General features: G+C 49.3%; 7 protein-coding genes, 1 long non-coding RNA gene, 1 other non-coding gene and 2 pseudogenes across 14 annotated transcripts; 3 read left to right on the top strand and 8 right to left on the bottom strand.

Annotated features, from left to right (window-relative positions):
* Nucleotides 1-4,462: 4,462 nt before the first annotated feature.
* Nucleotides 4,463-12,091, bottom strand: LOC117096101. The gene is made up of 3 exons (XR_004442347.1): nt 8,015-12,091; nt 6,805-6,958; nt 4,463-4,507 (listed from the first exon to the last, which is right to left on the bottom strand). It is a non-coding gene; the product is annotated as an uncharacterized LOC117096101 (long non-coding RNA).
* On the top strand, nt 7,441-8,020 carry LOC117096095 (annotated as a pseudogene).
* A 68,735-nt stretch (nt 12,092-80,826) lies between the features above and the next one.
* On the bottom strand, nt 80,827-88,230 carry LOC117096096 (annotated as a pseudogene). Its single transcript, XR_004442344.1, has 11 exons — nt 88,052-88,230; nt 87,733-87,926; nt 87,277-87,593; nt 86,315-86,530; nt 85,845-85,948; nt 85,275-85,344; nt 83,176-83,411; nt 82,784-82,859; nt 82,168-82,191; nt 81,697-81,818; nt 80,827-81,146 (listed from the first exon to the last, which is right to left on the bottom strand). The product of XR_004442344.1 is annotated as a ral-GDS-related protein-like (transcript).
* A 750-nt stretch (nt 88,231-88,980) lies between these two features.
* On the bottom strand, nt 88,981-92,070 carry LOC117096535 (ral guanine nucleotide dissociation stimulator-like). The gene is made up of 5 exons (XM_033233949.1): nt 91,955-92,070; nt 91,640-91,661; nt 91,430-91,540; nt 89,294-89,456; nt 88,981-89,055 (listed from the first exon to the last, which is right to left on the bottom strand). The coding sequence occupies exons 1-5, from the start codon at nt 92,068-92,070 to the stop codon at nt 88,994-88,996; spliced, it is 474 nt and encodes a 157-aa protein (XP_033089840.1). The 3' UTR covers nt 88,981-88,993.
* A 16,115-nt stretch (nt 92,071-108,185) lies between these two features.
* LOC117096097 (beta-crystallin B2) lies at nt 108,186-118,859 on the bottom strand. The gene is made up of 5 exons (XM_033233048.1): nt 118,806-118,859; nt 115,265-115,383; nt 111,982-112,114; nt 110,429-110,571; nt 108,186-108,451 (listed from the first exon to the last, which is right to left on the bottom strand). The coding sequence occupies exons 1-5, from the start codon at nt 118,857-118,859 to the stop codon at nt 108,283-108,285; spliced, it is 618 nt and encodes a 205-aa protein (XP_033088939.1). The 3' UTR covers nt 108,186-108,282.
* A 14,387-nt stretch (nt 118,860-133,246) lies between these two features.
* CRYBB3 (crystallin beta B3) lies at nt 133,247-139,589 on the bottom strand. Its single transcript, XM_033233049.1, has 5 exons — nt 139,428-139,589; nt 138,103-138,221; nt 136,996-137,128; nt 135,237-135,379; nt 133,247-133,554 (listed from the first exon to the last, which is right to left on the bottom strand). The coding sequence occupies exons 1-5, from the start codon at nt 139,500-139,502 to the stop codon at nt 133,389-133,391; spliced, it is 636 nt and encodes a 211-aa protein (XP_033088940.1). The 5' UTR covers nt 139,503-139,589; the 3' UTR covers nt 133,247-133,388.
* Nucleotides 139,590-143,762: 4,173 nt separating this feature from the next.
* Nucleotides 143,763-408,483, bottom strand: KIAA1671 (KIAA1671 ortholog). The gene is made up of 13 exons (XM_033233046.1): nt 408,382-408,483; nt 329,353-329,504; nt 325,601-327,193; nt 322,169-322,256; nt 311,559-314,318; nt 298,188-298,322; nt 169,845-169,963; nt 166,005-166,254; nt 162,932-163,106; nt 160,637-160,761; nt 156,832-156,974; nt 151,238-151,320; nt 143,763-149,309 (listed from the first exon to the last, which is right to left on the bottom strand). The coding sequence occupies exons 3-12, from the start codon at nt 327,136-327,138 to the stop codon at nt 151,242-151,244; spliced, it is 5,412 nt and encodes a 1,803-aa protein (XP_033088937.1). The 5' UTR covers nt 327,139-327,193; nt 329,353-329,504; nt 408,382-408,483; the 3' UTR covers nt 143,763-149,309; nt 151,238-151,241.
* Nucleotides 314,581-315,532, bottom strand: LOC117096094 (ubiquitin-fold modifier-conjugating enzyme 1-like). The gene has a single exon (XM_033233047.1). It carries the CDS (start codon nt 315,458-315,460, stop codon nt 314,957-314,959), a length of 504 nt encoding a protein of 167 aa, XP_033088938.1. The 5' UTR covers nt 315,461-315,532; the 3' UTR covers nt 314,581-314,956.
* A 5,633-nt stretch (nt 408,484-414,116) lies between the features above and the next one.
* TMEM211 (transmembrane protein 211) lies at nt 414,117-425,002 on the top strand. Of its 2 annotated transcripts, none has more exons than XM_033233045.1 (4): nt 414,117-414,240; nt 420,582-420,698; nt 421,665-421,803; nt 424,371-425,002. In XM_033233045.1, exons 3-4 carry the CDS (start codon nt 421,677-421,679, stop codon nt 424,631-424,633), a joined length of 390 nt encoding a protein of 129 aa, XP_033088936.1. In that variant the 5' UTR covers nt 414,117-414,240; nt 420,582-420,698; nt 421,665-421,676; the 3' UTR covers nt 424,634-425,002. The 2 variants fall into 2 exon arrangements, with proteins under 2 accessions (XP_033088936.1, XP_033088935.1); XM_033233044.1 differs by having other exon boundaries at nt 414,157-414,240; nt 420,481-420,698; nt 424,371-424,841.
* An 8,267-nt stretch (nt 425,003-433,269) lies between these two features.
* SGSM1 (small G protein signaling modulator 1) lies at nt 433,270-558,140 on the bottom strand. 4 transcript variants are annotated; one of them, XM_033233041.1, is made up of 26 exons: nt 557,998-558,140; nt 557,883-557,926; nt 520,467-520,542; nt 517,581-517,743; nt 514,393-514,545; nt 508,067-508,134; nt 507,701-507,846; nt 507,451-507,582; nt 502,312-502,436; nt 495,365-495,432; nt 494,331-494,494; nt 494,015-494,147; nt 489,301-489,465; nt 486,978-487,116; nt 484,222-484,286; nt 480,899-481,044; nt 478,355-478,483; nt 472,206-472,388; nt 470,532-470,600; nt 467,268-467,855; nt 461,724-461,848; nt 457,310-457,392; nt 448,367-448,476; nt 443,083-443,179; nt 440,415-440,582; nt 433,270-435,938 (listed from the first exon to the last, which is right to left on the bottom strand). In XM_033233041.1, the coding sequence occupies exons 1-26, from the start codon at nt 558,014-558,016 to the stop codon at nt 435,850-435,852; spliced, it is 3,447 nt and encodes a 1,148-aa protein (XP_033088932.1). In that variant the 5' UTR covers nt 558,017-558,140; the 3' UTR covers nt 433,270-435,849. The 4 variants fall into 4 exon arrangements, 3 of the variants coding, with proteins under 3 accessions (XP_033088932.1, XP_033088933.1, XP_033088934.1); XM_033233042.1 differs by lacking the exon at nt 489,301-489,465; XM_033233043.1 differs by lacking the exons at nt 557,883-557,926; nt 557,998-558,140 and adding an exon at nt 521,654-521,873 and having other exon boundaries at nt 435,235-435,938.
* Nucleotides 462,463-462,533, top strand: LOC117096766. Its single transcript, XR_004442617.1, has one exon. It is a non-coding gene; the product is annotated as a small nucleolar RNA SNORD56 (small nucleolar RNA).
* Nucleotides 558,141-574,674: the final 16,534 nt, after the last annotated feature.

The following is a 574,674-nucleotide window of genomic DNA, read 5'->3' as shown; positions in this document are numbered from 1 at the left end:
CAGGTGTCACCAGCTCCCCTGCTCTTCAGGCCAGGCTTTCCCTGGAGGAAGGGGAGGCCACATCTACAAAGCCATGTTTTCATTAGCAAGAGATGAATAATTAATGCCATGGTGCCTTTGAAAACTGTTGGTTTTTATTTTAAACTTTTCTATGTATAGAAACAGCACTTCTGTTAGTCACCAAATTTTTTTTTAAATAAACGTGGCAGTTACTCATTCAATCCCTGGTGCTCCCTGGGGCGGTAAAGAGAACCTGCCAGGGCTCCACTGGCAGATTCTACCGTGTGCCTGCCCACCCCCCACCCCCCATGCACAGCCAGGGTGGAGGACACAGGGCAGAGGGCAGAGGTTGGTGGGCAAGGCCTGGCCAGAGGCCAGAGCTGCAGTGCAGTTGCACAGTGGCCAAGCCCCGTGGCACACTGGGGCCCTGCCTGGGTCCTCAAGCCTCCCAGCCTGGAATGGGGTGATGGTGCAGGGGACCCAAGGTCTGATTACGCTGCCCAGGTATTCTAGGCAGAGGCTGGGAGCTCCCCTCACAGAGATGGCAGGAAGCATGGGAGGGCCCAGGAGGGCAAGCTGAGCCAGCCATGAGGTGCAAGGCGAAGCTCTGCACCACCCACCAGGCCCACCTCTCTTTGTGCTCAGAGCCTGGGGACCGAAGCTGAGGCCTAGAGAATTCATGGGCTCCATAATTCTCCAGGTCGAGAGGCAGCCACTATTGATTTCTTGGCTCTTTTAAGTCCATCCACAAATCCCATTACTTGGTGCTTTCTCAGAAATTAAGTCATCAACACTTCTATTTTCAAATTACAAGTTGAGGAGACTTTGGGGCAGCAGAAGACAAAACAGTATGTTCCAAGTGCACCTTCCCTGGCCAGCTGCCACAGCACCTGAGCCCTCTGGCCCATCCACAGTCAGGGGTCGAGTGGACATCCCAGCTCAATGCCCCCTGCCACTGTCCAGTTGCAACTGCCTGGCTTGGACACGGTCTTTTCTAACCCTGCAGCCTCTTCCTCAGCTTCTCCTGAAAAGGAAGGTGGAAGCCATGGGCTTAAGCAGGAGCCAGCTGAGGCACGGTGGTGGCTCAGGCGGCTGCAGCTCCAAGGAGGGGGTCTGAGTCGCCTGTCACTATTTCCAGGGCTGGGAACACCAGAGTCGGTCTCTCCGCTTCTACTGCCTCCAACATGGTAACAGTGGCACCAGCAGCACATCCAGGGACCCAGGCCAGTTTTAAACCTCCCACCGCACCCCCCGGTGTCCTGGGCTCCGGAGACCGCTGGTGGAGACAGCCGTTCTGAGGATGATTCCTCTTCTCCCCATTCCACTGCTGCTGCTGCTGCTGCTGCCAGTCTGGCTGCTGAGAAGCAGGACCAGTCGCTGCTGTCACACGCGTCTGTGTGAAGAGACCACCACAGACTTTGTGTGAACAATAAAGCTTTTTATTCACCTGGGTGCAGGTTGGCTGAGCCCAATAGAGAGTCAGCGAAGGGAGATAGGAGTGGGGCAGTTTTATAGGACTTGTGTAGGTAGTGGAAAATGACAGTCAAAGGAGTTGTTCTCCGGTGGGCAGAGGTGGGGGGTCCCAAGGTGCTTGGTGGGGAGCTTCTGAGACTCATTGTCCAGGAGAAGGAATTTCACAAGATAATGTCATCAGTTAAGGCAGGAACCAGCCATTTTCACTTCTTTTGTGATTCTTCAGTTGCTTCAGGCCATCTGGATGTATCTGTGCAGGCTTGGGCTCAGAGATCTGACATTCCTGACTTCTTATATTAGTAAGAAAAATAAAATAGTGGTGAAATGTTGGGGCAGTGAAAATTTTGGGGGGGTGATATGGAGAGATAATGGGCAATGTTTCTCAGGGCTGCTTTGAGTGGGATTAGGGGTGGCATGAGAACCTAGAGTGTGAGAGATTAAACTGAAGAAAGATTTTGGGGTAAAGGGTAATCTTGTGGGGTTGTTAAAAGGAGCATTTTTTGCATAGAATGATTGGTGATGGCCTGGGTGCAGTTTTGTATGAATTGAGAAACTAAACGGGAAACACAGGTCCAAATAAGAGGAGGAGAAAAATAGGTATTCAAGGGCTAAGAACTGGGGGGACCCAGAACATCCAATTAGAGAGTGTCCAAGGGTGAAATCAACGTAATTATTTGCTTGGTTGGTGAGTTTTTGTGCTTTATCCTTGAGTTTTTTTTTATGTTGTCACGTACCAGGCCAGATTAGTTTAGGTAGAAACACCACTCTTCATTTAAGAACATACAGAGTCCTGGCCAGGTGCGGTGGCTCATGCCTATAATCCCAGCACTCTGGGAGGCTGAGGCGGGTGGATCACAAGGTCAGGAGATCGAGACCATCTTGGTTAACACAGTGAAACCCCATCTCTACTAAAAATACAAAAAATTAGCCGGGCATGGTGGTGGGCACCTGTAGTTTCAGCTACTTGAGAGGCTGAGGCAGGAGAATGGCGTGAACCTAGGAGGGGGAGCTTGCAGTGAGCCAAGACAGCACCACTATACTCCAGCTTGGGCGACAGAGTGAGACTCTTATCTCAAAAAAAAAAAAATATATATATATATATAGATAGATAGATAGAGAGAGAGAGAGAGAGATACACACACACACACACACACACAGAGTCCTCCTTTTTCAGCAGTAAGTCAGTCAAGGCCTATTATTGTCTTCTTATATTAATAATAAGAAAAACAAAAAAAAATAGTAGTGAAGTGGTGGTGTCACGAGGGGAACAGAAACCTGTTCGGTCCTATTTGCAAATTGAATTTTGGGGGTAAGGAAAACTAGTGTATATGTGCCTGTCCAATTAACGGGTAGACACGTGTAGGTGGAGGAGCCACAGAGGAAGAAAGAGACCTTGTGTAAGGCAAAACTGGAAATGTAAAGTGGGTGAAAGAATTGGAGCGTGCCTTCCCAGCAAAGGTCATCTATCCACTCCAAGAGGGAGTTAAGAGTGGCAGTTAGGGGATGAGACCAGGACCAGCTATGATGGTCTGGAGAAAAAGTATAAGCCAGCAGTGTAGACAAGGGCACCATTTATGGATAGGGAGAACAAAGAATAGGAGTATGACTAGATAGAAGATAGCAGGGATGAAAAGTTTTTGGGATGCAGTCCAAGTGGTGGGGGTGACTGCATAAAGCCCTGTTGCAAAGAGTAGGGTAAAGAAGAATAGACCTAACAAAATGAAAGGATGTGTTAGGCTCATAAGTGTGACGGCTGTTTTTCAGAAATGTAGGTGAGTTTAAGAGAAGCAGGGGTGAGTACTTATGACTTCCAGGAAGAAGAGGAGAGATCAGGCTGGCTGGCTGACAGACACAGCTTTATTCTGGAATGGTGAACCCAATGGGGAGGGTCCTGCAAGCAGACAGCAGTTGGGGTACTATAAATGACTAAGTAGGGTCCGGTTCATTGAGGTTGTAGAGTTTGAGGGGTCAGATTTTTTTTTTTTTTTTTTGAGACGGGGTCCCGCTCTGTCGCCCAGGCTGTAGTGGCCGGATCTCAGCTCACTGCAAGCTCCGCCTCCCGGGTTTACACCATTCTCCTGCCTCAGCCTCCCGAGCAGCTGGGACCACAGGTGCCCGCCACCTCGCCCGGCTAGTTTTTTGTATTTTTTAGTAGAGATGGGGTTTCACCGTGTTAGCCAGGATGGTCTCGATCTCCTGACCTCGCAATCCACCCATCTTGGCCTCCCAAAGTGCTGGGATTACAGGCTTGAGCCACCGCGCCCAGCCGAGGGGTCAGATTCTTAATAAGAACTGATCGTCCAAGAGAAGATTAGCAGCCTGGCAAATTTCCTGTCTAGCCTGCTGGAGGACTGGAAGATAGTCACCTAGAGGGATGGTGTCTGGGATAAGGTTGGGGCCAAGCAAGAAAGTGCATCCATATAAAAGTTCAAGTGGACTGTACCCTGTAGCATTTTGAGAACAGGCTCTAATTCTGAGAAGGGCAAGAGGTAAAAGTACTATCCAGTCCTTTTTAAGTTGGAGGCTGAGCTTGGTGAGGTGCGTCTTTAAAAGACCATTAGTCCGTTCTACCTTTCCTGAAGATTGAGGATGGTAAGGGGTATGAAGCTTCCACTGAATACCAAGAGCCTGAGAAACTGCTTGGGTGGGGAAAAAGGCAGCAATGAGCTGTGGCTGTAGTCTAGGAAGTGTCAGGGAAGCAGATAATTTAGTTAAAATGCCTTGACCTAATAAGGGAACTGGGCAGGTAGGGATAACTAAAAAGGAGTGCATAAAAGAATATTGTCCAAGTTGGCACCAGAGTTGGGGAGTTGTAAGAGGTTTAGAAGCCTGGTCGTCAATACCCAAAACAGTTACGGAGGCCAGAGAAACAGGCCGTTGAAAGGAAGGTAATGTGGAGTGGGTAGCCTCCATACTGATTAAGAAGGGGACAGACTTACCCTCCACTTTAAGTTACCCAAAGCATCTGTGAAGGTCCAGGAGGCTTCTGAGGCGACTGGGTAGCGTCAGTCTTCAGCCGCTAAGCTGAGAAAATCTGGGAAGGAGTCAGTCTGAGAGCCTTGGGCCAGAGTTCAAGGGGCTCTGTGAGTGGCTGCCGGGCAAGTTGGACAGTCCAATTTCCAGTGGGGTCCCACACAGATGGGACATGGCTTAGGAGGAATCCCGGGCTGTGGGCATTCCTTGGTCCAGTGGCCAGATTTCCAGCACTTGAAGCAAGATCCTGGGGGAGGAGGTCCTGAAGGACTGCCTGACCACTGTGGCTTAGGCGTTTTGAAGTTCTTGTGTGCAGGAGATGTGGCTGGGGTTTGTCTCACAGTGAAGGCAAGTAATTCCAACTCTTTTCTATTATTGTACACCTTGAAGGCGAGGTTAACTAAGTCCTCTTGTGGGGTTTGAGGGCTGGAATCTAATTTTTGGAGTTTTTTTTCAAATATCGGGAGTGGATTGGATAATAAAAATGCATATTGAGAATGAGACGGCCTTCTGGCCTCTCTGGGTCTAGGTGAAGCATTTAAGGGCTGTTGCCAAACGAGCCATGAACTGGGCTGGGGTTTTATATTTGATGAAAAAGAGCCTAAACCCTAACTGATTTAGGAGAGATCAGATAAAGAAAAAGGAGCATTAACCTTGACTGTGCCTTCAGCTCCAGCCACCCCCTTAAGAGGAAATTGTTGGGCAGGTTGGGGAGGGCTACTTGCGGAATGAAACTGTAAGCCAGACGGGGTGTGAGGAGAGGAGGTGATAAAAAAGATTCTAGGGTTGGGGAGTGGAGGCTGGGAAAGAACTGGGACCTGGTTCGGCCTGGCAAGGAGCAGCCTGAGGAGGAGGGGAGAGGTCAGATGTGTCCACAGAAAAGCAGGATTCAAAGGACTCAGAGCTTGGGGTGCAGACTGAAGGAACAGACAGGAGAGACAGAAGAAGGATTTGGCATGAGTTGCATGGGAGCAGAGATTAGGAAAGGACCAATGTGTAAAAGAATACCTGGACGTCAGGCACCTCAGACCATTTGTCCATTTTATGACAAGAATTACCTAGATCTTGTAGGGGGGAGAAATCGAAAGTGCCATTTTCTGGCTATTTGGAACCACTGTCGAGTTTGTGTTGGGATCAAGCAGTATTGCAGAAGAAGATAAGGCATTTAGCGTTTAGGTTTTAGGTCAGGTGAGAGTTTAAGTTCTTGAGAACACAGGCTAAGGGAGAAGGAGGAGGAATGGTGGGTGGAAGCTTGCCTACAGTGAAGGAGGTAAGCCCAGAGAAAAGAGAGGGTAGAGACACAGTAGGGGGTGGGTGATACTTGCCACCCAGGGGAGGTGATGCTTGCCACCCAGGGGAGGTGGTGCTTGCCACCCAGGGGAGGTGGTGCTTGCCACCCAGGGGAGGTGGTGCTTGCCACCCAGGGGAGGTGATGCTTGCTACCAAGGTGAAGGATCAAGGCAGGCATCCCTGTGGTGTTCAGACACCTCTAAAATGTGGGTGTAATCAGGCAGGCGTCCCTGCAGTGATTAAACACCAAGGGAAGACTGTCTTCCCGAGTCCATGACCGGTGCAGGAGTTTTTGGTTCACGGATTGAAAGAGATCAAATGAAGAGACTAAGAGGCAGAAATGAAGTCCACAGGCAAACAGCCCGGGCGGCGCCCTGAGCCTAGTTAAAGATTGACCCCGGACCTAACCGATTAAGGTTATCTATAGACGCCAGACATTGTAAGGACAAACGTTGTGAAAGTCTCTGTCCTGCTCTAATTACCAGTGTCTGCCACATATCTTAGTCCTGGGCCCAGTACAAACAATCCTCTATTTTGTCCCAACTTCCTGAGCCCCATATGCCTGCCCGACACAAACACATTAAGAAAAACAACACCTGGGGAAGCTCCAATAAGGTTACAACCGTTTGTAAAAGCGCAGGAACCAATAAGAAGGCTGCTAAAAGCATAACTTCACATTAACATGTAAACCAATTGTAATGCTGTAGCCTAGAGAAATGCCTTGTTCCTCTGTAACCTGACAAGTCCTGTTTACCTCAAGCTATAAAAAGCAAGCGCACGCATTGTTTGAGGCCCTCTTGTATGTTATAGAACGGAGGGACCAAGTTCAAACTTGCATTAAAGATCCTTGCCGCTTGGCTTTGACTCTGGACTCTGGTGGTCTTCTTCGGGGAACAAACGGTCTGGGCATAACAGGATAAAACGCCTCTCCTCTGTCTCTACCAGAAAAGGAAAGGAACTAAATTTAAGTGAAGAGAGAGATTGAAGGGTGGCACTGAAATTGGAAGGAGAAAGAGGTTGAGGAATAGTGAGAGACATTGCAGAAGAGAGTAAAAAGAGGCCACTTACCCGATTTAAAATTGGTGAGATGTTCGTTGGGCTGGTTGGTCTGAGGACCTGAGATCGTACGTGGATCTTTCTCACGGAGCAAAGAAGACAGGGGATTGATCTCCCAAGGGAGGTCCCCCAGTCCGAGTCATGGCACCAAATGTCACGTGCGTTCCTGTGAAGAGACCACCAATAGGCTTTGTGTGAGTAATAAAACTTTTTAATCACCTGGGTGCTGGTGGGCTGAACCTGAAAAGAGAGTCAGCGAAAGGAGACGGGTGGGGGGGGGGCAGTTTTATATGATTTGTGTAGGTAATGGAAAATTAATCAAAGGGGTTGTTCTCTGGCAGGCAGGGGCAGGGGTCACAAGGTGCTTGGTGGGGAGATTCTGAGACGCATTGTCCAGGAGAAGGAATTTCACAAGATAATGTCATCAGTTACGGCAGGAACCGGCCATTTTCACTTCTTTTGTGATTCTTCGGTTGCTTCAGGCCATCTGGATGTATATGTGCAGGCTTGGGCTCAGAGACCTGACAGCTGCCATCCAGCAGCCATTACTGAGCTGTGGTCCAGAGCCAAGTGGCAGTAGAGCAAGGGGCATCAGGTACTGCCAAGTCCAGAGCCATTTCCATCCTGCAGAAAAAGACCCACCACCCGCAGCTTCTGCCATCTCTCTCCTCTTTTTACCTCAGCCACAGGCTCCCAGACATGACAGCCATCATCAAAGAGATCGTTAGCAGAAACAAAAGGAGGTATCAAGAGGATGGATTCGACTTAGAATTAACCTATATTTATCCAAACATTATTGCTATGGTATTTCCTGCAGAAAGACTTGAAGGTGCATACAGGAACAACACTGATGATGTAGAAACGTTTTTGGATTCAAAGCATAAAAACCATTACAAGATACACAATGTTTGTGCTGAAAGACATTATGACACCACAAAATTTAACTGCAGAGTTGCACAATATCCTTTTGAAGACCATAACCCACTACAGCTAGAACTTATCAAACCTTTTGTGAAGATCTTGACCAATGGCTAAGTCATGTTGCAGCAACTCACCGTAAAGATGGAAAAGGACAAACTGGTGTAATGATTTGTGCATATTTATTACATAGGGACAAATTTTTCAAAGCACAAGAGGCCCTAGATTTCTAAGGCGAAGTAAGGAGAAGAGACTAAAAGGGAGTAACTATTCCCAGAGGTGCTATGTGTATTATTACAGCTACCTGTAAAAGAATCATCTGGATGAGACCAGTGGCACTGTTGTTTTACAAGTGTTTGAAACTATCCCAATGTTCAGTGGCAGAACTTCCAAGCCTCAGTCTGTGGTCTGCCAGCTAAAGGTGAAGATACATTCCTCCAATTCAGGACTCACACGATGGGAAGACAAGTTCATGTACTTTGAGTTCTCTCAGCCATTACCTGACCTGTGTGTGGTGATATGGAAGTAGAGTTCTTCCACAAACAGAACAAGATGCTAAAAAAGGACAAAATGTTTCACTTTGGGTTATATACATTCTTCATACCAGGAATAGAGGAAACCTCAGAAAAAGCAGAAAATGGATATCTATGTGATCAAGAAGTTGATAGCATTTGCAGTATAGAGCATGCAGATAATGACAAGGAATATTATTTTGTTAAAGTACTTACCTTAACAAAAACTGACCTTGACAAAGCAAATAAAAGACAAAGCCAATCATGGAGGAGCTCCTGACCCAGGCCCTGGCCTAGGACAATAGTCAGAAAGCTCTTCCTTTAATCAATGCAGCTGATATTGGCCAACACCTGTAAGCACTGCCTAGAGAGGATATGAAATGACTAAATCTTGGCCCCAGTTCAGAGACAGTGTCTGGGGACAGACTCCCACTTTCCACAATTTCCCCAGGCCCACCCCCAAGTCCCTCCCTGCACAGGCACGTGAGCAGAGCAGACAGACAGCAGTCCTAGCCTGGTGGTATCCACACCCAGGCTACCTGGCCATCTCAGACTCACCTATACCAGTCACACTGAGAATTCCTCAGAGGACACATCAGCCTTGTTTAACTCAGTATTTCCCCAGGACTCCTTCTCCCCAGCTCTACCCTGGGTATACAGTCAGTCTCCTGGTCAGACCTCATCCATCCAAGCTGGTGAGCACACTCACAAATCCAGCTTTGTTCAAACAGCAAAATGATTCCCACACAAGTAACATCTGGCAGTTCTTGTGTCCAGCAACCCCATGGGACAGGCAGGACTGCGCAGGGCTCCACATTTCCAGGCCAGAAGCGGCAGCCTCACCCAGCCTACCCCAACCCCCAGTGCCTGCCTGAGCAGAAGTACCCCCCAACTCCAGGCTCAGCCCTGCAGACCTTATCAGTGCCTTGGCTGATGACCCCTCTATCCAGACATCTCAAGCTCAGCCATAAAAGGAAAGTGAACATGGCTCTCTCCGGCATATGCCAAGAGCTCATGTTCCAAAAAGGCTCTTGGACAGAACAAAGATGCTCACCCCTCCCCGCTGGTCCTTGCAGGTGCTGCTGAGACACTCCCATCCCTCAGGGATTCATGGGAGGGCACCATGTGACTGGAGCCCAGCACCCTCCATAGAAACCTTAGAAAGGTCTCTGTCACCTCCCAGTTCAACCTGCCCAGGAGGGTCCCGAGACCCGTGCATGGTGCAGCTCCCAGGAAGCTGCCCAGGGAGGACCTGTCCATACCTCTACAGCTGCAGAGCCCATGCCCATCTACCTTCTGGAAGGGGCAGCTTCTGCAGTGGCGATTTTAGGATGGGGCAGAGCTTTGGGGAGGGAGATGCCAGATGGAGGGAAGATCAGCGAATGTTTGGGAACCCGACCTGTAGTTGCCAAGAAAGTTGGAAGACCTACTGAGCCTGTAGAAACTGAGGCCAGGCATGGTAGCTCACACCCATATTCCCAAGGCTTTAGGAGGCCAAGAAGGCAGGATTGCCTGAGGCCAGGAGTTTGAGACCAGCCTGAGGAAAAAAGCAAGACTCTCATCTCTACAAAAAATAATTTTAAAAAAATTATCTGGGCATGGTGGCATGCACCTGTGGTCCCAGGACCCACCTGGGACCTCGGTCCTGGTCCCAGGGTTCAGGAAGGGACCCTGAACCCCTTGGAGGCTGAAGCAAGAGGATCACCTGAGCTCAGGAGTTGGAGGCTGCAGTGAGCTCTGATTGTGCCACTACACTCCAGCCTGGGCAACAGAGCTAGACCTTGTCTTTTCAAAAGGTGGGGAGGAGTAGGGGCTAAACAGAACAGTAGTTGCCAAAGCCTGTGGCTCAGAGAGAGGGGTGGCCGCTCTGACCACTGCCCAGCCTGAGTGGCCCCAGTGTGCCTCTTTCCCTTGGCCTTCAGCCCGCAAGGCAGCATCCTCACCTGCTTCACAGAAGCGGATTACTCCCCAGGTTACTCTGCCCAGAGGAGCCCCGCAGAGGCCTGGGGTGCTGCAAGGAGCTGCTTCCTGTGTGTCAGGCTCCATCATCAGGCAGGTGCGCTCTGAGCCAATGCCCTAGGCTGGGCCACGGCGGGGACCCTGTCCAGGTGGCCGGGAGGGTATAGGAGTCCCTCAGGCCCAAGTCCAGGGCTGGGGAGAAATCCTCAGGTGGGGGGCAGCAGCATCTGGGCTGACTGTTCACCCCCAGCCCTGAGCCCAGCTGCTCTGCTGCCTGGGAATCTCTGCTATTTGGCCCCCAGCACCTCCCGGGCTGAATGTTGCTCAAACATGTCAAACTTACCACTTGACTGACAACCTGTCACTGTTTCATGAGGTTTCTGAGGTGTTCCCGGGACTTGGCAACCTTGGAAGTTGGATGAAGAACTCCAGGAAACTGGCAGGTCAGTCAGCAGCCAGAAGTGAGGCCCTCGCACTGGGGCTGTGAAGGACTGTGGGGATCATAGGAGGCCATGGGGCTCATGAGGGCCTGTGGGGTTCAGGGAAGCCTGGGGGGTACATGGAGGCCTCTGCGGTGCACGGGAACCTGTGGAGCGCATGAAGGTCTGTGGGGTGCATGGAGAACTATGGGGTATGTGGGGGACTGCAGGAGTGCATAAAAGTCTGTGGAGTCCATGGGTAACTATGGGGTTCATAGAGGGCTGTGGGGTCAGAGAGGAAGGGCCCCTGAGCCCCTGGGACCCCAAAGCCTTGTGGGGAAACTGACAGTGTGGGTAAGCCCCACCCCACCATCACATTGGAGCCCCGATGCAGAGCAGGAGACTGCCCAGTTCCCTGGCCCTTCCCATCCTGGTCTCTGTGTCTGCCAGAAGCCTTGCTCCATACCCAACCCAAGGCATCTGGTCCCGCAGGATGGGGGACATGTCTTGCTGGGAGATATCTGTCTTCACCGTGCCCAGGTGCCCCAGGCAGGATTCCCTAGTGGGGGATCCCTCCAACGCCCCATGGTCCCACGTGCACCATCACTCTTCGGCATCAACCAGCCCACCAAGGCTGCAATTGCGGGACCAAGCAGAGGGCCCTCATCCATCAGTCTCCAATCCCCCACAGTCCAGGAGCCAGCCTCCAACCAGTTCCCCCGCTCAGCCGTGTATCCTGGCTCCCAGCCTGGCTCCATCACTGGGGCCCCAGCCTGTGTCCAGCCTTTTGGGGTGAGAGCGGGGGTGAGGTGCTGGGCAATGCCACCACCCGACAGCTTGACATGTCCAAACAGCCTGGCACCGCCTCCTCCGCGGGCAGGACCAGCACTGTCAGGAGCTCCCCAGGCTTCAAATGCCAGCAAGGCCACTCAGACGTGGAAGGGAGAGGCCCAGAAACCCTACTGGGCATCACACAGCCCAGAATGGGCATGGGTAGTGGGGGCTGCCGGGGCCCTAGGACTTGTCTGTGAGCCTGCCCTGGAGAGAGCGAGTTCCTGGCCGAGAGCCCAAGGGGCCACCCCTGGTGTCCCCCAGGATCCCCCATGGCAAGTATCCCACAGCAGCTCAGGGCAGGGTGGAAACCGTGCAGCCCTGGGCAGGATGGGCCATCCAGGGCCCTCTCACTGCCCTGCCCTGCCCCTCCCCACTGCTGTGCAGCTCTGCCACTGCTGGACTCTGTCCCACAGCGACCCACATACCCTGACGATCCAAGCCATGTTGGCCCCAGGAGGTCTTCCCACCCACAATGCTAAGCCCCAGCTGGAAAGTCACCCCCGGCACAGGCACCAGGGACAGGCAGTGCTCAGTCCCGTACGATCAGCTGTTGTTTCTGTTTAAAGCGTGAACAGGCTGGGTGCAGTGATTCACACCTGTAATCCCAACACTTTGGGAGATCAAAGTAGGAGGATCGCTTGAGCCCAGGAATTTGAGACCAGCCTGGGCAACATAGAGAGGCCCTCTCTGTAATAAAAAAAAAAAAAAAAAAAAAAATTCACCAGGCGTGGCGGCACATGCCTGTAGTCCGGCTATTCAAGAGGCTGAGGCAGGAGGATTCCTTGATTGTAGGAGTTTGAGGCAGCAGTGAGCTATGATCACACCACCACATTCTAGCCTGGGCAACAGAGCCAGATCCTGTCAAAAAAAAAAAAAAGTGATGCCCAGAACTGGGCATAAGGAGCTGGAGCCGCATCCCTCAGGTAATATGCCCAGAGGGTTTCGCCCACCAGTGCTGCATTTCAGGTGGAACAGCAATGACCAAGTGGCATCGTGTGAATGACTCATGGGTGTGAGAGCCATGCACAGCCCACTGGGTTCCACTCCATGCTTGATTTTCAAGCACTGCACCCAGCCTGTTCACCCTTTAAACAGAAATGACTGAGCTATGGGGCTGGCCACTGTCCGTCCCTAGAATACACTTAGGACAGTACTGGTCTATGATAATAGAGCTCAGAAAACACAGGGCTTTTCCTACTCAGTTTGAAAGATTTCAATGCTACATGTGAGAGGTTCTGCCACCCATGATGACACTGAGGCGGAGTGACTCGCCCCAGGTCCCAGAGGACACGACCCTGCGAGGACCCACCCCTGACTTAGGAGTCCAGTTTCACTGATGCAGGCGGGCCGAGTGCAGGACAGGGCTTTCGAGCCCTGTGGTCACCCAGACACACTGGACCCAGCCACCGCTCTCTATCTGACAGTTGCCCCCGGTGGTCACCTTGGCAGCAGCCAGGCCAGGTTTGGGGGCCCTTGGCATACTGCTGCAGGGCCAGGCTGGGTGGGCCGGGGTCTCTCTAGGGTGGGATCTCAGAGCCTTGGCAGAGCCAAGGGCCTGAGGACCATGCCTGTCCCATGAGGGCCAGGGCCTTAGGCAAGAAGCCAGGGCAGGGCATGACTGGAAAGCCCCCTTTCAGCCCCACCATGAGCAGGGAGCCACAGGCCACCTTGGGGGTCCACACGTGACTGCACAGCCTCTGGATGAGGGAGTGTGCCGGGGGTGGCAAGGCAGGCCTGTAGCAGGGTCACCGGGCGAGACTGCCAGCGGGAGGGTCCAGGGACCAGCAGGGCAGGAGCAGAGTGTTGAATTGCAGGGACAGAGGGAGTCCTGGAGACCGAGGTCAGCATCTGCATTGGCGGCACTGCACCAATGGGCAACAGATCTGGGTGTGAGATGCCCCAGCTGGGGACCAGGTTGGGAATCAGAGCAGTGGGAGGAACAGGACACTGCCAGGCAGTGAGGACACCACTCTGACCCAGTGAGGCGCCATGCCTACATGCAGATCATCCAGGATGCATGCTGGGCAGGGCTGGGACACAAATCCCAGGGTAGCTGGGCAGAGGAGCAGGAAAGGGCGGTCTCTGCAGGGAGAGAAGCCAACCCCTGGCCTAGAGGGTCACTGGGGCTGGGGGAGTCCACCTCCCGTCGCTGTCCCATCCAGCCCCTATCCCCATAAGCAGCCAGCCAGGCATCCGGGAGACCACCCGAGACAGGGAGGCACTCAGTCAGAGCTGTGTGCTGGCCTAGGAGTGCCCAAAAGGCACAGGCTCTCCCTGGGTGAAGGACCACAGAGCCTGGTTTAGCCTCCGACTCAACCATACCAGGGTCAAGGAGGAACAGGATCCACTCTGTGGTTCAGGTACCCCCACCCTCCACTCCTGAGCTGTTCTGACATCCAGTCCACTCCACCTCCCCTGCCCACCTCCCCTCCATTCCCCCACCTCCTCTCCCCTACACCAACCACACCTCCCCTGCCCACCTCCCCTCCCGTCCCACCCTACTCATATCTACATTTGTACAGATCCAGGTGCCCTCAAGCCCAGGCCAGGAGATCCTCCCAGTGAGAGACCCAGTGTCCCCTCTGACAACCAAGGCTTCCCTCCCTGTGAAGTGGGTCACACCTGGTCCCTCCCTCCTGGGGATGCGGGTGCTCAGGAGGCAGATGACCTTGCTCCTCCCGCTAAGTGACCATGGCTGGCCATGGCCCCCCAGACCCCCAGCACACAGGACACATGGTCCTACCCTTGAAGATGCTGCTGCAGTATCTTCCAGCAGGTCACCCTCAGCCCACCTGGGGTCACACCATCATGTGGGAGGCCAAGAGCTGCAGCATTGGAGCCAGTTGGGTATGAATGTGGACTGAGACCTTGCCCAGGCTGCCCTGCCCTCAAAAGTAGTCCCACCCCTCAAGGGTTCTTGCTGGGTCATGGCCACCCACACCCGCTAATGGAGCTGCCAACCTCAGCACAAGCCAGTTGGTGGCTGACTGATGGGTAATTGTTTTGTTTTACCTCTGAACAGCCTGAGCCCCATAATTTGCAGGCATAAATCCCAGCCCGTTGGGTTTGGCTGGCATGAAATGACACCCAGAATTGCATAAAAACATTATCAATTAACATTCCATAAAAATGTTCTGGGCGAAGCCCCGCCACAGGGAAGCACGTCGCCATCTCAGAGGGGCGCTCCCAAGGGCTCGATGAGGCTTGCCTTGGGGTGGCGTGATGCCAGGTCTGGCAAGACAGGCTGCCCTCTCCTAGAGAGACAAAGCTCCTCGCCGGCCCATGTCGCAGGTTCAGGTCCACTCTCCCCTCACCCCTGAGGTCACTTATGAGCAGGTGTTGTCACAGGTGCCGGGCACTGAGCTTGGGGCAAACAGCAGCCCTCACGCCCCCACAGAGCCCACAGCAACCACCTCCCAGTCCCCCTTCTGCTCTGGGCACCACTTCCCCAACAAGCTGCTAGGCCAAGCCCCGTATCAGGGACCAGCATGGGGAACCAGCACCAAGACAGCGCTCAGCAGGCTCTCCCCATGTGCCTGCGGGTGCACATGTCCCCAAGACTCCAAGCGCCCACCCCTCACAGGCAGACTGCTGTGGCCCCAGGCCCTCAGTGGGGAGCATGGGTGCCCGAAGGATCTGAGGTTCACTGGGAAGAAGTATGCCCCACCCCAGGGCCTCTCTGGCCCCAGCCTCCTCCCTTTGGGCTGCAGGGAGGCTCCACCAGCCTTGGCACCGAGTCCTGGACAGATGGGGCAGAGGAGCAACATCCTGCCCACAACTGGAGAAAAAGACCTCTGAAGGGCTAGGAGGGCACTTGAGGATGAGGACATGGGGAAGCGGAGGATGCAAGTCCACAGACACAGCTTCCCACCAGTCCCAGTGGACATGACAGTTGCCCATAGAAGCCACACTGGCCTTGGGGAACAAAGAACCCCGGGTCCCACCAGACTCATGCAATGGATACCTCCAGGCTCCGGCTGCAGCTGGGCAAGGTTCCGCCCACCGTGGAGGGATGGCCTGGGGCCCCAATGCCTGGCCACAAGCTGAGCACCTCCTCCTGAGCGATGTGTAGCCCGCGTTAGGACTCAGTTCCTAAAGAGCCGCCTTCCCATGGGGCGGCTGCCTAACTCAATTGCCTCTGTGCTGTTTCGAGACTTGTGATTGTAATTTTGTTTTCTTACTGTCACTATTTTAAGGCTCCTCTACGATGCTCTCTGGGTTCCTCAGACGGAGTGCGGCCTCATGGTGCACAGCAGGGCTGGGGCTCCCAAAGGCCTTCTCTGAAGAGGTGGGTGACCCCACAGACCACCTACCCATCGCACTCACCCACCGCACTCGCCGAGGGGGTCCCAGAGGGCAGAGGTGCTCTGGGCAGGCAAGGCAGGGAGGACCCAGCGTGATGCTCAGGGGGCCTGAGAGGTGGGGCCCTCAGGGTCAACACTACAGCTGGCAGCAGGGTGTGACCTTGACCTTAGATGTGGCACAGATAATTTGGGGAGTGTCCACTGGTCCCAGCAGGAGGACTTCAGTCAAAGGGTGCCAAGGAGGGATCCGGGGGAAACCTGACGCGACGGGCACATTCCTGAGCGAGTCCAGCCTGCTGCAAAAAGGTGGAGGCTGCCTTGGAGAAAGCAAACTTGGGGCAGCCACACGCAGCCCCCGGGCTCCAGGCCTCGTCCCCTCCCCAGGCGCTCAGCGGGAGCCGCACCCAAATTGAGAATTTGGGACAGGTCCAGCTGTGTCAAAGAAATTCGACACAATTAGCCCCTAAAAAAAGTGTTCGATGTGTTTATTTCAGGGCGGTGTTCCTGGTTTTTAAAGCAGATGGGGAAATGAAGTGGTGGGGATGACAAGGCGGGAACAGATGCACAGGGACCCGGAACCTAATTCATAAGTCAGCAGACTATCAGAGAACATCTTCTGCAGGTGCCGTAATGAAAGGACATGAAGACCACAACTGATGGGCCAATCCCCATGTATCCACCACGCGGGCCACACCCCTGCACTGCCTGACCCCCAGCAGCCCCTGCCTCCAGCGCTGGCCTGACAGAAACACCCAAGCCCCACCCCTGGTCATGATGACCTCCTGCCAAGCTTTCAGCAGCCATTTTCTCAGCAGCTCCCTGCAACATTTACAGTCACAAGCCCACTTTTCATGAGAGGAAACTGAGGCGCGAGGAGGCTGAGGGTGACGGACCTGCCCTGTTGGGTACACACCCCCACAAGCCCTGGATCCCTGATCCACAGCCCAGGGGTGCAACCTAAGAGGTGGGTTTGGCCTGTCTGGATGACCATGGACCCTCCTGCACAGGAGGGGCTCCAGGTAGACTGAGGAGCTCTCCCCTTCCAGCAGGTGAGGTGTGGAGGGAGAGGGAAGAAGGGGGAGAGTGTTTACCTGCCAGGAGGATGTAGGCTGGGTGTGGGGCCAGCCTTTGCTGAGCACCGGCTGGGCGGGGACCTGCAGGTGGGTTGTACATGTGGCAGCCCATGGGCCCCAGCAGGGAACCTGGAATAACTGAACATACAAATTCACATGCATTTGGCCGGGCACGGTGACTCACGCTCGTAATCCTAGCACTGTGGGAGGCCAAGGTGGGAGGATCACTTGAGGTCAGGAGTTGGAGACCAGTCTGGCTAACATGGCGAAACTCACTCTACTAAAAATACAAAACAATTTGCCAGGTGTGATGATGCATGCCTGTAGTCCAAGCTACTTGGGAAGCTGAGGCAGGAAAACTACTTGGACCTGGGAGGCGGAGGTTGCAGTGAGTCGAGATCGCACCACTGCACTCCAGCCTGGGTGACAGAGTGAGACTCCATCTCAAAAAAAAAATAAAATAAAATAATATAAAATAATTCACATGCATTTTATGAATCTTCTAGCTCCGAGAGGAGCCCAGCGTTCACAGCAGTTATGGACTGTAAAATACACAAGATGAAGTGTTTGTGACAGCTGTGAAGTCCTTATTTTCTCCTCAGCTGCAGTGGAAACACTGGGCAGCAGGGGCGTGGGCGCCAAGCCTCCCCATCCCCCGCTGGCCCTGCCCCTGCCGCACATGCTCATGTGTGCCCTGTGAGTGCCCAGCAAGACATGGGGACCCAGGGAAGAGTCCAGCTCACACCTGCCCTGTGCAACTCATGGCCTCCTCAGGCAGACATACGGGGTCAATTAAACCCTGCAACAAGCCTTTTACTTGAACACATCAAACCACAAATACCATCAGAGTGATTGATGTCATAGCAGAGGAGAGCAATGGGGCTGTGGTGCCCAAAAGAGGTATTTCAGGGGCCTCGTGGAGTTGGGCTCCGAGGCCTAGATAGGAGCTTGCCAGTGTAAGCAGCACCAGTCACCCTCCTCTGTGGCACTGGCGCTGGATGGGACTCGAACTCGGGTTAGAAAGCCCCGAGTCAGACCCTGACCCCAACCTCTACCGGACCTCACACGGGCCTCCCCCACAAGATTTGAGAGGATGACAGGGGAATGAGGAACACAAGCCCGGCTACCTCCTGCTGCATGACAAAGCAGCTGGTCTCTTGTGTGCTTGGTCTGTGGGTCTGGAGTCCGGGCAGGGTCCAGCAGGGCAGTGTGGGTGGCTCTTCTGCTGTGCGTGGCATTCACCAGGCACTCAGTGTACTCAGACCCAGCTGTGTGCACAGGCCTGGCCTCCAGGCTGGGTGCAGGGCTGAGCCCCACAAGCCTTCCCGCTTCATGGGCTCTCCCTGCTGGTCAGATTTCTTCGAGGCCACTCAGGGCCAAGAGCAGAAAGTGGAACGGCCAGGCTCTCAGGTCCTGCGGTGCAGCGTAGCACCATGTCCACCCAACATCGATGGTCAAAGCCGTCCCAGGCCTGCCTAAGTCCAGGGAGAGATAAAGACTGACAGACTCACAGAGGGGTCAAGGAATATGTGGCCACCTTTAGTGGCCCCATTGAGTTTCTGCAGGATGGGCTCAGTACAAAGTGCTGGGCAGTGAAGAGAAACAGCCCTCCTGGACCCCAGCCAGGAGGCTGAAGGTGCCAATAGCTCCCTGGGAAACAGGACCACGGCCCCCAGCTCCTGGGTGGGCAAGGTATGCAGTAACTGGTTCTTCAGGGAGTGGAGCCAAGCTTGGGGACCCCCCCGCCGAGGCAGGGTCTTGGTGCTGAAGCGGGATTTGGACCCACTTTTTCTGCATTCCAACTCCTTTCCCAACGTCAACCTCCCTTGATGCCCTCTCCCCAAAACGCCCCCTGACCAGCACAGCCCTCTTCCAGGTGCTGCAGGCAGACTTCTCCCTGTTCCTACACCACCTGCCCAAGGTCCCCCAGCTCTTGAATGGCAGAGGGAAGACATGAAGCCGGTGTCCCCGACTCCAGGGCCATGTTCTTGGCCCCAGCCTGGCCCCCTGCATGCATCTGCATCTGCTGTCTACACTTGGTACCTGCCACTCTTCTCCGGCCCCACTGTCCCACAGCAAGACAGAACCCTGCTCAGGCTCCCTGCACAGATGGAAGGGTGCTGCTCCTCCCACCCTCTGCCCAGGTAGGGTCTCTGTAAAGGCTGCTCAGAGCCCCAGGAAGTTGACTGGAGGGCAGGATGGCACCTGGTGTGATGGGGCCACTGTGCAGGTTGGAGCTGCTTGGGACCTGGATGGACACAGCCCCACAGCATACAGGGCTTAGGCAGGGTAGCCAGGATCCTCCCTCAGGCACCCCCGCACTGGGGTGTGTGTTGTTTGTGTGGGCACAGTGCCCAACTGGACTGCCCCAGCCCTCCAGGCCCGCAGTGTTGTCACTTCCAGAGTGCTCCAGCTGTGGACAAGGCCGCTCTCCAGGGGATGTTCAGTATGCACAGAGCACCCCCACCCTGTGCCCGGCCTGTCTTTTGGGTCAGGCCCCTGCAGAGGCAATCTTGCTAAACAAACATGCCCCGGATTTGCCCTCTGTGCAAACAGCAGCAACTGCTGCTCTGAGGATGAGGGGCTCAGAGACTCCACAGTGAGGGCTTCCGGGGCTGTGCCCTTCTAAGTAGGAACATGGCAGATGGCACCTCGCCCCCACCCCTCCCAGACACCAAGCTGCAGAAAGTGCCTTGGAGAATACAACTGGGTGGTGCTGGCACCTGCTGCGATCTCCTGAGATACCCAGTCCCTCACAGGCATCAAACTGATGTCACAGACATGATGGTGCAGCATGGGGACAAGGTGCGTGTGGCCATGGCCGTGGTCCTGGTCCCAAAGGGGAGGACCTGGACAGCAAACATGCTTGAGAGAGAGCTGGGCCCAGCAATCCCCACACCAGAGACCTGTCTTTGGTTCCACAGCTCCGGGGCAGAGTGGGCCTCTGCCACCCAAGCTGGCCTCCATGGGGAGGCTGCTCCTGCCTCAGACCCACCAAGCCCAGCCTGGGAGCCCAGTGCAGAGGCTGCTCAGTACCCTTGGGCAGGGAGGCCTGTCCAGGGCGGCCCCTTCACCGTCCACTTTGCCACCTCCTCGCCCCACTCAAGCCCTCTATGGGATTGAACCAAGAGTCTGGACTGGCCGGGTGTGGCAGCCTAGGCCTGTGATCCCAGCACTTTGCGGAGCCAAGGTGGGAGGATCACTTGACGCCAGGAGTTTGAGATGAGCCTAGGCAACACAATGAAAGCCCATCTCTACAAAAAAATGTAAACACTAGCCAAGTGTGGTGGTTTGCACCTATAGTCCCAGTTACTTGGGAGGTTGAGGCAGGAGGATCACTTGAGCCCAGGAGTTCGAGGTTGCAGTGACCTGTTACCACACAATTGCACTCCAGCCTGGGTGACAGGGCAAGACCCCATCTAAAAACAAACAAAAAAGTTTTTCAATATTGGCCGGGCGTAGTGGCGCACACCTGCAGTCCCAGTTACTTTAAGTGTCAGCTGGGCATGGGGGCACGCACCTGCAGTCCCAGTTACTTGGGAGGCTGAGGTGGGAGAATCACTTGAGCATGGGCGTTCAAGCCTACAGTGAGCTGTGATGGTGCCACTGCTCTTCAGCCTAGGTGACAGATCAAGACCCTATCTCTAAAAATAATAATTTGATTTAATCTTAAGACTCTGAGGTGATGAACCAGCCAGGCACAATGCCATTGGCAGAGGGCACCCTGAGGCTGCCCTGGACACAGGGCCGTCAGGGTGAGAGGCTGGTGCCAGAGACTGGTGGGTGCAAGGTATCATCCCAGCATCCCCAGCCTGCCTCACCCCTGCTGGCCACCCCCACTGGCTCCCAGCCCTGCCCCCCATCCTGGAACTTCCAGTTCCTGAGGCACCAGTGGCTCCTCACAAGGTGGCCTCTGCCCAACACCTTCCCAGAGGTCCTGCCTCGGCCCCCACTGCAGGCCCCAGAAAGCATCTTGTAGCCCCTATGGAGCCTGAAAGGCAGGACCATGGGAGGAACGGCATGTTTCTGGGGTGGGGGGGTCCCTCCATCCTTTCTCTATTTTTTCTGCATTTTCCAATGTTGGTACACCAGTTTGAGTTTCTCATGGAGTTGGAACAGCAAACCTCAGCAGGAAGTGATCAGGCTGCACTCAGGCATGCAGAGGAGCTGGAGGCCAGGGGCCCACAAGGGGAGTCCTCCTCAAGGGGCCTGGGAAGGGCCTCATTGAAGTACTGGGTGGGCTGAGGACTGGCCAGTGCGGGCTCAGTGTGGCCCTGGATGCAGCTGCCCAGTTGAGCCATGCTGTCCTCCAAGATGGATTCTGCGTCCCTCCCTGGGGGACCGCATCTGCCTCATTTCATGGCCGCTGCAACAGTTGCATTAACTTGTATCTAATGGGACGCTCAGCTATTGGACATGAAGCAATTCCAGTTTAATTATGTTGGGAGAAAAGCTGAATGTTGGAAGAGAACCTGAGGCAGACCTTGCATGTCTGCTGGACTCGCTGGCTCCTTGTTTCTAGCACTCTCATTATCTCAAGTAGTCGTATGTTTCAAAGAAAATGCTGAACTCTCTTGATACACTGCTTCCTTTCAACCCCCACATCCTCACCACCTGTTTCTTTGAGCACCAATAAATAGCCTGGGCTCCCAGAGCTCAGGACTTTCACAACCTCCACACTCGCAATGGCCCCCTGATCCCACTTTCTCTCTCAAACTTTTCCTCATTCCTTAGACTCCACCAGACTTCATCACCCCCACGACCCGGTGTTGGGTCTGATCACCCCAAAAAATTATGCGTCAGGAAGCTAGGCATTAATTGAAGCAACAAAAGACTCAGCACAACACAAGCTGGGTCCTGCTCGGAGAGGCTGTGGTCTAGGCATGAAAGGCTGATGAAGCGCAGGACCCAGGCCCAGCACTGTTCACATGTCCACACGCCCTGGCTCACCACCCACCTGGAGGCCACCTAGGCCTTGCAGCCTGACCTCCCTGGCCACCATGGCCCAGGCCCAGCCTCTCTGGGCTGGGCTTTGTGTGCTGAGTCTCCAGGGGCAGGAGATGGGGACTCAGCACACAGGACAAGAGCAGTGGCACCCAGGAATAGCCACAAAGTCCCAGCAGCCATGGAGACCCATCACACACCAGCACCAGCACCTGGCTTTGGCCAAAGCCCTTTCCCCACTCCCCTCCAGCCCTCCCTCCACTAGAATTTGGATACCTCTCAATGGACACAGACCCTGGCTACCCTCAGCTTCCTCCTCCCACCCCACCCCAGCGAGGAGTCCACAAGAGATACCTAGGGACATGCCAAACACAGAGTTCACAGGAGACGAAACAAGGATATCAAAGCCAGAAGTGCCACCTGCAGTGGACTCAGGCTGCCATGCCGGCCCCTCCTGGCCTCTACTTTTGACCTTTGCCCCACAGCCTGCACCCCTCCCCTCCCTCCTCCTCTCACTCCTGTTGGGCCTTTGCTCCTCCAAGGCCATGAACACAAATCATGTGAGGTTTGCCTCTGTTGTATTTATGAAGACATTTTATATGACTTTTTGTGTGTGTGTTTTGTTTTTGTTTTTTTTTGTTTTGAGACAGGGTCTTACTCTGTCACCTGGGCTGCAAAAGCAATGGTGCGATCTCAGTTCACTGAAGCCTCCACTTCCAGGGCTCAAAGGATCCTCTCACCTCAGGCCCCCAAGTAGCTAAGACTATAGGCATGCACTACCATGCCCAGCCAATTTTTGTATTCTTTTGTAGGGAGGAAGTTTCCCTCCCTATGTTGCCCAGTCTGGTCTTCAACTCCTGGGCTCAAGCAATCCGCCTGCCTCAGCCTCCCAAAGCGTTGGGATTACAGGCATGAGTCAAGGCACCCACCCTGTGACTTTTTAAGGGCAGGTGAGTTGGGGCCTTTATGTTTCTTTTTCGAAGGAAAAACAGAAAACTAGATTACGATCCCCAGTCAATTGTCCCCCACATCGGCTGCCTCTGGGTCTCCTCTGTCTGGGCCTGCACTTGGGGTCTCACAGCTGTGATGCTCTTGGCACCAGACCAGGCTCCAGGCTGCGAGGCCAGAAGAGAACCTCAGGTGCCTCTGGTCTAAGGCATTTCTCCCCAGTCCCTGAACAGCATCACCTCCTCCTGCCTTCATGTTCTATCTCTTCATGTTCTACTGGGAGGGACAGGCAGTCACATGAGGCCTCCAGCTCCAGGAAAGAAATGTCCATGCTGTGTCTCAGTATGCCAGCTGCAAGCTGCCCAGTGAGGAATGGCCATGGGAGCCCAGCTCCTGCCTTGCGATTGGCTGTTTTGAAGGTGGGGTGCTCCAGTTCCAGCGCCCTGTGGGCCTCACAGCTGCCTGGGCCCTTGACTGTAGCCTCTGCTGAGCTGCCAGTTGAATAACCAATGCCTGTGTGTCCTCAGAAGGAGTCTGGGTGGGGACTTGGTTTCACAAGGGGGTTTTCCTCTCAGGCGCCTCGGGTATGAAAAGACTCCTTTCCCAGGGTGGTCCTGCCTGGCTTCCTCCCTGCTCTGCAGGCTGAGTGTCTGGAGGTGGGCTGGCCTGCACACTTTGCCAGCGGGTTGGGCACCTGTGCCCTTAGGAGCCTGAGTCCCTTGCCCTGCAAAGGCTGCACCTCCCTTACCTGCTGGCAGCTGCTGTCTGCATGGTCTCTGCTCCAGCTCTGGGAAGTAAGCAGGGTTCCCTCCTGTCCTCACAGGGGTGTGTGATGAGGACACCCACCCAGCTCTGTTGCTCTGCGCCTTCAGAGGGGCCTCAGCCATGAGGATAGAGCTGGGCTTGCAAGTGCTGATCTGATGTCCATACTGCAGCATGGCCTGCCTGGCCAGGAGTGACCAGTCATAGACTCTAGTGCAGGGAACTGCTTAGAGATCTGCCTTCCTAACCTAGCTTCCTGTCACAAGGGCCATGGGCTCTACTCTGGGGAGTGACACTAAGGCCACCGTCCCCAAATAAAGGCCATGGGGAGTGGTGCTGGCCTAACCGTGAGAAGTCCAGGGAGGATGGAGGCGTCTGAGTGCATGGAGAAGCAAGTCTCAGCAGTCCTCCCAAGAAAGGAGGAGGTGGGAGCCTGGAGGTGCAACAGGGCAGTGCCCACCCAGAGGAGGGGTGGGACCTTGCTTCCCAGAGGCCAGGGCCCCATCCGACCCCAGGAGAGGAGTCCCAGGGGTCTCCCAATCAGGCTGAGGACTTGGGGAATGGGAACGGGCCAAGGCATCTTCATGATGATTGGGCTGTGAGAGGACACCTAGCGGGTGGATGGGGGCATCGGTCGGGCTGTGCAGGCCCAGGGCTGGCTGGAGGCAGGGTCTGGGCCTTCGTCTCCAGGCTGGGGCAGCTCACTTGGGATATATGTGCAGTGTGCTTCCTGAACGAGGGGCTGAGGAGGCGGGGACTGGGGGAGCTGGGGAGGTGGGTACAGGTAGAAAGGGGCTTGCTGGGCTTCCCTTCAGGGGAGAGTTGGACAGGGGTGGAGCATGGACCCCCACACTCTGCTTTTTCAAACAGGCATCACGTCCCCGGGGACAGCCATCCAGAGCTGAGCTCAGTAGAGGCTGAGGAGGTGGTCAAGGTCTTCCTTCTGTCTCTGAAGACCTCCTGGGGACTCATGCTTGTCCTCCTCTGCCCCATGTTCCCTTGTTGTTTTTCCCTCCTCCATGTCCTGGGCCGTGCCCACGTGTACAAGCATATGACCTTCCACAGACAATGCCCTGGCATGATGAGAGGTGGGGCTGGGGGAGCATGAGGCCGGTCCCGGCTTTAAAGAGGCATTGGGATGTGGTCCCCACCCTGATCAGGGCCCCACATCCACCGGTTCACCTTTCCTCCTCTAACACCCCACGGCTGCCAGTGCCATGTGTCCCCCTCTGTGGTGCCTTAAGCCATGATGTGGCAATGTCCCAGGTGGCGAAAATCAGATTTCCCGTGTGGCATCGGCAGTTTTGAATCAGCTGCGTTCTCCCCTCCAGTGGAAACAGGACCTCTGACCTGCCTGGGAACCACCATTTGTGTCTCCTTGTGATTAACCCATGATGCCTGCTGGAGATGTGGCCCTGTCCTTGCCGTGTGGCTGTCCACCCTGAGACGCGGCTGCCCCTCTGGCCACTGCACGTGCTCTGCGGTTGTCTTGGCCACTCTGTTTGGCTGTGTGAGCCTGGTCTGTGCTCTGGAGGCTCACGGAGGAAAAGCGCAGCAGCAGCCTTGGGAGTTCTGCCTCAGAGAGTGTCAGAGCAGGAGAGGGAGCGGCCCTGGCTTCCCCGGCCTCTCCTTCCGGGCCCACCTTGGAGGATGAACACAACAGCTGAGGGAATGCTGAGCGGAAACTCATCTGCCCGGCGACCTCTCAGATAATGACCCTGTTCCATGAAGATGGGCTGCCTCACAGACACCTGTGTGGTCATGGCCCATGTTATCCAAACTGTAGGCTGTGCGGTTTCAGGACAGGACCTTCTCATCAGGGTCATGGAGGCCCGTGAGGCCCCGTCCCCACTGTCTGCTGTTCCTTGCCATGAGGGTTTCTGCCCTGGGCAGGGCCCTGGCTGCCGCCCCAGCCTTAGCATAGAGTGAGTCCCCCTGGGGATAGCTTTTGCTTGGCTGTAGACGAGCCTCGGCGTGAAGGTCCTGGGGCTAACCCCATGACTGGTCTTGAGGTGCCCAAGCCAGGGCCCCAGGAGCTCCCTGTCCAGGCAGGCAGGGGGTCATGTGCTGCCTGCCTGTTTCCTAGTCACACGGTGACATTCCACCCTTTTGTCACATCTGTGTCAGCACAAGGCGGCCAGAGCGTATGTGCCTGCCAGTTCCCATCCCTGGGCTGCAGCCTCAGGGGCCCGGACAGCACGTGTGGAGTCCCTGGCCCCTGTGGGGCTGCCCAGGAGCGAGTGGGAGTGAAGGCCTCCTGGTGGGGCCTCCTGGCCCAGGGCTTGCTCCTTGAGCAGGTTTGGAAGGTAGAAAGCGGACAGCTGAAGCCCCTTGATGCGGAGGCCTCTGGGATGCGACTCACTGACCACTGCTCTGCCTCTACTCTTCCCGAGACTTGAGGGGAACCCTGTCCTTTCCTGTGAGTGTGGAAAGAGCTGCCCCCGACGGGCTGAGCACCTGTGGGGAGCCTCAGAAAGCCTCTGGATGCTGTTGGCCACGCAGCCAAGCTCTCTCCATGGTCACTGACTTAATCACGCTTTGAATATAAAATGACCCATAGAGCTGCTCCTGGGGCCAGGGAGACCATGGTGACTTTATCACAGTAGACTTAACAGCTGCAGCAACTCTTTTTTTTTTTTTTTTTCCTTTTTTTTTTTTTTTTGAGACGGAGTCTTGCTCTGCCACCCAGGCTGGAGTGCAGTGGCCGGATCTCAGCTCACTGCAAGCTCCGCCTCCTGGGTTTATGCCATTCTCCTGCCTCAGCCTCCCGAGTAGCTGGGACTACAGGCGCCCGCCTCGCCGCCCGGCTAGTTTTTTGTATTTTTAAGTAGAGACAGGGTTTCACCGTATTAGCCAGGATGGTCTCGATCTCCTGACCTCGTGATCCGCCCGTCTCGGCCTCCCAAAGTGCTGGGATTACAGGCTTGAGCCACCGCGCCCGGCCGCTGCAGCAACTCTTGCTAGCCCCAATGACACGGCACTGAAACCAAGTGCCAGGAAGCAGACTGTGGCCATGAGGAGGAGAAGGAGGAGGAGGGTGTTCGCAGTAGCTCTGGCAGGGCTGTGGGGCTGGTGGGGGAGAGGAGCCAGGCACTCTAGAGGAGGAAGGGGCTGGTGGGCATTAAGGTGCTGGCCAGGCGGGGACAGAGAAGAACCTGCAGGAAGAACAGGGGCTTGGCTGAGCAGAGCATGGCCAGCCTAGCTGGGGGCAGCTTGCATCCTGGCCTCACCGGTCTCGAGGTGCTCAAGCCAGGGGCCCAGGACTTTGGGCATTATTGGGAAATGATGGGAGCCCAGGGTGGGGTGGTGTTAAACAAGATGAGATGCTAAGATCTGCTTTCACTTTAAAGGAATATTTCTGGTTGCTGCTTGGAAAAGAAGAGTCAGGGGCAAGAATGCTGCAGGAGGGCCAGCCTGGGGAACAGGATGGAACTGCAAGGCCAGCTGCTCGCGGGCGGGAGCCTGCACGGGGGTAGGAGCCTGCATTTACATCAGAAAGTGCCTGGGAGACCCTGGCTCTCGCACGGAGGCCTGAGTAAGAGGGCCTCGTTGGGGATCTGGGGACCTCTGTGTGCTGGCGCCTTCCCGCCTCCGTTCCTCTCAGCCCTGACTAGCTCTGTTTTGGAACAGGGTAACTACCTTTATCTGAGAACCTGCTGCAAGCCCTGGGGCTGTTCTGAAAACTCAGGCATATCGTTTTGATTTCTCCACCCACAAGGAGCCCTGGGCTTCCTGAGACCTTGGGCTTCCTGAGACCTTGGGCCACAGCAGCCCCACAGACTGCTGCCCCCCTCCCCGGGCCCAGGTGAACACCCCAGGCTGGGGTGGGGCTGGGGCTGCACCTTGGAACCTACCCTCCACCAGGGTTGTGGTGGGGCCCTCCGTGCCACCTCGGTGAGAACCTGCCTGTCACCTGTGGCCCAGGTGCTGTAACCATGGCCTTTGCCCTCCCTCTCCTTCCCACAGGTCCCGCACCTCAGCTGCGAAGAGGGTTGGCAGTGGTGAGTGAGAGGCCGCGCATGTAAACAGATGCCCTCCCTACTCCACGCACCCCCTGGTGGCTCAGGAGAGTCTAGCCTGGAGCACAAGTGGGCCTTGGGTGAGGTCGGTGCCCGGGCTCCTCCCTATGTCCAGGGCACTTGTCCTTTCACTCTAGGCGCTGACAAACTCACAAGCATCTGGGAAACAGATGCCCTGCTTCTTTTTCACAGCCTCCTGGTGGCCCCAGGCCTTTCCTGGGGAGGCTCTGCTAAAGTGCACATCTAGGTCCCAAGTAAAGGCCTAGGCCTCAGAACTCCAGACATCAGGCCCCATGTAAAAATCCAGGTCTGGGAAATCCAGGTCCCAGGAAGTCCTCAGGTACCAGGAAACTCCCAGGCCTCAGTTGGATATCCGGTCCCAAGTTGACAAGGCCTCAGGTGAACACCAGGCACTAAGAAAACGTCAGGCACCAGCTGAGATCAACCCGTTGGTGGTCGCCCGAACCCGACCTAAATACCAAGTCCCAAGTTTACATAGGGCCCCAGGTCACATCAGGCTCCAGGTAGACACTGGACTCTAAGTAGATTTTAGGCCCCAGGTTTACAGCCACACCTCAGGAGGACACCTCACCCCAGGTAGCTGTAAGACTCCATCCAGACACCAGTCCACAGCTGGAGAATCTAGGCCCCAGCTGGACATCAGATTCCAGGTAAACACCAAGACCCAGTTGGGTATCTAATCCATAGGAGGACATCTGGCACCAGGTTGACACACAGGCCATACACATAGATACCTACACCACAGGTGAATGTGAGGCCCCAGGTACATAACCAGTCTCCAGGTGACTATCAGGCCCTGGGTGAACACCAGGTCCTAGATGAACGTCGAGACCCAAGTGGATACCCAGGCCCCTGGGAAACATCAGGCTCCAGGTGGACACCAGGACCCATGTGGGCAACCAGGTTCAGAGGTACATCAGGTTCCACATGGACACCAACCTCCAAGTCGGGATACCGAGCCCCCAGGTGTACACATCGGTCCCCAAATACCAAAAGGTCACATATTCTCTGGCCTAATGCAATAGGTTCATCTCCCCCAAAAAATACATATTTAGGAAACTAAAAACTACACTTCTCAATCATTCTCAAGTCAAGGAACTCTTAATAGAAGACCAAAGACACACCAAAAGAACCAACCATGAAACTCCCGCATCCAACACGAGCGCAATTCTGCTCAACTAGCCCCAGAGCAAGACCCGCCGCCACAGGCTTCGCATGGAGGACGCAGATTAGAAGGGAATAATGGAAATGTGGGACCTGGGATTGCAATAAAAGAAAAGAGGAAAAGGCAACCATACGTACCGAGAAATCTAAGGAGGAAAGGCTGACGTGGATAACTAACCAACCCAGGCCCAATTTCCCAAGAAACACTAGAAACCACACCGCAAAATGAAGTGGCAGGCTGAATCAAGCCCAAATCTGTCTAGATTTTCAAAAGTGTGGGTCTCTCCCAGACGGCTTAAAAGCCTACAAATTGCAAAGGCCACCCTCAACATGTCCGACCCACCTTGCAGAAATTCACCACTGGGGAAAGATACAGAAACCAATGCAGTTCCGGAACTCACCTTGGAGAAGCTTCGTGCAGTCCCTGGGCACCACTGGCTGGCTCTGTGGCTTTCTTGCAGGGTCTATGCCCTCAGCCTGGCCCCCTCCCTCAGCTCTGGTGCATGGCTGCCCATGACATGAGTGGCCTGGACCCAGGCTCCTGGCATCCTCGAGGAGCCGCCCTGCATGCTTACACAGGCTCCCGGCAGCAGGCAGTGCGGCGCTCTCACTCTTGGGTACCGGTTCTTTCCCGCTGGCAGTCTGGTGGGGCATGGCTCCAGGGTTCCCAGTCCAGCACCTGACTGAGATCTTCATGACTTGGGAAAGAAGCAGGAGCAAACTCCCAGGCACTACCTGAGCCAAGATGGCGCCTTCCTCACAGCCTGTGCGGGAGGGCGAGGTCGAGGTCCTGGATGATGAGGGGCAGGATCAGGGAAACTCCCCAGGAAGAGGGCAGGTGCATGGGAGCACACCCCCTGCAGGTGGACATAAGGCCCCAGTGGACACCGAGGCCACAGGAAAACATCAGGACACAGATAGTGGACATCAGATACCAGGCTGACACCAGGCCCTGGGTGGACACCAGGTCCCAAGGGGACTCCAGTCTCTGCATGGACATCAGGCACCAGGTGGACAGATCAGGTCACAGTCTGGCACATAGGCAGGCCCCAGGTGGACACCAGGCCCCAGCTAAATATCAGGCCCCAGGTGAACACCCAGGCCTCAGGTAAATACCAGGCTCCAGGCAGACACAAGATCCCAGGTACATACCAGGCCACAGGCTGAAAGCAGGTCCCAGATTTACATCAGACATCTTGGTGTATGTCAGGTTCCCAGACTGACACACAGGCCCCACTTAAACTCCAGGTTCCAAGTGGATGTCCAGGCCCCAGGTAAATATCAGGCCCAAGGTGAACAGGAGGCCCCAGGTGGACATCAGGCCTCAGCTAGATGCCTAGGCCCCTGGTGAACACCAGGCCCCTGATGAACATTAGGCCCCAGGTGGACACCCTGGCCCCAGGGGAACATCTGGCTCCCGATGGACATCAGGGCTCACCCAGAGAAGTCTATCCTGAGACACTCAATGTCAAGATAGAAATGAGGCCCTAGGTGAACATCACGGCCCAGGTGGACACCCGGGCCCCAGGTGGACATCAGTCCCAAGGTAAATATCCATCCCCAGGTAAACACCAGAACTTAGGCAGATTACAGGTCCCAGAAAAACACCCAGGGCCCAAGAAGAAATCAGACCCTAGGTGAACGCTGGTCTGCAGGTGGACATCAGGCTGGGTATTCACCTGGGACCTGCTGTTCACGGGGTGGGGGCTGATGTCCACCGACACTGGGCATGTTATTCATCTGCGGTCTGGTATTCACCTGGGCCCTTAGAGTCAACCTGGGGCCTGATGGCCACCTGGGGCCAACAGAGCCACTTGGGGGCCTAGTGGTCAGTTCAGGCCTGGTGTCCTTCTGGAATCTGATATCAACATGCAGTGTCCACCAGGGGCCTGATGCCCACCTGAGGTCTGGGCTTCACCTGGGGCTTGGTGTCCACCTGTAGCCTTGGTGTCACCCTGGGACCTAATGTCCACCTGGAGCCTGGTATCCATCTAAAGCCTGCGGTCTGCCTGTGGCATTATTATGTCACCTGAAGACTAAGTATCCAAGTAGGGCTGATTTTCACCTGAGGCCTAGGGTCCACATGAGGCCTGGGTATCCGCCTGCAGACTTGGTATCCTCCTTGGGCCTGAAGTCCATCTGTGACATTCTGTACAACGGGGGCCTGGATGTAAACCCGGTGCCTGATGTATACCTCAAGCCTAGTGTGCACCCAGCTGGGACCTGATGGCCATCTGAAGCCCTATATCCACCTGGAGCCAGGGTGTCCACTTGGGGCCTAACGTTCACGAGGAACATAAATATCCACCTGGGGCCTAGGTGTCGATGGGGGGCCTGGGCATCCACCTGGGGCCTGATGTTCAACTGGAGCCTGCTGTTCCCCGGAACTTATTTTTCAACTGGGAACCTGATGTCCACCTGGTGCCTGATGTCCATTTGGAATCTGGAGTCCACCTGGGAACTGGCATACGCCTAAGACATAGTGTCAACCTGGTGTTTGATGTCCAATGTTCTTCAAGCTCCAGGTGGACACCAGGCCCCAGGTTAACAACTAGGCTTCAGGTGGACACCAGGCCCCAGGTAAGTGCTCAGTCCCCATGCAGACATCAGGCCCCAAGTGGACACCAGTCCCCAGATGGACATCAAGCCTCAGGTGAACACAGACTCAAGGTGTACATCAAGCACCAGGCTCACACCCAGGCCACAGCTGGACCCAAAGTCACAGGTAGACAGCTGTCCCACAGAGAACACCAGGGACTCAGGTAATCATCCACGGTCAAAGGGAACATGAGGCCCTATGTAGGCAGCAGCCACAGGATGGATATCAGATTCCAGATAAACACTCAGGCCCTGGGAGTACAACAGGCCCAAGGTGGATACCCAGTCCCCATCTGAATATTAATTCTCCTGGGACAGCATGCTCCACGTGGACACCAGGTATCAAATAAATGCCTAGGCACCTGGTGAATATCAGTCCCCCAGGGGACACCCAGACCAGAGCTGGACATATGGCCCCAGGCGGACACCCGGGACCCAGGTGAATACACCTGGGTTGGTATCAGGACCGAGAACATCTGGCTTCAAGGGACTAGCAGGTCCCAGGCGGCTAAGGAGGCCCCAGGTGGATATCAGGTACCAGGCTGACACCTAGGGCACTGGTGGACACAAGGCCACAGAAACACAATAGGTGGACACAGGCCCCAGGTGCCAGGTGGATAGCAGGTCCCAGGTGGATACCTAGGAGCAAGGTAAACAACAGCAACCAGGTAGATACCCACACCCCAGGTAGAAACCTGGCCCCAGGAGGATACCTAGGAACCCAGTGGATATCAGGACTTTGGATATTTTGGACACCAAAACCCAAGTGGACATCACGCCCCAAGTGGTCACTGAGGCCCCAAGTAAATGCCCAGGTCCCACGTCAAAACCAGGCCCCTAATGGACACCCGGACCCCAGGTCATGATGCCTCAGTTGCACACTTGACTCCAAATGGACATCAGGCCCTGGGTGGACACCAGGCCCCAGGTGGATACCTAGGCCCCTGGAGAACATCAGGCCCCAGGTGCACATCTAGGTCCCCCCGACCGAGCTGGTCTTGGCAAAAATAATACACTAAGCGTAACAGACCATGTGACCGTTTCCTAACATCTTTCTATCTATAAACTTTGTATAAGATTATATCTCATAAGAAGAAAAGTATGTATTAGTAAAATAGAAGAGATGATGACTTAAAAATCAATACACGGATCATATAAGGGCTTGTGTAAAACTTACAAATGCTTCAACAAAGAATTATACTTGGAGAATTTTAAACTGTTCACATCATATGCATTGAAAACAGCATATACTGTTAGAGATGTAACCGTGAATAAAATGATCAACTTATATAAATGAAAAATGGCCTCCAATCGGCAGCAGTAAGTAACCAATGTGGAAAACTGGATGGAGAATTAACCATAATTCAATTACCTATACTAAAATGACTCCTAGATTTCTTAAAGAACTCAAAGTAGAACTACCATTCGATCTCACAGTCACACTACTGGGTATCTACCTAGAGAAAAAGCGGTCATCACGTGGAAATGACAGGTGCACATGCATGTTTATAGCAGTACAATTCGCAACTGCAAAACTACAAAGCCCATCAGCTAAATGCCCATCAGCCAACGAGTGCATGAAGAAAACATGGTGTATACACCGCGGACTACTACTCAGCCATAAAATGGGATGAAACAATGGTCTTTGCAGCAACTTGGATGCAGCCGGAGGCCATTATTCTGAGTGAAGTAACTCACGAGTGGAAAACCAAGTATCACATGTTTTCACTTGTAAGTGGGAGCTAAGCTATGAGGATCCAAAGGTATAAGAATGATATAATGGATTTTGGGGACCCAGAGGGAAAGGTGGAAGGGGTGAAGGATAAAAGAGTACATATTGGGTGCAATGCACACCACTCAGGTAAGGGTGCACCAAAGTCTCAGAAATCACCACTACGGAATTTACTCAAGTAACCAAAAAACACCTGTATCCCAAAACTAAGGAAAAATAAGACTCCTAGATGCAATTGGAAGCTATGCAACATACAAAGAGAAATTGACCCCATGTAGCTGAAAAAATAGAAAATGATTTTTTTTTTTTTTTTTTTGAGACGGAGTCTCGCTCTGTCGCCCAGGCTGGAGTACAGTGGTGCAATCTCCACTCACTGCAAGCTCTGCCTCCCAGGTTCACGCCATTCTCCTGCCTCAGCCTCCCATGTAGCTGGGACTACAGGCGCCCGCCACCGCGCCTGGCTAATTTTTGTATTTTTAGTAGAGACAGGGTTTCACCGTGTTATGATGGTCTCGATCTCCTGACCTCGTGATCCGCCCGTCTCGGCCTCCCAAAGTGCTAGGATTACAGGCGTGAGCCACCGCGCCTGGCCAGAAAATGATTTTTCAATGCAAAATGAATGATTGCTGTACATAAGGCATTAGTTTCATCATGGGAGATATGAATGTGATTCTATTCACATTGTATTGCTACTGTGAAACAGACACAGACATTGTACTGTTGGAGTGAATACATGATTTTTTTCTTGCCTAATTCAAACAGATCTTAGACAAGGAAAAAATACTCCTGTATAAAACCAATTTTGTTTCCACACATATTCCATTTTGTAGTAAAGGAGACAAAGTAGAGTTCACGAAATGTAATATAAACTATACAGTAAACATGACATGGTACATTTGGAATTACAGTAATTGGAAATTTCAAGTTGAAAGAGCAATGACATGATTTTATAGCCTGTAATATAGATAAGAATTAATGAAATTTATAGTATCTAAATGTAGTGTGAAGTGTGGGAAAATCAGTACTGGTACTCTTACATAAAATTAATGAAAATATGATTTTAACAGCATATCTGAAGGTGAAAATTAATTATCCTATTTTAACATGTTCATTGATTTTGGATCAGCAATTCCAAATCTGAGAAGCTATCTGCCACAAGTATGCTTAGTTGCCCATAGTGATACACGCTCAGAGGCGTTCATTATAACATTATTTATGGTGGGTGAAGATGAGAAAAACCCAGGCTATCTCTTGTTGGTGGTGAATGTTTTAAAATACAAACGAACAGAAAATAACACTTCCCAAGGGAACATTCTTACAGTGACTATGACCTAAAACTTGTAACATTCATCACCTCTCAAATTTGTGGAGAATATTTAATATATAGTTGCGCATTGTGAACTCATTAAATATTTCTGTAATTATAAACAGAAAACATGAAAATAAAAGGAAAGGTTACAATATAAACAAATATAACTGACATTTAATTCACTGTTCTGATTAGCAGTGCACTTATTTATATCGCTGAGTTTATGACTATATGCATGCTCTTTATTCTTTGTTTCACATATTTTCAAAACAAAATTGAATATATTTAAGTAGATGGCCTGTTTTGATTCATATATATGAAAATCTACATGTGTGCTTGTGTATATGTGTATATATAATTAAATGTATATATAATTAAATGATGCTTGTATATATATGTATATATAATTAAATGTGTATATAATTAAATGATCACTACAGTCAAACTAATTTAACACATCCATCTTCTCATATAGTTAGATGACAGTACCTGAAATACACTTTCTTTGCAAATTTCTAGTATACACTATTATTAACTATAATCACATAACTGCAACTTTGTATTCTTGGACCAATAGATCCCCTTTTCTCCCACCTCCCTGTCCCTGGTAACCACCATTCTACCCTGCTTCCACGTATTAAACTTTTTAAGATTCAGACCAGGTGCGGTGGCTCACGCCTGTAATCCCAGCACTTCAGGAAGTCGAGGCAGGTGGATCACCTAGGTCAGGAACTGGAGGCCAGTCTGACCAACATGGAGAAACCCAGTCTCCACTAAAAATACAAAAAAATAGCAGGGCGTGGTGGCATATGCCTGTAATCCCAACTACTCAGGAGGCTGAGGCTGAAGAATCGCTTGAAACCAGGAGGCGGAGGTTGCAATGAGATCAGACTGCACCATTGCACTCCAGCCTGGGCAACAAGAGAGAAACTCTGTCTCAAAAAATAGATATATTAATAATAATAATAAAGTACCTCAACACCCCGCTATAATCAACACTCCACTATCGTCAATGCACAGATCATCCAGACAACAGAAAATCATGGGTTAAGCTGTACTCTATACCGAATGGATCTAACAGAAATTTACACAGCTTTGCACGACTCCACGACTTCACAATGCACATTCCACTCAGTAGCACATGCATTATTCTCCAGGATAGACTATGTGTTAAGCCAAAGAACAAGTAACAACACATTTTAAAAAACTAAAGTCATATCAAGTATTTTTTTCTGACTACAGTGGAATACTGCTAGAAATCATTAACAGGAACTAGGCTGGGCGCGGTGGCTCATGCCTGTAATTCCAGCACTTTGGGAGGCCGAGACGGGCGGATCACGAGGTCAGGAGATCGAGACCATCCTGGCTAACACGGTGAAACCGCATCTCTACTAAAAAATACAAAAAACTAGCCGGGCGAGGTGGCGGGTGCCTGTAGTCCCAGCTACTCGGGAGGCTGAAGCAGGAGAATGGTGTAAACCCGGGAGGCAGAGCTTACAGTGAGCCAAGATCCGGCCACTGCACTCCAGCCTGGGCGACAGAGCAAGACTCCGTCTCAAAAAAAAAAAAAAAGAAATCATTAACAGGAACTTTAAAAGCTGTACAAATGAAAATTTAAAAACATGGTCACGTACAACCAACAAATGAAAAAATTAAAAATTCATTGAAACTAATAAGGGAAATTAAAAATCCACAGCAACAAATAAGAATGGCAACACAACACAACAAAACCTGCCGGATGCGACAAAAGCAGCTGTAGGAGGAAAAGTGCATAACTGTAAATGCCTACAGCAGAAAAGCAGAAAGATCTCAAAAGCCAACCTGAGAGTACACGTCAAGTAATGACAAAAACAAGAAAAATCAAAAGCTAAAATTAGTAGAAATAAATAAATCATAAATATTAGAGAAGAAATTTTAAAAACAGAAACTAAAAAAATTAAAGTCAAAGGAACAAAGAGCTGTTTTTTTTTTAAAAAAAATCAAAATTGACAAGCTATAACAAGACTAGGAAAAAGAGAAAGAAAACTGCAATAAAATCATAGGTGAAAAAGAAGACATTACAATTGATAACAGAAATAAAAAGGATCGTAACAAATTACCAAAAACACCTATATACAAACAAATTGAAAAATCTGGCAAAAATGAATAAACTTCTGGAAACATAGCAATTTCGCAAGCTAGAATAATAAGACATAAGCCTGAACAGACTAATAATGAGTAATTCATTTAAAGCAGTAATAAAAGTCTCCCATCAAAGAAAACAAGAAGAATAATGGTTTTACCGCTGAGTTCTACTAAACATTTTTAAAAGAGGTAATACCAATTTTACTCAAAATATTCCCCGAAAAATGAAGAGGAAGGAATACTTCCAAACTTGTTCTATGAGGTCAGCATTACCCTGCTACAAAAACCAGACCAGGACACAACACAGAAACAAACACATCTCAGCACAATAAAGGCCATATATGGCAAAACCACAGCTAACATTGTAATCAATGGGGAAAAGTTTAAACTCTTCCTCCAACATCTTGAACAAGTGTGGCTACTTTTACCACTTTTATTCATCATGGTACTGGAAGTCCTAGCTAGAGCAATTAGACAGGAGAATGCAATAAAAGCCATCCAAATTGGAAAGAAAAAGTCAAATTGTCTCTGTTTGCAGGTGACACGATAATTTATACATAGAGAACCCTAAACATTCCACAAAAAAACCTACTAGAAACAATAAATTAGTAAAGTTGCAAGATACAGTATCAATATACAAAAATGAGTAGCACACACGTGCACCAACAGTGAAACACATAATAAAGAAATCAAGAAAGTTGTTTCATTATAGTAGCTACCCACCCCTCTAAAAAAATGATACCTAGGGATAAACTTAACCAAAAAGGTGCAAGGTCCTACAATGAAAACTAGAAAACATAGATCAAAGATATTAAAGCAGACAGAAGTAAATGGGAAGATATCCCATGTCCTTGCACTAGAAAAATACTGTTAGAAAATGTCTATCACGGCCGGGCGCGGTGGCTCAAGCCTGTAATCCCAGCACTTTGGGAGGCCGAGACGGGCGGATCACGAGGTCAGGAGATCGAGACCATCCTGGCTAACACGGTGAAACCCCGTCTCTACTAAAAATACAAAAAACTAGCTGGGCGAGGTGGCGGGCGCCTGTAGTCCCAGCTGCTCGGGAGGCTGAGGCAGGAGAATGGCGTGAACCCGGGAGGCGGAGCTGCAGTGAGCTGAGATCCGGCCACTGCACTCCAGTCCGGGCAACAGAGCGAGACACCAGCTCAAAAAAAAAAAAAAAAAAAAAAGAAAATGTCTATCACTCAATGTGATCTACGGAATCAATGCAATCCATTTTTTTTTTTTTTTTTTTTTGAGACGGAGTCTCGCTCTGTCGCCCAGGCTGGAGTGCAGTGGCCGGATCTCAGCTCACTGCAAGCTCCTCCTCCCAGGTTCACGTCATTCTCCTGCCTCAGCCTCCCGAGTGGCTAGGACTACAGGCGCCCGCCACCTCACCCGGCTAGTTTTTTGTATTTTTTAGTAGAGACGGGGTTTCACCGTGTTCGCCAGGATGATCTCGATCTCCTGACCTCGTGATCCGCCCGTCTCGGCCTCCCAAAGTGCTGAGATTACAGGTTTGAGCCAGGGCGCCCGGCCATCCATGTTAAACTACAAAGACGTTCTTCTTGGAAATAGAAAAAAAAATTCTAAAATTCACATGGAAATGCAAAACACCTCAGATACACAAAAGAATCTTGAATTTAAAAAAAGCCAGAGGCCTCACACTACTGATTTCAAAATATACTACAAAATATACCATAAATCCATAGTAACTGCACATCTATAGCATAATATCAAAACAGCAGGGTGCTGTAAAAAAAAGGGGGGCAGGGGAGAGACAAATGACAGAGAGTCATAAACAAGTGAAACAGAATAGAGAACTCAGAAACAAAATCACGCATTTACAGTCAACTCATTTTTAACAAAGGCACCAAGAACACACCTTCCGGAAGGACCATCTCTTCAATAAACTGTGCTAGGAAAACCCAACACCCACATGTAGAAGAATAAATCTAGACCGTTGTCTCATCATATACAAAATTCAACTCAAAATAAAGATTTAAATGTAGGACCTGAAACTATGAAACTACTAGAGAAGAAAACATACGATAAATGCTTAATAAAATTGGTTAGGAGAAGAAATTTTCAGACAGACATCAAAAGTACAAGCAACAAAACCAAAAACAGACAAATGGAATTACATTAAACTTAAAAGCTTCCACAACGCAGAGGAAGCAATCAGTAGAATGAAGAAACAATCCAGAGAATGGAAGAAAGTATTTGCAAACTACGCATCAGGCAAGCGGTTAATACACAAAACATAGAAAGCAAAATTACTCAAAAGCAAAAACACAATCTAATTTAAAAATCAGAAAAACGTCTACCCCAAACCTTTGTACCCCACCATTATTTCCCCACCTTCCTTTCCCAACTGCCTTCGCCCCTGTCCCTCTCGCCACCCTTTTTGCTTCATCTAGCCCCAAACTTTCTCCCCACCATTTTTCCCCCACCATCTTTTCGCAAAGCCCTCTCTACTCTCCAGCTCACCACCCTTTTCCCCACCCTCTTTCCCCCCTCACGCTCTCATCATCCTCTTTTGCTCCTCCATCTACCCAAAAACATTTTCCCCCATCTTTTCCCAAAGCCTTCTCCCCACTGCTGCTGCTCACCACCCTCTTTTCCCCCTTCAACTACCAAAAAACTTATTCTCCCACCATCTTTTCCCCACCCCCTGTCTGCTCGCCAACCTTTTTTCCCTTTGGCACTCACCACCCTCTTATTACCCCTCCATCTACCCCAAAACTATTTTCTCCCCTCCTACCCCTCCAGCTGCGCTGTCTCCGTGGCCGCTACCAGCCGCAGCGAGGCGAGGTGCGATGTCACAGGCCCCAGCCTCCAACGTGTGGCAAGTAGGTCTCCCATCTCCTCGTCCTCTAGTCGGACACGAGCGGCTCCCGCTATCGGAGGCCCTCCTACAGTTCCCACGGTGCTGCAGTCTCGGTCGCCACCACCAATTGCCGCGAGGCGAGGCGAAGCGAGTCACAGTGTCGCTGGCTCCAGCCTCCAACCTCCACGTTCCAGCAAACAGCAGACTGCTTCCTAAGCAAGCACGCAACAACTCCACCTGCAGAAACTCAAAAATCTGCAGCGAGCTCGCCTCAGCATGCTTTATATACTGAGGTTAGGCAATGGGGTTCCTGGACTACATGTTCTGATTGGATAAGATGAACCTCTAGGCTTACTCTGAGTGGACTTTATTTTCATGCTCTGATTGGTTGTCCTGATACTTGCTCTCATCCAATCACAACATGATAACAAAGTCCAATCAGAGTAGGCCTAAAGGTTTTTTTCTCATCCAATCAAAACATGTACTCTGGGAACCACTTGCCTAACCTCAGTATATAAAGCGTGATGAGGCGGGGGGGACCACTCCAGGCACTTCAGTGTCTGCCTGCTGAGCTGTTGTGTGGTGCCTTAGGAAGCCGCTTGCCACACGCTGTAGGCTGGCGGCTGGAGGCTGGAGCCCACGGCACTGTGGTTCGCCTCCCTCCGGTTGGTGGTGGCCGCCGAGACTGCAGCACCTCGGGCCTTAGGAGGGCCTCCGGCTGCAGGAGCTGCTCCTGCCTGGCTAGAGGCGGAGGAGAAGGAGGTGGGAGAGCTACGTGCCCCACGTTGGAGGCTGGGGCCTGTGACTTTGCACCTCGCCTGGCTGCGGTTGGTGGCGGCCATGGAGACAGCACAACTGGAGTGGTAGGTGGGGAGAAAATAGTTTTGGGGTAGATGGAGGGGTAAAAAGAGGGTGGTGAGTGCCAAAGGGAAAAAAAGGATGGCGAGCAGGCTCGGCCCTGGGGCTGGGCCTTCCTTTGCTCGCCCCCATCCCCTCTCTGTTTTGGGGCACCTCCGGAAGGGTGTCCGTGCCTTTGGCCAGGGCACCAAGGCCCATGCGCGAGGTTGTAGCCTGACCGGGCGGCCCCAGGGGCCCACAAGGCCGGGCTGGTAGCCCTGGGAGGCAGACCACAGACGGGCCAGGGGAGACGTCCCCAGGACCCCCACTTCCTGCCATCCCAACAGCTGAGGACACACTCGTTCTTTCCCTGATGGGATTCTTTCCATCCTTCGAGGGTACTGGCAGCCCCGGGCGCCAATGATGGCTGTGCCTGCTGATCTGCGCACGGGACCCCAGCCCTCCCATCTGCCCCCAGGTTGCGTGCACCCCAGGGATCTCACAGCAGAAGGCTATGAGGGGGCTGGGGGTGCTGGCGAGGGCACGCACACGAGGGAGCTGACCCTGCCAGGCTGCAGAGCTCTGCCCCCAGCCGCCTTCTCTCCCCTCAGCCTGTGCTGGCCCAAGATGTGGCCGGGGGTCTTGGCCAGGCCCAGGGGTCGATGCCACCATGGGCTCTTGGCTGCCCGCCCTGGAGTGGAGGGCTAGGGTGGGCCTACTTCTGGCCCCGCAGCATCCCCTCTGTCCCATGCCTGGGGACGCCCTGCTGACAAGGAGCCCAGCCTGCACCTGCCTGAGGAGCCCCTGGCCCTGCTGCTGCCTGGGGGACTGCAGGGAAGAGGTCCCACCCTTGAGACCCCATGCCCTCTCTGGTCAAGGATTGGCTGTGGTTAGTGGGTTACATTAGGGCCACTTGTGGGGACCCTTTGGCTGGCTGGTACCTCGTGGCTTCCACCCTCTCCCCCACCCCCACGTGGGTCCAGCCAGGCCCTGGGCCCCACATGGGACAAGAAGTCCTGTGTCTTGGTGCCTTCCTCATGGATTTCTACAGTGGAGGAGAGCCGGGGATTGCCGGTGGCAGGGGGAGAGAGGAGAAAGTTAGACAGGGGCACACAGCAATCCTTAGAGGCGGGGTAGAGGTCAATGTCATGTGGAACAGGAAGGCTGGGGAGTAGGCATGGGGGCCGGGGCCTCAGACCACACTTAACCTTCCTCCTGGGCTTTCTCTGAGACTGGAGAAGCCAGGAGCAGGAGAAGGTGGGGTTGGGGGAGAGAAGAAACAGACAGTGATTAGAGCATACTCCGGCCGCAAGGACAGGAGGATGGCCGGCCAGGAGTAGAGGACCTGGGACTCGCTTGGCTGGGGTGAAAGATGAGGGTCCGTCCTGCATCTCTGGCCAGCCGGGGCGAGCAGGGACTCCCACCAGCGGAGCTGGTCACGGTCAGCTGGGCTGGGCCTGCTCTTGCATGGGATTCCAAGGTTCCTCCTCCCTCCTGGGGGCCTGCTGTTCCCACACCTGGAGGCGTTTGTGCACAGAGGCACTTGCTAAGTCCTGCTCTGCAGGTGACACAAGTGAGGATGGAGAAAAAACCCACAGGGCCTGTGGGAAGCCCTGGCTCTGAATGCGCCCGGAAACAAGGCTGGCACTGAGGGGTCTTTGGGGACATGTCGCATGAAGACCCTTCTGTGGCCTTCTAGCCTGCCACGTGGCTGCCCCAAGAGAAAAGGTGGCTCCCCGGGGCCATATTTCCCGCACAGAAGTGAGTCTTTCCACCTTTTTGGCAGAAAAAGAAATGTTTTGCTCACGTTTTTAGGGTAGCTAAGTGTTTTCAAAATATTTTCAAAACATAGCGCTCAGGACTCCTCACAGGACAGCGCTGCCTATTAAGTTTGTGTGAACGCGCTCCCCAGTTGAGGGGGTGCCAGGGATTCTGGGGTAGTGCGGTCAGCCTGAGAACCACCGCCCCACATGGTTCCCAGATGCACCCACACCTGCTCGGGCAGGATGGAGACACCCACAGACCACACCTGGCCAGCACAGGGAGGGGGCTCCACGCTCCACCCAGGGTTACAGCACAAGGTAGCGGGGAGTGGTATGGAGAGATGGAGATAGAGAGAGGGAGAGATGGAGATGGAGGTGGAGAAATGGGGACAGAGAGGCCAAGAGAGACAGAGACTGAGAGAGAGAAGCAGTGGGAGACAGAGACCAAGAGATTGAGAGATACTGAGACAGAAGCTGAGAGATACACAGGCACACAGAGAGATGAGGGTGCCAAGAGAGACACAGAAAGGAACTATAGAAAGATGGAGAGATGCTGAGATGCTGGGAGAGCAGAGATAGAGATGCAGAGAGACAACAGCACTGGGCATAGTGGGGCACTCGGTGTTAATGAGAATGAGGCCTTCATGACCAGCCTCAGCGAACCCCACACACCATGGCACACGAAGGATGAAGGATGAATGAAGGATCATGAGTGTATATTACTCGATTAAAGAGACAGGGGTTAGTGATGATTTAATGGCTCATTCATCATTATTTAAGTGATGGCCTCAGATTCATCGTTAATAATGATGAAAGGTGATCGTTAATAACTAATGATGAGGAAGATGGATGGTTGATTGACAAGCTCAAGGTGTCCTGGAGCAGCCTGGGGTGGGGACTCTATGAGCGACACACGGGAGAGGGGGGCTGGGGGGCTTCCGGCGGTTGCCGGAGTTACCTTCTTCTTCATACTGCCCTGCACTGGGGCAGAACAAAAGAGGGGAACCACGTTAGAAGGGGCCACCCATGAAGGGAGGAGGAAGATGAAGAGCCACAGAGTCCTGGCCCTGGCCAAGCCAGCGATTCCCCCCGGGCAGTGGGGGGAATTGGGGGTATTTGGGCCCAGAGGCTCTGATGATGACAGTGGCTTTCACGGGGCTTGGGGGTCCTGGATGCCCGGGTCCCACAGTGAGCATGAGAGAGGCAGAGAGTCAAGAACTGGAGCCTGACCCATCCCTGTAAGCCCCTCAGGACCGTGTGGCCACATATCAGGGAAAAGACGAGGCCCCCAGTCAGACAGCTGTTTTCAGGGGGTCACTCTGAAGTCACCCATAGGATACAACTGATGTACTGCTGCCAAGGGGACACATGGCATGCACAGTCCAGCTCCCTGCCCACGTGTGACCCTTCCATCTAGAGTAGGTAGTAAAAAGAGAATGGCTGTTACCCTTTACCCTCCACCTGTTCACTGTGCGGCAGCGGGAGAGAGAGAGAGAGGTGGTGAGGCTGGGCTTTGCTTGGACTTGTGCAAGTTAGTGTGTGATCCAGCTCCGCACAAGCCAAGGGGCCAGGGTCCCAAGCTGGGCAGTGGGGAGCCACCGGCTGGTTCTCATACTTCCTTGTCAGATATGGTGAAGGTGGGTGGTTTCTGCAAAGAGAGATTGAGAGACAAAGATACAGGACAGGAAGAGAGTTAGGAGCTGCCTGGGTGTAGGGTGGGAGATGGGCACTTGGAGCAACGCTGTTGGGGGACAGTGGGCAGTGTTTGGGGGCAGCTCTGGCCTTGGGCAAGTCTACCTCCTCGGACTCTCCCTTCCTCCAGGGCTCCTGGCCCCTCCTAGCCCTTGGTGCCCCGGACCCTGTCCCCTCTTCCTGCCCTGGCTCCAGCCTGGAGCTTGGTATCTTGGAGCTGGACAGTATGTTGGAAGGTCATGGCGTCCACCCCCACCCGGGACAGACATCCTCTCTGCAGCGTCCCCTGAGGAGGGTCATCCAGAATGCAGGGCGTGTGCTGTCCAGCCTGCTCTGGACACTGGAAAGGTCCTGCTGATGTAGCTGAAACCTGTCTCTGGGTGTTCTCTGCCCAGTGGGTGTAGGCGGGGTCTCCCTGGGAGCCCCTGGATGACCGAGGCTGCTTCCCCAAGATGGGTAATCTGCTCACCCTACCATTCCCCATGAAAACCCCTCTTCCCTATTAGAGCCCAAAGTTCCCTTCTGTCTCTGTTTTCCTGGGGTGCCCCCTACACCTCTCTAAGGACCCCTTCTTCAAGATCACAGAGCAGGGAAGCTCTTCCATCTCCTCATCACCCCGTCCCCTGAAGACATTGAAGCTGAGCCCTGGAGTACATTGGATTGGTTCTGAGCTGCTTCCCATGCGCCCCCCGAGCCGGGTTCTGTACAAGGCATACTTGGACTACAGGAGCCCACTGAGCAGCCCTCCCCGTTTCCCTCCCTGTGGCCACTTTCCCCAGCCCTGGGGATGCTCTGGATCCGTCCCTGTCTAAGATCCATGCCCGGGACTGGCTGCCCTGTCCCTGTGTGGCGGTGGTGCCAGGCCAGCACGCGTGAGACTGTCTCTCTGTGAGCTGGCCACCACGCACACTGGGGCGGCTGGGCCTGTGGAGGCTCCAAGCAGCTACACCGGCATGCTGGCTGGGGTTTTAGAAAACAAAGCTCGTTACAACGTGGTACACATCACTGGAAGATAATAGTTATGGCCCCCACTGAGAGTATTGTATAAGGAAAACACACATTCATCAGCTAAAAATGCATCTACGTTGCATCCCTGGGGTGGGAACCATTTTCCAAACCCTGTCAAGAATGTTAATTTTCCCAGAGCAACTTAAGCTCCATGCAAAATTAACCAGCAGATAGCTGTCTTCCAGGCAAGGGGGGCAGGTTTTTCCCATCCCGGAATCTCTTCCTGAGACTCTGCTGCCTCTCAGGTAAAGCCTCTTATAACTGCCGCAGCTGGGCCAGGCTCTCCTCAGTCCTCCACCCCACCAGCCAGCATTACCCAGGCCCCCGGCGTGACCCAGCTCCCGCCTGGCCACTGGCCCCTTGGGCTTCTCTTCGCCCTTGGTGCTGTCCTCCCAGCTGGTTCAGGCCCCAAACCCCACAGCCTCCTCTAGCGCCATCCTCTGTAGAGAGGAGGGTCAGTGAAGAAAGGGAGCGGAACCTGGCCCCGCCCTGCTGTGCCCACCGCTGACTCTGGCCGGGCTGCCACCTTTCCGTGGCCACAAGATGGGGGCGGCGTGGCCCTCGCTTCGGGTGGGTTGTTTATAAGGAGTCAGTGGCAGCTGAGGTGTCCAGAAATAGACAAGACATTTCTGCCCAGAAACCCAAGATGTGGGTGAGGCAGGTGTGACAGCCCAGCCCTTCTTGGCCCGCAGCGGCCCCCTCACCCTCGGGCACCCAGCTCCTCCACAGCTCCTCATATTTCCCTCCTGTGCCCCCAGGCCAGAGTCACATGGGTGCCCTGGCACCTCCAGGCAGGGTGACCTCAAGGCCCCCCAACATGAGGCAGAAAAGGCCCGCTCTCCAAGTGGGGAAACTGAGGCACCTGCTTTTCTGCTGAGTGCCTGGAAGCAACACAAGGCTGCTCTGTTCCCCTCAGTGCGGCCTGTGTCATCGCCCCTATTGTGGGGAGGGGCTGGTGGCAGGGGTGTGCTGGGGGCAGGGGACGGCATTTCAGTAGCTGAGGAGAAAAGCAGGTGTCCAGTAAGTGCCTACCTCAGAGGGGATGCGGTCAGGTTCCTTGGGCACACGCATCACCCTTCCTTCTTTGGGAGGTGACGGGACAAGGGCAGGGTGGGGAGGCAGGAGCTGCTGCCCGTCGCTTGCTGTGGCCCTGGCCACGCTTCTAGAACTGTTGTCCACCCAGCCAACCTTTGCCTTACCCCATGTCCCCCATGGACTTCAGGAGGGGTGGCCAAGCGCTGATCAGACAGCACAAGTCAGGGGGACCATGTCCAGGGCAGGGAGGATGAGTGGGGACTCTTACGAGCACCAGCTCCTCTAGCCTCCAGCCAGGGGGACGCAATGAAGTCCAGCCCCTCACTCCTGCACCTCCAGACGCTAGCCCCCTAGGCTGCATGGGCTTTAGACGCCTCCACCCCAGCGCACTCCTGGGCTGGCCATACATGAGCCCCTGCCTTCCTGTCCTAGTTTTCGTCTCTACGAAATGGCGATGTTGGAGGCCCAGGTGCAAGAGCAGCAGGGCAAGGCCAGGATGGGCCCGGGCAAATGTCTGCATGACACTGCCCTGGCAGTGCCCCCGTGCGGCCTCCTCCCCGCCTCTCACAGCCCGTGCCTCTCTGCCTCCTGCCTTCAGGCCATTCCCTAGCACTGAGCTTCCCTTAGCCCCGACTTCCTCCCTCTTGGCCTCCCACACTCCGAGTTCTTCTGCATCCTCCTGGTGCTGAGACCATCACAACACTGTGTTGGCATCCCAGACTCTCCAGACCCTGGAGCAGACGCCTGGAGGCTCTGAGCCATGATGCTTCAAGTTGAGATGTTCAGTACCATGTGGGCCTGGGACCTCGGCGCCCCAGGACCGCAGTGTCCCCAAAACAAGGGGTCATCCACCGGCACGCAGGAGGCCCCTTCAGCACAGCCCTGGGTGCCTGCTCCTGCCCACACCCACCTGTGGGTTGAATGCAAGAAGGGCTGGAGCTCCCTGTGGACAGGACCAGCTGCAGGCACTGGCGCCCGGCTCACACCCTCGTGTTTAGTGACATTTGATCTTCCCAGCAGCCCATTGGCCAGTGGCTGGGTGACTGGGGTGTGTGGAGTCGGGCTAGGGGGCTGTGCCAGTGCAGGCCCTTTACCAAGTATAGGATTGGCCAGAGGAGGAGGCTGAAGGAGCCAGGATGCGAGGACGTGCTTGGAGAAGGAGGCAAAGTCCTCCCTCTGTCTCCAGGAGGTGTCAGCTTCTAGTTTTGCTCCAAGCGGTGGGTACATTATGGTTGAGCTGAGGAGGGGACAAGGAAGGTATTGGTGGCCCTGGGGCATAAAGCCGAGGGCTGTCTATGGGCCAAACTGGTGTGCGGTCACCAGAGCCGGGCTGCCAAGCTTCCCAGCCCCCCCACCCCTTCCCTCTGGAGATGTTCTGCGGAGTAAACATTTGTTCAGGAGAAGGGTCTGCACAGCCAGGGTTCCCTCCTGCTACCTGGCCCAATGCCTCAGGCCCTTCACTGTCTCCCCCAGGGGAGGAAGCAGCCTGAGGCCTGGGAGATCCCCCATGGTGCTGAGGCCAGACCCCCATCCCATCTGAGACCCCCTTAGAGGTCAGCTCTTCTTTCCTGGGAGGATGCCGTTGGGGCCCACATAATAAGCAGGTGAGAGACACGGCCAGACTGGCTGCGTTTGAGCCTGCCGTACATCCCTGGGGCTGGTGCCATCGGAGGGGGCTACATTTTGTGCTTGCTGGGTGAGGGTCTGGGTTCTCCCTGCAGGCCCTCTCTCACCCCCGGGGCACTCACAGTGGCTGTTTCTGTCTGTGCCACCACCTCCCACAGGCTGTTTGGCGTGTGGAGACTGGGTTTCTTTTCTCAGGCTCCAGGTGGCACCACCCGACTTCCTTTCCTCGAGACTCCAGATGGCACAGTCTGACTAGCAGATACTCTTCCTGGCCTCCGATGGCCCCTATGCTGGCCAGTGAGTCCACCGGCTTGGATGGCCCTGCCTCTTGGATCAAGGAAACTGAGGCACCAAGTTGGGGAGAGCAGTCTGGCACCCTGACTCGTCCCCTCACTCCACTCAGACCCCACAGGCTGAGCGTGGGCAGTGGTGTCTGTGGAACTCACCGGTTGATTCCTTCTTGGCCAGCGCCCAGGTCAGGGGTGAGTCCCGAGAGGCACAGATGAGGTCCCTGCCCTCCCCAGGCTTAGAGTCAGGGACATCAGGACAACCCGGCAGGAGCTCGCAGTGCCCTGGGGCTGGGTCGGGGGCCTTCCAGAAAGCTTTGATTGGCACCTCATTTAACTCCTCCATGGAAGAGCGAGGCTTCAGAGCCCAGGGAAAAGCAGGGTGTGCCTGAGGTCACACAGCAAGGTGGGCTGGTCCCAGGCTGCCAGCTCAAAGGACAGGGCCCGTCGCCTGCCTGCCTTCCCCTGAGTGCTGGGCACTGGGAAGGCTTTTGGAGCTGGAGTTGCTGGGAACGTCCCTGTCCTCCTGCTCTATGTCTGTGGCTTCCTCCACACTGCACGCCTTCCCCTTCCCATCCATGTCCTTGATGGGCAAGGCATTAGGGGCCATGTACAGCCCTGGCCCCTGGATATCTGTGACCAGCTTTCTGCCTACTGGGGACATCTGCAGCGCTGCTCCCTCAGAGGCACTTGAGCAGGCCCTCGGGGGTTGGCGGGCCAACCCTGTCCTCTCCCATGGCTCAGTCTGCAGGCCTGGGAAGTCTGTGCCCACCCAAGCCCTCACCCAGGCCAGCAGTCCTGAGAGGCACACCTGTAAGTGGGCATGCCATGGCCCTTCACTGGCCCCATGTGGCCAGCAAGGGAGGGTGCTGCCCGCCTGGCTCCTCGGGCTTGGGCAGGTGCTCTCTGTCCAGCCAGCTGAGGTCAGAGGGACAGGGCAGGTTTTATTTTGGGTATCAGTGACCTCCTGCTCAGTGCACTATGCCTGAGGTGTAGCAGGGACTGCACAGAGCAGGCACCACGGCCTCGAGGGCCTGCACCGGATACCCTGCGCCCTGCTACCATCTGGCCTGACCAGGGTGGTCTGAGGAGAGGAGGCAGGGCAGGGGCCTCTGGGGGACTGTAGACCTGGGTAGGGGCTTGGCACAAGGGAGCCCAGCCTGGGTTGGGGACGCACTTCCACCCGGGAGGAGTCTGAGGATGGACCATGGGGCCTTGGCTCCAGGGCAGTTGGTGGGGTAAGGAGGTTCTGTATATTGAGAATGCTGAGCTGAGCCCAGGGAATGGGGAGCAGGCTATGGGAGGGAGGACAACCTCCTGAGTGTCTTGGCTCCAGCTCCCTGCCTGGGTGACCCCCAGGTGGTGGCCGGGGCCCCTCAATCTAGGTCCCAGCACCCACTGCACATGGTTGGGGGTGGTGGAGACCAAGAGGGTCCTGAGCCTCTACTAGTGCCCTGAGCTGACCTGAGCACCCAAGCTGGATCCAGCCTGAGGCTGCTCGGCGCAGCTGTGGGCTCAGACTCTGCCAGGCCCAGGACAGGAGCAGCTAACACAGCACTTGGGGACTGAGCTGCTCCAGCCCCAGGTACCTGCCTCCCCACATGCCTAGTCCTGATTTTTACAGATTCATTGACTCATTCTGCAGATATGATGGGCATCTTCTGTGTGGGCTGGCCTAGGGGCCTGTAGCAGGGGTCACAGGGTGTCAGGTGGCTGCTCGGGCAGGCAGACAGAGGGTAGGGGCTTCGTCTGCCATCCCTGGCCAGGGGCTTCGTAGGCTGCAGCTCCTTTGAGCCTCCTAACCTCTGCGCTGGGCATGGCCTGGCCTCCATCCAGATTTCCAGGAGCAGAGCCATGGGATTGCCGTGACCATAGAGGGGAGGCTGTATCAGAAACACAGCAGAGCTGTGGCTGGGCAGAGCTCAGAGGAACAGGCCCTGAGGCTGAGCCGAGGGGTGTGGAGGATCTGATGAGGGGCCAGGCTGGTCAGGGGCAGGGGGACAGTGGCTGCCTCCTCAGCACTGCTGACCCCAACTATCCCCTGCCCCGGTGCTGTTCTCTCTGCACCCCACCCACCCTTTACCCATCCACTTATCCATTCCTCCATTCATCTGTGCACCTATCCATCACTCACTCACCTATCTATCCATCCGTACTTTCATCTATCCATTCACTACCTATCCACACATCCATGCCTCCATTCATCCATCCATCTGTTGATCCATCCACCCACCTGTCCATCCACTAATCCATCCCTTCATCAGCCACCATGCTCTGCCCATGCATGCATCCACCTCCTTCATTCATCCATTCATTCATCCACCTATCCATCCATCCAACCCCTACCCATCCCTTCATTTATCCCTCCTCCTCCTATCAATCCATTGACCCACCCTCCTACCCATCCACTCACTCATCCCTCTCTCTATTCTTCCCTCCCTCTGTCCATTCATCCAGCCATCCCTTCATCCAACCATCCACTCATCTACCCATCCATTCATATATCCCTCCATTCTCCATCCACCTATCCATTCACTAACCCAGCCATCCATCCAGTCATCCTCCCATCCACCCATTCATTCACCCACTCATCCATCCATCAATCCATCCACCCACCTGCTTACCCATTCATCTATACATCCCTCTATCCATTCATCATCCCCTATTCATCCACTCCCCCATCCCTCCACTACCCACCCAACTGTTCATCCATTCACCCACGTACCCATCCATTCACCCACCTATCCTTACACTCATCCATCCATTCATCTATCCATTCATCCACCCACCTACTCATCCATTCATCAGTCCACCCACCCACCAATCCACTCATTTGCTTACCAAACCTTCACTGAGCACCTCCTGGGTGGTGTTGGGGGAGACCCCAAGGTGGATCTTGCCCTCACTGCGTGCACAGTTAGGGCACAGAAGTTTATATTGGGCTAGTCATGGTGAGGGTAGGATATTGCAGACATTCTGGAAAAGGAAACCTGGACCCCACCCATTGTGTGCGCCCTGACTTAGGCCACCACAGAGCTTATGTCCTGGAGTCTTACACTGCAAAGGCCATGAGACAGGTGAGACAGCCTGAATCCAGAGGCCACAGAATGCTCTGCAGTGTAAGAATGGGCTGGTCACTGGCCCAGCCTTTCCATCCTGGCCAGCCCTGCCCCCTTAGTGAATACAAGACAGTCAGCACACGGGAATACACAGGGAGCTTTATTACACAAAATGGGGGAGTGAGGGGTGGCAAGCAGAGCACAGAGGGGAGGCAGCATCGAGCATCCTGCATCGTTGTCAGCCCTTGACCTGCAGTTTCCGTTTGTATCTGGGGGAGTGACCCGGTCTCTCTGCACAGGCTGTGCCTCAACCTCCTACCTTCCTAGAAGGCACTTGGCCTCTCCAGGGGTAAGTCCCTTTGGCCAATGATCAGGAGTTTCTTCCCTCCTCAAGTAATGAGAAGCAGAGCTATGGGGGTCAGAGAGTGGAAGGGCGGGGAGGCGAAAGGATCCAGGAGCCAAAACAGTGTGGCAGCTAGGGGCGTCAAAGAGGCAGGAGTAGGCCATGCTGGCAACAGGAAGCAGCTCCTTAGCCAGGACAGTGGGGCGGGTGTCTGACTGGAATCTCTTCTGGGTACGTGGAGGTTGCCACACAGCAGGACTTGCAGACCCAGGAAGCTGGAATATAGGCATGGGGTGCAGGGGGCATTAGGCTGTGGTTCAGGGAGGGGCCGCAGACCTGCCTCCTACAAGCCCACAGAGTCTGCTCCCTATGCCTTTCTCTGCTGGCCTCCCTGCCCTGCCCACACCCTCTCTTCACCACGGGACAAGACACCCTGCCTCAGAGGCCTGCTTACTAGTGTGAGCACTTGTTCTCTGGGTCTGGAACTCTGGCTGGAGACCTGACTCCAGGTGGAGGGAAGGCAGCCTGCCCACCCCGGGAGCTAGAACTGGGGTTCTCATGGTTCCTGCAGTCCCGATGTCCAGAGGAGGCCAGCAGCTGAGAGCGAGTCCTGGGCAGGCTCCTTCCATCCCCACCCCTCCAGCAGCTCTGTTCTTGCCTTGGCAGAGCCAGCCCCACTAGCAACAGCCCCTAGTCGTCCCTTCTTCCCCAAACCAGACAGCCTCTGGCTCAGACATGCCATTTGTCAATGTCCTTGCAAACATGTGGCGCCCACAAACCAGGGTGGGCAGCTTGGCCGAACCATCCCAGCTGGGTCTGCGGGAATATCCCATATAGCATAGCTCAGCAAAAACTGCTCCTGCCTTCCGGCCAGTCTGTCTGTGATGATGCAGCCCAGCTTTCTCGAGCTTCTTGCCTCGAGAATTCTGGCTTCAGCCAGGAAAGAAAAAAACAGAAGGAGAAAGAGGAGAAAGGAAAGGAGGGGAAAGAGAGGGGAGGGAGATGGCAGGATGCTCCCAGAGCCCACAGGTGAGGATGCACGCTGAGCTCAGGAATGCCCAGAGTCAGGCGCTGCCTAAGGATGGGAGTGTTTCTGGGCACGCAGCCTCCTCTCCCGGGGTTTTCAGCCATGTCCCTCTGGGTACAGTGTTACTCAGCAGAATAATTTGCTGCCATGCCATTCTGGGCTTCTAAACTATCAGCCAGCCCCTCAACCACACTTGTCCTTCTTCGTTCACTTCCCTAGTGGGGACACAGCCTGGCTCCGCCTGGTCAGGGGACCCATGGTGTGGGCACATCCTCTGCTGTACCCAGGTAGACCAGGGCTGAGGTGGACGGAAAGAGCCCCCAGTGCCTGCTCGGAGCTGGTCACGCTGCTGCAGGGAACACAGCTCCACCCAACTGTGGGGGCTCAGAGCTGGGAAGCCCTGAAAGGCGCTTGCTGGCCTCCAGGCCCAGGCTAGGTGGGAACCTGCTGTGGTCGCAGGACTCCTCGTCTCACCGGGCAGCAGCTAACTCTCTTTCTGCAGCCAGCTGTGTTCCAGTGGGGAAGCTCCATCCCAAGGCAGTCTGATGACAGTTCCACCCGTGCTGCCTCCTGGAAGCTCTGCTGATGAGGTTCCTGTGGCCTTGCCTGTTGTAGGCGGCTGACCGAAGGCCAGAGGCCAGGCCAGCCAGCTCATCAGCATTTCTCACTTGGAGCACAGGAGAGCTGTCGTCATGTTTTATATTTGTGCGAAGAAACGGCTGCAAGTACTGCATACGTGGGCTCTGAGAGAGCCTCCAGCAGGGCAGGCCATGCCCGCCAGCAGCCTCGTTCTGTCCAAGGGCTGGCCCAGGAGGTGTGAATTCCACAGAGGAGGTGCACACGTAGCACTTGGCCTGCTCCCCCTGGGACAGAGCCATCGCCTCCTGGCCTGAGAGGACCCCAGGCTGAGCAGAGATGGGGCTGCTCGGGTCACACAGGGATGCTGGGATGTGGCAGAGCCCAGCACCAAAGGTTAATTGAGGCCAAATCAGCACTGAGTGTAAAGCGGTGCCCGCTTTACAGTGACTGGAAGGACAGTCACTACCTCCTACTCCAGCAGTCGACTGAGGGCTTTGTTTTTGGTGGAGTCAGGATCTGGCTAAACAAACTGTTAAAGAAATGCGGAATTCCAGTCCATGCCATTTTCTGGGTAACAGAGGGTTTAGGAGAAATCCCTTCTACTCCACTTCTGTTGAAAATATTTCTACACTCCAAGCACCCTCAGCAGTGTCAGCAGGGCACAGCCCCTCAGGAGCTTGTGACGCTCATGTGCCCTAGTCTCAAGGAGGTTCCCAGACATTGCACTGAGCACCAGGTCTCCTTGTGAATGTTCCCATGAGAGCAGGGAGAGCCCCTTCTCCAGCTGGTGTCCCGTGTCCTTATCAGGAGCACATACTCAGGGCCACACAGCCCTGGTTGCCAACTATGGTGATATGATTTGCTGTGCGTATTCGTCCATTTTCACACTGGTATAAAGAAATACCCAAGACTGGATAATTTATAAAGGAAAGAAGTTTAATTGACTCATAGCTCTGCATGGTTGGAGAGGCCTCAGGAGACTTACAATTATGGTGGAAGGGGAAGCAGGCACGTCTCACATGGTGGCAGGAGAGAGAAGTGCGAGGAGGAGGAAGAGCACCTTACAAAACCATCAAACCTCATGAGAACTCCCTCACTATCAGCAGAACAGCATGGGGGAAACCTCCCCCTTGATCCAATCACCTCCCACCAGGTCCTTCCCTCAACACTTGCAGATTACAATTCGAGATGAGATTTGGGTGGGGACACAGAGCCCAACCATATCAGTGGCCTTGGGCAAGTGTCTCAGTCTCTCTGTCACTGCTTCCTCATCTGAATGAGAGGGTGACAGTAAGGACTCCCATCTCTTGGGGTTGTGCGGGCATGAAACAGTACAGCTAGTGCCGCTGAGGGCAAGCACATTTGCTGCTTCCCTCCGCCACAGGGTGTGAATCGTGTCCCCAACACCGGCTGCCTGTCCACGGCCACAGAGGAACCCTTGGGGATCTCCATTCACCCCACCACGTCTTGTAGATGAGGATGCCCAGGCTACAGAAGTGCTGGGAGTTCAGGGTGGCAGAGCTGGGGCTGAGCTCTGGCCTCCCAGGACAGGAGGCTCCTCCTGCGCCCTTGAGGCTGGAGCACCCTCCCTGCATCTGGACTCGGTGCATCTGACTTCCCATGGGCAGAGATGCCACCTCTTCAGGGGCTGCAGGATCCTGTTCGCAGGTGGAAGATGCGGTTCTGAGAGGTGAGGAGTCACAGCTGGAGCAGCACCCAGTCAGAAGCGTGCTCCAGCCACAGTTACTGCCACCTCTGTCCTATCTCTCCTTTGAAAGGTGGGGGACAGGGACCTAGAGAGACTGCCAGGGCCCTCAGCCTGGCCCCGCGTCTTCCTGAGAGGCCACGCGGCCAGGAGAAAGGACAGATCAGCTATTGTTGGTGGAGGGAGTGGGACATGGAGGGGGCATTCCTCTGCAGCTGGGGGCAGCTTGCAGGGGAGGGCGGGTTGACCAGAAGGTGAGTAATGACCAGAATCAGCAGGACCCAGACCAGGAGGCTGGTGGAAGCGGTGGATGCAGCACCAGGTACCCCGCGGGGACCTATTTAGAATCCAGAGAAGTGGCGTCCACCCCAGAGAGCTTGGGGACTGGGGTCTCTGAGGCAGAGGGGGCTGGCACCGGAAGGGCAGGGCTGCCACTTCGGAGTGCAGTTTGCAGGTGCGGCCAGCGTGCCTGGAGTGTGACAGGGGCGAGAGCAAGAGTTTGGAGCAGACCCTTGAGACCCCAGGAAGTGCTCTGCCAAGCATCAGTGCCCTCTTTCCTACCGAGAGGATGATGGGACCTTCCTCCCGGGTGGAAGAGATGGGCTATTGCAGGTAGATACAGACTTGGAAGAAGTGGCAAGAAGCATAAGGCGGCAAGAAGTCTCCAGGGTACATAGACAGGCACCCAGGGTTCCAGGGGGAGGTTGAGGCAGGCCGCGGAAAAAAAGCTGCGAGGCGGATAAAGAGGCTGGGTTCCCACAGCAGACGTCAGCGCTTTCTGGGGCACCCCCTCGCCCGAACCTGGGGGGTCGTGGAGTCCCTGGATTCCACCCAAGGTGCGTGTCTTTCCCCACGAGGGCACCCCAAAGCATCAGGAAGTTCCCCGGGGGACGGGAAAGGATGCCCAGGGTTCCAGGGGAAGGTTGAGGCAGACCGAAGAAAAAAAGCGGCGAGGCCGAGGAAGAGGCTGGGTTCTCACGTCGGAGGTCAGTGCCTTCTCCGCAGCCCTTGCGCCTGACCCGGGCGGGTCCCCTGGTTTCCACCTAGGGTGAGAGTCTCTCCCCCTCTGGGGCACCCTAAAGCGGCAGGAAGATTCCCGGGGGACGGGGACAGGCGCCCACGGTTCCAGGGAGAGGCTGAGGCAGGCCGTGGACAAAAAGCGGGGAGGTTGAAGAAAAGGCTGGGTCCCCAGGCGGAGGTCCGTGCCTTTCCCGCAGCCCCTGCACCCGACCCGGGCGGGGGTTCTTGGAGTCCCTGGTTCTCACCCGGAGTGTGTGTCTCTCCTGCAGGGGGTACCCCAAAGCGGCAAGACGTCCCCCGGGGGACGGGGACAGGCATCCAGGGTTCCAGGAGGAGGTTGAGGCGGGTCGTGGAAGCAAAGTAGCGAGCTCGAAGAGGTTGGAAGTTCCCGGACTGAGATTATTTTCTTCCCGGCAGCCCCCGCGCCGACCCGGAGGGGTCATAAAATCCGTGGCTCCCACCCAGGGTGCGTATCTCCCCCGCCGGGGCACCTCAAAGCGGCAAGAAGTTCCCGGGGATCGGGGACAGGCGCCCAGGGTTCCAGGGAGAGGTTGAGGCAAGATTGGGAAAAAAGCGGAGAGGCCAAAGAAGACGCTGGGTTCCCATGACGGAGGTCAGTGCCTGTCCAGCAGCTCCTGCGCCGGAGCTGGGGTGGGGGTTCGTGGAGTCCCTGGCTCCCCTCCAGTTTGCATGTCTCTCCAAACGGGGGTGCCCCAAAGTGGCAAGAATTTCCCCGGGGGACGGGGACAGAGCCCAGGGTTCCAGGAACCCCGTGGGGTGGGGGTGGGGACCCTATTCAGGGCGTTACTGCCCGTGTTTGGGGGGCTGATTGGGTGTGCTATCTGGGGCATCACTACCCACGGAGGGGAGTGGGTTGAGGGCACTATCTGGGGAGGAAGCTGTGAATGCTGTATGCAGGCGCAGCCAGGGGAAGGAGGAGTCTTCCCTGCTTCTCCTGCAGAATCTGGAGGGTGCCCTCCTGCTGGGGACTGAGCCAAGTGTGAGTGGCACCATTGTGTCATTATTAACAAAGCTTGGGTGTGACTATTTGTGTATCTTTTTGCTTATTTTCTGTTGGGATAGTCTTGGACTTTTTCAAATTTCATGAATCAGGGAGGGGACAAAATGTAGAATAGGCCTCCTGATTCCCTTGCCTGTTCTTTTTCCTTTTTTTTTCCAGTCTGGTTTTTCTTCTCCTTGTCATCATTTTCTTGTTCCTCTTCATTTTTTTATGCTGTTGCTTCTATTTCTTGTATCATGTGGAGAGGGGAGTGGGAGATAGAGGTGAGGCTCTCCCTAGAGACAATTGGGTCACCAAGGAAGGCTGATGCATTTTCTAATGATAATTTTTCATTGGTGAGATGTGTGCCGAGTGACTCTGCCTAGGTGTCCAAAAGCCTCCTTGTCTATGTTGTGACTCCAGGCCCAGGAGGTAAGCCCTCGTGTGTAGAAGAACCTGTCCTGGAAGCATCTGTCCTGAGAGCACTCAATGGCACAGTAGGGAGCTAAGAGCAACTGAGTCAGGAGAGACAATGGCCAGCCCCTCCCAGGAGTCCTGTCTCAGGCAGATGCTGGCCCACTGACTTATACAGCTCAGAGGCTGACACGGACATCTCCAAGCCACTGTGGGCAGGTGTTGCCAGGGCAGTGTGGTGTTGGATGACGCTGAAGCTGCTGCACAGCCTGAGGTATTCCTCTCTGACAGACTGAGGGCCAGGTACTGCACAGCATGAGGTGTTCATCTCCACCAGACCGAAGGCCAAGCCCAGGGCAGCTCCCCATCCCCTGCTATGACAAGGCCCCACTTGTTCCACAAACCAACTCCATGAACCCATCCCCCAGGCCCCTGAGTATGCCAAGCTCTAGGCCTGGTGAGCACTGGTCTCTCCGTGCTGCAGACACGCACCTGCCTGGGGACCTCCTCACCTTCAGGCAGGGGTGACCTTTTCCTGCCCTTCATGCCAGTCACACCCCACGTGCTGTGAGGTTGAAGTCAAGCAGGGAAGCAGCAGAGAAGGCGTGGAGATCGACAAGCACTGCAGCAGGGTCTGAAAGAAGCTCTGGGGTCCACAGGGTTACTGGCCAGATGTCCAGAGAGTGACTCCGGGGTCCTGGTCTCCAAGGGAGAAGAGGGGTTGGGGAGAGGCCTTTGATCAGGCGTGTGGCCCCTGCTTCCTGAGCAGGTCGGGCAGCCGGTGAGTGCCTGGCTAATGCAGTTCCCACTGGGCCACACTCCCGGGAGGAGAGCGTGGCCTTTTCCCAGCTGTTTTCCATCCAAGATGCACAGAGAGCAGGCGCGAGATGCAGGTCACAGCCAAAGCAAGTGGCTGGTGGTGCTGCTTCCCAGGGGACATTGCTGTGACTGTTCTGTGGCTTTGAGATGCTTGGGGTGCCCACCTGGAGCTGTGAGCCAGCCTGGCAGGCCTGGGAAGGCAGCAAGGGCGCTTGTGAAAGTTCCCTTTTCTTGAATTTAACAGAATCTTCCCATGTCCACTCTCCAGTACTCTTTTCTGTTGTCCCCAGACAGTGCCAGCAGAGGCCACATGCCGTTTGAATATGGCCACACACACTCACTGCAGGGTGGTTCTGGCCTGAGAGGGCATGAGGCCAGCATCCCTCACTTTAGGACTGGGAAACCAGTTCCCATGTTTCCAAAACAGCTGAGACAGCTGCCACTTCCTGTCACCCAAGCCTGGCCTCTGCACCTCACTTTCCTTTTGGGTCCTAAGTACCTTCTTCCTACCTTAGCACCTCTGTCCTCCAAAATGAGGGCGAGGAGGGGTGGAGATGTCGAGAGGCCACCCAGGTCCCAGTCTCCTGTCCTAGCCACTGCCCATCCTTGGCTGTCACTCTCCCAGCCTCCCAGCTGAACTCCCTGGCACCTACTGACCTGTAGCCACCTGAACTTGGGCCTGTCTGCACCTTTGCTTCTTGTGGGCTAAGCACAAATGGGACCTGGAGAGCTGCAAGCTGAGGAAGAAGGCAGGTGCATCTCTGGGTCCCTTCTCACCCAGTTGAGGCCTTCCACAATGCAGTCCCCAGGCAGGGACAGACCAACCTCTCTCAAGACCCTGTGTCCACAAACCATTTCCTCTGAATTCCATTCCTTGGGCCCAGAGCCTGCACTCAACTGTGCAGTGGACCCTCTCAAGGGCCAGGATGGAGACCACATCTGGCAACCATGAGAGAGGCTGCAGGAGATGGGCCTGAGTGAGCTCTGCACCAAGACAAGGCCCTGCCAATGCTGTTGGAGAAGGAGTGACTGTGCTGAGAGAAGAGAGAGGATGCTGCCATGATATGGCAGAGTCGGTCTGCAGTCAGCGCTTGGAGGATGAGGACCCAGGTCCCACCTCTAGCCTGCTCCAAAGGCCAAGCAGGCGGGATCTGAAGAATCTGGGGGTTTCCCTCTGCCCCTGCCTCACCTGGCTGAGAGACAGAGGCAGACTGGACAGTACTGCCCACAGCCCTGGAGCGTGCCGCACAGGCTGGGAAGAGCACCCCTCATCCTCTTATGCATCTACCCAGCCAAAGAACTCCAGGCTCCATGTCCCACCAGGATGGGCAGGGCCGTTGGACAGAGCAGGCCCAGTGCCCACACTGGCAAGGGCATCCCCCTCTGGAGGAGCTGTGGAGACCAGATCATCCAGAGCACCCTCTCCTAGCTCTCCGTTGCTGGGAAGGCCCTGTCCAAGCTTCTGCTCTTCTGCTGTCTCAGCTCAGTGGTAAGTGGCATCCAATAGTCCCACAGAGACAGCCCCAGGGCCACTGTGGGCTGCTGTAATCCCCAGAGCTGAGCTCTATGAGCTTGGGTGGCGGGGGCTGGCGGAGGCTCCCTTAGGAAGAGACATTGGCAGGTGAGAGTTGATGTGGGCAGGGAAGACCCAGGCCAGGCGCTTGATGTGAGCCCGGCAAGTTTGAGGGCCTTGGGGGAAGGTGCTTGCGGCTTCTGGAGACTCGGGTCAGGGGAGAGGAATCCAGGGTCACAGGGAGTCATGTCTGGGGCAGCCAGCTTGATATATCCAGCCTCATGCCCCTTGGCCACTTCCCTGCCATCGTCCCTCAGCAGGAAGAGCTCTTTCATTATTTTCCGTTTTCATTTGTGTTCCCTTCCATTTACATTATTTGGGTTTGTTTCATTGTGGGATTTTTCCCCCATCTTTTTTTTTCTTTTTTTTCTTTTCTGCGTCTTGACTTACTTAAGGTTCTTGTTGTAGATTTCGGCTGTTAGCAGTTGTTCAGATGCATAGCGTGGGAGCATTTTCTCCCGTCACGTGGCTGTGTGTTTACTCTGCTGGCAGTTTCTTTTCTGTGCCCCAGCTCTGTGGATCATTAGACCCAACTTGTGCATTTCGCTGCTGCTTGAATTGCTTTTGGAGGCCGAGCCATGTAAATGCTTTGGGAAAGCCCATGTGGAGATTATTTTCCAGGTTTTCTTGTAGGATTTTTGTAGTTTGAGGTCTTCCATTGAAATCTTTCTTTCATCTTGAGTTAATTTTTGTGTGGTGACAGGTAGGGCCCCAGTGTTATTTGAGGTATTTTAGGGGACAGTGATGTGGAGAACCCACTCTTTTACCTGTTAGTTTCATATGTCCTCACCCAAAGTGACCTTTAAGGTTGTTTGCCCAATTTTGGTTGTGGGGAGAGAGAGAGAGAGAGAGAGAGAGAGAGAGAGAGAGAGAGAGAGAGAGTTTTTTCTTCCTTAGTAAACTTTGTTTCTGGTGAATATTTAATATGAATCTCTCTCAGATATATGATTACTTGTTTTCTCCCAGTTTACAGGAGGCCTGCTGTTTTGCTTCATTTAAAAAAATTCCTGTGAAGAAGCCCTTCAGTTTTTTGTGTTCTGACGTGTTTACTTTTCCTTCTGTTGGTAGTGATTTTTTGTCCAATCAAGAGAAAAATTAATTTGGGATTCATTCCTGTGACAGTGAGTGTTTTCCTTGTGTGTTTCTTTCATCTTCTTTTCTATTTGCATCATCTTTTCGGTTTGCACATGCGTGTAGGTTCAAGTTTCCCAAGAGTAATGCTCATCCTAAGTTTTCTCATGGAAGTTTTATACTTGTAAATGTCCTGTTTGGATTTTGAAAAAATTTTGAATGGGATTTTTGTGTGGCGTGGAACACAAAGAATTTATTTCATTCTTTTGTATGTGGATTTCCAGTTTTCTCAAAATCATTTACTGAATTGACTAGCCATTTTCCATTTTGTGTTTTGGGGGCTCTTTTGAGAAATGTGTTGACTTACACATTCAGGTTCGTTTCTTGGCTGCCTAATTGTGTCCATCGGCAGATGGTTCTATTTTTCTGACTCTCCCGTATTGTTTAGATGAGTATAGCTTTTCAATGTAATTTGACATTGGGAAGAGCGAGGCCTCCAGCCGCATTTATATTTCTGGGAACTGCTTTGGATGTTCAGGGACTTTGATGGTTCTGTGTGTATTTTTGTATTGCTTATTTCTAGTTTTAAAATTTGTTTTGTAATACATGTCCAAAATGAGGGGGCACGGTGGGATCTTTTCTTGTGTACACTGAGGAATGATGGAATCAGGGTGTTTGTCATGTCTGTTCCCGTGTCTAGTTTTGATTTCTATGTGTCGTGAACCTGCAGTGTCTTTCTTTCTAGCTATGTTAAAACAGAGGCTGCCATATTGGTACCACCAGTCACCCTGCTGTGGAGTGCATCAGCAGAATTCACTCCTCTCCTGGAACCGCAGCTCTGCACCCATTACCAGTGACTGCCCATTCCTTCTCCTCCCCACTGCCTCTGATAACTAGTATTGTGCCTTCACCTTCGATTAAATACTTTCTTTTAGCTTCCACCTGGTTGAAATGAGATAACAGTGTTTGTCTTTCTCTGCCTAGCTGATTTCATTTAACTTAATGTCTTCCAGGATCATCTGGGTTGCTGCAAATGACCTCAGGCCATGACTTTTTAGGGATGAGGCATATTTCATTGTGTCTGTGTGCTGAAGTTCCTTCATTGCTCTATCAGTTGATGGACAGGTTAGGTTGATTTGGTTGATTTTCATACCTTGGCTACTGTGAGTAGTGCTTCCCTAAACCTACTGCTTCAATATACTGATTTCATTTTCACTAAGCATATACTCACTATTGGAATTTCTAAATGAATGGTGGTCTCTTATTTAGTTATATTTATTCTAATTAGAGTAAGTTGGTAGAGTAAGTGTGATTTTTATTTACAGTTTTGAGATGACTAGTGATATTGAGAACCAAACTTTTTACCTGCTAGTGGATTTCCTATCTTTTCAGAAATGTCTCTTCAGGGTCTAAGCCCAGTTTTGACTGGGGTACTTGAGTTTTTGTGTTTAGCTCCTTAGTAGTGTTGATTTCTGCTGCATGTCAGTTAACAACCCCTTTCAGATACAGGATTCCTCATCATGTCCTTTCTGTCAGAAGAATGTCTTCTCATTGTTGGTTGGTGCATTGTTTTCGTTACTGTGCAGTATTTCTTCAGTGTGTGTGTGTGTGTGTTTACGTTTTTTTTTTTAAGTTTGCAGTGATTATTTTTGTTAGCTAAGGTCCAGAATAAAAAATAAGAACTTTCAACTCATGTTGTTGAAAGTGAGTGCTTTCCTTCTATTTTTTTTCTAATTCTTGTTTGCTTTTTTTTTTTTTTTTTTTTTTTTTTTTTTTTTGAGGCGGAGTCTCGCTCTGTCGCCGGGACTGGAGTGCAGTGGCCAGATCTCAGCTCACTGCAAGCTCCGCCTCCCGGGTTTACGCCATTCTCCTGCCTCAGCCTCCCGAGTAGCTGGGACTACAGGCGCCCGCCATCTCGCCCGGCTAGTTTTTGTATTTTTAGTAGAGACGGGTTTCACCGTGTTAGCCAGGATGGTCTCGATCTCCTGACCTTGTGATCCGCCCGTCTCGGCCTCCCAAAGTGCTGGGATTACAGGCTTGAGCCACCGCGCCCGGCCTCTTGTTTGCTTTTACATCCTGTGAACATAGATTCATTTGGGTTTGCCTAAACTTAAGCTCAGTCTGTGTCTTCCTTTAGGAGTTTCATGCTTTCAGGACTTTTGTTTAGGTCTTTTATTTCTTTCGAGGTAATGTTTGTGTGTTTTGCAACAGTAATGTCCTACTTCATTGATTTTTATGTGGATTGCCAGTTTATTCAGAATTACTAATTGAATAGACTGGCTATTTCCAAATGTTTTGTCTTGTAGGTATTCTTTTGAAAAATGTGTTGACTGCATACTCATTTACGTTTAGTTTTTGGCTGCCTAATTATGTCCATAGGTGGGTGCATGTCCATTTTTATGCCACTACCTCATTTTTAAAATAAGGATAGCTCTTAAAAGTAATTTGATATCAGGGAATGTGAAGCCTGCAATGGAGTTTGTATTTTTTAGGATTGCTTTGCATATTCAGGGTCTTTGGTGGTTTCTGATGTATTTTAGCGTGAGAGTGGTTAGCCTGAAAGTGATAGATAAAATGATGGTTGTATTTTTAATTTTTCGGGGAATATCCAACTGGTTTTTGTGACATGTATACTAACTTACATTCCTATCAACTGTGAATGAAACTTCCCCACTCTGGAAACCCTCACCAGTGTTTGTCTTTCACGTATTACATTTTTTATAGTATTCATTCTAGTTAGAGTGACATGGTATTTGAGTTGTTCTGGTTTACATCATTTTGTGATTAGTTATTTTAACCAAGTGTTTGTAAACTTGTTATTATTTTATGTGTTATTTGCTGAAAAGTTTATTTAGGTTCCTCTCCTAATGTTGGTTAGGTCAATAGTTTCTTTTTCATTTTGTTTTGTTTCATTTTTTTGCCTGTTGGTAGTGTTCGTTGCTTACACTTTTTGGGTTTTTTGTCTGTTTCTTTGTTTTTGAGATGGAGCCTTGCTCTATTGCCCAGGCTGGAGTGCAGTAGTGCAGTCTCGGCTCACTGCAACCTCTGCTTCCTGGGTTCAGGTGATTATCCTGCCTCAGCCTCCCATGTAGCTGGGATTACAGGCATGCACCACCACACCCAGCTAAGTTTTGCATTTTTAGTAGAAACAGGGTTTCAGCATGTTGGCCAGGCTGGTTTTGAACTCCTGATCTCAGGTGATCCACCCACCTTGGCCTCCCAAAGTGCTGAGATTATAGGCATGAGCCACAATGCGCGGCCAGTTGCTTACACTTTTTTGAAAAGAACTGCTCATCAGCTGCATGTTTTCTCATACTTTCTTATCATTTTTTTTTGGATTTTTAAAATTTTATTTATTGTTTTCTTCCTTGCCCACAAGACATGGAATTTGATGTAGTCCCACATGTGTATAATTTTTTTTGCCTGTGATGTTGGTAACTGATCAAGAACAAGAAAATCATGAGCATGCCACTCTGTGTTAATAAGGGTTTTTTCCCCTCGTTTTTATCTTTGTTGTTTTGTAAACTGTGAGTGTAGATCCAGGTTGACGTACATATACCCATACCCTGTGTCTTATAGAAGATGGTTTCAAGTTTTGTATTATATGTCTTTAATTACTACTGAGTGCATTATTATATATTTTGCACAATAAGGTTTCTGTTTCATTATTTTGCATAGGAATATTCAGTTTTCAGAATGACTTATTAAACAGACTCTCTCTTCCCCATTGTGTTCTTTTAACAAATGTGCTCAGTCAGGCTGGGCACAGTGGCTCACGCCTGTAATCCCAGCACTTTGGGAGGCCGAGGCGGGCGGATCACGACGTCAGGAGATCGAGACCATCCTGACTAACACAGTGAAACCCTGTCTGTAGTAAAAATACAAAAAATTAGCCAGGCGGGGTGGTGGGCCCCTGTAGTCCCAGCTACTCAGGAGACTGAGGCAGGAGACTGTAATGATCCTGGGAGGTGGAGCTTGCAGTGAGCCGACATCGCGCCACTGCACTCCAGCCTGGGCAACTAAGTGAGACTCTGTCTCAAAAAGAAAAAAAGAAAAGTGTGTTCCCACATATCATGTTAGGTTGAGTATTTGGCTGCCTTATTCTGTCCCTTAGGTCATCGTTTTTTATTTGTGACAGTCATGGATTGTTTGGATAATTATAGGTTGTTTTTTCAGTTATTATTTCCTTGGCTTCTAACCTTGGATTTTTTCTTTCTTTTCTTTTCTTTTTTTTCCTTTTTTTTTTAACGGAGTCTTGCTCTGTTGCCAAGGCCGGAGTGCAGTGGCGTGATCTTGGTTCACTGTGACCTCCACCTCCTGGGTTCAAGCAATTCTCCTGCCTCAGCCTCCCAAGTAGCTCAGACTATAGGCACCTGCCACCATGCCAGGCTAGTTTTTGTATTTTTAGTAGAGACGGGGTTTCACCATATTGGCCAGGGTGCTCTTGAACTCCTGACCTTGTGATCTGCCCGCCTTGGCCTTCCAAAGTTCTGGGATTACAGGCGTGAGCCACAGTGCCCACCGTTACCTTGGATTTTTCTTTTCATGCTTTCTACTCTCATTATTATATTTTAAAATGTACATAATCAAGTTAGTTACATCTGTTGATTGTATGATGCTAAGTTTTGGGGTCTCAACAACCCTGTAACCCAGGCAGTGAGCAGAGGGCCCACAGGGTGGGTCTTCAGCACACACTCCCTCTCCTTTTTTTCCTTTTTTTTTGGGGTCTAGTAGTCATTTCAGGTGTCTGTTGTTCTCTTCTTTATGTTTCAGTGCATTCAAAATTTAGCTTTTGCTTATAAATGAGAACCCGTGACATTTGGTTTTCTATTTGGGCCTCAGTTCACTTATGACAATCCATCTTCTGTTCTCAGGTGATCCTCCCACCTCATTCTCCGGATTAGATAGGACCACAGGTGCCCGCCACCACATCCAGCTAATTTTTGTACAATTGTAGGGATGGGATTTCACCATTTTGCCCAGGCTGGTCTTGAATTCTGAACTGAAGCGATCCACCTGCCTCGACTTCCCAAAGTTCTAGAATTACATGTGTGAGCCACTGTGCTGGCCTCTCATCCACTGTTGATGGCTAGGTTGATTCCGTGTCTTTGACATTGTGAATAACACTGCCATGAACATACAAGTGTGTGTGTCTTTCGGATAGAAGGATTGATTTTCCTTTGGGTAGATGCACAGGAGAGGGCTTTCTGGGTGAGATGGTAGTTCTGTTTTCAGCTCTTTGAGAAATCCCCAATCTGCTTTCAACGGTATCTGTACTAGTTTTCATCCCCCTGAAAGCGTACCAGCATTTCCTTTCCTCGGCTGCCTCTTCAGTGTGTGTTCTTTGCCTGTGTGGTCCTCACCCTTGTGACCTGTGTGGGATGGCATCTCATCATGCTTTTGATTGGCAGCTCTCTGATGAGTGAGTTTGAGCATGTTTTCCTATTTGTTGGTTGCTTGCACATGGACTTTTGAGAGGTGTGTGTTCACATCCCTTGCCCGTTTATTAATGGGATATTCTTTTTCTGTTTATTCCCGTGGTTGACTTGTTGAAGGGCCTTGTAGATTCTGCATGTTGGACATTGGTCAGATGCACAGTTTGGGAACGTGTTCTCCCATTCTGTATGCTGTCTGTTAACTCTGTCGGTAGTCTTTCTTGCCGTGCAGCACCTCTTTGAGATATTAGGTCTGCCTTGTCAATTTTTGTTTTTGTTGCCATTATTCTTCAGGACTTAGCCATCTAAATGCTTTGGCAAAGCCAATGTGGAGAAGGATATTTCACAAATATTCTTGTAAGATTTTAACAGCTTGAGCTTTTATGTTGAAATCTTTCATTCATCTTGAGTTCCTCTTTGTGTCTGGTGAGAGGTAGGAGCCCAGTGTTACTCTTCTGCACATGGCTAGCTGCTTATTTCAGCACTGTTGGTTGAATATGGTGTCCTTTTCCCTTTGCTTACTTTTGTGGATTCTGTGTTAGATCAGATAGTTTGCAGTGTGTGGTTTTACTTCTTGGTCCTCTCTTGTGTTCCACTGCTCTGTGTGGAAGCGGGTCCCTAGCTTTTCCATGAAATTTGAAATCGGGGAGTGTGATATATCTGACGTAATCTAGCTGTTTCAGGATTGCTGAGGATGAAACTCAGGGTCCTTTATGGTACTCAGGGTCCTTTATGGTCCCACGTGAATATTAGCATCATGTATTTATAGTTCTTTCAACAAATATGTTAGGAACAATAAAATGAGAGGGTAGAGTGTAAAGGAACAATGCAATGAGAGGGTAAAGGAACAATACAATGAGAGGGTAGAGTGGGGCGTTATGGTCCATGCACACATTGTGGAATGATGAAATCAGGGTATTTAGTGTTTCTGTTGCCTTTTCCCATTGTTTATTCCTTTGTGATGAGAACCTTCAGTATCCTCCTTTCATTCTGCTTTGAATGTGGTATGGATTTTGAATGGGGCATGGATGGACTCAACTTGATTATTCCTCCAATGAATCCCATGTGATTTTTAAAAACTTTCACTTTAGATTCGTGGGGTACATGTGCATGTTTGTTACGTGGGGATATTGTGTGACGCTAAGGTTTGGAGTATGAATGATTCCGCAGTACCCAGGTACGACGCAATAGGTGGATTTTCAGTACTTGTCCCTTCACGTGATGAACATACAGGTGCAAGTGTCTTTTTGAGGGGGGGGAATGATGTATCTTCCTTTGCAGATATACCCAGTCATGGGATGGCTGGGTTGAATGGTAGTTCTTTTCTAAGTTCTTTGAAAAATCTTCAAACTGCTTTCCACCATGGCTGAACAAATTTACAATCACACCAACGGGGTATAAGTGTTCCCCTGTCTCTATAGCCTTGCCAGCATCTGTTATTTGTTTACTTTGATGATAGCCATTCTGACTGGTGTGAGATGGTATCTCATGGTGGTTTCAATGTTCATTACTCTGATGATTAGTGATGTTAAGCATTTTTTCCCATGTTTGCTGGGTGATTGTATGTGTTCTTTTGAGAAATGCCCGTTCACATCCTTTGCCCAGTTTTTCACAGGGTTGTTTGCTTTTTGCTTCCAGATTTGTTTAAAGTGTCTTATAGATTCTGGATATTAGACCTTTGTCAGATGCAGTTTGTGAATATTTTTTCCCATTCTATAGGTTGGCTGTTTACTCTGTTGAGTTTCTTTTCCTGTGTGGAAGCTCTTTAGTTTAATTAGGTCACAGTTGTCAATTTTTGGTTTGGTTGCAATTGCTTTTGAGGACATAGTCGTAAATTCTTCCTCTGGGCTAATATCCTGAATATTATTTCCTAGGTTTTCTTCTTCATAGAGCTCTTATGGTTTGAGGTCTTGCATTTAAATCTTTGATCAGAGATATGCTGGATATAAAGACAGGACTCAACCATATTCAAGAGTTGTCTCACATATGACAACATCCACAGGCTCCAAGTAAAGGGATGGAGAAATATCTGCCATGCAATCCAAAAAAAAAAAAAAAAAAGTAGGACTCACTATTCTTTTTGTTTTTTCTTCATTTTTTTTCTTTTTTTGAGACAGTGTCTCACTCTGTTGCCCAGGTTGGAGTACAGTGTTGTAATTATGACTCACTGCAGCCTCAACCTTCTAGGTTTAAGTGATCCTCCCACCTCAGCCTCTCCAGTAGCTGGGACTACAGGTGCACACCTCCACACCTGGCTAAGTTTTGTACTCTTTGGTAGAGATGCATTTTTACCACATTGCCCATACTGGTCTCAAACTCCTGAGCTCAAATGATTCACCTGCCTTGGCCACCCAGAGTGTTGGGATTATAGGCATAAGCCACTATACCTGGCCCAGGAGTTGCTATTCTTTCTTTTTTTTTTTTTTTTCCTTTTTTGAAACGGAGTCTTGTTGTGTCCCCCAGGCTGCAGCACAGTGGCGTGATCTCGGCTCACTGTGACGTCCACCTCCCGGGTTCAAGCGGTTCTCCTGGCACAGCCTCCTGAGTAGCTGAGATTACAGGTGTGTCCCACCATGCCCAGCTAATTTTTGTATTTTTAGTAGCGACGGGGCTTCACCCTGTTGGCCAGGCTGCTCTTGAACTCCTCACCTCAGGTGATCCACCTGCCTTGGCTTCCCAAAGTGCTGAGATTACAGGCGTGAGCCTCCATGCCCGGCTAGGAGTTGTTATTCTAAAGTTAAATAAAACAGACTTTAAAATAATCAAAATTAAGTAGGATGATGAAGGCCATTATATAATTATAAAGGGTACAATCCAACAAGAAGACTTACTTATTCCAAATACATATGCATCCAACAATGGAGCAACCAGATTCGCAGGTACTTGGAAAGCTGAGATGGAAGGATCACTTGGGTCTGGGAGATTGAGGCTGCAGTCAACGGTGATTGCACCACTGTACTTCATCCTGTGCGACAGAGTAAGACCCTGTCCAAAAAAAAAAAGGAACTTCACAGGGGGAGGTCCACGTGCATAGGTTGGGGAGTTCCTGCTCCCTGGTGTCCCACAACTCACCCTTCTGCCCTTCCTAGACTGGCCTGGGGTGATGCCGACCATGAGGCTGATCATCCTGCACTGTGCACTGTGACTGGCAGGGGGCGCTGAAGCAGCCTTTCTGCCCCCACGTGGTGCGCATGCCTGTTCTCAACTCAGACGCTGCGTGTTGTGCGTGGCATGGCGTCCATATTGAGTAGAAGGAGAGCGTCTCTGGGTCTTTCAGGATCCGCTTGAGGAGGCACCCCTGCGACTTGGGAACGACTTGGAGACTCGTCCTGGGGAGGAAACAGCTCCTGTCAGTGGCCCTGACTGCTTAGGTGGGAGCTGCGTGCAACTCAGCTTCTCCCGGGCATTTTTTTCTACACGGTGAGTACAGAAGGTTGTTTTCTGGAACGTTCCCTTTATTCTCTTCTTCTCAATAGTTCTTGTCTTTCTCTTCTAGTATTTTGGTATCTGTCTTACCATGGGTTTTGTTCCCTGAGGGCTTTTGAGGGTGGCAAGTGTAGCAGACTGTGTTATTTTTAGGGTTTGAGGACTTTTTCTGAGGGAACCTGTCCCATATAGATGCGGGGAGAGGAAAGTCCCAGGAGGAAGGGGAAGCCCGGCCCAGGTGGGAGTTGGGACCAGGCCTGGGTGTTTGGCTGCCTCCTGTCCAGGCCTCAGACGGAGGAAGAAAGATGCCAACTGCCTCCAGGATTTGATGAATTTTTAAATTTGCCTTCGCGCCATCGTGTCTAGGACTCTTTCATCCCCCACCCCTGGCCTTCAGGGAAGCCTGTGTCTCCTTCTGTCTATCTGGTCACGACCACCTGACCGGGAGGGAGGGACACCCGGGTGTGAGCCTGACGGGGAGTTGTCCCTGGTGAGGGGGATGCTGAGGACCTGGTTCTCTCCATGCTGCTCAGTGTTATGTCCCCTGGGCAGAAATGTCTGTGCTGGACCCTGCCCACTTTGAGGTTGCTGATCTTGTTATTGAGCACTGTGAAGGTATTGCATATTTTTTATAACATCCCCTTAGGAGATGCATGCTTCCCCCAAACTTTCTCCCCATTTGTAGGATTCCATTTCATTTGGTTCATTGTTTTCTTTCTGTACAGAAGCTTTCCAGTTGGATGTAGCCCCACGTGGTTGTTTTTGCTTTTGTTACCTATGATTCGCTTTCCCAATTTAAAAGATAAATACATTCACAAGCCATTCCATTCTCGATGAGGTTTTACCCTCTGCTTTCTTTTTTTCCGTTTTTTCTTTTCCCGTTTCCAACCTGTGAGCCTAGAGGCAGGTTGCCCCAAAACTAAGTGCTCCACCAGCTCCCCTACCCCCTTTTTTCTTACAGATGATGATGATGTATAATTTCAGGTCTTGCGTTTAGGTCTTCAATCCATTTTGAGTTGAATTTTGTGTATTGTATATCAGAAGGGTCCTATTTCATTCTTTTTCATATAAACATCGGTTTTCTCAAAACCATTTAATGAAGAAAATCTATCTCCATTGAGGCTTTGTGATCTCTGAGACGGTTTTCATTTGCTTTGGAGGTGTACCCAGTTGTGGGATTGCTGGATCATATGGTAGTTGCATTTTCAGTTTTTTGAGGAATCTATCACTTTTTTTTTTTGGAGACGGAGTCTCACTCTGTCACCCAGGCTAGAGTGTAGTGGTGTGATCTTGGCTCACTGCAACATCCACCTCCTGGGTTTAAGCGATTTTCCTGCCTCAGCCTCCGGAGTAGCTAGGACTACAGGCACGTGCCACCATGCTCAGCTAATGTTTTGTATTTTTAGTAGAGATGGGGTTTCTTTTTTTTTTTTTTTTTTTTTTTTTGAGACGGAGTCTCGCTCTGCCGCCCAGGCTGGAGTGCAGTGGCCGGATCTCAGCTCACTGCAAGCTCCGCCTCCCGGGTTCACGCCATTCTCCTGCCTCAGCCTCCCGCGTAGCTGGGACTACAGGCGCCCGCCACGTCGCCCGGCTAGTTTTTTTGTATTTTTAGTAGAGACGGGGTTTCACCATGTTAGCCAGGATGGTCTTGATCTTCTGACCTCGTGATCCGCCCGTCTCGCCTCCCAAAGTGCTGGATTACAGGCTTGAGCCACCGCGCCCGGCGAGATGGGGTTTCACCGTGTTAGTCAGGATAGTCTCGGTCTGCTGACCTCGTGATCTGCCCACCTCGGCCTCCCAAAGTGCTAGTGCTGGGATTACAGGCGTGAGTGTCTGCGCCCAGCTAATCTTTTTCTTTTTTGAGACAAGTCACCCCCACCCAAGCTGGAGCACAGTGGCAAATCACACGACCATGTGTATTGGAATATTGGTTACCTACACCTTTGAAACTCAATTTGATATCAGGAATTGTGATTCTTCCAACTTAGTTTGTATTTCTCAGGATTCCTTAGATGTTCAGGGCTGTTTGTGGCCCCATGTTAATACTAACATGGTGTATTTACACTTTTGTTTTTTATTTTTGGATGGAGTCTTGCTCTGTCACCAGGCTAGAGTGCACCTCCACCTCCCAGTTCAAGCAATTCCCCTACATCAGCCTCCTGAGTAGCTGGGACTAGCTGGGAGTAAGGTGCACGCCACCACGCCTGGCTAATTTTTTTTTTTTTTTTTTTTTGTATTTTTAGTAGAGACTAGGTGTCCTCATGTTGGCCAGGATGGTCTCAATCTCCTGACCTGGAGATCCACCCACCTGGGCCTCCCAAAGTGCTAGGATTACAGGCGTGAGCCACTGCACCTGGCCTGTACTTCTTCAATGTTTTGTCTATAATAAGGCACAAAAGCAGAGAATATACTGGGACATTTTTCTTAACTGGGACTTTTTTCTTTTTGTTTCTGTTTGTTTTGAGACAGAGTTCCGCTCTGTTGCCCAGGCTGGAGTGCAGCGGCATGATCTTGGCTTCCTGCAACCTTTGTCTCCCAGGTTCAAGTCATTTTTGTGCCTCTGCCACCCAAGTAGCTAGAATTACAAGTGTGTGCCATCATGCCCAGCTAAATTTTGTTTTTTTTTAGTACAGGCGGGGTTTTGCTACATTACATTCACCAGGCTGGTCTCCAACTTCTGACCTCAGATGATCTGCCCACCTCAGCCTCCCAAGCTGCTGGGATTACACACATGAACCACCTTGCCTAGCCTCATCCTCATACAGGAAAATAGTTTCCTGTATGACATCAGACATATTTCCTCATATGTCTGATGTCATGCAGCGTGGGTCTCCCCCTAGCAGACTCGTTTCATTTCACCTAATTGTCTTTCAGGTTTCTCCAAGTGGTTGCAGATGACATGATTTTCTGAAGTGTTACAGCTGATGTGTATTTCTTTGTGTATATATACTGTGGTTCCTTTATTCCTTCATCTGTGGATAGACAGGTTGATTCCACAGCTTGGCTATTGTGACTAGGGCTTCAGGACACATGAAAAGGCAGATAACACAGGGATTTCATTTTCTCTAAACGTGTACCCAGTGGTGGGATTGCTAGCTGGAATGGCAGTTGTACTTTTACCTTTAGTTTTTTTTTTTTTTTAAAGATGGAGTCTTGCTCTTGTCGCATAGGCTGGAGTGCAGTGGCGCGATTTCGGCTCAATGCAAGCTCCGCTTCCTGCATTTAAGCCATTTTCCTGCTTAAGCCTCCAGAGTGACTGGGCATACAGGCACCTGCAACCACGCCTAGCTAATTTTTGTATTTTCAGTAGAGACGGGATTTCACCATGTTGGTGAGGCTGGTCTCGAACTCCTGACCTTAGGTGATCCAACTGCCTCGGCCTCCCAAAGTGCTGAGACTACAGGTGTGAGCCACTGCACCCGGCCTACCTTTTACTTTTTTAAGGAACTTCCAAAAGTTTTTGTAGTGTATACAGTAACTTTCATTCCACAAAGAGTGTAGAAGAGTTCTTTTTTCTGCAAGTCTACACTGACCATTGCCTTCAACAATTTTGATTTTTGTCTTTTGTAATACTCATTCTAGGTGGAATTAGATGGTAAGTGAGTATGGTTTTGATTCACGTTTTTGTGAGGATTAGTGATACTGAGGAACTGTCACCTGTGAGTCAATTTCCTGCCTTCTTTTCACTCAGGTCTATTTAGATCCTTTTACCTTAGATATTTGTTGTTTTTGTTCTTGTTGTTTTTCACTTAGTCATATTAGTTTATTGTCTGTGTTAGATAATAACCTCTTTCAGGGTTAGGATTTTTTATTATTTCTCCCAGTCTTTAGGATTCCTTTTTTTTTGTTTCATTGTTTTCTTTTCCCTGTAGAATTTGTAAAGTGTACCTAGTCTCACATGGTTATAGTTGCGTATGTTAGCAATGACTTTTGTGTTCAACACCCCATTTCCACGAAACACACAAACATGCATGTGCCTGCACGCGTGTGCGCCCACACACTCACACACACATGGAGCCAAGCCTTGCATTGTCTATGGGTGTAGTTTCCCTACTTTTTTTTTAGTGTTATGATGCTTTTTTACCTTTTGCAGCCTGTTTGCATAGATACAGGGTTTCCTAAAATATACACCCACTGTATGTTTTATTATAGGACCTTTACAGTTTCAAGATTGAGTTTAGGTCTTTAATTCATTTTGTGTGGATTTTGTGTATCGTGCATTTAAGGGTCCTATTTCAGTGTTTTTCCTGTGGATATTCAGTTTTCTCAAAATCAATAATTGAACCAGACTCTCCCTTTCCCATTGTATCTTTTTGGGGTTTTGAAAACTGTGTTCCCTACATATCACATTGGATAGAGTATTTGGTTGCCTCATTCTGTCACTTAGGTCCTCGTTCTGTGTTTGTGACTGTCATGGATTGTTTGAATAACTACAGATTGTTTTTTCCTTTATTATTTTCTTTGGTTCTAACCTTGGATTTTTCTTTTAGTGCTTTCTACTCTTATTATTATAGTTTAAAGGGTACATATGCAAGTTAGTTACATCTGTTGATTGCATGACGCTGAGACATGGGGCCCCGACAACCCCATAACCCAGGCAGTGAGCAGAGGGCCCACAGGGTGGGTCTTCAGCACACGCTCCCTCTCCCCTGTTTTTTATTGGTCTGGTGTCATTCCAGGTGTCTGTTGTTCTCTTTATGTTTGAGTCTGTTCAAAGTTTAGCTCCCGCTTATAAGTGAGAACATGTGGCGTTTAGTTTTCTGTTTGGGCCTTATTTCCAGTGGTCTGCAGTTTCCACCTTCTGTTCTCAGGTGATCCTCCCACCTCCGCTGCCAGATTAGATAGGACTACAGGTGCCCGCTACCACATCCAGCTAATTTTTGTGTTATAGACATGGGATTTCACAATTTTGCTTAGACTGGTCTCCAATTCTGGACTGAAGTGATCCACCTGCCTTGGCTTCCCAAAGTTCTAGAATTATAGCTGTGAGCCACTGTGCCGGCCTCTCATCCACTGTTGATGGCTAGGTTGATTCCATGTCTTTGAAAATGTGAGTAATACTGTCATGAACATATGAGTGTCTATGTCTTTCGGATAGAAGGATTGATTTTCCTTTGGGTAGATACACAGGAGTGGGCTTTCTGGGTGAGATGGTAGTTCTGTTTTCAGCTCTTTGAGAAATCCCCGATCTGCTTTCACCGGTGTCTGTACTAGTTTTCATCCCTACCAAAACGCACCAGCGTTTCGTTTTCTCGGCTGCCTTGCCAGCATGTGTTCCTTCTCTGTGTGGGCATCACCCTTGTGACCTGCGAGGGATGGCATCTCGTCATGCTTTTGATTGGCAGCTCTCTGGTAATGAGTGAGTTTGAGCATGTTTTCCTATTTGTTGGTTGCTTGCACATCGACTTTTGAGAAGTGTGTGTTCACATCCCTGGCGCGTTTATTAATGGGATATTCTTTTTCTGTTTATTCTCCTGGTCGACTTGTTGAAGGTCCTTGTAGATTCTGCATATTAGACGTTGGTCAAATGCACAATTTGGGAACGTGTTCTCCCATTCTGTATGCTGTCTGTTTACTCTGTTGTAGTCTCTCTTGCTGTGCAGCAGCTCTTTCAGGTATTTGGTCTGACTTGTCAGTGTTTGTTTTTGTTGCTGTTGCTCTTCAGGACTTAGCCATCTAAATGCTTTTCCAAAGCCTATGTGGAGAAGGATATTTCACAAGTTTTCTAGTAGGATTTTAATAGTTTGAGTTTTTACGTTTATATGTTTTATTCATCTTGAGATCCTCTTTGTGTCTGGTGAGAGGTAGGGGCCTAGTGTTATTCTTCTGCACATGGCTAGCTGCTTATTTCAACTCCATTGATTGAATAGGGTGTTCTTTTCCCTTCACTTACTTTTGTGGATTCTATGTTAGATCAGATAGTCTTCAGTGTGTGGTTTTACTTCTTGGTCCTCTCTTGTGTTCCACTGCTCTGTGTGGAAGCGGTTCCCTAACTTTTCCATGAAATTTGAAATCAGGAAATGTGATGTGTCCGATGTAGTCTGGATGTCTCAGGATTACTGAGGATGAAACTCAGGGCGCTTCATGGTCCCACATGAATCAGCAGCTGAATCAGCAGCGCGTATTTCTATTTATTTCAGCAAATGTGTTGCATAGTAAAGAAACAATAGAACGAGAGGGTAGAGTGGGGCGTTATGACCCATGCATACATTGTGGAATGATGAAATCAGGGTACTTAGTGTTTCTGTTATCTTTTCCCATTGTTTATTCCTTTATGCTGAGAATCTTCAGTATTCTGTCAAGCTGCTTTGAAAGTGATGTGCTGATACTGTTAACCCTGATCACCCTGCAGTGGAATAGAACAACAGAATTTTCTTCCTCTCATTTATGTGTAACTTTGTACCCTTTTACAATCCATGCCCATTACTCCTCTTTTCCCCCAATCTCAGGAAACCGATACTGTGCTCGCCAGGTGTTTGAGATAGTTTCTCAGATTCTGCATGTGTGAGATGACTCAAGGTTTGTTTCTCTCTCCGCTTGCTCATTTAATTTACCATCATGTCCTCCAGGTGCAACTGTGTGGTTCCCCACGATATGATTTCATTGTGGTTTTCTCTCTGAAGAGTATCCCGGTGTGAACATGTGGAACAGCTTCTTTCTCCCTTCGTCTGTGGATAAGCAGGTAGGTTGATGCTTACACTGGCTCTTGGGAACGGTGCTGGAATCCACATGAGTGGGTAGATCTATCTTTGGTGTCCTGATTTCAATGACTTTGAATGTATTCCTAGTAGTAGAATTGCTGGTTGAAATGGTAATTGGAGTCTTTTAAGGTTTGGAAGAACATCCAAGTGGTTTCTGTAGCGTGTGTACTAGTTTACCTTCTCATGAACTGTGGAGAAGAGTGTCTCTGTCTCTCTCTGGAAACACACCAGCATTTCCCTTTCTTTCAATGTTTTTCTTGTTTTGTAACGCTCATTCCAATTAGAATGAGATGGTGTCTAAGTGTGGTTTTGATTTACATTTTGCTTGTGGTTAGTGATGTTTGCCAGGTTATTGTGAGCTTGTTTCAATTTGATGTGTAAGACTGGGCAAAGGACGTGAAGACCTGAGATGGATGCACAGGTAAAAGATTCTGAATCAACATTACTGATCCTCACGAGAAGTCAATCAAAACCACACTGAGATAGCATCTCACTCCTGTGAGAACGAATGTTACCAAAATGGGACAACAGTTTCATTGCTGTAGAGTATGTGTGTATAACCAGCGGGTGCAAGGAACAATTTGATCTGTGTAAACGTAGCGTCATCATGAAGTCACAGTGTCTGGCATCTCTGTGAGCTCCAGACTTATGATTTCTCTGTGGAGAGAATATTCACAGCTGACCTTTGTAGCTGTTTTGAAAATTGTGGTTTTCCGTTCTTGCCTTTTGGCATAATGGCGTACGGCTCTGTCCAGGTTTCTGGTAAGGGCATGGATTTGTTTTTTATGGCTGTGTAGTGTTCCGTGGTGTGTATGTACCACATTTCCTTTCTCTGATCCACTGCTGATGGGCACCAAGGCTGATTCCATGTCTTTACCATTGTGAGTAGTGCTGCCGTGAACATACAAGTGCATGCGTGTTTTGGGTGGAAGGATTTTCCTTTGGGTAGATCCTTAGGAGTGGGATTGCAGCGCTGGGTGGTAGTTCTCTTTTAAGTTCTTTGAGAAATGTCCACACTGCTCTCCAGGGAGTCTGAACTAGTTTGCATTTCCCCGTACAGTGAACCTGCATTTCTTTGCTCATCTGCCCCACCAGCCTCTGTTGTTGTGGACTGTGTGTCATAATTGCCATTCTGACCAGTGTGAGATGGTATCGCAGTATGTTTCTGATTTGCATTTCTCTGATGATCAGTGAGATCGAACATGTTTTCATGCTCATTGGTTACTGGTACACCTCGTTTTAAGTGTGTGTTCATGCCCCTTGCCCATTTATAAGTTGGGTTTTTTTTCCTGATATTATTTGTTTAACATCTTTATGATAAATCTTGGATATTAGACGTTTTTCAGATGCATAGTTGAATATTTTCCCTCATTCTATAGGCTGTGTGCTGACTCTGTTGGTTGTTTCTTGTTCTGTGCAGCAGCTCTTTTGTGTATTAGGTCCCACTTACCAGTAAGTGCTGTTGTTGCCATTGCTTTTGGGGACTTGACATATAAATGCGTTGCCAAAGCCTCTGTCGAGAAGAGTATTTGCTAGATTCTCGTGCAGGATTTTTTTATAGTTTCAGGTCTTGGATTTTTATGTATTTGTGTATTTATTTAGAGACTGAGTCTTGCTCTGTTGTACAGGCTAGAATGCAATGGAGCGATCTCGGCGCACTCGACCCTCCACCTTCTGGGTTCAAGTGATTCTCCTGCCTCAGTCTCCCGAGTTGCTGGGAGTACAGGCATGTGCCACCATGCACAGCTAAGTTTTGTTCTTTTATTAGAGACAGGATTTCACCATGTCAGCCAGGGTAGTCTCTAACTCCCTGACCTCAAGTCATCCGCCCACCTCAGACTCCCAGAATGCTTGGATTGCAGGCATGAGCCCCCGCTCCTGGCCTGAGGTTTTGCATTTCAATCTTTGATTCATTTTGAGTTGCTTTCTGTACATGGTGAGACACAGGGGCTCAGTGTTATTTCTTCTGCATCTAGCTAGCCACTTACCCCAGCACCACTTACTGATAGGGAGTCCTTTCTCCATTGCTTATGTTTTTCAAATATCGGATGGTTTCAGGTGTGCAGGTTTACATCTGGGTCTTCCTTTTTTTTTTGGAGACGGAGTCTCACCCTGTGGCCCAGCCTGGAGTGCAGTGGCGTGATCTCAGCTCACTGCAAACTCCACCTCCCGGGTTCCCGCCATTCTCCTGCCTCAGCCTCCCGAGCAGCTGGGACTACAGGCGCCCGCCACCTCACCTGGCTAGTTTTTTTGTATTTTTTCAGTAGAGACGGGGTTTCACCGTGTTAGCCAGGATGGTCTGGATATCCTGACCTCGTGATCCGCCCGTCTCGGCCTCCCAAAGTGCTGGGATTACAGGCTTGAGCCACTGTGCCCGGCCTACATCTTTTTTTTTTTTTTTTTGAGATGGAGTCTGGCTCTGTCGCCCAGTGCTGGAGTGATCAGTCCAGATCTCAGCTCACTGCAAGCTCCGCCTCCTGGGCTTACGCCATTCTCCTGCCTCAGCCTCCCGGAGTAGCTGGGACTACAGGCGCCCGCCACCACGCTCAGCTAGTTTTTTGTATTTTTAGTAGAGACGGGGTTTCACCGTGTTAGCCAGGATGGTCTCAATCTCCTGACCTCGTGATCCGCCCATCTCGGCCTCCCAAAGTGCTGGGATTACAGGCTGGAGCCACCGCGTCCGGCCCCTACATCTTTTATTCATCTGAGTGAACTTTGGTACATGGTGAGAAGTAGAGGCCTAGTGTTACTTACTCTTCTGCATGTGGCTCGCTGCTTATCCCAAGACTATTGAAAGGGGAGTTCTTTCTCCATTACTTATTGTGTGTTTCATCCACAATCAAGTGGTATGAGGTATGTGGGTTTACTTCAGGTTCTCTGTTCTTTTCCACTTATCCATGTGGAAGCAGGTTCCTAGAGTTTGAGTGAAATTTCAAATCAGAGAGTGTGATGCATCCAGTGTAGTTTGGATTTCTCAGAATTGCTTTGGAAATGCAGGGCATTTCCTGGTCTCAGCATTGTTTCTTTCTATGTCCTTAAAAGCAATTTGCTCTATAATAAAGGTATACAATTGAAGAGTAGAATGGGACATTTTGATCCATGCATGTATACCTTGTGTAATGATGAAAGCAAGGCATTGACTGTCTCTGTTACCTTGTATAGTTATTATTAGTTCTCTGTGGTTGCAATATTCAAAATCCTTCTTTTCAGCCTTTTTTGGAAAATATGGTAGGATACTGTTAAGTCTAGATACCCTGCTGTGGAGTAGAACAGCTGAATTTATTCCTGTCATCTGAGTGTAACATTGTATCCATTTCCCAGTTCCTGCGGGGACTCCCCAACCCCCAGCCTCTCTTCACCACTGTGGAACTTTCTATTTCTAGGAGATAAAGTCGTTTAGAGAGAAAGTTGATCTCATTCTCACATGCATGGAATCATGCCGTGTTTGGCTTTCTCTGCCTGACTTATTTCGTTGAAGGTCATGTCCTCCAGGTTTCTGCACGTTGCTGCAGATGACATGGTTTCATGAATTTCTGTGGCCGAAGAGGATGCCATTGTGTACTGCAGTTTCTTTATCCCTTTTTCTGTGCATGAACAGGTAGGTTGATTGGATACCTTTGCTATTGTGAATAGCGCTTCAGTCGCCATAGGAAGGCCGGTATCTCTTCAACATAACGAATTCCATGTGTTTTCTGTGTATAACCAGTGGTGGGATTGCTAAGTGAAGGGGTATTTGTAAAACATTTAAGACAGCTTCAACTGTTTCGCTTTGTGTGTATAGTAATTGATGCATATTCCCACCAATAGTGTATAAAAGTGCCTTTTTCTGCGTTTCTACGTTGACCACTGCCTGTAAACTTATCTTTTTTTGTTGTTTTTGCTAAGTTTCATTCTAATTAGAGTGGGAGGTATCTGAGTGGTTTGCACTTAAACATTTGTGTAAGGATTAGTGAAGTTGAGCAACTTCTCTTTGACCTGTCAGTTAATTTCGTGTTTTCTTTTCAGATGTGCCTGTTCAGGTTCTTTGCCCAGTTTTAGGTTGGGTATTAGGTTTTGTTCATTTTCCCAGTTAGAGTAGTGTTAGTTTCTCATGCACGTTAGATAACAACCCCTTTCACAGATAGAATTCTGCTGAACTTTCTTTCAGTCTGTCGGATGCCTTCTTCAGTGGTTCATTGTTTCTCTTCCCCATGTGGAAGCTCTATAGTCCCATGTGTTTTCATTCACAATTGTTAGCACTGATTTTTGTGTCCCATCCAAAAAGATAAAAAATACGACAAAGTATTGCCAAATCAATTGCGTGGTCTAAGGGTTTCTTGCCATTGATAATTGTTGCTTTTGTTTTCTTTCTTTTTTGCAAACTGCATGCAGAGATACAAGTTTTGCTGAGATACAGACTCCCACTTTTCTTATAGGAGCTTGAGGCTCCAGGATTGGGTTTAGGTGTTTATTTTGTGTTGACTTGGTGGTATTACATGTTTCAGACCCTGAAATGTTGACTTCTTTGGCTTGTTTTTGTCTGATGTACCACAGTGTGGGTGTGCTCAAATTAAGCTGTGGGACATCCTTTACATACTGGGTTCAAGCGATTTTCTCCTTCCTTGATGTTCACTTAGGGGAGAGTTGTCAGAAAGTCTGGGAAGATCCATAGTGGAAAAAGTTTATCTGTGTTTCGTGGAGACTGATGGCCAGCTCCCTTCTGCCCAGGACTTCTGGAGAAGGCCAGCCCTACCGATTGCTTAAATACCTCCCATCTCCAGCCCTTCAGTAAATATTTAAGTGATTCATTAAATATTTAAACCTCAAGAAAGTAGAGTACCCCAGTGGAACTTGAGTTTGGCTAGAATTTAAGTTTGAGAGTAGCTGGGCAGTAGAACAAGTGTGGTAGATTGGGTAACATGCTATGATTTTTAAGGGTTTTTTTATTTTGTTTGTTTTCCTTAAACAGAGTTAACAATAATTAATTTGAACAAAGAAGGAAAATGTTCAGTGATTAGCATGCATAACGTGAACGCTGTTCCATGACTTGTTCAGCCATAGCCTCAATTCCACATATTGGACTATGAATCCTAAAGACTGGTATATAGTTACTGCACTGCGGTTACTTTTCTCATTCCAGCAACTATAGAACATTTTGAATAGCGTTTTAAAATTTTATTTTAAAGAAAGTTAAGAAAAAGCCGTTACTTATACACTAAACAATATAAACATAAAATGGTCTCCCGCCTGACTCACAAAAGTCCCATGGACTGATCCTGGCCAGTAGGAGCAGCTGGTGTTGAGGAGCAGGGTCCAGATGCAGCTGAGCTGCCAGCCACCTAGATGTGGTTCCCTGGTGTCCCCGGTCTGGGTGAAGGATGTTGCAGAGCCGGTGTTCTGGCCAGCATCCCGGTGGGGTCCCAGCCACTGCAGGATGGTGCCAGCCTACTAGGATTCAGGCTCCAGATGGCAGGACAGCTTGTAGCTACAGGACAGTGAGGCAGCTGTGAGGCCACCACGAGCCACATATCAGGTCCCCTCTCAGTGCCTGCCCAACTGGAATCCTGGGTCCCCAGCAGTCCCCATGCAACAGGGCTTGATGCTGGCTGTGGAGTCATGGGCATAGGCTCTCTGCAGCTGGCCGCAAGAGAGCCTCCTCTAGGCCAGGTGGGGTGGCTGACACCTGTACTGTCAGTACTTTGGGAGACTGAGGTGGGTGGATTACTTGAGGCCAGGAGTTTGAGACCAGCCTGGACAACATCGTGAAACCCCATCTGTACCAGAACAACAACAGCTGAGCAACAGGACATGGTGTCTGTACATGCTGTACCATGTCCTGGGACATGATGTACTGCAGTAGTCCCAGCTGCTTGAGAGGCTGAGGAAGGGCTTGAGACCAGGAGGCAGACATTGCAGTGAGCAGAGATGGTGACAACTGCAGTGCAGCCTGGGTGAGAGAGCCCGACCATGTTTTAAAAAAAAAAAAAAAAATGGAGAGCCTTCTCCCACTCTCTGCCCATGTGCTAGGCCCTCACCTCTCCTTGTCACTGAGCTGCTCCATCCTTGGGAAATAGGTGACAAATTTCTCAAGAGGCCCAAGTCTGTAATTCATGACAGCCACTTGGAGCAGCTGCATTTCCTGCAGAACACGGACCTCCTAGAGACAGAGGAGAGGTTGCTGACAGAGCCTGGGTGGAAGATGCTGAGGGGGCCTTCGGCAGGCAGGGAGAAGGGGCTGGTCCCTGGGGCAGTTTTCTGAGGGGGCCCCATGCAGCCCCCAGCCTGTTCTCAGAGTTGGATGTAAATAGCCCCTCCTGCAGGAACTGTCTTTGATTCCGTTCCATTTCCTGCTTTCTCCATTGGGATAGGTCTTCTCCTCCTGTGTGTGTCAAACCCTCCCAGTAAACCTAAGATGCAGAGGATGGAGCCAGGGAGTGTCCTGCCCAGGGTGGACTGTGACGTCCACATCCCCACACTCATCCAGCATGAGTGCCCCAGCTGCTCACCTTCCTCCTCTTGTTGGTGTTGCCCTGGAAGGCAGACAGAGTCCATCAGAAAGGTCCCTGGTCCTCAACCAGCCCCACCCCACCCCTTCCCATGCTGCATTACTGCCAGGGCCACCAGGGTCAGGGGATGTGCACATGACAGGGCTTGGACCTGCCTCAGGCTCCGGGCTCTAGAGCACGGGGGCATGGGAGCTGAGGCTCAGGGACACTCTGCCCCAACCCTCTCTGATGACAGGGAAACTGAGGTCTCTCATAGAAAGAAAGCACTCAGTGACCCTGGAACTGTCAGCCCAGCCCTTGGAGAGGCTCAATTTCACCCTCCTGTTATGGGACTACCCTAGGGAAAGGCAGAGTCCAGCTCAGCCCACACCTCAGCAGCTTTGCAGTCAGGCAGCTCTGCAGCTTCACCACTCGGGAATAGGGACTGGTGGCTGCTATGGAGCCTCCATCACCAAAAGGTGATAGATGGGCCTGACACTCCCACCTACAGGAGCAGCTGTGAGGCTCTCAGGAGAGGAGGTTTGCCAAGGGCTGAGATCTAAGGGCTCGGTCCAGGACCCTCTACTCCAAGCCTCAGCATTCTGGTTCCCAACCAGCCTGCGCCAGGCTCACTCACATCCAGATCGTCCGGGATGGCCGAATCCAACCTCTGTAACACAGTCAGAAAATCCCCCCAGGAAGGGGACCACGCCCTGTGCCAAGGATGGGTGAGGTGTTGGTACTTGTAGTTGTGATGGGTATTGGCCCTCAGTTGCCTGCCCAAGGTTCTGTCTCATGAAATCCCATCAGCCCCTGTCTCCCAGAACCCCCCTCTCCAGGTCTCCCGGTTGGAGTAGTCAAAGATCCTCAGCTGCCTTTCCCAATTCTCTGCCTTCTCTATCCCAGCTGACCTCCAAGTCTAGCAGGCACTCCTAGTTACCTCTATAGTGAGATTTTAACAATTCACAAGGGCATGTGATCCCAGCCTTACCCTTCCCCACATCCACTCTGAGTCCAGCTTCCTCATACCCTTGCTCTGGTCTCTCAAATAGGTGGTTTTCCAGACCCAGTGTCCACAGGAGGACAGGGCTGGGGAGGAAGTCTCTGTGATCTTGACATGGAGGCCTGCAGCTGGCGGGGAAGGGAGCCCTGTCCTCTGATCCCCTGCGGCCTCTGCACGCTGAAGCCTCGCTCTTCTGCCTCCGCAGCCTCATCTGGGCTCTCTGGGGGTTCCTCTCCTGGGTGGCCACCTTAAACCTCCCCGCCTGCCAGGTGTCAGTGACAGAGACAGTCAGGCTCTCCTCCCTTCCCCCAGTTACACCCCAGCCACCCCACACTTGGATCCCCAGGGACTGGCGTGAGTTGCCTGGCACAGTGCTCATACCACTGGCCCAGCTCCACACTCCCTGTGTGTGTCACCCACTCATGCAGCCGGGCCTCCCTGAGACTGTTTCTCTTCTATAAAGAGTGATGAAAACCGGCCGGGCGCGGTGGCTCTAGCCTGTAATCCCAGCACTTTGGGAGGCTGAGACGGATGGATCACGAGGTCAGGAGATCGAGACCATCCTGGCTAACACGGTGAAACCCCGTCTCTACTAAAAAATACAAAAAACTAGCCCGGCGAGGTGGCGGGCGCCTGTAGTCCCAGCTACTCGGGAGGCTGAGGCAGGAGAATGGCGTAAACCCGGGAGGCGGAGCTTGCAGTGAGCTGAGATCCGGCCACTGCACTCCAGCCTGGGCGATAGAGCAGGACTCTGTCTCAAAAAATAAAAAGATTTTTTAAAAAAAGAGTGATGAAAACCACAAGTACCTCACAGGACCTCCTGAGTACTGTTTCCTGTAGCTGTTGCCATTGTTCTCACCCTCATCCCTCTGAGGAAGAACTAGGCATGAGCACCCTGATATTATTTTCTTTTCTTGAATCTCATTTCCATCCTGTGAGGGCTGCACTACAGGCTCAGCATCTTTTCATTTTCCAGATGAGGGGAGTGACTCCTCAAAGACCCGAAAGAGAAGGCGCCTCCTCCCCATCCTCGAGGCTCTGTCTCGCTACCTTCACCCCATATCCCAGCACCACCACCCATCATGGTCGTGTTCTCTGGAATCTCTTGAGTGTCTAGGTCTCCAGCCAGGCACAGTCATGATGGGAAAGGGACAGGGCGTTTTAGGAGACCTGGTTAAGTGGCACCTGGCTATCCGAGCCCTACTGGAGTCTGTGCCACACAAACTGGGTTTGAGCCATGCCAAAGGTTTTGCCTCGCCAACAATCCCCCAGGGGACTTCTGTGCACAGAACTCTCTTCCTCCACGCAGGAAGTGGCCTCCTGAGGCGTCATTCTCTGACAGACATGGTTGGGTTTTCCAGAATCCTGGGTTGGGTGACAAGTCGCCTTCTCATTTGCATGGAGGATTCTGAGATCTGGTCAGGGGGGATCCCCTAGGAATGCATGAATCCCCCAGATATTTGTCATGGGCATGTGTCACTGCTACTTGGTGAGAATCCTGTGACATGACCATTTTCGGGTGTCTGCAACGGGCAGAGCAGGGAGTCCCGGCAAACACATATGTCTGTCCGAAGTATGTCCATTGGTACCCAAAGCTGGGTGATCCACTGGACTCCCTGGCACATGAGCTTCCTCTGTTGTTGTTCCCCCTCTCCCTCAATGTGGGCAGAAGCCCCTGCCCATGGAGGTGCGCTGCAGACAGAAGCAGCAGCAGAGGCCTGGCTTCCTGAGGAATTGCTGGCCAGTTTGAGGAAGGAAGAAAGTCCCACCTACCATGACCACCCCGAAGCCCGGAGGAAGCTCCATGCCAGCAGCATGGACCAGCATGGGAGCCAGAGCCCTGCTAATGCTGCAGCTCATCACCCCCACTCCGCAGCCCAGCAGCCATTGCCACATCCCATTTCCAGGGCCTCCTGCCCCTCTGCCACCACATGCCCATGGACCCACACACCTCTCTTCCTGTTGGCCCAAGGTAGGCATGGAGGGAATTTTTCAAGTCCACTTTTAGTAGGTAAGTCAAAACATTACAAAATAACCACTGCACACTGGGTCCAATGCCCTTCCAAACTCACTCTTTCCTGTGACCCTTAAACATTTGTCCCACATCTCCCAGACTGCACTGTACCTTGATCAGCAGGTCCCTCTTCACTGCAGTGTCTTTTTCACAGAGTTCTTTTAGATATTTTGTGCTTTTGCTATGGACAGAGGAAAGAAAGAAGGGTAAATTTGGGAATAACTGGGCAGATTTGTGAGTTCCAATCCAATCCCTTTTGTTTGAAAACCCAGAGAATCCCAACTTCCTGAGTGAGTGTTTCCAGTGGGGTCCTCTGATGACAAGGGCTCCAGAGGACCAGGGTGGGACCTGTCATGCTCCTCCCCTGGCCCATCTCCACTTCACATAAGCCCCTGCGTGTTCACAGTTAGCTTCCAGCTGGACACAGGTCCACTGCTGGGTGCAAACACCTGAAAGCCTCCAGTTGGCTCTAGTCTGTTCCTGATGGTTAAAAACCCTTAGTCCCGAGTTGGAAATCCTTGCCGAGAAGTCCAGGGCAGCGTAGTGACCACACCCACCAGCCCATCCCTGCCTCCAGTGTCCCTGGTCTCCAAGAACCTTTCAGAATCGTTGAGGGCACATGGGGAGACCTATGGGTCCCTAGGTCAACCCTGGTGCTCCAGTGGAGAGAGCCCCCCTCACCTGGTCACTGCTGCTTATGTCTTGTGTAGCTGATGTATTGGGTCGCTGCACAGAGCAGAGACGATGGCGTGCACCGAGGAGAAGTTGTTGAGGCTTAGGCACTCCTAGAGAGGGAAGAGTGAGCTGTGAGGTCCAGAGTTGGAGCCCGGCCCACTTCAGCCTCAGCCCCCTCTGCTGAGATCTCCCCTCCTGGTCAAAGCAGAGGCCCAGGGAGCCTCAGAAGGGCACACCTGGGGCCTAGTGAATGTCAGTCATCTAGGAGGATTGTAGTTTAACCCAAGGGAGAGCCCAGGTCGGAAGTGAGCAGCCCCCACTGGGCCATGGGTGTCAAGGTCAGTGAAGCTCTGGCAAGAAGGCTTAGGGGATGTGCAGGGCTCAGGCCAGAGATACAGATGCCAATCCTGAAAGCCAATGGAGGAGACAGTTCCCCATTTTTAAAGAGGGAATCCTCAGGCCCAACCATGGCTTACCCTAGCCACCTTGATCCAGTGCTCCACCACCCTGGCCCTGTCGCAGGCCCTCATGCTTTGGTCCCCGAGGCAGGAGGTGGTGACACAGTTGGTGAGCCTTTTGAAGTGTGCGATGGTGGCACAAACTGTGGGTGCCACGTGCTCATTCTGCTTCTTCTGTTGTTGGCCCCAGATGCAGCTGAGGCATTCGTAGAGCACCACCTTCTTGAACAGCTCCTTTTGGGGAGGAGGAGAGTATCACGGACAGAGCACACCAACTCTGAGTCACCCACAGTCCCAGGCAGGGACTGAGCTCACAGTCATCCATGGTCTCTGGCAGGAACCGAGCTGGAGCTCAGAAAGCTTTAAAATGGGCTCCAGACATGTGGGAGTCCCTGGGTTTGATTTTCTGCCCACTGAGGGCCCTGAATGCATTATGGCCCAGAACCCAACAAGAGTGGGGAGAGAGAGTGACATTTTCTCCCAGGCCATCCGCACTCCAAGTGGCTCAGGCCTGCCCGTCCCAAGGCCTCGTTTTCCTCCCATCCCAATCAGCCACCTTCTTCTCTCCCTACTGGTGCACTTTCCTTGTAGCAGCTGCAACTATGGGCTCTGTTGGTGTGTCTGCCATAGAATCTAGTACGCATCAGGTACCTAATAAGCACTGAGGGTAGTGAGGCTCCTGAGGTGAGTGACCCATGGCCCTGCCTGTGCCTCAGTGAGCACCTGCACTGTCCTGCTTTTGGTCCATCCCCTGTCATTCAGTCTGCACAGTCACTCTGTGTAGCTGGCATGGACGATGTCCCATATCTGCTGTCCACATGCAGACAGGGAAGGCTTGTGGGTGAGGAAACTCATCCAGGTCTCACGGTTGGTAAGAAGTGGGGCTGACATTCAACCCAGGGCATTGGCCGCTCCTCAGGGAGAGGCTGGTCTGAGACAGGTGGTGCCAGAGGCACAGCCTGCAAAGCCCAGCTGCTCACCACATCCATGAGGGTCAGCTGCTCTGCCAGCAGCCTGGGAGGGAAGGTCGTGATGTCAGGCAGCTCCTCAGGGGGTTGGTTCTTTACAGGACAGGGACAGGGGGACTCTGGGGCTGACTGTGGCTCCAGCAGTGTCCCTGGAGGGGGCCCTTCCCCTGCTGCTGGTGCTGGTCCTGGTGCTGAATGTAGATATCCTGGTGCACCCAGGGCTGTAGGTGACTCTGGCTCCAGAGCAGGCCCCAGGTCCGCCAGCAGTGGTGGTGCTGGCTCCAGGGTTGGCATTGTTAATGCGTGTTGCCCAGGAGGTGGAGCAGGATCTGGAAAAGGAGAAAAGGTCACCACACCAGTCACTTTTCACTGGGCTTTCCAAGCACAGAAATGACCGGATGGAATGTAAGGGAATTGTAGGCTAAAACACCACCCCCGGAAAGTCTTCCAGACTGCAAGCCACCTCACCACCTGGCTTGGCCTCGTTGGGCTCCGGAAGCACCAACTGGCCTAGGACAAGTTCCTGGTGGTCCTCCATGCCCAGTCCAGGCCAGGCGAAGTTCCTGAAGGCCAGCTTTATCCGGAAAGATGACCGTTGCGGGGGCTGATAGCAAACTGAAGTGTTTTCAAGGGACCAGGTGAACAAAATGGAGGTGGTGGTGCTGGTGATGGAGTGAACAGCTGAGTCAGAGGCCTGACCTTCTCCCACACAACCTTCCAGGGCACCCTTGTGTGGTTCTGGGTGCCTGGCCTGTTGCTGCCTGTGTAGAGGACAGCCCCACCATACCCCAAGCCATCAGTGCTGTCCTGGAAGGGGCAGACCTGGCCATGCAGCAGGGCTGTACAGACCCTTGTGCACCCCAGTGTCCCACTGACATTCTCTTCCCTATGGTCCTAGAGCACAGCGCTGTGCACCTGATTACTCAAGACTTCAGCTCCAGGGTGATTTGTGAGCAGGTTGCTCATCAAAGCTCCAGCTGTGGGTCTGCTGGTCCTAGGGTTAGGAGGATAGGGGCAGATGTAGAGTGGAGGAGGACAGGGAGAGAAGGGAAGTCACGGTACTCGGGATGGGTCTCTTGGTGGCCAGCTGTGACCCCGGCCTCCCCTCTCCTTTGCAGGGCACCTAAGTCTCCATTTACAGAACTCACTATTTCCCTCTTGCGAGAGAAGTCTCCAGATGTCAGCCTTCTCGTGGGAATTTTAAGAAGTATGAGCCCCAGGGCTCCTTTAGTCTCTCCCCAGTCAGAGTCCACATTTTTGTCCCATGTTTTGTGGGTGAAAAAGCCCTTCAGAATCCTAAACCCACCCAGTTTATACTTGTTGCTGGGCTCCATCATTCTAGTCAGAATCTGGGAGGATGCAACCATACGTAGAGGAGGCCACGAGTGTTTCACCTCTAACATTCTGTAGATATGACCTGTTCATTCTGTCACCTGTGAGTGCCTGACTCCTGAGTAGAATCGAGTCCCAGGGATTGTCATCTGCTTTATGAAATTATGCCAAGCCACAAGAAGAACGTTGCACAAATGAGGTATTTTGTATGTATGTGTTGAATGAGTGAACCCCAACCATTGGAGAACGCCAGTGAGCCTCTCCAGATATCTGAGTGGGCCTGAGGCTCTTTTTTTTCAGCACCAAGGGACCCCTCCTCTTCTGTCTGTGTCAAGAAGAAAGACCAGCCAGAAGGAATCTCAGACGTCATTTTCCAATGCCATTGCAGACTTGCTCTCTATGAGCTTTTCCAAACAGAGAGGGATATTGGCCATTGATGCAGAATGCTGAGAGCTGCTTCTGTGCAGGGGGAAAGTAATAAACATGAATCACAGCACCCCCAGCAGATTTTCTGGAGTTTTAGGCTCTAAGGAACCATGTCTTAGATCGTTCAGTCCCTACAAGAACTTTGTGAGGTTCATCTTCTCACTACTCCGTGTTCCAGAGGAGCCAACTGAGGCTCTGAGAGCTGCATCTTCGAGACACAGCCAGTAGGGGACAGAGGCATCTCTGTGCCTTGGAGAGGATGGGCACTCACCTTCTACCAAAAAGTGTGTCATGGTGATAAAGTCCCAGGAGGGACCCAGGCAGGTGGCATAGGAGAAGATGGGTTTAGTTAGCAAGGCTGGAACCAGGGACTCCAACAGCTTCTCCCCTGTGCCGGGCTGGAAAGTTGGCATCCTGCAGATCTCATTTCCATACTAGGGGAACAAGGAGGGACATGGGAGTCAGTGGTAACACCATGAACCACCAGAGGATCGGGATCTGGAACTCACACCAAGCAGCAGCAGCCATTCAGGGACTTGTGCATGTGGAGAACCTGGGTGCCCATGGTGAAAAGGGTTCTAGGCTTTCAAGGTAAAATTGCATGTGAGGATGGAGAAAATGGAAAATGATTTTGGAAATGGAAATCATTTTGGAAATGGAAAATGGAAAAATGATTCATGCCTTCAAGGCATCTTCACAGTGTTTGTCATCTGTGGGGCAATGGCACTGTGTGTATCAACAGCCTGCACGAGGAGCATCATCCCTGCAAGTCCTCAAGGCCTGGGGAGGCGTCGTCCCCTCCTCATTTTAGCGACAGGGCACAGGACAAGACACTCTAGAAGAACACTGTGACTTAAAGGGACATGATTGTTTTTGTTGTTGCCTGAACGTGAGTCTGGAGAAACAGCTACAGCCATCCCAGCCCTGGGCAAGGGGAAAATGCTGAAAGACTCCAGCGTGGGAGGAAGCGCATCCCAAGATCCAGGATCTGCCAGGCGACTCGGGGAAGAGAAACTGCAGGCAGGTATGGAACCCGGGAAAGGTTACGCAAATGTATGTTTGAAACTGGAAATGAAACAAGGTGATTTTCTTTGCCACACAGACGACAGATTGGCAAAAAGTTAAAAGCATGTTAGTATTCAGGGGAGGCTGTGTTCAGAGATGCAGCTACTTTCAGAGGCTACTGGTGACTGTGTGACCAGCTGGAGCCCTTTTGGAAAGTCAGCTGGCTAGAGCTGTTGAAACTTGCTATCTGCACATCCTTTCACCCAGATACTCTTTCCTGGGTGTGTGTCTGCCGCAGGGGCTTTGTATATTTTATGGGTTGAATTGTGTCCCCTCCCCCAAATGTAACTTTCTATTCTCAACCCCAGAGACTCAGAATTTCACTGTGTTTTGACGCAGAGTTCTCCAAGAGGTAATTCAGGTGAAGTGAGTTTATTAAGGTGGCCCCTAATTTAATATGCCTGGAGTTCTTACAAGGAGAGGTGGTCAGCGCACAGAGACGTTGAAGAGAAGACCCTGTGCTGACTGAGATAGAAGTCAGCCACCTCCAAGGCAAGGAGAGAGGCCCAGAGAAACCACCCCAGTCTGACAGCTTGACGTTGGACTTTTAGTCTCCAGAATTGTGAGGAACCGAATTTCTGTGATTAAGCCCTTCAGTCAGCGTGCCATGTTATGGCAGCCCTGGGAAACTGCTCCAGCCTAGTAGGACACGCATGGGATTATGTTCCCTGTAGAAAGGCTGCCTAGAAAGGGAATTTTATCATGACAGGCTCCACCGGCACCGAGAGGCTGACCCGCTGTGGAGCACGGCCTCCCTTAAGGAATATTACAGTGACATGCGAAGGTGCAGCTCTTGCCTGGTGGGTCTGCAGGGATGAATTCTGTGAGATGACACTTTAAACACAGATGCATAGAGTAGCTTCATCTTCTTTTGTTGTAATCAATGCCCCGCCGCCCCGCCCCCCCCGCCCCCCTTGTTTGTGTAAAAGTGTTGGATTTTAAATCCTAGAGGAGGTCTAGCAGGGCAATGGAGCTGCCTGTTGCCGGAGATCCACTTAGGGTGGGGAGTTAAAATGATAACAATATGAGTATGTTGCTACAGTGTTATCACTGTACTCAATTCTTGTGACAACATGCTGAGATACTCCTGGCATAGCATAAAGTGAAAACAGATGGATTTTCTCTGATCTTGCTCTGATAGGCGAGAGGGGCTTTGCCTGTAACCAAGTTGCCACTGGGGACTGATGGCAGCTAGATTTATTTGGGACAGGACAGTGGGTCACTCAAGTGTGAAAGCCCTAGGACAGAGCTTAGGGAGTCCCCATATTCATGTCTGAGTCCTGGGCCCACCCTGGTGTTTTGGAGTCCCTGTCTGTGGAGACCCTTCTGTGCCCCATCTCACCCCAGACCAGCACTGGCCGTAGTTGGTGGCGGTGGACCCCTGCCCTTCTTTGAAGAAGATGGAGAAATGGAATCCATCCAACAGCTCCTGTTTGATCTGCTGTGTGGAGCTCTGCAAAGAGAGTGCCCAAGAGGTGTCAGTGGCCTGCCTGGCTGACCCCACAGTGGCACACCCCCATTAGAACTCCTTCCTGGCATCCCCTTCCCCAACAGGATTTGGCACATAGGAGCATCTGCATAGACCTCCAGCCAGAGAAGGTTGAGGTCTCCGGCAGATGAATTGAGATTCACATCTGAGCAGCAAACTGTGTCCTTGACACTGAACTTCCCATCCTGCCAGGCATGGTCTGGGCAGTGAACCTGACATACCTACCAGGCTCCAAACACCTGACAACCTACCTGCTCCTGTCCAGGGAGGGCCCCTCATCTCCTGTTTCCCCCAAACATATGGGGAGGGACTCGGTGCTGCCCTGATGGGCACAGCTGAGGCCTGGCCTGGACGGGCCTGCCCTGGGCCCTGTGTTACCTGTGGGTGCCTTCTGGCAAAGGGCCAGAGGCGTCAAGGGTGAGGGTTGAACCAATGTCTATATTCTCGTGAGAGTCTCGTTTTGGCCTCTTCTCCGACGAGGAGGTCGGCAGCATGTCGGGACACAGCAGGAGAACATGTTGTTCTGTCGAGCATCTCCTACCAAGTGAGCTGGAAATGGGGCTGTCTCTAGAATATGGGTGCCTAGTTACCAGAATTCTAAGTTCTGTTGGGGATCTGTCAGTAAGGAAGTGAGGTCACATCTTGTAGGTTCCATCCTGTAAGCTCCTCTTCTCCATAAGACCTACTCAAAGGTCCCTCTGGGTTTCTGACTGCTCACCCTCCCCCGTCAACTCCTTACCTGTTCACCATTATGCAAAGGTGTGCCCCTTCAGCACCTTGAGAGGAGAAGACTGGGATATAACTGGGGTCCCAGGTTTGAGGAGCCAGTGCTGGGTCAAAAAGCCTTTATCTTAGCAGTTTTGAGACCCTAGAGAACTCCTTTGGTGTTCTGGGGCCTCCCCAGCTTGCACAATGGGCGTTATGCTAGCATCTCCTTCCTAGGGAACTCATGAGGTGTGTTTGAGATAGATCTTAAAAACTCATGGTGTGGTGTTCCCTGTAGATACAGCATACACTTCGAGATGGAAGAAATACAAGAAGGGGTGAGAGGTAGCATGGAATACAACTCCAGTGGGCTTGGGGTCCACAGTGTGTTCTCAGAAAATCCACTTTTGTTCTGGGCGTCGTCTTTCATGCTGCACCAGTAGAGGTTGAGATTAAATGAAATTCAGACATCCTCCTCCTCTGACATTGCACCTTCCAGTGCCTTCCCATTTTATTTAGACCCAGACCCTGTGCTTCATCTCAGCCTTGGGTGGGCAGCATCCACAAAGACAGCACTGAGGGGTTAGTGACCCCCTTCTGAATGATGGAATATGACACAGATGATGGAATAGCACTTCTGGGCCAGTTCAGGCTATTACAGCAGAGAGGTATCGCCTGGGGAGCTCATCAAAACAGATTTGTATTTCTCCTGGTTCTGGAGTCTAGAGGTTGGATATCAGGGTACCAGCCTGGTCAGGCCCTAGTGAGGACAATCCCGCTCCATTCACTGAGCTTTTACAGTGCTGTCCTTTCCTTGGAGGACGGCTCAACTTTAGGAGCATGGGTAGACCTCCATTCAAAGCCCTGCTCCCACTTGTAGCTTGGTGACCGTGAGGAAGTCATAGAACATCCCTGTGCCTGTTTTCTCCTCTGAGAAATGGCATTAGTGAGAATTGCTTCCCTTTTTAATCACAGAAAATAAAACATGCAAAGAAGTTAACTTAGTGCCATTGGGCAGACAGTGAGAGCCCAGCAAACCAGAGAGATCAGCTTGCCCACAGCAGTGGTGAGGAGTGCGGAGAGTGGGTGAGGCTGGGGCAGGAAACAGGGCAGCCTGCCAGAGCCCAGGAACAGGTGAAGGGCAAGAGTGAGCTCCTCTCCCTTAATTCTCAGGGGACACAGACATGCAGGAGCTGTGAGGAGCACAATCATCAGGGCTGCTGTCATTCCCCTGGTTCCCTCCGTATCTGACATGGTCCCAGGGCCCCCTCTCCCTGTGTTTCCTCTCTGCCCTGCTTTCTTCCTGGCTGCCCTCCAAGGACTCATTTTTGGCTCTAGTCAAGTGGAGTCTTGAGGTAACTGTAGACCTCTTAATAACTCCTCTGAGGTTCAACATGCCATTTATTGAGACCTCTGAGCTTAGTGGGAAGCCACCTCCTGCTGGGACCTGAGAGAGGGCTGGAGGGAGCTAACAGTGCAATGGCAGTTTTCCCTGGGGCAGCCAATCCAGGGCCCGCTGTCAGGTATCTGCTGAACTGGAGCTTTCTTTTGGGTCTCTGGGGTTCTGAGGTGTGATTTCCCCTCTGAAGATAGGCTGAATCCCAGTTGGGTGCCTTAGCCTCAGACATGGGTCCCCCTGAGCTAGGAGTTGTGCTCTACCCTCAGTGTCCTAGGACACCTCACACCTGGTCCTGGCCTTTCTGGCTTCCGAAGCCGACAGAGAGGGTCTGTAGAAATTCCTAGATATGAAAGGGCTACGTATAAGTCATAGGAAGTATATTTACATAACACAGTAGTTTTCAGCCATCACTATACGTTTACTTCAACAAAGGCAAAATTTAAAAATGTGAATACCCTGTGTCACCCTGCAGAGATTTGCGTTTATTTGATGGGGCAGGAGACAGGCATCTTTGGTTTTTTGTTTGTTTGATTGATTGTAACAGGATCTTGCGCTGTTGCCTGAGTTGTAGCCTAGTGTCATGATCGTGGACATTGCAACCTTGACCTTCCAGGCTCAAGAAATCCTCTCTTCTCAGCCTCGCAAGTTGCTGGGACTATGGGCCTGCACCACCATGCCATGCTAATTGTTGTGTTTTGCAGAGATGGGGTCTCACTCTTCCTCCCCAGCTGGTCTTTTAAAGTCCTATTCTCAAGCTATTCTCCTGCCTCTGCCTCCCACAGTGCTGAATTTACACACCTGCACTACTGTTCCTGTGTCCCTGTATCTTTTAAGAGCTTCCCTAGTGCTTTTACTGGGCATCCAAGCAAAGAAGGCTTTGCTTGCAGAAGGCTCATGGAACCCTGTTGAGGCTGCATCTTCTTCACAGCCAGCAGATTGTTCCCTGAAGTGTCTGCTTAGCAGTGCACAGGCTATTTATATCAAGGGCTTTGGGGAGTTTTTAGGGTTTGAGGGCTGACTGGGGCATGAGTGTTGGCTATGGGATCTGTCACAACCTGGTCCTTTGGGACATCCAGTCTAAGATCCTTTTTCCCAGGCCACCATCCTGCTTCCCACTGCCCCTATGGCAGGAGGCCAAAGATCATGACCCCGTGGACAGAGGCATCCAGGTGCAGGACCGAAGTGGAGTGACTCCTTGGGAGGGGCAACTTACAGCTACTTGCTGGAAGGGTGTTGGAAAGTATTGGTCCGCCAGCTGTCACGTCCACCTGTTCCTGCTGAATCCCAGCGATCCTCACTTGGTATCTGGGTCTCAGAAGGGTGTGGCCCTGGGTTCTTGGCTGGCTGAGCTGGTGGCTTTGCAGCTTCTTGGGGGCTCTTGTATGTGAGGCCTGACCTGAGTTGCTTCAGGAAACTTTTGCCCCTAAGTCTGCTTCTTTCTTAAGAGCAGAGCCTTTGTGTGGAGATCTGACTGACCTCCCTAGCATCCAGCCTCTCCCATTCTGTTATGTCTGGGTTTGAGGTTGTGTGCAGGGGTCTCTCCATAGAGGAGGCAAGGCCAGTTGTGTGGGTCAGAGTGAAGCATGGCGATCCCAGCTGGCTGTTCCCGGCCTTTGACTGGAGGTGTCTGAGAATGACCAGGCCTGGGGAGCTGCCTTCCTGGGAAACAGCATGTCTCCTCCCCTATTGTAGAGTTTCTGGATGTCACCCAGAGTGTGCTGGGCCTCTGTAGCATGTACTGGGCGTAGCTGTGTGATTCAGGGTGGGAGGTGCAGGGATTATCTGCTCTTAGCCAGGTAAGGCCTGGACAAGACTGGGGCAGCCCTCGAAGAATCCAGGTCTGATGGGAGAGTAGGCATGGGTAGGAAGGGGACAGGGTCACCAGGGATGTGTGTCACCTGTTCTTGCTGCTTGGTCTACCCTGGGAGTGAGGACAGAGGTGGAGGCTGCTGTGGACCCACTTTGGCTTCCTGAAAGCAGGTGTTCACGTGGGGAGCACGGCAGGTGGGGGACAAAGCTGGTCTCTGAGATGTTGAGTGGTTCTTTGTATATCATTGTCCTTTTTCTCTCTGCCATCCCCAGCAGCTCTGCTGTACCAGCCCCTTGACCAAGTAAGTCACTCAGAGCATCCTGGTCCTACACATGAGTGTTAATGCCCCTGAAGGGCCAGAGAGGGCTTAGGGGTTTCTCAGAAGAGTGAGCCCAGGGTGGGAGGGCACCAGAGTCACTGAGAATAGACCATTTGAAAAGTTGGGCAGAGGGATCCTGGGCCCTGAGTATGCCTGCCTTGACCTGTGGTATCCATGCCAACAGGGCCAAGGCCTCAGTAGAGCTTAGCTACTGAGGTTGGCATTTGGTCAGTTGCTCTCTTGGTGCAGGCAAGAACGTCTTACTTCCCCAACCGCTGTCTTTTGGTCTCCATTATCCTTGGAGTAGCTGCAGGGTGGGTAGAGGGGTGTCTCTCCTAGCTGCCTGGTGAGATGAGCGTCCATCTAGCTCCCTCTGCTAGGGGAAAAGAGTAATGACTGCAGCCGGGAGAAAAGCGAGCCGGGCCCTTTTAGAGTCAACCCTGCTGCTCCGATTCTAATTTTCAGTTCAGATTTTGCTGGCAAGAGTGTGGGTCCCTGAGGGCCTGCCCTTTGAATTCCTTGGGTGAGAATTGAGCATTGCTCAGGAGCTTCTCATTAAGCCCCAAGACGGCCCCCAATCCACCACCTCATCTCTTACCAGGACCTGCTGAAGCGCACACGTGTGGACCACCCAGACTGCCTGCCACTACAGGATGCCCTCCGCATCTCTCAGGACTTGTTTCCAGCATCGGGGCAGACATTGACCCCACTGGACTGCAGTCACAATGGACTGCCAAGGGGGAGGTGAGCTCAGGGCCCAGCAAGGCCTCACGCTCAGGTTGAGGAGCCCAGGGTGGACCAGATCCCCAGTCCCTTCTCTGATGGCACAGGCATCGCTCTGTGCCCCTTGTCTGTGAAACCCTGATCCCCCATTCCCAGCCAAGGAGAGGTCTTCGGTCCCTGGTCACGCTGATTTGATTCCGTGTAGCATTCTGGGCCCTAGGCTGAGAGTTTTAAGCCCAGTATCTCAATCATCCTCCAAAGAATCCAGTGAGCCAGAAGAGGACACAGGCCCCGAGCATCTCTCCAGGTCCACCACACAGTCTTTGAACTGTGTCAGAGCTGGATTCTTTATTTGGAGCTGGCTGGGTGGAGGCCCCAGGCATTGTCCCCCGCACCAGGGAATTCGTTCTATGGGTACCTCATACTTGAATGCAGGTACATGCCTATGCCATCAGGGTGACCCGGGAGGCTGAGGGAGCAGGACATCTCAGCCACTTTAGATGGGTCTGCACGAGAAAAAGCCAGGAAGGGAGCCCCACAGAGGAAAAGGCTGGTACTAGAGGGGGCCAAGGCCATCCAGGTTGCTGGGACATTCCACGTGGACTCCTGGATGTCAGGCAGCAGTTTCCCTGGGGGCTCTTCTTGGTGCAAGGGTGGGGGTTAGCCCAGTGAAGGGAAGCATCACTCAGCATTAGAGGCACAATTAACCCCTGTGGGTCGGCAGCCTGGCCCAGATCAAAGGCTTCTTGACCGATAGAGGTTGTTAAGTGGCCCTTAGGAGTGAAGACTGCCAGGGTTCATGTTCGTTTGTTACATTTGTGAGTGAGGGGCGGGTCTGGATAGTGTCTGCTGGTGCATAGAGAGCTGTTTCTGTGCAGTTGTTGATTCAGGTTTGCAAAACCATGGAATGTCACTAGTTTGTTTTGGTCTGGGGATATCTGAAAAATCTCTGGAAGACTTAGAGTAGCATCGGTTGTAGGTCATCTTCACTGTACACTTTCAGTACACACATTTACATATTGCAGTATACGTAGGTCACACGGTGTGTCATGGAGACAGGAAAGGCTGGGACAGATGGTTCCAGCCCCATTGAAGCCCTCCTGACTCTGACGGTGGCTGAGGGATACTCTGGAAATCCTCACGGAGTAGAAACCATCCAGAACCCAGGTGAGAGGCGGCTGCAGGTTCCCCCAGGACACTTCTGCAGCCCAACCGAAGGCAGCCCAGAGTCCCCCATCCCCTGCGTGTATCTTTTTAAAATGTGTCCATCATATATGAATTTGGGTTTGGTATTTGGCTTCCTCATTGTGTCTGTTGTTCTGTATTTTTGTGTTAATGCCAATACCATATTGTTTGGATCACTATAGCTCTTCTATGTCATTTGTAATCCGGGAGCATAATACATCCATGTAGTTTGTATTTCCTAGTGCCGAGATTGCTGGATGACGTAGTGGTTGTATTTTTAGTTGGAGGAGGAACTGCTGACTATTGCTCGCAGTGTGTACACCAATTTCCATTCCCACCCAGAGTGTCTAAGAGGTTCCCTGCCTGCAGATCCACACTGGTGATTGCCTGTTAAAAATTCTGTTTTTGGGCCGGGCACGGTGGCTCAAGCCTGTAATCCCAGCACTTTGGGAGGCCGAGACGGGCGGATCACGAGGTCAGGAGATCGAGACCATCCTGGCTAACATGGTGAAACCCCGTCTCTACTAAAAAAAAATACAAAAAACTAGCCGGGCGAGGTGGCGGGTGCCTGTAGTCCCAGCTACTCGGGAGGCTGAGGCAGGAGAATGGCGTAAACCCAGGAGGCGGAGCTTGCAGTGAGCTGAGATCCGGCCACTGCACTCCAGCCTGGGTGGCAGAGCGAGACTCCGTCTCAAAAAAAAAAAAAAAAAAAAAAAAATTCTGTTTTTGCTTTTGGCAACATTCATTTTATGTGGATGAGGACACTGTCTTAGTGTGGCTTTGGTTTACATTTTTGTGATGATTAGTGATGTGGGCAAGCTTTTCCTTTATCTGTTACTTCATTTCCTGTCTTCTTTTCAAAAATGTCTATCGGTTCTTTGCCCAAGTTTTGTTGGATTGTTTGGTTTTGTTTATTTTCTTATTTTGTGTTAGTTTCTGGTATATGTCAGATGAACACCTTTAGCTACATGATTCCTTATACTCAGCACCTGGCAGCATCCTCTGCTCATTCCGTCTCTTCTGCTCAGTGACCACTGCCTGTGTCCCATTCTTCTCCCTCCCCAGGGCAGGGCCCAGACCTCTCGCCTCCCATGTTTCCTTATCTTCACAGAGGCCCGGCCCAGTGTGGGGCCAGCCACATGGCACAGTGTCCAGGGCTTTTCTGCGTGGTGGGCAGGCCAGTTGGCATGGAAAATAGTGTCTGGGGTTTCTGAGTTGACTACTGAAGGCAAGGCCCATGCTTGGGAGTAGAACTGTGGATGTGCCAGCAGACAGTGATTGGTGAATGGCAGAGACCAAGTAGGCTGTCAGATCTCTGGACCATGGTGGAGTGTGTGTCCTGTGACCAGTAGAGGCACGGGGGGTACAGCCCTGTGGTCCCTACACAACTGCTCAGTAAGGATCCAGGGCCTCAGGGCTGGGCCCTGGGCTCACTGATAGAGACTCAGCCGCCGTGTCCTCTCTGGCCCAGCAGAGTCCCTGAGCAGAGACCTTTGCATGGTCTTGGCAGGTGCTTCCTCCCAAGGCTCCCTTAACAGATAAAGCAAACCTTCCCTATCCTGGGTCTGCAGTGTGATCCCAGCCCCCAGCCCCAGGGCTCAGGGAGGGCTGGGCGGTCTCAGATGGAAACAGTTTGCAGAAGCAGCAGCTTCTCTGGAGAGGGTGGAAGAAAAGGAGGCCTGGGCATTCCAGCCCCATGGTAGGATCAGGGTCTGAGTCCACCACATCCTGGACTCCTCTCCTTGTGCTCCTCTCTCACTGCATAGGTTGGGGCAGGCCTTGGACACCAGGCTTCAGTTTCCAGCTTGTGTCAGCTCCTCTGCCTCAGACTCCATGAGCATTACAGTGGTGGGTGCCCACATTCACCATTGTGTCTGCCTGCAGCCTCCCTCTCCCAGCCTGTGCTGACTCGGCCACCCTCCACCTGTGCATCCCTGGGGCATCTGCCAGGCTCACCTGCACCCTGAGCTGACTCAGGCAGCCCCCTCACCCCCAACTCACCTGTGCGTACCTGGGGGCATCTCAGGCTCACCTGCACCCTGTGGTGACTCGGCCCCCCCCCACCCCACCTGTGCATCCCTGGGGGCATCTCAGGCTCACGTGCACCCTGAGCTGACTGAGGCAACCCCCCCTGCCCGCCCATCCCACCTGTGCATCCCTGGAGGCATCTCAGGCTCACCTGCACCCTGTGCTGACTCGGCCACCCCCAACCTGTGCATCCCCGGGGGCATCTCAGGCTCACCTGCACCCTGAGCAATGGCTTCCATGTTGGTGACTATACAATATGCTGGGAAACCTCCCTGATTTCTCCTGAGATACAGCCCAGACTCAGGCAAGCAGCAGGGCTCTGCGCTGAATCTGATTTTCACTGTGCTCCTGCTCATGGCAGTGGAAGCTGCTTTAGCTCCTCGCCATGTTCGGATAAGTAGCATGTAAGACAAAACCCCTGGGCCCAGAGACCTTGACCGTGAGCATCTTCCCACTAAGAAGCTTCTGTGGGGCCCCTGGAGGAGCCACCTGGCACTTAGTAAGACATGCCCATGAGCAGGAGAGAGAGAAATGAACAGGTGGTGCCGTAACACAAGGCAGGCTCTGCCATCTTGGGAAGGCAAAGACAGATGAGGCAATAGAGCCCAATGCACAGCCCGCTAGGGTCTGGACTAAACTCATAGGAGTCAAAACTGTTTTCTGTGCTTGGAAATTCTGATGGATACAACCAAGTCCATCCACAGTTGGATCCAGCATCTGATGCCACACAGAGTGAGCCTGGTGTCTCTAGTGATGCGCCCAGGGCTGGCATATCGACACTTACCCTGCACATGGACACACTTTCCTCTTTCCCAACCCGATTACAGTGAGGTGGACACGGCCTCTAACCACCCTCACCGGAAACATCCCCCAGAACCACCCTCCTCTTCTCTCCACAGTCACTGCATTCCTCAGGCCTCTGGGTCTCTCCTGGGGGCTCTCAGGTCTTTTTTTTTTTTTTGAGACAGAGTCTCGCTCTGTCGCCCAGTCTGGAGTGCAGTGGCGCCATCTAGGCTCACTGCAAGCTCCACCTCCCGGGTTCATGCCTTCTCCTGCCTCAGCCTCCCAAGTAGCTGGGACTACAGGCACCCGCCACCACGTCCGGCTAACTTTTGTATTTTTAGTAGAGACGAGATTTCACCGCATTAGCCAGGATGGTCTTGATCTCCTTGTGACTCGCCCGCCTCGGCCTCCCAAAGTGCTGGGATTACAGGCGTGAGCCACTGCGCCCAGCCAGAAACATTCTTATAAATACCAAATATTGTTCTGTAACTTGCCTGTTTTTTTTTGTTGTTGTTGTTTTGTTTTTTTACCTCCAGCAATATTTCTGAGACATGCCCATGTTGAATACGTAAGGTCTTGTGTATCCCTTTTGTCTGTTGCATGATAATATTATTGCATGCTGATTATTTACTCATTCTCCTTCTGAGGGACATGTAGGTTGTTTCCAGTTTTTTGCCAGTGCAGACAACGCTGCTCTGAGCATCCTGAACCTATCTCCTGGTACAGATGTGGGAGAGATTTTCCAGGGTAAACACCCAGTGAAGAAATAGCTGGGCCTCCAGATTTCTGCATCTTCAACATTATTAGAATCTGTCAAATTCTAATTTTTGCAAAGTGATGGCACCAGTTTACATCACTGCAGAAGCACTTTAGAGTTTTTGTTCCCCAGTCCTTGCAAACATTTAGTATTGGCTGATGTCTGAGTTTGGATTTGAAATTCTTAGCTTTGAGCAAGCTTCAGACCTTTATAGGCATTGAGGAGAAGGTGAGAGGTTTTACCTTTTCCCCCTCCCTCCCGATGTATCTCTAATTTCCTCCAGTTTCACCTGCCTGCCCGCCATGAGCTGACCTGGCCTGGGGCTGCACCTGGACCCTGATTTGCATAAAGCCTCCCTCCCGGTTCTCATGCACACCCCATGGCTCAGCATCTTGCGTTCTCGCAGCTCCGTTAACCAGGGGCTGCCCTAGGAGGGAGCAGGAGTTCCTGGTAACAAGTGACAGGCAGGCTCGACAGGCAGGCTCCTTTGCTTTGTGTCTCTGGTACATGGAGCAGCGAGCAGCACAGGAGAGAGTCCCCAATCACTATTCAATGAATGAATGAAGAGCGAAAAGGCAACTAGGCTGTCATTTATTGAGCAACTACTTCATGTCAGGTCGGTGACCAGGTGTCTGAGAATTATCAATGGGGTAAAAACCCCATGGCCCTTGGTTAGATGAGGAAACAGAGTCTCAGAAAGGTAAGGTCATTTGCCTGCCATCACAGGGTCAATGAGTAGGAGATCTGGGACTTGACTCTAGCCCTGCCTGCCTTCAGGGGCCTCTGGCTCCACTGCCTGACTTGGGGCTGTTTCCCCTGCCTCTCTTAGGGCTGCCCTGTGGCTTCCTCCCCATTTCTGCCAGGCTCCAGCCCACTTCCCAGGGACTGGTCTGGCTGCTGAGTCCAGCTCTCCAACACCAAGAACTAGTTCCCCTGAAACCCAAGGCTCCTACAAATGGTCAGGCAGGCCCTCCGCAGGCTGCTTAGAGACAGTGGTCTGTCCACCTTCATAAGCCCACCTGCTCCAGCTGCCCATCCCTCCACCCCATCAGGCTAGAGGGTGAGGTTGGGGCCTGGCTGAGTGGCTGCATCTGGGGACATGAGAGTGAGGAGGAGAGGAAGGAGAGAAGGTGGAGGTTGGAGAAAAGTGGGGGTGCAGAGCAGGAGAAACTAGAGGACCAGGAGGAAGAGCAAGAAAAGGGCAAAGAAGAAGAGGAAAGCAGAGCAAGGACGGCAGAAGGAAGATGGGAGAGCTCAAGTTTATAGGAGGCCATTGGTTTGGACTGAGCTCCTGCCCTAGGCCCCACCGACCAAACCAAAATGGAGTGACTCGTGCCTGACATGCCACACCAGTAAGCCCAAACCAAGGTGTTTGCCCAGCCTTCCAGTTTCAGCCGGCAGGAGAATGAAGTTCCCTAGGATTTAACCTTTACAGGGAAAGTAACTTTGAAAGGACCATTCTGCTTTTTTGTTCCCTGTATCTTCTTCCTTCTGCCTGTTGCTGTCTGTAAAGAAATCTCTTCTGTTCAACTCATCTGGATTGTTCAACTCATCTGGACACATATTCTATTTTACAGAATGAGGTGTTACCCAATTCTAGAATGGCAAATAGAAGTCAATTAAGGGCTGGGCGTGGTGGCTTACGCCTGTAATCCCAGCACTTTGGGAGGCCGAGTCAGGTGGATCACCTGGGGTCAGGAGTTCGAGACCAGCCTGACCAATATGTTGAAACCCCCTTTCTACTAAAAATACAAAAATAAAAATAGCCAGGAGGTGGAGGAGGTTGCAGTGAGCTGAGATCGTGCCACTGCACTCCAGCTTGGGCAACAGAGCGAGATTTCATCTTAGAAAAAGAAAAAAAAAGTCAATTAAGGCCTTTAAATGTATTGTAATTTTGTGACAGGAATGAATGAGTGAATTGGTGAATCAACATGCGGAAGGGGTTTCCATCCAGGCCATCTGGCAAACTCCTACTCCTACAAAACCCAAGCCTCCTCCTCTGGGGAGCCTTCCCTGCCCCCACCCGCCCCCCACAGGCACCTCTGAGCACTTCTCACACTGCGCTCATTTACCCAGGGCCTTGCTGTGAGCTTGGTTCCGCCCTAAACTTCATAAGCGTCATCTTCTGGACTCTTCACTGCAATCCTCTGAAAGGCACTATTATTGCTCCCAATTTATAGGAAACTGAAGCACTGAGCGGTTGCTCTGTCACATGTCTGAGTGGCGGGCTTTGCTCCGCGGCTTCTAGTGACATCATGGGTGAGAAAGCGCTTCGGAATCTTGGAATCACCTTCCTAAGACAAAGAATGGTTGCTGGATTTGTTTGATTTTTTTTCTCCCCTTCCCAACAAGTTTTAGAAAGCCAGGCTGCAGAAAGACACTGGGCTCTGGAGGCGGCCCGGGGACAAGACTGGGCTCCGGGTTCTCTGAGCCTCAGTTTCCCTACCGAGGGTGGCGAGGCTCCGAGGCCTCGCCCACGCCTGTGACTGACGGCACTTGCCTCCAATCAGGGCCTGCGCAGCTCGGGCTGCCCGGCGGCGAACCCCGAGGATGAAGCTTTGCTGACACCTGGTGGCTGCAGGGGAAGTGGAACTTTGAGGACCGGTATAAAGGGTCCGCCCGGTCCTGTGGAGACCGGAGAGGAGGGAACTGTAAGCTCAGAGGGGAGGTGAGTAGGGAGGAGGAGCAGAGCACTCTCCACGGGAGAGAGAAAGAGAGGGAGGAAGAGGGAGGACGGACAGGGCATTCTCTAGGAAGTTCCCAGGAAGGCTGGAAGTCGGAGGTCAAGGCGTTGGCAGAGTTGGGTTCCCCTGGGGGCTGCAAGTGAGAATCTGCTCCGTGTTTCTCTCCTAGCTTCTGGTGGGTGGCCGACAATCTGCGGCACTCCTTGCCTTGCAGAAACATCACCCCAGCATCATCTTCACATGACATTCTCCCTGTTGGTGTGGCTGTCTCCACATTTCCCGTTTTCACAGACACCAGTCACATTCCAATAGGGGCCCACCCTACTCCAGTATGATCCACTCTTAATATAACTAATTACATTTGGCCGGGCATGGTAGCTCACACCTGTAGTCACAGTACTTTGGGAGGTGGAGACTGGAGAATTGCTTGAGGCCAAGAGTTCAAGACCAGCCTGGGCAACACAGTGAGACACCCCACCCCACCCCCGCCCGCCAAATTTCTACATAAAAAATTAAAAAGTTAGCAGGTGTGGTCATGCACACCTGTGGTCTCAGCTTCTCCAGAGGCTGAGGCAACAGGATCACTTGAAAGCCCAGTAGTTGGAGGCTGCAGTGAGCTATGATTGTGCCACCACACTCCAGCCTGGACAGCAGAGTGAGACCCTATCGCTTAAAACAAAACTGCACTTGCAATGGCCCAGTTTCCAAATAAGGTCACATTCTCTAAGGTACTAAGTAAGCATGTGAATTTGGGGGGGTTCTCATTCAATCCATAATAATCACCATTGCTCTACTCTCAAACTATTACAATCCCCCCAGAGTGAGAGCTTCTAAGGACAGGGAATCTGTCTTAGTACTTTGTATCCCTACTCTGCCCAGTTCCAGGAGTGAAATAGACACTCAATAAGTATTGGATGAAGAATCAGTGAAGAAATGGATAAAAGTAACATTTATTTAGTGTGTATTAGTTTCCACCTTTATGATAATCATTTTAACCACTTTAACAAGGTTTTCCATGTGCCACCACATCTCTGCATTCCAGCCACCACCATGCCTTTGTGGAGTTTCTCAGAGCTACTAGGCTCCTCCCACCACAGGGCCTTTGCACATGCCGCTCTCATCTGGGACACTCTTCTTTAGTCTCTTTACCCCTGTAATTTCTACTCTTCCTTGAGATCTCAGCTGGAGTCTTTTCCTCAAGGAAGTAGCTTAGACTTGTGTGGATTCTGTTTTTTTAACTTTTATTTTAGGTTCGGGGGTACATGTGCAGGTTTGTTATAAACTCGTGTCATGGGGGTTTGTTGTAGATTATTTCATCACCCAGATACTAAGTCAAGTATCCAAATAGGCACTCAGTATGTAATGGTTGAAGAATGAATGAAGAAATAGATGATAGTAACGTTTATTGAGCACTTACTGGTTTCTTTTTTTTTTTTCTTAACTTTATTTAATTATTTATTTATTTTTTTTTTTTTTTGTGAGATGGAGTCTCACTCTGTTGCCTGGGCCGGAGTGCAGTCGCGCAATCTCGACTCACTGCAAGCTCCACCTCCCAGGTTCAAGCAATTCTGCTGCCTCAGCCTCCCTAGTAGCTGGGATTACAGGTGCCCACCACCACACCCGGCAATTTTTTGTATTTTTAGTAGAGATGAGGTTTCACTGTGTTAGCCAGGATGCCCTCAATCTCCTGACCTCATGATCTGCCCGCCTCAGCCTCTCAAAGTGCTGCAATTACAGGCGTGAGCCACTTTGCCCGACCTTTTTTTTTTTTTACTTAAGTTCTGGGATACATGTGCAGAACGTGCAAGTTTGTTACATAGGTATACATGTACCACAGTGGTTTGCTGCACTCATCAACCCATCATCTATGTTTTAAGCCCTGCATGCATTTGGTATTTGTCCTAATGCTCTCCCTCCCCTTGCTCCCCACCCCTGACAAACCCCAATGTGTGATGTTCTCCTCCCTGTGTCCATGTGTTCTCATTGTTCGACTCCCACTTATAAGTGAGAACATGTGGTGTTTGGTTTTCTGTTCCTGTGTCAGTTCGCTGAGAATGACGATTTCCAGCTTCATCCATGTCCCCGCAAAGCACATGAACTCATTCTTTTTTATGGCTGCATAGTATTCCATGATGTATATGGAGCACTTACTGGTTTCTACCTTTATGATAATCATTTTAACCACTTTAGTTCATTCAACAAGGTTTTCCACTTTTCCAAATGTGAGGGAATGCTTCTAAATGGAGTCCTAAAGGGGCGAGAATTTCTAAAACATTCCTGAAGAATCATGTTATAGGGCAGTGGTCCCCAAATGTTTTGGCACCAGGGATCGATTTTGTGGAAGACACTTTTTCATGGGCTGTGGGCAGGGGACATTAGATTCTCATTGGAGCATGCAACCTAGATCGTTTGCATGTACAGTTCACAATAGGGTTTGCACTCCTGTGAGAATCTAATGCTGCCGCTGGTCTGACAGGAGGCGGAGCTCAGGCTGCAATGCCCACCTCCTGCTGTGCAACCCCCATTTCCGGCCACGGGAGACCCAGGGTTTGAGGGCCCCTGTTTTAGGGACCTCAACACTGACTACAAAGCAGTAGTCATTAACATAAAGTGGCAAGAGTGCAGGGATACACTGACTACAGGAACAGAAAAGACAGCCCATGAAATCACCCCACCTGTGGGGAAGGGGATGGATCAGCAAGGTGACTGCGCCACAGTGCAGCAAATGGACTCCTTCACGAATGATTTTAGGACATTGGAGGTCCAAAGTGGAAAAAAAAAAAAAAGAAAAGGAAACTGAATCTCTACCACACACTACATGCAAGAATCAGCTCCAGAAGGATTAAGAACGCAAATGTGAAGAGCAAAAGTTTTAAAAGTTTAGGGAAAAAAATATATTGGGGAATTTCTTTGTAACCACGGATTAGAAAGGATTTCTTCAAGGTTGGCCGGGCGTAGTGGCTCACTCCTGTAATCCCAGCACTTTGGGAGGCCAAAGCAGGCAGATCACAAGTTCAGGGGTTCAAGACCATCCTGGCCAACATGGTGAAACCCCTACTAAAAATAGAAAATTTAGGCGGGCATGGTGGTGCATGCCTGTAATCCAGCTACTCAGGAGGCTGAAGCAGAACTGCTGAACCCGGGAGGTGGAGGTTGCAGTGAGCCAAGATTGTACCACTGCACTGCAGCCTGGGCAACAGAGCAAGACTCTGTCTTGGGGGAAAAAAAAGAAAGAAGAATTTCTTCAAGGAGATATGAAAGGCATAAACCCTTAAAGAAAATAATGCTGTTTGACTACATTAAAATTTAAAATGGCATCAAGAGATACCAAAAACAAAGTGGCAAGAGGCTGCACCCAGGAAGCAGGTATTTGCACTGCATATTAACCAACAAAAACTGAGTCTAAAGACAGAAGGCCTGCAGCATCTCATTTCAGCCTTGTCGCAATCCCATTAGGAAGGTACTGTTTCTCTCCCATCTTCCTCAGTAGAAGCATCAAAGCTCTGAAGGCAAAAGGACTTGTCTGAGCCTCTGTCCCTGGCCAATGCCCCAGAACAGCAGTATAAACCCAGCCTTCATTCCCAGATCATTGCATCACCTTGAGCCTGGCTACAGCCAAGATCCTCACAGCTCAGTAGTCTCTTCCTCATTGAAGTAGCTTAGATGTTGTGTAGATTCTTAAATTACTAACAGTTGCCCGCAGCCATATGATGAATGAATGAACACACTCACAAACAGGGCATTCTGACCTCTCCCTGGGCTGGAGTGGGGGTTTCAGGGTTCTTGGCTTCTCTTGCAAATCAAAAAAGACTCCCAGACTCAAGGGGATAATGTGAGAATGTGAGAATGGCGGGCAGTGAACACGTTTTTAAGGGCTGGGGCACCCATCACATGCCCCTGAGAATGACTGTGCTCAGCAACCAGCATGTAACAGGGGGCTCAGGAGCTAACCAAGCCAGCCACTCAGAGGCAAGGGAATTTCAAGTCAGATGAAGAAACAAAGGCTCAGAGAGGTTGGGCACTGTGTCCAAAGTCACACAGCTAAGCAGCTGCAGAACCATAAGATTCAATAAGGGTCCTGTTGCCCTACTCCTAGCCTAGATATATGCTGATTCTCATTTCTCTCTCGCTGTCTCTCTCTCTCTCACACACACACACACACACCACACACACACACACACCCCAGCTACTAGGGGGATCAAAGACCAACAGCAGACAAGTTGCAAGTCACACTTTATTCACTCTCTGGTTGGTCTGGAGGGTTCCTGGGCAGCAGGTCTGGGTCCTGGGAAGGAGGCATGGTGGGGAGGGTACTAGTTGGAGGGGTGGAAGGCGCCACGTTGGTGCCACTGCATGTCGCGGATGCGGCGCACAGACTGCACCTGGGGGTGAGGGGCCCCAAAGTCGCTGCTGTCCTTGTAGTCTCCCTTCTCCAGCAGGTACTGCAGCCCGCGGTAGCCGGGGTACTGGTAGCCAACCCACCTGCAGGACCAGAGGTGAGGGGAGGGTGAAGCGGGGAAACAGGAAGAGAAACAAGAGAGGCGAGGGGAGAGCATCCATAAGCCACTAGGAAGGGTGAAGCCTCCCAACCATTGCCACTTCCCAGGGGTAAGCAGGACACCCTTTCCACCCCACCCTTCCAGCACTGAGCCTCTGCTTTCTTCCTTCTCTTGACAGGGAGCTCACTGCCTCCTGAAGCAAATTTTGACTGAAGGCCTGATACTGGGGTCAGAGCAAGGGGGTGGTATCTTAAGCTCACTGAAGTTTAGAATAAGCCAGGCCTTTGAACCATCTCCATCCACTCCTATCCCACCTCCAAGCCCAGCTGGAGGTCAAAGAAGAGCTGGGGGAGGTTCCAGGGGCCTTCTGATGAAAGAGGTTCCAGGGGCTACTTAATGAAAGTGCTGGTCTTCTCTCCAGAAAATGGCACACAGGCCTGGCTGCAAGGACCTGCCTGGCCAGTCTCTTTGGACACCTCCAGCTCTACTTCACATTCTTATGCTCTCACATCTCTGCATTCCAGCCAGTGACCTTTGTAGAGTTTCTCAGACCTACCAGGCTCCCCCCACATGCACCACAGGGCCTTTGCACATGCTGCTCTCATTGTCTGGGACGCTCTTCCTTGGCCTCTTTACCCCCACAATTCCTACTGTTCCTTGAGATCTCAGCTCAAGAATCTTTTCTTCAAGGAAGTAGCTTAGACGCATGTGGATTCTTAAATTATTAACAGTTGCCCCTTCTAGACTGTTGGCTACACAGGGCAGAAGCCAGATCTCTTTAATCTCCTTCACCCTGGGCACCTAACACAATGCCTGGCATATGACAGCACTGATGAATGAATGAATCAATGAATGAATGAAGGGAAAGAGGGAATGAAGGGGAACAGGAGCACAGAACTTTGCACACCACTTTAGGAGTTTGACAAACCCCAAGAAGCCAGTATGTTTGGCTAAACTGGTTCTGTTGGGGGGAAAGAGCCTTAATTCATAGCACTTGCTGATTTCTATGCTGTAAATGCACCCACTGTGGCTGATTTCAAGCTACCAATGATTAGTCAACCAGTTCACACAAATTCTGAAAATGTAAGAGTCGGTTCCAGGCTGGGCGCAGTGGCTCACGCCTGTAATCCCAGCACTTTGGGAGGCCGAGGCAGGCATATCATGAGGTCAGGAGTTTGAGACTAACCTGGCCAACACAGCGAAACCCCGTCTCTACTAAAAATGCAAAACATTAGCTGAGCTTGGTAGTGAGCACCTGTAATCCCAGCTATTTGGGAGGTTGAGACAGGAGAATTGCTGGAACCTGGGAGGCAGAGGCTGCAGTGAGCTGAGATTGTTCCACTGCATTCCAGCCCAGGTGACAGTGCAAGACCCCATCTCAATTAAAAAAAAAAAAAAATGATATAAGCTATTTCTGACACACCGCTGCCCAAAGCTCATCTGTGGACCCCCATGGAATCCAAATTTTTTACCATGAGAAATCCCTCATTGCTGATGGCCAGGGTCGACGTGCCCAGGAACTTCCATTCAGAGGGAAATGACACCTCCTGTTCCCAAACTTAGGGACACATGCGGTCAAAGGCAGCATGGGCTGGTCCTCCTGCTTCTCACAGCTTTCAGACTACTCAACTCGTTCCTTCCCCTCCTGCCTCAACCTAATCCTACCTCTGCCTCAACTTGCCTCTCTGACATACATGTCTTGCTCACTGGGGCTGAGGTAAAGGCCAAGGTTTCTCCACTCCAAAGGCCATTTCCCCAAAGGCAGCTCTAGGGAGAAATTCAGGGGCTGTAAGCCACCTGTGGGCAGAGAATTCCCATTTACTTTCCAGTGGGAAGCCAGAGGTCAGCAGAGTACACTGATGTGTGCAAGATGACCAGTGTATACAAAGCAGGGCAGGACTTAGGACCCCGGAGTCTCAGTTCCTGGGGCAGGGTGAGCCAGGGCTGGCAATGCACTTACGTGCCACTCTGCACCCGCACAGATGACACCTTCTCCTGGTAGCCATGGGCGTGGAAGCTGGGTACGTCGTCATCTATGATTTCCATCTTCTTCCCGGTGAAGTTCGGGTTTTCATAGAGGATGATCTTGTGCTCTTGGCTGTCCTGTTGGCAGAGGATGTGGGGAAGTGAGTATGGGTGACGGGGCCCAGGGTTGGCCTTCCCACCCCATGCGCATGCCCCAGAGTTGGGATCCTCATGTCCCACACATCACTGTCTGCCCAGTGCACCTACCACGTGTCTATGACAACTGCTGTTGGATCACAGCCATTTGTTAAGTTTCTGCTGGGTCATTTTCATGTAACAGACACTCTGCAACACTTTGGGCAATATTTGATTCTGAAATGTCATTTTTTCCTCCTGTGCCTCAGGTTTCTCTTTTATAAATGGCAGCTACGATCTACCACCCACTCACAAGTGCACATTCACACATGCACACACAGGTGCACACACACAGGCACACACACATGCACACCCACACATGCGCACACGCACATGCACACACACGTGCACACCCACACAGGCACACACACGTGCACACACAGGCAGGCACACACACACATGCACAGGCTAATTGTGCCTCTAATAGGCACCTGAGATATTTTGATTTTTCTTCATTTCTGCATCTCTTCCCATCCTCCTGTTCCTATAACATTTTCCTTAGTTATCTAATCCTTTAAACATTTTCAGTTTAAGATAAGATTTTTAGATAAGAAAACCCTTATCCCTTAGACATAAAATCCTTTTATGCCATTTGGCAGATGAGAAAAATGAGGCACAGAGAGGTCAAATGACGTGCTCAAGGTCACAGAGCTGGGAGCAGCACAGCCAACATGGGAACCTGGGTCTGTGGGGTGTGAAGTCCAGTGTTCTCCAACCTTCCAGTAGGTCCTGGGAGGAGCTAGACTGGGCTTGGAGGGTTTGGGAGTGTAACTGAGCAGTGATGGGCCCTGTCCCCTCCCTGACAGTTTACACACTCACACACTAGTAAGAATCAGGATCTCAGAAGCACTGAGAACTCACACTGGCACGAGTCTTGAAGAAGAGCTAAACCACCTTCTCCTCCAGTCCTGAACTCAGAATTTCTTGTATTTCTGATGGCTACCGGTTACTGAGCAATGACTCTGTGATGACAGTTGCCCAACCCTGCGGGGTGGGGGGCACCAACCACGTAAAATAGAATGTGTATAGTGCCCTCTGGACCATTTCATAGTCTTGTGATTGGTGCCCCCTGGAGTTGTGCAGCGTGACAACCCTCAAGCTAATAAGCACATTGGAATCTCAAGACAGTAGATACCAATATGCCCATTTTACAGATGAAGAAACTGAGGCTTAGGGAAGTAAAATGACTTTTGCAAGGTCACCCAGTGAGGAGGTTCCTCACCAATCAGAAGGGGCACAATGCTAGAGGGGCAGGCTCCTTCCTGGTCTCAGGACCTCCGGCTCCAAGGTGGCAGAGACAGAAAGTAGGATGATGGGCAGAGAGAGGAAATAGAATGATGGCAGGGGGCTCACCACTTTGATGGGCCTCAGGGAGCTGAGGGAGTCCGTCCTCCGGCTGCTGGTCCACGAGTCCCAGCGGGGGTACTCGCCCTTCTCAAACACAAACTGCTCACCCTTGCAGTTGGCCTGTTCATAGCCCACCCAGCTGCCATGGAGACAGACAGAAAGGGGGCAGGTCAGTTCCACTCCAAGCTTCCTATGGCAGGATCCTGGCTACTCATGTTGACCCCTGGGGTTCACTCTTGCCCAACCCGGCAAGATGTAGTAGCCCCACCCGAACCTTAGCACAGCAAATCCAAGTGCACAGTCCCCTCAGTTATCCAGAACTCAGTGCTATGCTGCCTTTAACTACCTGGAACACAGTTAAGAAATAAGAAGGCAGTCTAAATAACGGCCCGCAACAAATACCAATATATAGATGCCATGCACTAAAGCCAATAGTATACTGGTAAGTTAATAGCCAACTCTAGGCCGGGTGCGGTGGCTCAAGCCTGTAATCCCAGCACTTTGGGAGGCCGAGATGGGTGGATCACGAGGTCAGGAGATCGAGACCATCCTGGCGAACACGGTGAAACCCCGTCTCTACTTAAAAAATACAAAAAACTAGCCAGGCGAGGTGGCGGGCGCCTGTAGTCCCAGCTACTCGGGAGGCTGAGGCAGGAGAATGGCATAAACCCGGGAGGCGGAGCTTGCAGTGAGCCGAGATCTGGCCACTGCACTCCAGCCTGGGCGACAGAGCGAGACTCCGTCTCAAAAAAAAAAAAAAAAAAAAAAGCCAACTCTCAAAAAAGCAAAACAAAAATTAACACTCTTGATTTGCAGTGTTTGCCAATTTCCATGGTGTAAATGCTCCCACTGTGACAGATTTCAAGCTATGACACGGCTGCAAATGGAGCTGGGGAGAGAGATACACAGTCAGCCTTCACCACTGAGAACTGACCCCAGACCCCCTCTGTTGTACGCAAACCCCTCTCTTTGGATCTGTTTCTTCTCTTGTCCCTGTTGTTAGACTCTGCCCAAACTCTGTTTTTGTAGATCCACATTAGAAGAAAAATAGTACACTAAAGAGTGAGGGATGGCCTTCAGGTCGGGCATGGCTAATAGAGGAAGGCAAAAAAATAGGAGAAAAAAAACACAAATCTCAAAATGATTAGCATTCTGGGGCCAACCAGTGCAGAGGCAAACATTTCAGCATGTGCAATAATGGCTGTTCAGAGGAATAATCTAAGTTATTAATGAAAGAGGAGATCATGTTTATTATCCTCTTTTGGAAGAGTAGTCTTGAGCCAGCAATTCTACTTTAGGCAGTGGGTCCTTAGAAAACAGTTGTCAAGGGGCTGGGCGCCATGGCTCATGCTTGTAATCTCAGCACTTTGGGAGGCCAAGGCAGGCGGATCACCTGAGCGGATCACCTAAGGTCAGGAGCTCGAGACCAGCCTGGCCAATATGGTGAAACTCTGTCTCTACTAAAAATACAAAAAATTAGCTAGGCACGGTGTTGCATGTTTGTAATCCCAGTTACTCGGTAGTCTGAGGCAGGAGAATTGCTTGAACCAGGGAGGCAGAGGTTGCAGTGACTTGAAATCGTGCCATTGAATTCCAGCCTGGGTGACAAGAGCTACAACTCCATTTCAACAAAACAAACCAAACAAACAAAAACAGTTGTCAAGGGATCACAGATATCTGAATAAGGATGTTCATTGTGGCATTGTTTATAATATCCAGTAACTGAAAAACTAAAACATCCTACAATCAGGGCCTGGATATGGCATATTCAATCATGGACTGTTACAAAGCCATGGTAAGTAATGACATAGGATGTGGGTTATCAAATGTAACTGGTGTAACTATCACCAGGTAAGCTTGTTAAATGCAGATTCCAGGCTCCAGAGCTAAGTTTGATTTAGTGGGACTGAAGTGGGGCCCGAGAATCTCCATTTTAAAGCATCTCCCTTCTGTCAATCTGATGTGAATTTTCCTCAAACGACTTTGAAAAGCACCAACATAAAATGCTATTTAATGACATGAAGAGAGTTCATGCTACCTTGTAAAGTTTCCAAAGTGAGTAATAAAACACCATGTTTAGTATGATACAAGTTTGATTTGATTATACACATACACACACACACAGAGAGAGAGAGAGAGAGACAGAGAGAGAGAGAGAGAAGGAAATCTAAATTCATACCAAAACCTTAATAATGGTTACTTCTGAGTAGTGAACAGAAGTCATATGGTTTTTTGCCTTAAACCATATCTTCTTAGTTTTAAACAATAAATGATAGTTAATAAAAATATTAAATGTCATATTTTTAAAAAAAGAAAGCACAAGAGTGTAAAATCTCTTTGGGAAATTTTTTTTCATCAAAATATTTGAAAAGGCAGCTGAAAATCAGATGCGATGCTTAAACAGTCAAATCTCAGTTATCCAGAAAGGGATTCTCTTGGATGCAACAGATTCCCTGAGCATGTCAGATGACCAAGGCTTGGCATAGCCACTGCTTTAGCTATGTTCTGCACATCCTCAGGTTCTGACCCATGTAGGGCCGTGGAACTCTGCAGAATTCCCTGAGAACCTTGAGGTGTGTGGTATGGCTCACCGTAGGATCTCCAGCCATATCTGACTTACTGGCCACCAGTGGACATTTCTACATCCTGAGGCTTTGACAGAGAAGGAGTAATGAGAGAAACTGTGGTTTGTGTCCCAGACACTCTGCAAGCTCACATAGGACTATGCTCAGCTACATGACATAAGCTGAGTCAACCATTCAGCTCCCCTTCTCTCTTGGATACAGACCTGGCCCCCAAGTGTGCCAAAAAATCTGTAAAGACCCAGTATTGTCAGGATTTGGGAAGGGAGGAGGGGATGCAGAGCTGGGACATCCAGCCTTAAACCTCCCAGGATTGAGGACACTCCTGGAACCAGAGATTGGCAGTTCTAAAAGCTTCGTGAGTCACTATGTCCATCTTCCTGCCTTGACCTCTGTATCAGGCTTTCTACATGACCCTTTCCCTTCATCCCCAGAGCACATGGTCATCCTTATCCTACAGAGGAGGAAACTGAGGCTCAGAGGGGGAAGGTCCTGGTCCAACACCACACAGCTCAGAAGTGGTGGAGCCTGGATTTGAACCCAGCTCTATCTGACTGCAAAGCATGAATTATCTCCATACACTGCCAGTCCCCAAAACTTGGTCCCCAGATTGCAGATAGGAGAACAGCAAGGGTAGATTCCCCCAGTCCACAACCTGATCACCTCACCCAAAGTCCCTGACCAGGAGAGGCCACCCAGGTACTTACGGTCCAGCCTGCACTAGGACAGAGCCTGCCTTCTCCACGCCAGTCTCCTTCAGGTTGGGGCAGGGCCCATTGAGCTCATGCGAGTGGCCTTGAAAGTTTTCCTGCTCAAAGATGATGATCTGCAACAGGAAGCGAGACTCAGACCCTCATCATGATGAAGAGGAGTGATAGTTGGCTGATAGACATGGGGAGGGAGCTCAGAGAACCCAAAGGATGCTGAAGGGTTCACTTCCAGAGTGACAAATCAAACATAAAAATCAAACAGCCCTGGCTCTGGCTATAAGCAGCTATGGGACCTTGAGCCTGCATTTGTCCTCTCTAAGTGTCAGTCTCCCCATCTGTAAAATGGGAAATAAAGACAGAACCCAGGCCGGGTGTGGTGGCTCACACCTGTAATCCCAGCATTTTGGGAGGCTGAGGTGGGAGGATTGCTTGAGCCCAGGAATTCCAGACCAGCCTGGGCAAGATGGCAAGACCCCACTTCCAATTTTTTTAAAAAGAAAAAGAAACAAAGACAGAAACTGCCTTGTGATATTGTTTGTTAGAAGGATTCAGGGGAGCATAATTTGCACACCATATTTGCTTGTGGGAGACATAATTATGTTAATTAAGAGATATGGTACAGATTCCAATAAGTGGCAGAGCTGAAATTGGAGCCCAGGCTTGTCTGATGCAGCTGAAATGGAAGCAACACTTTGCGAACCCTAACATGTGCATGTAGCACCTGGGATCTGGATAAGTGCAGTTTCTGAGGGAACAGGTCTGGGGTGCAGCCCCGGATTCTGCATTTCCAATCATCTCCCAGGTGATGCTGGTGCCACTGGCTTATGGACCAAATTAGGAGTACTGACGTGCTAGACCACGCGTTTGAGCTTCTCCTCCTCCCATTAGAGCTGCACTAGTATCTTCATATACACCCCTTACCTCCATTTCGCCCATAAAACTACACACACCTGGGCCCTTTCTCCAAGCCTCCACAGCATTCCCAGGTGTCCCTATGAGCTCCCCCTTGAAATACTTCTTCAGAGGACTTCACTCCCCTTGCCTCACCTGGTATTATCAGCCCAAGGAAGGGGGCTCACGAGATCCCCATCAGGGAAACTGAAGCTCTGCAAAGTGAAGAGACCCACCCAGCATCTCCCACATCCAAATTAACCTTGAGGCTAGCTGCCACCTTTCATGGTTCCAGTGAGAATTTTGGAGGCAGAGCTTTTCCAGCCACATTTCCCCAGCAAACTGCCCCTGGATGAAAAGATGGGCTCAGGTCAGCACACTCCCAGTGGGGGAAGCTACAGAATCAACATGGTCAGCACAGGCTGGATAAACATAGCCCTGACTCCCAGGCCTGGAATTAGCCACACAAAGAAAGGAAAAGGGGTGCCCCACAGGGCTTAGAGGTGAATTCCATGGGCTCAATCCAGCCTTTACAATCAGTGACCCAGCCCTTTACTGTCACTGACTTGGCTAGAGATAGGGTCAGGAGACAAGGGCTCCATTGTGTCCTGTTACATCCAGTTGTCCAAACCTAAAAAGCAATTCAATACTCTGGGCCTCAGTTCTCTCATCTGTAAAATGGGGAATCAAGAATGTGGAAGTTCGGGGCTAGTTTATTATTACCCTGGCCTGGGAGACAAGAGCTTGCGGGCGGTTAGCACATAGTATTTGTGCTGCTTGTGGGAGACAAAGTTACGTTAATTAAAAGACATGCTGCAGATCCCACGTGAATAAGTGGAAGAGCTGAAACTGAAGCGCAGGCTTGTCTGATGCAGCTGAAATTGAAGCAGCACTTTGCGGACTCTAACCTGTGCACGTAACACTGGGATCTTGATCAAACGCAGTTTCTGAGGGAGCAGGCCTGGGGTGCCCACCTGAATAGGGGTAGGCAGGTGAGGAAGGGTAGTTTCTCCATGCATTTGAAAGCCCAGAAGCTCAGAGGACCCAGGAGCTCACTAGCATTGTTATTATTAAATCAATAGAGTGGAGGGCAACATTTTACAAATTGTCTAATCCTTTAAAACTGCACTGTCCCACACAGCAGCCATTAGTAACATATGGCTACTGAGCACGCATAATTAGTCCATACTATTACTTATACTGTGCTCTGAGTGTAAAATACACATCATATGTTGAAAATTCAGAATAGAAAAAATAATGTAAAATATCTGCCTAATAATTCTTATATTGATTATACATTAACATGCTCATCTTTTGGATATATTGGGTTTCATAAAATATAATATGAAAATTAATTTCACCTGTTTCTTTTTACTTGTAGTGATGTGGCTACTAGAAAATTTTGCATTACCTATGTGGCTCACATCATAGGTCTAGTGGACAGTGCTTCTTGCTTTTTTCCAAACTCACCCAGCTCATTCCCACCTTGGAGTCTTTGTGACTGATGTTCCTTTTGTCTGGATGCTGTCATCAACCCTCACCCACATTTTAAATTTTTCTGTGGAGATGGGATCTCACTATGTTGCCCAGGCTGGCCTCAAACTTTTTGGCTCAAGCAATCCTCCTGTCTCGGCCTCACAAAGGCACCCCCAATTTTTACATAGCCGCTTCCTCACTTGACCCAGGTGTGTGCTCAAAGTCACCTCCTCAGAGAGGCCCTCCTGGAACACCTGAGCTACCACAACCATTGCGACTCTCAGGAGCCCCTTCCCCTAGTTCACATTTATTTGTAGCACTTCTCACTACTGGAAATCATATATTCATTTATTTATTGTCTGTCCTTCTTCTGGAAAGTAAGCCCCATAAGGGACAGATCGGGGTGAACAGGTGAGGGGCTGCATCTGCTCAGGCTTGCCTGGCCCAGGAGGCACCGAGTCAGACCAAGGGGCCATTCCTGAAGGGAACCTGTGCCTGGAGCTACCAAAGCAGAGAGGCACAGGAGGGCAGCCAGGTGGGTGCTCCTCGATAGAGGTTTGAGGGCAGGCTGGGTGTGACAAGTCTCTGACATTGTGATAAGATCCTGCTGCCCTTGGGTGGGCAGGTGGATGAGAAATCAAAGAAGGGATTATTTGATGGTGTTAGGTGGTTGCACACCCCAGGCTGGGTGTTAGGTTGAGCCTGGTTTCTTTGGCTCTCACAACTTCCCTATGCAATAAATCTGACTCCTCCTTTTACAGAGATGGAACTGAGGCTCAGAGGGATCAAATAATTGGCCCGGGTCACACAGCAGGTGCAGAGCCAGGACTCACACCCACCTTCCATCTACTAATCCCATCTCTGACTGAGAATGAGGGTCTACTCCAGTTTCAGGGAGCCCTGTGGACAGTAGGGTGTGGGAAAACAGATAAGGGAAACTGAAGTCTCCAAAGCTGGAGGCTGGTACTGGGAATCCCAGCATGCCAGCTATGGGCTGGGGAGGGACTCTCAGAATCAGCCCCAAGTGTGTAGGTAGGGGAGACTGAGTCCCAGAGAGGGGCAGGGGTGGAGAGGGGATACCTGTGAAGAAAGATGCCAAGCCCATTTTACAGAAGGGCAACTAAGTCTGGGAGAGGAGCATTGCATGTCCCCTCCTCCGAGAGGTACCCACCTTGGGGTTGAGGGACTGTGGTTTGCCTGCCTGGGTCTGGTGGTCTGAGGCCATGGTGGACTGTCCCGTGCAGGAATGACCTGGAAGACATGGGAAGCAGCAGTGAGGACCTGGAGGAGCCACTGACTTTTTCACTGTGTGGGGACTTGGGACCACTCCTCTCTGGCCCCAAATATTCTTCTTTTCCCCCTGGTTTCAGGCTGTCCTAGAGCTGTGGGGTCCGTAAGCAGCTACTTGAACTTCTGTCCTTAGCTTCATTTGTATCTATCCAGGCCAGCTCCAGGAGGAGGGAAAAATGAAGTCTACTCCAAAAAAAGGGGGGGCAGTGATAAACTGAGCTTAAATGAGGTCCCAAGTGGGTCCCCAACACTCAACCCCAGACAATGGATACCATGCAGAATATAGAACAGTCAATCCCAGAACTTCTGCCTTTATGCAGAAATTTCCTAAATAAAATTGTGTGGAACAAACAAAGCCTATGCATTGGCTGTATTTTGTGGTGTGGTGGTGCCCAGTTTAGGAACTCACAAAAGTTCCCTGTCCCCCTGCTGTTTCTCCCACCCTTTCTCTGGGACTCCTCTCCCCATCCCGGTACCTAGATTTCTCTGCCACTGGTTTTACGTCCCCATTAGTGAAATCATCTGATACAGAACCCATGTTACAAGAAAGGGAAGAAATGGGTGCAATGGTAGAAACCCAGGCACTGTGGCAGGCAGCAGGATAGACCTGCCTTAGCTATTGAGAACATCAGAAAAGTCTGGAAAATTGTCAGCCTCTTCCCCCTTCCTGCAGGAGGGGTGATCAAACCAGGCTGTGTTTCCTCAGGGGTAAGAGAGGAAGCCTGGCCTTCCTCTTCAGAGATAATGCCCAGCTTCCAGAAGCCCCTTCCACATGAAAGGCCAAGACTGGATGTTTCCCAGGAGGAAGAAATTCAGTTAAGCACCTTGGGAGCCAAACCTACTTCTCTCCGGCAAGAAACCAGCCCTCTGGGCTTGTCAGAGTGCCTGAGGTCCTGCCCTATCGCTTCCCAGTCCTGAGTGTTCACAGACTGAAGAAGCTCAGTTGGTCCAGTTCAGGAGCAGTCTCTGCTGCCTACCAGAATTGAGACTCTGGGCAGGTCACATCCTCTCCCTATGCCTCAACTTCCTGTTCTACAAAATGGGGGCAGTAATGATGTCTAATAATACCTGTGAACAGGTTGTGAGGATTCAATTACGTAATGTATAAAACCGGAAGCACTTGGCCGTGGTCCCAGAACACACTCAGCATGCAGGAAATGGCAGCAATTGTGGCATTATTAGAGTCATTTCTGCCATGCTTTAGTGGCATTGAAATAACCTGTTGCCGGGAGCTGTCACATACCTTAGGCTGCATCCTACCCGTAGCACTCTCAGAGACTGGGCACAGAGTGGGTGGCCCAGAATTGCAGATGTGGAGGAAAACTGACTCACCCACCTGGAAACAAGGCTGAACCGTCACTGGTTTGATTCTTGCAAAACCCTCAGTTACATTCTCCTCCTCAGCGACTGACAAAACAAGGATGCTGATAGTCTGTTCAATATTAATAATAAAGAACATTGCTGCAATACGCACTGTGTGCCAGGCACTGTGCTGGATGATCCACCTACCTTCTCTTGAATCCTCACAATAAAGAAGCCTTTTTGACCCCCTTCCCGTTTACCAGAAAAGAAAACTGAGGCTAACAGCATTGAAGTCTCTGCCCAAAGTCACTTGTCAGAATCCAGGTGCTCCCATGCTTTCCGGCAGGGGTGAGGATGACAGAAAGAAGGGAAGATAAGCAAAGGAGGCAATCTTACCAGTGACACCAGCCCCTGCGAGTGCTGTGAAGCTCGGCCAGCGGGAGGTGGCATTTATACCTTCCCCAGAAGTGCTGGTGCCAAGATGAGTGACCGCTGTGTTCCTGCGAAAAGCAGGGTGAGAATGCTGGATTAAGCTCTCACCAAAGCTCGGGTCAGCAAATGCCCACAGACATTGTGTCTCTGCACAATAATGTCATTAGCTTTCAGATTCGGCCACGCCGGGGTGGTCAGGCGGCTGGGCAAGGAGATGCCCGCTTTGCATGCATCAGCCGTCCAGCTGCCAGGGCTGGGGGCAGGCTGGGTTCACTGGTGCGCTCAGTCAGGCCCTGAGGCATGGCAGACAGAGGAACATCTCAGTGGACCTGGGAAAGAACAAGTAAAGAAGGGTGGTTTGGCAGAGCCTAGGCTTCATTCATCTACCCATTTATTCATTCAACAAATATTTGCCGGGCATCCATTTGGTGACAAGCTCTGTTCTAGGGTAGAGTGTCAGGAAGAGGATCTACCCCAGCCTAGGCATTTCAGAAAAGCTCCTGGGAGGTAGCGCATCCCTCAGGGATGGAGAAGAGGAAGAATAGGGTGGGGGGACAGGTCCAAGTAGAAAGGGTCCATATACAAGGAACCAGCATGGTGTATTTCAAGAAGACCTGAAAACAGGTTAACAAAGCTAAAGCATGTCATATGACAAATAGAGCCTGTGCCAGGTGGACAAGTTGGGCAGGGCCTGATGTTGCAGGGTCAGGGAGGACAATTATGGAGAGTGCATTTTATTCTCAAGGCCTCTGGCTGTTTCTTTTTTTCTTTTCTTTTCTTTTCTTTCTTTTCTTTCTTTTTGAGACGGAATCTCGCTCTGTCACCCAGGCTGGAGTGCAGTGGTGAGATCTCGGCTCACTGCAACCTCTGGCTCCCAGGTTCAAGTGATTATCCTGTCTCAGCCTCCCTAGTAGCTGGGAGTACAGGTGTGCGCGACCAGGTCCAGCTAATTTTTTTTTTTTTTTTTTTTGTATTTTAGTAGAGACAGGGTTTTGACGTGTTGCCCAGGGTGGTCTCGAACTCCTGAGCTCAGGCAATCCAACCACCTTTGCCTCCTAAAGTGCTGGGATTACAGGCATGAGCCACTGCACCCAACCTGTTTCTTAACCACTGACCTAGAGTGAGGCGCTCTTAGATCCATCCCTACCACTGGCCCTGTCGCTGCCACGTGGGTGCCCAGCCTTTACTCAGTTTCTTTTTTTGTTTGTTTGTTTTTTTGAGATGGACTCTCACTCTGTCGCCCAGGCTGGAGTGCAATGGCATGATCTCGGCTCACTGCAAGTTCCGCCTCCCGAGTTCACGCCATTCTCCTGTCTCAGCCTCCCGAGTAGCTGGGACTACAGGCGCCCACCACCACGCCTGGCTAATTTTTTGTATTTTTAGCAGAGACGGGGTTTCACTGTGTTAGCCAGGATGGTCTCAATCTCCTGACCTCATGATCCGCCCGCCTTGGCCTCCCAAAGTGCTGGGATTACAGGCGTGACCCACGGCGCCTGGCCTTTACTCACATTTCTTTAGTGCACATACCTTCCTTGCAGCCCAGGCTGTGTCTTGATCCAATCTGAGACTTGGAGACTGGGTCAAGTATACCTGCTTTCCCCTGTCTCTCATTTCCTTAATGTACATATGCGTGCACACACATGCACACACACTACGCACACATGCCCTAGCCCCCTGACTGAGCTGTTCCTTTTGCAGCACTCATCACCACCCAACATTCTGTTACTCATTTATTTTCTGCCTTTCCAATGAGGAGATAAGCACCACAAAAGCAAAGAAGTTGTCCACCTGGTTTACCATAGTATCGCCAGAGCCCAGTGCCTGACACATAGTAGATAATTGTTTTAAAATCCCAGGGCTGGCCAGGCACAGTGGCTTACACGTGTAATCCCAGCACTTTGGGAGGCCAAGTCGGGTGGATCACCCGAGGTCGGGAGTTCGAGACCAGCCTGAGCAGCGTGGAGAAACCCCGTCTCTACTAAAAATACAAAATTAGCTGGGCATGGTGGCACATGCCTGTAATTCCAGCTAATTGGGAGGCTGAGGCAGGAGAATCACTTGAACCTAGGAGGCAGAGGTTGCGGTAAGCTGAGATCATGCCATTGCACTCCAACCTGAGCAACAAGAGTGAAACTCTGTCTCAAAAAATATAAATAAATAAAAATAAAAATAAAAAATCCCAGGGCTGCTATGATAAAGTGTCACAAACTGAGTGGCTTAAAAACAACAGAAATTGGGAATATAAAATGGTGTTGCCACTATGGAAAACAGTGTGGCTGTCTCAAAAAAAAAAAAAAAATTCCAACATAGAATTACCATACGAGCCAGCCATTCCACTTCTGCGCATGTGCCCAAAAGAATTGAAAGCGGGGAATTGAAGAGATATTTACGCACCCATGTTCATAGCAGCATTATTCACAATAGCCGAAAGATGGAAGCCACCCAAATGTCCATCAACGGATGAATGGATAAACACTATGTGGTCTATCCATACAATGGAATATTATTCAGCCTTAAAAAGAAAGGAAATTCTGACTCCAACATGATGAGGCTTGAAAATGTTATGCAAAGTGAAATAAACCAGACACAAAAGGACAAATATTGTATGATTCCACTTATATAAGTTACCTAGGGTAGGCAAATTCATGGAGACTGGAAGTAGAATAGAGGTTACCAGGGGCTGGGAGGATGGGGGAATGGGGAGTTATTGTTTAATGGGTACAGGGTTTCTGTTTAGGATGATGAAAAGGCTGGGGATGAATAGTGGTGATGGTCCCATAACAATGCCACTGAACTGTACTCTTAAAAATGGTTAAAATGGTTAATTTTATGTAATGCAATAATTTACCATAAAAATGTCCAAAAACCCCCCAGATGTAATTCTGGAGGCTGGAAGTCTGACATCAAGGTGTCAGCAGGGTCATGCCTGCTCCAGGGGTCCTAGGTGAGGGTCCTTCCTTGTCTCTCCCAGTCTTTTGTGTTTGCTGGTAATCATTGGTGTTCCTTGAATGAGAGTTGTATCACTTTAATTACGTGGCCATCTTCTCCCTGTATCTTCACATCATCTTCCCTTAGTGCGTGGCTGATTCTATGTCTAAATTTCTGCTTTTATAAGAATACCAGTCATGTTGGCTTAGGTGACTTCATTAGGTAACTTCACCTTGATGACTTTGTTTTAAATTGCTTCCTTCTGTAAAGACCCTATTTCCACATAGAAGGTCACATTCTGAGGTACTGGGGGTTAGGACTTTGGAATATCTTTTATGGACACAGTTCAGCCCATAATAGACCTCAGTCAATATTTGTTGAATAAATACTGGCTATGTCCTTATAAATAAGAAAGAATTCCTAACATTTAGATAGTATGAGAGCTTGACACGAGTCAGGTACTGTCCATACTCATCCTTTTTTAATCCTCCCAACATATTCAAGAGGGAAGTATTGTATTTATTGTTCATTCCATCTTATAAAAGAGAAAATTGAGGCTCAGAGAGACTAAGCCACTTGCCCAAATTTGCACAGCCAGTGAGTAGCAGGACTAGGCTTTATGGATTGAGCCCTGAAACTGTCTGGTTTCATTAATTCAATCCTCTTTGAACTAGGTATTATTAATGTCCCCTAATACAGATTAGGAAGCCAAGGCTCATAGAGCTTAAGTAACTTGTCTGAGGTCACACAGCCAGGAAGTGGTAGGACCAGCGCTTGAACTTACATCAGTCTGATTTCAAGATAAACGCTCTTAACTTTTCAACTATAAAGCTTCCTACTGAACTCTGGGAACTTAGTGAAGTTTTTCTCCTCCAGGCCTCAATTTCCCCATCAGAAATAAGGTCCTTGGTGCCAAGACCAGCTTGGTCAGGGCACTAGAGGAATTAAAGACACACACACAGAGAAATATAGAGGTGTGAAGTGGGAAATCAGGGGTCTCACAGCCTTCAGAGCTGACAGCCTCAAACAGAGAGTTACCCACGTATTTATTAGCAGCAAGCAAGAGATAAGCATTGTTTCTGTAGATTATGGATTAACTAAAAGTATTCCTCATGGGAAATAAAGGGATGGGCCGAAATAAAGGGATGGGTTGGGCTAGTTATATGCAGCAGGAGCATGTCCTTAAGGCACAGATTGCTCATGCTATTGTCTGTGGTTTAAGAACCACTTTAAGTGGTTTTCTGCCCTGGGTGGGCCAGGTGTTCCTTGCCCTCATTCTGGTAAACCCACAACCTTCCAGTGTGGGTGCCATGGCCATCATGAACATGTCACAGTGCTGCAGAGATTTTATTTATGGCAAGTTTTGGGACCAGTTTATGGCCAGATTTTGGGGGGCCTGTCCCCAACACTTCGTCCCTGCACCATGTATTAGGTTGGTGCAGAAGTCACGTGAGTTTTTGGCATTACTTTTGGTGGCAAAAACTGCGATTACTTTTGCACCAATCTATTATTCTCATCAAGGAAGCCATCGGGGTTCCCACAGGCTGATAGAAGTGGTAAAACATGCTGGGGAGATGTTTGATTATTATTCCTATTTTTACAGATAAGCAAAGTGACGTTCAAAGAGGAGACTTTCTTGTCCAAAGGCTCACAGCCACAAAGTGGCAGAGCTGGGATTTGAACTGAGATTTGAATTCAGAGATTTGTAGACTCCAAAACCCTCAGTCTACCCTACTTCTCTTACCTCAGTTTTCTTCTTCTTCACACTTGCAAAGAATTAAATATTTTGACCCATGGACATTACAGTATTTGTAATTATACCCTTGGTAAAATGAGCCAATCATATGAAGCCCTCAGTAGCGGCTCTTACAAATATTATAGAAAGCGCTCAGTAACTATAGCTTTTATGCTATTCATTATTACTACATCTGTGCGGATGGCAATGCTTTAAAAGACTTTTATATTTCTTTTCACTCCCTCACTCAAAGTAGGTGCCAAGAGACTGTCAGCATCCTGCCTGTTTCTTTCTACTCATTCATTATTCATTTCTACTTCCAGCAAATGTGTCACCTATGAACTCAGTGGGGAGTGATACAGATAGGGTCCCCACCATGGTGCAACTTATAGCCCATAGGTTCTTGCGATCTCAAAATGCTTTGCCTTTTTAAAAATTTGAGATAGGGTTGGCTGGGCGTGGTGGCTCACGCCTGTAATCCCAGTACTTTGGGAGGCCGAGGTGGGTGGATCACAAGGTCAGGAGATCGAGACCATCCTGGCTAACACAGTGAAACCCTGTCTCTATTAAAAATACAAAAAATTAGCCAGGCGTGGCGGCGTGCGCCTATAGTCCCAGCTGCTGGGGAGGCTGAGGGAGGAGAATGGCATGAACCCGGGAGGCAGAGCTTGCAGTGAGCCGAAATCGGGCCACTGCACTCCAGCCTAGGCGACACAGTGAGACTCTGTCTCAAAAAAAAAATTTTTTTTTGAGATAAGGTCTTGCTCTGCTGCCCAGTCTGGAGCACAGTGGTGCTATCACAGGTCATTGCAGCCTCCAACTGCTGGGCTCAAGTGATCCTCCTGTCTCAGCCTCCTGAGTAGCTCAGACTACAGGCGTACACATCTGTGCCCAGCCAATTTAAAAAAAATTAGGGATAGGGTCTTGCTATGTTGTCCAGATAGGTTGTGAACTCCGAGCCTCAAGCAATTTTTCTGCCTTGGCCTTCCAAAGTACTAGAGTTTCAGTCATGGGCCACTGCACCTGGCCAATCTTTGCTTTTGATGTGAGACCTGGACAGTTTGCTCACCTAGCCAATGAGCTAGGTCGTGGAGAGCTGAGCCAAGGCTCAGTCATCTTTGTGCCCGCAGTGCCTACATAGGATCTGGCACATAGTAGGTGTTTGGAAAATATGTATTGACTGGTTGAATTAATTAATGATAAAGAGCAGCGGTGTCTTCATTTGGGCTCTACCAGAAGCAGACTCTAAGACAACAACAAGTTCAGGTGCATATAATTTATTTGGAAAGTGATCCCAGGGAGCATCAGGAAGTAGGGAGTGGGGAAGTGAGCCAGAGAAAGGAAGGCAGGCAATTCAGGGTGTATTGTGAGCAGGTTACCACTGGGTCTTCTTAAAATTAGGAGGTGTCATGTGACTCATTCTGGTCAGTGGATTCTGAACAAACATGACTGGTGTAATTTCCAGGTGAAATCATCTTATTACAGAAGCCACACTTTGCAGTGCTCTCCTCTCTTTTGTTGTTCTGAGATGGCAACATTGCAAAGTGGCAGAACCTACACCAGCCTGGGTCTCTGAGTGACTCTGTAGAGAAAAGCCCCCTGCTGACCAGCACTAGACTTCTTTCATGAGTGATAAATAAGTTTCATTGTTTTCAACCACCAAGAATTGGGGGCTGTTTGTTACTGCAGCGTAGCCTGACAGATACATAGAGACAAAGGACTCAAACCTTCCTCTCCACTTCATCTTCTTGCTCCCATGAGGAGAATAGGTCTTGGTGTTCCCCTTGGACAAACAATATTTAACTTTTAGATACAAAAGAGTCAGAACTGGAAGGAGGCTCTCATCATCAAAAGGTGTTCCCATAGCCTATCAGAAACAACACTCCCTTCTTATGACAATTTTTCTAACAGCCCTTTTACTCTCTTGAAATAAAATTGATAATGTAACCCATCCACATGCATGCTTAAAATAAATGAATAATCAAATGTCCTAACTCTAACTGTATTATAAAAGAATAATAAGGATAGAATGTGTAACAATATGTATTTCAGTATGTAAAGGCTTCAAACAGGTGATATAAGAAAGCAGTTAGGCAATTACTCCTATTTATAATGCATACATTTAGACAGGAAGTTAATATTAAACTTAATATGTGTTAGACATTTTCATACACTTATGTAGCATTGTCATGGGTGACATTAATTTCCAAAATGGTGAAGAATGCTTGGTAAAGTTCTCACCTGAGCACTGGGGAGTTGGGGAATTGATACCCCAGCTACTGTTAGTCATTGGATGAAGGTTGTTCCTAGTAGGTATTCATTCCCCCAAGATTATAGCTGCCTCCCACCTCTCCAGGCACATAGACATGTGGATGCTGGCTGGTGGAAGTGGTCCTCACACAGCAACATTATAAGGTCTGCAGAGAAGGAAAAGCACAGCCAGCATCTGCTACAATCCAGGCAGCAGATCAAAGATGTCCGGGGGAAAGGCAAGGGAAAGAGGAAGCTGGCAACAGGGAATGGCAAGAAGGTCTCCCTGAGAGAGTCAAGACTTGGGGATACATTTGCTGAGGTCCCCTAATGGTGGATCCCTAGGGGGGTGACCACAGAGCCAGCTGTCCAGCTCCTGAGACCTCTCAGGCTCCAGTTCCTCTCTCCATGATCGCTGTTCACTGTCTGGGTCCTGGCTCCCTGCCCCCACCATGAAGCCTCTTTGTAGCACTTTCGCTTGGATTCTGAGTGTGGCCATGTAGCCTAGTTTTCTAATTTCCCTGTTTCCACAGGTGTCTTTAGAATAAACCCCCATTATTGAGTAACTCTAAAGTCTCTCTGCTCCATACAACTACAGAGCCTGTCTCCAGCATCTTCTGTCTGGAACGGAGCTCTGGAAGCCTGTCTGTTGCCCTACTTCTCCTCATCATTGAAAAAATGAGCATGAGAAGAGGATGGTGAACACGTACGGAGCACGTCATTGGTTTTACCCATTGTTCTAAGCTCTTTCTGCAAAGTAAACTCAGGTTACTATCTGCTACAACCTTATGAGATAGGTAGCATTATTATCTCCATGTTACAGATGAGGCAAAGGAAGCACAGAGAGGTTAAGTGACTTGCCCAAAGGCACACAGTGAGTGGTGGAGCCTGGAGAGGAAACCAGGTGGTGTGAATCAAGGGCCTAACTCAGTCACTCTTCCTCTGATCACTTGACTCTACTGCCTGCAATCACTGAGCAATACTGCCTCTCAATTAAGCTGGTAAAGTGATCTCTTGGCACTAAACCTCATTCTGTTGTAACTGAGGGATATTCTTGCTTCACTGTCACTCTCAGGTTCTGCCCTGTAGAAGACAAAATATGAGGGCCAGGCGGGGTGGCTAATGCCTGCAATCCCAGCACTTTGGGAGGTTGAAGCGGGTGGATCACGAGGTCAGGAGTTCGAGACCAGCCTGGCCAACATGGTGAAACCCCGTCTCTACTGAAAATACCAAAAAATTAGCTGGGCATGGTGGAGTGCACCTGTAGTCCCAGCTACTTGGGAGGCTAAGGCAGGAGAATCGCTTGAACCCAGGAGGTGGAGGTTGCAGTGAGCTGAGATCACGCCACTGCACTCCAGCCTGGGCGAGAAACCAAGACTGTGTCTCAAAAAAAAAAAAAAAAAAAAAAAAGACAATTTTGTCTAGGTTGGGGCTAAGAACAAGGTTTTGGAGTTAGACAGGCGTGGGGTCAAATCTCAGTTCTGCCCCTCCCTGGCTGTGTGACCTCAGCAGTTGGCTTCCCCACTCTGAGCCTCTTGGAGCTGAGGACTGCATAGGACAATGTATGGGAGTACGTGTGAAGAACAAGAGTTTCCTGGCACAGATGGTTATTACGGGTGTGAGGCTTTGGATAGAGTCACTTGGACATCAGTGACTGCCTGGGGCTGCTATGAATCTGGCAGTGCAGCTGAACCCCACCTCTGGAATCAACCCCACTCCAGACCCCGGGACTGCATTTGGCCTGGGAGTGGGCATGGTGAGTGAGCTCACTGACTCACACTTGAACCAGCCTCCCTGTAAGCCTTCCTGTTACCCAGGAGCCAGTCATGGGCCCTGTTGGTGTTAACTGAGATCAGGCATGGACAGCTTGTGGCCTGGTGCCTAGACTATAGTAGCTACTCAGTAAACGAAGTCACTGCCCACACCAGCAGTGGCATTAGGTTGGCTGACCACAGCATCAACAGCTGATGAATACAGAGAACCAGGCTTTGGAGACAGACCTGAATGTGAGTCCTGGTCCCATCACTTAAGAGCCGTGGCACTTGGGGCAATTTGCTTCAGCTCTTTGGGCCTCAGTTTCTCTTGCTGCATATGAGGATCACTATTGCCTGCTGTAGAGTCAAGATGAAACTCTAAAGCACTTAATAATGTGCTTGGGGCTTGGCAGCAGCTCTATCGTGGCAGCTATTATTACCGTTGTTTCTGCTGCAACTGCTGATGTTATTTTCAACTCTATCTCCCTGGTGACTTCCTGTGCTTTATGGATACATCAGAGTGGAATGGATCAGAGTGGAGTGGACGTGCTCCGTACATGTTCACCATCCTCTTCTCATGCTCATTTTTTCAATGATGAGGAGAAGTAGGGCAACAGACAGGCTTCCAGAGCTCCGTTCCAGACAGAAGATGCTGGAGACAGGCTCTGTAGTTGTATGGAGCAGAGAGACTTTAGAGTTACTCCACTCAGGAATGGATTTTCTGGGGTCAATACTCAGGATTCAGGTCTCAGTTCTACCACTTCTTATCTGTGTGGCTCTAGGAAGGTGATGTTGCCTTCCTGAGCCCATTTCTTCATCCGTGAAATAGAATTAATAACCACACCTCCCTCCCAATGACATTCTTAGGGTTTAATGAGATGAAGTAAGCATTGATTTATAAAGCATGACAGGCCAGGCGCAGTGGCTCATGCCTGTAATCCCAGCACTTTGGGAGGCCGAGATGGGTGGATCATGAGGTCAGGAGTTGAGACCAGCCTGGCCAACATAGTGAAACATCGTCTCTACTAAAAATACAAAAATTAGCCTGGTGTGGTGGCACATGCCTGTAATCCCAGCTACTCAGGAGACTGAGGCAGGAGAATCGCTTTAATCTGGGAGGTAGAGGTTGCCATGAGCCGAGATAGAGTCATTGCACTCCAGCCTGGGTGACAGAGTGAGACTCTGCTTTAAAAAAAAAAAAAAAAAAGCATAACAGACTGGATGGCATCTGATTCATACCTGTAATCCCAACACTTTTGGGAGGCTGAGGCAGGAAGAGTGCTTGAGGCCAAGAGTTTGAGACAAGCCTGGGCAATACAGCAAGACCCTCATCTCTACAAAAAATAGATTTTAAAAATTAACTGGGCATGGTGGTGTAAGGCCTGCAATTCCAGTGCTTTAGGAGACTGAGGTAGGAGGATTGCTTGAGACCAGGAATTGGAGGCTGCAGTGAGCTATGATCACGCCCCTGCACTCCAGTCTGGGCAACAGAGCAAGACCCCATCTCAAAAGATAAAAAAAGAATAAAGCATGTCAAGGCTTCTCCATGCGAAAGGGAGGAAGGGGTGGGTCCAGAGGGGAGAAAGGGGTGGGCAATAGGGGTGATGTATCTCCACACTGGGGATGCCAAGCCCCTGCCTTCCATCTTTCTCATTGCTGGGCACCCCTGCTCCATCTGATCCTGATGCCCAGCCAATGTCTCCCATACACTCGGAAAACGCCAAGGTGATTTCTCACCTTGTTTGTAAAATATGCAGGTTAAAGTAATTGAAAATTACTCAATCCTTTTCGACGCCTTCCTGAGGCCCCCATAGGCCTCCCACACACCAGCTGTATCACCCACTGGGAGGCTGCAGGTGGCTGAGACAGGCTCCGGGCACAGAAGGGGAACAAAGTCAGGGAAATGATGCAGAGTTGGCTCGTGGAGGTTGGATGGGTGAGGGGTGGTCCCAGGGCCTGCCTGCAGGAAGTCTGCTGTCAGCTGGCTATCAGACAGAAAGCCCCTCCTCTTCCTACCCAGGGGCAGAAGAGACTCAGTTATGGCCGAGCATGGTGGCTTACACCTGTAATCCCAGCACTCTGGGGGGCCGAGGTGGGTGGGTCACCTGAGGTCAGGAGTTTGAGACCAGCCTGACAAATACGGTGAAATGCCGTCTCTACTAAAAATACAAAAATTAGCCAGGCGTGGTGGTGTGCACTTGTAGTCCCAGCTACTTGGGACGCTGAGACAGGAGAATTGCTTGAGCCCAGGAGATGGAGGTTGCGGTAAGCTGAGACTGCGCCACTGTCTGGGTGACAGAGTGAGGCTCTGTCTCTAAATGAATACATACATACATACATACATACATACATAATGACTTCATTTATGCCTGGCACTGCCCCAGTGTCTGTTCAGCTCTCCAGCAACTCCCACTGCCCAGATGAATCCACGGGGGCCCAGAGCAGTGGTCAGTGGGGGGAGGTGGAATGGGCACTCAGTACCCCAGGCACGGCTGCAGAAGGCCTCTGGGCAAGGGGACAGAGATACTGAGGCATGAGAGAGAGGCTCAGGTGGACCACATCAGCACAGCTCACCGGGCTCTCTGCAGTAGCCTCCCAACTGGTCTCTCTGCATCCCTCCTTGGCCACTAAGTGTATTATTTGCACCCTAACCAGAAAGATCCTATCAAATCCCAATGCAGACCATGGCTCACTTTGCTCAAATGCTACATGGCTCCCACCTCCCTCAGAGAACAAGCAAAGTCCACTATGGTCTGCGAAGCCCTAAATGATCTAATCCTGTTCTCTCTAACCCCCTACCCCCAGTCTTTTACTCCACTCCAGACCTGCTGGCCCCCTGGCTGTTTCCTGTTAGGCCAGCACACTCCTGCCTAGGGCTTTTGCACCTGTTATTTCCCTGCCTGGAATGTTCTGGTGGTTCACTGAGGTCTCGGTTCCTCTGCACAGAGTTCTCTGGCCATCACCCCCATCATTTCCATGTTTTTATCCAACTTTATTGTTCTTGGTATTTACCACCTCCCAAAATAGTAGCCCTCATTGACCTGTTTATTTATTTTCTGTCTCTCCCATAGAAGGTGAGAACCTGGAGGGTAGGACATTGTGTTGTGTCCTTAGGCCTTGAACAGGGCATGGCATTTGCTGAATACACTGAACAGGGCATGGCATTTGCTGAACACATTAGTGACAACAGAGACAGACCCACAGAGAGGTGGAAGGGGAAATAATGGATAGATGAATGGAAGGAGAGAAGGAAGGAAGGAAGGAAGGAAGGAAGGAAGGAGGGAATGGAAGGGAAGGGAAGGGAAGGAGGGAGGAAGGAGGGAGGGAGGGAGGAAGGAGGATCAGATGGACAGACTGATGGACAAGTAGATTGAATGAAAAATTGATGGATATGTGAATAAAAGGATAGATAGAAAGATGGGTGAGTGGAAGGAAAAATGGATGAATTAATGGAAAGAATAAATATAGGAAGATGGAAGGAAGAATGAATGGACGGATGCATGGATGGATGAATGGGTGGTAGGTAGATGGATGGATGAATGAATGGGTAGGTGAGTGAGTGGATGGATGGATAGGCGAGTGGGTGGGTGGATGGATGGATGGGTGGGTGGATGGATGGATGGATAGGTGAGTAGATGAATGGATGGGCACATGGGTGGGTGGATGGGTGGATGGATGAGTGGGTGGGTAGACTAACAGACATTCAGGTGGAAACATGCACCAGCAGACAAACACAAGATCAGGGCAGGAGGGGCACATGGTTCTGCCTGAAAGGATTAGAGCCTAGGATATGGGCAAAGTTCACAGCCCCTTCCTGGGAGTCTCAGAACTCTCAAGCCCCAGCCTCCTTCAGCACGCCTCTCCCACAGGTCCTGCCCCAGGCCTGGCTCCCTCAGGAAGCGATGCTGAGGAACATGGCAGGTGGGGGACCAACCCCAGGCTTTATTGAGCAGATTCCAGGGAAGGGTGGACAGGTCAGCCCTCGCCCCAGCCCTGGAGCCTCCTCTTCTTGCCCTTGCAGCCCCCGCAGGGTGGGTCTGGGTCTTTGAGGTCTGGGTGCCTTTCAGCTGCTGAGGAAGCAGCCCCGCTTGTGCCACTTCTGGTCGCGGATGCGGCGCACAGACTGCAGCTGCGGCTGGCTGGCGTCCCACTCATTCCAGTGGCGGTACTCGCCCCGCTCAAACACGTACTGGCGCCCACGGTAGCCGGGGAACTCATAGCCAACCCACCTGCCGGGAGACCAAGGTTGAGATGTGGACGGTCTGCTTCCAGTCACCCTGCCTCCAGCCAGCATCTGACCATGCACTGCCTGCCCACATTCCTCCTCAGCTCCCCAGAGCCCTTCGGATGAATCCAAACTCCTTACCCTGCTCACAGGACCCTTCCCAAAGCATCTCTAGCCTTATCTCTCAACATCCCATTCACGACTCAACACTGCAGTCTCTTATTCTACTTTCCCAGAACCTGCTGTGTGTGTGTTGGGCGGGGGGGTGGGGGGGGGGCTTTGTATGCATGATTCCTTCTGCCTGGAACACTCTTCCTCACCTCATCCTTCTCCTTCCCCCTTTTTTCACTTGCATCCCTTACAGCTCAATTTAGATGTCTCCAGACTCCTGCAGGCTGAATCGAGTGCCTCACTGGGACTCCCAGTGCCCCTTGTGCATCCCAGTCACAATCCTGATCACAATACGTTGCGAATACCTGTTACTTTGTCTGTCTATCAGACTATGTAATCTTTTTTTGTTTTAGCTGGAGTTTCGCTCTTGTTGCCCAGGCTGGAGTGCAGTGGCATGATCTCACCTCACCACAACCTCCACCTCCGGGGTTCAAGCTATTCTCCTGCCTCAGCCTCTCGAGTAGCTGGGATTACAGGCATGCGCCACCATGCCCGGCTAATTTTGTATTTTTAGTAGAGACAGGGTTTCTCCATGTTGGTCAGGCTGGTCATGAACTCCTGACCTGAGGTGATCCACCCGCTTCGGCCTCCCAAAAGTGCTGGGATTATAGGCATGAGCCACTGCGCCTGGCCCCAGACTATGTAATTTTTATGAGGGCAGAGGATATGTGTCATTCTTGCTGTTCTCTGTATCTGCATACCAGCATATAGTAGATGTTCAGTAAAAAATTGTTGAATAAATTATTATCAGGGATGGGTGGCGTCTCTCAAGGTCCAACCCCAGATTATAAGCCCACAAGTGAGATGTAACCACCTACAAAAGCAGGTGATCCTAAGACTGCATCAACGGTGATATTAAGCCTAGAAAGAGGGAGGTGATAAGCCTATTTTCCTCTGTACAACTTGTGTCACATCTCAATAGCTGCACACATCCTGGGCCCCTTGGTAAGAAGAACACGAGAAGCTGTGAAGGGGAAGAACATTTCAAAAATCAGTTCAAGGGCATGGGGATGTTTAGAAAAGGAGGAAGGGGCCAGGCGCCGTGGCTCACGCCTGTAATCCCAGCACTTTGGGAGGCTGAGACAGGCAGATCACGAGGTCAGGAGATCGAGACCATCCTGGCTAACACGGTGAAATCCTGTCACTACTAAAACTACAAAAAATTAGCCAGGCGTGGTGGCGGGCGCCTGTAATCCCAGCTACTGGGGAGGCTGAGGCAGGAGAATGGCGTGAACCCGTGAGGCGGAGCTTGCAGTGAGCTGAGATCGCACCACTGCACTCCAGCTTGGGCGACAGTGAGAATCTATCTCAAAAAAAAAAAAAAAAGGAGGACTCAGATGGGAACAGGTGGAGAGAACAGATTTCACTTGATTTAAGTCAAGGCTGCCTAGAAATCTCAATGTCAGGAGTGCAGGGAACATCAATCATGCAAGAAACTACGGGCACTGATTCTGTTTGGAGCCAGAGGCATGGCTGACCAGAAGATGGGGCAAGGGTGAGGGTTGGGTCCCTTACGTCCCATTGATGGCGCGGACACTCGCCACACGGTCCTGGAAGCCATGAGCCCAAAGGCTGGGCACGTCATCATCCACTATCTCCATCTTGCGGCCACTGAAAGCTGGGTTCTCAAACAGATGCAGCTTGTGATCTGGGCTATCCTGAGGGCAATATCGTGGGGTGAGCGGCTGCTCCCGTATCCAGAACAGAGGTCAAGGAGGCTCCAGATGCCGGAAAGAATCAACAAGTCACCACAAAATAACACACCCACCCCCAAACCCACTGCAGGAGGGAAGGGACTCAGGAGATGCCTCCACCCCCAAATTCACTGTAGGAGGGATGGGGAGATTCCTCCAAAGCTGGTCGATTTAGGAATCTAGAGCCATAGATTATAAAACTGAAAAGGGATATTCAGATCTTGTTCAATCCCATCATTCAAATGATAGAGAAACTGAGGCCTGGAGAGGGTGGACGGAGATCAAAAGTATCAACATATGAGCTTTCTCTCTTTCCTAACCAGATGCCAGTTTCATCTTCCCGGTTTCCCCTCTTCCATTGCCCTCTAAGGAGGACTCAGTTACGTGACAAAGAGAAAGGGTTGGCGCAGCTACTGGATGTGAGTGAAGCAGGCGAGGAAGAAGGGCGGTGTTTAAAGTGTCACTGTGGGTCAGGCATGGTGGCTCATGCCTGTAATCCCAGTACTTTGGGAGGCCAAGGCAGGCAGATCACTTGAGGCCAGGAGTTCAAGACCAGCTTGGCCAACGTGGCGAAATGCCATCTCTACTAAAAATACAAAAATTAGGCCGGGCACGGTGGCTCAAGCCTGTAATCCCAGCACTTTGGGAGGCGGAGACAGGCGGATCACGAGGTCAGGATATCGAGACCATCCTGGCTAACATGGTGAAACCCCATCTCTACTAAAAAATATAAAAAATTAGCCGGGCGAGGTGGCGGGCGCCTATAGTCCCAGCTACTCGGGAGGCTGAGGCAGGAGAATGGCGTGAACCTGGGAGGCGGAGCTTGCAGTGAGCTGAGATCCGGCCACTGCACTCCAGCCTGGGTGACAGAGTGAGACTCCGTCTCAAAAAAAAAAAAAAAAATTAGCCCAGCATGGTGGCAGGAGCCTTCAGTCCCAGCTACTCAGGAAGCTGAGGCAGGAAAATCACTTGAACCCAGGAGGCAGAGGTTGCAGTGAGCAGAGATCATGCCACTGCACTCCAGCCTGGGTGACAGAGCGAGACTGCAACTCAAAATGAAATAAAAATACATAAATAAAAAATGTTGAGAGAGAGAGAGAGAGACTGACTGCACTCCAGCCTGGGCGACAGAGCAGGAGTCTGTCTCAATACATAAATAAATAGTGTCACTGTGGACTGTGTCCCTTTCAGGTGCTAGAGAAACACAAGTGGAGAACTTAAAGTATTTTGAAGTTACTTTCTGAAGTTATTTCCTGGACGGCATTTCTGTGATAACAATACTGACTTGAGACTGGACCATATGGCTCATCATTTTAATAGGGTTACAAAGAAAAGTCCCAGTGCTATGCTGGTTTAATTCAAGATGTGAGTCCTGGTGTCTCAACTCCCAACCCAATGTCCATTCAATATCCCACTTCTTGTCCCACACAATTGTTCAGATCAGAAATATGAGGGCCCTTCCCAGGCCAGGTCCATATGGGCCAAGCCCTCAGCCCAGCTCGTGCAATGAGCTTGCCTGACCAGCTCTTGGTGCACCCTGCTTCCAGGAACGCTCAGAAGTGGGCAGGAACCATACTCACAATGTTCAGAGGCCGGAGGGACAGGAGGCTGTCACTATTACGGCTGTTGGACCAGGCGTCCCAGCGAGGATAATCCCCCTTCTCCAGAACAAACTGCTCCCCGCGGAAGGCCCTAGACTCAAATGCCAGCCACCTGAGGGAGGAAGAGGCCTGCCTGGGTCACCTTTGCTGCAGCTGAGGAAGCATTCAAGTTTAGTGAGAGAAGGATCCAAGAGCTGCTGACCTTGAACCTTGCACCCTCCCTCCAACCCTACTGCTAATTCCTGGATCTGTAATTAAAGGAGCTGCTAGGACATACCAGGAACTGTCTCTGAGACTCTGGGCCAGAAAACCATCCTAGCGAATGTTACTGAGAATCTAGCCTCTGTGCAAAGTACTCAGAAAAGTCTTTAGCACAATGCCTGGCACACAATAAGTACCCATAGGTGACAGCGACGTCTTCCTCTTCCTTTTCTTCTTCTTCGTATTATATTGTTTTTAGTATGTATTTATTTGCATCATTCCATTCATTTTCATAAAAACTCTCTCTGAAGTACGTACCATTGTTATCCCCATTCCACAGATGAGCAAACAGAGGCCTGCTGTGTGAAGCAACTTGCCGAAGATCACCCAGGTGGTTAGTGCCAGAGCCTGGACTTGCAATCCAAAGGCGGGAATTCAGGGCCCAGCTGGGATACCTGCCTACCTTGTGGACATGGATGGGACACTTACCCACTTTGGCCTCAGTTTCCCCATCTATAAAGTGGGAATAAGAATGACACCTCTCTCACAGGGTCATGAGGATTCAATGACATAATGCATGTTAAATTTTAGGTGTTACAATGATTATTAAAATGATAAATATTAAATCCCATGTTCCAGTCACTGAGCTAGCTGCTAGGTCATCCTTGCTGTTTTTCTTCCAACTTCAGGTATTCTGGGATTTGCTGCAAATATCTAGGATTCTAGAGAATTCTTCAACTCTCATTTTACAGATGGGGAAAATGAGGCCAGAGAAGGCATGGGAGTTGTCAAAAGCCCCACAACAGATCTAGAGCTCAGACTGGGGCCTCCACATTCCCAGAAGGCTCAGGGCTGTGGTGAGGGACTGGGGGTCTAGGTACTCACGGCCCAGACTCCACTTGGATGGAGCCCACCTTCTCCAGCAGGCTGTCGGTCAGGCTGGGGCACTCGGCCGAGAGCTCGCAGCGTTTGCCTTGGAAGTTCTCTAGTTCGTACACGATCACCTAGAAGAGCAGCGTCCTAAACATCGCACCTCTGCTGGGCTCCCGGCTCCAGCCTCTGCCCCTCCTTGGGGCATTAGAGGGAGGTGCCATCTGCTTTATTCTCTCTGCATCTCTCCAGCCTGGAGCCAGCACCGAAGCGGGCCTGCACTGCCCTCTAATGGCCATGGAGGGAAACGCGTTCAGGAACTTCAATGAGATCAATTAAACTAGGGATTCCAACTCTAATGTCTGGCAGGAGCCAGGTAGGGAGCCCAGCGGACTGAAATAACCCGAGAGGTTGGTGGGGAAATGAAGCTGCTTCTGGCAATGAGGGAATGAGGTCCCAGTTCCAATTTTTTCAAGAGAAAAATTCAGAAATCTGTATTTTCCTTAACATGAAATTCCCCCTTTACAAAATGAAACACCTGTTTGCAATCTCTGGAAAGACCTCTGCCTGCCCCAAGCCTAGGTGAAGAGGGGCTGCAAAGGCAAACTAAGGTTTTGCCTCTGTCACCCACCTGGAAACACAAACTGACTTTATAGAAGATCCCCAGTGAACATCTGTTCTAGTCATTTTACAGAAGGGATCAAAGAAGCTCAGAAAGGGTAAGATACTTGCCTTGGGCTGCACAGCAAGTTAAGAGGAGGCACTGGGATTCGACCCATCCTTAGACTCTGTCTGGAATAGTTTCCCAAAAAGACCCGGGAGATGGTTTGGAAAGGGTAGAGCCAACACATTCAAACCTTCTCTCAGATTTCTAGTGTGCCTCCCTCTGCTAGCTGGCTTCACTCATTTCTTTTAGCCTTTACACCAGCTCTGGGCACGATGTCTGGGCACCATCCACATTTCAAAGATGGGGCTGTTGAGGTCCAGAGAACCTCCAAAACCTGTGCCCTTTTCCCCAGAGAGGGCATGACACCAAGCTGAGGTCAGACAGGAGAGTCAGAGCTCAGAGCCGTGTTTCCAGAAACTACCGAGCCTCTCTGATCCATTGACACAGGCAGGATGTGGGTGACCATTTCCGTTTTGCAGACGAGGGAGGATGCAGCAAAGTCATGAAACAAGTTTCTAACGGGAGGGTGGCAGTCAGAGGACCCACCCGGAGCGTTTTGTCTTGGCCCGGGTGGTTGGAAGGATGGCTCTTCCTTTCTGCAGAGGTGCTGCTTGGCTGGGAAGATGACCCTGAGGCCCAAGAGCAGCCCTCTCACCCCCTCCCTGCCCAGTACCTTGTAGCTGCCCCCAAGGCCTCCATGGCTCTTGCCAGCTGCAGCCTGCTCGGGTGCTCCATGCTGTTCTGCCATCTCCCCAGGAAGACCTCTGGCTTCAAATCAAAGGAAAATGGGTCATTGGATCCACCTGGGAGAAGCCAGGTGTTGCTGTGACTGGAGTCCAGGATAGCTACAGAGCCTTGCGGCCCACAGGGCATGGCCATAACTTATGATGATGGACATTCGGTCATTCAGTCATTCAGCAAACGTCCATTGAGCACCTACCATGGGCCACGTGGACTGAGACAGTGGGATCAGGAGCCCCATTGTACAGAGAGGAACTCTGAGGCTCAGCAAAGCGAGGCCACTTCCTCAAGCACACAGAGGAAGTGGCCTGGGTCGGGGCTGGCTCCAAAGCCCGTTCCCTTTTCCCCCGATCCAAATGCTCCCCGAAACCCAGGTTTCCCAGAGCTCTCTGCAGATGTCTCACCCCCAGACCCTGGCTAAAGGGTGGGCTTCAGGGGGTTTCCTCTACAGGGGTCTCTCCCACCTCCATACTCCAGGAACTCTTTTGTTCACTGGTTACTTTGTTCATCAAAGATTCCATGAGCACCTACACAGTGCCAAGGTCTGGGCTGGGTGACCAGGAGGCACAGGAGACCCCAAATGTCAGGATATGGACAGACAGACCTCTAGAGAAAGCGCTTGTAAGACCAGGTCCTTGGACACTTGATCTGGGTCAGTCTCCCTGCGTTCGGTTACTCATCCCTTAAGCATTTATTGAATACGACTGTGTACCAGCCACTTCAAGACCCAGACACCGACAGTTCTCCTTCATTGCTACAGAGACAGTGACACGCAATAGAGGCCCCTGCTGCAGTCATATGGAAGCATGCTTATCATTGTTGCACCCATGGACACACACAGGACTGTTCTGTCTGTCAGCACACACACACATACGTGCACACACCACAAAAGTTTCTATGGTCACTATCAGTCATATTTCACCCGTGGGGTCACAGGACAGTTTCTCTCTCTCTCTCTCTCTCTCTCTCTCGCGACACACACAACCCTGCCCATTTCAGACATCCACAGTGGTACACAAGGCACCTACATCTACACCCCACATCCAACTGTTACCCGCCCACGGCTCCCAGCACGGCCACCCCAGCATGCCCGGCTGCACAGCCCACATACTCTGGACACAGGCCTAACCATGCACAGCCTCCGGGCTGTCTGTTCTGTCTGTCCCAGCCTCAGCAGGAAACAGAGCTTGGTCCAGCTCACAGGGGACTCTTGGGGGACTTGGCAGGTACCATGTGTGCCCACTCCCCTCCCTCAGAGGGACTGTTTTGGAAGGTCCCCTGCCCTAAGCATGTGTCCAGGGGCTTGGATCCTGGCCACAAGGGTCCCCTGTTCCACCCCCAGCTGGGCTGTCAGGGTCCTCTCACTGGGACCTGACCCTTAAGGGTGGCCCTGGTTTATTTGCAGGCGGTCAGCCATGCACGTCCCACAGAGACCACCAAAGGTCCAGGCCTGCCAGGGTGGCTTTTCTCTCCCCACCCCCAACCCATCCCAGAATGAACCTGTTGCTGTAGCCTTGGGAAGAACAGAGCATCCACGGCCGTCTGCAGACTCGCCTGCTTTTGCAAGGGGCATGCTATTTATGAGCACTTTCTGACGGCCCAGCACATCCCAGCCTGCTGAAGCAGCACCCTGTCCACCCAATTTCATCCAGGCCATTTCACTCCAATAGCGGGTCCACGGAGGCCCCCAGTGCCTGTCTCCTCAGCCACAGCCTCTGATGACTTCCTGGGGGCAGACAGACTGGCTTTGCGGGAAGCCCAGCAGCACTGGACGAGGGGCAGAGTGTGCAGCTCTCCGGTGTCTCCCCACAACCACCAGCTCCCTGTCTTTGGTTTCTTGGGGTCACCATTTCCTACTGGGGTACATGAAACCTTTGGAAAGATTCTAGTTCTCAAAGTGAGGGACCCGAGACACTCTCCATTTTTCATGTGCCATGTGTCCTAAATTTTAAGTCAGATCACCCTAAACATACTCTCCAACTTGGGCACAAATCCACCCACCTGTTTCCACAGGATACTGTTACAGAACTGACAGACTGACTTTCTTCCTGCAGAAGACATTCACAAGTAATAGGTACCATTTATTGAACACCTACTACATGCAAGGCATTGTGTCAGCTTCATAAGCAATGTGTGGAAATCTCACCCAGCCAGCTTTAGGGGAGGAATTGTGATTCCATTTTATACATGGAGAAAGGTTCAGAGAGGTGAACTCATTTACTCAGAATCACACAGCAGAGAGAAGGGGCTGGCCTGTTCCATGGCCTGGGCTCTTAGCCTCAGAAATAAAAGTGACCATCACAGTCAACTTATTTATGACCAAAGAAAAGGTAGATCCAGGCATTTAAAATTTTTTTTAAGAGATAGGATCTTGCTACATTGCCCAGGCTGGACTCAAACTCTTGGGCTCAAGCAATCCTTTCTCCTCAGTGTCCTGAGTAACTGGAACTATAGGCACGTGCCACTGCACCCAGCTTCCAGGAATTTTCTTTTCTTTTTTTTTTTGAGACAGAGTCTCACTCTGTTGTCCAGGCTGGAGTGCAGTGGCACGATCTCGGCTCACTGCAAGCTCCACCTCCCAGGTTCATGCCATTCTCTTGCCTCAGCCTCCCGAGTAGCTGGGACTACAGGCACCCGCCACCACGCCCAGCCAATTTTTTGTATTTTTAGTAGAGACGGAGTTTCACGGTGTTAGCCAGGATGGTCTCGATCTCCTGACCTTGTGATCTGCCCGCCTCAGCCTCCCAAAGTGCTGGGGTTACAGGTGTGAGCCACCATGCCCAGCTGCTTCCAGGAATTTTTTAAGTGTCTAACAAAGTATAATTTTGCCTGTAATCAATATCTAATAAGTGATTATTTTATGAATAAAATTATACTGAAGCAAAGAAGTGAGTTAACAAGGTTTTCTTTTGTTGTTGTTGGTATTTGTTTTTGGCTAAAATCCTCAAGTCAGCATAAAACCCAGTTACAGGCCAGGCACGGTGGCTCACACCAGTAATCCCAGAACTTTGGGAGGCTGAGGCAGGCGGATCGCGAAGTCAGGAAATCGAGACCATTCTGGCTAACACAGTGAAAACCCATCTCTGCTAAAAATACAAAAAATTAGCTGGGCGTGGTGGGGGGGGTGCCTGTAGTCCCAGCTACACAGGAGGCTGAGGCAGGAGAATGGCGTGAATTCGGGAGGCGGAGCTTGCAGTGAGCCAAGATCGCGCCACTGCACTCCAGCCTGGGTGACAGAGCAAGACTCCATCTCAAAAACAAAAACAAAAAAAAAACAAACAAACCCAGTTACCCTGTACCCCCTAGAGGGAGATGGTGGTGAGATGCTGTGAATGACAGCCGGACTCTGAGTCACACAGATCCGTGTGACCTTGAACGAGTTCCTGAAGGTCTCAGAGCTACTGTCTCCTCACCCATAAATGGAGAACCTTCTCTCTACTTGGGCCATTGTGGGAGGTCATATAAGCAAAGCACTGTGCACAGTATCTGTTATTTTTGACTTTTATTCCCAGCATCCTGCCTACTCTGGACAGTTCAAGCCAAGGGGCTATTCCTGCTGAAGTTGACAGAAAGCAGAGTTGGTTTGGACCCCGAGTTGGGATGTAGTTGCCACCAGCTGGGATAGGAGGAAGGCAGAGGTGGGGATGGCATGGCTCCCCCTCCCATCACATCTTTCAGGATCTTGCAGATCTACTGCGCACTCATCACTTTGATGTACCACATCTCCCCAATCCAGACTTTTCAATCTTGACACTACTGCCATTTGGGGTCGGGTCATTCTTTGTGGTGGGGTTGGGGTGGGAGCTGTCCCGTGCATTGTAGGTTGCTGAGCAGCATCCCTGGCCTCCACTCACTTCCTGGAGCATCTTCTCTCCTCCTCGTGATAACCAATAATGCCTCCTGTCATTGCCAGACGTGCTCTGGAGGGCACAATCCACCCAGTTGAGAACTACCGCCTTAAACTCTTACCTGCAAATGTCCCAATCACCATTTCCATTGTATACCTAAGGAGAACCAGTGCTTAAAAGAAAATCCCACAGCCAGGAGGTGGCAGAAGGAGGACTCAATCCCTTGTCAGTCTGAACGGAAATCCTGCCTTGTTTCCATGGCCTCCCATTCTGCATGGACACCCTCTCCCAGGACCCCAGCTCTGTCCTCTTGCTGGCCGGCCCACAGCTCAGCACAGGACAGACTGACTCAGCCAGCCCCAGTCAGGGCCTGCATGCATGGGAGACTCTATTCATTCACACATGGACGCACCGACTTCTCCAATGCAGCTTGCACCAAAGCTTTATTTGCTATTTTCATAGTCTGAATGCAACATCTTTGTACATGCAAAGGTCATCTTGTTTTATTGCAGTTGACCAGATTTCCAACTGCTCTTCTGTGCATATGAAACCTCTTTACAGTTACAAAATATAAAAGCACTTGTAGACGTCCAATACTCTGTGAGGTCTGGTAAGCCCCATTTTTTTTTTAACATTAAAAATATAAGGTTTTCTAGATGAATTCTCAGTCCTATGGGTAGAGATTCTTTCTGGGATTGGATAAAGTGCCTCTTGTCTGCCTTTCGTTCAGAACTCCTAGAGCTTGTGAATTCGTAAGGCAATTGCAAGAACACCGCAGGCAGGAAGCTTAACTTTCCTACACAAAGCACTCAAGTTCCTTTTCTATCGTGACTCAAAGATCTGAGGAAGGACCCAGAAGAAAGGTTAGGAAAATATATACTATACTTATGTGTGTGTGTGTCTGTGTGTATATATATGTATTTCCACACTCTACCCCATCTTACAAAGTGTTCTGAGGATCACAATCATCTTGGAAGTGCATGACTTTAAGATATTGTTGTGATTTAGGAAACAGCACAGTACAAAATTATCTTCCATAACACAATATATTACTTTTGTGACCCCCCTATTTACAGGATCTATAAGGCTATATGGAATGAGATTATTAAAAAGCTCAAATTCAGCTGGGCATGGTGGTTCATGCCTGTAATCCCAGGACTTTGGGAGGCTGAGGTGGGAGGATCGCTTGAGACCAAGTTAGAGACCAGCTTGGGCAGTATAGCAAGATCCTGTTTCTACAAAGAGATTTAAAAAATCAGCTGGGCGTGGTGGTGTGCGCCTGTCATCTGGGCTACTCCGGAGGCAGAGGTGGGAGGATTGCTTGAGCCCAGGAGTTGGAGGCTGCAGTGAGCTATGATTGTGCCACTGTATTCCAGCCTGGCCAACACAGCAAGACCCTGTCTCAAGAAAAGAAGAAAAAAAGTTCAAATTCTTTAGAGAACAGCATAATTTGTAGCCGGTGTGATGCCAACAGGGATTATCAAGGAAGTGCCAGTCCAAGTCATGGAAGATGATGTTATGGCACAGGTGGGAGAGCAACCACTGAAGGAGATTCTGGGAAGGCCAAAGGGGAGGGCGGGCTGAAGTGTCGATTTTAAGGGTTAACTTGCCAGAAACCTCAGGCCGACTTCCCAGAGCAGAGGGCCTAGCTTGCTGCCCTTCCCCCTGCAGGAGCCAATTTAGTCAAAAGAAAGAAAACTCTGGATTGGGGGGTGCAAAAGGAGACACAGGCTGGCAAATACCTGGCACATTCATGCCTACCAGCTTTTTACGTGGCTCTAGACTTCTTGAGCCTGCCCAGAATTCCAACTGTGTGAGTCCTAGCAGCCTCTCAGCACACAGCAAGGGTCCCCTACTCGCTAAAGGGGACCAAGCCCAAAGCAGATCCCCTTCTAGATGTGGAGGGGGTCCTACCGTCCAGCCCCATGGAACCACGATGCCATGGAACTTCGGCTTTTGTGTTTTCACACATGGTGAGGGGGAAGGCACATTCAGAGACCACAGAATGTCTCCCCATCACTTACTCTGGTTTAAATATCTACACTGAGGAGGAGGGATTTTTACAGTTTGTAATTATGACTAGTTCCAGGAGCCATCTGGGGACATATTATAAAGAAAAATATTAAAGCATAGATCGACAAAGCAGCTATCAGCACCAGGTCGGAGCAGCTGAGGTCTCTTTTAGGAAAATCACACTAAGGGTCTTGCTAAATCCCTAGCCCAGCCTGTAAAGTTGACAACCACAGGCTCATGCCTATTTCAATTCTGGCTTCTTGGCAATACCCTTAAGTTGGCCTCCCTTCCAGGGAGGCACAAAGGAAAACCCAAGTGTCTGAAACCACGTGATTTGGCTCGTCCCCTGGAAAACACCACCATCTGATTGTCCTTTCCCTGAATCCTAAGGCTACCACTCAAAATCCCAACATCCTAAAGACCACGAGGTTTCTCTTTCACCAGAGTGTCTCTGGTGGCATGGAGTAATCCTCCACAATACTGATTTCTGAGGCCTCGTCATGGATTTTCAAAGGCCAAAGGCCTCTGTTTCATTAGGCAAAAGACCATGAACAAGGGTATCTACTGAAGAGGAAAAAGACACGGGCTTCTCAAAAGACCAGCTGTCAAAATGCTGATGTGCAAAGGGGTGGTGGAGGTGAGGAGGAAGAGAAATGAGGAGGGGTGAGAGAGTGTACATATGGAGGATTTTCCATTCTGCATGAGACTTTCACTGAGGACAGCCGAAGCCCCCGGGGAGGAGGGTTGGATGAGGAGCAGATGACTCCATTGCACACAGATTATTAAGGCATGTTAAGTGATATTAAAAAGAAGATGGATTTCCAAAGGGGTCTCCAGGCAAAGTCTAGAAACTAGTGTACAACACCCCCTTGCTTAGCCTCAAAGACAGCGCACTCCATTTAGAATAGGGAGAAGTAAATTACCCATTTGCCCAGCTACCTGCAAAGGCTCCCAATCATCAGTTACTTCTAACTTCATTGCACTGATCATAAGCAGGGTTCAGAGGTCATGGCGGAGCCCGCACGAAAGAGGGTCGTTCTTGACTCACTGTGATTGTCTTCCCTGCGGTGCTGGAGGAGATAAGGTTACAGAAAAATAAAAGGAGGTGAGGAAGATCTTCAGGGCTTGCCCTAGTCACTTTCAAGGAGGGTGAACTTTGTATATCCTAGTTAACACAGAATTAAATAGATTATTTTTCCAATTAAGGTGTGAGAGATTAGGGGAAAAAAATCTCCAGTCAATCTCATTTTCAAGTGTGTTTCCTTCCTGTCTGATATCCTTGAGCTGAGACATGACTAATTAAGAGTTGAGAGTTTCGCATGCGGAGCATCACTAGATGTAAGAGCAGTTCCTTTCCTACTGCTTGAGATGGTACAAAGGGGTCCTTTCCCCCTGAAGGAAAGACAGACGTCAGCCAAGATAAGAAGTCAGCATCAAAAGACTAGGAATGTGTTTTAGGCCAGCTGCAGTAGCTCATGTCTGTAATCCCAGCACTTTGGGAGGCTGAGCGGGGAGAACTGCTTGAGCCCAGAAGTTTGATTTTGAGACCAGCCTGGGCAACATGGTGAGATCCTTGTCTCTACAAAAAAATTAAAAAATTAGCTGGTCATGGTAGCATATACCTGTAGTCCCAGCTACCTGAGAGGTTGAGGCGGGAGAATCACTTGAGTCCAGGTGGTAGAGGCTTCAGTGTGCTGTGATCGTGCCACTCCACTCCAACTTGAGCAACAGAGCAAGACCTTGTCTCAGAAAAAAAAAACAAAACACAACAGTAGGTATTTTTTAAAGGGGATCCTATTGACTTTGAAAGCCATAAGATCCAAATTATTAGAAAACAGAAACTGGATCTTTAAAAAAGAATTCAACTGAAGCAGTTGCAGGAATTAATCCCCAAATGGCCACAGATGACTAGATGACTAATTCAGGGAATGATGAGAAAACAAACGATCATCAAGCAGGTCCAAACGCCCAAACCCAGATGCATGAGGCTCCCAGGTGTAAAAGGCTGGGTGGTGGCATGGTCCGGCAAGTGTTCATCAGTAACCAAAGCTCATCAAACAGGACACAAGGTGGGTTCCTGCCTCACAGCCCTGCAGTTGCTGTCCCTGGTGCTGAACGGCAGCCGCCTCACCAGGGCCTAGGTGTTTGTCCTGACCTAGACAGACAGAGGATTTCTAGCCATGCCCATCCACCCATTAAGAGAGAGAAGAGGGGTAAAGGGAGATGAGGGAGGAAGTTGAGATGGAGAGACAAATGAAATCCTGAGGTAGCCAGGGAAAAGGGAAGCATGTTTTGACAGCATTTGCAAATAATGGATTCATCGAGACTTTTACCTCTTAGGAAACTGTGGGGAGGGAGTAGAGGGCACACATGCCCCCCACTTCCGTATCTAGCCAGAGTGCTGCGCATGGATCCACTAGGAAATGCCACCCCATGCCACAGGCTCTCTATGAATTGCCCAAGCATCTCATGATGGGTATCTCCCAGACAAAGTTGGCACATAGACTATGGCAAGTCCAGGCATGGCAGGTGGCCAGCCAAGCACATCTAGGGTATCTGCTACAGCCTTAGGACTCAGAAGTGGAAGAGTCTGGTGTTGCGTATTTCCAAAAACAAAGACAAGGTAGAGAGTGTCTGGAGCCTCCAGAGGTCTTGGGGATTCCCTGGAATGAGCTGATCGCTAGCAAGAAAAAAAGGAGGCAGGGCCAGCTTTATGATTTGTCACCTAGCACCCAGCATTTCTGCCCAGAGTCCTTGGCTGGGGAGCTCCCCTCCAGAGAAGGGCTTTCAGCAAGACCCGCATTTGGACCAAAAAAAGCACTTGGTCAGGTGGAGTTCGATGGGGGACAATGAGGTGAGCAAAAGAAAAAGTACCCTTCATTCATGCATCTGTTCTGAGGCCAGTTCGGAACAACTCCTCCATGCCAGCAGCCCAGGTCATGTTCAAAGAAGACTCTGGAGAAAAAGATTGCTAGGGCGGGTCTGATGATTCAGTGGCAAAGGCACCACCACTTGGGCTGCCGTTTACGAACCCTTAAGGCCAAGGGGCAAAGGTCACCCTACAGAAACCAGAGCTCAAATGAAAAGAAGCCAGGGAAATATATACAAGAGTGACAATTATAATTTCTAAACAGCTTGGATAGGGATAAGATAACCTGAGGTGACTGGATACTTCAGAACAAATTATTCACACATCTTTCTTCCTGTCCTTTAACGTAAACACATACATACATATCAAGTTTCAAAGAAAATTAGCTGAATTATTGCTTTATCACCTTCTAAAGCCAACAAAAATGACATACAATAACATAGGCCAGTGATGCACACAGCCCCACTAGAAAGAGAAATACGCACAATCAGGGAGGGTACGTTTCAAAATTGGAACTGCTGATTCCTCGAGGGGAAGAAGAAACTCACCAAAAAAAAAAAAAAGAACAAAAACCCCTCAACTTGGCGGTAATGCCTTGCATCGCGACTACAGCAGGAAATGAACAGTTTGATCTTTCTTGGAAATGTCCTTCCCAAAAAAGACCTGCCCTGGGGTCGGCTGAGGAGGTGCTTTCACAAATTCAGGTGTTTTTCAGAATCTGGGGAGGCAATTCCAGCCTCATGCTGATGTTCTTGGAGCTGAAGAAGGTGTCTAAAGTAGGTAGAAATGCACATTTTTACATAAAAAGCAAAACCACCCATGTAGACATTTCTGGGCAGCCTGGCTCCTTTCCCAGCCTGAAGTGCTGTCTGGGGAGATGAGCGAGTGCTTCTGGAGGTTGGGTCTTCCCGTCTGGATCCAGGGAGAGCCTGGTGAGGACGGGGGCACTGGATAGCATTCTTAATCCAACGGGAAGGGCCCAGGCACATAAGCATTGTGCAGGAAGAAACGGCAGCAGCTTGGCCTTGTCTGCGGGTTCTGACGGTTAAGGCTTCTGTTCAGTAGACGTAGCAGGGTTCCCTGCCTGGAGAGGAAGGGACAGTCCTGGTGTCAGCGGTGGGAACGTTTGGCTCCATTTCTCTCTACCATCAGGCTTTAAAACCTTGCCTGATATTCTCCAATAAAGAGATCTCTAGAAGCCTAAGGTCAGAAAATAGATTTTTTTGTGTGTTGGGGGGAAAGGGGAGGTGAGGAGGGTGGCAGTCATGGAATATCATGAAACCAACATGAAATTTAGGGTCAGATCAGGGTTCCAGTCTCAATTCTGAGCCTCAGTTTCCTCAAAGGGGTTGTTGCTGGAGGCTTAAATGAGATATTACATGTACTGCACCAAACAAAATAAACACAGGTCCCGATCCCTTATCCAAATCCCTTGAGCATAGTTTTATTTGGGAACTTAAAATTTTTAGAATTTATTATACACACACATGTGCATCATACATACATAATCATGTAACATATACACATATATGTATGTATACACATATGTAACACCAGCATAATCAAGCAGATAATATGCCTGCTGTGTATTATGAACATTCATATAAAGTGGGGAAAAGAGAGTTGAAGTAGAATTATATTCACTCAGGTCAGGTTTCACCACTGCGTTAGGAAAAAGCTTTGTTTGCAGAGCTTTCTGGAATTTGGCTTTGTGGATAAGGGATAGTGAGTCTCTTGTGCTCATCACATCAATGCTGACTTTGATGGTCCATGTACCATCAGGCAGTGCTTGGTCAAGCACCACAGGTGCATTCTCAGTGGGCCCTGAGGACAGCCTGGCGGTGTGGACACTGCTAACCCATTTTACAGATGAGGAAACTGAAGTTCATGACGTTCAGTCATTTGCAACTTAACACCAGTGCCTATCTAATCGTGATTTTTTTTTTTTTTTTTTTTTTTTTGAGACGGAGTCTCGCTCTGTCACCCATGCTGGAGTGCACTGGCCAGATCTCAGCTCACTGCAAGCTCTGCCTCCCGGGTTCACGCTATTCTCCTGCCTCAGCCTCCCGAGTAGCTGGGACTACAGGCGCCCACCACCTCGCCCGGCTAGTTTTTTGTATTTTTTAGTAGAGACGGGGTTTCACCGTGTTAGCCAGGATGGTCTCGATCTCCTGACCTTGTGATCCGCCCACCTCGGCCTCCCAAAGTGCTGGGATTACAGGCTTGAGCCACCACGCCCGGCCTATTTTTTTTAATGTATATTTTTTCAAATTGATTTTTAACTACATAGGCTGTACATGAAACATTCACCCCATAAAAATTGTAACCATTTCTGGCCACGCGTGGTGGCTCACGCCTATAATCCCAGCACTTTGGGAAGCCGAGGCGAACGGATCACCTGAAGTCAGGAGTTTGAGACCAGCCTAGCCTGTCCAACATGGTGAAACTCCATCTCTACAAAAAATATAAAAATTAGCTGGGCATGGTGGCAGGCACCTGTAATTCCAGCTAATTGGGAAGCTGAGGAAGGAGAATCGCTTGAACCCAGGAGGCGGAGGTTGCAGTGAGCTGAGATACGAGACTGCATCACTGCACTCCAGCCTAGGCGACAAGGGTGGAACTCCATCTCAAAAAAAAAAAAGCAAAAAAAGTAACCATTTCTAATTAAGCTAACCTCTGATGTCTCGCCCTTTTGTTTTATCAACAAAAGGTGATGCAGCTAGAAGGGCCAGCCAAATGCATGAGCCCAGAGCTCCGGTCACCTGCCTCCTGGCCTGGTGCCTTTCACCCACTCCAGGCAGCCCAGCTTTGTTTCCTCCCTAAATGGAAACAGACATCACCATCCTCTTTACAGGAACTCTGAACACTCCCCACCCCTCACTTCTCCCCTTGCACAGCCTCTTTCCTTGGGTACAACAGCCCCAGTCTCTGAGGCTTGGCCACCCTAACTGAGTTCCCCATTCCTGTGACTGCAGGGTTCTTCCCAGGTTCCCCAGCAGAGCCCCTTCATACCTGGTCAAACTTGGTTCTCATAAAGACTTTGCCTCTTCTTGGATTTCAATTCCTTTAGCCACTGGGGAGAGGGTTCATCTGACCTGAAACCACAAAGCCAGTAAGAGACAAGCTGAAACCAGACTGTGGGCTCCTCGCGGGCAGGACTGAGTGGTACCCGACTGTCTATCCCTGGGCCCAGGCGGGGCTGTGGCAAGCACTTGGAGGTGGCAAAGATGCCCGTATTAACGGGACTGATAAGCGAGCAGTAGAAATTCACCAGTGTCCAACAATGGGGAATATTAAATAAATCAGGGGTCCCCAACCCCCTGGGCCACAGACCGATACGGGTCCATGGCCTGTTAGGAACGGGGGCCACACAGCAGGTGAGTGGTGGGAGAGTGAGTGAAGCGTCGTCTGTATTCACAGCTGCTCCCCATCACTCACATTCCACCTGAGCTCCGCCTCCTGTCCAATCAGCGGCAGCATTAGATTCTCACAGGAGCGTGAACCCTATTGTGAACTGCACAGGCGCGGGATCTAGGTTGCGAGCTCCTTATGATAATCTAATGCCTGATGATCTGTCAGTGTCTCCCGTCATCCCCGGATGGTACCATCTAGTTGCAGGAAAACAAGCTCAGGGTTCTCACTGATTCGACATTACTGTGAGCTGTAGAATTACTTCATTATAATAACAATGTAATAATAATAGAAATAAAATACACAGTGAATGTAATGTGTTTGAATCATTACAAAACTACCCCCCATACCCCTGGTCTGTGGAAAAATTGTCTTCCACAAAACTGGTCCATGGTGCCAGAAAGGTTGGGGGCCACTGAAATAAATCACAGTATATCCGTTCTATGAGATAATCTGCAGGTATAAAAATGTATCTTGGTTGGGCACAGTGGCTCACGCCTGTAACTCGAACACTTAGGGAGGCAGAGGCAGGAGGACAGCTTGAGCCCAGGAGTTTGAGACCAGCCTGGGCAACACAGTAAGACCCCATTCTCCACAAAATGCAAACAAACAAACAAAAAATTCATCTTATATAAAATTACTTCCATCCATCCATTTATCATGCAAATAGCTATTCATCCTTCCATCTCTCTATCCAGTAAGTGTCTCTGACGGTTAGTTTTATGCATCAATTTAAACCTAATGTGTACCCAGATATTTGGTCAGACATTATTCTAGATGTTTATGCAAAGACATTTTTTCTTAGATGAGGTTAACATTTAAATCAGTAGGTGCTGAGTAGTGCAGACCCACCCTCTGTGATATGAAAGGGCCTCATCTATTCAGTTAAAGGCCTGAATAGAAAAAAATTGGCCTTGCCAGGTGCGGTGGCTCACGCCTGTAATCCCAGCACTTTGGGAGGCCGAGGTGGGCAGATCACGAGGTCAGGAGATCAAGACCATCCTGGCTAACATGGTGAAACCCTGTCTCTACTAAAAATACAAAAAAAAAAAATTAGCTGGGCATGGTGGTAGGTGCCTGTAGTCCCAGCTATTTGGGAGGCGGGGGCAGGAGAATGGCAGTAACCTGGGAGGCAGAGCTTGCAGTAAGCCAAGATAGCGCCACTGTACTCCAGCCTGGGCGACAGAGTGAGACTCTGTCTCAAAAGAAAAGAAAAAGACTGGCCTTCCAGGAAGAAGAGGGAAGCCTTTTGGACTTGGACTCTTCCCTGCACCCCCAGCCTGCTGGTCTACTCTGCAGATTTTGGACTTGCCTTCCTCCACAATCACATGAGCCAATTCCTTAAAATCAATCTCTATACATACATACAAGCGTCTACACGTGCATGCATATATACGTACATGTATATATAACTGACCCTTGAACAACACAGTTTGAACTGTGTGGGTCCACTTGGATTTTCTTCTGCCTCTGCCACCGCTGAGGCAGCAAGACCAAACCCTCTTCTTCCGCCTCCCCCTCAGCCTGCTCAATGGGAAAACAATGATGATGAAGGATGAAGACCTTTACGATGATCCACTTCCACTTAATGAACAGGAAAAACATTTTCTCTTCCTTATATGTTCTTAATAACATCTTTTCTCTAGCTTACTTTTTTGTAAGAATATATAAAATATAACATACAAAATATATGTGGTTATGGGTGAGGCTTCCGGTCAATACTAGGCTATTAGTAGTTAGGTTTTAGAAAGTCAAAAGCTACATGCAGATTTTTGACTAGGTAGGAGGTCAGTACCCCTAATCTCTGCCTTGTTCAGGGGTCAACTGTATTATTTACACCCACACACACAAACACACACACATACACACGACTGGTTCTGTTTCTCTGGAGAACGCTGAACAATACAATGCCCATAAGACAAACAGAGATGCCTTTTGTTTATCGAATGTCAATAATAATTGTTTTGGGGAGGTGAGATTTGTTTAAACTTTTTTTTTTTTTTGAGACAGAGTCTTGCTCTGTCGCCCAGGCTGGAGTACAGTGGCACGATCTCGGCTCACTGCAAGCTCTGCCTCCTGGGTTCATGCCATTCTCCTGCCTCAGCCTTCCCAGTAGCTGGGACTATAAGCGCCCGCCACCACGCCCGGCTAATTTTTGGTATTTTTAGTAGAGATGGGGTTTCACTGTGTTAGGCAGGATGGTCTCAATCTCCTGACATTGTGATCTGCCTGACTCGGCCTCCCAAAGTGCTGAGATTACAGGCGTGAGCCACCACGCCCAGCCTGTTTAAACTTTTTAAAATGGAAGAACACATACAGAAAGGCACTCAAATCAAAATGTGCATAGCTCAATGAATTTTCTCAAAGTGAATACATTTGAGTAGCCACCATCTACATGGTACTATTTTTGAGGTTTTTTTTTTTACCTTCTTCTTAGCAGTTTTCTGTGTTCTCAGAATTTCTTAAAATGAGAACACATCATTTTAATAAAAACAATAAAGTCAGGCCAGGCACGGTAGCTCATGCCTGTAATCCTAGCACTTTGGGAGGCAGAGGATCGCCCAGGAATTCGAGACCGGCCTGGGCAACATGGCAAAATCCTGTCTCTACAAAAAAATACAAAAATTAGCCAGGCATGGTGGCACACAACTATGGTCCCAGCCACTCACGGAGGCCGAGGCAGGGGATTCACCTGAGACTGGAGAGGTGGAGGCTATAATCACGCCACTGCACTCCAGCCTGGGCAACAGAGTGAGACCCTCTCTCAAAAACAAAAAATGAAACAAAGCAAAAAATAAAGTCATCATTGTTTAAAACTTCACTCGAGAAAAAAAATCACGTTTATGAAGATTGTAAACAGGCTCGGGAAAATATTCATATAGAACACGGAGCAGGGGACTCAAACTCTGCAAACGTGATCTCAGCTATGTTACAAAGAAAAAGAAAATGGAAGGAGAGATGCCCAGATATCAACAGTAGTGGTCTTTGCACGGTGGGATCATGGATGATTTTCCTTTTCCCTTTGTATTCTTTTTGTATTTTCTACAGTGAAGATCTACTGCTTTTATAATCAAACACACATGCACACAGGACGTGACTGATTCTGTTCTCAGAGAAAGCTTGTGAGACCCGTGGCCCTGGAGGGGTCAGAAAAGATGCTGGCCTGGTTGGTGGTACAGTCGGGGTCTGCACCTGAGGGGACTAGAGATGAGGTGACTCTGGAGTCTAGGGGCAGGCCTTCAACTGCTATGCCTGCCAGTCTAGTAATGAGGAAGAAGAGGGACCCCTGGGCAGATGCGGGTCTAGGGTACTCTAGACCTCAGCCAAGCTTTGCCTAGTAGTGGAGACACAAGCCCAGGCCTCCAGAGATACCTCTGAGACCCTGGTCTGGGGGTTCCTCCAGCCACAGAGAAATGCTAGAGCCCTCCACAGACTTTGGAGCCGGAATTCTGGCATTACCAGAGCAGGGAGGCACTGTCTCAACTATGGCCCTGTCTCTCTCTAACGTCTCGCCTTCAGGTTCCCACAGCCCACTCTGTGCTATGTATCGTGCACTGCCTGAGGCTCCCAGGTCCATCTGGCCTCCAGGCCTTTGCATGCGCAGCGGCTTTAGCCTGGGATCCCCTCTCACTGCCCTTGGTCCAGCTAAGACCCAATTGTCCACCATGATTCAGTTCAAGTATCTCCTTCTCTTGGAAGCTTCTTTTTATTTATTAGAGAGGCAGGGATTCACTGCATTGCCCAGACTGGAGTGCAGTGGCACGATCATAGCCTCCATTTCCTAGGCTCAAGGGATTCTCCCACTTCAGCCTCTGGAGTAGCTGGGACCACAGGCATGTGCCACCACAGCCAGCTAAGTTTTTTTCTTTTCTTTATTTCTTTTTTTATTTTTTGAGACAAGGTCTCATTCTGTAGTCCAGGCTGGAGTGCAATGGTGCAATCATAGCTCACTACCGCCTCCAACTCCTGGCCTCAAGTGATCCTCTCACCTCTGCCTTCCAAAGTGCTGGGATTACAGGCGTGAGCCACTGCACCCAGCTGGAAGCCCTTTTGCCGCCCATCCTCAAGTGTGCACTACGAGCCCTCCCTCCGCCTCCCTCCGTCACAGGGGTCAGAGAAAGGGCCAGAGAGTAACTATTCCTGGTTCTGTGGGCCGTGCTGTGTCTGCGCCACTTCTTAATGCTGCAGCGGTAGTACTAAAGCAGTTATAGACAATACATAAATGAATGCATGCGGCTGTGTTCCAACAAAGCTGACTTACAAAAACAGATGGGGGCTGGATTTGGCCTGTGGGCCATAGCTTACCCACCCTTGTTCTGATCCAGCCAGCACTTACTATCATTACAACTCTAGCATCAGGAACAATCCCTAACTTTCACGGGTTAACAGTGCTCATAAGATTTCCACTCTGCTTCACTGAGTACTTCTACATCCCAGGGCTCTGGCAAAGTGCTTTAGACACGCTCTTGTTTCACCCTCATGACCACCTCGGAAGGTTAGGAGGTTAGAAAACCCATTTTACAGATGAAGAAACTGAGGTTCAGGAGGTCAAGTGCCTTTTCCCAGGTCACGCAGCTCTTAAGCAGCAAAGCTGGAATTAAACCCTGGCTGTGTGACCTTCGATCCCCTGTTCTTAACTTCCACCTGCAGATGCTAAAACACCCCAGTCTGAGAGCCTCTTGGGGGTAGAAGCTGCTTTGTGCTCATTTCTACACAGAGCAGGCCGAGCCCAGGATCGGGACAGCTGTTTCACGAAGGGAGTGAAACTGATCTCATTCAACCTGGCCGTGCCCTTTGATCCACCTTCCCAGGGGCCCCAGATCGCTGAAGATAAAGATACCTCCCCAAAGGGTAAGAGGACGGAGAACGCCTTAGTTTCCCCGTCGGTCTGGAGAGGGCTAAACCAGAGTAGTAGTTCTCCAACAACGGTGCCCTGGTGTTCCCTGCGGGAGGTGGCAGGGGTGGGGGAAGAGGAGAGGCCAGCTGGCCTCATTCCTGGCCTCCTTCCCCGGCCTCTGATGTCCTTTTGAGGTATCAGAGTGTTGAGAGTTCACATGAACAAAGCTTCTGCTGCTAGAGAAAATTAAAAAGTGGAAACTCCCTTCTATTCAGCTCTAAAACCTATGCGAGCACCTCTCTAGAAGTATAGCCTGAGTTTGGGAAGAGAGGGACCCCCATTCCCCAAGACCCCTCACCTCTCGTCCTTGTCCATGCTGGAAGGCAGCACGCGACTGCCAAGCACCCCAGGCTGGAAGGGGGACTTGGGGCTCTTGGGCTGGGGTGCCCGGCTGGGGGTCTCGCTGGGACTGTCCACCTCTGGCCTCTTGTGCAGCTGAGCCTGGGGAGAGAAGAGTGCTGAGTCTGTAAACCGCCCTTTGTCTGGGAAAGGGCCCCTCCCATGGCAGCGTCAGGTACGATGAGCCTTCTGCAAACACTCGGGGACCCCTGAGTCGGAATAAAGCCAGACAGGAAACATGAGGGCTGAGAAAAGTCAGATGTCAATCTGCCATTCCAAGCAGCCACCCTCGACCCCCAAGATCGAATCACCACCCAAACCCACAGAATCACATTCTCTTTTGCTGAAAAGCCACCATCTGTAGTGTGCTCAGCACACGGCATGCCACCCTGACAACCCTAAATGGAGAGAGCAGCTCCCTCCATCCAATACCTGCAGCTTAACTTAAATAAAACGAAGTTGTTGACAGTCCATTAGAGTCCCATAAGAAAACCATAGGGCAAATATCCACCCATTACTGGAGGGCATGTTGGGGACAGAATACAATGGTATGCGTAAAATTCCCTTGTAGGACCTGAGGTGTGAGTGGTGGCAGGTGGCTTCTCTCTCAGGCAGTGCTGGGACAGCCCCCGGCAACAGCAGTCATCACCATTGTCCACTGATGGCTTCTGTGCACTGATCACCCATCATTTGGGCTCTACCAGGCTCAAGTAATATGACAAATGTGAGTTCGCTCCATGTATGTAAGATTCTTTTAGGCTTTCCCCCATTTCACAGGGCGAGAGAGCCCAAAGGTCAATCCCAAAGTCACCCAGCTTTTATGAACTGGGATTCACACCAGGTCTGCCTGCAGCCCAACTCCAGGGTTCTTTCTAGAACAAGCCCTGCAACCTCCCCTGGTTGTTTCTTTTTTTTTGAAACAGAGTCTCGCTCTGTTGCCCAGGCTGGAGTGCAGTGGCGCAATCTCGGCTCACTGCAAGCTCCGCCTCCCGGGTTCATGCCATTCTCCTGCCTCAGCCTCCTGAGTAGCTGAGACTACAGGCACCCGCCACCACACCCGGCTAATTTTTTGTATTTTTAGTAGAGACAGGGTTTCACCATGTTAGCCACGATGGTCTCGATCTCCTGACCTTGTGATCTGCCCGCCTCGGTCTCCCAAAGCACTGGGATTACAGGTGTGAGCCACCGCATCCGGCTCCCCTGGTTGTTAATGATCACCTAGCACTGCTATGGTAGAGATTAATTAGTTAACGCAGCTGCCGCCAGGCTCAAGAAGTTTAAGCTAATACTGATGAATGGCCAGAGCCCCATTTTCACAGAGCACAGTGGACTCCAGCTGTGTTCTGGAATCCCAAGACCTGCCTCAACAGTTACTCAGTGCATCCACATGGGAGCCCCAGGGCCTCCGTCTCACCTACACCCAGGGCCTGTGGCTGTCTGCCTCCTACAGCAGGAGAATCACTTGAACCCAGGAGGTGGAGGTGCGAGCTGAGATCGCACCACTGCACTCCAGCCTGGGTGACAGAGCGAGATTCTGTCGAAGAAAGAGGAGAGGGGAGGGGGAGGGGAGAGGAGAGGGGAGGGGAGAGGAGAGGAGAGGGGAGGGGAGAGGAGAGGAGAGGAGAGGGGAAGGGAGGGGACAGGAGAGGGGAAGGGAGGGGAGAGGAGAGGGGAGGGGAGAGGAGAAGGAGGGGGAGGGGAGAGGAGAGGGGAGGGGAGAGGAGAGGGGAGGGGAGAGGAGAGGGGAGGGGAGGGGAGAGGAGAGGGGAGAGGAGAGGGAGAGGAGAGGGGAGGGGAGGGGAGAGGAGAGGAGAACGGAGGGGAGGGGGAGGGTAGAGGAGAAGGGAGGGGAGGGGAGGGGGAGGGGAGAGGGGAGGGGAGGGGGAGGGGAGAGGAGAGGGGAGGGGAGAGAAGGGAGGGGAGGGGAGGGGAGGGGAGTGGGAGGGGAGGGGAGGGGAGGGGAGAGGAGACAAGAGGGGAGGGGAGAGGAGAAGGGAGCGGAGGGGGAGGGGAGAGGAGACAGGAGGGGAGGGGAGGGGAGGGGAGGGGGGGAGGGGAGAGGAGACAGGAGGGGAGGGGAGGGGAGGGGGAGGGGAGGGGAGAGGAGACAGGAGGGGAGGGGAGGGGAGGGGAGGGGAGGGGGAGGGGAGGGGAGAGGGAGAGGAGAGGGGAAGGGAGGGAGGGAGGGGAGGGGGAAGGGAGGGAGGGAGGAGGAAGGAAGGAAGGAAGGAAGGAAGGAAGGAGGAAGGAAGGAAGGAAGGAAACCTCCAACCTAGTTCTAGCGGCTGACAGATGTTCACACTTTAAGGGCCTGTAAAATCAATTACAGAGACACGCGCACATCCACTACTGACTGACTTTCTATTTGAAGAAATGACAGAAAAGCAAAACTTTCATCTACTAAAGGAGCAACAGCCACGGCATTCCCACACGGGGATTGTGTGGCCTGCATGGGATACACAGAGTTGAGAAATTTTACCAACAAGTTAGGCTTTTTTGCTTTCATTTCTTCTTCAATAAAAGGGGAGAGAAGAGCTACCTTTTGCAAGGCTGCTGGAGCATAAAGTGAGTTTGCAGGCACATGATATCTGGCACAGAACAGGGGGCAAAAGGGCCTCTTTTCTCACCCAAATTAAGTGCCATTTGGTCCCAGGACTACGAGACACAATTGTGAGAATTGGAGGTGGGGAGGAGGGAGGCAGCTCAGCCTTTCCCTCAGCATTGCATAATACAGTTGGCATGCTGGTGCAATTTGGGAGACTGGGATGTGGTTCCAGCACTGGCTTCCTGTGTCATCTGGAATTGAAATGATCATTTTCTGTGCCTGCCTTCCCCAGCCTTGATTCCTCAAGGGCTTCAGCAGCCTGGTTTTGTTCACTCCTGTTTCCGACACTCAGCACCGGTGAGCGCCACCAGTTGGATTATCAGCCCACTTGGCTTAGCTATGACACCAAACAGAACAGCAGGTTTGGGGATGGAGGAGACTCAGAAAGCAGAGCTTGGCCGGGCGCGGTGGCTCAAGCCTGTAATCCCAGCACTTTGGGAGGCCGAGACAGGCAGATCACGAGGTCAGGAGATCGAGACCATCCTGGCTAACACGGTGAAACCCTGTCTCTACTAAAAATACGAAAAACTAGCCGGGTGAGGTGGCGGGCACCTGTAGTCCCAGCTACTCGGGAGGCTGAGGCAGGAGAATGGCGTAAACCCAGGAGGTGGAGCTTACAGTGAGCTGAGATCCGGCCACTGCACTCCAGCCCGGGCGACAGAGTGAGACTCCGTCTCAAAAAAAAAAAAAAAAAAAAAGAGAAAGCAGAGATTAAGCAACACAGGGCCACTGGTGAAATCCAAATGAATTAGTAGTATTGTTAGTGGTATTGTACCAAGGCCAATTTCCTAATTTTGCCTATGTGCTATGGTCATGTGAGATACTATCATGTGAGTGAAGCTGGGTGAAGGGTATGGAGAAACTCCCTGGGTTATTTTTGTAACTTCCTTTGAATCTTAAACTATTTCAAAAATGGAAGGAATGAAGGAAGGAGGAAGGAAGGAGGAAGGAAGGAAGGAAAAAAGGAAGGATAAAAAAGGAAGGAAGAAAAGAGAAGAGGGAGGAAAGAAGAGAAAAGGAAGGAGGAAAGGAGGAAAGAAAGAGAGAAGGAGGGAGGGAGGAAGGAAGGAAGGAAGGAAGGAAGGAAGGAATCTATTCTTTATGCTGCTAAGGTTGAGGAGCATGCCCACCAGGTGACTCTTGGTGAGAGGTCTGGTACCTTTAGCACTGCCGGATCCATGCCTGGAAACGCGGGCATCCTCTGAGGATGGCTGATGGGGGTCCTCTCAGCTTTGGATGGCTTCTCCTCCTCATCTGACTCTTCCTTCCTGGGTGATTTCTCTTCTGTTGCAAAGAAAAGGGCACTGAAGTCATTGACAGCTGCCTTGTATTGAGGTCCTAAGTGCCAGATAATCTGCACACAGTATCTCATGCAACGCTCACATCAGACCTGCATAGAAGATGCTCTGGCCCATTTTACAGATGAGGACCACCCAGGTGCCTGCTTTCATGCTCTCTTCTCACAACTCTGCTTCTTGCCAGAAGACACTGATAACAGGCAGAGTAGGTTTTCTTTTGCGGGAGGGCACAGGCAAACCCAACTCCTGAGCCCCTGGCTCACTCAAAGTCCAGGAAATAGAAGGAAATCTTTGGCAGAGGCAGGAAAGTAGACAGGAATGCTTTCAGCCAACAATGCACTGAGGCTATGCTCTCAGAGGAGAATGTGGAGAGCTTCATGTGTCTTGTGGAAAGGCGGCCCAAAGGTGGACCAAGAAGCCACTTTCCTCGAGCCTGGCTCCCCTTTCCGGGACTTAACCCCAGCCCCGTGCTTGAGGCTGAGCTGATCACTCAAGCTTTTGGGTGATGGGCTGCCTGTACCCTCTTCCAGGAGTGATATGCGAGGAGTTTCTACTTCCCTAAAACCGGGATGTGGCATGGGCACAGTGAGGATTGGAGGAGGGGGCGGGGATGAACGAGGCAAGACCTGGTGCTCTGGAGCCCTTGGGCTATCCAGGGAACTGAGGTACACTAAGAAAGCAAAGACCCCGCCTACCCCATCCAGCCCTTGGCCAGCTCCTCAAGGCTGACGGGAGCCAGAGGTGCTTCTGCCACATTCCAGCTGGCGGTATTTGTGTGTTTTTGTCCTTACTATGGTCTTCATTTGCTCCAGGTGGATTAATAGAGCTTGGCTCAGAAAACCAAGGAAGTGTGTAGAGGGGTCTCACCTGAGGCATTTAAACATTTCCTTTAATAACAGAAATGGGATAGGAGCAGGAGAGAGAACTCTCCAAGCATTTCTTCAAGGTATCTGGTCAGAAGCAATGCCCCTCACTTAGCTCAGAGCCTGGTCTGACATCCTTAATGTTTGTCATGGGCAAACCCCAAATGAACAAAGGCACCTGTAAGACGTTTTTGAGGACTAAAGGCTGTGTGTCTGGAGAGAGTGGGCAGGTCAGCTGCTCTAGTTTCCATTGCAAGAAGATATTTTGTTTCTTTCTTTCTTTTCTTTTCCTTTTTTTTTTGAGATGAAGTCTAGCTTTGTCACCAGGTTGGAGTGCAGTAGTGCGATCTCAGCTCACCGCAACCTCGGCCTCCTGGGTTCAAGCGATTCTTCTGCCTCAGCCTCCCGAGAATAGCTGGGATTACAGGCATGCGCTGCCATGCCCGGCTAATTTTTGTATTTTTAGTAGAGACGGGGTTTCACCATGTTGGCCAGAATGGTCTCAATCTCCTAACCTTGTGATCTGCCCACCCTGGCCTCCCAAAGTGCTGGGATTACAGGCGTGAACCACCGCGCCTGGCCTGTTTCTTCTTAAAAGTCTTTCATGGCTCTCCATCTACAGATGAAATCTAACTCCTTAGCAAAGCATCAGGGATCTCCACGATCTGGCCTCTGCCTACCTTTCCAGCATATCCTGCTATTCCCAGCTTGAGCAACATGAAACTGCTTAGAGATGCTCCTGCCACACACACAGAATGTTCTTTCTACATCTCTGTCCCTTTGATCTTGTTGATACTTCTGCCTGGAATAACTTTCCCTAACTCATTATTACCCATTCTTCAAGATTCAGCTCAGGTTTTGATACGGTAAGCAGCCAAAGCAGTCCTTAGAAGAAAATGTATAGCCTTAAATGATACGTTAGAAAACAGAAAAAAAGACTGATAATATATGAACAGATCTTTCAACTCAGGAATATACACAAAAGACCAGCGAGCAAACCTAAAGAGAATACAGGGGTGAATTTAATCAAAATAGAAGCAGAAAATAGTAAAACCTTATTAAGCTATGTCTCTGTCTCTTGTAACTCAAAGAGCCTCAATTAATATGCTAACCTTCAAAACACTGTTTTATTTAGTTTCTGGTAAGTTCTGCATAACAAGAAATCAGTTTCCTATGTAATTGTGTTCTAATGATCTGCAGCCTTCCAAGTCAGGAATTTTTTCGTAGGGCTTAGTCTAAATCCTTCCTGCTGTTCAATGTGCTTGTCTGAGGAGGAGAGAAGGCATGGCATACCCGTTGAGTCTTTGAACATCCACGTGTTGTCAGTCTCATCCTCCAGAGGCGATCTGCTCTCGGACTCACTGAATCGGCTACGCCGGAGGGAGTGGGAGATGGGGGCCCGGCGGCGGCTTCTCTTGCTGAGCTGCACCCGGGTCTTCAGGGCACTTGAGTCGAGGACTGAGGTTTGCTTTGGGAGCAGCAGGGAGGAAGAGGAAAAAAAGCAAGGGAATCATCAATGGAGGGTACCACAATGAAGTCGGTGGTACACAGCTTCGTTGACAGATGAGAGGCTATTTAGGTGGTACCCAGGCCAGTGCTAGGAGATAAACAGTGTCTCCCTCCCACAGTGGCTTCCACATTTAATAGTAACCTAACATCCAAAGCCTAAATTTCCCTATAAAACATACCCCATAGGCTGATGACAAGAGCCAGGTGGAACAATGAACCTCGAGTGCCCTAGTACAGTGCCAGGCTGCCTGGAACCCAGTAGACACATAATACTAATGCCTTTTCTCTCCCAGTGACATCCACCACACAAGTATGTAATCTCCAGCAATGATCAGTACACAGCAGGAGCTCAATAAATGTTTGTTTGTTGAATGAATAATGGATTCAACATCTAACTAAATCCTGTCAACCATATTCACACAAGAGTCCCCGGGTTGAGAGGTTCTCTGTGGAATTCCTACTTTACTCACATAATCTAAGGTGCAGGTGGGAAGGGAGGACGCAACATCAGACGTCCATTTTCAGGCATCCCTGAAGACTCACTCTGAGCTGTGACAGGTGGGGAGTCGGTGAGGGCTGCCAAGTCACTACTATCCCCAGTGAAAGGGTGGGGAGCGCAGACCATCTGGGTGGGCCCCGGTAAGGAGATGGGAAGTGCCTGGCTCAGAAGTCTCCCGGGAGGCAGCAGTGAAGTGCTCAGAGCTTGGGTTCAAACGCAGCTGGGTTCGAATCCTGGCTGTGTGACCTTGGGCAATGAGCTTCAATTCTCTGAGCCGGGGTGTCCCTATTTATGAAAAGGAGATAAACAGTGTCTCCTTCCTACAGTGGCTGAGAGAACTCCCTGCTCTCCGGTGTGGAAAGCCCTTGTTTCAGACAGAGCCTAACCAAGGCTCACAGCCAAGAGCTCTTTCCGGCAAGCTCATGTTCTTACATGAAATGTTGATTTCTTCCACCTAGGTCCACTTTGGAGAAATTCCATCACCCAAGGCCTTCTAAGTCAGTGATGACAGGCTAATTTCAATGAATCATTTCCCAACGATGGTAAGTAACAAACGCCCCACTAGGGGTGGTGGAAGGAGGTGGTATTTGCATAGCTACTTTCCAAACCAGCCACAGTGCTGTCTTGTGAGGAGACTTGCATGGCACCAGTGAGAGGGGGAAAGACAGAAATCAGAGAGTGCCTGCTGCACCTAGAGGCGGGCTCGCTTCTTCGGCCACTTAATAGAGCCAGGTTTTCAGACTCCAAGAGAGCAGGACAGAATCATACTGACAGAGGGGCTGGCTTGCAGGGAAAGATGGTGCCACCTTTGCATCCTCACCCTGATATAGAGACTAGATTCCTTAGTGCCCTGCCTCCGCCTCCCCATTCAGCCTCCAAACCGTCCCTACAGGAGACCTAAATCGTGGTTGGCACCATACATAAACCTCAGTATCCCCACAGGAGACCCAAATCGTGGTGGGCATCACACATAAACCTCAGTATAATTTCAGTAAGCGTTAGACCTATGCTTAGGGACACCAGCATTTAGTCACTCCATGGTCACTTCGATTTGCTAATTTGCAAAATGGGCAGGCAGTTTTGCCTCTGGGGTTATTAACATGTGCCTGGGCCAGTGGTCAACACTCAGTGACTGTTGTTTATCATGGACATCAAGAAGGAACCACTTAGTGTTCTAGCAGAAAAGTTCACGATGCAGTGACATGATGCTGGCATGTAAGGCACATAGCAAGATCTCAGTACACGTCTGTTGAGTGAATAACTGAATATATCACCCAACCAAATCCTGATGACACCCAGGGAGGTGGGAATGGCCATGGCCATGGTTATATAATGGGGTTCCCCAATCAAGACTGAACTTGTGTCTTTCTTTGTCTCTGCCCTGATCTAGAGGTGCCAGTGAGAGACCTTGGCCATACATTGAAGGTGAATCCCCTTTGAAGCCCTAAAGGCAGCCCTTTTTCTAAAGCAGTGGTGTTCCTCCTCTGGGGAACTGTGGGTAGTCATGCCCAAGTGTGTAGGTGGGAGGCTTTACTGCCAGGAGAGAGGGCCCCTTTCAGATTTCGCAGACGTTCCATCCAACAGAGAGTGGGCAGGTAGCCCTATTGTCGCGAGAGGAGAATAATGGCATCACCCCTGGGTTTCAAGGGCTGAAAAGGAAGACCTGCCTGACCCCTGGAGGTGGGGCTCCCAGGGGAAACGAGGACAAGTTCTGGTCTGGGAGGTGCTAGAGCAGGAGACCGTTTAACCTGCTATGCTGGGGCAGCTGACATCCTGGCTGTGCTTGGGACCTGAAAGAGCTGACTGCTGGGGGCTGTCCCCTGGGACCTCCATGAAAGGTGCCCATGCCTGAGGGGGACTTTCTGTCCTGGAAGAGCCACTACAGAGAGAGCTGGATCCCCTGGTACCAGGGACACTGTTCTACCAGCAAGACCTCAGTGAGAACGTTCAGCAGAATCATTCTGAGCAAACTCCAGGCTCTTCATGCTTGGAACTATAAACCTCAGGGTGACTTCCAGGGTTAAGTGGTCAGACTCCTTGCTTACCTGGCAGGTGAGGGCTTAGATCAGTTTTAATTTGAACACATGCAATTGTATTTGAGGCTGTGGAGCTGATGGTGCTGGTTACAAGTAGATAAGGAAGTTGAGGCTCAGAGAGGTGAAGACATTTGCCCCAAGACACACACCAGGTGTATGGCAGGTCCAAGATACATGCATAAGTGAGTCCCATTTCAAAGACAGTGCCTTCTGTACCCACTCCAAGCGTCCCTGGCACACAGATCCTACACCTGAAGTAGCAATTCACAGAGAGAGGCTGGAATTTCCATTTAAGAAGAAATGCTCCTGGCTACAGACTTACATCGATGAAGGAGAAGTCATCCACTCTCTTTTCAGGGCAGGCATCCGGTGGAGGCGGGCCCTCCATCCCGTCAGTGGATTCCAGGTCAGTGCTGGAGCGGTCAACGCTGGTGCTCCGCTGGTCCCTGGAGCAGTCATACTGGTCCCCAGCCGAGGTGGGCTCCGTTTGAGAGGACAGAGAAGACAAACGGCTACTGGGGGGCTGTTTCCTTGTCGATGTAGCACTGCTGTCTGGGGACTCAGTGGTCAAGCTGCAAAAAAGGGGAATGAAGGGAGACAAAGTTATGGAGAACATTTCAGAGAACGGGATTTCAAGTGAAGGATGCTGCAGGCAGCATAGCTTGGGGTATGTTTTATAGGTCAGGTAACCACAGAGAGAACATCCCAGCAGAAGAACCTCTTTGGAAACAGCACAAGATGTGGCACAGTGAGGTGCTGTTTAAGGCATTGCCTAGAACACCTGGCAGGTGCAGAATGGGAGGAGTCCGTCCTGTGCCACTCAAGACCCTCTAGCCCTGCACTGTCCTGGATGGAAGCTGCTTACCACAGGTGACTGTTGGATCCTTGCAATGGAGCAAGTGACAGAGCTGAGATATGCCATGAGTATCTTACATACTAGATTTCCTATACCTCACACACTGGATTTCCAATACTTTGAATGGAAAAATAGAATGTAAACTGCCTCGTTAATAACTTTTCATGTTAACTGCATGTGGAAATGACAATATTTTGGATCCCTTGGTTCCGATAAAAATACATCCTTAAATTTAATTTCACTTGTTTCTGTTTATTCTTTTAGTATAGCTACCAGGACATTTTAAATTACATATATGTCTTGCATTTGCAGCTCACATTATAATTTTTTTATTTATAATTGATACATAGTAATTACACACGTTTCTGGGGTACAGAGGGGTGTTTCAATACATGTATATATTGCATAAGGATCAAATCATCTACTTCTGCTGGGCAGTGTTGATGTAGATCAAATTGTTATCAGCAGTTACCCATGGAAGAGCAGGTGGTGGGATCTGCGTTATTTCATTCACTCATTCATTCAGTCATTTAATAAAAATATACTGAGCATTTACTATGTGCCAGGAATTGTGCTAAAAAATGTGTCATCCAATCCTCTCCAAAAATCCTATGAGGATTATCCTATAACTGCCACAATCCTACAAGTTAGGGTTGGTGACATGGTTTGGATTTGTGTCCCCATATAAATCTCATGTCGAATTGGAGGAGGGGCCTGGTGGGGGGAAGTGATTGGATCATGGGGGCGAATGTCCTCCTTGCTGTTCTCATGGTAGTGAGTGAGCTCTCACAAGATCTAATGGTTTAAAAGTGTGTGACACCTTCCCCTTCTCTCTCTCCTGCTGCCATGTAGGACGTGCCTTGCTTCCCCTTCACCTTCCACCATGATTGTAAGTTTCCTGAGGCTTCCCCAGCCCTGCAGAACTGTGAGTCAATTAAACCTCTTTCCTTTATAAATTACCCAGTCTCAGGTAGTTCTGTATAGCAGTGTGAAAACAGACTAATATAATTGGCCTCGTGAACTTAAATATTCTTATTCACCTTGTTAAAGGTGAGGAAACTAAGAACAGAGATGTAAATTAGCTTGCCCCAAGCAGCAGAACTGGGATGGAGACCAGGCAATCTGACTCCAGCGTCCATGTCCTTGGCTCTCTCCTACTTCTGAAATCTCTTCCTATGATAATATAGTCAGGTATTGCTTGGGTCATTGGAACCATGTAAGATAGAAAATTTACAGATAATTCAAGTCATTAACAACCTCCTGCCCTGCCTCCACCCACATATTAAAAATGACATCTAAGCCAATAGCCTAGCAAAGCCTCCAGGTCATGGGAAACTCTTGCCTTGAGAAAGGACAGGTGGGCACACCTGACAAGTGGGCCTACTCTCAAGACCACCAGGCTGCTCCCTTGAGCAGAACTTTCCACAGGTGTGCTGGCATTTCACCGTGCTGTCAGCTCTGGGATGATTTCATTACTTGTCATATGGAGGATGTTAGGGTTGTAGGGTGGATTGAGGCAAATCCACAAGGGATGAAGGTAATACCATCGAGAGACAGCAGGTGGCACCACTGTCCAAGGCTGGGAGCGCCATGCTCCTGAGGTGGCCAGAGGAGGGGAAGCTGCAGTGTCTCTGCGGGACAGCAGGGAGCGCCCACCCAGGGGTGCACCCAAGTCCACACTGCAGCTCCCACTGGCCCGAGGTCAGAGCTGGGGAATGGAGACCCTGAGAGAGGAAGGGGCTCCTAGGGTCACATAGGGACATGTGCAAAACCAAGACGTGGGTTTCCAGACTCTCAGTCCAGTGCTCTTGCAGTGGTATTCTAGAGAAATTTAAGTAAGTTCATAACTAAACACATATTTCATGTGTCAGTGGGAAAAACAGCTTTCTCAGGCACTGTAAAAAATCTTTGCTTTCCGGCCGGGCATGGCGGCTCACACCTGTAGTCCCAGCACTTTGGGAGGCCGAGATGGGCGGACACAAGGTCAGGAGATGAAGACCATCCTGGCTAACATGGTGAAACTCCGTCTCTACTAAAAATACAAAAAAAATTAGCCGGGCGAGGTGGCGGGCGCCTGTAGTCCCAGCTACTTGTAAGGCTGAGGGAGGAGAATGGCGTGAACCCAGGAGGCGGAGCTTGCAGTGAGCTGACATTGCGCCACTGCACTCCAGCCTGGGCGACAGAGCGAGACCCCTCTCAAAAAAAAAAAAAAATCTTTGCTTTCCTTTTACTTTTTCTTACCATTTTCAATTCTATCAACCCCCTCCCAACTTTAATATCGATGATTTATCATTTTTATCACTGTGGTAAAATACAATTTGCCATTGGTCACATGTGGGACAGTCACAGTGTTGTGCAGCCATCATCACTGGCATCCTAGAAATTTCCATCACCCCAAAAAGAAACCAGGTACCCATGAAGTAGTCAATCCCCATTCCCTTTCCACCCCTAGAGCCTCATCTGTTTTCTATCTCTATGGGATTTGCCTATCTTGGATATTTCATATATCATTATCTTTTTTTTTTAGGCAAGGTGTCTCTCTCTGTCACCCAGGCTGGAGTGAGTGCATTGGCGCGATCTTGGCTCACTGCAGCCTCCACCTCCCGGGTTCAAGTGATTCTCATGCTTCAGCCTCCTGAGCAGCTGGGATCACAGGTGCCCACCACCATACCCAGCTGATTTTTTATTTTTATTTTTAGTAGAGACGGGGTTTCGCCATGTTGGCCAGGCTGGTCTCAAACTCCTGGCCTCAAAGTGATCTGCCCACCTGGGCTTCCCAAAGTGCTGAGATTACAGGCGTGAGCCACTGCGGCTGGCCCATAATCTTTTTTATGTTTGTTTTTTTTTTTGAGACAGAGTCTTGCTCTGTCCCCCAGGCTGGAGGGCGATGGCACAATCTTGGCTCACTGCAACCTCCGCCTCTCAGGTTCAAGTGATTCTCCTGCCTTAGCCTCCCAAGTAGCTGGGATTACAGGCGTATGCCACCACACCAAGCTCATTTTTTGTATTTTAGTAGAGATGGGGTTTCACCGTGTTGCTCAGTCTGGTCTCAAACTCCTGAGCTCAGGCAATCCACCCGCCTCGGCCTCCCAAAGTGCTGGGATTACAGACGTGAGCCACCGCACCTGGCCCATAATCTTTATTATTTTTTTATACTTCCTAATTTATTTTTTAAAACAAGAATGGGTTACTCTTATAATTACAGATTGGAGGTTTTAGCAATATAGAAATCAGGAGGTGGGTGGGCTGCAGCAACTCCAGCCCAGATGCCCCCTTGCATCCAGAATCCTGCCGCACGCATCCTACCTCTCCCCGCTCTGGCGCTGCTCTGTCCACGTCCCATACTGGCTGTCGACTTCATGCACGAGGGTGTCAGTGTCCTTGGGTTCAGTGGGCCGCCGGGAGAAACACTGCTTCAGCTGGTCCTGCAAAGATAAGCCAGATGTGAGATTTCTACCGGGAAATGTACTCAGAACCCCCATCCCAGCCGACACGCAAGTCAGATGGCATGGCCCCCGCTCAAACCCATCCCAACTCCCCACTGCCCTCCTAAGTGGGGCCAGACATCTTGGCTGGGCACTAGGGTGATCAATCGTCCTGGTTTGTCCAATATATCACAGGATACAGGACTTTCGGTGCTAAAACTGGGCAAACTGGAATGAAGTGGTCACCCTACCTGGCATGTGAAGCCCTGCAGGGCATCGTGTGGCCCCCACCTCAATGGCCGTCTCTCCTCACGGTACAGCCTGGGCACACTTCTCTCATCTTCAGTGTTACCCAGACTCATGAATCTGGCTAGGGCAACCTCTATGCACCCAGCTGCCCAGGTTCCTACCACCACCATGTTTCCCATCCGTATCACCAGACACAAGATCCGTGGAGCACCGAACTTGGGACAGGCACTGGGCTGAGCTCTTGACAAGAGATCACCTGGTTGAACTGCAGCCCCTTGACAATCCCATGGGGTGGATCTTATTATAATCCCCATTTTATAGATGATAAAATTGAGACTTAAAAACATGAAATTACATGCCCCAAGTCAAATAGCCAGTAAACAGCCGGCGAAGTGGACTTCAACCCCCAGGTCCAAACCACTGCACATCAGGCAACATCAATCCCTTGGGCTGTTGCAACCTGGTCTGTTGCTGGTCTCGGCCCTCTGCCCAGGCCCTCAGAGGGGGCAGGCAGGAACAAGGGTGCTGATTAGCACAGAACTGACCACAGGGCCAAGCCTGGCATATGGTGGAAACGCCATAAATCCCCATTAAACAACTGAACTTGAACTGTGTTCCCTCATTTGTCTGCTTCGCAAATTAAAAGCCCATTCCCTGTGATGCGGCCATTGAAATGGCTTCCACTTAGGCTTGTGCTTTGTTGAGTGGGGAGACGCTGGTGCACTCAAGACAAAACCAAAAGTAGAATCCTTGGATGGGCCGTTGGCACGCTGATGACTCAGATGGTCTTGGCTGCCTGAGCTTTGAATGACGCTCTCAATCACCATCTTTTTTTTGTTTTTTTTTTTTTTTGAGACAGGGTCTTACTCTGTCACCTTGGCTACAGTACAGTGGTACAATCACAGCCCACTCCAGCCTCGGCCTCTGGGGCTCAAGTGATCCTCCTGCTTGAGACTCCCAAGTAGCTGGGAGCACAGGTATACATACACTACCACACCCACCTTTTTTAAAAAAAAAATGTTGTAGAGATGGGGTCTTGTCATGTTGCCCAGGCTGGTCTTAATCTCCTGGGCTCAAGAAATCCTCCTGCCTCGGCCTCTGAAACCATTGCAATTACTGGCATGAGCCCCCACGCCCGGCCCCAGTCACGTCTTTTGATGAGGAATTTGGAGATGGGGGTTAGGGCGTAAGACTGGCCCAGAAAGACAAACAGGGCTCATCTTTACTCCTTACGTTCTGTTCCATTTGAGGGCAGGAGGCACATTCTGCTGGAATATGCTTCAGATCATCTCCTGCTCAAATACCTTCCAGGGCTCCCTATTGTCCTCATGCTGAAATCCAAGGCCCCTTGCAAGTGAGCCCCCAAATTTCCTGTCCGATCCCATGCCCTACCCTTGCTCCAAACAAACTCTCTATCCCATACTCTTTGGCTTACTATATACTGTCTCCTACACAAGCTCACACACGCCTGGCCTCTGCGCCTTGTTTGCGCCATTCCACTTCCCTATCAATCCTTCTTACCCAAAGCTATTGCAACCCATGGTGATATCTCCTCCTTAAACTTCTTTTTTTTTTGAGATGGAGTCCCGCTCTGTCTCCCAGGCTGGAGTGCAGTGGCACAATCTCAGCTCACTGCAACCTCCGCCTCCCGGGTTCAAGTGATTTTCTTGCCTCAGCCTCCTGAGTAGCTGGGATGACAGTCACACACCACCATGCCTGGCTAATTTGTTTGTATTTTTAGTGGAGACAGGATTTCACCACATTGGCCAGGCTGGTCACGAACTCCTGACCTCAGGTGATCTGCCCTCCTCGGCCTCCCAAAGTGCTGGGATTCCAGGCGTGAGCCACCACTGTATACCCTGGATGACTTATCGATTCTACCAGACAGAATGTGACACATAAGTTATTTACGCGACAGATATTTACTGAGCACCAGGGAACTGGGCGTGGGAGGTCACAGCACAGATGCAGACTCCGGGATCCTGCAACTCATCAGATGTGCCCTTTAAGCCTGGGATGCTCCAATGTTTCTGTTCCCCTCTTGGAGCCTGCCTGGCATGCAGTAGGTGCTTAATTCATGGAGGTGGGCTGATTGTTCCTCAGCAGCTTATCTTCCTCCCAGGCAGGGGAGCCAGCCTCTTCTCAGGTTATCTGGAACCACACTGAACTGAGAAAGCATGTGTGTGTGGTCTGTGTGGTCCTGCAGAATGAGTGGGCGCCTGGGGAAAAGCCTGCTGTGTGGCCTCAGGGCTCTGGCTTCCCTCTCTGAGTTGCAGAGAAGTTACAAGAATTCAGTGAGAAAGTAATGGTCACCCCCAGGGCACAGACACAAATGTGACAGCTCCCAGAATAGGGCGCAGCACTCAGGAAACATCCCATACATGGTCGCCTCCTTCCCATTCTCTTTCTCTTGCCTTTTGGAGATACTCACGTACCCCATGATGTTCGTGGGAATACTGAGAATGAGGGGTATACAAGGACGGGAATTCAGAATAAATCCCTCAGTCACCCCTGCTAAATGGCTACACTCAGACCCGAATCACAGCTGCTGTCCACTCTTAATTCTACTGTCTGTAGAAGCTTTTCTGTCTCTAGTTACAACATAATACCTTACTAATTGTAAAACATTTAGGAGTAACGGAAAATCACAAAGAATACATATTAAAAGAACTCATCACCCAAAGGCAGTATCCTGTCATAGTCCTGCCCAGAATTCTCTCAGGATCCATTCACCTACATCACCATTTTACTGGCTGAAGAATATTTCACTTTTCAGATGCAGCATCTTCCAATTAACCAGTCCCCAAGTGCTGGGATTTTTGCTTGCTGAGGATTTTCTTCGCCACTACAATCAATAATATGACGAACATCCCTGAGGCTAAATCAACACATCTCTGAGATTATTCCCGTAAGAGAAATTCCTAGGTATAGTGTCACCAGGTCAAAGGGCTTTGGGATCTGGATGAGCAAGCCAGCTTTGGAAGAGGCTGCCTGACCTCCAAGCCCACGGGCAGCACATGGGGATAGCTGTTAGCGCGCTGTAAGGAGGCAGTCAGGCCCTGCTGGGGAGTGTTATGTTTTTGCTTTGCAAGGTCACCTGATATACTCAGAGGCACAGCACCGTCAACAGAGTATCTCCCTGGGATGCGGGGCTGGGAGCAGTCATCTGAGCCCGCTCCCAGCTCCTTACTGTTTTCGAAGATGTGATGGAACTGGCCTTTCCTTAACTTAATGCCCTTCGGAGGTCAGATTCAGAGGCCAGATGCTGGGGAATTAGGGGTTGTTTCTGGTGGAAGACAAGACATCGTCGTCCCAAGCAGCTTGTTGTCCTGAGGCTACAAAGTGGATGCTGGGCTTGTGCCTGGGTGTGCAGGTGTGCTAAGCTCAATGGGGGGCAAAGGAGTGACAGCTTGGGGACAGCTTATAGCTAGGGTGGGGATACAGGGCAGGGCTTGCTGTCTCTGCTTTGCCCAGCTGTGTAGCCTGGCAAGTGACTCCACCCATCCAAGCCTCAGTTTTCACACTGGAAAAACAAGGACTGTTTTGAGGTATCAAGAGATAATCTCTGGAAAGTGTTAAGCTCACTGCCTGGCACAAATGGGTGCCCAGGAGATGGGAACCGTCATGATTGGAGCAATTTTCAGACCCTCTTTGGAGTCAGAGAGGATAATGGAGCTTGGCAACGGGTTCTTAAAATCCCTGAGAGAGGGGGATCCCCTTCAGTGCTGAGTGATGGAAGAAGGAGTCTGCAAGCGCCCCCCAGAAACCAAAAGGTCAAGTCCATTGCTGAGGATGAAATCAGGGCAGGCGGCAGGGGCAGTTTCCAGACCTCTTGTGGATGGCCCTGGGGATAAATGGTGTCCAATCAAAACATGGTGGCTTCCCTTTATACAACCATCCGCATGCCCTCTCCACAGAGGTTTCAGATTTAGACTCAGGGATCTGAACTCTCCAAGAGTCAGGGATGGATGGATTTCCTCCCTCCACCGCCTAAGGCCAGACTGAGGGTCCTGAGGCCAGCGCCCCTGCCTCCTCTCTCGCCTTCACTGCCACACTGCACCGATCCTCAGTCCTTCGAAGTCTCTTTCTGGAACACTTCTTCCAGCTATGACCAGTTATCTGCTCACCCACTGCGGCAGCTTCCGAGGGGGCTCCCCTGGCATCCTTCGCCCCGTATGTTCTTCTCATTCTACTTTCCAAAACTGCATAGGTCCCTGCTCAAAGCCCTTCCACAGCCCCCCACATCCCTCCGGGTAAAGGTTGGGGTTAGGGTTAGGGTCACGGCCTGCGGGGCCTGCATGGGTGCGGGGCCTGGTGGGCTCGAAACTCCTTCAATGTTGCTTCCCTCCTCCTGTACCCTTCCTCTCACTCCCCAGTCCCTCCCACTGGATCCTCCAGCCCCATTTCCCTCCCCTCACATTCCTCCCTCTCACCTCCAAACCTGGCAGAGCAGCCACCACCTCCAAGCTATCATTCAGATTTCAACTTTGATGGCTCTTCCTCCAGGAAGCCTTCTCTGAACTTTCCCGCCATCCTACCCTGAGGGCTGGCTCGGGAGGCCCCAGGCTCCCATCATCCCCTAGACCTCAGTCTCGACATCTGTGCCATCTGATACAGTAGCCACCAGCAACTTATGACTATTTAAATTTAATTTACATTAATTGACATTAAATAATACTAAGAATTCAGTTCCCCTATGGCATTAGCCATACTTCAAGGGCCCCACAGCCACCCACCATACTGAATAGCGTGGAGAACACTTTTCTACCTCTGTAGAAATCTCTAGTGTACAGCACTGTTGTAGAATTTTCCACAATATAATAATTATCATTTACCACTTTCTCTGCAGTCTTCCCTGAACAAGCACTGTTTGCAGAACCAGAACATCTGGACTTGAATCCAGAGACCACCACATGGTAGCTATATGACCTTGGGCGAGCTACTTCTCTGTGTCTCAATATTCAGTCAAAGCAGTTACAGTGAATATAACTGCGTTCTCTGCTCTTTAACAGACCCTCAAATTTGGAGTCATGCAGGGGCTAGGGTTACCTAAGGGAATTCATCTTGTAAATGCAGTTTAAGAAAGCAAGCTGTTAATCAGCACTTTCTCTAGTTAGTATCCTGGTAACCCTGTGTGCATTACAAGTTATTCATGCCTCATCATTCTACCAGAACTTGGCGGAATTTCAAATCACAACACTTGAGCTTAGCCCCAGAGCTACGAGGCCTCAAAATCAACCACATACACACACAGGCCTGCAACTCTTTTTTTTTTCTCGAGACGGAGTCTCGCTCTGTTGCCCAGGCTGGAGTGCAATAACACAGTCTCGGCTCACTGCAACCTCCACCTCCTGGGTTCAAGCAATTCTCTTGCCTCAGCCTCCCGAGTAGCTGGGACTACAGGTAACGTGCCACCAGGCCCAGCTGATTTTTGTATTTTTAGTAGAGACGGGGTTTCACCGTGTTGCCCAGGCTGGTCTCGAACTCCCGACCTCGTGATCCGCCCGCCTTGGCCTCCCAAAGTGCTGGGATTACAGGCGTGAGCCACCGCACCCAGCCCCTGCAACTCACTTTCTAAAAGTCAGGTTGTTTTATTAGCTTTAAGGCAGGATGTTCTTCCAACTCCGTTTTGCTTCACAGGCTGCTGTAAAAAACACCCTTAGTGACTGCAGGCAGGTGGATAATCTACAAGATACTCTGAAAATACACATGATGAATTAAAAGGCAGGCAGAGAGCTCTGCCTGAATTGGTCTCCATCTATCCAAGTCTCCAATCCCTACCTCGGTTTGGTCATATGTCAAATGAGGTTGACTGAATCCTATAATGTAGACCTGGACAGACCCTCTGAGTCCATTCAGTCGGCCCTTCCTTTTCAGATAAGAAAACGGAGGCCCAGAAACAGGAACAGCTATGGGGCTCTTAGTTCTCCTGGTGAGTGGGAAGCGGAGCTGGGGAGACTGGAACCCAGGCTCTGGGCTCCTTTCCCAGTGCTCCTTCCTGGCACCAACATTCTACCTGCCCCACCTTTCCTATGATGCGTCAGGAGGCTCTCAGAAGGAGATGTAGGTTACAATGCTCTGAAAAACCTCAAGACTTGGCAGGTTTAAAAACCACTTGCCTGGACTGGCTTGCCAAGCCCCAAAGCCACTGGAAGGTGAGAACTCTGGGCCCTTGTCTTGCAGGCAAAGATAAGTGCCTCAGTGGACACCTTTGGGGAGACAGGCTAACACGTACCCCTTAAAGGCTATATTAAAACAAACCCTAACATATGTCCCCAAATTTAAAATCTGCATACTCTTAACTCAGTAATTTTCGCTCCAGAAATTTATCTCAAGGAAACCATCAAAGACACCTGCCAAGATCTATGAACATGGACACCGCCCTGCAGGATTAGTTATTACTGCAGACTACTAGAGACACCCTGAATGTCCAGTAAGGCAGGGAATGGTGAAATACAATATCCATGCAATGGATAAATACAGCCAAGGAATGGCTGGGCGCGGTGGCTCACGCCTGTAATCCCAGCACTGTGGGAGGCCGAGGAGGGCGGATCATGAGGTCAAGAGATCGAGACCATCCTGGCCAACATAGTGAAACCCCAGCTCTACTAAAAATATAAAAATTAGCTGGGCATGGTGGTGGGCGCCTGCAGTCCCAGCTACTCGAGAGGCTGAGGGAGGAGAATCACTTGAACCTGGGAGGCAGAGGTTGCAATGAGCCGAGATTGTGCCACTGCACTCCAGCCTAGGTGACAGTGTGAGACTCCATCTCAAAAAAAAAAAAAAAAAAAAAAGACAGCCAAATAACGTCCAGAAATAATATTTACTGTCACAGAAAGATGTTTGCCATAAACTAGAAAATGTAAAAAAAAAAAAATTTTTTTTTTTTTGAGACAATGTCTCACTCTATTGCCCAGGCTGGAGTGCAGTGACACTGTCACAGCTCACTGCAGCCTCAACTTCCTAGGCTTACGCGATCCTAGCTGGGACTACAGGCATGTGCCACCATGCCTGGCTAATTTTTATATTTTTTGTAGAGACAAGGTTTCACCGTGTTGCCCAGGCTGGTCTTGAATTCCTGGGCTCAAGCGATCCACCTGCCTCTGCCTCCCAAAGTGCTGGGATTATAGGCCTGAGCAACCATGCCAGACCAGAAAAATTTTTTTTAATGTAACAAAACAATGTGTGTTGTGACACCAGTTCTGTGAAAACACACACATAAATGGGAGTATATGTACACATCATGAATTAAGTACCAATCAGAGACAGGCTCTTAGTCAATCTACAACGGAGTTTAGCAAACTTTTTCTACAAAGGGCCAGAGAGTAAATATTTGGGGCTTTGTGGGTCATGATGATGGTCTCTGTTCCAGTTACTCAATTCTGCTGTTGTTAATGCAAAGGCAGCACAGACTAAAAGCTAAATGAGTGTACGTGGCTGTGTCCCAATAAAACTTTATTTACAAAAGAAGCAGCTGGCTAGATTTTGCTTTCAGGCAGTAGTTTGCTGATCCGTGATCTATAGGAGCTGAGTTCACTCATCACAGTACCCCAGCACTCAGAACAACACCTCACCTCCAGTAGTCCTGGAATAAAGATTTGTTGGAGAAATACATTTCTGAGAATAATGTTTTTGCAGTGAGTAGCCATGAGCTTCTTAAATAGAAAAGGCGATATAGTTACACAGGGGATGGGAAAAAGAGAAAATATTACACCTGCATGTATTTTGGGGTGTTTGACACATCCGCCTAAGAAAGAACCCTGAGTCAGGGCAGCGCTCAGTGGCACACAGCTGACAGAGCAGTTCTGAGAGATTCCAGAAGTGTGTCTCAATCTCCTCTGCAATTCTATACCCCCAGCTGTGCAGGGAGCGCTGCGGTCATGGGGCCCAGGCCAGCGTGGGGGACACGCGCTCTGTCCCAGTGCCCCTGTGGGCCCAGGCAGCTTCTCATCCTGTGTTCAGGCCAGACCAGTACCATGGCCAAGCAGTAACAACGACAATAATGGCAGGGGCTGACACTCCTGAGCGCTGACAATGTGCCGATCATTATGCCATGGCAAGTTCCCAAGAAGCCTATGAAGTAGGAACCATGAGGAACCCATTTCACAGAGGAAGAGAAGGAGGCCCAGGGAGTCGATCTGGCATGCCCAAGGTCACACGGTTTGGAAGGGGTGGAGCTGGGATTTGAACCTGAGTTTGCCTGGCACCCAAACTCGTGCTCTCCAAAGACAGCACATTCTCCTGGCTCTGGCTTGACACTGAGGGCTTTCCTGGATCCTCACTGACCATTTTACAGAGGGGAAAACTGAGGACCAGGCAGTGGGAGGCATGCCCAGCCAGGCCTGAAACCCAGCGTCCTGACTCCCTGGCCAGTGCTCTGGTCACCACAGGCCATCCCGAAGGGCATCCACAGGTGGAGTCTCAGTTGGGCCTGGGAAGAGAAGCGGAGGGGCTGGAGGCCAAGGATGGGTCAAGTCCCACAGTCTGTCTCACATCCACTCTGCACCCAGCTGTCAGGTCCGTCTTTTCAGAAGGTCTAGAATGGCCTCGGCATACACGCTCCCATCCCTCCAGTGGCTCCCTTCGCAGCACTCTGAAGATAAAGCCGGGGTCCTCACTGGGTCCTGTGGGTCCCACTTGACCAGCACTCACTCCTGGTGCCCTCATCTCACCCTCTTTCCTCACCCACTCTGATCTGGCCACAGGATCCTCACACACACAAAGCACCATCGTGCCACAGTCCCCTGTCTGAGCTGTTGGCTCCGTCTAGGATGCTGCCTTCACTGGCCCAGGCCCACTCATCCTTCAGATGGCACGCTGATGTCAGCTCCTCTCAGGGGCTTCCCTGACCCCCCGCGGTCTACGTGGGCATCCTCCCCTTCAGAGCCCTGGCCTCAGCTGGTGGTCCTGAAACCATTTGTATGACTCATTGAATGTGTGTCCCTCCCAGCACATGCAGTGTCCGAGGGAATCGCTATGTTTTGTCATAATTCTCAGTGCTTAGTTATACTACCTGGCACATAGTAAGGGCTCAATAAATAGGAAGGAGAGAAGAAGGAAAAGGGATGTTAGGAAAGGAGGAATAGAAGAAAGGGATGGGAGAGGAAGGGAGGGGAGAGGAGGGAAGAGAAGGGGAAAGAAGGAGGTCAGACTGGAAGGAACTAGATGGGATATGAGGCTGGGCAGACCCCTCAGGACCCTCTCTCAAAGCTGCCAGCAAAAACCTGCACAACATCCCCTCCCATGGACTTGGGTCCCAGCTGGGAGAGAAGTCAGGATGTATGATGGGCTTCTGGGCAGACCACTGTGTCACCTCTGGTTACAGCACAAGCCAAGTCTTGCCCCATCCCCAGTTCTATGTCAGCGGAGGAATGGTGCTTCTCAGGGAATGCTGTGGGACAGCAGCCACTGACTCCCCCTCAGTGGGCTCCAAGGACAACAATGTAGGTGTAGCCGGGCTGGGCCAGGTGTAGTCAGGTGTGGCTGGATGTGGCTGGGTGTGGTGGTTCGGACAGCGTCATGGTCCAGGGTCTGGGCTGATCTCCTGGCTGCAGGCTACTGAGGACATGCTGTGGACACTACTCAGTGGTGCAGGAAGGCCTCAAGGTCATCTCTGGGGTTGGTGCAAGCCTGGTGTGGAGGAGACAGAGTAGAAGAGGAGAGGGAGACAGAGATAGGCAGGCAGAGGCAGAGAGAGAAGCAGCAAGGACAGAGATGGGAGCAAGACCGAACCAGAAGAGCAAGCCCATGACTGAGAAGCACAGAGACGGGCGCAGAGAGAGACACGGGGCAAGAGTGACAGGGAGGTGGAGGGGGCATGTGTGCCCAGGCCTCTGAATGAGGGGGCTGGATGGGCCTACCTGGGCTGCGGCTCTAACCTTTGTGCACCTGTGTGCACGTGGCTGAGCTGTACCTCCTGACCCGATGTCATGAGCACAGGTGCCATCCTCAGCTCTGGCTCCATTCCCTAGATGACCTCAAGCAAGGCCCTGCCCTTCTCTGTGCCTCAGTTTACTGTCTTGGTGATCAGTGATCTGCGACTGGAGGTCTCAGTGGCTCTCTGCAGCTTGATGGCTAACCTCTGATGGCTGGCTAACATCCAGTGCTTACAAAACCTTCTGCGTGAACTGTCGGTGTAAAGGGTTTGGCTCATTCCCCTTTAAATGAGCATGTATTCAGATTCTTCACACTGTTGGTGGTGCACCCACCTAATGATGAAATAATGGGGCTCACTCCTCGGGGCTTCACTAAAACCAGTTTTTATAAACATTCCAGAGATATGCTAACAGCCCTTACTGATTAGCAACCTAAACCACAAACTTTTAGGTTGCAGATATGAAATTAATCTATCCTGATGATCTGACATGTTGGAGGTGGGACAGGTTAGCAGTTCTGAGCTAGGGCTCCATGACCGAGCAGACCAGAGCAAATCCAGCTCTGCCACTTGCTGGCCACAACTCAACCTCTCTATCCTCAACTTCCCCATCTGTAATATGGGAAGCTTAGGGTTGTTGGCAGGATTCTGTCAATGTCTGGGGACAACTTGCACATGCCTGGCACGTGGTCAATGCTAGGCAGATGCCAGTCTACATGATGATGGTGTCCACTGTTCAGTTTCCAAATATAGCATTTTAACAAACATCATGACAAGGTGCTAACAGGTTCTAATGAGGCCTGACAGTTCTATCTTTCAGCTAAGAACCAGAGTGGCTACCTAAACCACATCCCCCAGTATCTCCCTGGACCTGACGTCCAGGGAGACGAGGACTCCTTCCAAGGGCACCCTGGGGAAGGTCCCACATCACATAATGGTCTGCAGCCCCAGCTCTGCAGGGCCGCTGAGTCATCCACCGTGGTGTGCAGGCTGCAAAATGATGCCTGTGGCAGAGACAGGCTGTCTCCATGGGACAAGCGCTACCCAAAGTGACAGGAACACAAGTTTGCAGCTGGTCTGCAGGAGGCGTATTTGGTTTCCCGGCTGGGAGTGCCTGACAAGGCTCTGAGTGGGGGCTTCCTTGGAGGTTATTAACAGAAACAACAGCTGGGCTGGGAGGCCCAGGCTCCTGTTGGCCTCAGAGGCAGGGTTCCCCTAGACCCAAGAAGCCCAGTGGGTACCCTAGAGCCTGCGCTGTGGGTGTCAGAGGTGGGCAAGGAGGCAATATGAATAGTAACAACCACAAACACCTAAGAAGCGCCAACTGCATGCCTGGCCCCATGTCAAATTCCTTATGTAGACCATCAAGTTGAATTCCCATAATAGATACTATTAATATCCCCATTTCACAGATAAGGGAGCTGAGGCTGTGAGACATTAAACAGTAACAACAACAGACACTTGGATGGCGCTTACTGGATGCTGGGCTGCCACATTTAGTCCTCCCAACAAACCGAGGAATCAGGTACTGTTACTATCCCCACTTTCTGGATGAAAAGACTGAGGCACAGAGAGGAAGGAGCTCCATTCAAACCCAGGTAGCTGGGTTTCAAGTCAGTGGCCTGTGATTCCCCACTCTATCAACACCCACTGCAGTTTCACCCAGTGTGCTCCTCGGTCCAGTGTGTCGGCTGCTGGCAATGTGGCCCGGGGTCTTTTTGGAATGTGTCCCCAAAATGTGCTCCAGGCATCCACTCCCCCAGGAAGACTCTCCTGGCTGCCCCCATCCCCAGGTGGGTTCTTAGGACCCCCACAGAACCCCCTGTGCTCACGCCATCATAGAAATTATTGGGTTGGGCTGTGGTTATCATTTGTTTGACTGTCTTCTCCAAACTGTAAGCTCCCTGAGGGCAGGAACTGCGGTCTGTTCACCCTCAAATGCCAGTGCCAAGTTCAGAGACAGCTACAGAGGACAGGAAGTAAGTGAAGATGGATGGATGGATGGATGGATGGATGGCTGGATGGATGGAGTGAATTAACCCATAAATGACTCCCTGCCCCCTCTCTAATGTCTGAGAATGACACTGCTCTTTACCCAGACCCTCTTGATATATCACAGGACCATTCGCTTTTATATACGCCCTTAAAGTTTAATTCTTGTTGCTTTTTTTTTTTTTTTTTTTTTTTTTTTTTGTTGAGATGGAGTCTCGCTCTGTCGCCCAGGCTGGAGTGCAGTGGCCGGATCTCAGCTCACTGCAAGCTCCGCCTCCCGGGTTTACGCCATTCTCTCGCCTCAGCCTCCCAAGTAGCTGGGACTACAGGCGCCCGCCATCTCGCCCGGCTAATTTTTTGTATTTTTTTAGTAGAGACGGGGTTTCACCGTGTTAGCCAGGATGGTCTCGATCTCCTGACCTCGTGATCCGCCCGTCTCGGCCTCCCAAAGTGCTGGGATTACAGGCTTCAGCCACGCGCCCGGCCTCTTGTTGCTTTTTAAAACAAATTGTTTTTAATAAAACACTACGTGCAGCATGCTGACAGTGAAACTGGGGTGGCCGTGTGATACATTTAAGGTGCAGAACAGGAGAGACTGATCCTAAGGGAGAAGAAAAATCCCCAAAATAATCAGGGGAGAGGGGAGGGGCACAGAACATTCCAGAAGTACTGTGGCACTCTTGCATGGAGATAGACAAATTTGATTTTCCTTTTAACTCAGACTTTCTGTTAATATAAGCTCTACAGTTCTAAGGTTATGATGAGTCAAGGGAAAAGAGAATTTGGAGTTTTAAAAATGTATTTAATCTAAATTATAGAACAATTATAATGTAGAACACTATTTAATTGTTAGAAAGAATAGTTAAACAGAACGAGGCAGACATAAGTTTACTGACATGGAACGACCTCTAAGATTCACTGTCTAAGTGAGTAAAGCAAGGTGCAAAGTAACAGGTGGTGGATTCTGCCATTTATGAGGGGGAAGAAAGTAAAGATCAAAACGCACAGAATATCTAAGGACACAAGAAAACTGCAATCATACTCATCTCTAGGAGAGGAATTGCGTGACTAGAGGACGGGGAGAGAGGACATTTTTGTATTCTACCTCTTTTTGTATTTTGTAACATTTGCGGCTAGTGATATAAAAAGTACATTTTGAAAATGTATAATTATATGTAAGTATATAATTCTTTTACGTTTCCCAGCATCTCCTTTTAATGGAATCTGCTCCCACTGATCCCAACTTGGCTCCTCTTGGAAGGATTCTTAAAACAGCCTAAGCCCAATTTGACTTCTTTTTTTGAAACATCACATGTCAAAACATCTCTCTCATAGTTTATTTCAGGCTAGGGCTCAACTTGTCAGGTGGCAGAATTGCAGCCTTGCAGCGTACGTGTAAACCTGTTGAGGAGGCAGGGAGCTGGGTGTGTCTCCCCATTGACTGAGGACCCCAAATCCTCCAGCCTGAGGCCTGGTCTCTCTCTCCCTGACAGGACACTGCCACCAACTCAGTTGTGTTCTACAGGAATGATGACATTCCAATGTCACAAAGTGGCCTGACCAGCCCTGCTACTGGGAGTCCATCAAGCAGAGAGATACATGCACACACACATCCATGCATACATGTATATACACACAAATGTACATACACAAAACACACCCACATAGATGCATACATACATGTTTATATGCACAAACACATATCCACAAAACACACACAAACACGCAGATGCACACATATATGTATAGACACACACATACAAAGACACAAAAACATACAGATGTACACATACACATATATACACACAAACATATGTAAACACAACACATGCACACAAACATGCACAAATGCACACAAACATGTACACAAAAACACAAACACATATGCACACATATACACAGAAACATATATACACACAAAAATATAAACACACACAGATGCATACACACAAATACACACATGTATGCACACAATTACATATACCTAAAAAGCACATACGGGCCGGGCGCGGTGGCTCACGCCTGTAATCCCAGCACTTTGGGAGGCTGAGGTGGGCGGATCACGAGGTCAGGAGATTGAGACCACCCTGGTTAACATGGTGAAACCCTGTCTCTACCAAAAATACAAAAAATTATCCAGGTGTGGTGGTGGGCGCCTGTAGTCCTGCTACTTGGGAGGCTCAGGCAGGAGAATGGCATGAACCTGAGAGGCGGAGCTTGCAGTGAGCCGAGATCACGCCACTGCACTCCAGCCTGGGCGCCACAGTGAGACTCCGTCTCAAAAAAAAAAAAAAAGCACATACACACATACATGCATACAAACAGATACACACAATACACACATATATATAAATATATATACACAAAAAACTATATACATACACATACACATACACGAATACAAGCACAGATGCATACATACAAATACACACATATACAGGCAAATGCATATACACAGAAAAAATACACACATAGGCCGGGCGCGGTGGCTCACGCCTGTAATCCCAGCACTTTGGGAGGCTGAGGTGGGCGGATCACGAGGTCAGGAGATTGAGACCACCCTGGTTAACATGGTGAAACCCTGTCTCTACCAAAAATACAAAAAATTATCCAGGTGTGGTGGTGGGCGCCTGTAGTCCCTGCTACTTGGGAGGCTCAGGCAGGAGAATGGCATGAACCTGAGAGGCGGAGCTTGCAGTGAGCCGAGATCACGCCACTGCACTCCAGCCTGGGCGCCACAGTGAGACTCCGTCTCAAAAAAAAAAAAAAAAGCACATACACACATACATGCATACAAACAGATACACACAAATACACACATATATATAAATATATATACACAAAAAACTATATACATACACATACACATACACGAATACAAGCACAGATGCATACATACAAATACACACATATACAGGCAAATGCATATACACAGAAAAAATACACACATAGGCCGGGCACGGTGGCTCACACCTCTAATCCCAGCACTTTGGGAGGCCGAGGCAGGCGGATCACAAGGTCAGGAGATCAAGACCATCCTGGCTAACATGGTGAAACCCTGTCTCTACCAAAAATACAAAAAATTATCCAGGTGTGGTGGTGGGCGCCTGTAGTCCCTGCTACTTGGGAGGCTCAGGCAGGAGAATGGCATGAACCTGAGAGGCGGAGCTTGCAGTGAGCCGAGATCACGCCACTGCACTCCAGCCTGGGCGCCACAGTGAGACTCCGTCTCAAAAAAAAAAAAAAAAGCACATACACACATACATGCATACAAACAGATACACACAAATACACACATATATATAAATATATATACACAAAAAACTATATACATACACATACACATACACGAATACAAGCACAGATGCATACATACAAATACACACATATACAGGCAAATGCATATACACAGAAAAAATACACACATAGGCCGGGCACGGTGGCTCACACCTCTAATCCCAGCACTTTGGGAGGCCGAGGCAGGCGGATCACAAGGTCAGGAGATCAAGACCATCCTGGCTAACATGGTGAAACCCTGTCTCTACCAAAAATACAAAAAATTATTAGTCGGGCATGGTGGCAAGCGCCTGTAGTCACAGCTACTCGGGAGGCTGAGGCAGGAGAATGGCGTGAACCCAGGAGGCAGAGATTGCAGTGAGCCGAGATCGCACCACTGCGCTCCAGCCTGGGCGACAGAGACTCCGTCTTAAAAAAAAAAAAAAAACACGCATAAAAACACACATATACAAATACACACAAGCACAGGTACATAAATACAAATACACACATAGGTATATACACATGCAAATGTATATACACAAAAATATACACATAACCACACAAACACACAGATATGCATACACACAAATACACGATACTTACATATGTACACACAAATGCATATACACAAAAAACACTTTCACACAAACACAAATATACATAAGCACATACACATAATATGCACAAATATGCACACAGAAACATCTACACCAATGAACACACACACACAAAAATACAAACACAAAAACACATATAAATACATGCACCCAATACACACACAAACACAGCTGCACACACACAAATATACAAATGCATACCTGCAAAAAACCCCACACGAACACACACATACACAAATACATAGAAACAGACACAAATACACATACACACAAAACATATATAATACACACACAAATGCACACACAAAGGAATGGTCCCAGCAGCACTGTCTTTGGTAACAGCAAACACACAACCCAACTGCCCTTCCACAAGAGCAACTGATACCTAAACTATAGCTTATCAGTGCAAGCTAATAACAGTGTCTCCATTAAAAACAATGACTACCTCTTTAGAAGGCAGAAATTGAAGGGTTGATGTGGAAAGATGCTAAAATTATTATGAATAGGTTTAAAAAGAGCAAGGTGCAGAAAATGCCATCTTGAATCACCTCCTTGTCATCCTGAGCTCCGCTGATTAATCAGTTTCCTATCCCAAGTATCCAAGGTCCCCTGGGCCTCAGACAGAGCGGGGAGGAGGGTGCAGAAGGCCCTGAGTGGCAGTTGACAGAGGGCTCTGAGGAGGGTCTGCCATGACAGGTGGGGACATCAGAGAAGGCAAAGCAGCCAGAGGGAACAGCCTGGGGAAGGTAAGCGTCATATCTATTAAGAGCCTACTATTTTGTGGGACTGAAGAGCCCCCTCCCGTCTGCCACGCAGAGCAGCCCTGCATGGCTGGCCTGGCAGAGTTGGGGCCTATAGGAAGCTCAGCATGAATGGAGTCTCTCTCCCTCTGGAGTTGGGGACCTTGCAGCAGGGGTGAGGGGGTGCCTGGAACCTCAGGGCTGTCAACCAGCAAGGAGATTCCTTTGTTGATTAACACCCCACCTCAGGGAAAGGAGGAAAACCCCAAGGGCTCTGTTTCCTTCTGGTGCTCAGCCCAGCCTGTGGCTTTGTTCAAAGACTCTGCCCAGGCCTAGAGTGCTGTCTGTTCTAACTCACAGTTAGCTCCACCCACCCCATTTCTCAATCTACCCCATGGTAAGCCAGAGGCCCTGGAAAACACCCAAGTGGATGGTATGTCTTTGGCCAACTCTTAACAATGCCCAAGTCAGGATAGAACGACCTCCTGCAGTGGTTCCTGTCTGTCCTGAGGAAGAAGAAGCAAGTGATTATCTAACATCTTAGCCTTAGATTAGGCTTAGGTGTTAGGTCCTAAGTTGATCAGAGCAATCTGGTGAGCTCTCTGGAAGCCACAACTGTGAGCCCCGAGACACAGGGACTAGGCCCGTCAAAGCCAGCTTATCAACTGGCTGCAAAGCTGGCGCATCCGGAGAACCCAGAGGCCAGTTCAGGCAGACACAGTGCCTGGATCAAAGTCCACAAATAAAACAACAAACCCATTGCATAGGCAGGCTTTCAGGCACATAGGGAAGCCCTGGATATCCTTGGAGCCAGACCTTACTTGGCTAACTAAGAAGTCGCACCTAGACTGTCCTCCTCCCTGATATCTCTCTGTACCTCCCAAGAATGCCCGAAGCAGTGAAGTAAAGAAGTAGTCTCGCCCCTGAGGTGCTAGGATGTCAGCTACAGACCTTGAAGGTCACAGAATTCATGAAAGAGACACCAGGTTAGCAAGCACCTTGGGTTCCAATCCTGGCTCCCCGGCACTTAGAAGCTTGTGCAGCCTTGAGCAAGGACTGCACTTCTCTGATTCTTCAAGGCTCCCAAAGGCCTCTGGGATGCTGCAGCCAGGATGCTCTGTGGCAGAAGGGCCCATTCCTCAGCGCAGGGCAACATGCAAGTGCCCAGGACGCTAGGCGTTTGGGTCCTTCTTGGGCGAGCACACACTGTGGGGCAGGTGCCCAGCAATGCACTTGACTATGCCAGCCCCCAAAGGGGCCTCTCACCAACACCGTGAGGTGGGTTCTATTGTCACAGCTCCACCAGCCCCAGTCGCAAACCCAGGGGCTGGGTATGTCTCCAACTCAGGACTTCTCAGGTTTTAGAAAGGCAATGCATATATTACATATTGAGATTCCCCCAGTGAGGTCTAGGGTGGGGTTTCTCAACCATGGTACTATGGATATGTGGTGGGGGCTGTCCTGTGCAATGTGGGATCCCTGGTCTCCAGCCACCAATGTCAGCAGCACCCCATCCCATCATGACAACCAAAAATGTTTCCAGACAAGGCCAAATGTTCTGGGGACAAAGTCACCCGAGGTTGAGAACTACTGGTCTAGTTGTGCAATCTCAACAGGAGTGGTATTATCCCCAAGGGAAGAGAATTGTTTTTGGGGGGATGTGTGTGAAAAGTATCTTTCAGGCCAGGCGCAGTGGCTCACGCCTATAATCCCAGCACTTTGGGAGGCCGAGACGGGCGGATCACGAGGTCAGGAGATCGAGACCATCCTGGCTAACACGGTGAAACCTCGTCTCTACTAAAAATACAAAAAACAAAAAATTAGCCGGGCGTGGTGGTGGGCGCCTGCAGTCCCAGCTACTCAGGAGGCTGAGGCAGGAGAATGGCGTGAACCTGGGAGGCGGAGCTTGCAGTGAGCCAAGATTGCGCCACTGCACTCCAGCCTGGGCGACAAAGTGAGACTCCGTCTCAGAAAAAAAAAAAAAAAGTATCTTTCAATGTATAATGCACAGATATGCCTATGGTATGTATACAGATATACAATATATCTGTGGCAGTACAAATATACTACTGATACACTATGTGGTAGTACAGATATACTGGGAAGGCAACTAGGGAAAAAATGTTTAGAAAGGCCCCTTGGGGGATGATAAATGAAAAGAACAAGGTTCATAAACATGTGAGTAGGACAACACTCCACAAGCAAACATGTTAACATTTCACGACATATAGGAAGGGTCTCATCAAATGGCACAAAAAAATCAGGATTAAAAATACAAAAATTAGGTGAGCCGTGGTGGCTCACACCTATAATTCCAGCACTTTGGGAGGCCGAGGTGGGTGGATCACCTGAGGTCAGGAGTTCAAGACCAGCCTGGCCAACACAGTGAAACCCCCCGTCCCTACTAAAAATACAAAAATTAGCTGGGCGTGGTGGCATGCGCCTGTAATCCCAGCTATTCAGGAGGCTGAGGCAAAAGAATCGCTTGAACTCGGGAAGTAGAGGTTGCAGTGAGCCAAGATCACGCCACTGCATTCCAGTCTGGGTGACAGAGCAACTCACCCTGGTGCATTGGTATAGGGGCAAGTTTTGCTCAAATGAGAGCTTTTTGGATTTCAGAAGGGTGGATTGGGGACTGCAAACCTGGCGTGGCATTTATATAGGAGAAAACTAAGGCTCAGATAAATTAGGCAACTAGTCAGTATATGTTCCTCTGTACATGCATGTGTCTGTGTGCCTGCCAGTATGTGTTTGAGTGTACACATGTGTGCTCACAGCAGGGTTTAGCTGACTTGGGAGTGATTTAATCACCTCACACACAAGTAAATGACCGTGACAATGGACTTTTAAACCCACTCAGCAATGTGCAGCACAGCCTTAAAACTGCATATGGGCTTGGCCTGGGTCCCAGTCACACTACTGCTAAAAGTTATTCTGATTACGTAGGTGTGTGAGAACGACTACTCAGTAACGTTCACTGCAGCATTATTTATAAGACAGAAAAACTGGAAGCAATCTAAGTATCCAAAAATCATTCAGGGCCTGACGAAATAAAGTGGGCGTAACCTGAAAAACAGAATACAGCGCAGCTACTGAAAATGAGGCTGCTGGTCTATATTCACTGACACGGGAAGTCAGTCAAAGCAGAGAAAATGAACAAACACTAGTTACAAAAGAGTTCATGTTGCTGGGAGGCTGAGGCAGGTGGATCATATAAGGCCAGGAGTTCAGGAGCAGCCTGGTCAACATAACAAAACCCAGTCTCTAATACAAATATAAAAATGAGCCAGGTGTGGTGGCTCACACCTGTAGTCCCAGCTGCTTGGGAGGTTGAGGCACCAGAATTGCTTGAACCTGAAAGGCAGAGGCTATAGTAAGTCAAGATCGTGCCACTGCACTCCTGCCTGGGCAACAGAGCAAGACCTGTCTCAAAAAGAAAAAAAGAAAAAAGAGTTGGCCATGTGACGTAGCTCACAACTGTAATCCCAGCACTTTGGGAGGCCTGGGAGACCAAGGCGGGAGGATCCCTTGAGGCCAGGAGTTCGAGGGTAGCCTGGCCAACACGGCGAAACCCATCTCTACTAAAAATACAAAAATTAGCCAGGTATGGTGGTGCATGCCTATAATCCCAGCTATTCGGCAGGCTGAGGCATGAGAATTGCTTGAACCCAGGAGGCGGAAGTTGCAGTGAACTGAAACTGCGCCATTGCGCTCCACCAGCCTGGGTGACAGGGTGAGATTCCGTCTCAAAAATAAAAGAATTCATGTTGATGTTGTATAACTGGACTTTGTTGACCTATCTATATATATACGTGTGTATATATATACACAAAAATATGTGTATATATATATATTTATATATTATATATGCATATATGTAGATATGTTGCATATATACATTAAAAATTCTTAAAGGATATACATATGTTTTAAGGATTGTTTCCAGGGGATGGGATGCTAAATAACCTTGTCCTTGCTTCTCTCTATAATCTTATTTTTCTACAGTGGGCATGGTTTGCTTGAGTAATTCTTTTAAAATAAGCAAAGGGGCCGGGTGCAGCGGCTCATGCCTGTAATCCTAGCACTTTGGGAGGCTGAGGTGGGCAGATCACGAGGCCAGGAGATCGAGACCATCCTGGCTAACACGGTGAAACCCTGTCTCTACCAAAAATACAAAAAATCAGCCAGGCATGATGGCGGACACCTGTAGTTCCAGCTACTCGGGAGGCTGAGGCAAGAGAATGGTGTGAACCCGGAAGGTGGAGCTTGCAGTGAGCAGAGATCGCGCCACTGCACTCCAGCCTAGGCACAGAGCCAGACTCCGTCTTTAAAAAAAAAAAAAACCCAGTTAGGCACACATTATGATTTTCCCGCCTATGGACTTGGGAAGCGGGATGCTGTTCAACCCCCAATTTGCATATTCTCCCCACTGCCGTGAGAGCTGGCGCTGCATCTCTTACAGACCGGCTCACTCCGCGTGGCATCCAGCTACGGCCTGAGTTCTATTTCCCGAGTCTTGGTATTTTTATGAGACCATACCAGGGAAGAGCGAGAGGTAGAGTCCAGGTGAGAAGCAGGCAGATTAGGCTTTAGAGAAGGGTGGTGGGGTGTCGGGGGAGGCAGGGGCAGCCCAAAGGAGTGCAAGCAGCACCTTCCTGAGAATTCCACCGCCCTGGACTGCTACCCACCGCCATGGCTTAGCACAGGGAAGGGCTCAGAGGGCCGGCAGAGCGCGTTTCCCTGGCTGTATGGCCTCAGGTAAGTCACTTTCTCAGGACCTCAGTTTCCCCCTCTGTAAAATGGGGGTCCATCACTAGAATCCAGGGGTTCTGCTGCCAGGCAGAAAGCAGCCACCCTCTTGGGCCAACTGCGGCTGCTCCCATCAGGTGGCCTCCTCTGCAACATCATCACGCAGTGATGACAGCAGCAGAGGAAAACAATGCCCGTCAGCCACACAAACCACGGGATAGAGGACTCAGAATAGAGAGGGAGCTCAGAGGCTGTCTGGTGCTCGTTCAGGACAATGAGCACTTTGTCAGCACCTACTGTATGCCAGAACTATGCTAAGGATCTGACACGCCTCAGACAGCTGCCCTGGGGAAGCTTAAAATCAAGTCGGGGAGGTGGATATTAAAGCGAACCATTTCAACCGGGCACGGGAAGGGCAAAGGCTGAGGCTGAGCCAGGCTCCAATCCTGGCTCCCAGGCATCTAGAAGCTGTGCAGCCTTGGGCAAGTCACCACACCTCTCTGAGCCTCACCTCCAATGTCCAGAGTCGAGGCGAGCACTGGATGAGCTCATGACCTATGAGAAGTGCTGAGTGCTGTGCCTGGCAAGTAGTAGGTGCTCAGGAAATGATTGTGATTGTTATGGTGCTTGTAATTTATGAGTCAGAATCATAGTTCTGTGGCTTTGAAACCAGCAGGAGACACCAAGCCCAAGAGGCAGGATGATACAAGGAACTTTTCGGAATTCGCTCTTTTCAGAACTCTTGGTATAGATCAGACCAGTCAGAGGAGCTGGTGAAATTTATAGGAACTGTGAGAATCATTGCAGCAGTGACTATCCTCCACTTCTGGAGAATAAAGCCCTTGCAGTAAACACTGTTCATTCTCTGAAGGGTAGACCAGAACACTTAAGGGAGCAAGATGCAAATAAGACTCAAGGTCAGGGCAGGAGAATTCTGGGCTGAGAAACCTCAACCTGAGCCCTTCTAACATCCCAAGCCTTTGCAAGGCTCCAAACGGCAAAAATTTCAGGTGAGCTGGAAGCCCTGGGCCTGACGTTCCTCATGGTGCCAGCTGGATCAAGTTCAAACTCCTTGGCTCTGCACAGGCCCATCATGGGATGTTCCTCCCTACTCATGTCCTGCTTCAGCAAGAAAGGATAGAGTGCTGTTCCCCAATAAGCCCTGCAGTTGCCCACTGCTGTGAACTTCCTGCATGGAATGCCATTCCTTGCCTCCATCTGCTGGGGGACTCCTACTCTCTATAGCCCAGGGAGCACACACTCCTTACTCATAACTCTCTGAGAGCACTTAGCACCCTGGACAGCAGGAGGTTGTGCCAGCTTTGCCCATCCCCACTCCTAAGACTGAGGGAGGGCTGGGGCTGAGGGAGGGCTGGGACTGAGGGAGGGCTGGGGCTGAGGGAGGCTGGGGCTGAGGGAGGGCTGGGGCTGAGGAGGGCTGGGACTGAGGGAGGGCTGGGACTGAGGGAGGACTTGGGCTGAGGGAGGGCTGGGGCTGAGGGAGGGCTGGGGCTGAGGGAGGGCTGGGGCTGAGGAAGGTCCGGGGCTGAGGGACGGCTGGGACTGAGGTAGGGTTGGGACTGAGGGAGGGCTGGGGCTGAGGGAGGAATGGGGCTGAGGGAGGACTGGGGCTGAGGGAGGACTTGGGCTGAGGGAGGACTTGGGCTGAGGGAGGGCTGGGACTGAGGGAGGGCTGGGGCTGAGGGAGGACTGGGGCTGAGGAGGACTGGGGCTGAGGAGGACTTGGGCTGAGGGAGGACTGGGGCTGAGGAGGACTGGGGCTGAGGGAGGACTTGGGCTGAGGAGGACTTGGGCTGAGGGAGGCTGGGACTGAGGGAGGGCTGGGGCTGAGGAGGACTGGGGCTGAGGGAGGACTTGGGCTGAGGGAGGACTTGGGCTGAGGGAGGACTGGGGCTGAGGGAGGACTGGGGCTGAGGGAGGACTTGGGCTGAGGGAGGACTTGGGCTGAGGGAAGGCTGGGGCTGAGGGAGGACTTGGGCTGAGGGAAGGCTGGGACTGAGGTAGGGCTGGGGCTGAGGGAGGGCTGGGGCTGAGGAATGGCTGGGGCTGAGTGAGGGCTGGGACTGAGGAAGGGCTGGGGCTGAGGGAGGGCTGGGGCTGAGGGAGGGTTGCGGCTGAGGAAGGGCTGGTGCTGAGGGATGGCTGGGGTTGAGGGAGGGCTGAGACTGTGGGAGGGTTGGGACTGTGGCAGGGCTGGGACTTTTGGAGGGCTGGGACTGTGGGAGGGCTGGGGCTGAGGGAGGCTGGGGCTGAGGGAGGGCTCTGGTTGAGGGAGGGCTGAGGCTGAGGAGGGCTGAGGCTGAGGGAGGGCTGGGGCTGAGGGAGGGCTGGGACTGTGGGAGGGCTGTGGCTGAGGAGGGCTGTGGCTGAGGGAGGGCTGTGGCTGAGGGAGGGCTCTGGTTGATGGAGGCTGGGGCTGAGGGAGGGCTGGGACTGAGGGAGGCTGGGACTGAGGTAGGGCTGGGGCTGAGGAGGGCTGTGCTGAGGGAGGGCTGGGACTGTGGGAGGGCTGGGGCTGAGGGAGGCTGGGGCTAAGGGAGGGCTCAGACTGAGGAGGGTTGGGACTGAGGAAGGCTAGGGCTGAGGAGGGCTGAGACTGAGGGAGGGCTGAGGCTGAGGAAGGGCTAGGGCTTAGGGAGGGCTGAGACTGAGGGAGGGCTGGGATTGAGGAAGGGCTGGGACTGAGGGAGGGCTGGCCTCCGAGGGAGGGCCGGGACCACACTAGGCTTACCTCCTTCTTCCCAGGGCCAAAACAGGCACAATGCAAGTGTTCTTAGAATGTGTAAGGAAAGAGAGGGAAAAAAAGAGAGAGGAGAGAGGGAGGGAGCAATGTACCAAGGGAGAGAGAGAGGTGGAGAGGATGGGAGGAAAGGAAAGGAGGATTCATCCTTGAATTCAGATAATATAAAGGTACCAAGATACCAAGTGTCAATGTCCTCATCTATAAAAATGGAAAAACAGAGCTCACCTCTTGGAGTTGTTACAGACTAAATGCAATAGTGAGTGAAAGCTCCTAGCACACAGGAAGCCCACCTGCCAGCCCTCCCTTCTTCTTCCCCTCCTTCCCAGAACAGAGCAGATCACAAATGACACTGCAAGGTGATACCTGCTGTGGAGAAAAATAAGGCAGAGAAAGAGGGGCTGAAGAGTAGGAGAGGAGGGAATGCTAGGATTTTGAACAGGGCTGACTTCAGGGAAGTCCCTGTGAAAAGGTAACATTTGAGCAAAGAGATGAGGGCCTCAGCCAAGAGGACCTCCAGGAGGAGGGCATCCCAGCGGGAGGGCATGGCCAGGGCAAAGGACTGGAGGTGAGGGTATTGTTATAAAATGCTGCATGCGCCCAGGTACAGTGGCTCACACCTGTAGTCCCAACACTGTGGGAGGCCGAGGCAGGTGGATCACCTGAGGTTGGGAGTTCGACACCAGCCTGGCCAACATGGTGAAACCCTGTCTCTACTAAAAATACAAAAATGAGCCAGGCACACGTCTGTAATCCCAGCTACTCAGGAGGCTGAGGCAGGAGAATCGCTTGAACCTGGGAGGCGGAGGTTGCAGTGAGCCAAGATTGCACCACTGCACTCCAGCTGAGGTGACAGAATAAGACTCGGTCATACAATACAATACAATACAATACAATAAAAAATAAAATATAAAATAAAATAGTAAATAAAATAAAATAAAATGCTGTATGGCACAGACAGCATGTTTGATGTTTGGATCAAGGAGCAAGGAAGGGGATGGAGCATCCCTCACCCTCCCTCCCTCTCTCATTTCCTAAATCACATCGCTCTCATCTGCTCTTAAACCTGGAGCTTTTTTTCCAAACACACACATGGATTAGGCACACAAAGTGTCAGGTTTTCTCCAACCCCGCAGGGTGGAAGGTAAGTCAAAACTCCAGGGGAGAAGAAGGGGGCAGGAGACCAAGGCTGAGGTCTGCCCAGCTCAACTAGCTCCTGGGTTCCCAAACAGTCCCCACTGTACTCTGCTCTCCTTTATTTTGTTTTTAAACACTGATTGGGCACTGACTGTCTATATGCAAGATCCTTTGGTGAGTGCATTAATAAATATGATCTCTAGAGGTAAATACCAAGGACTTCAAATATTTTGCTTCCATTGGAGGAGTGGGGGGAACATCATCCATTGCCAGTATCCCATTTTTAGGCTGGAGAAACTGAGGTTCAAAGGGAAGTGACCCTGGGGCACAAAGCCAGCAGTGCTGGGAGTCAAACCCAGGCAGTCCAGACTCAGTGTCACTTCCTAGGTTCCCTTTCTTGCCCCCACATATTCTGCATATCTCCCATGGTAACAACTTGGCAGCAAGTTTGGCTCTGGGAACTGCTATTGTTCAGATGTTTTCATGATAAATAACATGTCAGTACTCTGTTGGTGAGGCCTGGGGGTAAGGCTAGGAAAAGCAGGGTGCTGCTTTTCAAAACAAAAACCAAAGAAATGCAGGTAAGGGATTTGTTTGAGCAACTTACCCTGCAAAGCCTGCTTGATATGGAAGTCCAGGTGTTAAGACCGGTCTGAGGTCAGACAGACTTGGGTTGGGTCTTGGTTCTGCTGCCCACCAGCTGTGTGACTTTGGGTAACTCGATAAACCTCTCTGAGCCCATACATGATAACCGCGGCTAGAACATGTCATTATTATTGTATAGTGTTACTATGAGACTCTATCAAACTCTGCCCTCAAAGGGCCTTCTAACTAGTAATAAGTTGACTCTCTGCACAGGTAATTTCCTGAGCGCGTCACTGAGTTTTAAAGAGAACTGCATTAATACAGGCACATGTGCACACTCATGCATACTACCACTGACGAAAGATGGTATTCAAGATTAATCCAGCTTGGGTTTTTTTTTTTTTTTATTCTTTTAGAGATAGGGCCGTGCTCTGTCACCCAGGCTGGAGTATAGCGGCGTGGTCATAGCTCACTGCAGTCTTGGACTTCTGGGCTCAAGTCATCCTCCCACCTCAGCCTCCTGAGTAGCTGAGACTGCAGTTGCCTGCCACCATATGCAGCTAGTTTTTAATTTTTTTTTGTAGAGATGGGATCTCATTATGTTGCCCAAGCTGGTCTCAAACTCCTGACCTCAAGTGATCTGCCCGCCTCTGCCTCCCAAAATGCTGGGATTACAGGCGTGAGCTACCGTGCCCAGCCTCTAGCTTGGGTTTTCCACTGGGTGCCTTGGAGCCAGCAAGGACCTTGTTTTAGGGACACAGAATCTGAGGCCCAGGGAAGGGGAAGTAACCTGCACAGGTGACAAAGTCAGAGGTGGCCATGTTCAAAGGAAACCTAGAGGAAGCACACGCTGGCGATCACCAAGCCCTGTCTTCCCCAATCCCAAATGTTCCTACACCATGTCACTATGGCAATAGCAGTCAGACAGGGCCACGCTGTGTGGGCTTGGGGAAACCACCATCATCCTCATGGCCCACAGGCAGGTCCTCTGAGGGATGAAAACAGTCCCAGGGGACCTCTCAGCTCTCCCAACTCCCTCCAACTTTCCTACACCGTTGATGCTGTTATTTCAGAGGCTGTTTTTTTTTTTTTTTTGAGACGGAGTCTCACTCTGTCGCCCGGGCTGGAGTGCAGTGGCCGGATCTCAGCTCACTGCAAGCTCCACCTCCCGGGTTTACGCCATTCTCCTGCCTCAGCCTCCAGAGTAGCTGGGACTACTGGCGCCCGCCACCTCACCCGGCTAGTTTTTTTTGTATTTTTTAGTAGAGACAGGGTTTCACCGTGTTAGCCAGGATGGTCTCGATCTCCTGACCTCGTGATCCGCCTGTCTCAGCCTCCCAAAGTGCTGGGATTACAGGCTTGAGCCACCGCGCCCAGCCTTTTTCAGAGGCTTTTTAACTCAACCCACCCCCACTGGGGAAAAGAGCCGGTGGTATTTTTTATTCTTCCTCCAGCTCCCTATTTATAGAATGTTGACAGGCGAGAGATGGTTTTCAGCAATAATTAGGGAACCCACGCTGGGCCCCAGGCCTCAGGAGGGCTGGCCCTGTGGCTGTCAGGTAGCTCTGGGGACCTCAGGGATCCACCATCCCCAAATGGAAAGGACTCCGAACAGCACCTGGACGGAGATGTGCATGGCCCAGGGGAATTAAAAGCAGGTTAGTCAAGGACTCTAAGAGCAAAAGGGCATTTCCTCCTGAATTTGGAAGTCACAGACCTCCGATGGCGGACACACCCCTTACTTCTTTGTTCTTGCTTGGAAACATGGTATAACATCCAGTCACACCAGACCCTGAAAAGGGATGGGTTAATTAACAGTGAATGGGGCTTGTCTGGGGATTCCCAGGAGAAGGAGGTTTAGGGCGGGAACCCCTGGTGTAGACAGGCTTGAATCCTAAGTGCCTCCCTTTCTATGCCTGGGAGTGGGGCTCTGGGTAAGTCCCTTTGTCTCACCGGGCCTCAGTTTCTTCACCTATACAATGGGGACAAGAAAGAAACCCTTCACTCAGTTGTAAAGCCTGCACAAATATTTGTCCAGGGTTTGTTGAGTCTGATTCGTCTCCCATGTGAGGCCATGAGACTCCGAAGGGTACTCCAGCCCAAAGTCCACTCTGTTTTGTTAAATCATACAGCTACTTCATGAGTTTGTTCTGTGGCCTCAATGAGAAAATGTCACTTACTGAACTGGGCCCTATGGAAAGGCAGTGAGGTCCCGAACCCCCAGAGAGCTGGGAGCCAGGAGGTCACATTCCCCATCACAGGAGCATCAGGGGAGCCAAGTCTATCTGCAGACCACTGGAGTCTGTTACCCGGAGTCAGTGGGGATTAGTCTAGTGTGTGGGTGAAGCACAGTGGGCTACTTGGAGGAGGAGGCATGTGAACTGGACCTCAGAAGATAGGGACAGTGCCAAGAGGTAAAGATGAGGGACAAAGACCATTCAGCACATGGTGAAGGTAGAAAAACTTGAAGCATTTTAAACACTAGGCAATACCAGTCAAAAAAGGGAAGGGGGAGGAGAAAGAGAAAGACTGTGAGAACACATGTGTTTCTTACACACCAATCAAACACTTTCACAACGAAGTCCCTGAACAATCCTATGACACTGGTACTATTATCAACCTCATTTTTTTTTAGTTAATTTTTTTGGTAGAGATAGGGTCTTGCTATGTTGCCCAGGCTGGTCTCGAACTCCTGTACTCAAGGGATCCTCCCACCTCAGCTTCCCAAAGTGGTCGGATTACAGACATGAGCCACCACACCCGGTCTATCATTCTCATTTTATAGACAAGGAAACAAAGGTTCAGAGAGGTTACTTCACTTGCCCAAGGTCACACAGCACATAAATGGCAGAAAAAGGATCCACTCGGTCCAATCTGATCTTAAGCCCAGGTTTCTAGACTCCTAGGCTATCCAGGGCCCTCAGGGCTTGTGGTGAGGGGTGGGGAGCCTGGTGCACCTGCCTTGACATCACGTGCAGGTAAAATGGGGCAGAGGACAGTTAGGGGCATGTGATGGTGGCTAAGGTCTAGTTGGCCACTGGGCTCAGGAACCACATCTTTCAGATGAGAAGCTGGAACCAGATGAGTGGAAACCAGCGTTTCACATTTCACAGCCCATGACAATTTATAGAAAGGAAGGAAGGGAGGAGAGAAGGAAGGAAACACAGACCCTGCACTGCGAGCTTTTCGCAGCAATGCTTTCATTTTATATGATTTCATTTCAAAATGGACATTTGGACATGTTAACACCCTCAAATAATGACAAACACCATTTCAGAACAAAAGGCAGTTGCTTTCTGACACATTTGCCACGTGCTCAGCCTGCTCAACCCTGTGCTGGCGCAGACTCCTCCCCAGACCCCCGAGAGTGGGGGCCCACACATTCCATCTGTTTCCTTCCTAACCCTTTGGGAGTTCTCATGTGTCTGCTGGTTTTCTTGTTTCAAGGCCTTCTTCCCCTGGCCAACTGGCAACTCCCTGAAGGGAAGGTGAATGTCACTCACCACTGTCTCCTTGGCACCTTGGCCAGTGCCCGGGACAGGGGAGAGCCTGAAAAATACCTTAGTAAATAGATGTGGGAAAAGGGTGAAGGGCTTGTGAAAAGATCACAGCCCTTCACCATCCTGTGTTTAGAAGCCCAGGTGTCTCTACCAAGGAGTCCTCCCACTGGAGAGTTCTGAGTTTGAGAATGGAAGCGCAGCTGGGGCCTGCCTTTGAAGGGCCAGTCCCCACTTATTTCCCAGGTAAGGCACAGGAGCACCTTGGGGTTCATCCACCTGATTTATTTTATTTTTTTATTATTATCATTTTTTTGAGATGGAGTCTTGCTTTGTTGCCCAGGCAGTGGCGCGATCTCGGCTCACTGCAACCTTCGCCTCCTGGGTTCAAGTAATTCGCCTGTCTCAGCCTCCCGAGTAGCTGAGACTACAGGAGGCTGCCACCACACCTGGCCAATTTTTGTATTTTTAGTAGAGACGGGGTTTCACCATATCAGTCAGGCTGGTCTCAAACTCCTGACCTCAGGTGACCCACCCGCCTCGGCCTCCCAAAGTACTGGGATTCCAGGCGTGAGCCACCGCACCTGGTCCATCCATCTGGTTTAAAGGAAGCACACATGGACAACATCCCATTCGCCTCAGCCCCTGCGGACCCAAAAAAACATTTCAAACCAGACCCTCCGGCCAAGATGACAGCTGGAACCAGTTCAGGGGGATGGTGCCAAGAAATCCTGGTGACCACGGAACTGTTGGGGAAGAGCCAGTGCTGTGACTCTACTGTGGCCTCCAGCATCTGATTTATGGCTGAGAGGACTCTGAGAAGGGATCGGATTCTGCAACTTCTGGGCAAGTTGTACACACTGCTGATTTTCCCCTTCTCGTGTAACTGCGTATCGGCGCCATCTCAGTGAGCAGAACATTCCTACGAATTAAGAGTATCAACCGCGATGGATTTTTCTGTTGCTAGGCAACCAGAGGCTGCCGCTAAAGTAAACAATTCCCCCGACCCCTAGGATGCTAGTATGGAATTGCAGGGATTGCAGAGGTTAAGGGTCTGCTGCAGAAGTGCCTGATGAGGAAATCGGCAGCTCATGAATTCTTAATTTTTGAACAAGCAACCATTTTGGCTTACAAGGTGCTTCCCAGGGATTCACCCCATCCCGTCTCTCCTCATTTTCCGTCAGGTAAAGGTTATATAGCATTATCCTTAAAGACTGGGAAACTTGAGGCATGGATAGACACAGGAGCTTGACCAAGGTCACGGAGCTCACACATCACCGAGCCAGGGTTCCAAACCACATCTACTGAATGCCACACTTTGGAAGATGCCAGACAGGCTCATGAACTTGTGGTCTAAGTCAGAACCTCTGGACCTTGGCTTCAGGAGGCTGGGAAAGGGAAACCCCGTGATGCATGACCTCTTTAAATAAAAGGTGGGGACATGTGTAGGCCTGGATTGGCTGTTCCCAGAAGGTAGGGGAGGGTAGCTAGAAAAGAGATATGTCACCCCCCAAACCCTGGTGATTAGGGGTTTTTCCCCTGATTATAGAAGTTATACATTTTTCACTACAAAATGTAAATATAGATCTAGATATAAAGATACATATATTAACAATAAAAAATTATAAAGAAAAAATGAAAATCACTCACAATATCACCACTGAAGAGAATCACTGTTAAAATGTGGGTGAATTTACTTCCTGCCCATTCTTTGATCCTTGTTTTATAAAGCTACGATAAAAACATAAGGGTAATTTGGCAGGGTGATTACACGCTTAACGTCTGGTTCTCCCAGTAGGCTAAGGAGCTCCTCTGAGCCCAGTCTTATCTGTTTTACGGTCTTATGAGGGCCAGAGGTTCTCAGACGTGAGGGCCTTGTAGGAAGTTTCACAGCAAGTGCCAGGAAGAGCCTGAAAGAGAACTCGACTCTTTCAACTCCCCCTCACTTCTCCTTCCCATATATTTTTGACCAATGACCTGACCAGGAGCTGGAATAACCGTTCATGATGACAGTGACCACGTACGAAATGCACTCTTTGAGGTAGGGACAAGTTCTCATACCATGCCTCTGCTCAAGAACCACCTACGGATGCCTGTTATAAACAGAATAAGTTCCAATGCCCTCACTGCATCCTATGGGGCCCTCGCCCACTGCTCCCTGTTCCCCACTTCTCCAGCATCGACCCTCATGGATCACTGCATGAGGCTGACAGACTCCGAGGTACCCCTCCCAGGATCCCCGCCTCCTGGTGTTCATACCCTTGTGTGAGCCCCTCCCCTTGGGTGTAGGCAGAGACTTGCTTTCATCCAATAGAATGTGGCAAAGGGGATGGGATGTTATTCCCCTGCTGCATCACATTATAGAAGACCCTGCCTTGCTAGCAGGCTCACTCTGGAGATGCTCCTTGCTGGCTTAATGAAGCAAATGGCGACGAGAAAGCCCATGTGGCAAGAAACTGCGGGCCGGGCGCGGTGGCTCAAGCCTGTAATCCCAGCACTTTGGGAGGCCGAGATGGGCGGATCACGAGGTCAGGAGATCGAGACCATCCTGGCTAACACGGTGAAACCCCGTCTCTACTAAAAAAAAAAATACAAAAAACTAGCCGGGCGAGGTGGCGGGCGCCTGTAGTCCCAGCTACTCGGGAGGCTGAGGCGAGAGAATGGCGTAAACCCGGGAGGCGGAGCTTGCAGTGAGCTGAGATCCGGCCACTGCACTCCAGCCTGGGCGACAGACCGAGACTCTGTCTCAAAAAAAAAAAAAAAAAAAAAGAAACTGCGGACAGCCTCTGGGCTGGACTCCAGCTGACAGCCAGCAAGCAGCCAGGGCCCTCAGTCCTCCACCCCAAGGAACTGAATTCTGCCAACAACCCCAGTGAGGTTGGAAGCAGATTCTCCCGTCGAGCCTCCAGTTGAGAATACGGCCCACCCAATACCCGGATTGCAGCCTTGTGAGACTCTATGCAGAGGACCCCCCTCAACTGGGCCTGGATTCCTGACTGATAAAAACTGTGAGAGATTTATATTATTTTAAGCCACTAAGTTTGTGATCATTTGTTATGCAGCAGTACTAATTAATGCACTGCCACCAGACCACTTTCCAGCCTCACTCTCTGCCACCCGGCCACAAAGACCTCCATGTGCTTTCTGAAGTAAGCCGAGCACAGCACACTCCGTCCTTAGGCCTTCACACTTGTTGTTCCCACTTCTGGCATGTTTTTCCTTCCCCCAGATATCTACACAGCTCTGGGCTTCATTTCATTCTTCTGCTTCTATGTTCCCTCCTCAAAGAGGGCTTCCCTAAACTCTTGTATAAAGTATACATATCCCCCCACATCCATGCCTATCTCCCCAGCTTGCTTTACTTTTCTTCACAGCACTTACCACCCCTGATATTAGACTGCTTTTGCTGTTGTTTATAACTTCTCTTCCCAACTCCAACTAGAAAGTAAATGGTCTGTTCTCTGATGAATCCCCAGCACATAGTAGGCATGCAACAAGCATCTGCCGAGGAGATAGATGGTGTCATTAAATCCTTACCATATCTTTAACAACTGGATGGAAGGGGAAATTAAAGCTCAGAGAGGCCACGTGATTTACTCAAGGTCACACAGCAAGTAGGTGGCAAAGTCCAGATTCAAGGCCAAGTCTGCTGGACCCCACCTTTGCACCATACAGCCTCCCTCCACTTCCTAAGGCCTCCTCTGTAACCAGGGAGGCCTGCTTCTGATTCGGGGCTCCTTGCAAGAGAAGGCAGCCTGCCAAGCCTGCATCTTCCTGCAGCCTTCCCAGCGTGAGCCCTATCAGGGGGGCCTCGGCTCCCCCTTCTTACTATGTAATTGCCTCTCTGACAACCCCAGGCAACGAGCATTTCTTCTATAAATAGCTTCCAAGCAGCATCCCCAGAATTCCCAACTGAGAAAAGATGAGCACAGATGCCCAGAAGGCCCATTACGACACTGCCTAAAACCCATATTAATTGTTCCTCCACTGCTTCTCAGTTGGGGTCTGGGGGTGGTGTGCAATGGTTGGTACTTCTCTCTGCTTAAGGACTGAAGTTGCTTTTTCCCTTTCCCTCAGAGGGAAGACGAGGAAGGGGGTGGGATTCCCAAGCACCCAAAGACAAAACATCTCCCTGAGATCTCTGGAAGCCTCGTGGGTCATGGGAGTACCTGGCACAAGGCAGACACTCAATAAACGTTGCCCACCTAGAGAAACGCAGGCACCAAGAGCTACTCAGCAACACTCTGGTGGGTTGAAGAGATAATGGGCCTGGATGTCTTCAAAGAACTCTGAATTTCTTTGAAGAACTCTAGTATTTGAAGGTTGGTGTTTGTTTTTTACCATTGCAGGTTCCGGTCCATCTCTAGGATGAACCAACAGATGAATAAATGAGTGAACATATCAAAATCAGAGATGGTGCTGTACATGAGAATAGGTGAATGTTCAACTCAGGGATCCTTCATCACTCTAAACAAAAGGAGCAGAGTTAATCCAAAAGGGTGGCTCATGCTTCAAAGAAGGAGAAAATGGACTTGGGCAGATTTATTTCTACAAATGAATTGATAAATATCATGTTAAGACTGTGTCAGGCAGACCACACTGCGAGGCACACACATCCAAAGTCACTCCCTACAGAAGGATTATATACCCCTCTCGGATTCAGGTACAGTCATGTGACTTGCCCTAGCCAATGAAATGCAAGCAAAAAGTGATGTCACTCATTTCCAGGCAGAAACCTTAAGAGCCATGATTAGCCATGATCTCTTTCCATCAACCATGCAGCCGGCTGTTGCCCCAGGCAACCTATTCCATCAACCTAGGCCACCAGAGTAAAGACGACATGGAACACAGACACAGTCAATGACTGTGGGCATTTAGAATGCTCAAAAAATAAAAAACAAAACGTATTTTTCTGTTTTAAGCCACTGAAGCTTTGAGAGCCATTTGTCACTGCAGCACAACCTAGCTGATCCTGACAGATAGAGAAGCAAACAATTTTTAGAAAAGTACAAGAAAAATGAGTCATTGTACATTGAATATCTACTGCAGGACAGCCATTCACTTGGCATATTTAAGTGGAGGAACTTTTGAAGTAAACTGGCCTCGGTTCTAATTCCAGCTCTGCCACTCTTTGGCTGTGTGACATGTTAGACATGTTAGGCCTAAGCCACTTAACCTCTCTGGGCCTCAATCTCCTCCACTGTAAACTGTTTACTTACTGGCAACTTTCCCAGCTGCAGGCAGGTACTGGCAGGAGGACAAACTCTCCCAGAAAGGGTTGGGCAACTTTTATTTTGCTTTGAAGGAAAATCACTTGATGAGGACACAATGGTAAATAACAGTGATTGAGCAAAAAGTGAAAAATACACTCACAGAAGTTGGTAAACTGTGCCCCACTCGATTCCTCAGCACATGTCCAGTTACCAGCTGGACATTCCTCAGCACATGTCCAGCTCTGAAAATTAGGCAGGTATACAAAAGTGCCTCTTTAAGAAACAAGAGATTAATCTCAAATGTTCTTGTTTACCACCTGTTTTTTAACCTCAATTACTGGCCATTATGTAATTCTCCCAAACGGAGGGAAACAAAGGACAGTCTTCATGAATAATAACCATTCCATGATTCCATGACACTTTCCTAAATTTAGCCTCTGACCTTTACAGAGAGGTGTTACCACAGGCCTGGTAACACAGGACAGAGAATTCGGACTGTGGGATTTGGTGACTGTTATTCCTATTCTTGCTGAAATCATGTCCTCCTGTTCCCTGATTGAAAAAAAAAAAAAGTAATAATTTCATGTTGGAAACACAAAGGGTTTCCCTTTTGAAAAGAGCAAAGATGAAAGTAGAAAGGAACACTCCCTTGCCCATGGCAGACATCAATAATCAATTACAGAACTGAGCTTAGATAATCTCAGAGAATCCCTAACACTGCACCCCAGGCAGCCACTCCCAGTCATTTGGAGTTAGCAGATGTAAGGAAAGCCACTTAGTACTCTGCTATAGGCTCACCAGCTGGTTATCTTTGATCAGAATAATAGGATTACGGAGCTGAAAGGTATTTAAATCTAGAGCTCCCAGCCTCTGCTTGCTTAACCTCACTATTTCACATTCCCTAACACCTGAAGTATCCGTATCACTCTGAATGCGTCAAAAATGTACCCTTTTGATGGGACACTCACTACTTGTCTAACTCCAACTAAGGAAAAATTTCTCTTAGGTTTTTAAAGGAAAAACCATTATTGGTTTAAGTTCTGCCTTGAGAGGCACGATATGCTACATTCACCTACCCCAGGGATCCTCTCAAAGGTCTACAGCTCTGCCCCAAGCTTCATCTCTGCCAGGATACACAGACAAGCATTTTTAGCTATAATCAGAATATACAAGAAAAGGTGACACGCAAAAGAGGCTCAGAAACCTGTGAGACCATGTCCTTGTGGTACAAATGGGACAATGGAGGCAAAAACAGGGGCAGGATTTTCTGGATACTGCCACACAAATCCCAGCAGGGTACTGCCACAGAAATCCCAGCAGGGTACTGCCACAGAAATCCCAGCAGGGTACTGCCACACAAATCCCAGCAGGGTACTGCCACAAATCCCAGCAGGGTACTGCCACAGAAATCCCAGCAGGGTACTGCCACACAAATCCCAGCAGGGTACTGCCACACAAATCCCAGCAGGGTACTGCCACAGAAATCCCAGCAGGGTACTGCCACAGAAATCCCAGCAGGGTACTGCCACAGAAATCCCAGCAGGGTACTGCCACAGAAATCCCAGCAGGGTACTGCCACAGAAATCCCAGCAGCGTACTGCCACAGAAATCCCAGCAGGTACTGCCACAGAAATCCCAGCAGGGTACTGCCACAGAAATCCCAGCAGGGTACTGCCACAGAAATCCCAGCAGGGTACTGCCACACAAATCCCAGCAGGGTACTGCCACACAAATCCCAGCAGGGTACTGCCACACAAATCCCAGCAGGGTACTGCCACACAAATCCCAGCAGGGTACTGCCACACAAATCCCAGCAGGGTACTGCCACAGAAATCCCAGCAGGGTACTGCCACAGAAATCCCAGCAGGGTACTGCTACACAAATCCCAGCAGGGTACTGCCACAGAAATCCCAGCAGGGTACTGCTACACAAATCCCAGCAGGGTACTGCCACAGAAATCCCAGCAGGGTACTGACCAGAAATCCCAGCAGGGTACTGCCACAGAAATCCCAGCAGGGTACTGCTACACAAATCCCAGCAGGATACTGCCACAGAAATCCCAGCAGGTACTGCCACAGAATCCCAGCAGGGTACTGCTACACAAATCCCAGCAGGATACTGCCACAGAAATCCCAGCAGGGTACTGCTACACAAATCCCAGCAGGATACTGACCAGAAATCCCAGCAGGGTACTGCTACACAATCCCAGCAGGATACTGCCACAAAATCCCAGCAGGGTACTGCTACAACAAATCCCAGCAGGGTACTGCTACACAAATCCCAGCAGGTACTGCCACAGAAATCCCAGCAGGGTACTGCCACACAAATCCCAGCAGGATACTGCCACAGAAATCCCAGCAGGGTACTGCTACACAAATCCCAGCAGGATACTGCCACAGAAATCCCAGCAGGGTACTGCTACACAAATCCCAGCAGGATACTGCCACAGAAATCCCAGCAGGGTACTGCTACACAAATCCCAGCAGGATACTGCCACAGAAATCCCAGCAGGGTACTGACCAGAAATCCCAGCAGGATACTGCCACAGAAATCCCAGCAGGGTACTGCTACACAAATCCCAGCAGGATACTGCCACAGAAATCCCAGCAGGGTACTGCTACACAAATCCCAGCAGGATACTGCCACAGAAATCCCAGCAGGGTACTGCTACACAAATCCCAGCAGGATACTGACCAGAAATCCCAGCAGGGTACTGCTACACAAATCCCAGCAGGATACTGCCACAGAAATCCCAGCAGGGTACTGCTACACAAATCCCAGCAGGATACTGACCAGAAATCCCAGGCTTCCTGACTCATGGTTTAGGGCTGTTTGCATGATGCCAAGCTCTGAATTCACATTATCCCTTCTCCCCTTTGAGAACATAATCAGGAATGCCACAGTCTAGTTCAGTGCAGAAAAAAGCCATGAGCTCAGAATCAGACAGACCTGGGTTCAAATTCTGATGCTTACTGGCTGTGTGATCTGGGTGAAGCCCCCTGATATCTCTGAGCCTTGATTTCTTCGTCTGAAAAGCAAGGATCCTAATGCTGATTGTGTGTGTGTCTGTATGACAGAGAAAGAGACATTTAAAATCAAGAATGAAATGAAAGATATATAAAAGGCATATGAAGCAGGGTAGATACCTAAGGAACGTGAGCTCCCTCCCTGTCTTCTTCCCCTAAATAGGGCCAGGGAAGTTTCCTACTCAGAGCTCAAGTTAGCTGCAGAGTACACAACTCTGGGATAGGTTGTGCTCCTGGTCTCAAGTGCAAGCCCTAGTTCAAATGCTGATTCTGTAGCCTGCCAGCTGTGTGATCTTGGGCAAGCCATTTCACCTTCCTGAGCCTCAGTTCCTACAACTGTAAAGCAGGATGATAATACCTACCTCACAGGGTGGCTGCAAAGATGAAAAGCATCAGAGGACTTGAAGCATTTAGCACAGTGCCCTGGGCACATAATAAGTGCTCAATGCACGTCAGCCATCACTACTGTGGTGATGCTGTCATGACGTGGCTGCTGTCTGACTTTGCAGTGAACTGGAAATGCAGTACCAAAGAGGACAGCCCAGGAAGATGTGCTCTCCCTGTCCTTTTCCGGAGCTGACACCCACCAGACGGCCACGTGAGGAGCAGAATCACCTTGTTTTTGTAGCTGCCATTTTATTACAATAACATCTAAAAGGTCATATTTCCCCAATTAAGAGGCGTTAATTAGTCACATGTCTGACTTCAATTCTTTAGACTTTGAGAGTGGGAAGGAAATTTCGGAAGTGTGAACGCAGAGGGGAGAACAAACAGCCAATGCTACACAAAGAAACACATAAAAATCCCAAAATTGGCCGGGCGCGGTGGCTCGCACCTGTAATCCCAGCACATTGGGAGGCTGAGGCGGGCAGATCATGAGGTCAGGAGATTGAGACCATCCTGGCTAACACAGTGAAACCTCGTCTCTACTAAAAATAAAAAAAAATTAGCCGGCCGTGGTGGTGGGCGCCTGTAGTCCCAGGTACTCGGGAGGCTGAGGCAGGAGAATGGCGTGAACCCGGGAGGCAGAGCTTGCAGTGAGCCGAGATCGCACCAATGCACTCCAGCCTGGGTGACAGAGCAAGACTCAGTCTCAAAAAAAAAAAAAAAAACTCCCCAAATCCATGCAGGGAAAGCCACTGGCACTAACAGCCCAAAGTGCAGGCTAGCCCTCAAATCCTTGTGAATATAAATGAAATGAGATGGGGCAGGGATAGGGACTGTCACAAACAAATGCCTGATTGTAATGTTACGTCAACCCTTTGGCAACTCAATGAATCTACCCAGAACTCAGTGGTCACCCCTAGAAAATGGAATGCATGTGTGATGTTTAGGTTAACTGCTAACATGTATAGAGTGTTTGTTATGTGACACGGTGCTAAGTGCTTTACCTGTATTATCTCATTTAATCTTTACATCAGGTCTGCCCATATATTATTATCCCCAATTTACCTAAGAAGAAACTGAGGTTCAGAGAAGTTAAGGAGGTTACCGCAGGTTACAAAGCTGGCAAGCGGTGGGTCTGGGATTTAAATTCTGGTCTGTCTCAATCCGAGCCTTGAAACCACTAGGCCCCCCAGCTTTGCAAAGCTTCAGAGTGGCAGCATGGCTAGGCTCCTGCTCTCCTGAGCCGCCTCCACTCTCTGGGCTGGAGGCAGGATGGTTATCTGAGCTTTATTGCTCATTTCACAACCCCAACCTGGATGACAGAACAGACAACATGACTTCTACTTCGATCTGTGCAAGTCAGAGACATTTAACTACTATTTCCAAGGTCACTGTGGGGATCCTTTTGTTTGACAAATTGATAAATGCAAAAAATAAAATGCCAGTACTTTTAAAAACAATAATGAAAAAAACCTTATGCATCATATGCCTATAAAAGGTTTGGGAGAATCAGATTTCGGGTACACACACACACACACACACACACACACACACACACACACACAAATACCAGGAGAGCAAGCACAGCTAGGGAGATGGACCCCACCCTCCTTAAAGTTCTTCCTGAATCGCCTGCCAGCCAAGTCCATGGTAAACACAAGAATCCAGCTGCCAAGCCCTCTGGCACATTCATTAATTAAACTCTATGGATTTGCTGTGTTCCCGGAAACCTCTATTCATTTCAATAATAACTGAAGGCCAACCAGGCTCAGGCTGAAAAAACAGCATGCAAGGTACTCAGTCACAGGGGAGGGCAGCAAAAGGAAACCCAGCTCTGGGGCAAAGTTCTGCCTTCAGGCCTGCTCCAAAGAGGCCTTGTCACCTTGGCCAAGTTGTTTCTTTGTCTGGGCTGAGGCTCTCTTCTCTAAATAAAGGGAGTCCTGGACCAGATGGAAGGTTACCCTTGTGGAATCTCAGGGCCCTCTCGGGCGTGTATTTTTACATCTGGAAGGGACACCAATGTCCAGACTGAGGGTGATGTACACATCTATGCATGTACCTTCCTCTCCGCCCAATAAAAATGGAGGAGGGGCAGGATGCGGTGGCTCACACCTGTAATCCCAGCACTTGGGAGGCCGCAGTGGGAGGATCGCTTGAGTCCAGGAGTTCAAGATCAGCTTGGGCAATATAGCAAGACCCCATTTCGGCCGGGCGTGGTGGCTCATGCCTGGAATACTAGCATTTGGGAGGCCGAGGTGGGCAGATTACAAGGTCAGGAGATCGAGACCATCCTGGCTAACACAGTGAAACCCTGTCTCTACTAAAAATACAAAAAATTAGCCGGGTGGGGTGGCGGGCACCTGTAGTCCCAGCTACTTGGGAGGCTGAGGCAGGAGAATGGCGTGAACCTGAGAGGTGGAGCTTGTAGTCAGCTGAGACCGCACCACTACACTCTAGCCAGGGCAATGGAGTGAGACTCTGTCTCAAAAAAAAAAAAAACAAACAAAAAACAAAAAAACAAAAAAAAACCCATCTCTATATGAAAAAAATTTTAAAAATTCGCCAGGCACCATGGTGGGTGCCTATAGTCCCAGCTACTCGGGAGGCTGAGGCAGGAGGGTTGCCCCAGCCCAGGAGTTCGAGGCTGCAGTGAACCATGATTGCGCCGCTGCACTCCAGCCTCCACAACACAGCAAGACTCTGTCTCTAAAAACAAACAACAAAATAAAAATAGAGGAAGAAGGAACTAACATTGACTATATAAAGACAATTCGAAGAACAGTCTTTTGATGGAAGCTAATCTATCTACTTCTAAAAGGAAAACAGAATGACCAGGCCAATTTAAAGTATGTTACACAAGATACGACCTAGCTTAATGCTTCGTGAATTCTGTGGTCAACACACGCTACTGAAACCTTCCAGTTAGCGGCACATTTCTCCCCAAGACTTAGCATTTCTGAAAGTGGACATCTTACCATTGGTGTGTATGTTCCGTGTAGTGAGATTTCCCCATTCAAGCCAGTGAGCAAATCTGCAACAATTCTCTCATCTGAGATCTCAGAAATACAGCAGGGAGTCAAGGACCATGTCTGGAGGCTCCTAATGTAGATTTGCATAATAAAAGGCTCTGAAAAGTCCTGCATTAAAAATACTGTTTAACCAAGTGATTCTTAAATGTATTGTCTCTGGTATTCTTTTTTTTTTTTTTTTTTTTTTTGAGACGAAGTCTCACTCTGTCACCCAGGCTGGAGTGCAATGGTGCAATCTCGGCTCACTGCAACCTCCGCCTCCTGGGTTCAAGCGATTCTCCTGCCTCAGCCTCCCAAGTAGCTGGGATTACAGGCATGCGCCAACATGCCCAGCTAATTTTTGTATTTTTAGTAGAGATGGGGTTTCGCCACGTTGGCCAGGCTGGTCTCCAACTCCTAACCTCAGGTTATCTGCCCGCCTTGGCCTCCTAAAGTGGCGGGATTACAGGCATTGGTATTCTTTATTCATGGAACACTCATCAACACGCCAGGTGTTGCCATGAAGAACTCTGGGAAATGTCCGGGCTGTGAAAGTGAGGGGAACCTGTAACAGGGACCTTCAGTAGAGAGACAAGGTGGGACCAGCCGGCGGGGTCTAAGGTCACTTCCAAGCCCTGATACTCAGGAGACGTATCTATGAAACGTCCGCTTGGACTCACCAGCCCCACAAGAGATACCATTCACACGATTCTCACGTGCTTCCCAACAGACTCCTCAACACCTTACAGATAAAGAAACTGAGGCTCCGAGAGGGGCAGAAACTTGCCCCCGGGTCGCTCAGGAGGTAACTGGCAGATCTGGGATTTGATCTGGGCTCTTTCTTACTCCACAGCGTGTGTTCCTTCTGCTATGCCACCTGACCCCAGTGGGTCTCAGCCCTGGCTGCACCTTAGAATCACCTAGGAGCTTTTAAAACTCCAGCTGCCTGGACTGCATCTCAGACCAATTATGTCAGATGTCTAGGAGGTGGGGCCCGGGTACTTGCATTGTTTGAGAACCTCCATTCTCTAACAATAGTTTGCAAACTGGAAGGGTGACAGCTTTAGTAAAGGTTTTGGAAACAATGCAAGTCCCCGCTTACAGATTACATGTGTCTTAGTAAGTTGCACTGATTTAAAACAAGTGGGGATCCAAGAAGGGATAAATGTATCTGTTTTCTTTGAAAAGCATGACTTCAGTCAATTCTGGGAATAATATAACAGCACTCATAAACATCTCCCAGACAACTATCTCAGCCATCACCACCACCATCATCACAACAACAATGGCTAACAGGTGTTCCTAATGGCCAATGCTGCGCTAAAGAGTTTCACACGCGTCACCTCCTGTCATCCTTACAACAACCCTATGTGGTTATGCCCCAGCCATCCCCTTCAGAGAGGAAAACAGTGAGGCACCCAGGGGCAAAGTAAACTGCCCACAGCCACCCAGCCGGCAGATGGCAGAGCTGCGATCTGAACAGGGAACCAGGCTGCTCCCAACCTGAGATCCTTCTGTGAGAAGAAGGATGGCATCACCCTGTTCTCAGACCGCAGAGAAAACTGTCTCCACCACACGGCTCCTCCCTGACTCTGCCCCACACGGCAAACAAAACAGTACACACTCAACAGGCAGGCGGGCAGCCAGGGCTGAAGGTGGCCGCCAGCACTGAATGGCTTCCTAGGGTGACATCAGCCTAAGCCCATGCAAATGGCCTGTGCACCTGACCAGGCCAGGGACCTGGAGAGTGACTTCATCCCTAACTCTCCCTCAGGGATGAGCAGCCCCGTGCCACCTGCCAGGCCCCAGAGGGAGAAAACCTGAGCCAAAGACCCTAGTCCCCTTAGAAGCAGCAGGGACCTTGCTAGGCCCATGGGTGTGGGCACTACCTGTGAGCTGAGGAGGTACCAGGCATGCGCCGGGCACCTTATGCATCCTAAGCCCCAAACCTGTGCAGAACTCCAGTTCTGCAGAGGGTGCCATGGAGGCAGGGAGGGAAAAGGGACCTCCCTAGGCTGCGGGTGTGTCCCCTGAGCATGGCCTCAGCTCTCCAGGGCTGGAAAACACCCAGGTGGCACCCTCCTCAACACGCAGGGAAATCACCATAGGAAATGCTAACAACTCTGAGTTGGAAGCCCAGTCTCTTCCAGAGCAGTCCCTGTATGTCACTGGGCAAGGCCCCTACCCTGTTTGAAAGTCTCCTCATCTCTGACTGGGAGTGGTGGCCAGCACCACATCACCGGTTTTCCACTTCCTTTTTCATTTTTGAGCTTTATAAAAATAAAAAATCTCTTTAAGCAAAATCACATTAGTCCAATATATTGAAAACTTCAAGGAGCAACCTTGGTTTGGGGTGTGGTGGGTAAGTTATGGGAGCTGGGCCCTGGAATCTTACCTCTGTCCTCCTGGTCACCCATGCCTTGCCCCCGACATTCAGGCCTGGGACTCTAAGCCTCTAAGCTGTGCTATTTCCCCAGGAGGGACAGGCTTAGAGGGCAGCTGGGAGAGGAGCTCTCCACCCAGAGGCTGGGTCGCCTGTGCTGCAGGTACCGGGGAAGGCACAGAGCAGTGCCTGAGCTCCAAGTGGAGGCCCAGACACCAGGGAAGCAGGGAGTATAGAACTTATCTAGATGTTTACGATTCCTCACCCTTGTCTTTGACAGTGTCCCCCACCCCTCATAGGATGGGACTTCTTATTTTAGCATTTGCCTGTATGGAATATTTTCAAAGTGTTTAATTAAGTTTTCAGAGTATGACAACTCTCTATCTCTTTGCAACTGTATCTCATACATTTATATAACAGCTAATCAGGTTATGTAAAGACGATTACAAGTAGTACAATTGGCATAAAGAGGTTTGGGATCAAATACGATGGATTCTCAGTACACATTCTTTAACCCACTCATTCATTCAAGAAATGTTTATTGAGTGCCAGGTAAGAGGGGACTAAGTGGAAAGGGGCTAAGGGAACTTTCTTGGGGAGATGAGAATGCCCTAGATCTTAACAGGGTGTGGCCTACACTAGTGTATGCATTTGTCAAAACTCAAGCTATACCTTCACGATATATGCCTTTTGCTGTATGCAAATCATACCTCCAAAATATTTATGTGCAACAGTTTATTTATTTATAATATTCTTATAAGATAGCAGTGAATATAATCATATTGATAATAATCGCTTATTTATTTAAAAATATTTTTATAGAGAGGACATCTCACTCTGTTGCCCAGGCTGGTCTCAAACTCCTGGGCTCAGGCGACCCTCCTGCCTCAGCCTTCCAAAGTGCTGGGATGACAGGCATGGGCCACTGCACCCTGCCTGGTAATAAGCACTTTCAGAGCTAACTATGTGCCAGGCACTGTTCTAGGAGCGTTGTATACATCAATAGATGTATTCTTCACAACATCTCCATGACATATTGTTATTTTCTCCATCTTAGAACTAGGGAAATCACCGGGCATGGTAACTTGCACCTATAATCATAGCTACTCGGGAGGCTGAGGCAGGAAGAGTGCTTGAACCCAGGAGTTCTAGCCTGAAGTGAGCCATGATCGTGTCACTGCACTCCAGCCTGGGGAAAAGGGCAAGACCCTGTCTCAAAAAAAAAAGGGGTGGGGGGAAGAAAAAGAAAAGAAAGAAGGAAACTGAAGCACAAATGCCATCAAGCAAGTTGCTTAAGTCACACGCTGGTAGGCTGCAAAGCTGGGAAAAGCTATGATTCAAACCCAGGCCTTCTGGCTCCGGAATCTGTGGTTGGTTTTTTTCTTTTTCTTTTTTTTTTTTTTTTGAGATGGAGTCTTGCTCTTGTCACCCAGGCTGGAGTGCCATGGCACGATCTCGACTCACTGCAACCTCTGCCTCCTGGGTTCAAGCGATTGTCCTGCCTCAGCCTCCCGAGTAGCTGGTATTACAGGCATGTGCCACCATGCCCAGCTAATTTTTGTGTTTTTAGTAGAGATGGGGTTTCGCCATGTTGGCCAGGCTGGTCTCAAACTCTCGACCTGTGATCCCCTGCCTCTGCCTCCCAAATTGCTGGGAGTACAGGTGTGAGCCACCGCACCCGGCCCAGAATCTGTGCTTTTAGCACTAACTAGTTTTTTTTTTTTTTTGACTCTGCAAAATAGGGAGCCCACCCCCCACCCCCGTACTGTCCTCATGGCACTCCATGCTTGGTGGAGAAACATAACAAAGGACCTCTGACTTGGCTCAAAGGACTGACAGAACACAGACAGCAGGGAGAACAGAACCCCCAGCCTCTGCATCCAGGGCCCTGGAGCTAAGTGCGGTTGCCTCCCTTGTTCTCCATTCTCAGGAGGATTGTGAGGGTTAAGTAACTTCCAATGTCAGGTATGTGAATGCACCCGGTACTGCAGCTGGCACACAGCAGGGTGCTTGACGGGGGAAGGTTAGCTGCATAAATGAGCCGAGGACAGAATCCAAACCAGCTAATCAGAAGCCTTGTGTTATATTACTTCAGAAAGGATTCCAGATTCGCTCCGGGGAAGACTGCCTCACTCCAATCCCACACAGCCACATAAACGGAGATCTGTGAGTCTGGCATTGCTGTGAGAATCTTCAGGTCTAAAGTAATGGCTTACGCAGGTGCACAGAGATGGGGCTGGGGCTGAGGTACCCACAGAAGAGCCCCAACAGCCTGGAGGGTACCAATTAGGGGAGTGAGAACAAAACCAGATTTTCTCTGGTTGGTCATGACAAGGACTGACCATTGAGCTCTTGAGACTGGACCATAATAGACCCACAGTCTTCTGCAGTCCTCAGAGAAGGGAGACTTGCTCTCATGGATATAAGTTGCTGCTGAACAGGAAATTCAGATTTGTAATCTTGAGCCTCTCCAAATCATGTTCCTGACAAGAAAGCACAGCTCTGAGCCCTCATCAGCCACCCAACACCCGGCTTGCAGCCAGCTAAGAGTTTGGCATCTGTTCATGCATTGGTCCATGCATTCATTCATTCATCCATCAGATACGTATTTATTTATTTATTTTTATGAGCATGAAGAAACATTAAGAAGATTGGTCTTTAAAGGGCGGTGTCCACATAACCATCTCTACATGGGGCTCATCTACAGCTCTTGCCGCACAAGCAGATTCTGGGGCCCTCCTCCGACCCCCAAGGCACCTGCCTGGTACTCTCCTCATGGCACCAGGACCCAAGACATATATGATGCCCATCCAAGTTTGAGTTCAATCTTCACATCTTTAGCCCTCTTTGCCTGCAAGGATATCACAACTCAAAGAAGTGGAGGCCCTTGGCCAAGGTTTTAGATGTCAGAAGTGTGGTGCTAGGATTTGAACTCAGGCCCATCTGTACCCATTGTCTCCTCCTCCACCCCCATCCCAGCAATCAGACACCACTGAACCACAGCAGCCGCTTCACCACAATTCAGCTCAGAAACCATTTTCAACCAATGGCACTCAGTTATTGAAAATCCATGGGGCTCCACGTCCCATGAAAAGATTAGGAAACTCACTAAGTAGATCTCTAATGACCTCCATTCTTTTTTCATCTCCCCCACAAAAGGACTTGTATTTATGCACAAGAAGAGAAAAAAAAATCCAACATAGGATATGAAAAATCTCCAACTGTTCAGCCCCCAGGCGTGTATAGGAATGCCTCCTACTTAACCCTTCCTTCCTAATTAGCCGTGGCTGTTAATGACACACAAATATGCTTTGATCATCAAGTAGCAACTTGGTGTGGGGTGGGGTAGGATGGGATGGGACGAATCTTGCAAGGGGGTCAGGGAAGCCAAGTGGACACAAAGGAGGCCGGGAAGAAGACGATGGGGCTGCTGGCTCTATGCCAGGCCCACGTGTCCACCTCAATCCCTTCTAACAGCTGAAACACTAGAGGATGGGGGTCACTCTGGAGAGAAAAATGGCACAGTTTGAAGAAAAGGCTTAACCCGCTTAAAACACCAGCGGAATCTGTGCCACGGGTCCGTCATTCCAGGCAGAGGGAACAGCCTGTGAAAAGCTGGGAGGAGGGAATGTCGCCGAGCCGTGAGCAGCCCGGTGGTCCAAAAGGGAGGCCAGGCAGAGTGAAGTTACTGAGCCCCTACCATGTGCCCAGCACACTCGTTACCATATGGAATTCTCACCACCGTGAACAGTATTATGATTCCCTTTTTACAGATGGGGAAACTGAGGCTTGCTCAAAGTCTTGCTCAAAGTCACACGGCTAGTAGACAGGGGAGCAGGGATTTGAATCTGAGCTGATTTTACTGCGAAGATCTTAACAGGTCACACCACAACCTCTAAAAACATATGGGGAAACTGAGGCCCATAGCCAGTGTAATGGAGAGGACATTGATTCAAAGCTGCACAACTGGGATACACATATGCTCACTTTTCTAAAAACCCAAAGGCAGGGATGGAGTCTCGTTATTTTTAACACATCACACAGCTGACTACAGGGCTTTCTGCAAATGAGAGGAGCTCAATAAATGTCTGTGGCTCAACTCCAAAGGATGTCAAAGTTGAGAATCATCTAGCCTCCAATGCCTCAACAATGAATTTAGGAACCCAAGCTCCAGTCCTGTGTCTGTCATCAACTTGCTGTGTGACCTTGCATAGGTCATGTAGACTCTCTCCCTCTCTGGGCCTTGGCTTCCTCAGCTGTAACAACAACAACAACAACAACAACAAAAAAGAGTGAACCAGAAGGATCTAGAAGTTCTGACAACCAAGGCTCAGGAACTCCTCCTTGAAGAACAACTCCGCACCAACCTCGTGTCCCTCAGCTACCTGTTTACATGGGCACCTAGGGCTCATTTAAAAACATTTATGGATAATGAAACTCTATACATCATCTGCCAGCGTGGCTACCTTTGTATGCTCTTCAAATGCAGCACCAGAGACTCCAGAGATCCCAGGCTTTTCCTGCCAAGATGTCTGCAACGTGGCTGCCACATCCAACCCTCATCCTTCCCAAAGCCGAAGGCAATTACCAAGAAGAAAAGAACAGGCTCCTAGCTACGAATTAAGGAATTACCGGTGTTAAATCATAGGTGTGCCCAGGGAATGGCTGTTTCTAGAAATCAGGCTGGCGATGCTGGGAACATGAGGTACTGGATAACTTCTGGCTTTGGCAGAAAGCAAATATTTGGACGTGGAGCCAGGAGACGAGGGACTGGGAATTAATAGACCGTGAAGAGTATTTCCAAACACCAGAAAATCTGCCCCGCTCTGAACCTCCCCTTCGACAGGTGATAACTAGAACGACAATAAAAGCCACTGTTTATAAAGAACTATGTGCCCTCCACCAGCATCTCCTGTCATTCTCATAACAATTCTGTGAACTGATATTGTTTGCGCCACTTTGTAGCAAAAGAAAAATGCTTTATCAGAGCAGAGAGACTTGCCCAAAATTACACCAGGAATCAAAGGTTCTATTACCTAAAAGTTAGTGTATTCCAAAGGCCTACTACTAATGCTTTGGCCTTGTCCAGAATCTGTTGGGTAAGGCCACATGGTTACTTAAGGCCTGGCAGGGGTTTGAACTCATGTCCCAGGTTGAGCTCTTACGATCCACATCAGTGATTCTCAACCAGGGGTGACTTTGCCCCCTACATTCGGCAATGGCTGGAAACATTTTCGGGCATCACAACTGGGGACGGGAAGGATGGTGCTGGCATCTAGTGGGCAGAGGCTGGGGAGGCTGCTCAGCATCCTATGGTGCCCAGGACAGCTCCCAATGACAGAGAATTATCCAGCCTCAAATGTCAATGTCACCATGGTGTGAAACCCAGGTCTACACCATGGTACCTCTCAGGAAACACACCCCAGATCTCTCAATCCACTTCCTCAAATGGGAGGCACAAGAAACTGAGACATCAGCAGACCTGGGCTGGAGTCCATGCTTGGCTGACTATGAACTAGGTGATTCTGGGCAAGTCACCTCTCCCCAAGTCTCCATTTTTATCATTTGCAAAACAGACATGACACAGATAACACCTACTGGATGGGGTTTCTATAAGGATTTAAGACAGTCTGCTTAGCTTAATGGCTGGTACATGGTCAATGCTTAAAATATGTTACTCTTTAAGCCTTAATTTCCCCATCTATAAAATGGGACAATAGCCTCTGCGCCTTGATGTGGCCCTCCAGTTTTGTCCTCTGAAATTTTTACAAAGAAGTCATATCTTCCCAGATGGCCTAGCTGCTAGATGCGAACAACCTGGAGAGGAGGCTGCTATAGATGGCCCCTGGACCAGCAGCTAACTTTGCATGAATACAAATTCAATGGTCAGGTGTAGTGGCTTACGCCTGTAGTCCCAGCACTTTGGGAGGCTGATGCAGGAGGACTGCTTGAGCCCAGGAGTTCGAGACCACCCTGGGTAACATAGTGAGACCTCCATCTCTACAAAAGCTGCAAAAAATTAGCCAGGCATGACGACACATGCCTGTAGTCCCAGCTACTGGGGAGGCTGAGGTGGGAGGATTGTTTGAGCCAGGGAGGTTGAGGCTACAGTGAGCTATGATCACAATGCTGCACTCCAGCCTGGGTGACAGAGTGAGACCCTGTCTCAAAACAAACAAACACTTGGTGTTAAGTGTCTGAGAGCTGGCAGTTTGTTACTGCAGCATAACATACTCTTATCTGACTAATGTGTCAAGGTTATAAGGATAGCAACTGTGCCTGGCATTTATTATGCACCTCCTAGGTTCCAGGCATCGTGCTGGGTACTTCACAAGGCAGCTGAGGCTTGCAGAATCAAAGTTACCTGTCTGAGGTCCCATAGCTAGCTAGTGGCAAAGCTGGGATTCAAACTAAGAACTGTCTGAAGGGAGAGCCAAGCTCTGAACTGTATTCAGCTAACTCTACCTGCACCCCTCTTTTCTTGCCATCAGGAAAGAGCAGCAGAAGATACCAAATCTATGCTTAGAAAACAAAAGTCACAAGTGTTCACAAACTCTGCAATTTTTAATTCTTAGTAATAAGGCGTGCTTCAGACCCTCTTTCCAAGGGAGCAGGACAATCTGACAGGACTTCTCTGGACTAGAAATTGATGCTGGAGAAAAGCCACCATGCTCTTGTATCTCTGCATACAGGTCGCCGCTGTTTATGGCCCAGCTCTTACAATGAATGTTTGATGAGTTAAGTCGGGTAATGAGCACTTAGAATCCAAGAAACAAATTCCATCCCAAGCCGGGAGATTCATGCCAACTCCTAAAAGGGTGATCCGCTCAAAAGCCCCAGGCACCCTGACCCCAGCCTCTTTTATGGGAAAGAACACATGAGACAAGAAAGGCATCCACTGGGAATACCAACACCTACCACATTACAGACCACGGGCAGGTCTTCCTACCTCAGTTTACTCAACTGCAAGACAAGGGATTAAATAATACTCCCTGGCCATCCTCAGACTATTTCCACAAGCACAAGTGAGAAGAAATATGTACTAGTTATCTCTGGCTGTGTAACAAATAGCCCTACAACTCAGTGGGCTGAAACAATAAACATTTATTATCTCACACAGTTTCTGGAAGCCAGGGATCTAGGAAGGATTTCAGTGAATGGTCCTGGCTCAGGGTATCTCATGAGTTTGGAGTCAAGCTGTTGCCCAGAGGTGCAGTTTCACCTGCAGGCTGGAAGATCTGCTTCTAAGCTCACCCGAGTGCCTGTTGGCAGATTTCAGTTCCTTGCTGGTGGTGGACTGGAGGCTTCAGTTCCTCACCATATGGGCCTCTCTACAGGGCTGCTTGAGGGTCCTCAAGACACAGCAGCTTTCCCCAGAGTGAATGCTCCAAGAAAGGGAGGGAGTGACCAAGAGGGAAGCTGCAGTGTCTTTTGAAACCTCATCTCAGCTAGGTGTGGTGGCTCACGCCTGTAATCCCAGCACTTTGGGAGGCTGAGGCAGGCGGATCACAAGGTCAGGAAATCGAGACCATCCTGATTAACATGGTGAAACTCCGTCTCTACTAAACACACAAAAAATTAGCTGGGCATGGTGGCAGGTGCCTGTAATCCCAGCTACTCGGGAGGCTGAGGCAGGAGAATCACTTGAACCCAGGAGGCGGAGGTTGCAGTGAGGCAAGATCATGCCCCTGCACTCCAGCCTAGGCAACAGAGTGAGACTCTATCTAAAAAAACAAAATCCCTCATCTCAGAAGTAACACCATATATTCTGCAGGGCACACTGACCAACCCAGTATAGCATGGAAGGGGACTTCACAACAGTGTGAATAACTGAAGGCAAGAAACACTGGGGGGGCCACCTTAGAGGCTGTCTATCATGTTTGACTGCAACTTGACTGCAATTTGCCAACTATCATGTTTGACTGCAACTTGCAGTTCTGATCAAATAACCATGGTGATGATGATAATGACTGTACACTGAGATCCTACTGATACAGGACAGGCAAAGTGGGGCTCAGCCCAAGAGGGTTCTTGGCTTTGCCCAAGAAAGAATTCAAGGGCAAGCTGGAGATGGAAGAAAACAGCTTTACTGACGTGGCGGTGCTACGGTTCCATAGGCAGCTGAGGGCAGTTTTGGAGTCACATTTATACCCACTTTTAATAACATGTAGACTAAGGGACAGTTTATGCAGAAATCTCCAGGGAAGGGGTAGTCACTTTTGGGTCACTCGGTCATTGCCATGGAAAGGGACAGTAACTCCCAGTACCATGGCAATGGTAAGCTGACATGTCACACTAGTGAGCATGACTGATTGGAAAGCTGCTTCTGCCCTGGTTCTGTTTTAGCTAGTCCTCAATTTGGTCCGGCGCCTGAGCCCCCGCTCTGGAGTCAAGTCCTGCTTCCTACCTCACTATTATGCACCAAGCCTTGCGCTGCAGTTCTACACACTGCGATTGTGGAGGGGATAATATTCTTGACCCCATTTTACAGAAGAGGAAACTGAGGCTTTAAAAAGGTACAAAAACTCCCCAAAGCCACATAGCAAGGAAGATGCAGAACCAGGATTCAAACTCACAGCTCTCAGATCCCACAATTCACCTGCTTAACCAGTGGCGTATACTGGAGCTGGCTTGTCCTGGTCCCCCAGGGACAACTGTAATTTTCAGGAGACAGGTATTAAACACAGCCATTACTGAAGATTAAATGATCTAAACTTACAATTAAAGAAATCACATTAAAAGCAAAGGTAATAAATATTCACATCTCATCACTTCCTAATTACTTTGCCACATTTTATTATTTTCCATGGGCTTGCGGTCACTTATGTCTATTATATCTGTGTGCTAAAAATACTAAAGAGCAGTAATCTACTGCCCATCTTTCCCCAACTTTGTGTTTAGTGACAACTAGTTAGAAGCTTACAATTGGCTATGGTGGGAGTATTTATACCACCAAATTGGGCAAATGCTACCAATCAAAGCCTTTTCCCCAAGAAGATGGGGTTGTTAAACATTTTACCAGCACACCATTATAACTAATCTAATACATGATTTCTTTTGTAAGGGCTTCTCTTGCTAAGACTCCATTCTTTTTTGCTTTTTTTTTTTTTTTTTTTTTGAGATGTAGTCTTGCTCTGTCGCCCAGGCTGGAGTGCAGTGGCCTGATCTTGGCTCACTGCAGGCTCCACCTCCCGGGTTCACGCCATTCTCCTGCCTCAGCCTCAGGAGTAGCTGGGGCTACAGGCGCCCGCCACCATGCCCGGCTAATTTTTTGTATTTTTAGTAGAGACAGGGTTTCACCATATAAGTCAGGATGGTCTCGATCTCCTGACCTCGTGATCCACCCGCCTCTGCCTCCCAAAGTGCTGGGACTACAGGCGTGAGCCACCGCGCCCAGCCAACTGAAGACTCCATTCTTCATGAAATCCGAAAACATAACACTCCCTGTGATGTGTATCAATCCAGATTTCCTTCCTGAAATTTCTGACTTCCTGATGTGGAAGCAAGAAGCATTTGTCTGAACAAAACATCTGAGATTAGAAAAGGCAGGGAGAGGGAGAGAAAAGTGAAAGTAACAATGGGGCTTTCTGATCACAGAAAGGAACGTGAGCTTACTTAAACCTCGGGGACCTCTCAGAAATCCAGATGAAGAAATACACACGCAGGCCCCGCCCCTGCAGGGTCACTCCTGATAGCCCAGAACGGGAAATGACCCAAATGTCCAGCCAGACAGGTTAATAAATTATGGACCATACAAATGTTGCAAGGACATTAAAAGTGTCACAAAGACATATAAAATTTTCACATCTTTTAAAGGATATAAAGACACAGAGGGTTGGCAATTTTGTTTGGAAGAGGGGGGAAAAAGACAAGAAGGAAATGCATTCCAATGCTAGGAGTGGTTTTCATCAATGTGATGTTAGGAGAATGGGTGGGTTTTGTTTTCTTTACGTTTTTCTGTATGTTCCAAGTATACATTGAGCACATCCTATTTTTTTGGTTGGGGAGAGAGGAAAGGAGATTAACATTATTTAAACAAAAGCAGATCCCTGTGGAGCACCTGAGCCCTCTGTTCTGCCCCTCCATTCACTCCAGGTCTCTCCCAGAGGCACCTACTCTGAGACCCAGTCTTTGGCCTGGGCTAGATCTATAAAGGAACCATTGTTCTCTGGGTGACATCATTCTGCTGCCAGGAGGGTGAAAGGAGACCTGAAATTGGGTGAGGCCAGCCCAAAAGAAAGCAGTCTGTCCTGCCTGTCTGGCGACACTGTAGCAGAGAATGAAGTGACATCATGCTGGCCTTTGGGGCTGGGTTTAAGTCTAACCCCTCGAATCCACACCCCAAGGTGAAGCCTAAGAACAGGGCACCTGGCAGGGCTCTGGACATGAGGTAGCAGGTGGCAATCGGCAGCCAGCAAAGGCAGCTGGAGATGGAGGAAGGGTGCACAGCAGCTGGACCCCAGTCCTTTGAAGCCCAGATCTCCAGGAGAAATGTATTAATAACAACCTGTGCCTGGCACACAGCAGGCACTCAGTAAGTGGTAGCTAGAGTTGTTATTCTGTTCTTCTCTTCCAACACTCCACACAGAGGCACAGATCTGATCACAGCTCTCCCTTGCGCAGTACCCTCCAACGCTAAAATCTAACATCCTATCAGAGCTCCCCTCCCTGGCCCTACCTGCTCTGGCCCCTGGCCCACCTCTCTGAGCTCACTTCTACCCTCTCCCACTGACTTGTGCTGCTCCAGCCACTCTGGGCTCCTTGCTGCTCCTCAAACACACCAGGCATGAACCTGCCTCAGGGCCTTTGCACTGCCTTTCCTGCTGTCCCAATGTCCCTCCAAACTTTCTGGGGCTCATCCCCTCATTCATGCAGGTCTCTGCTCCAATGTCACCTCCTGAGAAGACTTTCCTGACCACTCTTCCTAAAATCCACTCCCACGGGTCCCCATGCCCTGTTACATTTTCTTCAGAGCCCTCACCATTATCTGAGAGTACTTTCTTTGTTGGTTCATTGGTTTACTTAGTTGTTTAATGTGTCTCCCGGCTCCTATGAGTCCCGTGAGGGCAAAGACCCTGACTGTTTCTTCCTCTACCAAGCACCGTATCTGATACAAAAGAGGTACTCAATTAAAAATTCCTAATGAATGAGTGAGTGGTTTTTATCATCATTACACTTCAGATTTTCCATCCTGCCCTCTACAGGGAAAGAACTCCAGACCTCCCTGGACTAGAATCCTGGCATCAACTCTGAGATCATTCAGGATGGTGTGGCCATACACTTGTCATCTCTTAGGAGGTGTACACCGGGGCTGTATCACTTATCCTCTCCAGGCCTCAGTTTACCCATGTATAATATGGAGATGGTGTCACAGGGTGGACATAAGAATGAAGGACAGTGGATTTCTGGAAGGCAGATACTCTGTGAGCTCCTAGCCCTGGCCCTCGTGGACCTTACCTCCTAGTGGAGGAGTCAGAGAATAAACCAGGGAACAAATAAAAGGAAATAAGTACAGACTGAGATAGGTCCCCGGAAGAAATGAAGAAGGATGGGTGCAGGGAAATGCAGAGGGTTCACCATAGCCTGGAACATCAGGAAGCCTCTCTGCAGAAGTGAAGAGAGGGTAAGGGCATTTCAGGCAGAGGGAATGGTAATGGCAAAGTCCTGAGGTCTGGAAGGAGCAGGGGGTAACCGGCGAAGAGCAGGAGGTCAGAGTGGCAAGGGCAATGTGAGCATAAAGGACAGGGGTAGAGCTGATGTCAGCAGAGAGGCAGGGCCAGGTTGCACAGGAAAACTGGGCATCTAAGTCTGGAGTGAGGCAGAGGAATGACTTGATCTCTTGAGTTGTTGGGGAGAGAATAGACTGGATGGGAGGGGCCACAGTGTAAGCTGTGGGGAGTGTGTGGGGAGTTGAACAGTGGCCCCTAACAGGATATGTCGGCTGGGCGCAGTGGCTCTTGTCTGTAATCCCAGCACTTTGGGAGGCTGAAGTAGGTGGATCCCTTGAGACTAGCTTGGGCAACAAGGTAAAACTCTGTCTCTATTAAAAATACAAAAAAATTAGCTAGGTGTGGTGGTGTACACCTGTAGTCCCAGCTACTTGGGAGGTTGAGGTGGGAGGGTCACCTGAGCCTGGGAAGTTGAGGCTGTAGTGAGCCGTGATTGCACCAGTACACTCCAGCCTGAGTGACAGGAGGCCCTGTCTCAAACAAAAAACAAAAAACAAAAAACAAAAGTTATGTTTGCATCCTAGCCCCCAGAAACTGCAAATGTGACCTCACTTGGAAAAAGGGTCTTTGCAGATGAAATGAAATTGCAGGTCTCCAGGTGAGATCATCCTAGATAATCCAGGAGGCTCCTATGTTCAGGCACAATTGTCCTTATCAGAGACAGGAGAGGAGACGACAGAGGAGATAAGTGACATGAAGACAGAGGCAGAGATTGGGGTGACATGGCTACAAGCCAAAGAATGCCCGGAGCCACCAGAGGCTGGAAGAGGTAAAAGAAAAGATGCCCCCCTAGAGCCTCTGGAGGGAGGTGTCAACTGCTGACATTTTTTTTTTTTTTTTTTTTGAGACAAAGTTTCACTCTTGTTGCCCAGGCTGGAGTGCAATGGCGCCATCTCGGCTCACCGCAACCTCCGCCTCCTGGGTTCAAGCAATTCTCCTGCCTCAGCCTCCCAAGTAGCTGGGATTACAGGCATGTGCCACCACACCCAACTAGTTTTGTAGAGATGGGGTTTCTCCATGCTGGCCAGGCTGGTCTCAAACTCCTCACCTCAGGTGATCCGCCCACCTCAGCCTCCCAAAGTGCTGGGATTACAGGCGTGAGCCACCACGCCCAGCCGACTGCTGACATTTTGATTTTGGACTTCTGGACTCCAGAACTGTGAGAGATGAAGTTACGTTACTTTAAGCCACCACGTTTGCGGTAATTTGTTACAGAGCCAGAGGACCCCAGTACAGAGACAGTACTGATGGAGATGGGGCTGAAATGGGGCTTCCAAAGGCAGGAGTCCTATACATCCTTTCCTTTCAATTCTCCCCCACTGCTAAAGCTGTGTGTGTGTGTGTGTGTGTGTGTGTGTGTGTGTGTGTGTGTTTAGTGGGGGGAGATGCTGAGCCCTGCTGAATATTTTAAGCCTCCATTCCAGTCCATAATTAACACAGAAGCAAATACTCCCACTCAGCCTTGGGCTGGAGGACTGAATGCTCAGCTCTGGGGCCGACGTTTAATAGTGAATCCCCAGTGCAGGGCGTGGTCATGCTCCCAGCACGGCCGACACAGGCTGAATGGAGTCCCCACTTCACAGATCCCCAGCTGTGTAGCCCCAGGCCTGTGACTTTACCTCTCTGTGCTTCAGATTTCTCCATTCGCAAAGTATGGGGCTACACCCATAGGGGCAGCTGTGTGGTTCCCGGCAAGTAGGAGAGGCTCAGTGGATGTGGGATCCCTGCCCTCCTCCCCATATTTAAGTCACTGGGAGAATATCCCAGCTACAAGTGTTGTGCCCCACACCACATAATATACAGCAGTGTTCTCAAACCTGGATGAGGGCTGGAAGGGGCATTGTGATTCTGCCCCGGAAGGGACTTGGCAATGTCTGGAGATATTTTTGGTTGTCACAACTGTGGGATGCTACTGGCTTCTAGTGGGTAGGAACCAGGGAAAAGCTTACAATGCACAGACTCTACCCCTTACCCCCACAGCCATAAAGAATTATGTAGCCCAAGATATCATTAGAGCTGAGGCTGAGAAACTCTGATACACAGCAATAGTTTGAGGTTACAGACAGACCCTTGATATTTTAAGATAGTTCCCTCATTTTCAGCACATATATGACATATTTACATTCTGATGTGTTTTATTATCAACCTCACTAGAAGGCAGCTCTGTGAAGGCAGTTTTGTCTCTTTCGTTCACAGCTATTTCTCCTGCACCAGGATTGTGGTAAGTACTCAGTAAATACTGGTTGAGGGGGCCAGGTGTGGTGGCTCACACCTGTAATCCCAGTAGTTTGGGAGGCCGAGGTGGGTGGATCACCTGAGGCTGGAGTTTGAGACCAGCCTGGGCAACATGGTGAAACCCTGTCTCTACTGAAAATACAAAAATTAGCCAGGCTGCTGGTGGGTGCCTGTAGTCCCAGCTACTCAGAAGGCTGAGGCAGAAGAATTGCTTGAACCTGGGGGTCGGAGGTTGCAGTGAGCCAAAACTACACCACTGTACTCCAGCCCATGCGACAGAGTATATACACACATACATACATACTGGTGGAGAGGGCGGGGTACGGTGGCTCATGCCTGCAATCCCTGCACTTTGGGAGGCTGAGGTGGGAGGATCACTTGAGGCCAGGAGCTCAAGACCAGCCTGGGCGACAGAGCAGGACCCTGTCGCTACACAAAAGAAAAAACATGGCTGGGTGTGGTGACACAAACCTGTAGTCCCAGCTGCTCCAGAGGCAAGAGGATGGCTTGAACCCAGGGGATAGAGGCTGTGGTGAGCTATGATCAAGCCACTGCACTCCGGCCCCAGTGACAGGGCAAGACCTTGTCTTCAAAATAAACAAATAAAAATAGGCTGGGCGCAGTGGCTCATGCCTGTAATCCTAGCACTTTAGGAGGCTAAAGCGGGTGGATCACTTGAGGTCAGGAGTTGGAGACTAGCCCGGTCATCATGGTGAAACCCTGTCTCTACCAAAAATACAAAAATTAGCCGGTGTGGTGGTGGGTGCCTGTAATCCCAGCTACTGGGGAGGCTAAGGCAGGAGAATCACTTGAACCAGGGAGGCAGAGGTTGCAGTGAGCCGAGATTGTGCCACTGTACTCCAGCCTGGGTGACAAAGTGAGGCTCCGTCTCTAAATAAATAAATAAATAAATAATAAATACGGGTTGAAAGAAAAAAAAGAGTGAATTAATGAAGACACACAAATTATATGCACCTGATGCTTAGCATGGAGCCCTGCACACAGTAAATACAAATACAGGTCGATTAGGTTCTTACTCTGCTTCCCTAAGGCACCAGTCTAGCCTTCTAGGAAGGTAGGACTCACGTTACAGTCTGAGCCCCCTAAAAGGCAACGTGGAAAGAACATTTATTCAGCACCTCCTGTATGCCAGGACTGTGCTGGCTCTTAGTCTACTCTGTCCCATTGAACCACCCACCAGACAAGTCCCGGCTGAATCTCCATGTTTCAGATGAGGGCACTGAGGCTGAAAGAGGTGATTTAAGTTGCCCAAGGCACTCAGTTTGCACGTGGTGGTGAGTTGAGACTCAGGCCCAAGTCTGTCTGACTCCAAAGCCCTCTTGGGGCGGCACCCCGTGGCCTCAGAGACCCCCCCCATCTCCCACTTTTATTGCAGTCTTGGCCCCTGTGCCATTGCCATTGTTCCTGGGTTCTGGAATTTTCTGTCTGGCCTCTAACTGGAGTCCACCTTGTCTCCTCGGCTAAACCTGGCGTACCAGGCGTGTTTCTCAGGCTCACACGGGACTGCAGCACAAACGTGCCTCTTCCTGCCTTTGTGGCTCAGAGACAAAGCATTTGTTTTCCCTCTTTCCCCCTTTTATCCCTTGGACACAGAGGCAGGCAGGCCATTAGCAAATTACTTCAAGGCTGGATTTGGAAAACATTTCAGGGCACGCCTTTGAGGGTTGTTTTATGCCCGCAATAGATTCTTCTACACTGCTCTGAGTAAATACAAGCCGGAGGCAGGAACCAGGATGAAATGAATGGATTATTTAGATAAATCACGTACAAGGTCGGAAAGACTAAAATCCTGCCCCCTCCCAGCCCCTACCACGGATACTGCTGTTGTCCCAAACTCTTAAGTAATTGTCTGTGGCTTTATAAAGTTTCTTCCCATAAAATGAATATTTAAGTGAAGTCCCTGAGTAAAAAGGGCATGTGTGGGTTTTCCACCTCACTGGAAATCTTTGAAGGGACAGTTCGAGAGGAAAGGTTTGGTTGCCGCAAGAACTAATTTTTAAGCACCACAAGCTAAGAACAGCCACGCCCATCACGCATTTACCAGCACATCAATGCGCGATCATCCCCATTTCACAGAGGAGGAAATCAATGCACAGAGAGGGAAGGAGTCTGCCCAAGGTCACACAGCTGGGACGCGGCAGAGCCAGGACTCAACCCCAAGCAGGGGGTCCCTGGCCTTGTGTTTCGTTGACTTCTCTTCAAGACTGCACGTGTTCCTGTCCCAACTCTGCCTTTATCCTGCTCAGGCAGAGTGTCTAGGCAAGCAACAGAGAGAGGGCACTCACAAGTGTGCAGCTACTGGGTGCCTGGCACTATGCCAGGGCTTGCTTCAATCTCATACCTAGCACTTGGTTCTCCTCATTGGACACAGGAAGAAACTGAAGCTTAAGAATTGGTCAGGGCTCCTCAGCCAGGAGTCTGATTCAAGCTGCCAAGGCCAAGGCCAGCTGGTGCCTACCACCCAGTAGTGTGGCTACATGGGAAGGAGCCTGAAGCTTGAATGTATTTCGCATGTATTTACACTCTTGGTGGCATCCCGATGCAACAGGGAATGGCTCTGCACCACCCAACTTCATTTATTCAACCAGCTGGAGAGGCAACTCCTCCAGTGGCACCAACCTGTAACACAGGAAGAGGCCTAGGGGATTCAGGCCAATGCCCATGGTCACACCACTCCCCAAGGTGGGGAAAGAGGGATACCAACAGAGCCTGCCTGTCACCAGCCCCTTACCCTGAGAGAGAACAGGACTCACAGAGAAACAAACAGAGACAGAGCAAGGCAGAGAGACACATCACAGAGACAGAGATACACACAGAGGGAGACAGAATGAATGAGGGGCCTTCTTTCCCTGCGCCAAGTCACACCTTCCAGAGGTTGGGGAATCTGTCTCATAAATTTAAGCCCCACTAATTCGTCCAAGGCCACAAAGGAGCACAGACCCACTGTGAAGGAGACGTCCTGTGAACGAGACACATGTCATGCCCAAGTGCTCGGCTCCTGCCTTGCATTTGCACCTGCCTGCTCCGGTTGCTGTGTGGCCTGGGGTGAGTCACCACACCTCTGGACCAGCAGTGGGGATACTGAGCCCCTGCACCTGGCAGGGCAGCTGTGAGCTCTGCCACCTCCAGTGAAAGGAGGGCCAGCTCAGGGCTCCTCCCTAAAAGCTGAGTCCCTTAATGACTACAGCACTCCTGGCTAGGAGGAACCCAGAAAAAGGGGCTGGCTTAGCCCTTCGCCTGTCCTCAGGTGCTCCCACAAACTGGGCCAACGCAGTCAGGGGGTAGAAGTCTCCTATGTGAAAATGGCAGCCCTTCTCTTTAGGCTCACGCTTGGTCAGTGATGTGGGCAGCCCTGAAGTAATCGGGAGGGTCTGGGGAGAACATCTGCCGGGAGCTGCACTGGAAAGAGCCGTGAATGGGGAGGTCAGAGCCTTGGTCCTGACCTGGCTCTGCCACTCGCTCACTATGCTTCCCCATGGTAGGCACTTTCGCTCTCTGGGCCCAATCCCACCTCTCCGAATCACCATAAAGACCTTATGATTGTTTCTGCACTGTCCCCCAGCAGGACACAGGCCAAGTTTTTCATCATTAGCTGTCATTCCACCCTGCTGTCCCAATCCAAGCCCTCCCGAGTCTGCCTGAGTAAGAAATAAAGGCCTCCCCGCCTGGCCCACTCACACCAAGCCCCAGGTTCACGGCCAGCGGGCAAATTCGCCCACCATCTCGGTCTCCTAAGGCCCTTTCCTTGGCAGTCCAACGAAAGCTCAGTAGAATGACAAAAGCTACAACTCAGTGTGCACATGGCATGGCCACTTGTGCTTCCTAGGAGGGTGAGAGGAGATGAGGCAGGTGCCACTAATCCACCCTAAAAATAGGGGGAAGGATGAGCTTTCGTGTCGGGAGCTGGGGTGTTCACACTTAAACATAAATCAACCGGCAAATTCAGCCAAACTCATGTGCTGGCCCTGTCCACATAGACGTCGAATCCAGCAAAAATTTCCTGCCCGACTTCGGGAGAGAGAGGAATTATTGCTACGTGCCTCTTTCCCAGGTACAGGGGACAGGAAGTGCCTGGGCTTTGACTGACAACTATTCTGGGAGCAGTAACTTCCCGGGTTTGATGTCTGAGACCCCCTCCCTGGGAGGACTGGAGGGGAGGAGCTTTCAGTGTTGTTTTAATATTTTTTAAAACATAATAAGCTTACAATATCTGGCGGCTCCGAATCTGTGTGCCTTTTCCTCAGTGAAGAAAATCTCTGTTGGCTGCGAGCAGAGAAGCGGCGGAAGGATTCCCGACTCCGGGAAGCCAGGTGTCGGAAGGAGGAGGTACGCTTGAAGGGTGTCCGGCTGCCCGACTCTGCACTCGTCCGTTCATGGCCCACCGTGGTGGTCACCAAATTGAGGGCTTCCTGGAAGGACCTCCTCACGGTGCCCATCCACTGGGTCATGTGGGTCTGAGCCACTGTGAGTTTATCTCCCAGGTAATCCATGGGGCCAGCCAGGAGGAGAGGGAAGGAGGAGGTTAGGGAGGGCGAGAGCAATTAAAACGCCAGTGTCCTCTCCCCTCTTCTGACTCTTTTGCTCATGGAAGTTCTGGGCTTGCTTGGAGGAAAAAAATTTAAAAACAGCAGCTCTCTTCAGGCAAACCAAGGGTAAGTAAACATCCCCGAGCCAGCAGCCGGCTGCATCCACGGGTGCCACTCAGAATTAAGAAGCAGCTAAGTGCCAGGCTGCGAGTCCACCCCAGCGGAGTTGTAAAGTCAACACACTGGGCAGTCCAGGTTCCAGTTCCAGGGCTCACCCAGCTGATCGGCGGAGACAAGGAGCTTTGAGGAACAAGCCGGCTGCACTCACTCCAGGGCGTGACGGTCCCCGAAAGGCGGGGGGTGGGGAGTGGGTGGAGGGGGCGGCCTTGGGCACCCTTGTCCTCACTTCCCTTCAGGTAGGCAGCCCCCCTGAGGTGCACCCTGGAAGGTTCCGGTGGGCAAGCTGCCGCGCCCTGCTGCCCCCTGCCCGGCTGCCCTCGGCCAGACCCTGCTCACCTGACCCATGCAGGTTTTCTGTCCTTTGGCTGGAGATTCCAAACCTGTCGGCCGGCAAGCGGCTAGCTCACTTCCGGAGGCAGCCACCAGGGCCCCCCGGGTCCCCTGGCTGAGCAGCCCGGGATGACATCAGCCCCCGTCTTAGCGAGGGGCTTCGCTGCCCAGGAATGCAGGAGGGGCCTCGGGGAGGCGGAGGCGGTGGCGGTGGCCGCCCAGGGAGCTGACGTCCGCCCCCATTTTTTTCTCCCCCAAGTCCCAACTCGCTCACGGTCCCTCGGGGCTGATGACAACTTCACATGCCTGCTAGCCTACCCACCCCTGTGCCCTCACCGCAAAAGCGCACCAGGAAATGCGGCTGCACGTGTGTGCATGTGTGTGCACGTGTGTGTGTGCCTGTATGTCGGAGATCTGGCAGCCCCGGGGAAGGTTAGCACTGCTGGGAAACGGCTTCTGCCTCTACTGTTACAGGCAGTGTCTTGGGACCTCTGGTCCGCTGTCAGTCTGTCTCCCTCTCGTGGTCTGTTGCTGTTGATTTCTCAGCCTCGCTCTCCTCCCTCTCCCTGTGTCTCAACTTCCACTTGCTTGTCTCTAAGCTTCTCTCCTCTCTCTCCTTTTCAGCTGTCTCTCCCTCCCTCTCTGGAAGGCAACACTGAGCCAGGTGAGACAGCCCCTGAGGTCACCCCAGGAAGGACTGCGGCAGGCTGTATTTCAGTACAGGTGGAGTTGCCATGGCAACCCGGGGCACAGCATCTGCCCCGTCCTGGGCAGCAGGCTCAGCACTAGGAGCAATGGGAATGATTCACGGTTTACACCAGGTCACATGAGCTAGCTGGGTTTTAACCCTTACAGGGCTGGAGTACTAGGCGTAGGGAGTACGACTAGACCCTAACACCCACTGTCCTCGGCCAGGCCCCACTCATCTGATCCATGCAGGTTTTCTGTCCTCTGCCTGGAGATTCCAAACATGTCAGGGGTTGTAAGAAGGGGGTGGGCAGCAGCTGGATCCTGGAGGTCAGGCATACCTGTTAAAGGAAGTTTCTCTTTCCAGCAGCAATCCATGTCCCCCCAACCCCACTACTTTTACAGACAAAGTAATGCAGATTCAGAGACATAGATTCACTTGCCCAAGGTCACACAGCAAGGATGCTGCCAGGGCATGCAGCAGAGCTGCTCCCACCCCAGGTTTTCCCAGGTCTGACATGGTACCTGGCCCAGAGTCAGGACTCTGTAAATATTTATTCTTCGGACACCAAGTACACGATTGAAACCCAGGTCGCTCAGAATGCATCCTATGTCCTTTCCACCACCACCTCAGTTCAGTTTTGAACAAATATTTGTTTTCTAGACACTGGTCAAAGGGCTTCACTTGAGAAAGTTTATCACAAAGGATTCTCTGGCAATGTGGCCAACAGATCTCTTTCTTCTCCATGTCTTCCTAGTCCTTATAGTTCTCTCCCTCTCTCTCCTCTCTTTCTTCTTCTTTTTTTTTTTTTTTTGGATACAGGATCTCACTCTGTTGCCCAGGCTGGACTGCAGTGGCGTGATCATAGCTCACTGCAGCCTTGGCCTCCCAGGCTCAAGCGATCCTCCCACCTCAGCCTCCTGAGTAGCTGAGACTACAGGTATGTGTAGTCCCAGCTAAATTAGCCCGGCTAATTTTTTGGTGTGTTATTTTTGTAGAGACAGGGTTTCACCATGTTGTCCAGGCTGGTCTCAAACTCCTAGACTCAAGTGATCCACCTGCCTCAGCCTCCCAAAGTACTGGGATTACAAGCATGAACCACCACATCCAGCCTCATTCATTCTTTCACTCACTGATTTAATAAAGATTCAGAGGGTGCCTACTCTGAGCCAGGCACTGCATAGAGATTAACAACAGAGGGCTCAGAGCCCAGCAGGGGAAGACAGTGGTGGCTAATATTTATTAAGAGGAAACTAAATGTCCAACACCATTCTAAGCATTCACAGGAATCAACTAATGAATTTTTTTGCACGAACCCATTTGACAGAGGAGACTGAGATCCACAGAGGTGAAATCATGTACCAAGGTTATGCCTGATAGGTGTCCTCCAAGATGACCATCAATAATCCTTCCCCGCTTTTATCCATACCCTGGTGTGGTCCCTTCCCACAAAGAATCAAGGTTGGTCCACGTGGTTAGCAGAGTAAAGAAGAAGTGATGGGCCAGGCTTGGTGGTTCATGTCTGTAATCCCAGCACTTTGGGAGGCAGAGGCGGGTGGATCATGAAGTCAGGAGTTCAAGACCAGCCTGGCCAACAGGGTGAAACCCCGTCTCTACTGAAACTATAAAAATTAGCTGGGCACGGTGGCAAGCACCTGTAATCCCGCTACTCGGGAGGCTGAGGCAGGAGAATCACTTGAACCTGGGAGGCGGAGTTTGCAGTGAGCTGAGATCGTGCTACTGCACTCCAGCCTGGGTGACAGAGTGATGCTCCGTCTCAAAAAAAAAAAAAAAAGAAGAAGAAAAAGTGACAGTGTAGGACTTCTAAAGCTTGGTCATAAAAAGCATCATGGTTTCCACCTTGTTCTCTGAGGTCATGCCAGGGAAAGCCAGTCGCCATGTTGTGAGGATGCTCAAGCAATCACACACAAAAACCCACATGGAGAGAATCTGGGGCCCCCAGCCAACAGCTAGCACCACACGCTGGCCGTGTGAGTAAGCCACTATGGAAACAGATGCTCCATCTCTAGTCAAACTCTTAGCTGACTGTAGACTGGCCAATATCTTGGGTACAACCTCATAAGAAACTCCAAGTCATAGTCACTCAGCCACACTGCTCCCAAATTCCTGGCCCACAGAAATCACAGAGATACAAGTGCCCAGAGGCAAGTAGGTACACGGTCCATGAGAAAACTGAAGGTTGAAGGCGAAGTTGGGGTGGGGGGCTCTTGCAGCAGCCTATGTATCTCATGTTGATATATCCAGAAGCATTACCCCACCGTGCAGGTAAGGAAACACAAAGGGCCAAGTCACACTGCCATGAGTGCCTGGCTATACCCTCCACCACATGCAGCCTCCTAGGTCCCAGGACTTCTGGCATCCAAAGTGGGCCTCCAAAGTTTGCCCATTTTCCCCACACAGATTGCCCATAGTAAGCTCCTACACCAGGGAGTCCTCTTCATGGCCCTGCTCCCTCACCACGCAGGCCCGGGACATCCAGGGTGGAAACAGGAACAGACCAGGGTGGAAACAGGAACAGACCTGAGAAAGAGCTGAGTCCTCCCCCTAGTCCCAGGAAAGTCACATCAGAAATACCTAAAGAGCTGGAATGGCACACAGCTTTTTAACAGACCATCTGGACATCGGGGTGGGAAATCCACTGGGGTCCTCAGGAGGAAAAATGTTAAATCAAAGTAGAAAGTAAAACACCTTTAAAAAGATCATACCCAGTATTGTCAAGGTTGTGGTGAAACAGACACATATACCCACAGCAGATGGACACTAAAACTGTAAGAAATTTAATACTCTAAATCAAAAGTCTTAAAAAATAATGACTTGTCAGTAAACGACATGCATGTTGAAATGTACAGCTGAAATGTACTGATGTCTATACTTTTTTTTTTTTTTGAGATAAAGTCTCGCTCTGTCGCCCAGCCTGGCATGCAAGTGGCACGATCTCGGCTCACTGCAACCTCTGCCTCCTGGGTTCAAGCAATGCTCCTGCCTCAGCCTCCTGAGTAGCTTGGGACTACAGGCGCCCGCCACCACGCCCGGATAATTTTTGTATTTTTAGTAGAGACAGGGTTTCACTATGTTGCCCAGGCTGGTCTCAAACTCCTAACTTCGTGATCTGCCCACCTCAGCCTCCCAAAGTGCTGGGATTACAGGCATGAGCCACCATGCCCAGCCAATAATTTATTTTGAAATACACACACACACACACACACACACACACACACACAAATGGAGTGCTGGGTGCTGTGGCTCACACCTGTAATCCCAGCTCTTTGGGAGACCGAGGTGGGAGGATTGTTTGAACCCTGTAGTCCCAGCTACTCTGGAGGCTAATGTAGAAGGATTGCTTCAGCCTGGGTAGTTAAGGTTGCAGTGAGCTGTGATCACACCACTGCACCCCAGTCCGGGCAACAGAGTGAGATCCTGTCTCAAAAAAAACAAAATAAAAAAAAGTGCCATGGATGGATGGCTACATTTTAATAAAGCACACATAGCAAAAAAAAAAAAAATTTTTTTTTTTTGAGATGTAGTCTCGCTCTGTCGTCCAGGCTGGAGTGCAGTGGTGCGATCTTGGCTTGCTGCAAGCTCCGCCTCCTGGGTTCACGCCATTCTCCTGCCTCAGTCTCCCGAGTAACTGGGACTACAGGCGCCCGCCACCACACCTGGCTAATTTTTTTGTATTTTTAAGTTTCCTGTGAGACATCTGGTCAAGGTGGGGGGGGCGGTTTCACCATGTTAGCCAGGATGGTCTCAATCTCCCCACCTTGTGATCTGCCCCCATCGGCCTCCCAAAGTGCTGGGATTACAGGCATGAGCCACCACACCTGGCCACATAGCAAATTTCATAGAATCTAGCTGATGGGTGTTTTCCTATATAATTTTTCTATGTTTGAACATTTTCATAATAAAAGGGGGAGGGGGCGCTGTGTCTAACTTTTGACCCTATAGTTAGTGATCCAGTTCCACAAACAGGAATTCCTTTGGAAATAATAATAATAATATACAAACATTTTGCTCTAAGAATGTTTATCACAGTCACATAGATAATGATGAAAAGGTGTAAGAACCTAATTGTTCAAAAAGGGACTTGCTCAGTGTGGTGCAAGCCATGCTGGGCCAGAGGCAAAAGGAAAAAATAAGTAACACTAATCCTGTTTTTATTTATAGTTCTGGTTCCTTTCTCATCGTAAATTTTTGCATTAATTTTAATTTTTTTTTTTTTTTTTTTTTTGAGGCGGAGTCTCGCTCTGTCGCCCGGGCTGGAGTGCAGTGGCCGGATCTCAGCTCACTGCAAGCTCCGCCTCCCGGGTTCACGCCATTCTCCTGCCTCAGCCTCCCAAGTAGCTGGGACTACAGGCGCCCGCCATCTCGCCCGGCTAGTTTTTTGTATTTTTAGTAGAGACGGGGTTTCACTGTGTTAGCCAGGATGGTCTCGATCTCCTGACCTCGTGATCCGCCCGTCTCGGCCTCCCAAAGTGCTGGGATTACAGGCTTGAGCCACCGCGCCCGGCCAATTTTAATTTTTTAACACAATTAAAATATTATTTATAGTGATCAGTGACTTTTCTTGATGTCCCCCAATTTTGTGCCCTATGTGAGCACCTCGCTTGCCTTATTCTAGACCCACCCCGTCCTTGCTAAATAAGTATAGCGTCATGATTAAGGGTTTAGAGATCCAGCTATAGCTCTTACTAGCTGTGTGATGGTGAGCAAGTGACTTGACTTCTCTGGTTCTCAGAGGTGAAGTCATCGAACCCATCATTTTCATCAATGCAGCTGGTACCGCCCCCAACTAAGATCCCCTCTTCTAGAAGGTGCACACACACCCTTCAGCTGCCGTGAATGCTGGTTACAAAAGGTTCAGAGCTCCACCCTCCTCTGGAAACTGCCCTTACTGAAGGCTATGCTGAGATGCCCACGGCCAATGACTGACCAATACAGAACACAACACCCAGGTCTCCTTGCGTCAAGGCACCACCAACTCAGTGATGCAATTCACACTCTGGCGGTGCCCATGGGACTGGGCTGAGGCTGGGGCTCAGCTGAAACCACATCTGTACTTAGCTTTGTCCCCTGCTCCAGTTGTTGCCCTTTCTTCCTTATGGGTTTCACTTGAGAGCTTTCTCTCAATGAATCGCTGCACCAGAATCCTCATGTCAGTCTCTGCTTCTAGGGAACCTGACCGAAGACCACCACCACCACCACCACCATCACCACCATCACCACTGCTAACTGAGCACTTACTATGTGCCAGACATTACACTGCATCACCATCAGCTCCTCCCAACAATGAAAGGAGGCTGATACCATTAATATGATTATCACTGCCATTTTACAAATGGAAAAACTGCGGCAGGGAGAAGTGAAATGACCAACCCAAGGTCACACAGCTATTAAGTGGTGGAGTTTGGCACCCCCCACCCCGCCCTGTCTCACACCTGTGACAAGCTATATATCCTGGCCCTCACCAAATCAGTCTGGATGGTGACAAGAGCCCAGAAAAGCAGAGACAAAATGGCAGGTGGCATCATCCAGTTCTGCCTCCTTCCAGAAAGGGGAGAGGAGTGCAGAAGTAAGCTACAAAGCCAGATGCCTGCTTGTTCCCTCCTGGCTTCCTTTAGGTACAGAGCGGTCTGCAAGTGTGACTATAAAAAGCTTCGCTTCCTGAAAACTGGGGCAGCGCAAGCATTTTCCCCCAGAGGACTTTTTCTGCAAAGTCTTCTGTTCTCTCCAGGAAACTCTTGGGATGTTTTGGGCATCAAAAAAGAAAGAAAACCATCTCTTTCTTACATAATTAATCCAAAAAATGCTGGAGAAGCTGCTGAGATCCAGGAAGTAAATGGGAATTTCATCTACAATGTGAGGCGAGGCACAGAGATCACCATTTCTAGACAAGCACGTGTGATTTCAGGTATCAGAAAATGGGCCAGGCGTGGTGGCTCATGTCCGTAATCCCAACACTTTGGGAGGCTGAGGCGGGTAGATTCCCTAAGGTCAGGAGTTTGAGACGAGCATGGCCGACAGGGTGAAACCCCGTATCTACTAAAAATGTAAAAATTAGCTGGGAGTGGTGGTGGGCACCTGAAATCCTAGCTATTTGGGAGGCTGAGGCAGGAGAATTGCTTGAACCCGGGAGGTGGAGGTTGTAATGAGCTGAGAACACGCCATTGTATTCCAGCCTGGGCAGCAGAGCGAGAGAAGGGAGGGAAGGAGGGAGGGAGGGAGGGAGGGCGCGAGAGAGAAAGAGAGAGAGAGAGAAGAGAGAGAGAGAAGAAATCAGAATATGTCAGTAATTCATTCATTCAACAAACATTCCCTGGACAGTTACTTTCTGCAAGCTTAGTGCTGGGTTTGAGGGGACCTACAGTCTCTGAAGAGCTCAGTATATCTATCTGATTCTTAGCCATTAAAGGGTGGAAGGTGTCCCCAAAGTTCAACTCAAATCTGAGGCTATCCCATTTTCTCCCCAAAGTCTAATATAAACATGTGTAATTTCAAGAATCCTTGGTCTGGTGGAAGAAAGAAACAGGAAAAAAAATGAACAATTGCCAAGGGTTCTGATGAACAAGTGAATAACATGCTATGGGAACATAATAGGGAGGGGTGAACCCCAACCAAGAAATTCAAAGGTTGAGGAAAGAACAGGGCAATGATCACTTATTAAAGACTTAAAATTAAAAGAAGGGTATTTGGGTGGGGTTTTGAAGGATAAATAGGAGTATTCCAAGAGGGCTGAAAGCGAGAACACCACGTGAAAAGGCCAGAAAGTAGGCGCACGTTCAGTCTTGCCCTCGGAGTTCTGGACATGTGGCATCCGTGCCTACTGCTGCCCTCCCCTCCTCTCCTGCCTCCAAGACAACCTTCAGCTTTTTCCAGATCTCCCGCAGGAGGTCCCATTTATATGACCCTCTTCACATCCTGCTTCTTAAAAGATTGGACATTCCAGGACTATGCATCCTAGACTACGTACCCTAATATTATGTTAATAAAGAAGGTGGGGCCAGGAGCGGTGGCTCATGCCTGTAATCCCACCACTTTGGGGGTCTGAAGTGGGCGGATCACCTGAGGTCAGGAGTTCAAGACCAGCCTGGCCAACATGGCAAAACCCCATCTCTACTGTGGTGGCAGGTTCCTATAATCCCAGCTACTCAGGAGGTTGAGGCAGGAGAATCGCTTGAACCCAGGAGGCAGAGGTTGCAGTGAGCCAAGATTGCACCACTGCCCTCCAGCCTGTGCAACAGAGCAAGATTCCATCTCAAAACAAAACAAACAAACAAAAAAGAAGGTGGTACAGTGGAAATAATAACCACCACTAATGGAGGATTTACTGTGTACCAGGAAATGGTTACTTGCACATCTCACCTCATTTAACCCTCAAAACAACCCTTAAGGGTGAGTCCTGTTGGTGATGTTCCCCATTTTGCAGAGAACAGTGAGGTTTAAAGAGCCAAAGGACTTGCCCTGGGCTGGGTGCAGTGGCTCACGCCTGTAATCCCAGAACTTTGGGAGGCCGGGGCGGGCGGATCACAAGGTCGGAGTTTGAGACCATCCTGGCTAACACGGTGAAACCCTGTCTCTACTAAAAATATAAAAAATTAGCTGGGCGCACTGGCACATGCCTGTAGTATCAGCTACCTGGGGGGATGAGGTGGGAGAATCGCTTGAACCTGGGAGGCAGAGGTTGCAGTGAGCCGAGATCACGCCACTGCACTCCAGCCTGGGTGACAGAGCAAGACGCCCTCTCAAAAAAAAAAAAGGGACTTGCCCAAGGTCACTGAGCTGGCAAGAGGGCTCTGGGACTTGAACCCAGACCTGTCTGATCCCAAAGTCTTTCACCACCTCATTTCTCTACAGTTATCTGGGTTGTTCCCCATGGCCTCTTGTGAGGGTCAGGAAAAGCCTTCAGAACTGAGGGCTTGCCTAGTTGCCAACTGCATTAGTTTCCCTTTCTTGTCAACTGGCCTGGAGACAAATTCCCAGGACTACATGTGGGAAGGGCTGGCTCATGAACTCAGCTTCAACCTACTTTTCTCTCTCTTTCAGATGGAGCAACACCGTCAGTGAGAAGGTAGCAGATGGCACAGGGCTTCCGCGTAAGGCCTGCATCACCTGAGTCATGGTTTTCTCATCTTGTATGAGGCCCACCCGCTTCAAAAGGTTGCGACAAAAAAAAACAACCGAGATAATTTGTGCCCCTGGCACATAGTAAACACTCAATAAGGCCGGGCGCAGTGGCTCACACCTGTAATCCCAGCAGTTTCGGAGGCTGAGGCAAAACCTCGTCTCTACTAAAAATACAATAATTAGCCAGGCATAGTGGTATGCACCTGTAGTTCCAGCTACTCAGTAGCCTGAGGCAGGAGCATCTCTTGAACCCAGGAAATGGAGGTTGCAGTGAGCGGAGATCGCACCACTGCACTCCAGCCTGGGTGACAGAACAAGACTCTGTCTCAAAATAACAACAACAACAATACTCAATAAATGGTGACCACAAGGGATAATCGTTTTTCTATTATAATTCCTATCATCTTACTGTTCAAATGAATCACAGGACCCTAGACAGTCAGAACCAGGACACCAGCAGGGACCAACCCAGGCCAACCTTCCCACTTAACTAAAGAAACAGGCCCAGACCAAGGGCTGCCCTAAGGCCTCACGGTCCATCTGCAGCAGGCGCCTTCTCTGATATCTCCCAGGAATTGTGCATGATCTGAACTTTGACAGCGTCTGCAACCTCACATATTACCTGTTTCCCCAGCTTCTTTCTACCCTGGATAAACTGGACAGATGTTCATCCTGGAATGTGCCATGCCATGTCTTGTTCAGCCTTTTGCATATGCTGTTCCCTCTGGCTAAGACACCTTTCCACCCCATCCTCACCTGGCCAGCATCTAGTCCACCACAGCTCACCTTAGATACTCCTGCCTCTGAGACACCTCCCCCGTTTCCTTATGTCCATGGGGGCAGAGGGCACCTCTGGGCTCCCACCCTGCCTATGTTGTAACCCCCACTGAATCACACAGTTTACGTGGCTGTAATTTGGTTTAACCATCAGTCTTCCCCTCTGGGTCCTGAGCCTGTGGGCGGCAGGGACGTATCCTGTCCACCCTTGATACTCAACATCCTCAAGAGGCTCTCATCGCACCCACCGTGTGAAATGAAGGAATCACTGAGGCTTGAACCCAAGTTACAGGACTCCAAACATCCCCCTTGGGAGACTTGTTTCCAAGGCAACAGAGAAAGGAATTCAGATAAAAGAAAAAAAAAAAATAGAAATGACTTGATTTTACAAGTCAATCCCAGATTATTTATAAACCAAGCCCAAGATTATTACCTTGTGTTAATTTATCACATTCTTCTTCAAATAGTCATTTTAGTGACCTAAGATGTCTTTAATTAACCTTGGGATGAGCAAAAAAAAAAAAAAAAAAATCATCTGGCAAGGAATCTGTCTAGAAACAGACAGAAACTCATCACCTTTCTTTATCAGTCCCCACCCTCAGCTCAAGTAGAAAGCAGCGTTTTCCATGCTGTGGAGAGTCTGCCATGTGGCCCTGCCTGGCATGGTGAAGCCAATCAGTAATTACAGCCCCTCTTCCAAGAGCCAGGCCTCTCATAAGGCTGCAAACCCTGGCCTTCTCTAAAATGGAAAAAGGCAGGCGGCAGGCCCCCACCTAATTCTCCTGCCTGACTTATCTCGCTGGGTGACCCAGTGGTTCTGGGGGTAATCAGCCCCCAGGAAGGAGGAGGGAAGCTCTGCTGGTGTCTTTGGCAACACTGTCTGGGGCTGGACAGCACGCTTCTTTCCACCGCAGTAGCTGAAGTTCCACATGGTTGGCTCAGTTAGCAAAAGAAAGCAACATGTTCTTGGGAAACAGCAAATGAGAACAGGGATGAGGAACACGTGACCTCCCCTAAGAAATGTATTTCTGACCAGTGAGTTTGCTTTACTTGGCTGACCTGCCCCCTAAGCAACACTCCGGGATTATGAAGGTCTCCATGAGTATCATAAAAGATTGAAAAAATGAGAAAGTCTTTCTGGCCTTTCTTTCCTTGCTCCCTCCCTCCTGTCCTGACTTCAACAAGCACTTAATCTTTAGTGCCTACTATGAACCAGGTACTATAGCAGGGAAGCAAGAGACTCACTCCTGATTCTGTGCGACTGTTTTACTTGAGGTTTGTAGTAAGCATAGTCGCAACTCACAGTAGCTGTCATTCACCAAGGGACTACTGTGCGCCCTACTGCCTCGCTGATAGGTATAGCCCAGGAAGGCTGTAATCTCCATTGTATGATGGGACAACAAAGGCTCTGGACAATGACATCGCTAGTCCAAGTCATGCATCTGCTATGTGCAGAGCGGTGACACAACCCACAGCTGGGTGGAACTCAAAGCCTGTGCCCTTAACCACCGGGCTACCCTGCCCCTGTGAATACCCCCATTTGTGTCAGCTGAATTATGGGGTACAGAAGATGTGGTCACAGGAGGGAAGACCTTGACGTGTGTTCCTCCTTCCCTCCACTCCATTTGGCTTTCTCCTACTCACACGTAGATTGACCGCGAACCCCAACTGAAGCCTGACGGTGAAAAACACAAGGTTCGCCAACATGGCTTTGGGGAACCCCTCCCGTACTGCGTTCTGACAAAAACTCAACCACACTAACAGCTCCAGTGACCAGCAGGTCTGGGTGGCCTCAGAGGGCATCTTCCATGCCCTCCTGCCCAGGCTGAATGGAGAGGAAGAGCCAGGCTCTGCCCCACACCACTGTGGGGCCCCAGGCAATGCTCCCCTTCTCTCCGGGATGTGATTCCCCAAGACGGCTACCCAGGAAGACCACAGGAAAGACCAACTCAAAACCCTCGGCCTTCCTCTGCAAAGCCACCAGACCCACTTACAAATACTGTGTGGCCTGGGGCCCTTACACAGCCTTCTCCTGCCGCAGCTGCCTCCTTTTGCAGATGGAAATCATGACACCTACCTTCCAGGTATTGGTGCAAGCCAAGAGCACACAGCAGGCCCCCAGCAACAGGCACAGATATTCCAATGGGGACTGCCCCATTGGAATCCACCACTGGAATGTGGCTTAAGTACCCACATTTGGCCGGATGCAGTGGCTCATACCTGTAATACCAGCACTTCAGGAGGCCAAGGTGGGTGGATCACGAGGTCAGGAGTTCCAGACCAGCCTGACCAACATGGTGAAACCCCATCTCTACCAAAAATACAAAAATTAGCCGGGTATGGTGGCACACGCCTGTGATCCCAGCTACTCGGGAGGCTGAGGCAGGAGAATCGCTTGAACCTGGGAGGCAGAGGTTGTAGTGAGCAGAGATTGCACCACTGCACTCCAGCCTGGGTGACAGAGCAAGACTCTATCTCAAAAAAAAAAAAAAAAAGGACCTACATTTTGAAAAACAAACTTATAAAGAGAAATGCCCTCTTCCCCAGGCTAAATCAACACTCGTCCAAAGGCTGCTCTGATGCTCTAATAAGGTACATATTTCCTAAGAGCTGACGGGATATATTGTGTGTGCCAGGCCCCACATCGTCTCACGTCATCCTCGCAAGCATGGTTTAGGTTAAGGCTCCAAAGTCTGACTGCCTGGCCCTCCAGCTCCTTGCTGTGTGATCCTGGGCAAGTAACTTACCTTCTCTGAGCCTCACCTTCTTTGCCTTTAAAAGGGGAGAAAAACAGTACCCTTCTTACCAAGTGGTGGTAACATTATATGCTCTGACCAACTCATGGGAACAAAACAAGTATCCCCATCGTACAGAGGAGAAAATTGAGGCAGAGAGTGAAGGCTGGAGGTTGTGCAGTGGCTTAGTGGCAAAGTCTGACTTGGAGGCCTGTGCTCAGCAGCTTTGGCTCTCTGGGCAAGGGAACAGTGGTACCACGCCCCACCCCCATCATTTCCATCATGCAGCTGGGCAGCCCCCGCCCCTCTCTCATGTCACAGCTGCTGTGAGGAATGGTCTCCACTTGCAGAGCATGCCTCCACACAGGAGTGCTTTCTCCTGACCCGGCTGGAGGTCTGGTCTCATGTGACTCGCTTCTCTGCACTCGGAGAGCCTCTCTTTTGCACCACCCACGCTGTTCCAGGAGCCATGCTGGGGTGGGCAGGGAGGGCAGGGAATGGGGCAGCCAGGCAGCTCTGGCATCTTGACAAAGGGGTATCACTCCACAGGTCCCCATGGCAGCCCACCTTTTGGGTACAATGCACATTCCACAGCCTCAGAGTCCTAGACCTTGGGCTAGCCTGGATTTAATCTCTTCCAGAGGCCCCAGCATCAGGGCAATCAAAGCAAACCCCCTAGCTCCCTCCACCCAGTTTTTTCCAACCCAGAGCTGCCTGCAGATCCTACGCAGCCTTGACGCTTCCTGCTTCTGAGTCACAGCTGTGAGGTTACTCTCCAGACCCTATCACAGCACCCTTTCGCTTACACTGTAATAATTACAATTACTTGGTATTTCTCTAATTGTTTATTTATTACTGTCCCTCTAAGGAAGGCTTATAAGAACAGAAATCTTCTATGTCTTAGTCTCCGCTATTGCCTCCTGTGCCTGGCACACTGGAGGCATTCGTTAAGTGTTTGTTGAATGGATAAATGAATGAATGAAGTAAAGAAGGGAAGGAAAGGGGAGAGAGAGGAGGGGAGGGGAGGGGAAGGAAGAACTATTCTATTTGCAACGCAATGCCTTCTCTTCCCCACCCCTTTCTCTGGCCAATTTCTATTTTGTGCTGATGCCACCACCTCCAGGAAGCCTTTTTTTTTTTTTTTTTTTTTTTTTTGAGACGGAGTCTTGCTCTGTCACCCAAACTGGAGTGCAGTGGCCAGATCTCAGCTCACTGCAAGCTCCGCCTTTCGGGTTCACGCCATTCTCCTGCCTCAGCCTCCCGAGTAGCTGAGACTACAGGCGCCACCACCTCCTCGCCCAGCTAGTTTTTTTTTTGTATTTTTTAGTAGAGACGGGGTTTCACGGAGTTAGCCAGAATGGTCTCCATCTCCTGACATTGTGATCCGCCCGTCTCGGCCTCCCAAAGTGCTGGGATTACAGGCTTGAGCCACCGTGCCCGGCCCCAGGAAGCCTTCTTTGCTGCTCTCTCCTCCAAGTCAAGTGCTTTCTCTGTGTTCCTCAACTCCTGGGCTTCTCCCATCACAGTATTCTCTTTGCCATTCTGTATGTGTCAATTTTTCACAACCCTCTGCCTACCAAATCCTGGCCAATGGGACCTGGGGGCAAGTGGACTACGGGGAGAAGTCTTCCTCGTGATGCACCCTCTTCCTTGGTGGGATGTTGTCCGGGCTCCTGAGGATGGCTGGAACTGTGGCAGCCATTTGGGGACCATGAGGGAATAAGATGCTCAGAAAAGTGTGGGAAGATGGGAAGAACCTAGGTGGATCTCTGCATCCAGGACTTTGAAAACTTCCCGTAAAGGGCCATATAGTAAATATTTCAGGCTTTGCAAGTCACACGCAGTCTCTATCACACCTTCTTTGTGTTCTGGGTGGTTTTTGGTTTCTTTTACAACCTTTTAAAAGTGCAAAACTCATTCCTGGTTCACAGGCCATACTTTGCCGAAAACCATACTAATACCAGCTGGTGAACTCATCATAGAGAGGACAGGACGAACTCCCAGCTTAGCTCCCCAACTACCATCTGCGGCAGGCAGGGAACACGTCTGGCTCTGCAGCTCCAAATCCTCCCTCTCCATCTGATCCCAGGGACAGTGCTATTGCTGGCAGGCCCAGCAGAAAACCTAGGCTTCCTCCATTGGGTACTGCACCTTCAAAGAAATTTTTTGTCTTGGCTAGAAAAGACCAGGACCAGAGACCAGGACCAGAGACAAGGGAGGAGAAAGCCAAAGGCTAACCAGAACGGTGAGGTCATGCTAAGTCAAAAAGGATCAGGAAACAGAACCACAAAAAGGAACAAAGATGAGGCTGCGATTTGGGCATAAGGGGATGAGTCTAGAAGGGCTTAGCAGTCATCAGTATTCCTACAGCTTATCATTTACATGTTTCTTGATTTTTTTTTTTTTTTAGACGTAGTCTCGTATTGTTACCCAGGCTGGGGTGCAATGATGCGATCTGGGCTCACTGAAAGCTCCGCCTCCCAGGTTCACGTCATTTTCCTGCCTCAGCTTCCCAAGTAGCTGGGACTACAGGCGCCCACCACCACACCTGGCTAATTTTTTGTATTTTTAGTAGAGACGGGGTTTCACCATGTTAGCCAGGATGGTCTTGATCTCCTGACCTGTGATCCACCCGCCTCGGCCTCCCAAAGTGCTGGGATTACAGGCGTGAGCCACTGCGCCCAGCCTCTTGCTGTTCTTTTAGAGATGCATAGCATTTGTAATTTTTATTGTTTTTTGCTCCCAGATACTGGAATGTGATTCTGTGCAGAGACTGGACCGCATGGCACCCCGCCTTTCATAAGAACCACACCTACCTTTCCCCATAGAATCTCTAGAATCACAGAGTGAACTGGATGGTAACTCTGCCATTTTACAGAGGAGGAAACTGAGGCTCAGAGATGTTCGGTGTTGTGCTCAAGGTCACTTAGCTAGGAAATGACTGTATGAGGCCTGGATCTGGGCTTGTCTGGTCTGCAGGCTGCGGAACTTTTGTACACACACTCTGGAGGCAGCCTTCCTCATGTTTCAAGAAACACTACCTGAGACTCAGCACACTCATATCTGTCTGTCTTGTTGACTACAGTATCCCCACTCCTTAAAACACTCAATAAAGAGCTGGGGAACGAACAAGTGGACATAGCATAGAACCATGCACAGAGCCAGGGCTCGGCGAGAATCAAGAGGGAGGCAGGAGGGACGGAGAGGAAGGAAGGGCCGGCTTCCTGGTGCTCCCAGATCCACCCAGGACACAGGCTGTGCTCATGAAAACACAAAGTCGTGAGAATGCGGATGTGTACCTCCTGGGGCCAGGCTCAGACAGCAATGGTGACGCATCTTCCTAAGCGTTCATTTTCACAATCACCTTTCTCAAGGCACATGACATATTTTCTTACAATACTGCTCAGAGCTTTAATCCTACCTCCCTATCTTTTCTTTTCAGAAAGAAAAGGAGGCCTGGAGAGGCCACTGGAGGAAGGCCTGGGGATTCTGCTGTGTCAGCCTTCACTAAAATGAACTAGCTAGTCCCACTCTGCTCCTTCTTCGAGTTCTTTTTAGAGGTATTCTCATTCTCACCTTTTACTTCCCACCCCGGGACCTGCTCACCTCCCACCTGCTGCAGGGCCTTGGATAGATCCAGGTGCTGCCTGGGCCTGCATCCTCTCAGCCAATGAGGAGGGGTTGCCATGACAATCTATAAGGGCCCTTCAGGTCTCCACTCCCGATTCATTCACTCCACAAAGCCACGCTGGGGGTCTGCACATGCCACGCGCGGCACAACATGCTGGTCCCTCTGGAGGGCTCCGAGCTCTTGGCAAATGACCCACACCTGCATTTAAACTGGGCAGCCCTGCTCCCATTTCACCACCCTTCATCCCAAGTCTCAAGAAGGCAACAGAAAATGCCCTGTTTGGAGCTTTGACAGAACCACCCCTCTCTCAAGAAAGTCTGAGTTGATGGTTTGCTTTCTTCAAAAACAAGAGTGATGCTTTAAGTTGGGAGCAGACTTCGTGTTTGGATGTGGACACCTGCACAGTCCTCAGGGTGCCCCCAGGTATCTCTCTCTCCTCCCTCCCTTCTTTAATCCAAAGTGAAAAGTCCTGGGAGGCAAGGTAGGGGGCTGGCAAAGTGCCTGCAAACCAGCATCACTGCCAGGAGCAGAAGGAGAAGGAGCGGGCACAGCGACTATGCGTGTGCGTGTGTGTTGTGTGTGTGTGTGTGTGTGTGTATGTGTGTGTGTTGGGAGCAGGGAAGATCCCGATACCTCTCCATTCTTACTCTAACAAGTTATTTTCAGGGTATAATAATAACTGCCTGCCCGCTCCCCACCAAGTGTTCTCATTTCAAAATGGACTTAATGAGATCCCTTGGAGGAAGGACTTCTCCAAGCAATTGAACACACTGTACAGTAATGAGCTGCCAGCAGCGAGTGTCACTTAATGGAAACCAAGCGAACAGAAACAGGTCAGGGGAGGGAGTAGCCATCCCTTAGGCACCTATTGTGCCCAAGCACAGCGCTAGGCACTCTACAGGGGTTGACATCCATTATTTCACGGCATTCCACTAACAGCCCTGCAAGGTCTTGTCTCTCCTCTTGAAAGATGAGAAATCTGAGCCTCTGATCTGGTTCCTAAGTTGTGAAGCATAGCTAGGCTGCCTGCTCAAAACTGGACCCTCCACCAATGCGCTGTGTGACTTCAGACAAGTTACTGCACCTCTCTGAATCTCAGTCTCCTCATCTGTAAATGGGGTTAACGATAGCAACTGCTTCATAGGGCTTGTGTGAGGGTTGTGTGAGACACTGCCTAGAAATTACCCAGCACATAATAAGTGCTCAATGCATAGTCACTTGCCAGTTGGATTTAAACCCAGAAACCTGTCTGCTTCCAAAACTCAGTAAATTCTCTCTTTCCACTAATTTGCAACTTCCCCATCCACACTCAGCTGGTGACCTTGAGCTCACCCTCCCTGTTCCCTGCATCTGGGAGGCCACCCTGCCTCCCTCCAGTGCAGGGGGCGGAGGGACCACACTCACAGTCCAGGCCAGTCTCTCCTCTGTGCTGTGATGCCATCTCTTCCCACCAACTCACAACAGCTCCCCTGTATCTAAAGCTGCTCCCTCCACACTCTTCCCTGTTGCAATAAAATATGGCACCACCCGCCTGTTATTCGGGCCAGACACTGGGGACCCTCCGTAGTTGCTCTTCTCCCCCAGATCTTCCACATCCATTCCCATTGGCTTGAACTTGGAACTAGAACCTGAACCCGACCACTTCTCCTTGCTTCCTATCCCACCCCAGCACTGAATCCAAGTCCCCACTGCCGCTGGCCTCCCTGCTTTACCTCCTGCCCCTCCAGTCCACTCCCCACACATCAGCCTGGCTGGGCTTGACAATTCTCCATCCTATGATCTTAGCCTCCACCAAAAATGCTCCCTCATCTCTCCACTACAGCCAGAATAAACTCTACACATTCTGCCCTGGCCCACAAGGCCCCCACTTGCTTCCCCCACGTGCCCAGTGGGAGGCTGGCAATATTGGCCTTACTATGCCTCAACCTCTCTCAGCTTGTTCCCACTGCAGGGCCTTTGCACATGCTGTTCCCTCTGCCTGCAGCCTCCTTCCCCAGATCCCTGTGTGGCTGACTCCTTCCCTCAAAGCTCCACCCAAATGTTACTCCAGTCACGCTTCCTCCCAGTCTCATCACCTGTTTCATTGTCACATCATTCTGTTTCCTTGTCTTCATGCATTTATCTGTATTTAGAATTATTTATCTTTCATATGTAATAGCTGTTTCTCCCACTAGAACACGCACTCAGCCCAGGCAGGAACTGTGTTTTTCTTATTCCCCTCTGATGCTTAGTGACTATAACAGTGTCGGGCACAGAGAAAAGACTCAATAAATATTTGTTAAAAGGATAAACAAAGGAGTAAATGAATGAACAAGTAAACTAAAGAATGAATGAATTAACACACAAACAAACATACAAGCCAAACTCTATGGGGCTGCAATTGCCCATCTCTAAAACGGAGGTGGTAACCCCAACACCCACAGGACGGTGATTAAGATGAACCCTGATGAACCAGAGCCTAGGAGACGCTCAACAAATCCTTGCTGGTTGAAGCATTTCAGTCAGTGGGGACTTAGCAGCAGGTATCTCCTCTTAACCCCTTATTGAATAAAATGCATTTAATAGTCAAAATCCTGTAACAGAGATATAGCAGTTGAAGGTCCAAGGAAGAACGCATGTGAGAACACGATTCACTGTATTACCCGTAGCCATGGCAACTGAAATCTTCAAGTGCAGTTCTGCCTCGATTTAGTTTTCTACGCAGAAATTTTTAAAGGAAATGTTCAGATTTCTATCTCTGCTGACATTCTTATAGAATAGCCATCCTCATTTGGCTTGGGGAGGAAAAATGCAAAATGCCAGATTCCCACAAGGTAAACTGGTTTATGAAGAAAGAAGACTTTTGTTTTTGGCAGCATGAGTTCAGTTCTGAGAAGTGGAACAAAATCATCGTCATCATCATCACCATCATCAGCAACAAACAACATCTTTGCTTGAAACAGAATGGACCAGGCCAGGCACGGTGGCTCACATCTATAATCCCAGCATTTTGGGAGGCCAAGCTGGGCAGATCACCTGAGGTTAGGAGTTCGAGACCAACCTGACCAACATGGCGAAACCCTGTCTCTACTAAAAATACAAAAATTGGCCAGGCGCGGTGGCTCACACCTGTAATCCCAGCACTTTGGGAGGCCAAGACGGGTGGATCATGAGGTCAGGAGTTCGAGACCATCCTGGCTAACACAGTGAAACCCCGTCTCTACTAAAAATACAAAAAATTAGCTGGGCATGCTGGTGGGCACCTGCAGTCCCAGCTACTCGGGAGGGTGAGGCAGGAGAATGGCATGAACCTGGGAGGCGGAGCTTGCAGTGAGCCGAGATCACGCCACTGCACTCCAGCCTGGGGGACAGAGAGAGATTCCATCTCCAAAAAAAAAAAAAAAGAATGGACCAGTACTTTATCTAACCTTCACTCATTCATGCAGTCATTTAACAAGAGTTCACTGATTGCCTACTGTGTGCCAGACCCTGTGCTAGACTTCAGGGATACAGCAGTGAACCAAGACAGATGAGGATCCCTGCCCTTATGAAGCCTGCAGTCCAATAGGACAGACATCCAATGGAAGAACATTCACAGGATGGAATTCTCAACAAGGAATAGTGGAGAGAAACATGGTAGAAGAGGTAGAAGAGAAAGGACAGCCCTGTGGGATAACAGAGCCACCACTCACTGGTTTTGTGACCCTGGGCAAGTAACTACACCTCTCTGAGCCTGTGATAAAATGCTGACAACAATATTGCTTGATGAAGGTGTTACGTGTTCCCAATGAGATGACAGAAAAAGTGTCTTGTGTGGTGTCTGATATATAGCAAGTACCCAGTAACTAGTCATTCTTTTTGCCTTACAGAGGCAGAGGGGGCCAGTGGCTGTTTCTCCCAACAAGGCCTCGGTAAAGTCCTCTGGGTGAGGGGTTTTCCCAAAGGAATGCCTATGTTCTAAAGGACTGAGAGAGTCTGGGAGACATCTGAGATTTCAGCTTTCAAAATAAATGTACAGGGAAGAGGAAACAGATTAACCTAACAGCTACCCAGATAACAAATGAGGCTAGAGTCCTGAACATGCTTAGGGTGGGGTCCCAGCTAAACTGCCCAAAATATGAGGATGGAGGATGCTGAGAACAGCCTGCCACTGTGGGCTTCTCACCACACCAGCCACGTGCAGCATGAGACCAGAACCTCAGAGACTGACGAGAGAAATCACAGTCTCTCGACTGGCACAGCAGTAGAGCTAAGGGCTCCAGAGCTCAGCACAGGTCAGTGCAAATCCTGAGGCCTGACAGCAGGAAAAGCCTGGTGGGCCAGACTCCTTCTAAGGAGCGGCCTGCACTCCCTGGATCCTCACAGGTGGAGTGAAACGCTGGCAGAGGTGGGGGCATGTGAGCATCAGACTGGAGCCCAGGAACGAGGAAGCAGACAGCAGACCTGGTTTATGTTTGAGAGCGCGCCACCCTCTTCTCTGCTTCCAGCCTCTATACCTACACATGCTGTTCTTTATGTGTGAGCATTGCTCCATCACCCCTGCCAGTCCCAGCCCACCTGGAAAACCCCTGTTCAATCTTTAGACGACCCAGAAAGGCCACGGCCAGGCATTTCTCCTGCAGCAGAACACACGAGGGTGCAAAGGTGTCTGCACAAGGATGTTCACTGCAGCATTGTTTATAGTGCACACAACTGGAAATGACCGACATGTCTGTCTAGAGGCGACTGGTTCAAAAAATTATAGTGCAAGGAAGAATATAAAGCCATTAACAAAGAATGGCATAGAGCTATTGTGCTGATATGGAAAAATCTCATCATTACGAGAAAAAGAAGTCAGGACATTGATAACTATGCATAGCAAGATCTGATTATGTTAAAAATTAAACACACACGGCCAGGCGTGGTGGCTCTTTCCTGTAACCCCAGCACTTTGGGAGGCCGAGGCGGGTGGATCACCTGAGATCGAGAGTTCAAGACCAACCTGACCAACATGGATAAACCCCGTCTCCACTAAAAATACAAAATTAGCTGGGCGTGGAGGCGCATGCCTGTAATCCCAGCTACTGGGGAGGCTGAGGCAGGAGAATTGCTTGGACCCGGGAGGCAGATGTTGCAGTGAGCCAAGATCATGCCACTGCACTCCAGCCTGGGCATGAAGAGCAAAAAAAAAAAAAAAAAAAAAAATTACACACACACACAGGCACACACATAGTCATGCCTTGGTATCTGTGGAGTATTGGTTCCAGGACCCCCACAGATACATAAATCCACAGATGCTTAAGTCTCTTATATAAAATTGGGTAGTATTTGCATGGAACCTACACACATCCTCCTATATACATTAAATCATCTCTAGGTTTCTTCTACCTAATGCAATGTAAACACTAAATAAATAGCTGTTATGCTGTATTGTTTAGGGAGTAATGCCAAGAAAACAAAAGTCAGGACATGTTCAGTACAGATGCAACCATTTTTCTTTGAATGTTTTTGATCTGTGGTTGGTGGAATCCACGGATACAGAACCCATGGATACAAAGGGCCAGTTGTGCATGTGTGCCTGCACGTGTGTGTGTATACATATGTACATATGGGAGGATACAGACACAGATGCAGGCACAGACATTGTCTTATGTATGCAGAGAATATTTTCAAAAGGAGACACATGAACCTGTCACCAGTTTCCGCAGGAGGGGACTGCAGCTTGGAGGTGGCAGGAAGACCAATTTCTCTTTAGAACACTGTTTTGAACTGTTGGAAATGTTAAACATGTCTGTGTATTACTTTTCCAATTAAAAAAAAAGTTATTTATTTTTAATGTTTGGTCATCACTTATATTAAATGTTCTGTCCCTAAAAGGTGACCTAAATTCCCTCCAGTGTGAAGGGACAGTCCAGTTACTGCATTATCACACATGTATCCATTTATGTGTGGATTATGTATTACGTATTATGCCGCACCTCTGTACCCTTCTGCAGAGCCTGGCACCTGGTGGGTACTCAGTAAGTGCTTGAGAAATTAAAGACATCATTGGCCAGGTGTGGTGGCTCACGCCTGTAATCCTAGCACTTTGGGAGGCCAAGGCCGGCGAATCACCTAAGGTTAGGAGTTCAAGACCAGCCTGTCCAACATGGTGAAACCTGTCTCTACTAAGAATACAAAAATTAACTGGGTGTGGTGGTGCACGCCTGTAATCCCAGTTACTCGGGAGGCTGAGGCACAAGGATCGCTTGAACCTCAGAGGCAGAGGTTGCAGTGAGCCGAGACTGTGCCAGCCTGGGTGACAGAGTGAGACTCTGTGCAAAGGAAAGGGAAACGGAAAGGGAAAGGGAAAGGGAAACGGAAACGGAAAGGGAAAGGGAAAGGGAAGGAAGACATCATTAACACCAGTAAAACCACTTTCGTCTTCTTAAGAGCTTTCATTTTACCAAATGACCACTCACGGAGCACCAACTGCTAGCTGGCTAATTTACACCCAGCATCTCGTTTAATTGAGTCAATACCCTGGAGCCTGGCTAAAGGTGATAGATGCTGTTGGTTCCCTGCCAGATCTCCTTTATTAGCTGGGGCACCCATACCCCAGGTGCTGGGGGCTCTGGCTGTTGCGGCTCACAGCCCCTCTCCTCCAGACCCGGCAGTGGAGGAAAAGCTACCCCAATACTCTGAAGTAGGACTTATTTTGTGATGCTGTTCACCCTCCAAAGCTCCTGAATGGACCACGTTGACTCAAGCTCTCGTCGCTAAATCACATCCACACAAATCCCCACCCCAGAGTCTGCTTCTGGGAACCTGGCCTGAGACACTACTCTGCAAAATCAACAAGGGGACGCAGTTGTTTCTTGTCGTTGTTGTTGTTTGGTTGGTTGGTTTTTGAGACGGAGGAGTCTCGTTCTCCCAGGCTGGAGGGCAGTGGCGCGATCTCGGCTCACTGTAACCTCTGCCTCCCAGGTTCAAGCGATTCTCCTGCTTCAGCCTCCTGAGTAGCTGGGATTATAGGCACCCGCCACCATGCCTGGCTAATTTTTGTATTTTCAGTAGAGATGGGATTTCACCATGTTGGCCAGACTGGTCTCGAACCCCTGAGCTCAGGTAATCCACCGCCTCGGCCTCCCAAAGTGCTGGGATTACAGGCGTGAACCACCGTGCCCAGTGGGGACACAGGTTTTTTTTTTGTTTTTTTTTTTTGAGATGGAGTCTCACTCTGTCCACCAGGCTGGAGTGCAGTGGCGCGATCTCGGCTCACTGCAAGCTCCGCCTCCTGGGTTCACACCATTCTCCTGCCTCAGCCTCCCTAGTAGCTGGGACTACAGGCGCCCGCCACCGCGCCCGGCTAATTTTTTGTATTTTTAGTGGAGACGGGGTTTCACCGTGGTCTCGATCTCCTGACCTTGTGATCTGCCCGGCTCAGCCTCCCAAAGTGCTGGGATTACAGGCGTGAGCCACCGCGCCCGGCAGGGACACAGGTTTTTAAGCAGTTGCTGGGTATCTACTGATTCCAAACTAAATTTCTGAGAGTGGGCAGATTCAGCAAGAGAAGTTTGAAAAAGCAAGACATGTAGCTGAGGCTGGTAAACAAGATCCCGGAGTCAGCGGCAGGGTGGTGGGGTGGGAGGGGCAGAATAGTTTATTATACCCATTTTACAGATGAGAAAAACTGAGGCTCACATAAGTGATTTTGTTGTCATGGATCATAAATTTGAAGTCAAAGAGGCAGATTTGAACCCTGCTCTGTTATACCCCAAAGTCTTAACTCTTCTCTCCACGCCTACTGCTCAGCTGTTGTGGGGTTAACAGGCCTGGCCAGTGCTGAACATGGTAATTTTAGCGGCTGGCTGTGAGTAGAACATTCCCCGGCTTTACTTGGCTGGTGCAAGCTGCTCAGCCGGCTCTAAATTTAGAACTGCTAACATGATCAGGAAGAGGGGTCCCTGGGGGGTACTGTTCCACAGCCAGACGGCGCTGGGGCTCGGACTGGCGCCTTGGTCACACTCAGAGCCAGCCTGGTGTGGAGAAAATATGGGAAACAGCTCTCCGGCTGGCCTTCGGGGGATTTCCTGTCCACCTGTACAGACCGGAACAACAGGAAAAGTCTGCAGTGGGGTTGGGTGGACAGGACAGGGGGCAGATCGAGATGGGCGAGGTTCACCCAGCCGGGCTTCCCTTCTCAATTCATTCACAGATGGACGCTCCTACAAAGGCCAGGGCAGTGCAGGAAGCATTTGCTAAGCACCTGCTCTATGCCTACCCTGCATTAGGATCTGAGGGAAAAGATGAACGAGATACATTCCTCTCCTCAAGAGGTTTATTTATGTACTCATTTATTCATGCGCTCAGCTCAACACATATTTAATTTATTCAGCATCTACTGCATGCCAAGCCCTGTTCTAGGAACCGGGAAAGCTGATGAACAAGACATGTCCCTACCCACAAGAACCATTTTTTCACTCACCCACTCACTCATTCATTCAGGTTAACATTTAATGAGCACCTACTGTATGCAAGACCCTAAGCTAGGAAGTGGAGAGACAGAGATGAACAAGGCATGCTCGCTGAGGATGAAAAGTTTCATTTTCACATCCATTGTTTTCCTTCACTCTTTCATTCAGTTCTATAAATGATTAATGAGTCCTTGCTGTGTACTCAGTCCTCTGCTAAGCACTGTGCATATAGATATGAAACAAGACGCAGCCACTACTGATAAAGAGTTCACTTTAGTGGTTCCTTCATTCATTCAGCATAACATTCATTGATGGGAACTCCTGGGCGTCAGGCGCTGTGTTATGTGACAGGGATACAAAGATGGGGCTGTTTTTGCTCGCAAACAGTCTCACTCATCCATTCATTCTTTCATTCATCCAGTGCAGTGAGCATTTATTGAGTGCCTACTATGTGTCAGGGACACAGATGTGCATATGGGAGAATCTCTGCTCCGCTCCCTCCCTTCCTCCCTTCACCATTTATCAGTTTGCTTCACTCAACATATATTGGGCACCTACTGTATATCAAGCTGTGGGGAGGCAGAGGAATGAACCCCAGGCCTGGATCTGAAGGAAGTCACAGAAACACGAGCTCACACCCAGGGTGAGCAATCCCTTGGTTCCTGTCAGGGCCATGAGGCCCCACCCAATGGTTCCTCAAAAGCTCCCAGCAGCAGGCAACATGCCCCTCCCACGGAGCCCCAGGATGGGCAGGGGGTTATAGGGGCAAGGTGGGGGCCGCTCAGCACACTGGGAGAGAGAAACCGCTGGAAATACACACCAGAGGGAGGGTTTGGTGAGTGAGATGATTCAGACATCTCAGTGAGGATTTTCAAGAACTCAAGGAATATTCTAAGCTCAGAGGAGGAAGAGAAAAAGATCAGCCCACATCTTCCGACTGTGGCATACTCAACACCAAACTGCCAGCAGCAGTGTTGGTTCCCCTTGGCTCCTCTGCCCTCCCAGGCCAAATGCCTGCCAGGAAAACAATGGCTTTGAATCTACCACCAGCTAGGGCTGCTGAGAGACGACTGAGAGAAGCATCCGCAAGAAGCCCTTGGCACAGTGCGCAGCACAGAGTAGGTGCTCAGTGAATGTCACCCGGGCACATTTGATTTACTGCAAGGTGCGGTGGTTTGGAATGCGGCTACACATTCTTTGCCACTCCTGCCATTGAGACGGGGTTCCATGTCCCCTCCCCTTGTCACTGCATGGCCCAGCAGAGAACAGAAGTGACGCTGTATGAGTCCTGTGGCTGCAGCCATCATAAAGGGAAGTGTGGCATTTGCCTTCTTTGCCACAACACTCACTTCCAGAGCCCTGAGGTGCCATGTTGAGAGGAAGCCCAGGCCACTAGGGGTGGCTGTGTTTCGGTGCTCTGGCTGACAGTCCCAGGGAAACCTGGCTTTCAAACCATCACATGCACCAGACACGTGGATGAAGAAGACTAGATGGTTCTACCTCTCAACTGTTTGAGGCTCCCAGCTGACACTCCAGATAGGCAGCAGCCACTCTCACTGAGCCCTGCCTAATTTCTGACCCACAGGATCCATGGACATAATGAACAGTGGTTGGTTTGCACTGCTGTGTTTTGGAGTCGTTTGTTATGGCAACTGATAACCGGCCTGGAGGCAGTTCTTCAACAGGTCCCTGCCCTGCATACTCTGCAGAATCTGGGAGGATCAGATAAACCAGAAAGCATAAAACACCTTTATATATTGTCAATTTTTGTTTTTGTTTGAAAAAGAGTCTTGCTCTGTCACCCAGGCTGAAGTGCAGTGGCGCAATCTCAGCTCACTGCAATCTCCACCTCCCGGTTCAAGCAGTTCTCCTGCCTCAGCCTCCTGAGTAGTTGGGATTACAGGCGAGCGCAACCACGCCGGGCTCATTTTTGTATTTTTAGTAGAGATGAGGTTTCACCATGTTGGCCAGGCTGGTCTTGAACTCCTAGCCTCAGGTGATCTGGCCGCCTTGGCCTCCCAAAGTGCTGGGATGATAGGCGTGAGCCACCACATTCGGCCCATTGTCAAGTTCTATACACACAGGAGCCACTGACATTATCTCTCAGGACACAAAGGGGGCTCTGCAGCGTTCCTGACCCCACTAAACTTGGCAAAGCATAAGTAAGACCGCCACCCACCTCAGTCAGCCTGGGAGACTCTGCAGACTACTGGGGCTGACCTGCACTCACGTGGCAGGCCACCGCTTTGTCCCCAAAACAAGACTTAGGTCATCCCTCCAGGAGGAATGAACTGGAGGACAAAGGCGGCTTTCACTGGGCTCAGGCTGCTCTCGGCAAACAGGAGCAGTCAGGGCAGAGCTGGAAGCGGGCAGCCCCAGGCACGCCCCCCTGGGCAGGTGGCCAAACAGGCCAGGTGGGGCCCAGGCAAGCTGGAGCAGCAGTGGGGTCTGGCAAAGGGCTTTCCTGTCTGCTCTCTGGGTCCTTTCCAATCTAGGCCTTAACAGGGAGAGGGCAGGGTACAACGAGTTATAAGGACAGCTTGGTAAATTCAATAGAATGTGGAAAAGGTATCCCTAGGATTAAGGTCAAATTAAAAGCATAAACTAACACAGTGCAGGCTTCAGAGTAAGACAGCCTGGGATCAAATCTTGGTTCCACTGTTGACCAGCTGTGTGATCTTCTGCAAGTGAGTTAACCTCTCTGAGCCTTGTTTTCCTTATCTGATTTTTTTTTTTTTGAGACGGAGTCTCACTCTGTTGTCCAGGCTGGAGTGCAGTGGCGCAATCTCAGCTCACTGCAAGCTCCGCCTCCTGGGTTCACGCCATTCTCCTGCCTCGGCCTCCCGAGTAGCTGGGACTACAGGCGCTCACCACCACGCACAGCTAATTTTTGTATTTTTTTAGTAGAGACGGGGTTTCACTGTGTTAGCCAGGATGGTCTCCATCTCCTGCCCTCGTGATCTGCCCACCTGGGCCTCCCAAAGTGCTGGGATTACAGGCGTGAGTCACTGCACCCGGCCTGTTTTCCTTATCTGTAAAATGCACATAGTAACAGTGCCTCCCTTCTAGGACTGTTGTGAGGATAAAAATAAACATTCTAAAGTGCTTTTCCTAGTACCTGGCTGTTACGGACTGAAATATATTCCACCCAAATTCATATATTGAAGCCCTAACCCCCTAGTACATCAAAAGGTGACTATTACTTGAAAACAGGGCCTGTAAAGTTGTGATTAGGTTTAAAATAAGGGTGCTAGGTTGGGCTCTAATCCAATCTGACTGTTAACCTCATTAGAGGAAATTTGGAAACACAGACAGGAGCGCACACACGCAGAGGGAAGACGGTGTGAGGACACAGAGAGAAAGTGGTTATCCCCAAGCCAAGGAGAAGACCTCAGAAGAAACCACACCTGCCAACACCGTGACCTTGGACTTGTAGCCTAGAGAACTGTGAGAAAATACATTTCCTCTGCTCAAGCCATTCAGAAGTCTCTGGTTTTTTAATATGGCAGCCCTAGAAAACTAATACACCAGCGCATAGGAGGAGCAAAATAAAAATCTCTGATTACTATATTATTACATTTATATTATAGCTAGAAAACATTAGGTCAACATGAACATGCTTTTACATTTTATTAATATAAATATGTTTGATACAAAATATTAATACAACATGGAACGCCTGCAGTTGTGAGTCCCTGCCTCAGAATTGCTATATAAAATATCACGTATTTTTTGTTTTTTTGGAGGGACAGAGTCTTGCTTTTTCACCCAGGCTGGAGTGCAGTGGCACAACGACAGCTCACTATAGCCTCCAACTCCTGGGTTCAAGTGATCCTCCTGCCTATCCTCTTGAGTAGCTGAGACTTGCAAGCATGCACCTCCACACCCAGCTAATTTTTTCATTTTCTGTAGAGACAGGGTCTTGCTATGTTGCCCAGGCTGGTCTCCAACTCCTGGGTTCAAGTGATCCTCCCACCTGGGCCTCCCAAGGTGTTGAGATTACAGGCGTGAGCCACCAGGCCTGGCCAACATCAGGTTTTCTTAAACCGTAATAATTCAGACCAAATTCCTTGACAACCTTCTCATCCACGCATTACTGAACCATTGAAATGGTTACATTGTGTCCTCTGGGCTCCAATCACAGTAACAAAATCAATGACACCCTCAAGTCTCCCACCTCTTCCAGAGGTGCCTGGCCTCTGCACATTGTGGTTCAGCCTCTTGGATGCCCATCTTCTCTTGTCCTACTCAGGTGTTAAGACCCAGCTCAGGCCTAGTTCAGGGTAGGCACTCGATACACATGCACAGCAAGCCAACTATGAGACAAGTTAATGCATTTCAACAAAGAAGATGCTGGTTGGCCGGGCGCGGTGGCTCAAGCCTGTAATCCCAGCACTTTGGGAGGCCGAGACGGGTGGATCACGAGGTCAGGAGATCGAGACCATCCTGGCTAACACGGTGAAACCCCGTCTCTACTAAAAAAATACAAAAAATTAGCCGGGCGAGATGGCGGGCGCCTGTAGTCCCAGCTACTCGGGAGGCTGAGGCAGGAGAATGGCGTAAACCGGGAGGCGGAGCTTGCAGTGAGCCGAGATCGTGCCACTGCACTCCAGCCTGGGTGACAGAGCGAGACTCCATCTCAAAAAAAAAAAAAAAAAAAAAAAAAAGATGCTGGGCCCAGAGGGGGCAGTGGCTGGCACAAGGTCACAGTGTCCTGGCTCCACATTCATCATCTCTGTCTCAAACACAGAAACCACGTGTCCACTCAACTTGAAACCCCCAAATCTGAGTCCTTTTTCAGCTCTGGAATATCCATTTGCCTACCAGCAGCAAACATTGTGGGTAGGAGGCACAGAGAGGGCATCGACCTGCATCAAGCCTTCCATAGCTCACTGTAGCTTCCAACTCCTGGGCTTAGGTGATCCTCCTGCCTCAGCCTCCAGTAGCTGGAACTATAGACATGCACTACCCAGCTGGCTAATTTTTACATGCGTTGTACTAATGGGGTCTTGTGATGTTGCCCAGGCTGTTCCGGAACTCCAAGGCCTCAAGCGATCCTCCCGCCTCCTTCCTTCTTTTACACTCCACACTATTCTCTCCTGATGTTGGACTTTCCAGAGGTTCTGTGCAACCTTTGGACAAGTCTGGTTTTGCTCAGTGTCCTCATTTGTAAAATTTGGACAGTCAGAGCCTCTGCCTCACTGGCGGTTGAGACAGCCACACACACTGAGGTGTGAAAGCGTGTAGCTCTGCACATGCTCAAAAAAAAGCAGCTGCCCATCAAGGTGATTTGTTAGAACAGGGGTGCCCTCTAGTGCCTCAATTGGGAAATCATTCCACCCTTGAGGCAGCCAGCAACTTCTACCCTGTGGGTTCAATTCCTCCCTTGGAAATGTGGAAATACAGCACCTACTGTGTGCTAGGTGCTCTCCCCACTGGTCTCCACAATGAAATGCTAACATAATCCTCATTTGAGAAAGGGAGTTTCTCACCTTCAGGTAAGACACAAGATCAGAGATATGAAGTCACCTGTTCAATGTCACAGAGCAGCAAGGGCTGGATTAGAACCCACATCTGTCTGACTCTGAAGCTCCACTCTTTACTGGACTCTTAGAATTGGGAGACTGTGCACAGAAGAAACTTTAAGGAGACTCTAGCCCAATATTTCATCATACCTACAGAGAAACTGAGTCCCAGAGAGGGCAAACAGTTGCTCAGGGTCACATGGCATCTGCATCCTGGAATCCTGGCTCCTGGAAGTATTCTGCCCACATGCCCAGCCCTCCCAACCTTCTGCCTTGCATTTATGGTTCCTTTCAGCAGTCCCAAGACTGGCATGTCCCTCTGAACTGCTCTAAGCCCTGGAATGTCTGGTACCCAGCAATGACTGCTTTGGAACAGTTAGAGCTGGGGCCTCAAAGACCTCCATCTGAGAGCGGGGTTCACTTCGGCCTCTCAGGGCAAAGCTCCCAACAGCACGGGAGGGTGACTGAGGCCCACCAAGAACCAAAAAGTGGAAGTCTAGGCTTGGGGAGCCATTGTTACCACATGGTTCTCTTTTTATTACTGTAAAAAGCAATCTATTTTCCATATGGCAAGGACCCTGTGGACTAACAGGCAGAGCAGTGGTCCTGATTGGAGGGGCATAACAGGCAGACAGAGTCTAAAATTGGCCAGGTGTGATGGTTCATGCCTATAATCCCAGCGCTTTGGGAAGCCAAGTGGGAGGATGACTTGAGCCCAGCTGTTCGAGGCTTGAGTGAGCTATGATTGCACCATAGCACTCCAACCTGGGTGACAGAGCCAGGCCCTGTCACTATAAAAATAAAAATAAAAATAAATAAAAAACAAAGTCTGAAATTGTCACAGTGAGGAAGGTGCCGAGGGGAGCTGGCCTGGGCCCAGCAGAATTCTCAAACCCTCTAGTGGATGTGAGCAGGGCCTGCTCCAAAGGTTCTGGGTACCTCTTCCTGGAGCTCAGAAATGGTGAGGATTTTCCAAGGGGCTACGGGATCTCACAACAGGGCTTGGTGTTTTAATCCCTGTGTTTTAATCCTTTACAAGTCCCCTCCCACCTCAGCATCCCAACAGCTCTTAGGCATGGGCAGGGCACGAATGACCCTTCCTGTTGTACAGCTGGGGAAGGCGAGCTATGGGAAGAGGTGGAGAACGTGTGCTGACACCGGGGTCTAATCAACTTTTCAAACTCAACCAACAAGTGCAAACCCGGGTCTTGATCCATCCCCTAGACTCTCTACCCTGCAGTTTTCCTAATGCAAGCTGATGACAGCTCCATCTTTTAGCAGATGGCAAACTCTCAGGGCCATCCATGACTCATGTCTTTCCTATCCCATGTCCAATCCATCAGCATATCCTGGGGCTCAACCTTCCAACTAGATCCAGAATCTGCCCACTTCTCCTCTCCTCCTGTCCCTGGTCTGAGGGGCCATCATCTCCCACCTGGACCACTGCAGTGGTTCCTTATTGGCCGCCTTACTTGAGTCCATTCCCCACATGACAGGCAGAGGGGCCCACCCAAAGGCCAAGGTGGGCTGTGTCAGTCCTGTTCAAAGGGACACTCCCCCATGGCTCTGGTGCCCCCAAGCACAAGGCACAGTCCTTAGAGTGACTGCAAGGCCCGGCATGCTCAGGCCGCGTCACCTCCCTGCCCTCACTGCCCACCCTCTCCTCTCACCCAGTCTGCTGCAGCCACCCTGGCATCCCTCCTGTTCTGCAAATGTCCCTGCGCATGCTTGGGCCTTAAAACCTTTGCACTGACTATTCCTGTTTCCCCCCAAGCTCCCCTGGCCTATTCTCTCCCTGCTTCTAAAATCTCTGTTCAAATGTCACCTTCTTAGAGAGGCAGAGGCCCCACACACCCAAGCCCTCCAGAACCTTCTTACCTGGTTCCTTCTGTCTTTCCCCAGCACAGCCCACATCCTGACATATTATACAACGTTCTTATATATCATGCCCATTGCTGACTGTCTGAACACCCCACTAGAATGTTAGTTCCTGGCCAGGTGCCTACAATCCCAACTACTCAGGAGGCTGAGGCAGGAGAATTATTTGAACCCAGGAGGCAGAGTTTGCAGTGAGCCGAGATCACGCCATTGCACTCCAGCCTGGGTGACAGAACTAGACTCCATCTCAAAAAAAAAAAAAAAAAAAGAGTGTTAGTCCCTGGGGCAGGGATCATGGCTGTCTTGTGCACTGATGTATCCCAAACCTTTAGAACAGGGCCTGGTGCATGTGACCGAACTGAACTGAGGACACATCAGGTGTCTAGCACCAGCATCGGCTGCCACCACTTACTCAGCACCTACTGTATGACCAGCTTTGTTTGCATCACCTCACTGAGTCCTCAGGCCATCCCACGAGGAAGTTGCTATCAATATTTCCACTCTATAGACGGCAAAACTGAGTTTCTGGGAGAGCTGAGATTTGCTCGAGGCCCCATGCTCTATTAGTAAGTGGCCCAGTAGGGATTAGAAGCCAGGAAAGACTGACTCCAAGCCCATTTTCGCCTCCATGACTGGGCCTTAAAAAGGTATCCATGGCTCAAGTCAGATGAAAATCTCTCATGATGCAAACTGTCCCGTGGCCCAAACCTCAGGCCCAACTCAAACAGCACAAAAATAGTCAGCTCTTCTATTTCAGCCACAGACATTGCCGAGACAAAGCCAAACCAGACCCTTGGCACAAACTGAAGCCACCATGATCTGAGATTCAGAAGCTGGCAACAGTAATTGATTACGGGGTGCATGTGGAGTGCCAGGCACCACGGTAAGGCCATTGACCCCACAATAGCCTTCAACATGTCAGGTCTACAGGGTGGTCCATCCGCCCACATCTGTTTTTATTTTTTACTTTTTTTGAGACAGGGTCTTGCTCTGTCTCCCAGGCTGGAGAGCAGTGGTACAATCATTGCTTACTGCAGCCTCGAACTCTTGGGCTCAGATGATCCTTCTCCCTCAGCCTGCTGAGTATCTGAGATTACAGGCATACACTACTGCACTTGGCTATTCAAAAATATTTTCTTTTGTAGAGACTGAGTATTGCTATGCTGCCCAGGCTGGTCTGAAACTCCTGGGCTCAAGCAGTCCTCCCACTTTGATCTCACAAAGTCTTGGGATTACAGGCGTGAGCCACTGCACCTGACCAGCCCACATCTATTAAGCACCTACTGTGTGCCAGGCACTGGGCCAAGGGCTGGGAGTTCAGTGGTAAACACACAAGCAACCTTCCTGCCTGACGGAGGTTGCGTGTAGTCATCAAATTAGCTTTGGAGTCAGACTTTGCAGGTTCAAATCCCGGCTCTGCCCCTGACCAGCTGTTGCATATCTGGTGGTTACTCAGCCTCTCAGAATCTCAGTTTTCTCATTGGTAAAATAATAATAAAATCCACCCCTCAGGGCTATTTGTGAGGATTAATCAAGATCCCACACACTGAGGCACTTAGCATGAAAGAAAACAGTATCTCTTGCTGTTTCATGACTATTATTATTACTACTGTCACCTAGAGGTGACTACAGGCTGAGTGAGGGCCACAGTGAAATGAACAAGTAGCAAGAGGGTCTGGGGAGAAAACAGTGGAACTAACCACATTCAGATATTTTTCCATTCAAAAATCTAGTCACAGAGTCAAACGTGGGGACATGAAGCTTAGAAACACAATGAAAACCAAAGTGATTTCCCATCATTCCAGGGAGAATGAGGCATGGAACACGGACCCTGCTGGAGAGATGTAAAAGGGCAGGTGAGGGACCTGCATCTTCCCCAAGAAGTTGTCAGAAGCCCCAGCCAGGGTGTCATGCCCCACGGGCCACTCAGCGGTTCCTTACTACACTCAAAGCAGCCCCCTCTGCCATGGGGGGCTGGAGTAGAGGAAGCCTGCGAGAGTCAGCCTCACAGGCCCTGGGCGGGGCTGGAGAGGCAGCTGGGAAAAGCGTGGGACAGGAGGTGGAGGTCCCTGCCATTATATCAGAGCCCTCACCGGTCCCCAACAAAGACCTTCTAGATATTAAACACCCACTCTAAGTCCAGCTCTGTGCCAAGGATACTAAAGCCCTTTATCTTAGCTAATAATGCTCAGCACAGTTCCTGCAAGATGGGGCTGACCACTGCCACTTACAGAGAGGGAAACTGATGCCCACAGCCATGATGTGATTTCCCAAAAGCCACATACCCAGTAGAGACAGGGCTGGGATTCCAGGCCAGGGCTCTCCCTCCAGAGCCCCGCCTGACCTACTGCCACATTCTTCTGTCATCCTCCACCTTGCAAAGCTTGATATGCATAGCAAGCTTTCCTGTAGGCTGGGAAGTCACTTCAACACCATGGGCCTCAGTTTCCCCATCTGAGAAACCAGAATATCAGACTCCATGAAGTAGTAAAAATGATATAGAGGAGAGCTGGGTTCAAATACAGGCTCCAGCACTTCCTAGCTGGGGGACCTTGGATGAGCTGCCTAGCCTTTCTAGGCCTCAGTTTCCCTAACTGCAAAATGGGGGAGTAATGAGATCAACCCACTGGCGTTCTTATAAGGATATAATGAGACCCCTCTGAAAGGTGCTTAGTCCAGGCCCAGGATTTTGTGAGCACTCAGTAGGAGTGGTGGTGGTGACAGTGACTTTTATCATTATATTACTATTGCTTATATCACTAATTACTATTGCTGTAATTGACAATCCAAGAGACCAGCTTGATGATGATGCCCCACCAAGGCCACAGGCCTTGGGACCATCTGGCAAGGTTATCTCAGCAACAAAGGAGATTAAGTAACTCACAACAGCCACACGCCTGAGGCTGTAGCCCTCAGCTACTCTTACTAATGGTTTGAAAGAGAAACTTAATCTCTCTCCCTATGCCCCAACTGTTGCTGGGCCGGCACCAAGCTTGACAGTGATAGTGGTTTCTCCCCGCAGAAGAGAAGTGCAGCTATGAGAAGGACTCAGGCCACTAACAGGAAGCTAAAAACATCCCACCCACAGGTGACAACTTTGCAGAAAACCTGTTGCAGCCCACGCTTGGCCCCACTTCTAAGAAGCTGACATAGGAGAGAGCCTGAAATGTGAATCAAGATTTAAGGCTGAGAACAATTATGCATACCGTAAACACCTGGGAATAACCTAAATGTCCAACCACAAAGAATTGGCTAATAAATCCACCAATCCCTCTTCTGGGTATGTATCCAAAGTAAATGAAACCAGTACCCCATAAACCAAGGCTGACAACAGGTAGGAATAGTAAGCAGCTATTAAATATCATGGTTACAAACTGTTTTTAAGTAACATGGCAGATTTTTTTACGCTGTCAGTGGACACACAGAAAGATAAGCACACTGCACCAGGCGCGATGGTTCACGCCTGGAATCCCAGCACTTCGGGAGGCTGAGGCAGGTGGATCACCTGAGGTCGGGAGTTCGAGAACAGCCTAACATGGTGAAACCCTGTCTCTACTAAAAACACAAAAATTAGCTGGGCATGGTGGCAGGCACCTGTAATCCCAGCTACTTGGGAGGCTGAGGCAGGAGAATCGCTTGAACCTGGGAGGCAGAGGTTGCAGTGAGCCAAGATCGCGCCACCGCACTCCAGCCTGGGGACAAGAGCAAGACTTCATCTCAAAAAAAAAAAAAAAAGCACTGATGACTGGGTGCAGTGCTCACACCTGTAATCCCGGCACTTTGGGAGATCAAGACCATCCTGGCTAACACAGTGAAACCCTGTCTCTACTGAAAATAGAAAAAATTAGCCAGGTGTGGTAGCACGTGTCTGTAATCCCAGCTACTCGGGAGGCTGAGACAGGAGAATCGCTTGAACCCGAAGGTGGAGGTTGCAGTGAGCTGAGATCGTGCCACTGTACTCCAGCTGGGTAACAGAGCGAGACTCCGTCTCAAAAAAAAAAAAAAAAGATAAGCACTGATTCACTCATTCAGCTGGCAGTCATGAGGCCCTACTAGGGATAAAACTGAAAGTGAAAAAATACAATGCGGGACTCTGAACTAGATCCTGGAACAAAAAAAGAGTATTTGTGAAAAAACTGGTGAAAGTGGAATAAGACAAGGTTTCTCAGCCTTGTGATAATTGACATTTTGGCCAGAATCATTTTTGATGCTGTCGAGGGGAGGGCAGGGGAGGACCTGTCCTGTGCGTTATAGGATGTAAAGCAGCAACCTTGGTGTCTACCCACCATATGCCAGTAGCACCCGTCCTCAGCTTTGACAATCAAACACGTCTCCAGACATTGCCAAATGTCCCTTGCAGGGGAAAATCGCCCCCATGCAAACCACTGGAATTTAGTCTGGAGTTTAGTTCACAGGAATGCACCAATGTTAACTTCTTTCTTTTGGTAACTGAACCATGGTTATAGTAACATGCTAACATTACGGGAACAGGGTGAAGGGTATACAGGAACTCCCGCTACTATCTTTGTAACTTTTCTCAAGTATTCTAAAATAAGTTATATAAAATAGTATGACAGTTCCTCAAAAAACTGAGAATAGATCCACCAATCCCTCTTCTGGGCATATACCCAAAGGAAATGAAACCAGTATCCCATAAAGATCTGCACTCCCATGTTCCAATGTAGCATCTTCACAATAGACAAGATGTGGACACACCCAAAGTGTCCAGTGGCAGATGAATGGGTAAAGAAATTGTGGCATGTATAGTTAGACAGACAGACAGACAGATGATAAACTTGTGAACTGCAGAATTCAAAAATACAGATTATCAGAGACTTACTTTCTTCTTTGTACTCATCTGAATTTTCCATGTTTCATGGAAACATATTTCCATATATATATATATACACACACACACACACACACATATACATACATATATATATGCCTCAATTATTATTTTTTTTTTTTTCTTTTTGAGACAGAGCCTCGCTTAGGCTGGAGTACAGAAGTGCGAGCTTGGCTCACTGCAACCTCCGGCTCCCAAGTTCATGTGATTCTCCTGCCTCAGCCTCCCAAGTAGCTGGGACTACAGGCACAATGTCACCATGCCCAGCTAATTTTTGTATTTTTAGTATAGATGTGGTTTTGCCATATTGACCAGGCTGGTCTCAAACTTCTGACTTCAAGTGATCCACCCTCCTTAGCCTCCCAAAGTGCTGGCATTACAGGCAAGAGCCACCACGCCCAGCCCTCAATTTCTTTATATATTCAATAACACATATATCCTCTCTATATATATCTACACGCACACACAACAGATTATACAGCCTTTAAAAAGTAGAAGAGCTTGTTATTTGCAACAACATGATTGAACCCGGAAGACATTATGCTAAGTGAAATAAGCTGGGCACAGAAAGACAAACTACTACATGCTCTCACTTATATGTGGAATCTAAAATAGTCAAATACATAAAAACAGAATGGGGCAGGGCCGGGTGCGGTGGCTCATGCCTGTAATCCCCACACATTGGGAGGCAGAGGCGGGCGGATCACCTGAGGTCAGGAGTTCGAGACCAGCCTGACCAATATGGTGAAACCCCGTCTCTACTAAAAATACAAAAATTAGCCAGGTGTGGTGGCATGCGCCTGTAGTCCCAGCTACTCGGGAGGCTGAGACAGAATTGCTTGAACCCGGGAGGCAGAAGTTGCAGTGAGCCAAGATCATGCCACTGCACTCCAGCCTGGGCGACAGAGCAAGACTCCACCTAAAAAACAAACAAACAAACAAACCCAGAAGGGGGCAGAGGGGTGTAGGGGGAGGAATGGAAAGATGTTAAATGGTACAAAGTTGCAATTCTAAAGGATGAATATGTCTAGAGACCTAAAGCATGGTGACTGTAGTTAATGGTATTGTATTATATACTGGGAATTTGTTGAGAGAGTAGATTTCAGGTGCTCTTACCAGTTTTTAAATAAAAGGTGACTATGAAAGGAGATAGGTATGTTAATTTGCTTGACTGCAGTACTAATTTCACTAGGTACATGTATGTATACCAAAACATCCGGTTGCATACTTTAAATATATACAATGTTTTAAAATTTATTTAAAACTTTAAAAATCCGCAGGCTGGGTATGGTGGTTCATGCCTATAGTCCCATCACTTTGGGAGGCTGAGGTGGGAGGATTGCTTGAGCTCCAGAGTTTAAGACAAGCCTGGGCAACATAGTGAGGCCACATCTCTACAAAAAAATTAAAAAATTAGCTGGGCATGGTGGCATGCACCTGTAGTCCCAGCTACTCTGGAGGCTGAGGTGGGAGGATCACTTGAGCCCAGGAGGACAAGGCTGCAGTGAGCTATGATCATTCACTGCACTGCAGTCTGGGTGACAGAGTGAGACCCTATCTCTAAAAACAGACAAACAAAAAGGTAGAGTAACAGGACAAAGAATGTTGAAGGGAAGGGGGGTCATTCACTAGGGAAGACCCTAATGAAGAGGTGACATTACCAGGGCCCAGGAGCAGTGAGGAGGGGCCCATGCTGAAGAAATGATGGATGAATGCATATTCTCAACTACGCCAAGCTACAGGAGTGGCAGGGGAGCGAGCACCTCCGCCTGGGTCTCTGCAATTATTCCTGGTTAGCTGGTCACCGAATCTGATGGTGGCCTCCTGGGAAGCAGGAGGAGCTGACATTCTCGGAGCAGCTTCTAGGTTTCAGAAATGAGCTAGAGAGTTCAAAGGAATTCCCAGCAAGCAAATGAGGAAGGCAGCGGGGCCTCACTCTGCAGATGGGGAAGCTGAAGTTTGGGAAGCTGAAATGGACTTCCCAAGAAGCTTCCTCAGAATCCAGGTCCACATTCCCAAGCTTCCCTGAGAGGTCAAGCAAGAGTCTCCAGCTTAGGAGTGCAGACACCAGGGCTAATCCAAGACCCCAGTGTTGTTAACACATGTGCCAGGCTGTCTTCAGTGACTCAGAGGGACAGAGAAATTGTGGGTAATTTGCAAAACCAGCAGTGGGCCTGCATGGCTTCTCACTCCCAAAGGACCTGGTCACCCACAGAAAGCAGTGGCCAAATGGAAATCCTTATCATTATCACATCTAGGAAAGACTTTCTAAACCACCTCTCCCTACCTCTTCATGGTTCAGATGAGGAAACCGAGGCCCAGAGAGGAAAAGACTTGCCCAAGGTCACTAGAGAGGTGGGACACAGCCAGGTGAGGAGCTGTGACTCTGTCACTCCACAAAGCTGCCCCTAGGAGGCTGAGGGCATCCCTGCCCAGCCCCTACTGGCCAGGCTGAGCCTGTACTTGGAATGTGCCATGGACATGCCACGGGCTCTTGCTCTTTCTGACACCCACCCCAGCCCTTTGCACATGCTGTTCCCTCTGCCTGGCACACACTTCCCTGGACCCCTACCCTAGCATCAACTGCCAGCTCCTAGGCATCCTCCAGTGCTCAGCTTCCTTGGGGAGAACCTCCTGGCCCCCGCACCCCAATGAGGCCATGTCCTCTTAGGCACTGTGCAGCACCCCATCCTAATACACACATGGTCTTTGTTTCAGTTCCTTGAGCAAAGTCCAAATTCTCACCAGACTCCAAGTCCCATGCAGTCAGGGGACCATGTTGTCTTGCTCCTATATTCCAAGTATCTGGCGCTAGCTCCAAACTACTGCTGGTGTGTGCTGAATGTACATAAGATCGTAGCCATTTGCTGATGAGTTCAATACCTATGTCAAGCTCTAACTTCTGGGGATGGGGGACTGTATCTTGGTCATCTCTGCATCTCCAGCACCGAGCCCAGAACCCAACAAGCAGCCAGGCACATCAAGGTTATCCAGACTTGCAAACCACACAATTCAAAAATACGATTATCAGAGATTTTTTTTCTTCTTTGCGCTTGTCTGAATTTTCCATGTCTTTTTGCCATGCACGTGCATTATTTTTGTAATTAAAACATCAATCAATCAATGTTGCCTTACATTTATTATATAAGAATATTCATATGCCAATGATTGAACAGTATGGGCTGGGGGGATTTCCTGTTTCTCAACTGCTCTGGGGGGCTCAGGAGGGAGGTGAGATACTCTGGGACTGGCGGCTGAAAGGCAATGTTTCCTAAAGTTGTATTTTTAGGAGCACTGGAAAATTTTCTGGGCAAGAAGGCATCTGAAGTATTTGCAAACACTCAGCAACGGGAAAGATAATATTTCCTAAGACTTTCCCTTTTGGGTGTGCTGAAACCAGTGGCAAATATCCTGGAAAACTCTGAGACCAGCCCGTGACAATTCTTCGAGAAGTCCCTCTATTCCCAGAGCCCTGATGGATGTCCCACAACCCAGAATTACCTACACCTACTCCTTAGTTTCAGAGAGGAGGAAACGGAAACCCAGAGAGGAGAAGTAACTTGCCCAGGCACAGAGAGCAGACAAGCCGCAAAGTCAAAGTGAGATCTGAAGGCATTTTATACTCCACAAAGCACTTCTGCTCAGCTTCCCTGACTTTGATGTTTCATCAGAAAATGTTCTGGGTTTTTTTTCCTCTGCTATCCAGAGGAGACACCACAGTGTGTGTGTTGGTGGAAGGGGTCCCAACTTCTTCTATCACTGTGTAGGTTCAGGAAAAGGAAAACAAAATCTATCATTTTCATCTCATAGAAGGAGGACATTCTTACACACAAAGGCAAGAGGGATGTAATTTCAGAATAAAGAATAATCCTTTAAGTCCAATAAATGGTGCTTTCTGAAAAACTCACTGACGTGGTTCTCGTTTTTCCTGTTTTCTTGAGGACCGGAGGAAAGCCCACATTGGACCCGGGATCTTCATTCCTGTTCAGGAGTCTCAGCTCTTCCTACAAACCTGCTCTACCTCCCAAACCAAGCTTGTTTCCTCTTTCCCCAACATTCTCTCTTCCTTGTAACCCCCACTATTTCTTAAAGAAAACAGAGACATTGCTAACCAGACACAGACAAAAAGCAAAGTTGGCAGGAAGCAGGAGGAGAGGGAAAAGAGGTGACCCCATCCTGGAGCCTGCACTCCCCGCCACCACTCACCCAGAGGTAGCGCAAGAGCTTCAGCAGGCTGGGGCAGTAGTAATACTCCATTTCCAGTACCCAGAGGTTATGCGGTAAGCACAGTACGGTTTCCAGCTCTCCTCTAGCAGGAGCGGCTCTTCTCACTCCTGTCACGCTGGAGTCAAGTTCAAGGCAGCATAAATCATTCAGAAGCCGGCTCACAGCCAGGGGACCAGCCAGACGGCTCCACTAATGGCCACGGCTGCCTGGGGGACTGAGAAGCCACCACTCAGTCCTATGAGCCCCGCCTGGGGCATCTCTGGCCTCTCGTCCAGTGGGGCGGGTCCACGGGCGGCTCCTTCTGAACCCAGCTGCTTGGACCCTCACCCTCCCGGAGGGTTTTCAGTTGCACGGCAAGAAGGCAAGAAGAGAGAAGGCGATGCCCGGGAACTGAACGTACGTGTGTGTGTGTGTGTGTGTGTGTGTGTGTGTGTGTATGAAAGACTGTGAGTGTATGTGCTTTTACGTGAGTCAAGTGTGTGTGCATGTGTGCGTACGAGTGTGTTTTGTGCATGTGTGGACTGTGTGCTGCGCGTGTGAGCCCAAGTGTTTGTGGTTCCTCCTCCCCAAACCACGAGGAGAAGGAGGCCCCACCACTTGTTACAGGGAAGGAAATCAACTCAGGATCCCATCGGTTCACGGGGCTCCTTTGATGGCAGTAATGTTCCTTTTAAACTCAGCTAAGCTTCTGATCCCCCCTAGAAGGAGGATGTGGCCATCCCCATTTTACAGAGAGGAAAACTGAGGCCTAGAGAAGTCAAGGGACTTGGCCGAGGTCACGTGGTGAGTTGGTAACTAAAGCAAGGCTGGAACCCAGGCCTCGCAGCCAAGAGTCCTCGGCCCGTCCACTCCTGTGGGCACCCAGCCCAGTATGGGGAGTGGGGTGCTGGGGAAAGGAGGGATCAGTTCCCGAAGGCACTAGCTGCCCGCTGTACCAGTTGGGGAGTGAGGAGAACATCAATTTTCAGAGATTAAAATGCAAATAAAGCACACCTCGGGCAAACCCAAGGCAAACTTTCCCAGATGTTTCCTTCAAAACAGCACGATTTTATCAAGTCACGTCATCTTCCTGAGGCTGTTACCCCTTCTGTAAAATGGGATGAATTATCCCTGCATTCTGGGCTTCTGAGGATTCAACAGGTAGAATCCTGCCAAACCATCTAGTTTAGTTTTCATGGTCATATCATGAGGTCAGTATCATCACTTCTATTGTCCAGATGAGGAAACTGAAGCTCACAGGGTCAAAAACAGGTTCCCGAGGTGAGCAGCTGCTAAACAGTGAGACAGGGGTTCAAATCCAAGCCGGATGCACCTGGATCCCCTACTCAACACCAGCTCCCCGTAAGCCGAGGCCATAACCCAGAGACTGGGGCGAGTGAGCGCCGGATGAAAGACAGCTGTGCTTTTGAGGCAAAGTCCTTCCCACTGCTGAGAGGGGAAAACTGAGGCAGAGGAGGGGTTCATAGAGGCACCAGGCAGAGGCCCTGGGTTCTGCACCAGGCTCCCGCCCCCAGCCTGGAGCTCAGCACACTGACTGCCCAAGCAACATCCTGGGCCCATCTGTGCTGCATACTTCAGCCCCACCACCCGACATCAGGCAGAGCAACTAACAGTAAACTCACTTAAACAAGGAGAGGGTGGGGGGGACGCGGTGGCTCACGCCTGTAATCCCAACACTTCGGTTGGCCGAGGCGGGCAGATCACGAGGTCAGGAGATTGAGACCAAATTAGCTGGGCATGGTGGCAGGCAGTGTAGTCCCAGGAGGCTGAGGCAGGGGAAAGGCATGAACCTGAGAGGTGGAGCTTGCAGTGAGCCGAGATCATGCCACTGCACTCCAGCCTGGGCAACAGAGCAAGACTCCATCTCAAAAACAAAAACAAAAAAAAAAAAACAAGGAGAGGGTGCTGGGTGCAGCAGCTGAGAAAACCACGGGGTAGCTTCAAAGCTCTTCAGAGGCAGGCCTGTGGTTTCATTGATTCTCAGCGCCCCACTCCCAGCAAGCACTGGGTCTCAGCTGCTTGCTGCCTGACAGGGGTTGGCCCCAGTGATGGCAGAGCCAGAGACTGGCAGCAAGTCAGAAGGCCAGTCCTGCGCTGCCCCGTGACAGCACAATCTGAAGGCCGGCCCTGCTCCCTGACGGCACAGTCGGAAGGCCGGCCCTGCTCACTAACTGGTGGACGGTACAGCTGAAAAGCCAGCCCTGCTCGCCAGCGGACAGTACCAGTCAGAGGACAGCCCCAGCTGACTGTACAGCCAGAGCACTGGGTCCTGCTGACTGACGAAAGTGCAGAGAAAGGGCTGGTCCCTTTCCACTGGTGGCACCACTGGAGGGATGATATCAGCTGTCTGGCTGTACCCCTGGCGCTGTGGGTCCCGGCTGACTGGCTGATGAGTGTCAAGTCTGAGGTTAGGCCCTGCTAACTGAGAGACTAACAGAACAGTGGGACATGCGGCGCTCGTGGTTGCCATAAACACAGGGGCCTGCCAGGGCCTTCCTGACACCCCTTGGCTGACGGGGGCCACATGCAGACTGCTAAGGGTTGACTGTCTGGTCTCCCATCAGCCCAGTACAGAGAAGCGCCTGGAGAGAAAGGGGCTGGAAGGAGGCAGATGAGATGCCAGAGACAGGCGGGATAGAGAGAGGAAGAGAGGACGGCAGGCCAGGTGCATGGCAGAGGGAGGAAGGTGGGAGGAAGAAGGAAGTCACAGGTAGGAAACGGAGGGAAGGGCAAGACAGGAAACACAGAGGGAGAAAGGAGAAAAAGAGAAAGGCAAGAGACATGGAGGGAGGAGAGGGAGATGGGTGGGGTAGGGGCTGTGATGGGAGAGTGACAGGCAGGGCAAGGGACGAACCCCAAAGGAGTCAGAGAAAGCAAGTTAGACTGATGGCCCGGGAGGCAGGCAGGGACGAAGAGCACTGGGAACAATCGGGGAGAAAGGTGGAGGTGGCAGTGACAATGGTGACAGGGCAGGGGGCTAAGAATAAAATGAGACATTCAAAGGTCCAAGACCTGCCGAGTCCAAGGTGGAAACAGAGCCAATCTAGGACCAGGTGGGAGGCGTGGGGTGGGGAGCACTGCTGGGCAGGTGCCAAAAATGGAGACCCCCAAGTCCCCATTTCCTAACCAGAGGTGGTCAAAGGCACCAGGGCACGTCCCCAGGAGAAACCGCCCCCAGTGCCCAGTCCTGGTTATCCTACTCTGGCCACCCTGGCCACCACCCTGCCCTGTGGGCCCAGGCAGCCCGGGGAGTGTGGCTGCATCAGAAGTCGGAGGTTGACGAAGTGGAACAATGTCCCCACTTCCCGCCCCCAGGAGCCCTTCTCGATGGCAGGGGGCCACTTGCAAGCATGGATGTGACCGAGGCAACCCACACACACATCTTAGATGCTTTCCCTGGTTCCCCATCACTCTTGGGAGAAAATTCAACCTGCTCCCTCCCACCCCAGGCCCCTGTGCACCTCCCACCAGTTGACCCCACCCTGTGAGCCAGCCACCCACAAAGGCTTTGCCCATGCTGTCGAAAGCAGGCTTCCTCCCCAAAGTAGGTTCCATGGAGACCCCTAAAACGTATGTCCACCTGGAACCTGCAAATGTGACCATATTTGGAAATGGTCTTTGCAGATGTAACAAGGTTAAGGGTCATGAGGTGAGATCAGCCTGGATTCCCCAGGGCTATGGTTTGAATGTATGTCTCTGTCCAAAATTCATCAGCTGGAACTTAATTCCCAAGATGAGGTAGTTAAGAAGCGGAACCCTTGAGAGGTGATTAGGCCATGACAGCTCCACCCTCATAAGTGGAACTGATGCCACTTATGGCATCAGTTGAGGTCAGGCGCGGTGGCTCACACCTGTAATTCCAACATTTTGGGAGGCTGAGGTGGGAGGATTGCTTGAGGTGAGAAGTTCAAGATCAGCTTGGGCAACATCATAAGACCCTGTGTCTATAAAAAAATGGAAAACTTGGCCTGGTGTGGTGATGTGTGCCTGTAGTCTCAGCTACTCAGGAGGCTGAGGTAGGAGGATTGCTCAAGCCTGGGAGTTCAAGGTTGCAGTGAACTATGATTGCAATACTGCACCTCCAGCCTGGATGACAGAGCCAGAACCTGTCTCTAAAAACAATTAAAAAAAAATTTAAAACAAAAATAAAAGGGCTTGAAGGGGTGACCTCACCCCTTCCATCCCCCTCATTCATTTCTGCATGAGAAAACCTGGACAACACCATCTACAAGCAAGCAGGTCCTTGCTAGAAACCAAACCTGCTGGCACTTCGATCCTGGACTTCCCAGCCTCCAGAACTGTGAGAAATACATTTCTGTTTCTTTAAATACTCCGGGTCTTGACCGGGCGCGGTGGCTCATGCCTGTAATCCCAACACTTCGGGAGGTGCCAAGGCAGGCGGATCCCAAGGTCAGGAGTTCGAGACCAACCTGGCCAATATGTTGAAACCCCATCTCTACTAAAAAGTAAAACAATTAGCCAAGTGTGGTGGCGGGTGCCTGTAATCCCAACTACTCGGGACACTGAGGCAGGAGAATCACTTGAAGCCGGGAGGCAGAGGTTGCAGTGAGTCAAGATTGCACCACTGCACTTGAGCCTGGGTGACAGACAGATACTCTGTCTCAATAATAATAATTCTTAAAAAAAAAAAAAAGTTGAAAAATGGTAGCCCCCTTAGGCATAATTTTGAGTGTTGTTTTTCTTTTGTGGGGGGAAAAAGGAAGGTGGTGCACCATTTTGTCTGAATTACTAACCAACATTTAAACATCAGAAGACCTGCATGTAGCAAAGTCATCTTCCAGCGTGTGGGAAGTGGCCTGTATTCCTATGTGGGGACGGGGGAGGAACAGCACGTGCCACCTGGGAAATGGCTCAGTGACATTCCTCCCATATCCCGCAGCCCAGACATCCGAAATACTACCCTCCAGGAGCCCTGTCGGCCACCGTTCCTCACGCTCTCCCTGTGGGCCTACTGTATGCCAGGCCCTGCATTGGGAGCTGACACCCTTTTTTTCAGGTACTCAGCCCCACCGGCACATCACCCATCATCAATGCATCTGTGGCCAGCAGCCTTGATTCCTCGCTCAGTCTTCTACACCCTTGGCCATACAGCCGCCGCCTGCTGCCCTTGCCAAACCAGTGCTCAAGCACACGTGGGTGCTCAGCCTCCCTGCCTAGGCTCAGGCAGGGCCTTCTGCCAGGAATGCCTCTTCCTTCTGTTAACGTTCCACCACCTTTTAAAACCTAATGCAAATGGCAAAAAATGAGTCACTCTGCCCTCTCTTCGGGTACAGTAGGATGTGCTGGATGACGATGGCCTGTCTTCCTCACAGGGCTGGGAGCTCACCACAGCCAGAGCCTCGGTCCCAGGTTATCTCTATGGTCTCGGGGCCGGGCACGAGCCCAGGGATTAGTAGGTGCTCTGTAACTGTTCCCCAAAAGGGAGAATTCCCACTTGTCTCGCTCACAGTGAAATTGTGTCCGAAATTGGTGGGTTCTTGATCTCACTGACTTCAAGAATGAAGCCACGGACCCTCACGGTGAGTGTTACAGTTCTTCAAGTTGGTGTATCCGGAGTTTGTTCCTTCAGACGTTCAGATGTGTCTGAAGCTTCTTCCTTCTGGTGGGTTCGTGTTCTACGCCGTCAGGAGTGAGTATTACAGCTCTTAAAGGCAGCGCCTCTGGAGTTGTTCGGTGGGTTCGTGGTCTCGTTGGCTTCAGGAGTGAAGCTGCAGACCTTCGTGACGAGTGTTACAGTTCATAAACGCAGCGTGGACCCAAAGAGGGAGTAGCAGCAAGATTCATTGCAAAGAGCAAAAGAACAAATCCTCCACAGCATGGAAAGGGATCCCGGCAGGTGGCCGCTGGTTGGTTCCGGCAGCCTGCTTTTATTTCTTTATCCGACCCCACCCACATCCTGCTGATTGGTCCATTTTACAGAGAGCTGATTGGTCTATTTTACAGAGAGCCGATTGGTCCATTTTGACAGAGTACTGATTGGTGTATTTATAATCCTTGAGCTAGACGCAGAGTGCTAGACAGAAAAGTTCTCTAAGTCCCCACTAGGCTAGCTAAATACAGAGTACCAATTGGTGTATTTACAAACGTTGAGCTAGACACTGAGTACTGATTGGTGTATTTACAAACCCTGAGCTAGACACAGAGTGCTGATTAGTGCGTTTACAATCCTTGAGCTAGACACAGTGCTAGACAGAAAAGTTCTCCAAGTCCCCACTAGGTTAGCTAGATACAGAGTACCAACTGGTGTATTCACAAACCTTGAGCTAGACACAGTGCTGATTGGTGTATTTACAAACCCTGAGCTAGACACAAAGTGCTGATTGGAGTATTTACAATCTCTTAGTTAGACATAAAGGTTCTCCAAGTCCCCACCAGACTCAGGAGCCCAGCTGGCTTCACTGAGTGGATCCTGCACCAGGGCTGCAGGCGCTGCCCGCCAGTCCCAAGCACCGCCTGCACTCCACAGCCCTTGGGTGGTGGATGGGACCAGGCGCCATGGAGCAGGGGGCGGCGCCCGTTAGGGAGGCTCCGGCAGCGTGGGAGCCCACCATGGGGGCCTAGGGGGCTGGGACATAGAGGGCTGCAGGTCCGGAGCCCTGCCCCGCGGGGAGGCCGCTGAGGCCCGGTGAGAATTCGAGTGCAGTGTATGCGGGCCGGCAGTGTTGGAGGACCTGGAGCAACCTCCACAGCTGCTGGCCCGGGTGCTAAGCCCCTCACTGCCCTGGGCCGGCGGTCCCGGCCGGTGGCCCTGCACACGCCTGAATTTGCACTGGCCCATGAGCGCTGCACGCAGCCCCGGTTGCCACTCGCGCCTCTCCCTCCACACCTGCAGGCAAGCAGAGGGAGGCAGCTCCGGCCTCAGCCACCCCAGAGAGGGGCTCCCACAGTGCCGTGGTGGGCAAAAGGGCTCCTCAAGCACCACCAGAGTGAATGCTGAGGCCGAGGAGGCACCGAGAGCGAGGGCTGCTAGCATGTTTTCACCTCTCAAAATCATCTTTTGATCTAGGCATGAAGATGGTAGACCTACTGTGTGCACTGCACTGTTGGCCACCAAAGGGGACCCAGGGAAGCCAGATATGTGCCCATCTTCAAGCAGTTTATGATTCCCTGAGAGGTCAGGGTGCAGACAGAACAGATTCCCAAAGGGGAAACTGAGGCCTAGGGAGAGGATGGGGTGTCTTACAGAGGCATCCCCAGGCCCAGGGGAAGGGTGTGGATGGAGTTAGATTGCCTCCTTCCCACACTAGCTAGCTGGTTAATCTCTCTGGGCCCCTGCTCCTTCAGGTAAAATAAGGATGATGACAGTGCCTGCCCCACAGGGTCGCTGGGAGGCATGAATGAGGTAGTACCTACGAAGTGTTCAGAGTCCAGTACATCTTATGCTGGGTACAGTGGCTCATGCCTGTAATCCCAGCATTTTAGGCGGCCAACGTGGGTGGATCACTTGAGGTCAGAAGTTTGAGACCAGCCTGGCCAACAGAGTGAAACCCCATCTCTGCTATAACAAAAATTAGCCAGGCCAGGCGTGGTGGTGCATGCCTGTAATCCTAGCTACTCGGGAGGCTGAGGCTGGAGAATCACTTGAACCCACGAGGTAGAGGCTGCAGTAAGCTGAGATTGCACCTTTGCACTCCAGCTTGGGTGACATCTCAAAAAAAAAAACAAACAAAACATCTTAGCTGTAAGTGACGGGTGATGTTAGGGAAGCGGGCGCCTGGGAGAGCCAGAGTAAGGCCATGTTCAGTTCGACTCCATCTTAAGACTAAAAAGCCACATTCCTTGCTGGTCACAAGATAGTCACAGGATGTTTACAGTTGAGAAAACAGCCTAAAATACCTACAAGGATGCACTCCTACATCAGCACAGAGTCCAGGTGTCCCAATACCCATAACAGTATGTGCTTTCAAGATCATTATAGTTACGCTTCGCTATAGTCACACACTAAAATGTCAAGGATGGTTTTTGTTTTGCTTTTCAAGATTGTTTTATATTTCAATAGTTTTGGGAAGTACAGGTGCTTTTTGGTTACATGAGTGAATTCTATAGTGATGATTTCTGAGATTTTCGTGCAACCGTCACCCAAGCAGTGTGCACTATACCCAATATATAGTCTTTCAACCCTCACCTACCTCCCCACCTTCCCCCCAAACCCCCAAATTCCATTATATCATTCTTATGCCTTTTCATGCACATAGCTTAGCTCCCACTTCAAGTGAGAACATATAATATTTGGTTTTCCATTGCTGAGTTACTTCGCTCAAAGTAATGGTCTCCAGCTCCATCTAAGTTGCTGCAGAAGACATTATTTCCTTCCTTTGTTGTGGCTGGGTAGTATTCCATGGTGTATACGTGCCATGTTTTCTTTAAATCAATAAAGTAATCAATTTTGTCATGCCGTGCACTCACCCGCAGGTAGACACAGCTTAGCTTAGCTTTTACATAGACAACACTCCTCTATAAGAAAAACTTACAAACCAACCCAGAGCGGGGGGTCCAGGATAGCTTTCAATCAACTATCCCTTCTCACTGCACTCCGGAACTTGCTTTGAATTCCGTCCTGTACGAAATCCGAGAACCTTCTCTTGGGGTCCATTTCAAGACCTTCTTTTCTGGTAACAATGGCATATCCAGTTCAGCTCCCATGGCTAGCAGAGCAACAAGAGGGAGCCCAAACTGGGGCCAGCCCATCAGAAAAGGGGGTTATCTGCCCCAAACAAGGCATCTCTGAGCTAATCTCAGGGCAGAGCCAACCCACAGAGCCCTGAAGAGTGTTTTCAGCTGCAGCACATTTGAAATCACTTAAAGCACACAACTAGGGAGTGGGGGGAGCGGAAAACAACAAACACATTTTCCATCCTCACCGTTCCCAGCCTGATCCAACAACTGCCCTCCTGGCCCCACCACGTGGAGGGCTAGATGGGATAGGCGGGATCAGCGAAGACAGGACCCAGCAAGAAGGACCCAGTCCAGTGCAAAAGCCTGAAGTCCTGATATGACCAACACGGATGCATGAAAAAAAAAAAAAAAATGCCATGCTGCGTGAAAGGAGCCAGACACAACAAAAGCAGGCTGTGTGAGCCCACTGACAGGAAATGTGCAGAAAAGGCAAGACTGCAGAGACAGACCGCAGACGAGTGGTTGCCAGGGGCTTACGCTGGATGGGGTTGCGGCGGCGGGGAGTGTCTGCTAATAGGTACAGCGCTTCCTTCTGGGGTGAGGACAACGTTCTGGGCTAGAGTGATCCCTAGGCAACTTGGTATATTTACTAAAAATTACTGTGCACTTCAAACAAGTGAATTTTATAGTCTGTAAATTATATCTCAATAAGCTATTGGAGGAGGAGGAGAAAAGAGAAGAAGGGGTACAGGTAGAAGAGGAAAAGGAGGGGGAAGAGGAAGAGGAAGAGGAGAGGGGCCTGGTCCAGTGGTCAGGCCTGTAATCCCAGCACTTCAAGAGGCCGAGGTGGGAGGAACACTTGAGCCCAGGAGTTCAAGACCAGCCTTGGCAACATGGCCAGACCCTGTCTTGATTTTTAAAACAGAAAAAAAAAGTGCAGAAGGAGGAGAAAAGGGAGAAAATCACAAAAATGGAAGAGGAAAAAGAGGAGAAAAAATTACAGGAGGAAGAGAAGAGGGAGGAAGAGAAAAGGGAAGAGGAAAAGAAGGAGGTGGAGAAGGAGCCAACCATGCCAAGGGATGAGAAAAGAGGGAGAAGCAAGACAGAAGGTCTCACCTGGGCATGGGCATGGCCAGCAGCGCCTAGAACCCTCCTGGAGCACTCCCTCCCCACTCAGTCAGTGAACATGATTGAACCCTACCAGGAGCTGGGAGCAAAGCTGCTGGGAGCAGGGATCTGCACTCAGGTAGGCCTGGGGTTCAAATCCCAACTCCGGCCCTGCCAAATAGTGTCATCCAGGACAACCTGCTTCTCTTCTCTGTCTCGGTTTCTTCAGACATAAAATGAGGCTGAGAATAATGATAACAATCACGATAATTTCCTCCCTCACAGGGCGGCAGTTAGAGAGGGGTCAGGTGATGTCAGAAAAGCACTCAGCAGGCTGATTGCAAGTGTTCAATCAATGAAGGTCTTGAGGATTAAGTGTGGAGCATTAGGGACATGGGTGAGGCAGGATTCTTGCCCTCAGCGGGGCTCATGGTCTGTAAGAGAAGCACTTGTGAATAAATTACAGCACTAGAGGCTAGAGGGCCTGGAATGGAGGAGTTCACAAGATAGGGTGCAACCCAGGAGGGCTTCTTGGAGAAGGTGGCACAGAACCCAGGCTTGAAATATGACAAAATGTCCCTATTCTCAAGAGAACTCGAGTTCAAGTAGAAGATTCAGCATCTCTGGAAATACATCTGCTGTTAGACAGAATGCTGTTTCTATATCCATAAGGTTCTCACTATGGGCTTGGCTATCCATACCCCACACTCTTTTTAGAAATAAAACAAAAACAAAAATTTTTTCCCAAAAAATACTTTCTCCAGAAGAGAAAATACCATCCATGAAAATAAATGGGGCAGCCAGGGCTGTGAAGGCTGCAGAGGAACATCCTAAACTCAGCTGGGCAGCTCTGATGTCAGGTTCACAAAATAGAAACTGACACAGGGCCCGACGGGGACAGAGCAGAGTGACACATCTACCGAAATTAGTGGGCTGCATGAAATGATGAAAATCTAAGTGGTCATGGAAAATGTGGATGTTTCAGGTTTAGAATGAAGGCCCCAATGTAAAACCGCTTAAAAGCAAATGAAAAACGAAATGTGGAAAATAGACCACCTCCATCCTGCCCTCTTGTGGTCATTTCTGAACGCTGCACAAGGAAACGAGTGCCTGGTTTCACCTAGGAGGAGAATGAGGCCGGTGAAACAGAGAAACTGGCCCTGGATTGAGCCCCCACCTGTGCCACCTGCCAGTGTCGGAGCCCAGGCCAAGTCAGTTCGCTCCACCAAGCCTCAGTTTCCCGTGGGTCTCCCAGAGTTATGGGAAGGATCCAGTGAGATAATGAGTGTGAATAACAAGACCTCTGATACCCAGGGTGTGAACTGAAGGCAACTGGATGCGGCCTGAGCACGTGGTGAGATGTCACATTAAAATCAAGATCAGGCCGGGTGCGGTGTCTCACACCTGTAATCCCAGCACTTTGGGAGGCCGAGGTGGACGGATCACCTGAGGTCAGGAGTTGGAGACCAGCCTGGCCAACATGGCGAAACCCCATTTCTACTAAAAATACAAATATTAGCCAGGCGTGATGGTGCATGCCTGTAACCTCAGCTACTCAGGAGGCTGAGGCAGGAGAATCACTTGAACCCAGGCAGCAGAGGTTGAGGTGAGCCGTGACTGCACCATGTACTCCAGCCTTGGCAACAGAGCAAGATTTCATCTCAGAAAAAATAAATACACAAAATCAGGATCATCAGTTCTGCTTGAAAAACTGGATGATCCAACCAACCATTCTGGACAAGGAAGAGCTGGCTGGGATGCAGGGGAAGCTCCTTCCTCGCCAACATTTGTCACAAAATCCCCATCCCTGCCTGGCCTGGCTTCTGGGCACAGCTCCCGATGCAGAATCCCCAGGGAAAGGGCCTGCAAATCCGGGTTTGAAACCCCACAGTGCCCCGAGTATCTTGCAGGCGGCCTGGCATTTAGGAATCCCCAGATCAGGGATTTCTGAGGCAGTTTGGAAGGGACTTTGCCCTCAGAACTCTGCCCCCAACTAAATTCTCCACTTTCCCTCTGAACCCTCCTCTCTGCTCAGTGATGAGTGGGCACCCTGAGAGTGCAGGAGTACCCTGCCAGGAACTACATGGGAGGGGCAGCAAGGCACTGTGTCCACACAAGCTGTCCAGCCTCCCAGCCAGGGAGCAGGCTGCTCCCTGGGTTACCCTTCCTGCCCCTCCCTCTACCTGGTCAAACTCTACTCCCCTGTCAGGATTCAGGGCAAGATGAGTCTTTCTAGTTCCCCTGCCACCAGGCTGAGGAAAAGCCAATTACTCCCTCCTGTGTCGGGTTAGTTAGTTGTGCATCTGTCTGTTGTGTGTCTGTCTGCTTTCCTTGGCTTCCACTCATTCATTCAACAATTTTTTTTGAGGCAGAGTCTAGCTCTGTCGCCCAGGCTGGAGTGCAGTGGCGCGATCTCGGCTCAGTGCAAGCTCCACCTCCCGGGTTCATGCCATTGTCCTGTTTCAGCCTCCCGAGTAGCTGGGACTACAGGCGCCCCCCACCCCCACCACACCCGGCTAATTTTTTGTACTTTTAGTAGAGATGAGGTTTCACCATGTTAGCCAGGATGGTCTCGATCTCCTGACCTCGTGATCCGCCCGCCTCGGCCTCCCAAAGTGCTAGGATTACAGGCATGAGCCACCGTACCCAGACTTTTTTTTTTTTTTTTTGAGATGGAGTCTCACTCTGTCGCCTGAGCTGGAGTGCGGTGGCATGATCTCGGCTCACTGCAACCTCTGCCTCCTTGGTTCAAGTGATTCTCCTGCCTCAGCCTCCCAAGTAGCTGGGATTACAGTAGCTGGGATTACAGGCACCCACCACTACACCCAGCTAATTTTTGTATTTTTAGTAGAGATGGGGTTTCACTATGTTGGCCAGGCTGATCTTGAACTCCTGACCTCAAGCGATCCTCCCACCTCAGCCTCCCTAAGTGCTGGGATTACAGACGTGAGCCACCATGCCTGGTCCCTCATTCAACAAATATTTACCGAGCTTCAACTCTGCACTGAAAACACAAAAGTGAACAAGAGCGTCAAGAGCCCTACAGTCCTGCAATTCTTGTTTGGTGGGGGAGGGGTAAGAAGTCAGCAAACAGCCTCCACCCTGATGAGGGAGGCAGATATTGGGAAAATACTGCATGTGATAATGGGGGTGCTGTGAGGGAATAATGGGGGCCCGGGCCCTTCTGCAGATGTGGTGTCAGGGAAGGCCCTGCCCAGGGTGACATCTGAGTTTAGAGAGGTCCTGAGAAGAGGCCTCACTCAGGTGCTCTAGTCGTCAGTCCCAGGAGCCCAGCCTTCAAGTCATCCCAGCCTGGACACCAGACGTAAGTGATGAGGCTTCCAGATGATTCCTGCCCCACCTGTTCAGGGCTCCCAGCAGAGAAGAGCTGTACCCACAGAGCCCTGCTTGATTTCTTGGCCTGCAGAAGCCAATGCTTGACCGTGTTACACCCCTAAGTTCTGGGGTGGTTGATTATAACAACAGATCACCGGACCACGGAAATCACTTCTTCTCTTCTACTCTTCAGGGTGCTAACTCGTTTTTATATAAACAACTCATCCCCACCCAGACACACACACAAGGCCCTAGAGCAGCAGTTCCCAAACTGTGCCGTATCCCCCGGGTATCTGTAAAAATACTGACACCCAGACAATAGGGAGGCATCCTAAAAATACCTGACCAAGACTATTCAAGATTGTCAAGTTCATCAAAAACAAAGAAAAATCTGATACTATATCCTGGATGTGACATAACATTAAAACTGAGAAAATCATAACAAACTATGAACTTTATTTAATAGGAACATATCAATATTGGCTCATTGATGGTAATGAACATACTATGCTAAGGCAAGATGGTGATGAAAACTGGAAACTGGGTGTGGGTGTATGGGAACTCTCTGTACCATCATTCCAATTTTCCTGTAAATCTAAAACTGTTCTAAAAAGTAAAGCCTATTTAAAAAATACTGATGCCCAGGCCCTGCCCCCAGGCATTTAGATTTAATTTCTGGGATGTGACCTGGGCATCCAGATTTTGAAAAGCTCCCTGAGTGATCCTAATGTGCGACAAAGTTTGGAAACCACAACCCTGGAAGAAAAACCTGGCCTCAAGAAGCTAGGAAGGCTAGTTATAAACAGCCAGGAAGAAGTTTAGAAATAAAGAAAAAGGATTTTGTTGGTTGAACCATATATGTAATGAATTCTGGGGCTGTTGGTATATTTCCGAGATTTGGAGAGTCCTAAGTAAAGTCGTCCAAATCATCTTCTGATGTGTGGGTGTGTGTGTTTAGCAGTACAGTTACTAAGCTGCCAGGGTTAACAAATATTTGACACTTGTATCTCCTCCTTCCCTGACCCATGTTATTGGCAGACATCACTAATTGATTATAGCACCATCTCCCTCCGGGCCTGGATGTGGTCTCAGAGTCCTTTTCAACATATTGCACCACTTGGGCATTATCCATTAGCTGGAGTTGGCACCTGAGATAAAGCCTATTTCCTACTCTTGCTAAGCAGGTAATAGGCAGGACCATCTGGGCAAATCTGATTGGGTGTTCAGTTCCTGGGGCTCTTGTAGTCATGGAGAAAGCAGTCAATGGCAGTGCAGCTGTTGGATTCCTGGGCATGGAGGGGCCCAGGCCCAGAAACTGAGTCCTCTCGCCTCTTCCCCACCAAGTCATGACCATTCCTGCAGATTCCTAGCTATCTAGCTAACTATTCATTTACTTATTTAAGACAGGATCTTGCTCTTTGTCCAGGCTGGAGTGCATAATCATAGCTCACTGTAGCCTCAAACTCCTAGGCTAAAGTGATCCTCCTGCCTTAGCCTCCTGAGTAGCTGAGACCACAGGGGTACAACACCACAACTGGTTAATTTTTAAAAACTTCTTCAGAGATAAGGTCTCACTACATCGCCAAGGCGTTGATCTCAACTCCAGGTTCAAGCATTTGAACCTGATCTCAAACTCCAGGTTCAAGCATTCTTCCCACCTCTGCCTCTGCCTCTGAGTAGCTGGGAGTACAGGCGAGAGCCAACACTCAGCATAGTTTCCTTTCTTTATGCCTGCGGCAATCCATCCCTCAGAATCTACCTCCTCCCCATGGGCCCAGCTCCTCACAATCTCCTCCTCTGGCCTGCAATATGCTCACCCAACACAGACTTGTCACCCAACAGTGTCACCCCACACCAATTCGATGCCTCTCTCTGCCCCTTCATCAGAGTGCTCACCCAGACAGCTCTTCAGGACTGACCAAGTGTCTTCCCTCCAAGTGCAGCACCCCCACTTTCTGACTATATGGGCTAGCCTTGGGCATATAGACACGAGGGTTCCTTCCATTTCCAGAAGAAATCTAGGCTCCAACTAGTGGGGTTGCACCTGGAATCTGGATCCTTCATCACACCCTGAAGTCTTTTTTTTTTTTTTTTTTTTTTTTTTGAGATGGAGTCTCGCTCTGTAGCCCAGGCTGGAGTGCAGTGGCCGGATCTCAGCTCACTGCAAGCTCCGCCTCCCGGGTTTACGCCATTCTCCTGCCTCAGCGTCCCAAGTAGCTGGGACTACAGGCGCCCGCCAACTCGCCCGGCTAGTTTTTTGTATTTTTTAGTAGAGACGGGGTTTCGCCGTGTTAGCTAGGTTGGTCTCGATCTCCTGACCTCGCGATCCACCCGTCTCGGCCTCCCAAAGTGCCACACCCTGAAGTCTTAAACTCACTTTCTCCATAACTCATGTCTGCCACAGGACAGATTCCACTCAAAGGAGGGATGAGGCTGGGTGTAGTACTTCATGCCTGTAATATCAGCACTTTGGGAGACCCAGGCAGATGGACAGCTCAAGCCCTGGAGTTCAAGACCAGCCTGGGCAACATGGCGAAACCCTGTCTCTACAAAAAATACAAAAATTAGCCAGCATGCTGGCGCATGCCTGTGGTCCTAGGTACTTGGGAGGCCGAGGCAGGAGGATCACTTGAGCCCAGGTTGAAGCTGCTGTGAGCCATGACTGTGCCATTGCACTTCTGCCTGGGCAACAGAGTGAGAACCTGTCTCAAAAAAAAAAAAAGCCCGGCAGAGCGTACTGGACATGTGACGTTACCCTTCTGGGCCTCTGTTTTCCTCATCTATGAGACGGCAGCAGTGAGTTGTGGGCTAAGGGGTTAACAGGTGGAAAAGTATTAACACTCTCTAGGTCTCCTTCCAACAGCGAGGCGGACTCTAGCGCCCGCAATCTCACGCTGTTCCACCAGGGGGCGCGCGCGCGCCAGAATGCTGGCCTAGCCCCACAAGGGAGGCTTTGCAAGGAGAACAGGTATCCCTGTCATTCACTCATCTCTCTCCTGTGGGTCGGTTGGCATCCAGCTGGGGGCCCTGCGTGGCCTTGGTCCCTGGAAGCCCACAGAGCCCCAGAGCTCCAGGTGGCACTGCTGAAACCGAAGCCAGTGGTTCTTGTTCCACCTGGGGATCCTGCTCCACTAGAGACACCCTTTCTCCTCCTAAGTTGCAAGGGTCTGGATTCAGTCCAGCCACCACTGTTTCTTCACTGCATGTTGCTGGGCCAGTCACCTCCCCTCTCTGAGCCTCAGGTTCATAATCTTTTAAATGGGCATCTTCTTGGCACTTCAATGAATATAGTGAAGTCACTTAGGGGAAAAGTGCCAAGAAATGGAACTTCATGTAGTACGTGGGGAGTATGAAGACAGATAATAGGATAGGGTTTGCGCAGTGCTTAGCACAGCGTCTGCCACATAGAAACTCGATATCTAACATAGTCACAGCAACAACAGCCAACACTTACAAAGCGCCTACTAGGTGTCAGGCACCGCTCATCGCGCCTTGTGCATAGGAGCTCAGCCCACTTCACCGCATTTCTTTTTTTTTTTTTTTAAGACAGTCTCGCTCTGTCACCAGGCTGGAGTGCAGTGGCGCGATCTCAGGTCACTGCAACCCCACCTCCCGGGTTCAAGCAATTCTGCTGACTCATCCTCCCGAGTAGCTGGAATTACAGGCACCTGCCACCATGCCCAGCTAATTTTTGTATTTTTAGTACAGACGGCATTTCACCATGTTGGTCAGGGCTGGATCTCCTGACCTCGTAATCCGCCCGCCTCGGCCTCCCAAAGTGCCGGGATTACAGGAGTGAGCCACTGCACCCAGCCACTTCACCGCATTTCTAACAAGTAGGCTCTGTTATGACCCCAGTCTCAGAGATGGGGAAACTGAGGCACAGAGATGTCAGTCCACTCAAAGTCACATAGCTGATAAGTAGCAGAGTTGGGATTTAAATCCAGGCCATCTGGCTTAGGATATGAGCTCTTTTCTGTATTCATCTCACACTTCAATTTTAAAAATCCTTTTCCAGGCAACAAAAGAAAAAGTTGGGTGTCATCAAACTTCATCAAAGTTATAAATTTTGTGTATCAAAGAACATTATCAAGAGAGTGAAAACACAGCCCACAGAATGGGAAAAAGTATTTGTAAATATCTGATATGGGATTAATATCCAGAATATATATAAAAAATATTCCACTGGGTGTCATGGCTCATGCCTATAATCCCAGCACTTTGGGAGACCGAGGTAAGAGGAACACTTGAGCTCAGGAGTTCCAGACCAGCCTGGGCAATATGGCAAAACCCTGTCTCTACCAAAAATACAAAAAAAAAAAAAAAATTAGCCGGCATGGTGGCACGTGCTACTTGGGAAGCTGAGGTGGGAAGATGGCTTGAGCTCAGGAGGTGCTGCAGCGAGCCGAGATCATGCGACTGCACTCCAGCCTGGGCAACAGAGCCAGATCCTGTCTGTCTGCCTGTCTGTCTGTCCCTCTCTCTCACTCTCTCCATATATAAAAGAAAAAACAATCTGATTCAAAAATGGGCAAGGAACTTGAATGGACATTTCTGCCAAAAAGATATACAACTGGTCATTTGGCACATGAAAAGACACTCAAAATTATTAGTTATTAGGGAAATGAAAATAAGTATCTCAGGGAGCTACCATGGCTAGTTTTTAAATTTTTATTTACCCATTGTTTTAGAGTCAGCCCAGGCTGGTCTGGAACTCCTGGCCTCAACCAATCCTCCTGTCTCGGCCTCCTGACTGGACGACAGGCATGAGCCACCGCGCCTGGCCCGCAACTTCTTTCTTCAGTCACGACCTTTGATGAGTTACTTTCAGCAGGCCTTGTGTAGTCTTTCATTTTGATTGTTTCCTTCTCATTTGGACTGCCTGTCAACCTACTGAAATCTAGAGGGAATCTCTAACTAGCATCCAGGATATGTTCTTGGTGGGGTCCACCTCACAAGTTCCCATTTATTTCAAGTTCATTACACTCACAAGGACTACCACTGCTGTCAGCAGAATCCTGACAAAGCCATCAGGTCCAAATGCGCTCCAACCTCCCAACCTTTGCCCTGGCAGATCCTGTGTACAAAGATGCCAGCATGACGATGACGCAGCACCAGCCTCAGAAGCAAAGGGCCACAGTTTCACCAGTGAGAGATGTGGGAAAGTCTGAGTTCAGCATTAAACCTAACCCTGTGGGTGTCCAGGAAGGTCACGCGGAAGTAAAGTTTAAAGGACCCCAGATGACGTCATTGTATAGAGCACAATTTCATGCCTCTAAACCTCTGCCCATGCTGTCCCCTCGATCAGGGGCAAACCACTCTTCCCTAGACCATAGTTACCTGGCAAACACCTGGTCAGCCTTCAAGACTTAGAACTCAGACTCCTCGGTCTCAAACTCCTGCTTCTCTGCTAGCCCTCCCCAAGTGGAGACATCCCCCCCCTCCTCCAGGGAGACTTTACACAAATTTAAATTAAATTAAAGCACATGACATGATGCCTGATATATAGTAAACGTTCAATAAACAGTAGCTATTACGGAGCTTCTGGATACCTGAACACGGGGAGGTTCCCGGAGGGTGGCATGCCCAGGGAGGGCATGGAAGCTCTGCGCTCCCTCCCTCATACCTCACCCTACGCATCTCTGCTTCTACAGCTTATCTTTTATAATAAACTGGCAAACGAAGAGGAAGAGAGACCAGAGACATCTACCTATCCCCCACCTTCCACCCTGCATACGCAGAAGAGGCTAGGGGAACACGGACACAGCTGTCAGCCACAGAGAGGAGCCTCATCAGAAGCCAGCCTTGCCAGCTCCTTCATCTTGGACTTCTAGCCTCTGTAACTGTGAGAAAGTAAATTTCTGCTGCTTAAGAAAAAAAAAAAAGTAGCTATTAGAACCCACTGCAATTATTTACCTACCTTCTTTTTTTTTTTTTTTTTTTTTTTTTTTTTTGAGATGGCATCTCACTCTGTTGCCCAGGCTGAAGTGCAGTGGGCTCGATCTCAGCTCACTGCAAGCTCTGCCTCCTGGGTTCACACCATTCTCCTGCCTCAGCCTCCCAAGCAGCTGAGACTACAGGCGCCCGCCACCACGCCCGGCTAATTTTTTGTATTTTTAGTAGAGACGGAGTTTCACCGTGTTAGCCAGGATGGTCTCAATCTCCTGACCTTGTGATCCACCCACCTTGGCCTCCTGAAGTGCTGGGATTACAGGCGTGAGCCACTGCGCCTGGCCCCTATCTTCTTTTTTTGAGATGGAGTCTCACTCTGTTACCCAGGCTGGAGTGCAGTGGTGCAAACTCAGCTCACTACAACCTCCGCCTCCCAGGTTCAAGCGATTTTCCCGCCTCAGACTCCTGAGTAGCTGGGATCAAGTGATTCTCCTGCCTCAGCCTCCTGAGTAGCTGGGGTTACAGGCACGTACCACCATGCCCATCTAATTTTTTTTTTTTTTTTTTTTGTATTTTAGTAGAAACAGGGTTTCACCATGTTGCCCAGGCTGGTCTCAAACTCCTGAGCTCAGGCGAATCGCCTGCCTCGGCCTCCCCAACTGCTGGGATTATAGGCATGAGCCACTGCAACTGGCCTATTTACCTACCTTCTTAATTGTCTATGCCTTGGTTATAACTGTAGCCCACTGCCCAGCATAGCACTTACCACATGCAGACTAGTACTTGTCAAAAAAAAAGGACGAAAATCCCTAAACACTAACTCAGCCCAACAGGTCTCTTCAGTGACCCCCAAGTACCCCCCTTTGCCTGTATGAGTTCTCAGTCCCAAATGTCTCCCCTCCTACTTCCTGCACCTGACTGGACTCTCCCAGGTCATCTTCAGACCCCCGGGCTGTGAACTCCAGGAGGCTGACGGAGAAAATCTGTCATGCAGGGCCTGGCGCATAGTAGGTCCAAAAAGAAATAAACTCAAGACTAAATGAGCCAGCATATGCTGACCAATAGGTTTGGGGGATTGGGAGAAAATTCTAGAGACTGCCAGAGGCCCTCCCCCTGGTCCATTGCAGGGAAGCCTCCCAGCTGGTGAATCTATGACTTCATGGTCACAAGACGGGCCTCCATGGTTAACTGTGACTCAAGGTCACGGTCCACAACTGACTCACTGTGTTTTATGGTTCCTGCGAAAATGCAGACCAAAGCTCACTTCCTGGGGAAAAGAGCAGGGAGGAGGCCTGACACAGGACTTGGATTCACCACATGGACTCGAGGTCCTGAGGGGAACCCCTGAAAGGAACAAGGGAGATGGGGAGAAATGGTGAGCACTGGCCAAGGAGTCACAAAGACTGAACTCCAGCCCCAGCTCTGCCTCTAGAGGCCACAGGACCATACACAAGACACTTCCCTGCACTGGGCCTGTTTCCTCAACTGCAGAAAAACGTCTAAGGCTATGGATGTTTGTCTTTCCCATCGGCTCTTCGGGAGAGCATAGAAAAAAAAAAAAAAACTGGCAGCAAATAGTAATAAAATAATAATAGGCCGGGTGTGGTGGCTCACGTCTGTAATCTCAGCACTTTGGGAAACTAAGGCTGGCGGAAAACTTGAGGTCAGGTGTTTCAGACCAGCCTTGCCAACATGGCAAACCCTATCTCTACTAAAAATACAAAAATTAGCCGAGTGTGGTGGTGCATGCCTGTAGTCCCAGCTACTCAGGAGGCTGAGGCACGAGAATCACTTGAACCCAGGAGGCAGAGGCTGCAGTGAATCAAGATTGTGCCACTGCACTCCAGTCTGGGCGGCAGAGTGAGACTCCATCTCAAATAATAATAATAATAATAATAGCCGCTATGATTTATTAATCCATTTCTCATTGTCAGGCACTGTGCTAAGAGCTTTGTAAGCATCATCTCATTTGGGCTCTGTCCTCCCACTGGGCTACCATGCAAGAAGAGTGGAAAGTTCAGCAGACACTTAAGAGCATGGACTGCAGACCCAGAACTTGGAAGAGACACTTAATGGCTCTGAGACTCAGTTTGCCCATCTGTGAAGCGGAAATAATAGTAGTATCTACACTACATGTAAGGATAGTAAGTGTTAGGCTTTGTTATTGCTATCACTATCCACTTTATAGAGGAGGAAAAGTGAGGCCCCGAGTGGTAAACTCACTTGCTCAAGGCCTCTAGCAAGTGGCAGTGGGCAGGGCTATGCAAATCAGCAGGGTATCGGCCTGGCAGGTCCCAGGCACCCTCTGGAAGACAGCAGCCACACAGCAGCTGATGGCTAACCCCAAGCTGAGCAAATATCACATTCTCAGCTCCAGGAGGAGTCCCAGGGCTCAGGGTGTCTTGTTTCTTCATGCAGCTAATGCACGGAGTGCTACAGGCCCACGGGAGAGAGGAGCTGGCAGGGGCTGGCAGGGGTTGGCCACCCATGGCGGGAAGGGCCTGGGGCCAAGGCTGGAGCAAGATAGGCCCCGTTTCCATTCCAGCTCCCCCAGCTGCTAACTGTGTGGCCTTGGGCAAGCGGCTGAAGCCCTCTGAGCCTCACTTTCCTGCTTTGCAAAATAGGATTCATGGTCTCTAATATGAGGCTGAAGGAGGAACTGACAAGGCCTGAGAGGTTCAAAAAATGCAGATGAACGTGAACTTAAACGGGAAAATAACAGCACAAAGTCATTCATCAAAGCAGTGATGGGAATCATAGCAGACAGAGTGAATCTCTTCAAACACCTCATGAGACACAAAATGCATGTATGACCAATTTCCAGAGGAGCAGGGACAGCCACCAGGGGCTCAGGACCCCAGCCCTCCTCTGCTGGGTCACCCCGGTTAAGTCAGGTCCTCTCTCCTGGCCTCACTTTCCCCTTTTATAAAAAGAGAATTGGATAGATGAGAAAAAAAAGGAAGAGGAGAGGAAGGGGAGGAAGAGGAAGAGAAAGGGAAGGGAAAGTAGAAGAGATGGAAAGTATCAGGAAAGGGGGAAGGGAAGAGGGAGAAAGAAGGAAAAGCTACCACGGCAGCTGAGACATTAAGAATTTACTATCTGCTGGGTGATCTCATTTACTACTCACAAAATACTCTTGAGGTCATAGAGAACTATCCTTATCTTACAGAAGAAAAAACTGATATTTAGTGAGGTCCATGAAGTCATCCTGCCCAAGGTCACAGTGGCAGAGTTGGAACTTAAAGCCACTTCTTTCAGCCTCCAGAGCCCATTACTAAAAGGTCCCTCTGGGATGGGCTGTTGGAGCCACCAGGATAGGACCTAAACACCACCTCCTCCTTGTGGCCACTCCCAAGAATTGCAGGTACGAGTCCCAAAAGCAGTGAAATGAGGTCTGAGGCCCCAGCACTCGGGTTCATGCTAAGTCCCTCCACCCAGGTACCTCTGGAGGAGAGGAAATCAAGCAGGCAAGAGTGGGGCAGGGCCCTCAGAGACTAGAAGGAAAGAGCCAAGGCAAGCTGCCCAAGGACTCCAAGGACAAAAGCTCTTCAATGACAGAGAGTGAAAGAGGAGGAGCCGGACGACCAAGGAGGATGCCAGCAAGTAGAGACTCTAAAAAGACAGGTTTAAAATGCTTCTTTCCCCATCACCTTTGTCTACACACACACACACACACACACACACACACACACACACACACACACAAGTTCAAGTACAATCAGATAAGCTAAGTCAGAGCTATCTAAGAGGGATTGGAGAAATGGCTGAAAAAGAAGACAATGGAAGGGAATGTTTATCAGAAAATCCAGGCAGGTTTCAAATGTGTGTGAACCTTTGGCTAGGATCTGGATCCTCGAGGAAAATTCCCAGGCTGCTCAGTAAACACCTAACTGGGATCCGAGTTCCTCCCCGGCCTGTCTCCCCCAGCCCCATGGTCAGGCACCGTTGTGGCTGCTCTGCATCGCTCCTAGCATGAACTATGCCAGGGTACCTTCTTCACCCCCATTTTACAGAAATGGAAACTGAGGTTCAGAGAAGCAAAGTTTCTTGCCCGTGGCCATAAAACTGGAAGGGATAGACTCTCAAAGGAGCTTCAGTTCAAAATCGTATGTCTCCCAAACGTGAGACCAGGCCCAGATCTCCCTGAAGCTTATGGAGCTGAGCAACCAAAGAGGCCTTTGTGAGCAGAAGCATCGCTGCCTTAGGAGCCCTGTCTTTGATGCCTCTGTATAGGACCTGGGCCAGGAAGGGGCTTCATGAGCAAGTGCAAAACTCCAAACAGCATGGAACTAAAGTCAGAAAAGAAACTCAGTGAAGGTGGCGAAGTCCTGGAACCCACATGGGTACACTGAGGCTCTGGAGGGGGCAGCTGCCCCTGGGGCCTGCTCAGTGTATACTCATCTCCTTTCACAAGCAAGGAGACAGGATGAGGGGGAAGAGGGCACAAGGACACAGAGATAAGCAAGAGCCAGAGGAAGACTTAAAAACGAGGACAGGCCGGGCGCGGTGGCTCAAGCCTGTAATCCCAGCACTTTGGGAGGCCAAGGCGGGTGGATCACGAGGTCAGGAGATCGAGACCCTCCTGGCTAACACGTGAAACCCCGTCTCTACTAAAAATACAAAAAACTAGCTGGGCGCGGTGGCGGGCGCCTGTAGTCCCAGCTACTCGGAGGCTGAGGCGGGAGAATGGCGGGAACCCGGGAGGTGGAGCTTGCAGTGAGCCGAGATCGTGCCACTGCACTCCAGCCTGGGCGACAGAGCGAGACTCCGTCTCAAAAAAAAAAAAAAAAAGAAAAGAAAACGAGGACAGTCATACCAGTAACAGCAACAGTAATAATTATGTGACGATGACACTTATTGTTTGCTATGTACCCAGAAGCATGCTAAGCACTTCATGTGTTCTCTCATCTGAGCCCCACATCCGCCCTGTTAAGTAGATACTATCATTATCCCCATTCTACAGACAAGGAAACTGAAGCCAGAGGTCAGCCCAAGGTCACACATGGATGTATGCAGATCCAGGACTTGAACCCAGGGAATTTGGCTCTAGAACCAGCTTTCTGCTGCCTCCTGTTACCACCATGACTGTCAGTTCCTAAGTACCTCATGACGTGCTGGGCCCCACACACGCTTTTATTGATCCTCGCAACAGAGTTAGAGAAGGAGGAATCAAGATCCTGTTTTCCAGGTAAAGAAACTGAAGTGCGGCCGGGCGCGGTGGCTCAAGCCTGTAATCCCAGCACTTTGGGAGGCCGAGACGGGCGGATCACGAGGTCAGGAGATCGAGACCATCCTGGCTAACACGATGAAACCCCGTCTCTACTAAAAAATATATAAAAAATTAGCCGGGCGAGGTGGCGGGCGCCTGTAGTCCCAGCTACTCGGGAGGCTGAGGCAGGAGAATAGCGTGAACCCGGGAGGCGGAGCTTGCAGTGAGCTGAGATCCGGCCACAGCACTCCAGCCTGGGCGACAGAGCAAGACTCCATCTCAAAAAAAAAAAAGAAACTGAAGTGCAGCAAAATTAAGTAAATTGCTCGAAATCTCAAAGAGGTTGACAGGAGACAGTGCTGGGATCTGAACCCAGGACTTTCCAACACCAGTGTATGTTCCCTTAACTACTCCATGCCAGGTATTGTTGGGCTGGAAACTCAAGAGGAAGAAGGTTTCCCCGGCAGAGCCACCAGACACCCTCCACATCAAGAACCACGACACAGCTAGTCAGGTGACACCAGATTCCTGGACATTTGCCTGCTACCCTCAACCCCGAGAGGGCCCTGGGCTGTCCGGATGCTCCAAAAACCACATTCACAGCAGTGTCCAGCAACCAGCACCCCCTGTGCAATCCTCTCCAGCCGTGTGGTATCACTCACCACAAAGGGACCGCTCCTCCTGTCCTTGCAGAAGCTGTGGCTTCTCCGGGGAACCGAGGCCATAGGGGACACCTGCTGGAGCAGTCGCTCCTTCTCCTGGGGGGCATCTTCCTTCTCCAGGTCCCTTAGCAGCACCTGAGACACAGAGCACAAGAAAAGGACTTTACTGGGAGCCTTCTCATTTACAGGAAAAAATATATTATGCCAAGAGTCCACTGTGTACCAAAAAGGGTAAACAAGAAAATTAAACTTCCAGAAATCCCCCACCTTAATGATCAGAGGTAACATGTAGGGCAGTAGCTCTGGGTTCAAATGGCCCAGCCTCAGCCATTTAATAACTGTGTGACCTCAGGTGGGTGCCTTAACCTCTCTCTGAGCCTCAAGTATCTGGGAAAGGAACCACGATAACAGCACCCAGTTTCTAGGGGCTAAGGAACAGCATTTGGAATGTACATGACGCAGTATAGCCACCAGGGGGCAGACGTGCACAAGTCCCGGGCACCTGGCTTGGCTTACCCTAGCTAGCCTCCTCCATACCTGGCATCTGGGGAGCCCTCCATAAATGCTGGCTGGCCTCATTACTACCAGTGGTCATTCTTGGTGACCTTATTTTAATCATCTCTTTATGCACCCAAACACACATGCACAGACACAGAGAAATGGTGCATGAACAGCACAGCACCTCCAGTACATCTACTTGGAATCCTGCTGTTTTTTTCCACTTAGTTATATATAGGGGAAACATTCACAGGCCAGGACTCCAGGATGCATATTTTATACGCTTCACACTCTCCCTGCGTGGACAAGGAAAGAAAGACACAGAGATGGGAGGGACCTGCTTAAGAACACACAGCATCAGGAAGAGCAAGACTGAATTTCTAATCCCTTCCCTCACAGCCTCTTTTCTGGATGCCTTGAGAGACCCTCTGGCTTTCCTCCTAACCCCCTGGCAGTATCCCCACATGTCTCAGGCCAGCCGCAGAGCCTTTTCTCCTTTTGCTACATCATTCCCTCTGGGATCTCTCTTCACGCCCCCCATGGCTTTAAATAAATCCCATCTACACCCAGATGCCTGCCAATTCTGCTCCTCGGTGTTGGAACTCCAGACTTGGAGATCCCACTGCTCACTCAACATCTCTTGGAAGCTCACACTCACCTCAGATCCATGTGCTCAAAACACGCCTCTTGATTCCATCTCTCCACAGTTGCTCTTCCCCCACCTTGCCCATCCAATCCCCAGCTGGGGAGGCCAAGACCCTCGGGTTGCCCTCCATTCTCCTCCCCATTCTCTCCCACTTTTCTTCACCCCATCAGCAAAGCTGACTCTACCTGCAAAACATGCTGCAGATCTGACATCTTATATACCAAAATCAACTTGAAATAGATCGAAGGCCTAAAGGTAAGAGCTAAAGCTAGAAAACTCTTGGAAGAAAATATAGGTGTAAATCTTCGGGACCTAGGTTTAGGCAGTGGTTTCTTAAATATGATACCAAAGGCATAAACAACAAAAGAACAATAGATAAAATAGACTTCTTCAAAATTAAAAACTTTTGTGCTTTAAAGGGTGCCATTAAGAAAGGAAAGGCCGGCCGGGTGTGGTGGCTCAAGCCTGTAATCCCAGCACTTTGGGAGGCCGAGACGGGCGGATCACGAGGTCAGGAGATCGAGACCACCCTGGCTAACACTGTGAAACCCCATCTCTACTAAAAAATACAAAAACTAGCCGGGCGTGGTGGCCGGCGCCTGTAGTCCCAGCTTCTCAGGAGGCTGAGGCAGGAGAATGGCGTGAACCTGGGAGGCGGAGCTTGCAGTGAGCCGAGATCCGGCCACTGCACTCCAGCCTGGGCGACAGCGAGACTTCATCTCAAAAAAAAAAAAAAAGAAAGGGAAGGCCAGGCGCAGTGGCTCATGCCTGTAATCCCAGCGCTTTGGGAGGCCGAGGCAGGTGGATCACCTGAGGTCAGGAGGTTGAGACCAGCCTGGCCAACATGGCAAAACCCCATCTCTACTAAAAACACAAAAATTAGCCAGGCATGGTGGCAGATGCCTATAATCCCAGCTACTTGGAAGGGTGAGGCAGGAGAATCGCTCAAACCCGGGAGGTGGAGGTTGTAGTGAGCTGAGATCACGCCACTGCACTCTAGCCTGGGCAACAGAGTAAAACTCCATCTCAAAAAAAAAAAAAAAACAGAAAAGAGGCCGGGCATGGTGGAGGTGGCTCACGCCTGTAATCCCAGCACTTTGGGAGGCCAAGGCAGGTGGATCACTTGAAGTCAGGAGTTCAAGACCAGCCTGGGCAACATGATGAAACCCCATTTCTACTAAAAATACAAAAATCAGCTGGGCGAGGTGGCACAAGCCTGTAATCCTTGCAACTCGGGAGGCTGAGGCAGGCGAATTGCTTGAATCTGGGAGGTGGAGGTTGCTGTGAGCCAAGATCACGCCACTGCACTCCAGCCTGGGCAACAGAACGAGATTCCATCTCAAAAACAAAAAAAAGAAAGGGAAAAGAAAACCCACAAAATGGGAGAAAACTTCTGCAAATCGTATGTCTGATAAAGCACTCGTATCCAGAATATATAAAGAATAACAACTCAAAAAGAATCTGAATAGGCATCATTCCAAAGAATGTATACAAATGGCCAATGAGCATAAGAAAAGATGTTCAACATTATTAACCACCAGGGAAATGGAAATCAAAACCACAATGAGATACCACTTTGGGTCCAACCTACTAGGATGGCTATCATAAAAAACACAGACAATAGACTGGGCACGGTGGCTCACACCTGTAATCCCAGATGTCAGGAGGCCGAGGCGGGCGGATCACAAGGTCGGGAGATCAAGACCATCCTAGCTAACACGGTGGAACCCCCGTCTCTACTAAAAATACAAAAAATTAGCTGGTGAAACCCCATCTCTACTAAAAATACAAAAAATTAGCTGGGCGTGGTGGCGGGCACCTGTAGTCCCAGCTACTCGGGAGGCTGAGGCAGGAGAATAGCGTGAACCCGAGAGGCAGAGCTTGCAGTAAGCCGAGATCGTGCCACTGCACTCCAGCCTGGGCAACAGAGCGAGACTCTGTCTCAAAAAAAAAAAAAAAGACAATAAGAACTGTTGGTGAAGATCCAGAGAAACTACAACCCTCAAGCACTGCTGGTGGGAATGTAAAATGGTGCAGCTGCTTTGGAACACAGTCTAGCAGTTCCTCAAAAGTGAAAACTACAGTTACCATATGACCTAGCAATTCCACTCCTAGGTATATATTCAAAGAAATGAAAATATACCTTTGCACAAAAACTTGTATATGAATGTTCATAGCAGCATTATTCTTTTTTTTTTTTTTTTTTTTTGAGACGGGGTCTCGCTCTGTCGCCCAGGCTGGAGTGCAGTGGCCGGATCTCAGCTCACTGCAAGCTCCACCTCCCGGGTTTACGCCATTCTCCTGCCTCAGCCTCCCAAGTAGCTGGGACTACAGGCGCCCGCCACCTCGCCCGGCTAGTTTTTTGTATTTTTTAGTAGAGACGGGGTTTCACCGTGTTAGCCAGGATGGTCTCGATCTCCTGACCTCGTGATCCGCCCGTCTCGGCCTCCCAAAGTGCTGGGATTACAGGCTTGAGCCACCGCGCCCGGCCCTCTTTTTTTTTTTTTTTTTTTTTGTCACCCAGGCTGGAGTGCAGTGGCCGGATCTCAGCTCACTGCAAGCTCCGCCTCCCGGGTTCACGCCATTCTCCTGCCTCAGCCTCCTGAGAAGCTGGGACTACAGGCGCCCGCCACCTCGCCCGGCTAGTTTTTTGTATTTTTTAGGAGACGGGGTTTCACCATGTTAGCCAGGATGGTCTGGATCTCCTGAACTCGTGATCCGCCTGTCTCGACCTCCCAAAGTGCTGGGATCACAGGCTTGAGCCACCGCGCCCAGCCAGCAGCATTATTCTTAAGAGTCAAAAGTAGAAGCAACCAAAATGCCCATCAACAGACAAATGGAGAGATAAAATAAGGCCTACCCAAACAATGGAATATTATTCAGGCAGAAAAAAGGAGTAAAGTCCTGATCCAGTTTATGATATGGTTGAATCTTGAAAACATCACACTAAATGGAAGAAGTCAGTCACAAGACAACATATTGTATGATTCCATTTATATGAAATATCCAGAATAGGTAAATCTCCCTTAAGAGTCAGAGAGTAGATTAGTGATTGCCCAGGACTGGAGGGTAAGGCGGAGAATCTGGAGTGACTGCTTACTGGGTACAGGGTTTTCTAGAGGGGAGTGATAAAGATATTCTAAAATTGCACTTTGGGAGGCCAAGGCAGGCAGATCATTTCAGGTCAGGAGTTCAAGACCAGCCTGGCCAACATGGTGAAACCCTGTCTTTACCAAAAATACAAAAAAATTAGCCAGGCACCGGGCACAGTGTCTCCACCTGTAATCCCAGCACTTTGGGAGGCTGAGGCAGGTGGATCACGAGGTCAAGAGATCAAGACCATCCTGGCCAACATGGTGAAACCCTGTCTCTACTAAAAATACAAAAATTAGTTGGGTCTGATGGCGCATGCCCGTAGTCCCAGCTACTCAGGAGGCTGAGGCAGGAGGATTGCTTGAACCCAGGAGGCAGAGGTTGCAGTGAGCTGAGATCACGCCACTGCACTCCAACCTGGTGACGGAGCAAGACTCCGTCTCAAAAAAAAAAAAAAAAAAAAAATAGCCAGGCATGGTGGCGTGCACCTGTAATCCCAGCTACTTAAGAGGCTGTGGCAGGAGAATTGCTTGAGCCCAGGAGGCAGAGGTTGCAGTGAGCCAAGATCTTGCCACTGCACTCCAGCCTGGGCTGACAGAGCAAGGCTCCGTCTCAACAATGAAACAGATACTCTAAAATTGAGAGTCGTATCATGCCACTGCCCTCCAGCCTGGGTGACAGAGTAAGACCCTTTCTCAAAAAAATAAAATAAAATAAAATTGAGAGTCATGATAGTTGCACTACTCTGTGAATACACTAAAAAACACTGAATTGTGTATTTTAAATGGGCCAATTGTATAGGGCATGAATTATATCTCAATATTGAAAGCTGCTGCCAAAAAAACCCAAAAAATGCCACCAACCTCTCTACTTCTCTCCACCTCCACAGTCACCTGGTGCAAGCCCTGTTAAGCCTGTGAGGACCATAGCAGCCTCCTCACTGGACTCCCTGCCTCCACCTAGGTCTCCACATAAGGAGCAGCTGATGGGGTGATGGGTTCTCTAAGATGCAATCAGGACATCAGAGTTCAGAACCCTTCTATGGCTCCCCGTGCCCTTGGCTGCCCATCTCTCAATTTCAGCTGGGGCCCACACCCCTGTGCCCCTGGAGTCCCTCGAGTATCCCAGGATAAGCTCATCCCCACACTGGGGCATCTTCACTTACTGCTCCTTCCTCCTACCCCCAGATGTTTACCTGGCTGGGTCCCTTCCACCACTCAGATAGCATCTCTCAGGTCCCTTCCCACAAGAGCCAATTCCTGACCTCCTGTCACCCCCTTTTTCTCTCACTCCCAGGACTTAGCACTGTCTCCATGAATAACCTCACTCATTCACTGGCTGGAGGCCTGCCTGCCTCTCCAGACCAGTGCTGTGCACCAGAATGTTCTGTAGTAAATGGAGATGTCCTACCAGTCATATACAATGGCCAGGACCCATGTGTGGCTTTGGAACATCTAAATGGGGACAGAGTGACTAAGGAACTGAATTTTTCATCGTATTTAACTAAATTTAAATCACCACCAAGTAGCTATCACACAGCCTGACATGGTGGGCTTGGCCCCATCTAGGTCCTGCCTAGAGGCCCTGGCACCCAGAACAGGGCCTGCCTGGCATGGGCTGAACAGAGGGCTGGAGGTTAACCCCAAAGTGCTTCCCTCTGATTTCTTCAAGCTCTTCATACCAGCTCCTGGGTGAAGGGTCGACCACACATTATCTCATGATAAATCTCTGACAAGTCCATGAAGCAGGCAGGAGTCCCATCCTACAGATGAGGAAACTAAGGCTCAGAGAGGTCTGGGAGGTACCCAGAGTCCTGCAAGGTAGGGTTTAATCCTAGGTCTGCCCAGTATGCAGTCTGGGGCTGTTTCCAGAAAGAAATCAAATGATACAAGTACAAAGATTCATCTCCTAATAAAGACCTCTAAGAAATCAATGATCAAAGGACCAACGTCTTCAGCGAAAAGCAGGTGGAACATAAGCATGTGGGTTACAAGAAAGAAATACAAATGGCCTCACATACCTCCCAAGATGCCATCCTTGCTCACAACAGGAGAAAGCAAACCAAACCACAGTCAAAGGTAAGGGGCACTCATGGGGTCAGAGGGTGACCTCCAGAAGTCTAATACACTGGGGAAGGATGAAATGAAAGAGGCCAGTAAGGAAGTCACAGGTATAGCTCCACTGCAGGGCACACGAACGCAATTCTGCAAAACCACAACCATATTCACCCGTAGAAGGGCAGTCGGCGTTCTGAGCCTGTGGATATACCTGCAGGTGTGCACCATGATATGTATACATGGTTTGAAATACAAAGGATTGGAAACAGCATCCACAAGAAAGGGTTAAAGAAACTGTGTTATATCCACAAGCAACCAAAAAAAAAAAAAAAATGAGGATGCTGTCTGTAAGCTGAATCCAAAAACTCTCAGACCAGGTGAAGTGGCTCCCGCCTGTAGTCCCAGGACTTTGGGAGGCAAAAGCGGGAGGATCGCTTGAGCCCAGGAGTTTGATACCAGCCTGAGTAACATAGGGAGACTTCTAGCTCTACAAAAAAAGAAAAAAAATTGGCCGGGCACAGTGGCTCACGCCTGTAATCCCAGTACTTTGGGAGGCCGAGGTGGGCGGATCACGAAGTCAGGAGATAGAGTCCATCCTGGCTAGCATGGTGAAACCCCGTCTCTACTAACAATACAAAAAAATCAGCTGGGCGTGGTGGTGGGCACCTATAGTCCCAGCTACTTGGGAGGCTGAGGCAGAAGAATGGCATGAACCCAGGATACAGAGCTTGTAGTGAGCCAAGATCGCACCAGTGCACTCCAGCACTCTGGGGCAACAGAGCGAGACTCCATCTCAAAAAAAAAAAAAAAAAAAGAAAGAAAGAAAGAAAAAAATTAGCCAGGAGTGGTGGCATATGATTGTAGTCCCAGCTGCTTGGGAGGCTGAGGTGGGAGGATTGCTTGAGCCCAGGAGGTCGAGGCCGTGATCACTCCAGCAGTGAGCCGTGATCTCACTACTACACTCCAGTCTGAGTGACGGAGCAAAACCTTGGCTCAAAAAAAAAAAAAAAAAAAAAAAAAACTCTCAAGACACATTATATGAAAAACAGGTGGAAAATCTGTGGGTTCAGCAGAGATCCTCAACCCAAGATTCCCCTGGGGAGCTTTCATAACTAACAAAGACAGGTCCTCCCCCAGGGATTCTGACCTAACTGGCCTAGAGAGAGGCCCAGTCATTGATATCTTTTAGGATTCCCTGTGTTACTCCTATAGGCAAGCAAAGTTTCAACCACTTAGACAAAATGCTCTCTATTATGGAAAAGTGAAGCAAAAATAAAAATATGTATTTCTATGTGCTTGTATATTCATAAAGGAGCCTCAAAAGAATGTGGACCAAAAAAAAGGAATAAAAGTGATTACCGGGTGGAAGAAATGTAAGCACGGCAGGTATCAGGGGAATTTTTATTATATGTTTTTAAGTATTTTTGGAGTGGAGCCACGTGAGATCTTCTCTCTCTTAGAACTAAAATAAATAATTTAAATAAATGAAATACTACAGTTGGGTCTGGGAAACAGTTTCTATAAATGTTTGTTAAGTAAAGAACAGAGAAAAAGAGAGGAAGGGATCACTTGAATTACAATCACACCCTTTTGGCTATAAATCAAGAAACCCTCACCCAAGGAAGCAACCTTGTTTCTTTTTCTTCTTATTATTTTTTTCTTGAGACAGGGTCTTGCTGTGTCGCCCAAGCTGGAGTGCAGTGGCTGGATCTCGGCTCACTACAATCTCTGCTGCCTGGTTTCAAGCGATTCTCCTGCCTCAGCCTCCTGAGTACCTGGGATTACAGGTATCTGCCACCATACCCAGCTAATTTTTGTATTTTTAGTAGAGATGGGGTTTCACCATGTTGGCCAGGGTGGTCTCGAACTCGTGACCTCAAGTGATCCTCCAGCCTCGGCCTCCCAAAGTGTTGGGATTACAGATATGAGCCACTGCACCCAGCGCAACCCTGTTTCTAACACACACAAAAATTCAAATCCACCCAAATACCCATCAGTGAGGGTCTGGGTGAAAACAGATTGGGCTCAGTCACATAATACAATAATTACCAACCATTAAAAAGAGGAAGGGGAGGCCAGGTGAGGTGGCTCACGCCTATAATCCTAGCAGTTTGGGAGGCCAAGACGGGTAGATTGCTTGAGGCCAGGAGTTCAAAACCAGCCTGGTCAACATGGTGAAACCTCATCTCTACTAAAGATACAAAAAATTAGCCAGGCATGGTGGTGTGCACCTGTAGTCCCAGCTACTCAAGAGGCTGAGGCAGGAGAATCACTTGAACCCGGGAGGCGGGGGTTGCACTGAGCCAAGATCGCACCACTGTACTCCAGCCTAGGCAACAACAGCCAAACTGTCTCAAAAAAAAAAAAAACCTAAGCCACAAGATTTTCTGTAGACTGTTGTTGTGTTTCCATAGAAAGCTTATGTATTTACCTGTATCTAAGTCTATGCATTTACCTATATCTATGTCTGTGTCTAGACCAGGGTTCCCCAACCTACAAACTGCAAATACTTGGGGCTGGAGCATTCTTTGCAGTGGGGGCCGTCTTAGTGCCTTGTAGGATGTTGGGCAGCACGCTTGGCTTCTACCCACGAGACGCTAATAGCAACCTCTTCCCAGGGTGTGACAACAACAAAATATGTCTCCAGACACTGCCAAATGTGCCCCGGGGGCAAAATTGTCCACGGTTAAAAACCACTAATGGGCCTGGAGGGTGTTCCCCAGTTTATGCACCACGCTCAATATTTAAAGGAGATTTTCTCTCTACACCACTTTTCTACAGTATTTCAAATTTTACGCAAGCATTCGCTACTATTGCAATATGAAAAGTATGACAATCATGCATATATATATGATTGATAAGTGACTGTCAATATAGAAAAGTCAGAAAGGACATAAACAACTGCAATGGTGGCTGCCTCTGGGGAACACTCACCTTTTATTTTCTATACCCCTGTAAGGTTTGAAATTTTAACAACCAACATTTTTTCCTTCTGTATTGGTGTGTTTTTATTTATTTATTATTATTATTTTTTTAAGATCGAGAACCAAAGATCTTTGGGCAGGAGACAAGAGAGAAACGGGAAGCTGGTCCAAGGCTTCCCAATCTCTTGGTGAGAAAACAGATCCCCTGACAACCAGCACTGCTGGTGCCTGCGTGCTCTGGGCAGGCATCCAAGGCTGGGCTGCGGGACAGAGCTGAGCCCAGGATCCCCCCTCCACAACATCTCGACTCCCCCACCACCGGCAAGCACTGAGCAAGGTGCTGGCAAACAGATAAAGTATCGCATTTCCACGGCCTCTTCCTTCTTCCACTGTTGCCACGATATTAGCCTGCGGGTAGGCACAGGTGAAAGCCTTCTCAGGAAGCACACGGGGGTGGCCCAAGCTGGGTGCTTTATTTCAATTCAGTCTAGTAACAGTGCTTTGGGGCAGGAATCCCTGTTAACTCTGGTGGGGAAACTGGGGCTAGGAGAGGCCAAGAGGCTGCTTTACACACAGCAGGCAAGTAGAAGTGTGGAGACTGAGACGCCAAGTCTGCATGATCCTGGGCATGGTTAGAGAGCTTGGCCTCTTGGGAACAGACATGGGTTCAAAGCCTAACTCCACCACTTACCCACTCTAAACTGGAGACAAATCCTCACTGCATGATCGTTACTGACAGTATCCCCATGTTTCCTTTCTGCAGCATCCATGTCCAGACTGGCCACCTAGTCCCTTTTACAGACAAGAAAACTCAAGTGCCCGGAAGTGAAAGGTTTTGCCCTGCATCTCTCAGTCTGCAAGTGGCAAAGGTGGAATCTGGGGCCTGATTTGCTGCTGCCACATCGCACAGGGCGGTGCTAAGTCAGTTTCCACATGTCCCCCACAACATCCTATGCTTTTCCTACTTCCAAACCTTTGTCCATGCTGTGCCCTGCTGAGAATACCCTCACCTCCTCTCATCAGCCCACCCAAACGCATGGCCATCCCTCAAGCTTGGGCTGAGACCAGCACCTCCTCCACGACACCTTGGGCCTCCTCTCCAGTGCCTCCCTCTGCACCCCATCACTCCCCAGTCTTGGATCACAGTGTCCCATCTCCCCACAGAGAGCAGAAGCTTCCAAAGGGTGGTCCCTGTGCCTTAGATTTCTTCCCCACCTTCATGGTTCTTCACCAGAATGGTCTCGTAGAACATGGCCCACTACCTGTTGGGTAATAGGCCAGATTTTGGTTCAAATACCAGTTTTGCCACTTACTGCTGTGTGACCTGGGACAAGTTACTTCACCTCTCTGAGCCTCTTTTTTTTTTTTCTCTCTCTATCTATACAGGAAGATGATCACACCAGCAGTAGGTAGTGTCAGCACTCTGCCCAACACTCAAGTATATGCCAAAGATCAAGAGAAGGGACCCCCTGCCAACACCCTAGAGCCTCACTGATCAATATTTGGGTAGATTTGAATTTGTGTGTGTGTAAGAAACAAAGTGGCTGGCCGGGCGCGGTGGCTCAAGCCTGTAATCCCAGCACTTTGGGAGGCCGAGACGGGCGGATCACGAGGTCAGGAGATCGAGACCATCCTGGCTAATACGGTGAAACCCCGTCTCTACTAAAAATACAAAAACTAGCCGGGCGAGGTGGCGGGCGCCTGTAGTCCCAGCTACTCGGAGGCTGAGGCAGGAGAATGGCGGAAACCCAGGAGGCGGAGCTTGCAGTGAGCTGAGATCTGGCCACTGCACTCCAGTCGGGCGACAGAGCGAGACTCCGCCTCAAAAAAAAAAAAAAAAAAAAAAAAAAAAAAAAAAAAAAAGAAACAAAGTGGCTTATTTGGGTGAGGGTTTCTTCACAGCTGTTCTGCTTATGTACCCCAAAAAGGGTGTGCTCACAATTAAAGTGATCCCTTCCTCCTTTCCTCCCCACCCCCCACCCTGCCATCCGTTCTCTTTCCTGCTGTTCTTCACTGAACAAAGGAAGCCGGATTTTCTTTCTTCTGCTGAGCATGGTGCCAGCCAGGATGGAAAAGTCTGAATGTTCATGACCCCACAAACAGCCTCAGGCAAGGACAGAGGGATTAGAAAATACATATTCCAGGTCCCTTGACCCCTGGACATGACAACTTCAGAGGTGTTCCAGGCTGACTCCCAAGGGTCCCCAGTGAGACTGATCCTCAGTGGCCCAACATGGCCCCTGTAGCACCTGCCTCACTTCTTCTCTCCTCTACTGGTTCTTCCTGGGATCACCCCCTTAAAACGTGTTTACAGGCCGGGCGCAGAGGCTCACGCCTGTAATCTCAGCACTTTGGGAGGCCAAGGCAGGCAGATCACGAGGTCAAGAGTTCAAGACCAGCCTGGCCAAAATAATGAAACCCCATCTCTACTTAAAAAAAAACAAAAAAAACAAAAAACTAGCCGGATGTGGTGGCGGGTTCCTGTAATCCCAGCTACTTGGAAGGCTGAGGCAGGAGAATCACTTGAACCCGGGAGGCGGAGGTTGCAGTGAGCTGAGATCGCACCATTGTTTTCCAGCCAGGTGACAGTGTGAGACTCCGTCTCAAAAAAAAAGAAAAAAAAAAAAAATACAAGGGTCTGCTTCTGTTGGAACCCAAAACCTCACTACGATCAGTTGTTCACTCATTCAACAAATATTTCTTGGACATTCACAGTATGTCAAGCATGATGCTGGATTCTCGGGATACGATAATGAACAGGAGGCTAGGCGCGGTGGCTCACGCCTGTAATCCCAGCACTTTGGGAGGCAGAGGCAGGCGGATCACAAGGTCAGGAGATCGAGACCATCCTGGCTAACATGGTGAAACCCTGTCTTTACTAAAAATACAAAATATTAGCCGGGCGTGGTGGTGGGCACCTGTAGTCCCAGCTACTCGGGAGGCTGAGGCAAGAGAACAGTGTGAACCTGGGAGGCAGAGCTTGCAGTGAGCTGAGATCGCACCACTGCACTCCAGCCTGGGCGACAGCGAGACTCCATCTCAAAAAAAATAAACAAATAATAATAATAATAATAATAATAATGAACAGGATACAACACGCTACTATACAGCAGAAGCACAATAAAGCTACCATTAATATCTATCATTATTGTCATTGTAGGATAGAAGTGTATAACAGGTGGCCCGTGGGCTGTATGGGGCTAGCAGACAAGTCTTGTTTGGGCTGAAGAGCATTTTTAAAAATAAGTCTTCCTCGGCCAGGCGCGGCGGCTCACGCCTGTAATCCCAGCACTTTGGGAGGCTGAGGTGGGTGGATCACAAGGTCAAGAGATTGAGACCACCCTGGCTAACACGGTGAAACCCTGTCTCTACTAAAAATAAAAAAAATAAAAATAAGTTAGCTGGGCGTGAGGCTGAGGCAGGAGAATGGTGTGAACCTGGGAGGCGGAGCTTGCAGTGAGCCGAGATTGCGCCACCACACTCCAGCCTGGGCGCCAGAGCAAGACTCCGTCTCAAAAAAAAAAAAAAAAAAGGCTCCTTATTTCCTAATGGGATTACACATAAAACTCGATATTTTCAGATTCTCTTGATAAATGAGGTTTGCCATCTCAAGGTCAACATTCCTGCCTGTGAAGAACCAGCTGGGCTAGGCATGGTGGCACACGCCTGTAATCCCAGCACTTTGGAAGGCCAAGGCAAGAGGATCACTTGAGCCCAGGAGTTTGAGACCAGCCTGGGCAACGTGGCAAAACCCTGTCTCTACAAAAAATAAAAAATTAGCCAAGCAAGGTGGCGCATGCCTGTCATCCCAGCTATTTGGGAAGCTGAGGCAGGAGGATGGCTTCAGCCCAGGAGATTACGGCTGTAGTGAGCCATGATCGTGCCACTGCACTCCAGCCTGGGCAACTGAGCAAGACTCTTTGTTTCAAACAAACAAACAACAGAACCAGGTAGGACCAAGCAGCAGTTCCCAGTTCAGAGAGGGCAAGAGCTCTCCATCTGCCACAATCCACACCCCTCCCTGGAGCCTCACACCCAGCCTGACTCCACTCATTTATGTACCCGTGTGGGCCACACAAAATCTGAATTTCGACCCCCTAGGCTAGATGTTTAATCCACCTTTGACAAAATTAAAAAGAGCCTTGGTACTTACCTTGTCGCTATCTCCAGTCCCTGACTCCCACCAACAGGGTCCCATTTTGGCCTCCAAATTCTCTCCAGTAAGGCTGGGCCTCCCTTTGGGCTGCTCTCGCCTCCTCTCTCTGGCTTCATGCATGAGGGACAGGCCCTCTCGGATGTTGGCAGGGGGCCCCTTCTCTGAGTAGGCCCTCTTGATATCCAGCGGCACCCGTCCACAGTCACGTGGGTGGTCAACCCACTGGGCCGCACTGCCCTCCTCTCCCTGCCCGGTGGATTTCCTTGGGGTCCCTTTCTTCTGGTCAGTGGGGGGTGATTTTGGTGACACTCTGACCCCACTGCCTGGATCCTCCCGAGCAGAGGGCTTTGATTCAGCCAGGTAATTCTGACACTTTGCAACGTGATGTTTACTGGCAAAGGCCTTTCTGTCATCCTCAGCGAACCCCAAGGTTTTTTTCCTGGGATCTGCAGAGATAGGAGAGCCCCTCCCTGGATACTTTTCAGAAGGAGCTGAGGGTGGCAGAGTCCAGAAGAGAGGACTAGATTTGGTGCCCATGGCTGTCTCCGAGGTCTCTGCTGGCTGCTTGCCTAAGCCAGGAGTGAAACTGTGGTTTATTTCGGCAGAGCTGGCCGCTTTCCAGAGACCCCCAGTATCGGGCACCTCCTTCAGGCTCCTCCTTCTCTGCTCCACCCCACCTGGCTGAACAGGCCTCTCCCGAGGCAATGTACTGGGCTCTGCTGTGGGACTCCTCCTCCTCTCCTGAGCCTCCCCAGGGACTTTCAGCGACAGCTCCTGGTACTCAGCCATCAGGGCGTCAATGTCAAGAACGCTGGATCTGTACCCGTCTCTGATTTTACCTGGGAACGTCTCACTGATCACATCAGTCTTCCTTCTCACAGGGAGATCTTTTGGGTGACTCCTCAGAGTCGGGGTGGTTTGGGGAGCTTCACCGCTGGGGGAAATCTTGTTCGCACTTTCCTTCCAATCGTTTTGAGGACGAGGGCCATCTTCTGATCCCCGATGACTCCATAAGGCATCCACATCAATGATTCTTCCATTGAAAGGCTCCAGACTCCTGGCCCCAAGAGATGATGGACGGTCTGTTGGCTTCAGAGTTTTTAAAATGCTTGCACTTTCATGCTCTCGTCCCTTCGTCCAGTTTTTACTGCCTGCCATCTCCAATGCCTCTTCATGACCAAGAGAAACCAAAGTGGATGTTAAAGAATGAGGAGATGGGGGTGGAGTGATTTTTCTAGAATGTTCCAGCAAGTTTTCAGCCCCTGACAGAACCATACCCTTTGCCTTCTGAGTACTGGGAATCTGATAGGTGACTGCAAAAAATGTCGCCTTGGGTTCCACAGGTGACCCTTGCTTCACTGTTGGGGAGGTCTGATCCCGTGAAGCACTTGGGTTCACCTCCTGGGTCTCCACCATGTAGTGGGATAGTTGAGGTTTTCTTAAGGCACTGGCTGTGGGGCTCACATAATCTGTTCGTCTGTGCCCCACATGTGGAGAGTCCTCTGGGACGAGAGAACTGAAAGTATCAAACTTCACGTTGGGGGGTAAAGTCCGCCGCCGCCATCTGTCCATTCTCTGGTCCGTGGGGCTGGCTTTCCGCATTTTGACTGCAAGCTGTGGCACCTGGGACGGCCTTGGATCACTCTCCCTGGCAGCTACAACGAAGGGCCCTTTCTGCACAGCAAATGCATCCGGATGTGTTCGTGCTTGGGAGTCAGAAGGCTCATTCGAAGGCCTGGAAGGAGGATCTAGGGGGCATCCCTGGGGTGGGCCCCTTGCTCCCTCTCCTGGCTTGCTTCTGGCCCCTTCTGGCCCCTCATGCTGGCTTTCCCAGACGGCAGCCTTGACAGCCCGGACAGAGGTGGCCCCGGGAGCACAGTGCTCTTCACTGACCCCCATGGTGGCTTTGTGCAAGCTCACCACCGCCCCGCCTGTCCATTTGGGCGACGGGCAGTTGCCCCCAGACTTCGGCCCACTAGCCTCAGGCATGCCTCGAGCTTCCCAAATCAAACTGGCCCTTTGGACGGACCCTGCCTGACCTTCCAAACCACACTCCAGGTCAGCAGGGGTGACCTCCTGGGACAGCTGCCTGTCTTTCAGTGAGAGCCAAGACCTGTGGCTGCGGAGTGTGACCGCTTTCTCCTCCGGTGCCGGTGAGACGACCTCGCTGTGCACACGCTCCCCCACTGCATGCACAATGTCATACCTGGGCTCAATCCTCTGCGATGGGGGAGGGTTTTCCCAGTGTTTGAGGAAGGTGGTATTATTGCGGTTTTCAGCCAAAGGGTATTTTTCCCGGAGAGGCGTGTGAAACGGTCTCAGTTCACCGTTCAAAAGGGCAGTTCGTCCCAATTTCTCCATCTCAGGATTGTCAAACCCTTTGGCGTTCTCCTTCTTGAGTTTTGTCATGTCTGGTGGGTCCCTGCCCAGCCAAGAGCTCATCTCAGGCCTCGGCCTGGGTTCTGAGACACGGGCATTGGCCATGTCACCAGGGGGTGCGGTGGAGAGACAATGTCCAGACTGGTCAGCCACTGTGTGTCTCTCCACATGGTGCTCAAACACTGTGGCCCACACAGTCTGGAAGCTCTGATCATCTTCTGGAGTGATATCAGAAGGGCACGGCGCCTCCACTGAGCTTCCACTGCGGCAGCTGTGGGGGTCTTGGTTAGAGCTAACCTTACGCTCCGTCTGCCTGGACTTCTCCCGGAGTGTCCCAGGCTTCCAGGGGCTTCCATCCAAACCATGCCCCTCCTTTTGCTGGAAAGAAACAAAAAGAGAAAGAAACACCTCAATGTTAAAGGATTTGAGATGGAAAGGAAAAAGTGGAGTGATTAAAAGGGCTGCTTGTATAATTAAAACAATGAAATACCATAAAATCGAAAAGAATGAACACGCCCAATGTGGGTGAGGATGTGGGGAAATGGACACTCAGATACTGGTGGAGAGAATATAAATGAACCCGACTTTGGGCAATGCAGTGTATCTATCCTGATGTTAAAATGTTAAAATACTTATTTCCTTTTTTTTTTTTTTTTTAAACAGAGGAAGCGGCTTTTATTGATGGGTTATCTCCAGAAACCAGAAAGACTTTATGTACTCACTTTCAGTTACCCCCGTGCCCCCAGGATTGCATGTTGCTCCACCTGGGGGCGGATATAAATTACCTCTAGATTGTCCAAAGCCCAGTCTTTCCCTTCCCTGTGCAGCCTTAGAAACTAAGTAGCAATACTGGTTGGTGTTTCTTTGTTTCTCCCCCAGCAATGACTGCTGCAGCTACTTAGTAACAACTAGAGGTGGAGGGTGTCCGGGGAAGCAGTTAGATAAGTGTGATGCACAGGAAAACAGTATCGTAGCCTATCAAAGGGCCCTCTGCCCTGCCTCAGTGGCTTGATTCTTCATTGGTTGCATTTCTCTTTGTGTTGGATGACGCCCTTCTGAATCAGATCAGGGATTTCTACTGCCAGCCATGGACCCAGCCCCAGACCCATGAAATGAGCTAGTCCAAATTTGGGCACATTCCTGGCCCACAAAGGTTTGAAATGATCCGTCAGGCATATTTTGCCACCCCTGTACATCTTTGCTGTCTTTCCATCCAGCTCAGGAACTGCAATTTCTGGGGCAGTAGTAGGATATGTGATAGGAATGTCAAACTCGATGTCAAACTCATATTTCAGGAGGTCATGGATATACCAACATTTTCCAAACCACCGAGTCCCTTCCTTGTTGGACTCCAGTCGGAACCAATCGTTGTCAGCATTCTTGTTGTTCTCCACATACCGGATGAGGGACTGATATTCCTCCTTCAGTCGCTGCACCCACAACTCCCGATCTCGGGGTCCCGCGTTAGTCTTCAGCACCGGGATCTCAGACACAACACGTCGCATGGCCTCATCCGCCATCTTGGACCAGGGCACGAGAGAAACGAGGAAGTGGTGTTGCCTGTAGCTTACCTCAAGGCGCCGCCATCTTTATATGGCTACTACGGCTCAGGTCTCACTATGGCCTCGAAGCCGCCACTAACCAGCCGGGTTCCAGGAGGCGCCGTTCAGGATGCAGCCACCCCCGTCCGTCTCTCCCCTCCCCCACGCCCGTGGCGGCGGCGGCTGGAGCCCGGATGCAGCGCCGTGAGACAGGCCCGGGAGAGCGGCGCTGATGGATCCAATATGGCGGCGCCGAGCCTGAGCCAGAGTCCTTATTTCCTTTTATCCAGCCAAGTTCCTCCCAGGACTCTTTGTCCACATGCACAAGTCAACACGAACAAGAAAGTTGAGACAGTACCATTGGCGTAAGCAAAAGAACACAGAAACAACCTGAATGCGCACTGGAAGGGCATTGGCTAAATTTCAGTTATCTCCAAACGATGGACTAGTGCACAGGCATTGGTTACCATAGAAAGAGGCAGATCCCACCAGGTGCGGTGGCTCATGCCTGTAATCCCAGTACTTCGGCAACCTGAGATGGGAGGATCGCTTAAGTCCAGGAGTCCCAGACCAGCCTGGGCAAAATAGTGAGACCTCATCTATACAAAAAAAACAAAATCTTTTAAAAGGAATTAAAGGCCGGGTGCGGTGGCTCAAACCTGTGATCCTAGCAGTTTGGGTGGCTGAGGCAGGTGGATCACCTAAGCTCAGGAATTCGAGACCAGCCTGGTCAACATGGTGAAACCCCGTCTTTACTAAAAATACTAGCCAGCTGTGGTGGCACACGCCTGTAGTCCCAGCAACTTGGGAGGCTAAGGCAAGAGAATTGCTTGAACCTGGAGGACGGAGATTGCAGTGAGCCGAGGTTGTGCCACTGCACTCCAGCCTGGGCGACAGAGCAAGCCTCCCTCTAAAAAAATAAATAAATAAAAGGAATTAAATACTGATTCGTGCTACATTGTGGATGAATTTTGAAAATACTATGCTAAGCAAAGGAAGCCAGTCAAAAAGCTACATGTTACAAGACTCCATTTATATACAGCACATATATATAAATGTAAAAGTATATATATATATACACATCATAGGTTAATCCACAGAGACAGAAAGTGGATTAGTGGATGCCTGGGAATGGGCGATGAGGACATAAGGTTTCCACCTGAGGTGACAGAAGATTCTGGAACTAGATAGTGGTGATGCTTGCACAACACTGAAAACATCCTTAATGCCAGTCAGTTGTGCACTTTAAAATAGTTATAATAAGGGCAGGGGCACAGTTTGCTAACCTCTACTGTAGATGATGGAATGCCAATGAAGTGCTCTAAAAACACTGACTGTAAACCTTTGTTTATATATATACGTATATATATATACACACACACATATACATATACACACACACACATACATATACATTTTTTCTTTTGAGATGGAGTCTCAGGCCGGGCGCGGTGGCTCAAGCCTGTAATCCCAGCACTTTGGGAGGCCGAGACGGGTGGATCGCGAGGTCAGGAGAGACCATCCTGGCTAACACGGCGAAACCCCGTCTCCTAAAAAATACAAAAAACTAGCCGGGCGACGTGGCGGGCGCCTGTAGTCCCAGCTACTCGGGAGGCTGAGGCAGGAGAATGGCGTAAACCCGGGGGGCGGAGCTTGCAGTGAGCTGAGATCCGGCCACTGCACTCCAGCCTGGGCGACAGAGCGAGACTCCATCTCAAAAAAAAAAAAAAAAAAGAGATGGAGTCTCGCTCTTTCACCCAGGCTGGAGTGCAATGGCACGATCTTGGCTCACTGCAACCTCCACCTCCCAGGTTCAAGCGATTCTTCTGCCTCAGCCTCCCAAGTAGCTGAGAGTGCAGGCATGCACCACCACACTCAGCCAATTTTTGTGTGTTTTTAGTAGTGATGGCGTTTCACCATGTTGGCCAGACTGGTCTTGAACTCCTGGCTTCGAGTGATCCACCCGCCTCAGCCTCTGAAAGTGCTGGGATTACAAACACGAGCCACCGCACCTGGCCTGTTTATATTTTAATATGTAAATTTTACATAAACAATATATGAATCAATTCTGATTGTAAAGGAATCCAAACAATACAAAGTTCAATTCTTTTTTTTTTTTTTTTTTTGAGATGGAGTTTTGCTCTCGTCACCCAGGTTGGAGTGCAATGGCACAATCTTGGTTCACTACAATCTCTGCCTCCCAGGTTCAAGTGATTCTCCTGCCTCAGCCTCCCGAGTAGCTAGGATTACAGGCATGCACCACCACACCTGGCTAATTTTTTTTGTATTTTTAGTAGAGACGGGGTTTCTCCATGTTGGTCAGGCTGATCTCGAACTCCCAACCTCAGGTAAACCACCTGCCTTGGCCTCCCAAAGTGCTGGGATTACAAGTGTGAGCTGCCACACCCAGCCAAAGTTCAAATCATTTTTGTTCCCTTGTTCAAATACCAGTCCCCATTCCTGGATAACAGCTATTACCAATGGGTTATGATCCTTGAAGAGCCTTTCAGAACTCTCTTTGTATTATTTATATATATATTAGAAAGACTGAATTTTTGAAACTTTGTAAACTTTGTAAATTTCACAAATTCATTATTTTTCTTTAAAAATAGTTAAAATGGTATATTTTGTGCTATGTGTACTGTTTTTCTTTTTAAAGACAGGATTTCAACCAGGCACGGTGGCTCATGCCTGTAATCCTAGCACTTTGGGAGGCCGAGGCGGGCGGATCACCTGAGGTCAGGAGTTAGAGACCAGCCTGACCAACATGGAGAAACCCCATCTCTACTAAAAATACAAAATTATCTGGGGGTGGTGGTACATGCCTGCAATCCCAGCTACTCAGGAGGCTGAGGCAGGAAAATCGCTTGAACCCAGGAGGCAGAGGTTGCAGTGAGCCGAGATCGTGCCATTACACTCCAGCCTGGGCAACAAGAGCAAAACTCCATCTCTAAATAAATAAATAAATAAATAAATAAATAAATAAATAAATAAATAAAATAAAGACAGCATCTTGCTCTGTTGCCCAGGTTGGAGTGCAGTGGCGTAATCAGAGCTCACTGCAGCCTCAAACTCCTGGCCTCAAGCAATCTTCCCACGTTGGCCTCCTAAAGTTCTGGGATTATAGGCATGAGCCACCACGTCCAGCCTGTTATGTGTATTTTACTACAATAAACACACCCACATACACACACATACAAAGTCTACTTACAGAGATAAAATCTCATCACATGTAAAGCAAGCGTTTATTTCTTAACTATTCCCTTCTTTAAAGTTTCAAACATACACAAAATTACAGAGAAAATAATGAACTTGCCCAACCCACCCCTCCCAATTTAATGACAATCAGCATTTTGCCACTCTCACTACACACAGCCTTTTTGTCCTTGCCGCTACTGTCACTACAGCATTTTAATACAAATATAAGGAGCTTTAATTACTTAAATTGGATCCCCCCCAATCATTTTCAAAGAAATGATTCAGAAAATGCAACAATAAAAGTTGCAGGGCAAACCGCCGCCTACAAGAGTGGTGGTGGGTATTGCCATATCAAAGCCAGCCCACTTTTCTTGGTGATTTACTGAGATGGGTACAAGCTCGAAATCAAGCACTGGTATTATTTTTAAAACTCCACAGAAGTGTCTTAAAACATAAAACATGCATCTACCATATGATCCAGCCATTCTACTCCTAAATGTTTACCCAAGAGAAAAGAAAATAGAAGTCCTGGCTGGATGCCATGGCTCACGCCTATAATCCCAGCACTTTGGGAAGCCAAGGCAGGCAGATCACCTGAGGTTAGGAGTTCAAGACTGGCCTGGCCAACATGGTGAAACCCCATCTCTACTAAAAATACAAAAAATTAAATGGACATAGAGGCACGTGCCTGTAGTTCCAGCTACTTGGGAGGCTGAGGCATGAGAATTACTTGAACCCAGGAGGCAGAGGTTGCAGTGGGCTGAAATCACGTGACTGTACTATCTCAGGCAACAGAGTGAGACTCTGTCTCAAAAATTTTTTTAAAAAAGGCCAAGCACGGTGGCTCATGCCTGTAATCCCAGCACTTTGGGAGGCCGAGGTGGGCGGATCATGAGGTCAGGAGATCGAGACCATCCTGGCTAACACAGTGAAACCCTGTCTCTACTAAAAATACAAAAAATTAGCTGGGCGTGGTGGCGGGCGCCTGTAATCCCAGTTACTCAGGAGGCTGAGGCAGGAGAATCACTTGAACCTGGGAGGCAGATGTTGCTGTGAGCTGAGATTGCATCACTGCACTCCAGCCTGGGCAACAGAGCGAGACTCCGTCTCAAAAATAAAAAAACTAAATAAAGAAAAAAGAAAAAAAGAAAAGAAATAGAAGTTCTTACAAAGCCTTGTCCACAAATGTTCACAGCAGCTTCACTGGTAATTGCCCCAAACTGGTAACAACCTAATTGTCCATCAAAAGATGAATGGAGAAACAAACTGTGGTCTACTCACACAATAGAATACTAGTCAGCAACAGAAAGGAATGAACTACTGATACATGCTACACCATGAATGATCTCAACATAATTACTCTGAGTGAAGAAGCAAGGGCAAAAAAAAAAAAGAGGACTGATTCCATTTATATTCAAGTCTAGAAAATGCAAACTAATCTACACGGACAGGAAGCAGACCTGTGATAGGCTGGGAAGACCAGGGAAAGGGAGAGATTACAAAGTGGCAGCCAGGCATGGTGGTTGACACTTGTAATCCCAGCACTTTGGGAGGCCGAGGTGGGTGGACAACTTGAGGTCAGGAGTTCGAGACCAGCCTGGCCAACACAGCAAAACCCCATCTCTACTAAAAATACAAAAATTAGCCAGGCATGGTAGTGGGTGCCTGTAATCCCAGCTACTAGGGAGGCTAAGGCAGGAGAATCACTTGAACTTGGGAGGCGGACGTTGCTGTGAGCCGAGATCGTGCCACTGCACTCCAGCCTGGGCGACAAGGGCAAAAATCCGTTTCCAAAAAAAAAAAAAAAAACAAATAAAGTGGCATGTGGAACCTTTTGCATGTGATGCAGATGTTTGCTATTTTGACTGTGATGGTGATTTCACAGGTGTACACACATAGGGAAACTCACCAAGTTGAATGTTTTAAATCTGTGCTCTTTCCTGTATGTCAACTGTATCTCAATTAAAGCTGTTTTTTCAAAAAAACTAAGACTGCAGAAAGCATCAACCACAAACTGGTTATAGCTAGCAGTTAATTTTATGAGTTTTCTCTTATTAAAATGAAATAAAAATACTTTTTAAGCAATTTAATTGCTGGTAACCTACTTCTTTTTGTTTTAATTTACATTTATATTTTTATTTTTATTTTTTATTTTTTATTTTATTATTTTTTTTTGAGACAGAGTCTCGCTCTGCCACCCAGGCTGGAGTTCAGTGGCACAATCTCGGCTCACTGCAAGCTCCACCTCCCGGGTTTACGCCATTCTCCTGCCTCAGCCTCCCAAGTAGCTGGGACTACAGGCACCCGCCACCACGCCCTGCTAATTTTTTTGTGTTTTTAGTAGAGATGGGGTTTCATCGCATTAGCCAGGATGGTCTTGATCTCCTGACCTTGTGATCCACCCACCTTGGCCTCCCAAAGTGCTGGGATTACAGGTGTGAGCAACCGCACCCGGCCTGTATTTTTATTTTTTTTAGAGACAGGTCTCACTCTATCGCCCAGGCTGGAGTACAGTGGTGTGATCACGGCTCACTGCACCCTCAAAGTCCTGGACTCAAGCCATCCTCCTGCCTCAGACTCTGGAGTAACTAGAACTATAAGGTATACACAACCACATCTGGCTAATTTCAAAACAAAATTTTTTTCTTTTAGAGATAAGAGTCTCACTATGTTGCCCAGACTGGTCTCAAACTTGTGGACTCAAGCAATCCTCCCACCACACCTCAGCCTCCCAAAGTGCTGGGATTACAGATGTGAGCCAATGTGCCCAGCCACCTACTTCTTCCTTCTATGGCTAGGTGGTAAGTAGGGGGAAGGCAGTAAGAACCATTATGAAGGACCTTGAAGGAGTTTCCATTAACATCTTAAACCTGAATTTTAGTATTTTAATAAAGCAGGCCTCCTATATAGGAAAGCCGTGCCCTTCTGCCTATTTGCAAAGAAAAAAACACCTGATACATTTGTAAACAGCATTTAACACCTGAGAGTAGGGAGTCACAACTCTTCATGCCAGAAGGGACTTCATAGTCCCAACATTAGAAGAAAAAATGTTTTTTGTTTTTTGTTTTTTTTTTTTTTTTTTGAGACGGAGTCTCGCTCTGTCGCCCAGGCTGGAGTGCAGTGGCGCGATCTCGGCTCACTGCAAGCTCCGCCTCCCGGGTTCACGCCATTCTCCTGCCTCAGCCTCCTGAGTAGCTGGGACTACAGGCGCCCGCCACCGCGCCCGGCTAATTTTTTGTATTTTTAGTAGAGACGGGGTTTCACCATGGTCTCGATCTCCTGACCTTGTGATCCGCCCATCTCGGCCTCCCAAAGTGCTGGGATTACAGGCGTGAGCCACCGCGCCCGGCCTAGAAGAAAAAATGTTTTATCGTGTGCATGACACGTTTCTGAGTCTTCCCGGGGTCTAGAAGATCATGGAGGCTCTTTTTCCCGCAGCTATAACTGCCTGCTGGTTAATGAGAGATGTGCCACATAGCCACTCCTTACCTTTTCTCTCGGTTCCTTAGGAAACTCGCCGCTCAGCTCAGCACACTTCTCATATCTGACTTCGTTGCTTGAAGCTGAACTTGAAAACCTGGTGCAGAGATCTGAGTTACCTTTACGGAGCTGGAAGCTGTTATTCCCCCCAGCCCACACACCAGCTCAGGAGCCCAGGCCAAGTAACCTTAAGAAAGGACATTTCCTTTCCCCTTACCAAAAGGAGAACTGCCCAGTGGGGACAGCCTACCTTAAACACAGCATTACCCGGGTGGAAGGAGCCCCAGGCTGGGGGAAGACACCCAGGTGCTAGTCCCAGCTCTACTGCCTCTTCACTGGGGGAGCCTGGGTTAGGCTTGTGACCTCACCTGAGCCTCTGTTTCTTCATCTATAAAACGGGGATAATTAACACCTCCCCATCCCTTTTATGGGGCAGATAAGAGGCTGCTCAAGGCCCTAATAGCTATGTGAGGGCGTTTAGGGAAGAGCGAAGATGCCCCAGGAGGGATAATGAATGGCTGTTGTTAGCAATGCCAGGTAAAAGAGCAGCCCCGCCTCAGAGCAGCCCCCAGACTGAAGGGTAGTGGGATGTCAGGGAATGTGTGGGGGCCCAGGTCTGTCTCTGCCTCTCTGGATCACCAGACCTTAAAAAGGGAAGGGGGGTGGAGCTAGAAGCTTTCCATCCCTGGAGAGCTCTCTGGTGTAAATACCTGAAGATGTAGCACGTGTTTAGTTCAGAGCTGGGGACTTGGAAGAAAAGGAAAGGGAGAGGAATGAAACCACTTAAACCTAACCTACACTCAGCAACCCAGGGTCTGCCTCCCAGGATATGTGAGGCTGAGAGAAGTTGTGTCTGAACTCAGAGCCTCAGTTTCCCCATCTCACAGATAATCACACAGCCTCTCCAAGGTTCTTCCAAGATAATCACACAGCCTCTCCAAGGCTCTTCGATGACATAGTGAGAGGAAGCATATTAGGACCCTGGCATAGGTGTCCTTCTCTGATATCTTAACTCAGGGGTTGTCAGGCCTGGCTGCACATAAGATCGACTTGGAAGCTTTTAAAAACTACCAAAATGTGGGCCGGGCGCAGTGGCTCACCCCTGTAATCCCAGCACTTTGGGAGGCCAAGGTGGGTGGACCACAAGGTCAGGAGTTCGAGAACAGCCTAACATGGTGAAACCCCGTCTCTACTAAAAATACAAAAATTAGCTGGGTGTGGTGGCCTGCCCCTGTAATCCCAGCTGCTACTCGGGCAGCTGAGACAGGAGAATTGCCTGAACCCGGGAGGCAGAGGTTGCAGTGAGCTGAGATCGCGACACCGCACTCCAGCCTGGGCAACAGAGCAACTCCATCTCAAAAATAAATAAATAAATAAAAATAAAAAATAAAAGAAAAACTACCAAAATACAAGACCCTCCCCAAATCAAGTGAATCGGGAATCTCTAGGGGTGGGGCCCAGGCACTGGTATTTTTTCTGGGTTATCCTAAAGCACTGAGAGCCAGTGGTCTAGCTTTGGCTTGGCTGGCTGTCCTGGTTCCCAGGGCCGGGAGGGCAGTCTGCCCAGAGATCCTGCCTTTGTAAGCTCCACCCTGGACAAAGTATGTCCGTGGCATGCATGCCATTAAGAGCCAGTCGATCATGCCCAGTGGCATCTCTCTGTTGTGGCCACTTGTGGGAAAACAAAGAAGAGATGTCGGAGGTGGGCCAAGTTTACAATATCATTATTAACCAACTGACTTAGAATATCTTTCTTTCTTTTTTTTTTTTTTTTTTTTTTTTTGAGACGGAGTCTTGCTCTGCCACCCAGGCTGGAGTGCAGTGGCCGGATCTCAGCTCACTGCAAGCTCCGCCTCCCGGGTTTACGCCATTCTCCTGCCTCAGCCTCCCGAGTCGCTGGGACTACAGGCGCCCGCCTCGTCGCCCGGCTAGTTTTTTGTATTTTTAAGTAGAGACGGGGTTTCACCGTATTAGCCAGGATGGTCTCGATCTCCTGACCTCGTGATCCGCCCGTCTCAGCCTCCCAAAGTGCTGGGATTACAGGCTTGAGCCACCGCGCCCGGCCAGAATATCTTTCTTTTTGTGTGTGTGTGATGGTGTCTTGCTCTGTTGTCCAGGCTGGAGTGGTGTGATCTCGGCTCACTGCATCCTCTGCCTCCCAGGTTCAAGCGATTCTCCTGCCTTAGCCTCCTGAGTAGCTGGGATTACAGACGTGTGTCACCATGCCCAGCTAATTTTTGTATTTTTAGTAGAGATGGAGTTTCACCATGGTGGCCAGGCTGGTCTCGAACTCCTGACCTCATGACCCACCCACCTCGGCCTCCTATAGTGCTGGGATTACAGGCATGAGCCACCGCGCCCAGCCTAGAATATCATTATTAACCAACTGACTTAGAACATCGGTATTAACCAACTGACTTAGAATATAATTACTAACCAACTGACTTAGAATATCGATATTAACCAACTGATGTAGAATATCGGTATTAACCAACTGACTTAGAATATCATTATTAACCAACTGACTTAGTAGATTGGTATTAATAAACTGACTTAGAATATCATTATTAACCAAATGACTTAGAAGATCAGTATTAACCAACTGACTTAGAATATCAGTATTAGGCCGGGCACAGTGGCTCACGCCTGTAATCCCAGCACTTTGGGAGGCCGAGGTGGGCGGATCACCTCAGGTCAGGAGTTTGAGACCAGCCTGGCCTACCTGGTAAAACCCCATCTCTACTAAAAATACAAAAATTAGCTGTGCGGGGTGGCGGGCACCTGTAATACCAGCTACTCGGGAGTCTGAGGCCAAAGAACTGCTTGAACCCGGGAGGCAGAGGCTGCAGCAAGTGGAGGTCGCACCACTGCACTCCAACCTGGGCAACAGAGTGAGACTCCATCTCAAAAAAAAAAGAATATCAGTATTAACCAACTGACTTAGAATATCAGTATTAACCAGCTGACTTGCCCAAGTTACCTTGACTCCTCTGAGTTTATTTTTTGGGCCACTCATAGAGGCTTAGGCCCAGTCTGACGTGTTCTCTCTCTGCCTTCAGGGAAGAAAGGCTTAGCTATGGAGACAGGCTGAGCCGGAATGCCATCCAGCTCCCACCTCCTCACAGTATTTCACCCTTCTGCCCTGCCTCCGTGAAATGGGCACACACCACCCAGTTCAATCACACAGCACATCTGAAGCTGAGAAAAGCCATGAAAACAGCTCCAGGCCCCCCCGCCCCGGGTGGCCATACCCAGAGGGAAGCTGCACTGCCTCTCCGTGTCTCACCTTCCTCATCTGAGAAATGGACCCTGCCACGACCTCCTCTTGGGCTATGGGTAAACTGAGGGGGGCAACAGGTGCCCAGCATGGAGCCTGGTTCCCTCCTCCTCAGGGTCTGTGGGTGGGCAGCTGAGGGAGGGGTGTAGGATGTGCCTACTTACAATTTGGTCAAATCCGCCGACAGTGGCCGAGCCTGGAACGTCCTCCTCCTGACCTCGGGCTTGGCCTCGGAGCTCTCGGCAGTCCAGCCTCTGATCCGCTCCTGGACGCTGACAACCCCTTTCTCCGGCTCTGGTGCCACCAGTGGGGACGCGGGGGTGGCCAGGCGGGGTTCAGACCCCACTGCCAAGGCCAAGGTGCTGTCCTCCCGAAATAGGCTGATGCACTTCCTGACGCTCCTCCTGAGGGCCCACTCTCCCCCTGCCGGGGCCTCCCCGTCCGCCACTCTGCTCTTAACCTCAGCAAGTTCTAGGCCCCTTCCCAGCCTGGGCGAGGGGGACTCAGCAGCCTTCTCTGGCTCTGGGTCCAGCTTGGCCCTTTCTTCCCAGGGACTCTGGTCATTGCTGGGGGTGACCCTGGCTGAGCCCCCCAGGGTTCTGGGGCTGCCCGTCTCTGGCTTGGAAAGCATCTTCTCCTTCTGCTCACGGATTTTCTTGGCCACCTCTAGGACGTCCGAATCAGGATCATGAAGAGGAGCCTCCGCCTTGACCAAACATTCCCTGTCCAGCTTGGACGCTGCTCTGGGCCTCTCTAGCCCAGCCATGTCCCCTGCTGTGGCTCCACTTCCTTCATCGGCCACCTTCCTCAGCAAGGCCTCTTTGTTCTCAAACCGGGCCGTAAGGTCCATGGACAAGGGCCTGGGCTTCCTCACCCACGTCTTCTCGGGAGGGGTTGGGGGCACTTTGCCCACTGTGGCTGCTGCGCCAGGGCCTGGCTTCTGAGGCTGAATGGACTCCGTGAAAATGGCAGACACGGGCCTCCTCTTCAGGCGAGGCCTGGGCTCCACAAAGGGGCGTGCTGTGTCCTCCACACTGCTGGCCTTTAAGGGAGGCTGGTCTTGGCCTGCCTCCTCTTGGGGTACAGGTGACTTTGTGTCCTGAGACAGGGGGCCTGACCGGGGAAGGGTCCCCGCAGGCTTTCGGGTGAGCAGGGTGGGCTTGGCGGCCACCTCAGGCCGGGAGCCAGACACACCTGGCTTGGTCTCCTCGGCCCCCTCACTGACCGCCTTCCCCAGAGTGGGGCCGCTTTTGGTGGTTTCGAAGAGAATCATGGTGTTGGGGCTGGGCCGCAGGAATACAGCCTTGTTGAAGAGGGGTGAGCCCGTCCTCGGGCCCTCCCCACTGCCCACCTCCTGCCCCACCAAGCCAGGCATCCTCTTGTCCAGATCCTTTGCTGCTGGCTCCTCAGAGAGCCCCCCAGAGGAAGAAGGTCCAGTTAAAATGGGCCGCAGAGATGGGACAGGAGATTTCACATCCTGCTCCTTCGAGAAGGGTTTGGGGGCGAGCCTTGGCAGAGGGAGTAAGCGGGCCGGGCTCCGCAGGGGGCTCTTTGCTTCCAAGATCCGGGCTGGAGGAGCCCCAGAGGCTTCGCTGGCCTGGAGGAAGTAGGTCCTCGTCAGGGTCTCCTCCTTGCCAATCTCACCCAGGCCTGGCACGGCCGTCAAGGGCGTTATGGAGCCCACTTCGACCCGCGTGGCCATGGTTACGGTTGTGGATCCATGGGGGTTAGGAACATCGAGAATGGAGAAGCAATTGCTAAACAAAACAAACAAAAACAAAAGTAAGTTTGGAAAACAGTCAGTGTCTGGGTTGAAGCAAAATGGTTTAGAGAAATGGGACACAGTCCTGAGCCCCAGATTCTGTACGACAGCCTTCCGCTGACCTCACCAGGCAGGCTTGGACCTGCCTCTCCCAGTCTCTGAGCTCTGGACAAGGGGAATGGACTAAACGTCCATCCCTGAAGTTCGTTCCAGCTCTAAGGGTGTAGAAAAAGCATCAACACTCGCTGGAGGGTTTTCCCCTGACTCAGCTAATCTAGAGGCCAGCACTTACAGCAAAAAGCAGTGATCTCTCCTATACAGATAAGGAAACCAGCTCAGAGAGGCCAACTAACTGGTCTGGAGTCACCCAGGAAGCAAGAGGCAAAGCCAGGATTTAAAACCAGGTTTGATACCAAACTCACACCACACATGCTCCTCCCTGAATAGGCCTCAGTGGGAGCGTCCTCACATTCCCTCACTCCTGTTTTCCCATTGCAGAGCCTGCTCACATCCCAGGTGATCCTAATCACAAGTGTATGCTAAGCACCTAGCACAGAGAAGGCAAGTGACCTGCTGCAGGTCACACAGCAACGCAGCTCGCAGCTCGGGGGTACCTGGGAGCATAAAGCTGGTTAGTGACCTTGGAACCCATGCCCTAGGCACCAACCCCGCCCAATCGTCCCTTAGTTCCTTTTCTTTCCCCTCCCCCACCCTTCCAGATGCCATAAAAAGAAGTCATTCTTATTTTTCTCACTCAACCTGCTTTTGTTATTTGTTTGCTTGTGGTTCTTTTCTGTTGAACATACATTTTATGCTGATTGCCTTCATATTCTTAATAAAAAGAAACGTCCAACTGTGAGGGCTTCCCATGAGTGAGATCTCGAGCTGTGTGACATGCTTCTTGTGTTTTATAAATCTCATCCTCCTCACAACCCTATTTAGTAGGTACAATTAGGAGACACCATTTTGCAGCAGCTTGGGGCATAAGCCTCTTGTTCACGCTGCTATGAGATCTGTTTTCTCAAAGCAAGGGCCTTCCTCTCTCATTAATCCTCCAGCAACCCCGAAAGGCAGGAATGAAGGCATCATCGTTATCTCCCTCATGGAGATGAAGGGAAAGGGCCCAGAGAGGTCACCAGACTTGCCTACAGTCACCCAGCTGAAACCTAACCTCAAGTTCACTACCCACTTAGCTCTGTCTTTTTTTGGAGACCGAGTTTCACTCTTGTTGCCCAGGCTGGAGTGCAATGGCACGATCTCAGCTCACAGCAACCTCCTCTTCCCAGGTTCAAGCCATTCTCCTGCCTCAGCCTCCTAAGTAGCTGGGATTACAGGCATGCGGCACCACCCCCAGTTAATTTTGTACTTTTAGTAGAGATGGGGTTTCTCCATGTTGGTCAGGTTGGTTTCGAACTCCTGACCTCAGGTGATCCGCCCATCTCGGCCTCCCAAAGTGCTGGGATTACAGGTGTGAGCCACCGTGCCCGGCCTCAGCTCTGTCTTTTTAAAAATTATTTTTTATTCCTTTCTGGTCTTAAAAAGTGCCAGGTAAGTTGCTGTTCTCGATCCCTCAGGATCTCTTCATGCCAGTGTTTTCTTCCCTATGAAACTGCCCCTAGCCAGCCCCCACCTAGATGGACTAAAAAAGTAGAAGGTATTTTAGTTAAATACAAGCCTCTCCACTTCCCTTCCTTGGGGCCCCACACTGCTCCCCCGGCTCTGACTCACTGAGCAGCCTCCAGGAAAGAAAGGCAGACAGATTTTGATATTTTCTCTTCCTTACACGCTCGATGGTGCTAACAGATTCCATCTCCCCGAACTGGAGAACACTGTCTAGACACGGTTAGAGGTAGAACGGAGGGACAGATATGAAGGATCTGAGAACTGGAAAATTTCCATCCACGAAGATCCCAACCAGAGTACTAAGGCTCCAGAATCCCACCCAGAATCAGGGCCGCTGGCCTTTAGGGCCAGTCCCTGTGACCTCTGGAAACCCTGATCGGGGATACATACGTAATAGCCAGCACATGAGACACGGAAAAATGACAGGATTCAAAGGACAGAGAGAAAATTTTCTGGCAGAACCCACAGGCGCTCTCCACGTCCCTGGACACTCCAGCCTTCAAGCTTCGGTCAAGCATGAGACCCACTTACCCAAGCTGGCAGGCCCTGGGTCAGGGGGTGTGATTGCCGGGGAAAGCCAGTGGTGTCACATGTCATCGTGAATGGAGCTGTCCACACACTTCCATGGTAGAAACAGGAGGGGGGAAAGTAGACTCGTCCCAGCAGGCTGAGTTTCAGCAGGTCTACAGAGACACAGGATGACAGCCTCAGTTCCGGAGTTCTGGCAGTATGGGAACAGACGGCACAAAAGCTTTCAAGCTCCAAATGCATCCGCTGGCATCTACTCCAGCTTGTAAAACGTATGCTCCTTTTGGCTTTCCGATTTTGTAGCCTTATATGTACGTGTGCATAAATAGTGCTGAGCCCACAGTACGTGCTCAATAACAATCTTCCCTGTCCTCTGATACGTTTATTGAGCACCTACGGTGTGTACAAAGATGAGCATGAAATATCCCCGGCAACCATGCAACTCACAGTCTTCTGTAAGAAACACACACATACACACACAGCAATTACAACTGGGTAACAAATGTCGCTTTTTAAATGCGGGATGTGGGGGCAAATAGGAGGACTGATTGCATAGAATTGGAACTGGTGGTTCTGGACAACTCGCTTGACTTAAAGGAGGTATCTGCTGAGCATTCAAGGTGCTGAATCACTTGGTACCTGCTTCTGCTCATCAGCAGTGTTTGGACATTGTACCTCTTTGAAGCCCTCCAAATGCCTCCTCGGGGCCTTTGCACATGCTATGCCTGTTCTCTGGGACAACCGTCTTGCTCATACATAGACACAAGCCCACCCCTCAGACCACAGTTCACACATCTCTGTCTCCCTTCAACCCGGTGCAACCCCCTGCTACCTATTCACAGAGCACCACATATACTCGGAGGCTTGGCAGGACTCAGCATAGCTGCACTGTTACATTTAATAGGACATCATCCTTCACATCAGCCTCTCCCATTCAATGGTAAGTCCCCCAGAGGACACCCCAAATCCCTAGTGGCTAGCACAGCAGCCTGGCACATAAAAGTACCAGGTACCTGATTATTGAATAGAGAAATTAATCATTGTTGAATTAATAAGTAAATGAATGAAGAATTATTCTTCTGCCCCTGCTGCCCACTCTCTAAGATGCTAAATAAGTCCATCCAGGTACCATGATTCTCATGCCAAATGACTCTAAGCAATCTGGGACATAAGATGAGTTACTCTAGCTGTGGCTATGGCTACTGAATGACAGAACCAAAGAGCTACGAAGTGCTCAGCCAGAGGCTCAGTCCACCAACCCTCACCCAGAGACCCCTATCAGTTTCACTGAGTCACACAGAGGAGCTCCACCCTGAGGGCAGGCACCTGCTGCATCCACATTAACCTCACACTGTCACGCCAGCTCACCTGCCCAAATGTGGAATGAATGCTTCTCTGCATGGATTTTCCTGGGAAAAGAGTCACCAAGAGCAACCATTTGTTGAATTAGGATCAATGGTACACAAATGTCACCCCACTTTGGGAACCTTGAACCCACCTCAGTGACTATACTGCATGGAAAGAAAAGGGGAAGGATGAGATAAAGTAAGTCCCTTGGTCTGCACTCCTCTACACCAAACAGTGCCTCTGTGACCCGTCATCTGCTTTGTATCTTGAACTGCCTCTCAAGTTACCATTGCAAATGCCTAGCAGATGCCTGGTATGTAAATACAGTTGCACAAATGAGTCAGTGAATGAATTAATAAATCAATGAACAAAGAAAAGTAAAAGGAGTTTTTTGGGGTTTGCTTTTTGTTTGGTTGGTTGGGTTTTTTTTTTTTTTTTTTTGAGACGGAGTCTTGCTCTGTTGCCCAGGCTGGAGGGGGAGCAGTGGTGTGATCTCAGCTCACTATAAGTTCCGCCTCCCAAGTTCACGCCATTCTCCTGCCTCTGCCTCCCGAGTAACTGGGACTACAGGTGCCCGCCAACATGCCCAGCTAATTTTTTTTTTTTTTTTTTTTTTGAGATGGAGTCTTGCTCTGTCACCCAGGCTGGAGTGCAGTGGCGCAATCTCGGCTCACTGCAAGCTCCGCCTCCTGGGTTCACGCCATTCTCCTGCCTCAGCCTCCCGAGTAGCTGGGACGCCACCTCGCCCGGCTAATTTTTTGTATATTTAGTAGAGACGGGGTTTCAGCGTGTTAGCCAGGATCGTCTCGATCTCCTGACCTCGTGATCCGCCCGCCTCGGCCTCCCAAAGTGCTGGGATTACAGGCGTGAGCCACCGCACCCGGCCAATTTTTTGTATTTTTAGTAAAGACAGATTTTCACCATGTTAGCCAGGATGGTCTCCATCTCCTGACCTCGTGATCCACCCCCCTCTGCCTCCCAAAGTGCTGGGATTACAGGCGTGAGCCACCGGGCCCGGCCTGTTTTTCTTTTTGAAACAGAGTCTCACTCTGCTACCCAGGCTGGAGTGCAATGGCGTGGTCTCAGCTCACTGCAACCTCTGCCTCCCAGGTTCAAGCAATTCTCTCCCCTCAGCCTCCTGAGTAGCTGGGACTACAGGCGCATGCCACCACACCTGGCTAATTTTTATATTTTTAGTACAGACAGGGTTTCACTGTGTTGTCCAGGCTGGTCTTGAAATCCTGACTTCATGATCCTCCTGCCTCGGCCTTCCAAAGTGCTGGGATTGAGCCACCATGCCCAGCCTAGTAAAAGGAGTTTTTAAACCACCATAGTAGATGGCTCCATAATATTTTAAAGTCCTAGCCAAACCTAGAAACCCATGATTTTCGGGTTTTCATTTAACCAGCTGTAAAATACAAGGAAACCAATTTAACTATATGCTTTAAAGCCTTCTTTTAATCACATATGTTACACTTGATTTAAGAGATGTTAGCCTCTTCGAAAACATTTGTGAAGCCCACTCACAAAGAGGCTAGATGCTATTTATTCTTGGGGTGGACATGTTCACTATTATTTATTCATTTTTTATTTTTATTTTTATTTTTTAGACAGAGTCTCACTTTGTAGCCCAGGCTGGAGTCCAGTGGCACAATCTTGGCTCACTGCAAACTCCACCTTCCAGGTTCAAGTGATTCTCGTGCCTTAGCCTCTGAGAAGCTGGGATTACAGGCATCCACCTGTAATCACACCTGGCTATTTATTTATTTACAGAGTCTCGGCGTGTCACCCAGGCTAGGGGGCAATGGCGCGATCTCGGCTCACTGCAACATCTGCCTCCCAGGTTCAAGTGATTCTCCTGCCTCAGCCTCCCAAGTAGCTGGGACTACAGATGCCCACCACCACACCCGGCCAATTTTTTTTTCTTTTGTATTTTTAGTAGAGATGGGATTTCACTATGTTGGTCAGACTGGTCTTGAACTTCTGACCTCATGATCCACCTGCCTTGGCCTCCCAAAATGCTGGGATTACAGGCATGAGTCACCACACCCAGCCTCTTTTGTTTTTTTTGAGATGGAGCCTTGCTCTGTCGCCCAGGCTGGAGTGCAGTGGCGCAATCTCGGCTCACTGCAACCTCCGCCTCCCGGGTTCAAACGATTCTCCTGCCTCAGCTTCCCCAGTAGCTGGGATTACAGGTGCACACCACCACACCCGGCTAATTTTTTGTATTTTTAGTAGAGACAGGGTTTCACCATGTTAGCCAAGATGGTCTTGATCTCCTGACCTCGTGATCCGTCTACCTTGGCCTCCCAAGTGCTGGGATTAGAGACGTGAGCCACCGCACCCGGCCACCCTGCCTCTTTTTTTAAACAGTGTATTAGCTGAGCATTATGACCAAAGCCAAGTCAACAAGACCTCCCCAGAGAAAGAAGGGAAACCAAGTCTGAGCCACCTCTAGTTTCATATGTATGTAAATTATCATGGAGGGCAGCACGTTGAACAGATGGAGAACAAGGCATCCATCTGGGGAGGTCAGGAGGCTGTGGTAGGACCGTGAGAGAGGGGACATCAGTCTGACCCCAGGAAGTGGACTAGCAATGAGTGTTTCTCTGCTGTTGCTGAACCTGCCAGGTCCACAAGCTTGATCTCCCCAAGCTTAATTTGCAAAGTGCAAAATTCCCATTTTCTGCCATTTCGTGCAGGAAAAAAATCATTTGTCTGAGAAGGGAGTCACCCAAGAACAACAGGTCCTGAAATTCAACAGGAGTCATTCAAAAGCATTCATTTGTCCAGCCTTCTGACCCTACTTCCACCAACTCTCACTGCCTCCCTCCCAAGCGCCAGGTTCTGTGCTTGGTGCTGGGGACGCAGCCATGGAGCTTGAAGCCTCCTGGGGAAATCCGAGCGATTCACAAGAGAGAAGGGAAGAAAAGCACTTCCATTCAAAACTAAACAGTTTGGCAGCTTTTCTCCCAGATTCAGAGGCGTTGATTCATTCTAACAGCTGTTGAAGATCTTCCATAATTACGCTCTAAAATTCGATCAGAGAGCTTATCAGTCATTTATTCAGTCTCTGGCTGCCACTTCCTGGGAATGCCACCATGTGGCGAGGGGCGTGGGCTGGTCCTGACACCTTCCAGCATCTTCCAGAATGTGACCTTAGCCCTCAAATCTGCAAATCCATCCTGTGCAGTGAGCCAGGAAAAGAGCCAGGAACGCATTGGCGAAGTGTACGCTGGTGTCCTCCCAGAGAAGGGCTGCTGTGCACAGGAGGTCTGTCCTCCACAAAGGGCCCGGTCAAAATGTCAAGTATCACTGGAGTATGTGCATCCTCTCGTCTCTGTCCCCATGACTGTGGCCCTTCTTCCTTCCTTCCTTCCTTCCTTCCTTCCTTCCATCCAATACACAGTTATCAAGCATCTATGTACCAGGCTCTGGGCCAGGCACTGGAGACACAGCAGTGAACAAAACAAATAAAAAACCCTACTCCCATGGAATGGTGATTCATGAAGATGAAAAAAAGGACAAAAACAAAAAACAAACAAACAAAAAAAAAAAAACAAGGTAAGGACAAGCTCCAGAATGTTACATAAGTGACAAAGAGGGAATGTGAGAAGGTCTAGCCAGGGAAGATTTCACTGAGAAGGGACATTTAAAATCAGCCTCTGGCCAGGCGCAATGGCTCATGCCTAAATCCCAGCACTTTGGGAGGCCGAGGTGGGAGGATCACTTGAGTCAAGGAGACCAGCCCAGGCAACATGGCAAAAACCCATCTCTACTAAAAAATACAAAAATTAGCCAGGTGTGGTGGTGCGTGCCTGTAGTCCCAGCTACTCAGGAGGCTAAGGATTGTCTGAGCCTGGGAGGCTGAGGTTACAGTGAGCCAAGATCACATCACAGCACTCCGGCCTGGGTAACAAAGCCAGATGCTGTCTTAAAAATAAAATCAGCCTCCTCACTGACAATCCTCTCTCAGCTGTGGCCTCCTCCAATCCATTCACCTAGCAGTAGCCAGGGGTGTCTCCAACGTGCAAGCGCCAGGATGTCGTTCCCCTGCTCAACACCCGTGTCTCCTTGCTGCCCTCTGAATAAAGGCCAGACTTCTTTCCCAAGGCCCTACAGGATCCAGATCCTCGTCTCCCCCGCTTCATTCTAATGACTGACACTACCCCATCTGTCTGTCTGTCACATACACTCACATACTTCAGCACAATGAACCCCAGACAGGCCACAAAACACAGTGTACACTTGCTTGCCTTCATGCCTCTGCACTGCCCTTACCTCACTACCTAGCTAATCTCAATGCCACCTCCTCCAGGAAGCCTTCTCTAATGCTCTATGAGTAGGGCTTGTTCAGGTGCTCCTCTGTGCTGCAATATCTCACTTCCTGCTTCCCCCTCACCCAGCACTGAGGCACACCTGGTGACTACCTCTGTTTCCTCCACTAAATGGTGAGCTCCTAGCAAGAGGGGTCCTGGGTCCTGTTCATGGCCGTATCTGGAGTCTGAACCATAGGAGGCATTAAGCCGGTGTGCAAAAAACACCTAAGGAGAAGAAAACAGTAATACTCAATGTAGACATGAGTGTGGGAAAATGGATTTCCTTATGTGGTCCTGGCGATAATGTAAATTGTAAAAGCAATTCGGCAATATTCACTTTCAACTAACATTTTTGAGACCCACGTCAAGAGTCAGGCACCATGCTAAGTGACTCTGTGCATCTTGTGCCTTCTCTCATTCATCTTCTCAACAAGTTGTGCTGTTCAAATTATTAATTACCACCATTCTAACAGATGAGAAAAAAAAATATGGTCTAGAAACAGCCAGTTCAAATTCCCACTGCTAGTGAGGGGTAGAGGTCGGGTTGGAATCCAGGCCTTCTGACTCCAAATCAAATATTTTCCCCTCACCCCGGCAAAACACTTACTTCTTTTCAACTCAGTCATCAGACTTCTAAAAATGTATTATCTGGAAGTAATCCAAAAGAAAAGTTATATGCACAAAGATGTCCTTTGCAGTGTTATCTAACCAAACACAGCAAGAATATACCCCTGGCAATTACAGCTAGTGGAAACAACCCAGGACTCATAAACACTTGAAATGTTACAAAAGCTGCAATGTGTCAGCAGGAAGAGCAGACCTCCAATTCTCAGCCTGCACAAAAATCCCATCACACAACAAGTCTTGAGTTTGGAATCAGAAAAGATGGTTGCCTTAACTATAATAGGGCAAATTTGAAAGAACATATCTCAGCCAAAGGTAAGGGGGTATGCACAGGGAAGTGGAAGCACTTAGGATAATTGGTAGGGGAAGCAAAAGGGATACCTTGTTTTGTATTCAAGGCCATGACAATAGCAAAGGTTGTTTATACAAATGACGGATGTCTGGAAGAGAATAGGCACAAATGGAAAAAAAAAAAAAAAATGCTGGAGACCTGGGTTGGATTTGTTGGTAAATTTTTAAATTCCTTTTTATGTCCATGAATGTTGTTTGTGCAAACAGCTGCTTTTTTTACATCTCAATACCAGAGGTTTTCCTCTGAGCTGTCTTTCCATCATCGATTTGAAAGGTAGAGGTGCTAAGACTATCTCCTGCCCACTTTCAGAAGCAAAGCATAAAAATAACTATCGTTTATGAAGCTCACACCATGCGCCAGACACTACACTAAATGCTTTACAAGGATTATTTCATTTCATACCTTTACCAACCCAGAGGCAGGTCCTATTACAACTTCCATTCTACAGATGAGTAAACTGAGGTTGGAGGAGTGCTGTGACTTGCCCGTGGGTGGCTGGAATTGTGGATCCCACCCTGCCTTCCAATCAGATTTCTACCAAAATCCACATGGGCTTAACTAAAACAACTGTCTATTATGGTGTTCAAATGTAAAAGGCACTTCCCACCCATGAGAGTGGTGGCTATTACTTAATTAAAAACACACACACACACACAAAACAACTATTGGGGAGGATGTGAAGACACTGGAACCCTACACCTTATGAGAGTGGCTATTACTTAATTAAACACACACACACACACACACACACACACACACACAACTATTGGAGAGGATGTGAAGACATTGGAACTTTATATCTTGCTGGTGTTGTGAATATAAATTGGCACATCCACTGTGGAAATCAGTATGGGAGTTCCTCAAAAAATTAAACACAGAATCTTGAAATTCTACTCCTAAGAGTATACTCCCCTAAAATTGAAAGCAGACATTTGTACACAAATGTTTGAAGCAGCGTTATTCATAATAACCAAAAGGTGTAAACAATTAAATGTCCATCAATGGATGGATAAACAAAATATAGTCTATCCATACAATGGAATATTATTCAGTCTTCAAAAGGAAGGAAATGCTACAATATGCTACAATATGGATGATCCTTGAAGACATTATGCTAAGTGAAATAAGCAGACATGTAAGGACAAATACTGTATGCATAATTTCATTTATATGAGGTATTTAGAATAGGCAAATTCATAAAGACAGAAAGTACAATGGTGGTTTGCCAGGGGCTGGGGAATGGGGAGTTTGTTTAATGGATGCGGAGTTTCAAAATGAGAAGATGAAAAAGTTCTAGAGGTGGATGGTGATGATGGTCACACGACAACGTGAATGTACTTAATACCACCAAACTGTACACTTAAAGATGGTTAAAATGGTAAACTTCATGTGATGTATATTTTACTGCAATTAAAAAAAAAAAAAAGAAAAAACCTACAAACAACTAAAAAACAAATATAATGGGAAACAAATGCTTAAGCTCTTAATTACCATGTGACCCAGCACACTGGGGCCCATGCCCTTCAGGCGAATCTCTATTAAAAGCTCTCATGGTCTACTTGTCTGGGCAGGGAATGTGTTGGGAACATTCCTAATCACAATGGTGACACACTCTAGTAGGGGAGGAGGAAAGGAAACACTGAAATTTGGGAGGTATCCTGATGGGGACAGACATTGGGGTTATACAAGCCCAAAGAGTGGTCAGGGAAGCTTTGCTGGAAGAGAAGGTATCCCAACTGAGACTGAGAGAAGTCAGCCAAGCAGAGGAGGAGGTTGGTGTCAGCAGAGGAAACGCATATTCAAAGGCCCAAAAGCATGGGATAAACATCGTCATTGGAGCCTGAGCGGTATTCCTTTACCCTCTGTGGGGGAAAGCAGGACTGTGGAGAGGTTCAACTTTCTAAAAATGGGAGGTACCCGGATGGGGCAGAATGTAATACTTTAGTTACACTGAAGACACTTCTGTTAACTTGAGTCCAGGTAGCATCCAGGAGTAAGAAGCCTTGGCTTATGAGCCAGAACAAGGCGGTTTTAGTCAGGGCGATCCCACCTTCTGGTTTACCTGGGATAGGCCCCTTTTACTCTCTAAGATGTCTAGGTTGGCAGGGCGCGGTGGCTCACGCCTGTAATCTCAGCACTTTGGGAGGACGAGGCGGGCGGATCACAAGGTCAGGAGATCGAGACCATCCTGGGGAACACGGTGAAACCCCGTCTCCATTAAAAATGCAAAAAATTAGCCAGGTGTGGTGGCGGGCGCCTGTAGTCCCAGCTATTCGGGAGGCTGAGGCAGGAGAATGGCATGAACCCGGGAGGTGGAGCTTGCAGTGAGCCAAGATCGCGCCACTGCACTCCAGCCTGGACAACAGAGCGAGACTCCGTCTCAAAAAAAAAAAAAAAAAAAGATGTCTAAGTTTGGGCAATAAATTATTTAATCATCCTACTTTTTGAAAAATTGGGGTAAAACTCACATAACATAAAATTTACTATTGCAACCATTTTAAGTTCACAGCGCAGCAGCATTTAGTACATTTATATCATGCAACTGAGGTAGGAGGTGGGACTTAACTCTGCAAGCGGGGCTCAGACACCAGACCAAATTGAGGACTAGCTAAAACAGGTCAGGGCAGAAGTACCTCCCTGTAAGACCTGCCTACCAGTGTGCCATTGTCAGTCTACCATTACCATGGCAACATCCAGAAGTTACCACCCCACTTTTCTTTTTTCTTTTTTTTTTTTGAGACGGAGTCTCGCTCTGTCGCCCGGGCTGGAGTACAGTGGCCGGATCTCAGCTCACTGCACGCTCCGCCTTCCGGGTTTACGCCATTCTCCTGCCTCAGTCTCCCGAGTAGCTGGGACTACAGACGCCCGCCACCTCGCCCGGCTAGTTTTTTGTATTTTTTTTAGTAGAGACGAGGTTTCACCGTGTTAGCCAGGATGGTCTCGATCTCCTGACCTCGTGATCCGCCCGTCTCGGCCTCCCAAAGTGCTGGGATTACAGGCTTGAGCCACCGCGCCCGGCCACCCACTTTTCTTTTAGAGACAGAGTCTTGCTCTGTGGCCCAGGCTGGAGTGCAGTGGTGCAATCTCGGCTCACTGCAGCCTCTGCCTCCTGGGTTCCAGTGATTCTTCTGCCTCAGCCTCCTGGATAGTTGGGACTGCAGGTGCACACAACACCCAGCTAATTTTTGTATTTTTAGTAGAGACAGGGTTTTGTCATGTTGGCCAGGGTGGTCTTGAACTCCTGGACCTCAGGTGATCCACCTGCCTCGGCTTCCCAAAGTGCTGGGATTACAGGCATGAGCTATCACGCCATGCCCAGTTGTTACCACCCCTTTCTAGGGCAACAACCTGACAACCCAGAAGTTACCAACCTTTTCTATAAAGTTCTGCATAAACCATCCCTTAATTTGCATATAACTAAAAGTGGGTATCAGTGTGACTGCAGAACTGCCTGTGAGCTGCTACTCTGGGCACATGGCCTACAGGCCAATCCTGCTCTGCAAGGGGCAGCACCTCTGTGGCTGCTGTACACTGCTGCTTCAATAACAGTTGCTGTTTATGCTGTTTAACACCACTGGCTCACTTGAATTCCTTCCTGGGTCAATCTAAGAATCCTCCCCAGGATAAGCCCCTATTCTGGGGCTGGCCTATAGTGCATCACAACCATCACCCCTCTGTAGTTCCAAAACATTTTCATCACCCCAAGGAAATCCCATACTCACTTAGCAGTCACTCCCCATTCCCCTCTCCCCCAGCCCCTGGCAAGCACTAATCTACTTTGTCTCTACGGATTTGCCATTTCTGGATATTTTGTAAAAATGGAATCTGGCCGGGCGTGGTGGCTCACGCCTGTAATCCCAGCACTCTGGGAGGACAAGGCGGGCGGATCACAAGGTCAGGAGATCAAGACCACCCTGGCTAACATGGTGAAACCCAGTCTCTACTAAACAAAATGCAAAATACTAGCCGGGCGTGGTGGTGGGCACCCGCAGTCCCAGATACTCGGGAGGCTGAGGCAGGAGAATGGCGTGAACCTGGGAGGCGGAGCTTGCAGTGAGCCGAGATCGCACCACTGCACTCCAGCCTGGGTGACAGGGAGACTCCGTCTCAAAAAAAAAAAAAAAAAAAAAAGGAATCCATGTCCTTCACCTTAGTTTTTGTCCCACCTCCTCTATGAACCTGCAGTGACAACTTTGGGCAAGCCGCTGCCTTAGTCTGGGCCTCAGACACAAGAGGTTGAAGAGGGCTTGCTAAATTTCCTGCCTTTTTTTTTTTGAGACGGAGTCTCGCTCTGTCACCCAGGCTGGAGTGCAGTGGCGCCATCTCGGCTCACTGCAAGCTCTGCCTCCTGGGTTCACGCCATTCTCCTACCTCAGCCTCCTGAGTAGCTGGGACTGCAGGCACCCGCTGCCACGCCTGGCTAATTTTTTTGTAGTTTTAGTAGAGATGGGGTTTCACTATGTTAGCCAGGATGGTCTCGATCTCCTGACCTGGTGATCCACCCGCCTGGGCCTCCCAAAGTGCTGGGATTACAGGCATGAGCCACCACACCCAGCCAATTTCCTATCCTTTTTAAGATTCTGTGATTCTGATTTGGCTCAACCCCAAGACTCATCAGTTCTGTGTTTTCCACTTCTCTCTGCAACTGACACATTCCCCTGACGGAGAACAACCTTCTGGATTGTGAGATGTGTGTTCTTAGTCTCTTTTGAGGAAGCCCCTGTGATTCTTGGCTGGGCACAGTGGCTCACGCCTGTAATCCCAGCACTCTGGGAGGCCAAGGCAGGCGGATCACGAGGTAAGGAGATGGAGACCATCCTGGCCAATATGATAAAACCACATCTGTACTAAAACTGCAAAGATTATCCGGGCTTGGTGGCGCACGCCTGTAATCCCAGCTACTTGGGACGCTGAGGCAGGAGAATCGCTTGAGCCCGGGAGGTGGTGGTTGCAGTGAGCTGAGATCGTGCCACTGCACTCCAGCCTGGGTAACAAGGGCAAGATTCCATCTCAAAAAAAAAAAGAAGCCCCTGTGATTCCTTAAAAAGTCGGTGCTCAATAAAAAATTTTTGAGGGGGTGAAATCAAATTCTTCCTTCGCAATGACAGGAGTAGCAGAGCTCATTTTCGTACAGAGTGTGTACTGTTTCTGTAAGAATTGCCATAATTAGACAAGTCTTGACTCCTGTGTAAATTCCATCATTAGAGTTCGGCACATCTGGCGTTTCTGACTGTGGGATCCAGGGGAACAGTTTGAGATGGCTTTCCCCAAACTTCCCCTGGACCATGGGATGTGGGTAGGGCACACTCACACCCACAAAAGCATTCTGTGGTATATTACAAGCCTGTGGGAAACGCTGGGTTCAACAATGGTAAACAGGTGTCTGTCCAGCAGGACTTTTCAGAGCCTTTCATATGCTGATTTGCCTTTTAGACCCTCTAAAGCATAATCCAAACTGCCTCACCCCAGGCCCCGTGTATTGTCCAAGTGCAGCTGCTGATGTGGAGAAAGAATGTTACAACTTATCTTTACCCCTCTGCTGAAACATCCGCCTTTTCAATTTTCTTGACTTGTTCCTTCCTGTGCTGTTTCAGTTTTCATTGGCTTGTTCCTTCCTACAATTGGTGCTATTTTTGGACTGGCTGACCACTCACTGAAACCATTAATTAAGCTGCTGTTCCTTCCCCGCCCCCACCAACCTGTTGTTTTTCTCTGGATCCAAAATTGGCAAACTAGACTCCACAGGCCAAACTAGAGTCCACAGGCCAAACTAGCCCACTGCCTGCTTTTGCAAATAAAGTTTTATTGGAACACAGCCACAGTCATTTATTTACATATTATCTATGTATCTTTGGCTGCTGCCCCATAGATAACAATTTTTTTATTTTTGTTTAAGAGACAAGGTGTTACTCTGTGTTCCAGGCATGATCTCAGCTCACTGCAGCCTCAATCTCCTGGGCTCAAGCAATCTTCCCACCTCAGCATCCTAACTCGTTGGGACTATAGGCATGCACCACCATGACCTGGTGCCAAAAAATTTTTTAAATTTTTTGTAGAGAAGGGCTTTCGCCATGTTGCCCAGACTATCTGTGGCTTCCTTCAAGAGCCTTTATCTATGGCTCTGTCTTAGTGACAGACTTGACTAATTGTCACAGAGGCCATATGGTCCACAAAACCTAAAATACTTACTATAGCTCTTTACAGACAAAATTTGCTGACCCCTGCTTTAGACTGGGGAGATCTTAGTCTCCTGAGAGACTGGACTTCCCCCAAGGGTGGAATGTCCTCTTTCAAATACCCAAAGCTTTTACGGTATTCTGGCTGAGCCTCACTTGAGCCCTCCACTAGACGTCGTTAGGAGTTCCACATGATAACGATAGAAAAATTTAATACACACAAGCAAAAGTGCTTTTAATAATCGTAAATCCAGCCAGGTGTGGTGGCTCACACCTGTGATCCCAACATTTTGGGAGGCTAAGGCAGGAGGATAGCTTGAGGCCAGGAGTTAGAAACCAGCCTGGTCAACACAGCAAGATTGGTTATGAAAGAAAGAGAAAATAATTTACTGAGTATGGTGGTGTATGCTTGTAGTCCCAGCACTTTGGGAGGCTGAGGTGGAGAATTGCTTGAGCCCATGAATTTGAAGCTGCAGTGAACTATGACTGCACCATTGCACTCCAGCATGGGTGACAGAGTAAGATCCTGTCTCAAAAAATAAAAATAAAAAATTCCTAAATCCCACCATTCTGATGTACAACAACGTTGACATTTCCAATAAAAATAGGAACTCGTGGTCAAAATTAAAATGGAATCAGATCATGCATCTTATGTAGAAGCTTGTTTTTTGTTGTTATTGTTTCATTTCAAACTATGGTCATGACCATGTTTCAGGACAACAGCTATACACCCTATACAAAAACTTTCTACAGCTTTCATCCTATTCCATTATATGAATATTAGATAACCCATCCCCCACTATTGGACCTTTAATGGTCAACGTGCCAATCAGTGAACCTTACAACCAACATTGCAATGAACACCCATATACAATTAATTTCTCAAGTGAAATTTTGCCTAGAATTGGGCTATTTGGTTCAAAGGGTGCATGTTTCTTCTGGAACTCTGGATATATGCAGAATCACACGTAAGGAAAACATGGTGACTCAATTCAAAACTTCGGAGGTCAGGGTTCTTAATCCCTGCCCTAGGGCAGACCCAATAAAGATGTCTAATGAGCAATAAACCAGGGCCTTGCCCTCACTCGGATCTTTACTGGCTCTGCTTTATGGCAGGATCATCGTAAGCTTGACTAGAAGGTTTCCAAGGGCAACTGGAACAGTTCACAGAGACAAATGAGTCTGGGACCAGCCCAGAGGCTGTGTGTGTCCAGCCTGGTGTAGGAAGAGGGGGCAGGAAGGAAGACCCAGCCCCGGAACTGGTGTTCACAGCAGAGGAAACTCAACCCCAAAGCTCAATTCAACATAAAACACAGCAGCACAATGCTTGACTCAGAAAAATCTAAGCATAACAAGCTCTTTCCTTAGGGAGACTGAGATGTGCATATTGCATTGCAGGAAATATAAAGAGATAGTTCCCTCCAAGTACAAATAGATTTCTGAAAGAATAAGCTTATGCTGGTCCAAGTGCTGCCTATATGCAAAGCTCCAAATCCTGGGAAGGTCTGATCACTCCCCAGCTCTAAAATCATCAATGGCTCCCACTATCCATTGCCTTGGGCAAGGTATTCAATTCTCCCCAAACTCCCCGAAAAAATCAATCAACCTAGTCAATACGGCAGACCCTGACCAGTCTCACATTCTCAAATAAAATACGACGACTTGAGTGTCTTTTTCATGCTATTCCTTCTTCACAGACAGCCCTTTACTCCCAGCACAATGTCCATTTGCCTGATCCCCACCCATCCTTTTACAGCAGCTTAAATAAGGCCTCTTCCAGAAAGCCTATGCTGATTTCCTGGGCCAACATGACTTCCAACCCTCTAGGGCAATTGACTTGATTAAATGCCTTGCACAGGAGAAAAGCCTGAGACTCTCTCCCTAACACAGTTTACATCAACCATCCAACCCCATCCCACTCTACCCAGAGGATACACTCCTCCACTCTCAGTTCCCCTTCCCAGACCTACTCAGTGCCTGGCACAGGATAGACCGAGTGGGGCAGGACTGAGATCCTGAGAGGTGGGAGGTAGCCACCTGGGACACAAGATGACTTTAGGAGGCTCTGATATCCAGGCACAGCACTAAAGCACCTGGTTTCTTTTCTAATCCTCATGGGAGCTTCCCCAAGTTGCTAGACAGTCTCTGCTGGGTGCCACTATGACTTTAACACCTACATCTCCATCATCATCTCCTCTCCCAATTTAAGAGAGAAATAACAGCCTCATGCTCAGACCATCAGCTGCTGTAATAGCAGCTGATTGTTTTTACTGTATTTAATTTTTACTGTTATTTTTCTAGTTAAAGCAAGCAACACTGGTTTTGTTTACAATAGAGTTTTTGAAAGGTTCCTTTAAAAACAAATATGTTTAACTTTTGAGAAAGGGAAAAGTGGCCCTGCACGGAATCCCAGCACTTCGGGAGGCTGAGGCGGGTGGATCACCTGAGGTCAGGGGTTCGAGACCAGCCTGGCCAACATGGTGAATCCCTCTCTATTAAAAATACAAAAATTAGCTGGGTATGGTGACGCATGCCTGCAGTCTCAACTACTCGGGAGGGTGAAGCAGGAGAATCGCTTGAACCCAGAAGGCGGAGGTTGCAGTGAGCCAAGATTGTGCCACAGCACTCCACCCTGGGCAACAAGAGAGACTCCGTCTCCAAAAAAAGAAGAAGAAAAGAAAGGGGAAATTTTTAAAATAAAATAACAGTACAGGGGTTAAGTGGATACAGTAATAACTCATGGGGTTTAATCTGAACAGGGAAAATCACCAGTCAAGTGGAAAGAACGTGATATTGGCATCAACAGTGCAGATGCAAGCTCTCTGGCAGCTTCCCTCCTTAAAACTAACAAGCCAGAGACTTGCTTTCTCAGCTTCCTTTGCAGCTAAAAGTGGCCATGTGACCCAATTCTGATTTTAAAAAAATTTAAGAACTTAACGGGAAATGGGAAAGACTTCTATGGAAGCTTCTGCTTTGCTAATAAAACAGACGTGAACCAGGTGCAGTGGCTCACGCCTGTAATCCCAGCACTTTGTGAGGCCAAGGTGGACAGATCACTTGAAGTCAGCAGTTCAAGAACAGCCTGGCCAACATGGTGAAACCCTGTCTCTACTAAAAATACAAAATTAGCCAAGTGTGGTGGCAGACACCTGTAATCCCAGCTACTGAGGAGGCTGAGGCAGGAGAATTGCTTAAACCCAGGAAGCGGAGGTTGCAGTGATCTGAGACCACGCCACTGCACTCCAGCCTGGGCAACAGAGCAAAACTCCATCTCCAAAAAAGAAAGAAAGAAAAAGAAATAACAACCACAACAACAAACCAGGCAGGCCAGGCACAGTGGTTCACACCTATAATCCCAGCACTTTGGGAGGCTGAAGCGGGCAGATCACCTGAGGTCTAAGGGTTCAAGACCAACCCGGTCAACATGGTGAAACCCCATCTTTGCTAAAACTACAAAGATTAGGCCAGGCATGGTGGCTCACACCTGCAATCCCAGCACTTTGGGAGGCTGAGGTGGGCGGATCACCTGAGGTCAGGAGTTCAAAATCAGCCTGGCCTCAAAAAAAAAAAAAAAAAAGTGGGGAAGGGAGACTGCCAAGAAATATAAACACCAAACAACATCCCCTTAAGCGAGGAGGCAAGAAAAGCCTGAAAGGGTGGTTGAGACTGAACCCATGTCTTGGTGCTGTGAAGTCTCGGGTCCATCTCTGTCTGCGGCACAGCCCTCTCCACTCCACATTCCCGTTTCCATGCCATCTATACCAGTAAACCCAAAGTGACAAAATGACAGCTGACAGGTCCTCTCCTGGTTTTCCCAGGAGTATCTCTGTGCCTCCCACACCCTTCAGGCAACCACTGGCTCCGCCTCCTCCCACACCTGAGTCCAAAGCCCCATGAATGCATCAGGGCTTGGCACTGCCAGCCTCAGGGCATGACAACAGACCCATTTCTAGGCCTCTGTGTAGCTGAAGAGACACACTTGCCCTAACCACAAAAAGGAAACTCAAGCCGGGCGCGGTGGTTCATGCCTGTAATCCCAGGAGATCGAGACCATCCTGGCTAACACAGTGAAACCCTATCTCTACTAAAAATACAAAAAATTAGCCGGGCGTGGTGGTGGGCGCCTGTAGTCCAAGCTACTCGGGAGGCTGAGGCAGGAGAATGGCGTGAACCCGGGAGGCGGAGCTTGCAGTGAGCCGAGATCGTGCCACTGCATTCCAGCCTGGGCGACAGAGCAAGACTCCACCTCAAAAAAAAAAAAAAGGGAACTCAACGAACCATTGCAAGTTTTTGGGCTCCACTGTCCTTAGATCTGTAAGTGCTGGGCCCTGGGAAATTCTGGTTATTAGTCATTATCATCCACAAATCACTAACAATGATTTTGTGCCAGACAGCACATTAAACGAATCTCCCTGTTCAACCCACCCTCTGAGGTTGGGTTTCATGACAAGGCCCATTTCATGGATGAGGACAACAAGGGAGGTTTAGCAACTGGCACATGTGGGGGAGCCAGGAATTGAACTCAGGTGGCCTCAATCTAAATCCCACCCTATTTATCCTCGAAGCATCAATAGTTGCTGTGTTATTAAGTGCTACCTAAGTGCTGGGTGACATGCCAAAGGCTCTACATGCATGTCTGTTAATACCCTCAACGACCCTCCTGGGGTCGATACTATATTAACCCCATTTTACACGGTGGTAAATTGAGGTTTGGAAAGGCAAAGTGATTTACAGAGGTCAACCACGTAGTGAGCTGATGAGGGAGGGCAGACAAGCACCAAAATTGGGGCTTGGCCTGGGAGGGTTCTTGGCTTTGCCCAGGAAGAACTGGTGAGCCAATGGTGTTAGACAGCAACTTTTCTTTTCTTTTTTTTTTTTTTTTTTCTGAGACAGAGTCTCACTCTGTCTCTCACGCTGGAGTGCAGTGGCGTGATCCCAGCTCACTGCAAGCTCCACCTCCCAGGTTCAACAGATTCTCCTGCCTCAGCCTCCTGAGTAGCTGGGATTATGGGCACCCGTCACTACACTCAGCTAATTTTTGTATTTTTAGTAGAGATGGGGTTTCATCATGTTGGTGAGGCTGATCTCGAACTCCTGACCTCAAACGATTCGCCTGCCTTGGCCTCCCAAAGTGCTGGGATAACAGACGTGAGTCACCATGCCCAGTCGACAGCAACTTTTCTTGAAGTGGCAGTGTACAGCAGCAACAGAGGTACCGCTCCTTGCAGAGCAGGGCTCCCGCATAGGCAGTGCACCCAGAGTGGCAGCTCAGAGGCAGTCCTGCAGTCATATTTATACCCACGTTTAATTACATGCAAGTCAAGGGGAAGATTATGCAGAAATTTCTAGAAAAGGGGTAGTAACTTCCAGGTCATCAGGTGGTTACCATGGAAAGGGGATATAACATTTGTGTGTTGCCATGGCAATGATAAACTGACATGGCACAGGTGGACATGTCTTATGGAGAGGGGCTGACACCTCTTCTCTGTTTCAGCTAATCTTCAGTGTGGTCCAGAGTCTGAGCCCCACCTCCAGAATCAAGTCCTGCCTCCTACCTCAACACTAGCCGACCTTTTTTTTTTTTTTTTAGACCACGTCTCGCTCTGTCGCCAGGCTGGAGTGCAATGGCGTGATCTCGGCTCACTGCGACCTCCACCTCCCGGGTTCAAGTGATTCTCCTGCCTCAGCTTCCCGAGTAGCTGGCACTACAGGCACACATCACCATGCCCAGCTAATTTTTATATTTTTAGTAGAGAGGAGGTTTCGCCATGTTAGCCAGGATGGTCTCAATCTCTTGACTTTGTGATCTGCCCACCTTGGCCTCCCAAACTGCTGGGATTATAGGCGTGAGCCACCGCGCCCGGCCAGCACTAGCAGACCTTATAACTCCTGGGTAGCACAGGCCCCACCCAGCTTAGAGCAGGTATTCTGGCAAATTTTGGGGGCAGAACATCCTTGTTCCTGAGGCATGGTCTGGTGCGGGAGGCAGGCATGGCCACAGATGGTGACCACAGCAGTGTGAGGCTCAGAGGCATGACTAAAACCCACAGAAGAAGAGCTTGCAGTAGACAGAATAATGCCTCCCAAAAATGTCCGGGTCCTAATCCCCAAAACCTGCAGATATATTGCCTTCCACAGCCAAAGGGACTTTGCGGATGTGATTAAATTAAGGCTCGAGACAGGAAGATTATCCTGGATTCTCTGAGCCCAATGTCATCACAAGGGTCCTTATAAGAGAAAGGCAGGAAAGTCAGAGTCAAAGACAGAGAATGTGAGAACAGAAACAGAGGGATGTGGGGCCGAAAGCCAAGGAATGAAGCAGCCTCTGGAAAACAGAAAAGGCAAAGAAATGGATTCTCCCCAAGAACCTCAGAAAGGACACATTCTTGCTGATCGTCAGAACTGTAAAGTAAGAAATTTGCTTAAACCACTGAATTGTGAGAATCTGTTACAGCACAATAGGAAACGCATACAGAGCTTAACTTGGCTGGGGAGACAAGGGGAGGGCTTCCCGAAGGAGGCAGCACTGAGCTGAATGGCTGCCTGAAAAACCCCAGGGCCCACAGCTCTATGAAGTTCTTTGTCTGGGTCGCCCCCCAGGGCCAGCAGACACCTTAATTCCCCCATTCCCAATGGTTAAGCATTTTGCTACATCAAATGCTGGGAGGTAGGTCCTGGTATTGTACTTCCCACGCAGTTACTAAAATTTAATATCGGTTCATTTAAAATGACATTAAGGCCGGGTACAGTGGCTCACGTCTGTAATCCCAACACTTTGGGAATCGAGGTGGGTGGATCACCTGAGGTGGAGTTCGAGACCAGCCTGGCCAACATGGTGAAATCCCCTCTCTACTAAAAATACAAAAAACCTAGCCAGGCATGGTGGCAGGCGCCTGTAATCCCAGCTACTCGGGAGGCTGAGGCAGGAGAATCTCTTGAACCTGGGAGGTAGAGGTTGCAGTGAACCGAGATCATGCCACTGCACTCTAGCCTGGGCAACAGAGTAAGACTGCATCTCAAAAAAAAAAAGAAAAAGACATAAAAATGGCTATTGAGTGCTCTAGTTGCACAGGTGTCATTTCAAGCACTCCACAGGCACACGATCCTCGGTATGCTGTTGGAGAGCACGCAAAGTTCTCCTGGAGAGCACTGTAGAATCCCATTACAGATGGGAAACTGAGGCTCAGAGAGAGGAAGTCACCTGGGTAGGAAAACGCAGAGCTGGCACTCAAAACTTACATCTTCTAGCTTCATTCTCTGCCTTCTCAACACAGGAAGACACAGGGCTGATGGTCTGACCCAGGTCCAACCTTATTTAATTTAACCACAAATTACTCCCCCACTGGAAGGAGCTATGTATGACCTTTGGCATCACTGAGAAGAGTTTATTTTGGCGTCTTTGTCCCTCTGCCTTAAATGCAGGGGACACTACCACGAGGCAGGTAAAGTAGAGGTCTTGGGTTAATGAAGGGTTCTGCTTAGTGGAGGAGCCAAGGAATGAAATGAGTTATTATTACAGGCACAGAACACTTGTGGTTTAGACTGGGGACTGCAACAAGTTTGCATGATCCACCACTGCCCGTCAACCCCCAAATCCATCATCTTTATTAACCAGCATACAAGCACTAGGAAAATCTCCATCTCCAGGGCTGGAATTATACCAAAGCACCTTGGAGTAACCTTTCAATTTCTACTTTTTTTTTTTTTTTAATGGAGTCTCGCTCTGCCACCCAGGCTGGAATGCAGTGGCGCGATCTCGGCTCACTGCAACCTCCACCTCCCGGATTCAAGCGATTCTGCTGCCTCAGCCTCCTGAGTAGCTGGGAATACAGCCCCACCACACCCAGTTAATTTTTGTAGTTTTAGTAGAGATGGGGTTTCACCATGTTGGGCAGGATGGTCTTGATCTCTTGATTTCATGACCCACCCGCCTTGGCTTCCCAAAGTTCTGGGATTACAGACGTGAGCCACCGCACCCAGCCAACCTTTCCATTTCTAAGATAACCTTTGCCACCTACAAGGAATTCATTCAGGATTCACCGATTGATAGTTAATGAGGTATAATTAGTACAATGAAATCTTCTACACTTTTAGCTAAAAGCAGTTACAAAGAGTTTCAGGGGAAAAAATAAAACACAATTAAAAGTAAGTTTTAAATTTGTTCCCTGAAGGGCAGGGAAATGGGCAGATGGAGGAACAGGGATGGGAGAGAGACGTTTCACTGTCTATCCTTTGATAACTTTTCACTTTGAATCTTGTCAATGTATTAGTTGGCCAAATAAATAAAAGTTAAATTTTAAAACATTTAGGTACAATATGGACATGAAGATTCCATTTCAGTTGGGCATGGTGGCTCACACCTGTAATCCCAGTACTTCAGGAGGCCAAGGCCTCACTTGAGGCCAGGAGTTCAAGATCAGCTTGGGCAACATAGTGAGACCCCATCTCTACAAAAATTACAAAAAGTAGCCAGGCGTGGTGGTGTGCACCTGCAGACCCAACTACTCAGAAGGCTCAGGTCAGAGGATCACTGGAGCCCAGGAGTTCGAGGCTGCAGTGAGCTACAATAAAACCATTGCAAACAGCTTGAACAACAAAGTGAAACCCTGTCTCAAAAAAAAAAAAAAATTGGCCAGGCACAGTGGCTCACGCCTGTAATCCCAGCACTTTGGGAGGCCAAGGCAGGCGGATCACAAGGTCACAAGTCCAAGACCACCCTGGCCAACACGGTGAAACTCCATCTCTACTAAAGATACAAAAAATTGGCCGGGCAGGCACCATGGCTCACGCCTGTAGTCCCAGCACTTTGGGAGGCTGAGGCGGGTGGATCACGAGGTCAGGAGATGGAGACCATCCTGGCTAACACAGCCGGACGTGGTGGCAGGCGCCTGTAGTCCCAGCTACCTCGGGAGGCTTAGGCAGGAGAATGGCATGAACCCAGGAGACAGAGCTTGCAGTGAGCCGAGATCACGCCACTGCACTTCAGCCTGGGTGACAGAGTGAGACTCCGTCTCAAGAAAAAAAAAAAAAAAAGATACAACAAATTAGCTGCGTGTGGTGGCACATGCCTGTAATCCCAGCTACTCGGGAGGCTGAGTTAGAACTGCTTGAACCTAGGAGGCAGAGGCTGCAGTGAGCCAAGATCTCACCATTGCACTCCAGCCTGGTTGACAGGGCTCAAAGAAAAAAATTCTTTTACATTTGATACAGATGCACATGGATGGGCATATAAATTTGAATGTATGGGTATTGAGAGAAAGTATTAGAGGAACACGTGTGAAAATGTTTACAAAAATTATCTCCAAGTGGCCGGGTGTGGTGACTCATGCCTGTAATCCCAGCACTTTGGGAGGCCAAGGCAGGCGGATCACGAGGTCAAGAGATCAAGACCATCCTGGCTAACATGGTGAAACCCCGTCTCTACTAAAAATACAAAAAAATTAGCCGGGCGTGGTGGTGGGCGCCTGTAGTCCCAGCTACTCCGGAGGCTGAGGCAGGAGAATGGCATGAACCCGGGAGGCATAGCTTTCAGTGAACCGAGATTGTGCCACTGCACTCCAGCCTGGGCAACAAGCAAGACTCCATCTCGAAAAAAAAAAAAAAAATTACCTCCAAGTGAAAGGAGATAAGGCTATGGCTTATTTTAATCTTTTTTGTGTAGTTATAAGTTTTATGTAATGATAACAAGAGAAGTATTTGTGCTTGGATGTGTAGCCAGTTTCTATATGAAATGCTTCACAAACAAAAAATGGTTTCTCCCAGCAACCTCGGAGGCAGGTGGTATTTTACTCCCATTTTACAGATGAGGAAATTGAGGCTCAGAGACACTAAGACCGTGAAGCCCACTCTCTTGATTCCTTTGCTGTGCTGCCTTCTGATAAATGAATGTGTTTGTAATAAGAGGGGAAAAAAAGTTTAAAACAAATGCCAAAGAGGCCAGGGGCAGTGGCTCATGCCTGTATCCCAGCACTTTGAGAGGCCGAGGCGGGTGGATCACTTTGCACTCAGGAGTTCGAGACCAGCCTGGGCAACATGGTAAAACCCCATCTCTACAAAAATTAGCTGGACATTGGTGGCTTGTGCCTGTAGTCCCAACTACTTGGGAGGCTGAGGCTGGAGAATCGCTTGATCCCAGGAAGGGGCAGTTGCAGCCAGCTGAGATTGCATCACTGCACTCCAGCCTGGGTAACAGAGTGAGACCCTGTCTTTAAAAAAAAAAAAAAAAAAAAGCCATGAAGTTAAAACACAAAGTTCAATGGACTGATTTTCCAAAAATACAAATGTCACAGCATCTAAGTGTTTCTCAAGGAGGGTTCAGCAGCCACCATTGGTGCCCAGCCCTGTGCCCTCAGCATTCACCTCTAGATGCAGAAGGTGGCCTGAGGACATCTGCAGTTTTTCTGGCTAAAGGCTTGGTTTTTGGCTGTGGGAGCAACTCAGGTCAGAAATGCAGCAAATTAATGCCCCAGAGCAGCCCTCCACCAAAGACTAACAGAAGTTGGTGTATCAACACCTCAACTCCCTCCCTCCTCTGGGGAAGAAGCCTGAGGTGTGTGGTTTTGATAACACACTGTATATAGCTTCTTGCCTTCCCTATCTCACTTTCCACTCTCATCCAACAGTGCTGCTGGGGTCAACTCCCCAAAAAGCCATTCATGTTCCCATCCTTGTCTCTGGGCCTGCTTCTGGGGGAGCCTAACCTAAAACAGCTGAACATGCTCAGCTTCCCCTACCCACTGGTTACCAATGGTTACCAGGAGCAAAAACTCCAAAGTGGTTTTCTTCCTGGATCATTAAACCACAGCACCTCCATGACAAATGCTAAATCCAAAAATAAGGCAAGCCTGCTCGTTTTTTAGGGCAGGACAATGGGAAAGAGGAGAAAGAAGTGTTTTTCCTAACCAGAGGTGGGACACTTGCCAGTCAGAATTACCACTAAAACTTGGAGTTCCTGATTCATGATGCAATAGGTGTGTGTGTATATATGTATGTCTGTATATGTATATAAATGTATATACTCATATTTTATATTTTTCATATCACGTATTTCTATAACATAAAAATATACACTTATTTACATAATGTAAAAATTGCTTTAGCCCAAGGATGCTATAAATGCAGGTTCTCCCAGCTACAGGAATCCTGTGTTATGGGCCAACAGGACCACACAGCAGGTATCATCTGAAAACCAACAGCCACTCAGGCCTGCCCAGTGTGGGAGAAAGGCTAGATGGGCCTGGCAAGATGGTCTGGTCCAGGGACTCATGAGTTAGCATTTATTAAAATAGAAAGTGCCCTAAAGGATTCTAAGAGATCAGGCCCCACTCTAATCCTATTCAATCTGCCTCTGAATCTCTCTCCACATCCCCCGCTTCCCTCCATCTACCCCCTAGGGCTGATCTCCCCCATTCCAGACCACCATCTTCTCCTGCCTGGAGGAATCTATCAGCCTCCCCTATGACCTGGTCCACATTGGGGCAGGCATCAACTTTCCAAAATGCCACTGTAAACATTTCATCCCCTACACAAATATCTTTCAGTGAAAATTTTTCATAAAGTTTCTAGAGGAAAACATGGAATAGATTGATCTTAAGTAAAATTTCTGTTCATTAGAAGACACCATTAAGAATGATGTAAGCGGCCGGGCGCGGTGGCTCAAGCCTGTAATCCCAGCACTTTGGGAGGCCGAGACCGGCGGATCACGAGGTCAGGAGATCGAGACCATCCTGGCGAACACTGTGAAACCCCGTCTCTACTAAAAAATACAAAAAACTAGCCGGGCGAGGTGGCGGGCGTCTGTAGTCCCAGCTACTCGGGAGGCTGAGGCAGGAGAATGGCGTGAACCCGGGAGGCGGAGCTTGCAGTGAGCTGAGATCCGGCCACTGCACTCCAGCCCCGGCGACAGAGCAAGACTCCGTCTCAAAAAAAAAAAAAAAAAAAAAAAAGAATGATGTAAGCGGCCGGGCGCGGTGGCTCACGCCTGTAATCCCAGCACTTTGGGAGGCCGAGGCGGGAGGATCACAAGGTCAGGAGATCGAGACCACGGTGAAACCCCATCTCTACTAAAAATACAAAAAATTAGCCGGGCGCGGTGGCAGGCACCTGAAGTCCCAGCTACTCGGGAGGCTGAGGCAGGAGAATGGCGTGAACCCGGGAGGCAGAGCTTGCAGTGAGTCAAGATCGCGCCACTGCACTCCAGCCAGGGGGACAGAGCGAGACTCTGTCTCAAAAAAAAAAAAAAAAAAAGAATGATGTAAGCAAATCAAAGACTGGGATTAAAAATATGTATATTTACACATGCACAGACATAGATACACACGCATATATATACACACACATATATATACACATACATACACATACATGCATGTATTTTACAAAGCACTCTATTCAGAATATATAAAGAACTATAAGTCAATAAGAAAAGAGACAATTCAGTTTTGTTTTTCGTTTTCTCCTAAGCACAAAAGACTCAAATGGACACTTTACACACATATACAGAAAAACATTTCATATGGGCCGGGCGCGGTGGCTCACATCTGTAACCCCAGCACTTTGGGAGGCTGAGGCGGGCGGATCCCGAGGTCAAGAGATCGAGACCATCCTGGCTAACATGGTGAAACCCCATCTCTACTAAAAATACAAAAAAAATTAGCCAGGCGTCATGGCGGGCGCCTGTAATCCCAGCTACTTGGGAGGCTGAGGCAGGAGAATGGTGAGAACCTGGGAGGTGGAGCTTGCATGAGCGGGGATCGTGCCACTGCACTCCAGCCTGGGCGACAGAGACTCCATCTCAAAAAAAAAAAAAAAAAAAAAAGAATGATGTAAGCAAATCAAAGACTGGGATTAAAAATATGTATATTTACACATGCACAGACATAGATACACACGCATATATATACACACACATATATATACACATACATACACATACATGCATGTATTTTACAAAGCACTCTATTCAGAATATATAAAGAACTATAAGTCAATAAGAAAAGAGACAATTCAGTTTTGTTTTTCGTTTTCTCCTAAGCACAAAAGACTCAAATGGACACTTTACACACATATACAGAAAAACATTTCATATGGGCCGGGCGCGGTGGCTCACATCTGTAACCCCAGCACTTTGGGAGGCTGAGGCGGGCGGATCCCGAGGTCAAGAGATCGAGACCATCCTGGCTAACATGGTGAAACCCCATCTCTACTAAAAATACAAAAAAAATTAGCCAGGCGTCATGGCGGGCGCCTGTAATCCCAGCTACTTGGGAGGCTGAGGCAGGAGAATGGTGAGAACCTGGGAGGTGGAGCTTGCATGAGCGGGGATCGTGCCACTGCACTCCAGCCTGGGCGACAGAGACTCCATCTCAAAAAAAAAAAAGAAAAAAAAAATCTCCATATGAGCAATAAACACATGAAAAAAAAGTTCAACTTTACTGGTCATTGGGAAAACACAAAAATACAGTGAGGGTCAGGAGCAGTGGCTTATGCCTGTAATCCCAGCACTTTGGTATGCCGAGGCAGGAGAATTGCTTGAGGCCAGTTCATGACCAGCCCGGAAAACATGGCAAGAATCTGTTTCTATTCACAAAAAAAAAAAAAAAAAAAAAAAAAAAAAACAGGTGCAGTGGCTCATGCCTGTAATTCTTGCACTTTGGGAGACCGAGGCAGGCGGCTCACTTGAGGCCAGGAGTTCAAGACCAGCCTGGCTAACGTGGTGAAACCCCAACTTCACTAAACAAACAAAAATTCTCCAGGCATGGTGGCATGCACCTGTAATCTCAGCTACTTGGGAGGCTGAGACATGAGAATCACTCGAACCAGGGAGGCAGAAGTTGTAGTAAGCCAATATTGCGCACTGCACTCTAACCTGGGCCAGACCTGTCTCAAAAAAACAAAAACAACAACAACAACAAAAGCTACATTAAAAAAAAAAAAAAAAACAGGCCGGGCGCAGTGGCTCACGCCTGTAATCCCAGCACTTTGGGAGGCCAAGGCAGGCGGATCACAAGGTCAGGAGATCGAGACCATCCTGGCTAACATGGTGAGACCCTGTCTCTACTAAAATACAAAAAATTAGCTGGGCGTGGTGGCAGGCGCCTGTAGTCCCAGCTACTCGGGAAGGCTGAGGCAGGAGAATCACTTGAACCCGGGAGGCGGAGGTTATAGTGAACTGAGATCACGCCACTGCACTCCAGCCTGGGGCAACAGAGTGATGAGACCCCTCTCAAAACAAACAAACAAAAAACAAACAAACAAACAAAGCACAATGAGGTACCATACTACTCAAGGCCAGGCATAATGGCTCACACCTATAATCCCAACACTTTGGGAGGCCGAGGAGAGAGGATCTCTTGAGCCCAGAAGTTTGAGACCAGTCTGAGCAGTATGGTGAGACCCTGTCTTCGCAAAAAATTGAAAAGTTAGCCAGGCATAGTGGTGCATGCCTGTAGTCCCAGGTACCCAGAGGCTGAGGTGGGTGAATTGAACCCAGGAGGTTGAGGCTGCAGTGAACCATGATTGCGCCAGTGCACTCCATCCTAGGTGACAGAGCAAGACCCTATTGGCTCTCTCTGTCTCTCTCTCTCTGTGTATACTATACACTATATAGATTATAAAATACCATACTACTCCACATCTACCGCAATGGCTAAAATTACAGAGACTGGCATTACCAAGTGGTGATAAGGATGTGGAACTAAAGCTGCTTTTAAATTGGCACGAACATTTTGGAAGACTGGTTGGACCTATAAAAACTGAATCTCAACACCTAACCTGTGACCTGGCAATTCTACTCCTAGGTATCTACTCAATGCAAATGAATGCTTGGGTCCATGAAAGACTTATATATGAATGTTCATGACAGCTTCCTCCATCATAACACCTGGAAACCAAATGTCCATCAGCACTACACTTGATACATAAATTGTGGCATATTCACATTATGGCATATAATACAGCAATAAACAAAACAACCTGCAGATACTCCCCGACATAGGATGGTTTCATTTGTGATGGTTCCATTTACAGCGTTTAAACTTTACAATAGGTGATACGTTTATAAGAGTATTAAATGCAATTTCTTTTTTTTTTTTTTCTTTTTTGAGACGGACTCTTACTCTGTCACGCAGGCTGGAGCGTAGTGGCTCGATCTCGGCTCACTGCAACCTCCACCTCCAGGGTTCAACCGATTCTCCGCCTCAGCCTCCTGAGTAGCTAGGACTACAGGCACATGCCACCACACCTGGATTTTCTTTCTTTTTTTTTTTTTTTAGACAGAGTCTTGCTCTGTCACCCAGGCTGGAGTGCAGTGGCGCGATCTCGGCTCACTGCAAGCTCCAACCCCTGGGTTCACACCATTCTCCTGCCTCAGCCTCCCGAGTAGCTGGGACTACAGGCGCCCACCACCTCGCCCGGCTTACTTTTTGTATTTTTAGTAGAGACGAGGTTTCACCGTGTTAGCCAGGATGGTCTGGATCTCCTGACCTTGTGATCCACTCGCCTCGGCCTCCCAAAGTGCTGGGATTGCAGGCACGAGCCACTGTGCCCGGCCCAAATGCAATTTATTTTGATTTTGAGACAGGGTCTTAATTTGTCACCCAGGCTGGAGTGCAGTGGTGCTATCATGGCTCACTGCACCCTTGCCCTCCTGGCTCAAGTGATCCTCCCACCTCAGCCCCCCAAGTAGCTGGATCTACAGGCCCACACTGTCATGACCGTCTAATTTTTTGTTGTTGTTTTATTTTTTTTTTTGTAGAGATGGGGTTTCACCATGTTGCTTAGGCCAGTCTCAAACTCCTGGGCTCAAGCGATCGTTCGGCCTCAGTCCCACAAAGTGCTGAGATTACCAGTGTGTGCCGCCACACCTGGCCTAAATGCAACTTTGACTGACAATACTTTTGACTTCTGATGGGTTTATCAGGACGTATCACCATCGTAAGTCAAGAATATTTGTACTGCCACAAGAAAAACACATAGATAAATACGACAGGCATTAAGGTTTGCAAAACGAGCAGCATTCTAAAGTGTTCTGTAAAATGGCATGTATATGAAATTCAGGCAAAATTTCTTTTTTTTTTTTTTTTTTTTTTTTTTTGAGACGGGGTCTCGCTGTGTCGCCCGGGCTGGAGTGCAGTGGCACGATCTCGGCTCACTGCAAGCTCCGTCTCCCGGGTTCCTGCCATTCTCCCGCCTCAGCCTCCGAGTAGCTGGGACTACAGGCGCCCGCCACCACGCCCGGCTAGTTTTTTGTATTTTTAGTAGAGACGGGGTTTCACCGTGTTAGCCAGGAGGGTCTCGATCTCCTGACCTCGTGATCCGCCCGCCTCGGCCTCCCAAAGTGCTGGGATTACAGGCTCAGGCAAAATTTCTCTAAGGTAGTCTCTAGGGTGGCAGAATGTAGAACAGCAATTACCTATGGGGACTGTGACTAGGAAGGGGTATAAAGACGCTCTGGGGACCTGAGAATGTTCTATATCTTGATATTCGTGATTACATCTTTGTATACGTATGTAAACATGTGTCTAGTTGGCACCTAAGATGTGTGTACTTTTCTGTCTGTGTGTTTTGCTTAAGGAGGCAAACCCAAAACTTCCAGTGGCCTCCAGGTGCTCACAAAATGAAGTCCACACCACTCACCACGGCTTTGCATTATCTGCTCGTCTACAACCAAGACCTCATCTCCTGCCCCTCACCCAGGGCACCAGCCCCACCAGCCTCACGCTCTGCCTCCCACAAGCCATACATTCTCAACGCCGACACCCCCCACCAGCACCTTTTCCCTCCCAGCACCTAACTCACTCATCCCAGACATCAACATCGCAGTCAGCTTTGCCATGATTGTTTTTCATACTGGCAATTTCCCTCTCAAGTAAGGCATGAGAGAAGTCAAAATCTGGAAGAATTCCATCCTGGGATGCGAAAGAGACCCGCAGAAAGCTGCCAGTCACCTTCTCTTTTTCCTGAGTGACATCAGTACCCATGAGTGCCAATGTGCATGGATTCCTAATTAGATACCTCTTGTTCCAGGCAGCCTTCCCAGACGCCTGCCACCAGCCCAGGTAGCCTTTGGAAACACTGTTTCTTTGTGACACCAACCCCACTGTTTTTTTTTTTTTTTTTTTTTGAGACGGAGTCTCGCTCTGTCGCCCAGGCTGGAGTGCAGTGGCCAGATCTCAGCTCACTGCAAGCTCCGTCTCCCGGGTTTACGCCATTCTCCTGCCTCAGCCTCCTGAGTAGCTGTCGCCCGGCTAGTTTTTTGTATTTTTTAGTAGAGACGGGGTTTCACCGGGTTAGCCAGGATGGTCTCGATCTCCTGACCTCGTGATCCGCCCGTCTCGGCCTCCCAAAGTGCTGGGATTACAGGCTTGAGCCACCTGTAATGTCCCTCTACCATGTCCAGCTAATTTTTTTGTATTTTTAGCAGAGATGGGGTTTCACCATGTTGGCCAGGCTGGTCTCGAACTCCTGGCCTCAAGTGATCCAACTGCCTCGGCCTCCCAAAGTGCTGGAATTACAGGCAAGAGCCACCGCACCAGGCTGTACTTGCTGAATTTTTAAAAGTTGCTCTTTTTCCAATTTTTCCAAAAGATGTATTGACCTATTATGTGCCACACCCCATGTCTGGTGATAGAGCAATATGGATAAACTCACAATTTCCTATTTACATGGAGTTTAGAGCAGGTGGAAGGTGGAAAAGGCAGGCAATGGATAAGCCATGCACCAAGACAAAGATGGTAGCATGTGACAAGGGAGGTGAAGGGAATGGGGTTTGTGATGTGAATCGCAGCTGGGCTGCACAAATTGGGTGATCAGGAAGGCTTCCTGGAGTAGATGACATTATCAGCTGAATGACCTACAGTCAGAGGGAGCCGGTCAAGGGAAAGTCATGAAGTCTAGAGTCAGAAAAGAGCTTGGGGCATGGAAGGAATAGAAATTTCTGCTTGCACAGCTGGAGTAGAGTGAAGGGAAGTATCACAGGCTGAGTTTGGAGAGAAGACAACGGACAGGGTCTTGCAGGACCCTGAAGCCATCTGTGAGAGTGTGTTTGGGGCTCTCACAGAATCACCTCCCTCACCCTGCCTCCCTAGCACTCCAATCTGCTTTCCTGAGCAGGAGAGGGTTGAGTTACCGCCTGCCTGCCAGGAGCCTCACTGACTCTCCCACTCCTGGTGGGGGGACAGCATCTCACATGTCAGCATCCTCCATCCTGTGCATCCAGGTGAGAACTGCTGGCTTCAAGGGAGATTAGAGGGAAAGGCAGACAGGGCGGCTTCAAGATAAGCACCTGGCAACTAGGAGTCTGAGTCGGGAGAGAGCTTCGGTTGGCAGTCCACAGTGCGCAGACTCAAATTCAAATCCTACCTCTATGAGCGTGGGTGAGTCTCAACTTCCCAAACCTCAGTTTTCCCACCTCTCAGATGGGTTAAACTGTCCTATCTGCTTTGAATAGTAGCTGAGGCCGGGCGCGGTGGCTCAAGCCTGTAATCCCAGCACTTTGGGAGGCCGAGGCGGGCGGATCACGAGGTCAGGAGATCGAGACCCTCCTGGCTAACACGGTGAAACCCCGTCTCTACTAAAAATACAAAAAACTAGCCGGGCGCGGTGGCAGGCGCCTGTAGTCCCAGCTACTCGGAGGCTGAGGCGGGAGAATGGCGGGAACCCGGGAGGCGGAGCTTGCAGTGAGCCGAGATCGCGCCACTGCACTCCAGCCTGGGCGACACAGCGAGACTCCGTCTCAAAAAAAAAAAAAAAAAAAAAAAAAAAGAATAGTAGCTGAGAGATTTGCTAAGAATATACATCAGCCGGGGGCAGTGGCTCAAGCCTGTAATCCCAGCACTTTGGGAGGCCGAGGTGGGCGGATCACGAGGTCAGGAGATCGAGACTATCCTGGCTAACACGGTGAAACCCCGTCTCTATTAAAAATACAAAAAATAAGCCGGGCGTGGTGGCGGGTGCCTGTAGTCTCAGCTACTCGGGAGGCTGAGGCAGGAGAGTGGCGTGAACCCGGGAGGCGGAGTTTGCAGTGAGCCGAGATCCGGCCACTGCACTCCAGCCTGGGAGACAGAGCGAGACTCTGTCTCAAAAAAAAAAAAGAATATACATCAAAAAGCACTTGGCATTGTTCATTTTCTTTTTTTTTCTTTTTCTCTTTTTTTTTTTTGAGATGGAGTCTCGCTCTGTCACCCAGGCTGGAGTGCAGTGGCGTGATCTTGGCTCACTGCAACCTCCGCTGCCCGGGTCCAAGCGATTCTCCTGCCTCAGCCTCCCGAGTAGCTAGAACTACAGGCACGCACCACCATACCCGGCTAATTTTTGTATTTTTAGTAGAGAGGGGGTTTCACCAGGTTGGCCAAGCTGGCCTCGAACCCCTGACCTCAAGTGATCCACCCACCTCGGCCTCCCAAAGTGCTGGGATTACAGGAGTGAGCCACCACACCTGGCCATTGTTCATTTATTGATCAAGCTTTTACCAGTCTCCTACTATGTGCCAGGCACTGTAGTAGGAGCCAGAGATACAGGTATGAACAAGACAGAGCCAGTGTTTGGTCAGGCAGGGGAAGAAATCCAATGTTTACGGAAGTCAGGAATGGCAAACAGAGACAAAATTTTACAGGCACACAGTAGGTACATTCCCTCCATCTGAGACCCTGTCCCCCAGTAAAAGCCCAGAGCCTACCAGTTGCCATGTGAACCCTGAAAGTTAAGACTCCTGTCTCCTGGAAGAGCCCCAGGCATGGACATCCTTAAGGAATCCAGTTCTTTAGGGTAACTCAGCTCCTACAGGGTCCAAACTCCATCCTCCGTCCCAATTACCTGAAGGCGAAATCCCTAAGCCCCAGAGACAGTCTCTTAGGACATTAGCTTCAGGTGCAGCCAGTTATGCCAAGGGCGGTGGCTGCCAGTGTAGGCATGAGTCATGTCCTGCCTGCTCTGTAAATGGGAGGAGGGGTGCCCCAGGCCCAAAATGCTGATGTGGCTGTGCCAAGGAGGGGATGGGAAGGGCCAGGAGGGGACAGAGCAAAGCCCAGTCCCCAACCTTCCCACACCAGAGGAAATAACAACCCCAATAAGAAAACAGGCACACACACCACACACATTTACACTCATCCCTGGCTCTAAAATAAACTCTGAATGGAGATTATGGCCATGATCCCTCGCAGTTACTCAGTGACTATGGGGATTATTATGCTCCCCACGTCAGAAAGGAGGAAACTGGGCCGGGCACGGTGGCTCACATCTGTAATCCCATCACTTTGGGAGGCTGAGGCAAGTTGATCACAAGGTCAGGAGATTGAGACCATCCAGGCTAACATGGTGAAACCCTGTCTCTACTAAATAATGATAATAATAATAATAATAATAATAATAATACAAACATTAGCCGGGCGTGGTGGCACGTGCCTGTAGTCTCAGTTAATCAGGAGGCCGAGGCAGGAGAATCGCTTGAACCCCGGAGGCAGAGCTTGCAGTGAGCCGAGATCCTGCCACTCCAGCCTGGGCGACAGAGCAAGACTCTGTCTCAAACAAACAAACAAACAAGAAAGGAGGAAACTGAGGCTTAAAGAGATGAACCGTCTGTCTAAGGTCACTCATCTTGTCAATTCCAGAGCCACAAAGCTGATCTGCCCTGCTAGACTGGGAGAAAGAAAGAGAGGGGACATTCCTAAAAATAAGGAAGAAAGGGGCTGGGCATGGTGGCTCACGCCTGTAATCCAGCACTTTGGAAGGCCGAAGTGGGTGAATCACCTGAGGTCAGGAGTTCGAGACCAGCCTGACCAGCATGGTGAAACCCCGTCTCTACTACAAATACAAAAAAAATTAGCTGGGCATGGTGGTGTGTGCCTGTAGTCCCAGCTACTCAGGAGGTTGAGGCAGGAGAATCGCTTGAACCCAGGAGGCAGAGGTTGCAGTGAGTTGAGATCGAGCCACTGCACTCCAGCCTGGACAATGGAGTGAGACTCCTCAAAAAAATAAAAATTAAATTAAGGAAGGAAGGGTCCCCAGAGGAGGCCTGGGTGATAGGAGCTGCCTGGTCAGCCCTGGGCCAGGGGTGGGCAGTGTGGTCAAGCAGAAGCCTTTAGTCCTGGCTTGTGACCTTGGCTGTGGCACCCGAGCCTCAGTTTCCTCAGCTGGGCAAGAAGGACCTAGCTCAGTGTCTGGCTTACCCACCAAGCCCTGGGCCCTTCCTACAGATGAGGAGGGAAGACTAGGCCTCCAGCCTCTGGCAGGAATCCAAGACCAGCATGAAGCTACCCACCCGCAAGGTAGGGTCACCAGAGGGCCACGGTTGCTCCACCCTTCAACAAACGGCAAGGCCAGGGCATGAGCAGGTCCCTGCTGTGTCCCACATGTTGATGCTCCACAGGTGGCCTGTCCACGCCAGGCTGGGTGGTGGTTCTGCAGCCCCAACCTCATACCACCACCCAGGGCTGCTGCTGGCATGGGCGCACATTGGGCAGGCACATGTGTGTGCATGGTGTGGTGTGTGTGGGGCCAGGGAACATGCTTCCAGGAGGTAGGGTGGGTGTGAGATGTATACGTATGTTTAGAGGTACTGAGTCATGTGTGGGAGGTGCCTAGGGAGGAACACACATATGACAGTAAACAGGCCAGGCAAGGTGGCTCACACCTGTAATCCTAGCACTTTTGGAGGCCGAGGCAGGCGGATTACCTGAGGTCATGAGTTTGAGACCAGCATGGCCAACATAGTGAAACCCTGTCTCTCCTAAAAATACAAAAATTAGCCAGGGATGATGACGGGTGCCTGTAATCCCAGCTACTTAGGAGGCTGAGGCAGGAGAATCACTTGAACTCGGGAGGCAGAGGTTGCAGTGAGCCGAGATCGCACCATCTCACTCCAGCCTGGGTGACAGAGCAAGACTCTGTCTTTAAAAAAAAAAAAAAAAATCACCCTGCCAAAATTTCACAGTGCTTGCCCAGTGATGATGGGCTTCTGAACATGTTCTATCAAAAGAATATGTTTTTAATGTTTAACAAAGAGCTAGAAAAAGCTCCCTGCCATCTTCCGCCTTGATCCCAAAACCCCAACAAGGTTTCTGGAGCTGTGGTTTTCAGAGGACAGCCTTTTTTTGTTCAAATCTCAAATAAACAAGAGTCCCTTTGGCAGAAGTCCCTTTGCCGGGCAGACATTCACCCCGCACACCCTCCCAGCACCAAAACTGCAGCTAGGACAATAGTGCGTGTTTTCTCCGGGAGTGGTGGGGAAAGGGGCTCTTGAGCTCTTGCTAAGCTTTGGGAACTCGTCCCAAATAGTTTCTTCCCCACCCAGGGACTCTCCCTTTCCTGTGGCTCAGGGTCAGCCCTCCTCCCACACTGTTGCCTTGGGCCACTGCATCCCTCCAGAGCCCTGACCAGCCCTGAATTCCTAGGGCTTATGAGTTCAGAATTTTCATCTTAGAGACCGTGCAGCCCTAGCTCCCTTGTTACAGCAGCGAAGAGACTGAGCTCAGAGTTGACCAGGTCTATGAAGACGACAGAGCAAGGGTTATAAGAAGTCAGGGCGGAGGGGCAGCAACTCTAGATGAGGGGATGGGGAGGGCTCTCTGAGGAGACACCATGTGAGCTGAGGCCTCAATGAAGACAAGATCCGCCATGCCATGCAAACAGCCAGGGAAAGAGCCTTCCAGAAAGCAGGCCAGGGAGGCAGGGCCAGGTGGGGAAAGGGAAAGTAGGAAGGGAGGAGACTAGATGGCTGAAGCAATCCAGTATCAGTGTCAACCTGGACTTGTGCAGAAGAAGCATGGACCTGCCCTTACGTGGAACAGGAAGCCACGGAGGCTGTCAGCAGGGCTGTGACCCACCTGCAAGCATACCAGGCACCCAGTGGGGAATGAACTAAATGGCAAGAGTAGAAGCCCGGAGCTGCAGCAGGAGACTCCTACCACCCTCTTGGTGGGAGAGTGGGTGGCCAAGATGAATTCAGTGACGGTGGGGACCAAGAGAAGGGACAATGTGGCTTTGAACACCAGGGTGAGAGGAAGATAATGAACACCCCTTCCTACCCACCCTCGACATAAAACCAGGAGAAACCAGAACAGAATGGACCTGGAAAAAAGATTTATTCAAAACTCCCTGCACGAAGAAGTGGTGAGTGCACTGGGCCTGGGAGTTCAACACTAGCACAAAATGCAGGGAGTCAGAGACCTGGGTTCCAATCCCAGCTCCCTAATCACTGGTTGCATGACCTTGGACAAGTCAGTGCTCCTCTCTGAGCCTCAGTTTTTTCAACCGTGAGATGGGTATGATACCAAAACCAGATGGGCACTGAAAACCCCAGCACAGGACCTGGTGTTCAGCAGCTCCCTGCCCTGCCCTGTTCCCTCCCCATCTTTAGGTCTGACACGCAACCACAGTTCTCAGATGAGGTAAACCATCCAAACCTTTTTTTTTTTTTTTTTTTTTTTTTTTTTTTTTGAGATGGAGTCTCGTTCTTTCACCCAGGCTGGAGTACAGTGGTGTCATCTTGGCCCACAGCAACCTCCACCTCCCAGGTTCAAGCGATTCTCCTGCCTCAGCCTCCCAAGTAGCTGGGATTACAGGCACTAGCCACCATGCCCGGCTAGTTTTTGTATTTTTCAGTAGAGATGGGGTTTTACCACGTGGCTGGTCTTGAACTCCTGACCTCAAGTGATCCATCCACCTCAGTCTCCCAAAGTGTTAGGATTACAGGCATGAGCCACCACACCTGGCTCCAAACCTGTTTTAGAAGAACTAACATAAATAGTGATTTTCTACCCAAAGGATCATATGAAGCAAAAATGGGAATCCTTCCCACTGAGCGGGGGTCACAATAGAGATACTCTAAAAATAACAAGTGCTTCCAGTTTGGGGGCCTGAGATCCAAGCAGGTGTCTTGACAGTCCTGTGATGCTGCAGATAGACCCCCCGCAGGGCAGAGAGCTCTGGAGACGTGTGGAGAGAAGGCAGACATGACAGGGTCAGAGGCTACAAGGCTGGGCTCAAATCCAGGTTCTACTTCAGAAAGTCATTCTCCTTCCCCATGTTTCAGTATCCTCAATTGCAAAGCAGACATAATATGCCCAGTGTAGCAGAAGTCTATCAAATTAGCTGTCATTTAGCCAGGAGCAGTGGTGCACACCTGTAATCCCGGCTACTCTGGAGGTTGAAGTGGGACCATTGCTTGGGGCCAGCCTAGGCACCACAGCAAGACCCCACCTCTACAAAAAAATAAAATAATAAGCTAGGTGTAGTGGCGTGTGCCTGTAGTCTCAGTTACTCAGGAGGCTGAGGCAGGAAAGAGGGTCACTTGAGCCCAAGAGTCTGAGGCTGCAGTGAGCTATCATCACACCATGGCTCTCCAGCCTGGGTGACAGAGTGAGACTCCGTCTCAAAAAATAGTAATAGGCCTGGCATGGTGGCTCACACCTATAATCCCAGCACTTTGGAAGGCCGAGAAGGGTGGATCACGAGGTCAGCAGATCGAGACCATCCTGGCTAACACAGTGAAACTCCGTCTACTAAAAATACAAAAAATTAGCCGGGCTTGGTGGCAGGCGCCTGTAGTCCAACTACTCAGGAGGCTGAGGCAGGAGAATGACATGAACCCGGGAGGCGGAGCTTGCAGTAAGCCGAGATCTTGCCACTGCACTCCAGCCGGGGTGACAAAGCGAGACTCCGTCTCAAAAAAAAAAAAAAAAAAAAAAAAAAAAAACAGGCCGGGTGCGGTGGCTCAAGCCTGTAATCCCAGCACTTTGGGAGGCCGAGACGGGCGGATCATGAGGTCAGGAGATCGAGACCATCCTGGCTAACACAGTGAAACCCCATCTCTACTAAAAAATACAAAAAAAACTAGCTGGGCGAGGTGGCAGGCGCCTGTAGTCCCAGCTACTCAGGAGGCTGAGGCAGGAGAATGGCGTAAACCTGGGAGGCGGAGCTTGCAGTGAGCTGAGATCCGGCCACTGCACTCCAGCCTGGGCAACAGAGCGAGACTCTGTCTCAAAAAAAAATAAGAAATAAAAATACGCAGTCAGCTTTCTGTATCCATGGGTTCTACATCTATGGATTGAATTAATCACTGATTGAAAATATTCAGGAAAAAAAAAAAGGATGGTTGCATCCGTATTGAACAGGTACAGAGTTTCTTTTTTTCTTGTCATATTCCATAAACAATGTAGCATAGTAACTCCTTACATGGTATCTACATTGTATTAACTATCATAATTAATCTTGAGATGATTTAAAGCATCTGGGAGGATATGTATAGGTTACATGCAAATACTACACCATTTTATATCAGGGATTTGAGCTTCTGAGGATTTTGGTATCTGAGGAGGGTCCTGGAACCCCATCTCCCACAGATACCCAGGGAAGACTGACTACATAGGGAAGATGTTCTGGTTGAAGCCACAAGTCTCATCCCTTAGGGTGGCCCAAGGTCCCTCCAGAGTCCAAAGCCAGAGTCTAACATCCCTTGGGCAGGCACCCCTCCAACAGCGCCAGACTGGCCTTGACATTCTGTGGGCCCAGAACTCTAGAGGAGGATGTGATTCATCTGAGATAGGGCCTTTCACCAGGAGAGGAAGGAAACCCATGTTCAGATCCGGGACCAAATTTAACTCCTGTCTTTCACACGTCCCCACCCCCCATAACACACACGCACACACGGCATCTCTCCACCTTGCTGAGGAAGGAGTCCGTCCCAGCAGTCAGGAGACCGCATCGGCACTTACTGACTCAGCTTTCCCCCGAAGGGCCACGCCACAACGCTTCCAAAACACCGTTGGAGAAAAATCCTCAATGGGAAGGGGCTATTCCAGAGGCAGAGGTTTCTCCTGGTGTTGGAGAACAGAGTAGTTCCTCCCTCTCTCTCTCTCTCTCTCTCTCTCCCCTCCCCTTACACACACACAAACTCTCTCTCTCTCTCTCTCTCTCTCTCTCTCTCTCTCTCTCTCTCTCTCTCTCTCTCCCTCCCTCCCTCCCTCCCCCCTTCCTCCTTCAAAAGGCATGGAGACAAAGAGGGAACTAAAGAAACAAGAGACAGCAGGAAACAAGGGCCTTGCACTCCACAGGGAATTTCAGATCCAGCCAACAAGCCCATCTCTTAGGAGGATGTTAGCATCCTCAATACCTCAGAGACAGCACCTAATTTATGTTTTAAATCCCAGTGTGGGGAAAATTGTTATGTTCTCACTTTGGAATGTGAATAGAGATGTTTTATCTGAATAGAGATGTATTTTTACTTCCCAATAAGAAAGTTCTCTTACACATGAATATATATCCAAAACATCAGAGAGACAGCAGCTCCGTGTGCCTGAACAGTTGGAATTATCCTGCTATTTTCCTTTGGGCCCAGGGCCTAGGATTCTATAACGACCCTCTAACATGCTCCTTGGTGGACACAGGTCAGCGTTTATTGCTCTTTGCCTGCTTTTTTTTTCTTCTTCTTTTCTTTTTTTTTGAGACGGAGTCTAGCTCTGTCGCCAGGCTGGGGTGTAGTGGCATGACCTCGGCTCACTGCAACCTCCACCTCCAGGGTTCCCCCAATTCTCCTGCCTCAGCCTCCCGAGTAGCTGGAATTGCAGGCACGTATCACCATGCCCACCTAATTTTTTTGTATTTTTATAGAGATGGGGTTTCACCATGTTGACCAGGATGGTCTCAATCTTCTGACCTCATGATCCACCCACCTTGGACTCACAAAGTTTTGCCTGTTTTTTCTCCTTGGCTCTTGAGCTTTGTTCTGAATGGAAAGACTCACAGCAGTTCACAGATATCAGGGAATTAATTCCGCACTTATTAAGTTGCTGAAGCTGCCTTATCCCTTGCCCAGTAGCTAAATCGTCTCTTGACTGGGCAGATGATGCATTACCTTCACTAAAATCAACGCTCCTTGTCCTGGGCTATTTCCCATGCCCTGGACACCCAGCTATATTTGAGGATGGTCCTTTGCCTCCAGGTGTGTTGAGAACTTACAAGACTGAAGATGTTAGCTGGGGCCTGGAGCTTTCTTTCCCCTAGCTGTGTGACCCTAAGAAAACTGCTTAACCTCTCTGGGCCTGCATTTCCTCAAGAGATACTTCCCTACCTATCTGCAAAAGATTTGAGGCTTAGAACACCGGAGGGATGTAAGTGTGCTTGGGGGTAACCCTTAAGGCATGTACCCTCAGTCACTGTCATGCCCCTTCCTAGTTAAGTGATCTTCTTCCAAAAGGGAATGCAACCACATAGTGTCCCTGCTTAAGCCCCTGAGAGGCATTTAGAGTTAAATCCAAACAGCGGCCGGGCGTGGTGGCTCACGCCTGCCATCCCAGCACTGTGGGAGGCCGAGGCGGGCAGATCATCTGAGGTCAGGAGTTCAAGACCAGCCTGGCCAACATGGAGAAACCCCATTTCTGCTAAAAATACAAAATTAGTGGGGCACGGTGGTACGTGCCTGTAATCCCAGCTACCTGGGAGGCTGAGGCAGGAGAATCGTTTGAACCCAGGAGGCGGAGGTTGTGATGAGCCAAGATCGCATCATTGCACTCCAGCCTGGGCAACAAGAGCAAAACTCCATCTCAAAAAAAAAAAAAAAAAAAATCCAAACACCATTCCATGGCCCCATACCCTAGGCCCCCAGACCCCCAGCTTCAGTCCCCACCACACAGTCACACAGGCCTCTGTGCCACACTCCTGCCAGAAAGCCCTAGCAAAAGCTGTTCCCTCTGCTTGACACAACTGCACCTTGAACCACCCCCGCCCCCCCACCATACACACATCCTTTAAGTCTGAGCTTTAATGGCCCTTGTTCAGTGTAATGGGAGAAATACTGTCTCCCCAAAATTCAGGTCCACCTGGAATCACAGAATGTGTCCTTCATTGGAAATAGGGTTCTTGTAGATGTAATTAGTTAGGTCTGAATGAGTTCACTCTGCATTAGAGTGGACCCTAATCCAATGACTAGTGAAAACAGATATACAGCTAGAAGCCAAGAAACGCCAACAATTGCCAGAAGCCACGGGAAGCTGGAAGAAGAAAGGAGGGATTCTCCTTTGCAGCCTTCAAAGCAGTGTGGCTCTGAGGACACTATTAGCCTCAAGAAAGTCGGAGAATACAGTGCTGTTGTTTGAAGCCACCCAGATTGTGATAATTTGTTAAGGTGCACTCAGAAAAGCACAAGCTGACCCCTCAGCTAAAGTTCATTGCCCATTTTCTTCAAAGCATCCTGGTCTTCTTTCTCCCTCCTGCAAGGTCTGCCTCTCCCTCCAGCCCACAGACCCCAAGAGAGAAGGGATCTCAGCTGCAGGATTCCCTGCAGCCCCCAGCACAGAGCCTGGCCCACAGCAGGTGTCAGAGGAGTACTTTCCAAATGAATTCAACAGATGCCTGGAAGGAAGCTCAGAAAGGCCAAGGGACTCATCCAAGGTCACACAGCAGGTTGAAGCAGGCCAGGGAAACCAGCACCCAGACCACTGACCTCCCTATGAGTGACTCAAGGAGCCAGGACGCTGGCACTCATCCTGCAAGGACTTGGGTCCTGCAGGAGAAGCTCCCTCTCCCTCCCAATTCCCAACTTCCAGGCCTGTGCCCAGCCAACACCACGACCTTGGTAGGGACCATCCCAGCTCAGTGACCTTGGAGATAAAAGCTTCTTGGATCCTCCTGAGGTTCTGGGGCTGCTGTGGGGCAAGCGCTGCCCTGGACTTAGGTTACCCCAACATACACAGAGCAAATCCCAGTGACAGCAAAGATCACTCAAGAAACAGGCCCTCACCCATGCAGACCCACAACCCTGCACCCACCTGTCTCCTGCCTCACACACCCTCATTCCCTAGCTCTTCATTGATGAGTGTGGGAGGCACACACAGTCTAGGGAATGGACATTAAATAGGACTGACTCATGGAAGAAAAGTGATTCCAGCCAGGAGAAGGTCTCCATGAGGTGCCAGCCTGTCTTTAACACTTCTGCAACACTTGCTAATCATGCTTTTTAGCGAAGAGAGAGTAAGACCACTTCTGGCTTCCATCTCACACCAGTTAGAATGGCGATCATTAAAAAGTCAGGAAACAACAGGTGCTGCAGAGGATGTGGAGAAATACGAACACTTTTACACTGTTGGTGGGACTGTAAACTGGTTCAACCATTGTGGAAGATAGTGTGGCAATTCCTCAAGGATCTAGAACTAGAAATACCATTTGACCCAGCCATCCCATTACTGGGTATATGCCCAAAGGATTATAAATCATGCTTCTATAAAGGCACATGCACACGTATGTTTATTGCGGCACTATTCACAATAGCAAAGTCTTGGAACCAACTCAAATGTCCATCAATGATAGACTGGATTAAGAAAATGTGGCACATATACACCATGGAATACTATGCAGCCATAAAAAAAGATTAGTTCATGTCCTTTGTAGGGACATGGATGAAGCTGGAAACCATCATTCTCAGCAAACTATTGCAGGGACAAAAAACCAAACATGGCATGTTCTCACTCATAGGTGGGAATTGAACAATGAGAACGCTTGGACACAGGAAAGGGAACATCACACACTGGGGCCTGTTGTGGGGTAGGGGGAGCGGGGAGGGATAGCATTAGGAGATATACCTCATATAAATGACGAGTTGATGGGTGCAGCACACCAACATGGCACATGAATACATATGTAACAAACCTGCACGTTGTGCACACGTACCCTAGAACTTACAGTATAATAATAATAAAAAAAGAAGAAGGTGAATTTGCAGTACAGAATCTGCAAATACAGAACCTGTGAATACTGAGGATGGACTGTATAAATGGACCCTGAAATTCCCCTGCCTGAGCATTCAGTGCCTTGCCATTGCACCCAGGAAGCTGGGCATCATTTGCCCCACTTTGATCATAGGACTAATTATGCACATTTAACTTGTGAGGTTACATGCTGGTCTCCTTTGTATCTTTCCTTTTTTTTTTTTTCTTTTTTTTTTTTTTGAGACGGAGTCTCGCTCTGTCGCCCAGGCTGGAGTACAGTGGCGCGATCTCGGCTCACTGCAAGCTCCGCCTCCCGGGTTTACGCCATTCTCCTGCCTCAGCCTCCCGAGTAACTGGGACTACAGGCACCCGCCACATCGCCCAGCTAGTTTTTTTGTATTTTTTTAGTAGAGACGGGGTTTCACCGTGTTAGCCAGGATGGTCTGGATCTCCTGACCTCGTGATCCGCCCATCTCGGCCTCCCAAAGTGCTGGGATTACAGGCTTGAGCCACCGCGCCCGGCCCTCTCCTTTGTATCTTAAGGAGAGGAACTGTTGGTTGGTTTGTATCTCTACCACATAGCACAGTGGCTGGCACATAGTAGATGTTTAATAAATAATAAATTAAAAATTAAAAAAAAAAAAGACCACTTCTGGTTCAAAAACCTGCAGTGAAAGCGGCATTTGTTTAGTAGGAACTAGATGACACTGTTTGGTTTCCTTTGTCTGTACTTCTTTTTTTTTTTTGAGACAGAGTCTCGCTCTGTTGCCCGGGCTGGAGTGCAGTGGCCGGATCTCAGCTCACGGCAAGCTCTGCCTCCCGGGTTTACGCCATTCTCCTGCCTCAGCCTCCCGAGTAGCTGGGACTAAAGGCACCCGTCACCTCGCCTGGCTAGTTTTTTGTATTTTTTAGTAGAGACGCGGTTTCACCGTGTTAGCCAGGATGGTCTCCGTCTCCTGACCTCATGATCCGCCCGTCTCGGCCTCCCAAAGGGCTGGGATTACAGGCTTGAGCCACCGCGCCCGGCTTGTCTGTATTTCTTAAGTAATCTTCTATTTAGGGCCAGCATCACTGGTGTTATTAATTGACAGTAATAATACATAGAATTATTTGAGTACAATGAGGTGGGGGTGGTTTTAAATATCAGAGGAATAATAACATGGGAAGTAAAAAGATATGGAAAAATCACTCAAGTGGTGTGTGGATGACAGAGCTTGGGGGTCTCTACACCCATTCATTTGTTCATTCGCTTACTTTATCCATGATGGACACATATACGCAAGTCTCTCTTCAGCTAATTCAGGCGGAGTCCAGTAATATACGGTTATACCTCCCAGGCCAGGTGCCATAAGAATCACCTGGGGAGTTTTCCTTTTATGTTAGACAGGGTTTTGCTCTGTCACCCACGCTGGAGTACAGTGGTACAATCACAGCTCGCTGCAGCTTCAACCTCGCAGGCTCAAGCAGTCCTCCACCTTGGTCTCCCAAGTAGCTGGAACTAGAGGCGCATGCCACCACACCCAGTTAATTTTCCTATTTTTTGTAGAGATGGGGGTCTCGTCATGTTGCCCAGGCTGATCTTGAACTCCTGGCTCAAGCAATCCTCCCGCCCTGGCCTCCCAAAGTGTTAGGATTACAGGTGTGAGCCAGTGCACCTGGCCTAGTTTTCCTTTTGAATACAAATACCCAGGTCCTGCCCCAGACCAGCTGAGCCTGAGTCTCTAGATGGTGGCCCAGCATCTGTATGTTTATGAAGCTCCCCCGGGAGTTTCTCCTGAGCATCCAGGGCTAAGCGTCATGTCTCAGGCACTCAGGGGCTTCTTCTTCCCTAGTAAGTGTAGAGCACCCTAGAAGAATGAGACGCAGGGCTCCAGCCTTTCTCCCACCAAAGACACACAATAGGGTGTGCTCTGGGTCAGTGAGAAGTGGGTTCTTAAGTATTTCTTCAGCATCTTACCCAGGCCAGCTCTCTGTGGGGGCACCAAGGTACATCCTCAGAAAGTTCACAGTCCAGTGAAGGAGAACAAAGTATTTCCAGAAAACACAGCATGATGTGACTGACATTCTAACAGGAACCAGCCCCCACCCGGCACCTCACCTCACAGAGACACAGAGGCCCAACAAATACAGAGCCTACGAATCCCCCACAAATTAAATCACGTGCCAGCCACACCCATAAGAATGGCCACAGTGAAAAAAAAACACATACAAAAATAATGAGTGTTGGCCGGGCGCAGTGGCTCACGCCTGTAATCTCAGCACTTTGGAAGGCCGAGGCGGGCAGATCACCTGAGGTCAGGAGTTCGAGACCAGCATGGCCAACATGGTGAAACCCTGCCTCTACTAAAAATACAAAAATCAGCCATGTATGGTGGCGCATGCCTGTAATCACAGCTACTCAGGAGGCTGAGGCGGGAGAATCACATGAACTCCGGAGGCAGAGGTTGCAGTGAGCTGAGATCACACCACTACACTCCAGCCTAGGTGACAAGAGCAAGACTCCATCTCAAAAAAAAAAAAAAAAGAAAGAAAATAACAAGTGTTGGCAAGGATGTGAAGAAATTGGAACCCCTGTGCACAGTTGGTGGGAATGTAAAATGGTGCAGCCGCTGTGGAAGACGATATGGTTGCTTCTTAAAATGCTAAAAACAGGATTAGCATATCATCCAGCAATTCCACTTCTGGGTATAAAATCAAAGAGTCTGGGCTGGGTGCGGTGGCTCACGCCTGTAATCCTAGCACTTTGGAAGGCCAAGGCGGGTGGATCACGAGGTTTGGAGTTCGAGACCAGCCTGGCCAAGATGGAGAAACCCCATCTCTACTAAAACTACAAAAATTAGCCAAACGTGGTGGCGGATGCCTGTAATCCCAGTTACCCAGGAGGCTGAGGCAAGAGAACTGCTTGAACCCAGAAGGTGGAGGTTCCAATGAGCCAAGATCGTGCCATTGTACTCTAGCCTAGGTGACAGAGCTAGATGCCATCTCACAAAAAAAAAAAAAAAAAAAATCAAAGAAACTGAACGTAGGGACTTGAACTGATATTTGTACACTTACGTTTGTAGCAGCATTTTATTCATACTAGCTAAAGCGTGGAAACAAGCCAAGCATCCGCTGATGAATGAATTAATAAACAATGTGGCCTAGCCATACAATGGAGTATTATCCACCCTTTAAAAAGGGAATTCTGGCAGGGCGTGGTGGCTCACGTCTGTAATCCCAGCACTTTGGGAGGCCAAGGCGAGCGGATCATGAGGTTAGGAGATCAAGACCACCCTGGCTAACACAGTGAAAACCTGTCTCTACTAAAAATACAAAAACAAAATTAGCCGGGCGTGGTGGCGGGTGCCTGTAGTCCCAGCTACTCAGGAGGCTGAGGCGGGAGAATGGCGTGAACCAGGGAGACGGGACTTGCAGTGAGCCAAGACTGCGCCGCTGCACTCCAGCCTGGGCGACAGAGCAAGACTCCGTCTCATAAATAAATAAATAAATAAATAAATAAGGAATTCTTCAGCTACTCAGGAGGCTGAGGCAGGAGAATCGCTTGAACCCAGGAGGCAGAGCTTGCAGTGAGCCGAGACCACACTACTGCACTCCAGCCTGGTGACAGAGCAAGACTCAGTCTCAAGAAAAAAAAAAAAAAAAAAAGAAGAAGGGAATTCTTACATGGTACAACACAGGTGAAACTTGAAGACATTTTGCTAAGCAAAATATGCCAATCACAAAAGGCCAAATATTGTATGGTTCACTTATATCAGATGCCTAAAGTAGTCAAATTTATAGAGAAAGAAAATAGAACAGTGGTTGCCAGGGGTTGTGGGGAGGGGGTATGAGATGGGGCATTGCGTATGGGTAGAAGAGTTTCAGTCTGGGAAGACAGAGAGTTCTGGAGATGGATGTTGGTAACGGTTGCACAACAATGTGAATGTACTTATGCCACCAAACGGTAAACTTAAAAATTATTAAGATGGTTGGCCGGGTGTAGTGGCTCATACCTGTAATCCCAGCACTTTGGGAGACTGAGGCGGGCAAATCACCTGAAGTCAGGAGTTCAAGACCAGCCTGGCCAAACATGGTGAAACCCCATCTCTACTAAAAAAAAAAAAAAAAACTAGCCAGGTGCAGTGACATGCGCCTGTAATCCCAGCTACTTGGAGGCTGAGGAAGGAGAATCACTTGAACCTGGGAGGCAGAGGTTGCAGTGAGGCAAGATTGCACCACTTCACTCCAGCCTGGGCAACAGAGCAAGACTCTGTCTCAATAAATAATAAATAAATAAAAATAAATAAATAAGGAATTCTTCAGCTACTCAGGAGGCTGAGGCAGGAGAATCGCTTGAACCCAGGAGGCAGAGCTTGCAGTGAGCCGAGACCACACTACTGCACTCCAGCCTGGTGACAGAGCAAGACTCAGTCTCAAGAAAAAAAAAAAAGAAGAAGGGAATTCTTACATGGTACAACACAGGTGAAACTTGAAGACATTTTGCTAAGCAAAATATGCCAATCACAAAAGGCCAAATATTGTATGGTTCACTTATATCAGATGCCTAAAGTAGTCAAATTTATAGAGAAAGAAAATAGAACAGTGGTTGCCAGGGGTTGTGGGGAGGGGGTATGAGATGGGGCATTGCGTATGGGTAGAAGAGTTTCAGTCTGGGAAGACAGAGAGTTCTGGAGATGGATGTTGGTAACGGTTGCACAACAATGTGAATGTACTTATGCCACCAAACGGTAAACTTAAAAATTATTAAGATGGTTGGCCGGGTGTAGTGGCTCATACCTGTAATCCAGCACTTTGGGAGACTGAGGCGGGCAAATCACCTGAAGTCAGGAGTTCAAGACCAGCCTGGCCAACATGGTGAAACCCCATCTCTACTAAAAAAAAAAAAAAAAAACTAGCCAGGTGCAGTGACATGCGCCTGTAATCCCAGCTACTTGGGAGGCTGAGGAAGGAGAATCACTTGAACCTGGGAGGCAGAGGTTGCAGTGAGGCAAGATTGCACCACTTCACTCCAGCCTGGGCAACAGAGCAAGACTCTGTCTCAATAAATAAATAAATAAATAAATAAATAAATAAATAAATAAATAAATAAATAAATGATTAAGATGGTTGGCTGGGTGTGGTGGCTCATGCCTATAATCCCAGCACTGTGGGAGGCCAAGGCAGGAGCATCACCTGAGGTCAGGAGTTTGAGACCAGCCTGGCCAACATGGTGAAAAACCCATCTCTACTAAAACTACAAAAATTAGCTGGGCATGGTGGCACATGCCTATAGTCACAGCTATTCGGGAGGCTGAAGCAGGAGAATCGCTTGAACCCAGGAGGCGGAGGTTATAGTGAGTCAAGATTGCACCACTGCACTCCAGGCTGGATGACAGAGTGAGACTCTCAAAAAAAAAAAAAAATTAAGATGGTAAACTGGGGCCGGGCACGGTGGCTCACGCCTGTAATCCCAGCACTTTGGGAGGCTAAGGTGGGTGGATCACAAGGTCAGGAGATCGAGACCATGGTGAAACCCCATCTCTACTAAAAATACAAAAAAAAAAAAAAAGCCAGGCGCGGTGGCAGGCACCTGTAGTCCCAGCTACTCAGGAGGCTGAGGCAGGAGAATGGAGCTTGCAGTGAGCTGAGATAGCGCCACTGCACTCCAGCCTGGGGGACAGAGCGAGACTTCGTCTGAAAAAAAAAAAAAAAGATGGTAAACTGGATCCATATTTCACAATTTTTAAAAGTGGGATTTTTTAAACAAGTCAGTCACCAGGGCACAGGCATGGCATCCAGCTGCCTGGATTCAAAACCTAGTTCTATGACATGCTAGATAGGTAGCCCCGAAGTTACTTTGCTTCTGTGCCTCAGTTTCCTCATCTGTAAAATGGGTATAAAAGTAATAATGCCTGCTGTACTAGTCCATTTTCATGCTGCTGAAAAAAACATACCTGAGACTGGGAAGAAAAAGAGGTTTAATTGGACTTACAGTTCCATATGGCTGGGGAGGCCTCAGAATCGTGGCAGGAGGCAAAAGGCACTTCTTACATGGTGGCAGCAAGAGAAAATGAGGAAGAGCCAAAAGCAGAAACTCCTGATAAAACCATCAGATCTCGTGAGACTTAATCACTACCACAAGAACAGCATGGGGGGAAACAGCCCCCATGATTCCAATTATCTCCCACCTGGTCCCTCTCACAACACATGGGAATTACGGGAGTACAGTTCAAGTTGAGATTTGGGTGGGGACACAGAGCCAAGCCATATCACCTGCCTCCTGGGGCTGTTGAGGGGATGAAGGGAGTTAATCAGTACAAAGCGACAAGCAGAGTGCCCAGTTCGCAGCATGTGTTCAGTAGGTTAACTGCTATGATTACGGTGGTGGTGGCCATGATCACTTCCTGCTCCAGACCCTGCTGGAACCCTAAGGTTCTGAAAGACACTCACAAGAAGTGATGCAGGTCCAGGGAGATTTTTGGCCTTTTGGTTTGGTTTGTTTAGGACAAGAAGCCACTTATAAGTATGGAATAAGGACTACGGTGCCGAATGTGGGGAAGCTGAGAAATTAAACTCTGTGAGGACAGAGGCCAACTCAGCAATAAATAACATGTCCCTGCCCAGAGCCCAGAGCCAAGAATCCTCTGTCTCCACTTGCAGGGTGATGCAGGCCAAGGCCCTGCCCTTTCTAGGCTTCAGCAGGCCCCGCCCCTCAACCCCCCACCCTGGGAATCTAAGGGCGAGAAGCCAGTCCAAGGTCCTGGCGTGTCAGCACATCGGAACCTTGGGGTCCTCCGGAGCCCCAGGGTGCGCCAGGGGAGGTGGATTCCCCAGGAGATCAGAGTTAGAGGGTCTCAGACACATTCAGGCCTTTCTGTTTAGACTCACCGGCTCTATGAGGCCAGACCTGGCCGCTGCTCCCAGGAGGCAGCTGGGAGGTAAGAGACCTCCTACCATCCCCGCTGAGCCTCACCCAGGCCTCCAGCCCTGTTTATCAAGGCTCTGGCAGGGCAGACAACAGCGCATGGTCCCAGGCGTGGACCAAACATTTTATCCAAAAGTCTTGGACACAAAGGGTCTTTAAAGGGTCACATTATCCATCTCCTGCCTCCATTGAGCTGTCAGTTTCCCTTTTCTCAAAGACACACAATTCCGATGTTACAAGGTCACCAGGAAACACCATGGATATGTTTGATGCTGATCATGGAAACGTGAGTATAATTAGTCCATTAACAGTAATAGTAATAACAGCTGCCAACAACATGCCCGGCACTGGGCGCAGAACTTCACAGGCAGGCTCTCAGTCAATCCTCATGACAGTTCTCTGAGGTGGTTCTACGATTAATATCATTCCCATTGTACAGACAGGGAAACTGAGGCCAGGGATTGAACTTTCCCAGAGTCTCATAGGCAGCAAGTGGTGAAGCAGAGGACTTGAACCCAGGCTTATGGGGCAGGGGAGCCTACCTGCTTTGCTGTATCCTCCCCTAACCAATAAGGGAGCCTACCTGCTTTGCTGTATCCTCCCCTGACCAATAACATGGTCCGAATCCTGACTGGCAGGTCCCACTCATGACTGGCAGGTCCCTGGGAAGCCAGAGTCTCCATCCTTGCATTTCCCACCCCAGGTACCCCAGCCTGGCAGTGTGTCTCTTGTGCGAGGCCCCTGTAGTCTCAGGCCCAGCCAGAGGCAGGTCCCCCATGGGCTGACCTAGGGGTGAGCCCCAGCATGTGGGGAGCAGGCGGGCAAAGGGCCCAAACCTGTTCCTCCACCCACTGGGGTGCTGGGTGCTGAAAGCATCTTCATGTCGCGACCAGCCCGGTGGGCTCTCTGCGTCACAGGTGGGAGCGTCCAAGACTGGCAGGCGGCCAGTGGGTGTTCGAACCTCACCCAGACAGCTCCTGGGCGTCCGCACCCCTGAGCAGTTCATACCCACTGGAGTGTTGGGGGCAGCATGGACAGACCCCCACACACAACAACAAGGGGGCCCAGGAAGGTTGGGGGAGGCAGAGAGGGATGTCGGATGGAAAAGAAACAGGAACTGGGAAGCAAAATCCTAGCATCTTGTCCCTGCTCAGCTCCTGGCTGGCTGAATGACCTTGAGCAAAATACTCATCCTCTCTAAGCCTTTTGTTCCCTCTCTAAGAAGGAAAGCTTCCAAAGGAAAGGCACGAAAATCCAGACAGCCTTGTTAGGGCTGCGTTCCAATGCCCACCCCTGGGGGTTCTGCTGTCTTTGCTCCATAAACAGGGAACTGCCGAACGTGGAGCAGTCCTTCCCAGGGGGATGTGCCCGGCTCAGTGTTCCCAGCTGCAGCAGGGCCAAGAGTCTGCAGTCGCTGGCTCCGGGTGGGGAGTGGGAGGACCAGGCTGTCTGAGGCCCTAGAGACCAGAAATCCACAAACTCACTCAGTTCCCAGTCCCATCCCAATGCCCGCCTCTTCCCACAAGGCATACAGTAGCCACACAGGAAGCCCACGCTGAATAGTGGCGGGGAGTATGGATGGTGCAGGGAAACCCATCCCTGCTGCTGGACAAATTAACCAAAGCTCTCATCCCTTGCTGGTGAGTCAGCAGCAGCATCCCCAAGTGCCAAGGGAGGCCAGGGGTACAGAATGCAATCGGCAGGGAATTTGGATCCCAGCTCTGCACCATCCTTGGCTGTGTTTCCTTGGTGGAGTCAATTCCCTCTCTGAGCCTCAGTTTTCTCATCTGGAAAAAGAGATCGATACTGCCTAGCTGATGGGGTCATCCTGAGGTTGAAGCCTATGAAATTTTGATATCTGCCATTCTTGAGCTACGAAAATGGCAGTTTCATATATTTCAATATGTGCAAGGGTACAGCACATATGTGAGAGCAATAAGCACTGGTCACAGTCGGTGCAGTGGCTCACAGCTGTAATCCCAGCACTTGCACTCAGAAGTTCAAGACAACAGAGCAACAGAGAGAAACTCCATCTCTACTGAAAATCAAAAAGAAATTAGCCAGGCATGGTGGCACACACCTGTATCCCAGCTACTTAGGAGGCTGAAGCTGGAGGATTGTTTGAGCACAGGAAGTCGAAGGTACAGTGAGCTATGATTGCACCACTGCACTCAAGCCTGGGTGACACAGTGGGATCCTGTCTCAAAAAGGTATTTTTAAAAAAAATGAATCACTGGCCGGACGCAGGTGTCTCACGCCTGTAATCCCAGCACTTTGGGGGGCCAAGGCGGGCGGATTACGAGGTCAGGAGATCAAGACCATCCTGGCTAACACGGTGAAACCCCATCTCTACTAAAAATACAAAAAATTAGCCAGGCGAGGTGGCGGGCGCCTGTAGTCCCAGCTACTCGGGAAGCTGAAGCAGGAGAATGGCGTGAACCCGGGAGGCGGAGCTTGCAGTGAGCCGAGATCGCACCACCGCACTCCAGCCTGGGAGATAGAGTGAGACTCCATCTCAAAAAAAAAAAAAAAATCACTGATACTTGTTATGACATGAATGAACTCAAAAACATTCTGCTAAGTTAAATACATCAGTCACAAAAGGTCACATATTGTATGATCCCATCTATATGAAATATCCAGAATGGGCAAATCCATACAGAAAGTAGATTAGTGGTTGTGTAAGGCCGGGGAGGAAACTGGTGAAGGGGCACCACTAATGGGTATGGGGTATCCTTTTGCAGGTGATGAAAATGTTCCATAATCAGGCCGGGCGTGGTGGCTCAAGCCTGTAATCCCAGCACTTTGGGAGGACGAGACGGGCGGATCACGAGGTCAGGAGATCGAGACCATCCTGGCTAACACGGTGAAACCGCGTCTCTACTAAAAATACAAAAACTAGCCGGGCGAGGTGGCGGGCGCCTGTAGTCCCAGCTACTCGGGAGGCTGAGGCAGGAGAATGGCGTAAACCCGGGAGGCGGAGCTTGCAGTGAGCTGAGATCCAGCCACTGCACTCCAGTCCGGTCGACAGAGCCAGACTCCGCCTCAAAAAAAAAAAAAAAAAAAGAAAAGAAAATGTTCCATAATCAGTCATGGTGAGAACTGCACGTATCTATGAATATACTAAAAACCACTGAACTGTGCACTTTAAAGAGGTAGGCTGGGCTGGGCTGGGCTGGATGTGGTGGCTCACGCCTGTAATCCTAGCACTTTGGGAGGCCGAGGTGGGTGGATCACCTGAAGTCAGGAGTTCGAGACCAGCCTGACCAGTATGGTGAAACTCCATCTCTACTAAAAATAGAAAACTTAGCCAGGCGAGGATGGAGTGCCTTTGTAGTCCCAGCTACTCGGGAGGCTGAGACAGGAGAACTGCTTGAACCTGGAAAGTGGAGGATGCAGTGAGCCGAGATCACGCCATTACACTCCAGCCTGGGAGACAGAGCAAGATACCCATCTCAAAAAAAAAAAAAAAAGATGAGCTGGATGTTAAGTGAATTATATCTCAATAAGGCTATACTGGAAAAGAGACAAGTTCAAGAAAAATGTTAACTGGAAAACAGCCCGGGTGGTATACACATATCCAGAAAATCCCAAAGTGATACAAGAATGACTGGAGTTTGGAGTTCAAATACGGAGCTCATGCAGTAGCTTTACCTGGGTTTAAATCCCAGCTCCACTACCTTCTAGCCGACTGACCATGGGCTAATGACTTAAGCTCTCTCCACCTCACTTTCCTCATCTGGAAAATGGGAATAAGAATAGTTCCTGCCTCATGGTGTCACCATGAGAACTAAAGGACCTAACACAGTACCTGGCACATCCTAGGGGGTTAACAAATGGTAGCACTGGTACCTGTCACCATCTATCACATCACACACTAAAGCTCATGGACGGGGTGGGAGCTGCCCAAGGTCACAAGGCCGGGAAAAGCCAGCCTGGAAAGCTGAACTTCAGTCCTCAGCTTACGCAGAAGTTCTGCCTCCCACACAGCTGCGAGGCCTCACCCACCTGCCCCACCCAGACCCAAGTCCGGCTGATAAATCCTTTCCTGAAAGGGAGCACAGCATGCAAATAAGCCAGTCATTTGCTGAGGGTCTGCCAGGTGATAGGGCCTCCCAGAGCTGGTGAAAGTCCCATCCTGCAAACCACCAAAAGAGGTGCAGCTGGGTAGAGGATGGGCAGGGCCAGGCCCAGGTCTACACAGCACATTCAGCACCGGCTTGCTACTATCATTATTAATATATAGTCATCACGGCCGGGCGCGGTGGCTCAAGCCTGTAATCCCAGCACTTTGGGAGGCTGAGACGGGCGGATCACGAGGTCAGGAGATCGAGACCATCCTGGCTAATACGGTGAAACCCTGTCTCTACTAAAAAATACAAAAAACTAGCCGGGCGACGAGGCGGGCGCCTGTAGTCCCAGCTACTGGGGAGGCTGAGGCAGGAGAATGGCGTAAACCCGGGAGGCGGAGCTTGCAGTGAGCTGAGATCCGGCCACTGCACTCCAGCCTGGGTGGCAGAGCAAGACTCCATCTCAAAAAAAATAATAATTATATATATATATATATAGTCATCACAATTATTCAGTATCATTATTATTTTCACACAGATTTTTGGGAGGACCTCACTAGTCATTCAGTTGACAAATATTTATTAAGTGTCAACTGAATGTCACCATGTGACAGAAACTGTACTTGGGACATGGCAGGGAGCAAAGTTCCTGCCCTCCTGGACCTTCATAGTTCCATAGGAGAGACAGACATTATTAGAGAAACAAATATATAAATAATCATATGCAATAGCCAGGCATGGTGGCTCACACCTGTAATTCTAGCACTTTGGGAGGCCGAGGCAGGCAGGTCACTTGAGGTCAGGACTTAGAGACCACCCTGGCCATCATGGTGAAATCCCATCTCTACTAAAAATACAAAAAAAAAAAAAAAAAAAAATTAGCCGGGCATGGTGGCGCACATCTATAATCCCAGCTACTTGGAAGGCCAAGGCAGGAGAATTGTTTGAACTGGGAGGTGGAGGTTGCAGTAAGCTGAGATCACGCCACTGCACTCCAGGTTGGGCGACAGGGTGAGACTCCGTCTCAAAAAAAAAAAAAAAAAAACACCTCATATGCAGTTTGGGGTCTGTACTGAGAGGGGCAAGAACAGGGAATGGGAGGGTCATGAGGAGGACAGTCCTTTCCTGTATGCCACCATCCTCCCCACCTGCACAGATGCAGCCTCCTCACTGCCCTCCGGGCCTCCACTTCTGCCCCTGAGCACAAGTCCATTCCCTTTTCAGCAGTCAGGGTTTTTTAAAAGCCCAAACCAAGTCCTGTCATGAAGGGCAACTGCAGTTACAATGAACCCCAAATTGCCCTGCACTAGCCCGGCCTCCTGAACCTCTCCCCCTTGCTCCCTGTGCCTTCGGGTCTTCCAGCAGGATGCCCAGCTTGCTCCTGCCGGGGGCCTTTGCACTTGCCAGTCCTGCTACCTACAACACTTTCCCCCGGGCTCTTCAGATGGCCCCTTTGTCTCCTTCAGGTCTCAGCACATAGGTCATTTCCTCCCAGAGCCCTTCCCTAGCCACCCCATTGAAAGCAGAAACCGTCTTCCACATTACCTTCTTTTATTTTCACCATCGCTCTTAAGAGTACTGGTTTATGCACGGACTTTTGTACCTGCTTCTCCCCACCAGAATGTCAGGACTACAAAGGCACTGAACCCTGCTGCATCCTTGGTGCCCAGAACAGTGCCTGGCACAGAGTAGGTGCTTAATAAATATTGTTAGATGAGATGGATGGATGGATGAAAGAAAGAGAAGGAAGGAAGGAAAGAAGGAAGGAAGGAAGAAAGGAAGGAAGGAAGGGAGGGAGGGAGGAGAGGGAAAGAGAGAAATAAAGAATAAGTGGATGGAATGGAAGGTAGGTAGGTATATAGATAGATGGAAAGAAGGAAGGACAGGTAAGTAGATAGAAGGAAAGATGAATGAAATGATAGATGAATACACACATGGATGCATGGATTATATACGGATGGATGGATGGATGGATAGATGGATGGATGGATGCATGAGTGGATGAATGGGTAGGTGGATGGATGAATGCAAAATGGAGGAATGGATGGAAGAATGCATGGAAAGCAGCTAGATGGTAGAAGACTGAATGGGTGGTTCTGACCATATGCTTATGAGCACAGGTTCCTGAATGCAGATCTCTCATGAGCACTGTTTTCTGAGCAGTGAAATAAGGTAAACCACATAGAACATGTAGCAACTGTTCAATAATCATTAACCATGTTTATGATCATTATTTTAGTTATTGTTAACCACTGTAATATCTGCTGGGTGATAACATTTTACATGTTTGTCTGCCTGCCTACTACCTATTTTCCTCCACGTTCTGCAAAGATCCTATATTGTTTTTAGGAATAAACACCACAGAAAGAGTTATATTTACAGGTTCCCATCTCTCTGAAGCATGATCTTGGACTTCAAAGCCCTGACCAGGTAGAAGGGAAACTGAGTCACCAGCTGGGACCCTAGCCTGTTCCAGGCACCTACTCTCCCTCAGTCCCCTCCCACTAGACACACCCTGGAATATGAAATCCCCCAGGTTCATGCTTCCTTTGGAAGCACTGCTAAAGAAACCTCTCTGGAAACAGTGGCACGTTAAGAATTCCAGCCTTTTTGAGGGGGCACTCAGGCCACAACCCAGGCCAGCAGCACAGGGGAAGCCCAGGTACCCCCCCAACCCTCTACCTAAAAGCCACCAAACTCTTTCCTTCATGATCCACAAAAAAAAAAAACCAATACCTCTCCAAAACAATACCAATTTCTGGGTGCAAATTCAGGACCACATCCCACAGCAGCCAGATGGATCACCCCAAATTTGAGAGACACTGGGAATGTACCATGTTGTGGGTACAACATTCACACTGGGGGACCCAGGCGATAACCCCAAGATTCAGCAGCCATCCTTCAGGGAAACGAAAACAGACAAACCGGGCTCAGAGGATCACAAACTAAAGGCATCCTGGCATGGCACTGAAGCGTCATGAACAAGAAAAACAAGGAGTTTTTCTCAAGAACAGCCCCAGTAGAAGACCCCCTTCCACAGAAGGGGTAGATGCCCCAATTTGTGGATATTGGGTTGGCAAGGGAGCTACGTCTCACACAGACAGCTCTGGGTGGCACCAGCAAAAACAGGAATAACCACTATGGCTGTCCTTCATTGATTACTTCCCATGGGGAATCTGACAGCTAGATAGTAGTAGTAATGACAGCGGCTGGCTGGGCGTGGTGGCTCACGCCAGCACTAAGGGAGGCCAAGGCGGGTGGATCACATGAGGTCAGGAGTTCGAGACCAGCCTGACCAACATGGTGAAACCCCATCTCTACTAAAAATACAAAATTAGCCGGGCGTGGTGGCACATGCCTGTAGTCCCAGCTACCCAGGAGGCTGAAGCAGGAGAATCGCTTGAATCTGGGAGGCAGAGGATGCAGTGAGCCAAGATCCCACCATTGCACTCCAGCCTGGGCAACAAGAGTGAGACTCCGTCTCAAGATAAATAAATAAATAAATAACAAATAAATAACAGTGGCTACAGTTGATTATGATGATTGAGTGAGATAGTGCATAGCAAATGGTTAGCACAGGGTCTGGCTCGGTCTGTATGGTTGGTGTTGTTATAAATATACTAGATCAAGCTTGTCTAAACCATGGCCCTCGGGCTGCAGGACGGCTTTAAATGCAGCCCAACACAAATTCATAAACTTTCTTAAAATGTTAGGAGATTTTTTGAATTTTTTTTTTTTAGTTTATCATCAACTATTGATAATGTTAGTGTACTTTATGTGTGGCCCAAGACAATTTTTCTTCTTCCAATGTGGCCCAGGGAAGCCAAAAGATGAGCCTCCTATACTAGATGATGATGAAGAGGAGGAAGAAGAGGCACCAACCCTGTGCCTGGCTGTGCTAGGAGCCTTTACATGATAAAGGCACAGCTACCCTATTAGGTAAGCCCTACCATTAGCCTCATTTTATAGAGATGGAAACCAAGGATGCACCAGGTTGTATAACGGTATTGATTCAAATTCACAAAGCTAGTACAGTGCAGCTTCACTTCCCTACAGATGTCTCCAACCCCAAACTCCCCTCTGAAAACCAGGCTCCATGACCTGCCCTGCCCTATGGCTCCCCCAGCCCTTTCCTCTCTGTGGCCTTCTGGGATCCTGCAGTGTCCAGGTGACATCACGGCTTTCAGACCTTCTTGGAGGTAGCACTCCAACCTTATCCTTCTCCCCTGGTGTCTCGAGCCTGTCCTCCAGAAGCCACTGCTGGAGTCAGCGGGGGAGGCGGAAGGGTTCTCGGTGAGCTCATTTTACAGGGGCCACCTCCCAGCCTGCTGGGACTGTCTGGTGGCTTTAACTTGGACAATGCCCAGGCCTCAGCAGGGACAGGAAGCATCCCAGAGTGATAAAGATCAGGACTGGTTTGAGAGTTTGCCGAGAGTGCTTTGTGTGAGTCAAACTCCCTGGCCCAAGCCCCGTTCTGAGCAGCTCCCACCTTGGGAGCTAAAGAAAGCACTCCTGGGCCGTGCCTGGGGGAGGGGGTCTTCTCTGAAGCCTGTTCTCTAAATCCACTAGTTATCAATTACAGCATCCATAGAAGGGGCCCCTCTCTGAAGAGTGCACAGACCTTAACTCATTTAATCCTCACAGCAACCGAGTTTTACAGAGCAGAAACCGAAGTTCATATTGGGTAGTGATCTCCCTTCTGTCACACAGCCAAGCGGTTACAGAGCCAGGGCTGGAATATAAGCCACCTCAGTATAAAGCCCACATTCTACATGTGCCCCAAGACACGGAGCTGAAATCTCAATCAATATGTATGTATGCAGGGTGTGATGAACGAGTCTAAATCAGAGCCCAGAATATTAGCACCAGTTATCTTTAGAATGTGGGATTATGAGTTTTATCTCCTTTTTGTTTATCTGTACAGCCAGCCCTCGGTATCTCTGCGTTTCACATCCATGGATTCAACCAAGCTTGGATGAAAAATATTGTTTTTAAAAAATAGATGACTGTGTCTGTAATGAACATGTACAGAGGTTTTTATTGTCATTATTCCATAAATAATACAGTATAATATTTCTTACATTAGATTAGGTATCATAAGTAATCTAGAGATGATTTAAAGTATTCAGGAAGATATGTGTAGGTTACATGCAAATACTACACCATTTTATAGAAAGGACTTGAGCATGCTCAGATTTGGGTATCCGAGGGAGATCTGGAACCAATCCCCTGAGTATACCAAGGGACAACTACATTTTGAAATGTTCGACAATAAAAACGAGGCCGGGCACGGTGGCTCACACTTGTAGTGCCAGCACTTTGGGAGGCTGAAGTGGGCAGATCTCTTGAGTCCAGGAGTTCATGATCAACCTGGGCAACAATGGGAGAGTCTGTCTCTGCAAAAAAAAGTTTAAAAATTAGCCGGCATGGTGGCATACACCTGTAGTCCCAGCTACTCGGGAGGCTGAGGTGGGAGAATTGCCTGAGTCTGGGAGCTCAAGGCTGCAGTGAGCCATGATTGCACCACTGCACTCCTGCCTGGGTGACAGGGCAAGGCCCTGTCTCAACAAAACAAAACAAAACAAAACAAAGCAAAACAATAAAACAATAAAAAGGTATTGCTGCATAATAAGGATAAAAAGAGCATAAAAATTATCAATTTGGAAAATAAGAAAAGAGTCATCTCGTGCTAATACATGCATGGTGTGGAGGGGAGGCCAAGTAAACAGACGGGTCCCCCAAATGATAAGACTATGTAATCAGTAAAAGTCTGGGAATGTATCAGTACTCCAGACAGCTCCATGCACACAGTAGGGGCTTTACTTAACATCACCACCTACCCAAATAGATTGCATGGACACTCCATTTGTCCCACTGTTCACCATGTGACCCTGCTAAGAGCTCCCAGCCAGGCTGAAAGACAGACAGCAGCAGCCCCATTCCATGGGTGTGGATGCTGGGGTGGACACGGGAAACCATTCCCATGGCTGGGGAGAAAACAGAGCCAGGACATGACTGCAGGCTGCATGGCTCTGGTCCCAGGCAGCATCTTCTACTACAGGCTGCAGCTGGAGTCACAGGAGAGCCACCTTCCCCGGGTGACTTGGGCCTCAAGGACAGGAAATGGATGGCACCCAGAGAGCCTCCAGGCATGCCCAACAGACTCTAACCAAAGCCAGGGGAGATGGCTCACACCTGCTCTGCTACGTCAGCCAGCATTCTGGGCATTCCAAAAATTCCTCCATGCTTTTTGCTGCCTTCTCCCCTGCCCCGCCACCCCCTTTCCCTACCTTTTAATGAATCAAAGGAAAGGAAGCCAGAGGGGCTGAGATTAAGACATCTGCATCAAGACAGGACTTGGAAGCATTGCCACTGCCTTTTTCGAGTTAAATCTGACAGTAACCAGGCACCTCGCCTCTCCAAGAAGGTGGTCTGCTGGTTGCCAAAGTGTCCTGTCTCATCCAAGTCTTTTTTTTTCTTTTTTTTTTTTTTTTTTCTTGAGACAGAGTCTAGCTCTGTCACCCAGGCTGGAGTGCAGTGGCCGATCTCAGCTCACTGCAAGCTCCGCCTCCCGGGTTCACGCCATTCTCCTGCCTCAGCCTCCCGGGTAGCTGGGACTACAGGTGCCCACCACCTCGCCCGGCTAGGTTTTTGTATTTTTTAGTAGAGACAGGGTTTCACCGGGTTAGCCAGGATGGTCTCGATCTCCTGACCTCGTGATCCGCCCGTCTCGGCCTCCCAAAGTGCTGGGATTACAGGCTTGAGCCACCGCGCCCGGCCCCAAGTCTTAAGCGTGTCAAGGAAAACGGTTTTGCTTCAAGCCTGGGGGACAATGGGGCCGAGGCTGGGATCACAGCCCTAGGCCTGCTGCTCTCTGCCTCCTCTTCTCTGTCCTCCTTGAGGGAGGAGGCCAGGCCCCAGGCAGCTCTGAGGCCCAAGGCCCAGCCCAGGCCTTGGTAAACAGTAGGTGCTCAACAAGTAACAAAGAAGAAAATGATCAACTATCCCAAGAGAAGAAAGGACTCCTGGCACTGGAACTTCTGATGGGAGAAAAGGTGTTTCTGATGGAGTCAGAGCTTTGCAGGAGGAAGACCTGAGTTCTAACACAGGCTCTGCCGCCTCTTACCCCAAGCTTATGACACTGAGGAGGCCTTTACCTCTCTGAGCCTCCTTTTCCTCAACAGGAAAGAGGGCTGGTGATACCAACTGCCTGAGTCATTCCAAGGATTTGACAAGAAGGCATCTAACATAGTACGTCCCTAACAAGGGACTTGGCACACAGTAGGCCCTGTCAGCAAATTGTGGTTTTTCTAGGTCCTGTCTTTGAAAAGGCTGATTTTAATTCTTCCCAGAATGTATGGCAGAAATAAGAGGCTCTAGAATCTACCTATCCAGTTCCTTGTCCTCCAGAGAGGGGAAGGGGTCTACCCAGGAACACACAGCAGAGAAGCTGGACTAAAACTCAGGAGGCCTGACTTCAGGCCTAGAACCCATTCATTCATTCATTCATTCATTCATTTGCAACAGGCTTTTGCTCTGTCACCCAGGCTGAAGTGCAATGGCACCGTCACAGCACACTGCAGCCTCAACCTCCCTGGCTCAAGCTATCCTCATGCCTCAGCCTCCTGAGCAGTTGAGACTACAGGTGTGCACCACCACACCTGGTTAATTAATTTTTTGTAGAGTCAGGGTCTCACTCTGTTGCCCAGGCTGGTCTCAAACTCCTGGGCTCAAGCAATCCTCCCACCTTGGCCTCCCAAAACACTAAGATTACAGGCATGAGCCACCATACCCAGTCTAGGACTCATTTTAATACATTCTATATTCTCTCTCACGGCCTAGAACCTCTTCACGTGGTAAACACAGTCCCAGGTATGCAGGTAAGCAATCATTCAAAAAAAAAGACAAGCGCTTTCCAGTGCTGGGGCCTAAAATGAAAGGGAAAGACAAACTGGGGCAGCTTCCCAGGCCAAAGGGCACTGGGAGTTCCCTAACCAAGTTACTCCTCAGCCCTGCCCAGGGCACTGGGCAAGGCTGAGCAGGCAGTGCCCGCCAAGTCCCAGGCTTCAAGTCCAGACAGGCCGGGCAGTGTGAGTGCACAGTGACCTCGGCGCACCCAGTGCACCCGCTGGGCTCCCCTTCTGCAGGGAGGTCCTGCAGACCCAAAGTTTCCTTCCCTCGGCAGTGCTCGCTAAGCCATCAGTAAACAGAACTCCCCAGAAAAGGCTTTCCCCCCTGAGGAAGCAAAACAAAAAGAAAAGAAATATCAACACACAGTCAGCTGGGAGCCTCAGCCCTGACCTGGTGCCTATGAAAATACAGCCGTTTCTCCAACAGGAAGGGGTACTGCACTGGAATGAGATTCTCATGCATTAATAACAAGGCTCTAGTCCTCCCTGCCTGCCACTAGCTGGAAAGCAAGGCATTTCACTTCTTGGAGCCTCAGTTTCCTCATCTGTAAAATAGGAATAACACTACTATCTTTCTTCACAGGTTATTATGAAGATCCTATAAAATAACACACAGAGTCTATGTCAGAGGAACTGGCTTATAAGAAGCAATGAATCAAAGTTAGTTTTTACTTTTATTACTACCATTGTTGCTACTTCTGCTACTACAACAAACAAGGAAGATTTACATTATGATTTATAAAATAATTCTTTGGGACAACTTACACACACTTTTTTTTTTTTTTTTTTTGAGGCGGAGTCTCGCTCTGTCGCCGGGACTGGAGTGCAGTGGCCAGATCTCAGCTCACTGCAAGCTCCGCCTCCCGGGTTTACGCCATTCTCCTGCCTCAGCCTCCCGAGTAGCTGGGACTACAAGTGCCCGCCACCTCACCCGGCTAGTTTTTTTTTTTTTTTTTTTTTTTTGTATTTTTAGTAGAGACGGGGTTTCACCGTGTTAGCCAGGATGGTCTCGATCTCCTGACCTCGTGATCCGCCCGTCTCGGCCTCCCAAAGTGCTGGGATTACAGGCTTGAGCCACCGCGCCCGGCCTTACACACACTTTTTAAAACCTTAAGCTCATCCTTTTTTTTTTCTGAGATGGAGTTTCACTCTTGTTGCCCAAGTCAGAGAGCAATGGCATGATCTTGGCTCACTGCAACCTCCACCTCACGGGTTCAAGCAATTCTCCTGCCTCAGCCTCCCGAGTAGCTGGGATTACAGGCACCTGCCACCACGCCCAGCTAATTTTTTGTATTTTTAGCAGAGATAGGGTTTCACCATGTTGGCCATGCTGGTCTCAAACTCCTGATCTCGTGATCCGCCTGCCTTGGCCTCCCAAAGTGCTGGGATTACAAGTGTGAGCTAATGTGCCTGGCCTAAGCTCATCTTTTTATGGAGACCTGAGGTCTCCCTTTTTTTTTTTTGAAAAGGAGTTTCACTCTTGTCACCCAGGCTGGTGTGCATTGGCGTGATCTCAATTCACTGCAACCGCGGCCTCCCGGATTCAAGCAATTCTCCCGCTTCAACCTCCCAAGTAGCTGGTATTACAAGTGTGTGCCACCATGCCTGGCTAATTTTTGTATTTTTAGTAGATACAGGCTTTCACCACACTGGCCAGGCTAGTCTCAAACTCCTGACCTTAGGTGATCTGTCTGCCTCAGCCTCCCAAAGTGCTGAGATTACAGGTGTGAGCCACCGTGCCCAGCTGAGGTCTTCCATTTTTTTTTTTTTTTTGAGGCGGAGTCTCGCTCTGTCGCCGGGACTGGAGTGCAGTGGCCAGATCTCAGCTCACTGCAAGCTCCGCCTCCCGGGTTTACGCCATTCTCCTGCCTCAGCCTCCCGAGTAGCTGGGACTACAAGTGCCCGCCACCTCACCCGGCTAGTTTTGTTTTTTTTTTTTTTTTTTTTTGTATTTTTAGTAGAGACGGGGTTTCACCGTGTTAGCCAGGATGGTCTCGATCTCCTGACCTCGTGATCCGCCCGTCTCGGCCTCCCAAAGTGCTGGGATTACAGGCTTGAGCCACCGCGCCCGGCCTTACACACACTTTTTAAAACCTTAAGCTCATCCTTTTTTTTTTCTGAGATGGAGTTTCACTCTTATTGCCCAAGTCAGAGAGCAATGGCATGATCTTGGCTCACTGCAACCTCCACCTCACGGGTTCAAGCAATTCTCCTGCCTCAGCCTCCCGAGTAGCTGGGATTACAGGCACCTGCCACCACGCCCAGCTAATTTTTGTATTTTTAGCAGAGATAGGGTTTCACCATGTTGGCCATGCTGGTCTCAAACTCCTGATCTCGTGATCCGCCTGCCTTGGCCTCCCAAAGTGCTGGGATTACAAGTGTGAGCTAATGTGCCTGGCCTAAGCTCATCTTTTTATGGAGACCTGAGGTCTCCCTTTTTTTTTTTTGAAAAGGAGTTTCACTCTTGTCACCCAGGCTGGTGTGCATTGGCGTGATCTCAATTCACTGCAACCGCGGCCTCCGGATTCAAGCAATTCTCCCGCTTCAACCTCCCAAGTAGCTGGTATTACAAGTGTGTGCCACCATGCCTGGCTAATTTTTGTATTTTTAGTAGATACAGGCTTTCACCACACTGGCCAGGCTAGTCTCAAACTCCTGACCTTAGGTGATCTGTCTGCCTCAGCCTCCCAAAGTGCTGAGATTACAGGTGTGAGCCACCGTGCCCAGCTGAGGTCTTCCATTTTTTTTTTTTAGAGCCTACTATGTGCCAGAGACTTTATAAATGGTTGCTGTATCTAATCTTACAGTGACCTCACGGAAGAAATTTTGTCATCTTCTTTCTGCAGAAGAACTGAGGCTCAGGGAGGTGAAATCACAAGTGCAAAGCCACATAGCATCAACATGTGGGAACAGGATCTAACACTAGGATTTTTTGGCTCTGCCCATCCTGCTTCACCACCAGAGTGGCACCAGCAGGAGGGATTCAGAGCATGGTGGCTGGAGTCAGGCTACATGTATCCACATTCCCCATTCCCAGTAGTATGGCCCTGGGCAAATGACTCCTTCTCCGAGCCTCAGTTTCCTCACCTGTAAAATGGAGTCACAAGAATCAAATACAACAATGTATAAGGGGTAGGGCATGGTGGCTCACACCTGTAATCTCAGCACTTTGGGAGGCTGATGTGGAAGAATCACTTGAGACTAAGAGTTCAAGACTAGCCCGGGCAATATAGCAAGATCCTGTCTCTACAAAAAAAATTTTTAATTAGTTTAACATGGTGGCACATTCCTGTGGTCCCAGCTACTCAGAAGGCTGAGGAGAGAGAATCACTTAGCCTGGGAAATGGAAGCTGCAGTGAGCTGTGATAGCGCCATTGGACTCCAGCCTGGGTGACAGAATACCCTGTTTCAAGAACAATAAATAAAAAAAAAGAAAAGTACATAGGAAAATGATGAGCACAGAGCCTAGGACAGACTTATTATTCACTTGTTATTTTTGGGTTTTGCGGGAGTTTTTTTTGCTGTTTTTTGTTTTTTGTCGAGACAGAGTTTCCCTCTGTCTCCCAGGCTGGAGTGCAGTGGCACTATCTCGGTTCACTGCAATCTCTGTCTCCCAGGTTCAAGCAATTCTCCTGCTTCAGCCTCCCAAGTAACTAGGACTATAGGCATGCACCACCGTGCCTAGCTAATTTTTGTATTTTTAGTAGAGACAGAGTTTTACCATGTTGGCCAGGCTGGTCTCAAAATCCTGACCTCAAGTGATCCGCCTGCCTCGGCCTCCCAAAGTGCTGGGATTACAGGTGTGAGCCACCGTGTCCAGTCCTATTTTTGTTTTACTACAGATAACATTATTATTCTCAAAAGCAAGATCTGCATAAAGATGAGAGACAGCCTCAGTTATCTCCTGCAAACTTCTTTTTTCTTTTCTTTTTGAGACGGAGTCTCGCTCTGTCACCCAGGCTGGAGTGCAGTGGCAAGATCTCGGCTCATGCAAGCTCCGCCTCCCGGGTTCACGCCATTCGCCTGCCTCAGCCTCCGGAGTAGCTGGGACCACAGGCGCCCGCCGGTCTAATTTTTGGTATTTTTAGTAGAGACAGGGTTTCACCGTGTTAGCCAGGATGGTCTCGATTTCCTGACCTCGTGATCCACCCGCCTCGGCCTCCCAAAGTGCGGGGATTACAGGCGTGAGCCACTGCGCCCGCTCTTTTTTTTTTTTTTTTTTTAATTTTTTTATTTTTGAGATGGAGTTTCACTCCTGTTGCCCAGGCTGGAGTGCAGTGGCATGATCTTGGCTCACGGCAAGCTTCGCCTCCCAGGTTCAAGTGATTCTCCTACGGCCTCAGCTTTCCAAGCAGCTGGGATTACAGGTGGCCGCCACCAAGCCCAGCTAATTTTTGTATGTTTAATAGAGATCGGGTTTCGCTATGTTGGGCAGGCTGGTCTCAAACTCCTGACCTCAGGTGATCCGCCCGCCTTGGCCTCCCAATACATGATACATTTTTACGGAGTGAACACTGAAGGAGAGAGTGAGTGGCCTGTAACCCTGCAGCTATCTCAGTGAGCCCTGCGGATACTCATAAACCTGGGCTCCCGGAAGCCTGCTGTGTGCATCCATAGTGGCGCCATGTGAGTAGTTCTTAGATCAGAGCGCCCCATGACTCTTCCCTGGCTGGGTCAGGGCTGCTTCAGGACTCAGGAGGGCTGCGTGGTTGGTAAAGGCACTTTGACCAACCTCAAGAGGTGACCCATATTAGCTACAGCAGAAGGGGGAAAGCCCACCGCCTCAGAAGCAGGGCCCCAAAACGCATCCGCTTCTCATCACTCCTTTCCCCAAGGCCCTGGTGGCTCCCAGGAAGGGAGGCAACCTCTCTGGGCCTCCACAGACTAATAATAATACTAGTAATCCTAACAATACTAGCTAAGGTGCATGTGAATTCATTAGCAGGTGCTATGTGTTAACACATTTAATGCTTGTCAACCTCATGAGGCAGGCTCTATTATTACTCCCAGCTTACAGATGAGAAAACTGAGGCCCAGAGTGGTTAACCGCCTTGCATAAGGCCACACAGCTGGTAAGTGGTGGGGCTGGAATTTGAATCAAAGCAGTCTGGCTCCAGGTTCCCTGCAATATTCCCAAGGGAATGGGTGGCAGAATTCCTCATTCTGCCCCTATCAGGACCCCCTCAGCTCCATGCCAATGCTCACAGCCACCATCTGGTTATCATCTACCTCATGCCAAGCATTTCACAGTCCTTTTTTTTTTTTTTTTTTTGAGACGGAGTCTCGCTCTGTCACCCAGGCTGGAGTGCAGTGGCAAGATCTCGGCTCATGCAAGCTCCGCCTCCCGGGTTCACGCCATTCGCCTGCCTCAGCCTCCGGAGTAGCTGGGACCACAGGCGCCCGCCGGTCTAATTTTTGGTATTTTTAGTAGAGACAGGGTTTCACCGTGTTAGCCAGGATGGTCTCGATTTCCTGACCTCGTGATCCACCCGCCTCGGCCTCCCAAAGTGCGGGGATTACAGGCGTGAGCCACTGCGCCCGCTCTTTTTTTTTTTTTTTTTTTAATTTTTTTATTTTTGAGATGGAGTTTCACTCCTGTTGCCCAGGCTGGAGTGCAGTGGCATGATCTTGGCTCACGGCAAGCTTCGCCTCCCAGGTTCAAGTGATTCTCCTACGGCCTCAGCTTTCCAAGCAGCTGGGATTACAGGTGGCCGCCACCAAGCCCAGCTAATTTTTTGTATGTTTAATAGAGATCGGGTTTCGCTATGTTGGGCAGGCTGGTCTCAAACTCCTGACCTCAGGTGATCCGCCCGCCTTGGCCTCCCAATACATGATACATTTTTACGGAGTGAACAACTGAAGGAGAGAGTGAGTGGCCTGTAACCCTGCAGCTATCTCAGTGAGCCCTGCGGATACTCATAAACCTGGGCTCCCGGAAGCCTGCTGTGTGCATCCATAGTGGCGCCATGTGAGTAGTTCTTAGATCAGAGCGCCCCATGACTCTTCCCTGGCTGGGTCAGGGCTGCTTCAGGACTCAGGAGGGCTGCGTGGTTGGTAAAGGCACTTTGACCAACCTCAAGAGGTGACCCATATTAGCTACAGCAGAAGGGGGAAAGCCCACCGCCTCAGAAGCAGGGCCCCAAAACGCATCCGCTTCTCATCACTCCTTTCCCCAAGGCCCTGGTGGCTCCCAGGAAGGGAGGCAACCTCTCTGGGCCTCCACAGACTAATAATAATACTAGTAATCCTAACAATACTAGCTAAGGTGCATGTGAATTCATTAGCAGGTGCTATGTGTTAACACATTTAATGCTTGTCAACCTCATGAGGCAGGCTCTATTATTACTCCCAGCTTACAGATGAGAAAACTGAGGCCCAGAGTGGTTAACTGCCTTGCATAAGGCCACACAGCTGGTAAGTGGTGGGGCTGGAATTTGAATCAAAGCAGTCTGGCTCCAGGTTCCCTGCAATATTCCAAGGGAATGGGTGGCAGAATTCCTCATTCTGCCCCTATCAGGACCCCCTCAGCTCCATGCCAATGCTCACAGCCACCATCTGGTTATCATCTACCTCATGCCAAGCATTTCACAGTCCTTTTTTTTTTTTTTTTTTTGAGACGGAGTCTCGCTCTGTCACCCAGGCTGGAGTGCTGTGGCCGGATCTCAGTTCACTGCAAGCTCCATCTCCCGGGTTCACGCCATTCTCCTGCCTCAGCCTCCGGGTAGCTGGGACTACAGGCGCCCGCCACGTCACCCGGCTAGTTTTTTGTAGTTTTTAGTAGAGACGGGGTTTCACTGTGTTAGCCAGGATGGTCTCGATCTCCTGACCTCGTGATCCGCCCGTCTCAGCCTCCCAAAGTGCTGGGATTACAGGCTTGAGCCACCGCGGCCGGCCTCACAGTCCTTATTAATGGGTACAAGCACACCGTGTCCCTTTTACAGACAGGCAAACTGAGGCTGAGGGATGTGAGAAGGCTGATCAAAGGTCACGTGGCCCATAATGGGCACAGCTGGGATTCAAACCCAGACCTATCCCTCCCAGTCTCACCTTGGTGTCGCTGTATTCTCTCACTCTACTGGCTACAGGTATCACAGCTCAGGGAATTGTAAGCCAGCTCCAGCACAAAAATCATCATCAAGACAATCATCCCTCATTTCTCACCTCCCCACCTCACCTCATAGGTATAAAGCACCTCCTTATGCAGTAATATCTCTGAGCTTCCCAGCAGCTCGCCAGAGAAGACAATATTCCCATTTTCCAGATAAGGAATCTGAGACTCAGTTGGTCAACTGCCTGTCTCTAGTTATAAACTCAAACCAGGTCTCCTTACCCAGAGCCTCTGCTGTGCGACCGCTTGTCCACAAATCATGAGCCATGATTCTTACCCATGTCCTCCAGGCAGACCCTCTACTCCTGCAAGGACTGGTCCTACCCCATCAGAAACATAATTGTGGCAGGTTCTATTATTGTTCAGCAAATATTCATTCAGCATCCATGAGAGGAGTAGACTTCAACTTATTGATGTCAGGCTTGCTTCAGCCTATAGCATGAGAGCAGAAGTGACAGCTTCTCAATTCAGAACGAAGGCTTCTGTTGTCTACCACAGAAGAGCAAGCCCTGGCTGGCTGCCACCCTTAAGATTCATGAGGCAGACCTGAACCCAATCCAAAGCCTAGGGCCAGCCTTGCTGGCGAAGCCTAGCTAATGTCAGCCAAGCTACCTGCTGACTTGTGAGCATGAAACAAATGTTTGCTGTTAAAGGCCACTGTGATGTAGGAGATGTTTGTTACACAGTGTGATCACAGAAAAGCCTGACTAATACAGGGACCATGTATGTCCAGAAAGACTTGTGCGTACATGGGCAAATATCTTCCGAGACATAGTCACCAGCAGTTTGTATTAAAACCCAAGGCCAGGCTGGGTGTGGTGGCTCCCATCTGTAATCCTAGCACTTTGGGAGGCTGAGGTGGGAGGATCGCTTGAGGAGTTTGAAACCAGCCTGGGTAACATGGCAAAATCTCGTCTCTACAAAAATACAAAAAATTAGCCAGGCATGGTGGTGCATGCCTGTAATCCCAGCTATTTGGGAGGCTGTGGTGGGAGGACCATCTGAGCCCAGGAGGTCGAGGCTGCAGTGAACTGAGATCGCACCGCTGCATTCCAGCCTGGATGAAAGAGCAAGACCCTGTCTCAAAACAAAAACAATAACAACAAAAAGAACCCCAAGGGCCACAAAATATTGTGTCACTTATAAGAACTCTCACCTTCCCTCAGACCAGAGGCCATGTCCTATGGCCACAGACGAGAGAGCCAAACACTGTTCCTTCTCTCTGAAATATACAAACAGGCTGTCTCTCACAGAGCTGTGGTAAGAGTGGGAAAGGTATAACCACTCTGCTGGGAAAATGGGCAGGTCAGGTCAATGTTCTAAACACCCTCCATCCCCAAAATTTCACATCCTGGAATCTGTCCTCCAGCCTACTGCAATAAGTACGCAAAGACACGTCAACAGGGATGTTTACTGCGGCACTGTGTCATAACAAAAAAAAAAAAAAAAAAAGAAGAACCTGAAAAACAACTCCATGTCCATCAAGAGGGGATCGGTTAAATAAGTTCATAGCACCTTCATGCACTGGAAATTATTCGGCTTTTTTTTACTTTTTTTTTTTTTTGAGACGGAGTCTTGCCCTGTCACCCAGGCTAGAGTACAGTCGTGCGATCTCAGCTCACTGCAACATCCGCCTCCCAGGTTCAAGCAATTCTCCTGCCTCGCGCCTCCCGAGTAGCTGGGATTAGAGGTGCGTGCCACCATGCCCGGCTAATTTTTGTATTTTTAGTAGACATGGGGTTTCACCATGTTGACCAGGCTGGTCTTGAAACCCTGACCTCAAGTGATCCGCCTGGCCTCCCAACGTGGTGGGATTACAGGCATGAGCCACCATAGCTGGCCTTATTCAGCTTTTAAAAAGAACGAGGTAAATCAACACATTCTGAAATGGGAAAGTACCCAAATATATTTTTAATTCACGTGTGAAATTATTTGTTTTATTTATTTATGTATTTTTTTTTGAGACGGAGTCTCACTCTGTCGCCAGGCTGGAATGCAGTGGTGTGATCTTAGCTCACTTAAACCTCTGCCTCCCGGGTTCAAGTGATCCTCCCGCCTCAGCCCCCCCAAGTAGCTGGGACTACATGCGCGCACCACCACACCCAGCTAATTTTTGTATTTTTAGTAGAGACGGGGTTTCACCATGTTGGGCAGGATGGTCTCGATCTCTTGACCTTGTGATCCGCCCATCTTGGCCTCCCAAAGTGCTGGGATTACAGATGTGAGCAACTGCACCCGGCCTCTTTATTTTATTATTGTTACTGTTGTTGCTGCTGTTGTTCAAAGAATATGTTTACATATATGGATTCATTAGTTTACTCCAAGGCTATGTCCTGAGCACCAACTCTGTGTCTGGCAGTACCAGTTAGGAACACTGCAGACAGCAATGAAGGTTAAGTAGGGTTTCTGCCTTCTAGGAGCTGAGAGTAGAGGGGAAAGTCATTAATAATACTAACTCCACAATGACCACTACTAGTAATAATGAGGATAATAATAACAGCATCTACACATATTGAGCACATACCATCTGCCTCCCCACTTACTGACAAGAAAATGGGCTCAGAGAAGTTAAGTCACCTGCCCAAGGTCATACAGCCAGTAAGTGGCAGAGCTAGGATTCAACTCCTTCCATCTGGCTCCAAAGTGGATGTAAAGATAACTTTGATCATTTGCACAGTGTGATAGGAGTGTGGAAGGAAGTAAACAGAGCATGTGTGTGTGCAAAGTTTGTAGATTGTCAGGAGAAGCTGCTGGCTCTCTCAGAAGTAGGATTGGGAGTCTGGCATAGGAGACTCACTTTTTACTTTCTAGAATATTATTTTGCCATCTTGGAAGTGTTCGGTGTATTATACATTATTTTCATAATAAAAAATAATTTTGATGTGTTTATCATTTCTGACTCAGTGATGTAAACATCTAAAGATCATGCTTTCGAAATGTATTTCATATTCTTTTTTTTTATTTTGAGACAGGGTCGCACTCTGTCACCCGGATTGTAGTGCAGTGGCACAATCTTGGCTCACTGCAACCTCCCCCTCCCAGGTTCAAGTGATTCTCCTGCCCCAGCCTCCTGAGTAGCTGGGATTATGGACGCCCACCACCACACCCAGCTAATTTTTGTATTTTTAGTAGAGACAGGTTTCACCATGTTGGTCAGGCTGGTTTCGAACTCCTGACCTCAAATGATCCACCTGCCTCGGGGCCCCATAGTGCTGGGATTACAGGCGTGAGCCACCGCGCCCGGCCGTATTTCATATTCTTAATGGAGACAAGGCTATAGAACATTTCAAAGGTCACTTAACTAAGCAATTAACAAATGTAGCTGTGATAGCTTCTGCTCAGAAGTCAAGTCCATAATTATTTGCTTGTTTGTCTCATCTTGCCTTGCCCCCTTCCTTCTTCTCGTACAGTTGACCAGAGGATTCCTAAGGGCAGGTGATCTCTTGAATTTTTCACAAGTAGAGTGCCTTGCCCACATAAGATGGTCATTAAATATTCATTGCATTGAAGGAAAAAAAATATGGGTCTGTGTGTGTATGTGTGTGTATGTGTGTGTGTGTGTGTGTATATATATGTATATATATGCATCGATTGTTTGTTAGCTTCCTTTTATTTTTACTTTTTGAGACACAGTCTCACTCTGTCGTCTAGGCTGGAGTGCAGTGTCACGATCTAGCTCACTGCAACCTCCACCTCCCAGGTTCAAGCGATTCTCATGCCTCAGCCTCCCAAATAGCTGGGATTACAGGCACCCGCCATTACGCCTGGCTGATTTTTATTTCTTTTAATTTTTTATTTTATTTTATTTTTCCAGTAGAGATGGGGTTTCACCATGTTGGCCATGCTGGTCTCAAACTCGTGACCTCAAGTGATCCTCCCACCTCAGCCTCCCAAAGTGCTGAGATTACAGGTGTGAGTCACTGCACTTGACCAGTTTCCTTTGATTTTTAATTTCTATTTTTTAAATTTTTATGTATTTATGTATTTATTTATTTGAGACAAGATCTCACTCTGTCTCAGGCTAAAGTGCAGTGGCGCAATCAAAGCTCACTGCAGCATCGAAGTCCCGAGAGCTCAAGCAACCCTCCTGTCTCAGCCTCTGAATGAGCTGGGACCACAGCCTGACACACGGCCAGGCTAATCTGTTTTTCTTTTCTTTTCTTTTTTTTTTTTTTTTGAGACAGAGTCTCGCTCTCTCGCCCAGGCTGGAGTGCAGTGGCGCAATCTCGGCTCACTGCAAGCTCCGCCTCCCGGGTTCACGCCATTCTCCTGCCTCAGCCTCCCAAGTAGCTGGAACTACAGGTGCCTGCCACCACGCCTGGCTAATTTTTTTTTTTTTTTGTATTTTTAGTGGAGATGGGGTTTTACCGTGGTCTCGATCTCCTGACTTCGTGATCCACCCAGCTAGGCCTTCCAAAGATTTTCGTTGTTTTTGTTTTTTTTTGAGACAAAGTTTTGTTCTATTGCCCAGGCCAGAGTGCAGTGGCACAATCTCGGCTCACTACAACCTCTGCCTCCCAGGTTCAAGTGATTCTGCTGCCTCAGCCTCCCAAGTAGCTGGGATTACAGGCGTGTGCTACCATACCTGGCTTTTTTTTTTTTTTTTTTTGTATTTTTAGTAGAGACAGGGTTTTTCCATGTTGATCAAGCTAGTCTTGAACTCCTGACCTCAGGTGGTTCGCCTGCGGCCACTGCACCTGACCGCCAGGCTAATTTTTAAAGTTTGTTGTTTTTTTTTTGAGACAGAGTCTTTCTCTGTCACCCAGGCTGGATTGCAATGGCATGATCTCAGGTCACCACAACCTCCAACTCCCAGGTTCAAGCGATTCTCCTGCCTCAGGCTTCCGAGTAGCTGGGATTACAGGTGCCTGCCACCACGCCTGGCTGATTTTTGCATTTTTAGTAGAGACGGGGTTTCACCATGTTGGCCAGGCTGGTCTCGAACTCCTGACCTCAGGTGATCCGCCCACCTCAGCCTCCCAAAGTGCTGAGATTACAGGCATAAGCCACCGCACCCGGCCTTAAATTGTTTTTTCAGAGACAGAGTCTCGCTATGTTGCCCAGGCTGGTCTCAAACTCCTGGGCTCAAGCAATCCTCCCATCTCAGCCTCCCAAAGCGCTGGGCTTACAGACGGAAGCCATTACACTTGGTCTTAGCTTCTTTTTAAATGGCAGCAGTTTGAGTAGTGAGAATAGGCAGAAGCACCCCTCCTTGTGTTGGGAGCCACGGAAGTGGGAAGGGCATGGCTTTGAGGCAGACAGCTTTGGGTTCAAATCCCAGCTCTTCCACTTTCCAGCTGCGTGACCTCGCAGCAAATCAATAACCTCTTGAAGCCACAGTTTCATGAACTGCAAAGTCGAGGGTCTCGAAAACAAGCACCACCTGGGTTTGTTGTACAATATATATATTTAAAAAAAAAAAAAAAGGGCTGGGTGCCTGTAATCCCAGCACTTTGGGAGGCCGAGTTGGGTGGATCACATTAGGTCGGGAGTTGAGACCAGCCTGACCAACATGGAGAAACCCCATCTCTACTAAAAATAATAAAATTAGCCGGGCATGGTGGCACATGCCTGTAATCCAGCTACTTGGGAGGCTGAGACAGGAGAATCACTTGAACCCGGGAGGCGGAGGCTGCAGTGAGCCGAGATCGTGCCATTGCACTTCAGCCTGGGCAGTAAGAGCAAAATTCCGTCTCAAAAGAAAAAAGGGGGGGGGAGGACAAAAGAGCTTAGCCCAGATTCTGGCTTAATGGCGCTGCTCTGATGCACTATGTGCTTTACCTACATTCTCCCCAGTACTCCCATTTTACAGAGGAAGAAAATGAGGTCCCAGGGGGACACGGCTTGTGTAGGTTCACACTCCTATAATCTGGATAGGTGAGTGGAAGAAGGAGTGTGAACTCCTGGACAGGGATGCTCCTACCCTCCTCTCTGCCCCAAACCTGCCAAAGCCTTCAGGTTTAGAAATTCAGGGACTGTCTGGGGTAAAAAAGGAATTTTTGCTGCCTATAGTCTAACTTTTATTCATTCAGCACACCCTGAATTCTAGGTATATCAGTTAGCTTGCAGTTCTCCAGGAGAGATCTATGCCTTTGCCAGTGCTGTTGCTTCTGCCTGGAATGTCCCCAGCCCTCCCTCCTACTCATCCTTTAAGACTCAAGTGTCACCTGTGGGTCACTCCCTCTCTCCCCCTAACACACACATGCACACACCAGGTTGAGCAAAGCACCACACACCTGGAACTTATCCTGGTGACAGGCTATAGTGATAATAATCACACCACCCCTTACAGAGCATAGACACTGGGCGTAGCCCTGTCCATGCACTGCTTCGTCAAACTCACATAACAGCCCTTTGAGAATGGGAGTATCCTATCATGAGCCCTTTTTACAGATAGGGAAGTCGAGTCTCAAAACCACAACCATGCCCAAGGCCACAGCCAGGAGACAGCAGGGCCAGGGTTTGTCTGGAGTATCTCTGGATGACTCACTCCCTCCCTTCTTTTTTTATTTTTATTTTTATTTATTTTATTTATTTATTTATTTTTTGAGATGGAGCCTCGCTCTGTCACCCAGGCTGGAGTGCGGTGGCACGATCTTGGCTCACTGCAAGCTCCGCCTCCCGGGTTCACGCCATTCTCCTGCCTCAGCCTCCCAAATAGCTGGGACTACAGGTGCCCAACACCACACCCAGCTAATTTTTTGTTTTCATATTTTTAGTAGAGACAGGGTTTCACCTTGTCAGCCAGGATGGTCTCTATTTCTTGATCTTGTGATCCGCCCGCCTCAGCCTCCCAAAGTGCTGGAATTACAGGCATGAGCCACTGTGCCCGGCTGGCTGGCTCCCTCCCTTCCATCCCTGCCTCCTCCTGGAAGGCTCCTTCGATTTACCCCTTCTACACCCAACTCAAACCCACCTTCCTCTGTTGCTTCCCTACTGCTTAACCTGAACCCAAATATCCACTAGTTGCAAGTTGGAAGTGAGTTCAAATTCCTGCTTTGCCACTGCTGCCTGGCAAAGACCTCACTATGCGACAGAGGCCTGCATCAGTGAAATGGGAATAATATGCCCCACGTCTCCCCACAGGAAGTCCTTGAGGACTGGCATGGTTTATGGCTACCCCTGAACAGGCAGACAGAGGGTTCTAAAGAAGGTTTGCTAAACTGAATTCAGTACTGAGGGGTTTCCTTCCCCCAGGTAGATTGTTACACCCACCTTGAGGAAAGGATCTTCAAAGTGAGTGGCTCTCTAAATGTAACATGATCAGTGTCAAAGTTGTCAGTGAGCACCCTTGCACACCATTGGTCTTTACATCCAGTCCACCATAGTCTCTCACCTGGATTTTTTTTTTTGAGACAGAGTTTCGCTCTTGTGGCCCAGGCTGGAGTGCAGCGGCGTGATCTCGGCTCACTGCAAGCTCCGCCTCCCGGGTTCACGCCATTCTCCTGCCTCAGTCTCCCAAGTAGCTGGAACTACAGGCACCCGCCACCATGCCTGGCTAATTTTTTGTTTCTGTATTTTTAGTGGAGATGGGGTTTCACTATGTTAGCCAGGATGGTCTTGATCTTCTGACCTCGTGATCTGCCCACCTTGGCCTCCCAAGGTGTTGGGATTACAGGCGTGAGCCACCGCGCCTGGCCTCTCACCTGGATTTTTTTTGCAGCCTGCTTACTGGCCCGCAGCCTCCTGGCATGATCCTCTAATCATCCAGCATCCCCACACCAGCCAGGGCAAGCTTCCCAAAACACACATCTGACCCTGCCTCTTACCTGCAGAGACCCTTTCACTGTGATCCACAGCACCCCACCCCCCAGGAATAAAGTCCAAACCACTAAGCATGGCTGGCCTGGCCCCAGTCAACACCCTAGGCACTCCCCTACCTCCAGGCTTCTGCACAAGCTATTCCACTTCTGCAGTCCATAACACCAACCTCTTCCCACTGACTGTAGAGAAAACTAAACTCTCTGACCCCCATCCCTCCTCACAGCCAAAGGCATCAGCCCCTCCTCCTATGATCATGGTTCTCCCCTTCCAGACAAGTGCCTATGTTCACAAAGACTTTCAGGGCATAAAGTATCCCCTTAAGGATGTGGCTACTAGCCTCATCTTTGATACAGTGTCTTGAAATATTTGTTGAAGGAACAAATGATAAATAAATGAATGAATGCACATATAAAATATCCCTGTGAGGCTGGGTGCAGTGGCTCACGCCTGTAATCCCAGCACTTGGGGAGGCTGAGGCGGGAGGATCACCTGAGGTCAGGAGTTTGAGACCAGCCTGGCCAACATGGTGAAACCATGTCTCTACTAAAAATACAAAAATTAGCCAGGCAGAATGGCAGGCCTCTGTAATGCCAGCTGCTCCAGAGGCTGAGGCAGGAGAATCGCTTGAACCCGGGAGGCGGAGGTTACAGTGAGCCGAGATCACGCCATTGCACTCTAGCCTGGGCTACAGAGCGAGACTCCATCTCAAAAAACAAAAAAAAAAACAAAACAAAACAAACAAACAAAACAGCCTGTAGGACCTCCATGGGGGTAGGGGCAGCTTCCAGCCTCTGAACCTAGGGTGAGAACTGTATCCCCAACATCAAGAATCAGTACTAGACTGCAGGGCAAGCTGACTGCTCTATAGCTGGAAAATAACTCTAAGAGGACAGATCCTGAGTTGCCCTAGGCCACACCATTTCTACAGTGCTCCTGACATAGGTGCTCAATACATGCTGGTTAATGGAGCCAGCCAGTTCATATGCCCAGCTGAAATATATGCCCAGACACTGCATTGAAACTCTGCACTTCTCTTGGTTAATTGCACCCTTGACAAGCATGCAAATCCTTTAAAAGGATCCCCCTGCCAGAACCACCAAGATCTGGGCTTGTGTCTGTACAAATTCCTCGGGAACTGTCCCTGGCTGCAACAGGAAGGAAGGAGGCGCCAGAGTCTGGGGGTACACACACATGTTTGTCCAGAAACCTTGATGGATTAGCAGAGGGAAAGCCAGGCCAAGGGAGAAGCCTTGTCCAAATGTCCTGGTTACTCATTAGCCAAACCTCAGAGCTTCTCTCTGCAAGGGGGGATCAGAGGGGCAATTAACCCATTTGGAAGAAAGGTCAAGCTAAATAGCTCTCTAATCCTGCAGTTTCAAAGACAGCAAGTAGGGTTTCTGGAATCTTTAGATACTGTAAGGCAAGCACAGGGGATGGGGCATGGGAAAGGAGAGGCCATAGACTGAGGGAGGCACTGATACTTATAGAGCCCCTACCTGTTTCATACCCTTCATTCCGATCCATCCTGCCAGCCTCCTAGAAGAGGGAGGATGCAGACCCTCCTAGGCCAAGCTCATTTTGCCCAGAAGGTCCCTATCTAGACTCAGATAAGTGTTTTGCCCAAGGTCACAAAGAAGGTGCAAAGAAAGTGTTTTTCTTTGTGCAACAGGTACAGTCTTTTCCCTTCCAAAAAATAATGGCTGCTCCTGGCTACAGAAAGTTCAGTCCCGGCAGGCAGGAAGCCCTGGCCACCTAGGCATCGCGCGGCGGAGGTCACACGCCTGCTCCGGGACTGGACGAAGATCAGGGTTTTAAGGCACGGCGCCCCCACTCCCAGGCAAGTGTGTGCCAGGAGGGCGTGAAAAGCTCTGGCTCTGGTGGGGGTCAACGAGCCGCTTCCCATCCCGGGGGCCCCACCCGTGAGACCGGGTGGGCCTCGCCGCCATCGGGGCGGGGATCACGCGGGCCTGCCTGGGAACAGGGGGACCGAGGCTTAATCTCATCAGGGCGCCTCCGCCCTGGAAAGACAAGCGGAGCGGGGCGCAGGCCAGGCCGGGAGGACGCGTCCAGAGCCTCCGCGTCCGAGGGGCCCCGCGCGCCGCCCTTCTCACGCCCCCCGAACCACCCCGCTGTCCTCCGGGCTCCCCTCGACCCGGACTCCGGCTCATTCGCCGCCCTAGCTTCCCACTGTCCACCTCTGGGGCCTCCAACCCGCACAGATGTCCAGACCCTAGCAGCTTCAGGCTGAGTAACCCAGATCTCCAGCGATCCCTCAGCTCCCGGCCACCGGATCTCTCTGAATCCATTCCCAAGACTCAGGCTGGCGTGGGAGGAGATTGATCCTCTCGCTCCCAGTTCTGAATCACCCTCCGCCGTCACCCCTGACTGGGGATCCAGTGGGACCCCAGGCCTCCAGCGCCCGATCCCCTGCAGGGATCGACTCCCAAGTCGCCAACCGGGTGGCACGTGATCCATTGGTTGCCCTGTGCGGGATCTTCCCGCGGGATCCACTCTCAAGTCTCGGGAGACGGATTCCCCGTCTCCCAAACCGGGATCCTCCCTCCCCGCAGACCCGGAGTCTGGGGAAATCCTCCCGGTCCCCGCCTCTTCCCCAGTCAACTTTGCCAACTTTTCTCCCGGGGACTCGGCCGGGCAGAAACTTGGCGGCCCTCGCCCGCCGCCGTCACCCCCAGCTACCTCGCCGGCCGGGTACAGGAGGCGACCAGCCGGCCCCCACTCCCCACAGCCGCTGCGCAACCTACCGTGGAGCCACCGCCAGCCCGCGCCGCGCCGCCACCTGCCCGCAGCTCGCGGCACCTGCCCGCTGAGCCCGCAGCCCCGCGCAGCCTAGCCTGCTGGGGGCGGGGCCTCGGGCGGGGACGCGCCCCCGTCACCATGGGAACTGCGGCCGGCCGCGCCTGCGCGGAGGGGAGCAGAGCCAGCAGGACCCGAGTCGGCAGTGGCGCCTGGGCCTGGGACCTCTCCGGCGGGTCAGAGGTCACGACTCGCTTGGACACCTCTGCCGGAAGCGCTCCCGCCCCTCGAGGCCCGACCCCGCTCTAACTGGGAACTTTGCTCCCGGTCCCCTCCCGCGTCCCCTGGATATTCCCCAGTCACCAGCCAGGATTCCCCGCCACCGGCACCGACCCGCTGCCCAGCCGGCGACCGCGAGAGCCTAATGCAACCCAGAAATTCAGGAGGTGCTCCATAAATGTGGACGCATTGACTTGCCTGGGCTGCTGATGCCGGCCCGGGGGCGGGCAAGGTCTGTGTGCGGTGCTGGCGCCTCCTCGCGCCAAGCAAGGGGACTGCACCCGAGAATTCGCTGGGGCGCCTACTGTGTGCGAATCCTCCTGCCATTGTGTTGTGGGGTAACGGGTATAGGAACTTGTGGACAAGTTGAGAGAATCGTAGGAAGTCGCCTCTGAAAGAAAATACCTGTTCTGTTATCCTTTACTCATTTCATTCAGCAGATCTTTATTAAGCACCTATTGCATGCCAGGTGCTGGAGACCCAGTGGTGGGCAGCTGGCAAAATCCAGGCTGTTGTGCAGCTTACAGATATTGAAACAAATAATTTCACGAGTATATCAAATTGAATCTGTGACATGTGCTCCTATGGGAAATGTACAGAGCATAAATAACTGGAGGACCTAAAATCAATGTGCCTTTATTATAAGCAAGATAGCCTCAATAAAGCTGAGAAAGAAAAGGATATCACAGGCTGTGCGCGGTGGCTTGTAATCCCAGCATTTTGGGAGACCGAGGCGGGTGGATCACCTGAGGTCATGAGTTTGAGACCAGCATGGCCAAAATGGTGAAACCCCGTCACTACTAAAAATTACAAACATTAGCTGGATGTGGTGGCGGATGCCTGTGATCCCAGCTACTCAGGAGGCTGAGGCAGGAGAATGGCTTGAACCCGGGAGGTGGAGATTGCAGTGAGCCAAGATCGCGCCACTGCACTCCAGCCTGGGCGGCAGAGCAAGACTCCGTCTCAAAAAAAAAAAAAAGAGAAAGAAAAAGAGAAAAGAAAAGGCCATCACGTTGTGTGGCTTCAGGAGAATTGGTGGGGAGACTTCTTGCCTCATTTTGCTCTTAAGTTGTTGGGTGTGTGTAAAAAACAAGGGCAGCTCCTGTTCCACACCATTTGCACTACAACCCTTTTGAAGGTCTGATCATCACCCTCAGACCCAGACAGGGTAAACCCTGTTTACCAAACAGCAGCCTGAGAACCCCCAACTGACTTGTGTACAGTGCTGGAACCCAGGAATTGGGGGGCAGAGGTCCCATGAGGTCTCATGTCTCAGGACATTCTCCTTATCATCTGTGTATCTTGAGTACAGTCATCAAAAGGATCAAACCCAGTCGCTTTTACAGACGACTACCACTTCCAGAGAGAAGTCTGTGAGTAGGAGACCAGGAACAGCTGGATTGAAACTTAAAATCCTTCAAAATCCACTTAAGTCAGGCTTTTACATGACGTGTATGTTACACCAGCAAAGGCAAATCATTGTTGATTGTCTGCTCTTCTCTCTAGACCTCCTGGGGGAAGGGGCTTCTGTCTCTCTTTCACCTCCGATTGCCAGTGCCTAGAACAGGGCTTGGCACACAGCAGGTGCTCAAAGAATATATGCTAAGTGCGTGAATGACCAACAGCTAATGACATGCATCTGCTGCCCCTCCTCCCTAACCTTATGGGAACTTCCTGTCTCTCCTGGGCAAATCTCCATGAACAGACTGTGTAGGCTGGGGGTTATGTTTAACAGAATGTTCCGTGTTTCTCAGCTCCCCAGCCAATGCAGGCTTCCACCTTGGCATCTCCTCTCCATTCCAGAACATAAGGATGGGAGGGGACAAGACAGTCATCCTCCTGCCACCCCCCATGGAGACTCAGACCCAGACACGTCCCCAGCCCTGACGATCAACCCTACTCTCCGCCTCAAGAGATGCCCAGCCCAGGCCGGGTGTCAGCTCTTCTATCCCTGTCAAGCTTTAAGGGGATTGCAGAAGTGCTGAACTACAACTCCCAGAGTCCTCCTGAACCTGGACCCAGAAGGGGCAGGACTTCCTGGTTCAGCCCCCGCCTTAGCTGGTTCCCCCTGCATTCTTGTGTCTTCCCGCCTAGATGAGAGATGCCAGCTCGCACATACCCAGAGGTGGACCCTGACCAAAGAGGTGTCAGATTGTACACTGTTTCCAGAGGCAACACCCCTCCCTCCCCCCACATCACCACTCCCAGCCCTGGCTTTTCTTTTTCTAAGAATAGAGCACAGTGCTTCCCAGGGATTTTCCCAGAACCCTTTCTTTGCAGTCTTCTGTCCCCTCCTCCAGGAAGTCTGTCCTGATTAGTCTCTGTCAGCCCTGCCAGTAGAACCTGCTGCAACGGTGGAGATGTTCTATATCTGCACTGTCCAACATTAGCCACAGATGACTACTGAGTACTTAAAATGAGGTCAGGGAGACTGAGGAACTAAATTTTACATTTTATTTAATTTTAATTAGTATAAATTTTAAAATCTACTACACACCACACACTCCTTGCAAAGACTATGTTCGTGCATTTTCGTTGGTTCATATTTATCCATTTTGTTTTTCCTAAAATTTATCTGCACCTTCAGTGTAAGAGCCAATATGTTCTTTGAAATGTTTTCCCTCAACACTAGTCCTATGCCCATGCCATTACCCTCACCAGGAAGTCTTTGCCTTCTGCCTCCCCATCATCTGGTTAACAACTAAATGTCCCTGAGATCTTAGCTTCTACATCAGTTCCTCCAAGAAGCCATCCCTAACCACCAAAACTGATTAGATGTTGCAGAATCTGGGGCTGGTGCCCTCACCCATTAAAGTTCTGATCACACTGTAGTATCATTGCCCAATTACTTTTCACTCACTTTCTAGGCTGTGAGGTCCTTGTGGAAAGAGACTAGCGTAGTACCTGAAACAGAGCTGACACCCAATAAATATTCATGAAGTTCAACGTTGCATAAATGTTTTCACATGCTGGAATCCAGCGTTTGGTTCATGGTAATGATACTAATGAAGGTTATCATTTATTCAGCCAAATATTTTGCCTGTGCTATCTCATTAAACTCCACAACAACCTATAAGATGTGCTCTATTATTATTATTATTACTTAATTTTTTTCAAGACAGAGTCCCGCTCTGTCGTCCAGGCTGGAGTGCAATAGCACAATCTTGGCTCACTACACAGCCTCGCCCTCCTGGGCTCAAGCCATACCCCCGCCTCAGGCTCCCGAGCAGCTGGGACTACAGGTGTGCACTACCATGCTTGGCTAATTTTTGTATTTTTGTAGAGATGGGATTTTGCCGTGTTGCCCAGGCTGGTTTTGAACTCCTGGTTCAAGCTATTCACCCGCCTCAATCCCCCAAAGTGCTGGGGTTATAAGTATGAGCCACTGTGCCCTGCTGAGGTGCTCTATTATTATCTACCTTTTACAGATGAAGGATCTGAAGCTCAGAGAGGTTAAGTAAGTTGCCCAAGGTCACACAGCTAGTATTTCAGCCTGGCTCCCTGGAAAACAGAGTCCAAGGCAAATTTGATGCGCTAATGCTTTATTAGGGATAAAATCCAACTCAGTAAGGGTGAAGGGAAGGGGATTTCAAGGCAGGGGAAGAGGGAGAGCAAATATAAGAGATGCCTTACTAGGCTGGCTACAGAAGCCGCATGAAACAGACCATGGAAAGGATGAAGGAAAGGCAAAGACTTTGTTGGCTGGCACCTCCCATCCCCTGTCCATGATTAGTCACCGTTGGCCCAATTGTGTTATCTGTGCCTGCAGACAGCCCCAAGGGAAGCTAATTCCATACACAGGGCTTCACCTGAGCCTAGAAGAGGAGGGTCCAGGGCTCCCTCCCTTAAAGTGGGTCAAGTCTGCTTGAATGAGAGCGGGAGATGCCGGCCTAGGTGGCCCAGTAGCTGCAGCAACTGACCCAAGCCACCTGCAGGCGGAAGTGAGAGGAGGCTTGATCTTGTCCAGAGCTGCTGGCCGGCCGGGAAGGACGCAGCTGAGCACACCTGAGAAGGTGCATCAGTCGAGCCTGATACAGCAAGTGAACATCAGAACTGAAATCCAAATCCAGTTTAGGCTAACTCCAGTGCCCTTCAACACATACTGATTGAAAGGGGAAAAATGAATACATGAATAATTGAATGAGTGACTGGGGGGAAAACCCTGGCAACCACCACTCCAGACGCCCTCATTTTACAGGTAGAGAAACTGAGACCAAGGAGGCAGAGATGCCCCAACTCAGGTCACACTGACTGAGGTGGCAGAGCTGGGACTTGAGTAAAGCCTGAGACACAGGCCTCACTGAGATTTTCTGCCTCTAACTGGCTGGGAACCTCCTGCTTCCGACAGTACCAACTGCCATGTGCTCATTTGTTAAGCTACAGGGAAAAGCTAGCATTTCCTGCACACTGAGGCGATGTCTCGTGTTCTCACCTTCCTAGCAGCCATCTCCCCTCTGCCAGCAGCATCTCCATTTTCCTCCAGAGAAGAACCCCATCCTCTACACTCAGTCCATGGAGTTTCAAGGGGGGTGAGGCCTTGCAACACCCTTACTTGATCCTCACTTTCCAAACCTCAACCCCCAACCCTAGGACACAGGGTGTAGGTCTGGCCAATCAGAACATCCCATTTGCCTGGCCACAATGATTGACTGGTGGTGGGAATGGGATTCATGTTTGTCCGTTGAGTGTTAAGCACAACACTAGCTGCCATAGTGTGCAAAGAGAAGCTTTCTTTTCTCTGGGGTTGCTGAGTCTGGGAATATCAGCCTGGAGCCACCAAAGGACAATATTGTTAGAGAGAATCCGCCTAGAGAGTGAAGCCAACTGAGCAGAAAACAGAACTGAGACATGGAGAGAGAGAGAGAGGGGTTCTGAAGACATTGCTTATTTACCTGGATCCCGCTGTGCCTGAAGCCCATCCCAGAGAATTTTCAGTTATGTGAACCAATACATTTCTCACGTCTATTTGAGTGGTGCTTCTATCACTTATAGCAAAAGAATACCAGCACCTACTCTGTGCTAAGGATAAAGATATTTAAGACACAGTGCCTAACTTTGAGAAGTTCACAGCTCACAGGGAAGGTCCTATGAGAAATACAGAGAAATATGCATATCAGTTGCCTGGGCTAGAATTATGAGGGCAGAAAGGTAGAGAACACAGTGGCAGCCACTTCTAAACTCCCAATCCCATTTCTCCTCCTGAGATTCTATCTGTGGTTTCCTACACCTGGCGTTTAATCATAGATCAGTTAATCCCTGTTGGTGCCTTGTCCTACCCAGAAAACACTATACCCTCCCCTTGTGCCCCACTTGGGGCTGGCTTTCCCCTCTTTGCTCAGCCTACCCAGCAGCTTGGAGTGAAAACTATTGATTTAAGGAAGTGGGAAGGAAAAACCACACACACACACACACACACACACACACACACACACATCCTCAGACCAGTTTATCAGGCGTGCCCGGGCATTGTTCTACAAGCTAAATTCTTCCTCCAAAGGAAAGGAGAATTTTACAAGGTCACAGACGTGGATCCAAAGCCGGAGCCTGAGCAGAGCTGGCCACGTTGGAGGGTCTTGACCTAAAGTGTGGTGAGTCTGGAGGGAAAAGTGACCTGAGGTGAGTAGTGGGGAGGCAAGGAAACTGGGATCGCATGAAGCACTGCTCAAGGGCTGTTAGGGGCTTCGGGGAGACCATGAGCCTCTGAAATGACATACAACTGTGTGTGCGTGTTTGTGTGTGTGTGTATGCGCATGCATGCTATTATGCATGCTTGCTCGTGTGAGAGTGCATGTGGAAACATCCATAGTTTTTTTTTTTGTGGTTTTGGGGTTTTTTTGAGTTTTTTTTGAGACAATCTTGCTCTGTCGCCCAGGCTGGAGTGCAATGGTGTGATCTTGGCTCACTACAAACTCCGCCTCCCAGGTTCAAGTGATTCTCTTGCCTCAGCCTCCTGAATAACTGAGATTACAGGCGCCCACCACCATGCCCAGCTAATTTTTGTATTTTTAGTAGAGACAGGGTTTTGCCATATTGACCAAGCTGGTCTCGAACTCCTGACCTCAGGTGACCTGCCTGCCTTGGCCTCCCAAAGTGCTGGGATTATAGGCGTGAGCCACCGCACTGGGGCAACATCCACAGTTTTAAATCATCATCTTCAAAGGAATGCATCACCCTCCAAAGGGTTAAGTCCCACTGACCTTCCTTTTGTAGATGGGGAACCTGAGGCTCAGAGCCAGTACACAATTCGTCCTAGGTTTGCTTACACAACCTCACACTCAGACACCACCTCCACCTGCCCTAGTAAACCTGTTCCTTCTGCAGGTTCTCTGTCCGGGGTCAAAAGCCTAGAGGCATTCTTGCCTCTTCACTTTGCCTCACACCCCAGGCCTTCTCTATTAGCAAATCTGATCAGCTTGACCTTTGCCCTTCAAAATCCATCCAGAATCTGCCCACTCTTTGTCCTCCTCCCCTGCCCCTACCTTAACGTCCATCCACATCCACCTTTGTCTCTTGTCTGGCTGACGAGTCACATTCTGAAGGCTTCTCCCTCTGCTTCCCTTCTGCCTGTTCTCCACCCAGGAGCCAGAGTGGTCTTTTGAAAACCTAGGATGGTTCGGCCAGGAGCGGTGGCTCATGCCTGTAATTCCAGCACTTTGGGAGGCCGAGGCGGGCAGATCAGGAGGTCAGGAAATCGAAACCATCCTGGCTAACACAGTGAAACACCGTCTCTACTAAAAATACAAAAAATTAGCCGGGCGTGGTGGCGGGCGCCTGTAGTCCCAGCTACTCGGGAGACTGAGGCAGGAGAATGACGTGAACCTGGGAGGCGGAGCTTGCAGTGAACCAAGATTGTGCCACTGCACTCCAGCCTGGGCAACAGAATAAGACCTTATCTCTACTGCAAGTTCCACCACTCTTTCCTATCCTCATTTCTTCTAGTCACATGGGCCTCTTTGCATCCTCAAATGTGCCAAGAGCACACTCACCTCAGGGCCTTTGCACCTGCTCCCCACTCTGCTTGGAATATTCCTCTGACACCTCTCCATGTGGCTCCCTCCATCACCTTCTTCAGGCCCAGCTCAAAGGTCACCTTCTCATGGGGCTTTCCATGACCATCCCCCAATTACCCAATCACTTGCTATCTCCCTCCAACGCTTCATTTTTCTTTAGGGCACTTATTGACATCTAGCATATTACATATTGACTTGCTTATTTCCTCCCTGTCTCTCTCCCTCCAGAGTCTATGTTCCATAAGGAGGGGCTTTGCCTGTTTTCCTCACTGCTGAGTCCCCAGGACCCAGAACAGTTCCTGCAACATTGTAGACACACAATAAATACTTGTTGAATGGATGAGCACATGGACATATTGCTGTATCTTGTGGGTCTGTCTTGCCCACAAAACTCTAAGCTCCTTGAAGGTGGGGACTACTTTCTGTTCACTACTGTATCCTGGGGGTAGGGGGTTAAGGAGTCACACTGAGCTGGGCACATTAAAGTTGAATGAATGATTGATCAACCCCTCCAGTTTATAGAGAAAGACACAGAAGCCAGAAGAAGAAGGAAACTTGGCTTGACACATCAAGTCCCTAGCAACCACCTCTAAACTCCCAATCCCATTGCTCCTTCTGAGATTCTGCCTTCGTGTGGCTTCTCTGGAATCATCCGTGCCCCTTGGGCAGGGCTGTCAGTAGAGTTGACCATGGCCTAACCCTGGGCAGCTCTAGTAAGCCACTGGGTTCGTTGGCCTTTAAATTAAATCCTTAATATCGCTTTGGGCTTAGGGCCCAGAACCCGAGCTTGATTCCCTAAGTATGAGTCTCAGTTCTATGGCTTGCTTCCTGAGCCTCAGTTTTGCCATCTGTAAAATGGGAACAGTGATAATAGTATCTACCTCATCAGGTGGCCACAAGGCTTATAGGTAATGAGTGCTTACCTATGCAATTGCTTAGACTGAAGCCTAGTGAGCGCCCAGAAACTGTTGACTGCTATTAAAAGTTAAGCATTGAACCAGAGGAGAAAATATTCAGTCCCTTTCAAACTTCCCTTAGGTGGATTCCAGCTAATTGCAGTCTGGTCGGATGTGGTTTCGGGTTATAATGCCTCATTTAGGTTTCTGGGCACCTGGACGGTTGGCATGATTTTCCCAGGTGACATTGAGCATTATCTGGAGAACAAAACTCCTTTCAAGGTGAGAAACGCCTGGACAGCCACTAGCGCAGCCAGAGAGAGGCACAATCATAGGCCTCAGTGGATTCAGCTCTCCCAGGCTTCCTGGCTGGAATTACACCCCTCAGGATCTTGCCAACCCAAAGGAGAGGCTGATTTTGGTGTAGGGAAAACAGCAACAACACACACACAAAAAACCAAAAAAACCAAAAAAATACCATCTCCTCTCACTCAAGGGAGCACGTTTCACTTGCTGGCGAGCAGCCACGAGGTTTTTCTCATCTCAGGGTAAAAAACCCATGCAACTTGACCCAGACGCACTTGCCCAGGTTTATCTCTGCCTCTCCCCCTACAACACACACACACACACACACACACACACACACACACACACACTGTATCCCCTTGAAGCTTCACAACAACCCTCACTCCCATTTTCCAGAGAGGTGAGGCCATCTGCCCAAACTCCTACAGATGGGAAGGGGAGGATCTGGGCTTCTCTGCCTTTTTCCATCATATCACCCTGTCCACTGACTGATCCCAACACTACCCCTAGTCCAGATTAAGGGATTCATAATCTTGTACAGATGCAGAAACTGAGGCCCAGAGCAATGGAGCCACTTGCCCCAGGTACCGCACCAGGGATATGGTGGAGTGGTTGGTTGGCCTCCAACCCCAGAATTCCCGCCATGTTTAGTGGGTGGCTGGGCTTAGTTGGCCAAGGTGAAACCCAAGGTTGTACGGCAGGGGCCTGGCAAAGCTGCCCAGGTGCCCTTGGCCTGGTTGGCAGCTCAGCTGCTTTTGACCCTGAGTGCCCTTGGGCAGGCTCACCCTTTCAGGCTTCCTTTCTGGCCATCAAGGGCGGGATTGGCTGTTTGTTAGCAAATCACCTTCCAGCCTCAACCATGCCATGAAACCATGTCTATTATTATTTAAGTAAGACTTGACTTTACACTGACTTGCTTTTTTGTTAAAATACATTTGAATTTTGGCCAGGCATGGTGGCTCACGCCTGTAATCCGAGCACTTTGGGAGGCCGAGGCAGGCAGATCGCGAGGTCGGGAGATTGAGACCATCCTGGCCAACATGGTGAACCCCCCATCTCTGCTGAAAATACAAAAATTAGCTGGGCGTGATGGCTTGTGCCTGTAATCCCAGCTACTCGGGAGGCTGAGGCAGGAGAATCGCTTGAACCAGGGAGTCGGAGGTTGCAGTGAGCCGAGATCGTGCCACTGCACTCCAGCCTGGAGACAGAGCAAGACTCCATCTCAAAACAAAACAAACAGAAAACCAACATTTGAATTTCCATTGGAAAAGCAGTATCATGCCAAAAAAAAAAAAAAAAAAGAACAATATATGCAAAATCAAACCACATTCACAGATTCTCACTAGAGTCTTGCTATGAACTGAATATTTGTGTCCGCTCAGAATTTATATTTTGAAACCCTAACCTCCAAGGCTGATATTAGGAGGTGAGGCCCTTGGGATCTGCTTCAAGGGAACCCAAACCAAGATAAGCAGAACAGGTGTACACATGACAACATGAATGCATCCTAAACCCATGTTGTTTCAGTCCAGAAGTAAAAGGCAGAATGCAAAACATGAGATAATACCACCTGGCAGCCTGGCCAACATGGTGAAACCCCGTCTCTACTAAAAATACAAAAATTAGCCAGGTGTGGTGGCACGTGTCTTTAGTCCCAGCTACTCGGGAGGCTGAGGCAGGAGAATCGCTTGAAACTGGGAGGCAGAGGTTGCAATGAGCTGACGTGGCACCACCGCATTTCAGCCTGGGTGACAGAGCAAGAATCTGTCTCCAAAAAAAAAAAAAAAAGATAGGCCTGGCGCGGTGGCTCACGCCTGTAATCCCAGCACTTTGGGAGGCCGAGGTTGGCGGATCATGAGGTCAGCAGATCGAGGCCATCTTGGCTAACACGGTGAAACCCCATCTCTACTAAAAATACAAAAAATGGCCGGGCGCGGTGGCTCACGCCTGTAATCCCAGCACTTTGGGAGGCCGAGGTGGGCGAATCACGAGGTCAGGAGATCGAGACCACCCTGGCTAACACGGTGAAACCCCGTCTCTACTAAAAATGCAAAAAATTAGCCGGGCGTGGCGGCAGGCGCCTGTAGTCCCAGCTACTTGGGAGGCTGAGGCAGGAGAGTGGTGGGAACCCGGGACGCGGAGCTTGCAGTGAGCCGAGATAGCGCCACTGCACTCCAGACTGGGCAACTGAGCAAGACTCTGTCTCAAAAAAAAAAAAAAAAAAGTAGCCGGGCCTGATGGCGGGCGCCTGTAGTCCCAGCTACTCGGGAGGCTGAGGCAGGAGAATGGCGTGACCCTGGGAGGCGGAGCTTGCAGTGAGCCGAGATCGCGCCACTGCACTCCAGCCTGGGTGACAGAGCGAGACTCTGTCTCAAAAAAAAAAAAGATAATACCATCTGCAGCAATGAGAAATGCATGCATACAGCACCACACCAATTTTGCAAACCTAACTCCACACAAAATGACACACATTAAATGATTAAAATAAAAAAACAAGGTGGCTGCTATAAACAGCATCTGTGCTGCTTGAAACCAGCTTGACCAATATATGGAGACCCTGTTTCCACAAAAAAAGAAAAAAAGGTTTCTAATAAGCCACATGTGACGGAATGTCTCTGCAAAAAATTAAAATAAATAAAAATTAGCTGGACATGGTGGTGTGCCCCAGTACTCCCAGCTATTTAACAGACTGCGGTGGGAGGATCGCTTCAGCTCAGGAGTTTGAGGTGGTGGTGGCTATGATCATGGCACTGCACTCCAGCTTTTTTTCTCTTAAAGAAAGAGAAAGAAAAGAAAGAAGAGAGGGGATGGGGAGGGAGGGAGAGAGAGAGGACAGAGAGAGAGAGAGAGCAAGCAAGCAAGCATATGCGTGTGAATTTTTTTTTTTTTTGAGATGGAGTCTCGCTCTGTTGCCCAGGCTGGAGTACAGTGGCACAATCTCAGCTCCCTGCAAGCTCCACCTCCTGGGTTCATGCCAGTCTCCTGCCTCAGCCTCCTGAGTAGCTGTGACTACAGACGACCGCCACCTCGCCCGGCTAATTTTTTGTATTTTTAGTAGAGATGGGGTTTCACCGTGTTAGCCAGGATGGTCTCGATCTGACCTCGTGATCCGCCCGCCTCGGCCTCCCAAAGTGCTGGGATTACAGGCTTGAGCCACACGCCCGGCCTATATCTGTGTGAATTTTTAAAAAGTGCCCTGTCTGGGTAGAAGCAGCCCTTTTGAACAGGGGAGGCTTGATGGGCTGAAAGAATGGATAAATGAATGAATGAACAAACACATGAATAAATGAAAGTATGGACAGAATATGAGAAGATCCTTGCATGGACCACTGAAGATGATGCACCATGCAGAAGGTAGAGGGGCAAATGTTCAAAGGTCTTTAAGGGCTAACATCTATTCTAGGACTTGGGGGTTGTACTTCTAGAATTTGTTAGGACAAAGTAACCCCCACTACCAGACCACAGTTATTAGCACCTCCCATTTACATCTCCAGGCTCAAGAGGGGCTGATGATCTGATCACAACACCAGGTCCTTGGCTAGGGAGCACCTCTGCCAGCCCGTTTCTCTCCTTGTCCCTGCAGTCTCCATCAGTCATCTTCCCTGTTGACCCCGAGGTCAGCAATACTTCCTAATGTTCAGCAGCGTGTGGGTAGCTCTGGGGCTCTCTCTGACCTGCACCTCAGCCCTCAGCCTCATCTCCCCTGCCTGGTTCCAGACCCCAACCTTCTCCTTTGGCACCCTCACCTACTGCTCCTGGCCTCAGGGCAACAGCTGGAACCAGAGCTGCACGACCTTCAGTTCCCTGGAGGATATTCCTGACTTTGCCTGGAAGGTGAGAGCTGGTTCACCAAGTCACCGGTCTTCAGGGGCTCGGTTAAACTCATCAGGGTAGGAAAGCTGGCTGAGCGGAATTCGAGGAGGCTTTCCTCCCTGCCTGGGTGTCCCAGTGGCTATGAATTTGCCATTACTCTCCTTAGAACTGAGCACAGAGGTTCTTCAACCTGACAGCCCTTCAGAAACAGCTGTGCAACTTTGCAAAAATGCCAAGTTCTGTGCTCCACCCGGAGCCCATCTCTGTAGGCGTGGAGTGGGGTCTGGCTACTGATAATTTAGCAAACTTGCAGGATGATTCCAAAGGCAGCTGCCAGCCAATATAGCACCTTCGCGCAAATTAGGAAAAGGTGTCCCTTCTTTAGGATACTCTACTGCCATCTGCTGGAATTTCACTGTAATCAGTTTGCAAATCTATGATGGCCCGCAATGCGCCTCTGAGAGTTGTGCAGTGTACAGCCTGCACACTCCTACCTGGCCACCCTCTAAACACTGTTAGGTTTAAAAGTGAAAGCTAAGGTGTTAAAGTCCCTGTTATGATGCACGTTGCCAAAATCAACAATGGGGAGAATGGGAAAGGACTCCTAGTCCAGCACGTCTAAGGAAGAATATACAGTCTTCAAAATTGATCGTTACAAGGGTGATGTAACGGCAGCTACCAGGTGCCTCTCCTGATGATCCTGACATGTAGCAAGTGCTTAATAAAGGTACTATATGCTGGTCAGTCAATGTGGATCTTAATTCTGGCTCTACCACTTAATTACCCATGTATTCTGAGGCAAATGACTTCAATTTCTTGGACTTACTGGACAGTTTATTTACTTGGACAGTTTCTTTCTATGTAAAATGGAAATCGTAATAGCACAGACCACATGCTGCGAGGGCTCAGAAGCTGGCCAATGAGCAGAGGGAGCATCCACCTGCCCCTGTCCCAGCCAACACCCTTCCTTCTGTCTCTTCCCTGCAGGTCTCAGCTGTGATGCTCCTCGGAGGCTGGCTCCTGCTGGCCTTCAGTGCAATTTTCCTCCTGTCCTGGGCTGTGGCCCCCAAAGGGCTGTGCCCAAGAAGAAACAGTGTTGCAATGCCGAGGGTGCAGGCAGTGGCAGGTAAATCCAATGCACAGGCACATAGTCCGTGCTCTAGACATATTTATGGAATGAATGAATGAATGAATGAATGAGTCTGTGAGCAGAGCCTGGCCTCTTGGGTCAGATCTCAGAGATAAACCCTAAGACTGTTGACTATTCCTGGTCCTTTGGCAAGCCAGAAATCAGGGGGAGGGAGAGATGGCATCCTTAGTGTCACCCATTCCCGCTATTAGCTGACCCAGTCTTAACAATCTATCCCCCTTTGTTTCTCTCTCATCCATCCACTTCATGTCATCCTTACCAGGACCACCATACACAGTTGGGGATGTTGTGCACTGTGCAAGCATGCCCAGCTGAGAACTGAGGAGATGCTGAAATCTAGCCCATACTTCACTTGCTAAACTGTGAACCTGCAAGACTGCATCTCTCGAGAAGAGTCACTTTTCTGTAATTTATACATAGCTTTTGAATGTACTAGCCAGGTCTTCATTGCAATCCTCATTCAATTAATGCTCCATCATTTCTTGCCCGGATTATAGCAATAAGCACCTCACAGGTCTCACTGCTCTCACTCCTCCCCCTTAGGGTCTATTTGGCCACACACTGGACAAACGAGTCCTGTTCAGTTGACATCAGATCGTGCCACTCAGACTGGCTTATCCACCCTCCAATCACTTCCCATCATACTCCGATTAAAATCCGAATTTCTTACTATAGCCTATGAGGCTCCACCTAACCCAGTCCCCAGTCTTTCACCAACCTCATCTCTTCCTTCCTCCGCCAGCCTCAATGTGCTCTGGCTATTCTGATTTGCAATCTGTTGCTCATATATACCATGCTTGCTCCCTCTGCTGGACTCCTCTTTCCCCAGATTTTTGCAGGTCTTGCTACTCACTTCATTACGGGCTCTGCTCAGATATCACTGCCTCCATGAGGTCTTCCATGACTTCTAGCTAAGGGAGCTTCCCTCTCCTTAGATTCTCCATCTTCTTACTTTGTTTTATACTTTTCATAGCATATACTTACCTGAAATATCGAATCTGCCTACTTGATTATTGTCCCTCTTTCTCCAAAGAACATCAGTTCCATGAGGACAAGGACATGTCTGTCTGCCTTGTTATCACCAGCCCCTAGCACAGTGCTTCATACATAATAGGTGCCCAATAAACATTTGCTGAGTCAATTGATGGAGACATGATCCTTGTCCTAGGCTTGCTTGCAGTGTCTAGTTGGTTGGGGGGTTGGAGGGCATCAGTCAATGGATATTTCACATGATGGGGATGAACAACGGATGCTAGAAAAAACTCCAGGAAGCACCTGACCCAGTGTATGGATGGGCCCAGTGTATGGATGGGTTAAGGCAAGCTTCTTGGAGGAGGTCCCACCTGAGCCAAGTCTGGAAGGATGAGTAGAAGTTAGCCAAGAGTACAAGCAAGGGCATTTCTGGTAATGGGAACACGAAGAACAAAGGCATGGAGACAAGGGAGCAAGGCAGCATGTTCAGGGAACTGAAAGTAGACAAGGGTGGCTGGAGAGCAGCAAGGGAGGCCAGGGATCTTCTGATTTCTGTTATGAGTGCCTTGGAAGCAAGAAGGTGTCCAGTCATTTCATTAGTATCATTAATGTCCACTGCAACACCTCCAACAGTTTTGATGAATGAACATGTGGTTGGATGGGTAAGCTGGTGAATGAATGAATGAGTGTGTTGACAAGTGGATGGATGAACTGATGGACGGATAGATGGATACATTAGTGGATGGATGGATGGATGGATGGATGGATGGATGGATGGACTGGTGGATGGATGGATTGGTGGATGGATGAATGGACAGATGGAAGGATAGGAAAAATGGATAGAATGGAATATAGTTGGATGGATGTAGGATGAGGGATGGGTGGATGGGTGGATGGATGGATGAGTGGGAGGAAGGTGGCTAAGCAGGCAGATGGACAGATGAATGGATGAGTGAATAAATAGGTGGATAGAGGGATGGAGAGAATAAGTGGAGTTGAACATGGTTGAGTGGATGGATGAGCAGATGGACAGAAGGGTGGGAGTGTAGTTGAGAGAGTGGGTAGATAAAAGGAGAGATGAGCCAATAAATAAGTGAATAGATGGATGGGTGGGCTAGGGAATTGCATACATGAGTGGGTTGATAAGTGGATGGATGAACAATGAATGAATGGGCGGATATCTTAGTGGATAAGGAAAATGGGCAGACTGGATGGATGAATGGAAGACGAGGGTGGATGATGGGTGGGCAGATGGATGGGTGGGAGGCAGGTGGTTAAGTAGGGATATGGATAGAAGGATGGATGTGTGAATGGATATGTAGATAGAAGGACAGAGAAAATAAGTGGGTAAAAGTATGTTTGAATGGATGGGTTAGTGAATGGACAGATAGTTGGAAACATGGTTGAATGAGTGGGTGGATAAAAGGAGAGATTAGCCAATAAATAAGCAAATGAATGAATGGGTGGGTGGATAGATGGATGGGTGGATATAGGGTGGATGAGTCGTGGGATGGAAAGTTAGTGAGGTTTCCCTTGGCCAACACATTGGCTTTCCTTCCTGCTATCTCCAGCTACCGCCATGATTATGGGTCTGCTGGTTTTCCCAATCGGCCTTGCCTCCCCATTCGTCAAGGAAGTCTGCGAAGCCTCCTCCATGTATCATGGTGGGAAGTGCCATCTGGGTTGGGGTTACACGACCGTTATCCTCAATGCAGTCCTGGCCAACCTCCTGCCCATCATCAGCTGGCCCCACAGGACCAAGGTCCAAGGGAGGACCATCATCTTCTCCAGGGCCACCGAGAGAATCATTCTTGTGCCAGAAATGAACAAATAAAAATCTCCTGGGAGGAGCACAAACAGCACACTCCAGAGTTTTATGAAATCATCATTCAAATCCCACCTCTGCTCCTTCTTGCTGTGTGACTTCAGGCAAGCCACTTTACCTCTCTGGAACGGTTTTTTCTTCTGGAAAATGAAAGTTGAAATCATACCTACCTCATAAGGTTGTTCTGAGAATTCACTGGAGATACTCTATGTAAATAAAGCACTTTGCACCATGTCTGGCACATAGTGTTTAATAAACATTGGCTACTATTATTATAATCCTTACCTCAAGGACTGTGCTGAGAATTCAACATCTTTATGAAAACTGCCCAGGCTAATTCTGAGCTCATGGCTATCACTCAAAAACTAAATTGTTCAATTGGCATGTGCATATTCTCTGTCCCTTCTGTTTTTATAATTCTTCCTTGTTTTAGAGAATTTGAAAATTATTTATTTTCTCATCAAATATTTAGTGTCTATTATGTACAAGATTTTGAGCCAATGGGCTGGGTGTGGTGGCTCACACCTGTAATCCCAGCACTTTGGGAGGCTGAGGCGGGTGGATCACGAGGTCAGGAGTTCAAGACCAGTCTGGCCAATGCGCTGAAACCCCATCTCTACTAAAAATACAAATATTAGCTGAGTGTAGTGGTGCATGCCTGTAGTCCCAGCTACTCAGGAGGCTCAGGCAGGAGAATTGCTTGAACCCAGGAGGCGGAGGTTGCAGTGAGCTGAGATCACACCACTGCTCTCCAACCTGGGCGACACAGCAAGAGTCCATCTCAAAAAAAAAAAAATTTTTTTTTCAAGCTAATGTTGGGTTGGGGAGAAGGAGTTAAGGACCTGACTCACCCCTTATGCAAACAATCCCATTGATGTGGAAACTACACTGTTACTTGGGGGCCTTCAGAATCCATTTCCAACCTCTCTCTTCAGGCTCTTTCTTGTCACCCACCCAACACCTGTGCCTCTCCTTCTGGCCACAGTGAACTTCTAAGCCCACAGAAGTCCTCTTCCTGTGGCAGGCCAGGTCTCACCAAATACAGGCCTCCATAACAACTATTTCAGTATTGACTGAGTGGTTAAGTTTAATATTAAAAGCCAGTGCCCTTATACAAAGGCTGGAATAGAACAAAAGCCCACCAAGAGTTTTGTCTAGACCTTTCCTGGGCCTCAAAGCATGACAAAATCACAAAGGAATTCTTAACAGCACCCATTTTAGGATTAAACAAGTTTTACTGGGGGTCTGAAGAAACTCCCCAGGCCTTCACAAGCAAGTTTACTGGAGGTCTGAAGGAACTCTCCAAATCCCCGTGATTTAGCAGGAGACAAGATAAGGGTAATTGCCCCATTACTTGGACCCATTTAGATTAAGTACATTTACTGAGGCTCCAGAGGAAGGTCTTCAAGACTCAGACCTTAGTTATAGATTAAAAGAAATTAATCACTTATTTATTTATTTATTTATTTATTTATTTATTTATTTATTTTTGAGATGGAGTTTTGCTCTTGTTGCCCAGGCTGGAGTCCAATGGCATGATCTCAGCTCACTGCAACCTCTGCCTCCTGGGATCAAGCGATTCTCCTCCCTCAACCTCCCGATTAGCTGAGATTACAGGCATGCGCCACTGCAGCCAGCTAACTTTTTTGTATTTTTAGTAGAGATGGGGTTTCACCATGTTGGCCAGGCTGGTCTTGAGCCTCTGACCTCAGGTGATCTGCTCACCACAGGCTCCCAAAATGCTGGGATTACAGGCATGAGCCACTGCGCCTGGCCCACTTATGTCTTCAGATGAATGCACACTTACACATAGACGTATAACTTAGAAGGTATATAAGCTCTAGAAAACTTTGTAATTTTGAGTTGGTCTGGCAATAATTTCCAGGCCTTCTCCCTGTAAAGGTTACAGAAATAGAAACTCTCTTTCTCCCCAGTTCATCTGCATCTCATTATTGGGCCATGACAAATAGCAGCCTGACCCTCAGTTTGGTCCAGGAACATTCCCGCCTCTACAGCTTGGCATGTGCTGCTTTCTCTGCCAGGAGTCAATCTGTTGATTTCTCCTGTGTTGACGCATTGCTCTTCTTTGGGAGCAGTACCCTAATCTTCCTATAAAAAATGACCCACAGTTGGCAAGGCACTGTAGCTCATGCCTGTAATCCCAGCACTTTGGGAGGCCAAGGCTGGTGGATCATGAGGTCAGGAGATCGAGACCATCCTGACCAACATGGTGAAACCCCGTCTCTACTAAAAATACAAAAATTAGCTGGCCATGGTGGCGTACACCTGTAGTTGCAGCTACTTGGGAGGCTGAGGCAGGAGAATCACTTGAACCTTGGAGGCAGAGGTTGTAGTGAGCCGAGATCGTGCCGCTGTACTCCAGCCTGGCGACAGAGTGAGCCACTGTCTCAAAAAAAAAAAAAAAAAGACCCACAGCCACTCTGTGGCCACCTTGGGCTTTAAGATGGATAAATGAGCCCTTCTGGCAAATCCAGCCTGGTCAGAATGACTGATACAGAGTTGGGCATGGGCTCTGTGGAAGCCAGCATGGAGGAGAACAGAAGCACGAGATGGAGAGAGGTGGAACTCTAAGAACTTCATTTGAACATCTGGACCCAGCCATACCTGACTCCTATCTGCAGGAGACAAGGTCATAGGCAGCTCTAGGCTGGCATCCCCTAGTACAGTTGCTCCAGAGGAAACAGTGAACTTCTTTTTCCTCTCTTGGTGTATATAAATCCCAGGGGAGGAGTCTGATCAGCCTGCAGTGGGTCATGTGCTTACCCCCTGGGCAGGGAGGGCCATGTCAGGAGTCTCATTAGAAGGTCACTGTCACAGTTCCCCAAAGTTGAGGGGGTGCTGGTACCAGAAGGAGGGAAGGATGCTGAGTAGGCAGAAACATTCAATGGTCAGTTCTCTCTTTAACGGAGTCTTTCTTATTCCAGTTTCACAGAAGTGAAAATCGAGGCTCAGAGAGGTGAAATTATTTGCCCAAGGCCACACAGCTGATCAGCAGCAGAGCTGGGATTTGAATCCAGGTCTGTCGGACTCTGTAGTAGATGCAAAATAACACTTGGATTTGTTCCTTCTGCTCCCCCATCCATCCAGCTCATCATAATCAAACTCTTCTGGCTTCAAACACCCACCCAAGAATATACACGAACAACCCCCAGGAGTGATACCATTGTTCTGAAGCCACATAGATCACAGAGAACGCAGCTTGTTATTTATCTTGCAGTACGAACAATAAGAAGAACTTGACTGCTTTTTAAAACAGAATAGAACAATAGAAAAAAATTAATAGAAAATCTAGGAAGATACCACAAGGGGTTCAAATGGACTGAAGGACAGTGATTCATTTCACGTGGTTCATTTCAAGCACTTCAATGCAAATCAGTCTCATGTGGGAAGATTCCTTAAGCCTCGGGCAGATCTCAGTATAAGGAGGGGCAAGTGGAAGCCAGCAAGTAGAAACTCAAACTCAGTCTGCACATCACCTACTGGTGCTTGGAACATGCTGCCTCTTCTCTGTAATAACCTCACTATGGCCCCCGAGTTTCTTAATTTTCTCTTTGAACTGTTTCAGCAATGCCAAAGGTAACGATTCTGCAGCCGGTAAAGCGAAATCAGTTAGAGAGAGACTCTGTCTTTATTTGGCAATAGAGGGAGTGCTGTAATTTTCTCTTCATCAAAACAAGAGGAATCCATTGTTTGCAAGGAGCCCTGCACCTACAAAGCCTGGAAATGACTGTGCCCACAAATCTGAAAAAAGAAAGCCAGGAAGACACTGGAGGGTCCCTGTACCACATCCTCATGTAATGGAAAGTCTCCACAATCCCGTTGGTTATTTGAATTCTGCTGGAGTTGACCTAGAAATGGATTGGCAAGCTGGCACTTCAAAAAGTGTCAAATTGTGCTCCTCTAGAGTTTATACCTGTCCTGGGCTCAAGCTCTCAATATGCACAGTAACTTGGAAGCCAAGAAGATGGGAAGCTGGGAGCCCTTTCCTGACAGCAGAATCAGATGCAGACTGCAGTGTCAGTGTAGATGCTGCTCCTGCTAAGAACCGATGGCTTCATCATACCTAATTTTGGGGTTTCTCCAAGACACAGTCCAGGAGGGTACCAGGCTCACCCTTTCTGGAGTTCTCCTCCTACGGCCACATTCTCTTAAGTTTCAAAGTCTCACGTGAGAACCTAAGAAAGGTAGATGATGGGAACTCAAGACAAATGGGTTCCCAGCCCCATCCTCAGTGATGCTGAGGGGCAGAGAGTTCCAGTAAATGAGGGTGGAGGGGGCAAGACTGAGTCCAGAACCAAAGGAGGCATTATTATCTCCATTTTGGAGAAGTGGAAACTGAGGCTAAGAGGTGTGAAAAGAAACTACCCCAAATCACTAAGGAAAACTCAAGCTGGAAACTGCTTAGGGCAAACATGCTTCTCATTCCATTCAAAGTTAGCCCTCTGATCACTGAGATAGATGTATATCTGATTGTCACCTTTGGAAAGACTAATTAGAAACTAAAAAGAATGCAACCGTTTGTGTCTCACCCATCTGTGACCTGCAAGCTCCTTCCCCACTTCAAGTCTTCCTGTCTTTGCTTCAAGTTGTTCCACCTTTCCAGACTGAACCAATGTACTTCTTAAATATATTGATAGATGTCTCATTTCTCCTTAAGATGTATAAAACCAAGCTGTGTCCCAACCACCTTGGGCACCTGTTGTCAGGATTTCCTGAGTCTGTGTCACATGCATGTCCTCAATCTTGGCAAAACAAACTTTCTAAATTAACTGAGACCTGCCTCAGATATTCTGGGTTCACAGAGGTAAAGGCACTTGCCCAAAGCCACATGGCCATAGTACCAGATCTGGGATCCTACATTATTGTTCCCTGAATATGTGGACAGAGCTATATGACATGATTTTAGTTGGTATGGTGAGAAAATCTTTTTTTTTTTTTTTCTAGACAGAGTCTCGCTCTGTCACCAGGCTGGGGTGCAGTGGTATGATCTCTGCTCACTGCAACCTCCACCCAAGCGATTCTCCTGCCTCAGCCTCCTGAGTAGCTGGGACTACAGGCGGGCGCCACTGAGCCCAGCTAATTTTTTGTATTTTTAGTAGAGACGGGGTTTCACCATGTTAGCCAGGATGGTCTGGATCTCCTGACCTCGTGATCCGCCCGCCTCGGCCTCCCAAAGTGCTGGGATTACAGGCGTGAGCCACCGCACCCGGCTTTTTTCTTTCTTTCTTTTTTTTTTTTTTGATGGAGTTTCACTCTTGTCACTCAGGCTGGAGTGCAGATCTTGGCTCACTGCAACCTTCACCTCCTGGGTTCAAGTGACTCTCCTGACTCAGCTTCACAAGTAACTGGGATTACAGGCGCTCGCCACCATGCCTAGCTAATTTTTGTATTTTTAGTAGAGACAGGGTTTCACCATGTTGGCCAGGATGGTCTCAAACTCCTGACCTCAGGTGATCCACTTGCTTTGATATCCCAAAGTGGTGGGATTACAGGCGTGAGCCACCACGGCCACCCAAGACAGCAAAATTCTATTCTAAGAGCATCTGATGAAAAGAAAAAAAATGAGAGAGAAATCTTAATCACGTCCCATCACCGTCCCTGATTACACCCTTACCTCCCTTCCCCCTGGGCTACTGAGATCTCAGGCCTTGGAGGGAAGGACAGAGGGGAAGAAGGAATATAAAATAAAATGGCGTAACATGGCTGCCAGCTGTTCTGAAATGGGAAGGCGAGGTTCTCCCAAATTCTTGGCATGAAAGGTGCTTCTCAACTGCCCCAAGTTCTCTCCTGTAAGCCAAAAGGAAATTATAGGAGAAAAGGAAATGGCAGATGATTTAAGAAGAAATTGGAGCATCCAGAAAGGCCTTCACACTGCAGTCTTGCTCTGTATAAGACCAACATCATTCAGGTAGAAAATGTGAGCACAGATACTATCCAAGCGCTCTTTGATGTAAGGAGAGGAGGCAAAAGAAGGGGAGAGAGAAGGGGGAGGAGGAGAGAAATATGATGAAGGGGAAGGAAAAGAGAAAGAGGTGGAGGAAAGGGGGATGAAGAGGAGAAGAGCGGGGACCACAATGCCAACTACAGGTGCCCATGGAAACCAAGACCACTTCTTCAGCCCCACTGAGTCGTGAAAATGTGCCTCATGATCCAAGACCCATTTTTTCGTGTCTATGCAAAGTTCAAGTGCATTTATTTATTTATCTATTTATTTATTGAGATGGAGTTTCACTCGTTGTCCAGGCTGAGTGCAGTGGTGCGATCTCCGCTCACTGCAACCTCTGCCTCCCAGGTTCAAGTGGTTCTCCGGCCTCAGCCCCCTGAGCAGCTGGGATTATAGGCATCCGCCACCACGCCCGGCTAATTTTTTTGCATTTTTAGTAGAGATGGGGTTTCACTATATTAGCCAGGATGGTCTTGAACTCCTGACCTTCCTTGGGTGATCTGCCCACCTTGGCCTCCTAAAGTGCTGGGATTACAGGTGTTAGCCACTGTGCGTGGGTCAAGTGCATGTGTTTAGAAAAGCCTTTACAAAAGCAAAAATGTTATCTTAGGATTTTTTTCCCTGTGAAATATATTACCAATGATCAAAGGCCAATAGTGCATACGACCAGGCATCTGTGCACACACAACAGGTGCCCAGCACTCCCCAGGTCTGGCCATGCCAGGCAGCTGCAAATGAGTGGCACCCTCCAGGAGGAGAGCCCATGGACAGAGTTCAGGTTGAAGTCAGAGAAAGGAGACTGGAGGCTTCAAGGGACAGTGGCAACATCAGGACCATTATTTGCTCTGAGACGTTTCCCCCAGGAGGAAGCATATGTTCCAACTAAAAGAGCCCCCACCTGCCGGCTGCTGTGGGTTTCATTCTTGCCTCTGCTGGGAGTATTCCAAGGAAGTGATGATGTGGCACACCCAGGCAGCCAATGCCATCTGCAAACTCCTCCTCTACTTTGCTGGCTTAGTTGGAAATCTTTTTCTATTTAAAACCTGAAGTTTTGGCCAGGTGTGGTGGCTCACGCCTGTAATCCCAGCACTTTGGGAGGCTGAGGCAGGTGGATCACGAGGTCAGGAGATCGAGATCATCCTGGCTAACACGGTGAAACCTTGTCTCTACTAAAAATGCAAAAAATAGCCGGGTGTGGTGGCGGGCGCCTGTAGTCCTAGCTACACGGGAGGCTGAGGCAGGAGAATGGCGTGAACCCGGGAGGCGGAGCTTGCAGTGAGCCGAGATTGCACCACTACACTCCAGCCTGGGCGACAGTGAGACTCCGTTTCAAAAAAAAAAAAAAAAAAAAAACCCCTGAAGTTTTGATGGTGCTCATTATATTAAATCAGGCTGTGCTTCCATAGCTGAAAACTAGTTTTCCTCCGTCCATGTTTAGAGACTGATGGAGGTGGAGATCTGTGCACGGTGCTCACTGCCTGATGACTATCATTCTGAACGGCAGCCATGAGTGAGAACCAGCGATGTTGGGGGAATGAACTCATTGTCTTTGGGAGCACTGGAGGTGAGAAATGAGCTAGCTTGGCAGTCAGGATTCAGGGTAGTGTGAATTTAGAGCTATGCTCTCAGGTCAAATGGCTGAATGGGAACCCCTCTTGTGCACTGGGCCTTTGGGAATGTGGCAGACTCTTTGCAAAAATGGCCTCAATTATCTCTCAGCCTGGATCCATGCTCCTTTTCTTTTTTCAAGACAGAATTTTGCATTGTCACCCAGGCTGAGGCACAGTGGCATGACCATGTCTCACTGCAGCCTCTATCTCCTGGGCTTAAGTGATCCTCCCACTTCAGCCTCCTGAGTAGCTGGGACCAGAGACACACGCTACCACATCCAGCTAATTTGAATTTTTTATTTTTGGAGAGATGGAGTCTCATTACGTTGCCCAGGCTGATCTTGAACTTTTGGCTTCAAGTGATCCTCCTGCGTTGGCCTCCCAAAGTGCTGGTATTACATGGGTGAGCCACTGTGCCTGGCCCATGCTCCTTTTCAGTATCACTTTCCAAAGACTCCCATCAGGAAGTACAATCTATTTGCCTACCCTTTGAAGCTGGGCTTAGTCATATGACTTACTCTGACCAACAGAATGTGGCAGAAATGACTATGCCAGAGAAGTTGAGACCAAGAGGCAGTGCATGTTTCTGCTTACCTTCTAGGATCTGCCATCATAGCCATGTAAACAAGCCTAAGCTAGCCTGTTGGAGGATAGGAGATAGAGAACCCAGTTTCCCCCACTGCCCTAGTCAACAGCCAGACAACCATGAGAAGCAGAGTTGCCTATCTGGACATTAGCTGACCACAGACACATGAAGAAGTCTGACTGAGAACAGAAGAACCTCCCAGCTGAACCTAGCCTGGACTGCTGACCCACAGAATTATGAGCTAAATACGTGGCTGTTTTAAACCACTATGTTTTGGGTCATTTGTAATGCAGCATTAATTGTGGTAAAAGCCAACTCATACAAGAGGTCAGAAGTGATTCACCTTTTCTGGGAAAAGTCCAGGTAGATATTACAAAAATCTGACCCCGTATAGGGTTACTGGGGTGTGAGTGGGAAGACACAGTACTCAGAAGCAAGCATTTCTTTCTTTTAAAGTAAAAAAAAAAAGAAAAAAAAAACCAGATTCACATATTTCTCTGTTTATATATATTTTCTCTATATATAGACACAACTCTTCAGCAAACATTTACAAGATATGTGGGCCACATTGAAAAAAAAGAGTGCACTCCGTGGACAGAACGACTCCCACGTATCCAATTCCAGGACACAGAAACACACACGACATACAGAGATCTGAATAGGCACAGTAAACCAAATAAATATGACGTATTCCAAATCACAACCACAGATGCTCTCTGGAACATCATGAGAGAAGGCAGAGAAGAGATTTTGTGCTGTACTTTGAGACTAGTCTTAAAAAAATAAATAGGAATCAGAAGGTCTGGGACCTGGGTCTCACCAAAATAACACCCTCTGTAAAGAACAGCTGAATGGCAAAATACAGTTTTCTCCGGAGGGGCCTTTTGCACATTTCTTCCTGTCTTGGAAGCTGGGGTACATAGGGCAGGGAGACGCAAGTCTAATGGCAGCCAGAACGTTGCCGTCTCCCGTTTCTGCTTTGGTGGGGTGGGGTAGGAGCTGGGAGCCATGAAGGCTATCGTAGCCTCAAGTCTCCCACAGAGCTCTCTTCAGAAAGTAAGGGTTGACTAGACCTCTATCTACCCTGCACCAGAGGCTGGGCAGAGGTTGGAGGTTCAGGTCAGTTGAAGTTGCTGTACTGAGGGAAAGAAGCCTTCACAAGCACACAAGGCAAGGATGCATCCCAATCCCAGTGTGCTCAGGATGGGAAGACTAATACGCCCCTTCGCAAATGCTTCAATACGCTGCTTTACCTATCCTCTCCCCTCTCCAAAATCCCAGCTGCCATTTTTTGACCACCCTAGAGGTGGCAGGTCTCCCGGGAAGAGACTTTCTCTCTGATGCTTGCTGGGTTTCCCCCATTCTGGGTACATTCTCAGAACAGAAGAGCGGGCAAGACTGCTCTATCAAAAGGACAGGTAGGCAGAGTACACTAGCTCAGTTCGGGTCTGTTTGTGGATTGGTGACACTCTGTGTGAAGACCTCGGGGGGGACTGTTCCCAGACCTAGCATGGTCCTGGGCCCAGCTCATCAGCTGATCTTCCCCAAGGAAAACACACACCACGCTCTATCCTGGCCGACCTGTGCCTTCCTTTTCCTCCTTTGTCCTGAGTGAGTAACTGCGCTTAGAGAAAAGCTGCATGCCACCACCATTAAGTAGCTTTCACCAAACACACACATTTCCAAAACCCAATACTTGGAAGGAAAGGCAGTTTTCCCTTGCAAGATGGCAGCAGGATACAGACTCTGCCCTGCCTGGGGGGCTCTGAGCAGGACCCCAAAGAGCTCTGACCATCTCATGCCTACAGACACTTTTTGGGTCCACTCCCTATGTGGGGAGATGCTTTTCTTGAAAAGAAGAAAACGAGTATCTTCTGGCATCACACAGAGGAGAAAAAAAGGAGAAAATACAACAGATGGAATCCCAGACTCCAAGAGAAATGTGTGAGGGACTCCTGTGTGCCTTTTCTTTTTTTATTTTTTTTGAGACAGAGTCTCGCACTGTCACCCGGACTGGAGTGCAGTGGCGCAATCTCAGCTCACTGCAACCTCCACCTCCCAGGTTCAAGCGATTCTCCTGCCTCAGCCTCCCAAGTAGCTGGGATTACAGGCGCCCGCCACCACGATCAGCTAATTTTTTGTATTTTTAGTAGAGACAGGGTTTCACTGTGTTGGCCAGGCTGGTCTCAGAACTCCTGACCTTGTGATCCACCTGCCTCGGCCTCCCAAAGTGCTGGGATTACAGGCGTGAGCCACCGCGCCGGGCCTCCTGTGTGCCTTTTCTAAGTGGGGGGAGGCCTTAGGACCAGGACGGTTTAGCATCAAAAGAATGGGGGAGGAAGTCATTTGTAGTCTCTCCTCCAAGCCAAGTGGTTCTCAAATGGGGGCAATTTTGCCCTGCAGGGAACATTTGGCAATGTCTAGAGACATTTTTGGGCCCGCCACCGTTGGGGTTGTCACAACTGGGGTGTGAGTGGGGGATGGTGCTACTGGCATCTGGTGAGGCCAGGGATGCTGCTCAGCATCCTACAATGCAGAAGACAGTCCCCTCAAAAAGAATCACCTGGCTGCAAATGTCAGTAATGTCGACGTGGAGGGTCAATCTCTAGCCATGTCCAGAATATCGCCAAAGGCCCCTTGCAGAGGAGCACAGAGGTAGCCCCACACACCTCTTCTACACCAATTTCCAAAAAGAAATTCCCTTCCCAGGTCTCATCTTACAAGACAGTTTGGAGTGACAGGGAAAGAAGAAGAGGAGACCATTCTGGACACCAGCAAACAACGATGGCTCCTCGTCCACCAACAACCCCTACCTCCTGCAAGGGAGGAACGCCAGACTTGGGCAATCTTTGGTCAAACAGGAAAACGTAAGGCTAAATTGAAGGGGTACTCCCTCCACCCCATCTGCCCAGAAGTGAAAGTCAGGGTAGTTTCTTTTTGCACTGAACTCCATGCTTGTGAAGACACCAGGACCCGCTCCTGGGGTGACCGTCCAGCCAGGAGGAAAAATAAGCAGAGGAACAGGTGGGGCAGCTTGGCTGAGGCTGCCTGGGTGAGGTGCCCCTCACTTGTTCTCAATCAGAGTCTGCACCTTGTACACGAGGTCCCGCGCCAGCTTCAGGACTTGCTTGGTGTTGTGTCGTTCAGCCATTTCTGAAAGAGCAGAAAAAAATCTCATGAGCCTCCTTCTGTGTCCAGTTTAAGGGCACACTTCCAGCCCCTGGAGGCTTCTCTGGGGGCGTCTCCATCACAGATTGGTTCAGGAAGCAGAGGCCCTGGAGAAGCCCTCTAACTCTGGACCTCAGTTTCCTCATTTGTAAAATGGAGATTGGAACAGCAGCTGCCTCACCAAGTTACTGTGGGGGTTGAATGGGATAATGCTGGTTCACAGGATGTGCTATAAAAAGGTGAGGTCAGTTGGGTGCGGTGGCTCACACCCGTAATCCCAGCATTTTGGGAGGCTGAGGCAGGCAGATCACCTGAAGTCGGGAGTTTGAGACCAGCCTGACCAACATGGAGAAACCCTGTCTCTACTAAAAATACAAATTAGTCGGGCGTGGTGGCACATGCCTGTAATCCCAGCTACTCAGGAGGCTGAGGCAGAAGAATTGCTTGAACCTGAGAGGCAGAGCTTGTGATGAGCCAAGACTGCACCATTGCACTCCAGCCTGGGCCACAAGAGCGAAACTCCATCTCAAAAAATAATAATAATAAAAATGAAAAGTTGAAGTCCTTCCACTCCTCTCCTATAAACAGAATGACTGAAAGCAGTGCTGGGCACACAGTAGATGCTGAAAGATATGAGAAGGAGGAAGTAACAGAGGGAGGAAAGATGGAGAGGGAAGAGGAGAAAGGGACAAAAAAAGCAAAGAAAAAATAATTTTATCAAGAGCCATACAATGTGGTCAGACTTCCAAACCAAATCATCCTAAACTTAGACATTTATCATAAATAAACCATTTAGTAGAAAGAAAAGAAAAAACAAAACAACACTAAAACTAAGACATGGTTCCCAAACTGGGTACCAAGTTACCCCAGCATGTTACAGTGAACTTACAGGGACACTGTGGAGTATTTGGATATTCGAGGGAAGCCTGGAAATATTTCTTTTTTTTTTTTTTTTTTTTGAGGCGGAGTCTCGCTCTGTTGCCCGGACTGGAGTGCAGTGGCCGGATCTCAGCTCACTGCAAGCTCCGCCTCCCAGGTTTACGCCATTCTCCTGCCTCAGCCTCCCGAGTAGCTGGGACTACAGGCGCCCGCCATCTCGCCCGGCTAGTTTTTGTATTTTTTTTAGTAGAGACGGGGTTTCACCGTGTTAGCCAGGATGGTCTCGATCTCCTGACCTCGTGATCCGCCCGTCTCGGCCTCCCAAAGTGCTGGGATTACAGGCTTGAGCCACCGCGCCCGGCCAAGGAAATATTTCATCTAAGTTGAGTGCCACGTCAACTGTTAGCTGGAGTGAGTTCATGAATTTCACTACACTCTCATCAATAACTTTCTTTTTTTCTTTTGAGACAAGGTCTCACTCTGTTGCCCAGGATAGAGTGCAGTGTGGTGCGATCTCGGCTCACTATAACCTCTGCCTCCCAACCTCAAGTGATTCTCATGCCTCCTGTAATCCCAGCCTCCTGAGTAGCTGGGATTACAGGTGTGCACCACCATGCTGGGCTAATTTTTGTATTTTTATTAGAGACAGAGTTTTGCCACATTGGCCGGGCTGGTCTGGAACTCCTAGCCTCAAGTAATCCACCCACCTTGGCCTCCCAAAGTGCTTACAGGCATAAGCCACCATACCCAGCATCCCATCAATGACTGTCTTTGCAAAACTAGGTTTTCAGCAGCTGCTGAAATAGAAAGTAAGTGCCATGGGCCGGGCGCGGTGACTCACGCCTGTATCCCAGCACTTTGGGAGGCCGAGGCGGGCAGATGACGAGGCCAGGAGATCGAGACTGTCCTGGCTAACACGGTGAAACCCCGTCTCTACTAAAAATACAAAAAATTAGCCAGGCGTGATGGCGGGCACCTGTAGTCCCAGCTACTCGGGAGGCTGAGGCAGGAGAATGGCGTGAACCCGGGAGGTGGAGCTTACAGTGAGCCGAGATCGCACTACAGCCTGGGTGACACAGCGAGACTCCATCTCAAAAAAAGAAAAAAAAAGAAAGTAAGTGCCATGTGAAAATCAATATGGAACAGAAAATGAAAGAGGTGGTGTCCAATCTGATTCCAAGGCTTGAGAAGGTGTGCAAAGCCCAACAGGTGCACACACCCCATTAGCAATTGTGCTTATTTAGGAATGAAGTAAAAATGTTATTTTCTTTAGATATGTATGTATTATTGGCTGGGCACGGTTGTTCACACCTATAATCCCGGCACTTTGGGAGGCTGAGGTGGGTGGATCACCTGAGGTTGGGAGTCTGAGATCAGCCTGACCAACATGGAGAAACCCCATCTCTACTAAAAAATATATAAAATTTGCCAGCTGTGGTTGTGCATGCCTGTAATCCCAGCTACTCAGGAGGCTAAGGCGGGAGAATCACTTGAACCCGGGAGGTGGAGGTTGCAGTGAGCCAAGATTGTGCCATTCCAGCCTGGGCAACAAGAGCGAAACTCTGTCTCAAAAAAAAAAAAAAAAAAAAAGGCTGTAATCCCAGCACTTTGGGAGGCCGAGGCGGGCGGATCACGAGGTCAGGAGATTGAGACCATCCTGGCTAACACGGTGAAACCCTGTCTCTACTAAAAAATACAAAAAACTAGCCGGGCGAGGTGGCGGGCGCCTGTAGTCCCAGCTACTCGGGAGGCTGAGGCGGGAGAATGGCTTAAACCCGGGAGGCGGAGCTTGCAGTGAGCTGAGCTCTGGCCACTGCACTCCAGCCTGGGCGACAGAGCGAGACTTCGTCTCAAAAAAAAAAAAAAAAGATATAATGTATGTGTTTTTTTTTAACGACTTCTAAGTTGTTAGGATATAAATATTTATGAAGTGGTTTGGACCTAACTACTTACTAAATGAAACTTTTGGCCTGAGGTGCTGTTATAATTTTACAGAGACACTAGCAGTGCATGAATTGAGAAAATTTAGGAATCTGTATGCTAACAGATGAATTGCTTTGGACTCTCAATCACACCTTCAAACTGAAAATAAACCTACATGCTAATGATAAGAAATGGTTCAGTAAGTTATGGAACAGTCACTTGAGATATATTTTGTAGTTTAAAAAAATGACTGTCTGGGCACAGTGGCTCACACCTGTAATCCCAGCACTTTGGTAGGCCAAGACAGGCGGATCGCCTGAGGTCAGGAGTTCTAGACCACTCTGGCCAACATGGCAAAACCCTGTCTCTACTAAAAATACAAAAATTAGCCGGGTGTGGTGGCACACATCTGTAGTCCCAGGTACTCAGGAGGCTGAGGTGGGAGAATCGCTTGAACCTGGGAGGCAGAGGTTGCAGTGAGCTGAGGTTGTACCACTTCACCCCAGTGTTGGTAACAGAGCAAGACTCCATCTCAAAAAAAAAAAAAAAAAAAAAAAAGATTATATGAAAGACAATGTTTGAAATATTAAGTGAAAAAAGGTATATACAACTGGATTCTGAAATTGTAAAAACATAAAAATAAACATGACTGTGGTTTCCTGGATTAGACCCTAGAAGAGAAAAAGGATATTGGTGAAAAAACAGGTGAAATCCAAATAAAGCCTGTGGTTTAGTAGATGGTAATGTGCCAATGATAATTTCTTAGTTTTGGCAAATGTACCAGGGTCATGTAAATGCTAACAGTAGGCAAAGCTAGGCCAAGGTATCATGCATTTTCTGTGCATCTAAATCTAAAACAGTTCTCAATCTACAATTTTAGTAGACAACTAAAATGCAAAATTATTCCCCCCAAAAGTTTACTTAAATTAAGAACCCTAATAATGTTTCAAAAGTGAGGTCACAGTTGGCTTTTTTCTTCTTTTGTTTTTTCCAGAACGTTTTCATTAAAAAAATTTTTTAATAGTGATAACAGTGGCGATAGCTTTCATTTATTGGGTTCCCTCCAGGTACCACGTGCTGGGATTTAACCATGTTGTCTCCTGTAATCCTCTGGACCTCCCTGTGAGGGAGGGAGTGTTAGTACCAATTTACCCCTGAAGAATCCGAGGCCTAGAGACGTGAAGTCACTTGGACAAGGTCACACATCTCCCAGGAGCCTGGATCAGAATTCACACCTGTCTGATTTCAAAGGCTGTGTCTTTTTCGTGTTACTTAAATTGCTGCCCTGGGCCTGCTTTTGCTACACACATCAACCAAAGCAGACCACTGCTAGCCCATTTCACAGATGAGGAAGTAGATGTTTAGAGAGAGGGGAAGTGACCTGACCATGGGCACAGCTGGTCAGCGGTAGAACCAGGCTTTGCCCCTGAGCTGATTTCAACACCCGTAGTCCCTCTGCCAGATCCCTGAGAAAAATGCACCCTCAGCATTACAAGATGTAAACTTGTCCTTTTGGAAATAGCCATAAGAAGTGTGCAGAGCCCTCTTTATCCCCTTCACCATGCATCCATCTCAGTCCATCTTCATTCCTCCTGAGATCCCCAGAAGGGGCCTCCAGAAGCCTGCACCCCTCTCATGAGGCCCCAATCATGTGGGTACCATTGAAGAATTTGATGATGTCTGTGAAATCCATGTTGTTCTCCAGAATGATGTCGCGGTAGACTTCCACCAGAGCCAGCGCAATGAACAAGACGTAGTGTGCCGAGGAGACATGTTTGGCTGCCCAGATGGTCTCCCAGACCAAGAAGACGTCATCATAGACGAGTTCTGCCAAGACATCAACACACATGGGGAGAGAATTGGTGACAGGGGTCACAATGTTGCCTTCCCTTGGGAAATCCCCAAAGCTGGGAAAATCCCGGGCAAGTTTTGCCTTATGCCTCTGCCCTGGTGCAGTGGATAGAACTCAGAAGACAGGAGAGGACTCTGTCATTTGACCACCAGAAACCTCAGTTTCCCCATCTGTAGGATGGGCTGTGTAAACCAGGTAAGTTCTAAGTTCCTTCCAGCTCTGACATCCTGTAAGTGGAGGAACCAGGCATGTGCGGGTTTGAATTACACGGATCTGTCCTTGCCCTGCCCCTCGACCAGCAACACCTGCTATCCCTGCACCCACATCTCCATCAGCACCCATGGAGGCCTCTCTCCTTTCCCCCCACACACGAGCAGAGCCAGCTGTGGCCTCTGAGTCTAGTGAAGAGGTAGAATAGAGCAACGGTTAAAAGTAAGCCTTTGGCTGGGCATGGTGGCTCATGACTGCAATTCCAGCACTTTGGGAGGCTGAGGCGGGTAGATCACGAGGTAAGGAGTTTAAGACCAGCCTGGCCAACCTGGTGAAACCCCTATCTCTACAAAAAATACAAAAAAAAACTAGCCAGGCGTGGTGGCGGGCGCCTGTAATCCCAGTTACTCAGGAGGCTGAGGCAGAGAATTGCTTGAACCCAGGAGGTGGAGATTGCAGTAAGCTGAGATCGCGCCACTGCACTCCAGCCTGGCGATAGAGCCAGACTTCGTCTTAAAAAAAAAAAAAAAAAAAAAAAAAAGGCCGGGTGTGGTGGCTCACACCTGTAATCCCAACTCCCAACATCATTTTGGGAGACTGAGGCGGGTGGATCACCTGAGGTCAGGAGTTTGAGACCAGCCTGGCCAAATATGGTGAAATCCTGCCTCTACTAAAAATACGAAAAAATTAGCTAGGTGTGGAAGCGGGTGCCTGTAATCCCAGCTACTCAGGAGGCTGAGGCAGGAGAATCGCTTGAAGCTGGGAGGCAGAGGTTTCAGTGAGCAGAGATCGTGCCATTGCACTCCAGCCTAGGCAAAAAGAGTAAGACTCCGTCTCAAAAAAAAAAAAAAAAAAGCAAGCCTTCCTATGTCTGATAAACTTGGTGTGAATCCTTCCTCCATCATTTGCTGGCAAGGGGAGCCTGGGATAGTTACTTCTCCATGAGCCTGTCTCTTTCCTCATCTGAAGGGGGGTGAAGCTGATAACAGAAAAAGGCTAAAGAGATAATACACATAAATGACTCAGCACAGTGCGTGGCACTGAAACACTCCATACATGTCAGATTTTTTTTTTTTTTTTGAGATGGAGTCTTGCTCTGTCACCCAGGCTAGAGTGCAGTGGTGTGATCTCAGCTCACTGCAACCTCCGCCTCCCAGGATCAAGCAATTCTCCTGCCTCAGCCTCCTGAGTAGCTGGGCCTATAGGCGTGTACCACTACGCCCAGCTAATTTTTTGTATTTTTAGTAGAGACAAGGTTTCACCATGTTAGGTCTCGATCTCCTGACCTCGTGATCTGACCTCCTCGACCTCCTAAAGTACTGGGATTACAGGCGTGAGCCACTGCACCCGGCCCATGTCAGATATTATTATAATTATTAACATCATCCCATATCTGTACAATAGCAACAAAGTACTGTGTTATACGACATTTTTATGTCATGTTGGAATGTGCATGAAATAGTCCCTGCCTCATGGGCTTTAGAGTTCTTGGGCTCTGAAAAGCAGCACAGCAGAATGAAAGAGGTGGGTTCAAATCCTGGCTGTACTCACCCCAGCCCTGAAGTTATCTCTCCCTAGCTCTGAATTTAACCCTTCTCAGCCTTGGTTTCCTCATTGATTGGTAAGATGAAGATCTTTTTTTTTTTTTTTTTTTGACACGGAGTCTCACTGTGTCGCCCAGGCTGGAGTGCGGTGGCGCGATCTCGGCTCACTGCTAGCTCTGCCTTTCCAGTTCACGCCATTCTCCCGCCTCAGCCTCCCGAGTAGCTGGGACTACAGGCACCCGCCACCGCGCCCGGCTAATTTTTTGTATTTTTAGTAGAGACAGGGTTTCACTGTGGTCTCGATCTCCTGACGTTGTGATCTGCCCGCCTCGGCCTCCCAAAGTGCTGGGATTACAGGCATGAGCCACTGCGCCCGGCGTTTTTTTTTGTATTTTTTTAGTAGAGACGGGGTTTCACCATGTTAGCCAGGATCGTTTCGATCTCCTGACCTCGTGATCCACCCGCCTCGACCTCCCAAAGTGCTGGGATTACAGGCTTGAGCCACCGCGCCCAGCCAAGATGAAGATCTTAACAGTGCCTACTGCGGACTGTCAATGCAAGATAAGGCAGGTGAAACGATAGTCCCAACTCCATAAACATGTGCTTCTCTCCCCTGCTGCCTCTGCTGCCAAGCCTTCAACCTCACCTCCACAGGATCGTCTCCCCTGAAATTTCTGCTACAAAGAGTTCTGGACACAGGTCCCCCATTTAAAGTCTGTACCTCGCTTGAAATCCAGCAGGAACCAGCGGTAGCAGAAGTAGAAGTGAGTATAGTCCCCATTCTGATGCATCAGCTCAAACAGTTCCGAGTCCAGGATCTGTCAAGGAAGGAAAGGCAGCATCAGCCTCTTGGGAAAAGGCTGGAGCAGAGGAGACAGCTGAATAAATGGTGGTACATCCACACACCAGACACCATATAGCCCTTAACAGCCAGGTTTAGTTTAAAAAATGGGAAAGGGGCCAGGCTGCGGTGGCTCAAGCCTGTAATCCCAGCACTCTGGGAGGCCGAGACAGGCGGATCATGAGGTCAGATCGAGACCATCCTGGCTAACACGGTGAAACGCCATCTCTACTAAAAAATACAAAAAACTAGCTGGGCAAGGTGGCGGGCGCCTGTAGTCCCAGCTACTCGGGAGGCTGAGGCAGGAGAATGGCATAAACCCGGGAGGCGGAGCTTGCAGTGAGCTAGGATCTGGCCACTGCACTCCAGCCTGGGCGACAGAGCGAGATTCCATCTCAAAAAAAAAAAAAAAAAAAAGGAAAGGATCTGAATAGACGTTTCTCCAAAGGAAATTCACAAATAGTCAAGAGGCACATGAAAGATGCTCAGCATCCTTAATCCTTAGGAAAATGCAATTCAAAACCACAAGATACCAATTCACATTCACTAGGATAGTGAAAAATGACAGACAATAACAAGTGATGGCAAGGATGCAGAGAAACTGGAACCCCCCTTACACTGCTCCTGAGAATGTAAAATGGTGTGTCTGCTGTGGAAAACAGTTTGGTAGTTCCTCAAAAACCTAAACACAGAATTTCCATATGATGCAGCAATTCCACTCTTAGGTTTATCCCCAAGAAGAATGAAAACATCGATCGGTCAGGTGTGGTGGCTCAGCACTTTGGGAGGCCAAGGCAAGAGAATCACTTGAAGCCAGGAGTTTGACACCAGCCTGGGCAACATAGCAAGACCCTGTCTCTAACAAAAAAAAAAAAAAGGAAAGAAAGAAAAGAATTTATTATTAGCCTGGCATGGTGTCCTGGGCATGTAGTCCCAGCTACTCAGGATGCTAAAGTGGGAGGATCACTTGAGCCCAGTTCAAGGCTGCAATGAACTATGATTACACCACTGGACTCCAGCCTGGGTAACAGAGTGAGACCCTGTCTAAAAAAACAAAAACATATCCACATAAAAATCTGTACATGAATGAATGTGTGTGATAGTGTTATTCACAATAGCCAACAACTGGGAAACAACTCAAATGTCCATCAAGACATGAATGGATAAATATAAGTAGCATATCCATACCATCTATTTTAATATTATCTGGTAATAAAAACAAACTAAGTTTTGTTTTTATTTTTTTGAGACTGAGTCTTGCTCTATCGCCCAGGCTGGAGTGCAGTGGCATGATTTCAGCTCACTGCAACCTCCACCTCCCAGGTTCAAGTGATTCTCGTGCCTCAGCCTCCCAAGTAGCTGGGATTACAGGCACCTGCCACCACACCTGGCTAATTTCTGTTATTTTTAGTAGAGATGGGAGTTTCACCATGTTGGTCAGGCTGGTCTTGAACTCCTGACCTCAGGTGATCCACCTGCCTTGGCCTCCCAAAGTCCTGGGATTACAGGCATGAGCCACTGCACCTGGCCTCGAACTAAGTTTTGATACATGCTACAATGCATCATACATACACAAACCTCGACATCATTATGCTAGGTAAAAGAAGCCAGTCACAAAAGGCCACATATTGTATGATTCCATTTATATGAAATGTTTAGAAAAGGCAAATCCATGGAAACAGAAAGCAGCTCCTTGGTTTTCAGGGGCTGGGGAGATGGAGGGGATGGGGAGTGGCTGTTAATGAAGAGTTTCTTTCTAGGGTAATGAAAATGTTCTGAAACTGGTGATGATCGCATAACTCTGTGAATAAATGAAAAGCCACTGACTGAATCGTACACTTCAAAAGGGTAAATTTTACGTATCTAAATTATATTTTAACAAAATGTTATAAAAAAACAGGTGGTGGAAGAATACCTCCAGCTATTGGATACGCTAGTCAGTGGGGAAAAAAAAACCTTGTTTGAAAAATAATGTATAGAAAGAAAAGTATGTACAAAATGACTCTAATTACGGAAAAAATGTACATAGAAAATGGGCAAAGTTGGCCGGGCGCGGTGGCTCAAGCCTGTAATCCCAGCACTTTGGGAGGCCGAGACGGGCGGATCACGAGGTCAGGAGATCGAGACCATCCTGGCTAACACGGTGAAACCGCGTCTCTACTAAAAATACAAAAACTAGCCGGGCGAGGTGGCGGGCGCCTGTAGTCCCAGCTACTCGGGAGGCTGAGGCAGGAGAATGGCGTAAACCTGGGAGACGGAGCTTGCAGTGAGCTGAGATCCGCCACTACACTCCAGTCCGGGGCGACAGAGCGAGACTCCGCCTCAAAAAAAAAAAAAAAAAAAAAAAAAAAAAAAAAAAGAAAATGGGCAAAGTTGGCCAGGTGTGGTGGCTCACGCCTGTAATCCCAGCACTTGGGAGGCCGAGGTGGGTGGATCACGAGGTCAGGAGATTGAGACCATCCTGGCCAACACGGTGAAACACTGTCTCTACTAAAAAGAAAAAAGTACAAAAAATTAGCCGGGCATGGTGGCAGGAGCCTGTAGTCCCAGCTACTCAGGAAGCTGAGGCAGGAGAATGGCGTGAGCCTGGGAGGCGGAGCTTGCAGTAAGCCAAGATCACTGCACTCCAGCCTGGACCACAGAGAGAGACTCTGTCTCAAAAAAAAAAAAAAAGAAAAGAAAAAGAAAATAGGCAAAGCATATGAACAGGCACTTCACAATCCAAATGAACAAAAATATATAAAAAAAAGAGAAGATATTCAATTTCACTGTCAATCAAGACAACGCAAATAAAATAAAATCACAATGAAAAAAACTGAATGAAGAAGACATACTATTTGATCGCACAGCAGGGTAACTACGGTCAACAATAACTTCACTGTACATTTAAAAATAACCAAAAGCATATAATTGGATTGTTTGGAACACAAAGGATATCAATGCTTGAGGGACCGGATACTCTATTTTCCACGATGTGCTTATTTCACATTGCATTCCTGTCTCAAAACAACTCATGTACTCCACATATATATATATATACCTATTACGTACCCACAAAAATTAAAAATAAAAAAATTATAAAACACAATGGGATGCTCGAATCATATCCAAGAGATTGACAAAAATATGTAAGTGTGACAATATCACGTGAGGATGGTGTGTTGAAACCCTTACCATACTGCCCTGGAGCATTAAGAAACTGGTACAATCACTTTGAGAGTGATTCGGTCATGCCTGATAAAACTGAGGACGTGCATTCTCTCTGCTCCAGCAATTCCATTCTGAGAAGATGCCCAAGCAAAGCTGTTGCATGCATGCAGCAGGGATGCGCACAAGAATTTCAGTGCAGCATTGTTTATGAAGGCCAAAAGCAAAACCCCAAGTTCCCCAAGCAAAAGCAAAACCAAACCAAATAAAAACAACCTAAATGACCACCAACAGGAAAATGGATCCAAATCAAATGTGATAGAATGCGCTGTGCTCCTAACGCAGAAGACTGTACTTCCGGGAAAGAGGAATCAACTGCCCTCTTGTTGATGAGCCTCTCAAACTTGTTGCTGAGTATAAAGACAAGCTGCACAAGAGTTCATACTATTTAAAACTATTTATGTAAAGTGGGGAGTAAAGAAACAGAGTTACATGATGTTTAGGAATATATGCATATATTGTAATAGAATTTTTTTTTTTTTTTTTTTTTTTGAGACGGAGTCTCGCTCTGTCGCCCAGGCTGGAGCGCAGTGGCCGGATCTCAGCTCACTGCAAGCTCCGCCTCCCGGGTTTACGCCATTCTCCTGCCTCAGCCTCCCGAGTAGCTGGGACTACAGGCGCCTGCCACCTCGACCGGCTAGTTTTTTGTATTTTTTTAGTAGAGATGGGGTTTCACCGTGTTAGCCAGGATGATCTCGATCTCCTGACCTCGTGATCCGCCCGTCTCGGCCTCCCAAAGTGCTGGGATTACAGGCTTGAGCCACCGCGCCCGGCCTGTAATAGAATTTTAAAAAGTACATTGTAATGGTGAACACAGGAATCTGCAAAGTGCTTACCACTGGGAGGACAGGAGTGGTGGGGAAATGCCATCAAGAAGGGCTACACGAATAATGAAAAATCTATGGTTAACTTTTTTTTGGGACAGAGTCTTGCTCTGTCACCCAGGCTGGAGTACAATGGTGCGATCTCAGCCCACTGCAATCGCCACCTACTGGGTTTAAGAGATTTTCCTGCCTCAGCCTCCTGAGTAGCTGGGATTACAGGTGTGCGCCACCACGCCTGGCTAATTTTTGTATTTTTAGTTAGAGATGGGGTTTCACCATGTTGGCCAGGCTGGTCTCAAACTCCTGGCCTCAAGTGATCCGCCTGCCTTGGCCTCCCAAAGTGCTGGGATTACAGGCATGAGCTACCACGCCCAGCCTATGGTTAATATTTTATTTCTTGGGGAGGTGGGGGTGGAAACATGGGTGTTCGTTATATTACTCTTTTACCTTCCTTATGTCCAAAATATTTTGTAGTATTTTAAAGTTCCATGAAAGAAGAAATCAGAGCTAACTGTAGCTCCACTGCCAGTGTGTAGATAACAAAGCATCCCTACCATTTACTCAAGTTAACACATTTGCATTCCTTCTACTCAAAGGGTTGAGTGTCTTAACTCCTCTGGGGAGTAGATATACTAATCGCTATGAATGCTGAAGAGCTAGCATTTATTACAATACTTCTCAAACTTGAGCTTGCACCAGAATTACCTGGAGAACTTCATATGGCACAGACTCCTGGGCCCAACTCAGAGATTTTTATTCGGTGGAGGAAAGGTGCCCACTTCTAACAAGTTGCCCACTTTTGCACTTCTAACAAGTTGCCAGTGAGGCTGATGTTGCCAGCTCATGGACTATGCTCTGAGAGGCACTCAGGCACTGTGCTGAGCACTATAACATCATTAGTTTATTTCATGTCCATGATAATTCTAATAACTTATTGGGACTCATAAGAATGAGAAAACCTATTTCACAGATGAGAAAACTGAGGCCCAGAGAGATAAGAGCATATGCCGAGTTTGTACAGCAGAAATAGGATTCCAATCCAGGTGGGCTCTAAATAGCTCAGTCTGGAGCCACTAAGCTTTACTTACTGTTTCCCAAAAAAGTCCAAAGCAGGACTGGACGCGGAGTCATACCTGGATCAACGACCTCATGTTTGCAAAGTGCGTGTCCATGGCGCCTCCGTGGGGGAAGTTCTGGTTCATCCTCTTCATGAGCTCTGTGAAGCAGCTGAAGGCAAGCGCCTCTGAGAAAGCAGCACAGAACAGTCAGCTGCCCCGTTGCCCAAGTGATATGGTTTGGATGTTTGTCCTCTCCAAATCTCATGTTGAAATATGACCTTCAATGTTGGGGGTGGACCTTTCGTGTATTTTTAGTAGAGATGGGGTTTCACATGTTATTCAGGGGGGTTTCACCATGGTCTCGATCTCCTGACCTCGTGATCCGCCCACCTCAGCCTCCCAAAGTGCTGGGATTACAGGCGTGAGTCAACGTGTCCGGCCTAAAAGGCTTTATTTTTATTTTATTTTATTTTTGAGACAGTGTCTCACTCCAGGCTGGAGTACAGTGGCGCCATCTCGGCTCACTTCAAGCTCCGTCTCCCAGGTTCACGCCATTCTCCTGCCTCAGCTTCCCAAGTAGCTGGGACAACAGGCGCCCCCCACCATGCCCGGTTAGTTTTTTGTATTTTTTAGTAGAGATGCGGTTTCACCATGTTAGCAAGGATGGTCTCGATCTCCTGATCTCGTGATCCGCCTGCCTTGGCCTCCCAAAGTGCTGGGATTACAGGTGTGAGCCACCGCGCCCGGACAAAAGGCTTTATATTTTAGAAAAGTTTACATTTACAGAAAAACTGCAAAGGCAGTAAAGACTTCTCATATACCCCACACGCGGTTTCCTCTATTATTAGTATCTGGACATCAGCATGATACATTTGTTGAACCAATACGGACACATTATGAACTAAAGTCCATACTGTATTCAGATTTTCTTAGTGTGTACTGAATGTCATTTTTCTGTTCCAAGCTGTCATCCAGAACAGCACATTACATCGATTGGTCATGTTCCCTTAAGCTCCTCTTAGTTGTGACAGTTTCTCAGGCTTTTCTTGTTTTTGATGACCTTGATAGTTTTTTTTTTTGAAATGGAGTCTTGCTCTGTCGCCCAGGCTGGAGTGCAGTGGCACAATCTTGGCTCACTGCAAGCTCCACCTTCCGGGTTCACTCCATTTCCCTGCCTCAGCCTCCTAGGACTATAGGTGCCCACCACCACACTCGGCTAATTTTTTTTGTATTTTTAGTAGAGACGGGGTTTCACCGAGTTAGCCAGGATGGTCTCAATCTCCTGACCTCGTGATCCACCCGCCTTGGCCTCCCGAAGTGCTGGGATTACAGGCATGAGCCACTGTGCCCAGCGACCTTGATAGTTTTGAGGTGTAGTGGTCGGTATTTTTGTAGGATGCTGCACTACTAGCAATGGAATTTATCTGATGCCTTTCTCATGGTAAGACTGGGTTATGGGTTATCGAGAGGAAAACCACAGAGCTAAAGGGCCATTTTAATCCCATCATAAGGGCATATACTATCAGCATGATTTATGACTGCTGATGTTGGCCATGGTCACCTGGCTGAGGTCGTGTTTGTCAGGTTTCTCTGCTGTAGTTTCTTTCTCATCCCGTCACTGCCTTCCATACTGCACTTTTTGGAAACAAGTCACTATGTGCAGTCCGTGTCTAAAGAGTAGGTAGTTGGCTGGGTGTGGTGGCTCACGTCTGTAATCCCAGCACTTTGGGAGGCCAAGGCAGGTGGATCACCTGAAGTCAGGAGTTCAAGACCAGCCTGAACAACATGGTGTAACCCTGTCTCTACTAAAATTACAAAAATTAGCCAGGCATGATGGCGGGTGCCTGTAATCCCAGCTACTCGGGAGGCTGAGGCAGGAGAATTGCCTTAACCTTGGAGGCGGAGGTTGCCGTGAGCTGAGATCGCACTATTGCACTCCAGCCTGGGCAACAAGAGTGAAATGTGTCAAAAGAAAAAAAAAAAAAAGGCTGTAGAATTATGCTCCCCATTTATTATGTATGTATGTATGTATGTATGCATGTATTTTTTTTTGAGACAGAGTCTCGCTCTGTCGCCCAGGCTGGAGTGCAGTGGCCGGATCTCAGCTCACTACAAGCTCTGCCTCCCAGGTTCACACCATTCTCCTGCCTCAGCCTCCCGAGTAGCTGGGACTATAGGTGCCCGCCACCTCGGCTGGCTAGTTTTTTGTATTTTTTTTTTTTTTTTTTTTTTAGAGACGGAGTCTCGCTCTGTCACCCGGGCTGGAGTGCAGTGGCCGGATCTCAGCTCACTGCAAGCTCCGCCTCCCGGGTTTTACGCCATTCTCCTGCCTCAGCCTCCCAAGTAGCTGGGACTACAGGCGGCCGCCACCTTGCACGGCTAGTTTTTTGTATTTTTTAGTAGAGACGGGGTTTCACCATGTTAGCCAGGATGGTCTTGATCTCCTGACCTCGTGATCCGCTCGTCTCGGCCTCCCAAAGTGCTGGGATTATAGGCTTGAGCCACTGCGCCCGACTGTATTTATTTATTTTTGAGATAAGGTCTCATTCTGTCACCCTGGTTGGAGAGCAGTGGCACAATCACGGCTCACTGCATCTCGACCTTGGCAGCCTCAAGTGATCCTCCTGCCTCAGGCTCCCAAGTAGCTGGGAACACAGGTGTGTGCCAACACACCTGGCTAATTTTTCTATTTTTTGTAGAGACAAGGTTTCACCATGTTGCCCAGGTTAGTCGCAATCTGCCCACCTCGGCCTCCCAAAGTGCTGAGGTTACAGGCTCATGAGCTACTATGCCTGGCCTGTTTTATTTTATTTTATTTATTTTGAGATGGAGTCTCGCTCTGTCACCAAGGCTGGAGTGCAGTGGCATGATCTTGGCTCACTGCAATCTGTGTCTCCCGAGTTCAAGTGCTTCTTCTGCCACAGCCTGCCGTGTAGCTGGAATTACAAGTGCCCGCCACAATGCCAGGCTAACTTTTGTATTTTTAGTAGAAATTTTTCACCATGTTGGCCAGGCTGGTTTTGAACTCCTGACTTCAAGTGATCCACCTGCCTCAGTCTCCCAAAGTGTATGCAATTACAGGCATCAGCCACTGGGCCTGGACCTAGTTGTTGTATTTTAGACATAAATGTTTATATATTTAGCCCAGGGGCTTGGAATTCAGTAGCACGATCACAGCTCACCACAACCTCCGACTTCTTGGCTCAAGCAATCCTCTTGTCTTAGCCTTCTGAGTAGCTGGGACTACAGGTGTGCATGATCATGCCCGGCAAATTTTTAAATTTTTGTGTAGAGATGGAGTCTCACTATGTTGCTCAGGCTGGTCTCAAACTCCTGATCTCAAGCAATCCTGTTGCCTTAGCCTCCTGAGTAGCTGGGACTACAGGTGTGCACCACCATGTCCGGCTAATTTTTAATTATTTTTGTAGAGATGGAGTCTCACTATGTTGCTCAGGCTTGTCTTGAACTCCTGATCTCAAGCAATCCTCCTGCCTCGGCCTCCCAAAGTGCTAGAATTACAGGTGTGAGCCATTGCACCCAATCCCATTTTTTAACAGGTTTATTGAGATTCTCATATAAAATTCACCCTTTAAATGTACCATTTAGTGGTTTTAGTACATTCACAATGTTGTGCAATCACCACTATTAGTTCCAGAACATTTCTTTACCCCCGCAACCCCAAAATCCCTGTATCAATGAAGCAGCAACTTCACATTTCTCTCTCCCCCAAGTCCCTGTCAATGACTAGTCTTTCTGTCTCTATGGATTTGTCTACTCTGGACATTTCATATAAATGGAATCATACCATTTATGATATTTTGTGTCTGGCTTCTTTCACTTAGCATGTTTTCAAGGTTCATCCACATTGTAGTTTGGATCAGAACATCATTCTTTTTTTTTTGCCAAATAATATTCCATTGTATGGATATACCACATTTTGTTTATGCATTCATCATTTGATGGACATTGGGACTATTTCCACTTTTTTGAGTATTATGAATAATGCTATCATGAACATATATGTACAGGTATTTGCATGAACATATATTTTCAATTCTCTTAGGCATATATCTATGGATGAAATTGCTGGGTCATATGATAACTCTATGTTCATTACTATGAGAAACTGCCAGACTGTTTTTTAAAGTGGTCAAACCGGCCGGGCATGCTGGCTCATGCCTGTAATCCCAGCACTTTGGGAGGCCAAGATGGGCGGATCACCTGAGGTCTGGAGTTCGAGACCTGCATAGCCAGCATGGTGAAACCCCATCTTTACTAAAAATACAAAAATTAGCCAGATGTGGTGGTGGGTGCCTGTAATCTCAGCTACTTGGGAGGCTGAGGCAGAAGAATCACTTGAACCCGGGAGGCAGAGGTTGCAGTGAGCTGAGATTGCGCCACTGCACTCCAGCCTGGGCGACAGGATGAGACTCCATCTCAAAATAATAAATAAATAAATAAATAAATAAATAAATAAATAAATAAACAAAGTGGCCAAACCATTTTACAATTCCACCAGCAATGTATGAAGCTCCCAATTTCTTCATATTCTTATCAACACATGATTTTCTATTGTTTTGATTCCGGCCATCCCAGTGTATATGAAGTGGTATCTCACTGTGGTGTTTACTTCCATTTTCCTAATGACTAATGATGTAGAACAGCAATGCTCAACCTTTTTGCCACCAGACACCAGTTTCCTGGAAGACAATTTTTCCATGGACATGGAGTGGAGTGGGGGTATAGCTTCTGGATGAAACTGTTCCACCTCAGATCATCAGGCATTCGATTCTCAGAAGGAGTGCACAACCTAGACCCCTCATATGCACAATTCACAATAGGGTTCGCACTCCTAGGAGAATCTAATGCCACTGCTGATCTGACAGGAGGTGGGAGGTGGAGCTCAGGTTGTAATGCTCACTAGCCTACTGCTCACCTCCTGCTGTGTGGCAAGGTTCCTGTCTGTGGCATAGGGCTTGGGGACCCTTGATGTAGAGCATCCTTTAACTTGCTTATTGGCCATTTGCATATCTTCAATTCTATTGAGAAATGTCTATTCAAATCCTTCAACCACTTTAATCAGGTTGTCTTTTTATTGTTGAATTGTAAGAGTTTTTTTATATTTTAGCTACGAGTCCCTTATCACACATACAACTTGCAAATATTTTCTTCTAGTCTTTTGGTTCTTTTCATTTTCTTGATGGTGTTCTTTGAAGTACAAAAGTTTTTAATTTCGATGAAGTCTAATTTGCCTACTTTTTCTTTATGTTTTTGGTGTCATATCTAAAAAAAAATTTCCTAGCCTAAGGTGACAAAGATTTACTCCTGTTTTTAAGTTTTATAGTTTTAGTTCTTGTATTTAGGTCTATGATCCATTTTGAGTTAGTTTGTTGTATGTGGTGTGAGGTAAGGGTTCAACTTCAATTTTTTGCATATGCATGTCCAGTAGTTCTTGCACTATATGTTGAGAAGACTGTTTTTCCTCACTGAGTTGAATTTTCTTAGTACCTCTGTCAAAATCAATTGACCATCAATGTAAGGGCTTACTTCTGGACTCTCAATTCTATTCCATTGATCTACATGTTGATCCTTATAGAAATACCACTATTTTAAGACATTTGTGGTAGGTTTTGAAATCACGTACTGTGAGTCCTGCAACATCTCCTTTTAAAAATTGTTTTGGCTGCTGGGCGCAGTGGCTCACGCCTGTAATCCCAGCACTTTGGGAGGCCAAGGTGGGTGGATCACAAGGTCAGGAGATCGAGACCATCCTGGCTAACACGGTGAAACCCTGTCTCTACTAAAAATGCAAATTAGCCGGGCATGGCGGCGGGCGCCTGTAGTCCCAGCTACTTGGGAGGCTGAGGCAGGAGAATGGCGTGAACCCAGAAGGCGGAGCTTGCAGTGAGCCGAGATCGCGCCACTGCACTCCAGCCTGGGCAACTAAGTGAGACTCCGTCTCAAAAAAAAAACAAAAAACAAAAAACAAACAAACAAACAAACAAAAAATTGTTTTGGCTATTCTAAATCCCTTGAATTTCCAATTTTAGGGTCAGCTTGTCAATTTTTGGAAAAACAAACAAACAAAAAAAAAACAAAGGCAGCTGGGATTTTTGACAGAAATCGCACTGACTTTACAGATCATGGAGAGCACTGCTACCTTAACAACACTAAGTCTTCCAATCCATGAACATGAGATATCTTTCCATTTATTTTGGTTTTTAAAATTTACTTCAACAATGCCTTGTAGTTTTCAATATACAAATTTTGCATTTCTGTTAAGTTTATTCATAAGTATTGTATTTTATTTATGCATTTATTTATTTGACATGGAGTTTCGCTCTTGTCACCCAGGCTGGAGTATAATGGCACAATCTCAGTTCACTGCAACCTCCGCCTCCCGGGTTCAAGTGATTCTCCTGCCCAAACCTCCCAAGTAGCTGGGATTACAGGTGCCTGCCAGCACATCTGGCTAATTTTTGTATTTTTAGTAGAGATGGGGTTTCACCATGCTGGCTATGCCGGTCTTGAACTCCAGACCTCAGGTGATCCACCCACCTTGGCCTCCCAAAGTGCTGGGATTACAGGCATGAGTCAACATGCCCAGACTATTTATTTTTTATTTATTTATTTTTTAGACGGAGTCTCACTCTATCACCCAGGCTGGAGTGCAGTGGTGCAATCTCAGCCCAATGCAACCTCTGCCTCCCAGGTTCAAGCGATTCTCCTGCCTCAGCCTCCCAAGTAACTGGAATTAGAGGCATGCACCACCAAGCCTGGCTATTTGTGTGTGTGTGTGTGTGTGTGTGTGTTTAGTAGAGACTGGGTTTCACCACGTTGGCCAGGATGGTCTCTAACTCCTGACCTCAGGTGATCTGCCTGCCTCGGCCTCCCAAAGTGCTGAGATTACAGGCATGAGCCACTGCACCCAGCCAGTATTGTATTCTTCTAGATGCTACTGCAAATAAAATTGTTTTCCTAATTTCATTTTGGGATTGCTCATTTCTTTTTTTTTTTTTTTTGAGACGGAGTCTCGCTCTGTGGCCCAGGCTGGAGTGCAGTGGCCGGATCTCAGCTCACTGCAAGCTCTGCCTCCCGGGTTTACACCATTCTCCTGCCTCAGCCTCCTGAGTAGCTGGGACTACAGGCGCCCGCCACCTCACCCAGCTAGTTTTTTGTATTTTTTAGTAGAGACAGGGTTTCACCATGTTAGCCAGGATGGTCTCGATCTCCTGACCTCGTGATCCGCCCGTCTCGGCCTCCCAAAGTGCTGGGATTACAGGCTTGAGCCACCGCGCCCAGCCTCTTTTTTTTTTTTTTTTTTTTTTTTTTGAGGCAGAGTCTTGCTCTGTCGCCCAGGCTGGAGTGCAGTGGCGTGACCTCGGCTCACTGCAAACTCCACCTCCTGGGTTCACGCCATTCTCCTGCCTCAGCCTCCTGAGTAGCGGGGACTACAGGCGCCCGCCACCACGCCCGGCTAATTTTTTATATTTTTAGTAGAGACGGGGTTTCACCGTGTTAGCCAGGATGGTCTCGATCTCCTGACCTTGTGATCCACCCACCTCGGCCTCCCAAAGTGCTGGGATTACAGGCTTGAGCCACCGCGCCCGGCCTGGGATTGCTCATTTCAAGCGTATAGAAATACAAGAGACTTTTGTTTATTGATCTTGTATCCTGCAAACTTGATAAACTTGTTTATCAGTTGTAATTTTTTTATTCCTTAAGATCTTCTATATGCAAAATCACATCTGTGAACAAAGATAGTTTTACTTTCTTTCCAATCTGAAATATTTTTATTTCTTTGTCTTTCGTAATTGCCCTGGCTAGAACCTATGGTGGCAAAAGTAGACATACTTGTCCTGTTCCTGCTCTTAGAGAGGAAGTGTTCAGATTTTCACCACTGAGTCTGACGATATTTGTGAGGTTTTCATAGATGCCCTCTATCGTGTTTAGTTCCCTTCTATTCCTAGTTTGTTGAATGTTTTTATTATGAAAAGGTGTTGGATTTTCTTGTGTTTTTCTGTGTCAATTGATATGACTGTGTGGGTTTTTCCCTTTATTTTAGTAATGTGGTGAATTAAATTGATTGATTTTTGCATGTCAAACTACCCTTGCATTCTGGAGATAAGCCCTAGTTGGTCATAGTGTATCATCTTTTTTATATCTTGGTGAATTAAGTTTATTGGTATTTTGTTGAGGATTTCTGCATTTGTATTCATAAAGGATATCGGTCTGTAGTTTTCTTGTTATGTCTTTGTCTGTTACTGGTATCTGGTTGCCAGTGAGACACCCAGTCCTCATACGAGGTCTGGCTTTATTGAATGAGTGAAGAAGCATTCCTTCCTTTTCTACGTTTTTGAAGAGCTCGTGAAGAATTGGTGTTAATTCTTCTTTAAATGTTTCATAGAACTCACCGGTGAAACTGTCTGGGTTTGTTTTTCATTTTTATTTGTTTGTTTGTTTTTTTTTTTTTTTGGAGACGGAGTCTTGCTCTGTCACCCGGGCTGGAGTGCAGTGGCCGGATCTCAGCTCACTGCAAGCTCCGCCTCCCGGGTTTACGCCATTCTCCTGCCTCAGCCTCCCGAGTAGCTGGGACTACAGGCACCTGCCACCTCGCCCGGCTAGTTTTTTGTATTTTTTTTAGTAGAGACGGGGTTTCACCATGTTCGCCAGGATGGTCTCGATCTCCTGACCTCGTGATCCGCCCGTCTCGGCCTCCCAAAGTGCTGGGATTACAGGCTTGAGCCACCGCGCCCGGCCATTTTTATTTGTTTATTTGTTCTCATTCACATTCATACAATCAGTGGCTAGCAAAGGCCTATCTGGGTGTTGAGTATTGGGCACCATGGAATATAAGGACTTTTTATTTCACTAGGATACTGATGTGTTCACCAGACAGGCCTTCGGAGCACCTGGCTGGAGCCACATTCCATAGAGTCACAAAGTGAGATTAACCCCTCTGCCATGCAGTGGAAAGGAAATGCGCCCCCAGCCCTGGGGCAGTAAAGACACACTCACCATCATCCAGAATGACCAGCAGAGGAGCCAGAAGATCACACATGCCCTGGACATAGCCGATCTCAATGTGCTGCCAGATGTAGCTAGAAGAGACACAAGGTGCCAATTATGGCAGCCACGGCCTGCCTCTCCAGCCCACTCCAACTTCCGCTCCTCCCGCTTCGGTCCCCAATCCCTCACCTGGACCTCTCCCTCAGCCTCCTGCCTGCATCTCTGTTCCCACTGTCTCTCTTTAAACATTCTATGTGCAGCTACCAGAATGACCTCCTTAAAGGCCAACTCAGGAGGCCCCTTCAGGCTCAAAACTTGTACAAGCACCCTGCTGTCTGATGGGATGTTATCCAAACTCCTTTACTGGGGGTACAAGGAGTAATGACCTCCTCCCAACGCATCTTCACAGCCTCAAACATCGTTTCCACACTGTCTTCCTCTCCAGCTACATTGACGTATTCACTTTGCACAAAAAGATCACAAATTTATGTTTCTGTATCTTTGCCCTAGAGCTCCCTTTGTCAGGAATTCTAATCTGTCCCTTACTAGTAACAGCTTATATTTACTGAGCACTTACTGTATACTCAACCCACTATTTTCTTTTCTTTTCTTTTCTTTTTTTTTTTTTTGAGATGGAGTCTCGCTCTGTTGCCCAGGCTGGGGTGCAGTAGCGTGATCTCTGCTCACTGCAAGCTCCGCCTCCCGGGTTCACGCCATTCTCCTGCCTCAGCCTCCCGAGTAGCTGGGACTACAGGCGCCTGTCCCCACGCCCAGCTTTTTTTTTTTTTTTTTGTATTTTTAGTAGAGACGGGGTTTCACTGTGTTAGCCAGGATGGTCTCGATCTCCTGACCTCGTGATCTGCCCGTCTTGGCCTCCCAAAGTGCTGGGATTACAGGCATGAGCCACCGCTCCTGGCCCCTCAACCCACTATTTTCAAAATAGTCATGTGAAACATGGACCATTATCCCATTTCGCAGATGAGGGGACTGAAGCACAGACAGGTAAATGACATGCCCCAAATCATACACCTAATAAGTGGCAGAGGCAGTACTTGAACCTAGGAGGCCTTACTCAAGGATATATGATCTTAGCCTCTATGTGAAATGGTTTCGTTAGCTTTCCTTTTTTTTTTTTTTTTTTTTTTGAGACGGAGTCTCGCGCTGTCACCCAGGCTGGAGTGCTGTGGCCGGATCTCAGCTCACTGCAAGCTCCGCCTCCTGGGTTCACGCCATTCTCCTGCCTCAGCCTCCGAGTAGCTGGGACTACAGGCGCCGCCACCTCGCCCGGCTAGTTTTTTGTAGTTTTTAGTAGAGACGGGGTTTCACCGTGTTAGTCAGGATGGTCTCGATCTCCTGACCTCGTGATCCGCCCGTCTCGACCTCCCAAAGTGCTAGGATTACAGGCTTGAGCCACCACGCCCCGCCAGCTTTCCTTTTTTTTTTAAGACAGAGTTTCACTCTTGTTGCCCACACTGGAGTACAATGGCACAATCTCAGCTCACTGCAACCTCCACTTCCCTGGTTCAAGCGATTCCCCTGCCTCAGCCTCCCAAGTAGCTGGGATTACAGGCGCGTGCTGCCACGCCTGGCTAATTTTTGTATTTTTAGTAGAGACAGGGTTTCGCCATGTTGGCCAGGCTGGTCTTGAACTCCTGACCTCAGGTGATCCGCCCGCCTCGACCTCCCAAAGTGCTGGGATTACACGTGTGAGCTGCCATGTCTGGCCTATGGTTTCTTTAGTTTTCTTAACTTTGTCAAAATCCATCTCAAAAGGTCACCATTTCTGTGAAGTCTTCCGTGATTTCTCCCTATGCCTTAACCAGGGAGAAGTCAGTTCATTTTTACTTCTTCCCAGCATTTTTTTCATTTTAATGTAACACTTATCAGACTATATCACAGTTTAAAACATTTTAAAAAATGTACATTCAGGCTGGGTGCGATGGCTCATGCCTGTAATCCTAGCACTTGAGAGGCCAAGGCAGGTGGATTGCCTGAGCTCAGGAGTTCAAGACCAGCCTGGGCAACATGGTGAAACCCCATCTCTATTCCAGTGCAAAAAATTAGCTGGGTCTGGCAGCCTGCGCCTATAGTCCCAGCTACTCAGGAGGCTGAAGTAGGAGAATCGCTTGAACCTGGCCGGGCGCGGTGGCTCAAGCCTGTAATCCTAGCACTTTGGGAGGCCGAGACGGGCGGATCACGAGGTCAAGAGATCGAGACCATCCTGACTAACATGGTGAAACCCCGTCTCTACTAAAAATTACAAAAAACTAGCCGGGCGAGGTGGCGGGCGCCTGTAGTCCCAGCTACTCGGGAGGCTGAGGCAGGAGAATGGCGTAAACCCGGGAGGCGGAGCTTGCAGTGAGCTGAGATCCGGCCACTGCACTCCAGCCTGGGTGACAGCCCGAGACTCCGTCTAAAAAAAAAAAAAAAAGAGAATCGCTTGAACTCAGGAGACAGAGGTTGCAGTGAGCTGAGATCTCACCACCGCCCTCCATCCTGGGCCACAGAGCGAGATTCCATCTCCATAAAAAAAAAAAAGTACATTCATATTATGTTATACAATATATAATCAATTATATATTACTAAATTGTTAGTAGTCATTAATTCTGGGTGAGTGGCACTGATGGGCAGAGATGAAGGGAGAAGTTTCTCTTTCTATCTTACAAATTTCTAATTTCTTTGATTTAGGTTTTTTTTTTTTTGTTGTTGTTGTTGAGACGGAGTCTCGCTCTGTGGCCCAGGCTGGAGTGCAGTGGCCGGATCTCAGCTCACTGCAAGCTCCGCCTCCCGGGTTTACGTCATTCTCCTGCCTCAGCCTCCCGAGTAGCTGAGACTACAGGCGCCTGCCATCTCGCCCGGCTAATTTTTTGTATTTTTTTAGTAGAGACGGCGTTTCACCGTGTTAGCCAGGATGGTCTCGATCTCCTGACCTCGTGATCCGCCCGTCTCGGCCTCCCAAAGTGCTGGGATTACAGGCTTGAGCCACCGCGCCCGGCCTTGTTTTGTTTTGAGACAGGGTGTCATTCTGTTGCCCAGACTGGAGTGCAGTGGTGCGATCACAGTTCATTGCTGCCTCAACCTCCCAGGTTCAAGCCATCCTGCTGCCTCAGCTTCCCAAAGTAGCTATGACTATAGGTGCACACCATCATGCCTGGCTAATTTATTAAAACTTTTGTAGAGATGGGATCTTGTTATGTTGCCCAGACTGGTCTCAAACTCTTGGCCTCAAGCGATTCTTCCGCCTTGGCCTCTCAAAGTGCTGGGATCAGAGTTGTCAGTGATTTAGATTTTTAACAAGCATGGGTTACTTTCATATTTTAAGAAATACCAATAATAATTTTTTATTATTTTTATTACTTTTCAAGAGATGGGGTCTCACTCTGTCACCCAGGCTGGAGTACAATGATGCAATCATAGCTCACTGCAACCCTCTAACCTCTGGGCTCAAGCTACCCTCCTGCCTGCACCTCCCAAGCATCTAGGACTACAAGTGCATACCACTATGTCCAGCTAAATGTTAAGTTAAAAAAAATTATTTTGTAGTGACAGGGTCTCACTATGTTGCCAGGCCAGTCTCTACTTTTTTGAAGTCTGTGAAGAACTCAAGTGGCCTCAAGTGATCCTCCCACGTCAGCTTCCCAAAGCGCTGGGATTACAGGAATAATATCTTTTTAGTGAACAGTAATAAAGTCTTAGATCTCGGCTTCAAGAAAAACAGAAGAAGAACAGATTCTACAGCCAGAGAGGCGTGGCTATGAGTTTCTGCTCAGCCACTGCCCGATGCCCACTCAGCAATGAGGCTCTTCGTGGAGCCTCCACATCGTTACCTATAAAAGGGGTTAATGGGCCGGGCGCGGTGGCTCAAGCCTGTAATCCCAGCACTTTGGGAGGCCGAGACGGGCGGATCACGAGGTCAGGAGATCGAGACCATCCTGGCTAATACGGTGAAACCCCGTCTCTACTAAAAAATACAAAAAACTAGCCGGGCGAGGTGGCGGGCGCCTGTAGCCCCAGCTACTCGGGAGGCTGAGGCAGGAGAATGGCAGGAACCCAGGAGGCGGAGCTTGCAGTGAGCTGAGATCCGGCCACTGCACTCCAGCCTGGGCGACAGAGCGAGACTCCGTCTCAAAAAAAAATAAAAAATAAAAAAAAAAAATAAAATAAAAGGGGTTAATACCTCGTAGGGTTGAGGAATAAGTGAACGATGATAGTATAGGCCTCAGGACAGTGGCTGGTATACAGTAAGTGCTTAATAAATGTTCTATATTATTGTTGTTAAATTGTCACTGTGTGCTAAGTAAGATTCCAGGTGAGTACGATGCCAGCTTCAGAAGCTGAAATAACTTCTAGGTGGGCCCCCTATGTCTTCCATTTCACCCATCCCCCCCCAATCCCCTAGATCCCCTCGCTGCCCCCAGCCACCTGCACATGATGTTACGCAGCTTCTCCAAGTTGGCGGGAGTGAAGTACCAGTAGTTGCGGTCACACCTCTGCACATCCTTCTCGATGCGGTGCAGGTTCACCGTGTACAGGTCCAGCAGCTCTGGCTATAGGCCACCGGGGCGGAGGGTAGCGGGGAGAGATGAAAAATTACATCTGAATCCCCACTGGGAGGCAGCAATCCTATCTCCTCCTCCTAAACCTCTCCTGTTGTCACTGAAAATACATCTCCTACCTGGACCAGCCAGGTGTTTGATTTTGTTTTTGTTTTCTGGGAGGGTGTCTTTAATTTGCAGGATGAACATTCTCCCTCAGAGAGTTACAACTATAGCTGGAAGTGAACCTCTCCCTGCTGAAAGCTGGACAAGGAGAATGAAGAACTGAACAGAGGTCAAATTCTGGTAACGAACCAGCCTGGCTGCTTGAACAATTACCTTAATTTCAAAATGGCTCAATGATACGGCAAGAAAATAAGAAACATTTAGGGACCAAAAACTAACCCAGAAATGTGAGAAAACACTAAAGCTGGCCTTTGCCTTAAGGAAAGCTAGTAAAGTGGGAAAATTTAAACTTAGATTTAATTGTTTTATGCTCTCCCACCCAAGTTGAAGATCTAATGAGACCTTCCTACAGGAAGGTAGGACCCCAAAGAGTCACACTCTCAGAAAGGAAAAACTAGAAAAACTCACTAATATTTTGGGATCTGAAAACAATTGCCTGTCCACAGTGACAGCAATATTTTTCATCCACAGTAGTTCACCTCACGAATGTTGACACTTTGGGTCTAAGTGAAACAGCAACAATACCTGACTGCTTGTACCTGGAATATAGTTATTAAATTAAATGTAAATGTTATCTCCCTGGATAATTAAGAGCCACAAATCAGGTTTGTAACTCATGCGGTTTATAACCCAAACTCCCATTACCTGGGTGGTCTGAAAGATCAGAGAATGTAGTTGTCATCTCAAATTTGTTATTTCCCTAGTCCTAGAAAGAAGCAAAAGAATACCCCTCTCTTGAGGAATCTACCTTCCACCTGGGTCTTAAATAGTGCAGCAGATAATATCCCAAGAAATACGAGCTCGTGTTCAAACAATCACAAAACACTCAGGGAAAGAAGGTGCCCAGAGTGACGGTCGGCATAAATACAAGACAACAGAATCAGAGCCATCAGGGCCTCAGTTGTTAGAGGTATCAGAAACAGATCATGAAATAAGTATGTTTACTGTATTTAAAGAAATAAGGCAGGGCGCCATGGCTCATGCCGGTAATCCCAGCACTTCGGGAGGCCGAGGTGGGCGGATCACTTGAGGTTGAGAGTTCGAGACCAGCCTGACCAACATGGTGAAAACCCATCTCTACTAAAAACACAAAATTAGCCGGGCATGGGTGTGCGCTTGTAATCCCAGCTACTCGGGAGGCTGAGGCAGGAGAATCGCTTGAACCCGGGAGGCGGAGGTTGCGGTGAGCCGAGATCATGCCATTGCACTCCAGCTTGGGCAACAAGAGAGAAACTCTGTCTCAAAAATAAATAAATAAATATATAAATAAATAAATAAATAATAAAAGAAGAGGTTAACAGTAAGAACAAAAGCTGGGGTGCACTGGTTCATGCCTGTCATCCCAACACTCTGGGAGGTCACAGCAGGTAGATCACTTGAGGCCAGTTCAAGACCAGCCTGAGCAACATGGCAAAACCCCATCTCTATAAAAAACACAAAAAATGGTCGAGCGCGGCGTCTCATGCCTGTAATCCCAGCACTTCGGTAGGCCGAGATGGGTGGATCACAAGGTCAGATCGAGACCATGTGGCTAATGCGGTGAAACCCCATCTCTACTAAAAATACAAAAAACTAGCCGGGCGAGGTGGCGGTCGTCTGTAGTCCCAGCTGCTCGGGAGGCTGAGGCAGGAGAATAGCGTAAACCCGGGTGGTGGAGCTTGCAGTGAGCCGAGATTGCGCCACTGCACTCCAGTCTGGGCGACAGAGCGAGACTCTGTCTCAGAAAAAAAATAAAAATAAAAAAATTAGCCAGGCGTGATGGTATATCCCTGTAGTCCCAGCTACTTGTGGGGCTGAGGTGGGAGGAAGGATTGCTTGAGTCCAGGTGAAGGCTGCAGTGAGCCATGATTGCGCCACTGCCCTCCAACCGACGCGACAGAAGGAGACTGTCTAAAAAAAAAAAAAAGAAAGAGCAAGAGACTATATAAAATAATCAAGTAGGTCATTTTATAGCATATTTGAAGAAAGGTCAAATAAAATGTTAAAAAGAATATTAAATACTAGAGACAGGTGACAGAAAATAAAACATTCTGGAAGAGAGAATTACTCAATTGAAAGGACATCTGAAGAAACGATCCAGAATTCAGCACAGAAGGACAAAGAAATGATAAAAAAGAGAAGCAAGCCAAGCGCGGTGGCTCATGCCTGCAATCCCACCCAGCACTTTGGGAGGCCCAGACAGGCAGATCATGAGGTCAGGAGATCGAGACCATCCTGGCTAACCCGGTGAAACCCTATCTTTACTAAAAATACAAAAAAATTAGCTGGGCATAGTGGCGGGTGCCAGTAGTCCCAGCTACTGGGGAGGCTGAGGCAAGAGAATGGCGTGAACTCGGGGGGCATAGGTTGCAGTGAGCCGAGATCGCGCCACTGCACTCCAGCCTGGGGGACAGAGTGAGATTCTGTCTCAATCAAAACAACAACAACAACAAAAAAAAAGCAAAAAATGTGGAAGTCACTGAGGTATGTGCTTCATCTAAGTAAGAGAGTAGACGAAGAAAGAGAAAACATGAGTGACACAAAAGAAAGCTCAAGATCAGGACGGAGGAAGATCGTGAATGGTAACGACACATCAGGTGCAGTGGAGTGGAGGGCGTCAGTAGGCTTTTGGGGAGAAGTCCTTGGACACACAGAATAAATGAAAAACCTGATATATTTGAATGTTTGAAAATAGATTTAGGGGCCGGGCGCGGTGGCTCAAGCCTGTAATCCCAGCACTTTGGGAGGCTGAGACGGGCGGATCACGAGGTCAGGAGATCGAGACCATCCTGACTAACACGGTGAAACCCCGTCTCTACTAAAAACTACAAAAAACTAGCCGGGCGAGGTGGCGGCGCCTGTAGTCCCAGCTACTCGGGAGGCTGAGGCAGGAGAATGGCGTGAACCCGGGAGGCGGAGCTTGCAGTGAGCTGAGATCCGGCCACAGCACTCCAGCCTGGGTGACAGAGCGAGACTCCGTCTCAAAAAAAAAAAAAAAAAAAAAAAAAAAAATAGATTTAGGAAAGTGGCAAAGACTTCTGGGGGTGAACTGACTTTAAATATACAGCAAACTAAGAAAAAGAAAACAGGAAAATGAAAACACATCTAGGAAAAACAAATTTTTTACAGGAAAGACAAAAATTAGGACAGTTTACTACACGGCTTACATATTACTCTGTTAAAATAATGCAAGCACTGACATTTACAGTAGATGCATAAGATATTATAACACTGTACACAACTTTTTTTTTTTTTCCGAGACAGAGTCTCGCTCTGTTGCCCAGGCTGGAGTGCAGTGGCATGATCTCAGCTCACTGCAAGCTCCGCCTCCCGGGTTCACACCATTCTCCTGCTTCAGCCTCCTGAGTAGCTGGGACTACAGGCACCTACCACCATCCCCAGTTAATTTTTTGTATTTTTAGTAGAGATGGGGTTTCACCGTGTTAGCCAGGATGGTTTCGATCTCCTGACCTCGTGATCCGCCTGTCTCGGCCTCCCAAAGTGCTGGGATTACAGGCGTGAGCCACTGCACCGGGCCAACACTGTACACATTTAACTAAATCATTATATAACTATATTAGAAGGACAGGGATGAGAAGGTATCACGTGTGGTGAGAGCTGGAAGTTGGGAGGAAATGGGAACTGAACCATCCTCTTTCATAGTGGGAAGTCACTAGAAAATGTCTGAAACTGAAAGAAAAAGAGATCAAGAAGCAGCAATGCCAGTGTGTTAGAGACCAGGGGGCAAACACCAAATAATTTGGGCAGAATAAGTAAAATGATTGCCTCTGTGGAGGGTTAAATAGGGTGAGATGGGGCAGGTATCTTCTGGGTTTTATATCCAGGCTTTTCTGTGTTTTACTCTTTACAGGCTTGCCTATCTTTGAAAGAAATAACAAGTTCTTTAAAACGGGCGGATCACGAGGTCAGGAGATCGAGACCATCCTGGCTAACACGGTGAAACCCCGTCTCTACTAAAAATACAAAAAACTAGCCGGGTGAGGTGGCGGGCGCCTGTAGTCCCAGCTACTTGGGAGGCTGAGGCAGGAGAATGGCGTAAACCCGGGAGGCGGAGCTTGCAGTGAGCTGAGATCCGCCACTGCACTCCAGCCCGGGTGACAGAGCAAGACTCCGTCTCAAAAAAAAAAAAAAAAAAAAAATCATAAATATGACCCTCCCTTTCAGCTGACGGCCTTTGGCTTGGGCTTTCTGGTAAGAAACCAAACTTGAATATTCACAGGGTATTGGACCTAACTCTAAATCATGATGCTCATGACCAAGGCTGCTGTTGATTGAGTGCTTACTATGTGCCAGGCACACAGGACTTTAACTCATTCATTTTGAAAACAACTCAGGAAGAGAAGTAAGACACACATAGAAAAACTCAGGCTCAGAAGAATAAAATGACTTGCTGAAGCTGGGATTTGAACCCAGGGCTGTTGACGACAAAGCCTGCCTTTTTTCTTCTTTTTTTCTTTCTTTATTTTTTTTTGAGACGGAGTCTCGCTCTATCACCCAGGCTGGAGTGCAGTGGCCGGATCTCAGCTCACTGCAAGCTCCGCCTCCCGGATTTACGCCATTCTCCTGCCTCAGCCTCCCGAGTAGCTGGGACTACAGGCGCCCGCCACCACACCCGGCTAGTTTTTTGTATTTTTTTAGTAGAGACGGGTTTCACCGTGTTAGCCAGGATGGTCTCGATCTCCTGACCTCTTGATGCGCCCATCTCAGCCTCCCAAAGTGCTGGGATTACAGGCTTGAGCCACCGCGCCCGGCCTTTTCTTTTTGTCTTTTTTTTTTTGGAGGAAGAGACTCACTCTGTCGCCCAGGCTGGTGTGCAGTGGCATGATCTCGGCTCACTGCAAGCTCTGCCTCCCGGGTTCACCCCATTCTCCTGCCTCAGCCTCCCGAGTAGCTGGGACTACAGGTACCTGTCACCACGCCCAGCTAATTTTTTGTATTTTTAGTGGAGATGGGGTTTCACTGTGTTAGTCAGGATGGTCTCAATCTCCTGACCTCATGATCCGCCCATCTCAGCCTCCCAAAGTGCTGGGATTACAGGTGTGAGCCACCATGCCCGGCCCCCGTTTTAAAATACTGTATTATCTTCTCTCCCAAATGGGTTTCTACAGTGAATCCTCCATGATGGAAAAAATGCAACAAACCAGAGGTCTGACTCTGGGGTCATTCTGGATAACGGGCTTGTAGTACATCTCACCCTCCTGCAGCTGGAAAGAAGGAAATGGAACGGAGGGTCCTGGTGACTTACAGAGTAGGTGACGCCGCTTGAAGACACAGGGGACACCTCGTTGGCAGAAGTAGTCACAGCCAGAGAAGCCAGGGCAGGGAAGAGACTTTCCATCTCAGGCTCCTCCGAGAGGTTGTCCTCGCTGTCTGCCTGGCCACGTTTCTCTGCCTCGCTGCTCCTCCAGCCCTCCATCACGACATCGTCCTTTTCAGGCAGGGCCACGTCCAGGCTGCCTGTGATGGACATGAACTCGTCCACACTCTCGTTGGCCAGGAGGTCGCTCTCCAGGCTGTCCTGCACGGCCAGCTCCTCCCGGGGAGCCTCATCCTGGGATGTGGTGGCCTCGCTGCTCTGCCTGTCATCCACACTGCCATCCCTAGGTCGCAGCACCGGGGGAGTGTTCCGCTGGGCGTCCAAGACACTGTCTTCTGTGCTCAGACTGGGCTCCGAGTGCTCTGAGAGGCCCGAGGAGAAGTTATGGGAGGAAGGATGACCCGAGTCTGGGGAACAAGTGCCATTTACTAGGTTCCCATTGGGGATCTTGGGCTGTTTCTCCTCCAATCTGCCTTCAGCCTCCACCTGCTCCACCTCATCCACAGACTCAAACACCTGAGGACAAAGTGCACAAAAACAGATGGACCAGCATATCCACTGCAGCACTACTTACAGCAGCAGCCTAAATATCCAACAACAGATGGTCGGCTTAAATATGGATCAAGCATGCAGTGGAATACCATACAGTCAGTGAAAAGAGTGAGGCAAAGTAAGGTGTAATATATGCTCCCATTTGTGACGAATAAGAAAGTGGTCTAGGCTGGGCATGGTGGCTCACGCCTGCAATCCCAGCACTTTGGGAGGCCGAGGCAGGCAGACTGCTTGAACCCAGGAGTTCGACACCAGCCTAGGCAACATGATGAAACCCAGTCTCTGCAAAAAATACAAAAAATTAGCCTGGTATGGTGGTGCACACATGTGGTCTCAGCTACTTGGGGGGCTGAGGTGGGAGAATCACCTGAGTCCAATGAGTCAAGGCTTCAGTGAGCTGTGATCATGCCACTGCACTCCAGCCTGGGTGATGGGAGTGAGGCCCTGTCTCAAACAACAATAAAAATGTATTCTATGCATAGAATAACCCAGAAAGAAACAAGAAAGTAATTCAGTTGAGTCTGTTTGGTTTTGTTTTTTGAGATGGAGTTTCTCTCTTGTCACCCAGGCTGGAGTGCAGCAGCACAATCTCGACTCACTGCAACCTTCGCCTCCCCGGTTCAAGCGATTCTCCTGCCTCAGCCTCCCAAGTAGCTGGGATTACAGGTGCCCACCACCACACCTGGCTGATTTTTGTATTTTTAGTAGAGACGGGCTTTCACCATGTTGGCCAGGCTGGTCTCGAACTCCTGATCTCAGATGGTCCGCCCACCTCGGCCTCCCAAAGTGTTGGCATTACAGGTGTGAGCCACCGTTCCCCACCTGCAGTTGACTCTGAGAAGGGGATACTGGGGAATCAAAATAAGGTGAGACAATAGCTTTTCGTCATATAGACTTTTACCATGTGTACATAATTTTATTTTTATGTATGTATTTATTTATTTAAGATGAAGTCTTGCTCTGTTGCCCAGGCTGGAGTGAAGTGGCATGATCTTGGCTCACTGCAACCTCTGCCTCCTGGGTTCAAGTGATTCTCCTGCTCAGCCTCCCAGTAGCCGGGATTACAGGCAAGTGCCACCATGCCCAGCTAGTTTTTGTATTTTTAGTAGAGTCAGGGTTTCACCACGTTGGCCAGGCTGGTCTCGAACTGCTGATCTCAGGTTATTCACCTGCCTCAGCCTCCCAAAGTGCTGGGATTACAGGTGTGAGCCACCACGCCCAGCCTCATGTATACATAATTTTTCTCATTCAAAAAATTAGTTAACACATGGAAAAGGCAAAAAACAAAACAAAACAAAACAAAAAAAGAAACAAAAAAAACCCTATTACTTTTACACCATGTGGTTGACTATTATGAATCCATTTTTAAAGTTAGATATATATGAAATACTACGAAAAAAATCTCCAGAACACATTTTAGAGATTTTTTTGTGATTCTTTGTGTCCTTAGGTCATATCAAGGGTACGCAGTTAAAGATCATTTTCCCAAGTCACTTGAAATATTTCTTCCCTGTGTGTTTATGTCACCAACTTGATTTATGGTTAGCTTCATGTGTTTTCAAAAACTTCTTTTTGATTCAATTGATTTAAATTATGTAAAAAATTTACCTAGCTTCAGAGCCAAAACCAGAGGTTTTTTTTTTTACTCCAAAATCAAAATTAGGAAACAAGGCATATTCAAGGAAATGTAACTTGTCTCTGCCCCCTCCTCTCTTGGTAACCATTCTGATTCGTTTCTGGTTTCTCCTTACACTGTTCTCCAAAATGGAGGCAAATATATACAGATATTAATATTGCCTCTTCTTACATAAAAGGTGACAACCCATTGTGCATGTTTTAGCACTTGGCTTTGTGTGTGCATGTGTGTGAGACAGGGTCTCAGTCTGTCGCGCAGGCTGGGGTGCCGTGGCGTGCTCACGGCTCACTGCAGCCTCAACCTCCTGGACCCTGGTGATTCCCCCAGCTTAGTCTCCAGAGTAGCTGGGACTACAGGCACGCACCTCCATGCCCAATTAATTTTTTTTTTGTATTTTTTGTAGAGACAGGGTTTGCCATGTTGCCCAGACTGGTCTTGAGCTCCTGGGCTTAAGCTGTCTGCCTACCCTGGCCTTCCAAAGCGCTGGGATTACAAGTGTGAACTACTGTGCCAAGCCAGCATTTTTCTTTAAAAACGGAGTGAGATGGAGTCATCTCTTTTCACTGACTGAAATGGAAAGTTGTTGAACAACATATATGATGGCACTTAAGTATACATTTTTTAAAAAACTACCAAACATTGCTATAGATTATCTACATATTTCTGTGTATGTACAGGCATGCAGAAGGTTTTGAAAGGAACACAGCAAACTGATGATAGCAGTGTTATTTCAAAGGAGGGCAGGCAGAGATTAAGGATGATCAAAACAGACTTTGACTTTCTCTGCAATGTTTTAGTTTTTTGCAGGGTGATAGATCCATATATTTCTTGCATTACTAAAACAAAACCAAAAAGCAAACAAAAAAACAATGTTTAATGCTAATATAAAAAGCTAAAACAAGTAAAGCAAAAAGTGACCTACAGATGATGGACACCCAATCCCCATGACCCCAGGGGGAAGGGAGAGGCGTGGGTGGGAGGGGGCGGGGCCTCCACAAAGTCACCTGTGTGCTGCTGCTGGAGTCGCTGTGCAGGCGGATGTTCTGGTGGCCCGAACTGCAGCTCTGGGAGGACTGGGAGAAGAAAGAGTGGGAGGGAGGGAGGGTGAGGCTGCACCCTGGCCCAGAGCAGGAAGGACTGCTGGGTTGGGAGCCAGGAAGTCTTCTTTCATCTCTATTCCTAACTTGCACAAGTCCTCCCTCAGAGCATCAGTTTCCCAGCTGTAAAATGAAAAGAGGGACCACTCCCTGCTTCCTGGAGCCTCTTCAGAGACCACTTTGACCTCTGGGTTCCCACCTCTCACCTCTGCAACTAGAGCACCCTGCCTTTAACTGCTCTGTAATTGAGACTTCTGGCTAATATTTCAGTTCAACTCACAGAGTAACTGGTTCTATTAATGGTTCCACATTTTTTTAACCTGATCCCTGTATACATGCTTCTGCCCTATAAACTCATAGTCCTTGCCTAGTCTAACACTAGACGTGGCTGTGTTGTTTGCTTTTGTCAATGGGATGTTAACAAACTTGATTCAGCAGAGGCTTAGAACACCCTTGTGCATTTCTGCTTTCTCTCTGTGGCATCTGCTTTCACCGTGAGAGCATGTCCAGGTTCACTTGCTGGGCAGTGAGGCACATGGAGCACAGCTGAGTCACCCCAGACAAATAAGAGAGCCCAACCAAGATAAACAAATGTTTTAGTTGACCAGCTACGGACAGCCAGTGCTGGAATAAGCCTCACCCAGCCCAGTTAAGAACAGAAGTTCCCAGCTGACCCACAGAGTTGCGAGCAAAAATAAACGCTGACTGTTGGAAGTCACTGATTTTTGGTGGTTGTTTGTTACATACTGTTATTATGGCAATTGACGACTGATACAATCACTGGTGAAGAGAATTAGCTTTTTTTTTTGAGAGGGAGTTTCACACTTGTTGCCCAGGCTGGAGTGCAGTGACGCAATCTCGGCTCACTGCAACCTCCGCCTCCCGGGTTTAAGTGATTCTCCTGCCTCGGCCTCCCAAGTAGCTGGGATTACAGATGCTTGGCTAATTTTTTTGTATTTTTAGCAGAGATGGGGTTTCACCATGTTGCCCAAGGCTGGTCTCGAACTCCTGACCTCAGGTGATCCACCTGCTTTGGCCTCCCAAAGTACTGGGATTACAGGATTGAGCCACCACCCCTAGCCAAGAATTAATTTTTTTCTGAGCTCCTACTTTGGGCTATTAAACTGGAGGTTCTGGGAGGACAGACCAGTCTGTCTGGGTCACTGGAACATTCCTGATATCCCAGGATATTCCTGATAGTACCTGCACATAGTAGATACTCAATAAGCATTTGTTGAATCAATGAAAGTCAGGCAGTGTGCCAGGCACTTTATATACATCATCTTGTTTGGACTCTACACAAACCTCCTCTACACCTGATTATTCCCATTTTACAGATGCAGAAAACTGAGGCCCAGAAGAAAAGTTACTGGTAGGGAACCCTAGAACTACTAAATGGTGGGACTAGAGTTTGAACTCAGGTTTGATTCCAAAGTCACCCCACACTCTTAAAGAAAAAGCCAGGGGTGAGACTATCACCAGGCCCCAGATACCCAGGCTTCACCACTCTTAGGACAGCCCAGTGAAGCAGACCCTGACCTTCCCCAGTCCCCACGCTCCCCGAGGCTAGCCGCCCATTACCTCGTTGCTGATGGTTGAGTCCCTATGCAACATCCGGTGCAGGTGGCTGTCCAGGCTGGCCCCAGATGAGCATTTGGCCAGGGCGGCCGCATGGGACTCCCGCTCCCTCTGCCGCACGATCGCCTCGCAGCCCAGCCACTCGGCCATGGTCTGTGCATAGCAGGCATGAATCTGCTCATCCACCTGCCAGGGCAGATGCAATGTCACCTGAGGTGTCAACAAAGGGGCCCATGGGGAGGGCCAGAGAAACCTGGAAGAAAGTGGCTCTGACTCATCTAACATTCATGCAGTTAACATCCAGTATATATTAACTGAGCACCTACTATGCTACTCCTAGCACTGGTTAGGCTCTGAAGACACAGAGGGAGCAAGGCTACTTCTTTCTTTATTTCCCTCCTTCCTTTATTCATTCATGTATACATATATACATTTCAACTATTGAGTCCCTACTATGTGCTAGACAGTACACAGGCCCTGGGGATATAAAAGTGAGAAGACTGTTGCCTTTTTCCTTTCTTTTTTTCTTTTTCTCTTTTTTGAGATAGAGTATTGCTCTGTCAGCAGGCTGGAGTGCAGTGGCGCGATCTCGACTCACTGCAGCCTCCCAGATTCAAGGGATTCTCCTGACTCAGCCTCCCACGTAGCTGGGACTACAGGCATGTGCCACCACGCCCAGCTAATTTTTGTATTTTTTTTTTTTTTTAGTAGAGACGGGGTTTCACCATGTTGGCCAGGATGGTCTTGACCTCTTGACCTCATGATCTGGCCCCCTCAGCCTCCCTAAGTGTTGGATTACAGGTGTAAGCCACCGCGCCCGGCCAAAAGTGAGAAGACTGTTTCATTCTTTACTACCTTCCCTCTCTCTTTCCTCATTCATTCATCCATTCATTCACTCATTCATTTAATTCGATAAGTACCTATTACATGCCAGGCACCACTAGCCATATGGAATATAAGATAAGCAAGATGCTGACCTTCCTCCACCCATCCACTCAATCAACGCATGACCTGACGGCCTCCCATGTGCCCCACATGGGCCACAGGTGCTGAGGATACAATACGAATAAAACTAACCCTCTTCCTTTCCTTACAGCAATGGCCTTACAGAAGGGCCACAGATTTCCAGCTTTTTCCTTGCGGGATTCAACCAAGAGGTGGGGAGCTTCCACTGTCCCTGAGTGACACAGCCCAGGTAACAGGCTCTGCGTATGCCAGACTTCTGGGCACCATGGGGACAGATAGGCTGACCTAGGTAAGGAGAGGCAGGAGGGGAAAAGAGAGGGTGGGGAGCTCGACCCTCTCCTATGCTTACTCAGAACTTCGGGAGGGGGACTCAGGGTCCATCCTGCCCAAGGGCCTCGCCTGAGCTGCTCCCTCCTGCCCACCTCCCTGAGACTCCTCCAAGCCCTACCCACCTCCCAATTCCCACTGCCATCCTAGGCCAGGGTTACACCACTTTCACCTAATGCATGGCCCCAGCAGCCTCCATCCAGGTCTCTGTTGCAGCTGGGCCCCTCCGATTCATGTACCACTTAGCAGTCATGATCCTTGTTTCCTCTCCAGCCTCCCCTCTCACTGCTGCCTCCACCATCCTAGTCCTGGATGTCTCAGCAACTCACGCCCACCATGCCCTTCCTGCCTCTCTCTAAACCCACGCGGACACACCACGTCACGCTGGTCTCCCCTCCAGACCTCTGCCTGTGCTGTCTTCTCTTCCCTTCTTCACCCTCTTGGCCTGAAAAGCAATTCCTTCTGATAATATAGGAACAACCAGCTTCCCCAGGAGTCTTCTCTGACCGCTTTCCCACCTGCCCGGCCTAGGTGCTTCCCATGTGCTCCTGCAGTCCTTGGGGTTGCCTCAATGCCACCAGGGACCGCCACAACCCCCACAAAACTGGGATGGACCTCACCTAATGCGCTTCTGCATTCCCCAGCTCTGAGCACGGGGCTCTGCACATCAGAGTTATCAGTTACTGACTGCCCAGGAAGCCATCAGGCATGGGTGAAGTATGGAAGGGCCTCACACAAGTACTGAGATGAACAGACATTTCACTGGCATGGGTCCTTATAACACAGAACTACAGAAACTTTCTGCTTTCAACTCTCCTTCAACTTTTCTGATTACTCCAGGGAGAAAGGGCCAGTCTGGGGCTCCTGTGCTTCCCACACTTCTCAATACTTTATAATCTCCCCTCCATCCTTTATTTATTTATTTTTTTTAGATAGGGTCTTACTTTGTCACCCAGGCTGAAGTGCAGTGACGCAATCATAGCTCACTGCAGCCTCCAACTCTTGGGCTCAAGCAATCCTCCCATCTCAGCCTCCTGAGTAGCTAGGACTATAAGCACATGCTACCACGCCCAGCTAGCTTTTAAATTTTTTTTTTTTTTTTTTTTTTTGAGACGGAGTCTCGCTCTGCCGCCCAGGCTGGAGTGCAGTGGCCGGATCTCAGCTCACTGCAAGCTCCGCCTCCCGGGTTCACGCCATTCTCCTGCCTCAGCCTCCCGAGTAGCTGGGACTACAGGCGTCCGCCACCTCGCCCGGCTAATTTTTTTGTATTTTTTAGTAGAGACGGGGTTTCACCGGGTTAGCCAGGATGGTCTCGATCTCCTGACCTCGTGATCCGCCCGTCTCGGCCTCCCAAAGTGCTGGGATTACAGGCTTGAGCCACCGCGCCTGGCCGCTTTTAAATTTTTTGTAGAGATGGGGGTCGCGCCATGTTGTTTCAGGCTGGTCTTCAACTCCTGGTCTCAAGCAATCCTCTTGCCTTGGCCTCCCAAACATAATCTCCCTTTTTAACAAAGAGAGGGCAGGCCTTAGGCAGGCTATAACATCTACTTAGACCAGAATTGCACCATTTAGTCTTACTCTATTTTTATAGTTTCCTTCTATTCACGGTCAGTTATACTGGCTTCCTGTTTACGGCAGGGATATAAAATATCTTTTAAAGTAAGTTGTACAAATCTTAAGTGAGTCCATTTAAAGACAAATGCTAAGTAAATAATAGTACAAGTGATACAAGAATATAGAGTGTAAAATACCACCAGATTTTAGGCTGGGTGCGGTTGGCTCACTCCTGTAATCCCAGCACTTTGGGAGTCCCAGGTGGGTGGATCACAAGGTCAGGAGTTCAAGACCAGCCTGGCCAACCTAGGGAAACCCCACCTCTACTAAAAATGCAAAAAAAACCTAGCTGGGCATGGTGGCAGGCGCCTGTAGTACCAGCTACTTGGGAGGCTGAGGCAGGAGAATCGCTTGAATGAACCCAGGAGACAGAAGTTGCAGTGAGCTGAGGTTGCACCACTGCACTCCAGCCTGGGCAACAGAGCGAGCCTCCGTCTCAAAAAAAAAAAAAAAAAAAATGCAAGCAGATGCAAAATCTGGTGAAATTCTAGTAAGGCCTGTAGTCTAGCTACTTGTATTGTGTCAGTGTTAATGCTCTGCTTTTGACAGTGTACTTTAGTTACATAAACTGTTACCACTGGGGAAAGCTGGGTGATGGGTACCAGGGACCTCTGTTACTATTTTTGCAGCTTCTTGTGAACTTATAATTATAGATGCTTCTCGACTTATGATGGAGTTATGTCCCAATAAATGCATCATAAGTTGAAAATATCTTAAGTCAAAAATCCATTTAAGGCCAGGTGCGGTGGCTCATGCCTGTAATTCCAGCATTTTCGGAGGCTAAGGCGGGCGGATAACAAGGTCAGCAATTCGGGGCCAGCCTGGCCAACATGGTGAAACTCTGTCTCTACTAAAAATATAAAAAGTAGCTGGGCGTGGTGGTGGGCACCTGTAATCCCAGCTACTTGGGAGGCTGAGGCAGGACAATCACTTGAACCCGGGAGGTGGAGGTTGCAGTGAACCAAGATTGCGCCACTGCACTCCAGCCTGGGCGACAGAGCAAGACTCTGACAGACAGAGATTCTACCTCAAAAAAAAAAAAAAAAAGAGAATATGAAAACATTTAAAATTACACGTGTTATAATAATCAAGACAGAGTGGTACTGGCAGAAGGATAGATTCACAGATCACCAGAACAAAAGGGATAACCCAGAAACAGACCTACAAGTATGTTCCCAACTGTTTTTTTGTCGTTTTGTTTTTTTGAGACGGAGTCTTTCTCTATTACCCAGGCTGCAGTGCAGTGGCGTGACTTCGGCTCACTGCAACCTCCACCTACCAGGTTCAAGCAATTCTGCCTCAGCCTCCTGAGTAGCTGGGACTACAGGTGCCTGCCACCCTGCCCAGCTGATTTTTTTTTTTTTGTATTTTTAGTAGAGACAGGGTTTCGCTATGTTGGTCAGGCTGGTCTTGAATTCCTGACCTCAGGTGATCCATCCGCCTCAGCCTCCCAAAGTGCTGGGATTACAGGCGTGAGCCACCACAGCCAGCCCCAACTGTTTTTGAACAGTGCAAGAGCAATTCAATGGAGGAAGGACATCTTTTCAACAAATGATGCTAGAGCAACTGAAGACTCAAAAGCGAAAAATGAACTTTGACCTAAATGACACACTGTATATATATAAAAAAAAAAACCTCAAAATATTTTATGTCAAATGTAAAATAGAAAATTTTTAGGATAAATCATAGGAGAAGATTTTCAGGACCTAGGGCTAGGCAAAATTTTCTTAGACTTGACACCAAAAGCATAATTCACAAAAGGAAAAATTGATAAACTGAGTTTCATTAAAAATGTAAAGATTTGTTTTGCAGAAGACCCTGCTTACAAGATGAAAAGTTACAGACTGGGAGGAAATATTTGCCAATCACATATCTGAACAAAGGACTGTTATCAGAGTATATAAAGGACTCTCCAACTCCACAGGAAAAAAACCAAACAATCCAATTAGAAGGTGGGCAAAAGATGTTAGCAGACGTTTCACCAGAGAAGATACACAATGGCAAATAAACACATGAAAAGACCTTCAACTTCACTAGCCGTTTGGAAAGTGCAAATTAAAAACAATGAAATATCAATTATCCGTGTCAGGTGGCTGAAATAAAAAATAGTGACAAGACAAAACTCTGGTCAAGATGCAAGTGTGGATCATTCCTATTTTGCTGGTGGACACAGAAAACAGTATAGCCACTGCAGAGGTGTGAAAGTTTTTTTTCTCCCCTTAGAGACAGGGTCTCCCCATGTTGCCCAGGCTGCACTAGAACTCCTGAGCTCAAGCAAACCTCTTGCTGGGACTAAAGGCAAGTGCTACAGTGAAAGTTTGTCAGTTTCATATAAACATATAAAACTGAACATGCAACTACTATATGACCCAGCAATTACATTCTTACTCATTTATCCCAGAGAAATGACAATTTATGCTCATACAAAAACCGTACACGAATGTTCATTACAGCTTGATTTGTAATAGTCAAAAAACTAGAAACAACTCAGCTGCCTAGCAACAGGTGCTATAGCCTATCATGGAATACTACTCAGCCATCAAAAGGAATTCACTCTTGATACTCTCAATGACTTGGATGAGGTTCTATGCTGAGTGAAAAAAAGTCAATCCCAAAACGTTACACACTGTATCATTCCATTTATATAATATTCTTGAAATGATACAATTATAGAAATGAAGAATATATTATTAGTGGTTGCCAGGGATTGGGGCCAGGGTGTGGGTATGGGGGAGGTGAGTCTGGCTATAAAAGGACAACGTGGGGTTCCTTACAGCATCAAAAATGTTCTGCATGTGGGCTGTGGTGATGGACACAGATCTACACATGTGAGAAAACTGTAGGAAAACACACACACACACACAAATGAGTACAAGTAAAACTGGGAAAGTCTGATTAAGATGAGTATATTATACCATGTCAATACTCTGGTTCTGATATTTTACTACCTTACAGTTTTGCAAGATGTTACCATCAGAAAAAAATTGGGTAAAAGACGCACAATATTTCTCTGCATTAATTTCTCACAACTACGTGTGAATCTACACTTAGTCCAAAATTTAAAAACCTAAAAATTGCATATGTGGCTTGTGTTGTGCTTCCATTGGACAGCGCTGCCTTCAGGTTCCCATCTTTCCCGTATCTCCCTCCCCTTCCTTCGTCCAGCATGAAACCAGAGCTCCCCAGCCCCACAGTATCTGGCTCCTTTTGTTGCGAAAGACCCCAGTGCCTGGCAGGTAACCAACCTCTCTCCTTTCTGTTTCCGTCATCCCGAACTGGTAGTGGCCCAGGAGGAAGGGCCACACGGCCTTGCGGATCTCAGGCTGGATGCCCCCGTAGTAGATGAGGCGCAGCAGCTCCCGCTCCTCGTACCTCTGTGGTGGGTGGGGAGGAGCAAAGAGTTTGGTCAGCAGAAAACCAGGGGGTGGCTTTAGTAGAGATGGAGTTTCACCATGTTGGCCAGATTGGTCTTGAACTCCTGACCTCCAGTGATCTGCCTGCCTCAGCCTCCCAAAGTGCTGGGATGACAGGTGTGAGCCACTGCACCCAGTCACCCTGAGCTATCTTCTTTTTTTGGGACAGAGTCGCTCTGTCACCCAGGCTGGAGTGCAGTGGTGTGATCTTGGCTCACTGCAACCTCCGCCTCCCGGGTTCAAGTGATTCTCCTGCCTCAGCCTCCCGAGAAGCTGGGATTACCAGTATTTGCCACCACATCCAGCTAATTTTTGTACTTTTAGTAGAGATGGGGTTTCACCATGTTGGCCAGGTTGGTCTTGAACTCCTGACCTCACATGATCCGCCCTCCTTGGCCTCCCAAAGTGCTGGGATTACAGGTGTGAGCCACCGCACCTGGCCACCCTGAGCTATCTTCTCACCAATATTCCTCAACTCCTGTGCACCTATCCTTCTAGAATACTAATTGGCAACGCCCTAACTGTATCATTATGATCTACTTCCATGATCTACCTGGGGGTATGATCTACTTCTATGATCTACTTCTGTGGTCCAGCAGTCCTGCTTCTTCGACCTAGCCCTCAGATATCCTGGCGTGAATAAGCAAAGTCATAGGTACTTGGATATTTGTCGTGGCATCGTATGAAACAGTCAAACCCAGGCAACTCTCCAGCTGCCCATCAATGGGTGAACAAGTGTCCCTACACGGGTACGCAACACAAGATGTAAAAGAGCGAGGGATACATCTATGGGAACCCACATAAAAAGGTGTTCAGCTGGGCGCGGTGGCTCATGCCTGTAATCCCAGCACTTTGGGAGACTGAGGCGGGCAGATCACGAGGTTAGGAGTTCCAGACCAGCCTGGCCAATATGGTGAAACCCCGTCTCTAAAAATACAAAAATTAGCTGGGCGTAGTGGTGCCCAACTACTTGGAAGGCTTAGGCAGAAGAATCGCTTGAACCTGGGAAGTGGAGCTTGCAGTGAGCCGAGATCGCGCCACTACACTCCAGCCTAGGCGACAGAGTGAGACTCGGTCTCAAAACAAAACAAAAAAAAAGATGTTCAATGTGTATCGTTAAGTGGAAAAAAAAAATAAGTTGTAAAACATATGTAGAATTGTTCACTTTGGATTAATTTGCTTGAAATCATTTTTTTTTTTTTTTTGAGATGGAGTTTTGCCCTTGTTGCCCAGGCTGGATAGCAGGCTATCACGAATTAATATTTTAATTAATTTTCAGCCCATTTTTGCTGTGTGCTTATTTGAAAATATTATCTGGCAATTATTAATCTTGACTCAGCTCTAGGAAAATTTCTTGGCTGGGTGCAGTGGTTCACACCTGTAATCCCAGCACTTTGGGAGGCTGAGGCGGGCAGACTACCTGAGGTTGGGAGTTTGAGACCAGCCTGACCAACATGGAGAAACCCCGTCTCTACTTAAAATACCGAGCATGATGGCACATGCCTGTAATCCCAGCTACTTGGGAGGCTGAGGCAGGAGAATTGCTTCAACCCAGGAAGGGGAGGTTGCGGTGAGCCAAGATTGTGCCATTGCACTCCAGCCTGGGCAACAAGAGCAAAACTCCATCTCAAAAAAAAAAAAAAAATTACTTAAAGCAAATTAATCCAAAGTGAACAATTCTAGCTGCTACATCATACACTAATATCTTTTGTGCACACTAGGATGACTTTAACAGGTATGTGATGCATTGTGGGGTAGAGTTCGTCTGTTTTCTTTCTAAAATTTCATTTTCAGGCAAAGGTTTTGCAGTTACAATGAGTCAAGCTGCGGGGCCAGCAGGTCCTAACTGCACATGCGCGGTGGGAAGGCTGCCCTGAAGGGCCCCGGGGCCTGTTCCCTCTCACCTATTCACATTCCAGTATTAGAAGCCTATTTCACTTTAGTCTTAGGTGTACTCAACCATAATGGCAAGCTCATTTTTGTATTTTTAGTAGAGATGGGGTTTTACCATGTTGGCCAGGCCGGTCTCAAACTCCTGACCTCAAGTGATCCACCTGCCTCAGCCTCCCAAAGTGCTGGGATTACAGGCGTGAGCCACCGTGCCCGGCCCAGCTGATGCTTAATAATAAATGCTTACAGACCAATTTGTTCTTTACTCCTTCCACGTGAGCATATGTTTTACCTCCCATTCAATCTCCCAACTCATGGGCAGAAGTGAGCTGTAGGTCTTGGAACTCTCAAGAAGAGAAGGGGAACTCTAATTTGCATATGCAGAATCCAAGCACATCAGCTCAAGTCCTGGGCTTATTTGTCAGATAATAAGATGACCCCCTGGAGCCTCTGCATCACTGCAGACCAAGCCTGGCTAAGCCTTACTGTGCTGTCCTGAAGGTACTGCTCCCAGATCCCAGCTGTCAGTCCCTGTCCAGCATCGCAGGGCAAGTCTGGAGACACGATCATGTGATTGACCAGGGCTGACAGGTGGGTCCTCACGGTGGACAGGTGTCTGCAGTAGGCCAGCCCTGTTGAGGGAGGGAGGGCAAGTATCATCATCCACCACCTGAAGCCCCTCACCTTGTCTCATGGGGCCTCCCAAATGCTGTCCCACCCTCCATTTAAAAAATTTTTTTGTTTTGAGACAGGGTCTTGCTCTATTATTTATTATTATCACAGCTCACTGCAGCCTCAACCTCCCAGGCTGATGCGATCCTTTCACCACAGCCTCCTGAGTAGCTGGGACCGGAGGCACGCGCCAGCATGTCTGGCTAATTTTTTATTTTTTGTAGAGACGAGGTTTCACCATCTTGCTCAGGCTGGCCTCAAACTCCTGGACTCAAGTGATCCTCCTGCTTCAGCCTCCCGAAGTGCTGGGATTACAAGCACAAACCACTGCACCTGGCCCACTCCTGTTCTTACTAAACACCATGACTCAGTGAATTCTCGTCAACGTCCCCTTTTCCAGACAAGGAAGATGGAGCTTGATGCACTTGCTGGCTGGACTGCTACATAGCTCTATAACCATAGGGAAGTCTTATCACCTTCCTCAGCCTCAGTCAGGGTGATGGCACCCTTCTCTGCTCTAAGCCAAAGCATTTAATTCATAGGCTAGAGGCAGAGAAGGGACAGAAAGGAAGGTGGCCAGTGACTCTGTGGGCTTGCTGTGCCTCTGTCTGCCTCTAATCCATACAGCAAGAAAGAGAATGTGAAACGTGGACAACTCCTGTTCAAATTGGAGCTGAATGAGTATTTATCCAAAAGAAAGGAAATCAAAGAGGTATCTGCACCCCCATGTTTAGTGCAGCACCATTCACAATAGCCGAGATACAGAATGAACCTAAGTGTCCATCAATGAATGAATGGATAAAGAAACCGTGGTATACTAATGCAATGGAATATTATTCAGCCATAAAAAGAATGAAATCCTGTCATGTGCAGTAACATGGATGGAACTGGAGGTTATGTTAAGCAAAAAACACGAGGCACAGAAAGACAAATATCATATGTTCTTACTTATAATGGAATCTAAAAAAGTAGTTTTCATGGAGGTAGAGAGTGGACTGGTGAGGAGGAGGATGATGACGATGATATAATAGCTAACACTTACACAACACACACTGCATGGCAAGGAGCTGTTCCCAGATTTGCGTAACTTAACTCATCCCATTCTCCCCACAACCCTAGAAATTAGTTACTACTATTATCTCCATCTTTTTTTTTTTTTTTTTTTTTTGAGACGGAGTCTGGCTCTGTCGCCCAGGCTGGAGTGCAATGGTGCGATCTTGACTCACTGCAACCTCCACCTCTCGGGTTGAAGCGATGCTCCTGCCTCAGCCTCCCGAGTAGCTGAGACTGCAGACTTGCGCCACCACACCCGGCTAATTTTTTTGTATGTTTAGTAGAGATGGGGTTTCACCATGTTAGCCCAGCTGATCTCGAACTCCTGACCTCAGGTGATCCGCCCGCCTCGGCCTTCAGAAGTGCTGGGATTACAGGCATGAGCCACCATGCCCGCCCATTATCTCCATATTATAGATGGAGTAAACTGAGGTATAAACTGGTTATATCACTTGCCCAAGTCACATCGCTGGGATCTGAAACCAGGCCATCTCCCTCCAGAACTCGGGTTCTCAGTCACCATCAGGGATGAGCCACATCGACCAACAACATTGTTCCAGACCCATCTCAACCCCCACCCCTTCCTGCAGGAAGCTTCCATTTGGGTCTAATAAATACTTGCCCAAAGCCTGCTTCATGCCAGGCCCTGCATTAGGCACTGCGGATGGGTGGCAACAGAATAGATAAAACCCCTGTCCTAGTGGAGTCACGCTCTCCCTGCCTCTCCAGGCACTCAGGGTGTGAGCTCCACTGCTGTTTCACAGGCCCATGCAGGTTGTATTAAGGTATTTCTAGAATCCCTGAATATACACACACGTTTTATCTTCCCCATATAGGCTGTGAGCCTGGGGAAATAAAACCGAAAAATCAAGACAGCGGGGACGGGCATGGTGGCGCATGCCTATAATCCCAGCACTTTGTGAGGTTGAGGTGGGTAGATCACTTGAGGTCAGGAGTTTGAGACCAGCCTGGCCAACATGGTGAAACCCCGTCTCTACCAAAACAGAAAAATTAGCTGGCCGTGGTGGCAGATGCCTGTAATCCCAGCTACTCGGGAGGCTAAGGCAGGAGAACGGCATGAACCTGGGAGGCGGAGCTTGCAGTGAGCTGAGATCACGCCACTGCATTCCAGCCTAGGCAACAGAGTGAGACTCTCCCTCAAAAAAAAAAAAAAAAAAAGGCTGGGTGTGGTAGCTCACGCCTATAATTCCAGCACTTTGGGAGGACAAGGCAAGTGGATCACAAGGTCAGGAGATCGAGACCATCCTGGCTAACACAGTGAAACCCCATCTCTACTAAAAATACATAAAATTAGCCGGGTGTGGTGGCGGGCACCTGTACTCCAGGCTACTCAGGAGGCTGAGGTGGGAGAATGGCGTGAACCCGGGAGGCAGAGGCTGCAGTGAGCCGAGATCACGCCACTGCACTCCAGTCTGGGCGACCGAGCGAGACTCTGTCTCAAAAAAAAAGAAAGAAAGAAAAGACAGCAGAGAGGAAAACACAAAGCTTTAGGAGTCAGACAGGCCAGGGTCTGAGTCCCAGCTCTGCTGCTTGTTAGCTGTGTGACCTTAGACAAGTCATTTTGCCTCTCTGTGCCTTAGTGTCTTCATCTGTTAAATGGAAATAATCAGAACACAAGTATTATGAATTTAATATTTAAGTTTTGGGGGAGGGATAAGGTCACCTTACTCATTCTGCAGCTTCTGCTCATGAGAGAAGGAAACTGACATTCACTGAGCACCTACAGCATACAATACTAGGCGCTAGGGGCTTTCTACGTGGTCCTCATTCAGTCCTGAAAACAAGTCCTCCGCTGCAGCACCTGGGGATGCAGTGGTGATTAAACCAAATCTCTGCCCCCAGGGGACCCTACTGTCAGGACCCAGGGATAAAATTTCTCCCGTCAGTAGACAAGGAAACTGAGGCTCAGAGAGGTTCATGTAATGTTACTAAAACCAGACATTTAGGGAATAGAGGAGGAGAGGTCCAAATTCCAGAGCCAGTATCTCTTGATGTTGCTGGCATACAGCAGGCACCAATAGCTGCTCCACGGAGACACACTGGCAATGAAGCCCTATACGTACATCCATAGAAGGCTCTGGAGAGGATCTGGTACTTCATATTGTCACAGAGAAGTTTCAGGGGAGCCCTGCAGGTGGAGAAAGAGGGAGATGCTTAGAACAGATCCAAACACAGCCCAGATTTTCTGGAGAGGGTAACTATGTGTTATCTCTAGAGGGCAGATTAAAATCAACCAGTCAGGGATTTTAGTAGGGAGGGCTGCTATTATCTCCACTTGTACAGCATTATTGCCTCTTCTGCTACCAGTCCCAATATTCCCCTGAGAAATCAAGCTCTCCACAACTCTCTGTCTGTGTGGTTTGCATGGGGATGACTCTGCCCACTACAGGACTCAGGTTGGAGTCATAGTGATCGGGGCAGAGATATTCATGTGACCCAACCTGAGCCAGTGAGAATTAGCCCTGGGACTTTTGTTGGAATTACTAGGTAACAGACACTTTTCTGCTTGGGTTTCTAAGCCAGTGGGATATCGGGCAGTGGCTGCTGGGAGCCATCTTTGCCACTGCATAGGAAGCGCCTGTCTGAGAATGGAACCATCATAGAGGCAAGCAGAGCCAAGAGCTGAAGAAACAGAGATTCCTATCTCGATCATCTGTATCCAGCCATGCCTGAAGCCACTGTGTCTCTGAACTTCTCCGTTATGCCAACACATTTCCTTTTTTACTTGAACCAGTTCGAAGTGGGTTTCTATCCCTTGCAGAAAGCGTTCTGATTTCTAAAGTGATCCAGTTGAATCAAGCTGAACCAAATTGGGATTCGGAATCTGGCTGATTGCTAAGTAGGTGATGTCTCAAAGCTTCTCTTTGTGTGGGAATTTTTGGGAATTTTTTGGCTAAAAGAGGTGAGAGGAGTCAGATTCTAGCATTGTTGGAGAAATCCAGGACACTGAAGGGATTGTTGTACACTCTCGTAGAGTATAGAATGGAAGAATATCTGCATATTTGTTCTCAGGACATCCCAGGAGACATCCAGAAAAACAGGTAGACTGGGGCAGGGCAGAAGGAGCATAGCTGAAGTCCTCCACTTAGGCATATGGAGGCAGGTAGGAACATTAAGCAGGAAAGAGTCCCCCTTTGTGCCCTCAGGTTGACGAGGCTCAGACTTGCTCAGGTTACGTGAGAATAGGATCGCATCAACAGCTTTCCCACTGTAGACTTCGCTTTCTGCAAGGTAGTGAGTTCTCCATCACTCAAGGTGTGTAAGCAGATACTACAACAGGAGAGGGGGCAATGGGTTATAGCAGCCTTTCTCACTGGTCCATGGACCATCAGCCCAAGAGTTACTTGGAGTTTCTCCAACATGTGGATTCCTGGGTCCCGCACATACCTACTCAGTCAGGACCTCTAGGAAGTAGTCCAGGAACTGGTATGTCAGGCCGGGTGCAGTGGCTCACGCCTGTAATCCCAGCACTTTGGGAGGCCGGGGCAGGCAGATCACTTGAGGTCAGAAGTTCGAGACCAGCCTGGACAACATAGTGAAACCCCATCTCTACTAAAAACACAAAAATTAGCCAGGAATGGTGGTGTGTGCCTGTAGTCCCAGGTACTCGGGAGGCTAAGTCAGGAGAATTGCTTAAACATGGGAGGTGGAGGTTGCAGTGAGCCAAGATCACCCCATTGCACTTTAGCCTGGGCGACAGAGAGAGACTCTGTCTCAAAAAAAAAAAAAAAAAAAAAAAAAAAAGAATCTCCAGTAATATTAGCACTTCTCAAACTTTAAAGTATACACATGGTCTTGAAACCGTGTTAAATACAGGTTCTGATTCAGGAAGTTTGGGATGAGAGACTCAGAATTTGCCCAGGTGCTGATGCTGGTTCACGGACCACACCCTGAGGAACCAGGGGGTTGGATGACTTCAAAAATTTGATGCCGACTCCCACCCCTTACATCCTATGGCTGATGACTGGACCATCCACTGGGACAGAAGCCCCGCAAGGACAAAAGGGTTCCATTCTCTCAGGCCAGGCCAGGTTGGACCAGGTGAAAACAAAACCAGTCTCATGAACTGGCTGAATAGTTTCAAAGAGACAAAACTATGGGCAAACGGGAGATGAGCTGAGATTTAACTTTATACAACAAAACAGGAAGTGTCATTTACTGAACAGTACCATGTGCAGGTGCCACATTCTGGCCACTTTAAACCATTACCTGAGCTGGTCCTTACCACAGCCATATAAAGCAAGAACTGGAATTTCCACTGTGTGGAGGCGCAAACTGAGATGTGGTTGTCATTAAATTATAGTTCTGGGATTATTCTGCCTTCTAGGTGTATGGTAGGGCTGCACTTGCTGTCCCCTTGTGGATGGGGCCAATGGGCTGTGAGTGGATATGACATGTGCTGCTTTTGGGCAGAGCGTTTTTAATTGTGGGTTCCAACCTCTGCAAAGTTACCTTTCCCTGTCACTGTGACTGGCAACATTCAAGATAGTAGCTGCTCCATCACCCAGGCCCTTTAGTGTGGGAAAAATAGCACCAGATGACCCATGATAGAAACACAGCATGCATGATAAATAAACTTTTGTTATAAAAAAGCCACTGAGATTTTAGGACTGTTTGTTACTGCACCATAACCTTGTTTATCCTGACTAATACAAGTGACCCTCTAACAGCTAGGATTTCATGGCCAGGATTTAACCTATATCTGCCTGAGTCCACAGGTTATGTTCATTCTGAATTCAGTGCAGGGTAAGATATGGGCATCTGCAGATCTCTGGTACATCCTTCAGCTCCCTCCACCTGCAGCTCAGGCTCCTCATACCTCTCGTGGTTGCAGCCATTGGTTGAGCCACCATCAGCCGAGCCACTCTGTGAACAGGAGGAACAGGAGGACTTCCGGGGACTGGGCTGCCACAGGGATGGGAGGTTGCTCACGGAGACATCCATCAGGTCCTGGGGCACTGTGGTGGATAGAAGGAGGGGCAGAAGAATCACCCTGGTTAAGCCTATGTGGGTCACAGAAATCTCACCCCAGAGCAAGCAGTTCACCCGCCCCAGCCAGCACAGAGACAGGAAAAGACCCTGAAGGTGACAGTAGGAAACAGCAGCCCCGAACATCCTTGAGTCTGCCTGATCCAATGAAAGCCACAACCAAAATATGGTGGCCCTGAGAGATGGGCAGAGCTGATGACAGCCAAAGAGAGAAGAAGAGGACACAGAGAGCCAAGAGCCAAGAAAACAGGCCCAATCCCAGAGCAGGAAGCCAAACCTCACCATGTTGTCACTTAGTCACACTAACAGGATGCTGCAGGAGGGGAGGGGAGCCTGCTGGGTGATTCTGGAGAAGAGACAGGCCTCATGGGTGAGATGGAAGGGAGCCTGACTCAACAGATGAGGCAGGGCACCCAGGTGCCAGAGACCCAGTGAAGCCCCTGCTGATGAAGAGGGCACCTGCGCTGTCCATGGTTCTGAGGCTAAAGCTGCTCCACCAAGTGGGTCTTAAATATATTAGCGACTCCCTAAAATAATGTGGGAGGCTTGTTAAAAAGCAGTATGACTGCCTCACACTCTGGTCTACTCAACTAAATCCTGGAGACAGAGCTCTCAAATCTGTATTTCTAAAGCAATTTTGATACAGCAAGTACATTCGACAGACTCTGATTTCCCAACTTGTGGACACTGGTGATTCCTGACCAGTCATTCTCAGGATACAGCACTTATAGCTTCCTTTATTTTTCTTTCTCAGCTTCGTAAAAACTGCAGTGTCTACAAAGCCACATAACAAACATACTGGGGACATATGCATTACAATTTCTATAGTCAATTTCCTGGCCTCTTGGTACTCCTAGACAGACGCAAAAGCTTTACTTTCCTTAAAACAGGGATCCATAAACTTTTCCTGCAAAAGGACAGCTAGTAAATATTTTAGCGTTTGCAAGCCATTTGGTCTCTGTCATAAGCACTTGACTCTGTTGTTGTAGTCCAAAAGTAGCCATAAACAAAATGTTAAAAAAGAAGCATGCGCACATTCTAATAAAATAAATAAAACTTTATTTACAAATAGTGAAATGTGAATGTCATATCATTTTCACGTCACAAAATATTACTCTCCTTTTGGCTTTTTTGGATCATTTAAAAATTGAAAAACCATTCTTAGCTCATAGGCTGGTACAGAATGGGGCTGAATTTAGCTCATGAGTCTTAGTTTTCTTTTTTTTTTCATTTTTTTTTTTTCTGAGATGGAGTCTCGCTCTGTCGCCCAGGCTGGAGTGCAGTGGCCGGATCTCAGCTCACTGCAAGCTCCGCCTCCTGGGTTTACGCCATTCTCCTGCCTCAGCCTCCCGAGTAGCTGGGACTACAGGCGCCCGCCACCTCGCCCGGCTAGTTTTTTTTGTATTTTTTAGTAGAGACGGGGTTTCATTGTGTTAGCCAGGATGGTCTCGATCTCCTGACCTCGTGATCCGCCCGTCTCGGCCTCCCAAAGTGCTGGGATTACAGGCTTGAGCCACCGCGCCCAGCCAAGTCTTAGTTTTCTAATCCCTGTTGTAGGAAGTGAAGAGAGTGGCACACTTTTTCTCCCATATGTCATGGTCCCCACAGGACAGCTGGTAATACCCTGACACTTCCCTTGGGCCCCAAGGTAAGGGAGAGTTGTGGAACTGGTCCTCTTGCCATCAGAACTCCATAGCTGACAAGGTCAGCCCCTACCCACTGACAGAAGAGGAAGCTGCCTATATGATGTAGTTCTCACAGCCACCAAATGTGGCTTGTTACACTATTCTTCCCCATGTAGACTCACCCATGAGCTAGCCAAGAAAGACCAGTAAGCCCCTGTAAAATGTTCTAGAAAAATAGCCCCAGTTTTTAGCCAATCTCAGGGGTGCACTGACCAGTTTAGCCCAAGCGTACAACCATGCCTTCCTCCATCTCAGCCTCTCACACTCGCATCCACACAGATAACACCAATTGATCCCTTTGCTACTGAACCTACAATACTGCAAGCTGCCCTCCATAGGGTAGAGGCTAGACAGCAGGAGGGCATCAATCTCTCTGCCTCCATCTCCCTTGGGACCAGGACTCAAATGACAACATGGCAGAGGTGGCTGGCACCCAGCCCCCGGGGAAGGGGAGATCCCAGACATTACTGGGGGGCTGCTCCTTCAGGCTCGGCGTGGGGAGAGTAGTGTCCCATCTGGTTCGCTCCCACTGACTCCCTCTGGCCACCACCAGCATGGACTGGCCTGCAGGAACCATCATCCAGGCAGGGCCCACAGAGATGGAGGAAGTGCTGCCCAAGAGGTCGGGGGCAACTTGAGATACAAAACAGAAAGAACCAGTGAGGTGGGGGTTCGGAGCCACCTCAGGACACTGAGACAGCTGGAAGAGTCAGTTTCTGGGGGCTCCAAACCTCCCCCTCCCTGGCTCCACACAGCTCCCACATATACTGTGTTCAATTAGAAGAAAGAATGTTGATTTTTATATCGTGCCTACTATGTGCTGAGTGTCAGACTAGGCAGTTTGCGACCTGAGCAAACCTAAAGAAACCAGTTATTGTCCTTCACGATCCTGTGAGGGATGCATCCTCTCTCTTCCACTTTGCAGAAGAAACTGAGGCTCAGAATGATGGCACAACTTAATCACCCAACGCCCTGCCAGGCAGTAGCAGACATATCTAGTCTTTTTGACTGAAGTCCCTCTCCTCTTTCCCCTAACAACAGCTGTCCCTACTGAGTATAGTACTATCATTATCCCCTTTTACAGATTGCTTTTACAGATTGGAAAACTGAGTCATGGAGAGTTTAAGCAACACGCCCAAGACCACCCAGCTAATAAGCAGAGGAGCCAAGACGCCAACTCAGGGGATTTGACCTTTTTTTTTTTTTTTTTTGTGAGGCAGGGTCTTGTTTTGTCATCCAGGCTGATGTACAGTGGCACAAACGTGGCTTACTGCAGCCCTGATCTCCCAGGCTCAAGTGATCCTCCATCCTCAGTCTCCTGAGTAGCTGGGACTACAGGCACGTGCCAGCATGGCTAGCTAATGTTTTTAAAATTTTTTGTAGAGATGGAGTTTCGCCGTGTTGCCCAGGCTGGTCTCGAATTCCTGGGCTCAAGCCATCCTCCCACCTCAGCCTCCCAAGGTGCTGAGATTACAGGCATGAGCCACTGTGCCTGGCCTGAGGACTTGACTGTCATCCTACTCTTTCTACCTCAGCTGGTTTCTCATAGGCACTTCTCTCCACACCATCTGTTCTCAACCTGGGCAATCCTGTCGATGTTTGGAGACACTTTGGGTTTTCACGCCTTGGGGATTAATTAGGTGCTACTGTTGTCTAGTAGCTGGAGGTCAGGGATGCTGCTCAACATCGTACACAAGGCAATCCCCACACAAGGAATTATTCAACCCTACATGTCAACAGTGCTGAGGCTTAGAAACCCCACGCTAGACCAGCACTATCCAATAGAAACACAATCAAGGGGCTGGGAGGTGGCTCACTCCTGCAATCCCAGGACTTTGGGAGCCCGAGGCGGAGGAGTTGCTTGGGCCCAGGAGTTCCAAGCCCAGCCTGGGCAACGTGGCAAAACCCCATCTCTACAAAAAAATCAAAAAAAATGTAGCCAGGTATGGTGGCTTGTACCTGTGATTCCAGCTACCCAGGAGGCTGAGGTGGGAGGATCAATTGAGCCCAGGAGGTCGAGGCTGCAGTGAGCCATGATTGCACCACTGTACTCCAGCCTGGGCAACAAAGCGAGATTATATATAATCTTTATTTACAAAAACAGGTGAGTGGGCCGAATTTGGCCCATGAAAAGGGGTTTGTTGACTTCTGATTTAGGCCCACTTTCAGAAAGAACTTCATACCTCTCACAGACAGAAACCCGTCACAGATGGAAACTGTAAGATGACTGTTTTTGTTAAGCCTGTGAGGCTCAAGCCCCAGAAAATCAACCAAGGATGCGGTTGCCATTTCCATGTGGGTTGAAGCTGACCTTGAGAATGAAGGCAGTGAAACCACAATGCCTGCCCCCTGCCAGTCAAAACGATGTGCATGGAGTGGTGGTTAGAGGCACAGGCTCTGGAGCGAGACCTCCTGCGTTCAAATCCCAGCCATGACAAGAATTAGCTATGTGATCCTGGACTGGTCGCTTAACCCTTCTGGGAATCAGTTTCCTCCTTGCAAAATGGGGGATGGTGATGACAACCTGGGAGGGCTATGGTGAGGATGGAATGAATTAAGATAAGCGGGACAACGGACAGAAGTGGGCCTGGCACACAGTGGCACTCAAGACATGATACCTGCTACTGCTTACTGAGCATCTGCCAAGCGTCAGGCCCCAGGTCAGGTCACCAGGTGTTTTAGGAATGATCTTGCTGATTCCTCAGAATATGATGCTGGTGGGGAGTGCTGTTACCCCACTCTACAGAGAAGGAAGTGAGGTCTGCGGAGGACAGGTCACTTAACCACACTGCAGTGGCAGAGCTGAATACAGTGATGCATTCTTTTCTCTAAACCAATGGTTCTCAACCAGGGGCAATTTTGCCACCCTTCAGAGGTCACCTGGCAATGCCTAGAGACATATCTGGTTGTCACAACTTAGAGCAAAGTAAGTTTGCTACTTGGCATCTAGTGGGTGCTCAACATTCCACAATGCACAGGAATTTTTCCATCCCAAATGACAGTAATGCTAAGGCTCAGATGTCCAATTCTAGATAAACTGAATTAGTTGGGTGTTTCCTCAAGGGCAGACAAGGATCCAAGTGCAAGTTCCAAAGGCACATCAGTAAGGGAGGGGCAAACTGAGACAAAGGAAGAAAAGGGGAGGGAGTAAAGAGTTAGTTGCCAAGCAAGTTACCAATAGAGGTAACTACGCTTAATCTCCCACGGAAGTTCTAGGAGTCTGTGCAGAACATGTATGTCAGAGTTTGCCTCACAAAGGGAGAGGGAGCTGGGACATTGATACACTAACTCCTATCAGCCATGAGCTGAGGGCTGCTCCAGGGAGGCACTGGTTCTCTGATGCTTCCAATATGCCCCATCCCTGGCCAGAAGGGACTCTTGTGGTCAGAGAAAATCCTCAGGCAAAGAGATACTGAGACAGAGGGCTGCAGCTGGTAGCTGAACAGCATGCACAGAATGGGAAATGCTGAGGTTGTGGGTGAGCACAGCCAGTGTCTGTTCCACTGGCCTTTATCAAGCCACAGGAGGATGGTATGGAGAATCTCCAAATAAACTAAACACCCAGCACTCTGCCTAGCTCCCAGCGGGAGTGTGCACATTGCCTGTTGGATGAGAAGCTGTGGAGTTTCCTGGGAAGGCAACTACAGGGGATCTAGCCCTCTCTGATAACTGGCTCTCGAGTGGAACTCTTAATCAATGTTGGTCTTCACAGGGGTGGGAAGCCCAAGTTCTCAGGCAACAGGACAGAAGCTGGCTCAGCATCCCAGGGGATTTCACCCTCATACATGGAGCCTTTTCAGTCTTGGGGCCCACAAGAGCCTTGGTGTCTGGTCAGGATTTTGAGTGCCTGGTTCCATGGAGTAGCTGGGAGGCCCTGATCCAGGGCAGGAACAGACATGGTCATGAACACTTCAGGACACTCTGTAGCGCTTAAGGGATTCCAGCCTTGTCCAGGAGGACATCTGCTCTCAAAAGAGCCTCTCACTGCCCAGCACGTGGCTGCTTCAGCAAAGGGAGGCTCAGAGCCATTATCCTCAGATGGGAACATCAGGGCCGCTGCATGTTAAATAAAATGAAGTGAACAGAAAGAGCCTACCACTCAATACTGATTTGTTTAACAGACACCCATACCATGCTTCATAAACGCCAGGCCCTCTTCTAAGTACTTTTCAAATCTTAATTCACTGAATCCTCCCAATAGCCCCGCAATGATGACGCTCTTAGCAGTAAGAACTTCCATTTGCTACGCATCTGTGTCACGAAGGCACCGTGCAACCTGCTTGCCATTCACCATCATCTCATGTGTTTCGCCTCTATTGGTGTCAAGTTTGACTACAACTTACTGAGGGCCTACTGTGTGCAAGGCCTTACTCCATGGGCTCTACAATGAATATTTCATCATCTCATTGACTCTTTATAATAAGGGGAAGTAGAATATTAACAACAACAATATTTGAGTGTTTTGTATATGTGTGAAATGCCTTATCTCATTTTAAAAATATTTTAATTTTCATTTATTTTGAGACAGGCCCTCACTTTGTTGTCCAGGCTGGAGTGCAATGACACAACCACGGCTTATTGCAGCCTCGACCTCCCCAGGCTCAGGTGATCCTCCCACCTCAGTCTCCCAAATAGCTGGGACCACAGATGCACGCCACCACACCTGGCTAATTTTTGTATTTTTTGTAGAGACAGGGTTTCGCCATGTTGCTCAGGCTGGTCTTAAACTCCTGGGCTTGGGCAATCCAAAGTGCTCCCTCCCGAATTTCGGCCTCCCAAAGTGCCAGGATTATGGGTGTGAGCCACCATACCCGGCCGCCTTGCCTCGTTTAATCCCCAGAATGACTTATGTAACTGGTGCTATGAACATGCCCATTTTACAGATGAGGAAACTGAGGCACAGAGGGCTGAGATGACTTGCCCAAGTTCAGCCAGGATTCCAGAACCTATGCCGTTGCCATTACCCCAAGCCACCTCTCCTAACGTCTTCATTAGACAAGTAGAGGGTGGTTATTGTTCTTATTTGGGGGGAAACTGAGGCTACCAAGAAACCAACTTTGTTTCCAGATCCTCCTGTTAGCCCCAGAATCCAGACCTGTCATCTTCTAGTTTCAAACACCTGGAATCATTTTCAGCGTCAGTTAGCAGGTGACTCCCTGGGGCCCGGGACGGAGCAGCTCACCGAATTCCAACTGCACGCCAGGGTAGATGATCCTGAACACATAATCCGTGGCCTCGTCATCGTCTTTGTCTGAAGATGTGGACTCGGCAGAACCCTGAGGGCTTCGCTTGCGCAGTTTAGGAAACACTTTGCCCTGCAAGAACATGTCCCAAAGCAAGATCCTTGGGACACACCTGTCCCCACAACGTGCTTAGGCTGAAGGTATCAGTGGGGAGCGCATGAGGCCACACAGTCACATAAAGGCACACAGGCAAAAACAACCACCCTCTGTGACCAGTCTCCATCCCAGCCTCCCTGGGTCCCCACGATCACTCACCTTACCCCGCTGGGACCACAGGGGCGGGTCCAACTGCCCATGCGGGAGCAGCCCATTCTCCAGGCACGAGAGGAACTGCAGGAGGTGCCCACCCTTGGGGAAGCGGAAGGGCGGCCTCTGGATCCCGTCCTGGCTGACCAATACCACTGTCCCGCCGCTGTCCACTGCCACCACCAGCAGCCAGAGAAGACCCAGTGGGAAGTCACTATGAGGCACGGGGACAGCCCCTTCCTGCAAACACATCCCCCAGGGGTGCCAAGCCAGACCCAGGGATCCTGCTCTGAGGCTCTGGGAAAGGCCTGGGCAAAGGTCAGGAGCAGTTTTTACCTCCCCTGAGTCTCTCTCATCTCACCCACCATCCACCTCTGACGGGACTACAGGACAAAGTCAAGAAGAACCAAGTTGACCTTCCTGACATTAACCACCAAAAGAAAAAGATGCCCCCTAGCACCCTACGCTCCTCAGGAATCCTTTACAAATCTACGTGACCTATTTTTGTATGGAAGCCTTCAACTTCCCCTGTCTCGGGGCAGTAGCTGACTCTGGCTAGCATGTATTGAGCACTTACTGAGTACAAGCACAGCCATGTTAGAGGCACTGTCTTATTCAAATACAATATCCCTAAGAGTCCTATCTGTTATTGCCTATGTAACAAATGATGAAACCAAAGCTCAGAGAGGTTAAGTAACTTCCCCCAAGGTCACACAGCTGGTCGATGGCAGAGTCATCTAAGCATTATCAGTGCTTAGTGTCAGCAACTAATGCCATAGCCATAGGTGGATTTCATGCTGAGCCCTTAACATCCATCATTTCATCTTCATAACTACCCCATGAGAGGGTCCTGTTGTAATTCCCATGTTACAGATGGGGAAACTGAGGCACAGAGAGGCGCGGTCCCTTGCCCAAGGTTGCACAGGTAATATGGGGTGTCCACCATATCACTGTCATACAATGCTAATGCATAGGCAGGGGTGGAGACAGGCAGGGGATCCAAGAGGAACACACAGCCCCCTTCCTGTCCCCACAGTCCCTACCTTGCTGGTGGCAGTGCAGGTAGACAATCTCCTCCAAGCGGATGGTCATGGCATAGTCCCAGTAGACGCTGGAAGTGGAGGGAGGGTCAGGCTTGCAAGACTTCTGCTTACCCCATTGTGCAGAGCGGCTGAGACACCAGCAGACCACACCCAGGAGCTCCTCCACCCTTCCCACTAGGTCCCCAGCATCTGTGTCCCATCCTGCCCAGACTCTATCTCCCGTTTTTCTGGTCTCAGAACCCCAATTTTCCGAGGTTACCATCCTCCCTACCCCCAGTCCATATGGGAGGTGAGGTAGGCCCCACCCACTCTCCACCCTGGGACTCCAGGAATGCCCACCTGACCCAGGCCTGGTCAAACAACCTGTCCCACTGTTCCAGCCACAGTGTTCAGTGCAGGACTGACTCCTGACTCTGGCAGAACCAATGAGACTCAATTATTAGGTTTCCATTTGAATGACTGGGAAAGAGATGCCTCCTTCTGTCTGGAGAGTAGTGGTAAGGGCAGAAGTCTGAAGATGGAAGCGACTATGCCTGAAAATGGCGTCAAAAGACAGGAAGACAGAGCAAAGAGATGGAAAGAGTGCAGGTCCCTGTCATTCAAGTCCCTGGATCCATCCATGCCTGAAGCTACTGCCCCTGGAGTTTTCAGTTCGTGTGGGCCAGTGCTTAAGTCAGCTTGAATCTGGTTTTTTCTAACTGGCGTCTAGGAGTCTTGACTAAAACACATCCTAACTCCAGTCCACTATGTATCCATGTGCAGAAGTTAGAATGCCACTCAGTAGCTTCACAGGTCCCCAGCAGTGTGACTTGAGGGTTGCTCTGAGCCTCAGTTTCCTCATCTATAAAATGGGGACTAGAATAACACCCATCCCATTGTGTTGCTGTGAGGATTAAATAGAATCACGTATTTGAAGGGCTCAGCACAGAGATGATACATTAACAAGTGCATACCTGGGAAGTTGTCCCTATGATTATGTATTTAAGTGTTTCCATGTCCAGCTCAAAACCTTGCTGCTGTCCTGAAACAAATAGCTTTTCTCATCAGAACACACTGGGAGGTGGAGGTCACAGGAACTTGGGTTTTGTGGTGGCCATGGAAATGCACCACTCAGATCTCCTTCAGAAGACCTTGCTGAGGGGAGCAGAGCGGATTAACTTCAGAAGGCACCCCCTGGATCTATCACCACATCTGCATCGAAGCCATGCTTCCCTTAGGCTGCTCCCAGCCAGGACCTAGCATGCCGGAGTACTAGTGCCACTCATTCCTGCGAGACAAGGAACTCCTCCAACAGTCAACAGTCCACTGGAGACTTCCAACTGACCTGGCCAAACGTTCTTAGAGCCGTGCTGTGTCTCAGACTCCTTCTGCCTGACCTTCCTTCCTTCTTCCTCTTCTTCCCTGCATGGCGGTCTGAAGGCTCTCCCTGTCTGCTCCTGCCCCTCCCTTAACCTGCACAGGTGTGTCCCCAATAAATCTCTGCTGGTCCAATACTGTCTTGGTGCCTGCTTCTTGGAGGACCCAAACTAACACAGGCTTCAAAGTCAGCAGCGTTCAAATCCCACTTCCACCAGAGACTTTAGCCAGTTCCTACCTCCGTTTCTGGCCCTCAGTTTCCCCAGCTGTGAAATGAAAAAAGTGGAATAGGCTCAGAAAAACCCTCAAGTCACACTGCTGGGGACCTTTTCTCTTTGAAAGCCCTTCTTGCCCTGGCCTGTACCAGAATCAGCCTCACCAGAGTTCACGGAAGTAAATGTCCTTCGAAGACTGGAGGACACAAGGGTAGCAGCCTCTGTTGAGCCCCTCCCATACCCAGTCTAGTCAGGGTGTCCTTCCTGGGCTCCCACAGCCCTGTGTGTCCATCATGCTGGGTTGCAACCACCTGTCCTCTCCTCTGATTCCCCAAAGGGTGCTGAACACCTGCAGAAGGGCTCTGTTTTGTTTGCTTCTCTGTGATGCTCAGAGAATGTGCACAGTGCATAGTGAATGCTGAGCACTGGAAATGCCCAGTGAACAAAGCCACCACCAGCCATCAGCAAGGAGGAGCTCTGTGGCCATAGTCTCTTTGGATCCATGAAAATGACACCAACAGCCCCCATGACTGAGAGCCCTGTCCAGGTGCCAGGCTCCCAGCTAAGGGTTTTCCATGCACTTCTGTTACATAAATTCTCCCTATATGCTCATTCAGAGGTTCCCTTACTACATTCCCATCTTACAGATAAATAATCTGAGGCTCAAAGAAGTGGAGCTGATTGTCCCAGGCCGCATAGCTAGGAAGGAGCAAGGGCTGTTTCTGGTTTTTGCATGTTTTAGCAGCTTTACTGAGGTATAATTCACACACCATAGAATTTACTCACTGTAAGTGTACAGTTTGATGAGTAAATATACAGATTTGGGCAACCATCATCACAAGCCAGTTTTAGAACATTTTTACCACCCCCAAAAGGTTCCTGTTGCCTGTTTGTGGTCAATCTTCCTTCCTGCCCACAGCCCTAGGCAACCAACAGTCTGCTTTCTGACTCCACAGATGTGCCTTTTTCTGGACATTCCATCTAAATGGAATCCTACAACATGTGCCTTTCATGGCTGGCTTCTTTCATGTGATATAAGGCTTTTGAGGTTTGTCCATGTTGTAATGTCCACTGGTGATTTATCCCTTTTTATAGACAAGTAATATCCTGTTGCATGGATGGACCACAGATGTCTACATCCATTCTTCAGTTGATGGGCATCTGGCTTGCTTTCAGTCTGGGGTTATTATGAATAATGCTGTTATAAGCATTTGTGTGTAAGTTTTTGTGTGGGTCTAAGTTTTCATTTCTCTTGGGTAGATCCCTATGAGCGGAATTGCTGGGTCACATGATAAGGGGATGTTACAAGAAACTGCCAAACTGGTCTGCAAATTGGTCGTCCTACCAGCAGCACAGGAAGGTTCCATTGCTGCTCCACACAGTAGGGCTGAGATTGGAGGCAAGTCCAGCCTGACTCCAGAACCCCAATATCCAGCTTTTTGGTGACATTTTCTCTGTAACACTGGGATACCCAGCTAGTGAGTGAGGATCGTGGCTGTGCAGGAGTGAGGTTGACTGTGAAAAGAAAAAAGCTCCGGCTAGGCACGGTGGCTCACGCCTGTAATCCCAACACTTTGGGAGGCCAAGGTGGATGGATCACCTGAGGTCAGGGGTTCGAGACCAGCTTGACCAACATGGAGAAACCCTGTCTCTACTAAAAATACAAAATTAGCCAGGCGTGGTGGCACATGCCTGTAATCCCAGTTACTCGGGAGGCTGAGGCAGGAGAATTGCTTGAACCTGGGAGGCAGAGGTTGCAGTGAGCTGAGATCATGCCATTGCACTCCAGCCTGGGCCACAAGAGCAAAACTCCGTCTCAAAAAAAAAAAGAGGCTCCTGCATAAGCTCAGACAAAAACCACCCCACTTCATTGCTTCTTGGTCCCCCAAGGGATGCTGGAGCTCCTGGGGCAAACCCCTTCCCCATACACCAACCTTCATATTTCTGACTCCTGCCATTTATTTTCCATTGAGCCTCAGGTTCTGGCGAGAATAACAAGGACAGACAGGAGTTCACAGCCCAGGGCTAGAGACACCCCAGCTCCTAGGCAGTGACCTTAGAAGTTCTGATTCAGCCAGAACTCAGTATCAAGTGCCTACGAGCTCCCTGTTCACCAACAGGGAAAGATGATGCAGAAACACGGGTCCCCGATGATCTGCGCTGGGGTGGGGCTTGGCAATCATCGGAGCCAATACTTTTCCCAAAACACTAGCATCAGGTTTCTGGCCCACACAACCCTGGGCTCAAGTCTAAGCAACAAACAGGGTCCTCATGCAGTTAAAGCTTTGATGTTGGGTGCAAGATGCTTCAAGGTTTGAGAAGCCCCTGAAGATCCTCTGGGAATGCCTTCAGTTCTAAGGAGACTGTCTCATCCTACTTCTCCACTTGATAAAAAGGGAACCCTGAGGCTCACTGAGGTGAAGTGAGGTACCCCAGGTCATCCAGCAAGGTGAGAGTGGAGCAAAGGCTTGGTACCATAGCATATGTCCATCCATCTCCTTGCCCATTCATTGACTTCCAGTAGAATGTAAGCTCTGAGAAGGTAAAGATTTTCCCCTCCTTTTCTACAACTGCTGTCTCCCTTGCATCAAGTACAGTGGCTGGCACAGAGTAGGTGCTCAGTAAACATCCAGTGAATGAATCCAGGTCCCCTGACTTCCCTGGTTCATTTCACAAGGCTGATGTGAGCACCTACTATGTGCTACAAGCTGTGGTAGGTGCTTGGGATAATATGCGAACAAGACAGGACTCTTGCCTTTAAGGCACTGAACTCTTGAGGGCAAGATGGTAGGTATACAGGCACAGATCAGCTGTGTAGTCACACAGTCTTCTAAATGCTACAAAGGAGATTCAGGGCTTGTGTGATCTCGACTCAGCGGGAAAAAAGAAAGTTTTAGACCAAGGTTTAAGATAAAGAGGCTAAGACGAGGTTCCGAGCCCAGAGCACCCTGGGACCCCTCCTCTATTCTTCCTTGATGGTCTTCTGATTAGAAACTCTAGAGTCTGGGAGGCCGAGGTGGGAGGCTTGCTTGAAGCCAGAAGTTCAAGACCAGCCTGGGCGACAAAATGAGACACCATCTCTATATACAATAAAATAGAAATTAAAAAAATAAATTAAAATAACCTTGTGATGTGGCCGAGACGGGCAGATCACTTAAGATAAGATTGAGACCAGCCTGGCCAACATGATGAAAACCCGTCTCTACTGAAAATACAAAAATTAGCTGGGTGTGGTGGCAAGTCCCTGTAATCCCAGCTACTCGGGAGGCTGAGGTGGGAGAATCGCTTGAACCCAGGAGGCGGAGGTTGCAGTGAGCCAAGATCGTATCACTGCATTCCAGCCTGGGCAACAGAGTGAGACAGTGTCTCAAAAAAACGAATAAATAAATAAGATAAAATATGAATAAATAAAATTAAAGTGTTTAAAAAGAGAGAGTGAGAGACTGCAGGGTCTGGCTGGAGCTGAATTATTGTGCCTAGCACAGGACCAATTGTCCTATCCACTGACCAGCTCTGAGGACAGATGGTGACTCCTACGCAATAAACGACCAGCTTAGAAAACATCCTTTTTTTTTTTTTGAGACGGAGTCTCGCTTTGTCATCCAGGCTGGAGTGCAGTGGCACGATCTCGGCTCATTGCAACCTCTGCCTCCCAGGTTCAAGCAATTTTCTGCCTCAGTCCCCCAAGTAACTGGGATTACAGGTGCCTGCCACCATGCCCAGCTAAGTTTTGTATTTTTAGTAGATACAGGGTTTCACGCTGTTGGCCAGGGTGGTCTTGAACTCCTGACCTCATGATATATCCACCTCAGCCTCCCAAAATGCTGGGATTACAGACATGAGCCACCACGTCCAGCCTAGAGAACATTTTTCATCAGTACAAGGCCTGATGTTTCTTGAAGAGTCCTTATTTTTTGAGATATACATTAAAATATTTCAGATTAAATCATATCATGTCTGCATGTTGCTTCAGAATTATATATATATATATATTATTTATTTATTTATTTATTTTGAGATGGAGTCTTGCTCTGTCGCCCAGGCTGGAGTGCAGTGGTATGATCTCGGCTCACTGCAAGCTCCGCCTCCTAGGTTTATGACATTCTCCTGCCTCAGCCTGTGGAGTAGCTAGGACTACAGGCGTCTGTCACCACACCTGGCTAATTTTTTGTATTTTTGGTAGAGACAGGGTTTCACTGTGTTAGCCAGGATGGTCTTGATCTCCTGACCTCGTGATCCATCCGCCTCCACCTCCCAAAGTGCTGAGTTTACAGGTGTGAGCCACCATGCCAGGCGCATATATATATATTTTCAGACAGAGTCTCGCTCTGTTGCACAGACTGGAGTGTAATGATGCGATCTCAGCTCACTGCAACCTCTGCCTCCTGGTTTCAAACAATTCTCCTGCTTCACCCTCCTCTGAGTAGCTGGGATTACAGGCATGCGCCACCATGCCCAGCTAATTTTTGTATTTTTAGTAGAGATGGGGTTTCACCATGTTGGCCAGGCTGGTCTTGAACTCCTGACCTCATGATCTACCTGCCTCAGCCTCCCGAAGTGTTGGGATTACAGGTGTGAGCCACCGCACCTGGCCCAGAATAATATTATTCTGGAAGGAGGAAATGGGCTCATGGCCATGAGGGCAGGGTGATGGGTACCTGAGTTCTGTCTATCTTTAGATTAAAAATTCTTAATTGTAAAATATTTTTTTAGGAAAGCAATAAAATGTAACATAAAAATAAGATTCAACTGGACTTGGAGCAGGAAAAACCACTGCTTCTCCTCCCCACCAGCAGCCAAGCCTCCTCAAGCTGAAATATTTGAACCAGCCACACCTCTGCACCATGGCTTTATTTGTTCCTCCTAAAGTCTTCCCTAATTGGGCTGAAATCCAGGCACTGCAGCAGGAAATCCCCTGTCCCTGCATTCCTTTCAAGTGTGACTTGAAAGCCTTTGCTGGGTCTTATAAATCACAGGATTTCATGGCAGATGTAGCCCTGGACCAGATGCCTACTAATACCTCCTGCCTTCCCTTTTTATTGAATGATCGAGAAGAAGGACAGAGACTGAAGAATATTTGCCATTTGTAGGCTTAGATCTCTGTAAAGATTTCTCCCTCTGGATGGTTTTGTCCAGGGCATTGCCAACTCCCATGCCCTAAGACTCTTCCAGTTGGTTTCCAGATCCTCTCGAGCCTTTGAGTTTCCCAGGAGGCCACAGCTGCAGGGAGGCTGAGTCAAGTGACCCTAACAAGAAGGCAGAAGAGTGGGCAGAAGCAGGGGCTGGATACAAGCCTCCCCTCTCCCGGGGAGGAACTTCCTTGTGCCAAGGGGAGTGGAAGGACCCAAGGGACACACAGCAGACGCAGTGCCCTACCTCTTCTCATAGTCCAGGTCCCCCACAGACCCGTTCATCAGCTGGTTGGGGGTCCACTTCAAGGTCATGACGTCAGCCGTCTGGTGCAGGGACAGGTACCCTGGCACAGCCTCCATGTCGTCCCTCTGCAGAGAGAGGAGGACTCAGGTCTGGCCATGGTGCTGGAGTCACTGTGGACATAGGCCCTGGCCCATTTGACTCAAGAACACATAATTGGAACTAAGAGGTTGGGTTAATCCCTTCAAGGCCCTGGCCACGTGGAAGACTCTAAAGCCTCCTTCCAGGTGGCCTTGCTAAGTAAAGCCATTTGCAGCCAACCTCCCAGGATGGGTTCTACATCATCCAGCTGTAAAAGCCTCCCACTCCCATCACTTTCACACTCTGACTTCCTTCTGATCTCGAGGGTCCCTGACCCCAGGTTCCTTCAGAGCCAGGAAGGAGGCCCTGCCCCACTGAAAATCATGCTTTTCAAAACAGAAGGCATTTATCTTGGCCAGGCTTAAGGGAGAAACAGATGGCAGCTGGGCTCTAGGGCCCTTCCCAGAGACAATACTCAGAAACCTCCTCCCAAAGACCCCCGCTACACTCCCGCCCAGTAGCCGGTCCCTTTTCTCCCCTAGATTTACCTACAGGAATTCTCACCAGCTTTGTTTTATCCCAGGTGGGTGTGTGGGGAGGGCGATGTCACCATCCCCCCACCAAATTCACCCCAACATTTACTGAGCACCAAATGTGTCCTGAGCACGGCTCAGCCTTCACACACACAGTCTTGATTTAACCCACGCACTTACAACCCCAAGGGAGGAGCCATGCAGTATTTCATCAATCCAAAGACACACATCTTGATTGTTCACGTTTTCATGTACCTGAAATGGGGGTGGGTCTTCTAATCACAACTGTGACGTGGCTGTCCTGCCTGACTGAACAGCCGTTCAAAGCGTCGTCATTTCAATTAAGTTTTGGACACGGTTGTTATTGCACATGTGGAATGTAGGTGCTATTTTAAATGTCTTCAAAAAGATTTGACCGCGATTCATCTTTGAATGGAAAACCTACTGTGCACATGCGAATGCTAGGAATGGAGCAGTAGAGTGCCTGCGTGATGCTGGCAAGGCAGGCACGTATTCATCCCTGCAGGGAAGCCCACAAGTCCAGATTGTCTTTCTTCTTCTTCTTTTTTTTTTTTTTTTGAGATGGAGTCTTGCTCTGTTGCCAAGACTGGAGGGCAGTGGTGCGATTTCGGCTCACTGCAACGTCTGCTTCCCAGGTTCAAGTGATTCTTTTGCCTCAACCTCCCAAGTAGCTGGGATTACAGGCACCTGCCACCACGCCCGGCCAATTTTTGTATTTTTTTTTTTTTTAGTAGAGATGGGGTTTCACCATGTTGGCCAGGCTGGTCTCAATCTCCTGATCTCAGGTGATCCACCTGCCTTGACCTCCCAAAGTCCTAGGATTACAGGCATGAGCCACTGCGCCCAGCCAAGATTTTCTTGTAAAGCAACAACCAAACACTTTACAGGACTTAAGAACCATCACAGCCTGGGTGCAGTGGCTCACGCCTGCAATCGCAGAGGTTTGGGAGACTGAGGTGGGACAATTACCTGAGCCCAGGAGTTTTACATTAGCCTGGACAATGTAGCAAGACCCCATCTCTACAAAAAAAACTTAAAAATTAGCCAGGCATGGTGGTACACACCTGTAGTCCCAGCTGCTCAGGAGGCTGAGGTGGGAGGCTTGCTTGAGCCCAGGAGTTTGAGGCTGCAGTGAGCCATGATCACACCACTGTACTCCAGCCTGGGTGACAGTGAGACCTTGTCTCAAAAAAAAACAAAAAACAAAAAAGTCAAAAAACAAAAAACATCCCCGAGATGAGAGTGGACATTCTTGCAAGAAATGCTGCACTTCCTGTGCTCCTGGATCAGGGACCACCAAACTTTTTGTGTAAAGGGACAAATAGGAAATATTTTTTGGATTTGTAAGCTATACAAGCTCAGCTGCAACCACTCAACTCTGCCAGCAAGGCCTGAAAGCAGTCATAGGCTGTAGCTGTATCCCAATAAAACTTTATTTGCAAAAACAAGTAGAGGCACAGATGATTGTTAACTCCTCCTCTTGATGGAACAGAAAACAATGTGTGGAAAAATGAGGGCACTGATGACTAAGTCGAAAAGTGATACAGAGGATGGAACTCTGAACTGGAAGAAGTTTGAAGAATATCTTAATTAATGTATTTCAATGGCATTTTCCCTGTGTGTTACTTATAAAAGTGATATAGATTAAAAAACAAAACTACATCCATGTAAGTTTCAAAGACCTCTTTCAAAAAGCATAAGCTAAATTTTTTTTTTTTTTTTTTTTTTTTTTTTTTTTTTTTTTTTTTGAGGTGGAGTCTCGCTCTGTCGCCCGGACTGGAGTGCAGTGGCCAGATCTCAGCTCACTGCAAGCTCCGCCTCCCGGGTTTTACACCATTCTCCTGCCTCAGCCTCCCGAGTAGCTGGGACTACAGGCGCCCGCCACCTCGCCCGGCTAGTTTTTGTATTTTTAGTAGAGACGGGGTTTCACCGTGTTAGCCAGGATGGTCTCGATCTCCTGACCTCGTGATCCGCCCGTCTCGGCCTCCCAAAGTGCTGGGATTACAGGCTTGAGCCACCGCGCCCGGCCGCTAAATTTTTTAAGTAGCAAAACAAAACAAAACAAAACAAAAACACTGTATATAATAATCTAAGTAGCTTTTTTTTTTTTTTGAGACAGAGTCTCGCTCTGTTTCCCAGTCTGGAGTGCAATGGTGCAATCTCAGCTCACTGCAACCTCCACCTCCTGGGTTCAAGCTGTTTGGATGAACGGAGGCAAGATGGTGCACTTTCGGGTTCTTCATCCCCCCAACTTTTCCTGTGCGCGCGAAAATGCAGCCGGCGACCCGGGAAGGTGCAGACCAACTAGGCATGCGCCAGGTGATGTCAATCCGAAGAGACCAAGATTTACCTGGTCGCACCTGCGGAACACCCCCTGACACGCCCGTGCCCCGCCTATTGCCCTCCCACTCCTAGAAAAGCCGCTCCGGAGGGACGCCACGCGCAGCCTTCCTCAGTCCTCCACTCCTGTCGGATGTTGGGACTGTGGGAACTCCGTCCGAGAGCCCCACCGGGGCACTCTGTCGGCCTTCTTTGCCGGAGGCCGACAGACCTCTTCCCCACACCTTAGGTGACCAAAATAAACTTGCAGTTTTGCTCCTACACTTGCCTACTCGCTGGTTCTTTTGTGCCCACTCTGGTGGTCTTAGAAAAACAAATCACAAGCAATTCTGCCTCAGTCTCCCAAGTAGCTGGGACTACAGGCACGTGCCACCATACCCAGCTATTCTTTTCTGTTTTTAGTAGAGACAGGGTTTCACCACATTGGCCAGGCTGGTCTTGGACTCCTGAACTTGTGATCCTCCTGCCTCAGCCTTCCAAAGTGCTGGGATTACTGGTATGAGCCACCACACTCAGCCCTCTAAATAGCATTTTAAATTTGTTTAGATTATGTTAAGAAACGGTGTATCTTAGGCTGGGCCCAGTGACTCACGCCTGTAATCCCAGCACTTTGGGAGGTGGAGGTGGGCGGATCACGAGGTCAGGAGATGGATACCATCCCGGCTAACACGGTGAAACCCCGTCTCTACTAAAAATATAACAAATTAGCCGGGCGTGGTGGCGGGTGCCTGTAGTCCCAGTTATGTGGGAGGCTGAGGCAGGAGAAAGGCGTGAACTCGGGAGGTGGAGCTTGCAGTCAGCCGAGATCGTGCCACTACACTCCAGCCTGGGCGACAGAGTGAGACTCTGTCTGAAAACAAACAAAAAGAAAACGGTGTATCTTAAATTAGTGGCTTCTTAGATTTGCAGCAATCGGATTTTATACCCATTGTGATGCAGATATGGAGGCTCAGAGGGAAAAGTGACTTGCTCAAGGTCACTCAGTGATTAAAACTGACTACAGAGAATGGAGTGGCTGATGGTTTTCCCTTTGCTTCCTCCTGCTGAGAGCCCAAACACCACAATGACCATGCAACCAAATGGCCCTAGGGAGGATACAGCCAAAGGGGACACTGCATGAAGGCAGGAACTATATATGCCTCACCTACCACCCATCCCTGCAGCCTAGCCTTGTGATGGGGCAGAGAAGGTGACTGAGTGATGGCACTGACTCTGACACCAGCTGGCCTGAATTCACATAATAACTGTCTGCACCTTACTTCACCTGTATAGCCCTCAGTATTACCATCTGATAATACTGAGGCCTGAAATAATGGTACATGCCTCAAAGGGTCGTTGGGAGGTTTAAGAGTTAATACAGTTGAAAACATTTTGCACAGTGCCTGACACATAGGGAAGCATCAAGAAATATTGGTCATGAGAATGAAGATCTTGACACCATATGCACCTAGCACATAGCAGGTCCATGGAAATGTTTGCTGAATCAATGAGTGAGAACAAGAGTGAACAGATGGATAGAAGCCTGAGTATGCAGGTGAGTGAAGAGATGGACGGGAAAATAAATGGACAAATGGATGAATGGATGTAAAGATGGGTGGATAAATGAATGTAAAGATGGGTGGATTGGCCGGGCGTGGTGGCTCATGCCTGTAATCCCAGCACTTTGGGAGGCCGAGGCGGGTGGATCACGAGGTCAGGAGATCGAGACCATCCTGGCTAACATGGTGAAACCCCGTCTCCACTAAATATACAAAAAATTAGCTGGGCGAGGTGGCAGGCGCCTGTAGTCCCAGCTACTCGGGAGGCTGAGGCAGGAAAATGGCGTGAACTTGGGAGGCAGAGCTTGCAGTGAGCTGAGATCGTGCCACTGCACTCCAGACTGGGTGACAGAGCGAGACTCTATCTCAAAAATAAAAAAGATGGGTGTATGGATGGATGTGACAATGGGTGGATGGATGGATATAACAATGGGTGGATGGATGGATGTAAGGATGGGGGGATGTACATATAGACTGATGCATGAATGAATGTTGGGCGGATGGATATGTGCATGGGTGAGTGGATAAATGGATGAATGGATTGGCAACCTGGAGCCAGAGAGGCCTCTTCCTCCATAACCTGGAGTGAGACCCTCAGTGCAAGATCTGGGCCCAAGATAACCTCTCACCGGCTGAACCAGAACGTTGTTTTTGCCATAGAGCAGGGTGGCACGGGAGTTCTGATGCAGGGACTCCACATAATCGCGGGCAGAGAGGGATGGCCGGTCGTCCATGCTGCCACTGGAATGCCTCTTCTGGATCTGGTAGAGCATGAAGGGAGACAGAGGGATGAGGCCTGAGGTGACCTTGAGGGCTCCTACCCTGTTTCCTACCCCCATGCAAGGTCCCTCCCACAGCCCCACTGTCCACCCCACTCACACAGAGCGCAGGACGCTTGGTGGGCGAGTCCTGCCGCACATGGGAGCTGTGGATGCGGTGCCTCTGGACAAGTTCGTCAGCCGAGGGATCGGTCCAGAAGTGATCTGCAGTCTTCATCTTGGTGTACTCTAGGGCACAGGGCCCCACTGAGGGGCATGTGGGAGCTGGGAACCCACTGCCCCGGAAAGTCCTCCCGCTCATCTACCACCTCACTACCCTCTCTTCCAGCCTGCCAGGACAGCGTGCATTTTGATGGGCGAGGCTGGACAGGGGTGAGAGAGTCCCAGAGGAGTTGCCCCTGAGACTCAAGACCAGGGGTCTAGATGAAGCTCAGCTCCACCTAGAAGTGGTCACAGGACCACTTACCCAACAAAGACGCAAGGATGGGGCCGTCCACAGGGTCCATCAGGAGAGCTTCCTTCTCATAGTATTTACTAGCAAGAGGAGAGAATATGCAGGTTTGGATGGAGACCAGCAGAGGACGCACTATCCGCAGACGAGAGTTCAATCCCCAGTGTCACTCGGTTACCACCCAAAGCCTCAGCTGCCCCATCTGTAAAATGGGGATAATAATAATGTAGCTCATAGGGCTGACAGAAGGACTCTTTTTTTTTGTTGTTTTTAAAGATAAGGTCCTTCTCTGTCACCCAGGCTGGAATGCAGTGGCACAATCAAAGTGCACTGTAACCTCAAACTCCTGGGCTCAAGCGATCCTTCCACTTCAGCCTCCCGATTAGCTGGGGCTAGAGGCATGTGCCACCAGACCTGGCTAATTTTTTAATTTTTTGTAGAGACAGGGTCTTATTATGTTGCCCAGGCTGGTCTTGAATTCCTGGCCTCAAGTGATCCCACCACCTTGGCCTCCAAAGCACTGAGATTACAGGCATAAGCCACTATGCCCAGCCTATTGGAAGGACTTTCAAGAGAAACAAAAAATTAAAAGCATTTAGCGGAGTGCTCAGCATGTACCTCCTTAACACATAGTCATGACAGAGCCTTTATAACAGTAACAGAAATAATAATTAACAGGTTGCGGAGGCCTGGTTGAGTCTTATCTGCCTCTACCACATCTTCCATTTGAGACAGGAAGTGACTTAGAGGCTCAGATGATGTCTGCCCTTCTATTACTGGGGCAACCAAATGCTGCTTTAGCAGCAGTGGGTACTGAAAGGCTGTATAACAAGCTTTCCTGCCTTGATAACTAATATTGAGAGCACTGGCCTGAGATGCTCAAAAATGCCCCCTGGGATTTGGCTGTGACGAATAACAAGTGATGCCGTCTGATATGCTTTGGCCGTGTCCCCACCCAAATCCCAAATTGAATTGTATCTCCCAGACTTCCCACATATTGTAGGAGCGACCCAGAGGAAGGTAATTGAATCATGGGGGCCGGTCTTTCCCATGCTATTCTTGTGATCGTGAATAAGTCTCACGAGATCTGATGGGTTTATTAGAGGTTTCTGCTTTTGCTTCTTCCTCATTTTTCTCTTGCCGCCACCATGTAGGAAGTGCCTTTTGCCTCCTGCCATGATTCTGAGGCCTCCCCAGCCATGTGAAACTTTAAATCCAATTAAACCTCTTTTTGTTCCCAGTTTCAGGCATAGCTTTATCAGCAGCATCAAAATGAACTAATACACCATCAATACAATGTTTGTGTTGAATGTTTCCACAACTGAGTTATTGGGTAGCGGTTCTAATTCCTTGAAAAATCATACAGTCTAGAAACAAACAATTTCAGGATTGGAAAGGACCCTGTTCTGACCTCCCAAGGGATCTCAGGCCCAGAGAGGGTGTTGTGGGAAGTCAGGGACCCCAAACGGAGGGACCGGCTGAAGCCACGGCAGAAGAACATACATTGTGAAGATTTCATGGACATTTATTAGTTCCCCAAATTAATACTTTTATAATTTCTTTTTTTTTTAAATTTTTTTTTTGAGGCGGAGTCTCGCTCTGTGGCCCAGACTGGAGTGCAGCGGCCGGATCTCAGCTTACTGCAAGCTCCGCCTCCCGGGTTCACGCCATTCTCCTGCCTCAGCCTCCCCAGTAGCTGGGACTACAGGCGCCCGCCACCTCGCCCGGCTAGTTTTTTTTATTTTTAGTAGAGACGGGGTTTCACCATGTTAGCCAGGATGGTCTCGATCTCCTGACCTCGTGATCCGCCCGTCTCGGCCTCCCAAAGTGCTGGGATTACAGGCTTGAGCCACCGCGCCCGGCCACTTTTATAATTTCTTACACCTGTCTTTATTGTCATCTCTGAACATAAATTGTGAAGATTTCATGGACAATTATCACTTCCCCAATCAATACCCTTGTGATTTCCTATGCCTGTCTTTACTTTAATCTCTTAATCCTGTCATCTTCTTTGTAACCTGAGGAGGAAGAATGTCACCTCAGGACCCTGTGATTGTATCAACTGCACAAACTGTTTGTAGAGCACGTGTGTTTGAACAATATGAAATCTGGGCATCTTAAAAAAAGAACAGGGTAACAGTGATGTTCAGGGAACGAGAGAGGCAACTTTGAACTGGCCGCCGGTGAGCCGGATGGAACAGAGCTGTATTTCTCCTCTTTCATAAGCAAATAGGAGAAATATCGCTGAATTCTTTTTCTCAGCAAGGAACAGCTCTGAGAAAGAGAATGCGCCCTGAAGGTAGGCTTATAGACGGCCCCTTTCTTTTTTTTTTGTTGAGACGGAGTCTCGCTCTGTCGCCCAGGCTGGAGTGCAGTGGCCGGATCTCAGCTCACTGCAAGCTCCGCCTCCTGGGTTCCCGCCATTCTCTCGCCTCAGCCTCCCAAGTAGCTGGGACTACAGGCGCCCGCCATCTCGCCCGGCTAATTTTTTGTATTTTTTTAGTAGAGACGGGGTTTCACCGTGTTAGCCAGGATGGTCTCGATCTCCTGACCTGGTGATCCGCCCGTCTCGGCCTCCCAAAGTGCTGGGATTACAGGCTTGAGCCACCGCGCCCGGCCTAGACGGCCCCTTTCAAGGCGTCCCATCTTTGATGGTTGAAGCCGAAGGGATGAAATAAGCCCTGGTCTCCTGTAGCGCTCTCAGGCTTATTAGGTGGAGGAAAATTCCCGCCTAATAAATTTTGGTCAGACGGGTCGTCTGCTCTCAAACCCTGTTTCCTGATAAGATGTTATCAACGACATTGCCTGCCGAAACTTCATTAGCAATTTTAATTTCACCTCATCCGAGGGTCCTGTGATCTCGCCCTGCCTCCATTTGCTTTGTGATATTTTATTGCTTTGTAAAGTATGTGATCTCTGTGACCCACACCCTATTCGTGCACTTCCTCCCCTTTTGAAAATCGCTAATAGAAACTTGCTGCTTTTACAGCTCAGGGAACATCACGGATCCTGCCGACATGTGATGTCTCCCCCAGACACCCAGCTTTAAATTTCTCTCTCTTGTGCTCTTTCCCTTTATTTCTCAACCCAGCCGAGACACTTAGGAAATAGAAAAGAACCCACGTTAAACATCGGGAGTGGGTTCTCCCAATAGAGGGTAAGTGATTTAGTTGCTGGAGGCCACACGGCAGGCAGATACAGGCTTGGGCTGAGCCCACCTGCCTCAACTCTTGCCAGCATACAGCAGAAAGTACAGGACATGGGATCTGGAGTGACACAGAGTGGGTGGGAGCTCAGCTATACCACTCCCTGTCTTGCTTTGTGTCGCTGGGCAAGTGAGACCCCTCTCTGAGCTTTGGTCCTCAGCTGTAAAATGGGAGGAAGTAGAGAACTCAAATGCCTGGGCTGTTGGAAGGATTCAATGACAACTTGCTTATACAGCACAGCACAGAGCCCAACATCAGGAAATTCTCACGAAATGGTGGCAACATCATTGTAATCTTACCCTCTAAGAGTCTTCCATCAACTGGAATATTGTATGAGCCAGAATTGACATGCTCTGGACTTATTCAATATCAAGGTTGTGCATTTTGGCATCAAATCTGAAGATAACACATCAAGAAACTTTTCATTTTGCCACCACTCAGTTTCTAAAAATCAGCAGAATTATATGATCAAAACCCTTGAACATGCTGCCTCAAAAACGAGTAGGTAGGGGTCTCAAAATAAATAAAAAGGCCGGGCGCGGTGGCTCAAACCTGTAATCCCAGCACTTTGGGAGGCCGAGAAGGGTGGATCACGAGGTCAGGAGATCGAGACCATCCTGGCTAACACGGTGAAACCCCGTCTCCACTAAAAAAATAGAAAAAACTAGCCGGGCGAGGTGGCGGGCACCTGTAGTCCCAGCTACTCGGGAGGCTGAGGCAGGAGAATGGCGTAAACCTGGGAGGCGGAGCTTGCAGTAAGCTGAGATCCGGCCACTGCACTCCAGCCTGGGCGGCAGAGCCAGACTCCGTCTCAAAAAAATAAATAAAAATAAAAATAAAAATAAATAAATAAATAAATAAATTAAAAATAACCAGGCACAGTGGCTCATGCCTGTAATCCCAGCACTTTGGGACGCCAAGGTGGGAGGATCACCTGAGGCCAGGAGTTTTGAGACCAGTCTGCCCAATATGGTGAAACCCTGTCTCGACTAAAAATACTAAATTAGTCAGGAGTGGTGGTGCATGCCTGTAAAACCAGCTACTTGGTAGGCTGAGGCATGAGAATCACTTGACCATGGGAGACTGAGGTTGCAGTGAGTCAAGACTGCACCATTGTACTCCAACCTTGGCAACAGAGTCAGACTCCATCTCAAAAAATAAAAATAAATTTAAAAATTAGCAGGTAGCGTTGGAACCGAGGTGTGACTGTAAAAAGTAGCTGAAGGGGGCGGGCGTGGTGGCTCAAGCCTGTAATCTTAGCACTTTGGGAGGCTGAGGCGGGCGGATCATGAGGTCAGGAGATCAAGACCATCCTGACTAATATGCTTAAACTCCATCTCTACTAAAAACACACACACAAAAAAAATAGCCGGGCGTGGTGGTGGGCACCTGTAGTCCCAGCTACTCGGGAGGCTGAGGCAGGAAAATGGCAGGAACCCAGGAGGCAGAGCTTGCAGTGAGCCGAGATCACGTCACTGCACTCCAGCCTGAGCTACAGAGCAAGACTCCATCTTAAAAAAAAAAAAAAAAAAAAAAGAAGCTGAAGGGAGTTTCTTTGGGGTGATGAGGTTTATTTTGGAATAATTCTGTATCCTGATGGTGGTGTGGGTTATGTGAAACTATACATGTGTTAAAGTGTCATAGAACTGTATAAAAAAATTGAGTACGTATAAAAATTGATGAAATCCAAAAAAGTTTTGTGGTTAGTTAATAGTATTGTATCAATGTCAATTTCCTGGTTTTGATCATGGCACTATGGGTATGTAAAACGTTATCATTGAGGTTAGACAATTAGTACTCTCTGTACTAATTTTGTAACTTCTATGTAAATCTAAATTAAAAATAAAAAGTTGAAATGAAAAGAAAGCAGGTTGACATTGCTTCTCAAATAAATTACTAATTCCCTTTGACCAACTTAATCAGCAGGTCATATGCTCAAGGTCATATGCCAAAAGCAATAATTAAAGAGGCCCAGAAACCTTCATGGGGCAGGAGGCAGAGACATGTTATTACTGCAAGGTAAATAGTGAACTGGAGATCCAGAGCTTGGATTTCTTGTATTTTCTCTCCTGTCTCTAGGCCTCTGCACCTGCTATTCCCTCCACCAGAAACACTTTGTTCCCCATCCCATCACCTGGCTAATGCCTCCGTGCTCTTCAAATGTTGCGCCATCCAGGACACTTTCCCTAACCACCAGGAGAACATTATCAACACTACCACGCCCCCTTGGAACATCCATCATGTATTATCACCATGACTGTTTGCTGGTTTTCCTTGCAAGCACCTGAACTTCATAAGAAGAGGGACTTTTCTCTACACTTTCATGCATATTTTCCTTGCAAAGGGGCAAAGAATGATAACAAAAACATCCACTGTGTGAAGATGTGGTTAAGCCAGCAGTTTTATATTCTGAAAGATGGGGAGATTCTGAGATATTACTCTCTCTCTCTCTCTCTCTCTCCCCTCCCCCGACCCTTCCTGCCACTTCTTGGGGGCTGGAGAGGCATGCTGGCCACGAGGAGTGTCAGGTGATAAATTCTTCCATGGCTCTTGAGATGATGTACAAGCTCTGTAACATAACAGGCAACACCACTGTATCCCTGATGTCTCGGTTAGTACCAGTACACAGCAGGTCCTCATTAAATATTTGCTGGATGAATGAATGCATGGATGAATGGTTACCCAAGAGGGTTCATACTATAAAACTTTCACATCAGATTAATCTAAGCTAGTGGAGAAAATGTAGAAAGGCTCAACATGCATTTTCAAAATGCTGCGTATTCACCAAATTTCCTTCTCACTTCTCTGGAGTATCAGAATCCCCATGTCATTTACCAAAAGAGATTAACAGGCACAGAGAGGCTAAGCAACTCTCTACGGCCACACAGTGATTGAGTGGAGTAATCCACAGGAGAAGGAAGAAACTCAGGATCCCTATACTCCACCCTAAATCCGAAGACCTTGCACTGCCATTAAGCTCTTGAATCTACCCAAGGTTCCAAGCATTTAATCACTTTCAAACTTAGTGGCTGTCAAAGAGAAAAAGAAAGCAGCTTTGTGTGAGGGGATGCAATTCCCACGACGGCCAGCAGGTGGGGGCAGAGCATGGCCAGGTGTTGGGTCTTTCCCTCTCACCTGCTGTTTTCCACAAGGTAATGCACAATTTTGTCCAGGACCTTCTCAAACAAGGCCGTGCGAATCCACAGATGCTTGATGGCAAGTGGGGACAAGCTGGGCAGCTTTGGCAACTTCCGCACATTCTCCTGGAGGCCCTGGATCTGGTTTCTCCTTCAAGACCAATAAAAGAGAGGAATAAGTACTCACAAGAGCAAATCCACACAGGACTAATTGGCAAATGGGAGAACGTTCAATCTCTTGGGAAAATGAAGGAATGGCAGCTAAATCACAAGAGCCCATATTGCTGCTAGCAAGTTGGTCAGGAGTCAAAAAAATAATAATATCCAATGAGTGTGCAGATGTGGTTAAACAGACACTTTCCTACACTGCCAAAGGGTAAGCCAGATTCTCATACTGATATCCCCCCGTCTCTCTCTCCTGGAAAGGAGTGCTGGCCAAAAAGAGTCCTGGAGTGTAGATCCTTCATTGAGTCTCCAGTGCACTTGGGAAGCAAGCTCTTCAACATGACCAGCAGAGAGCTCCAAGACCTTGCCCCACTCATCTCTCCAGCAATCTCCTTACCACTAACCCTTATCACTCCATGATCCAGCCAGACAGAGGTATGTGCAGATGCCTGAGGGCACCAGAGTCTCATCTGAAGCCTTTCCCTGGGCTGCCGCTTCTTCCAGGTTCCCTCCCCACCCATTCCCAGGCTAATCCCTCTCACTGTTTAGGTCTCAGTAAGGGCTTCGCCTCCTACATACAGAAAGCTCTCCTGGACCAATCAAAGCTGGTCTGTGCTCTGTCAGCCTCTGGAGCTGAGCTCCCTGCTCACTTTTCTGTCTTCCCCTCCATGCTGTGATCTTGAGGATATGAAATTGACAACTTATTTTTTTGTTGTTTTTTGAGATAGAGTTTCACTCTTGTTGTCCAGGCTGGAGTGCAATGGCACAATTTCGGCTCACCGCAACCTCTGCCTTCCAGGTTCAAGCGATTCTCCTGCCTCAGCCTCCTGAGTAGCTGGGATTACAGGCATGCACCACCATGCCCAGCTAATTTTGTACTTTTAGTAGAGATGGGGTTTCTCCATGTTGGTCAGGCTGGTCTCCAACTCCCGACCGCAACTCATTTTTTTTTTTTTTTTAAATAAAATACTTACTGAGAGTCTACCATGTGGCAAGCATGGGCCCTCTTCGTGTCTATATCTCCAGGGCCCAGCACAGTAGCTGACATATAGAGGACGCTTAGTAAATGTTTATGAATGAGGCCAGGCACGGTGGCTTAAGCCTGTAATCCCAGCACTTTGGGAGGCCGAGGCGGGCGGATCACGAGGTCAGGAGATCGAGACCATCCTGGCTAACACGGTGAAACCCTGTCTCTACTAAAAAATACAAAAAACTAGCCAGGCGAGGTGGCGGGCGCCTGTGGTCCCAGCTACTTGGGAGGCTGAGGCAGGATAATGACATAAACCTGGGAGGCAGAGCTTGCAGTGAGCTGAGATCTGGCCACTGCACTCCAGCCTGGGCAACAGAGCGAGACTCCATCTCAAAAAAAAAAAAAAAAAAAACAAGTTTATGAATGAGTGATTGTATATATGAATAAATGCTTCTCCTTTACCACTTGCACAGGCATCTCTAATTCCTCCATTAGGAGGATGACAAATCTAATCCTTTAAGAAGTTATCTGCAAACACCTGGGAACTTAGCAGATGGACTGGAAGGTACTCAAAGACCAGTTGGCTGAGAAGTCATTCCAAATGGGAGTTGACAGAGCCAAATCCTGAGCTCTGACCACCATACCATTCTGGCCAGCAGCCCTGGGCAGGCAGGGCCTGAAACGCAAGGAAAGGGCCATTCTCATCCAGTGAAGTGGAGTGACCACCCACAGTAGAGACTGCAAACATAGGACATGCTTATGTCTTCCCTGCCTTTGCCCTTGACAGACATGACCAATCAATCCATGTGCTTTTCCCCAGAACACCCAATCACAGCTTCAGAACCACAGCATATTCCTCTGGGAAGCCACTAGCACCAAATTTGTTGCAAGAGTTGAAACCAAATTTGTCATCCCTGACCAGGCTGTAGTGTAGACCGGGGATTTGGCTGTGCAGACAAGACCTCCCAGGGAGTGGCTCTGGCTGAAAGTGCTCACATGCACACATTCTGTCCATGAGCCTCCCCCAACACATACCACCAGCCACCAAGACGAGGGAGGGAAGCCACCTCTCCCCTTCAAAGTATATATATATACTTCAATATAAGGTTTTGTTTTTTTCTTTTAACTTCTTTTTTGAAAAGGAGTCTCACCTGTTGCCCAGGCTGGAGTGCAATGGCACGATCTCAGCTTACTGCAACCTCCGTCTCCCAGGTTCAAGCAATTCTCCTGCCTCAGCCTCCCAAGTAGCTGGGATTATAGGCGCCTGCCACCATGCCTGGCTAACTTGTATATTTTTAGTAGAGACGGGGTTTCACCATGTTGGCCAGGCTGCTCTCAAACTCCTGACCTCAGGTGATCCACCCGCCTCGGCCTCCCAAAGTGCTGGGATTACAGGCGTGAGCCACCACACCCAGCCTGGTTTTTTTAACTTCTAATCAGTGTATTTGAATGTGTTACAATATGCCTATTGATATGAGGCCCTTGCGTCTGGTCCACACAGAGACCATATTGGTTCTATCAAACTTTGGCTGCCTTGCATTTAGAACGGGCCATGGCTCCCAGTAGGCTCTCACTCAACAGTTGTTTCTTGGGTATCTACCAGGTGCTAGATACTGGCCCAGATGCTTGAGACATAATGAGAGAGAAAACAGATCTAGTTGCCTGCTCTCATGGAGTTCAGCATCAAGTGAGATAGACAACAATCAAACAAACCTGACAGGAATAACTACAGATGGCCAATCAACAACAACTGGGAGGAAAATAAACAGGGTGATATGGAAGAGAACATGCAGTGAGGGGTGGAATTTTCTGAGCTAACGGAAGGTCTGAATGATGGCAAGAAAGCAGCTACAGATGATCAGATGGGTGAGTCTGGTGGAGGGTGAGGCATGTGCAAAGACCCTGGGGTGAGAAAGAGTCTGGTGGGTTTGAGGAGCAGGATGGGGAGTGAAGGGAGTGCCCGGGGGTGCAGGTTCTCTTGGGGCCCAGGGAGGACGGCGGACTATTCTCTGGGGAGCTGCTCCCACCTGTGCCCCACACTTTGCACTCACGCGCTCTCAATCAGCTGCTCCAGGTCTTGCACCTTGCGGCTCAGATCCTCAGCCGGCGGGAAACTCTTGCCCACTTTCATAAAGAGGGCTGCGATCTTGTTGCTGCGTAGAAAGCCGGCTGCCCGCCGCCGAAGCCCGTGCAGGACGCAGGCCTCCACAGCCGCTGTGGGGACATGGCAGTCAGCAGGCCCTGCCCTGCCCATGCTCCCCAGCACCCAGCATGTCCGAGAGCTTCTGTCAGACACAGGAACCTTGGAGAGCCCTCTCTATCTTCTTACCCTCTGTCTTAGCCCAGAGATGGGGAGCTCACACTTGTATAGGTGCACAATCAATGTTTATTGAAAAAGTGATTACATAAGAAGTACTCCTTATTAGGCATCTGCTGAGTATCAGATAATTGTTAAGATTTACCTTTCCAGGCCGGGCGCAGTGGCTCAAGCCTGTAATCCCAGCACTTTGGGAGGCCGAGACGGGCGGATCACGAGGTCAGGAGATCGAGACCATCCTGGCTAACACGGTGAAACCCCGTCTCTACTAAAAATACAAAAAACTAGCCGGGCGAGGTGGCAGGCGCCTGTAGTCCCAGCTACTCCAGAGGCTGAGGCAGGAGAATGGCGGGAACCCAGGAGGCGGAGCTTGCAGTGAGCTGAGATCCGGCCACTGCACTCCAGCCTGGGCGACAGAGCGAGACTCCGTCTCAAAAAAAAAAAAAAAGAAAAATTTACCTTTCCTAATTCTTCTGACAAAACCCATGAAGTAAGAGCTCTAAAGAGCAAACCAGCGCTCTCAGGGGGCAGAGCTTGACCAAGGTTATGCTATGTGCAAGGAGAAACACTGACAAGTTTTGGTCTCATCATTTTGGGTTTTTTTGTTGTTTTGTTTTTTTGCATGAGAAAACAGTCTGTTTTGAATGAATGATCAAATATTGCCTACTCTGCCCACAGATGTAAAATATTCCAGGAGACGATCTCTTAGATATCTTACTTTTAACTTACATATGCAGTACTTTTCATTTGCTTATGGTGATGTAAGTGAGCTGTCTATTCAGGCTTTGTAGACATTGTTTAATCCTTCCTGGCAATGGCTTATAAGAAACAATGGACAAAAGAAACCTCAAGGAGATTCTTCAGGTTTCATTTAGTGCCATCAAATTTCTCCCACCCAAATACTTTTGAGTAGAGATACCGAATTATTATACTCCTCTAAGTTAATTGGTAAGTATGCTAGCAAGACTTAAGATGGACATGCATACAATTTTATTTGGAAATAAAAATATTTGGGAACACATAAAAAGCTGGGAATACAAATATATGTATATATACACATACATACATGTATCTAATTACGTGTGTGTGTATGCGTGTACAGCTATATGTTTACATAAAGACATCCCACTTATAAAAATAAGATCTTCATTTTGGGAGGCCAAGGAGAGAGGAATGTTTGAACCTAGGAATTCAAGACCAGCCCTGACAACATGGTAAGACTCCGTCTTTACAGAAAATTTAAAAATTTGCCAGGTGTAGTGGCACATACTCGTGGTCCCAGCTACTCGGGAAGCTGAGGTGGGAGGAACGCTTGAGCCTAGGAGGTTGAAGCTGCAGTGAGCTGTGATTGCGCCACTGCACTCCAGCCTGGGTGACAGAATAAGATCCTGTCTCAAAAAAAGAAAAAATAGAAAGATCTTGCTCAAAGTCAATTCAAGAAAGTGGCAGAGGTGGATCCAGGTCTGCCTGGCTGAAAAGGGGGTGAACTGAGGTCCGTTGCCTCCCGGGACACGGTGTGTGCTCAGCATGTTGTGGGCCCCGTGGGGTGGTGCCCCCAGCCATTTGGACGGCAGCTAATGGGCTGGCCAGCTGTCCTAGCTCAGGCCTCTCCACAGGACCAAGATCACGGGAGGGGAATTCGAATATGTACTTCATTATGAGACACTCCAATTATTAAATTAAGACATTTTCAGGGAGATAGAAAAACTCCCACTTCTTTTTTTTTTTTTTTTTTTGAGACGGAGTCTTGCTCTGTCACCCAGGCGGGAGTGCAGTGGCCGGATCTCAGCTCACTGCAAGCTCTGCCTCCCGGGCTTATGCCATTCTCCTGCCTCAGCCTCCCGAGCAGCTGGGACTACAGGCACCCGCCACCTCGCCCAGCTAGTTTTTTGTATTTTTTAGTAGAGATGGGGTTTCACCATGTTAGCCAGGATGGTCTTGATCTCCTGACCTCGTGATCCACCCGTCTCGGCCTCCCAAAGTGCTGGGATTACAGGCTTGAGCCACCGTGCCCGGCCGACTCCCACTTCTATGTACACACTGATTATCCTGACCTCAGAGACATTCAGAACCCATCTCTAGCCATTCTTAAAGTATAGCAAGAGCCTGGCCATGAGGTTATTTCTGGAAGCTTGTGAGCAGAGCTGGTTCAAGGAGACATGTCTGAGTCACGCTGCCCTCGGCCTGCCTGCTTTGCTGAGCTAGATGGACATGATCCTTCAGGCTATGTCACGGGCTCTTAGTTCCCTTTTTAAAAAAGTCCCCATCTACCCTCTCCCTTTACCTAGCAATAGCCACAGGCAGAATGATGGACAGGGAGCCCATTCCTCAGACGCAAGACCGTGTGTCACTGGAGGCATGGTCAGTGTGAACGGTGCCCACGGGGAGGGGAAGACAATCAACTCCTCCGGTGTTAACCATACTGACCTCTTCATGGGGTACAGAAGTCACTTTTAATTATTTATCTACACTGTTCTGTATTTTCAAATTCTCTAGTGGAGTCCCCCTTTGGAATCCAAAACTAACTTCAGAGTCATAAAGCAAAACAGTGGCTCAAAGATGCCACTTCCCTGAGGCACCCCACAGAGAAAGAAGCCACTTTCCCAGGACACAGACTCACCACAGAAGGAGATGATGTGGCTGCTGTCTTCGTGGACAAACTTGCGTGTCACAGCCTCCTCCATGATCTGCTTCACCTGGAAGGCAGAGGCGACCGGAGGGGAAGAGGTCCAAGGTGACCAAGGTGACCTGGGTGTAGGTGCCCCAAAAGGGCTGCATTGCTCCCCACAAGGCCTTTCGGGCTGTTTGGGATGTTTTGATACCTACTTTCCTTCCCCCTCCTCACCTTGTCTTTTGGAGGTCTGAGGCCTGCTTCCCATTTTATCTGAGCTCCATGCTTCCCATTTTATCAATTATTTGTTCAGGTCCTTTGCATAGCAGGCTGCTGCTTCTCTTAGGGTTCACATAAAATGTCATCTCCTTTCCTGACCATACTGTCTAAGGCAGACCCCTCCCCAATCCCATCCCCTATCTTAGTTCCTGTAGGGCATTCACCACTATTCCCATTCTTTTTTTTTTTTAGACAGAGTTTTGCTCTTGTGGCCCCGGTTGGAGTGCAATGGCGCAATCTCGGCTCACCACAAACTCCGCCTCCCGGGTTCAAGCCATTCTCCTGCCTCTGCCTTCCAAGTAGCTGGGATTACAGGCGCCTGCCACCACGTCTGATTAATTTTTCTATTTTTAGTAGAGAAGGGGTTTCACTATGTTGTCTTGAACTTCTGACCTCAAGTGATCTGCCCGCCTCGGCCTCCAAAAGTGCTGGGATTACAGGGGTGAGCCGCCGCACCCAGTCTACCACTATTCCCATTTTATTTGTTGATTTGTTGGCCATTTAATTCTCTTCGAGAATTTAAGTTCCGCAAGGGCAGAAACTTCATCTGCCTCATTCACTGCTGAATTTGCACAGCCTAGAACAGTGCCTGGCACAGGGCAGATGCTCAATCAACATTTTCTAAATGACTGGATAAATGAATGAATCAGTGTATGAATGAAAGAATAAGATATATAAAGGAATCGAGAAAGTGCAGGGTAAAAAACTGCCCTGGAATAAGGTAAACCTGAGTTCAAATCCCTGCTTGGAGACCTCCCAAACGGGTTTCTGATCTTATTTTGGGAAACGGATGCTCAGCGAGATAAAGGCACTTACCCAGGTAGGCAGAGCTGGCTGTCAGAGACAGGTTCCAGCTCGAGACAGACACCCAGGCTGTGTGCTCTTCCCAGAGCACTCGCTCCCTTAAGAATTCTCACCTGAGTGCCTCTAATGTGCCAGGCATGGGGACACAGTGCCAAAGGGCAGCTGTGCCTCTGCTCGTGGTGTTGATCCTCTGGCAGCCTGAACACCCTTCCGCGCCACTGGATTCTTGGCCCAATTCTGCCCAGAGTCACTGTGAGATTTAAGCAAAGTCCGTCTCCTCTCTGGGCCTCAGTTACCCCACTTTGAGGTTGAGGAGGTTGGAAAACACAATCCCAAAGGCCTGTTTCAGCTCTACATCACCCTGAGGGTTCTGATGCTGGGGTAAATAAAGTTCTGAGTTACCCCCACCCAGTGGGTTCCCATGCCCTTTCCCACTGTCCTGTGGCCCATCCAGACTCCACCAGGCCAGCACATCCATGCATCCATCTGAGAGCTGTCCCAGGCCCTCCCTGCCCACTCTCCCTGCCTTCTGGTTACCTCCTGGAGATGAACACAGAGTTTGGTGCATCCCTGTCCACCTCCTCTGCAGAAACACATGGCGGTGTCCCCCCAGAACTGGCTCACCACCCCCACCCCACACAACCAAGTCAGCACCAGCCCTGTGAACAGCTCCCGATCTCAGCACTCCACCAACTCCAAGCTGGGCATTGCCTGCAGCATTTCTTTTTTCTTTTTTTTTTTTGAGACAGAGTCGCGCTCTGTCGCCCAGGCTGGAGTGCAATGGCGCGATCTCGGCTCACTGCAAGCTCCGCCTCCCAGGTTCACGCCATTCTCCTGCCTCAGCCTCCTGAGTAGCTGGCACTACAGATGCCCACCACCACGCCTGGCTAATTTTTTGTGTATTTTTAGTAGAGACGGGGTTTCACTGTGTTAGCCAGGATGGTCTCAATGTCCCGACCTTGTGATACTCCCACCTCAGCCTCCCAAAGTGCTGGGATTACAGGCTTGAGCCACTGTGCCCGGCCGCCTGCAGCATTTCTAACCCTGAAAACTATCTAAGGAGGCCCATGAAGTTGGTTCATTTTGCAGATGTGGAAACTGAGTCTCATGGAGGCAAAGTGGCCCACCCAAGGTCACAGAGTAGGAAGGAGCACAGTAGAAATTCAAACTTATCACTTTTTTTTTCTCCCTGTACAGGCTCCTGCTGCTGTATCTTGGCTCTTCTCACTATTAGCTGTGTTTCCTCAGGCAAATCATGTCACTTCTCTGAACCTTAGTTTTCTCCTTGGTTTAAAAGGTTATAGAAATAGCACCAGGTTCAAGGCGCTTGGGAAGGCTGAACAAGATAATGATCATCGTGTACTGAGCATAGAGCCTGGCACGCAATGAATGTCTGCAAAGTGTGCTGCAAATAAATTTCAGCTGCATGCAGGTCATCAGCTCCACCTGAAACCTTACCTGGCCTCCCACCACCATTATTTTGGATCTGGCTGGAATGTCACGGTTCAGGACATCAAATTCCCCTGCTTGGGTTACTAGAGAAGCTGCTTTTGAAACACCCATCAGGCTGGGCGCGGTGGCTCACACTTGTAATCCTAGCACTTCGGGAGGCAGAGGCGGGTGGATCACGAGGTCAGGAGATCGAGACCATCCTGGCTAACACGATGAAACCCCATCTCTACTAAAAATACAAAAAAAATTTAGCTGGGCTTGGTGGCAGGCCTGTAATCCCAGCACTTTGGGAGGCCGAGACGGGCAGATCACGAGGTCAGGAGATCGAGACCATCCTAGCTAACACGGTGAAATCCCGTCTCTACTAAAAAGTACAAAAAAATTTAGCTGGGCGTGGTGGCGGGCGCCCGTAGTCCCAGCTACTCAGGAGGCTGAGGCAGGAGAATGGCGTGAACCTGGGAGGCGGAGCTTGCAGTGAGCCAAGATCGCGCCACTGCACTCCAGCCTGGGTGACAGGGCGAGACTCCGTCTTGAAAAAAAAAAAAGAAAATAAACACCCATCAGACTGTAACTTTGGTCAGCACTTGTTTTCCCTACCAGGCTCTGATCCCCATGAGGGCAAGCACTCTGTGTTTCCTTGCTTTATGGCTATGGTGCCAACAACTACCTCGAGTTCCAGCACATGGTATGTGCTCAATAAAGTTCTCTTTGCAAATGAATGGCTCAAAGAATCATGACTGACCTCAGGCTTTGGTAGAGTATTTCATTTGAAAAAAAAAATATTTTCTTGTGGCCAGGCGCGGTGGCTCAAGCCTGTAATCCCAGCACTTTGGGAGGCCGAGACGGGTGGATCACAAGGTCAGGAGATCGAGACCATCCTGGCTAACACGGTGAAACCCCGTCTCTACTAAAAATACAAAAAGCTAGCCGGGCGAGGTGGCGGGCGCCTGTAGTCCTAGCTACTCTGGAGGCTGAGGCAGGAGAATGGCGTAAACCCGGGAGGCAGAGCTTGCAGTGAGCTGAGATCCGGCCACTGCACTCCAGCCTGGGAGACAAAGCCAGACTCCGTCTCAAAAAAAAAAAAAAATTTCTTGTAAACATAATTGGGGGTAATAGAGCAGTAACATTATTATCTCTATTTGTCAGGGGAGGAAACAGAGGCCCAGAGAGGTGGCGTAATCTGTTTGGGGTCACACAGCAGATGAGGACTGGATTTGGCGTTTGAACCCAGGTTTGTCTGACTCCAGGGGCTGAGCTCCTTCTGCAACATGTCATGAAGCCCACGTGGTCTCAGGGCATTTGCACACCTCTCTCCTCTCTGCAGGAATCTGCCTCCTTCTTTCCTTTGCTCCTCTACGGCAGGACACGTTGATGCTGAGAAACTGCCAGAAGGCAGTTGCCAAGCACCCAAACCCTGATGACATTTGGGAATATAGCAGCAGAGGGAGTGAGTTCAGGCTCAGTCATAGATGGTAGAGGACTTCCAGGGAGGCACTGGGGGTTGGAATTCCAGGCAGCTGGGTCAGGTGCACTTTCATGAACGCACATGGTTAATTAAGAACTGAGAATTTGGGGAGAGACAGACCTGGGTTCAAATCTTGGATGAGCCACTTATCACAACTTGGACAAATTCCTTTACCCCCTTAGGAAACAGTACTCGGGAGGCAGAAGGTGCAGTGAGCTGAGATCGCGCCATTGCACTCCAGCCTGGTGACAGAGCAAGACTCCATCTCAGGAAAAATAAATAAATAAATAGAATAAAAATAAAAAATAAAAAAATAAAGCACCAACTTCTAAAAATTCAGTCAAATATGTTGGCTATACCTTCAAAATGTCTTCAGATTCCAACTGCTTCTCAGCCCCTCCACCACCACTTCCCAGTCCAAGTCACCATCACCTCTCCGCTGAATCAATGCTGTAGACTCTTACCGGTCTCCCTGCAACCACTTCTAAGAAGCTTATTTTAATGCAGCCAGAAGGATCTCATTAAAAGGTAAGTCAATAGAACAACCAGACAGAATATCAATAAGGAAACAAAGGCCTTGAGCAACACTATAAACCAACAATTGGACTTAACAGACATGTACAGAACACTCCACCCAACGATGGCAGGACGCACACTTTTCTCAAGTGCACATGGGACACTCTCCAGGAGAGAGAATATCTTTCATACATTTTTTTTTAATGAAATTATACAAAGCATCTTTCTCATTAACAATGGAACGAAACAAGAAATCAACAGCAGAAGGAAAACTACGAAATCCACAAATAAGAGTCATAAATAACGTACTCTTAAATAACAAATGGGTCAAAGAAGAAATCTCAAGGGAAATTAGAAAATATATTGAGATAAACACAAAAACACAACATGTCCAAACCTATGGGCTGCTATAAAAGCAGTGCTAAGAAGGAACTTACAGCTGGAAATGCTTACATTAAAATAAAAAAGATCTCAAAGAAACAAGTTACCTGCACACCTTAAGGAATAAGAAAAAGAAGAATAAACTAAATCCAAAGCTAGCAGAAAGAAGGAAATAATAAAGATTAGGCTGGGCATGGTGGCTCACACCTGTAATCCCAGCACTTTGGGAGTTTGACGTGGGCGGATTACCTGAGGTCAGCAGTTCAAGACCAGCCTGGTCAACATGGGGAAACCCCGTCTCTACTAAAATACAAAAATTAGCCAGGCACGATGGTGGATGTCTGTAATTCCAGCTACTTGGGAGACTGAGGTGGGACAATCACTTGAACCCGGGAGGTGGAGGTTGCAGTGAGCTGAGGTCGCACCATCGCACTTTAGCCTTGGTGACAGAGTGAAACTCCATCTCAAAATATATACATAAAAATTAAAAATTTAAAAATAAAGATTAGGGCAGCCATAAATGAAAGAGAATTTAACAACAGAGAAAACTAACAAAGTCAAGAGATGGTTTGTCCAAAAGATCCAACAAAACTGACAAACCGTTAACTGGATTGACTAAGAACAAAAAAGAATTCTCAAAATTAAAATCAGAAATGAAAATGAGGACATTACAACTGATGCCGTAGAAAAAAGCATTATAAGAGAATACTAAATGTGTGTCAACAAATTGGATAACTTAGATAAGATGAATAAATTCTTAGAAATACACAATATACAAACTAAATCATGAAGAAATAGAAAATCTTAACAGACCTATCATAGCAGGGAGATGCTGTCAGTAGGCTAAAACCTTCCAATAATGAAAAGCCCAGGACCACATGGCTTCACTGATGAATTCTACCAAACATTGAAAGAATTAAACTAATTCTCAAATTCTTCCAAAAATATTAATGAGGCAGGAACACTTCCAAACTCATTTTATAAGGTCAGGATTACCTTGAAACCAAAGCCAGTCGCAAAAAAACTACAGACCAATATCTATGATAAATATGCATGCAAGAATCCTCAACAAAATACTAAAAACAGAATTCAACAGCGTATTAAAAGAATATGGTCAGGCACTGTGCAGTGGCTCATGCCTATACTCCCAGCACTTTGGGAGGCTGAGGCAAAAGGATCACTTGGGCCCAGGAGTTTGAAACCAGCCTGGGCAACATAGTTAAACCTCGCTTCTACAAAAAAATACAAAAATACAAAAACTAGCCAGGCATGGTGGCATGTGCCTGCAATCCAGCTACTTGAGAGACTGAGGTGGCAGGATAACTTGAGCCCAGGAGGCTGACGCTGCAGTGAGCCATGATCATACCACTGCACTCCAGCTTGAGCAAATGAATAAGACTCTATCTCAAAATAAAAAAGGGACAAATAAATGGAAAGGCATCCTCTGTTTATGGTTTACAAGACTTAATATTGCAAAATGATATTACCAAAGTAATAGGCAGATTTAATAAAATTTATATCAAAATCCCAATGGTGCTTTTCTTTTTTGCAGAAACATAAATATCTATCCTAAAATTAATATCAAGGAATGTCTCATGGAACCCTGACTACCAAACAGTTTTGAAAAATAATCTCGAAAAATCTTCAGCAAGAATGAAGTTCAAGATCTCATACTTCCTGATTTAAAAAATTTAACAAAACTACAGAAATCAAAACAGTATGGTACTGACATTAAAACATTAAATACACACACACACATTTAGACAAATGGAATAGAGAGCCCAGAACTAAAACCTCACATATATAATCAAATTATTTTTGTCAAGGGTGCCATGCCCATTCAAAGAAGAAAGTGAAACTGACCCAATTGCCCCATAAACTGTTCTTTTTGATAAACATAGAAATTGACCCTTGTGGTCTTAAAAAGCTTGAAACTTGTATTTATCTGAGTTCCTTCCTCAGAAAAGGTCCTTCAGGCCTCTCAAAAAAAGTATCAAAGAACTGAAACTCACCAGATCACAGATGGTGGGGGACCCCCTCATTCACCATGATTGCTTCCTTGTCACTCCCTACTTCTTGTTTTCTTACACATTGTGACATTTCTTCCTGGCTATATAAACACCTAGTTTTAGTCAGTCAGGGAGATGGATCTGAGGCTGAGCTCCCATCTCTTCAGCTGCAGCACCTGATTAAAGCCTTCTTCCTTGGCAATACTTGTCATCTCAGCGATTGACTTTCTGTGCAAAGAGCAGCAGGACCTAGACCAAACCCCTGGTGTTTTGGTAACAAAAGGATAGTCTTTTCAACAAATAGTGTTGGGAAAACTGGATAGCTACATACAAAAGAATAAAATTGGACCCTCACCTTATACCACATACAGAAATTAAAGTAAAATGGACCAAAGACTTCAATACAAGCTAAAACTATAAAAATCCTACAAGAAAACAGGGGAAAAGCTTCATGACATTGGATTTGACAATGATTTCTTGGATATGACACCAAATGCATGAGCAACAAAACTAAAAATAGATAAACTGGACAGCAAAGTTAAAACCTTTTGTGGATCAAAGGACACAACAAACAGTGAAAAAGGCAACCCATGAAATAGAAGAAAATATTTGCAAATCATATATGTGATAAAGGGTTAATGTCCAGTATATATGAAGAACTGCAACTCAACAACAACGAACAACCAAATTCAAAAATGGACAAAGGACTTGAATAGGCATTTCTCTGAAGAAGATATGCAAATAGCGAACAAGTACATGGAAAGATGCTCAATGTCATTAATCATTAGGGAAATGCAAATCAAAACCACTCACACCTATTAGGATGGCTGCTATGAAAAAACAGAAAGTAAGTGTTGGTGGGGATGTGGAGAAACTGGAGCCCTTGTGCAATGATCAGGTGAAATGGTGCAGCTGCTATGGTAGACAGGATGGTGGTTCTTCCAAAGATTAACCATACGATTAGCATATGATCCAGTCATTCCACTTATGGGCATACACCCAAAAGAACTGAAGGCAAAGTCTCAAAGTCATATTTGTATATCCATGTTCACAGCAGTATTATTCACAGTAGCCAAAAGCTGGAAGCAACCCAAGTGTCCATCGATGGCTGAATGGTAGACAAAATGTGGTCTACACACACGATGGAATACTATCCAGCCTTAAAAAGGAAGGAAATTCTGACACATGCCAAAATATTAATGAACCTTGAAGACACTGTGCTAAGTGAAAAATTCTAGATGCAAAAGAACAAATGCCGCAGGATTCCACTTATAAGAGGTACTTAGTCAAATTTAAAGAGAAAGAAAGGAGAATGACAGTTGCCAGGGGCTGGGGAGAGGAGAAATGGGGAGGTATTATTTAATGGGTATAGAGTTTATCTTTTGAAAAGAGATCTGGAGGTTGGCACACAAGAATGTAAATGTACTCAAGACTGAACAGTACACTTAAACATGGTTAAGAAGGCAAATTTTATATTATGTATATTTTACCATTTTAAAATGTGCATATGGTATGTATTCACATAGTATAAATAAACGAATATTTTTCAGTTTTCTACCCAGAACTCTTCTGTGACTCCCATCTCACCCAGAGTGACAACTCAGGTCCTCACCACCTCACACAAGGAGGCCCCTCTGCTGACCTCCCAAGTCCCTTTCCCCCATCCCAACACCTGCTCTACACACACAGGCTTCCTTGCTGCTTGCCCACCTCCACAGGCAGAGCCCATCTCATGCCCTTTGCAATTCCTGTTCCCTCTGACTGGAATGCTTTTTCTCCAGCAATCTCAACTCTTTCTTCAAATGTCACCTTCCCTGATCATCCTATTTAGAACTGCAACTCCCCCACCTGCACCCCACTTGATACCCAACATACCCCTTTTTCTACCTTTTCTCTCTCCATAGTCCTTCACGTGTCCACCACGCTACATGATTTTGCTGATTTACCTTATTCCCTAACTCTCTGCTTTAGTGGCCTCTACGCTCTATGAGGTCAGGAATTCATCTCTGCCATCTGGTGGTGCTCTACTCCCAAGACCCAGCAGAGTGCCTGGCACAGAGCAGGCACTCAGTATCTATCTGTTGAATGAATGGGGAGTTTAGACGAGGCGATGCGGGTAAAGCGTTTAGCAGAGGGCTTGATACACGGTGTGTGCTCAGCACTCAGTAGCATTTGAATAATGATAATAGAGACACCCCTGCTGCCCTGGAACAAGTTACATCTGGTCTGTGCATCCCACCTCCGTGCATCAGGCATGTTTATGCAGGTAAAAATCAAGTTAAGAAGAAACAGTAAAATTAACTTTGCAGGGGAAACACTGCCACTATTGGCAGTATGGAGCAGGTATGAAAAGAGCTTTGCCTAGGAGGAAAGGAGGGGGAGGAGGCGATAGGCAGGTTGAACGCAGGGAACAACTAGTATATCTTGAGTGAGTCGCAGTTTGCAAAGCTCTCTCCTGCCTACCTTGCCTCACAACATCAGGCGAATACAACCCCCGCTGGCAGAGGAGGCAACTGAGACTCAAGAGGGCAGGGGACATTCCTCTAAATCAGCATAACCAGGAAGATCCAGGGCCAGGCCTGACATCCAAGACTTTAGACTCCAAAACAGAGGACCAGCCTGGGCAACAAGAGTGAAACTCCATCTCAAAAAAAAAAAAAAAGGAAATTTGATGTAGATACAAAGGGAAGATCACGTGAAGATCAGGGAGAAGATGGCCACCTATGAGCCAAGGAGGGAGGCTTGGATCAGATCCTTCCCTCACGGAGCTCAGAAGGAACCAGTCCTGCAGACACCTTGATCTTGAATTTCCATCTACAGAGCTGTGAGAAAATCAGTTTATGGCATTCAAGTTGCCCATTCCATATACCGAGCAAACTTTTTCTGTAAAGGTCTACAGAGCAAATAATTTCCGCTCTGTGGTTAATATGATCTCTATGTCAACTATTAAACTCCACCCTTGTAGCATGAAAGCAGCCATAGATAATACATAATGGCATGGCTGTGTCCCAATAAAACTATTCACAAAACCAGTGGAGGGCTGGATTGACTCCAGCAGGCCGGTCTACTTCGCAGCTCCAGCCAAGGAAACCGCTCCTCTATCCTGAGTCACGGCCCAGACGGCCTACTTAGGTGGTCTGCAGTCTGGGACAGCTCTTGGGATCAGTGCTGACGTGACTGACAACTCCCGTACACAGTGGCTGGCCCTCTCTGAAGGTTGTAGCCATCCTGCCAACGTCCTCCTGTTCCTTGGAGTCAACCATCTGCTGTCACCTCCAGAGAGGCTCTGATGCAGGCATGCAGCCACCTGCCTGTGTCTTCCCTCATGGTGAGCACAGAGGCTACTGAGCCCCATCTGTTCCCTCCACAAAAGGAAGCTATGAGCTTGCTCAGGACATGTGGCAAACCCCTAGCTTTCTCCACAGCACATGGTGGGAGGGTGGTAGGGGGAGGTGCCAGCCTTGGAAAGTTCCAGCTCTGTCACCAACTAGCAGACACCCTCAAGTGAGCACCACCACTCAGGGTCTCCTCACTTATTCCTCTGGCCTGAAAGACATGCCCACCTCCCACTGTCTGGGATACCTTCATCCTCCATTCCTTTCCTTTGTTGTGCCTCTTCCACTCTCGGGAATCTGATCATGCAAAATGTCACCTCCCCCACTGCTATGGGCTTAACTGTGTTCCCTTCACCTCCATTCCATATGTGGAAATCTTTTTTTTTTTTTTTTTTGAGACGGAGTCTTGCTCTGTTGCCACGTTGGAGTGCAGTGCCGCAATCTCGGCTCACTGCAAGCTCCGCTTCCTGGGTTCAAGTGATTCTCCTGCCTCAGCCTCCCGAATAGCTGGGACTACAGGCACCCACCACTATGCCCGACTAATTTTTGTATTTTTAGCATAGACGGGGTTTCATCATGTTGGCCAGGATGGTCTCAATCTCTTGACCTCATGATCCACCCGCCTCAGCCTCCCAAAGTGCTGGGATTACAGGCGTGAGTCACTGCGCCGGCCCACATATGGAAATCTTAACGGTACTATCTCAGAATGTGCTGTCTTTGGAGATTAGATCTTGACAGAGGTGACTAAGTTAAAATGAGGTCATTAGGGTGGGTCCTAATCCAATATGATTATAAGTGTCCTTATAAGAAGAGGAAATTGGCCAGGCACAGTGGCTCATGTCTGTAATCCCAGCACTTTGGGAGGCCGAGGTGGGTAGATCACCTGAGGTCAGGAGTTCCAGACCAGCCTGGCCAACATAGTGAAACCCCATCTCTACTAAAAATATAAAAATTAGCCCAGTGTGGTGGTGGATGCCTGTAATCCCAGCTACTTGGGAGGTTGAGGCAGGAGAATTGCTTGAACCCAGGAGTCGGAGGTTGCCATGAGCCAAGATCACGCCACTGCACTCCAGCCTGGGCAACAAGAGTGAAACTCCACCTGAGAAGAAGAAGAAGAGGAAATTTAGACAGACACAAAGGGAAGATCATCTGAAGATCAGGGAGAAGATGGCCACCTAGGAGCCAAGGAGTGGGGCTTAGATCAGATCCTTCCCTCACGGAGCTCAGAAGGAACCAGTCCTGTAGACACCTTGATCTTGGACTTCCATCTCCAGAACTGTGAGAAAATCAGTTTATGTCATTCAAGCTGCCCATTCCGTGTACTGTTAGGGCAGCCTTAGTGAAGTAACAGATCTACTGAGAGCACCACCATTACCATCATCTTCATCATTCTCATCATCTTCATCACCTCTCCCTCTGACCAAGCCCTTCTCGTGTGCCAGACTCAGCTAACAGATGGCGTCTAGGTTTGATCTGTATTATTCGCTCATTATGCCCTCTCCACAGTGCTGTGAGGACAGATTTTATTTCATACATAGTTCTCAGATGATGAGACCGAGGGGCAGAAAGACTAAGGAAAGATGAAGTAACACGCCCAAGGTCATATAGTGAATAGTGGGCAGAAACGGAAGCTAAACCCACGCTCCTGACTGCACCTCTAGAAGCTTCACCCAATGACTATCTCTGAAAATAACACTAACCCTCTTATTTATATGTAGCTGGCACTTGCCACACATACCCTGTGAGTGCACAGAATCCTGATAACATATGCCCCAGGGAGTCAGTATCACTAAAGCTCAGGGACCTTGGTTACTATGTGCCCAAAATCATCAACAAATCTGAGGTTTAAACTCTGGTCAATCTGACTCTAAGGGAAGCCTCTTCCCACCATACACTGCCCCACATCTAGGAGTCAGATGAGCTAATTCATCAAATCTCCAAACCCCAGGACTGTGTTGGATAGCTGCGGGAGTGCCTGCACTAACACAGCCACGGGCTGAGTCAGGGAGCCGGGAATCCGGGAGGCCTCCCCACAGACGGCTGTTGCCCTGACACTCTGGGCCTCCTCTCCAGGACTCAGTGATACAACACAGAACAAACAGTCTCTTCCCCTTCCTCTGTCTAACCACTGCACCTGGAGGTTAACAACACTGATGTGTTTATTCTTCATTTCAGTGCACGCTAGGTTGGGGCGTTGGGGACTTCTGCTTCTCTGTATTACAGGATGGCCTGGTCAAGAAAAATTGAGGTGCAGACGCTGGCTGTTGGCAAAGCCACAGGCAGGTGTCTCCACTGGGGGCCTGTGTGCTCAAAGGATATCAAGAAGGCTTTTTGGTTTGGAATTGAGGGAAGGAGTATGGGGTACAGGGGCCATGGGAACCAAGGATGGGAAGAGAGGGCAGTGGAGGGGCATGAGAAGGCCCTGACTGCCTCCCAGGTCCTTGGCCAAGTTTGGCTGATGAGGTAGTTGCTGCCTTGCACCACCCAGATCCCATCAGAACTGTCAAAGACCCTCAGCTGTCAGCCCCACGGGGGACAGGACATTGCCTCAGGTGTCCAGAGAGCCTCTTCCAAGGTCTCGCTTCTTCCCATGAGGCACACATCCAATGACTGCTGCATGTGGGGTATAAACCTCCAGCCACTTTGCCCCAACTCAGGACAACTCAGAAGGGCCATCCCAGCTCCCCTTGGAACTCCCTGAAGGGCTGGCCAAGGCTTCCCCTGAGGCTGCATCATGGCCTGACTTCTCCCTCTGCGTCTCCTGCTTGCTTCGCTCCACCTCCTGGTGTTGATCCTAAGAGCACCTCCTCCTAACCCACCTGCACGCTGACGTCCATCTCCACCAAGGACCACTAACAGCATGAACCCATCTGGGCCAAGTCAATAGAGACAAGCCGCAAATGGTGCAATGCCCGCAAATTCAGCCACAGAGGATGCAAAAGCCTAGCCCCTCTAATCAGGGCTGTGATACTGGGTGCAAGGTGTGGAAAGCCTCAGGGAAGGAATCACAGCCCTGTCCGGGAGGGGCTTTTAGTGCAGTAAGCCAGAAGGTCAGATGAGATAAGAGGTTCAGGGAAAGTGCTATGCAGTAGTAGCACAGCTGCTCACTCATGAGCCAGCAGCATCAGCATCACCTAGGACTGGCAGGAAATGCAAATGCTAACCCTAACCACCTTCCCCAACTGCTGGAGGCGTTTCCCAAGCCGGCCCAGGGATTCTCATGTGCGCTCAAATTTCACTCGAGTTCAAGCGAAAGGAAAAGGAGAGAGGGAGAGTGAAACAACACTGAGAAAAGAAGGGTGGGAGTGGATAGAAAACCAGCTACCTCAAGCTTCCTTAAGGAAGGGACTTGGCAGCCACAGCTCTTGTTTGGGGACCCTCTCCATACACCTAGCCCTCTTCTGATAACCTCTCCCTCCTGCCCCTTCAGACCCAGGAGTGGTGATGGTTCCTGGTTCCCACTCTTAACAGCCACGGGGCGCTACATCCTTCCTTGTGGACTCCCAGCATCCTTCCTCCCACCACCTTAGTCAACAGCCTCTTTATTAAATTTGCCTTAATGTACTCGGTTTGGGGGAGCCATCTGTTTCCTGTTGCCACCATGACGGTTTTCACACACTGTCTCAAGTCCAAATGCTGTAGAGTGGAAAAGGTTGTCCACTTACAGCTGTGGATCTTGAAATTCAGAGAGGTTAAGCTCCTCTCCTGAGGTCACACAGCCAGGAAGCTGGCTGCAAACCTCTTACCTTGGGAATGGATCTGGAGCTGCTGATAAGGGTGCATGTAGTTTTCAGCCTGAGGGACGGGCTGGGATAAGTGAGGACCTCTCCCACCTTTGCTACCCAGTACTGGCTGTATCTCCCCAGAAGTCTGATATCCCAGCTATCTGCTAGAATATCTCCCCAGGAGTTAATGACAAGCTGACAGCCTAAGGCCAGGAGATGAAATTGAAAAGGCTGGTAATTAGCAAGGAGGGTAACAGGTTATTACCCTTGAACACTGCAGAAAAGGGCATTGTCTCCATGCAGGAAAAGAGGAGGCTGCACACTCCTCCGAACCCATCATGGGGCACAGACCAGACTGTGGACAGGGGAAGAGGTCCAGGCAGCCCTGGAAGGAAGAGCTGGAATTCAGCTCACTCTTTCCCCATTCCAGGCTCTTAGACATGGGCTTGGGCTTGATCCACTTTGAAGGCTGACAGATGCCAGGGAGTCTGGGGTGGTCCTGAGGCAGTGGTGGTCAGGGATCACTGTGGCCTGTGTGCAGGAACTTTATGGTGGTGAAGCTCACTATTGACTTTTTTTAGGCACTCACTATGCTCCAGGAACTGTGTGTAACCACAACAACCCTGATGATGTAAGTCCCCAAATTATTCCATTTTAGAGATGGTGAAACTAAGGCACAGATTTTTTTTCCCCCCCACATAATCTGCCCTAGGTTACTCAAAGGTGGCAGGAGTCAGACCCAGGGCCCTTGTTCTAATGAACACCTTGTCTCACAGCAGAAGCTGGAGGAGGCTATTTTGAATCAAATGATAAAGAGAATATTTACTTGAACACGTTCCTTTAAAAAAAAAAATTTAAGTTCAAGGGTACATGTGCAGGTTTGTTATACAGGTAAACATGTCACGTGGGTTTGTTGTACAGATTATTTCATCATCCAGGTACTAAGCCTATTAGCCAAGTTATTTTTTCTGCTCCTCCCACCTTCCACCCTCCGATAGGCCCCAGTGTCTGCTGCTCCCCTCTTTGTGTCCATGTGTTCTCATCACTTAGCTCCCATTTATAAGTGAAAACGTCATATTTGTTTTTCTGTTTTGCAGTAGTTAGATAAGGATAATGGCCTCCACCTTTGTTCACGTTCCTGAGAAGGATATGATCTCATTTTTTTTTTTTTTTTTTTGAGACGGAGTCTTGCTCTGTCGCCCAGGCTGGAGTGCAGTGGTGCGATCTCAGTTCACTGCAAGCTCCACCTCCCGGGTTCACGCCATTTTCCTGCCTCAGTTTCCTAAGTAGCTGGGACTACAGGCGGCCACCACCATGCCCAGCTACTTTTTTTGTATTTTTAGTAGAGACAGGGTTTCATCGTGTTAGCCAGCATGGTCTCGATCTCCTGACCTTGTGATCCGCCTGCCTCAGCCTCCTAAAGTGCTGGGATTAGAGGCGTGAGCCACTGCGCCCGACTGATCTCATTCTTTTTTGTGGCCGCATAGTATTCCATGGTGTATATGTACCACATTTTCTTTATCTGGTCTACCATTGATGGGCATTTAAGTTGATTCCATGCCTTTGTTATTGTGAATAGTGCTGCAGTGAACATTGGCGTGCATGTGTCTTTATGACAGAATGATTTCTACTCCTTTGGGTATATACCCAGTAATGGGATTGCTGGATCGAATGGTATTTGTCTTTAGGTCTTTGAGGAACTGTTGCTGTCTTCCACAATGACTGAACTAATTTACACTCCCACCAAAAGTGTATAAACTTTCCCTTTTCTCTGCAACCTTGGCCATTCTGACTGATGTGAGATGGTAGCTCACTGTGGTTTGATTTCCATTTCTCCAATGATCAGGGATGTTGAGCCTTTTTTCATATGGTTGTTGGCCGCATGTATATTTTCTTTTGAGAAGTATCTGTTCATGTCATTTGCCCCCTTTTTAATGAGGTTTTTTTCCCTTGCAAATTTAAGTTCCTTACTTGAACATACTTTATGTGCCAGGTGCTTTTATAGAATTCTTATTTAATCCTCAAAAGAGCATTATTACTCCATTTTAAAGGTATATAAACTGAGGCTCAAGGAGTTTATGCAATTTTCCCCAGGGTCACACAGCCAGGAAAGGGCACTGCTGGAACTCAAACTAGGCCTCTCTGATGGCCTGCCTTATAGTCCTGCCTCCAGTCCCGCCCAGAACTGGGGCATCTGAAAATCAAGGTGCTAGGAAACCCGTGAGAAGGGATTCCTCGGCTTCTCTGAACTTGAGGACCAAAAGAAACACCGCATTGGGAGTTAGCAGACCTGGGGTGCCCGACGAGACTGCACCAATCACACCCAAAGGGGGTCTTTCAGGAGATGCGGGTCCACAAATGTCCAGGTGGTCAGGAGGCTTTTATCCCTCCGCAGCATCCATTCTAAGGGGTGCTCCAACATTTGCTTGCATTCCTCCAATGATGGGGAGCTCATTCCTTTTGGAACCAGTAAATCAGCATAAAGGACAGGGTGCAGGAGGCAGCTGAGAGAGGCTGAGAGCCCAGTATGTGGAGTCACTGACTTGGGGTCGAATCCTCGGCTACTCACTCTATGTGTGATGTTGGGCAAGTTTCCAACCTCATGTGGATGTCTGTAAAGTGAGGTGGGTGGTAACCAGCACCCCTCCCTCTTAGGGGTAAGGTGAGAGGCCTGAATGAGATCCTGGAGATGGTGCCTGACACACAGCAGGGATTCTCCAAATGATAGAGGAGCCTGAGACGACACGGACTACCCAGGAGATGCCCATGGGCGTCAGGTGAACGGCCGGCTGCTGAGGCATCCTTCAGCTCAGTGCCACCTTCCCTGGGCTTCCCACCTCCTGGCTAGTCGGGACCTAGCTGGCCTCTGAGGCTGCAGCCCAGCCCCGTCCCTCCACATCATGCCTCTGAGCACCTGCCCAACCACCTCCAGCCCCACCCTGCAACCATTCAGAAACCAGCCCCGCCCTCCCTCCCTCTCTCCACCTGCAAATATTTAAACAGCATAAAAACAGGATTAATCTCAGGAGGGACTCGGGGCAATGAGCGCTAACTCCAGGCAGGGAAACCCAGGGCGATCTGTGAGGCAGGAAGGGAGACTTCTGGGTCTCCTGGGCCTGCCCTGTCTTCTCCAGTCCTCTCACCTGCCACCTGCCCACACCCAGGTACCCTCTGCTGCCCACCTTGAGTCCTGCCAGGTTCCACATTAACTTTGCTACTCGTCCCTGCCTCCCCACACTGGGCTGACTTTACTCCTCTGAACCCCAGATGAGACTCACATGCCCCAGGGTGCAGAGCTGTCATAAAGATTGCAGAAAATAGAGGCAGAGCCTCAAACAGGACCCAGCACACAGCCGGTACCAGATCAAGGGAGGCACTCTAGGCAGGGGGGAGGGGGGACTGGGGGGGAGCAGGGAGGGGGTAAAAATAAAAACAGGTCAGTCTCCAGCTCTGCCATTTGCTGGGTGACCTCGGGCCTCAGTTTCCTCATCTGTGAAATGGGGATGGTACCTGCATCACCTCATAGGACTGCTGTGCGAGGATGCCATGAGCAAAACATACACAGCACTTGAACAGGGCCGGGCACACCATGAGGGCTGGAGTCGGGGTAGCCCCCAGAAAGCCACGTCCTCACTCCATTCTGTAGTCGGCTCCAATATCTCCCCCTTGGAGAGCCTCCCTGATCACCTTGTCTAAAACAGGGCCTCACACCTGCCATCGCTACCCTTTTCCTCTGCTGCATACTCTTACTTAGGACTCATGCACTTGACTTCTCTTTATACATCTCTGGGCTCATTCATTTAGCCTCCATCTCTCCCATGAAGAGCTTCAGCCCCTAGGACAGTGTCTGGCCACACAGCAGGAGATCAGGAAATGCTGACGATTGGATCAATCGGGCTACATTAGCAACACTAACACCAGCAGCTGATGCTTACAGCTAGGTTCCAGGCAGTGTCCTAAGCCCCCTTGGCTCTAGATCCCACTGATACGTGTTTAAAACTGGGATCAATAAACTTTTCCTGTAAAGGGTTGGGTAGCAAATGTTTTAAGGTTTGGGGTAGGACTGCCTGATACATTACAGGATGCCCAGTTAAATGTCAATTTCAGATAAACAAGGAATAATCTTTTGTGTACAGGTATGCGCCAAATATTATATGGATTATTGAGTCTCTGAAATTCAAATTTAAACAAGGCATTCTGAATTTTTATTTGCCACATCTGGCAAATTATTTTTATTTGTTAAATTTCTATTTGCCAAAACTGGCAAACCTATTTTCAGGCCACATACAATCTATCCCATGGTATCTTTTGTTTCTACAACCTTTAAAAATGTAAAGGGTGGGTACAAACAGGTGGGATTTGGCCCACAGACACCCCTGGTTTAAAGCACCCAGCACAGTGCTTGTGGCACACAGTAGGTCTAAATAAAAATCACCCAGGCCAGCTGTCCCATGCTCCTCCGAGGCCTGCTGACTCAGAGCGTCCCACCTTTACTCCCCACCTGGGGTCTCTGGTGGTTGAGGTGGGGTACCACGCAGGTGGGGTGAGGACCACTGAGCTAGCACCCACTTATGACCCGGGCTTCCTGACGCTCACCTCCGGAGGAAACTGGCAGTGGAGAGGATGGTTAAATTGGGATACCTGGAGGGCTCTGCAGGGTGGCTTTAAAAATAACTCACAGGCTGGCCACGGTGCCTCACGCCTGTAATTCCAACACTTTGGGAGGTTGAGGTGGGTGGATCACCTGAACTCAGGAGTTCAAGACCAGCCTGGCCAATATGGTAAAACCCCGTCTCTACTAAAAATACAAAAATTAGCCAGGTGTGGTGGCACGCACCTGTAATCCCAGCTACTAGGGAGACTGAGACAGGAGAATCGCTTGAACCCAGGAGGCAGAGGTTGGGGTGAGCTGAGATCACCCTACTGCACTCCGGCCTGGGTGACAGAGCGAGATTCTGTCTCAAAAAAAAAAAAAAAAAACAGAAAAAAACCATAAATAATAAAAATAACTCAGTATATGGGCAAAGTGGGGAGAAGAGGGGGTGACTCACAGGTCCCTCAACAACCACTGGAGCAATAGAGCCAGCGGAGGACAGGCTGTGCCACTCTGCCACTCTCACAGGCACCTGGGACTCTCAGGACGAGAAGCATGAACCAGCATCTCCAGCCCTGCCTGGACCACTGACCCTCAGCCCTGGTCTCCAAAGGTGGCACTAAGTGCTCACTTCCGTACCATTGCTCACGTGCTGCCTTCTGCCAGATGCCCCTCCCCAAATGCTCCAGCTGGCTAGCTGCAACTCAGGCTTCAAGCTTCCGCCAAGGTGTCACCTCCTCCTGGAAGCCTTCCCCAAAAGCCACACTCCCCATCCCGTAAGCTGGGGCAAGTGTGCCTCCTCCACGTCCCATTAACATCTCCTCTGCAAATATCACAGGAACCAAAACTGTCGTTCATGTACTCAATTTCTCCAGTGCTCCTGTGAGTCAGGCTCCGGGGAGCAAGCAGACATGGTCCCTGTCCTTGCAGGCCTTACAGTCCAGGGAGATGGAAAGATATAAACGGAATCACAAAATGGGCAAATCGTTACAAAGTGAGACCAGTTCTCTGCACCTTGGTTCTAGGAGAATAACAAAGAAACCAGAACTGACAGGGTGGTGGGGAAGGTCAGGGAGGCCTTCCTGAAGGTGGTGATGGCTCAAGATGTGAAGAACAAATATAAATTAACTCTCTGGGTCTCAGTTTCTCCCACTGTAAAGGAGAGAAAAAAATCGCCTGTGACTGCCCCCACATAGCCACCGTGGAGCTCAAAGGAAGGAAGAGATGTAAGGACATTGTATCAGGGAGAAACAGTCTATGGAAAGAGCTGGCGGCTTTTAATTTTTAAATCTATCAGGGTGAGGCACACAGAAGGTGACAGTTGGGAGGGGCTGGAATGGGGCTGGTGATGGTGATGGGGTGGAGACAGGAGTATTTTGGGAAGCTCCAAAGCACAGACACAAACAGACTTGGGGTGTGGGGAGGGGGAGAGACGGTGCCGCAGCCCTGCAAGCTGTGTCTGGTTCTACGCTGTGGCCAAACCTTCCTTCCCTGCTGAATCCTGTCTCCTTCCCTCCCCACACCCTGGGCTCCGGTCACACATGCCATTCCTTCTGTGTGACCCAGATGACTCCCACCTCCTGGTCCTTGCCCATGCAGTCCCCTCCACTTGATATCCTCACCCATTCCTAGCTCTGTTTCCAGCTCTGGAAAAATCCCGCAATCCTACAGGGCCAAGTCACGTGCCCCTCTCCACATCCCTTTCTGAGCCCAGCAGTCCACGCAGGTTGCCCTCTTCTGAGCTCCTAGAGTAATACCTGCTGCATCAGGCTCTGGAATCAGACTCCCAGAATTCCAATCCCAGCTTATCCATGCATGATCTTGGGTAAATCCTGTCCCTTCTCTGAGCCTCAGCTTTCCCATCTGTGAAATGGGTGATATCAGCACCTGCCTCACTGGCGTTAAGATAATACATTTATTTATTTAAGTATATTTTTAGGGATAGTGTGTTGCCCAGGCTGGAGTACAGTTATGCGATCATGGCTTGCGGTAGCCTCGAACTCCTGGGCTCAAACAATCCTCCTGTGTCAGCCTCCTGAGTAGCTGGGACTACAGGTACACACCATCATGCCTAGCTAATTTTTTTAAATGTTGCCCAGGCTGGTTTTGAACTCCTGACCTCAAGTGATCCACCCGCCTCAGCCTCCCAAAGTGCTGGGATTACAGGCATGAGCCACTGTGTCCAGCCAAGACAATATATTTAAAACATTTGGCATAATAGCTGCTGCATGTTCAGTGTTTTATACATTTGTTTTAAGTTGTCACGGCCAGCATTTATTTATAAAATGTTGTTTACTGATTGCCTGGCGCCATGCCTTGGAGTATGATCTCATCTAATCTCCATAGTATTTCTGTGAAATGGGTACAATTACCCTCTTTACTTTACAGATGAGGAAACTGAGTTCTGGTCAGATGAAATGACTTGCCCGAGAGCACAAGGCTTGGAAATGGCAGGGCAAGATTCAAACCCAGGACTGTCCTTCCTGCACTGAGCCTGGCACACAGTAGGTTTGTTCATTCATTCAAGAGACACCTATGGGTGTTTTTCACAACTGGGTGCTTTACACATTTAAGCCCAGAGATTCACGAGCATTGTAGGTGTCATTGTTATCATCCCCATTTTCCCAATAACACAGCCATCCTGGGAGAGGCAAACACCATCAGACCTGTGAGGAGGCTGGGACTGAAATCAAAGTCTCGTGTTCTGGAGCCCCACATTGCAATGAAGACCCCAGTAGCAGGGCGACCAATGCACCTGCTCCCTTAGCCCTCTGAAGCCGAACATCACAGTCACAGTCAACTTGCTGCTCCCAGAGCCAGGGGACAGCGGCACCTGCCAGCTCCACCTCTGCCTTTGGCTATCATTTTTCACAGTACACCTCTCCCTGCATGCCCAGCACCACCTGGCACCCTCTCTGCTCCACATCAGCTCCCCAAGAGGAATCATGGTGACAAAAAGAAATGTTCTATCTTAAATGTCTTTTACTAAGTGAAAGAAGCCAATCTGAAAAGGCTATGTACCATGCAATTCCAATAAGATAACATCCTGGAAGAGGTAAAACTACGGAGATGTGAAAAGATCGGGGGCTGCCAGGGGTTGGGAAGAAAAGAGAGATGAGGCCGGGCGCGGTGGCTCAAGCCTGTAATCCCAGCACTTTGGGAGGCCGAGGCGGGCGGATCACGAGGTCAGGAGATCGAGACCCTCCTGGCTAACACGGTGAAACCCCGTCTCTACTAAAAATACAAAAAACTAGCCGGGCGCGGTGGCGGGCGCCTGTAGTCCCAGCTACTCAGGAGGCTGAGGCGGGAGAATGGCGGGAACCCGGGAGGCGGAGCTTGCAGTGAGCCGAGATCGTGCCGCCACTGCACTCCAGCCTGGGCGACACAGCGAGACTCCGTCTCAAAAAAAAAAAAAAAAAAAAAAAAGAAAAGAGAGATGAACAGGTAGAGCATGGGAGGTCTGCAAGGCAGTGGAAACATTCTCCACATGACACTGTGGTGGCGGATGCATGCCATCAGACATTTGTCCAAACCCACAGAACGCACAGCACCAAGAGTGAACCCCAATGTCAACTGCAGACTCTGGGGGATAAGCGTCCATATGGGTTCATTAACCCTAACAAAAGTACCACTCTGGCTAAGGACGTTGACAGTGTGGGAGGCTACACGTTTGGAAGGGTTGAGGATATATGGGAAATCTCTGCACCTTCTGCTCAACTTTTCTGAGAACCTAAAACTGGTCTAATAAGACTTTAATAAGTCTTAAATACAGACTTCGTGGAGGGGGAAATAAGAAACCAATGTCCTTTCCTCACACTGTCAAGTCATGGAAGATGTTAGCAGGGATCTCGACTTTCAGCAGACAGGCTAAGCGCCTCCTTCGCAAAGGGATCCCCTGTGCCTGCAGTCCACCACGACCTGCAATGGGCTTTGGAGCTTTTGTAGAGAAGGTGTCTGGTGGTGTCAGCTCAGAAATCTTCCCTGCCACCTCCCCAGGGGGACATTCAGGGGAACACTCTGTCTCTGGCCTGTCTCCCATCTCTCTCCTCCTCACTTCCTGCTCCCTTGCCTTCCTCCAATGCTGCACGTTCCTCCCTGCCTCAGTGCCTCTGCTCCTGCCATTCCCTCTGCCATTCCTAGTTCTCTACACAGCCTCTTCTTTTCATCATCAAGATATTAACTCAGGCTGGGAGTGGTGGCTCACGCCTGTAATCCCAGAACTTCAGGAGGCCAAGGAGGGTGGATCACCTGAGGTCAGGAGTTCGAGACCAGCCTGACTAACGTGGTCAAACCCCATCTCTACTAAAAATACAAAAATTAGCTGGGCATGATGGCAGGTACCTGTAATCCCGGCTACTCGGGAGGCTGAGGCAGGAGAATCGCTTGAACCCAGGAGGTGGAGATTGCAGTGAATCGAGATCACGCCATTGCACTCCAGCCTGGGTGATAAAGTGAAACTCCATCAAGAAAGGAAAAAGGAAAACAGAAAGGAAAGGAAAGAAAAGAAAGAAAAGGATATGAGATCAAATGCCACCTTCTCAGAGAGGCCTACCATGACTGCCCAGGTAAGCTGCTGCCTACCCAACTCACTCCAGCCTTTCTCCCCACTGCATTGCTGTTTTCTCATCCATTTCTGAATTCATCGCATTTCTTCATCTGTTTGCATGGTCATTATCCACCTCTGCCCTCTAGGTTGAAGGTAGGGATCTCACCTGTTGTGCTCACTGCTGTCTCCCCCGTGCCCAGCAGAGAGCCTGGCATACAGTAGGTGCCTAGCAAATGCGGGTGAATGCATCAAAGTTTCCTGTCCTGGACCCCTCTCACAGGCAGTTTCAGGACAGATGTGCCCCTGCCATTCCTGCCCACACCCTTCCATCTTTCCTGTCACTTCCCACACAGCATAGATAACAAAAACAAAGCCACACAGGGGTGGCCTACAGCCCTGGTCATGGGAGAAGTGGGAGTGGGGAGGGCGGAATGAAAAACGATAGAGCCTGTGGACCTTTAGAGTATTAGAAAAATTCTTCCTCCAATTCCTCGCCACATAACCTGCCCTAAATGTGGTTATTGAGGCTTACGGAAGAAGCAAACACCACTAACTTGGCTGCTGCCAGCCTGGCCCCAGTTAATCGTTTACTGGCTTGCTATAAATAGGCACCAGCATTGTTCTGTGACAGTGTGAGGGCCGGCCAACCTGGCTGGGGTTCCTACAAATGAGCCTCCCCTTATCACCGTGCCCAGGTTCCTCAGACTCTCCTTGACCAGAAGGCTCCCCCTGGGCCTGATTCCAAGGCATTCTCCCAAGGACATCCTTGTATAAAGGTCCTTCAGGCTGCCACGCCCATGCACAGGAGAGGATGGAGCTGTGAAGATACTCCCCGGCCTCCTTCCATCCCCAGAGAAGACTGCCTGCACGTTTTCCATTCCCAGCCCACACCCTGGAGACTGGCCAGCCTCCTCCTGGGTGCCTGCCCACTGCTTGCGTCTGGTTTCCCTGGCAGCACCCCCATCTCCACAGACCCAGGGGCCTCATGGATGAGGAAGATACACGCAGACTCGAAGCCCACCCAAGATCCTTGGAAGACGGCCAAACTTGGGGGCGTGGAGGGGAAGGTGGTTTGGGCAGCTGCAGAAAATGGAAAAGGAAATTCCCAAATGGTTGCTTAAAACACACACAGGTACATCAGACAGTACTTATTATCTTTCTGGAGAAGAACTAACCACCTCCACCTGACCTTAGAAGGAGGAGCAATCCAATAAGTGTGTCTAACACACTGGTTTCAAAACCTGTCTCCGGCCGGGCGTGGTGGCTCAAGCCTGTAATCCCAGCACTTTGGGAGGCCGAGACGGGCGGATCACGAAGTCAGGAGATCGAGACCATCCTGGCTAACACCGTGAAACCCCGTCTCTACTAAAAAAAAAAAAAAAAAAAAAACTAGCCGGGCGAGGTGGCGGGCGCCTGCAGTCCCAGCTACTCGGGAGGCTGAGGCAGGAGAATGGCGTAAACCCGGGAGGCGGAGCTTGCAGTGAGCTGAGATCTGGCCACTGCACTCCAGCCTGGGCGACAGAGCGAGACTCCATCTCAACAACAACAAAAAAAACAACAAAAACAAAACCTGTCTCCACCTCTTACCAGCTGTGTGACCTTGGGCAAGTCACTTCACTTCTCTGTGCTGTAATTTACAGTATTTATCTGTAAAATGGGATAATAAATAGAGGCAGAGGGCCTCAAACAGGACCCAGCACACAGCCGATGCCAGATCAAGGGAGGCACTCTGGGTAAGTAAAACCACGAACAGGTCAATCTCTGCTATTTCCTGGATGACCTCGGGCCTCAGTTCCCTCATCTGTTCCCTCTGATGGTTTTGGGGTTTGCTTTCTTTATTTTATTTTATTTTTATTTTATTTTATTTTTTTGAGACAGAGTCTCGCTCTATTGCCCAGGCTGGGGTGCAGTGGCTGATCTCGGCTCACTGCAACCTCCGTCTCCCGGGTTCATGCCATTCTCCTGCCTCGGCCTCCCGAGTAGCTGGGATTACAGGTGCCTGCCACCACGTCCGGCTAATTTTTTGTATTTTTAGTAGAGATGGGGTTTCACCGTGTTAACCAGGATGGTCTCGATCTCCTGACCTTGTGATCCACCCGCCTCGGCCTCCTAAAGTGCTGGGATTACAGGCGTGAGCCACCACGCCCGGCCTGGTTTGCTTTCTTTTGACATTATATACACTAATGCATACAAAGTGCATAGCATACTGTCTGGAACAGGATAGGCTTTTTGGGAAACCCTCTATACCTGTGCTGTCCCACATGTTATCATCAGCCATACGTGGCTATTGAGTACTTGAAATGTGGCTAGTGTGACTGAGGAATTGCATTTTAAATTAAATTTAAATTTCACTTGATTGAAATGTAGATAAGCACTTATGACTCATGGCTAACATACTGGGACAAGGCAGGCCTGGACAAAGTAGGTGCCCAATAAATGCTAATTGTAATTATTACTGGGGTTGTGATTATTATTCTATTTTATTTTATTTTTGAGATGGAGTCTCACTGTCACCCAGGCTGGAGTACAGTGGCAAGATCTCCGCTCACTGCAAGCTCCACCTCCCGGGTTCACACCATTCTCCTGCCTCAGCCTCCTGAGTAGCTGGGCCTACAGGCACCTGCCACCACGCCCGGCTAAGTTTTTGCATTTTTTAACAGAGACAGGGTTTCACCGTGTTAGCCAGGATGGTCTCGATCTCTTGACCTCATGATCCTCCCGCCTCAGCCTCCCAAAATGCTTGGATTACAGGTGTATGCCACTGCGCCAGGCTGATTATTGTTATTTTTATTAGAAAGCTATTATTATTGGAACTGGTGTAGAAACTAAGAGGTACGAGTTCATTTCTAGGCACAGTGAGGACAGGAAACTGTATTGCAATAATCTCTGTATCACACTAGGACAGTTCCTGCAGGGGGTTACAGACGTTTTGGCATATCCCTCTAAAATTCATATTTCAAAATCCTAATCCCCGGGCCCGGCATGGTGGCTCACACCTGTAATCCCGGCACTCTGGGAGGCCAAGGCAGGTGGATCACCTGAGGTCAGAAGTTCGAGACCAGCCTGATCAACAAAGTGAAACCCCATCTCTACTAAAAATACAAAAATCGGCCGGGCGCGGTGGCTCAAGCCTGTAATCCCAGCACTTTGGGAGGCCGAGACGGGCGGATCACGAGGTCAGGAGATCGAGACCATCCTGGCTAACACGGTGAAACCCCGTCTCTACTAAAAATACAAAAAAAAACTAGCCGGGCGAGGTGGCGGGCGCCTGTAATCCCAGCTACTCGGGAGGCTGAGGCAGGAGAATGGCGTAAACCCGGGAGGCGGAGCTTGCAGTGAGCTGAGATCTGGCCACTGCACTCCAGTCCGGGCAACAGAGCGAGACTCTGCCTCAAAAAAAAAAAAAAAAAAATACAAAAATCAGCTGGGCGTGGTGGCAGGCACCTGTAGTCCCACCTACTCACAAGGCTAAGGCAGGAGAATTGCTTGAACCCAGGAGGCGGAGGTTGCCGTGAGCCAAGATCACACCACTGCACTCCAGCCTGGGCAACGGAGCAAGACTCCATCTCTAAATAAATAAACAAATAAAATCCTAATCCCCAAAGTGGTGGTATTAGGAGGAAGAGCTTTTGGGAGGTAATTAAGTCATGAGGGTGACTCTTGGATGAGATTAGTGCTGTTTTGTTTTTTCTTTTTTTTTGAGACAGAGTCTTGCTCTGTCGTCCAAGCTGGAGTGCAATGGCATGATCTCGGCTCACTGCTACCTCTGCCTCCCGGGTTCAAGCGATTCTCCTGCCTCAGCCTCCTGAGTAGCTGGGATTAAAGCCCACCACCACACCTGGCTAATTTTTGTATTTTTAGCAGAGACAGGGTTTCACCATGTTGGCCAGGCTGGTCTCCAACTCCTGGCCTCGGATGATCCACCTGCCTCAGCCTCCCAAAGTGCTGGGATTATAGGCGTGAGCCATTGTGCCCAGCCGGGATTTGTGCTCTTATAAAAGAGAACCCAAAGACTTCTCTCACCCCTTTCCACCATGAGGACATGGTAAGTCTGCAGTGAAAGAGGGCCCTCACCAGATACCAACCACGCTGCCACCCTGATCTCAGACTTCTAGCCACTAGAACTGTGAGAATTCCTGTTGTTTAGAAGCTACCCAGTCACGGTACTTCATTATACCAGCACCAACCAAGATATAGGGTGATGCTGAACTGTATTTGGGTATTTGGATTGTGGATTCCTTAAAGGGCCTGACAAAAGCTGAGGATACTCACGGCCAGGCGCGGTGGCTCACGCTTATAATCCCAGCATTTTGGGAGGCTGAGGCGGCCAGATCACGACGTCAGTAGTTCGAGACAATCCTGAACAACATGGTGAAACCCTGTTTCTACTAAAAACACAAAAATTAACCGGGTGTGGTGGCATGCGCCTGTAACTCCAGCTACTCAGAAGATTGAGGCAGGAGAATCGTTTGAACCCAGGAGGCAGAGGTTGCAGTGAGCTGAGATTGTGCCACTGCACTCCAGCCTGAGCAAGAGCGAGACTCCATCTCAAAAAAAAAACTAAAAAAATCAATTTTTTATCTTCACTTTCTCTTTTCATTTTATTTTTATATGTTTATTATCATTCTAGCTAGTTTTATCAGGGTTTATCTGACTTGAAATGGATGGAGGATGGAGCTGGCTAACAAACCCTACTCTGCTGTTTCTCAGCTCTGTAGTCCTGGTTCAGTTTCTTAGCCTCTCTGAGTATCAATTTCCTTGTCAGTAAAGAGCAGTTGCCACTTGTACTTCTCTGTAGGAAGGTTGTTTTGTGGATTAAATGAGAGACAGCAAAGCACTTACAGCAATATTTGGTAAATGGTAGTTGCTACAATTCTAATTTACTAAGTAAGCATAATTTACCAAATAATAATAATTAAAGAGGAATTCATTTAATGCCCCAAGTATCCCATAGAACTAATGTTTATGGTTTCTTTTGAATAAACATAGAAACTGATCCTCCCAGTTTTAAAACTTTAGAAAGTTACATTTGTCTTATCTGAGTTCCTTTCTCAGGAAACCAAACATCGGGCCTCCCCCAAGGAATTGAAACTTACCAGATCATTGCATCTGGACAAACAGATCAACACCCCTCACCCACCATGACTGCCTAAGCCACCACCTGCTTCCTGTTGACCAACTCCTTTTCCTTACCCCTCTCTAATTCCAGTCTTCTTGCATGCACTTACATTTCCTCCCTACTATATAAACCTCTGAGTTTAGTTGGTCAGAAGATAGATGTGAGCCTGACCTCCCATCTCCTCTGCTGCAGCACCCTATTAAAAGACTTCTTCTTGGGTAATACTTATCTCAGTGATCGGCCTTCTGTGTGGCCAGCAGCAGGACCTAGGCCGAAACGAAACCCTGGCATTTTGGTAACATCACCAAGTCTCTTGAATTCTCAGGGCTTCAGCTATCCATTTTCTCAATGAGGCCTTACTGCAAAAGGAACTGTTACTGTTCTTTGTAAATAACCTACAATCTGAGTTCCTGCAAAATTGTGCAAAGAGAAAACATAGAAATATATTCATCTCATCTTCTATATCACTAAGTGAAAGAAAAATACACTGCCCCACATCTGAGTTTAGCATTCTTAGCCCCCTTGCCCAGGGGTGCACAGCAACTAAGTACAGGGCCAGGAAAGTCACCAGGGCTCTGAGCTCCTTAGGCTGAGGGACTGTCTCCAGGAACTGATGGGCAGCCAGCCCCAGAGGGAAGACCCAGCTGCCCTCCCCAGGATGGTGATGCAGCCAGCCAAGACTCAGCCCGCTAGAGGTCTTGTCCTTTTGGATCGCAAGAGAGATCTCTTCTGACTCATTGCATAGCACTGCCCTGGGGGCTGCAGCACCCCCACGTCCGGGCTTACCTAGAGACAGCAAGATCCTGCGCTGAGGGCATCTGTAAGTTCAGATGCGACCAGAAAGGGCAGCAAAGTGTCCTTCTGGGACTGAGTCCATCTTACTCCCAAAAGGGTGAGCCATGCGGTGTGCCTGGCCCCTCCATAACCATGCGGTGTGCCTGGCCCCTCCATAAATACTGCCAACTGCCTGACAGTGACAGCATAGTGGTAGCTGAGGCCCTTGCTGTTTGACACACGAGGAAATGAATGTCAAAGAGGTTCATGCAGCTACTAAATGGCAGGGCCACAATTTGAACATAGGGCAGTCTGGTTCCAAAATGTGGCCTTCTCCCTGACCCCACGCTCTCAGTGGAGCTTGGAACCCTGTGTGGGTTTTGCTGGTTTTAGCTTCAGAGTGATACAGAGGAGGACGGTGCAGCCAGACCCCTTGCTGTACCAATGACAATCTCTGTGACCTTAGGGCGAATTCCTTGTCATCTCTGTGCCTTGAGTTCCTCATCCATAAAAGAGGGGGTGTTATCTATTTTGTGGGGGATCAATAATTAAATGAAGTCATCGATATAAAATGCTCAGTATATGCTAGTTTTGTGTGTGTGGTTTTTTGTTTGTTTGTTTTTTAAATCTTTATCCCATTAGAATGGTGTTAGTTAAGCCCTGGTTTTCCTTGAGTGAACCGAAGGCACTCCAAAAGTCTTACCAGCTACTTAGTTTTAATTAGTCTTAAATAAATACTTGGCAAATTCAGAATGGAAAAAACAAAGATTTGGCTCTCAGGGAGTGACGCTGGCCAAATTAGATGAGTTGAGGTTCTTGGAATCCTGGAGCTGTCCAACCTCGTCCACTTAGAAAGCAGGAAAATGAGATCTTGAGAAGGGACCTGTGAGAAGCCACACTCATTGTTGGGGTCAGAACTGGAACAAGGACAGGAGGTCTCTTCACTTCCCATCCTGGGCTCTGCAGACAGCAACTGGGGGCCCTTAAGGGTGACCAAAATGCCCTTTCCTACCAGCCAGCCAGCAACAAATGCTACCACCAGCTCCTGGAGCACCTCATGAGGTGGCTGGGGGAGGCCCAGCCATATGGTACAAGCGACACGGCCAAGCAAGCCAGGGGCCCTCCTGCCAGCCTCACCACGTCGAACCAAGGTGCCTAAGCTGCCACAGATGCTCATCACTAGCAAAAGCTCCCAGAAGCCAGGTTGCCAGACCTGAAAAAGCATCAAAACGCTTCAGGTGGATATGGCTGCATTATTCATGAAGAGCGTTTCTGCCCTCTTAAGCCAGCAAACACGACATACGCAAGCTGATGTGAGTCAATCCTGCCAGCATCAGAGAACCCCAAAATAGCCCACCTGGCATTCCTGCATTCATTCAAGCACACGCATTTTTGGAGTCTCTCCTTGGCACAGTGGGGCGAGTAGTGGGTGGGGGGCTGTGATTCCAGCCCAAGAATGGAAAGCTCAGCAAAGGCAGACATTTCCTGTCTTATCTGATGATCTGGTGTCTTTGCTTTCTCTCGACTTGTCCCCAAACCTTGCCTGTTCCTTTCCTGCTCAAAATATTCCCATGGCTCCTATCTCACCCAGAGTCAAAGCCAAAGCCTTCAACGGACAAGGTCTTGAACAATCAGCCTCCTGCTCTCTCAAACCTCATCTCTACTCTTGTTTTCTTCACTCCAAGCCTCACTGGCCTCCCAGCTGGTCTGTTCCCAACTCACAGCCTCTGCATAAGCTGTTCCCTCTGCCAGGCACACATTTCCTGCAGATGTCGACACTGCTCCCCTTCCTTCCTTCAGGTCTCGCTCAAACGCCATCCCATCAGTGAGGCCATCCCTGACCACCTCCTCTGGCCTTTCCCATCCCTCTCCAGCTGTTATTTTCCTTGGAGCCCTTGTTACCTTTAATATATATTTATCGTTTTCTCTATATGCTCTTCTGCCACTATACTGTACACTGAATGAGGGCATATGAGCAGCGACTTTGCTTTCCTCACTTCTCAGTCTGCAGCTTCTAGAACAGGGCCTGGCACATAGTGGATGCTCGACTAATATTTGTGTAAGGAAGAAAGAAGGAAGGAGGGAGGCAGGGAAGGAGGGAGGCAGGGAGGGAGGGAGGCAGGGAGGGAAGGAAGTGGGGGAGAAAGAAAATAACAGAGGGAGGGAGAAAGTTTTCTTCTAAGAGCTGGCAGAAACTGTCTATCCTGGTCCGTGCTATTAGATGAAACTTCCTGAAGTACAATCCTAAGCAAAGTCCTCCCTTGCTCATAAATCTTCTATAGCTCCCCATTATCCATTGTGGGAAGTTCAAATGTCAAATGTCACAGCCTGGCACGTACAGCCCTGCACAAGCTGGAACTAATGGACCTTTCCTGTCCCATTTCCTTCCCCAGCATTTGCCTGAAGCCAAGCTGTGCTTTCAGGGACTTTTCTGAAGCTCATAGCTCCCCACCACTGCTCACTGTAAGCCAAGGTCATGAGGCCACCTCTCCAGATCTCGGCAATGTGAGGTTTGAACCCTGACTTCCCTACGGACTGACTGTGGGACCTCAAAGCGAGCTGCATAGCACCTCTCTGCCTCCAGTTCATCGATCATGGAAAGAGATGATGATTCTCTCCTTTATGAGGAGTGAAGGGGATAATGCTCAGAAAGTTCACGGCACAGTGCCCAGCACAGAGGAAGCCGGAAGCCCCCAGCAAACAGCTAGGAAATTAGGAATGCGTATTTTTTTTTTTTTTTTTTTTTTTTGAGACAGAGTCTCGCTCTGTCGCCCAGGCTGGAGGTGCATTTACGCCATCTCAGCTCCCTGCAACCACACTCCACCTCCTGGGTTCAAGTGATTCTCCAGCCTCAGTATCCTGAGTAGCTGGGATTACAGGCGCATGCTACCACACCCGGCTAATTTTTGTATTTTTAGTAGAGGTGAGGTTTCACCATGTTGGCCAGGCTGGTCTTAAACTCCTGATCTCAAGTGATCCACTTGGCTTGGCCTCCCAAAGTGCTGTTACAAGCGTGAGCCACCACACCCAGTCATAATTTTTTTTTCTTTTTTTTTTGAGACAGGGTCTTCCTGTTGCCTTGGCTGGGGTGCAGTGATGTGATCACACCTCACTGCAGCCTCAACTTCCTGGGCTCAAGGGATCCTCCTGCCTCAGCCTCTCAAATAGCTGCGACTACAGGCATGCACTACAATGCTCGGCTATTTTTATTTTCTGTAGAGATGTGGATCTTGCTATGTTGCCCAGGCTGGTCCCAAATTCCAAGCCCAAAGTGATCATCCCATCTTGGCCTCTCAAAGTGCTGGGATTGCAAGCATGAGCCACCGTGCCCGGTCAGGAATTACTAGTGTTATTATATAGTCCATTCTCTCTCCTATGGCCTAAGTCCATTTTACAGGTGAGAAACTGAGGCATTCTGAGGACGTTTTCCCAAAATGACATGGCTAGGGAGCCAAGACTTCGTTCACTGCCCCTGCCCACCCCTGCCCCAGCTTTGGACTCCAAGTATGCATCCAAGACAATCTAAAAGCAGTGAGAATGAGTTGTTCAAGAATAGGACATTCGTATCAGACCGGCCTAGAGAAGGGAAGGGCGTGGTGGTGCAGGATGGGTAGGGTCAGCAGGGAGCAAGTTTTCTTGCCCTAACAGCGTTGTCATTCTGGGCTGGCCACTTCTTTGTGCTGCTAGTGGTGGTGGGCTGAGGGGGTGTCTTGTGTACTGCAGGAATGTGAGTAGCATCCCTGGCCTCTTCCCACTAGATGCCGGTAGCACCCCCAACTGTGACAACCAAAAATGTTTCCAGACATTGCCAAATGTCCCCTGGAGTAGGGTTGCCAGATTTAGCAATACACACTCATACTGAAAACTTACTCACTGTTTATCTGAAAGTCAGATTTAACTGGACGACCTGGTATTTATCTAGGAACCCAACCTAGGGACGGAGAGAAAACTGCTCCCCTTCATTAAGAACCACTGGGTTCCAGTAAAACTGCGGAGTTCCCATGGTAACATCAATTGCTTCTCTCGCTTTCCTCCAACCTTCTTAGCAAGTCCTGCCTTCCTCTCCCATCTCATCGCCCCTAACCCAGAGGCTGGAAGACTCAGTTCTCCAAACAGGCTCTGTTCAGCAGCTGTGATGAGGGCTCCATAATTACAGCCCTTCCACCAGCTCCAGTCTGCAGAGCTAAATGTAGCTTCCCCTCCAAGACCTGCCTCATCTCCCTGTCTCCTTCCTGGGGTCTCATCTGCCTGCCACCAGCCCCTGCATTCTCCCCTCCAATTAAGAGGCTTTCTAGCCCCAGCCCAGAGGCAGGAAAACAAGGCAGTTAGTCACTTTGCTTCCATTATCAACTGGCATCACATGGCTGGCTCCTTTAATGGCAGTTGTCATGGCAACGGGAAGCCAGTCCCTGCTCACTTCGGGAACCAAAACAAAATTAAGGGTTGGCAGGGAGGGTAAAGGAAGTCAGGAAGGAGCCAAGACAGAGCTGGTGAGATTTAACTGGAGGAAATCATGCAGAGGCCACCCTGTTTGCAGCTGAGGCCACCTTGTTTCCAGCTTTCTCTTGGTGGCACTGAGGACAGAGGAAAAAAAAAAGGATGCTTACCCTGGAGCAGCTCAGGCTAACGTGATGGGTGTTCTCGCAGGGTTTATCCTGCCAGCTGAATCATTTTCATCCCCATTATGAATAAACGGAAACCCACACACTGATAAAGGTAAAGACAGATCTTGTCCCAGATCGTCCAGTGAGCAGGCCATCAATTTCAGCTCCATCACCTTCTTTCCCTGTTCTCCATGTCCTCCCCATTCCTTTCCCCCTTGCTTTTGCGATAAGACCCTATGTTCTGCCTTCTCTGCATCTGCACCTTTCTCCTTTCTGTCTGCTCTGGTCACTTCGGTTCCTTCAAATTCAGTGTTCCCTGCAGCCACAAAGCTTCTGCATGTACAAAACCCTCTGCCAGGAATGGTTTTTCTTAGTGTCTCTCAACCCCCCCCTCCCCATCTTCAACGGAAAGTCCTACTCATCTTACACCTGTCTTCTCAAACATCACATCCTGGGCCCCTGCACATGGTCCGTTGTCCGTTTTGGATTCTTGCAGCCCCGGGTGCCTCTCCTTCACATCTCTGTGCAGAGCCTGTCATTATCCTTGTAATTGTGATAAAGTATCTGTGGGAGTGTGTATCCTCCACTGCAAGCAAGGTCAGCCCCAGGAGGACAGGGACAGGGCCTATCTACAAGGGGCCTGTCCTTGCTATATCCACAGAACCTAGCCCAGGGTCTGACACACAGCCCTTAGTAAATAAACGCATCTGGAATTGGAATCCAGCTCTAGTTGAGCCCGAAGTTCCTTCTTGACCTGCCTAATGGGTGCTGGGTCCTACTGGTTCTCCAGGTCTGCACTGGACAGTTTCCAGCTCCCAGCCTTTGTCGGCCCCTTGGTGGCTGCAGTGGCTCTGGCAAACCTTGCAGAGCTGCCCAGAGATGTCAATTATTAAGGCACCCCTTCTAGAAAGAAGGCTGGAAAAACAGATATACACACAGAAGACAGATATACACACAAGACACATGTAGATACGTGTACACACAATGCAGTCTCTGGGTGAGGCTGTGACAGGCAGAGATGTGGCTCCTCTGAACCCAAAGAGTGGGGAGGAGGACCTGATTTGACTCTCAGATTTCTAGGCAAAGAGCTTTCCCTTCTATTCCACTGGAGACTGGTTCTCTGACACTGAGAGAGATGCCCCTGCAAAGGGGTAAGCAAAGGAAGGAAAGGACAGGAGAGACATGCTTTGGGGGGAACCGAGTTGTCATGTTCTTAGGGTACCTATGCTAAATAGGAACTCAAAGACAGAAGACCGGAACCTGTTCCCCCACACTGGTTTTGTGTCCTTGAAATGCCATTTATTGTCTCTGGGCCACAGTGTTCTCATCCGTACCGTAGAAACTGTACTACCCACACATTCTGTCCAGGTGTGGTACCGTGTAGATTTGGATGAGCATGTTTGTGGGATGGGAGGGTAAGAGTGTGGCTCTGACATCAAAAAGACCTGGGGGGTAAGTCCCAACTCAGCCCCATCTTGGCTGGGTGCTCTTGGGCAAGTTATTCCCCGTCTCTGAGCCCAAGACCCAAACTAGACTGACACGGATCGGACCTTAAAGGACACTGGTACTAATGCATCCTTCTGCAGATGGAGAAACTGAGTCCTAGAGAGGAGAAGGGACCTGTGCAGTAAACTGGAGAAGATGGTAGCTGAGCTTGGACCTGGGCCTCAGCCAGAGCCTTCCCTAGATGTTTTACTGGTGTTCTCTTCTGCCTGCAGCCCCTTCCCCAATTCAACCAAATATTGCCTTAAAAACAAAGCTACCTCAGGCAAAAACATCTTGGGGGCACATATTACATGTAAGTCTGGTTAAACCATGAACAAAAAGACAGCAGGTGCTTTGTAAGGTACATGCCCCTTCCCTGAAATAGTCACAAGAATGTTGGTCTGAGTTCTGTTGAAAAGAGGTTCTAAGCCAGACACAGTGGCTCACGCCTGTAATCCCAGCACTTTGGGAGGCCAAGGCGGGCGGATCACGAGGTCAGGAAATCGAGACCATCCTGGCTAACACAGTGAAACCCAGTCTCCACTAAAAAAAAAAAAAAAAAGTAAAATTAGCCAGGCGTGGTGGTGGGCGCCTGTAGTCCCAGCTACTCGGGAGGCTGAGGCAGAAGAATGGCGTGAACCCGGGAGGCAGAGTTTGCAGTAAGCGGAGACTGCACCACTGCACTCCATCCTGGGCCACAGAGCGAGATGCTGTCTCAGGAAAAAAAAAAAAAGAGGTTCTAGACAGACCTCCCTTGGAGTACCCATAGGAGTCTATACAAAGGCTGAGCTGAAAACTTCTGGACCTTTCTGAGGGATCCAATGTATTTTGCATGTCTCATTCGAAAATGCTAGAATGTGCCAACCAGCCCTGGAGCTCATTCTTTAAACAAAATAGGACATGCCACACACAGACACACACACACACACAGACACATACTCATGCTCCCCGAGGAGGGAGGGGCAGCAACAGGTCCAAGCCTCCAGGCTGCCCTTGGTGGCTGTCTGCCACTGTGCAGGGAAGGAGGGGTCATCAGTGATGCTTGATGCTGCCACCTCAGCCGACACCCCCAACACACATACACATGCACACGCGCGCGCACACACACACGCACTGAAAGCCAGGCCCAGAAACCAGGCCAGCCCACAAGGTCTGCTGCCATGCAAGGCCTTGGGCTAAGTGCTCATAAGGTTAAAAAGTGACAAAGACACAGCAGCAATGGGGTCTGAGGCTGAAGAATGGGGAGGGCAACACACAGACACACGCACACACACGGCGTCACAGCCCTAGTTATTCACACAGACTCATACATCACATGCCACACACCCACTCAAGATACACACGCACAGTCACAGCATCACTCATTCACACAGACTCATGCACCACACAATACACACACATAGACCCACTCTCACAAAAACAGATACACAGACACACATAGATATGTGTACACACAATGCAAAGAGATACACTTAGGTATCTCCAGACAGACACACAGACATTCTCATATGCACATACTCATAGCCACAGGTCCTCACACACGCAGGCGTACACACCAGAGCACAGAGTCCAGGCATGGAAATGCTACCCCAGGCCCCAAGGACTACAAATTCTCCCTGTCTACGGGGTTCTGGGAGGTCTTTGGTCATGAGCCCTTAAAGATTAGACTGGGCCCCTGTGCTGACCCCAGGGAGAGTGGAGGGGCAGAGAAATGGCAGAACCTCTCTAATTCTCACCCTCTGAGTGTGTGGGGTGGGGGGTGAAGGGACCCCTACTGACAGGTGAGCAGCTCACTGACCCGGGACTCTCAGGGAAGGAGTCCCCTGGCTCCTGGAGGTGGCTCCAAGGACTGAGAATTTGGGGGCTGGGGAGGGAGGCTTTATTTTCCCTCTACCTTTTCCCGAAGGGTGCCCCACCTTCGGCAGCCCCATCAGGGCCCCTCCCCCAGCACCCCCTGTGGGGGGTCCCCCCAGCAGCTTGTCTCTCTTGGAAGATCCCCTTCCTGAACAGCACCCACCTGCTTGCTCCTCCACAACCGGAGGTTCTACTGGGACACATCCAGGTGGGCCCTACACCTGGAGGGGCCTCACGCTGCATCCGCCCCCGCACAAAGCCTCAAATGGGCCAAAGGCCTCCCCATGCCTATGCCGACCCCCAAACTCCCTCGCTGCGCCTCCTGCCCTGCGGGAGGTCAATGCCTACCCAGGTGAGTCCCACACCTGGTCTGGCCGCCCCCCACCGCCAGAGGCCACCCTTCCACGGAGGCTCTTTTCCCGTTTGGCTGTGCTGCCCTCTGCCTTGGGGAATCCTGCCCAGCGCCCCCACCCCGGCACCCACCTCCTTCTTGACGGTGCGTAGAAGCCTCTGTCGGGTCTCCGCCTCTGTCAGCCAAAGGTGGGTGCGGGGGCCGGGCGCTGCCCGCCCGCCGCCACCGTGTCCCGCAGCCCCTTACCCGCGAGGACCGAGGCCATGGCTCCTAGCGCTGGGTTCCGAGTCCCGGGAGGCGGTGGCGGTGGCGGTGGCGGCGGTGGTGGCGGCGGTGGTTCCTCGGGCCTCGGCGCTGCTGCTGCAGCCGCGGCGGGGCGGGGCCGAGCGCTGAGTGACGGCCGGAGGGCGCCCGACGTCAGGACCCGAGGCGGCCGCCCCACCCCTTCGGAGAGCCACTGCGCGGCTGGGCGGTCGGGTCGGCTGCGCCAGGAGCCTTCGCGCCAAGCACGCACGCTCGCTCCCGCGCACCCAGCGCCCAAGCCTCTCAGACTCCCCCACTTTCAACGCCAGCGCTCATGTCCCTCCCTGTTCCCTGGGGCGAGGAAGGAAAGCGTCCTTCCTGAACCCTCCTCTGTGGGCCAGGCTCCAGGAAGTCGCAGGAAATGGTGGGAATACTACGGACATTCTCCAAGCCTCAGTTTTCTCATCTTTAAAATGGGTATAATGTGGTATAAAATGGATATCATGGGTCTCAAAACGATCTGAGACTTAAGTGGGATATTGGATGTGAAGCCCTTAATACAGACCCAAGGGGAAAGGCCAGCGAGCATAAATGCTTGCCATTGTTACTGTTATTATTATTTATTATTATTGAGAGTCTTTCAGCCGGGCGCGGTGGCTGTAATCCCAACACTTCGGGAGGCCGAGGCGGGCGGATCACTTGAGGTCAGGAGTTCCAGGCCAGCCTGGCCAACATAATGAAACCCCATCTCTACCAAAAATACAAAAATTAGGCTGGGCATGTGGCTCATGCCTGTAATCCCAGTACTTTGGGAGGCCGAGGTGGGCGGATCACCTGAGGTCAGGAGTTGGAGACCAACCTGGCCAACATGGTGAAACCCCGTTTCTACAAAAATACAAAAAGTAGCCGTACATGATGGCGGGGTGCCTGTAAACCCAGCTACTGGGGAGGCTAAGGCAGGAGAATCACTTGAACCTGGGAAGCAGAGGTTACAGCGATCCAACATGGCGCCATTGCACTCCAGCCTGAGCGACAGAGTGAGACTCCGTCTCAAAAAATAAAAAATTCAAATACAAAAATTAGCCAGGCATGGTGGCATGCTCCTGTAATCCCAGCTACTCAGGAGGCTGAGGCATGAGAATTGCTTGAACCCTGGAGGCGGAGGTGGCAGTGAGCCAAGATTGCGCCATGGCACTCCAACCTGAGCAACAAGAGTGAAACTCCATCTCCAAAAAAAAAAAAAGAGTCTTCCAAGATACACTGGTTCTCCATCCAGGAGAGGCCGGGACTTAAGTGGCGCCCTCCCGGACATGCAGTTCGCTGGAAGAGTGGGGTTTTCTCAGGAGTCTGGCCCCAACAGGAGGCACTTGTCAGCCAAGATCTCTGGGGCTGAGCAGGCAGTGGGCTCTGTGGGAAAAGGCTTGTTCCATCAAGAGCCCCTGGTCATCCCAAGTCCCTAACTGTATCCACCCAGAATGCAAGTCAGGTCAATATTTATTGAGCACCTACTCTGCGCCAAGTGACTGTGCTAGAGATTTCTAAGTGAGCAAGACAGACAAAGAGCTCTACCCTCATGGAGTTTAAGAGGCAGACAACAAAATACATAAGCAAAGGACAGACCATGCTGGAAAGTTCTGGAGAAAAATTAAGTAGGCAAAGAGATAGGGAGGGCCCAGACCCCTGGGGATCATATTCTGAAGTAAGGTGGTTGAGGGAGGCCGCACTGAGCAGGTGACATTTGAGCACAGAGGAAAAGGAGTAGGCCATGGGGATTTCTGGAGGAAGAGCAGTTGAGTCAAGGGAATGCAAATGCAAAGGCCCTGAGGAGGGAGTGTGTCCAGTTAAACAGTGACAAATGGCAGATGCCTGTGGGGCTGGAGTGGTGTGAACAACGGGGACAGTGGTGGGATGTTGGCCCGAGAGGTGCAGGACCAAGATCCTGTATGACTTTGATGGTGACGTTAAGTATTTACAATGCCTTTTAGGGTCCCCCAGTATTCAGGCCTTCCTTCAGAAGGACTAGGGGACAGCTTAGAGTGCCTCTCCCTGCAGTAGTAGATCCAGAGCCCCCTTTTTCCCATTGGTCAGTGTCAGGGGTCTCTGATCGCAAGCCACAGAAGCTGACTTTGGCTTCCTTAGGCAAAAGAAAATAAACTGGAAAGATAATGTGTGATCCCAGAGCCCATGGGAGACTGGATAACTGGGAAATGGGATGAAATCAAGGCAGCTCTGGAAGGCCAGAAAAGGGATCTCTTGGGAAGATTTGCCCGGCAAGGACAGTGTGGTTAGGGCACTGCTGCTCTGGTAAAGAGAATGCCGTTCGTTTAAGGTTTTCATCCTACGGAGGGAGCACCTGATTGTTCTGACCTGGGACACGAGCCTGCCCCTTGGCTCAGGGAGAGGTGTCTCAATCACAACCCCTGCTCCACAATCTCCAGCAAGTCCCCCAGGAGAATGGGAAATGGCTGCTTGGCAGCAAAAATAATCATATATTGTGCACCTACTATGTGCCAGGCACTGCGCTAAGGGCTTTGGGTTTTGCTCACATGATCTTATCGACCCTCTTTCTAACCCTATGATCCTTATGTCATCGACAAAGCCAAACCCGGAGGGGGTTTCATCCTAGTTCGTTTAAGAAGTGAGTGGCAGCCAGCATTCTGACCTGAGGGCCAAAGTGATTGATCCATTTGTTCCTCTCCTTGGCTTCACCCCTAAGTTAACTGGGGTACTTTAGGAAGGTGGTAGGGTGCCTAAACCTCACTCTAGGGAATCATTTTTCAAAACCCACATTTTTCCTTTTTCTGCCAAGCACGAAGCCTGGGAAGTTGACCTGTGCTGGTCCTTAAAAACCTGGAGCTTTTCCTCCAAGATAAAGGACTCCATGGTGTTCGGTGCAATTGCAACGGGCAGGAAGGCATGGTTGACCTGCATGCAACTCAGGTCAACAGATATTTATTGAACATCTACTGTGGGCCAGGTAACTGTGCTAGACACTTCTAAGTGAACAAGACAGGCAAAAGCTTTGCCCTGGTGGAGCTTAGGAGGCAGGCAATAAAATAAGCAAATAATAAATAGAGTATGTTGGAAAGTTCTGGAGGAAAACAAAGTAGGCAGGGGAGACAGGGAGGGCCCAGACAGGTGGGGATTTTATTATGAAACAGAGTGGTTGAGGGAGGCCCCACTGAGCAGGTGACAATGGAGCCCTAAATTCCACGGGACCAGGGATTGCTCCCTGCTGCAGTTGGAACACTCACCACTAGGGGCACCATCACCTAAGATCAGCTTGGGAAGAATTGCACTCTCCCTGTGGCCAGAATGGGAGAACTTAACCTGGGTTCCAAAGCCTCCCCCAGTGTCTGAGAATCCCATTACCTGGTCCATGACACCTCACACCCTTAGCGCTGACCAGTGGTGCAGCAGCTGGAACCAGTAAGAGAAGCCTCTTTCTCCTGCAATGTTTCTTCAGCGCCCTCAACTGGGAAAGCTCAGCTCTGTGATCAGTGTAAATGAGAAATGGTAAAATCCCAGCGCTTTGGGAGGCCTAGGTGGTTGGATCGCCTGAAGTCAGGAGTTCAAGACCAGCCTGGCCAACATGGTGAAACCCCATCTCTACTAAAAATACAAAAATTAGCTGGGCGTGGTGTCAGGCACCTGTAGTCCCACCTACTCAGGAGACTGAGGCAGGAGAATCGCTTGAACCCAGGAGGGGGAGGTTGCAGTGAGCTAAGATCACACCATTGCACTCCAGCCTGGGTGACAAGAGCAAGACTTCGTCTAAAAAAAAAAAAAGTCCAGGCTACTGGGGAGGAGCAAACATCTAAGAATGAATTTGGAGCCGAGAAGCAATAAACACATTGATAGCTGGCACAATGCATAACGTCACAGTTCATAATAAAATGATCATGACAATAATAGCTACAATGTGTTGAGCACTTAATGTGTCTGACACTGTGCTGTGAACTTTACTCATTAAATTCACCCTCAACTCATGAAGTAGGTTCCTCCCATTATCTGCATTTTGTGTTTTGTTTGTTTTTTGAGACAGAATCTCGCTCTGTTGCCCAGGCTGGAATGCAGTGGCACGATCTCAGCTCACTGCAGCCTCCGCCTCCTGGGTTCAAGCAATTCTCCACCTCAGCCTCCCGAGTAGCTGGGATTACAGGCACCCACCCAACCACGACTGACTAATTTTTGTATTTTTAGTAGAGACAGGGTTTCACCATGTTGGCCAGGCTGGTCTTGAACTCCTGACCTCTGGTGATCCATCCACCTCGGCCTCCCAAAGTGCTGGAATTACAGGCGTGCACTACCGCACCTGGCCCATTTTTCTGCATTTTATAGTGGAGGCTTAGAGAAGTTAAACAGGTTAACCAAGACATGCAACTGGAAAGTAAGAGAGGCTAGATTCAAGCTGAGGCACTCTTGACCCTCTTATTGTACAGAGAAATCCTGATTAATGTTGTGTCACGTGCCCCATGCAACAGATACTCCTTGTTGCTGCGATGGTTAATTTTATCCGTCAACTTGCTTGGACCACGGGGTGCTCAGACATTTGCTCAAAGGTTATTCTGGGGGTGACTGTGAGGGAGTTTGTAGATAAGATTAATGTTTGAAGATTGCCGTCTCTGATGTGGGCAAGCCTCATTCAGTCAATTGAAGATCTGAATGGAAAAAAAAGGCAGAGCAAGAGGAAACTCCTCCTGCCTGACTTCTTGAGCTAGGACATCTTTTCCCACTTTCTGACTCAAATTGAAACCTCAGCTCTTCCTGGGCCTCGGGCCTTCGGACTCAGGCTAAAAGTGCACCATCAGCTCTCCTGGGCCTCCAGCTTGCTGATTGCAAATCTTGGGACTTCTCAGCTTTCATAATTGTATAAGCCAAGTTCTTATAATAAATCTCCTTATATATGTATGTATACATGTATGTACACACATGTACATCTTGTTGGTTCTGTTTCTCTGGAGGATACTGACTAATACAGTTCTTACCTCAATATTCATTTACCTCCCCCTCTTTTTAATGAAACTGAATTTGCCCAGGTATCCACCTCTACATATTGGCCACTGCCTTGGAAGACTTCGTTCCTCTTCCCATCTAGGTAGGTCCTGATTGGACCAGGTCAATCATGGTGCTCCTGCAATTCACAATTGCAAAAATGTGGAACCAGCCCAAATGTCCATCAATCAATGAGTGGATAAAGAAAATAAGATATATATACCATAGAATACTACTCAGCCATAACAAGGAATGAAATAATGGCATTGCAGCTACCTGGATGGAGTTGGAGACCATTATTCTAAGAGAAGTAACTCAGGAATAGGAAAGTAAACATTTTTTTTTTTTTTTTTTTTTTTTTGAGATGGAATCTCGCTTTGTCACCCAGGCTGGAGTGCAGTGGTGCGATCTCGGCTCACCGCAACCTCCACCTCCTGGGTTCAAGTGATTCTCCTATCTGAGCCTCCCAAGTACCTTTTTTTTTTTTTTTTGTATTTTTAGCAGAGATGGGGTTTCACCATGCTGGCCAGGCTGGTCTCGAACTCCTGACCTCAGGTGATCCACCCACCCTGGCCTCCCAAAATACTGGGATTACAGACGTGAGCCACCATGCCCAGCCTTTTTTTCTTTTCTTTTCTTTTTTTTTTTTTTTTTTTTTTGAGATGGAGTCTCACTCTGTCACCAGGCTGGAGTGCAGTGGTGCAATCTCGGCTCATTGCAACTTCTGCCTCCCGGGTTCAAGCAATTCTCCTGCCTCAGCCTCCCAAGTATCTGGGAATGCAGGTGTGCACCATCACACTCAGCTAATTTTTGTATTTTTAGTAGAGACGGGGTTTCACCATTTTGGCCAGGATGGTCTCGATCTCTTGACCTCGTGATCCGCCTGCCTCGTCCTCCCAAAGTGCTGGGATTACAGGTGTGAGCCACTGCACCCGGTCGGGAAACTATACATTCTATGTTCTCACTTGTAAGTGGGAGCTAAGCTATAAGGACACAAAGGTATAAAAATGATACAATGGGTTGGGTGTGGTGGCTCATGTCTGTAATCCCAGCACTTTGAGAAGCCGAGGTGGGTGGATCACCTGCGGTTAGAAGTTGGAGACCAGCCTGACCAACATGGAGAAACCCCGTCTCTACTAAAAATACAACATTAACTGGGTGTTGTGGTGCACGCCTGTAATCCCAGCTACTCGGGAGGCTGAGGCAGGAGAATCGCTTGAACCCATGAGGCAGAGGTTGCAGTTAGCCGAGATCCTGCCATTACACTCCAGCTGGGGCCACAAGAGCAAAATTCCATCTCACACACACAAAAATAAGTAAATAAATAAAAGATACAATGGACGTTGGGGACTCTGGGGGAAGCATGGAGTGGGGAGGGATAAAAGACTATGCAGTGGATACAGTGTACACTGCTCAGGTGGTGAGTGCACTGAAATCTCAGAAATCACCACTGAAGAACTTATTCATGTAACCAAACACTACCTGTTCCCCCAAAAACTATTGAAATAAAAACAAATAAGTACGTAAATAAAAATCATGATGCTCCTGTTTCCTTTTTCGGTAGTTGGTTTAATGTGAGTAAGTGACACAGTTCTGGCCAATGAGACACAGGCGAAGTCAGGTGCCTTCTGGGAATGATCTCTCCACTCTTGAGAGCTCCACATCTGGGCATTGGCACTTTATGTGCCGTTGCCTGATAGCCTGAGGGCACAGCCAATACAAGGAGGTGGGCAGAGCCAGGAGGATTACAGAGAGGTGGAGCCAGAGCACCCCCAACCATTCGGAATTTCCTGTTATTTTGGAAAATACATTTCCTCATTGTGAAGTCATTGAGTTAGGGTTTTCTCTTACTTGCAGTTGAAATCATCTTACTGATAAAATTATTCTGTGTAATGTATTTGTCTATGTTCATGCATGTGAACAAGAAAAACAGGCCAGGCGTGGTGACTCCCTCCTGTAACTCCAGCACTTTGGGAGACTGAGGCAGACGGCTCATGAGGTCAAGATCAAGACCAGCCTGGCCAACATGGTGAAACCCCGACTCTACTAAAAATACAAAAAAATAATTGGGCATGGTGATGTGCATCTGTAGTCCCAGCTACTCAGGAGGTTGAAGCAGGAGAATCGCTTGAACCTCGTCGGCGGAGGTTGCGGTGAGCCAAGATTGCACCACTGCACTCCAGCTGGGGCGACAGAGAGAGACTTCATCTCAAAAAAAAAGAAAAAAAAAAAAGAAAAAAAAATATTGACCTAGTTTTTCACTTAAAAATGGACATTTGGCCGGGTGTGGTGTCTCACGCCTGTAATCCGAGAACTTTGGGAGGGCGAGGAGGGTGGATCACGAGGTCAGGAGATCGAGACCATCCTGGCTAACACGGTGAAATCCCTTCTCTATTAAAAATACAAAAAACAAATTAGCCGGTCGTGGTGGCAGGCGCCTGTAGTCCTAGCTACTGGGGAGGCTGAGGCAGGAGAATGGTGTGAACCCGGGAGGTGGAGCTTGCAGTGAGCTGAGATCACGCCACTGCACTCCAGCCTGGGAGACAGATCGAGACTCCGTCTCCAAAAAAAAAAAAAAATTAAATAAATAAAATTGTTTAAAAAGGCAGAGCTTGGTGGCTCACACCTGTAATTCCAGCACTTTGGGAGGTCAAGGCGGGTGAATCACGAGGCCAGGAGATTGAGAACATCCTGGCTAACACGGTGAAATCCCGTCTCTACTAAAAATACAAAAAAATTAGCCAGGCATGGTGGCAGGCGCCTGTAGACCCAGCTACTCGGGAGGCTGAGGCGGTAGGAGAATCGCTTGAACCCGAGAGACAGAGCTTGCGGTAAGCTGAGATTGCACCACTGCACTGCAGCCTGGGCAACAGAGTGAAACTCCATTTCAAAAAAAAAAAAAAAAAAGAACATTTATGTTGGCCGGGTGCGGTGCCTCACGCCTGTAATCCCAACACTTTGGGAGGCTGAGACAGGTGGATCACCTAAGGTCAGGAGTTTGAGACCAGCCTGGCCAACATGGTGAGATCTCGTCTCTACTAAAAATACAAAAATTAGCCGGGCGTGGTGGCAGGCACCTGTATCCCAGCTACTCGAGAGGCTGAGGCAGGAGAATCACTTGAACCTGGGAGGCAGTGGTTGCAGTGAGCTGAGATCACCCCACTGTATCCCAGCCTGGGTGACAGAGTGAGGCTTTGTCTCAAAAAAAAAAAAAAAAGAATTTATATCAATAAATATAGATCTAAAGCATTCATTTTCACATCTGAAAAAGGATTTTGTGGCCGGCGCGGTGGCTCAAGCCTGTAATCCCAGCACTTTGGGAGGCCGAGATGGGTGGATCACGAGGTCAGGAGATCGAGACCATCCTGGCTAACACGGTGAAACCCCGTCTCTACTAAAAATACAAAAAAAAAAAAAAACTAGCTGGGCGAGGTGGCGGGCGCCTGTAGTCCCAGCTACTCGGGAGGCTGAGGCGAGAGAATGGCGTAAACCCGGGAGGCGGAGCTTGCAGTGAGCTGAGATCCGGCCACTGCACTCTAGCCCGGGCAACAGAGCAAGACTCCGTCTCAAAAAAAAAAAAAAAAAAAAAAAAAAAAGGATTTTGTAAGTATGGATGCTTCACAATTCTATTTCTATAATTGAGCATTTTAACTGATTCCACTTTTGCTATCATGAACGCTTTTGTAATTGAAGAGAACCCTTAATTACTTCCATAGGATATAATTTCAAAAGTTGAAACTGTTTAAAACTGTAACAGTTAGAGTAAATGGTGATGCAGTGAAGTATGTTATTGGTTCCTTTGGGGCTCAGACATCACTACAAATGTGAATAGAGATGCCTCGTTTTGAAATTGCACACCACTATCCACTAACATCCATGGACATGGCTGGGAGAGAATGGAGGGGCATGGGTGGTGAGGGCCTGAAGGAGGGCAGATGTGTCCACCTCCCTGTATTGGCTGTGCCCTCAGGCTGTTTATCCTTCTGATTTCCAAGATATTAAAACATTTTCATGGGCCCTTGAAATTATTGTGGGCCCCAGGCATACTGTGTCTAATGACTAAGTCACCCCATGAATTGTTTGCTGGCTGATTGAGGGTATCACCGACCCAGGCTCTTTGTGTTTTACTCCATCATTCTTGGTTTGTGGCTTGATGCCATATGGCCTCAAAATGGCTGCCCCAAGTTCAGATCTCAAACCGAGTATCAGTGCACAAAGAAAAGGATGGTATTAGTTGCATCTGTTTCTTTTACCAGAAAGCAAGATCACTCCCAAAGCCCACTCACAGATTTCCTTTTCAGTCTCATTGGCCTTGATCACTTTTATTGCAAAAGATGCTGGATAATTGAGCATCTGCTAAAGAAACAAGATGACCCTTAGCCGGGCGCGGTGGCTCAAGCCTGTAATCCCAGCACTTTGGGAGCCGAGGCAGGCAGATCACAAGGTCAGGAGATCGAGATCATCCTGGCTAACATGGTGAAACCCCGTCTTTACTAAAAATACAAAAAATTAGCCGAGCATGGTGGCGGGTGTCTGTAGTCCCAGCTACTCAGGAGACTGAGGCTGAGGCAGGAGAATGGTGTGAACTCGAGAGGTGGAGCTTGCGGTGAGCCGAGATGGCGCCACTGCACTCCAACCTGGGCTGCAGAGCCAGACTCCCTCTCAAAAAAAAAACAAAAAAAAAAACAAGATGACCCTGACTAGACTTAACCAGTGATGGTTGAGCAGGTGGGGTGAGCCACCTCTGCATAAAACACAGAAATGGAAGTTTAGAGAATATGCCAGGCCCAGAACTTCATCCATTAGCATTGGCTCTCATGGGGCTCTTGCTGGTGATGTAAGAGCATTAGACATTGCCTGGTGGGAGCCAGGACAGAAAAAAGTCAACATTGCAGATGCTGAGTGGTGAGTGACACCAAAGTAGGTTTATGAATTTCTTTTTCAGGGCCTCCTAGGTATGGAGCAAGGAGCATTTTGCAGGATGGGATGGTGATGCTGTGTGAGCATGTGAAGGAGACAACTCAGTGGTAGGTGAATGATGTGAATATGATTTCACAGATTGCCAAGACCTGGTCATATCCAGTCATGGTGAGTAGAATCTGTGGGTCCTAAGAGTGTGGGAACCCTGGAGCCAAGGAATGAAGGTGGGAGGCTCCAGGGGAATTTTGAGAGAAAGACTGGTAGTTCTTTTTGATGAGCAGCCCTGGTGGGCAGCAGGTTGATGAATGAAGTGATTTCACTATGACACATTTCCAAGTCTAAAATCAAGGATAAAAAGGAACCCTGCTTCTCCCCGTAAATAGACAATCTCAACTTTTCTCTGCTTGATTTTCACTTAAGTCTAGATTTTTTTTCTGCTTTCTCCCAGATGAGCTTCATTCATTCATTCATTCATTTTTTTCAGTGTTTTGTTTGAGAGCCCACAATGTGCCCAGCATGGGGGACAGAGTGTGGATAAGTCACATGATATTGTTTCTTGCATGGAGCTCACATTTGAGCCACAGGGAAGAGACAGGCAATGATCAAGCGATCACATCAGCAAAATACCAGATTGTGGTCAATGTGATAAATAAAGCATGTGAGCTGGGTGATGTGACAGTGAGTGTCCACGGGGTGAGGATACTGAGAAGGTAACGTTAGGCCTGAGATATAGCAGATGGGAAGAAGCCAGTCAGGCTTGTGGAACTATTTGGGGAGGTGAGAGCATGAATGAGTCATGAATGGAGAGGGCAGCAGTGAGGCTGAGAGTTGGAGGAAGATCATTTTAGGTGCACGCAAGGGAGAACAGGTACGAAGTCCCCAAGGTGAGGATGAGCATGCCTAGACAAAGAAGGGAAAGGGTGCAGTTATGACCCAAGTGAAGTGAGCACTTAAGGCCCTTTCAGCCCTTAACTCCCTAAAGGTAGCCAGGAGAGTCTTGATTTCCTTCCTGCACTCTTAGCCCGCATCTATCCATCAGCAGCCCTTTTTAATTTATTACAGCAAGATTCACATAAAATTCACCATTTTAAGCATTTTGAAGTGGACAAATCAGTGACATTCAGTACATTCAAGTGTTGTGCAACTATCACCACTACGTAGTTCCGGAACACTTTCACTACCCCAGAAGGAAACCTCGTACCCATTAAACCGTCAGTCTTGTTTCCCTGACAGCCATTAATCTGCTTTCGGTCTCTATGAGTTTACCTAGTCTGGACTTTCCATATAAGGGAAGCCATACAATACAACCTTTTGGATCTGGCTTCTTTCACTTAGCATTATGTCTTTGAGGTTCATACGTGTTGTACCATGTATCAGTACTTCACTCCTTTTTATGGCTGAATAATGTTCCATTGTATGGCTAGATCACTTTTTTTTTTTTTTTTTTTTTTTTTTTTGAGACGGAGTCTCTCTCTGTCACCCAGGCTGGAGTGCAGTGGTATGATGTTGTCTCACTGCAAGCTCCACCTCTTGGGTTCAAGCCATTCTCCTGCCACAGCCTCCCAAGTAGCTGGGACTACAGGCGCCTGCCACCACGCCTGGTTAATTTTTTGTATTTTTAGTAGAGACGGGGCTTCACCGTGTTAGCCAGGATGGTCTCAATCCCCTGACCTCGTGATGTGCCCACCTTGGCCTCCCAAAGTGCTGGGATTACAGGCATGAGCCACCGCGCCTGGCCTAGATCACATTTTCTTTATCCATTCCTTAGCTCATGGACATTTGGATAGTTTCCACGTTTTGGCTGATGTGAATGGTGTAGCCGTGAATATTTGTGTACCAATTTTTGTGTCTAGAAATATTTTCATTTTCATTCTCGTGGGTATAGACCCAGAAGTGGAATTGCTGGGTAATATAGTAAATTTATTTATTTATTTATTTTTTGAGATGGAGCCTTGCTGTCGCCCAGGCTGCAGTGCAGTGGTGTGATCTCAGCTCACTGCAACTTTCACTTCCTAGCTTCAAGTGATTCTCCTGCCTCAGCCTCCCGAGTAGCTGGGATTACAGGTGCCGCCACCACACCCAGCTAATTTTTGTATTTTTAGTAGAGACAGGGTTTCACCATGTTGACTAGGCTGGTCTCAAACTCCTGATCTCAGGTGATCCACCCACCTTGCCCTCCCAAAGTGCTGGGATTATAGGCGTGAGTCATTGCGCCCAGCCTATAATTTTATGTTTAACATTGTAGGAACTTCAAACTCCCATAGCGACTACACCATTTTGCACTCCTAGCAGCAATGTACGAGAATTTCAATTTTTCCACATCTTTGCCAAAACTTTTAAAATTTATTATTATTACAGTCATCCTAGTGGGTGTGAAGTGATATCTCATTGTCATTTTGGTTTGCATTTCCCTATGAGTAATGTGTTGAACATCTTTTCATATGCTGCAAGCCATTTGTGTATCTTCTTTAGAGAATCATCTATGTAAGTCCTTTGCCCATTTTTTAATTGGGTTGTTTGTCTTTTTGCCATTGAGTCATACAAATTCCTTATGTGTTCTGGATACTACACCCTTATTACATATGTGATTCATAAATATTATTTCTTTCATTCTGTGAATTGCTTTTTTCTCTTTCTTGAAAAAGAAAGTGGCCTGTTAAGATGGTACACAAATGTTTTAAATTTTCCTGAAGTCCAATTTATCTATTTTTTATTTTTTTTGTGAGGGGGGACAGAGTCTTGCTCTGTTGCCCAGGCTGGAGTGTGGTGGCACAATCTCGGCTCACTGCAAGCTCCGCCTCCCGGGTTCACACCGTTCTCCTGCCTCAGCCTCCCGAGTAGCTGGGACTACAGGCGCCTGCTACCATGCTTGGCTAATTTTTGTATTTTTAGTAGAGACAGGGTTTTGCCATGTTGGCCAGGATGGTCTCGATCTCCTGACCTCATGATCCACCCGCCTCGGCCTCCCAAAGTGCTGGGATTACAGGCGTGAGCCACAGCGCCCGGCCCAATTTAACTATTTTTTCTTTTGTTGCTTTTAGCGTTGATGTCATAGGTAAAGAAACATTGCCAAGCCCAAGGTCATGAATATTTGCCTCTACATTTTATTATAAGAGTTTTATAGTCATAGCTCTTGTATTTAGGCCTCCAATACATTTTACGTTCATTTTTGTATACAGTATGAGGAAAGGTTTGACTTTATTTGCATATGGATATCCAGTTGTCCCAGCACAATTTGTTAAAGAGATTATTGTTTCCTTATTGAATGGTCTTGGCAACCTCTGCAAAATCAATTAATTATAGATGTGTGGGGTTATTTCTGGATGCTCAGTTCTGTTTAGTTTTCTATGTAGATCTCCTTCAGCCAGTACCACACTGTTCTAATTATTGTAGGGGACTGAATAATCCTATTTTGATCTCTTTTTTCAAGGTTGATTGGCTATTTGGCATCTCTTGATATTCTACATAAATTTTAGGATCAGCTTTTCTATTTCTGCAAAAATGGCTATTGGAATTTTGGTAGGGAGTCCGCTGAATCTGGAGATAGTTTTGGGGAGTATTTGCCATGTTAATATTAAGGCTTTCAATCCATGAATACAGGATATCTTTCCATTTATTTGTGTCTTTAGTTTCTTCCAGCAGCACCTTTTCAATGTATAAACCTTGTACCTCCTTGGTTGGATTTATATTCCTAATCATTTTATTCTTTTTGATGCCTTTGTAAATGGAGTTTTTTTTTTTTTTTTTTTTTTTTTGCAGATTGCCCATTGCTACTGTGTAACAGTGCTACTGATTTTTTTATGTTGATCCTGTAGCCTGTAACTTTGCTAAATGTGATTATTAAGAAATTAATAAATTGTTACAATTTGCGCTGTGGATTATTTAAGATTTTTTATATTTAAGGTTGTATTTCAGTCCGGGTGCAGTGGCTCATGCCTGTAATCCCAGCACTTTGGGAGGCTGAGGTGGGTCGATCACCTGAGGTCAGGAGTTCAAGACCAGCCTGGCCGATATGGTCTCTGCTAAAAATACAAAAATTAGCCGGGTGTGGTGGCAGGTGCCTGTAATCCCAGCTACTCTGGAGGCTGAGGTGGAGAATTGCTTGATTGGTTCCTGCTCTTAGGAGAGAGCACTGAATTTTCCACCATTGAGTATGAGCGAGAATCCATCTCAAAACAAAACAAAACCAAAAGAAAAAAAGAAAAGGCCGGGCGCGGTGGCTCAAGCCTGTAATCCCAGCACTTTGGGAGGCCGAGACGGGCGGATCACGAGGTCAGGAGATCGAGACCATCCTGGCTAACACGGTGAAACCCCGTCTCTACTAAAAAATACAAAAAACTAGCCGGGCGAGGTGGCGGGCGCCTGTAGTCCCAGCTACTCAGGAGGCTGAGGCAGGAGAATGGCGTAAACCCGGGAGGCGGAGCTTGCAGTGAGCTGAGATCCGGCCACTGCACTCCAGCCCAAGCGACAGAGCGAGACTCCGTTTCAGAAAAAAAAAAAAAAACAACAGCAACAACAACAACAAAATAAGGTCGTATTTCTTTTTTCTTTCTTTTTTTTTTTTTTGAGACAGAGTCTCTCTCTGTCGCCCAGGCTGGAGTGCAGTGGCGCGATCTCGGCTCACTGCAAGCTCCGCCTCCCGGGTTCACGCCATTCTCCTGCCTCAGCCTCTCGAGTAGCTGGGACTACAGGCGTCGGCCACCATGCCTGACTAATTTTTTGTATTTTTGGTAGAGATTGGGTTTCACCATGTTGGCCAGGACGGTCTCTATCTCCTGACCTCGTGATCCGCCTGCCTCAGCCTCCCAAAGTGCTGGGATTACAGGCGTGAGCCACCGCGCCCGGCTGGTCATATTTCTATATATGCGTATCTATATCGTTTTACTTCTTTCTTTTCAATTTAGATGCCTTTTGCTTCTTTTTAATATAATATGATGTTGCCTGATTGGCATGCCTGAAACTTCCAGGACAATGTTGAATGGAAGTGGTGACAGTGAGCATTCTTGTTTGGTCCCTGCTCTTAGGGGAGAGCGTTGAATTTTCCGCCCTTGAGTATGATTCAGCAAGCCTTTCGGCCTTGAACCTCTCTATTTTCCTCTATTCCCACTCCCACTCGCCAGCCCCATACCTGGACGACTACCACAGCCTTGTAAAGTGGATCTCCACTCTTCCCCCTGTTCTGAACCCCTCCTGTCAGTTCTCACACATGTCAATCTCTTTTTTCCCTCTGGGGTTCAGAGGATCCAGCTCCCTGCAGGCTCCCGCTTCCCATTTTGCTTCTTTCATAGCCCTTATCATGATTTTATTCTGTTTTTTTTTTTTTTTTTTTTTTTTTTGAGACAGTCTCACTCTGTCACCTAGGATGGAGTGCAGTGGCAGGATCTCAACTCACTGCAAGCTCTGCCTCCTGGGTTCACTCCATTCTCCTGCCTCAGCCTCCCAAGTCACTGGGACTACAGGCGCTGGCCACCTCGCCCCAGCTAATTTTTTTGTATTTTTAGTAGAGACAGGGGTTTCATTGTGTTAGCCAGGATGGTCTCGATCTCCTGACCAGCCCGCCTGGGCCTCCCAAAGTATTGGCGTGAGCCACCACTCCTGGCCTTAATTTTTGTATTTTTAGTAGAGATGGGGTTTCACCATTTTGGCCAGGATGGTCTTGATCTCTTGACCTCATGATCCACCCGTCTAGGACTCCCAGAGTGCTCACAGGCGTGAGCCACTGCACCTGGCCGTAATAACAAAATGTTAACAGGCTGCTGAAGCAGATCTTAGTGAAAGTTCTTGGACTAGAAAAGACACCTGCTCCAAGTCACTTAATGAGTATCTACTTGCTCAATTTAAGTTGATAAAAAGACATAGGGGAAGTTTGGGCCGGGCGCGGTGGCTCACACCTGTAATCCCAGCACTTTGGGAGGCTGAGGAGGGCGGACTGCCTGAGGTCAGGAGTTTGAGACCAACCTGGCTAACACAGTGAAACCCTGTCTCTGTTAAAAATATAAAAAATAGCTGGGCATGGTGGCAGGCACCTGTAATCCCAGCTACTTGGGAGCTACTCGGGAGGCTGAGGCAGGAGAATCACTTGAAGACTGTCTCAAAAAAAAAGAAAAGATACAAAGGAAATTTGCTAGAAAAAAAAGAGGCAGGCCAGACAGCATCCTGCAGCTTCTCCCTCTGGGCTGTGTAACGGTGTAATGAGTATCAATTTCCTTTACTAACATATGGAAGGGAGAATTACCTTCAGCTGGGCACCCTCTTCAACAGTTGCTTGCTTTTTTTTTTTTTTTTTTTTAGACAGAGTCTCTCTCTATCGCCCAGGCTGGAATGCAATGGCGCGATCTTGGCTCACTGCAACCTCCGCCTCCTGGGTTCAAGCCATTCTCCTGCCTCAGCCACCCGAGTAGCTGGGATTATAGGCGCCCGCCACCACACCCGGCTCATTTTTTGTATTTTTAGTAGAGACGGGGTTTTACTGTTGGCCAGGCTATTCTCAAACTCCTGACCTCATGATTCACCCGCCTCAGCCTCCCAAAGTTCTGAGATTACAGACGTGAGCCACCGTGCCCGTCCTTTCATTTTTATTATTAAAAACATGTGTTACCTTTTCACAAAATATAAAATAATAAATAATAAGAACTATAGGGCAGAGTCTCAGCAGGAGTTGGAAGCGCTGGCCTGTTTTATGAATCTTCCTCCCAGTTGCCCCCTCATTAGCCAGACATTATCAGACAAGGAGCTGGGGTTGTTGTCTTCTGTGGAGCCTCATGC

This window comes from Trachypithecus francoisi, unplaced genomic scaffold (assembly GCF_009764315.1).
Source record: "Trachypithecus francoisi isolate TF-2019V2 unplaced genomic scaffold, Tfra_2.0 Lachesis_group14, whole genome shotgun sequence".
NCBI classification, from domain to species: Eukaryota; Metazoa; Chordata; class Mammalia; order Primates; family Cercopithecidae; genus Trachypithecus; species Trachypithecus francoisi.
The sequence above is the reverse complement of the archived record's forward strand: the minus strand, read 5'-3'. Positions and strand labels throughout refer to the sequence as shown.

What these genes read in the sequence shown, in the direction of transcription:
- LOC117096535 (XM_033233949.1), bottom strand. Translation starts at nt 92,070, where the DNA reads ATGCTGCCGACCTCCTCGTCGGAGAAGAGGCCAAAACGAGACTCTCAC. An exon ending in TTGCCAGAAGGCACCCACAG is followed by an intron (nt 91,662 to 91,954) that starts GTAACACAGGGC and finishes AGGTCTATGCAG; the next exon opens with ATGCTCCTATGTGCCAAATC. An exon ending in GCTCCTATGTGCCAAATCCT is followed by an intron (nt 91,541 to 91,639) that starts GTTGGGGAAGGG and finishes CTCTCTTTGCAG; the next exon opens with AGCTCCACACAGCAGATCAA.
- LOC117096097 (XM_033233048.1), bottom strand. Translation starts at nt 118,859, where the DNA reads ATGGCCTCAGACCACCAGACCCAGGCAGGCAAACCACAGTCCCTCAAC. An exon ending in CCCTGAGGCCCATCAAAGTG is followed by an intron (nt 110,572 to 111,981) that starts GTGAGCCCCCTG and finishes CTCTGCCAACAG; the next exon opens with GACAGCCAAGAGCACAAGAT. An exon ending in GTGCGGGTGCAGAGTGGCAC is followed by an intron (nt 108,452 to 110,428) that starts GTAAGTGCATTG and finishes CTGGTCCTGCAG; the next exon opens with GTGGGTTGGCTACCAGTACC.
- CRYBB3 (XM_033233049.1), bottom strand. Translation starts at nt 139,502, where the DNA reads ATGGCAGAACAGCATGGAGCACCCGAGCAGGCTGCAGCTGGCAAGAGC. An exon ending in CCCTCCGGCCTCTGAACATT is followed by an intron (nt 135,380 to 136,995) that starts GTGAGTATGGTT and finishes TATTGCCCTCAG; the next exon opens with GATAGCCCAGATCACAAGCT. An exon ending in GTCCGCGCCATCAATGGGAC is followed by an intron (nt 133,555 to 135,236) that starts GTAAGGGACCCA and finishes GTCTCCCGGCAG; the next exon opens with GTGGGTTGGCTATGAGTTCC.
- LOC117096094 (XM_033233047.1), bottom strand. Translation starts at nt 315,460, where the DNA reads ATGGCGGATGAGGCCATGCGACGTGTTGTGTCTGAGATCCCGGTGCTG.
- KIAA1671 (XM_033233046.1), bottom strand. Translation starts at nt 327,138, where the DNA reads ATGGCCACGCGGGTCGAAGTGGGCTCCATAACGCCCTTGACGGCCGTG. An exon ending in GGACTGGAGATAGCGACAAG is followed by an intron (nt 298,323 to 311,558) that starts GTAAGTACCAAG and finishes TCTGTGTCTCAG; the next exon opens with GTGCTGCTAAGGGACCTGGA. An exon ending in CAGCGCCAGAGCGGGGAGAG is followed by an intron (nt 166,255 to 169,844) that starts GTAGGATGCGTG and finishes CCTTTTTTGCAG; the next exon opens with CTTGACCACTGAGTCCCCAG.
- TMEM211 (XM_033233044.1), top strand. Translation starts at nt 420,498, where the DNA reads ATGTTCAGCAGCGTGTGGGTAGCTCTGGGGCTCTCTCTGACCTGCACC. An exon ending in TTCCTGACTTTGCCTGGAAG is followed by an intron (nt 420,699 to 421,664) that starts GTGAGAGCTGGT and finishes TCTTCCCTGCAG; the next exon opens with GTCTCAGCTGTGATGCTCCT. An exon ending in GAGGGTGCAGGCAGTGGCAG is followed by an intron (nt 421,804 to 424,370) that starts GTAAATCCAATG and finishes TGCTATCTCCAG; the next exon opens with CTACCGCCATGATTATGGGT.
- SGSM1 (XM_033233041.1), bottom strand. An exon ending in AATGGCTGCAACCACGAGAG is followed by an intron (nt 484,287 to 486,977) that starts GTATGAGGAGCC and finishes CTCCACCTGCAG; the next exon opens with GGCTCCCCTGAAACTTCTCT. An exon ending in CCTGCTGGATTTCAAGCGAG is followed by an intron (nt 440,583 to 443,082) that starts GTACAGACTTTA and finishes ATGTCTTGGCAG; the next exon opens with AACTCGTCTATGATGACGTC.